This window comes from Pezoporus occidentalis, unplaced genomic scaffold, assembly GCF_034315485.1.
Source record: "Pezoporus occidentalis ecotype Australia unplaced genomic scaffold, CSIRO_AGI_Poc_V1 ctg83, whole genome shotgun sequence".
NCBI lineage: Eukaryota > Metazoa > Chordata > Aves > Psittaciformes > Psittacidae > Pezoporus > Pezoporus occidentalis.
Genome location: NW_026916192.1, coordinates 2,571,731 through 3,094,127, shown reverse-complemented (window position 1 = coordinate 3,094,127; position 522,397 = coordinate 2,571,731). Strand labels below are relative to the sequence as shown.

Here is a 522,397-nt window from a genome sequence, read left to right as displayed (position 1 = left end):
GTGTACCTGTCGTTTACTCCACTGGTTCTGTGGCATATTTGCTTTCACAGAGCTGATTTCACATTTGTATCTTGAAGAGTAAATCTTTTGAAAACTTCACTAAACTTCCACGTAGATCTTTTTGTCTCCCAGTCCAGGCCTAAGTTTGTCCTGAAGCTTCTGCATGAGTGAGAACTGAAACAAGGACCACTGAGTCTGTGAGCACAAAAACAAGTCAGCTTTTCCTTGAAGCAAGCTTGAACTTTGGATCTTTCCTCCTATGATCTGTCACAAGAAAATGGCCTTTTCCAGATGGCAAAACAAAAGAAGTTAAGAAAACAAATGAATTAAGAAGAATTAATTGTAGCCGCATATTACAAGTTGACATTATACATCTGGCATTTCTGTTTATGTTTCTGCATCGGTACATTTCATTCTTTTTTAATAAGTTCCTAATTCTGTGATTTCTCTTTCCAACATCTTGAAGTGCCTATGAAGAACTGAGGCACAACCTGTAATATTGTTCCCAGTTTAGCTGTACTTCATTTTTTTTTAATCAAATCTTTTTCTTCAGTGGATAAACTCACAAGATTAGAAAAGCCTCTTGAATTCCCTCATGTTTGAGTTGGCAAAGTTCCCACACGCAATTATCCACATGTAGCTACTTTTAAAAGACCTTTATGAAGCCTGCACAAAGTCAAGCACTCAGAAGTTAGGAAATGGCAAAACCAAGTTTGTGCACTGTTAATTTGGCCACTTTTTGTGAGTACGAGGCAGTATCTGATCAAGCCTTCAATGCCGGGTCAAGAAGTGAGCTAAGGCTGCCCAGAAGTTGTCTAAAACTGCCCTGCTTTGTGTGCCTGAGTTCTCTCAAGATACATATAATTAAGTTTTTAAAAGCTGAACTGTTGAACTTAAAAAATGGCATCATGGTATTAGGTGTAACCCATGTGTGTGTCAGGATGGAATCCTTTATGTCCTGCTTGTGGACATCCATTCTTGACCCCAGCATCTGAGCTGAAGCAGCAGTATTAGCTTTCACATTTCACTGGGAGGCCACACACAAGTGTGACTGGAGCCAAGAATTTTTGCTTCAGTTCTGAGCCCAAAACAGTGTTTCTGTGAAGGCTGCAGACTGTCCTGCCTAATTCCTTTCCTGATCTATCCTGCCTGAGCTGTCAAATCTCACTCCATTCCCTCCCTCAACCATTTGGTTTAATCCAAGTCATCCTTTTTCTTTCCCTGCTCCTTGGCAAAGAAACCAATGTTCAGATGAGTGTCACTGAATAGCTTCTCTTCTCTGCTGCCTGTTTACTTTCCATCTCGGTTTCTTTGTGCCCCTTGCCCTTCCAGCCCTGCCTGTCCTGGACTCCTGGCTAGTGGGAGCACTGGGTGGCTGCACGCAGGCTGGTTCCCAGCCCAGGTAACCACTCACCTTCCTGCTTCCTCTTTGACCAATCTGTCCCTTCTTCCTCTTCCCTCTGTGTAGAGTTTGAAGCAATGAAGTCTTGTCAGCCATCTCCTTTCTGCTGTTCCAATGCAGGATATTTGTAGTAAATAACAGGCTCGTATTCAGTGTGGACTGCTTATCAAATGAAGCACTGGCTCAATGCTGTTAACATATCCAGAAGTGATTTAATTTGTGTGTGTGTGTGTTTTGTTTGAGTTTAAGAATTATTTAGGAAATCTAGAATCCAAACTACATTCTAAGGTGATTTAAATGGTGGGAATGAAGGTGGCTGTCCTGTAGTCAGGACTAATGTTCATTGCCTGTGTCCCAGACTTGTTTTTCTAATGCAGTGTTAGACATGAAACATGAAGCTATTTGGATTTGTCTTGTTTATGTAGATACAGGTAAATGAATCGAGAAGTAGGAGTTGGAATCCTGATGGTTGAGTGAAGTATACAGCCAGGCAGGCTGCTAACAGTCTAACTGGTACTTCAAAAGCCCATAGATGAGCAAATTTTGTATCAAATCTGGTAGTGAAGAAATTAGATGGAAAACTGAACTAGATTTGGCAGTTTTTGAAGAGGAAGGTATTAAAGGGCCAAAAATCCAGTAATTTTGCCATCAAGAAGGAGGAGAGCTTTGGCCAACTGCCCACCCTGTTTCAGTGGTGAAGGAAAAATTTAGATGTAAAATCATATAAAACAAGTAAGGAAAAGGGAAGCAGACAGCAATCAACTCAAAATGAGTTACGTTAAAAATTAACGAGGGAAGCAACAGCCAAAGGAAAAGAAAACTGTGGATTGGAGTGCTTGAGAGGCAGATAAAGAGCCAGAGTTCAGAGTAAATCTTTGTGGTAGGATAAGGACCATTGCTAGAGGCAGGTGATGCTAGTGCTAGTGATGCTTTAAGAGAACTGGAAAAGTGATGTCATTCATTAGCAATGTTCAGTATTAAAAATGAACACATTTAAGTTCAGTGGGTGTAGAAACCTTGTATCAGTATCTCCTAAGGGCAGTCTGTGACCTGCTGATGGGGAGGAATGCATAGGGGACAGGATGGCCCAGGCAGAGTTTTTGGCTAGCTTGGCACCCAGGGAAGAGATGAAAAAGGAGATGGGGTGAATGAAGGAGCACAGTGTAAGTCATTTGATTCTTTGTTTTTCAGCTTTCTTTTGGATTAGAGTTAACTGAGTGTATCCCCCCCCAAGCTTGGTGTTCTCTGACAATCACATTTCAAAAGTGGGCACTCAAGGAGAGCCATAATGCAATAGGGATGCTCATAGAAGGGTTCTGCTGGGACCCAACATGATTCAGTGGTTCCAGACCACTGCTGAAAACATACAGAATCCCTACTGATAAAATGTTAACGTGACAAAAATACCCAGGCCCAGAGTAAGAGCTTCTACACATGTTCCAACGCAGTCCCAGGGTAAAAGACTAATGAGTAAGAATGTGTTCTTGTCTTTAATTACTGTTAGCAGTAAGTGATTATACTTGTGTATGTCTCAGCTGTGAGGGTTGGGAATTTTGGATGCAATTTGGGTATTTACATTTTAAAAGAGAAGCTGAGTAATTGGAATGGATGCAAAACAACAAAAAGAGATTCAGAAATGACTGGTGGAGTGTGAAAATGCCTTAGAGAGGCTGAGAGAGAACTCAGATGGCTGAGTTTAGCTACCAGAATTGAGAATGTCTTGATTACAGTGCACAAGTACCTTCATGGGGAGAAACTACTGAACACTGCAGCTCTCTGATCTTAAAACGAGCAACACAATACCAAGCACTGACTGGCAGTGGGAGCCAGGTGAATTCCAATTGGAAAAAGGCACAAATTCTTAAAGAGAGAATAACTGTGTAATTTAGGAATGTTTCTTCAAAAAACTGTGACCGGAACAATAAAAGTTATGATATTTATGCAAATAGCTTTTTCATGGCTTTTTTTACTTTCAGAAGTATACTTAAGCATGGGAGGGAACAGGACAAAGAGGCTCCTGATGAGGCTTTCATAGGAGATTCATCAGCAGAGCCCACCCGTGGTGCAGAACTGTATGTGAGCATCTGGAGCCAGCTGCAGGAGGAGGTGGGACCATTCTCAAGTGCTTGCTGCATAAGTATGTGAGGTTGTCTTGTCATTTCTTACATCATGTTAATCCCATCACCACCCTGAAAGGATCTGTGGTCTTGGAGGAGTTTTTCACACCATGTGGTATCTGAACACTTGCTTTGTAAATGAAAAACAAGAAAGTATCTGCACACAAATCTCATTCTTGAGGGTAAACAGGGCAGGAATTACCTTCCCGCTCTTCCACCCACCCTCCAAAGGCAGCAGAAGCCATGTTCTTGCCCTGGACATCTTTCAGTTCTGCAGGAACATGTATCCTTGCTGACTGGAGTCACAGGAACCTTTGCTCCAGGCTGTAGCACGTGCCTGCTCTGGCATGGTGATGGGAAGCTGCTTTGTTGAAGAGAAAGTCCTGCTACACATATGGTTTATGGAGATACATGCCTGTCCTGCCCCCGACATGCCACAGCTTACAGCATCTCAACAGGGACATCCCAAAGGAGACGCCACGTTCTCCAAGATGCACTTCCACTTCAAACATTTACCCATGGATCTCCACATGGTAGCAGGCAACAAAACCCAACAACTCTTAGAAGCAGGGAGGTGTTCTGGCTGCTGAACTAACCCCTGGAGAAGTCTCCTCCTCCACTAATAGCAGAAGGAACCAAGGCGAGGTAGCCAAGCTTGGCCTTTGTGTTTCACCTTAAAAGTAATGTGCATGATTAATATTTGATCATGCCAGGAACATGCTGACAACATTTATGTCACAATTGTATGCATTTAATAAGCATCTCATTTGAATTATTAATGTACAAATCCCTCAAAAGTATTTTTTGTGTTATAAACCCCATAATTTATCTAAGTATACAAGCTTCAAATTCATACATACAGCATTAAGAAGGTAGCTATTGCATAGTTGGTTTAACAAAATACCCTTTGTGAGTAAGATATAGGCTTATTTGGAAAGGATTTAGCTACTGGGAGGAGGGCTTCTCCACATAAGTTATATGCTTCTTAGCTGCAGCAGACAGGGATTTTAATTTCTTAGTTTGTCCTTGTCAGTAGAAATCAGTTGGACCCGACTATGCTGTCTTGATTCGTGTATCTGCTCAGCCCATCGCTCACTAGAGGCAGATTTATAAAGCATCTCTACAGGAATGAGGCTGGAAGTGACATTTTGATTGAAAGGAGAGCTGGATTAACAACTGCTATGCCAGTAGACTTGCTAAAAGGGAGACAGTAAAATACATGACCTCACAAGGCTTGTAAGTGAGCTTCTGCTCTGCTTGGAACATGGCAAGTGGAGTCACAGTGGACGGGCAGTGATCCGGGGCAGTGCCCAGGTACCAAAGCACAGGCCAGTCCTGCACTGGAAAGCCAGAATAATGCAGCAAGGATGCAGTGTCTGCAGCTGGGTAATGCTGAAGGTTGGAGTGTTCTCCATTTACTGTGTCTTCTTAAGTGACCAGGGTCAGGCGTAACACTCTGCTGACGTAATGCTCTGCCAGGGCTGCTTTCTGTGAGTGGAAGATTGTGTATCGCATCTTTGTGTGTGTGTACATGCACATGAGAACTGCAGAAGATGTCTGCAAACTGAGAAAGGCATGATTAACTCCACCCTTATCAAGAACCCTCGCTGACTGCTTTATCTATTGCTGCCTGACTCTGCAGATTAAATTTGCAAGAGCAGCAATAAGGAGTATGATGGGAGGGAACTTAAAGTCAGAGAAACTCAGCAGCCGATGCTTTGGATGTTCGAATTACATCTGAATCAAGCTCTTGATTAAATCTTAGCGATGTCGAAAGCTCAAAGCAGTAATTGTAATTGATGTCGCTTTTACCCCCCTCATATTGCTAAATTATCTATCGCAATGTGCAGCGCATCCATGTCACTACATTAAAATTGTAGGCAAAGAGGGGAGATGAGGCAATAAAGCCACAGGACAAACAGCATGTAGTCAGGCGTATCTGCTTGGCTTCACTCACTGCTGCTGGTTGTTTTTAAAAGAGTTTCCAAATCTGAAAAGAACTGCTTCCAGATGTGCTCGTTTGAAGGATATAAAAATCACACTAGCACCAAGACTATCTGACTTCTGTGCTGTACCTCAATAGGTAACTAGTCCCATCTTAAAAACAGAAGTGCTATAAACAATAAAAAGGCCACAGGCAAAGGTTTTAGTGCTTCATTCCCATTAGGATCCTTTTTTCCCAAGTATTTTAGACTAACATAGTTAGAGAATTCCTCTGGCGCTCCAGCGCACTGAATCAGAGGTGCCTGATAGGAGGTGGGCCGCTTGTCCGGGCGGTCGGGACTGGAGCCGTCCGTGGGCCTCTCGCCGATGTACAGCAGGCTGCGCTCCTTCGCGTCTTGCTCCGTTTTGAACAGTTCATACTCTGTGTGGGGCAGTCTGATGCCCAAAGCCAGGCACCCATTTGTGGGTGTTATATCCTGCTCCACCCCAGTGCTCCACGAGCCGGCCAGCCCACAGCTTCCAGGTTCGGAGGAGTTCAGCATCGTCACCGTCACCTGGTCCATTGGCGTCACCCGAGCCTGGGTGACTTTAAAAGCCAGCTCTGTGCCACCTCGCACTTTGGAGGAGGGGATGCCTTGCGTGTAATGCCCAGATGCGTAGATGGTAAAAGTCGGCTGTTTGCAGAGCGGGTCGGAGTAGTGGTAGTAGTAACCTTCCCAAGTGTGGTTGTTACCGTGGAAGATGAAGTACCTGGTCAGGAACAGCACCGCGGGTCTCACCTCGCAGTGGGTGCTCACCCAGCTGCCGCTGAGCTGCATCGGCAGCTGCGCTGTGACAGGCAGTATGGGTGGGTGATGCTCATCTGCTCTGTAGATAATCCCACAGGCAGGGCAAGGATGCACATGGTGCTGTACAGACAAAAAAAAGACAAATTGGTGAGCAAAAAACCCTTTCAGGGTATTTACAAAGCTCAAAGTCCCCTCTTACACTCCAGGGTGTTCAACAGCAGTGAACCTGGCCCAAGACATCCAAGCAGATTAAATATGATAAAGCGCTGCCCTGGCTCTTTGCTATTCTGGTCCACTGGGAAGGACAGCAAGGTCTGTGCCTGAGGCTGTGCTCTGCCCTGCGAAGGGCTGCTGAGGACAGGCTGCAGGGAGGAGAGCAGGGCCAGGGCAGAGCTGCTGTGAGGGTAGGGAAAGCTCCCTCCGGCCAGCCAGACTGGTCTCCAAGTTCACTGCAGGCTGCTGCCCTTTCCATGGCAAGGATGTGGGTGCTGGGACAGGCTGGCTACACCCACCGTGTTCCTGCACTGCTTCAGCAAACAATGCAGCCTTTTTGGTGATCCAGAAGGTGAAACCCTACCACTGGGAGGCTGCTGTGGCCATGCTGCACTGCGCTGATGGCAGCCTCTCTGGGACAGCCAACAGCACAGAGCGCTCCAGTTAGCAGGTGAGAGGCAAGGGCTTTGCCAAGCAGCCACCGCAGCGGGCACTGCACCTGAGAGAGAAGGAAAGGACCTACTATAAAGCAAGGACCTGACCTTTGCTGCTTCGTGCAGAGGTCTGAGTCAAACCAGCCCTGCAGCTGATCCAGTGCCAGGAGGGGGGTTGTGTAGCTTGGAATTTTTTCTTATACTTCATCTATCACAACTGATTTATTTTTAAATAGCCAGGGTTTGACCATTATATCGTTTTCCAGAACACGAGCTGATCTTTACTGAACTGTTGTACGCAGCAAGGTTAAATAACTCAGTAGTTAACTGTAGGGTGGGTAATTTACATGCAAGTTGATTGGAGTCTACTGTAATTTAGTCATTTTCAGCTTGCTTTACTGCTACTGTCACGTTAATGAGTGCTGACAGTACACAGTACATTATGGCTAAATAATCCCAGAAGTTGGCAAATATATATGCTCTGCTTGGGCAGGAAATTCTTTGATAATGAAAGGTAATTTGGGGAGAATGGGTTTCTTTAAAGCAGATATAAATTTAAGGGGGAAAGAACGATATTTTCATAAAGGGGGTTAAAAAATAATTCCTGCCATAGCTGTGCAACTCCCCCACACAGGCAAATGGATGCTGGTTCAGAGAAAAGGGAAAAGAAGAAGAAAAATCCTGTGCCCAACAGAATTATCACCATAGACATGGAGCCAAAACTCTTGCTCAGGCCAGTTGTGTGAAGTTATTTCTAATATATGGCAGCTTCTAATTATCGCCAAGTGGTGACATCATGTGCTGGTCCATTGGAGAGCTGTTAGCTGATTCATTACAGCGCTCTGTTCAGAGAGTGCGTTGCAGTATCTTTAGGGTTGCTTTTAAATTAACTTTTAAAAGTGTTTATGTTTACCATCTGGTTTTGCTCAGATATATGGTTTTGGCCCAAGATAACACAAGTTTAACCAGTTTGAGAATGTTACTTTCAAGGGGAGAGGGCTGCTGCTCTGTGGCTTTCAGAGTTCACTTGGTGGAGTTTGAGGTGTGGGGAAAAGTTGCCCCGCTATTTTTAGTGGTTTTCAGCTAATTCAATCCTATCTGGTGAAGTTCAGAGAGGTTTTTTCAGCCCATCTCACTGCTCAGTCATTTCTGAATTGAGTAGCTATGATTCAGATTGAAACGTGCTTGTCTGGAAATCAACTAACCTGGTGCCAAATAAAATACAAAAGAAACTAAGATATAAAATTGAAACAAAATATAAGGCAACCAGGTCTCCTGCTCAGTCTTACATCAAAATGAGTAGGAGCACCCAGGCAGCACCTTGGGGACCTGTATCTCCAGCCCCACACCTCCTCACCCAGTGCCTTGGATAGAAGCAAGCTGACTGCAGGCAGGTGGTATTTTAACTGCAAAGGACATAACAAATGCTTCCCCATGAACCGATGAGGGGACCACATAAAGGCATCACCCTTACCATGGCGCTCTGCAGAGGTCGCTGGTAGCCGGTGGGTCGGTAGTGGAGCCTCTCCAGCCACTCCGTGTGAATGTCCCCCAGGTACAGCTCCTCCACCAGCCGGCTCCCGCTCTGCTGCGGCTGCAGCAAGGGCTGGTAATGCTGCTCCACACGCACCAGGCTGAGCTCGTGCATGGCAAAGCCCAAGGCAGCCGTGCAGTCGCGCTCGGTCTTGGCGCTCAACAGTTCATAGAGGGCTCCGGGAGCCCAAGCGCGCCCTGGGGGCAGGAACCCGCTGCAGCCCTCGCCGGAGGTCTGGTTGATCCAGGAGGCCACCTCCCGCATGGCTTTCTGGCTGTGGAAAACGATGCCGACTTTGTGGAGGTGGTAATCGGCCTCGGTGGCCCCACGCGTGATCCAGGAGGCCTGGCGCAGCCGGAGCTTGCCCTTGATGACCAGTGAGTAGGAGGGGTCGCGGCAGGAGGGGTCCCAGTAGTAGAACTGGTAAGCCTTGAAGAGGCGGTTGGTGTAGAAGAGGTAGGATCGGGTGAGGAACTCGGGCCCTGGCCGCACCTCGCACCTGGGCAGGAAGGCAGAGCTGAGCCACTGCAGCACATGGCGGGTGTATGCAGGGCGAAATCCCTCCCCAGGGCACCCGCATGCGGGAGGAGAGGGGGGCACAGGGGTCTCCCACACCCGGTGGCCACCCTTGGCTGATTTTAAGGCATCTGCTACCAAAACGCAACAGTGCCAGGTGGCGAATCCTGCTTTGTGCCGCACCCCGGGGGGCACCGGAGGGTCGGAGGGGAAGTCGGAGCTGCTCTGCCCGATCGAGCCGGGTGTGCTTACCAAGCCGCACCTAAGGAGGGAGGGAGGGAGGCAGGAGGCTCCATGGGCAGCGGGGGGACCTCGGGCCTCCCTCCGGGGTGGGGCGGGCGCTGGCGAGGGGCAGAAGGGAACAGCCTTGCCTGTTATCGCTCAGCCCCTTGTTTGCACCGGGCTGGCGCGGAGGGGCCGGCCCGGGGGTGCCTTACCCGGTGGAGACCCAGCGTCCCTCCAGGCGGGGCGGCAGCCGCGCCGCGATCCTGGCGCCGTCCTGCAGGTGGCGGAGCTGCTGCCGGCACCGCGGCTCCCAGCGCAGCGGCGGCTCCGCGCCCGCGCAGGCTACGGAGGGAGGAGAGAGCGTCAGCACGAGCACGGCGGGGCTGCAGGTCCCACAGGCACAAGGGCAGCGGGCACGGGACACAGGCACAGGCACGACGGGCACAGGTACAACAAGCACAGGTACAGGTACCCACGTGGAGAATGAAACCCCAGACGCTGCGCTAAGCAGCGGGCTCTTGGTTAAGGCTACAGCGTCTTTAATTCTACTGTTTTCCAACTGAAATTTCATCTGAATCCAACTATTTTTTGATTTAGTCTTCCAATGAAACTGAGTGCTCTTTGCGCATGTTCTCTCTCTCACTATTGTTGAAGCAGTAACCGAAACAGCATGGGAACATCAGGCTCGCCTGTCGCCCGCCATAAGGACAGTAATTCTGTCACTTACCTCATTTCCCATAACAACGGATGTTATTGGCTTAGGGAATGTGTGAACACTCGGCTAAATCCTGAAGACCTTTGCATGCACACATATATAGTACATATATTCCTATATATTATTCACTCTTTACTTAAGCAAACTTCTGCTGCACTCATCACGAGTTTGCTTCGACAAGAAACTTGGGATTTGCCCCTTTTTAACACCACAAAATGAGCTCTCAGTGAAGATCCTCCTCAAACCCCACCAATTTTCTGCTGTGGAACAACTGCAGAGCCCAGTCCCTGGCCCAGGGGTGCTCAGCCCAGCCCAGGGCTGAGGGGGTTCACTTGCTCTTAGCTGCGCTTTGCAATTTACCTAGTAGTGTACTGGAAAATTTCCACCCAGACTGATCCCCTGCATGCCGATGGTCAGGGCACAGGCTGCTTCCCAGCCTGCCATGCAGTTGGAAAGTAAAGTCTTACGTGTATGTACTTACTGCCTTCTATAGAATGCGGATGCAAAGCATTTCTGCACCCTGTGCCTCAGTCAAGGAGAAAAGACACAGTCACAGCTGCTCATCTTAGCCCCTGCGCCACATACTCTATAACCCATGTTGGCGGCAGGATGAATTGTGAATAATTCCTTCCTCCTGCCCAAGAACACCCTAATGCAGTTAATTCGTGTCTCTCTTCAGATGCAGAGCGGAGCTGCTCTGGTGTGCTTGACCACAGGCTGAGTAACAGAGTGACATGTGAGTGACAGCCACTTTATGCTGCTCTTGCCATAGAGATGTGCCCTAACTGCAGATTTTAGGTCTGAACTGAACCTTCCAGCTTGAAAGGATGTTTGGATCTGGTGCGGCTGGGCTGGAGTATTTGAGAGAGGAAAGCAGCCACATTCCATACAACCTGAACCATCCCGTGGTCTTTACAGGGAGCTTTGCCCAAACCAGACCCTTCGCTGGGAATAGAAACCCCAACTATCCAGCTGCACGTGAGAGAAGCGATAGGTGAGACTGCGAAGGGCACAAGCCCAGCCTGGCGAGCACGATCCCTTCCTCCCAAGCAGTGTCTGCAGATCAAGCTGGTGCATGTGGATGTGCTGCAAACCATGGGCAAGGCTACGAGTGGCTGAGCAACACCAGCAAAATCCCCTGGCTCACAAGCTCGGGGTGTAACACACATAAACAGGGTGAGATTCACAGCTGCCGTCTACCAGGAGGCTCCCCCGATTCCCACTGCAAGGTATTCTGAGCCAGGAGCCTCTCATCCCTGCCATCACCACATCCTACACACACACAGGGTTAACCCCGTTACAAATGCACATCCAAGTTTGCCACAAATATAAGCCCTACACCAAGTCAGAGGGGAGCTCAGCAATTCATCTGCTGTGCAAGTCAGAGGCTCCTGAACATGTGGCAAAGCAGAGATATTCCCACTCAGACAGTATTTAATTACTAATCTAGTAATATGTAACTCGAGACTTGGATCTGATGGACAAATTCAGTCACTTCTCTACAGTGCTGCCATTTGCAAAGGTTTTACACGTCACAGTAACGGGGTCCTTGAAATGTGCTTGTGTAGACCTCAGCACACAAGCCCTGAAACTACTGCTAAGGGATTAAACACATGGAAAGCAAAGCCCCCAGTGAAGCAGGAGAGCTGTAACAGAAGCAGCCTACCTACCCAAAGGCCAGTGAAACCAGCACTGGAGTTTCTGTTACCTCACTGTGCACTGGAGTGCATAAACTAGCTGGAAAGATACATTATTAGTGCTGAGGGCTCTTTTTGGAGCAGACTCACAATTGCACTGGTTTTATCATCTTCAAGGGCTGGACGTGGTGAGCATGCACAGCCAGCCCCTTCACAACTGACTGCACTAGGGCTTCCCAAAAGGCAGTTCCTCTGAGTCTTCATACAAAAATGGGAAAATACGGATGACAAACCCCATTCCTGCTAGCTAAACCTTCAACTTGGCAGCTGCATCATGCATGCCAACTGCCCCACGTAGAGCCCATTAGGAGCTGGGGCTGTGTCCTCATCCCAGTTCTGCCATGACTTGGCTTTGTGGCCTCGGGCAAATCTACTCCTGCCTGCTCCTTACTCTTGGTGTTTCTTTACTCACCTTCAGAATATGCCAAGTTTTATGTGACTGCCCCTACCAAGAGGCCTAATTACTGGCAAAGCTTTTGGAGAGCCATCAGTACAGGGACAGACCAAACTGAACTACACTTAAAACAAACATGACATCATTATCCTAGAGAATATGGTAAGCTAAAACACAACTGTATTTGTGTTAGAGGTAACAGACTGTAAGGGTCAGATTTGCTCTTGCTCATAAACCACAGAAAGACTGCAGAGGTCTGGAGACTCTAGAGGTATATAAACTCTATAGAGATCTAGTCTATAGCTGCACCAAAATAACAGCACGATACAGCTCCATTCTTAACTCTCTCACTATGCTCCATGTGTGTTTACTGCAGCAGAAGCTTCAATATTTGACTGAACCGTTTAGTGCTGCTTTTGGCAGAAACACTAAAAGTCTCCATTGTTTGAGAGCACAGAGTCTTTGGGAGCACAATCACGACATTTTCACACTCAATAGAAATGGAAATTTTTATAATCAGGATCGAATTCCATGGGGAAAAAAATCCCAGAAAAACCAAAAAAACAACCCTCTGGAATGTAAATATTTGACATGATGGGAATTCCTCCGGATTTTGTCTTACTTAAGTGTAAACAAGACTCCAAGCTGGGTGCATCCTCAAACCACAAGCTATTGGCTTGTGTCCAAATGTTGTGGCTGCCTTCCTCTCTCAAATACTCCAGCCCAGATCCAAACATCCTTTCAAGCTGGAAGATTCAGTTCCAGACCTAAAATCTGCAGTTAGGGCACATCTCTATGGCAAGAGCAGCATAAAGTGGCTGTCACTCACATGTCACTCTGTTACTCAGCCTCTGGTGAAGCGTATCAGAGCAGCTCCGCTCTCCATCTGAAGAGAGACACAAATTAACTGCATTAGAGAGTTCTTGGGCAGGAGGAAGGAATTATTCACAACTCATCTTGGGGACAAAAATACTCATTCATAGGAAAATCTAAGAATCCTCCCCAACTGTGATCCCTTCCCCTCCCTCGTTATCCCCTCTGTCTGTATAGATTAACCACAAGTGTTTCCAGAGAGCTCCTCACTACAGCAGCTAGACAAAACAGTGACTTTTTCCAGCTTTCCGGTGCGTGCTGCATCCAAAGTATTGGCGCAAAGTCTCCGAGCAATGGGGCTGCACAAGCACTCTGGCAATTAGGAATGCCAGCAACCAGGAACGGCTGCTGATCACTGCAATCAGCAGAAACTGGATCAAGCCTTGAGACAACAGCAGTAGCAGATACTGACCGACTATTCCATACATTCATTTGTACAAGCAGCTTTCAGAAAAATCAGGCCCATGGCTTCAAATGATAGAAAGGCAGAACTGGAAATTCTGCACAAAGTAAACTGGGTAAAATTAAGATGAAAGATTCCTAGGAATTGGCCAAGTGAGAGCCTGCCAGTGGGACTGTGCTAGGTAACTGCTGTGTGCTCCAGATTCAGATCCACTTCCTAGTTTTAAAGGGAAAAAAGTACCAATCAGGAGAGAAACTGTATTTCGCCTTGTTGGAAACAAATCTTGTTTGTGTTCCTCCACGCAGATTGACTGGAAAAAAGCAAAGTTGAGTCACACATCTGTTTCTTTATAAACGGGGGAGAAAATGCATACATTACAGTTTGCACCAAATTAGTTACTGGAGATCGACTCTTCTCCAGAGCTGCATTGCTTAATCTGTCACATGTTGTTGCTTCCTATGGCCAGAATTTATTATTCCCATTTATAATTCTAATGTTTCGGTTAGTCACCCATTCACGGGGATAAGATCAGTGCCTGAAGTCATGGAGCATTACACATTTCTTCATTTAGAGATGACATAAAACCTCTGATATTTTCTGAGGAATGCTCAGACTGGAATGAAATGGACGATAAGAAACATCAATATAGTCTGCATAAGCGAATTACACTTATTCACACGGGCTTCATTAAGAGAAAAGCAGCCTTTCTTTAGCAATTTTCTCTCCTGGGAGCATGCAGAATGTATTTTGGGTTAGCCACTAAAGGAATGAGCCTTCTTTTCAAAGCAGAGAAAGCTGTTTGTATTTAGCAAATCCATTTTTCTTGCATTTGTGTAGAGATTAAGTTAACGGTGCTTTTAATTCACTGAGAATAAGGCCTTCCCAAGAGAACAATTCTCTAGGAAGAAATACATTTTATATTATAATAGTATAAAGTTATAAAACTTAAATATAACCCATTGGGGGTGGAAAACTGTATCACAGCAGAACTTCACATTTTGCCTATCTATCTGCAAACAGAACACAGTTCAGGACAGGACTTAAGCACATGCTTAAGTCTAATTGGTTTCAGTGAAACTTAAGCATGTGCTTGAAATTAAGCCACTGCATGAACATTTTCCCTGATTAGTAATACCTCCCTGAACTGAAGCCAGAATATGGTCAAGTGGTTGAAGAATGATGCCAGTGCTTTCACTACAGTACTGTCTGGCTTCTGGAAATGTATTTCTATTATTCATCCCTTATTTGTCTGTAAAATGGGTATAATTACATACAGTTGTTTCAGAGTCTGATGCTCAGTTCATGGTATTTGTAAAAATGCTTTGAATTCAATCTGTGTTTTTCAGTTCTTCTTCTAAGGCTGGCACAATAAATGTATTACATTAGCTATCGCCAGAGAGCATCACCTTGAGTTTCCTGGGCATAACAGAGCATAATCATAGGTGAAATTCTGCAGCTCCTAAGAGGGAATTCAGCTGACTCAAAATTCCCAAGCAGCTCAGGATTTTGATTTTCAAAACATGCTTTCACTACATACTTGCAACACACTGGAAACAGGTTCAGACACTGTATTCTATGGCTTCAGCCTGGCTGTGGGCATTGCCAGATTTGTCTGATGCCCACAATTAAGTAGTGAAGCACTTGTGGTGAGTTGACTGGAGGATTTTGAGGCACCACAGAAGTAACTATTTTCCTCTTAGGATCATGGAATTATTTATTTCTTCTGCAACTGTCATGTCTAGCAATAGATAACAAGACAGATGGGACTGTGGTAGCGAAGGGGAGAAGAGAGAAGGTATTATCTCCTGCACCTCAGCATCTTCAGTAGAAATCACATTTCAATAAAATGGCTTCTTAAAACTGCCTCCTCTGTTTATCCCAAAGAAGAAAACCAGGCCTAACACTGTAAATGGGATTGCAGGGCTTAATTCCAGTTTCACTGGAGTCTGGAAACAGGAAAGAGCTCATGACTACATCAGCACCTTATCCAGATGATGCCCATCCCCATAAGTAAACTCTGCACTTGGAGATCGAAGGGATACAAGGGAGAAATGGGATACGGGATATTCTCAAACGGGGTGAACTAAGCAGCACACATAAGAGTTGGTGTAGAGGACCTGTGATGACAAACAAAAGCACTAGAGGTGATGACCTCTCTTCCCAAGAGGTCTCCTACAGTTAATGTTAATCGAAACGCCACACTTCTCAGTTACACAACAGAGCTTTACTCAGCACGTACTCACTGTCCTGACAGTTACAGGAGCCATTTCATTTCATGTTTCTCCCACCCCTGAGAAGGTTGTGCTCACACGCAGAAAGAGGAGTCACACACTCCTTCCACAGTTACACTGGTCAATGCCAAAAGATTCACCAGAGAACATTCCATATGGCTCGATGACCCCAGCTGGCCCAGCCACTGTGCCCAGCTCAGCAGTGACCAGCCCTCAGCTCAGGGCTCCCCAGCAACAATTCACCACCTCCACACAAACCTACAGGACAGAGTCTGGAGAGGGGGATCGTCAATCAGGAGCCGTAAGAGCTAATGGGGTAATTGTTCTGTGCCGCCTTCTTTTTGTCATCGGTAAGCACTGAAGAAACCAGATGGGTTCAGGCCATGCTAACACATCATGGCTTGTGTTAAAACGCCAACTGGTATTGACATATAAGTCTGGCACAGAAAATATATAACCAAAACCCAACAGAAACCAAACAAAAGGAGGGCGATGCCAGAACTTTCTTCCTTGAACACCGGTGAAGGTTTCAATTTTCATTTGGTGAGATAGGTGAGACCTTAGTAATATGATCTCTAATCCTCTGGGTACCTATATGGTACCCTGTGTACCTATATGGTGAGAGTCTGGTGAGAACACATGGGGGAAAGCATTCATTTTCAAAGCCAAAACAACCAAGTCCAAGGCTGAATATCCCAGAGGTACTACTCTGATACAGTTAAATTCTAGTTGGAATTCGTGTTCTTTCCCAATGGGAAATATTAGACATATCTTCCTTAATTTAGACAAGCTGGAAACTCATTAGAAAATACAACACATGGTTTTGAAATTAATGCCACCGTGTCAATCTGAATGTATAGAGCACCCATGCAGTTTCTGGCACTTCCCTCAAACCCCTGCACAGACACTCTATTAGTGGCTATTGTGGCCATTTTTAATACTGATGGCTAAGCATATTTTTTCCTGGAGTGCTTTGAAGAGCGGAACCAGTAATCAGGCCATGGCTTGGCTATAAAATGCCAACCTCATTTTAAACGTCTAAATCACTCACACAGACCATGAGTGCTGGGAGGACCACCCACCATACAATATTAACATAAGTATAACATTTACCCAAAGCAAAATGAGCAACTGGAACGGGTGGGAGCTGAGAGAACAACAAAAAGTGATTAGAGGGTGGGAGGGATTGAGTTACGAAGGAAGATTAAAAGAGCAGAGTGCATGTAGCCTGGCTGAGTGACGGCTGGGGCAAGATGGACATGATAACAGCCTATAAATATTCACAAAGCATAAACACCAAGGAAGGGAAGGAATTCCTTGCAGTGAATAAAGAGGTTCTGTTGGGAGAGAATGAAGAGAGACAAAAATGTGGCTTGTGTATCAGGGTGAACTTCTTGAGGCACAATCTAGTAGGCAGCACAAGTCCACTTGCTTGGCAGGATTTGGAAGGATTGAACAAAGCATTAGTACTGCAGGGAATAACCCACTCTTGGCAGCGAGTTGGCGGGATACTCTGAGTGGCCTTTCAGTCTCCCACAGCCATGGAGCTGTCCCAGTACCCTGCTCCCACAAGAGACAGCTGCTCTCCTGTGCAAGCACGTTGTTCACCATCCTGCTCACCAATATCACTGCCTGGCCGCCACAGGACTACACATACGCAATCAACTGTAATAGGTATTAAACCACTGGACACAGTTAGGAATCCCAGTAGGTCCCTGCAATGTCAAGTACTCACTGCTGAAAATCTAAGTCCAGGAAATTAGATTATAAACCCACTAAAGCAAGAACAATCCTTTTGTTCTCTCCTTATTTAGCACCTAACACAACAGGATTCTTGGCACTGGTGCAAGGACACTGTTTATAGTAATAAAAATAGGATCTAGGAGGCTACTGGACTCCTGCAAAGCCAAGGATGAGAAGGGCATTCAAAAGCAGTCATAGCTGAAGGTACCCTCAGAAAAAAAATATCTGCAGAAAGGTGGTAAACTGATACACAGCCCACAGCAGAAATACACACACATGTTTAACTTGGAATTAAAGTGACCACAGAAAAAGGTTACTTGTTCAGCTGAAACACAGAATTAAAAGCTACTCCTAGCATGTGTTTTGGGGTCTGGGTGTGGTTTCTAGATAGCCTGAAATTTCAGTCTACTGTTTCGCCTGTCATCATTAGCCAAGTTTTGATGTGTGCCAGTTCTCTTAAACACTGCCAACACATGCTAAAATCAAAGTTGACATTCAACCTACGTGCTGCATAACCTAATAACGGGACCTGTGCTACTCAAATCTAACAAGAGCTTTCCTGCAGCACAACTCTGCTGTCGTTTACATTTTCATCCATCTTTTCCAGGAGTCCAACAGGAAAAAATGATTTTTTTTTCTCTGAAAAGCTTTAAAAATAACATGTCATTGTGTTTTTGTATCAACAGGGAAAAAGAGACACTTCAAAGACAGAACCTGCCAGTGTCCACCACTTGTGGATTTAGTAAGAGTGTGAGCAAGGTAAATCCAATTGCCTCAGTGGGGAGCTTGATGTACACATTGATCTCAGAGTACAGGATAAAAGCCCACTTCCGAAGATCTCTGTCTCTGACTCAGACAAGGCCGAAATGTCACCTGCTTGTCAGTGTTTCTCATTAATTCAGTAGAAAAAGTCCACATAGGGAACTTTTTCAGTGTTCAACCAAGCAGACAGTGTGAAGTTTAAAGCATTATTTAAAAAACTAGACTCAAGCAAATGTCTTCAAACACTTGGTCATGAGACATCTGCTCTCATGAGACCTCACCTGGAGCATTGTGTGCAGTTCTGGTGTCCTCAACATAAAAAGGACATGGAACTGTTGGAACAAGTCCAGAGGAGGCCACGAGGATGATCAGGTGCTGGAGCACCTCCCGTATGAAGAGAGGCTGAGGAAGTTGGGGCTGTTCAGCCTGGAGAAGAGAAGGCTGCGTGGAGACCTCAGAGCAGCCTTCCAGTATCTGAAGGGGGGCTATAGGGATGCTGGGGAGGGACTCTTCATTAGGGACTGTAGTGACAGGACAAGGGGCAACGGGTTCAAACTTAAACAGGGGAAGTTTAGATTGGATATAAGGAAGAAGTTCTTTACTGTAAGGGTGGTGAGGCACTGGAATGGGTTGCCCAGGGAAGCTGTGAATGCTCCATCCCCGGCAGTGTTCAAGACCAGGTTGGACGAAGCCTTGGGTGACATGGTTTAGTGTGAGGTGTCCCTGCTCATGGCAGGGGGGTTGGAACTGGATGATCTTAAGGTCCTTTCCAACCCTAACTGTTCTATGATTCTATGATTTATGTACTACCACAGGAGTTGTAAGTTGAGAGCTGTTGTTGCACTGATCCAAAAGTCTAATAGTGCCACAGCAGCTGAGCTTCACTAAAGCATTCTCAGTTTCAGATGGATTCAAACCGTGATGATCTAATAAGCTATTCACTGAAAATGAGAAAGCATCATTATGAAAGACATGATTATCACACTAGCACCCTGCTAAAACTCAAAAATAATGATGGATTTCAACCCTTATCACTGGATGCTCTGAGCACTGGCATTTCAAAGAGACACCAGAGTTTCTTTCCTGATACACAGAAACAGAACTTTCCTAATTTTACATTTGAGAGTGTGAGGCCTTTTAACTTCTTAAAGAAAAAAAAAAACACAGACTGTAGATCCCTAACCCCTCAGATCTCACACAGTCTGAACTGGGTAGTGAAGGAGCTGTTCTACGAATCACATTTTCAGTTTCTGGCAGCACTCTTAGCCTACAGAAGAAGGGTAACGCATTAAAATCCTCACATTCTCACTGTGAGTTTCTTGGTATTGGAATGTCTCAGATACATCATCTTAAAATCATGAAGCTAGGAATTGTCTTTTTTCATACCTTTCTCTTCCTTGGCAAGTAAGTAAGAAAACCAAAGGAATTGTGTAACAGCATTGTGTAGGTGCTTCCTAATTTTGAGGTTGATTTGGGCAGTGATTGTATCACGTCCATGAAAGCACTGTCTTTATAGATGACATATGCTATGTTGTGGGGAAACACAGGATCCCACTGAAAGCAAAATCTCTTTCCAAACTTTGTTCTGCCAGATGCAGCCTCCCCTAGCATTGGATTCCAGCTTTGGTTTTCTTCACAGCAATTTCTGGCTTTTGAAAATCTCCTTACTCAACAATTTGTGCTTGTGGGGAAAATATAGAAACCACACGATATTTTTTTCACTTGTGCTTTTTTTACATCTCAGCCCTCGTTTTATCTATATCCATATACTTTGAAACAGGGCTAACCTGCAATTATTGAAAGAACAAATAGAGTCATATCACACAACCCAGCATAATATATTAGCTGTTGAGTTTTTGGCCAGCTTGAGAAATGAAGATGAAACCTGCCAACCTGGTAAATATAAATGAGCTAAGTAAACTTTGCCTAACAAACATCTGAACCAAAGACAATTATGTTAATTTAACAGTATGTACATAACAGTATGTACATACATATGCATGTGGAAACACATGCACACATTGCAATATTGAATGTATTACTATCATTTATGGGATTGTCTTCCTAATCTCATAATTGAATGCGAGTGCCGATCTTATCTGACCTCAACACTGTAATTTTCAAACTTAAAAATAAACACTGAAAGCAAGAATAGATCTTTTATGTTAAAGCCATGTAGGAGAAGCTACACATGAAAAACATCAGCGTGGTGTTCCTGGAAGACTTTAATGAAAGCTTAGGTAAAACTCAGCAGATCTCTGGGGACATTTTCAGGAATGAGTGATTCTTTTCTGAAGGAGACTCCAACATCAGATCCAGTTACCTACCTAAAGTGCTTTTTCAACTAATTATGCACCAGTGTCATGCTCTTGATGATGTTCAGTTTTATGCAAAATACAGAATGCCAGCCCTTTCACAGTGAAGTCACTGGCAAACCCTGTTTGGACTTTAATGAGCCATGGATCTGACTTTGCTATTTAAGTATATGTTTTAAGGTCCAGCTTCTGTTCTTACTGAAATAAATGGAAATTCCCCCACTGACATCACATGGAAGAAGTACAGGGTTTAAATTAGATTGGACTAAAATAAATTGTATGAGGATTTAAGAAAGTATTCTAATTAGACTTAAGTGAATAGTCTTACATAATGCAGTACAACAGATCTCTGAGAGAGCAACTTGAACTAGTAAAATACACAGAGAAGGAGAATATGTATTTCTCAACCGTTAAGCCTTATTTTTGGGGAACAACATATGACAAAGACCTCGCATAAGAACAGAAAAATAACCCTATAGAAGTACCATGCTTAGAGGTTTCTTTCTGCAGTCTGGTCCTTTACACCTAATGCAAACAACATCCAATCACTTTCACTACACAACTCTTCTGCAATGATCACTAAACTAAGCCCTGAGCTGCAGAGGCAAGTCAGTGTGGTATACTGCTGCCCAAAACCTCAGATGAGTAAACTAAGTGGTGGAAAGGAAGCTAGCAGCAGGAAACCCAAGTGTCTGTGTTTCCAGTGTCCAGACTGCACTGGGGCCTCAGGGGCACCATCTCACCCTTTCTTTCACCTGCCCTTTCTGTTTGGGCGTGCAGAGTCTGAACCAAGGGTCTCCCTTGCATTTCCTAGGGAAATACTCCAAGGATGGAGGAGCTTTGCTCCTCGTTGTAAACAGAAATCATTTTGCCTTTTTTTTCACAGCACAGTTGTCTTTGTTCTCCCATATGGTCCCTTAAGCCAGAACCTTTTCTTCTGAAACTGCTCCAAGAACTGTGGGGTTGAAAGATGCCTTTCTGAAAGGGAGCCGCAGTGTTGCAGCCTGTGCTGCTTGAGGCTCTGTGTGCAGCTGGGGCTCCCTGGCATGTCCCTGGAGCAGGAGACTACTTGTGAAGTTGTCCTTTGCTGAGGCAGGTGTTGGATCCTCCCAGGAGTAACTCCCAATTCCCAGTGAAACACCACTGACAATCACCTCTGAGACCTTCCTCCATCTAAACTCGGCTCCAGCACTCACGGTGCTCCGTGCTCCGTACCGGAGCAAGCTGCAGTGGCACAGGGGAAGCCCCACAGCGTTTCGGGGGCAGTGACCCCGCAACTATGGGAGCCGAAGGTGGGACCCGGGTGCTGCTCGGCACCCTTCTGGCATCTCCACACGCCGCTCCGAGGGCACGGCTTAAGGGAAACCCCTCGTCAGGGGGACTGTGCCCCCCCGCACCCCTCGGGCCCCACAGCTCGGCAGCATCCCCGGGGCTCGGGCTCCCTCCGGGGCTCTCCCCGCCCGTCCCCTCCGCGGGCACACGGCGGTAGATGGGGCAGGGCAGCGCGGAGCACAACCGGGGACGCTCCGGCCGGACACCGCGGGTGCGCACGGCGGAGAAACCCCCGTCCCGGGCCGGGCGGGGCGCGGCGAGCGGAGCTCCGGCACCAGGTGCCTCCTGCCCCGCCAGCACGGCCCGGGGACACCCCGCGGAGCCCGTCCCGGAGCCGCCTCGCAACTTCCCTGCGCTCTCCTGGCAACCTTCTCGCACCCCTCGCGCCTTTTCTTTGCACCCTCTTTGCCATCTGCGTGCTCTCTCCTTGCAGCTTTCCTGCACCCTCCTTGCCATGCCGTTGCGCTCTCCCTGCACCCTTCTTGCACACTCCTCGCTATCTCTTTGCGCTCTCCCTCGCACCCTAACTCCTCACACCTTCGCAGCTCACAGGTGAAGGGAGATGCCGGGGAGGCCCCCGAGGGGACGGACCCCGACTCCGACACCCGCTCCCCCTCCCCTCCACCTATCCCGGAGCGGCAGCGGCCGCCGGTGGCACCTACCTAAGAGCAGCCCGGCGAGCCACCAGCACCGGACCATGGTGGCCGCTCTGCTTCGGACCCGAGCCGGCGGCAGGAGAGGCGCGGTCGCCGCCAGTGCCCGCGGAGCTCAGCGGGGCGCGGCGCCCGGCGGGGCAGCCATGGGCCGCCTCCGGCGCTCCGGTGCCCGCGGCGGCGGGACCCCGGCTTCGGCCGGCGGGAGGCTGAGCGCGGCGGGGCAGGCTCCGGAGCGGTCTTGCTCAGCCCAGAGGCTTTGCAAAGGGAGGAAAGAAAACAACGAAAAAGAAGTGTTTTCAAATCAACCACCACAGCCACCCGCCCTCGCCGCGCAGCGCGTCCCCCCGGCCGCTGATAGCTCGAATGGAGCTTGGCAGCCACAGGTCCCAGTTGCCAGAAGAGGTGGAGACTCCGCCGCCTGCGCCCCACATGCGGCCGCGCACCGCACGCGCGGGGGGGGAGGAGGCTTGACCCTCCTCGCCTCCGGTCATTGGGGCCCGCGGCTCGGGCGGCACCGGCTCCTCCGCGGCCGAACCGGCATCCGCCCCTCGCGACCGGCACCCCCGCCTCGGGGACCGGGCTTTGTCCCTCAGGAACCGGCCCCGACGGCCTCCCTGTGCGTGGGGCGCAATGGCTGCAGCGTCCCGCTCTGCGCCTCAGGGTCCCCGCGGTGGCCCAGGGAGGGTGTCACCCCTGCCTCGACCTCACCCGTGGCGGTGGGGCTGCCCCGGCTACACCGAGGCCTTGGGGCCGCTGTGGGTCCTGGGCTCTCCTTTGTGGGGCACTGTGAGGGGATCCCCGCAGCCTCATCCTCCTGCTCACTGCAGGCCCAGTGTGGCTCCCTGAGGCCCAGCAGCCCTCCATTGTCTTCAGCCTAGGCTGCCAGGGTCATGGATAGAATGGGGCCTAGAGAGCCTAGAAACCTCAGTATCCTTTGCTGACAAAATACGGGACCTTTTGAAAGCAACCCACCTCAGGCAGAACTCACCGAGGGCCCTGGCGATCATGCCAGCCAATTCCCTCTCCATTACACAACTGAGGCCCACAGATAAAGGGCTTATAATCAGATCTTGGCATGAAACTGAGCACAGATCTGAACTTGGACAAGTCTAGGACAAAACAACATTTCTCCTTATGTGTATTGGGGATTAGCAGTGAAGCAGTCTGTTTGCTGTCCTTCAAACACAGTAAAATGACATGGTTCCAATAACATGAGAGCTCAGTTGTATGTGGAAGCCGTGAGGAGAAGAGGCCATGGTGGCCCTGGCAGTCTTAACACTCATGATGGTGCCAGCACTAAAGGTTGGACGTTATGTGCATTGTTCCAGACTGAAAAACTAGGTTCACTTTTTGCAAATGAAGCAAAGACATGAAAATACACCTATCTCCCCAGCAGAGCCCAGGGCCCTGCACACCCACTTTTCCTGCTGTAACTGCATGTTTCACTGGCTAAAGGGGAACTGCAGGGAAGAAAAGAAAGCTGGTCTCCAAGTTCACAGCAGTAATCCCGTTAATTGCAGTGAGGAGAAGCAAGGCCTGATTCTGCAGTCCCATACTTGCCGAGCAGAGGCTTCAGCATGCTGGGGTGAGTGGGTTTATTACTTGCTCAAAAGTAAAGCATGACATCTTTAATGTGAAGTGCGACAGACCTTTCTGTCATGGGTGCCTCAAGAATTAAAGTTGAATGACACTTGCCAAAATAAGAATCACAAAAATCCATTTGTAATGCAGGCACTCTTTTTGCTAGCTGATGGTTTTATCTCATTTTATTTCTCAGATTCCCCAAACCAGTCATTCTCAGTAGATGTCCAGACCACTGTGGTTTCATTATATTTACAAATACATAAATTATTGAGTGCATAGGCAAAAAAACTAATCATCATAATGATGCTAGAGAGAAAGGAGTAATTTTGCAAGAAGTTACCTTTACAAAGCAGGACATGTTCTTTTCCAATGTAGTCAACTGAAACCCACAAAAATGATGTACAGGTGATCTACCAGTAACGAACTTCAGTCATACGACACCTAACCTCTAATGCTAATCTCCTTTGTTTCTTTTGGAGTATTTTGAGAACATTTGTTTGAGGGAGGGAGTAAAACCAAAGCAGAGTAGCTTTTACACAGGTGGTTGAAAATTATAATAATCACATGTAAACTATCATGGGCTTTTGTCATATATCACACTAACAGGGCATAGTGGTAGTTTCTTTCATATGGCCTCATTTATCCCTGCAGCTCTGAAGTGACCTTATCAAAGTGACCAAACCATAGGCACTTTGTCTTTGGTAGAATTCCTCCTGCCATCATTGTGTTGCGGAGCTGCCTGAGCACAGACATGCAGCTGTTTCGCAGCGTGCTGCCTCAGGAGTATGACAGGAGTGCCACAGCCTGTTAGAAATACCGTGAGGATTTAGACAGGCAATCAAGTCTTCCAACCTGGAAGTCTGCCAGGACATCAGGCTTAAATTCTCAACTTGTGTAAAAATTGCTGGGTAATCTGCAGCTCCTGCAGAGGACCAGCAATGTAAAAACGCCTGTAATTTTTATTATCAAATAATTACAGACTACCTGCTGGGCAGAGCACGTGGAGGGAGACAATTGATTGCAAATAGCCTATAATTCCAGCAGAACTGTGTGGCCCGATTTACGCGTTCAGAGTGAATATAAGTTGTTCCTGTTGTGATTGAGGAGCACTTTACTCATAGTGCTGTAAATACACAGCTGCAGGGTAACTGGGAACCAAACCAAGGTGTTTTTATATTAGCTATGCTTCACTTGCCTGGCACCTTGTGTAATATTCATTCCCCTGCAAAACAGGTACAGAATACTTGAACTCAGAATCATGCACTCTTTTTAGCAATACAGGTCAGTGAGTTGCCTGGCCCCCGAAGGCCAAATATTTTCTCTTCCCCTTGCCAGACTAACAAGAATAGGCAACCACACATGAAAGCAGCAGCCCAGGGAACCAAAGATTAGTAAGCCAATAAGAAAATACTGTTTGTCTGAAGAAAGTGGTCCTCTAAATAGACACTCAGGTCCCCAGAAAGCCATATCCATAAGCCATAGCAACTTTGCTTCTGAAGTTCAGTCTCTTAAGAGGTAATACCAAGGGATATAATGTTTGCAGAGCTGAAAATACTGGGTGTGCTGAAAGTGCTGAGTATGTGCATTTACAACCAATGTTTACACTGTAGAACTACTTGCACTCCAGTTTCAGGGGTGTATTTGATGGGGCTCTGGGAATTGGTATGCCCTGACAGCTTTCTAGGATAGCCTGTATGTTTAGGCACAAGACTACTGCAAAAATGTTAGTGAAAGTAGAACTTAGTGTTCTTTTATGTAAAAGATCTTTCTTAACATTCAGACTCTGGTTTCATCCAGGTAATTTCAGCTGCTAGGGATAGTCACCTGTAAAATGTGGTTCTGCATCAGGGCAGAGTGTAAAGGCACAGTCAACATCTTTCTCAGTGTCTGTGAATGAGTTTCAATCTATGGTTTCTTTTGTCAAGTCTCAGCCCAAAATAGATGGAATTGAATAATAAATCTCTGTTTTGAAGGGGCTGGGGGAGAAGAGCTAGGCATCCCTCATGGCAAGAAGATTGAATCTCACGGGGAAACTCTGGAGGGAGCTATATACATTTAACACTCTGACTCACCAACAGGTGGACTGTGATGCGGAGTTGGCAGGTGGGGGCCGAAAAAAAATATAAAAAAGCTATTAAAAACCCAAACAAAACTGGAAAGGATTCTAGAATTTATCAGGAAAAAAAAAGTTGCAGAGTCTATTTTTTTCACTCTTAAATAAAACCGATTAATACATGCAGAGGATTCTTTATCAGTAATGCAGTATACAGAGCCTTTTTCTCATTAACTCTCATAACATGGCCAAAGGAAGATAGAATTATTTTCCCCACAGGAACACCGGGACCAGGGACGATACATTTTGCTTGAACAAATAAATGGTGTCATCAGTGCCCGTCTTAGGACATCTCCCAGCTATAATATGCAGTACTGAGTACCCTGTTTCTCTCATTTCATCACAGAACAATAGTTCCCTGCTGTGCAATGTACTGTATTATTGCCACACTCTTTGCCATTAGTAAAGAAAACGTGACACTGCTCTCCTTTATCACCCCCCATTTCTTATGCCAACCTAATCTCAAGCACATGATTTCCTCTTGCCTTTTTGTGATTGGACTCTGTCATTTGAGGCTGCTGGTGATACAGACAGAGATTGCTCATGCTTTGGTTGTCTTTATCAGCCACCTGAGATGAACACGTTCTGACAGTGGAGCAGTGAAGGAAATATCACCTTCCTTTAGTCTGTTATGTTGTGCTATTCACTGAGAAGCAGCATTAAAAGAAATACTGCAGAGTCATACGGTGCATACCTGGTGCACTTCACAGAGTAACAACAGGAAAATGTGAATAAACCTTCAACGGGCACCTGGCTCAGTGTATGTATTTATATGCTAAAAAGCACTGGAGTATTATTTACATGCTTAGCTGGGGTTTGTCCTTTCTAGAGAAGTCTGGACTGCTACCTGTTATACTTGGCTCGCAATGATTTAAATAAGAATTTATAGACCCTAAACCATCTGCAAAATGTCCCAGTTCTTCAAGGCCAATGTAAATGCAGTGAGGGGGGAAAACCACAGAAAGAAAAGGCTAACAAGGCTTCTCCTTGCCACCTCCTTGGCACATTTTATAATTAACTTTATAATGTCTGAGAGCAAAGGTTTGAAGCAGATAAACCTCCTGCATCCTTGGAGGTAATTGCAGCAGTTTGCATAGCACATTACACCAGAAGCAACTTTCTTTGGTTTCATTGCACTGCAAGTTGTTGTGAATATGTGCACTGTAGGGCACTGTGGAGCACTGGCTTCACATCCCAACATGAAAGCAGCTTGCTGTGATTTGTATCATCATGCTAATCAGGAACGTGCATTCATTCAAGGTCCCTTTTTGAGGGCAGGGGAAAAAGGAAGAATCAAAAATGAGCCAGCTTTCTATCTTGTGCAAGGTGCCACTGGTTTCCAAAGTGTGAAGGGATTAAGCCTGTCATTAGTTTTTACAGACACTATAAAAGGCAGCCAGAGGAGAGATCTTGCTGCTTGCTGTACTGAGAGCTGCAGGTGATAGAATCTTCGTCTGCCCTCGAACTCTATCAGCATTAAGGAAATTTAAAATTTAAATAGATCTTGAAACTCTAGCCCACATTTTCTTATGAATGACAGATCCTTCCTGCCCTCAGTCCACCACATTTCTCCAAGCCTGAAAACTGACTCTTCCTTCTTAACAGCAAAAAGTGGGAAAGACGTTTGTGGTCTGGTGGTTACACCATGGGGTTGGGAAGCAGAAGAAGTGTTGTTTCACATCTGGGCCAAGTTTCTTGTTCACCATGGACTTGATCCTGCCAAATACTGAGCACCCATTGATTTTTCAAGGCCAAGCCTTCACACAATTCATGTGAGTCCAAGTTCTTGTTCCAAAGCAAAAACTGGGCCTGTATTCAAAAATATTGGTGCTGATTCTGTGGTTATGCTGCTTCCTTCACAATCCCAGCAGCCCCGCATTAATTTCCATTCTCCCTTCTAGTGACATGAGAGCTGGGACAGTCATACTCCAACACTTGACACCTCCTAAGCCCTGATTCCTCATTAAAATTTCATTTTACTCCCCTCTGGGGTTTAGCTTTTACAGATTAGTGGGAGGTCCGGCTCTCTTCTGTTTCTGCCCATACTCAGGAAGGGAGAATAATAACAATCTGGAAAGAAATTGCTTTTATTCCTACAAATTGCAAAATCACCACTGGCTCTGACATTTGGTAGAGGAGAAGCTACTATACATACAGATATAGTCTGTACTGAGGCTGGTTTCTGCAGCATGTGTCTTAGAAACAACAAGCAAGCATAATCATATAGCTAGTCTGATTTCTGGTTTATTAGAAAATTAGGATTGTAGGAATTTAGGTGCTAGTTGCTTTTAAATACCTTAGATGTGTAATTTTATGTATGTTTTCCATCGATCTTGTGGTGACTGTGAACTAATTCTAAGGTTCTACAAAAAATAACCAAGAAAAGCAGGTTGTGTTGAAAGTGACTCCATGGGAGTCCCTGAATCCTAAAAGACTGGAAACCACCACTGAGAGCAGTGGATGGCTTATTTAGATTGGATATGACCCCTTTTTTTGCATCTTTATGTGTAATCCAGTTCTCAGTGTAAGATTTCAATGTAAGAAGTGCCAGTTGCACCGCTGCATGCAGAAAACTGCACAGATCTGGCTGACTCCAAAGGTCTGTGTCTGCAAGCATGGCCTCTGCCATTCTGCAAAGACAGAGAAAATAAGAGGGAATTTGGGCCATCAGTAAAGAAAGGTAAAATAACCCTATCTTTGTTCACTGACTATAGTAACCATAAGCAGCTGTTAAAACATATTGGAGTGTGTTAAAAAACCTAAGCCTTTCTGTTGTACCTAGTCCAGGGCTGTTACAATAAGGCTTGTTTTCTCCTCATTAAAATAATCATTTGCTCATTATGTTTAGGAAGATAAATGTTCTCAAGGCACATAATGATATCAGCAAAGATAAATTACAAAGGCCACCAGCCAAATTCATGCTACTGTGAGGAATGCATTGTAAATCATTGCAGCAGACACATCTAATCTATAAAAGCAGTGCTAGTATGCACCTGCTCATGGCTTGAGACCAGCCCCTTCATCTTATATTCCCGCAAAGCATGAGAATAATCTTTACAGGAGTCTGCAAAGAGCAGCCAAGGCTGGTGCCCTGTTCAGAAAGCACTTAATCACTTATTTAATTCTTGCTTTACCAAAAAAGTATTTCAGGATATGAACTTTAGTTCAAGCCTTAAGTATGTAGTATTCTTATATACCCAAAACATTATTCCACTGTGTGCATTTTTTTCTGTTTTATATATGTACACTTTCCTGCCACCATTCAAACCTATCACAAAATGTTTTCAAAGCCTTTTTTTGTTTGTTTTTTAAAGGTAGAAGGAAATGATGGAATAAGGGATGTCTTTTGAGTGCTTTGGATTATACAGCTCACTTTCATCTGTGAGTGCCCTGTGGGTACCTGATGTTCAGCATACTTGCCAGTACATCTCCTTTCACAAACCCTCCTTGCTGCTCTGTAACAACCACCAACTGTCCCAAACTGCTGACCTATTAACCAAACAAACTCTGCTAAATATTGCCATGTGTAAGTGTACTACTATTTTTCTAATTGCTAAAAACATGTCCTTCCTGCATTCAATAGCTTCTAGCAGAGATTGTTAACATCTGGGTATTTAGCACAATAGAGGCTTTAAACTTAAAGGAACATTGTCCAGGTCAGTCAGTGAATTTGGCCATATGTATTTTTTTATAGATGATTCTTTTCATATTATCTGTGTTACGTTTGAAACCGTGAATGAATAACTCTCATGAGAATTAAGTCAGGAGAGAGCATAATTCATTATAAAAATATGTGAGAGAAGATGGATGTAAGCTTGGATGGGTGATGATGGATTGGGACTGCTTTTGGACTGGATGTACAGCATTTACTAGGGGAATAAGGTGTGGAGGGAACACAGTCTCCCTTGGCATTTTCTGATGTAATTGTGTGGGGTAGCTGTGGGCATTATGACCTAAAAAGTCCCAATCACTCCCATCTATGTTGGCATCAGCGTATGAATGTTGCAGACCATGCTTTGCTTTACCTGTGGCTTCAGTGGTGAGGGAGCCCATCTTACATATGGGTGTAATAATTTTGAAAACTTAATTTTATTTTCCACCACTAATTGCAAGGGGCTTTTTCTTCCAGCTTTTTGCTTGTCATTGAGGAGAAGTCGTTTTTATTCTTGTTTCTAGACAGCTTTAGTTCCTGCAGTTGTGAGCTGGTTTGCTGTTACAGCATTTGTATTTAAGCATGAAAACCAGATGTCTAGACCCAGTAGTGTTGGGGAGGGAAATTTCTTTGGTATTTGAACTAAAAATACAGAAATTTCCCCTCATCTTCTATTTTGTAAAGCTTTGTTTTTACAGAAGTATCTAATCTTAAATCAGACTGTTTCTCTGCTTTAGTTATACCAGTCCTTTTGAGCCAATATAGTCTATCACATCAGCGACAGTTTAGGTATTACAAAACTAAGATGATTATAAATCTGAGCCCTGCACCCCTATGTCCCAAAACGTTAAGGATAAAGCAGAGATACTCTGCGTTTACAGAAGCAAGATTTAAACCTCATTATCTCAAGTGAGTTGTATGTGTGCTGTAAACAGTGATGCTGTCGGGCTCAAGAGTCAAGCTTTCACAGAAAGAGGTAACTTCTGTGACTTTCAGTGCCAATCTTTTCCTTTTTCTCCATCACCACTGCAGCATCAAAGGTAGATAACAGCAACTCAGTTGCATGGATGCTAAGGAGCCTGCAGACACAGATGTGCTGCAGGACAGAGGCGAGAGAGAGACCTGCACTAAGATTCCAGCTCTGCAAGTAACTGTGCAACCTGAAATGCAGAGCTGACAGGGGGACCTTTGATCCTCTGAAAACAGAAAGTGCAATTGATTCTTTTCACTTAGAAGCATGACTGGTGTTACATTTCCTGAGCTGGACAAGGGTGGTCCAGATGTCCATGACAGATTTTTGCATAAGCACTTTAAATTTTTGTTTTTCTAGCTGTTTGCTCTTCTTTCCTAGTTTAAAAAATGCTGTTCATATGCTGTCACTGTTGTTGAAATCACTGCCCTAAAAAAGGAGTTACATCAGCCTTTAGCCTTTAATAGTTTATTGGATCTCTTGTTGCTAGTGGGAAAATACACGAAACTAGGCAGACAGGAAAAACTGTGGGCAGTTATTTATGAGAATTTTGGGGCATTTTTTCTTTCAAACAAGTTAGTAGTAAAACAATATGCTGGAAAAAATATGCCAATTTTTACGCAATCAACTTACAAGTCAAATAATTGGACATATGAACTGATTATCCAACTGCATGTGCATTTTGAACAATCTGGAATATTTTGTATGGACCAGATTCCAAATTATTCATACAATCTGCAAAAAGTCAATATGTGATAACAATGACATAATTCTGTCTCCGTTGTTATTCTTCTGCATGTTTATGTGTCCACTGTAGTCGCTGTGTACACAGAGGTCCCAGTCCTACACGCAGAGAGCTGTACAGGATCTCTACAGAGGAGAAATAGAGCCTAGTTCATAGAATTACGGAATCACAGAATAGTTTGGGTTGGAAGAGACCTTAAAGCTCATCCAGTTCCAAGCCCCGTTCAACCTAGCTTTGAAAACTGCCACAGATGGGGCAGCCACAGTTTCTCTGGGCAACCTGTGCCAAGGCCTCAGCACCTTCACAGGGAAGACTTTCTTCCTTATACCTTATCTAAATCTCCTCTCTGTCAGTTTAAAGCCATTCCCCCTTGTTCTATCAATCACTACATGCTCGTATAAAAAGTCCTTCTCCAGCTTTCTTTTCAGTCCCTGTAGGCACTGGAAAGCCACTTTAAGGTCTCCCTTGAGCCTTCTCTTCTCTGGTTGCATACATCTAGGCTTCTGTAGAGATGGACAGGTCTAAAACATAGGTCCATTCACCATTCAGTAATCAGAATGGCTTGAATGTGTTTACTTCATACCAGTGTGCTGCCAGTTCAAGCACAGTGCTTTCTGCCCGTATGTATAAGATAGAATATGCTCAACAAAAGCATCTTTGTTCGTGAAAGGACATGGCCTGTGGAAGAAGCTCTTTTTCTGCTTCAGTTAGTAAAAATCTGAGTGACTTACAATGCATGTTATAAAAGCATGACATGAAAGTTGTCCTTCTTGGTCTAAACTGATGTCACATTCAGTTGAAAATGCATCAAAATGGGGACATTACCACAACTTGGCTGTCTCTGTGCCAAGCCAGCTCTTTTAGGTCAGAGGAATCTTCTCTTCATTGTCTCTGAGCCTGAGCTCTGATTTTTGTCTTTGTAGCTATACACTGGGAGGACCAGCCCCAATAAAAAGCCTGTTGCCATCGGTGAGTGTTCATGTGTGGATTTGACACAGATTAACTCAAGACTGGTGATAAGCGTATGCAGAGATTAGCATTTACGGCTATGCACAATGCAACTGTAGCCATCCTTTAAGAACTCTTTAAGCCTGGAGAGTGTAAATGCTGCTTAATCCTTTTAGCTAGGTCACTAGGAAGGTGTAAAATTCATATTTCTCATTAAACAAATAAACGTTGCCATAAATGTAGCCATACATTCCTGTGAAAAATACCATTCTTTATCCTGGCAGTGACACTTTCCTTAGTGCATCATTATGTTCAGTAGTGATATAATTCTTCCTGGAATTTTTATGGTATAGTTTCATATTATTTCTCTTTGTAAGGCTTCTAAATAAAGGACAACAGAATAAAACGGGCTTCATAAATTTCCCCACTGAGGCTTTGACACAGAAAGTTTCTAGAATGCACAGAAATCTTTACCTTTTCTAGGCACCTCCAAGACAAAGACTTGCAGGATAACAAGAAATTTAGTGTCAGATAATCTTAGTAATAAATATTAATACAGATCATCATAACTAATACTAGAATCTGAATCTCACAGGTTATCACATGGGTATTCCTGCTTTCCTTTAACATCTAAGGAAACACAGAATGCTAGCATACAGATACATCCCAGATAGTCCATCCAAGGCCTACTCAGTTCAGGGGCAAGCCTGCTGTTGGTTCTGTGGGCAGTGGTCACCCTGCCTGCCTCCAAGACACTTTTTCTCTGATAATAAAAATAAACTAGAACATTTTCTGAGCCTCTTCCAAGTTTGCTTCTGGAATATCAAACATTAAGTTTTCATTCTCTTATTTCTTGATTAATGCATTGAATATCAACTTTTTTTAGTGATTTCTAAACTTTAATCAAGGAGAAATGACCCCCTGATGGGCATTTTAATCTTGTTTCTATGTTTTTAAAGGAAATTAAATGTTAATTGCTGCTTGGTAAATTCATCTACAGCAGTGATTTTCAATTCATCCCACAAACAGTAAGAAAATAAAGATAATTGTGTGGCATTTCCTGCTGAATAAAGGGAGCAAGGACTTTTTCTCCCAAATAATATTTTTAAAATAAAGTATTTTTAAAGATTACTGTTACTGTATATTTTTAAATGTCTGTTACTTTCAAATGCCCAGCTAAGCCGACTGCAGTAATTGTTAGGAAAATATTTCTCTCCCTGTCTCAGAGGTGACTGTATGAGAACTATGACTTTGTTTAAGGAGAGATTAAAAAGGAACAAGAAATTGCCACTGCATATTCAATAGCAGCCTGAAAATACAGAGCCCAGGTGCACTGGTGGACTCATATGTGACATCCAGCATGTATAGCTTGAGTCCATTGGAAGAAATAATCATACACTGGTTATAGCACAGCCTACTATCAACTTGCAAGTCAAGACTGTTGATTTGGGGATCTTGCTGCTTGTACTTGCTCTTTCATTATGTATTGGGACTGGTCATCAAATGTTCTGACTACACCATCCCAGGAAGCTGGGAGTTTCAAAAGATGTTACAGGCTGGCTACCCTGAAATCAAGGCATGCCAGAACACACACAAATTGAGACCTACACAGCTGGCTTTCCAACAGCACTACCCACAACCATCCAAATTTTAGGATTGAGCTCTTGTATTGCCAAAGATTTAAACCTAAAAAAATGGCTTTGGAGTAAAATTTCAGTAAGATTTACCACTAAAAACATCTCTGTAAGCAGCAAGCAAAGACCTCATGGTTTCAAATATTACTTTTTGATCTTTTTAACAAAAGCATTGGCATTATTCTGTGAAGCAAAGCAGAAGCTGTGAAGATCACATCTTCCACATCATGCAATCAGAAGAATTAAAAAAAAAAAAATATTGAAAAATGTCTCTATTATAAAATCTACACATTAACAGGTGGAAAAACAGCAACATAATTTAGCTTTCGACTCTTCCTTGGAGCCAAGCAAATTCACTCTGGTGTTTAATCTGAACTTTTGCCAATTTTCTGTCCGTAATGGGAATCCAGTGGAAACTCTAGGGGCGAAAGAATTAAAGATAAATGCCACTTTTAGTGCAGAAGCTTTGTCTAAGCAAATTTCATAGGGGCAAGCAGAGCACAGTCTTAGGGACTGGTCTCAGAGCAGCACTAGTATAGCTTAAGGAGTGTGCTGGTTTGCTTTTGGGAGTGTCTGCCAGAGTACATGGGTGTCTTACCTCTTGTGTGAAATTATCATTATCAGTTCAGACTTTAGCACAAATGTTAAGTTCAAGTGCTCCAGACTCACCTGCTCTCACACTTGCATGTGCACACACGCTTGGTTCTACCATCTTGGCCATCTTCTGAACCAGACATTTCAGTGATGCTCTGCAGCCACTCCATCACGTGGTCCATGACCAAAGCTGATGCTCAGTTCTCTCTTGTCTCTGGAAATTATTAGAGAATCCACCCACTATGGTCCTAAAAGTTTCCTACTTTGAAGAAACATTGGATTGCAGTAAATAAACCCTAGGACTAAAGAAAACTGCTCACAGGAAAGTGGAATGTGCAAGAAGAGCAGGAGTGGAGGATGGGTTTGCCTTGGGTCAATATGCCCATTTAAAATCCAGAGGGGGTCAAAATTAATATTTTCTTCTAAATTTCACAGATGTTGTTTTATTAATAGGAAACCCTGAGATGTTCAAAGGAGGCAGGGAGCTAAGCTGCCAGTGTCATTGAATTTTAATGATAGATGTATTCCTTAGGCTCTTTTAAAATCTCAGCTTTAATGTGTTGCTTCCTGCAAGGCTAGAAAGCTTGATTCCAAGCAATAATTAGAAGTCTTCTAATCCAATGAAAAATTAGATTAAGCCATAGTTCCCCTTTATAGTGATTAGACTAAAGCTGCTAAATTGAAGCTTCCTCATAGAAATTACTTTCCATTTTTTATTGTTAGTGACTCACTTTGAATTGAAAGCTGGTAAGTGAGGTAAATATAATGTTAAACACGCTAACAATAAAGTTTTCAGTCTAATCAATCTCTCTGTTACTACAGCAAATGAAATTATCTTAATGGAGTGCCAAGATAAGTAAGAAACTGAAAGTAATCTGAAAATTTCTCTAACTGCCTGTTAATGGTGGACTTTCCTTCATTTTCTCCTTTGAAAACATTCCAAGAGTGTTCAGAACTTGAGTGAAATATTCCCTTAAATATTACATAAGAATGACTTTCGTGTTGGCTGGTTTAAATGGGGGAAAAAAAAAGCCAAACCCAACAAAACCCCCTTCTAAAAACCACTCCAGTCTCTCTTTTTGCAAAGATGGTGAAAAAAAATCTGTAAATCTCTTTTGTTTGCATTGACAGGTATTTTATGAGGGCGCTGGAGATGGAACAGACAATTGATTTTCTTACCTTCAGTATAAAACCAGAAAAAAATAGGAAAATAAATAAAAATGCAGGAGGGAAAACTTACAAGACAAATTAGTTGCACAGTGAGATAGTAGTAAACCAAAATGTTTCTTATGGCCATAATAAGGACTCTGCAGTAACATCACTTTGTTGGAAGGCTCAACACAAATTATCAGTACTTTTAGAGCTTTCTTGCCTATAGGATGAGAGATGAAGCATGTCTAAATATGCATGTATATGAGAGCTATGTCCCAGTCAGTAGCTGGTATCCCACTCATCTTTTGAACTGGCGATAACTGAGGCAGGCTCTTCCTTTGCTCTGCTGCTCAGAAATCACAGGGTCTGTCCCCTGGAGACAGGGTGTAACGCAGGGCATGGAGCTCAGGGACCTGGCCTGCATGACGGTCATGGTTTGATGGGCACATTATATTTTAGCACTTCCACAGTAACCTGCCTCAGCAGGGCATCAGGACCACACAGTCTGAGCTCAGAAATTCTCACCAGCTTCAACCCTCCTCTCCCAGCATCTCCAAAAGCTGACATGCTGCCATGCAGTAGGCTTTCTGGATTGATGTTGCAGGAGCTGCCCTGTCCTGGGCAAGCTCCTGGCACCGGAGTGCAGACAGCTCCATCAGAGCCTCCCTGCACCACAGCCTGCAAGACATTTCTTTGTTTTCTCCTTGCAACCAGTGTTCCCTCTGGTTGTGGTTTGCTGCTTGCATAGCCTCAGGTATGCAAGAGGGAAGTCAGGGTAGAGAGGTTTTCCATTAAATACCTTGGAAAGGCTCCATCTTGTTTGGAAAAGGACCTTGGTTTGTCTGCCATGTTGTGGTAACAAACAGCGAGGAATCTCCTTGCACCATTTGTGCTTCTAAATACACTGCCCACCAAGAGATCCTGGTGTCAGCCTCTGCTGTAAGATGTCCCAGCAATATCAGGGGGATCACTGAAATCTGTCAGTGATCGAGAATTACTGAGCAATGGGCATCACTACCAGAGCTGCTATGGCAAGAGCTAGAGCCCCATGCCATGGCACGGCTCCAGACAGGAAGCGTGCAGCCATCCTCCCTTCGTTCAACCCCAGCACCCCAGCGCACAGTGTGTCACTGGGAGACATTGCTATTGCAGCCTGTGGTATGTGTTGAATGTCACTACTGCCATTAGCCTCTCAGAAGCAGACTCCCTCTTGAGCCCCTGGCTGTCATGTCTTAAATCATCAGCCTGCCATCATTCCACTGCTTTGTCCCAGCTTCTAAGACATACTGGCAGTGACAATAATAGTTCTCAGTGCAAAGCTTATAAAACATGCTCATTTATTTAGGTTTCTAATGCCCATTTCTGTGGTTTCCTCCCAGTGAGTAACTGAGTTTCAGCAAACAGAAAAAAATGGGCCAGGGTAATTCTCCTCTATCCTCGTTACTCTTACCTGTCATGTTATTCAAAGAGATTTTCAACATGTGAGCCCTAGGACAGTTACAGCCATGCAAAACTCAGCTGTATGAATAGTTCCTAGAGCTTCATTTCACAAAGCTTCTTCCTTTTAGTTTGTTTTTTAAAGAGGAAGAATTTCCCTGTGGACAGTAGTTTCATTTCATTTCTTTGTGAAGAATGTCATCTAAGCTTTTCAGTAAATTGAGAGGCCAGGAAAAAAAAAACGATATATCTGGTGTTGAGAAATATATATACCTGGTGTATTCCCACTCAGTGCAGCCTGAGTGGAAAAACAACTGAGGCACTTGTGAGGGCAGTTCTTCTGTGTGCTCTTTTACATGGAAAGCCTAAACTAAGTTGTGCAACATCGCCTGAAAAGAAGAAAGTATAAAGGTGGGAGGTGTAAGTGCTCAAGCACCTAACTGTGGTGCAAGAGTAATCCAGGCTTCGGTGTTTAGAAAAGCCAGGCTCAAAACTCCTTTTGCTCAAGTGTACATAGCTACAACTTAGACGCTAGCAGCTACTCTCACATGGCAGCAGATACTCTGTAAATGTCCTAATTCACTTGCCATATCTGTTTCTTGATGCTTTTCTTTCACAAAACTATGTGAAGTCTAGTCTCAGCTCAGGCTGAGTGGTGGGTTGGTACATGTGGGGAGCTGGATAGATCAGATAGATCATCTCTCAATTGCTTTAAGTCCTGGGTCAGGAGTTTTTCCACAGCTGAAATGATGGAAGGGGTAAGACTGTCTGAACTCTCAGAGCTGAGGAGTTGCTTCATCCACTGTTGGTAGTGCTGCCTCACTCCAGGTCATTGATGCCAATGAGTGGGCATATGATGATTGTGCAGTCCACGTAGGTTTACGCCACATGGGTCGTGTACATTTGACTTCATCTGAATCTATGGATGTGTTCCTGGCATCTGGCCTATGACAGATCATCTCTAGAATGGCTGATTCCCTCAGGGACTGGATGCCTCTATCGTGGTCCACTTGCCTGAACACATAACATCATCCTTTAGGGAAACCTTTCCTCCACTGCTACCAAGAGCCACCTCCAAAGGCTGAGAGCTTGTTTCTCTTTGCAATCACTTTGTCAATTCCTCCTTCCCTAGCAAATGATCCCAGCTGCTTGGCTTCCCTACCTTCTAGCTTGTGGCTGTCGGCCCCATTGTCGCAGCATCAGAGCTACCAGGTGACGATGTGCTCTCCTGGAAGACGGGTGAAATCTTTTTGCATATTCACAGCTGGCTTAAGGTCCAGGATTGAGAAGTTGCCTCTTCCTCTTCCTCTGATTCCTGTAGTAATAACTATAGTTCAGATGGTATCCCTTCTAGTGTGTGCATTGGGTCTTCATCTTTCTTCACTGCATAAGTTGCTCTTTGTGGCTCTCCTTTGCTTTTCCCCTGGCTTATAGGGGCAACCAGTATTGGCATGGATTGGTCTTTTGGTTTATCTGCAGTGCCTATCACAGGTGTTGGAGTGGCTGCAGTGTCCGTCACAGGGGTTGGAGGGGCTGCTGTGCTTGGGACTTGAGTAGCTGTGTTGTCTGTTGCTTTGCCATCACATCGAGAGACATCTTTTTCCAGAGATGCTCTGTAGGCAGGCCAAGCCCCAGGACGTTGCCATGATTTGTCTCTCTCTGGTATTGCCAGGACAATAGCACACCTTGTTTAAGTGTTTTACTAGTTTTTCCAGATTTTGCACTTGTTCAAGTTTTAAGTTCCAAAGTGCTGGACGTGCCACTGGCCCAGGTGCTTGCCCATACTATGCCACACACCCTGACGCTCATGACTATCCAGCCTGGGGGAAAATCCCTTGGTGGTCCTCTTAGATCATCGTTTAACCTTAGACAAGACCCGAGCCCAACCCTACGTAATTTTCAAGATCAGACGAAATAGGGCGTTCTCAAGGTGGGATGGCTGTGAGTAAAAACACACGCTGTATATGTGGCAACATGCTGATCCCCAGCAAAAGCAGCAGGCAGGTTTCAAGGGCATCCAAAGGCCATCCAAAACCTTCAGAATTCTCTAATGCTGCTCTAAATAGCCTGGTGGGGAGAAGGAGCTGTGAGGGAATGTCTCCTCCATAGGTTGACCCCACGAGGAGGAAAAAGAAAGATGTGCAATTGCTAAAAATTCCATTATATGCCTCCCAAAGTATACAGTTGATGACCACACTGGGAACACAAGCCAGACCAGTTTTATGATCAATGAGCCTATTGTATTACAAGTCATTACCTGAAGTACAGCAAAACAAGAACCATAGCACGGGCCCCTCAGCCAATAAACACTAAAACAGCAAATACTGGCTGCAAGTAGGGTATGACATGCTGAAACTCTGAGACCAAGTGCAACAACTTTGAGAGACAATAAATCTTGTAACAAGTGACTATTAATCCAAAACAATGCGTGCTTATCACAAATATGATTAGACACACTCTGGTCAGCTCTGTCTTTATCTCAAGCCCCATGTTGGGCTCCAAAAAGAACTGTCGTGGCTGAAGCCCAGCCGGTAACTCAAAACCATGCAGCTGCTTGCTCAGTCACTCCCTTCTTCCCCCGTGCCCTCTCCCGGTGGGATGGAGGTGAGAATCAAAAGAATGTAACTCCCATGGCTTGAGATAAGAACAGCCCAGTAACTAAGGTATAACACAAAACTACTACTGCTACCACCAGTGGTAATAACAATCAGGCAAATAATGAGGGGGAGAGAATATAAAACTAAATGGGGAAAAGGAAGAGAAAACAATAAACATAAGTGATGCACAACACAATTGCTCACCACCTGCACAGCCTGATCGAGCAGTGATCTGGGTCTTCAGGGTGGCTCCCCCTAGTTTATATACTGGGCAGAGAATCATAGAATCATAGAATAGTTAGGGTTGGAAAGGACCTTAAGATCATCCAGTTCCAAACCCCCTGCCATGGGCAGGGACACCTCACACTAAACTATGCCACCCAAGACTCCATCCAACCTGTCCTTGAACACTGCCAGGGTTGGAGCATTCACAACTTCCCTGGGCAACCCATTCCAGTGCCTCACCACCCTTACAGTAAAGAACTTCCTCCTTAAATCCAATCTAAACTTCCCCTGTTTAAGTTTTAACCCGTTACCCCTTGTCCTGTTACTACAGTCCCTAATGAAGAGTCTCTCCCCAGCATCCTTATAGGCCAGATACTGGAAGGCTGCTATGAGGTCTCCACGCAGCCTTCTCTTCTCCAGGCTGAACAGCCCCAGCTTTCTCACCCTGTCTCCATACAGGAGGTGCTCCAGCTGCCTGATCATCTTCTGGACAAGCCCTCTGGACTTGTTCTAGCAGTTCCATGTCCTTTTTATGTTGAGTATATCAGAACTGTACACAATACTCCAAGGCTCTCACCTTGGTGATGAGGGCTTCGATGCCGGTGAAGTGGTTTACCATTTGGTGGTCCTGCAGCAGCCCATAGTTGACAGCATTGCACTGGCTGGTCCAGATGAAGGTCGGCGTCTTGTCTCGCACCATGGAGGACTGCAGGATGGACAGGGGACCAGAGTGAGCTGTGGAGTCTCCATCCCACCCTTAACACCTGGTCCAGGCTGTGCCCTGCAGAGTCCAGGCCTGACCCTCTCCACTAACCATGATGTCATGGATGCCATCGAGGTTCTCATCATCCCATTGGTCTTCCTCCTCCTCTTGCTCCTCTTCCTCAGGAGGCTCCGGGATCTCCACTGTGGGCTGAGCCCAGCCGGATGCTGACCCTGTCTCTGGACTCAGTGCTGCCTCCCACTGCTCATCACCACTGTCTTCCTCATCCTCCTCATCCTCCTCCAGCAGCTTCTGAGTGTCCTGCTGCTGCCCCGAGCAGGCACCCACCCTGACGATGTTGGAGAACTTCTCCACCCAGCCCCGTGCCCACAGCAGATTACAGATGACAGGGCAGGAGCCCTGCACTGAGAAGATCGTCATGTCCCAGGGAGGGATGCAAGCGCTCAGCCATAAATGAAATAAACACATGTTCATGGCATGTTGCGGGGGTGCATGTGCAATCAGGCCCCACCTTGATGGCCTCCTCCACGTGCTGCCTGGCTGTCTTCAGCAGCTCCATGGTGAACGAGGGCTGCTGCTTGGTGCTGGCAGGAGCTGCCAAGGACAAGCCAAGCTGAGCTGCTGGCCCCGTGTCCACAGCCCCATGCAGGGCAGGACAGCAGGGCAAGGGGAGAAGGCAACCACCTTTGCGCTTCTGCCTTCCCAAGCTGAGTCTACCCAGCACAGTGTGCACCGGGTCACAGAGCTTCGTGCTGGAGTCCCGGCTGCTGTACATCCCCCAGGGGTTCCTCACAGGGCCCGAAGGCCCCACTGGTCCCCCAGCAACACCAACAACGTCGACTACTCTTGCAGTCGCCAAAGAGAGAGTGACTCCTTCCAGCAATAGCCTGAGGGTGAGGGGAGCTGCGTGTGACTTTGGATCTCCCAGGCACCAATCGCATCCCCTTTGCCCTTGGGGACTGAGGTGGGGTCCAGCACGTGCACCCCCCTAACCTCTACACCAGCCCCCGCCACAGCGCTGGCCCCACTGCCCCAAAGGGGGACAAGCGCCAGCCTCCCAGTGTTATGTGTGTCACCCCCCAACCTCACAGACCCCTTTCTTGAAACCTTTCACAACGACACACGCCCCAACCCTCAAACCCTTCCGTGCCCCACATCCCAAGGCTCCCCCCAACTCTTTTAGTGCCCCCCAGCAGCGTTCAACCCCATTTATTCCCCCCCCCTTTTTAGGCCACCCCCCGGGCTCCTCCCACCCCAGGTCCTGCCCCACCGTCGGTACCGCCCTATCTGTTTGCGGTTTCTAGGGCGCTCCTCGAGGAGCACGGCAGGCGTTCAACGGCCCGGAGCGTCCCGTGCCCCCGTCCAGGCGTCCATGGCCCCCGGGCGAGCCATGAGCCTTCGGGGAACTGCGAGGCAAGGGGAAGAAGAGATGCGGCTTTGAGCCCCTGTGTGTCCCACCTCCCTGCGGCTGCTTCCCCAGTGGCTGCTGACCCCACTCTGCATGCTCTGGGCATCCCAAGCCCAGAACTTTCCCAGCAAAGAGGGCACAAGAACCCCGGCGTGTCCTCCCAGCCTGTCCCCAAGAGGGTCTTGGGCACAATGGCACTGCTGTCCCCATATGTGGGACTGGGGGGCTCTGGGCATTAGAACCACGCTGGCTTGGAGCCCCACACCCTGCTCCCAATATCCCAACATGAGGGATCTGCCTCCTCCCGTTCCAGAGACTCATGCTCTCAAGGAATTCCTCCACCACAGTATGGGCCCTGGTGTTCGCAGACAGCTTCATCTCACTGATCTCCTCGTCTATCTCCTTCATGAAGTGGATGACAAAGTCCACCAGCTTGTGCTTGTTACAGCTGAGCCCACGACAGTATCCACCCCTTATTCTATGCCATTCACGTCATGCTCAGATCCCACAGTTTTCAATATGCCATTGCTTTTGTCTCATATATATACACACACACAAAGAGATACCATTCCTTAGTTCATGGACCACCCCTATAAATTTTGCTGAATTCATTCAGTCCATGATGCCAGGCTCCACCTTTTGTAACAGTCTCTCAGGCAGGAGGGATGGTGTGTAGTGCTGGGTTGTTGCCTGCTGACAACACTGCTGAACTCGTCACTGATGAGATTGTCTGATTTCATCAAAGGTCATTCTTTGTTGGGATGATGATCGGAAGGAAGCCAGGGTCAGTTGATGGAGACCTGAGGACAGTTCTGCTGCTGCTGATGGCTTTTCCATGACTTTATTCTCTGCTGATGATCACGACGGCACATACCTTCTTTTCAAAGCCCAGAGTGGTGGAGATGGGCATCTAGCTGATGGGCTATAAAGTGTTATATAGCAGGCAACAGCATATAGTTGAGTTCATTGGCTGTTTCCCCCAAAATTAAATCCTCTTGATGTACACACTGGACTTCCCCATCTGCCCTCATTACCCACCAAGTATATCCGGGTCCCTGAACAAAAGCAATCCCACAAGTGGGTTTGCCTTTACCTGCAGCAGGAAAAACCCAGACTGTCTTCCCCAGCAAATTCTTTATGTGCACCACAGGAACTTTGTCCCCGTCTACAATATGTAGAAGTTCTGACTGGGCTGGACCAGCCCTGTTGGCAGATCCTCTGGTGTTGACCAACCAGGTGGCCTTTGGTAAGTGTGTATCTCAATGCTTGAAAGTTCCACCACCCATTGTTCTCAGTGTATTTTTTAACAACCCATTGTGCCATTTGATTTTCCCGGAGGCTGGTGCATGGTAGGGGATGTGATATACCCACTCAATGCCGTGCTTTTTGGCCCAAGTGTCTATAAGGTTGTTCCATAAATGAGTCCCACTGTCTGACTCAATTCTCTCTGGGGTGCTGTGTCACCTCAAGACTTGTTTCTCAAGGCCCAGGATAGTGTTCCGGGCAGTGGCGTGGGGCACAGTGTATGTTTCCAGCCATCCAGTGTTGCTTCCATCATGGTAAGCACATGGCGCTTGCCTTGGCGGGTTGGTGGGAGCGTGATACAGTCAATCTGCCAGGCCTCCCCATGTTTGTACTTCAGCCATCATCCTCCATACCAGAGAGGCTTTAACTGCTTGGCTTGCTTAATGGCAGCACATCTCTTATTTGTGAATTACCTCGGCAATAGTGTCCATTGTTAAGTCCACCCCTCAATTACAAGCCCATCTATATGTTGCCACACATACAGCATTCTGAGGATTTAATAACCTGGTCTGCCTACGTTTTCTAGTTCTCTTATTTGTTGAGAAAAGTGATCTCTTTGCTTCATGGATGCAAGACCAGTGTTAAGGATTTATGAATTAGAAATAAAAGGAAAGGACAAGCAAGTGGAATGACAGGGTGCCACTGTCCTAAATAAACCACAACCAAGAAAAATGCAACTGCGCTTCACTTGCTCTGTTTTCAAGAACACACTTTGTTCCTAGAAACTTTTGATTCATCTATCAGTTAATCTACCCAGCAAAACACTTATCAATACAGAATGTAGTTTTGTGGTGAGAATGTTCTGGAAAACACCATCAGAATCAATATTCTTTTCACACACAAGCATGAAAGACTCTGACTTGAAATCTGCTCCCCGGTATTTCCAAAGCTTTGGAAAACTCAGCTCAAAATCTGAGCTTTCCACTTGTCCCCTCTTGCTTGGGTTGACAAGGTGACTTCTTACCTTGCAGTAACAAGGGACTCATTTGCACATGCTGGTTCAGAGCTTTCACGAGCTAACAGAGCCTGAGCACAGGATGTGCCAAAGCCAGTGCAATCCATAAGCTCCCAGTGCTGCGGAGAATCAAATCCTCTTTTTATAATGCAGCCCTGCCTGGTCTGTATGACAGAGACAGGAGGAGACAGTGCAGTGCAGTATTTGTGTCAGCTATCACAGAAGAGCTGTCACAGAAAGTGCTCAGAGTCCTTCAGCTCTATCTGTTTGCTGTCTGGTGATTGCATGATTCAGGATCAGTTTATGAGTTTCTTCTGGAACCAGATGGTTGCAAGGCAAGAGAACAAATGCCAGCTACATCTAAATGTCAAATGTTCAAACCATCACATGTCAACATATACAGGGTTTGCAGCCAGCAGTGCTACAAAGCACAAAGCCAGAGACAGGCAGTGGGTCTCGTTTAGCTGAAGAAATAGAGAATTCAGGAAAACTAGTAGGGATACTTAGTGAAGATAAATCAGCTCCTCATAACAAAACTATGACCAGGTCTGCATGTGATGCGATAGCCTGCAGTATGTGTCACGAAAGTGAGTCCTGTCAGACTTCATTAGTTTTTTCTTGTGGACCTTATTAAAAACTAAATACAAAAGATGAGGTTGCTAACCAGGAGGAATTTACCAACGGAGAAAACATCTAATCCCATGCAACAGCCTGTGCTATCATGCAGTATCTGTGATATCTGCAGCATTCCAGAGAATTATATCTTGGCATTAATTAATCTTCTTAATTAGTGTAGTCAGAACATAACTGCAAGGCCTCTGCAGTGTTGGAAGGCACACTTCAGTGGGTTCCATTAGTAGATATGATGTACAACTTTATTCCAGATTCAAGTACTCTGCCCAGTAGTTCTGACATTTTATGCCAAATCCCACGGACTTGAATGGGGACAGATTTTGGACTTCGGCTGGTTTTCATATGTTCTGGCAGAGATTAATGCAGTTTTATAATGAGCTATTCAAAATCTTCAAAATAGACTCAGTAATAAAAGGATTTCCCCCTGTCAGAAATGAGGTATTTAGATGATTTGTGATGAGTACAACCTTTTCTAATAAGGGCTGGATATATTTTCCTTTGAGCTGCACTTCACTCATTTGCTAAAATCCAGGAAACATTTGAATTGAGTTAGGACCAAACAGTGCAAAGGCTGAAATGTGGTTACCATTATGTCATGCACAAGGCAAAGACTCAGGCAGAATCCACTCCCTCCAGAATGTTCCCATCAATATTATGGGTGTGAGAAGGAGCCTGCAGCCATCTGGCCTTTATTAGCTGTGTTTTCAAGCTTGATATACATGAGGAAGAAGTCTAAAAGACAATCTGTTACAGTCAAAGATTTGCAGCAAATGCCCAGTCCCAGGATGAGTGATCCCAGGAAGCTATCTGCTAATGAACATAATATGACATTTTGCAACAAGGAAGCTGTTGAACTAGTAAGTTTTAAAGTGTAGTTTATGGTCATCTCCCTTTTTAAAATTAAATAGTGTGTACTATCTATTTCAGAGCCTTTTAATAAACATTCATTTATCTCTGCAAGACTTAGCAAGAACAAGTCTTTTGGTAAAATCTGTGTCATTCTAAAATTTGTTTCTCATAGCCTGTTGCAAAATAGTTTGTCTTCACAGTACATAGGGTTTTATTGCCATCAGTTATGACTGCACAACAATGTAATATGGTTATATCCCATAAAAGAGTCAGCAGCATATCACTGTGGGTACCTCTGTGAACATTTCAAGGCAAAGTCCTGCCTCATACACATGTGTTCAACAGGCCAGGCAGTGAGCTAGTGCCTTTAGGTGGATGGTGGACTCCTCCATTCTGAAAACTGGGACCAGGATGGATCAAAATCCATATTAACCTTGACCTTACAAGACCTCTGCACGCTAAATTCCTTCTGATTTCAGTGAGTGGTTGAGTGTGGGAGTATGGGAAGACAGCGGCTGGGGTTTCACTGCAGGAGCCATTAAGGGACATTGCATTGTATACCCCCAAAAGTCTTCCAAGGCCTTAATTAGAGCTGGGCACTGTCTGGGTCAGTGGTTACAAAGGCTGCAGAGATTTACATGGAGTCCTCAGAGAACAGGCAGACACTCCATCACGCTTGTTCCCAGGCTTGCACCACATTCGGGGATATGCCTCCCAAATCCATCAGCACATTCAGCAAATCCCTGCTCCAGCCCCAAGTGTCCCATGTCTGTAATTATCAGCGTAAATGTGGTCCTGGCTCCTCCCTGGACAATGCATGAGCTTGAAAAGTCCTGGGTCAAGAAGCGAGATTTCTCTCAGCGAAAACTGCAGCTGGAAAAACCCTAGAAAAAAATCCCTAAACCACCTATTCTAAGACTGATGTGTAACATAGATCAGAATTAATCCAGCTGAGACTGTTAAAAGTCTGTCCTTTTTCCTACCAGAATGAAACATTTTGATGTTACTGAAATGAAATGGTAAAGGCAGAGCTACTGCTATTGACTATTTTAAATGAGATTTCACTTTAATCAATGAGATTCTGACTTGTTTTCCTGGCTATTTTCAGAGCCTTTATCCATTAATATTTATTATCCATATTTTCACACCCAGAAGACTAGGTTGCTCCTTACTATTAGTGAGCTACTATAACACTGAATTTCCTATCAATCAGGGCTGTGCTATTGGGATGGCTATTGCCAGCTCCAGGGTTAGCACACAGATGGGAAGAGCCAGGCTTTAGTCTTCCATGTGGTTTGGGTTTGTCATCTTCAGCTTCAGATTCTTGGCTGCGAAGTGGGACACAACATGTGCAATTTTACTGATCCAGATGTGAAATTTTCTTTGAGATGCTCAGCTGAAAATTCAAGAAATTAGGTTGACTTGTGTATCATTTGCCCTGGTGCATGGGAGGTTTATCTACAGAAGACACAGAGACCATTTGGCTGTGCATTCCGACTCCCATGTGCTCTGATTTGCCTTTGCTGTGGTGCTTCAGCTTCTCCTGAGGAGCAGGGTCTGAACCAGCATGCAACATAGCATCTTCTACAGTCAGAAGTGCAAAGCCTGTTTGGGACATGGAAAGAAAATGAAAATCCTGTGGTCACCAGAAGGGAAGCTGTCTTTCTAGAATTTGTCCTTCTGTTTCTTCTTCTTCCAAGGACAAGCAGGCAAAAGCACCCAGAATCACAGAAACACCAGTGATTCCACAGAAGGTAACAAAAAAAAAATCAAGAAACAAGACTAAAAAGCTTTATTTTTCAAAAAGGTTGGAGACTGTTTAGAACTTTCCTCCTTAAAAAAAAAATACTCCTAACTGAAAATTTCTTCACTGAAAACCGATGTCAGCAGGATCCCTTCCAAGCCTCCCACATCCCCAGGTCAGTGCCTCCTTTTTGGTGCCTTGAGGAACCCCCTGAGCAAAGGTGCCAAGCGCATAGCTCTGGCAGCATGACGGCAAAGCCATGCTGTGCCAAGGAAATGGAGCTTGTCCTCAGACCCTCTGCTTGTCCGAGAAGGTCAGAGCTGGGGCATGTGTGAGGACGATGCACTGGGGCACATGGAGGTGTTTATCACTCTGCTGTGTTCCACAGCTGCTGTCTTCTTGCTGATAAATCCTTGCACTCAGGGAAAGGCTTTTCAGATTGCCTCTGCAGTTAATCTTATCTCTGTCGAAGGTCTCCTCATTTCTTTTCCCACACAGAAAGAGCAGCCTGATAGCAGAAGGCTCATCAGGAGGAGAGCCAGGAGTGGTGCATGCCAGCTGCCTGGAGCATGCAAACAGCCACTGCCTGAACTGGGTCAAAGCAGCTCTGTTCACTGCAGGGAGGATTATGTGATGCCCTAGACAGATACCTGAGACAAGACAGCACTTACGTACTTAGATTATCTGTCAGAGAGAGATGGAAAATGGGTGATAAGGAAAAGAGGTGGTGTGAGAAGCGCTCTGTTGAAATTGGTAGTGAAGAAGTGAGTGTGGAAGCTCCTGGGTGGCCCTAGGGAAGCCACTGTTGCAGGTCCTGTCCCTCCAAAAGGGACAAGGCTTGTGTCTCCTCAACCTAGCAAGTGTGTATGGAAGGGACCTAGAGAACTGCTAAGTGCAAGCCATTGTACAGCTGGGGCAAAAGATTTACTTTGTTTACCAAAGTGAATGAAGTCAGTTAATATAGAGGCCCAGCCCAGTTCTGCCTGCCAGGAAAGACTGAAAAGAGTGGGGACTGGGACAGGGACTGTTTCCCTGGCCTGCAGGCTATGGACATGGTGTCTGCTCGTTGCTGTGGTACTGCAAAAAGCTTATCTCTTAGTTGTTGCCTCCTCCTCACTGAAGAAGGGATCAAACCACGTTTTCATCATGATACAAGGTCAGCCTATGGACAAGCCTGGGAAGCTCACCTTTATCCCATTCTCCCTAAGTCTGGTAGATCCACACCAGTGCCCCATGGTTTGCTGAAGTCATTATTGCAAGACAGCCACTGCCATGAGTCACGGACTTATAGACATGATGCCAATCCAGCACTGTTCCTCGGTGTCTCCAGCATGGGTTCCCATGAGAGAAACCCGTGGATATGAACCCTTGGCAGAGCCTTGCTTAGCAGACACTTGCTGACAGTAATTGTATTCCCCAGAGGGAACTGGGCTGACTCATACTCAAAATTCTAATACAACATTTGGGATGGGCAGTGTTTTCGCTCTGAGTCACCCTGAGCCATTCCTTTTTACTACTGGAAAGATACTACCAGAAGGTTTCAACTGAATGCTGCGGTGCAGAAGATTTCATGTGGTGGTCACAGGGCCTTTATGGAGGTCACTTTGTTCTCATGAGGAGCAAAGTCCCTTCACTGCCACAGCCATTCCTATGACATGCTCCAGGAATTCAGTTTTGCACAGGAAATGCTCTAAACAGTCACTTAGCAATTGCAAGTAAATATGTAATTGGAGCTCAACACTCAAAAGTGTTGAAAGCCACCACCCTCCCAAATCATGCTTGCATTTAAAGATCCCAAGGAGGCCCTTGCTGTCCTTATCATAGTCCCAGATGAAGACTGAGCCTCTATTTCTCTCTCAGAAGGCAGCAGCTGCTCTGCCATTGCTAGTGGAGAAACTGCTGTGGAGCTCGGCCACTCAGGAGGACCCCAGCAGGCTGCCTGAAACTCCAGCCAAGAATAATATTACAGTACAATGTAGTGAGTTTGTTTTTCACAAGGTTCTCTGTGCTTCCATGGGCTGGGCACATGACTCAAAATTAATGGAATGCAATCATTAATTTCACTTGTCAAGCCAGCATTACCCTATCTTCTGTTCGGAAAGTGGTGTTGCATCACACTGGGTCTCAGTTTAGGGTGGAATCCTGGAGGAAATTGTAATGCAGAAATCATGAGCAGGCCTATACAACATATCTAAAAGGGTTATTTTTATGTCCGATAGTTTCCTTTTAATTAAATATAAGCGTGCCTAAGAAAATAGAGCTTGAGAACAGGGTTTTTGGATGGAAAATCAAATGACCGGGCCACATGTCATGTTTCACAGAGGGACGAAGCAGCGTGAGGGATTTTTTATTCAGGCTGTAGAGATCAGTAGGTTTTCCATGGTTTTTTGTTTTGTTTTTTTTTTTTTTTCCAGATAAATCCTTCAAGTGTAAATACAGTAACATCTAATAGAACCTCCTTTAATAGAACCTTAACTGAACCACTGCTAGTACTGCAGGGATTCCTCAGATCTGTGAGTGGCACGTCTTGGTCCTGCGTGAGCAAAGGGGTAATGTAAACCCTGGGGCTTCTCCCCTGCACTTACATTTCCTTGCTCTCCCTCTGCAAACCCCAGTCAGCTCCCTATGTAGGGGGCCTGGGCTTAAATGTGAGTTGGCCACCTGAGCTCACAAAACCCCAGAGAGTGAATTTGATACCAGGGTCTCAGAGACCATACTCAGATTTCCCAGCCATGGTGAAGAGAAGCACCTGTAACACTGTGGGGAGCCACTGCCTCCAAGGAGCCATCGCTTTCGTCTGCATAGCGGCAGGTAGAGGCTGGAAGGATTCGAGTTGTATGAGCCACTATCACAGTTACTGGTGTTGCTGGATGAATGTTTTCATTCGTGCTGTGCAAAGTTTTATTCTTTGGGAAAAAAAACCAACCAACCAACCCAAACCTCCTCAGAAACCACTTAAGACATAAGATGCAGAGAAAGATTAATGATAGGAATGAGGATTGTGCAGTTTCTCAGACTGAGGACATGGCTTGGTTCAGATGCACTAAAACACAGGCTCAGATGGGTCCTCAAGGGCTCTGGGAACCCACCTTCTGCACAGCGGGTCCACAGCACGTCTGCGATTTCTCTCTCTGCAGCATGTGCCTGCCACTGCTGGAGAGAAGGTGAGGCACTGGCTTGTGTCACTTGCACACTTTTTTCCCACCTTCAGGACAGATTTAGTCGTTTTTCCTTTGGCCAAGTCCATCCTTCACTTCTAGGGATGAAAATTATATTCCAGACCAACTTGGTTTCCCTTTCCTTCATTGCTGAAAATTGTTTGCTTCAGGAGTTTGCTTCAAGAATCATGAAACCCAGACTTGGAAAAGTAATTTTCTTTGAAGGAAACAATCCAACACAAGTGAGTTTTTTGCATGACTAGCTGTTTGCATCCCTCATTTGTTGCACTCTGAATCAAGCCTTTGGGCTCAGGCAAACTGGAGTCACGAGGGAGAAGGAGAGCAGGGTGATCTCTGGTGTCCTGAAAATCACAAGCAACGTTGCCTCACTGCAAGAGTTCTAGCTTGTATTTGATCATTCTTTAATGATTTCCTTTTTAATAAAAGATTTATACTTAGAAAGATCTGTTCCAAATCAACTTCAGCAAAGAGCAATTGCGTTATGAGAAACTGATCCCTTTATTCTTAGTCACTTTGGGAAAAGCACGTTCATTGGTATATGTGGTCGAAGGCACGCATAAGTTACTAAACTGATCATATAAAGTTGCATGATCACTCACTTTCTGCTCAGTTTAATGAATTTCCTGTTGTTTAACCACCTAAGCTTTAGTGTGGCATGTAATTCCTTCCAGGGAAATGCTGTGATCTGCTTTATTAAAATCTCTGTTTACCCAGGGAATTCAACTTCTTTCAGATAATTTATGAAGCAAATGTGGATTTTTTCATCATCTTCTTTCTAAATTCTATGCTAATTTTGACCCCAATTTAAGATTCTTGACATTGAGATTCACCCTCTATGGGCCTTCAAATTCCAAGCTCATGAAAACTGTTTGATCTCTAGGAACTGATTTCAGTCCTTGAAAGGCTAGCACATGCCATGGGGTCATATTTATTTTATGACATGATTTTTTCCTAGTGAGATCAGTTAATGGAGCAGCCAGTGTTGCAAAATGTGGAATAAATTTCCAATAATATACTGCAATACCCAGAAAAGATCTCACCTGCCATTTAGTCGTCAGTAATAGGTGCATTTTCATAGCTTGCATTTTACATATCTCTGGTTTCATAACTCCCCTGCCCTACTGTATCTCGTATATATATATACATATGTATGTATAAAATGGTTTCCTGCTTTCTTATTCAACACTGGGGAACTGAAAGTCAGCTGTACTTCCTTCAGTTGCTGAAAGATTGCTTTCAGGTGCTATAGGAGTTCTTCCCAGGGTTTACTATAAATCAAGAGAGCATCCACACAGGCCACTGCATTGCCCAAATGTTTGCATAGCAGCAGACTTGTTACTTGAAAGACACTAAGGAGCAACCCACACAAACCACAGCTTTATGCTGAAAAAAATCCAGTAAGCACTGAAAATTTTATTGTGGTCTTGGAAGATTCTGCTCTAGGTGTTGCCAGTATCTGTTACAGGCATGCAGAATGCTTTTTTTCCTTGGCCGTAGCATCAGCTTGTGCCCAGCACATTTACACAACTTGCTGGAATCATTATTTAACCGTGGTGCTGCCAACCTCCCCATGGCCATCAAATCAAGATCTCCTGAAATGCACCTTCTGTTGCCAGCACCCTGTTTCCAGCCTAGTTATCCAGTCTGAACACACCAGAGTTTCAGTAAAAGGACCATGACAATTTAAGGGCAAGTGTTAGATGCTGGCTGCAGGACAACTGTTAAAAATTGTGCACTGGATCCATATCACATTTAAATCCCTTGGAAACCTTCACTGCATTCACAGCAGCACAAGTAACACCCTTCACCCATGCCACTCAGGCAGGAGACCCTGGCTTTCACCCAAAGAGGGTAGCTCTCCACATCCCAGATGCAGGCACAGCCAAACATTGCTCTTGTTCACACACTTCTCACTAATTTGGCATTCCAAAATCGGTAATTTTTTTCCCCAATAAAGTTATAAAAATGCTAGGATGCTCCAGGGGAAGTGGTACACGTGCATGTTGAGAGGGTGGGAAGGGGATGGGGGAGTGTGGACTTTCGCACTGTCTTATTCTAGATGTCTAATTCAGTTAAGAACTTGCCTGATTACATAGTCAAAGCAACTCCCCTTCCGATGATGATTACTAAGAGTTCCTAATGAGGAGCTTGCTGCTCTCCATCGGTGGGGCAGGCGGCATAAGCCTGCAGTCAGTCAGTGTCTGTACAACCCAGACACATTAGTTCCTTCAACTCTCTCTCCACGGTGGCATATTGAAATTGCCCTGCTTATTTGTCTCAAAAAGGCTTTCTTGGTATAGCCTTATGCCCCACTATAACCTCTCCTTCCCATTTGTTATTTGTGAAGAGTCAGCCCTGATTAAAAGCAGGCACATCTTTTATACTGCATGATGGCTGTTGCTTCCTCTCCATGGATTTCTTCCACAGGATTCAGAGTTTCCTCAGCCCGACATGTAGGAAGCCAGCATGCAGAGCAGGCCAGAGAATGAGATTTCCTTTGTAGCTTTACTTTAGGTTTCCTTCTCTTTGATTTCCAGGAGGGAAATTTTATGTTGCCTGGTTTTTAATATTTAAAAGAATACTTAGGGTCTGGATTGCTCAGTCAGAGTGCCAGGCAGCCTAGTGAGGCGCTTCTGAACTCTCAGTGGTCTTGCACCACTGATAAGCATTTAGAAAAAGCTTCTTTGTCCTTCACATTTTCTCATCTTTCCTCTTCTACGTAAAGTGATTGTGGATGAACTGGTATTTATTTTCTCTATTATTTCAGTCAGAAAAAGTATTTGCTCGTATTTTGAGTACTCTGATGTCAGAGATTAAAGTGACCAAAACAAAAGTGCATTTCCAGCCTCAAAGCTGTTCACTGGTAATTATAAAAAACCCCTACACTCTCCCATTGGTTTCGCAGAGCTGAGATTAGCCTGGTGGTGTCCCAGACACTGGTCCAGTGCTGTCCTTCATATGGCCAGCAGATGATGGGAACCCACCTTGACCCTATAACATGAACCAAATTAAACCATGTTGACCAACTCATTATTTTTAATTGACTCCACATTCTAAAGCAGCATGTGCCTGGCATGGGGGTTTGTCAGATATAGAAATAATTAAGCCTGCCTCTTGACTCTACTGTTCATTGCACTGAAAAAGTCTTCTCTTCAGCCATGGCAATCTTCCACGAATCTAAAGAGGTAAGAGCTGTACACTGGGTATAGTGTACTGGCAAGAGTTTCCTGATGCTTTGAGCAATTCCTTTTAAAATTATGCAAAGGAAACCCAGGCTGTAACCCTAAGTCATGCCAAAACAATCTCCCCCTTCTAGATTTATAAAGTTTGCCCAGCTTTCTACCACTGCCACCCAGGTGGCACTTCACCCTACTACAGAAAAACACCTATAATTTTATTTCTTTGAAAAACATGTGAAAGTTTTGGCTCAAAGGCTGGGTGGGAAAAAAGTACATTTCTTCGTGGTTTATTGCCCTTAGGAAAACATACTTCAGTTATGAAGTATTCCCCCCTGAAAACTTACTTGACATTTTGTTGAGAAAATAGTAACATTTCTAAAAAGTTAGCCGAACTACTTAATATCATAGCTGTAAAGCAAAGACCTATAGAAATGTCAGTGTGTGGACAAGGCTAGTGACCTGGATTGTTTTTATTCCACCTTTATAAGCATGCGCTTCTGCTAAGGGACCCATCCTGTGAAGATTTACCCACAGTAGCAGGAGCTGCTCCTGCAAGAGAAGCCGCATGGGTGCTTCCCTGCACCAACACCATTGCTGTCTTGCCAAGGGGCTGTTTCACAGTCTGCACAAGGCTGTAGGGTAGGAGGTGAAGGCAAGAGAACTCTGGGCGTCATGGGGAAACTCCTGAGGGGCTGGCCTGGAGGTTCAGGCAGGCAGCAGGCAGGCCTGAGCACAGATCAGCTCTCTCCTGAATCTTGCGATCCTCAAACCACTCCAACTCCTATGTCCTTTCCCATATCAGGCTTTTGGACATGTGCCATAAGCAGCTCAAAATGAATATGATGATACGCTTCTGTCAGTGTTCACTTGCATTTAAAAGAAATAAGTCTAACTTAGCTCGTACAAGCAAATTGAGTAGTACCTGTCTGTTGATCTGTCTGTCGTTCATCTCTTCAGCTTGAATGAAATTCTGGCTCTGCTGACACCAAGTTTTGCTATTCACATATATGGATCCAGAATTTCACTCCTTATCTCTCTGCTTTTCAGTCTCAGAGCAAGGACACAACAGAAAGCAAAACCCTGTCTCATCAGCAAGCCACTTCAGGCACATCTCGGGTGCCCCTGACATACGTTCATAGCTGTGGTACCACGATGAACACCCAAACTTTGCAGTTGCTCCCATCTTTCAGGAGTAAGAGAGTTAAATGCTGCGTCTGAATAAATCTGAACTGCAGGAAAGTTCAGACCCATGCTGGGATATGAACTCTGTGTCTCGAGCCCATTTCTAGTTTCGCTGTAAACAATTTCAGAATGTGATTAGATTTTAGGGGGAACTTGTAATAGAGCTGTAATAAGATATGATGTAATAGGTAATAATAATAATATATAGCAGCTGTTAAGTAAAGCTTTTTCTGCATTTATCCCAAAGGATACAAGGAGTCAGCTGCAACTTCATATTTTGAAAGAGGGAATATTAAACACTAGGACCATGATGCAATGATGTTATTGTAAATGCTAACAGGAAAGCCTAAAGTGTGAGAGTTAAGACCAGCAGAAGATGCACGCAAACAGCTGCTCTGACGTAAATTCCCTCAAGTTCGGTTCATTTTCTTTCATTTAACTCAGAGTTAATTCACTGGACTCACAGATATTGCTTTCTATAGGTTCTGGCTGCTGAGAACAGTGGAATTCTTGCTCTTGCTCTCTGTTGAGGCATGAACGAACCCACCGAGTGCACCTAAAGAGATTAATGCAAGGTGTCTCTCCAAACGCCTGTCTGAAGCGGTGTCACTCAGCTTCAAGTGACACCCTATCCTCAGTTCATGCCTTAGGGAGAAAAGCAATATAAAGTCAACAGGAGTTAGGACTGGAACGTCAACTTCAAAACGGAATTTCCTGGCGCTTTTCACAGCATGCCATAACTTAAGTGTTAACTAATATTGCTCCGTGTATTTAATCTCCATGTGTTGAAGGAAAAAGATCTTTCATGGAAAGACTAGAACAGATAAACTTATATTTAGCCTTCTATAAACACCTCCTAGGGTCACGTTTCTGAAATGCAGAGGCCAATGCTTGCACAGAGAAAGTGTATGAACACGGGAACAGTTATATTTGACTCAAAAAAGGAGCATTTCTGTGTACGATGGACAGAGCCCATTATAAATTAGGCAATGTACTAAAACGTTTAATTGTTGACCATAACAAGAAATTATCCAGCTGGGGAGGAAAGGAAACACGTTTTCTAGGTTGTTTCCAGAAGGTTTCCAGGGTGAAGTTACTGAGCAGCAACATTAAGCAGACGGAGGGGCTGATTTTGGTGTACACAGCTCTTCTTCTCCACCTGCCCTTGGCAGACAGCAGTGCCAAAACCCTGCCTGCCCTGGGCTCTGCCAATCCATTTCTGACATCAGCTTTGCTTTCCACATAATTCATTTGGCTTTTTCAGCCCAGGGGTGAGCTCTGGGTCCTGTCCTTCCTGCTGGTGATACAGGCAGTTGGGACCTTTCCATTAGATGAGGACCCCAGTTTAGCTTCTGCAGATGCAATGAAATGGTGAGGCTTTTTTCCTTCCAGACTTAAGGACATGCTGGGATACTTGTGGTGTCAGTGTTAGAGAAGAGAAACAGAACTGAGTGTCCCATTACACTGGCTTTCAGCTGTATTTGGGAGCAACCATTACGTGAGAGGCACTGCCTACTGCCTGCTCTAAGTAATCCAGGCCTGATCCAAAGCCCCAAACCATCTGCCCTGCCAACAAAAGCATGTTAAATAACTTACCAGAAAGTACATTAAAACAGTCTCCTGTCCTTAGTGTTATTTTGGTATTTTGCTGCCTGTGCAATGTTACCACATTGTGCTTGCTGCTCAACTGGATTTTAATTAATAATAAAACTGGAAAAACAGTCGTCCTTTCACCTGAACCTCAGAAGCTGATTCATTTTTCCTGTTTGAAGATGTCCTGAATTCACACTGGGATTTGATTTTTCTGTAGATACAGCTCTGAAGTTGAGGGGAATTTTCAGTAAGATTTGCAACCTTTTTTTACTGTCTGTAAGAACTGAAGTTCTTTGTGTCATGTTACTTTGCCAACTTCGGGGATTAAAACCAGGTATTTCTATGTGTGCTGATGAATCCAGGAGAATTGGAGAGTGATTAACTTCAAACAAAGCGAGGCTGTTTTAGTGATGAGATTGTTATCTGAGTTGAATGCATTTAAATGTGTATTTTACAGTCCGCTGGTCAGTCAAGTCATGAAAGTACTGTAAACCTTAAAAGAAAAACTGAAGGTTAATAGGTCAGAAATCAGCCATGGAAATTTATGGGTCAGGAAACAGAAGGTTTTATTCTTTCCAAGGTACACTGCAGGACGAGGTGGACAGAGGTGAGAGTCGCATGCTGCATGGGGATGGCTTTTCAGCAGTCACCTCGCAGGTTGGGGGAAATCACATCACAAAATGCGGGCTGTCACACTGCAGCAAACAGTGAGGCCGAGCAAATGCCTGGTGTCATTTCCCAGCGACACAGCACTTTGTTGCTCCTGGCTCAGTAGCATTTTGTCCTGTGAAATCTCTGCTGAGTACCACAGTGGTGGCACCTGGGGCAGTGCAGAGAAAACACCCTGCCACTGCCTCTGCATGTGCCTGGGCTTCGTGAGGATTTAACTGAGCATGTCTCCCATCTGCAGCAGAGCAGCTACATTTTCCCTTTTGAAACAAGGAATGTTGTCCTCCTGCGATTGTTGTATTTATTTTATGAGTTGTACTAGGAATGTTGTGTGGCACTCTCTTGGCTGCTCTTGCCTATGATTTACAGTAGTTATAAACATTCCAAAGTATACATGTAAGTTAAATGATACATTAATATTATAAAGTTACAATTCTGGTATAAATGTGTCATCAGTTTGGAAATGCAGTTTTTCCTTTGCCCAGCTTTGTGATTAGGGTGCCTGGAATCAGCTCGATGCAAAAGCACTACAGACATGAATTCAGTGTGCCTGTGCGTCCCCAAAGTAAAACTCTGCCCAGACAAGAAGAGAAGGATATTCTGCCAGCTGAAACAGTTCAGAATATTTAAACGCTTACATGCATTTTTATCATATTTGTCAATAAATGGGGGAAGGGGGGGGGGGGGAATGAACCTCATGTCCATCACAAGAAGACAAATTAGACTCTCTGCAATGCCCTCTGAAATCCAGCTCTTCTGGTGGGTTCATGCCATTGAGATCATTTCTGCAGTGCCAGAAACCACAGAGCTGGACTTGCCACTTGGAGGAATATGTCTACACCAGTCCTTCCAGACCTGGCCACACACTGCCATGGCTCCAGGTTGGTTGGATCCAAGCCAAGTCCACAGGCCAGTGTCTGGTCATTGCTGGCCAGAGTGCACAGTGCACCTGGGACACTTGCACTTATGAGCTGCCTTGCTTCTCCTTTGTTGGTCAGCACATTTCAGCCCTGCTCCTTGCAGCAGCAATGGCACCTCTGGGCTTTCCTTCCCCACTTACCCCCACTTTTCACTTTATGAAAAGAAGCATTTACATATGCTAGGAGGAATGACCCTGACTGGGATTTTCACAGGAGGATTTCACAAAGTTCAGAGGCGTCTGCATCCCCTGTATTTGCAGAGTAACTGCCACAGCAGCAGTGAAACACAGCAAAACCAGATGACTAGCTCAAGATCACTCAGGAAATCAGTATCACTGGGAGGAACTAAACCTAACACTTAAGAGCTATACACCCAGGCTCTAACACTAACATACAGAAACTCAGCTGGCAGGTATTCTGTAAAATATAATCTGGCTATGCAAATAAGGCTAAGAATAATCACTTATATAATGAATGCAATAGAATAAGATGAAAGGCACTATTAAAGGAAAAGCAAATTTTTGGCATTAAAAATTTGCAGGATCAGTCTCAAAGTTGGATGGAGATAGTTGATTTGGAAGGAGATGAGGTGACAGTATTTATATCTATCCAAGCTATGCACTACTAGTCTGAAGAACCCCAAGGAATGCTAGTTTTCAAAATAAAATATATTAATGAACTATTTAATAAAAGGAGGTGACCTATGTCTCTACACTTACAACACAACTCTTTTAGCCTGATAAGGTGACTTGTTCAGCTGCTTCATGGGCACAGTGGAATGTCCCTAGATCTCTGAACGTGTCACCTGCATTGTCTTAGTAGTCAATTCTTTATCAGTCATTCTGTTTTTTTTTCCTTTGTAAGAAGTTTGTGAGGAAACAGCTCAGCATTCAGAAGCACAGCTCCTGAGAAACTTTCCTCCCTCCTGCTGGACCCAGTGAAGGGAGCCGGGTGAGCGATCAGATCAAACAAGCCTACCACAGAGCAGCTTCAGTTTTCATTGTTGCAGTATGAAAATATTTTATGATGTCTCATAACTCATGCATGAGGCTCAGATAATGGTCATGTCAGCCCCCACATTTCACACTGTGTTTAAAAATACGGCTTGTTTATCTACCACATGGGCGGCAGCCTGCGATCAGATTTACATTTGAAAACACTCAGCACCCGCACACAGTCTCAGGGACTGTCTGATGAAAAGCACGCTGTCACGATGCAGAATTGTCACCCTCCTCCTTGTAATTAATGGCTTAGAATTGCACATTTTGTCTCTGGGTTTGGAGAAAAACTGAGTTAAATCCATACTCTTAGATGCACTGAATATCCTTTGCACATCCCTTTCACCCTGTATCCTCTGCAGACTGAGTGAACAGGATAGGTGGGTGGCCAGATGGGGCAGAGCCACAGTGTGTCTGTGTTAAGGGTTCCCATCTCCGCTTTATTTTATTTTGTTTTGCTGCATTTAGATTTTACTTACAGTCCAGATCTTAGACAGTTGTGAGAGGATCTCTGCTCTCAGCAATAAAAAGTAGCCTTGCAGACTACACAATTACACTGAAAATCTTCAATATGCAAGTAGGATGAACCTGTGGGTCTTAAGGTAAATGCAATGAACCTCAAGTGTGCATTTAAATATACAAACAGATAAAAATAAAATGATGTAATGAATTCTAAGCCAATTTCACAATTATGTTACTTGAGTCACAAAACTAAATCTCTTGGAGCTGGCAGTAACATATGAACTTTAATTTGAGTCTGTGCTCTCTATTTTACATTACTCAATTAGCTCCTTAAATAGCAAAATAAGGAATGACTTAGTGTTTAGCAGTAAATCCTTCCCTTTTTTTTGTATGCCCTATGCTGCAGGAGCACAGTTTAAGTGAAAATAATTTTTTTTACAATGACAATAAGTGCAGGATATTGCCTGACTGTAAAAATGAGGTGGTGGTTCAGTTAACTATTTCTTAATGCAGAGTATTAAATGCCAACCAGAGGCATTAGCCAGTGGTTTAAAGGAGCCTGTTGATGATTTTAAGTATTCAAGCAGTGTTTTCCTGCCTTGTTTGTATAGCTGTTGGGCAGTTGACAAGTAGTTTTGCAGAGCATAACGGTTGCACTGTATCACACCAGGGCCTAGAGAGAGACAGATGCTGCAGTATAAGTGATGGGGGCTTCAAGCAGGCCAGCACATCTTGCTCTAAGTGTGGAGGTTGGTGCATTTATCATTAATTCATGCGTACCCAGGATGTGTAACCTCCTCCTGTGTCCCCAGCTGGCCCATTCGCGCAGCACCCCTGGTCCACAGCGTGCCCATACTACCTCCAATGCTGCCTTTATCTCCTGGCTTGCTGAGGCTCGCTGCCCACCGCACAGCGTCTCTTTAATCTTTGCAAACCCAATTCCCAGCCAGAACAAACTCTGCGTGCCAGAACACACCTGGGAGAGATGGCAGGGATGAGCGGTGAGAGGCTGCATGGCAGGAGAACAGGCATGGGGGCCTCAGGGATTAATTTCTGGTCAGGCACCTCCTTTCATAAGGCAGAGCAGGCAACAGAGAACTATTAAAACCCCTTGGAGATTTTTCCATCAATTATGCACTCGTCTAACCTGTATTCTCAGGCTTAAAATCACACAAAACCACCTTGCAGTGACCTGAATTTCAGCCCTGAAATATCTTCTTGTGTGTGGCTCCTGGTCGAGGGCTGCTTTTTGGGTATGATTTGAGGCAGGGGGGCTGAAATCTATTTGAAAGCTCAGCTTGGATGCAGGGAACAACAGACTTTCATGAAAAGCTTATTCTAAAATAAAACCCCAACCTGTTTATTGTATTTGGAAGCATGTGGGGGGTTATCCACACAAGCCAAGTGTTATGTTTTCCAGTTGTCCAATAAAATAGATTTACATAGGAACAAGGAAGAAATAAAGCATTTTATAAGGCTATTCCTAACCTCCATGAACTAAGACATCTTGATTTAAAACTGCTCAGTGCCCAGCAAGAGGAAATAGTTTAGACTATATGTGAAAAGAGAATAATGGCTCCATCAGGTAGTCTGTCAGCTTGTGTAAATAGGACCAGGCTGGTGTGTAGGGAAGCAGGGTGAATGATCTGCTCTCCCAGGAAAGGGCTTCAGTGAGGCATTTAATGAAACTAGAACAGACTTATTGTTCTATGGGACTTGTACAGCAATTCCCCGCAGTCCTTTTGAAAATCACAGTCTGAATAGACACAACAGGAAAAATAAAGACTGTATTTACAGGGGAAATGTTGAGTCCTAAAGCATTTACAAGCTCAGTGTAAGGCCTTTCAGAAGCACAAGCTGAATATGTATTCCTTCAAATTTAGCACCTTATCGGCAGGAACATCTCCCTGTTCAGTGGAAGCAGCATAAAATGTACTGTCTGGGGGGAATGGTGCACCCTGTGCAAAACCTGACTGAATTTATTTTTCAGGATGTCTCTTTCCTACTTTATTTTAGCCAAAAGATTCAGTGTGGAACTAAGTTTTATAAACTCAAAGACTAAGGTCGATTGAAAGTCAGGAATCATTCATGGAAAATTAGCAGATGTGACACATGCAGAGTGAAATGTGCATTAAGAATCGCCTCCAACTGGCGAGGGCCTAACCTACAGGACAGCTTTATTGTATCTCTCAGGATTACAGCATAATTTTCTCTGACAACTAGCTCACAATCCAATCTAAGCAGAAACCCTTTGTGGTTTTTTTTTTTCTCTGAAGCTGCCTACTGCGTTGGGATCTGTGAAAAATACCAGGACGAAACCAAGCAGGAGGGATTTTTTGCTTTGTTCTGCACGAGGAAGAAACACGCCTTGAAGCGGTGAGAGGTCCCATGTGCTGAGGCGTTGTTGCAGACTCTGTGATTCCTCTGTCCAGATGCACATGTGACTCCTATTAACACCAGCTGGAGCTACGCATGCCACAGCAGAGGAGCAAAGCCAGCAGCAGACGTTAGTGCATGACCAGGCCCACGTGTTTCCAGACACTGTCATGCCTCAGGTATATCTGAGGCACCATGTCGGGGCTGTTCTTCCCATCCCTACACCATCTTTCCAGCACTCCTCACTTTGTTTGACTTGTATTTTGCTTTTGTAAGCAAAATCCTGGGCACTTTGTAAGCAAAATCCTGGGCAAAATAGAACTGAGGTTTCCTAGAGCCAGTGAGAAGCCTGGGAGAGGCCATTCCCACTATGGAAATCTTTTGGGCTCTTGGGCATCCTCCACACATCCCCTGGGTTGTTAGGCAGCCGGCAGTAGTGGTTACCACATATATGGGATGTATTTTTGAAAGGAAGGCCCAGAGAGGCTCGCTGCATTGCTGTGCAGAAGGAGTGTTCAGGGATGGAGTTGGGGGCAATTGCATGCTGTGCAGGACAGAGCCTGGTCCAGGCGCAGAGGAAGGGATGCTGTTGCTCATGCAACAGGAGATAGTGATGGGCTGTGACCTGGAAAATCGGCAGCAAGGCATGCAAGGTGTGGCATGGGAAGTTGCTGCAGTCTGCACGCTCTGCTGCGATCAGCGTGGGGGTTCAATGTCAGTAGATGAAAGGCCACACGTCTGGGGAGGACCAATAAAAATGCAAAATATACTTTGGATGGAAATGCTCATGCAGAAACTAAAGCGAAAACAGACCTGCTGGCAACAGTAGCTGCAAAGCAGTCAGACGGGGCTGGAGAGTCGAAGGGTGGAGGAGTGGGTTACAAAGCAAAGGAGGCAACTGCTCCCCTCGTCTGGCCATGTCAGGGATTCTGTAATCAGTGTTACACAATTTACTTTATAAATTGCTCTGGGAAAAGGAAGTAAAGGCCTTGTGATAGGAGAGGTGCTGCTTTTAAGAGGACCTACTCAGCCAAGCAGTTTTGAGCAAGGCAGAAGGCGATCTCCTCCTAACAGATGATAAAACTACTGAAGGGCTGTGTGGGGAGAGAGGCTCTCTGGTTTTGGGGTGGGTGCCACTGCTTCTCTCAGGTAAGGCTGCTGTTTCTGCCAAAGGAAATGGTGACAAATTACACTGTCAAAGTATTGCAGACAAGACAGAATTCCCCAGAATAAGAGATGTGTCTCCCATCGAGCACTCATTACCAGAGGCACAGGGCTGGCTGCCCATGCAGAGGTGTGCTGGGAGGAATGCCCATACCTCTCCAGGCAGCAGCCACATACTCAGGATGATGAAATTCAGCAGTAAGCAACAGGGTCTGCAGGAGGTGGCCCTGATGATGCTTCAAGGGTAAATGTTGTTCCAGGTGTCTTCAGACACTGAGGTCATTAGAATGAGGGTGGATTTAGACAGGCTAAAAAGTCCCTGTTCTTTTCTGCACTTGCATCTGGTAATTGCAGAGGCTGCAGTCTCAGGAAGCCCTATCTTCTGCCTTTTTTTTTCTCACATCAGCAGCAAATGGGGTCATGGATGGGAAGTGCCAAAAGTAATCTTTCAATCTCTTGTTTTCTTAAAATGTATTACATAGTTCTAAAAGAGAAAGAAAGAAAGACAAAGAAAAATGATTTAGTGTGGACCCAAAAATTGAAAACCCCAAAGCCTTCCGTGTGAAGTGAGCTAGGAGTGACTTGAATAAACACATCTATTGATATTAAAATATAATACTTTTCTTCAGAAGGAACTACTGCCATGAAGGGTGTGTGTATCTCAGAAAGCTATTTACATTGCCTTAACCTGGATACACCTTTTTTTTCTCTACAGTATTTATTTTCTTTGCATAATGTTCTTCTTCACATTGGCCCTTCTGCCATAGTTTATAGTTTCAAGAATGCAGGTTTTATTGTCTGCAGTTTTTCTTTAACCTTTGTGCAACTTTTCTTTCCAATGAACTCCAAATTTCTGCTTTCTTTCTTGTTCCTTCTCATTTCATCTTCCCTTCGTAGTGATTCCTCTGCTCTTGAATCTTTTCTCCTGTTAGTTTTCAGTAGATAAATGTCTAGGAACTCTCAGCAGATGAGTGTCAGCTTTTGCTAAGTATGAGCCAAAACTTTTATTCCAGAAGACTGAATTTGTGTCTTTTCTGTTGGTAAAAATTTGGTAATACAGTTTCTCACCATTTTGAACAAAGATGTGCTTTAAAACCACACAGCGTAAATGTTCATACATTTGATTTATTCATAACGCCGTAACCCAAAGGAGGCTTTGCTCTTATCATGAGTCTGCCAATACACAGTAATAACTGCAGGGCTGTTTCTCCAGCCTCAGCAAGTGGGATATGATTACTCCTTTATGGTGCTTTACTTCACTTCCCTGGTGTCAGGAGATGTGTGGGATATGGCCAATGGCCTCATGACTCAGAATAACTTCCTAAAATATATGATGGAGAGGAGCTCAGAGTGCATGGGCTTAGCTTGTAACCCCAAGGATGGTGACAGAGAGACTTAAGCATAGCTCTGCAATGGAGGTGGGGAAGACTTGGGGATGCTGCAAAAGTACTGTAATGACTGAGATATGGGCAGGCTCAGAACCATCACTTTTAAGCCAACAGCATCCACAGAGCTGAGGAGCTCTGTGCATGATGTCTCATGCTAAGAAAACAAAAGTTGTTATGGATCCAGCCCCAGTAAAAGGGATTGCAGTCGGAGCTGATCCAAGGATGGTTTTTCCACATGAAGCCTGATTAAAAGTCAGAATTTGGTACAAGAGGAAGTCTTTGTGGTCAAGAATTAGGCTCATTCAGCAACCATATAGGATAATAAACTTGTCCAGAACTATAATGGCTACTGTTAAATCCTAGAAGTATTTCTAAGCCTAATGCTTCTGAGCTCAAAACAACCTTGACCAGATACAGATTAAGAATTGTCTAGAGCAGGCAAGCCTCCCACACCAGCGTCTTATGCATTTCTTACCAGCAGTAGGCTTTATCGTTAATGAGCATCTTGAAATGAAGATGCCTACATGAATACTAAACTCCTTTACAGAACTTGGCCCAACCCAGAAAGAAAAAGAAGGGGTTCTCCAAGGTACGGTTATTTCTTCAGGCTGTATTGGGTAGCTGCCAGCTTTATTCACAGAACTGCTGTTTTCCTCCTTCCATAATTGCAGTGGGCAGAAAGCCACCTCAAAGAAAAGAACTGGCACGTCCTTGAGCTCTGGCCACCCGCCTCAGGATGAGCTGGCTGGCAGGTGCAGCCACTGTCGTCCCACAGAAAATGCAGTGTAACCTCTCTGCTCCTTCAAGCTCAGTGTGCACTCTCAGAGCCCAATTTTCCAGTGCTGTGAATGTCAACCCCAAGTTGCTCAGGTGCCTTTTCACATCAAAAGCTTGAAATTTTGTACCTCCAGCATGCGAAAATTGATTATTTATCCTTCTGCTGAGTTTGATCCTGCCTTATGTCATAAGCACCATCAAACCAGTGGCAGTTATATCCAAGTCACTACCAAGTTTTCAGTGAATTGGGGTTTTGTGCTGTTGGAAAATGGCAGTTAATTTGAACTGAAGCTTTCTGTGCAAATGTATTGGTTTTGCTAAATTTGACTCAAGACAAGGTGTGAAACTGCTGCACAAGGAGGCAGAGCGGGAGCATACCCCTTTCTCCTTCTCCTGCCCTGATGATTCAGGAGAGTATCTGGTGTCCAGGCCCCTCACCTGCCATATGGAAAGTTATTTTCAAGTCCTTTGTTTTGAAATAATGCAAAATCTTTCACCTGGTACCCTACCCAATGGGTGAAGGAGCAAAGTAATCATTGGGTTCTTCAGCGTGAGAGATGGATGCTGCATCCTGGTGCCTTCAGGCCTTTATTCAGAATAGGAAAACAATTCCCTTTTTTCTGAAAAACACAGAAGTTTTCAGTTTCATTCCTTTCCAGAACTAAGCAGATGTTGATACCTGCACATTTCACAACAGGAAACTATTGGTGTTTCGGTTATCCCTGGCATTGGAGTGGCAGGGTGAACCTTTGCTGACCCACATTTTTACCCACCAGCTTCCCCAGTGGCCTGGCACCAAGGCCTTCTCTCCATCAGTCCTGAAATTTCCAAGGTAGCTTGCAAGGACAAGCCAAAATTTTGTTTTTAATAACCCATTTCTCATAGTTAATTTATTACAGTTCAGACAATTGGGAGACCTGGGTGAGAAGTGAGGATGAGCCCTCTATGTGTTATCCTGACTTCCCTCAGCTCTTACTGCTTCAAGTCCAAGTGTACACCAGAGGTAATTAGAGGGAAAAGCAGAACAGTGAGTTGCAAAATCACATGCTTTCCCCTAAAACAGGAAGGGACATGTTTGCTCCAGCACATTGGGTTTTGTAGTGGTAGAGTATAAGCAGGTTAGGGAAATAAGCCTGTGTGCCCATGGTTATCAGTATGTCTTTGCCTCTGTCTTACTGTAACTGGTAGCAGGATTGCAGAACCTCATTGCCAGAGAGCTGAACCTGCCTGTGAGCAGCCAGCAAAAAGCCCTCAAGAGACCAAAGTCTTTCCTTTCCATTTGCCTAGGCAGTGTGGTTTGATATACGTGTTGAAGAAAGTTTGACACCTTTTAGTTTCTTGAAGAGTGGATGTTGGAGCAATGGGAGAGGAAAGGTGAGGCAGGAAATCTGGCTCCTTTTAAAGGTGCTTTGATAATCTTCTGCACAAAAAGTGAAAGCCCTCAGATTTCTCACATTGTAACATGGAGCATGCACTGTTTGAGACCTACATTTATAGCTCAGTTACTAGGAGTGAAATACTTTACATGCCTCTGGGGACATGTGAAAGGAGAGCTGCCCCCAGGGTACTACTAGAAGGCATGCCAGCAGTTCAAATAATTTTTTTCCAAGATTTTATGATCTGATGCTTGGATTACATTTGTTTAGCTGTAGAGGTGTGAGGTCTGAGCAATTTGTCAGAGGAAAGAATAGCCCCAGCTCCAGACATGTGTGCATTTGGAGTTCAGCTTCAACCATGACACTGGGAATACTTGAGGAGGGACAAAGTCATAGAACATCTTGCCTGAGACCTGAAGTGTAGGAGAGAAGAGGGACACAAATGGTGGTGAAGAGTGGGAACAAGTGGGTGTGAGCCACCCTCCTCCCCTGTAGAGCAGGTTGAGTGCAGCATCTGAGGATGGTGTCTGCATGGCAGTGGGGAGAAAGCCCCAGGAGCTATTGCCTGGTGTTGGCCAGTGCTGTGCACCCAAACCTGGGGTGAACCCAGCACCAGGGTGAAGTCATCTAAAGCTCACCTGGATGTCTCCCACCAAGCAGTGGTCTGCAGTGGACATCTTACACCCCAACCAGACATCTCGAGGGGCAGAAGGGGCTGGACATGAAACATCACTGTCTCAGTCCCTTGCACTGCTATGACAAGAAAAACCTTAACCTCCAAATATAATTTTATAAAATTATTTTATTCCAATAACTTTTTCCTCAAATTTCAGGCTTCAACCCTTTGTTTTTGTTGTTCCAAGGGGGCAGCTTAATAACATTGAATTTTCACAGACATGAACTGAATCTGACAGCTCTCCAGACTGGAAAGTGACTATGGCACTCACCCTGCTGTGCAGGTGGGGCATTGAAGATTTTTTCCTTCCCCTTTTTTCCTCTCACCAGCCTTCCCAGCCCAGGTACTTCTGCCAGCCCTCAACACTTCTCATCCTGCCCTGACCCTCCATCACTTCCCCACATTTATCAGCCACTTGCGTCCACTGACATCCTGCATCTGCCCACTATGGCAAACCAGATCCACTCCTACGCACATGCACTTCATGTTTTGGGGAAACTCGGACATGGGCTGCACCTACCAGAAATCCAATGGAAAAGAGCTTGGGGGCATAAAAAGAAGACAAACGTAAGAAAACTACATATGGTAGCCCTAATAAAGAGTGATAAAGTCCTCTGATGTTGCTGGAAAGACTCCCACTTAATTAACCAAGCTTTGGACCAGACTCCAAAGCAGCTCACTTTCCAAAGCTGAGATAAGTTCCTGGCTCATGTTTCCAGCTTTTGTGCTCAGACTGCTCGACAAGGCCCATCCTCCTCCTTTTATTTATATTAAGGAGTCACTCATTCATAACTCATCTGGGACTGAAGCTCACTTCCCGTGTCAGGATACAGATCGTTTATAAGGCGATAAGGGACTATATTAACATTATAACCCAGTGTTTGTAGATGCTCACATTCTCTCTCAAGATGTTTATCACCAATAAACACAGCAGAAAATCTGCCTTCATTGACCTTTGCTTCACAGATGATTCTCTTTCACACTGTACATAAAACTTGATGTTTATTTAATGCAGTGCTGTGTTGGGTCCAGTCAAGTTCAGTACATAACACTGAAGACAACAGGAGCTGTAAGTGCTCAGTACCTTGAAAAGACTGCTCTTATAAAACCTTTTTAGAGTTTTTAATTGTCGCATGTGCCAATGGTATATTCTTACTTGATCACCAGGAATTCCCCCTGCACACTGTCCACCCCAAAACCTGAATTCATTTGTTTTCATATGAAAAACAAAACATACAACTACCAAGCACATGACAAGACTCCGTGATGGATTAACAGCATTTCACAGCTGAAAAATAGGCCTGTAAATAAAGGCAAATGCTAACAGATATTCACCTAGTGAATTCAGAATTTCTACCCCATCTCTAATTGCACTGTCACAGTGGGTGCTGCAGTAATTGGAAGGAATAGCAAACATTCATCTTGCACCTTTGAAATGTTTTTATATTACTTGTCCTCTTCATGGCCAAAAGTCTTTATATACTGGGCTGGTAAATTTCACATTAATCTCTGAGCTCTGACAGCATTAATGAACTGGTACAGGTACCAGCAACAAAGACTGGGCATGGATAGCTCATGCCATTGGGATTACTCTTTGGTTCATATTTTAGGAGTCCTTCATTTCCAGGTAACAGGTTTGACTCTACCATCCTCTGAAATGATGACCAGTTGACAGTGAAAAGCGGAGAGGAAGTTCAAATTGCATCTAGTGCTCTCAGGATGAAACAGCACTGATGGGTCAACCCCACATGCAGAAAATCCGGAGAGCTTCTCCTGAGCTGAGATAGCAGAGCTTTGGTGAAGGGTCAAGACTCAGGGATGATGATCCCACCACAGCTCTTGGGTGACTGTTGCTCATGCCTATGCTTCGGAAAAGAGAGATCAAGATATGGGGTGCTCAGCTTTGAAAACGTGAAGGAATGTGACTTCTAGTCAGTGGTCAGCAATCACCTCTAAAAATAGAGGCACTGGAACTCACTGGTGGCTTTTGATAGTCTTGGCCAAAATCAACTATTTTTAGCCCATCTGCTCCCTCCAAGCTCAGTTCTCTCAGGAAAAATGTATATTTTGGGGGAAGGGGAGGAGGCAGAGGTTCTTGTCACAGTTGAAACACTTTCATATCAAGAGTGCTAAAAAATGACAGAACCACTGTATTTCTTTAAATGGGTGTGAGAATGTTGCCAAGTTTTGTGAGCAATTAAACTTAATGCAGGATAAGATGGCAGGGATGAAGGATAATTTTATGCTCTCAAAAGTTTGGTCTCTTTGTAAATTAAATAGCCTTAAGCAGTTTTCCAGCAAAGTTTGGGCTCAGCTTTTTAGGTCCAACAAAGTCAATTGCCAATCATCTCACACTGTAGCTCTGTACTGGGCATATGTGACATGATTTTTAATGAATTCCCTGTCAAATTCCCATTCGGTCGCCCACCAAACCTGACAATAGTTTTGTTTTGCTTTTGCAGTTTTGTACAATCCAGATGTTGCCTAATGTGTTAGCTTTTCCACGTACCTGCACTCGTCTGAGCAGCAAAGAATTCAATATATTGGAGACAGAGTAATTTATCTGACAAACAAACACTAGAAGCCTTTGAGGTGATATTATAATAAATAGGAGCACTAATGACAGTCCTTACTAATGAGCCCAGATCTGTGAGGTGTTTGATAGTTCAGGTGCTCAGTGCCACCACTCACTTTATTGAAAGTCAAGAGGATTCATTCTTGTGGAAGGGAGGTGCAGGTCCTGATTTGCCCTTACACAAGTTATTTAGCATGTTAGTGAGAGTATGTCCAGACACCATCCCATAGCAGTATGAGAAAGGCATTTTTAACAAGATCAGAGGCGGTGCAGAGGCTCTAATCCTTTGGACTTTGAGCACATTACTGACTCATTTTCTTGTGAAGTTATTTGTGGATGTTATATGAAATTATTCACTTATCAGTCTTCAGACAATGTTAGATGATATACTCATGAGAATTTTTACATTAATGTACAGTAATGTGTAAACCAGCTACTGTTAATTCCCTAAGATCAGCTATTTAAGAAACTGGGGGAGGTGGTATAATATTCTTTGTGTGATGCTCATTACTGTCCTGCTTGAAAAGTTTTGCTTAGCCAGACACCTAACAGAAACAATATAATGTGAATTAAACAGTATATTCAGAACACCTGATAGTCAGTCTGAAGAAGTTCATGAGTATCCCAGAAATGGAAATTTTAGGAGGGGATGGATTATGATAAAGATCAATATTAAACCATCGTAAGAATGAAGGATTAATAAACTAAAAATGGGGCCACTCTTCTGATGTTTGGCGACCAGTCTTACAGGTCGCAGTCTGACAGGTTACAAAACACAGCCTTAGGCCAGACACCAAATAGTTGATTCTAACAGAAGGAAAGAATATTTACAAGCAACTTGTCTAGCCATGTGAAAAAGTTATTTCCATTTTTATTTGATCTTTTTCCATTTTCATTTTTTATTTCATAAATCTATCTTGTGTTATTTTGGCAACATTCTCTCCATGTAAAACATATTTGCAACTAACTATAAAAATATTTCCCAAGTACATTCCAACTAGCTGCAAGGATGATAATCTTACAGACATTTTTCATTTTATGGCTTAATTATATATATTTTTAGTTGAATTGTTGGGCTTATTCTTGGGAGCCTGTTGGATCCTGATGATGCTTGCATTTGCTGTTGGGAATATGGCACAAACAGCAGCACTGAAGTGGATAACATTTATAAAGGCTCTAATAGCTTCGCTGCTGGCGAAGAGCTGAGAATGTCATTTTCGTAACCCCACCTAGAGATTTCAGGACCTAACAAGCTCTGGAACAAACACTGCATTTACATTTTGTGAAAACGATTTTATCTGTTGCTGGAAACCCCTCCAGCACCTGAAAAAAAAAAAAAAAAAGAGAGAGATAAATAGTTATATCTGATATTTGTGTTTGTTTCTCCACTGGTTGAACATATATCATTCTGACTAGCTCAGCGATGTTGCCCAATGGCATGACCAGACTCCTACATTACTGTGTAACTGCTATGGACATGCCACCATCAGCTAGGACTTAATCAGCTTGCTTATGCCCAGTGAGGCTAGAGCAGTGCATCCAGGCAAGCTGGACGGCTCCAGAGGGATGCTCTGGTGGTTTAGACCAGCTGGAGTATAGGATCACAGAATCACAGAATCAGCCAGGTTGGAAAAGACCTTTAAAATCATCAAGTCCAACCTTTACCTCAGGACTGCCAAGGCCACCACTAAACCATGTCACTAAGGGCCTCGCCTATGTGTTTTCTGAGCGCTTCCAGGGACAGTGATTCCACCACTGCCCTGGGCAGCCTGTTCCAATAAATGCATCCTTCTGCCCAAGAAAATGGATTGTGCAAATGGATCATGACCTATTGAAACTATGACCACTGTGCTGGATGGAGCCTTTGTGACCAGGGTTAGTGGACCGTAATGTAGACAACAGGCAAAACAATTAATGGGAATCTTATCTTTATATGATTTAAAGACACCATGTTCTTTTCCACAGGAAGTGCTTGACTCAACATTGTGTAATTGCAATTTCCTATCTGGTTTTTTGCTCTTTTTTTTTCCCTTTGATCATTTCCTATCCTTCTGTCTTGAAGGAAGATACTGAAAATTGTTAAGCAATTTCTGTTTGAGATACTTACATTTCAGTAACTGATACCCAGTATAGTGTAGTTTGGTAATTTATCATTCAGGAAATAATACACCACATGTAAGGTGCAATGAGGCGTACATTAATAGTACGTGTTCACAGTTAATATTAGCTTGATATTTTTTAAGGTTTTTGATGAATGCTGCCACATTGGAGAAAACAAACAAAAATATCTGAGTAAAGACTTCCTAGTAAATATATTTCACAGGAGCTAAGCCTGAAATTAAAGCTGTCTCCTGGATCCATGCTTAACATGACATTACAATGTTGCATATGGGATTGATTGTTTGCCAATTGTTTCTGATTGTGATGCTTTAAATACCTAATAACAGCAACAACTTGATGTTTTAGTATGTCATAGGTCTCACGTTCCTGAGCCTAACTGTGCATCCAGCGTCTGTGTCTTGAAAGCTCCAGAGATACCTACGGTTGTCATGTGTGTGAATCAGTGTGCAGTGAAGTCTTTACTAATTGCCTGGAGGGTTCCTGTGCATTTATATTGGCATAAGTTGCACAAGAATCCTGTTCCCTGAACCTCGAAAACAAATACTTTGGCTTCAGGAAAGAAAATGGATCCACAGCAAATGGTGTATTATTGCTTAATGGTTTCCTGACAAATCACTGTCTCTGCTTTGGAGCTGTGAAAACAGGCACAGAGACTGCTCTCATTTCAGTCTCAGGAGGAACCTGACAGGTGCAGTGAGCAAGCTGCTCAGGATAATAAAAGCCATAGGTTCAGTATGCTATTAAAAAAGGCATTATGCACAGCTCAGACACTTAGCTCAGTTAAGGGCTGTCTGTAAAAAACCCAGAAGAGGAGAGATCCTGTGCTGCTGGTGTGTGTGATGCTTGCATGTGCTTAAGTCACTCGAAAATGCTGAGAACAGGAAGGCAGGCAGGTTCTCTGTTACATGGCATGCGGTTGAACTCCCCAAGATCACAGCAACACAGAATGGGGGCAAATCATGCTCACATAGGAATTGTGTACCTGGGGATTGGGTTTTCATGTATTTTCTTCTTTGCAATGGTTTTATAGTTTAGTAGGACTCTCACCACGAGTTCAGCCATGGGTCAGTCACAGCCCAAAGTTTCTTCTCTCTTAGCACCACGTTGCACAGTAATTTCTGCCCTGCATTCAGATTCTCTGCAATTTGAAGGATGGCACTGGAAAAGGGTTTCTTAGGTCATTGGAAAGTCTTACAGAAATAAACAGGCGCGATGTAACAACCTCAAAAATCAATGGATCCCTTCTTGCTCCAGCAGGATGACAGAGCTGGAAGGTAGTGTCTAAAATAACAGCCCTTCTCTTCCTCTTTGCCTGTCCAGCCTAGAGTAGACCACCTAAGTCCTTCCTCACAAGTTATCTAGCCTGCTCCTAGAGACAGCAGCTTGCAGCTGTGCTTCTCAACCCTTACCCTTGGGAAGCTTTTTCTGATGTCTTGCCTGAAACTCTCTAGATCTAGTTTAAGCCCTTTACTTTTTGCCCAATCCACTTAGGTGCAGAGGAAGGCTTAATTTCTACAATACTTCATAAATCGATAGAAGGTAAGATGGAGCCTTTCTGCTTCCATTGTTACTTATTTATTTTTAACCAGAAATTTGGAGGATTTATTAACTTCCTCAGGGCAGTTCAAATAAGCCACACAGAAGAGCAATAGCTTTCTATGGAGTGCTTTAGGGAAAAGTCATTTCATGCGCTAGTTAAACCGGGTGTACTGAAGTCATGGGAAGTTTTGCCATGGAGTATAACAGAGCCTGGGTTTCAGCCAGTGACTGGCAGTTTTTATATTCATGTATTTGTTAGGGTGCATTGGTTCATCAATCCTGAGAGCATCCCAGTGTCTTCCAGGTAAATACACATTACAATTGTGAAGCATCCAATAGGTCTGGCTGAGCTGTGGCCCCTTCACCTCCCTCCAGAGGAGAGACAAACGTTCTCCTTAAAGCAGCATTATATGGGCCTTGATTTATTTACCTGATCTTGACTTTAAGTAAAGAAGAAAGAGCTGAGAGTTTAATTCTCTTACAATGAGAGTACAGGTTTCAAGGAAGAAAGGAATATAGATTCTGGAAAAGGTGGAAACTCATGGCAGAGCACTGACAGCCTCAGTCCATCCATCCATCACCCCGGGGGCAGACCAACAGTCTATCAGTCACGAAAGTTTATTCATGTCAAATGATTCCAGCTCCCAGCAGGAATGATGGGACCAGCACCAAGCAGAGGAGGTTTGAATCATTCGAGCTTATCATACAGAGGTTTCAGAAAGTTCACATTACAGAACCCCAATGCATTTTACAGCTTACTTGAAGGGAAAGGACTGAAACATCCAATATATCTCCCATAAGCTGACATCCTAGTAAACACTCCAGCAGGATAACCAGGATCCTTAGAACAATGGCAACATTTTAGTTAGAAACTGTAGAAGTTACAAGGTGAAGATTTATGTGCTGTGGGGCAAATAAATATTCAATTCCCATTAATGTTAATGGGAGTTAAGTGGCTAATTCCCCACACATTATGCTGAAGATTTACTTCTCTGTGTTTTATAGAATAAATGAATCTGTAGTCTTCCTGGAGGTTAGACCTGAGAAAAACAAAGAGCTCAGAGTTTGCTCCATTTTCATGAGGTCATTTTCTTAAAGGAGCTTTATTCCCTGAACAGAAGGAGAGGCTAGAAGAGCACCAAGTTAGGGCAATCCCCTCCATGGGATGCCAGAGAGATTTGTGGCAGGCATTTAATCCAAAGGCAAGACAGAGAGACATGCAAAGATCCGTATAAAATGTCTTAATAACAGAAGCAGGAAATTCACAACAATAATAAAGGCTGGCATTTACACAGAGCCTTTCATCCACACATCTACAAGCTGGATTTTGCATTCAGAGGCACTCACAAAATTCTCTTGCAAACCACATGTGATTTCACAGTAAGAGGGCAAAATGCATCAAGTAGGCAGACTTCAGCATTACCAAAACCTAGCCAGCATTGGGCAGCCATTTCATGCCCCAGGAACGTAGTTAAGCATGTTCCTATTTTAAAGCTCAGGGTATTCTCATTAACTTCAATTGATTTGTCATGGAGTGTAGGCAGAAATGAGTGCATGTAAGCACTTAACAGTCATTCCTTGCATCTCCATGCGAAAATCCCACACAATTTGTTCTTTTTTTCTTATGCTCCAGTCTCTAAGATGACCCCATAAATTTTCATTTAGACCATTTAAAGTCAGTTTTGTCAACAAGTCAGAAGTCACAAGAATCCTCTGCCCAAGACGTGAACAGTGTTCTATAGTCTCTGTGTTCAAAGATGACCAAACATTCATTCCAGTTACATTTTTCTCTTTCTCTGTTAAGGATTGGTACAAATTTGTGCTGAAACTGAGATTAAAGATTATGTGTGAGACAATTGCACATTTGATTCCCTTTTGCCTGATCTTAAAAAGAGCAGCTACAGAGAGAGGGAGGGAATAATTCATTGCAGTGTTTTCAACAGCGCACAGTGATCTGCTACAGATAAACAGCAGCCTTTTTTCCTTATTCAAATGTTAAGCTTTCCCAGGCAAATAATATTTTCCTCTAACTGGTCATTCACTCATCTATAATTCCATGCAAACAAGTCCTTTTCATTAGCAGGGTCACACTCACAGCTTCATTTTAATCAGTCATTGCTTTTGTATAGTGTATACGGGATATTTTTCCCTTTCTGGCAGCAAAACAGCTTCTCAAGACCTTTGACAGTAACTCCATGCACTCATCTCTCATTAGGACTAAGCTCTCTCAGATCACTTCGTATTTATCAGAGCCAACAGCTGAAGAGGTACTAGAGGATCAAGTGGACTGGGCACCCATGCACCAGCTTCATGCACCCTGGTGCCAAGGCTGAGCTACAGCACTTTCTGTGTCCTCTCCCTCCCCCAGATTCTGTTAAATGATCTCGATGCAACAGGTTGCCTCCAGGCTTATTGCAAAATGAGGCAGCACACACAGATTAAGTTACAGGCCATGCGTATTATGCTTGTCCTTGGGTGAACATGGAACACAAATTCAGCCCCTGGAGAGCTTAGGGCTGAAATGCTGGGGAAGAGACAACCTGCAGACAGAGAGGCAGCTGATAGCTGGGCATGGGGGTGGGAAAAGCCAGCCCGTCACCCAGTGGGGACATGCCCTATGAAAGCAACGCTGTCATCCTCTCTCCTTTGCTGGTTTACTAGAAGTGCACAGAGGAGGGCAACAGCAAGCAGTGGACCACAGCATGACACAAGGGTTTGGATAGCCTCCCTTCCTACTCAGGACAGGGTAGCTGCTGGTCTTTTGGGGTTTTTCAGTGCTCAGTGAGAGTCTGCTGATGAGGGTGACAGGTAACCTGAGAGAGGCTCCTGCTTTGTGTTGGGTTTTGGAGAGTCTGTCTCTTCTCATCAGCTGTGAAAGTCACGGGGGCAGACCAGCCAGCCAACAGGGACACCTAAATTATATCTTTATGGAGTTGGCGCAGATACTCCCCAAAGTTATAACTGCTTGAGTCTGCGCTAGACTTCCCACAAGTATAGCAGATCCTGGAGGGAAAGGAGGCAGCAGAGAGAAAGCAGGACTGGAATGTGATTCTCTTGCATATTTGAAATGTTATTTACTATCTAGTAAACCCATTTTATAGCACCATGCATTTTATTTTCAAACACTTCTATCGACACGCACTGTATATCAGTCATTATCTGATTATGGAAGCTTTCACTGTGGTTTCCAGGCAGCTTTAAAAAGCTGCCAAGGAATTCAGTGTGCCAGAGGTTTGAACTTTGCTGCTTTTCACAAAAAGGCTGAAGAACAAATAACAGAAATGGGAAAAAATGATTTCAATACCTGTGTGAATGCAATAGTCTACAAACTATGAAAAAAAAAATACCTTTTGGGGGTTATACAGTCCAGATAACCTGCTCACAACTTTCTTTCAGTGGATCATGAGATCCATGGCCCCTCTGGCTTTTTATTAATTGTTGAAGGAGAGTAATGACTAAATGTCATGTCATTACTGAGAAAGCACCTACAAAACGCAGAACAAATATGAACTGTACTTAAAGTACTCCAGTTAGATGGTACATGTGCATCCCAGAGAGGTGATGGACAGGTAAAGAAAAATATCTCCATTTTAAAGAGATAACTGACTCAACCAGTTTGTTTTTGCTGGCCACACATGAATAGGATTGTGCCTGTACAGATCTCTTTTACATTCTCTACCTCTCCTCAGGGACAATACCTTGTCTTTTTAAGCCATCCAGTTGTGTTGATAATTTTTATTCTTTATACTAGGCTCTTAGCCAAGGCAAATGTTTGTGGTGTTTTAAAAACTTGAAGTGTATCACTGTGGGAAACTGAAAATACACAGATAACTTCAGAAAGCTTTTTTGAAAAAAACCCTGTGATAATAGCCCATGTTATTTCACTTGCCTTCTATTAGCTTTACCCGTAGCAGCATGCTCTGCCTTCGGTGGCTGTTTTTCTGTCCTCCTCCCTTCCCATTGTAAATATATGAAAATACTGATATGATGCTAATTGAACTGAACTGTCAACATTTCCGTAGCAACAAAAGGTACAGAAGAAATCAAGAAGCTAAACTCAAACATTATTTTTATCCTTGAAAGAATGTGTGACATGGCTGAAATAAGAAAACCACTTTGAAGTTCATGTATATTAAATATTAGCACTAAACAGGACTCGTAATGGAAGGACAGGCAAAGTTTAATTGAAAATGACAAAATTAAATAAGACACAGACTCTGAGTTCACCTAGAGAACATTTGTCTCAGTCAAATGCTACCAGTGTTGCATACCAACGGTGTGCTATGTGCTGCTGAGCACGCAGGGACTCAAATCAGAAAGATTACAAGTTTGGCTTGTGAAGCCTGCCTCAGACTCTAAGTAAAACAAAGTTAGATGGCTGGAAATATTCAAGGACTGCTGGGCATTGACCAAGACAGCTTGGGGGAAGAAGCAGAAGTGAGGAGGATGGTCCAAAGCCACCCTCCCTCCCAGCAGCTCTCCCTTACCTCAGGGGTGAAAGCAGAGAAGGATCTACCACCACAGCGTTGATCTCTATTGCCCACTCTGTCCTGGAAGTGGATCCGGGCAAGATCCACCAACCACTGGGATACTGCTCAATGTAGAAGAAAACATTAATTAGAGTGAACCTGATCTACAGAACCTGGGCTTGCATGTCTGAACCCAGCTTAACCCAGGGTTCAAGCATGTAGGTTTTCATACAGCATTAGCAAGTAAACCAAGCAAGCACCCACTGTCAGCCCAGCCCAGCATCTTGCATTTCTGCCTCGTTTTTTACAGTGAGGGAATTGTTATGTGTTTAGACAAGCCAGAGGCTGTTCTGCCTAGAGCCTGACAGGTATGAACGATACATGTGCCTATTAATCAGATGACGATTGAGCCCCCATGTGTCCTCGACCTAATAGAGGTACTGGCATATTCAGTGTGGACCCAAATCTATACAGCAGCTTGTCCTCATGAGACATCATAACCTCAGACCTACCTTCCTCTTTCAAGACACAAACACAGACAGAAGTCCGCACAGGTTTGTTGTTTTAGGAGCAGATGACATTAAAGCTGCTCAGAGTTGTGTAATGTAGCTTTAATAAGCATGTGTTTTCTATTTGTCACTGCCTAAACTGTACTTCTATACACACAACCCAGGAGTCCCTCTGAAATCTGCAAAACATTAACAGCAGCAAAGATGAAGGGGTTTTGAACACTCCACAGGCTGCAGAGAGCATCTGGCTGGGGAGGCTGGGTTGGGAAGAAGTCATTTTGATGGAATTAAAGGAAATAGTAATACAGGGTTGTAGGGAGAACTCTCTTCCTCTAGTTAATGTATTTTCTTAAACAAAGAACAGGAAGTTATAACAGAAAGCTCCTCTGTGCTCCTTAGGCACACAGTGACCGGCATCCTTTGGCTTAGCACAAATCCCCTTTGACTGGGGGGCAAATCGGAGATCCTCCCCATTAGCAGCACACAATCCTGGGCATGCTCCATTCAGGCCCTCCTTTTCACACTCCAGGGATGCTTTTCCTCTTCCGTATACCTCCTTAAATAGATGAACTGTTGTGGAATAAAAAGAGAAATGTCAGGTTTCCCTCCTTTTCACTGAACTCCATCCCTCCAGCTCTCTTGCTGGCTGTAAGGGTTCTTAGAGTGTCTGTTTTTCAGCAGTAACCATTCCCTAACCAAGGTCACACATACTGTCTAAGTGCCAGCAACCAGAAACTTTAAATAAAGTGTTACTGGAGTAACTGTACAAATATCTTGCTCGCAATAATCTGCTCGCTGTCTTTCATGTGTTTGCTAATGAGCTTTACCTCCTGTGGAAATTCAATGGGCTCTACCCATGCGTTTTTCCAGCATTTGAAAAATGTATCAGTTTTTCTGGAAGGGGAGCTGGTGTTTGTTTTTCTGTGGTGAATTTTGTTTTTATTGCTCTAACTGCAGCTTCAGAAAATGAAATGTCTGTCAAAACAAACCAGGAGAAGGAATGCTCCAAACTTACATTTTTGGCACCCTTCTGCAACATCAAGTGTTCATTGTCTCAATGTTTTTAAATGCAGAACATGGTTAAAGTGAACCTCAGACCAGAAATTAGCATATGTCTCATTAATTATGTTTCAATGCGCAGTAAGCTTCCAAAGTGGAACTTGAGGCCATGCGGAATTTTTCTGATGCCAAAGCCTGAGGGCTTCTCCAGCCACTGCTGCTTTAGTCACTCTCAACGCATCCATCCCCAAAACCCACTAATAGCAGAGGAGACTGGAGAAATCCCAGTTTGGAAACATGTGCTACTGATCATATTAATCATATTGCTACCGCCAATCCTCATAGCATTTACTGCTGGATAACACCAATTGCCATGGTGGGCCCCTCAGTTCAAGAAGGACAGGGAGCTGCTGGAGAGAGTCCAGCGCAGGGCAACAAAGATGATTAAGGGAGTGGAGCATCTCCCTTATGAGGAAAGACTGAGGGAGCTGGGTCTTTATAGTTTAGAGAAGAGGAGACTGAGGGGTGACCTTATAAGCGTCTATAAATATATAAAGGGGGAGTGTCACGAGGATGGAGCCAGGCTCTACTCAGTGGCAAACAATGATAGGACAAGGGGTAATGGGTGCAAACTGGAACACAAGAGGTTCCACTTAAACTTGAGAAGGAACTTCTTCTCAGTGAGGGTGACGGAACACTGGAACAGGCTGCCCAGGGAGGTTGTGGAGTCTCCTTCCCTGGAGACATTCAAAGCCCGCCTGGACACATTCCTGTGTAACGTTATCTAGGTGTTCCTGCTCTGGCAGGGGGATTGGACTAGATGATCTTTTGAGGTCCCTTCCAATCTCCAGCATACTGTGATACTGTGATACTTAGGCATATAGTATAAGCATGAGAAATATTTGCAGGCCCAACAAATGTTCTCAAAGCAATTCAGTGCAGTGAACTCAAATATCATGGATTACGAGCTGATAATAAAAGCAGGGGTGCTAAAACACAATGCAGTTTGTCTTTGCAAATGAACCTACATCAACTTCTGATTAAGCACACCAATTCGGTGTGCATGATTCATTTGTCTGGTACATGTGTCCTAGAATACAGTCTCCTCAGCCTAGTGCCATGATTTGCATGGAGGATGGCAGCTATGAAGGTTAGAGCCTGCCTCGGATGTGCTGTCTGTGGTAATGCCAAGTATTTTCAGGGTAGTAAATCCTCAGCTAATTAGCAAAGAAGGGCACAAGAGGGAAAGATGTCAGCTGAACAGCGTTGTCCTGGTATTAGAGTTCAGATGCAGATAATGCTGAAAATTGGCTATGCTTATGATATTGCTTATTAATAATGAAGGTAATTTCACAGTGGGGTCTGCTGACAACAACAGCAACCAAATACCAACAATGAGCTAGCGGTTGTGCAAAGGGACGTGTGCTTAGCCTTGTGTGCCACTGGACACCACGTGCAAATTTTACTGTGCAAATCCGAAGTCCGTGACTGAATGGGTGGCTTCAGAGAAATGTGAGTAAATCTTTGCTAAACAAATAATAAATAATGGAAAGCCCAGGCAATCTACCACGTTTAATATTTTCCATATGCAAAAGTCCAGAGATTAATAAGGGGGAAATTATTCCATGTCAACACTACAGAAAGTCTTAGAGCCAAAATACTCTCGAGTCTGAACTTAGCCATGAGAATATTCCCTCAGTGAAGAACCATGATTTTCTGGTAAGACAATAATGGGCAGAATAACACACTGCATTTGCACAGTACTGCATGGAAAGTGGCAAGTAAGGACAGTGGCTGCACCTATGCAAAAGCATACCCCCAGGCTAAGCTGAAAGCCAGCTCTGCTGTTCACCTGCACTCCTTTGCTGCTGTAGCAGCCTGGGTCAGCTCTGGGGTGAGCCCACTGGGAGTTCAAGAAGGGGAGAATCTGATGTGCTCTCTGCGCTGAACAGCACACCCAGAGCACACATGGGGCCCAGAGCTCCATGCCTGCTCCATGTTTTGCAGCTTCCTTCTGCCCTGTCTGCTGTACTGATGCCATGTCACCAGTGTCAGCCAGAAATCTTTCCTAGCAGGACACATTAACTGCTTACCAGGGCAGATGGGATTTCTAGGCCTTTCAGGTTGAATCCAACCTGCATATAGGGATAATGAAGTATAATCCAAACTGCATATAGGGATAATAAAGTATGCAAGGTTTGGGGATTTAGGAGACATCCTAAGGACAACTCCAGACTAGCCACAGCCACAGTGACCACCTCTATCTAGATCTATAGAATGGATCATGGTGACCGCTCTGTCAAGGTTCTGTCCTCCAGCAGCACAAAGAAAGGGAGTAGTTGACACAAGGGCTTGCATATCACTGTTCCCAAGCACCATACAGGCAAAAGGCTTGCCTGGGACATGTTGAAAGAGAGGGGGTGGCCAAGAGAGGCTCTGCTGGTTGTGCCTCGCCTCTGTCTGAATGGCCAGCACCCCTGAGGTGGCTCAGAAACACTATTGAAAAATCAAGAGTAGACATTTTCTGCTCCCTCTCCTCTCTGCAGTGTACTGAACAAACGTTTGGACACGTTTAATCCAAGAGGAGAAGTATCTTTATTAGTCTGTGTCATTGTTTTTCTTTCAAATGTGCCTTTAGATGGTGTTTTATTATGATTTTTAAATGTTAACATAAATGCTGTTTTTCATCGATATTACCTGCACTGATCTTATTTCATTAATTCCTATCTTTGCTCCTGTGGATTTTATTCATTTTAGTCAGTGTATAATTAGATTTTTAAGAGCCATCATTAAATTCTGAGCATTTGAAATAGTCCTCAGAGAGTCACCCTGTAAACATGACTGACTTCAAGCCCTTTTTTCCCTTTATAAGGAATGCTGTAATATCTTCTGTTTTATTCATGAAATGTCATGTTGTCTAATATCATAGCACTACATCACATAACACATCCCGTTCTGTAGTAGTAAATCCTTTTATGTTTCTACATTGTATTCCAATTTGCAATATTAGTGCTGCAAGTAACATATAGTGACAGCTGAAACTTTCAAAAGAACATGCAATTTCCGTTCCAGACACCCACTATCATTTCCAGTAATGGGTATCCAGCCTGAGTGTATGTTTCTAACAGACTGTAACAGTATGGCTGTTAAAGTACCAGTGGTACTTGTGAAACCACAAAAGCGAGGGTAATCTGTGAATAGTAAAACATTTCCAAGAACTTTGACTTTTCCATTAATTTCTCGCTAATCCCCCGAAAGGCATAATAACAACAGTAATCATAATGATAGTAACAGTAACAGTCAATGGCAGAGGGACTATGAAGTGTCTTCTGGTAACACATCAATGTATAACTAAATTTCTGTATGCGGCAGAGCAATTCATCCTGCCAGTCTTGTCTTGAAAGAGCCAAGATTTGATGACTAAACCATGCTGTCATCAAAAGGCAATTCTGGTTTTAGCTCTCAAAGACCTCAAAGGGTTTCCCACTTCTTTCTGTGCCACCAGGCTTTCATGAGCGTTGCTACGTTCCCACAACATTGCTACATTCCCAAACACCATACAGGCAAAAGGCTTGGCTGCGACATGGTGAAGGAGGAGAGGTGGTCAAGTGACCCTCAGTGAAAGTCCATGGACTTCCATCATACCCTTGGTGGAAGTCCACGCCTTCAAGCTTTCAAACCAGGCTTATAAGAGCCTCCTTTTTACCTCACCAGAAACAGCCCAGCCATCTGTGTACATGGTGTTCCTGCTCTGCCTGCAGCTGTAGTAATCTCTGTAAATGAAGGAAAAGAAAAATGAAGGGTAGGTTTTGCAAATGTGATTGTTGAAATTCAGAAAAAAGTTCCAATGAAGATAGCCCCATCCCCTCCTCCTCACACACCTCAACCACAAGTTCAGATTTGTTCAAGTTCTGGCTTTTCCTGAGGCCTCATTCTCCATTAGGAAGTTTTATCCTTTCTGTACTAATTGTTTATACCAGAGGTAAATCCTCCCAGCTGCCCATGAGGAAGGAAGAGGTTCCCACAGCACTGCTATCTCAGTGAGCACTGCAAGCCTCGGGGGAAGAGTTGAGAGGAACATACACACTGCATGTCAGGACCACATTTCTCTCAGGCACCAATGATTTGAGCTTTTAATTATCTTCTTAGATATGTCAGGACAGGTGACAACATCACAGGCAAGGCTCACAGTTCTCTGCTGGCATTGCAGCAGCAGTAAAGCTAGACTGCAAAGCTGTGGGGGTGCCTGCAGATAAATGAGCCCATGCATCCCAGCCTCTCCATGTGTAGCTGTTTTCATCCCTGGGATTCCACAGGTCACATTGGCCTCAGCAGGTCAGTAATTCTGCCCTCGGTATCCGTGTTTACCCATTTCTTTTGCATCAAAAGGATGGTTATAGCAAGCCAAATGATCCCTGCTGTGCTGGGGGAGGCATATTCAGTTTATCAAAACTTGAAGGTAAAGGATAGCCGTCATCACAAAATCTGGCTCTGCTCTCAGCTGCACCAGGTTCATGCTGTAAGCTCTGCTCCTGTTTCCCCGAAGCTGAGCAAAAGTTGGGCAGAAAGAGTTTCCAGCATACTTCAGGATGAACATGGGGCTGCAGCTGCACTCCCCAGCTACAGCCAGCTGCTGGCCCAATGCAGGAGCTGGCTAAATACTATGTGCTGTCACTTGTGTGAAGGGAGGCATAGGGGACAAGCAGAGCCAGCCAGGGCAGCTCTGCTCTGCCCCAGGGCTCCTGTGCAGGAGAATCCTCCATTACTCTGCCTGGGCAGTGCTTTGGCCGCTTTCTGCTGCCTCAGCAGATAAAGCAAGCTACTACCTGGACCAAAGTGCAAAGATTTAGCCCATAAAACTCAAGACTTTGATTAATTCCTTTCCTTTTATTATTTTTCCCTTCACAGATGTTAACATTTTACAAGCAGTTATATGCTACCTTAGTGAAGTGCAAAGAAAATAGAAACCATGTCTGAAGTTTCACAAAGGATAAAGTAGAATAGCATGCATTGCTTTAATGCAGCAATCAAGATTAGATAAGGAGCATATGCCAGTGCTGGATCTGGGAAATCAGCAGGAATGCAAAAGACATTTCTAGCATGTGTTTCTGATATAAAGTCACTTTCACTCAGAGGGGAAATACGTTGTGCACTAATACTGATGTTTTCTTCCCTGATCCATCAGGTGAAAACATATTGGAAGAGGCAAGATAATACTGTTTCACCAACAGCACAATTTCCTTTTTGCTAGAAGTAAATTTATGGTGCCTTCTCCTTCAAAACTGATAGCATCCAGCATACTCCCATTTACCTCTCACTGCTTCTGTCAGCTGACATCTTTCTATAAACAGACAATGATTTAAGATCTCAGCAGAAATTAAATCCTTTTGCCTAGTAGAGGATGGCAAGCTTTGAGGCTGTGCAATCTTGATTATATAGATTTAACATGAAAACACACCACACATCTAAACCTTGCTTCCTTTTTTCCAAAACTAAACAATTCAGGAACATGGCTGCTTTCATCATCCATCATCACAATAATGGTAATGATGAAAAGATGCATTAGCCACGCTTAAGTTATTTACTCAGAAAAGTAAGCTTTAATATGGAATTACTATAATCAAATTTGGAAACTCAAAAATGAAGGTTTTCATGTTACAGTCTGTTAGCTGAAATGTGGCAGCACAGATGTACCTAATAGTTCAGAGAAATCTGGAGTCCTTATTGAGACCTAGAAATCCCAGTCTCAATTGCATTAAATAAGCAGTTTTTCACTGGGAATGTTGCAGGTTTGCCAGTTGAACTGACAAGAGAAAAGGTTCATTTCGACTCCTGAGCAGCTATGCAGAATTGATGGAGATGTAGATCCAACAGGCAGGGAGTGCCCTGTCCTCTCCTCCTCTGGAGGAGCTCCACTCTCCCTCCGTGGGAGTCTGGCAAGATGAGCTGTCTATTTTAGGGACTCAAGTTAAAGCTGAACAGGATACAGCAATAATGCTCCTGTAGATAAACCAATATCCTTTGCAAAGAGTGGCTGATTAACTGGACCATTTCTGCAATTATTTCTGCAATTTATCCAGTTATATCATGCACAGCCTCAGATGTTTTGCAAACTCAAGTGAGATGTGCAGTTAAACAAACATAGATAGGTAGGTGTCTATCCCAGCAGTGCAGAAATGACTACCCCTCAGTCAATCCTGTGGCACTGCTCTTCGACTACTCCTCTCTTTAAATTCCCACTTTTATTTCTATATTATTCTTAATGCAAGAAGCAAATTACTCCCATAGCACATGGGATTCCACAACACAGTTATTGACCTTGCATATGTGATGCTCACCTGACGCTGGACTGAAATACATGACCTCTTCCTGTTGCCTTCCTGCTAAAGGGAATCACAATGCATTTTAACAAGGTTGTATACTCCCACATAGTGAGGGAAAACATAGTGCTGCTCTTGTGTGTGTGCATCTTATAAAAAGAAATTCTTTTGTCAAAGAAACCCTGCAAATTATAGCCTAAGGCATAAAAAAGATATCTAGATCCTAGCTCAGATTTAGATGTGAACACACTGTGATCAAAGATCTTGGAACTAAAGATAATTACACCCTACTGCAATGATCATTGCTGCTTTAAAAATAAATCAGGGTGGTTAGAGTCTTTTCACTGAAAGCATTTCCAAGGGAAAAATGGGAGCTGGATCAAGTACAATTTTAGGAAACATGTTATTTTTTAACTATTAAAATAAAGATTAGAAATTTCCAGGCACAATCTGGATTTTTGTATTAATTAGATTTTCACTGAAAAGAGAGATAATGTTGGCATTTTGTTACCTTTTAGAAATCTCCCACGAACCACTTCAAGTGAAAAATATTTAAGCAGAAAATGTTCACTTAAAAATTTTGCAAGAAAAAAAAAATAGAGCTAAGAAAAACCAAAAAGAGTATAACTGGAGAAAACTGAGCTTCTAAATTCATAAAAATAGGATTCGCTTTTATTTGTAAAAGCACAGGTTTTAAACAGACATCAACCTAGCCTTTAAATGTGTGAGCCCAACACACTGTCACCACTATGACCGTAAGTACAGTCACTGCTAGAACTGACTGGTGACATGCAGGTATGTTGAAGTGCTCACATCTCAGCACGTGAGTTAAGGAAATGATTGCAGTCACGCACAATGCCTGTGTCTTATAAATCAGATGAATGGAAATCAAAATCCCTCATTGCTGTAAGCAAAAAATTACAGGGATAAATTCAGAAGCTATTTTTGGATTTTCAGTATTCCTATGCCATTAATCCCTCTCTCTGTTTCTCCCATTATTACCATATTAAGTTAATAAGCCTATAGGCAGGAGAACCATCACCAACAGACTCTGCTGGTAACTATTCTAAATAATTTATTTCAATTCTGAGAGTAATCAATATATGGCCTGATTTTCCTAGCTGTATTTTCTTGTATGCATAGGAAATGCAGAGAATTTCAGTGGCCATTTCAGAAGCCTTTTTAAAAATTGAACACTAGAGATCATATTTTCCAAACCTGCCCAGTCTGTCTCTTCTAATTAATGATGTGGTGCACTAAAATAGATTGCTGTGTATTTTGCAAAGTGTTGCTTGAAGTTTGACTTGTATGACTGCCATTGGCTGTTGCCATGAAAACTCTAAATTGTTATAAAAAAAAATAGATGTCTGTACAGCAGAATATAAAAAAAAATAGATGTTGCCATGAAAACTCCAAATCATTATAAAAAAATAGATGTCTGTACAGCAGAATAAAGGCAGAAGTTGCAAATAACATGCTGAGAAATTAATATGCCTAAATAAGCAACCAAAGATTGCTCCTCCAAACTGAGCTCCATCCAAGACAAGAAATGGCACTGATGAGTTCTTGTGCCATTCTCTCCTCCGCCTGTAGCTCAGCAGCAGAATTAGCACCAGCACCTTGCGAATCTATTTAGCAGAAGGGAGAGCAATGAGTCATTTTGCAGAAGTCAAAAATCGACCAGCTGAGAACAGCTTTTGATCACAACCCCTTCCATGGCCCGTCCCTGGCTGTGGGCCACTGGCTCGCCTCGGTGTCCCTTGTGAGAAGGCCAGTGGCCCACAGAAGCTGGCAGCTTCCACAAGAGCAACGTGCAACTGCAGATGCTTTTGCTGGTGGATCTATTCATAAATGAGTTCTCTTTAAAATCGTCCAGCTGCAGAAACTTGGCAAGGGGGCTGCTCCACAACACAAGCACTAACTCAGCTGTCACTCTGGATACAGGGCTTTTACACAGTGTGACATTTGCACTGATGGATGATGTACCCAAACATGGTGTCTATGTAATAAATGCATATCAGTGAGTAAGCACATTTCATTCCTAAGCAAAAAATCATGCCTAGGAGAACAAGAAATCAACAAACACATTAGGGATATGAAAGGTCATAGGAGGAAGCTTTTATTATTAACCCTTTAAATACTGAGAAGCTGAAAAGAGGAGTCATTTAGTCAGTGTATGGAGAGCTAAAGGTTTCCACTGCCTTCTTCCTTCCCATCCATACTAGCATCTAGCAACAGTGTACGCAGTGATTTCTGATATTGCAAAACGTTATAGGTCTTAATGTAGGCAAGAATCACTGAGATCACTACCTGCAGTAGTCCAGCTCTGTCTGGCCTGTTGGTTATAGCTTTAGCTTCAGCCACTGAGCCATAGCATACAGCAGAAGTGTAGCAGTACTACACTTTTATTGGTATACACGATTTAATGCAGTGGTGTTTTATGCAAGCTACCCTCAAAGGATGGGGGTAAGCTCTGCTTGGTGAAACTTTGTCTGTCACTTGCACTACATGATCAGTGACAAACTGACTCCTTCAGATCCCTCAGGGTTTGTTCCACCACCACAGCCCATGTGCCTGTGTGCCATCCACTAAGCCACTGTTTGGACACTATTGCTAGAGAATCCTGATGTTCTTTTTTTGCTTAGGTTACAAGGCAAAGCTTCACATACAGCCAATGCCTCTCTCTTTCCGTATTCAAACACCCTCAAGGCCTCAGTATGGTGAGTTACCTCTGTTTCTGAAACAATCATCTGCCATGTTTAGTTCACTACTGCATATTTTTCTGATAATGTTTCTTCCTGCAGATCACAAAGAGAAGCCTGGCTTTCTACAGCTCTCCTAAATTCCCAATCACCGCAGGTCACCTGTCCTTTTCCTCCCCTATTTTCTCCATGCCATTTCAATGGCTTCTTAGGGAAAGGCAAATCCTCTCCCTTCCCTCCATCAGTGCATGGTCTTCCTCCTCCTCATCCTACTGGTCAAGGCAGGAAGGGAGCAGGGGACCAGCAAAGCGAGTGCAGAGCTACTTGTGGCACAGGAGCAGCCCTTTCTGCCATGTGCTACACCCCAGAAAGGTCTCTTCCGCCATTGGGTGGTCCAGGATCCATAATTTGAGAAACACTGACAGGGAGAAACAAGCTTTCTCTATTCCAGTCCAACACCATTTGGTGTTTTCTCTTACAGGCTGTTCTCTCCACCTCACTGCACAGAGAAAACACCCCAGAGTATCCTGTTCAGAGCCACTTCCTTGCCCTATATCCCTGTGGATGCAGCTTCTGAAAGGAAGCATACTCGGCAAGGATGGAGTGCTTTTGGGAATCATTCCCAGCATATGGAGACTGCATTCTGCAGCAAGCAAGGGCAGTTCCCTCAGCAAGTGGAAAATGGGCTTCACCTCCCTGTGGTCTCACTGTGGTTTGCTTCCCTTGCGATATTATTTTTGAACAGCAGGCAGGAGCTCTGTGTTTCTTGTTCTGTTTAGTAAATCCAGTAACCAAACCTGGCCCACTTCTGGGTGGTCCTCACAAAATACCAGAAAACCACGCCAAGGCCATGTGATATAGTAGTCATAAGAAATACAGGGATTGCTTTGACAGATACCTCAAAATCAGTTTTTCAAGAAATGGGATGTTTCAACCAATGTGTCCATTCCATTTGGGTTCCCCCCTCCCTCCCTCCCATTCCTTTTACTTATTCAATGCATTTGTTCTTCATTCTGGTAAGCCAGAATTACCAGCCTGGAAAATGAAGGTCATTGATGCATGGTACTTGACTTGGTCTTAGGCTGAGAGACGTTACACTACACAAAATGCCTTCCAGGTTAAAGAATTCAGATCTGAATTGCTAGGCAGGCTGACTGCTTTCATGACCAAGAATAAGAAAGTGAGATGCAAAAAGCCAGCCATTAAAGCCCAAACATAAGCATGGTTTCCTTTTATTTTCCTGAATACTTTGTGGGTAAAGTTAGTGCTGAAGGACTAATCTCTGTGCACAGGGCCAGCCTGAACCTTGCCAGGCACTACGCCTGCCCGCAGACCTGGCTCTGCCAGAGGACTTCACTTGCAGCAGCAGCCGTCCCACTGCGGGGCCCCTGCACTCGCCTTTGCCAACACACTTCAGCCATGGCTTCCAGTGCCTGCAGTCCAGCTCTGCCCTCCTCACTGACATCTGCCCCAGCTCCACCGGCATCGCTGCCCTCCTGCCTCTGCAATTGCTTTTGGAACGTATTAGCCCCCAGGGTGGAGATGGGTGGTGTGAGATGGGCCTAGAAAAAGGAAATACTCAGAGTCCCTTCTGCCCTGAGCAGATATGGAACCAGGAGGAGAGGCTGCTCACAGACTTACTCTGCCATCTGGTCCCTTCCAGAACCAGAGGCACAGTGGATCATCACCCGGTTTATCTCCCTGCACATTTGGGGTAACCCTAAACATGCTTAACCTATAGGGAAAATAAACATTATATTTCATCACTAATGCAATCCTTCACAGCTACCAACTATCAATGATGTTAGCACCTAACTAACATTTTTTTATCCACAGCTTTTTACAACTGCGCTGTATATATTCAGTCTTTTCTGGAGAGGATGGGAATCTAAGTCTCTCCAGACAAAGAGGGCAGGCTAGCCTGACACTGGAGTAAATTCCTGTTCTGATATCAATCCAATTAATAATTTCTTGGAGCAGAAAGGCTCTCCCCTTCTTAAGGGCCTGATCCAAACTACATTACGTCAGATTAACTTTTTTCCTTTCTTCAGTTGCCTGTGCAACAGTGCCTAATTGGGCATCTAAGCTCTTATTTGTCACTGCCCTGATTTAATTAATTGCCATAGGATTAAAAATACTGTTTAATTCATGCTCACATTAGTATTCATCATTCTTGTCTCTTTTCATAAACACAGGCCCTAATTCAAGCATCATAATTTTACAGAGCAAACATAGCCAAAAATGTGATAAAAGAGAATTTCATGATCAGAAGTTGGCTGATACAGAAACATAGCACAGCAACACAACCAAAGCTGAACAGTGTGATTGATTTTGCTTTTTCTTTACTCCCAGCTGCTACTATTCATGCTGCTATTTATGTGAAATCTGTCTCTAGACAATGGGATCCCACGGAGGGAGCAATTGGTGGCAGGAAGAAGCAGTCTGCATTAAAGGAGATACACATCCTCCCTCTCATCCTGGCATGGATATACATCTGGATAGACAGTCATGGCACTCCTGGATCCTCTGTCATTTCCTCATGATTGAGGAACCCAGCTGCTAAGCTGCACTTACAGAGGTGCTCAGGGTTAAACCTGCACACCCCAAACCTTCATCCCACAGCCACCTGGCCCTTCCCAATCCTGCTAGCTTTCCTTTGCCACGTTACTTTCTCACAGAGCCACCTCTGCTCTCGCAGCATGTAAATAAGGTAGAAAAGGCTGTTCTCCTTCAATTCAATTAGTGAGAGAAAATGATCTTGTGGTTAATGAACGGGGTGGAGACTCAGGAGATGTGACTTCAGTTCCCAGTGCTGCCACATGCTTCTCACACAACCTTAGCTCCTCACACAGCCCTGTTGCACTCACCCAAGCCAAAGGAGAATAACAGAGCAAGTGTGATTTCAAACAGCAAGCCCAGGGTGCCAAACCCACCAGTCATCAAGCGACCTGGCACTAGTGACACCAATGCGCTGCTGCCTGCATGCAGCTTTGTGCAGTTGGGGTCACAGACTGAGCAGAGCACAGTGCGGCGCCATCCCTCCTCTTCAGCAAGAAAACTGCACCACAGTATTTTTGACTACAGTGATTTAGTGTCTGTTCCCTGGCACTGCATCAGACTGAGCCAGCCAGGGCACAGGGAAGCTGAGGACAAACTGTGATGAAGGGGGCATCACTCTGAAGACAGAGAAAGGTTTGTATAACTGCAAAGGCAAAAGGTCAAATCCTTCATTAAAAAAGTCTGTAAACAATTAAAGTAGCCATGAATATGGGAGGTATGAGCGCAGCCATTAATACTTAGGGGAGTGGAGGAAGGAAGACAGAGAGATGAAAGCCGAACACCTTTTTGAACCACAGCCAAAGCTTTATCAACCATATAACTAAGAGAACATATCCTGCTCAGCGAGACACGTATTCACCCTGTTTCATTACATTCTGTTCTGTCCTCAGTCGTGATGGATCCTGCTGAGACTCGTGTTTAACAGCTCCTTCCTGGAGCGGCTCGAGCAACAACAAGAAAAAAGTATTGTGAAAGTCACACCCCATTGAAACTGCATCCTAAAGGGAGCTGGCAAGCACAGTAATCACCAGGATGACTGTGAACACCAGGGCCACGCTTGGCCCAGAGGCTGCTGTACATGTTAAAATTAAAAAGGACTTTAAGCAGATGCAAAGAAAGTGGAAATTAGGGACCAAAGTGTAGGCACAGGAGCGATTCATCATGCCTGATAAGAAGCCATTAGGCTGAATTTTGATGGGAGCAGAACCTGTGGAAGCCAGGCTTTCTAAGCCAACAAATGCAGTGTAATACCCAACTCTTTTCAGATAATGGAAAACTGCATTAACCTTGTAATGTTTCCCTGGTGACTCTATCACATTCACCCTCTTACAAGCCTCTCTGCTACTTTTCTTTGCACCCTTTGATTTCTCCAGATGCTGATTTCCATTCTCTGGGGCCTATGCAAAATACCTTGATACAAGAGATCAGAATCCAGCCTCTTGTTATTTCAGCCAGAACAAGATTTCTGGCTTGTTTTAGCCATCAGGAGAGCCTTGACATGCTTTGACTTGACTGCACCAAAAATGTAAACAGCAGCGCTAAGTACAACAATTAACATTGTGTCTCTGCAGATGTTTGTTTCCCTTGAAGGAGCTTGGAATTTGAGTGGGGAAAAGCCGGGTAGGCAGCGAACAGAGGCTAATGCAGTCTGGGGCAAACTTCCCAACTGCAGTTTTATAAACAGCTCAGGCTGCTCCCCTTTCTATCAGTGATGTCACTCCCAGCCTTATAGCGGGCTGTGGCACGGCTATCCATCATCTGCCAGCTGCTGTTCCTTCCCCACTGTATAGCAGGAGGCACATGGTGTGTGAAGGCGGCCAGAGTCTTGAAGCATTTCAGCTTCATGTGAATGGAAGCCAATAATCTCCAGATTCCCTGGATTTTTCATTAAATTATCTCACCCAAGTCTGTAGATAATGCCGTCTAACAGTTGTAGGTTATGATTTCCAAACAGCAAGATAACCTTCATCATCAAGCAAAGGCAAAAATGCCATTAGCAGATAGTGAGGTGATTTAACTCAACCTAGCCATTTGCTCACAAGTCTGAATTCGTGTCATCAGCTGTGATGAAATGAGTGTTTTCTTAGACAGATATGGACAACTAACACAGCACAGAACTTGGCAATCTTCAAAGGACTCTGAGTTTTAAATTCTCTGGCTAAAGTCAAACATTTGACTTTCTTATCACTTTCACTCGAAGGATGTGTTTTTGCAATATTACATCAGCTTCATTTGCCAACAGAAGAGGCCAAAAGGTGACATCCAAGAGATGAACGCTGCCTTCACCTGCACAACAGTAACCCATCAGCTGCGCTGGAATTACTCTGGGTTTCCAGTGAAGGACTTGACAGCAGGACCATAACACCCTGCTAGAACATTTCTTGTATCACCATTGAAAGAGCTCTGTAAATCCTGCACTTTACAGTTGAGATATTTCAGATGAGAGCTCAAAGTTGAGGTGATCAAGCAACCAGCAAAGAGGTGACCAAACAGTGAACAACAGTAGGACACATGCCTTCCTTCCCCCATCCAAAAAATGTGTTAAGTTAGAGTAATACTAAATGCAGAGTTATTCTGTGTCTAAAACCTATTATATCTGCAGTTATATCCCTTTGTAGCATGAGAGCTGGAGGCTTTGGGACAGGACATATTATTTAACTGGTCACCTGCATTTTCTCACTCTCTTCTCAAGTGACAGCAACTAGGATGTTTTTGTATCCACCTTTAACCTGTTTCTGACTCAATCCTGCATGATTCCTTGTGGTGCTGCTGTCATCCATCAACAGGCCATGAAAATCAAAGCAAATCTCATTTTCTTTGGAAGCAGATGCCTTGTGAAGAGGCCTCTGTCTGTTTAGCAGCATGGCAGACTCATTCCTCCTGCAGTCAAAAGGTTTTGTGTTTAGTGGGGTCACACAGTCAGAAACTGGACAGTTGAATACTCACTGAAGAACCTCTGCATAAGTCTGATGTGACTTGACAGGACAGAGAACTACCTTCAGCATCAGGTAGAATATTAGCATATCATCTCTCACTATTCAAATACAGCCAAGTGGTTTCACTGCAGTACATTGTTATTATATACAGCAAACGCTGCTACATCAGTTTTTCTTTCCTGCAATGTCTCATGGGGCTCACAGCAAAAGCAAATGAAGTGAGCAAAGAACGATCATGGGCATTGGACTGCTTCAGGCATAGGAAAGGCTGAAGGTGACTGACTGCTTTATGCAATGCATGACTACAAATCCTGAGCTGGTTGCTTGCCACTTTTCTACTGAGATAAACAAAACATGCCACTACTCAGTGCATGTAATTTTCCACAATGCCATGAACTCTGCAGGTGACAGCCTGGGCAAGGGAACAGAGCCAGCTCTCTGCACACAGGCTGACTGGATTTCAATAGACAGTAGTGACAGATGTGGATATTTTTCAAAGCTATCTGTGTACTGGAGGATTTGAAATGTTTCTTACCTGAGGCTACCTGCCAATAACTACTATTCTTTGCAGCTGCAAACACCTCCAAAATGAAGGCCAAGTTCCAACTGAGCCTGATGTTCTAACTCCACATTTAAGGTATGTGAAGAATTCAATCAACCTACTTGAGCATCTTGTTGAATAAAGATGAGTTGTTTTTTGTGCCCATAGTTTCTGGACAGTTGTGCCAAGCTTTCTGCTATACCTAGCCAAAGACTTGCCTAAACCCAGACACACCAGTAGGTTAGTGAGGTTGAGTCATGCCAGTGTCTCCACAGTGACATTAAAGACAGCAACACTCCTTGCATCACAAGTAGCCATTTCTGTAGCTTGAGACAAATGGATCAGCTGGGAATACCTAGGCAAGGATGACCAGAGGGATTCTGCCCAGAAGAAGCTAAAGAAAAGCAGCCGGGCACAGTGCATTTAGCCATCCCTAACACTTACCAAGTGCATCATCTGAAACAAAAAGTATCTATCTGTAATTCAGTCTCTGCACTCCCTGTCTTCAAAGAGCTTCCTAAGGCAGCTTGAATTCTTCACCCTTTTGCTAGCATGCTCAGAGTGACATTAGAAGCCACTTCTGGCACTGGCTGTTATCACACCCCAGTAACTGCAGCCCCCAGCCAGCCACATGTTGGCAGAGGCAGAGGAACACAGCTGTAACACTATCTATCTGACACACACCAGGAGAGTGCACAGCCCCACTCACAACTCCACTACACCACAGATATCAGCCCTATACACTAACTATAGACTTGCTGAAACATTATCATACATGAAGGACTAATTAGGTGTGCTGGGCCATTAGACATCTCTGAGCATTGACTGATGAAAAACATAATTAATGGCAGCTTTCATAAACAGACTCCAGAATGGAGAATTAAATTAAAAGGAAAACAGCTGTTGCTAATGGAAATAAGGACCATTTCTTGATTAAAATATCTGCCTGTCTTTCTGTGGGAGTTTTTCCAGAATGGTGGGGTGGAAGAGTGTAACGAGATCTGGGAGCAGAGAATCTGCAAAGCTTCCTGCTGAAGAAAACACAATTTCTCTGGCTAATGACTCACAGTGTTTTCCTTTTGCAGATTGGAGTAGGGGAAACAGCTATACAATTGCCTTGTTCGTCTTGCTGCTGGTCTGAACGGCTTTATAAATCTTGGAGATCAACCCTGACATAAAAAAAATCCAGTTCAGCTTGAACATAAGGTAAGATTTCATATTACATGAACCCACAGATGTATCTGGGTCTAGATTTCAAAAGCTACTTGCTAAGGCCCTATGTACTAGTACAAATCTCTGAATCCCTAAGAAAACATCTCCACAAATCTCACTCAAGCACGTGTATTGATTCTGTCACCAAACTGCAGCAATGGATGTGCAGCTGAGGACATCTATCTGAGGGAGACTTCCACCCAGACTTCCACTGCGGACTCAGTAAGAGTTTACTGATATAAATGAGTAGGTCTAAAGGACATAAAATGTCAAAATCAAGATTCTTTTTTCAGGTCATGAGGCCTTTCCTTCATGCTGAGATGACTCTGATCCTCTTTGACCAGTAGTAGTGCAGGAGGAAACTACAGCACGGAAGAGTTAACATCCAGATTTTTATTGACACTGAGCAACACAGCTTCATCTGCCTCCTACTGTCTTTTGTGTGACAAAAGTCACGCATCTGTGGGGTGAAAGCCTTTTTTCTGAGTCCCTGAAGTAACTTTCTTTTACATTTACTTCATTTAGCATAAAAATTTCCAGTGTGCTTCCAAGTACTATTGGGACCTGTGTTTCAGAAGATGTACCCTGTGCGTTTCAGTGTGTCCTCTGCAACCCTCACAGACAAAATCATAGAATCACAGAACCATGGAACAGTTAGGGTTGGAAAGGACTTTAAGATCACCCAGTTACAACCCCAGATGCTTTAGTCTGTCTTCATATAAAGTCTTGCATCATGGGTTTGATTCTCTGGGAGGTCCTGAGCACTTCATGTTACAGATTAATGCTAGTACTTAACTGTTGAGCAGCTCTTTGTAAATTTGCACCCTGTGCTGTACCTGGAACAGGAGAGCCTCTGCACTGCTGCACTGACTCCATCAGTCCTGCTCTGCCTTCTTCAGAATGATAGATCTTTTCCACCACTGATGCCTGAGAACTAAGCCCTGGAAATCCTATGCCACATGAAGCCCACTAACAAGGGAACACATGCTTCATACATCCTGTGCCTTGAGGAATGAAGGCTGCATTCAGGCTGCATTATCAGATTTAAAGTGGAAACTGAAAAGAGAGAAAGGTCTGAAAGATGAGCCAGCCAGGAATGCCTGTTGCTTTCACCTTTGATCCACTGATGCGATATTTCAGTCCTTCAGACAAGGTAACTTATCCTAGTCTGCAGTTTATGGCACCTCCGATGGATATAAATGAGGCAGCAAGCCATTCTCTTTGGCTCTCACTGAGGCACTGCCATTTAGTTAGTGGCATAATTCAGTCCCAGCTCCCTTCTTATCCCCATTTTTTTCTCTGCCTGCAGAGTCCAAAAGGAAATTCCCTCAAATAAATACAAAAGCACTTGATGTTCATCTAATGGCATTTCAGGGAAAGGAAGCATAAACCCACACAAGTTATTCATCTCGGTAAATGGTTTTATCAGGGGCCAGAAAACAATTGCTTAGCCTGGGATGATCTGATCTTTCTTGTGAGACGTAAATGCATGACATTATGTGCAGAATGGGTGCTGCTTGAGAACCCAGGCAGATACAGAGCGGGCATGTGGGAATGATCAGCATAAAATATTTCCTCTTAATGATGTGCACACTTCTGCTCCTTTAAGGGAGAACAATATGTGCACTGAATACTGCCGCACATTCTTCTAGTGATACGGAGGTCTTGATCTGCTGGTGAGGGCTCAGACTGGAGACATTATTTGTACCACTGACTTAGCCAAAGGTTTGCCTCTCCATTGCTCATCATCACTCAGCCTCCCTGTGCCAGGGTTTTCCCACCAGCAGAATAGAAACAAAGTTCATGTTCATGGGTTCACCATTTGGGAAACAAGCTTGGCTGGGGAACCCGGCTCCAAAGGAAAAACAGTCCCTGGGGTTTGCTCCACTCTGTAGTCAGCAGCAGCATGGTTTATTTTTCTTTCACAAGATTATCCCTTCTTCCTTCTCTATCACAGCACCAGCATAAGCCTGAATTCCCAACAGGATGAGTGAATCATATTCAAAGGAGCCCAAAAACTGTGCTTTAATGCATCCTTTCTTGTGGGGGACCTGGATATGAAGCAGAGGGGGCCCACAGGGTGGGAAAAGATCAGTCAGGCTGAGTGTTGGTCCAGGGTGGTGGCACCAGAGCTGATCACTGCTCCTCCACTGGAAGCTGCTGTCACAACCCAGCAGCTATCACAGAAGTCACAGCTCACAGCCACTGCTGTTTGCAGTTCATTGCCATAAATTAAATCATCAGTGTAAGTAATACAGCAGACTGGGAATTGCAGAGGAGAGGCTGAGGACCTGGCAGACATTTGTGCCTCTCTCTCCTTCCATTATGAAAACAGAGGCTTTTACCTTCGCCACCCTGGGAAGATTTGGCACAGTTTGTCTGAGGGAGTCCCAAGCAGCTCGCTGGAGGTCACACAGGAAACGTGTGTCAGCACAGACCATTGGGCAGGGTGTTGGATTGGTGTCTCTGGAGGCCAAGGCACAAACCTCCCCAGGAGAAAACCTTTTCGTTCGAGCAGGCGCTGGCTGTAAGCATCAACCCCCAGCCCTTCAGTTACTATCACTGCTGCCTGCCAAGTGTGTGCCTGTCGAGGCACCTTGTGGATGGCTGGCACATGCGCTTTGAGGAGCATATTGTGCAGTTTCCTTTCTGAAGTCCTGATTATAACATTGTCCTAAAGAACAGAGAGGCGTTAGTTTAAACAAGCACTCCTTAAGATGCACCTGAAACCAGCTCTGGAAGAGGAGCAGAGCAGGAACTGTTCTTACTCGCTACCTCCCATGCAGGCTTTAATTGCACGTTATTCATTAATCCTTTGCTCTTCAGAGCAGACAGATCTGTTTCAAGACACTTGTGCTACATAAACAGCCAGAAACCCTTCTGGATGAGCGTCTGTGTACACATCCACCCAAGGGAGTGCTGCAGACTTGTCAGAGATTCTCATTTCCCTGTGCAAGTGCTGTGCTAGAACTGACAGAAATTAGTATTCATTGCGTGGCTTTGTTGGGCTGGCTTTGACATTGGTTTTACAAAATCTGCATGAGAAGCCAAAGGTGATTGCCTAGCTCCTGGTTAAGTTAGGAACAGGGACTCCTGAGTGGCACTGGGAGGGAGGCAGGTGTCTGAGCTACAGGAGGCATCACACCAAGGTGTGGTTCATAACACCTGGGTCAGAGCAATCCCAGGCACAGCTACAGGTTGGGCAGAGAAGAAATCCAGAGCAGCCCTGCAGAGAAGGACTTGGGGGTGTTGGTCGATGAGAAAATTAACATGAGCCAGTTTCAGTGTGCGCTCACAGCCCAGAAAGCCAACCGTATCCTGGGCTGCATCAAAAGGAGCGTGACCAGCAGGTCGAAGGAGGTGATCCTGCCCCTTTACTCTGCTCTTGTGAGACCTCACATGGAGTATTGTGTGCAGTTCTGGTGTCCTCAACATAGAAAGGACATGGAACTGTTGGAACAAGTCCAGAGGAGGCTATGAGGATGATCAGGGGACTGGAGCACCTCCTGTATGAAGACAGGGTGAGAAAGTTGGGGCTGTTCAGCCTGGAGAAGAGAAGGCTGTGTGGAGACCTCATAGCAGCCTTCCAGTATCTGAAGGGGGGCTATAGGGATGCTGGGGAGGGACTCTTCATTAGGGACTGTAGTGACAGGACAAGGGGTAATGGGTTCAAACTTAAACAGGGGAAGTTTAGATTGGATATAAGGAAGAAGTTCTTTACTGTAAGGGTGGTGAGGCACTGGAATGGGTTGCCCAGGAAAGTTGTGAATGCTCCATCGCTGCTGGTGTTCAAGACCAGGCTGGACGAAGCCCTGGGTGAGATGGTTTAGTGTGAGATGTCCCTGCCCATGGCAGGGGGGTTGGAAATGGATGATCTTAAGGTCCTTTCCAACCCTAACTATTCTATGATTTTATGATAACAGACCCCAGCAAAAGGGAGATTCCTCCTCTCATCCATCAGCAGTTTGTGTCTGCTGCCACCCCCATGTGCTTGCTTTGCTGCCAGACCATGTGTGGATTAGATATGTAGTTCTGGGTCTACAACTATTAGCACTCACCACAGTGATATAGCTTCATGGTTGCTCTATAGACAACATTATTCTGGCACTGGGGCCATGAAAACTGAAACCAACAATGAAGCTGCAGAAGAGCATGAATTCGCCTCTTCCAGGGCTTTGAGCTCTGTAACACAGCTGCCATCTTGCATTAAAAAAAAAAAAAAAAAGAGAGAAGAGTTATTTGGAAACAGAAATAGGGGAGATAAAGAATCAAATGCAGAGAGCACAGAAATGTGTTCACAGGTCTCTTGTCATGCCTGGACCGCACATCAGGAGAATCAAGCACAAATGCAGCTCTGTCATTCTTCGATTCAATAGGAATGAATCCTGCTCCTGTGAGGAGGAGGACGGGGGAACTGGCAATCAGTGCAGCAGGGAGACTTTCTGAGCTGGATCTGGAGCCAGACTAGCTATAGGCCAAAGCTGTCTCTGATATAACACTGCCAAAAGCAGCTCAGCATTCTTCACCTCCCTTAAGCTTTACCAGGGACAAACCTGGCTGGGTTGTGCTCAGCCGGGATAATCCAGCTGTGCTAGAACCCAAGCTCAGCAAACCCAACAGCCCTGTGGGCACTTGCCAACCTGGCACGTCTGAGTTCCTGAAGTGCAGATGGTGCTGGCCCCTGTGTTTCGCTTTCCCTCGCCATCCCCAAGCACAATGAGTCAAGCACCTCACCACAGCGCCTGGGAGACCACGGGCAGGAAGGGATCAAATTCTCCAGTTCTGCCTCAAGCGTGTCACCACATCAGCACACAACGCCTTTGCCTACTGCCAGTGTGTTGTGTGTCACCTCGTATTTCACACGGTGCAACACAGACCAGTGATGCAAGTCCCTTTCTCTTGTTGGCCAGCTGGTATTTATGGAGATAGCAACTTCCAGGAAGCCAGGATTTAGGGCACACAAGGGCTGGTGGTGGCACAGAGCCCTTGCTACTGGTGGGTGGGATTCCTTTACCTCTCCCTGAACTCCTGCCAGGCCACTCAGCACATCTCCAGCCACAAGAAGTTTGCAGCTGTTTTGGTTTGGAGCACCAGAGGAGGGGGAGAAGCAGGGGAGGCTCTATCAGCTCTTCCCAGGGAACTCGGTTCAGTTCCTCACACCTCATCTTTGGTCAGGAAACTGCAATGGGGATAGGCAAAGCTGCTGAGCCTACTTAGACAGGATACCTCAAAAAAACACATGGAGCCAAATTATGTCCCATTCACTTCTCCCCAGCTCGCCATCTTCCGCAGCTATGCTGCAGGGAAAGCAGGTCAGCATTTGGACCATTACCTCGGCCTTCTGCTACTGAACACCTTCTGGTCTCTCACGTAGTCTTGTCTGCAGTGGTGGGGGAAGCCACTGCTGTTAGCTGGGACACTGACGCACCAAGGATAACCCAGATTCAGGAACCCTAAATCAGACCATGGTCCTTGCACTCAGTGTTTCCTGCTGGCTGAGTGGTTCCTATGGCCTCTTCTATGGATTTTAAGAGGGATGCAGTGAAAAGAGGCTAGGGTGGACATTCTCATGTAAGGAAAATAAGTAGCCAGCCAGCATGGACTGGCACAGGCTGGATCCAGCCCTCCCTCAGGTACAACAATTTGGACATGGGCCTCTTTTTTTCCTGCAGCTCAGCTCAGGGCTCAAAGAATCCCAGGTCCTCTATGGTCAATGGTGGATGCACTCCAAGCATGAGAATATGTGACCACCCCTGCAAAGCACAGCTGAAGGGCCCTGGACCACCTTTCCCAGCAGGGACGCAACAAGGACAGCAGAGTGCATAGATGGAGCCATACACCCTGGAGACCACAGAGCCTCCCAGATCAACCTATACATAGCAGCATGGAGGTGGCAGACCAAAATAACTCTGCCCACTCTGACCACTGCTGCCATCATTCATAGTGCATTGGATGATCCTGTCCCAGCAATGGGGGTGAGTGGGGAATTCAGGGCACAGTTGATTAAAGGGGATAGTCACCCACTGCAGACCAGCTGGAGCCCACAAGCAGCAGCTGAAGGGTCCTGGCTTAAAGCCAGCCACTGGGACTTCAGGGGGAGGTAAACTAGTTGAGTCTGGGCTGCATGAGTCATCCAGGGTTGGACATCCGTGTCTGCAAAGGGATCAAACAAGGATAGCTGGGAGAAAATCTGATTGTCTGTTGTGGTTTAGACCAGCAGGCAAAGAAACACCACTCAGCCGTTTGCTCAATACCCTCCACTGGGATGGGGAGAGAACCAGATAAAAGGTAAAACTCATGGGTTGAGATAAGACACTTTAATGGAACAGAAAAGGAAGGGAAAATAATCACAATAAAAGACTATACAAAGCAAGTGATGCACAATGCAATTGCTCACCACCCACTGACCAATGTCCAGCCAGTCCCTGAGCAGAACCCCCTAAGTTCTTTTGTTCAGCATGACATTATATGGCCTGGAATATCCCCTGGGTAAGTTGGGGTGTGCTGTCCTGGCTATGTCCCCTCCCACCTCCTTGGGCGCCCCCAGCCTCCTCACTGGCAGGGCAGCATGAGAAGCTGAAAAGTCCTTAACTTAGCATAAGCCCTGCTTGGCAACAACTAAACCATCAGTGTTTTAGCAGTGTTATTCTCATCCTAAATCCAAACCACAAGCACTGTACCAGCTACTGGGAAGAAAATTAACTTTACCCAGGCTGAAACCAGGACCTTGTCAAATCAGCATCACGCTTATTTGCCTCAGTTTCTTCAAACTCGGAACAATAAGACATATTCCTGTGAGGCCTTGTTCTGTGGTGTGGAAGTTGACAGATGTGGTAAAAGTGTTTCTGGAGACACTGTGATTCTTTTGTCTGAGCAACAGGAATTAAAAAGAAAGAAACGAGAGCAGTTCCTTTCTGTTCTGCTGTTCCTGCATCCCCTTGTTTTGATTTCCGATGTATGGTTTGCTCTTTTTTTCAGTTTTCTTTCTTCCTGTGATGCTATTGAAAGCAGAAAGAGGATTTCATCATCTCCCCGTGGCCGTCCTCAGCAGCAGCTCTGACCCCACCTCCCGCCTGCTTCCACTAATAAGCTTTTTTTTGCTTAGTCTAGTTTCCTTCCTTATGCTCTTGCATCACCTTTGCACTTATTTCAGATTCTAGCATTTCCCATGTGGAAGCGCCTCTGAGAATAGCAGTAAACACCATGTACAGCAGTATCTTGGCACAATATACCAGCTGCAGGCAGCAGTCCTAAGTGACAGAAAACCAGTCTGGAAATCTAAGATTTCTTCCGCAGAGGATACTCATTTGTTAGCCACTTGGCACACGTTCAGTAAGAAAATCGGTATTTACAGGTATGATACAGGAAGATGTAGGCCAAAAAAAAGGTGAAGATTCTTGCAACAGAAATCTGCTCTTATGTGCCCTCTGCTGCTTCCAAATGGCATTGAAAAGGGGCATTCCTTCTTTCCCTCTTGTTTCAGAATGATTTATGGCTAAATGCTATTCATTATAAAGCAGAGTCTGACTACTTCTATGCAAGATAATACTCATTATGCAGACTTTCTGACTAGATTTTTTTTCACTATTTCATTTATTATTTTTACATTGTAATGTGCCAAAACCTATTCATGTCTTTATTAGCCTGACTTGTTTCCTACGTTTATGAAAAAGATCTTTCTTTGATAACAGTTGTTATTGCTGGAATGAATGTCAGACCATGATCTACTGTAACAGAGCTTTCTGAATTGCCTTCTCTAATTTTATTAGTTGAAAAACCCCCACCTGATTTAAAGAGATAAAACCTTCTGTAAATGGAATATTGCCACTAATTAGGATAACAAGAAAACAGGTATGAGTTGCTGGGCATACTGGAGCCTAAGCTTCTTTTCTAAACACAGGCATCTTTTTCTGGAGCAGTCTTCCTTCTCTTTCTGAAATTCTGCTGCTTTTGGAGAAACTATTGACATTAATCTCCTTATCCATGATTCCATTGGGAAAATGCTGACCAGCACTCAGCAGCTCCAGATTCAGGTCCTGGGTTTGCTATAAATACCCTGTGTGACCTTGAGCGAGCCACTGTTGTCCTGTGACTTGGTTTTTCCCTCTGTAAAATGGCAGTAATGATGAATCCTGTGCTTTATTGCCAGCTCTTACATTATGCATGGCTGCAGGGGAACTGCTCACTGAATCTCTCTTGGTTCCTCATCTATAAAAGAGGAATAATAATACATCCCTTTCTACTTATTTTGATTACAATCCTTTCATGTATGGATGTACTTGAAGTACTGAGGGACTGCCACAATACGCAAACAACACATTTCCCTCCTATCTTACTCCAGACATGGTACTGTTCGACCCTTGAATGTGGGTTTGCAGAATGGCTTCATGCTGACTCCCCTCAGCACTCCAGCGTGTCAGGTGCAGTGGCTTCACCTCACAAGCAAAGCTGCTATATTAGTAACTAAACTGATCGGCTTGCACTAAAGCACATGAGAAGCAGTCACAGAGCGTACTGTGATGGCTAAATTGCAGGGTAACATCATTGCTGTGGTCAATAGCAAACAACTAGGGGACAGAAGCATCTTGGATTCACAGTGCTATTTCTGTGGATGAACATCTAACCACCAGTGTATATCCAGCCCCCCATCTTTCACTCAGCTAAAACATACAGGTATCCCATCTTGATCTAAAATCTTTAGATCTTAAGAGACCAGTAACAATTTTTTATGTTTGATATATCAATTTAAATACAGAATATCTTCACGTGACTACTGGAGAGGTATTAGGATAAGCAGAGATATAAATGCCTACAATGAGCAAGCTTTTATCTTTGCTGCAGAGGTGACCTAACACCACGGTGACACGGAAGATTTAATATAGTGCACAGCTGAGGAGAGGAATTTGCACAATATTAGATGACAGCATTGTTCCATTGTTTAAGTACCATGGGCATTATTAGCCTGTCACAAGACTGGGGTACAAGCTCATAGACTGTAACTCTCACATCTGCCTTTGAACAAGGTTGACTGTCTAATCACGTATGTGGTATGTCTGCCTGTAAACGTCAAACTTTTACAGCTGAATTTTGAGTAAAATATTCCTCCCAGCCCTCCAAGCAGACACAATAGTCTTTGCTACCTACCCAGCTTGAAGTAAGGCTTGATTCACCTTGTTTGATTGCATTTCAGTAGCAGAGGAGGAGTACAGACAAATCTGCAGGATCCATTCTACCATTTTTCAGTGTGCAGAGGAGCAAGGCAACATTTAAGTGTAGATAAAAGAGGACAGAGCCCACTTGGAGATGTGAAATTTAAACATCCATTACTTAGGATCTCTGCATGACCAACTTAATATTCTTTTTCAGATATTCTTCTCTAATTCACTAGATTCTACAATCTGCTGTTATTCTGGTAAAGTTAGATCAATATGAAAAGTCAGTTTGTTCGACTGCAGTTTTCTAGGGAGAGTACACAACATCAACAGTTTGAACCCAGAGAAAATAACAGTTCTCTTCTGCTTGTATTTCCAGTGGGTGCATTCACATTGTGGCTCATCAAAATAAATAAATTATGGGCAACTATGTCTGATTTTCTTTTAAGAAAGTTGGAATATCAGGAGCTGGTTAAGAAAGAAACCAAGGGACTGCCTTTTAAAAACAGCAGAGGTAAGTCTTCCTAACATCTCCCTGCCTTGCAGCACCACCTACAGAGAGGCCGTCAGAATCACACCCACTGCCAAAACTCGGGAAAACTCCCGGTTCACTGGCCAAATAAATCCTGGTTCACGGAGTTCTGGAAACTGAGAGTTTGACAGCCCTGAAGCCTGAAAATCTTCTGCTACGGGATAAAGGCAATAATATGGTCTATTTCATCAAGAGCCCCTCAATTTCCATGCAGAAAATGCACCTCTACAAATGACAGGGCTAACCCTGCCACTTGGCTGATTTTTCCTCTAGAAACTTTCCTGGCAGCCAAGTGTCCCACCTGCAAAAGGATGGTGGGATTTTCCAGGGCAAAATGCACTTAATGGTTCATTAATGCAGCCTTTGGCACAAGCTGATTGTTCAGCCTTCTGAGCAATCAGAAGCCTTCAGAAAACCACAATATTTCACCTCCTCCGTGTATCTACTCAATTACTCAAGATAAAATGCCATGGAGATTGATTTTCATCTGATCACTGAAGCATAAGCTCTGTTTGCCCTTGACTTAGCTTGGGCAGCTGAACAGTAGTGATGCAGGGTCTGGACTGCAGAAAGGAGTTTGAAAACACAATTTAAAAGCTGTTGTCTTCCTCCAGAAGCCTAATCTAAATGCCACAGTGGTAACTGGAAAGTTCCCATCATTTTGGATCAGACCCTGGCTGTGGGAGGCAGTGGGTGCAGGAATGTGCAAGTGCAGGCAACATTGCTATCCCACTGCTTAGTAAGGACAGCAGAAAAGAACAGGCATTTCAAAGGCAGGAAGACAGAAACTCCAAACCCATGGCAGTGAGCTTCATTGTCAAGAAACAACAGCCCAAAAAATTAACAGCATGTGCTTAAAAACATATATTTAGGGATATGTGCTGTCTCAGGAGGAGAAAATATCCTTCTCATGAACAGATCGAGCACTACCTTATAATGCATTTGTTTCACCTTGTCACGCCTATAAGAAAGATGTAAGAGGACTTCATTCCTCTGAAGGTTAAACATTTTCTTCCAGTTTCCAGCCTACATCTATTAATTATCAGACAGAAGAGATCTACTAGCTTTCCTCTGTTTGGAAACTAGTTACCTTTCAAAGTCATCAGGTTAATCCAGCACTACCCACCTTCAGTAAATGTATGTTGTATTTTAGCCCATTTCTATCTGCCATCATGTCTGGTATTATTATTTCCTGCTAAATTTATCCAGAAGTCTCACATTTTACTTGGATTACACGTTGATTATTTTTCCTCTTTTTAAACGCTGGAACAATTTTTCCTGCTCTTGATTGTGTTGGGCTGCTCCTGCAGGGAGCAGGGATGCTGTTATACAGCCAGATAGGATCCTGATAGGCCAGTGCTATTTGATGCCTGGGTCAGAAATTGGAATATTTCAGTTGAAAGAGACCTATAACAATCCTACAGTCCAAATTATCATCACAGTATGATCTCTGTGCTTTGTTCCACTTGGATGAGATAATTTCTCATTCACATTCATTTCCTCTGTGTACATTTCCACTATATATTATGCATTCACTTGTGTCCTGCCTCTCCCCCGTTCATCACTTCTGCCCATTCTCTCCTTTGCCTCTTGGTATGGACAACTGAAGAACATTTTGCTATTTGTTTTAATTTCCTTTGCAAGGTCTAACTCAGCCTTACTTCTGGCACATTTCACCTTATGCCTACACTTCCTAACTTCTAAGACATAGTTTTCTTTGATTAATCCTTTTTTCCATTCCTTCTACTCCCATTACTTGTTCCTAATATCCACTTTGAAGTGGTTATTCACTGTGTACAAGTCCCAGATACTTTTTATAGATTAAATTCCAAGCCTGCCCAACATTCAAACCTTTTTAAGCTGTCAGAAATCAGGAAGCAAAAGGTGTTTATTTCTGGTATGTACCAACTTCCAGCACATCAGGCTTCCCATTGGGATTATGTTCTCCATCCAACTGTGTGAGATATTCCAACCAGTTTTTCCAGAGTGTGAATCCAGAGCTAAAAGATCACAAGGCCCTCTGACAGCAGGAGAAATTCTTCTTGACCTAAGCCATGGCAGCAGTGCAAGAGCAGGCTGGAAGCTCATTAGCTGAAACTGTTCCCATAGTATAAAAACCTGTTACACTAGATTAAAAATTAGCATGAAGAAATGAAGTACGCACATGTATTTCTAAAGCCTTTGTCAGGCAGTCAAAATGAAAACAGATTTCCCCAGACCACGGAAAATGAAATGCATGCATTAGCCTGTGTATGAATGGAGCTCATTTCCTTACTACATTCTGGTTTGGGGGTCTCTCCTGCTAAGGCAGAAGGGATGCTTAAGAAAACTGCCCAAATGTCTTATAATAGCAAAGGAATTCTTTTTTCACTGTATGAGTCTGCCCAGCGGGTCAGCTAAAACAAGGTAACATTGCCAAGCAGTGTGGATGTGATTGCAGGCACTGCTCCTACCACATGTGTAAATGCTGGTTTGGGGAGGTTTATTTACGGATTAAGCTCCTGATGGCCAGGGTGCAGCAGCTGCCCTGGCTGTGCCAGACAGTGGCCGCTGCTGTTTTCACAGCATCGGTCACAGCACTGGGGTGGGGAACCCTTTAGTGCACCTTATCAAAAAGCCTCTTTCAGAAACTCAGACCCAATGTCATGATTTGTAGTGCCTTGTTCGTTTTCAGGGAACATCCTGATTTCTGAGTGGTTGTAGTCAGCAACACAAAAAAAGCTGAGAGAGATTTTGGGGAAACAGAAAATTAACTGGAAGCAAAGGAAATTTGGGGAAGGTGTGTTCACAACAACAACAAAAATAAAATATATCAAAGCAAAATGGTCATGCTACTGTATTTTGCTTTGAACCAAACTTGTACGTTTTGAGGATGAATTGAGGATGCTCCACAGGAGTGAGATGGAGCAACTTAACTGGAAAAGCTATGGAAGCACGAAGCCGTTTGGGCAAGCTTATCCCCACGAGGGGCAGAGCTCCAGCCCAAGGACATGCGTGGAGACACGGAGGATGCCGTCTCCTGGCTCTCATCACCAACATAAGGCACAACGCGCCCCGCACGGCCCTGCCAAGCCCGGGTGCCGGTCAGCCCTGAGCGGGGCTCGCCGCCCTTTAGGTTAGAGCTGCGCTGTGGTGCCTGCCCGGACCGCAGGAGGGCCGGAACGCCGGTGCGGCGGCCGGCGGGCCCGGGAGGAGCGGCGACTGCCAATGGGCGGTCCGGAAGACGTCGAGCGATGCACAACGCGGAAGTGAGCCGCGCCGCTGCTGGGGCTGCGGTCGGATCCGGGGGGGATGGATGGGGTCGGCGGCCGGCGGGGCCCGGTGCTCTGAGCCGCCGGCGGGGCCTCGCCGGGAGCGGCCGCAGACGGCCCGCGGGCCCCAGGCTGAGCTAGGGCCGGGGGCCCGGCAGCGAGGCGCAGAGCGGCCGGGGGGCCCCGGGGCCCCGGGGCGATAGGCCATGGCCACCCGGCGTCTAACGGACGCGTTCTTGTTGTTGCGGAACAACGCGGTGCAGAGCCGGCAGCTGCTGGCCGAGCAAGTGAGTAGTTACGGCTCCTCCAGCCCTCTGAGTTCACGTAGCATGGCTGCTGCGGTGAGTCTCCTCCCTTCATCCTTCTGTACCCCGCTGCGCTAGGGCTGCCAGGCAGTCGTGCCCTGTGCCCGCTCCTCCCGTCTGTCCCCAGCCTTCCCCCCGGCCCGTCCCGGGTCTCCCCAGCGCCTCCTCTGAGCCCTCTCCTCAGAACCCCACCGTCCTCGCTACCTCCCCCTCTCCCCTTCCCTCTCTCCCCACCTCGTTATACCCTTTTCCCACTACTTCACGTAAAATGAATAGAAGAGATCTGTCTTTGTGCTGATCACGTCTCTATTCACTTCATGAATAATAAATACAGTTATTGTTCTAATAACTTCATGTTAGCATTGACATGAGGTTTTTTGTGCATTGCGCTTTTTGAAGTCTCCTTTCCACAAAGAAAAAAATCAAAGTTATTTCATAGACCAGAACTCTTCTACTCATTTCAGTGTGGGCACTGTTAAATACACTAGTGTAGATTATTCCCATTGCTTGAATTTTTCCATAATTTGCTCTATGTTCATTGTCCTTTTTATTTGTTCCCCCAAATACAAGTAATACTGAAAGTCCTCTGTGAGAGAGGGGAGTCAGGAGGTTCTAGAGTAAATCCTCATTACAGAAACTTCAAAAAGTCATTTGTTCAGAGGCGGCTTATGCAGCTTCTTCTAAGGTTTGGGCCAGTCAGCCTGTGATGGACTGCTCAGTTCTGCTGGGCTTTTTACACTTTCCATTCAAACCTACCATTTATCTGTAATAGGCACCAGTATATATCTACTGGCAGTCTCATCGTTCTAAATTACTTTGCATTAAGCCATTTTTGTTAGAAAAAGCAGTACTTTGTGCTGCAAATTTTATTTCAACTGATGAATTGCTCTTGAATGGTCTTTGTTCATTGTTAACTCTATTGCACCTGTGACTAACAAGCTACGTATTAAATTGCATTTGCAGAGCAGGAGATGTCAATAGTAATGTGTATTATACATGTTTAATTTGGCACTGCATTTACTTCTTAACATAGTTTTTTGCCAGTAGCAGTATCAGTTCTTTAGATCCTTGGCTTTTTAAAAAATACCACTGAGTAAAGTCAGTGCTAAACTTATATACAGACTACTGAGCCCTGAAACTACACTTTTTCACAACAGTGAGTGCAGTAGCACTTGGCACTCGCATAAAGTGTTTGTTTGCAGTGTTCATTAATAGTAATTGAAGCCATTTTCTAGGATGCTCATTCAAATGTAAGGAAAGGTAGCAGTGATTGGAAATTAACGCCCTTGTCCAGAGGATGAAGCTAGTCAATGACTCAGTCTTGATCCTGGCGGACAGTTGGGAATTCTGTAGTTACTTACTACAAGTGTACTATTTTAGCAAGAAGTGTAAAAATGGTAGTGGGAGCTATTCACTTTCCATGTTTCTAAGGTGCTTATCACTGGTTTTGGTGGTGCTTACCACTCTTTTCTCTTGGGTGGTATCCCCAGAGCAGAGCTGCTTCATGCCAGCAGGGCAGTGTTGCAAATTCTAGTTCATATGCTTTGGCTTATCTTAGTTTGGTCTCCAGGCTCTCCTGAAGAAATCCTTTACTATGAGAGCTGTCTGCATTCTGCCCTGGTAGATGCATTCTAGTGCGGACAGTCAACCACTCCTTAAACTCAGATAATCATTCTTAACTGTACAGTCCCATTTCAAAAGCTTGGTATAGGATAAAAGAGATCATTAGTTGAAACCTGCTGCTTTGTTTAACCACAATAATTTTGTCCTTGTTCTAGATCTGGCATGCTTGCTTTGTTAATCTCATAGTGAAATACTCTGGTGCTCACACATACAACATACGCATATAGTACAAAGACTGATGAATGGAGAAGTTGCCTTTTGTATTTTTTCACATGTATTTGGATTAATGTTACCTGAAACTAGGTCATAATCGAAGTATGTCCATAAGTGAACGTATACTACATTCGCTTTCGCTTTTTGTCTTTTGCTGTCTGTTTTATCTTGTTATAACTGGGGTGTTTGTCAATAAATGTCTTACAAAAGCTTGTATGTGCATCCTCCAATCATAACCAAACCTCTTAACTCACAGGTGGATGTTGAGTACTGCAAATTGCCCTTGCTGTCACACTTCAATATGTTCTATTGCAGTTTTTCTACTTGAAATATTAGTAACTAGAAACTTCACTGTACAGTTACTTTGGAATACAAGCCAAGCTCTTAACTTGATCCCTTATGTGCTTTCCATTTACCAAGCAACTGAAATACTTTCTTTAAAACTTAGTGCATCAAGCAAAATGCTGACTTAAAAAGTACAGTACCACGATGTATTTATTGAATTGTCACGTTTTAAAAGCCAGTTTGTTTTGTTCTTGGTAAACCATCATGCTTAAATAAATCAGTATTTTCTCAACTGACCGTACCCTATATCTGCCCTATGTCTCTTTTTTTTCCCTTTTACCTTTTGCTGTCTCTAACTGGATGGGGCTGATGGGATCCACAAATCACTTCAGGAGCTGGATGAGGTATTGTTTTTCGCATTGTATTTTGCCATAGTGCATCAAGTGTACATCACTGAGCCAAAATGTTCCTTTCTTTATTCTTCCAGTTTATTAAATTTCATTATATAGCATGAAGTGTCTCTGCGTACAGTAGAAGAACAAGGCTGCATAGAGAAAATAGTTTTGTGATATTACATTCACAGATACATGTATGAACTAGTCTGGCTTACTGTTTATATAGTGGACATAGTGACTGTACAATGCAGCTATTAACTATTTTTTATGCTATACATACATTGTACAAACTGTTGCTCAGGAAAAAAGGTCAGGGATGAAAGTGGGCTTTTAGGAAAGAATTTCTTTAATATTAAAAAAAATACACCCATCTGTAACTGCTGTACATCAGTGTGCATCCGTCTGCAATCGTGTAAACACGTGATTTGTTGTACCTGAGTTATTCAAATTATGACTATTAACTGGGATAAAGGGTTTCTTTTACTCCTTCCCCATCTCCAGCCTTCCTGTAGCTCTGTGGAAAGCTGTGTATAAGATGGATGGCACATTGTCTTATTTACTCCCTGACAACCTCTGGAATTTCTTGGAGAATTATCCACCTATCTTCCTGCAGGTTTCTTTGCCTCAGGCCATATAGCTGCAGTAGCAAGCATGTATCATAGGGAAGCGCGGATTGGTCACTGCCTTGGCAATTAACTTCCAGTAAATAACTGAACAATTTTAGTTGCATGTCAGTTTGCAAGAGTGTTTGTTCCTCAGCTGCCTCATAGGTGAGTGTCTGTCCAAATGCAGCATTGGTTGAGAACAATCACAGGATACTGTTTTTCTGTCTTATAGAAATATAATAATAAATGTTTTTATTTGGAGGTTTTCCCAAGTGAGATTTTCAAACTTGCCTGGCCCAATATAAACCACGCTGTACCACTGATTAGAGATCCCTTGCCTGTAAATCATTATCTGATGTAGCAACATCAGAATTACTTGAATTCTCACTGCAGTACCATATTTTCTCCTTGAAAATTTACTAAAACTTAGTCTAAGAGAAACTTTTCTCTTTCAGATCCTGTAGGAAGTGGGAGGATGTAGGCATATAGGGACAAACCAAGAGATGTAGAGCTTGATCATACCTGCATCATGCACAGATTTTTGAGGTTAATTTTGATGGGAAGGCATACGTGCATTTTTTCCTAGTGCTCAAGGATTTGGATCTAATTTAAGTAAAATTAATTTGCTGTCTTTTCTTATCTTCTGCAGCTTGCTGATGATCGCATGGCACTGGTGTCAGGAATAAGTTTAGATCCCGAAGCAGCAATTGGAGTAACAAAGCGTTTACCTCCCAAATGGGTTGACGGAGCAGATGAAGTAAGTTGTGTGGCAAATCCAACAGAGTTTGATTTCTCATGTAGGGTTATATTAGCATTGTCAGTTACATTCTTAATGCTGTAAGTTCTATGATAAAGTAGTATTAGAAGCAAGATTGAAATCGGTGTGTTTTCTGAACTGACGCCTTTGTTTAGAGGAAGATATCAGGCAAGCTGTGACTGATTATCTTGAACCACAGAATGCAAATGGAATAAAGGGAGATTAGGGACAGAAATTCCAGCAGATTGGGTGTGCATCATCAGTGAAGCCCAGTATTAACAGTACACTGGGACCATTAGAATAAATACGCTGAGCATGTAGCCTTGAGACTGCAGGAAGTTTCTAAGTTCCTTAGCAAAGCAAAGTGGTTCTCAGTTTGAAACTTAAAAGGAAGGATACAGAAAAATTAAATCCAGTAGACTTTTTGTTTGACCCCATTGAGGGGATCATTATAATTTTATCATTATATAGTGATAAAAATATTATTTCAGTTTAATGAAGCATATTTGAAAACAGCAGTCTTAACTTACGATTAACAAGAGTAGGTTTAAAAAGTAGCAAATTCATATATTTTCACAGTATATCAGTGTATTCAGTTACTACTTAGTCAGTTTTTTATGTGTTTAGGTTTTTTTAATGATCTTTGGTCTGCTTTTTATGTGATACAGATTTCTTTCCATTGTTTTTGTCTAGCATTTGTCAGAGCCTTTTCCTGTGACATATGAGCCAAGTCACTTCATTGTTGGTTTTTCTGGTTTAGATTCAGTATGATATCGCCAGGGTTAAACAGAAGATGAAAGAATTAGCCAGTCTTCATGATAAACATCTAAACAGACCAACACTGGATGACAGCAGTGAAGAAGAACGGGCAATAGAAATAACAACCCAAGAGATCACACAGGTACAGAGTGCTTTCAGTTCTGAACTTACAGTCTGACATATCTGCAGTGCATCTTGATGAGGCAGTGGTTTCCTCTGAGTAAAGCATTTCTTTTATAATCAGAATTAAAGTGAGCCAGAATTCCTGGGCTCTGTGCTTGGTACTGCACTCAATGTCTCAGTGAACTACTCAACAAGTCACTTAACTTTCCTGTTCTTTTACTGACCTGTTTGCTTCTCTACTTGGAATAGGATTGGGAGACTTAATCAAATCACCTTTTCAGATATCTCGGAGAGGTACATACATATACAAATGTCTCTGGGCAGAAGTTGTGTTACTCTACTACCCTGTTAGCTTTAGGTTGTCTGTTCATTTATGATCTGTGTTTCCATACTTTTTAAACATTGCCCTGAGCAGTAAGAAAATTATTCGTAAAATCTAGGTATCAAAACATTAGTCTTCCATTTGGAACTTTTGCAATGTGATCCTTGAAGTGTGTATTGGTGTATGTGTTTTACTAATGGAATTATTTTCTCAGTTATTTCACAGATGTCAGAGAGCAGTCCAGGTCTTGCAGAGCAGGTCACGTAGTTGTACAGAACAAGAAGCACGTGTTCTCAGGAATGTGGTGTCTTCCTTAGCACAGTCCCTTCAGGACCTATCCACCAACTTCAGGCATGCACAGTCTGACTATCTCAAACGTAAGCATAAGAGATACAGTAATACATGAGATACAATAAAATACATGGGCATCTTCTGTGGAAACCACTAGCTAAGGTGTGCTGATTTTCTTGGTTGGGAAAACTGAATGACAGAAAGGTTAAATGATGCACACAGGATTACCAGAAGTTTATTACAGTGGGGGTTAGGATTTGGGAGTTTCTGGTTCACAGCCCATGTTCAAACTGCTTTATTCCGCCTCTCTTTCATATTGCTAAAGGAGAAACTTCATAGTTAAGTATATCAAACCCATTATATTTCATCCATCCACACTTCTAATGCATGGTTTCTTCTCAAATTGTGGTCTGCAAAGCTACTTCTGTTACACTGGTGAAGCAGGCACTGGTCAACAGACACGATACCTGCTCTTGATTGGCAGTCTGTGATAGATAAAGCTTCAAAAGGTAGTTAAAAATAAATTAAAAAACTGTATCCATAAAGAGATTGGAAGTGGAATATTCTCTGTTAAAAACTCTAAAATTGTGTGCAATTCTGTTTTCAACTAAGTAAGATTAAAGTAATCTTGGGAGAAACCCACAAAAATTTGATGTTCAGATTTAATAATGATAAAGTATATCTACCTGTGCCATTTATACCATGGGAGGAAGAACTTAAGATCACAGTTCAGACAAGGGATGTTCCTAAGAGAATGTGTTAGAAAACAGCCTTGAGTGATTACACTTGAAGGCTTTTAACTTAATTTTTTGAACTTCATAAAAAGCAATGACTTAAAATCACTGATTTAATACTGTTATATATATATATATAGTTGGGTTGAATTTGGTATGGTTTGTTGAATAGTAAGCCTGTGTGACAGTTAAAATTTAGATACTGCTATTTGTCATTTATTAGCCAGACTTTTCTTTCTTGTGCTTTTCTATCTGGTGCTTCAGACCTTACTCTTGATTTTAGTGCACATAAATATTATGTTCAAACATAGTTTGCCTTTTACAGGCATGAAGAGTAGAGAAGAAAGATCCAAACACTTCTTCGACACCTCAGTCCCGCTGATGGATGATGGGGAGGATGATACACTTTATGATAGAGTAAGTTAAGATGTTACAACACAAGTTCAATACAAAGAAACTTTTTAATGTACCTTTAATCATAGTATGAAACTATCAAAATGGTATGTCGTGAACAGCAAACTACATGGAAATTCTGTTTCTGCAGATTTCTGTGACACATTTTCCTAATTAGTATTGCTGCTGTGATTGTGCTATCAGCCCCAGTGCTGCAGTGTGAGGGAACTCAGTTTGACTACTGAATTCTCCTTACCTGACTGACAGGCGCTAGAAGGTCTGTAAATACAGTGATGTCCTTTATCATACCATCTTTCTGGTCAGATGCAAGGGTAGTTGCTAGAAAAGTGTGCGATTCTGAGTTTGGATGAAAGGTGACATTCTTTAAAGTGAACTTTCAAGTGTAACCAGAGATTTTCAGTATTACAAGTTGTTGCAAATAATGGTGTAGTGATTTGCTTCTGCACAGTTAAGTTGCTGTGTTGTAGAACTGTACCAGACCCACTTTGGTTTACTTTGTTGTAGAGTTTGGGGATTGCATTTCTAAGCAGTGGTAGGATCTGTTCCATTGTGTCCTATCTAATGGTGCCACAAAATACTATTAACTATAATGCTTAATGTTTAACTGAAAACTTACCGAAAAAATCAAGGCAGTTTTTCAGCTAATCTTGTGTACAAGAGATTTTTCACGTGTTTCTAAATAAGAGTTATGGGGGAAGGATAATGTTCAGTTGTGAATGCCATTGGGAGACAAAACCAGTGAGGTCCTTACAGTTGATTAAAAAATAATCAGAATTGCTGCTGTGTCTTTACACATTGGCATAATGGGACTCTCTAACCCAGATCAATCAGTAGGTATTCTGTAACTACTAGACACGTGCATGTATTGGTTTTGTACTCTAATAAAAACATTGCTTTAGGACAGATTGTATTTTAAAAAGTAGTTCATGTGTTTGGGCAGGATGCAAGATATGTATTTTCTCTGCTCAAGCTATAAATAGCTGTCCGTGTTCTTTTAGTGACCCCAAAACTGTCTTCAGAATACTTTTTTTTTTCCTTAGATACAGGTCTGCTAAGGATATTCCAAAAGGACTGTTGTGTTACAAAATCTTACAATCCTTATAATGATTTCTAGTGTTTTCATGCTGTTAATGTTAGTTCAACATACAAATCTTTTATTTCAACAGGGTTTTACAGATGACCAGCTAGCACTGGTGGAGCAAAACACATTAATGGTGGAAGAGCGGGAACGAGAAATCCGTCAGATTGTACAGTCAATCTCCGATCTCAATGAAATATTTAGGGACTTGGGAGCAATGATAGTAGAACAGGTACATTGAGATCACAGTGTTAGTAAGAAATAAGAGCTTTCTCATAGTGTTAAGGCTTCTGGACTCTTCCTGTTGTAACATCCTGTTTTCATGTGCTTCTCGCTTTTCTTAATTTACCTCTTCAGGCTAAGATTTCCTCTGCTCGAAATCTGCCAAAAGAAGAGTTAATGAAAATAAATACATACATAAAAATTCAACTGGTTATAGTTGGTAAGCTAAAAAAGTAGAATGCAAAAGTTGCATATTTCTCGCACCTGAACTTGAAGTAAGGTGGTTATTAAGGGAAGAGATGTGAGATGGTGACAGAGCTGCCAGTTAGGCATTGAGCAAGGAGTTTGTTTAATGAAGTCCCAGCTAGTTCTCCCATAAAAGTTCGTAGTTTATACAGATCATTAGCTGTTTTCTGTGAGTGTTGTTAATGACTCTGCTGCTCATAATAAAAATTACTTTATGAAGTTCATTTAGGTTCAGTTTGGTGCTCATTCTCTCCATTTTATTCAGGGAACAGTTCTAGATAGAATTGACTACAATGTTGAACAGTCATGTATGAAAACTGAAGAGGGTCTAAAACAACTACATAAGGTAAGCTGACAGGATACTTAAGCTGCCTTGCATACCTAATAATATTTTATAATTTAATAGCCATTAAGTTATTCAGTTATTTTTCAACTGGACATCATCCCTTTCAGAAATGGTTGCTGTGCTGTATAAAATGTCCAGCTTCACTGTAGTAGGAGCTTTCTATATGACTTCTGTTAATGTTGTGCTTGATGCTAAAAGTTAATTTCTGAAATAACTTTCTGGGCATCCAAATGGTGTGCTTTGATGTTTGTATTGCTGACCTGGATGGTTGTATCTGAAATTCCTTCTCTGTTTGGAGAGCCCAGCACTTGTGAAATAAGACTGGTTATTGGGTACCTCATTCTAGATTTCAGTAAGTTGATACATCCTCCTTTGAAAACATTATCTCAATAATTTGAGCATCAAGAATACTTTTTAATGTTTTCTCTTACCATCTGTCACATGTTAGAAGTTCGGTCTGGCCTTATGCTTTTAATGTGAAGTTTTTACTATGAACATCTGAAAAGTCTGAATTGGCAGCAGAACAGACAGTCTTGTGGTTGTTTTGCTTTGTTGGCTTTTTTAAGCTAAATTCTGACTTGTCAGCTCAGTTCAGTCCTTCCTTTGCTGGACATTGAGTAAGAGATTTATGCAAAAACCTCCTAGGTAAAACATTCTGTTTTAGAAACATGGACACCTTATTACTACACACTCAACTTCTTCATATTATCATAGACTTTTAATATACAGAGAGCCAAAAAGTACCATTTGAGGAAAAGTGGAATAAATTGTTTATAAGTTTATTCTTATTATAGATAAAAGTAAACTGGAGATCACTAAAATAAGGCATTGACCATTGGTGAATAAAGCTTAAAGTAATTGCAGGCAATTTGCACAAACTGAACTGGAAATAAATGAATTAGTTGGAACCAATTCTATTTCTAGTTAGTGGTAGTTGATGAATCATCAGCAAGCCCCTGAGTGGACTGTTGGCTGACTAGAGTATGGGATTCTGATGCAATATATACCTGTTTTCAGTACAGCATAGCAATTTCTTCACCTATCATGGAAGACACACACAGAGGTCTGAATAGTAGTATCAAACACAGATAGCTTGCTGTTTCTAATACTGTAGGTAGCTTTATTCTGATTTAGTGTCTTGAACATACTGAATAAGAAGCAAAAAGCAAAGCTTTCTTTAGCACTGTTCCCAGACTAAAGTCGAAAACACAGCAGTGCACCAGCTACTAAGAAGGAGAAAAACGACTGCTACTGCTGAACCCAGGATGTATCTCTAATGTCATTTCTGTTTTCTGATCTGATTGGCATAATTACTACGAACTACTGAGACACCACTTTCACAAAAACAGTATTAACTCATTGCAGATGGCTGGTGATAACGAATCACTAGTTACCGATTCCTGCTTCACACGAAAATTGGAATCAGTTGTGATGATTTGTCAGGCTTTGACGCTTGCAGACTAATTAAATAAATAATCACAGAGGTTGAATGTTACATAGTCTCAGGTCAAAACCTCTTTAGCAGATCTGATCATAAATAATTACTTTAGAAATTATAAAGGGACTATAAAGGAGAAGAATTTTTTTTTTTTTTGCCTTTAAATTTTGAAGGTTTGTTAATTTAAAAATAATTAAATGCAAGTTTTGTTTTGTTTAGCTTCTGTTAGCAGACTTTCATTTGGCTTTTGGAGAGTTTTCTCCACATTGCCTCCTTTTAATTCCCCTGAGAAAAAGAGGAAAGTAATGAGAAAATGTGGTTAGAAGAAAGAAGGAATGAAGCAGAAAAATGAGAACCAAATCAAAAAGAAAGCTTTCAGTTCTAATTGAAATTAAATGAAAATGCACAGCTGCATCAGGTACAACAGAAATGCCTATTAAAGAATGAAGTTTTATTGTGAATTTTCATGTCCTTCAAATATACAGGAATCTGTACCAGAAAAATGAGTTGAAACACACCTTTCCAGTTTTTACTCTCCAGACTTTCACATGCCAGGTGTTCTTCCAAGTGAAGTATCATCCTTCTGTGTAGCTCATGTGTCCTGCGGAGGCACAGGGCCCTCTCTGGTACTGCTGAGAAGAAATCACAGTAAGGTTGCTTAACCAACATGAGGATGCATTCCTCTTTATAGAGTCTGCTCTTTGATACAGATAAGTGTGACTTCAGTGTACACTTACCTTCCCTGGAGCCTGCAGTGCAGACCACAGTTACTTTGTGAGAGTTGCGTGCAATAGACATTGTAAGATGTGTCAGGTTGCCAAAGAACAATTCTGAGATACATGCACTTTCCTTGCAAGGCTCTTGTTTAGTGTACTTCGGAGCTTTGCAGAAATCTAGGTATTAACTCTTTCTTTTCTGTTTCTATAGGCAGAGCAATATCAAAAGAAGAATCGGAAGATGCTTGTTATTTTAATTTTGTTTGTTCTAGTAATTGTCCTTATTGTTGTTCTTATTGGTGTCAAGTCACACTAGGTATCATTTCATTTTCTCATTTTTGGAGTTTCTGTGAACTTTCTTCCCCAATGTGAATGGATGGGCCTGCACTCCAGAAAGCTGCCTTTGAATGTATAAGCCCTTGTGGTGCAAAGTCTGTGCAATGTTTCTGTAGAATTCTTTAAAGTACAAGTTTGGTGGTCTGTGAGGTGTTTGTAAGGATTATATGGAAAATGTCAGGAAATCTGGTGCTCCCACACAAATAATTTGGTGCTTTATGCAGAGCTATTTGGAAATCCAGTACTTAAAAATAATTACAAAATTGAAGCTTACCAGTGAGTATAGTAATTAGTGTGTTACTGTGAACAAAAATGTGTTGTCTGCTGTATTCTTATGTCAGAATTATTACAGGCTTCAAATTTAAACCATGTTACTGAGCCAGAGAACTAGATAACAAAAATGGATCTAGATGAAAAATATGTTAAGGCACAAAAATGTTTGACTTTAATCTCCTTTCTTCCAGACTCAAAAACTCCGCAGAACTGCATAGACAGCTAAAACAGAAAGCTTTTAGCTACGAGAGTGTAATCCAGCCCCTGTGATCTTAATTTAGATACTGCACCATTACTAAGAATCAGAGTAGTACTTGATCTTGTAAATAGCAAGATCTAATCAGTGGCATAATTTAACACATTTAGTTAATTAAAACATTTTCTGAGCTTGAGTAATCATGGGAAGGTTCTTCCTCACCAGAATGATCAGATACTTTTTTTTCATGTACCTTTTTTTACTTTAAAGTACAGACATTACATTAAAGCAGTGGTGAAGTTAAACCTAAAAAATGGAGTAGAAAGCTGAAAAGAGAATCCCAACCTGACCCGCTGTAGTGGGTATCAGATTTTAGTTGTTGTATAAGCTGTTTATTTTACAGTGCATCTGTCCTATTTGTTACGGGTTTTATATAAGAACTGACTTTGCTATGTATTATATTGCATCCATTTTTCCTGACAAAAGATTTTCTTTTACATGTCTGCCTGAAAGAGGACATGTTTATGGTCTTTTACTGACTATGAGAGGTGTTATGCAAGTGACACATTACTAGGCCTTCGGTAGAGAATTTGGGGTTTTTTCCACTATTTTTTTTCAGTGGAAAACTTTACTGTAGGCCATAAAATTGAAATTAGGGCCACATCAAAGTAATAGAACACTCCTGATTTAATTCAGGCCTGAAGTGGTGTGCAATTGTAGAGGCCTTGTCTTATTATTTTTAATATGGCTTTTCTCTAGGGATTTTTTTATTGTTCCCCAAAGGGGCTGTAACTTCCTTCATTTTCTGATTGATAGAGTGCTCCCCATAAACTTGCAGAGATGCTCTGCTCAAAGCCCCTGAAATGCAGTTTTATAATGCTATAATATAAATGTATATGTTGCTTGCCCTGGGTTTATTTTTATTTAGGAGGACTTAAGATGAGGCTTTAAACTGACGGTGTAGGAATGAACCTGAAAGTGAAGACTACAAAGATGTGAAAGCCTTGGCTTCTCATGAAAAGCTTTGTAACCACTCTTGTTACCTCTAGACAAAGGGGATGTTGGACTTCCTAAACTGCCAGTTCAAACCTTTGGTTAAATTCAGAAGTTGGTAAAAGAAAGAAGGATGCTTGTAGTTGGGTGTGCAGCTCCCCTGTTCTGGTAATGGATCTTTTCAATGATCATGAGTAAAACTACTGTTTCCCTTGTGTGCTGTATACATCGGTTGGTGTGAAGCAGCATATTGCTATAATATAATATACTGTATTTGCAACTTCCTCCCTAACATGAGATCGTGTTATTTATTTCTGTCTTGACTGGTGCTTTTGACATTTTATCATGGCTAATGAATTCAGAGAAGTAATATAATAAAACACTTCCAGCCTAATTGAGCAATTAACTCTTTTTTTTTAAAAAGGTATAGACTGAAACATACTTGTGTGATGTTAATGCTTCCATTTAGTTCTTTATAACTAAATGAAAGTGGCAGTGACATAGAATATCTTTGCAGAAAAAATAGTCACTTTCTGTAGCACGATGTAGCTTGCATTGTTAAAGATGCATGATTTATGCCCATGGTATCTTAACACCACTGAAGTAACTGGCTACATATTTTCTATACAAATTCTGTAAGAGGAAGTGTGTTTTTAATGCACATCAGACGAGGTTAAACTCAGTTGTAAATTGTCCTGTGTAACCTGAGCTGGGATTTCTTGAAGCTGATTATATCGAGGGGGGAAAAAATCAAACTGCAACAGGCTTCTAAATCATTGCAGGTGTCTCGCTTGTGAGTCAGTCTAAATACCTGTCCCCAGCTCAATCAAACCCTTACGCTGCGCTTTGTAAGAGTATCTCCACGTGGTGTGCTGCAGCAAGGGGTACTGTCTGCCACTGGGCCATGAAAGCTGCTGCAAGCGAGGAGCGGTTGGGCTTTCCTAGTGGCTGCTGACTACTCAGGTGTCACTGGAGCTGCCTGAACCTACTGACTGCACTGCTGTCCTACTCGGAAGCATCTCCGTGCACTGCTGCAGGGAAAGCTGGTGCACTCTGTTCTGCAGATTGTGGCCTCTTCATGGTTACCGGATTCCTCTTGGATTGTATTTAGCCTCCGATTCCTTACAAAGGAACACAACAGCAATGGCAGAGCATCTGCCGATAATCTGTGGCTCCTCACATGGTGGGAATAACATATAAAGCTGTTGGCTTGAGCAGAATTTCTCCTCTGTTTCTGTAATTTTATTTTGGTGTACATTTCATCTGACATTTAACTTCGGGGGGGGGGGGGGGGGGGGGAGGAATTTAGCTTTTTCCATGGTTATCTCTTTGTAATTTCTTCACACTTCCAAGATGCAGACTTTTCATTCCAAAATCGTATTACAAAGGACAAGTATAGACTTTCATAAACTGGTTTGAGTTGGAAAGGACCTTAAAGCTCATCCAGTTCCAACCCCCTGCCACGGGCAGGGACACCTCTGGCTAGCGCAGGTTGCTCAAAGCGCTGTCCAACCTGAGATAGCTGGGATAGTACTCGGACCTTTCCCTCTCCGTACGGTTTGATGCCTGCAGTAGGATGAGCGCCTTGCTCAGGAGCATGACCGGGCGTTATCACCCTTTTCCTCTATAACCCCTGATCTACCCGTGCGTTCTCCGAAACCCGGCTCAAACACGAAGGCCTGGCACGAAACCTTTCCCCGGAGCAGAGCTCCCAGCACAGTGCTGGGGAGCCCCGCTGCGAGGGGCCAGGCCCGCAGGGGACCGGGTACTCCCCGCCTCCCCGGTGCCGCGCCCGCTTCCTCCGCCTCATCCGGGTCCCGCTCCCCGCCCGTCCCGGCGCGCTGCTCTCCTGCGGTGCCCGACGCTGCCGCCGGGGGCCGCCCTCGCCGCTGTGGTGCCCGCCCCGCGGAGCCGGCGCCGGGCGCTGGGGCGGAGCCGCGCGGCCGGGCCAGGCCGAGCCGAGCCGGGTCGGGCCGGGGGCAGGAAGATGGCGAACGTGCAGCTGGAGTTCCAGGCCAGTGCGGGCGAGGCGGACCCGCAGAGCCGCCCGCTGCTCGTCCTGGGCCAGCTCCACAACCTGCACCGCCTGCCCTGGGCCCAGCTGCGGGGCAAGCTGCAGCCGCGGGTCACCGAGGAGGTGAGGCCAGGCCCGGCGGGAGCGCGGTGGCCCCGTCCCCGCCTTCACCCCCTCGATGCGGCGGCCCCAACGCGGAGGGAGCGCGGCCCCCGCTGGGCACTGCCCCCAGGGTCCCTCGAGGCCGCGCCCTCCCGCCTCGGCCCGGAGCGGCCGCGTGGTGCGGGGCAGGCGGGGGCTCTCCCGGCCTGCGGGTGCGTGCGCGGCGCCGGGCCTGCCGCGGCGAGGGGCCAGCTCTGACCCGCAGAGACCGAGGGTTCGCCCTGTGAAAGCCCCTCGGAGCGGCCCGTAACGGGAAAATAAAGCGGCATGAGCCGGTCCTCGCTCAGCGGGCCGGGCTTGGGAGCGGCGGCGGGCAGCGGCCGGAGCCTGTTGTTGCTGCGGGACCCGCGCAGCCGTTCCCCAGCCGCGGGTGAGGCACCGCGGCTCCGTTCCCCCCCGGTTGGCGGCGTTGCCGGTTGCGGTTCTCCGGGGGCGGGAGGCCGAGCCAGCTCTGCGGGGTGGCGGTGCTGGCTGGTGGCAGCACAACCGCGCTACATCGCGGCTTCTGGGCCGCTGTGTGTGTCAGGTGGTTCTGCGCTCCCTGGTCTCTCACAGCAGTGTTTAGCTTGTTATGTATTTGTTTTTAATTAAATTACTACGTGAAGCAGTAACTGAGGACTAGGAAATCAATCATCTATTTATCACTAATGAAACTGCCTCAACTTGAAACTCTGAACCAGCCTTTGCATTAAATGGTGTGGTTTTACGTTTTAGTTCCTGTGGCTTGTAAGAGATGCCTGCAATGGAAAGCACATTTGTGTTTTTTGGTTAATAAACAGGTTTGTCGTATTTCCTGTTTCATTTTACTCAAGAGGTTATTGCATTTAGAAGCTTGCGCACAATTTCTTTGTTCCAGCACTTAAAATCCTGTAGAGTTCCAGAATACAGTGGGAATGAGATGGGAAGAAAAGTCTGATGCAATTCTTTGTCTTCAAACTCCTTTTTTATCTCCTCAGATATGGCAATCTGCTTTAAGCACTCTGAATCCAAACCCCACCGACAGCTGTCCTCTCTACCTGAATTATGCCACTGTGGCTGCTCTGCCTTCCAGGGTCAGCCGGCACAACAGTCCATCTGCGGCTCAGTTCATCACCCGCCTGGTTAGAAATTGCCTTCCAGGAGGTGTCAACAGATGTATTGTTGTAAGTGGCCATTTGAAAATGCTTCTGGTGCAATGTCTAGTCAAGTGTTTTCTCAACTTCTCGTGATTTTAAGCTGTCTCCAAGGAGACTGGAGGTGGGCAAGTTTTACAGATATAATTATACTGACATTTATAAGTGGTTTTGCACTGACACGTAAACAAGAGCTAACTATAACAGCTTATGCATGCTCAAGCAGTTGGAGGGAATTAAGGCTGGATGTGTATGGAATGTTTTCAATTAGAAGTGGCCATGCAAAGGAAACCAGTAGTGGCTTTTCTCAAACTAGGATGTACGATGTTAACACGTGGTTTAGAAGGTTGGTATAGCCTGCATGTAGGGTGCTGTGTCCATACTGTGCAACCCATTTATGGTGCCTTTTTGTGTTATTCGGTGAGTTTTAAAAGTCTTAGTGCAAGCCAGTGCTCCAGTGTGAGTCGTTTGCAGGACAAGCTCTTGGACTGCTTTGGTCATCTTCTCTGTGAGCCTGATGAGTTCGTTATTTTTTTCTGTGGCTTCTCCAGATTAATTCAGATTCTGAGGTTGTTAGAGAAGACTCTTACAGTCAGTAACAAAATCTAATTATACCTTTCAGTTTGAAAACTTATTTGCAAGAGTAATAACTCTACTTAGTAATTTTTTCCCCTATAGTTAACTTTGAAAATATTTAGCTATAACTGCTTTCCATTGGTAATTTCTATAATGAACTTCAGGAAAATGTTCTACATGGTTAAAAGCTTTTAGATTAATCTTAGCCACATTCACATATAATTTCCCTCTGTTTCATTTGTTTTATGAACACATATTGATGGTTCCCAGGCTGGTTTTTGTTGTCTTGATCTGTAGGCTAACTTGTGTTAATTGCACTAGTGTAATTAAAGCAGTCCAGCTCTCTTACGAGGATATACTAATTCCTGCACAGCCAAATCCAGTGTAATTCCATACAGGAAGTGAGCAGAATCAGTTTGATGTGGTACTGGTTGTACTGCCCCTCCATCCATGCAAAACATAACACATGTCTTGATTCAGATATCAGTATTTCCCACCCACCTCAATTTTTTATTCACCCTCTTACCAGTAATATCACAGGTCCTTTTAAATGGAGTCTTCCACATCCCTGATGGTGTCTGACTTGTTTGTATTCTGGCTTGTGTTTCAGATGGTCTGTGAACGGTCTGAAGTCTTTGCTTCTGCTTGTGCGTTGGCCAGGGCGTTCCCATTGTTCACTCATCGGTCCAGTGCATCAAGACGCACAGAGAAGAAAACTGTAACAGTAGAGTTTTTCCTGGTTGGACAAAACAATGGACCAATAGAAGTGGCAACACTTAAAGTAAGAGTTTGGGTCTTTTCCATAATATTTTTTTCCATTATTCCTTGAAATATCTTTTATTTGGTTTTTTTTTCAGTTTGTTGCATGCACAAATACAGGTCTCAGGCTGCATACAAATAGGTGTTGTATCTAAAGTAATAAACTGTCCTAGATCAAAGTTCCTCGAAATTGATCAGATCACAGCTGATTGAACATGTTAGTGCAGAAAAGGCTGAGGATGTTACTCAAAATTTAGATTTCAGGGATGGAAAACACCAAACAAATAGCACAAAGACAATGTCTCCCTTGTCATGTTTATCGTAGATGCAGATAGTGTATTTTTAACTTTTAATGTTACATTGCTTTTGGTGTGTGGGCTTCTCACTTTCTTTTACCCAGGCAAAATTTGTTTGTAGCTGTAAAGGTGAATATCACAGTGAAGTCACTAAAACTTGCTTATTATGGAAGCACATATGGCCTCTGCTATTTCTATCTGATATAACGCTGGCTGAGTTTTTCTAGCAGAGCTGTAGCAAAAAAACTAGACCCTAGGAAATTGTATAGCTCACAGATGAGCTATACATAACAGTTGAATAATTTAAGTCACCTTTCAGTAGCAGATAATCAAAGACTGTTTCCCTTGTACCTATTACAAAGAGGAAACTCCACATCGGATAACTTCTAGTACGCTAAGTCCTTCTTCTCCAAGATCCTGACTTAAAAGCTATTCCAAGGTTTGCACATAAGCTGTTGGGCAACCTCCTGCTCACTGCTCCAGGTTCTGTGTTTCAGTAAAGATGGACATTCACTTAGCTGATCAGTCAGTGAGGTTATACAAATTCCCTACAAATTCTGGCAATGGATTTTGCTGCATCTGAAATTCACAGAATTGCAGCTTTAGGGTATTTTTTTTTTTCTTTCAGTATCTTTTCCTCCATACTTTGTCCTTACTCTATGAACTGATTTGGCTACAGCAAATGATGCCAGATAGTTTTAAGGAAGGTGACAGAGGTGCTATGAATACAACTGTTGGTCACTCAATTTTTCCATGCCTCAAATCAGGAAAACCATAGCTGGTGTCAAAACCAGTTCCTTTGGATAGGTAGATTCCAAACCATTTGGGTTATTTATAACTTAAAAAACAAAGCTGAAATTATTTCTACCTCCTGTTCTTGCCCTTGATGTCAATGCCAAAACTATTACTGGCTTCCTCCAAGCTAAGTGTCCACCCTTTAAATTCAACCAGCACCAGACAGCTAATGTACAGCATGGATGAAGAAGCATGTAGTAGGATTTTTTTTTTTTTGCTAAAAAACCTCTCCCTCAGCATGTTGTTGTATTTTGCACCTACTGCATTGTCCAGGATATTTTATGATGAGGACTAGCGGGATTATCATAGTTTTATAAGGCACTTATAAAGGCTGTCATTATCCATGTTCTCTTGAGTACCCTGGAAGCCAAACCCAGGCACAGCTTATTTCTGTAAGTCATATTGTTTCCCTCAGACTTGGCTTTTGGGTAAGCATATAGGTAACCTCCATTTGCCTGCATGGCCCTAATGGTGAATCACTCTTCCCCAAAGCTGACTTGCCTCTCAAGGAGGCCCTTATGCCTTTAGGGGAAGTAAAGCAATCAAAAGTAATTGTAGGCAGTCGGGCACCATACCAAAGCAATCCAGTGTTTGAGTCTGCTGGGAGACAGTGTATACAGTTCTTAGACCAGTCTGGCCAAGCCAAACTTCAAATACCTCAGCAAAAATGAATACCCAACATATGAGATTCCTTCAAAAGCTGTCTTGACTCTCCCATGAGCTGTGTGTGGTCTTCAGTATAGTGTGGCTACTGGAAAGCTTGAACAATGTTTCCTACCACCTAGTCTTGCTTCAAGTGATTGATTCACAGGATTAAAAGTTGAAGCTTAGTGTCTGCTGCCCTCATTGGCCTTTTTGCCAGGAGGCTCCTTCTTTAAGGACATGGCCTCTTCCTGCTGTCAACTGTTACAGTTCTGTCCACTCTTGCCTAGATAGGTTTTTACTCCGTCCAGGTTGGGGTCAGTTCATTTTGCCACAGGAATGAGGAAACAGGTGAGATGCATGCATGTTTTACACAAATATGAACTATTCCACATTCCCCAAGGGTCTGCCATGTACAGTGTCTTACGGCAGTAATCTTTATTGCGCTCAGCCACTCTGCCTGCTATGAGTAAACTGCTGTTTCGAATGTCGTAGATTACATAATCTCTGCAGGCTTCCAGTCCTAGCAGCCTACAAGATCATTGTGACTTCCTGAATTGTCTTCCTCTTATCTTTCTTTTCTCCACCTCACGTTGCCTTCTTGATCTCCTGTTGATAGTGGAGAGTGCTGCTAATTTTGCAGTATCATTTCGCTGCGGGAAAGAATACAGTTGCTTAGAAATTACAGCACAGGAAAATATAGCTTAATTTTAACAAATACAAAAAATAATGTTTAGCACGGTTGACATTATTTAATACCATACAGCTGCCTATGATTGGTTGCAGTTAAGCATTAATATGATCCAGAGGAGCCACACATCTGGTGTACACTGCATAGGACTACATGCAAAGCTATGTAGAAAACCAGCCAAACCAAGGCTAGTTCTCACGTGTCCTCACTTATTTTCATAGTGTCTGGCAAGTGCTACAGAAGGAGTCAGGCTGGCTGCTCGAATTGTGGACACCCCATGCAATGAGATGAACACAGATAACTTTCTGGAGGTACGTAATAACACCTGATGAGTAAGAGTTACTAATTGTAAGTCTAGACTGCAGTAATCAGGAACTATGGTTGTTATCTCTTAACAAAACCTGTATGTCAGCAGTGGGAAGCACATCAAAGAACCTATCCAAGGATGCAGAGGCTATTTCTTTGGCCTTTAATATTTCCTAGAACTTTGCTAAGTTGGAAGGAGGCTGAGTGTACACTTGGGTTAAGGCACTAGGAGTCAGAAGACATGAGTTTTTTGATTCGGTCATGACACTGGCTTCTTTGCCAATGCTAGTGTTGTCTTAAGCCTGGTGGCGATTAATGTTTCTGAAGTTACAGGACAAAAGTTGACATGTTTCCAAATGAGTTTTATCATGAAGATCTGGAAAATATTCCTGTCCTATGGCATCATGATCCAGCAGAATGAACAGCTGGCCTTTACCTCTAAAGATTTGTTTCATTGGCGGAGCTTAAAGGTCAAATTTCTGTTTCATGCCATAGTAAATGAAGGATGTCTTAGTGGAATTAGGCCATTAGGAATTAGGCTGGAAAACCAGCACCGCTCCCAGAATTGTGAGTGTTTGGATGCGTATGCATGCAAAAATCACACAAAACCCTTAAGGGGGTACCTATATGTATGGAAAGACACAAATATGTCCTTCTGATAACTGACTGACAGTATCCTTTTTCTTTTGTTGATTAAGGAAATCAGAAAAGTTGGCAAGGATCTTGGGATTACTCCTACCATTATTCGAGATGAGGAGCTGAAAGAAAGAGGCTTTGGAGGTATATCTTGTTGAAAATTCAGCTTGTTTCCTAGCAGTTAATTGCAATGTTTTGCCTTCTCCATTGTAATGTTTTATTTGTACATTTCTGAAACAGTTTTATTGGCCATAGCATTCCAAGAAAATAGGCACAGATTGCTCCCTGCAGTTTTTCTTCCTCACAAGTGGTTTAATTCCATGTTTTCCAGGTATCTACGGAGTAGGCAAGGCAGCTCTGCATCCTCCAGCCCTGGCAGTTCTCAGTCACACTCCAGATGGTGCTACGCAGACCATTGCATGGGTGGGCAAAGGTATTGTGTATGACACTGGAGGACTCAGCATTAAGGGAAAGGTACATAAGCACTTGTTCTTCTGCTGTCTTTGCTTATGGTGTTGTTTTCTGATGGAAATGATTCAGTTGATGTCTGTAGGAAACCAAAGCATGTTTATTTGGGTAAAAACTTGACCTACTTTCATCCGTATGGACACAAACTACTGGGGAGAAGACCAAATAGGATTCAAGGAACACTTGCAGAGCAGTTAAATAATTACCTGTATTTTGCTCTTGTAAGTATTGCCCACTGCTAGGAGAAAACTAGAAACAAAGATTTTTTAATTCCTGATTTTAGACATGGATCCAGAACCCATTTGAGTTGGCCTCAGTGTAAATGTTGTAAAAAACCTTTTTCTTTTCTAACAAATTAGCAGCAGAGGTTTAGTATTTTCCAGTTCTAAGGCAAAAGCCAACAATAAGCAGATGCACATGTTCTGTGTTGCTGCTACAGCTGAGCACTGTCAAAACCAGAGGTACAGAAGCATCAGAAATGTGATAGTTTTTAGCAGGTATTGCTGTGAAATTCTCTTTTAAAGAATAAACGAAATACAAACCTCTGGTTGTCTTTAAACAGACTACGATGCCTGGAATGAAACGAGACTGTGGTGGAGCAGCTGCTATTTTGGGTGCCTTCAAAGCCACTGTAAAGCAAGTAAGTAAAATGTGTTAATTGATATCATGTTATCCCAGCATTGCCAGGGAGCAGTCTGGCTTTTGGATGTATTCCTGGATATGGAGGCCAGTCTAATCCTGGAATTCTGACCTGCCACTGCTATTAGTGATCTTGAGCCCCTCTTTCAGGAAGATACTTTAGATCTTTACTGGGATCTTGAGAATTGTGAGAAATTCCTTGAGTGCAATTTATTTTTTTTTAGGAATCTTTCTTAAATGTCAGGGTTTGTTCTGCAGCCTCAGTGGTTTCTAGTTCCTTGAGTCAGATTTATACTTGAGTTATCCAGTGCTGATTTTGTTTAAACTGTGGGATTTGGGGCAGCTGTCATCACCTTCGCAAAGAAATGGATGAGTGACTCTGGGATATAAAGTCTGTCCATATTCCAAATCCTGTGCCAGTTCTAATATTAACCTGCTGGGGAAGTGGCAGCTCTTGGGGAGCTGCTTGTTGGTTTGCTCCTGTGGTCAGAAAATAGTATGGGAGCTGAGAAGAGGCCAGGTATTGAAATACGAAGAATTAAAAAACAGCATGTTGTGCTTTAACAATAGGAGCTGGGGAAGAGAAGTGGCTGCTGCCAATAAAACTCTGCCCTCTCCACAAATCTGGTGACTGAATCCTGCTGACAGAGCAGCTGTTGCCTCCAAGGAGTATCCAAAGTTCAAAGAACGTTGACTGCTGCAGATTAATGCATAGATCTGATGGAAGCTTTGTCCAGGGGATGGTCAGTGCCAAATTCCCGTTTCTCAACAGTTTAGCTCTGTGCCTTGGCCCTAGCAGCATGTTTGATGTGGAAAGGTTGTAAACTTCACAGTTATCTGCAGAGACTTCAAATGGAAAACAGATTTGTGAGCTGCATCTTAGGCAAAACTGTTTTCCATAACCACGTCCTTCAGAAAGTTAGGTCGTGTGTTTGCAAGGGACAGGAGCTAGAACTTGGGCAGTGCTTTGGGAGGGTCTGGGAAAGCCATGGATGTGGTACGTTCTTTCAGTGATTCAGTTCCTGTTTCCAGAGTAGTTTTGTGTGCAGTTGTCTGCACTGAGAGAAGTTGCATTCACAATCAGTAGGTGAGAAAGTAAGTGATCTATCATTTCACATGCAATTACTGGGACAATGAACAAACTGGCAGTGATATGTTTGGACAAATTGAGCCTGAGTATGACAGTCTGTCAGACCTCACAGGAAATCTGTGCCTTTATATGTAAAAAGAAGAGAATGCTATCACTGCTTAATTTTACAACCTTGGGTAAGAAGGCCTGTTAATGAAATCCAGACAGAAAATGTATTCAGATAAGCAGTGGCAAGAATTTGTCAATGTTGCTGGTTCAAGACTTTTTCTTTTAATGCTCTTAATAGTATGAATCTAGAAGAGTTTTACATTAGCTATGCTTTGTTACAGAGACTGGAGCTGGAAAGGTGTGGGATAGAAAGCTGAGTGGGAAGAGGGGCTGAGGTTGTTAACCAACTTCAGAAAGTATCTGCCTAAATGCTGTTCAACAGTTTTACGGCGTGATTTAAAAAGGCTTTGGACGGCAAAATGAAGCAAGTGATTTTTTTCCTAGAAAGATGCATTTTATCCATTGTGAACTTTCCAACACAAGGGAGGAGAGAAAAACATTCACTTAGAGTTTGCAAAATCCTTGTTGAGCCTCATGTTAAGACAGTGAATCCTGCTTTGAAAAGCTACGGACAGAAGGGATTCAGGACAAGGCAGCTCGTACTGGAAGCAGGTTTTCATTTTTTTTAATAGTAGATTAACCACGTCTCCTACTTGGAGGAGGAAAACTTGGTGGGGTCCAGTAAGAGATTGTGAGTAGAGTAAGGTTTTTGCTGCACAGGCTGTTTTGGAAAAGCAAAAGGTCATAGATGGAAGGTTATCTCATCAACAGTGCTGTTTGCCCACTGGCTTCTAGGAGCTGCCTGTTACTTTGAAAGGTTTTGATTGATGCATTTACCCTTTAGACTTCACAACATGCGCTGATTCAGCAAGTCCATATTTCTTCAGCTATGGACTTCTATCAAGAGATTAACAGTAAAACTGACCCTGGTTTCCCCAGGAATTTGATGGTTTTCAGGCTAAGTATCCCAGTTTTAGCCAGGCTTTACATGGAAAGAGAAAGGATAGATCTGGTAGCATGTATCTGACCTGTGGTGCAGGATGGATGCGGAAGGGCAGTGAACTGTGTGCAGGTGGGAGATCCACTGGGATATGTTGTTTCTACCACACACCAGGATTGCCACAATCAAAATAACTTTCCAGGAAAATTCTCACAGATGGAATCTGTTCACCTGGGGTTGATTTTTTTTATTTATTTTTTTTTTAGGGAAAGTATACTGTACACAAATGGCTGCATATTAGCATTTATTGTTTCCATAAGTTTCCACTATTGCTGTAGGCTCTTCCCCAGCATGGCAGAAATTATGGCAAGGAGCTCAGTTTCTCAAGTGGCCCCAGGTGTATCTTTGTTGTTATTGGAGACTAGATAAAAACAATGGAAAAATCAGGGTTTGGAAATTAATCCCAAGCATCCTCACTGGCTGTGTAATGTCCTCCCACAAGCCTTTTAATTGTCACATTAAAGGCATCCGTTGCTGGATCTTTCCTTTGTGGCTGTGAAAGTTGGAGTTGCACAGTGCGGATGTGTTGTTTGTGATCTCTGTTGTGAGTCAGTGCTAGAGCTGTGTTAAAATCGGGTGATTGAAGCATTGCATCACTGGAGATGCATTCTGTTGGTTTTCACACCAGGGGTACTGTTACTTCAGTGATTTGGGGTTTGGTTTTGGTGAGCTTGGCAGTTTCCTGGTGAGCTCAGCGGAAGATCTTACTGGAGCTGGCTGTAAAGAGCTGAACACGCTCTTCCCAGGGAATCCGGTTTAACTAAACAGCTCCCTCCAGTTGCACCTGCACATTTCATATAAAAGATGTTTTAATTTGGATACCTTGCCACTGAGAGAAGGTTGTACTTATCACTGCTTGACAAGCGCTTTTCTAGGTCACTGCCCCATTTGTCTGTCACATGCATATAGGCATTTATTCACTCTTCAGCGCGAACTCTAAAACCAGTATTAGATGTTACCTCCTTGCTTTCTTTCTGTAGCTCATGGCCTCAGCTTCAAGATACAAGATGTTCCTCATAGATTTCCCAATAACACATGTAATTAGTGGCATTGCTGTCAAGAAGTCATGATCCCTCATTGATTTCTGTCCAAATAAATTAACTTGATGTGAATCAAAAGCTCTTTCTTTCCTATGATTGTTACAGGGTTTTAAAGACAATCTTCATGCTGTTTTTTGTTTGGCTGAGAATGCAGTTGGACCACGTGCAACAAGACCTGATGACATTCATGTTCTTTACTCTGGAAAGTAAGATTATATCTACCCTTTCCACAGAAACATTGAGAGGAAATGCCAGCTTTGGTTCTGTTAGTGTGAGTGCCATGCAGATCGTGAGCCTGTCCCTCATCTGCTTCCCTGAATAGTGATAATAGTATTTCAGACAGCCATAGTAGGGAGTTAATGCAAGTGTGCTTAGAATTTTCTGTTGGGTATGTAAATACACATCAAAACACGTATTATGAGCTGAAGTTTTCTTAAAGCACTCAGGTTTAGGTGTTTTCTCTGTCCCCATCTGTATTCTATATGGTCACAGAGGCAGACTGCCACTGTCTCTCTTCTTGTTTTAAGCAGAGTATGATACGTCTTTGTATGGCAATAATTCATAAAATCCCAGCTTAACATGGTAGGCATTATACAGGCCTAACAAATAAGACCCAACCATGAGGACAGTGCTATTAAAACCATTTTCCATGTGTGCTCTGTCTGGATGCTTGCAGCTGGGGAATAAGGAGCCATCCAGAATTGCGGAGCCAAATAGGAAAGCACATTAAGTTTGAGTCTGCTTTTTCATCCAGTATTCTAGTCCAGACAGATGAGTTAACTTCCAGCCTGAAGCACTGTTGTATTAAATGTCCTCTCTTCTTCCTAGAACTGTGGAAATCAATAACACTGATGCAGAAGGTAGACTGATACTGGCTGATGGAGTGGCTTACGCATGCAAAGATCTTGGAGCTGATATCATTCTTGATATGGCCACTCTTACTGGAGCTCAGGTACTGATACAGAACTGCTAACAGACAGGGTGCATCCTTCTGCTGTCTGTACGTTATACGCTGCTTTGGCTCTATCCTGCTAGTCTCTGGGGGAAAGTAGATGTTGTGAACTGTTGTGCTTGATGGTGGGTTCCTAAACTTGTGCAAGAGAAAGTTGCCAGTAGCAACCCTAGAAAACTAATCCTCTGTGCACGTGACATAGGCCATGAGTGTGTGACGTTCATAGCTGCATTACTCAAGCAGGAGGTTTTTTGTTCTTTATGCAGTTTTTTTTTGCTTTTGCATACTCAAAGTTGTATTTTCCTGATGACACTGGCAGCTGATGTAAGCTATCCAGTACTCAATGTTTGCAAGTCAGTAGCTTTATAATCAGCAGAACTGATTTGATGATAGTCGTCAGGAATTTTCTTGTCCATAAAATGGCTTATGTTGTAAGTCATACACAGAATGATGCAAGTGTGCAAAATTAATGCTGTTGTTGTTTAAAATCTATTCCTGTTTTATCGGTTGTGTTGATGAGCAGTGATTCTTGTAGCTTAATTTTCTAGAAAATAAATTGATCTTCATATCAGGAGGAGAAATGGTGGCAAATTTTAGAAGCATGGATGTTGCCTTCATTGGTGTAAATATCAGTCCTTTGAAAATCTCTCATCATTATCCTGCTGGAACAGTGGTGTGATGGTGGCTTCTGTGTTTTGTATATTTGGAAGGAAGCAATTTTTCCAAGGAGTGAGGATGTTAAATTCAAACTGTCTGTGTGATTGACACACATTGCTGGGGTATCCTCTGTAAAGTGATAAGAGTTTGCTTGCTCAGTAACTGTAAAGAAACGTTTTTGTGGAGCAGTGGTTTGAATAGGCCAGACAAATGCAGACTGTTTCCCTGCAGAATGGATTTACAGAGATGTTAAAAGAGTCAGAGTAGCTGCAATGTCTTTGTCCACATTTGTAATGTTAACTTCTTGTGGAATAGTTTTGAGACTTTTTTTCTTGGTGGTTTTGTTAAATGGAAAGCAGCTGTTAGTGCTGAGAGGGAGCAGTACAGAGTCATTGTACCCAGCACAGTTAAGGTGAATCCTTCCTGATTATTTTCTTATTTCACTAGGGAATTGCTACAGGAAAGTATCATGCTGCTGTCCTTACCAATAATGAAGAGTGGGAGAAAGCTTGCGTTAAAGCTGGCAGGAACTGTGGGGACTTGGTCCATCCTCTTGTGTATTGCCCTGAGCTCCACTTCAGTGAATTTACCTCTGCTGTAGCTGATATGAAAAACTCTGTGGCAGTAAGATTTGTTTTCTTTTAAATTTCATTTGTTACATAAAAATGTGTGTTTCTAGATAATGTGCTGACCTGTCGGTAACTGGCTGAAAGCTTTTCATGTGGAATGTATTCACAGAAATGAGCCATGTAATCAGGTCTTCAGGGTCTTTTACCTGGGGATTTTGCAGGCTGTATGTTACTACACTGATAACTTAGTGTCAATTTTAAACAGGGTGGCTTGCTTAATCTTCAGGCTGCTTGCGTTCAAGCATGGCCCTAAGATGAATTTAATGCCATCCAGAGGGACCTCGACATGCTTGTGAGTTGGGCTAATGCCAACCTCATGAAGTTTAACCATGCCAAGTGCAAGGTCCTACACCTGGGTCGGAGCAATCCCAGGCACAGCTACAGGTTGGGCAGAGAAGAGATTCAGAGCAGCCCAAGGAGAAGGACTTGGGGGTGTTGGTCAATGAGAAAATGAACATGAGCCAGCAGTGTGTGCTTGCAGCCCAGAAAGCCAACCGTATCCTGGGCTGCATCAAAAGGAGCGTGACCAGCAGGTCAAAGGAGGTGATCCTGCCCCATTACTCTGCTCTTGTGAGACCTCACCTGGAGTATTGTGTGCAGTTCTGGTGTCCTCAACATAGAAAGGACATGGAACTGTTGGAACAAGTCCAGAGGAGGCCACGAGGATGATCAGGGGCTGGAGCACCTCCTGTATGGAGACAGGCTGAGGAAGTTGGGGCTGTTCAGCCTGGAGAAGAGAAGGCTGCGTGGAGACCTCATAGCAGCCTTCCAGTATCTGAAGGGGGCCTATAGGGATGCTGGGGAGGGACTTCATTAGGGACTATAGTGACAGGACAAGGGGTAATGGATTAAAACTGAAACAGGGGAAGTTTAGATTGGATATAAGGAGGAAATTCTTTACTGTAAGGGTGGTGAGGCACTGGAATGGGTTGCCCAGGGAGGTTGTGAATGCTCCATCCCTGGCAGTGGTCAAGACCAGGTTGGATGAAGCCTTGGGTGACATGGTTTAGTGTGAGGTGTCCCTGCCCATGGCAGGGGGGTTGGAAATGGATGATCTTATGGTCCTTTCCAACGCTAACTATTCTGTGATTCTATGAATGCTAAATTCCTGAATGGAGATGGTTTAAGAAGTGAAGACTGGTATTCCTCAGATCATGTATAACCAGCAGGGGCTGTACCTGGGAATGCAGAAACCAGGAAATTGAGGACAGGGGCCTTGGGGATTGCTGCAGCTGCTTTTGCTGCGTTTGTGAGTTAAGTTTCGAAAACACTGCAGAAAGGAGCTTTACAAAATAACTATTACTGAACAGGGCCAGGCTGGTACCAGGGATTAAGTCTAATGATGTACATCGTAGTTGGTTTGCAAGACTGTGTTTTAGGGTCGTTCATTAAGGTTTGAACTAGATCTGCACAACTGTCTTTTCTATAAGATGGAATAGGCAAGAATAAAAGACCTTGACATTTCCTTTTCTTGCAAGACCAACCATATTCTTATTATTTCTGCAGGACCGAGACAATACTCCAAGCTCCTGTGCTGGGCTCTTCATTGCTTCTCACATTGGCTTTGACTGGCCTGGAGTCTGGGTCCATATAGACATTGCTGCCCCTGTTCATGCAGTGAGTATGTTCCTGTGACTTCTGGTCCTTTCCTGAGCAGGCAAACTTGGTAAAGGAAACTGCATAGGCCTGCTGATGCTCTGAATTCTGTGCCATCAAATTCAAAGAGAATTGGGTGAAGAGTTCTTTTGAAAAGCGTTGACCTTTCATCTGGATTGGGAATTTCTTTGTTTTGGTTCCTTGATCTGTTCCTATTTTTCATTTTGATTTTAAAGTATTCTAATGGTCGCTTTGATCAGCAACATCGTTATCATTGTAAACTTCAACAGCATGCCTGCTTTCTGCCTGTGGCAATAATCCTAGCCTTCCATTTACACCCACATTGTTTTGTTAAGATGATTGACCAGAGTTGATCATCCTGCCTGCTGACCTGCAGCAGAGAAAACATTTGTTTCCTCCTGGGGATTTCCCCTCCTCCCTTTGATGGAACTTGTGTATATTCTTTTTTCCTAAAAGCCAACCAATTTACTCCCCCCTCCCCCTTTTTTAAAAACAGACTTACTTAGCTCGTACTGCAAATCCATGCTTCTGCTGGAGGGAGCATTCCCAGCCCTGAGCAGTGCTAGCATAAATCGGCCCTTGAGTCAGTGGGAGCTCTGTTCTCACGTGAGTCAACCAAGATGCTGATTGAATCTGAACGGGACAGACTCCAGTAGCAGTAAGGATGCAGAAGCAGAATCTGAGCAAGCCTGCCAGGGACCCTGAGTACTGTCTGTGGCCCTGCACCATCACTGCTCTTGTTGAGCGCGAGGTAAACTAAAAATAGGTTCAGATTCTACAATCTGAAGTGTGAATTGTTTGGGTTTATTTTTTATTCCTAGGGTGAACGAGCTACTGGCTATGGCGTGGCTTTATTGCTGTCCCTGTTTGGAGGGGCATCTGAAGACCCTTTGCTTAACATGGTGTCCCCTCTTGGGTGCAATGGAGAATCTCACACTGAAGATATGGAGAGGGATTCCAAACGGCGGCGCCTGGTTTAATGCGCCGCAGCCCTAAGTGACGGGGTGCGTGGGTTGCCTCACTTTGCACTGATTCATTCTCAAGCAATGAAAATGTCACACATCAGAAATTGCCATGTCTTTTTTTTTTTACTATTGTAAGATTTATTACTTGTTTCTGATAAAAACAGCCTGATTACTTGTGGTTTTTTAAATTATTGGTGCACACAGTTGCTGAACAGTATCAGTGGCGCAGAGTCCATTCTCAACTAACTGTATCAGGAAAAGGATACGTTCTCCTCTGAGCTCCTCACAAAACCTAACTAAGTGCATTAATGCATGAGAAGCTCTCGCTAGTCTGAAGAAGCAACTGCAGCTCTTGCTTAAGAAGCCTTCTGAATTACTTATTAAATGTGAGGTTTTATCAGACGTTTCCGCAGTCCTCACTACATCGCAGAACAACAGGACGAGAAAAACTTCTGTAGACTTGGCTTATTCAGTGACAATTTAGCTTAGCAGCAAAAGAGATGTAATGAGAAAGACCTATGGAAAATACGGTGCTGTTTCCGCATGTTTAATGTTTTTCTGACCAGTAAAATCAGCGAGAGCAGTCCAGAACATATCTCTACGCATATCTTTCACATACAAGTTGCAGGATGTATTCATGTTAAATGAGGAAAACAATAGAGGGACTGTGATTGAGTAAAATCGGTTTACAAAGCAGAGTGGTTTCTTGCCACTTAATAAATTTATTATTATTATTAAAGCAGTTGACATATCCCATGTGGTGTTTCATGATGTTATTTACACTTCTAAGAACACTGAGTGCTCCAGAAGTTTGTGTGCGACATCATTACTCTGTTCTAGTTCCTTTTCTCAGCACTCATACATGTGAAAACAGACCTAATAGAGTAACAGCCTATACCCAATGGTTCAGGAGGTCCTGCAGAACTTCATTTGTTTGATTCAGCTGTAATCAGGGGTGCATAGTATTCATTCCCTTAGAGAGCTTACAGGCGCTAGTTTGGCTTGGATGCCTATGGGAAATGACTTGCCCCAGTTTATGTAATGTCAGTGGCAGAGTTGGGAACAGAGTGACCAGGCTTTAATTAGTGCTGGTCCCTGCCCAGCGGTCCAAGCGTCAGCCTTTGGAAACATTTCTTGGCTCAACCAGAGTGTTGATGGTGAAAAATCCCACCCAGCACACACTCTTGGCTGCTCTGCAGATAAAGTCAAGCTGAGCTGTGATGGATTACACCTTTTCCTGTTTCAGAGGTGATCTCTGGAGGGAACTGGTGCTAGGTTTTAGATGGAGTTCCAGCAATGAGGGTTAGGCATGAGTCTTTTTGGCTAAAGACTTCATGGAAAGCTTAATGCAGGAGGGAGAAGAAACATTTTTCATTCTGGTTTTGTGGTGATACTTGATTCTTAGAATGTGGTGGGTTTTAAGAGAAAAAGAAAACCAGAACTTCATTATTTTCTATATTGGCTTCTCCTTTGCTGGTCTGGTTCCCTGGTCCACTGATCATAGTTTTAAGAGATTTATATATAAATGAGTTCTGCCTTTGGTCATTCGAGACGCTCAGTGTAAAGCACTGTCTGGTACCAAAAGCTGTTAAGTGAGGTGTGTGGGTGAAGAGTTATTTTCAGTACAGGCTCAGTCTGACCACTGAAGCTAATGGCAAAAGGTTCTGCTTTCAGAGCTCTGAAATCAAGTCTTCAGGCTCCGTCTTGTAGAAACACTTCAAATTAATCAGTTCTCATTCTGAAATTTAGGGTTTTGCTAAAACAAGTTGGGTTTTTTACGTGAAACTGTAGCCTGTGGGTTTGTGCCCTAGGGCTGAATTCTGTTCACTGAATGCAGCAAGCCCAGATAAAGGAAAAGTTCAGTTTTGATGGCTGATTCCCATATTCTTCAATTTTGCTCTCAGAGCATACCCTTCTGCTGGATCTCATTTGGAAGGCACTTCATAGAAGCCATGTTTCAAAAGAAATACCTCATATTAAGGAGATCTAATATGAAAAGCAAAGGGGATAAGTATTAAAAATCAAAACCTGAAAACCAGCTTAGTTTTCATTACACAGAATAAAATACAATCAATCCAACACCTGATGGTAAAAAGCACTGATGCTGCCTCTGTTTGAGACATACAAAATAAAAACAAGGCTTTTCTGGTTTTTTGCTTTTAGTTCCATAACAAAATCTCTTGCTGTTCCCAATGTACATTATTATTTCCTTCCCTTTAGCTAAGAGCTGTATTCTCTAGAGTAGAAGCTCAGGACCTACACAAGGCAATGGATTGTGAGCTGTATTTGCCACAGAAATTATTCTCCCTCTTCTGTGTTTCACAGAGCTTACACTGGGATCGTTCCTGTTAAGCTCACAATGTTTCTTAGCCCCCTAATGAGTAGAATCTTAGTTCCTTCAAGACCCACTGCCACCACCTGGATTGACTTACCTACTGTCAGGTGCTGGGCACTTCTAACCTGCTGCAGCATTTGCCCTGAAGTGTCTTGGTGTGAGACGTGGAAGCAGTCAATGAAAGGGGAGATCCCCAAACTTCCTTAGAGGTAGCAGATGGTGTCAGAAATCAGTATATGGGACCGTTACTAAACACAGATAACCCTGTGCTGAGCAGCAAGGCTGGAATTTGGTCTCTGCAGCTGCCACCCACTTGTGCTGACTGCTACGTGGCCTGAAGCAAGCAGAGTGCAGTTTGATGTTCTTACTGCCTCTGCGGCCATCCCCATCCAGCCCTCCACAATGACTCATGCATTGAGCTTTACAATCCCCTCTCTGTGACAAAGCAGCAGGTATTTCAGGAAACAGTTTCAGACACCAGAGGTTGACCTCGGTGGCTTTAGGTGACTACACTTGAAGTATACTCTGGCATCATTTAAGCAACTTCAGATAGAAAAACACCCCTGCCCTGGGCAGGGTGTGCTTGCAGAGTGCTGTAAAGCTGGGTCCTCCACACTGCAGGTACCCTGACCAACCCCTCAAAAGCAGCACAGGGCTGGGTGGGTTGCTGAGGGTTACCTCAGTGTACAACCAGAGAACTGAAACTCGGGGGCTCCCAAGCTTCAGGTTCCCACATCTCACACTCCCCAGCTGCCTTCTGAGCACCTGCAGGAGGTGGAGCAGTGTCACAGAGGACCTGATACCGGGCTCCAGAAGCAGCATAAAGCCAGGCAGGTGCCTCTCTAGGTTGTTCTGCAGGAATTAGAGCTTACATTGCTACAGCTGTGGGCCCAGTACTTTGAACAGGAGGTTGACAATTAAGCATGAGCTAATACATGCCCTCAGGCAATTTCCTTCTCATTTCCTCCTTGGAGCTGGGCTCCTACTACCTGAGAATGGTCCAGTGGAAGCTGACATAAGCAGCAGGTGAGTTAGCAAGCTCCTTTGCCATGGCCACCCAGCTCGGGGTGAAATCCACAGCAGACTAGCACAGACTTGGTGACAAGCAATGCCCTCTGGACAATAGGTTGCTATGAGCTGTGTGCCAGACTTGGGAGGGGAGGACAAGGGTGATCTGCTGGGTTGCTTGGAGTTGGTGGTTTATGGATTGTCCAAGGCCAACATGCTCAGTCAGGGAAAAACCTGGCTGTGATGTTTCCAGCTGGTGATCCTCACTGCAGCAAAGGCCTTTTCTGACTGCTGCGTTTTTACCGGGAGCAAATGAAACCAGTGGCATCTTTTGCTGTGTTCCGGTGCTGCCAGGGGCTGTCTGAGCTGGGACTGGCGACAGGCGCATCACCAGGGCTTTGCCGAGGGCTCAGTCCATACAGGGAAGATGCAAAACACTGCTTATGGATTAACTTGCCGGGCAGTACTGGCTCTGTGAAGGTGTTTACATGGTGTGGTAGCGACAGGCACGCACCTCTGGTGTGCTGATACAGAACTTCATGGTGTCTGATATGGTGCTGGATGCAATTTGTTGTCCAGGTCGAGTAGAGGAGCTAGTACAGTGCCATGCACAAGTACCACAGTTCACTGTGTGCGCATCTTTAAATCATACAGGAGTCCTGCACTCGTGTATCGGGTTCTTGGGCGGTGCTTTCTGTGTGAAGGGCATAGTGCTTTGTCAGGCTGATGTATGCTGCTTCAGTAAAAGGCACCAAAGTCTTCTGCTGAGAACTCATGGAGACTGGTTACCTGGAGAGGAGTCTGACAGGGTGCTCTAAGTGTGACCTTTACAGCACCAGGGCTACATGTAGCCTGAGGGGGTGAATTAGCCTAGTCCCTTACCACAGCTATAGAGAGAAAAGTTATTCTGGGGGATACAAGCTTCCCACTGGTGATGGGGAGCCTGTGTTGGTGGATGTTTGCAAATACCTGCTCCTGCATCTGGGACAGCATTTACTAAAGCCAACGAAATCTGTGATGTTGGAAGGCAGAATGAAACTCAAGTGAGACTTGCTGCACTCACATTTCTCCTGCGATTTTCCTTCCTGCTGCTTTATATGTGGGTCTCAACAGCCTTCAGTTAACACTGAGGTGTTAAAGTCTCTTAGCTGTTGAGTTTTGAATTTGTGGTTGTGTCGTGTTTCGGTCGGAGGAGCCCCCTATCTTGTAACCACTCCTGTCAGGAGTCCAGAGATGTCCGGGGGCTGATTGGCCACCCCTGCCATGGACTGAAGAAGTGGCAGAAGCAGCAAAGGAGGCCACACAATACAGATCAGAGTAATCCCACTTCCTGCATTTCACAATCATTTTCCTCTCCTGCCCCATAGGCTGAGGATATTTCTGCAGAGAAAGGTTTCGGTTAATCTGCCACAGCTGGTTCAGAAGTTCTTGTGAAAAGGGATTGCACAACAGGAGTCGCTCACCTTCTTGGGCTTTCCCCATCCCTTCATGATGAAAATGTGAGCACATAAATCATACAAACACAGACCCAGCTGGAGAAGCTGAGGCTTGTGCTAGTCCAGACCCATTCTGGTTCCTTTGGGTGTGTTGGATTTTATCTGTAGCTTCTGGATTGAATTCTGCTGGGTAGCTGAGCTGTGTCTGGGGTAGAGGGACCACAGACACCTACTTCTTGCTTTGGTACAGGATGGGGGGGGGAGGCCTGGGGATCCCATCCTGTTTCTGATTGGGCTCAAGTTCTTTTAAAATTAATATTTTAAAAAATTTTGAAATGAAGTAATTAAAAAGTAGTCTTTGGGACATCAGGACAAGCACCCATATCCCCGGACCGGGCTAGGTGAGCCAGGGCTGCTTACATCTTCTGGTACCTATGTACAAAACTCCTGTTAATCATGCTTGCTACAGCAGGGCTAGGGACTTGCTAAACAATGCATCCCTATAAGAAAAGGGTCCTTTTATACTTGCACTACACTGAACCAGAAGCTGCACTGAGTTATGCTGGGCAATCAAGTTGATTTTTCTCCGTTTGCATGTGTGAGGGATGGAGTTAATACATCTCATTCCTTGGCCCCCATTGAGGTTTGTGTCCTGCAAGTTCTGTTGCCTTGAAGGATGATGCCTTCTGGGCAAGTTTTCCAGAACTGCAGTGTGGGGATTTTTGTTTTTCCCTTTCATGTTTCCTTTCAAACCCTTCTCTTACACAAAACCCACAGAGAGAGTTCCAGGCAGCGTCCACCCATGTGAAACCAGGCATTTTTTCCATAACCTTTTTATAGATTTGATAATATTTAACTCAGCAGGTATTAAAAATGTATAGAGTACATAAAATTCATTTTAAATGTCACCAAATGGGCCAACAGCTTTTTAATATCACTGCCACAAGACTGCATTTTAACCTATTTCCTGTCTGGATCCATTCCAGTGGCAATTACAGGAGGGGAATATATTTAGTCTATATTTACTTACCCTGTTTAACTTTCAGTTACTGTCTTTGGCTCATCCCATGGCCATGCTATTTTGGGATGATTTATACAATATTTACATTAAATTCTGCTAATATTTCCTTGCCTCTTGAAGTCGGATTACACTATTTACATCTCAAAGGCCCAAGCTGGAGGAACAAGCAGCTGTTCCAGGCACCAGAGAGAATTTAGCGTAGGGGAGGCTGCCAGCAATGAGACCATGTGTCTGAAATACTCAGGGAGGAGTTATTTAGAACTGGAACAGGCCTCCATGAAGGAAGGGGTAATCCCAGACTGGGCTGGGTTGGAAGGGACCTTAAAGCTCGTCCAGTTCCAGTCCCCTGCCAGGGGCAAGGACACCTCACACTAGAGCAGCTTGCTCCAAGCCCCTGTGCACTGCCAGGGATGGGACTACTTGAAAGGAACAGATTTTACCTCTTTGTTAAGACCGAATGAAAAGGAAGCAGACAAAGAGTGGCTGTAGATCAGAGGAAATTCCCTTCATATCCTTAGTAGTAGAGCAAAGCAGCCAGCTAAAAGGAATGAAGTATATCTCTTATCCAGGGCTCTGTGTGATGACACAGGAGAAGCCGGGACAACAGTTCTTAGGCGTATGATTTAGACTTTTATAAAGCTGAGAAATACCTCCAAGTCCAAGTTGGGATGCTGAGGCTGTATTCCTTGAAACGAGAAAGTAAATTTGGGGTTTATAACAAAAATTAAGACAGAGGGCATTCAGCAGCACTTGATTTAACTGCAAACGTGCAGCAGAGTCAGGGGAAAACAATTCCTCCCCAAATGTATAACAATTTACCTTCAGGATTGACCTGTGAACTACCAAAGCAGGCAGCTGGAGGAGACCAGAGTGCATGTAGCCAGCAGCCTCCTCAATCCCAACAGTATTTGGCAGAACAAATGGTTCTTCTGCATCGATGGCACAGTGCAATTCAGTGGTGCAGGGAAACAGCCCAAGCTGGGAAAATATTTGACAACTACTGTTATCTGAGGGGGATGGGGGAAACCAAATCAGCTGGAATTTGGGGCTATAATTATTCTCAGAGGTATCTGCAGATCTTTTAAGTATAGGGGATGGTTCCAACAGACATTCTTACTGGTTTGAAACTCTGGAGAGCAAGTCCTGCTCTGAAAGCCAGTGAAACTTTAAGGGGGATAAATATTTTCCCTTTTTACTCCATTTAGTTCTCATTTTCAAGTTACTGAATTGTCAACGGTTCGTGAACAAAACATTTTAAGTCTTACGTTCTTGCTAATCCACTACAACAGTGATCCCAAAGGACGTTGACATGTCTTGTTTGCAAAGTTACTCGCTTCAATACCAAGAAACACTTTAGCAGTAGTAAGAAAAACGTACCTGTGTATAAATAATAGCTGTCATCCAGAAGGATTTTGTTGGCCTTGGAACGGATAAGATGACCCTGAAAAAGAAATAAAAGCTGGCACAACCAAGCAAGAGTTGAAGCAGAAATCCTATGATTCAGGATGATCACAAACCGGCAAAGCCTTTCTGACGTGGACACCACAGCACTGTACAAAGCAAAGCACAAGGCAGACTGGCAAAACCTTTCCAGCTCCTCCAGTTCATTGGCATAAAATATCCTGAACCACGAGGGCAGTGAAATAAAAAAAGCGAGTTGAAGCATTTGTATTTTCTAGGAAATAGGGACTGCTGAGCAGCAGTTAAATCAATCGGAGCAGGGGATCGCATGATGGAACCTCTAAAGAACTGCAGGTGCAAGGGAGTAACTGCATGTTAACCAAGGCTTTCATAAAAGATTTTGCTGACTCAGTCACTGATAATCACAGTCTAGGATACAAGAGCTGATTTATAGGTAGTAAAAGGGTATGAGTTAAATCATCTGATTTACACCTGCTCCGCAACCCCCTGACTGACGGGGGTGTGTTCACACTAACGTGTCAAACAGGGCACTAAACAGTCCCAAGATTACTTTGGCAAAAGCCTTTCTTTAAAAGGCCACAGAAACCACGTGCAGTGTGAAGATGAGCATCAGTTCCTGCATACGACGCTATTGACAGCCCTGGCAAAGGCTGCCATCCCAAGACACACAACAGGTACCATCAAACGCTGTCAAGGAAGCAATGTTGATTTAGGACAACTGATTTACACCATCTTTTCAGTTCAGCTGTGACTCAGATCCTTCTCGGAGCAAGTTAAAAACCCTTTTGTAACGGTTGGAGTACTTCTTATTTTTTTCTTGCCTGTTCAGTCCCTGGCAGTGATCATAACAGGAGCTTCATTTATTGGCCAGCTTCTGAATTGATCGGGATGCGATCTGCTGCAGCAAATGAATGGCTCTTCAGGCTGGGAAACTGAGCGGAGGAAGCAGGGGAAGGCTTCTATCTTTGCTGCTGCTCCATCTCCACTTACATTTCCACCATGCCAGCTCAAATGTGCTGTTTTGAGCATCCCTGAACCTATCAGGAAAAAAATTAACGGACGATGATCATTTCAGATAGAGATAAGGGAAGGTTCTTGCCAAGTGGTAAATATCCCACTTGTGCTTTCCTGTGTGCCCTGGGTTGTCAGCCTCAAAGAGGTGGTAACCACCAGTTCAAATCGCTGAAACAACCTAAAAGTACCCAGTGGAGTTCAGAGCTGTGTAGAGGAGTTAGAAAGACAATACTCAAAAAAACTGCGTGTGAATGGTGTGTGTGCTGTTGGACATCTTAGTGCATACGCTTAACATTTTAGTTCAAGTTAACTATACGTAACGGAACATACAGTTAATGTTTTTATTCTCCTTATTAGTATCTGAATGTAATATTAATACAGTTTAAGGCTGTTATTGAGCTCTACATAGGAACATCTGGGAAGAAAATAATTTTCCACGTACATTGAAGTATGTTGGGCAGCAGTAATGTTTGGGAGGGACAGAGTGGAAAATTGTACACATTCTGCTAAAATACATACACCCCCCTTAAACGAGGGTGGCTCTTGGTGCAGCTACCGGAGAGCAGCGGGGTTTTTGTTCCTGTGGGTTGTGGCTGTGTGCAGAGACACGTCTCCATGAGGGTGTGTTGTTTCCACTTCTACATCATCTTTTCTACTGGTAATGGCTCACTGGCTTTTAACGTACCCGAGGTGTGGTTCTGCCAGGGTTGCCACCATTTCTTTTTGCCACTGTTTTTCTGTAGAACCCAAGGAGAGAGCAAGGAACAGAGACACAATGTGATGCTGCTCTTTTACCTGCATCTTGGAGATGCTGCTCTTCCTCTGGTGGAAGGGCTAGAGGCTTGCTTCAAACTCTCGTATTTCTTCTGTCCTATTTTGATTAGTATCATCCTACTGATTGAAAACCAAATTAAGGCAGTAACTGCTGTAAATTAGGTGTGCACTTGATCTGGATTCAATGTCTTACAAACACTGTCCTTGTCACCACTCTGTGGCATAGAGGCTGCAACTGCAGTGTTAAAGAAATGGCCAGAGAACTCGATTTGATTTAGAAATCACTGAAGAGATCAGAAATACTCAATTTTGGTCCAGTTTTTTTGTTTGTTTGTTTTTTCTAACTATTCAAATACTTTTATTCTATTGTATCTTACAACCCTTTTTATTTCCTGTCAACCCAGCCCTAACATAAATCCAGATTGCAAATCTGGAAGTATTTTTCCCAAAGGTTAAGACTAAAGCCAGAAAGGCACTGGCTGTGGGTCTGGTGTTTAAATTGCCAGCCATTTGTTTGTTATGGGCATTCACATTCACACACATGACTTTCTTTCCCATCTGACTGTCACAGTCTTTCTTATAAGACTTGGTACTCCACCAGCGTGCTTCTTTCTGAATCATACTTCACAAGCAGTTTCGTAACACAGACACCTGCTCCAAAGCCCATTGTAAGAATATCAAAACAGATGGGGACGAGTCTTAAATGCACATTTTGTTGGATATCACTTTGATATCCAACAGCGATATAAAGACTGTGAGAGTAACAGAGGCTTTGGTATCTTTGGCCAGCAGGAATTCAGCATGTTTTTTAAAACTGCCCCCTCCTATGAACACATGTAAGCTTGCAAGCCAGGAAATAATAAAGAGACAATTATTCATCTGAGCATTTATACTTCTTCTGATATTATCAGTATTATTTTTGCAGAGCACAGCTTACTTTGGACCTGGCTAGTATTTGGAAGCTCTCCATCGCAAGATCTAATATCCAAAACAGGAAGCGGATTTGACAGGCACAGGCAATACTATAGGCAAACACAAAACAACATCGTAAAGGTTTGGCTCTGCACCAGCTTTGTATGTGATTTTGAAACATTTGGTATTCTGCTTAAGGTTTTTGCAAGGAAACATCTGTGAGATTCTGCTGCAGATAACGCGAAACGTTTGATCAATCTTTGTTCACCTAGAAAGGCATTCAGGCTGCTTCACTCAGTCCTAACTGTAAAATCAATGTGTGCTGTTATTCCAACATGGAGAGCCTATGTGCTGTCTCTAGCAATGTTCCACTAAGAAATGGTGGTGTAATGCCCACGCAGATAAACACGGGCCAGGACAACCCTGTTACATCCCTGCTGGGCCACAGAGCAGGGTCATCATGCAGATCAAGATCTAACACGCTTCCCCTTAGTCTTGAAGAGAAGTTCTACTACTTTGCTTCCTCTTATCTGCAACGAGGCATCTCCAGTGAAGGACTCTGATGAGCTCTGTTTATGCTCTGTTTATTTTAAGCCTTTCACAGTGGCACATCTTCAGAACATCCTGTCATAGTGCCAGGGCTTCTTGGAGAGCCTGTGACAATCCCAGTTTACACTAATGTAGTCTGTTTATGCTAGTTGTTTCCACCAGTGCAGGTAGGGTATCAAGCCTTAACATGCAGATGGCCTTGAACTGAGCACTGAGCCATTCACCCTTGGCTGCAAAACAGGGTCCTTTCAGACAGAACAGGCAGGTGTCTTCTAGCAGGAAAACACCCTCTTTGTGAACAGACATTTCCTCCGAGATTGCAGCCACCACGCCAGGCTAACAGCCTGTGGCTCAGGGGTAGGTCACAGGGACAAATGGGAGGGAACGCTGCCTGTTTTCAGGCACATCTTCCCAACAGTCCTCATAGGTCGGGTTTCCCGAATGTATGCTCTGAATTGTGACAATGTGCTTGTCAAAGCCTTCCACATTTCAGAAATGTGATCCCAAGACAGCACTGCCATCAAGCACAAGGGGTTCAGAGACTGAATGCTGCTTTTGAGCACGGCTGCAAGTTCAGCAATATTTTTAACTATTCATTGCATCATATTCATCGTAAAGAGAAAAATGCTGCTTGGAAATTTTCCATGCAGCACGGACTATACCTAGAAACGATGAAAATTTTTATATAATATGTTGTTTCGAAGCATCATGGGGGATAGCAAGCCTGTTTTCTGATACTATGGCTTCATGTAACTATATGATGTTACGGGTATTTCCAAACTAAGACATGGCCACTCTACTGGACTGGTAATACTGGGATTGCTGTCTGGGAGAAGAATTTGAGAGCACTGGGTTGTTTCATTAATTAAAGGGGGAAAGTCATTAGATGGTAGAGCAAACGGTCAGGAGAAATGGGAGTGTCTCCTGCTTTCTTCAGACTTAAACTGTTTGTTGAAGATACAGCTTGGTCGAACAGTCAAACGTGAGGTAATGACTCAAGCAAACTGCAGTCAGTTCTTGATTTGTTTAGAAAATGCTGCAGTGGGATACCCAGGGTAAATGAAAAGCTAAGCTGGGAGCATTTGCTTTCCTCTTCTGTAATCTCCTCAATCAGTATCAAAAGATCCTGCCTTTCCACTGTAACGGCTCCCTTGCTCACACCTGCTGTGCACCACGTTTAGCATAGGATTGTAGTGGCTGGGGGCAGCCAGGTCTAAATCATGACTGATCTCCACCATCCCTCCTGCTGGTGTTCTCACCCAAGCTTGTCCTTCAGTACTTCAGTACTCTCTTGTCCTTTAGTAGTTGCCACTGGAGGGAGACAGAAAGCAGAAGTTGGAAGTCATCTGGAAAGACAGAAGAGCCAGAGAAGTGTGTCAGGGTTTAGCTTTAGGTTGTAGGATTGCAATGGGCAGCTTCAGGTCTCTGCAAAACCAGACAGGTGAAACCATTCAACCCGGTTGGAAAGGAGGGGCAGGGGAGAGGCCCTCCATGGCTAAGCTATTAGCAGAGGGATTATATTCATCACACACAATGCCTCAAGCCAGTTTCTGTACTTGCGTTATGGAAACACAGACATTCCTCTAAAGGAAAAAATGCATCTAGTGAGATGTGCAGAGCTAATGTGGCCACACATAAACATGTACCCACCATCACAGTGTTCTAGTGCTGGTGAGAAGTGATGGGAGATGCTAAGTGAGTTGACTTCAGCCCTGGGAAAAATCAAGAGCCTTTGTAATAGAAGATGGATGTTTACATCTGCATCCTCTGCATACAATACAGTGTTTAGCAGCTGGTGATTTAGGAATATAATAGGAGAAGCTTATCGGGATCTACTCCAAGATCCTTTATGGTCTTTTCTTGCCATTAGTTAGCTCTAGCTGAACTCTGCCAGTTGCTAGCTTAGCTCTGGGATGCCCCTTCCCCCTTATTCTTCCTTGGTTTAAGTATTTCACTGCAGTGGGTGCCACCTCCTGCCACTCTCTGGTGATTGAATGCTGGTGTCCGGACTGCTCGTGCACAGGGAGAGGGCTGGGGCGTCCGCTGAGCTGGAGGAGGAACTCAGTGCAGTGCTCTTCATTTTGCTTTGCAGAGAGAAATAAAGGCTGCTGATGGGAGAGCGGTTTACACCGGTGATTATTTTATACACTTGGGTTACAGGTTCCTAAAATGCACAGTGTGTCCTTCACACATGCACATGTCTGCTTCCAGGCTTTTAATTGTGGCCATAAAGTGGTCAGGAGCATGAAGCTGTGCCATTGATTCTTTTTTATATGTGGGTTTCAGCCAAACAGCTGTGGCTTCAAAAACTTTTGATTTGGATGGTGACTTTCTAGCACAAGTAATTAATCCCTCTGTAGACATGGGTGCTTAAGATGCAGGGGAGAAAGGGAGGGGAGGCTGTTTGAAAGGGAACGGAGGCAAAGCATGTCTTCCAGAGCATGACCAGATTTTGGTGATTATCGTGCCAATCACAGTCCACTGCTGCTTTTCTGATTTTGGGGCAGATAAAAGCCAAACCTAAGGAAACAGCCTCGGTGACCTGAGGCTTGAAGGGGTATTTGCATCTGCTTGTTGGTGGGGCCCTCTCACCAGCCTACCACTGCCCTTGAATGATTATCCCATGGGAGCTTAAAGAACAGCGAGGGGCACTACTGACTGCACTCCACCTCCTGCTCTTGCTTTGCTATGTATGTGCTCTCCCTTTGCAGAGCTTGAAGTGCAGTAACCCTCCAATCCTCCTTTGCTGCGCTTTGCCCAGTTCTTTTCTGGGTCTTTTCTGTATTCTCAGTTTTCCAAACCTAAAAATTGCACTGCACAAACCTTTGCAGAGAGCAGGAGAGGGGCCAGGATGCAGCAAATACTGGAAAGCCACAATAGGGGCCAGAAAACAGCAATATCTTGGCCAGACTTCAGCCACTGCTTTTCTCCTCTGGCGCCAGAGCAGACAGATTGTCCCACAGACACGGAGCAGCACATAGGAATCCATACGGTGCTGTGAAACACTGACGGCAGCACTGAGGCGCATCTGCAAGAGTGCAGCGAGCCAAGCAAACAAGAAAGCACGCTTTGTGGGTTACAGTGTACTGCAACGCACATCTAGAAGATTATCCTGACTTGGCTTGTGCAGCTTGAGAACAGTTTTAAGAAACACTGAAGGATTAAAAAGGAAAATACTCCTGGAATAAGAGTGTCTGTACTTGGAGTTCACCTGTGTAAATACAGCAGCATAACTATACAGACAAAGATCTGCCCTCTGAGTGACAGCTTTCTGTGCTTACAGAAGTCAGAAAGTGATGCTGTTCTTCACAGAGTGAAACACTAAAAGCAATATTCTGTTTCCCTGTACAAGAGGGTGATGGCCCTGAGAACTGATGAGAACCCCAGACACTATAACCCTCCTGCTGCTGTGCAACCCTCAGAGCACAGGGTGCGTGCACCTGCAGTGTCTGATATCACTGGAGGAGAGAGCAAGGGAAGAGATGACATGTAAATGTCAATGCCATTGTGTATGCTTATGGCATCAGAGGATTTGGCCTCTGTTTAGCTGAGTTTAATGCTTCCACAAACTGAGGCCTGATGCCCACTTCCCAAGGGTACTTCTCGCCTTGGATTTCCTCACCTCCAATCCTTAATTGTAAAAACTTTAGCTGAGAAAATGTTTGACACAACTGAGTAATTCATCATCCCAGTGCTCCCGAGCAACGCTCTCAAATACAATCACTGTCAGGAATGGGGGCAGCTGGTTTTGAACCCAGTAGAAAAGCTGATGGCAATACACTGTCATCTCCAATGTCATTAGCCCCAAAACAGCTGTGTGGTTCTTCAACATCAGTGCGAAATGGTCTCAGGCATAAAGAAATCATAAATGTGACAGTAAGCAAGAAGAACTGAGAACGATGAGGACAGTCAAAACTCTCAGTCTAAAATGCTACGCTTCCCTCTGCTAGGAAGCAAAACTGTGTTTATTGCTCTCTGGGCAATTTTTAGGAACCAGAGCCCAGTAAGAACTGGATGGCCCATAGCCCATTCCCAGCCCAGAACATGTCCAATATCGTGGTGTGGGAAGATCCTCCTCGTAGTACTGCAGTAACAACAGTAACTAAAGGAATTTGGGCCACTGGTAATTTCAAGGAATAATATTTCTGGAGTTGTGTAATAAGGGCCCTAGGGGGAGGGGGCCTAAAGCAAAGTGAATGGAGAACTAAGCACTAAGATAGCTGAGAATAATATTGGTTTATAAATCTCCTCTCTTCCATTTGCTGTCACAAGTTTCTAAACAGGATTTTTGAAGACTCTTTTGCACCCTGTTTATTCCATGCAAATACCGAATTATTTAGCCCATTGAATGAACCAGAAGTCACTTACATGATTTCTAGCCAACTGGCAAATACATTCCGGTTGTCTTTAAAAGAGAAAACCGAGCAAATCAGAAGAATGGAAATTAGTGCAGCACTGTTTTCAATAAAAAAACAATTGGTACAAATCCTTCTCATACTGAAGGGACCTCCTTCTGTTGGCAAACACCACAGCCTGATATGCAGCAGACCTGGGTACTGCTTGGACCTCATATGACAGTGTTCAAGCAATCTTTCAGTTATTAAAACAAGTCTCCTACCTTGAGGCAAAGTAGAACAGTCATAACACCCCCAGAGCCCCACAGTGGTGTCAATTAAACTGAAGTTGAAGAAGCTTTTTCTTTCCCCCCTCCAACAACATTTGAGAGATGTGACAGTTTACTCCCTCTGAAAAGCTGGGCTAAAGGATGCTGCTGGTTTCGTTTTTCTGCTTACCTGACACTGAGGCACACAGAAGTGCAAGAGCACCATGTAACTATTACCTATGCCACCATGCTGCCCTTGAAGCTGAGAATTAAAAACATGGCAGCACAGAAAGAGCTCCAGTGTTTAATTAGCATTCCCTTAAGCAGAGAGCCAAGGATTTCTAGAAGAACATTAGGTGGTTTGACCCTTCTGTAACAAGAAGAAAACAAATGTGTTGAAATGATGCTATCACCATACCGTCTTGACACCTTTTTGAGTTATCCCTGCCTATTGCTGCAAGCACCTCTCTTGGTAGGTGACTTATCTTGCCTTAAATGTTGTCACGTAGCAAGAGACTGAAAACGCAGCCCCATAAAGTGATTGCTCCTGAGTACAGGTAACATGCCCTCTTCTACTGCACATGGCTGGCTTCCACTTGTCTGTCCAAAATTTGCTTCCTTGAAACAGCAGCCAGAGACAATTGAACAACTGGTAGAAACAAAGGTATGTTCTTGGCAGCAGAAACTGCTGCTTCAGGAGCAACACATGGTCCTTACAATATTCTGTGTTGCTCCCAGAATGGCTGGAATGTCTCTACTGTGAGCATGAATGCATTACCCATCTCTGTCCTGTGTTATGAAGCTTGTGGTATTCAAGAAGTCTGTTCTCATTCCAACAGTGAAGCAAACACATGGCTGAGCTGTTTGCACATGTACAACTGCAGACAAGCAAATAAAGTGATCGTGTTTGCACAGTTTATACTTGGTAAAGCTATCCTTACAGCATTTTGGTAACAGGCTCCAGCTTTAGTTTAGCAAGACTAAATGCTTAACTGTATTGCTAAAGAGAAGGTCAGAGAACCACACTAGGATGAAAGTGTGTTGCTTCCTTACTGTACTCAATCAATATTGCTTCTTGGAGAGATTCTTAACTATCTTTCATATGTCTCTTAATCTCATGTTGCCTTAGCAACAGCCAGACTGTGAATGCATAGAGGATCTGAAATTAAACCACACCTGCACTTTAGTTTCCACAGAACTCGCAGAGGTACACAAGAAACACCTTCCCTTGTTTGGTAATTGATAGAGATCTAGATCCTCACAAACTATCTAAACAAGTCAAGAAAGTAGCATACTTTAGAGGGGATGTATGTCCAGTGGCTGTATCTTATATACATGTAAATTGGTGAGTTCAGGTTGCAAAGACTTTGGAGGCAAGAGTTGCTCTGTGTCAGTATTGCACAGAACTGTGTAAGGTCTGAGCATTATCACAAAACAGGGGGCAAAGTCTAATTGCTGTACTTTTCAGTAACAACAAATGACTGTTTTCCTTGACAGTTAATTACGTTAGCTTAGGAAGAAGAAAGTTTAACTTGGCTCTAGAGCACAATCCCCTCTGAGCTCCATGGCCTGCACTGAAGTGTCTTTGACAAACCAAAGGACAAGTGTTTCCAACACCATGGCATTCTCCCTTGCCGGCTCTAGGACTGGCCACCACCCCGGGCTCTCTTACAAGCCAAATTCTTGTGCTATGATAAAGCGGTAGGTCTGGAACAAGCTCCCAGGCTTTAACAACAACAAGAATTGGACTTTGAATGTGACCTGCCTTCAGAGGTTTAAAACATACGTGCATGGTTTGGTGTGTATTTCATTGATGCCTTTGCCAAGTAATTTTGGTTTCTCCCTCATATCATTCCAAGCATGGTGCTGGGTGTTGCAGGTTGAGGGAGAGCTCAATACAGCACAAGAATAAAAATACAGTTTTAGTTTTCTCTCAAAGGCTGGTTCACCTAACTAGGTAATGAAAAACTATGGAATTCCTACCTCCATGCCAAGAGGCATGCTTGGCAGTCAGTATGGTTTTAAGCCAAACTTGATGAGATCTGATTGTGGGAAGAATTACTCTGGGGAGATATTTAGCCTTGAAAAGAAACTTAGGACAAGCAGGATGTTCCCATAAGCAGGAAGGAATAGGGGAACTACGCAAAGCATTATGCCTCTGGTCACGAGCCATCCAAATGATGCAGGACCAAATCGGCAGAACAAAAGCCAAACAGCTCTAATGTGTGATGCTCCACACCTACAAGGCAACAGAAGCACAATGGAAGAAGTGCTGCCATTTAAATTTCACTGGGCATCAAAGTCAGATATGTCAGAAAAGCTGTGTGTTATGTTATTCCTTTGTGCAAAGCCAAATTAAGGATTAATCAGCTCCAAAGTAAAAACACTGTGTGTCTGCACCAAGCAAATGGGTATCCAAAGTTTCATTTGTCATGTCTGTGAGGATGAGGTAGGACCAATACTGCTTTAGGGAGCTAGGGAGCAGCTCTTTTGAAATATGCTTCTTGGCCCTTCTGGTCATGGTCTCTGCGACTTTTAAGAGTTTGTGTATGCAGTCCCTGTGCCGTTCATTTTCTCTTCCAAATGCTATTATTGTCCCTTTTCAGTAGGAAGCAAATATGACAGTGAAAAGTACCCTAAAATTACTTGCAAACTTTATACAAACTATAATGGGTTAGTGTGTTGCGTAGTCAGGTTAGCTAGACTTAACTGACCACGAGTATGTTTTATTTGTATGCTCTTCATCATCACAAAGCTCTTGCAAGAGAAGTCTACAAGTGGAGGTCTATTTTTAGAACTCATCTGCCACTTGAACTTCCTCTATCAGCCATATATTGCCCAGCGATGGTCAAAAAGTCGGTGGATATAGCCCCTGCTGTGAAACCGGGTGTGTTTCACTCCCTCCTTGGCTCTGTCCCTGAAAAAAAAACAAACCCAGCCTTGAGAAAGAATCATTTATGTTTGCTTGTGTAGATAACACTAAGGGAAATAAATCCCTCTTAGAGCATGTGCATGGCTGACCAGTACTGACCCGTAAGCGGCAGGCAAGCTGCCTTCATGATTCTGTGCTCCCCAAGGCTGTGAATTTACAACACAACCAGGTCCATTTTTAAGAGGGATTAGGTGGCAACTGTTCTTTGGTCTGTGTCATGGTTAGTCATGTAATTATCACTCTTAGAGCACTGAAGCTGATAAAGGGCTGTGTACTTCGCTACGTTGGCAGGAGCTGTGCAGGAAATACTGCGTGCACATGGTAAAAAGGGAGCATCCTGCCAGCTTCCACTTGCAAAATGAGCTGCCTGAAAATGAAACACAAGGATGGTGTAGGTGCAACCTCATCTTCCCACAGAGGTTTCTGGTGCACTGGTACAGGAAGCTGGAACTGCTTTATAATGATTCACTGTTTCTGCATGTTGGCATGGGTGACAAGGTGTTAGTTTTCTGAATATTGGATTTGTTTGTTAAGAGACACAAATGGACAGAGGGGAAAAGCAGGAGAGGTAAAGAGTAGCTCTCAATTTCTCTGACACGTTTGTGTTGACAAGAGGTAATGCCAGTCCACCTTATTCTCTTCATTCTTGGTCAGCCTGTAGCACATTATCCTACTCAAGACTTCTGCTCTCAGCTGGTTACATCAGGATTTCTTGTCTGCACTCCTGCATTAAATATCCCAGCAGGATATCAGATTGCTGCAACATATCTACACACTATCCAGTACCAATGTTGCCATCTGAAAGTAGCAGTACAGCTTCATCAACCCCTAAAAAGGTGTTCTATTAGCAGTCCCATAAAAAGCAGAAGTCAAACATCAGTGTGAAGAGCAATGTGAAAACTAAGCTATTGCTAAGCAAAGCTCCAAACACCTTTGATGCATTTTCTCTTTAGGGCAATTGTGATGCAGTCTGGATGCGGTGACGGGTAAAACAGCATACAAGAGTCTCCAGAGAGGTCAAGGTATGTCCAAGTCTCCAAATGCTGTGTTGAACGTTCACAGCTGGTGTGGGAGAACCTCTTCTGGGAGATTTACCAATTGCTCTGAGTAAGGTGCGGGTGCCTCCTGAAACAGTAGATACTGGTTTTGTTGTGCTAACAGAAAAATGTGTGTTATATAATGCAAAACATATGATGAAGCAAGCACTTTGCTCCGAGGATGTAATAGGCTGTGTCACCTAGATATGCTTCACCAGGGCAACCATCAACATGTCCCTTTCTCAATCACAGTTCAGCTAAAACCACATCAGAAGATCCTGGCATATCATGTGGAGAGGAAAACTCCTGTTTGTCCTCACTGCAGAGGCAGTGGGAGAGAAAAATGCACAGGCTGACAAAATAATGGTGTTATACTCAGAGCTGGGCTCCTTAGACACCGTATCAAGGAGGTCTGTAACAGCACATGTGATGATGTATTTATATAGGTCTAGTACACAATGCTTAACTAGTGAGTAACTAGTGTGTAATTATGCAGTATTGCTCATCGTGAATCTGACAGAGGTCTTTTACCTTTTGCTGTATCAGCTGTAGGTCTTGGAAACCATGTGAAAATCAGCAGGATGAGATAGGCAACAAAGATAGCAACAAAGTTCTTTGTATAGTATGGTATAGCTTTGATGTGGCTTTAATTGAGAGGGATAATGGAATGAAAAGAAATCCTACATCTATTCAGCAATACTGTTGATATTGGGAAAGAGGTATTTCATTTCAAAGCCATTTCTGTTTTCGATCTTTCCAAAAGCCATACCATGCCTTTGTAAGACAGTCTGGAACATGACCTTCTCTACTACTTGGTTTTGATTGTAACTTTAATATTTATCTTATTATGAAAACTATATTTCATTTTTTCCCTGTTTTCATAATCAGAATGTCCTTAGACCCTTTCCCTGGAGGGCTTCCCGTTTGAAGCCAGAACCAAGGATAGGAAAGAGTAAAGTGACCCAGTCATGATGGTTCCAGCCTGAGATGCACTAGCTTCTTACAGTGCCACAGACTTGTTTGGTCGAGAGTAAGTCACCCCTGCTCTTCACAAGTGGGGTGACAGCATCTTCTAATCCACCAGTGTGTCAGTAAGAATAAAAGCTAAGTAATCAACGTAGTGAATCTGAGGCTTTAGAAGGATTGAAATGTGTTTTATGATTTAGACTGCCTGATCCTTGGATCACATTCAAACTGGAATACAGTTCCTGGGTTTTCTTCTGCCCCAGATGTAAACCTTCTTTTATTGAAATCAGACTGCTTCTTGACTAACCAATGAAAGTAGAACTGAGCTAATAACCTTTAATTAAGAAAACCTGAGTTTAAATTAATCAATAGCATATGAAGAACCCTGAAATACTAATTTAGTTTCTAAGACTAAAAAAATGCCAGCTTACAATAAGCCAAGAACTGGCACATTTTGTAACACAGCACTTTTTTATTGCTAGTATTTCTTTCAAGGTGTGGGTCTGTAAAGAGTTTGTATTATTAATGAAACACAGAAGCATGTATTTTAGCTACCTCTTCAGTGTAGTTGGTATTGCCAAGCTAAAAATGCAGTTACAGAATGCTACTTACAATGATTGGCAAGTTTTGCCAAAAAAAAGTAACACTCATAAATTAGGTCATATATTTCACATTGTCCAACTGTTTCATCTACAAAGTCGTACTATTGTGTAGTACACCAGCAAAGCTTACTGAGCTGGTATTTTAAGTACAAAGGATAACCAAGGGTATATTGCACAGACGGTTCCTCAAAACAAGTTTCCAAAAATCATAAGCCCAGGAAAACAAGTCCATATCAGATAATTAAAAACTAAACTATGAGAATTTAAAGTAAAGTTGAGAAATTTATTGTAATAGAACAACAGAAAAAGTTATCCTTCTTTTCCAGGAGAGCGCTCCATGCTAAGTTACCCTCATGTACAAGAACCGTACGAATGCTACAGCTTCAACACAAGAAATGATGTACCAAAGTTTTACATTTTATGAGTAAGGCTGTTTTAGGAAGAAATCCTTCATGCAAAAAGAAACACAACTGCTGGTGAAGGTGAGCTGCAATCAGGGGCCCTGTGTCAAGAGCACGACATTTTTATAGCACCTCTTCCTTTCCGAGCACCATTGCTGTCTCCCTGCCCCCTCTTCTTCGAACTTATCTGCAAGAAAATTCTTCTGAAAATAAACCCAACTTTTCTTCCCAGCCTGCATCTGGTTCTCTCTGCTTCCAGACCTGTGCAGTTCTTTGTCCAGAACATGCCTTAGCTTTCCACATGGTGCAACACTGCTGGGGTTTTCCTTAAGCCAATGCACCTCCTAAAATTCATATTTCTGATTTTTTTCTTTTCATCCTTTTTAACGTGGTTCAGTTTCAATCCTGCTTCATCTCTGTTGAACTTCGTGTGATTAGGAATAGGCTCTGCTACCTCTTCCCATCACCTTCTAGCAGTGAATAAATTGTCTCACTCACAGGTAAATGGCAAAACTGTTCTGAAAAATCAACCCAGAAGCTAAATCATTCTCCATGATTGTCATGTCACTTCCATGGTTAGCGTGGCAAACTGAGGCTTCCACAAAATGTGGGCTAGCAGCAAATGTTCCCATTGCTTAAAAACAGAGGAGTACCCTTACAGTGAGCTGGTTTTGTTTTCTTCCCCTTTAGTTCTCTCAAATGGAAAGCACAAACTGTGTTAATCGATCACTTTGCGGGTAATTTTAATGTATACATTGCTTGCTAATCATCAAACCAAATGCTGGGATTTGTTTTCTGTCCAATAATCCTCATTTTCTCTGAAATGGGAACTATTGATCCCCTATGCTTCACTTTAATCGAGACTCTTTATTGCTGAGCAAGTATTCTGAAATGTGGCTGTCAGATGATTCTTTCTAAATTAGAGTTTCTTTGCTTGGTTTCCTTCCAGATACTAGTCAGAACAGAAGTGTTCTTCAAACTGGAAACAAAAAGCCCCAAATGATTCTTCTGTGTTTCATTAACGTTCAAAAGTCTCATTCTTGAGTTTAAGACGAATGCAGACAGTCTGTATACAACACATCCTTAAGTGCTCAACAAGTCAAGTGAAGAGCCTTTAAAGAAAATTCAAAGCATAAACCCGAGCATCACAAAGGCTACATACAGCTGCTTGGATGATCCACCAGAAAGCTTATTCCAAAGAAAGGTGTTGATACATGGACACAAGTGTTTGGAGTGAAACAGAAATCAGCTGTCTATGCGCATGATTATGTCCCAAAATTATCTCAAGTGCTTTTGATGAATAGCTACAGTATTAAATGTTCCAGATTTTCACCATTTCACCCCATATTATCATGCCTACTTTAGTGGAGCAGAAGCTGTAATTCCAAGTGAGAACTCTGAGCTCACACAGACCTGTGTCTGTGAGTGAAGACACCAACCCAGCTTTGAGCAAACTAGCCTGGAGATTGAGAATAGTTTATATCCTTAGTAATACTCAGGGCAGGATTAACCAGCAAGGCAGAACACAGTTGAGTTCATATAGTAATACTGGTACTGTTACCTCAGGAAATCCTCTTCCTGTTATATTAATTATTTACTGAAGCCGTTACTACTAAAACTGTGAAAGCTGAAATGTATCTGTTAGTTTTCATTTTCATCTTTGGCTAAGGATTTTGTAGTAGATAATCCAACATGGAGTATATGGCGGGTCTATGATTTTTGTTGCCAAATTTATCTGTGAATGAGCTTTGCAGCTCTGAAAACACAAAGTTCTTCACAGTGATTTGCCAAAAAGCAATTACAAACTGTTTTGAGGCTGGTACTTGTGTGCAGTCTCCTTTTACGTTATTGTTAGCTTTAAAGGAAATTAATCACAGGGTGAACCAGAGCTCTCATCCCAAAGACTAGCCAGAATGCTGTAACGTGTTTGTACTAGTCAGCAAATGGATGCATATGTTCAGTTGAAATAATGCAGGTGGCCGGACTGTACCCTGAGTCACACTGATTCCCAGGGCTTCCTTCAGCCCTGGGCAGCTGCATGCTGCTCCCACACTGGAACAGGAATTAGTTCAGGGACTGTGCCTTAATTACATAGTCTGTCCGAAGGGCATTTGTGTCTGTGAAGCATTAGTCCTGCAGAGGATCAAGTCCTCAGTGTAAGCGAGTCTATTCAGGAATGATACTCTGCAACATTGCACTCATCTATTTATGTATTTCATCTCCAAATTATTTCTACTCTCAGTGGAATTTAGTTCAGTCCTGTAAACCTCCCTGGGCCATGTGAAGGCTGAATGATAGCTAACATTGTAATCTGCACCTAAAATCTTGTTGGAAAGACCACAGATACCTACCCTGGTGCTGGATGTAGGAAGAATTATTTCATCATGGGAGCACAAGTAAATGTCATCAGCAAAAATTAACAAAGCTCATTTTGCTGTCCAGTGACAAATACCACTTAAAATACAACTGACATCATTACATGGAAAAGCACTTTTTTTTTCATGGAAAAGAAACCAAAGTCTCTTGTATCATATAAACAACGGAGTAATTAAAGTGATAAGGCCAAAATACAGAAGTTTGCCCTTTCCTATAGAGCAGTTTCAAGAAACTAGTAGAAGTTAATGTACTGTCCTGCCTTGCTTTTTCCCTGCGCTGCCTGACTTGCCCTCCAGCAGGGCTGGTGCAGCTGTGGTTGACTCTGGGTATGAAACTTGGCCATGGCATGGCAGGGGCAGTTTTCAGACTCAGTCTCTAGTCAACGCATTGTGATGTGAACTTGTAAATATCATCACAAATCTCATTCTATCCAAAAGCCAAAGCAAGCTAATGCACAAGGGCTTTTTAAAAACAACTCATCATTAGTATGAAACAATCTGTGATACACCACTGGGACCTGAGCGCTATTATGAAAGCCCAACTCATCACACCCCAGCAGCACAGAGAGCACTGCTCTCCTCAGAAAACCCCGTGTGCAGCGTTGTGCATGGCACATTAGTGAGCAGCTTTTCATTTTAGAGCACAGAACTGTTCATTCACCATCCCCTATTTGGCAAGCATAAAACCTGTGGCTGCATAAAAGCACACTGTATGACAGGGACAAGGCCCTGGCACTTCCACCTTGGTATAACATGAAGCAAAGCTGCCCTTGTGTCGCCTCCAGCCAGGTGTGCTGGACTCTCCCACTGTAATAGCATAAATTACTTTGTTCAATCTATGGAAACAGATTAAAGATTCTCAAGTGGTTTAAAGGAAAATGCTGCAAGGATTTACAGATTGATTTTTATGTCTATAGAGAAGTGGGAAATAGGGACTGTAAGGAAGACACAAGCCCTGGGAACTTGGAGGTTGCAGAAGTTCTCAGCAAGGTGTCATCTTTGTGCATCCTGCATATGTTCTAGCATCAATGAGATGTGGCAGTAAAACAAACTTTACAAGAAATAGATGAAAATCTGATCTTAAATTTATTCTTTTTTTTTGTCTGGCACAGGCTAACTCTGGAGAAAATGAAATGTTTTAGATGTCTTGTTTTCATGTTTTCTAACCAGTTGTATAGCTGAATTCATAATGCAGGTATAGGTTTGGCAAAAATTTCTCCTTGGTGTGGAATACTAGAAGTCTGGCTTGCGGCTCTGAAAGCAAGAATCCTTTGGCAGTGCTTGCTTTCACATCCAAAAGATTACAGTTTTTTGTCTTTTTCCTCTTGCAGCCTTTGTACCCATTGATGATACAGCCATTGGTGTTCTTTTTGCCAGATGAAACAATTTCTTAACATAAAAAGACTACCTTGTCTTCACTGCTCTGTTCTTTTGTATTTTTTTCAGTAGCAATAACAACAAGGGGAATCATGAATGCTTTGTACTTCCAGAAGGGTTTTATAAATGAGAAGCTTGAAGTCTTTATCCTTGACACCTCTGGTCTCTCACCTGGGGCCTTCCTATTTGGTCGAGTGGATATCACAGCCCTTCAGCTTGGCATAGAAGGACCCTCCAGAGTGAGGGGCAGCTTTCTGTCCCAACAAACAAGTCTTGCTTGGGCATTCCAACCAGATGTGGTTCAGATCTACCCAGGCAAAGAGTTAATCAGTTCTTGCTCTAGGGAAAACATTGAGAACTTGGAAAATGTAGCAATTAGCAATACAACTGCAAAACACATCTTGTAAGGACGATGAGAAGGAAGACTGTATTTTTCCAAGACTGTTGGTATTTTTTATTGCACCAGAAGAGGAAAGGTTGTGAATTACTGATCGCTCCCCCTTAGTGCCCACAGCCTGTGCACAGTAGCCCTAGTTAGGACAGAAGCACCTGCAGACACATGGATTGATTAGACACCAGATGTGAGAAAGCAAATGGAGAAATAACAGCCGAAAGGTGAAAACAAAGTGGTTTTGTTTTGTCTTCTTTCTTTTACTTTTAACGAGGCCAGTGTTAATACACCGGTTCTTAATACTGGGGCCTCATTAGCAACTTTAAAGCCATCTCAAAGGCAGTGACTCTGCCTTTGCTCTTGGTGGGCACGTTCAGGGATGTGTTACTGCAGGACCAGGTACCTGCAAGTCTGCTGCAGTGGTGACATCTAGAGGACTGCAGCTCTCTGCGGCGGCCACCGCTCTGCACTGTTGAAAGGACGGGCTTTCTGCTGCCAGCTCAACCAATTGCACAGTGATGTAGCAGCGGAAAACATTCAAAAACACTCCCTGTGCACATGTAACTGTCTCCCGAGCAAACACTGTGCTTTCCCCACTGTGCAGCCCCCACTATAGTTTCAGATTTCATTAACTAATGATGTAAATGTATTGCTGCAAGCGAAGAATAGAGCAAAATCTGTTACTTCACTGCTGTGATTGATTGACTTACCAGAAGATCTGTGTCTGGAGAAACTCCCTGACACTGCTCCCAGAGCCGGGTGTAGTGACAGTGTGTGATGCAGGGCAGATGCAGCTGCTGTGCTCTGGGGAGTATTTCCATTGCTCCCCTCCCAGTCACCAATGGTATCTTGCCCTGGAAGCACTGCGCAGATAATCAGAATTATGGCTACAGCTGGAGCTATGGTGAACTGATGCCTCTGTGTTCTGCAGTCCTAATGAGAGGCAATGAGACTACGTGAAGAGGTGTAATGGGAGCTTAAACTCCTCTGCAAGGCTGCTGCTTCCCATCTCTTTGAGGCATGTTGCTGCAGTACCTCCCTGAGAGCCCTGGGTTCACTCAGCCTCCTTGGTCCTGGCAGCTCCAACTCTTTACCTTGGCTCTTGAGAGTCTTGGCACAGAAGTGCTCAGCAGCAGAGCTGCCAGGCTGCTCTGGGGCTTGCTGGCAGTGGAGACACCAGCCTTCTCCACCTCCCCTGTCCTGTGCAGCCAGCAATGCTTTCATGTTTGGTGCTTTTTTATCAAGAAAGTAGATCCCCCGTTTCTCTGCCATGTTCTCCTTTAAAGCTGCATGAGAACAACAAAGTCTAGCAGACAGAGTCAGCCTGGCCCAGTGCTTCTAAGGGAAATATTAAACTGCATCACTCAGAGAAATGATGAAATCTTTACTGGTAGAATTTAACAACCTACTTACGCTGAAGCCAAACAGGAGAGATTTATAAAGCTGTAAAATAAGTTAATTCTGTTTTAAATTATTTCAAAACATGAACAGCACAAACCATCTTTAAAACTGAAGGTCAGATTTGAGTTTTAAGAATTAGATTATATTTTGTAAGGTCAAAATGAAATGTTGTTGACCCAAGCATTTAACAAAGATTTGCGAGGAATAGCATAGAATCATAGAATAGTTTGGGCTGGAAGAGACCTTCAAAGGTCACCTAGTCCAACCCCCTGCAATGAGCAGGGACATCTTTAACTAGCAGGGAAAAGGATTTCTGGAACTATTTCCACTGAAAAAGGAAACTGGTGGTAGTCCCCATCTCTCTCAAGTCTGCCCCTCCACTCCACTGTCCTGAAAGTCCTCTTCTGTGTAACTTCCTCTCATGCTCACATTTGTTCTGTTTGCTCTGTCTCTCACTCACATATCTGTGCCCAAATCAGCTGGGCACTGTGCTTGCAGAGTGTTCCTCAGGAAACCCTTTGGACTGCACAGTCAGACTTGGGACTTGCTATGCTTTTGGCATTAGTCACTTAAAAAACAAGAGCCCCATAATGGTTTCATCACTAAACCTGACAGAGAAGTGTTACAGCACTGTTACCCACTTCAGTTAAGTCTGTGTTAATTGTCTGAATAAGAGCACTGACATATGAGTACAGTATTTGCAGGACACAGCTTTTAACCAAAGCAGGAGGTTGGCTATACTCCAGGACATCCAGTTGTTCTTCGCTTTTTACACTGAACAGACAGTTCTATTATCAAAATGGTACATTTGAGTAAGGCTTTGCTGTTGAAGTAAAACTCTTTGCTCATTTACTTGGGTTTTTATCCAAAAGGTTGTGTGATCTTTTCAGACACTGATTCAGAAATGAGTGTTCGTGTCCTACTGCTTTAGTCACATGGGCTGAACAACACACTTGCAGCACAGCACACAACTTCTCGAAATCAGCTTGAGCTTTCTCCTTCAGAAAGGCAGCTCACGTTTGAGAGCCACAGAATTGGAGGGACAGTAGCTGGGAACTGCATGTGTCATACGGAACACAGTACGTAGCCAGCTGTATAGGAGACCCTGAGCTTCTAAACTTACTTGACCCTGCCCACTGGACAGTGGCATCTATGAATTACTTATCAGTGCTGGATGCAAGCCAGTGTTATTGCAGGATTGCTTGCCTGCTTATTTACTTCTGCCCTCGAGCTGTATCTCAGCCCGTGAAACCAACAGGGTTTGTTTGTTCCTGCCTCGGTTGATAAGAGCCAACAGATGTCAGTGTAGCCTGAATAACAAGAGGCCGGGGTGCTGCTCAGCGCTCTGCTTCTGCAGAAACATCCCTTGGTGGGAGTTTCACCATCATGTCTGGGAGAGGGGGAGAATGGCGCCGGGAACGGGATCGGTGCCTTAGGGGAGGCTGGAGAGGCTCTCGCAGCTAAAAATATCCACCCAAGTGTTTTTAAAAAAACATTTGAGGGTCCTCATAAAAACCCAGACTGTTGTTGACAGAACACGAGCGCTCATTTATGCTGTGTATTATCCTTGAAAACCTGCTCTGTTTATGCAGGGAGAGTCCCACGACAACCCCGACTTGCTGAAGGTGCCACAATGATCTCAACAAATGTGTCACTTTATCTGCTGGAGAGGGCAGCGGAAGCAGGAAGTATATGCAGGCTGTAGGAAAAGCAGTTAAGAAGTGGAAATAAGCTGCTTTATCAAAATACTGATTTACTGTTTTAACAAGTGCAATCCCAGTGGCTTTTCAAGCTCTACTCAGGGCACCTCCTATGCAGCATGTTAATGCTAGGTATGTGTATAAAGTCCAGTAAAATCAGTAGAAATGGGCAGGTCATCTGGTTATGTGATTTCTGAAAGGAAGGAATTTGACAATATGCTTTTCTTTTTGTCACCTTTTTTCACTGTTTCTTTTCAGGTGACAGCTCTAGGACCCCAAAAAGCCACTGTAGGGAACCTCACACAAGGGGAAACTGAAGGAAAACTGGGGCATGATGCTGAAAACCAAGATAGTCAAGGGGAAATCAACCATAAAAATAGTCAAGGGGAAAGGTAGCAAGTTTTATTGTGTTCAGTAGAGTGAAAAGTTTGTACTTTGGAGTTTGGATGGTGACACTGGTTAGTTCTGTGCCCAGTGAAGCCTACCTGTCAGAGAGCAATTAGTCTTCCCAGAGCACAGGCTATTGTTACTCCTAAAGGACACCTATATATGAGTGCCTTCAGAAGTCTGGCAGGAGGAACAGACCCAGGAGCAAATAGTCACACTTTATACTCACAATATCAGTCTGAGCCCATAATACAGCACTCACATATGGATATCCAAGTCCCACTTTCCATATCTGAATCCCCTTCTTGGCACAGCCAATCTTTTATCCCTCACTGCATTGCCAGGATCAGAGGGAAGATAAATGCTGGATGAGGTGATAAAAGATCTCATGGGAATTGCTTTTGGGTAACTAATATCTGCATAAAACTAACAGGATGTTAGTAAGTTGCATGCTTATCTACTATTCAGCTACACACAGTGAATCTTTGCTCCTGGAGTGCAGGACTTCACCCTGCAGCTTAATGGGAACCAAAGGTGGACTGGAAGGGTGTCAGTCAGAACCTACATTTAGACCAGGATGTGGTCCCCTCCCACAGCCATACCTACACACTCTGGTCTTCCCACATAAAGACTTTGCCCTCTTCATACAAGGAATGGACTTGAATATCTCTCTAGATGAAGGTGGCTTTGCTCACACTACATTCTCACAAGCCCAGTGCCATGCAGTAACAGTAATACTGCCTTTGTTGACTGTGTCTTCAGAAGACTTTTGCATGACTAGGAGCACTAATACCTTTTGTGATTTTATAGCTGAGATGCATTTCAAATGTAGCTAATTCCACCCTTCATGCCTTATCTGTGTGTCAGGATGTTTATTTTACAGATGAACTGGCTTTTAAGTTAAGAGATATGACAAGGCGAGTGATGGTGGCTTTGTGGTTATAGGTACCAGGAACTCTTGGCTTTCACACTTTCTAAAAGAAAACAAAAATTTAGCAGTTTAGATCAATAAATAAACAAGGATTTAGATCCAAGATTTACTCCATTCAATCCAAGATTGCAATTAGGCACTTAATCACCCTTTCAAATCTAGACTTCAGTGTGGGAAAGAGAGGAATGACAACAAAATAAGTATTGACCTGAAGCAAAGGACCAAAAGCAGAGACCAGATAGAACCTGCTTCAAGTGAAATTAGTGAAAAGCACTTCCAGTCTGTAGTGGGTGTTCAATCATATAGACATTGAGCAAACTCCACAAATGTAGATTCCTCTCCTTGTGTCCTAAGAGGATATAAGTTTGGCAACAAGTTTGGCAACAAGTTTGGTCCCAGTTTGGCAACTGGGTGGCATGATTTATTTTTCAGGGGTGCTCAGCACCCTTTGTTGCTCCAGCCAGACTGTGAACAGCAAACACAGGCCCATTCGAAAACCTAACTAACTCCTTTACTTGAGATGCTTTTGACAGAGGTGCCAGGCTGCAGCCACCTACATCAGAAAAGCTGAGTGTGAACCCACATACCAGAGGGAGGATGGGCTGCCTGTGGGTGGGCAGTACCAGCAGCTCCTGAGGGGGCCTGACACACCAGCGGTCTGCTACAAGAACTGGACATCGCATGTATAGATCACTTACAGTAACAGGGGTGGGAGTTGGAGTTCAATCAATTATTTTCCCTCCCTTGGTACAAATACATGCAAATTTTACTCATTTACATTGCTCTTGCTGATATCTTCCCTGGCGTTTATCCAAGTTTTTTTGCTTATGTGTCCATGTATCTTCTCTTAACACTGCAGTCTCAGTTATTGCGTCTTTTTCTTTCTTTCTGGTTATTTTTTTGCATTCCCAGATGGCATACTCTGCTTTTTAACCTCTCCACTTCTCCCCCCACTGTTGCAGATGGTAGAAACTACAAAACAAAGATATAGAAGGACCTTCAGCTCAGTCCTTGGGGAAGTCAGGAAAAGGCAGAGTCTTAAGTCATCCCGACTCAGCTTAGTCGCCGGAGAGGCGGGAGAAGTAGAGGAGATGTATGGAGGAGCTACAAACTGTACAGCCATGACACTGCTGCAGACCCAGTGCCTCAGGAAGACCTCTTATGTTCCTGATGTGAAGAATTCCTCCTGGGCTGGTACAGCCGTGCCTTGACCCAGTGGGAGCTGGGCTATAAAAAGCTCTCAGTTCAATACACATGGACATTTGCTTCTTGTGACTGTTGTTGCTTAAGGAGCTTGAATGAAGCCGAACACGTTGCCACAAGCTGTGCAGTTTGACATGCACATGCAGAGTATAGCCTGCGTCTGTGGGCATGACCCGTGCCCTTTAGGAACATATTCTTTAACTGCATTATGTGAAACCTGCTTAATCTGTACTTTTGAAGCCTGAATCTGTCCTGCAGCATAAATGCTCCAAGTGCACTGTGGATGAACAATATTCTTATAGGGCAGAAGATGGTTTGTTCTTTGAGGTAACTTCCTCTGCTACCTTTGAAGCTGTGTGTGATTTCAAAAAGCTGTCAGTCTGTGTCATGCACTCTTTACCCAGGTGAAATATATGACCTTATCCTTGCTGCCACTTCTTGCCACCAGCTAAAACTGGTGTAAGCTAGGAAGCTGATGAACTGTGCCTTTGACATTGTTAACAACTGGAATTCAAGTTACTGTATCTATACTGTATCTATAGGCAGGACTATACCAGGATGTGAACTTTCTGTTTCCTGAAATAAGTAATTCCTAAGTTTCATGAGTTATTCTAGAGGTTTACAATAATATCACAAGAGGAAGCCTGTCTTCCACTTTGAAATCCTACTTCATTTTCAGATTTCTTCTTCTGATCATACCTGGGAGAGGATGCCCATCACAGTGAAGAGAGATAGGCTTGGTGTGCTTTGCAGAACTTGTCACCTGCACTGGAAAGGTTTTCAAACCAAACCAAGATGGGCGAATCTTAAACTTGCCTTGCTGTAAATTGCACCAGCAAGAAAACTGCTTGCCTACCCGCAGAGCCAGGGGAGCAAATTCATTGCATGAATGCTGCTTTCTAGTTTATCATTCTTCCTTTTGGGTTTGTTTTCTTCCCAGCCCTCAACAGTTCCCTTGCCTTCTGCAGATGGCAAATGGACAGATACCTACAACATAGCAAGCTTCAGAGAACTGTCCTGTCTGTAAGTATAACCTTCCTCTTGTTCCAGTGCCTCTCCAAAAAGCACAGGAAGAAAAAGAAAGCTGCTATTAATAATCCTCTAGGCTGACCTTTACATTTCTTGGTGTATTACATTCTCAGGGGTGTATTCATCAGCAGAACGAACTCTCAGTCCCAGAGGAAAAGGCATTACAGCAGTGGAGACAGAGTGAGTCATGTGGGCATCTTGAGCCTGATGTGAGATGGATTAATTCCTGCAACAGGCAGCAACTGCTGCTGAAGCTTGGGCTCACAGTGATGTGTAAAGTGAACTTGTCTGCTGTGTGATGATTTAATTTGTACACTTACTAATTGCTGTAACAGCCAGACAGCAGGGTATCAATTAGATGCCTGGAGTGGTACATAGGCAACACAATAAACGTGAAGAAGGAGATGTCCTCTCCCTTTGCTCAGGTGATGTCTTTCTCCAGGAAGAGACACACTGATTTTCCACAGGATAACTTGCAGGAGGGAAGAGGCAAGCACCTGGCCATCACTTACCAGACCTGACTGAAGGCAAGTGAAATAGAAACAAACTTGTTGAGATAACTAACATGCTTCCTACAAAGGACACACACACACATAGTGTCTCCTTAAAGAATAGATGTAAGTCTTTCCAGGCATGTCCCCACCGTGAAGCATTTGCTTGTGTCTCCCTGAGCCCAAATTCACAGACCTTTTAAATGTTTCCTGAACTTTGTTCTGGCATCACCACTTCTGTCACTGATTGTTCCTGGAACCACTCTGGGAACAGTTTGCAGGGGTGCCCAAGCTCCCTTCTGCAGGATGGGGCATGGGGTGACCCTCACCAAAATGCAGCTACTGCCTGCCAGGACCACACTCTTTGTTGCTGCTTTCCAGTGAAGGCCAGACCAGGGGTGCTGCTCCTCCTCTGCTTCAGTACAAAGTCAAAGGGGTTGATACAAGGCTGGATCCCCAGACTAGGAGTAACAAAAGGTACAAAAAAGAGAGCTGGTTAGCTCCCCTAGTTAATAGTTACCTCTGTGTGCAGCTCTGTCATTCCTGCAGGGCAGCTCCTACCCCCTGAAAGCTGTCCTGCCAAGTCAGCAACAAAAACATTTGAAGGTTTCATGTAGGGTATGTGACCTGCTCAGCCCTTGGGTGGAATGAAAAGGGAAGAGAGGGTCACTGCAGCCCTCTTAACAGACCTATCCTGCTGACACAGACTTGAGAGAGATTTTGAAAGGGAAATTCCTATGAAGAAGACATCTAACTTGTGAGAAAGCACCGAAAGGAGAAAATGAGATTTCACTGAGAACCACAGAGGCTATTTGCAGAAGACAGGCTACAGCGCAGATAGCTGGTTGGAAAGCTCGAACTCCAGAGTGCAGGATGTGTGGCCATGCCCCAGAGAGCATTAGTCATATTCTGAGTGAATGTTCAGAGCTGGCTGGAGATAAGTATAAACTACAGTATGACAAAGTTGGCAGTACTGTGCATGGACTGTGCTGCCAGAGGGGGGGATATGACCACAGCCCCAGGCCAGGTACATTGACAGCAGCTGAGGAGGTGAATTTGAACTTTATTGCAAGAAAGCAGATGTGGTGCCTCCGGAAGAGAGGAGAAGAGCAGGAGAGCAAGCACCACCATTAACTTCTCCACTGGATGAGAGTGTCTGTAGAAAATAGTAAGAAATCACTGACAAATACATGTGTGGCAGGAAGTGAAGAAAAACTGGGGTGTGAAAATGGCGCATGTCTTGGTGTCACATCCTTATTTTCAGTGGGCTGAGATGTTGTGGTGGAGGAGCTCAGCTGTGTTCAAACTGGTCATGAGCTTCCTCCGTGGACCAGGGCTCTTCCTGCCCACCACAGCATCCCCACGACATCCCTGGGGCTGGATGTCACCCCAACTCCTGACATGGGGTGAGAGCCTCACCGGGAACGGGGTGACATACCAACACGGCGATAGGGACGAGCTTTGGGGCGCTGGAAACGGGTAGCGCTGACCAACATCTCCCTGGGCTCCGCGGGGCAGCGACACCGTCACCCCGCGGGGACACGGGGCTGCGGCCGCCGTGCCCCCTCCCTCCGCCGGCAGGCTGCGGCGGGGGCCGCTTTCCAGAGAATACGGTAAACATGCCCGCGTCACGTGTGGCCGCCGGCCGCGGCGCGGGGACCGGCCGAGGGGAGGGGAGGGGCGGGACGGGACACCGCAGCCCGGCAGAGCGGGGCCACTTGAAGAGGCCGCCGGGCGCCGCCGCCTCGCCCTGCCCGGGCCGGCAGAGAGCATGCCCGCGGCGCGGTAAGGCGGGCAGCTCCGGCACCATGGGGCTGTGCTACAGCCTGCGCTCCCGCCTCGCCGCCGCGCACCCCTCCGCGCCCTACGGCAGCCGCGGCGAGGCGGACATCCCCCCTTCCGCGGCGGATCACGGAGACCCGCAGGTGCGGCACCGGCTGCGGCAGGACCTGCTGGCCAAGGAGAGGGCGGACAAGAAGCGGAGCAAGAGCATCGACAAGACGCTGAAGGCGGAGAAGCGGGAGTACAAGCAGACACACCGGCTGCTGCTGCTGGGTGAGCGAGGGCGGGAGTGGGGCTGCCCGGCTCGGCCGGGTTCGGTTCAGTTCGGTCGGGTCCGGCTGGGCTCGGCTCGGCTCGGCCCGGCCCGGCCCGGCAGGTGCGGGGCCGCCCGGAAGCCGCTGTCAGCACCGATGCCCGGCGGCCCCGCGCTCGCGGGGTGGGCGGTGGCCGCGGTGAGGCCGGGGCGGGGCCGGGGCCGCGCTCACGTGGGCGGCAGCGCCTCAGCGCGCCCGGGCTGCGGCGGGGGGTCCTCGGGCAGGGGAGGTGGTGCCGCGGGACCCCGGGGCTCGGCCGAGCGTGTGGCAGCGGCAGGGCTGCAGCCGGCCTGCGGGAGGAGTGCCCGCAGCAGCGCTCCCCGCCCCGCTGAAGATGCTTGCACCCACAGAGGTGCCGTGTCCGCTTTACCTCAGCTGCTGCTTGGCATAAAGCCACTCACTAGCACCGCAGGAGGAGAGCTCACTGAGCTGCTGCAGTTGCTGTGTAAAGAGAAAGCCCAAGTTTTCCTGTGAGCGTTAATTTGTAGTTCCCTTCCCCGCCTCCCCAGATACCCACTGGGGAAGTTTCGGCCTCTAAGGCTAAGGCTTGTTTAATCCATCGCTGCCCTGCGCTCTCATGTACTTCTGGCTTGAGTCTGCCCTGGGCTGTGAGCACTCCCGGGTGGGAGATGCTCCTGCATGGAAGGTGCCTCCAGAAAGGCCTCTTTATCCACTTGTGCGATGTCTGAGCTCGTGTGGTGTGTTACCCCCCACGCAAACGGTCATAGAAAGTCATGCCTTGGCCTTCAGGTAAGTCCGAGCGCTTTGGAAACATTTCTGCTCCCCCTGGTACAGTGCAGGTGGAGCACAGATTGCCCTGCACAAGTGGATTGCTGAACTGTGTGCTTATTGGAATAATACAGAATGTTTTCAGATAACTTCAGAGCGTTGATTCAGTGTTGGTCTCAGCGTCCTACCCCTGAGGTGTGCGTGGTACCACCTGTGATAAATAGTGAGATTTAGCCCCTGGATGTGTTTGTAGCCTGTAATAGAGGAGCAGAACTTTGAGGAGCTTTAGAAAACACCACTGGACATAGGTTTTGGAGAGTTGGTGGTAAAAGTTTTTATTCTAGAAGCATAGCTTCTTTTGATGTGGTTGTAGCTGTATGGATGTAAGTCTGCTCACAAAGGTGTACTTCTGAGGAGAGGGTTGAGCATCACTTGTGTAAAGACTAAAGCTTCTGTGCTGGGACTGTGTGGGTAAGAAATCACACCTCTAACGTGGTTATGCTGCGGGTACTTTACCATTTGGGTAAATTTTTGTTGGGATTGTTGTTTGTTTTGTTTTTTTTTTAAAGTATTTTGAGATTTTGTCTTTTTTTAAATGTACTTCAAATTTGTTCTGTAGTGAACAAGTGCTTGAAGAAGGAGATGTAAGAATTGATTTTAATTTGTAGGTTAAGAGAAAAAAGTAGGGCCAATTTTGATGTTAATCTTCAGGCCTTTAAGTCCCAAAGGATATCTGATAGGTGGCTGTATTTGTGATGTTTCAGTTGCCTGTTTTATAGTGTTGCCACAGGACTGTTTATTGCAGAAATGCCATTAAACATCGAGTGGGTTAGACAACTTATCTTACCAGTTTAAGATTCTGTATGGTGAAGCCAACAGAGCATTCTTTGTCAAAGTACTGATTTATAAATCTGATGGATGTGAGTCAGTGTTATGCTGGCAGTGGTTTATTATATTTCAGCCTCGACTTGAATAGCAGGAAGTCACTTTTTGGCCCTCTTATAAATCTTGGGATGCCTAAAGAGACCTATTTCCCTGCTCCTTGCACAGGGACTGTCAGTTTTCCAGTTAGCTTTCTTCCCTCACTGCTTCTCCCCTGCATCCCACTCTCACTGTTACTTGGTGAATTTTCAGTTTCTAAACTGAAATAAGAAGTTTGGGGTATATTTGATTATACTTTATGTAAATCTGCAGGTATTGCTGCCACAGCTGAGTGTCTCTGTGCTGAGCCTTTGCTGGGATGCTCAGGGATTGCACACACAGATAGTGTGGGAGAGTTATATTGCATGAGGAGGGCAGGAGCATCCAGCTGGGACTGAAAGCTGCAACTGAGTCTTCTTCCAAGGAATGGAGTTAGAGTGAGGAAGAAAAGACTGAACAGATGCAGAGCCAGAGACGTCTCCTCACTTGGGGCTGAAGGCTCAATGGCAAAACTGCAATAGCTACTTGTGGTTTCTCACTTGTGCTCCCAACTTTTTAGGCTGATATGCTCCTGCAGGAGCATACTGCTGTTGTAGACAGCAAAGGAGACCACAGGTGACTGCTCTTTCTTTGAGTGTAACAGAATTTAAATTGAAAATGTACTGATGTTTCAGGTCTGATCTGTCCCCAGCACTAAACTGTTGTTAACATATGGCTGCAATAGCTAATGTACTTCCACGGGCTACAACCCTGGTGTGTTTCTCCCTGTTGCATGCTCGGCTGTACAGAATACAGGGAACGCACAGTCACAGTTTTCTGTTTTGATGTTGTAGTGTGTGTGTAACACACCTTACAGCTGTATGCTCTAGCCTGTTACTCTTTAGCACAACAGATACTTGCGTTCCTGTGTTGCATTTCTTTTTATTGAAAGAACTTTATGGGAGCACTCAGGGATGTGCAGTGCATGGGTGTAGTTACTCAGTGGATATGTGTATGTCCTGTAACATGATTTAGGTATTTTTTGTCACCATAGATATATAAGGTAAATTCCCGATTCCTGAAACTTCTCTTGACTTCAGTAGCACAAAGACGTTACATCTCTGGTTTTGAAACAATTATCTGACTTGGTACATACAGTAGTTTTTTGCTTTGTTTTTGTTCAAGGCAAATGCACCATCGGGTGTAATCTCATTGGATTTTGTTTTGTGTACTGTACAAGTCATAACTTCAAGATTACAGTCGTTAATGTTGGCAATGTGGTGCAAGTTCAGGGTTACTTGGGTATTGGAGGGTGATTTTTCTGTGCATGGGGATTGGTTTTTGTTTCAGGACAATCCTAGCTCTAAAATTGAAAGCTTATGGGAGAAATCATTTTAAAGTTTGGCATAAAAAATTCCATGCATGTGCATCCTCACTGGTGATAGTAATGTGAGTCTTTCTCTATCTTTTTTTTTTTTTAAACTTTAAAGTATAATTCAGCATAAATGTATTTTTTATCATACAACAAACATCTGAAAACAAGAATTGTAGCCCCACCTGAGGGTTTTAATGCTTTTCATAAGTTAGTATTTTCCAACAAAACCCCACTCTGTCCAAAATTGTTGCTCATCTCTCCTGGTGAATGTGTGTTGTTTCCTCCTCTTCTGTGATTTGGTTTGCTGTAAGAGAGTGAACTCAGGCTGGTCTCCTTGCAATGCTTTGCCAATCTTTGTGTACTTAGGTTTTTTCATTCTCTCAGGCTCACCCATGTAACAAGTACTTGTACTTTATTGAAAAGGAAATGTCTATTGATATATCGGTGCAGATACATGCACTTATCTTAGGTATTTTTATTAAACTAGAATTAAATGATGACCGTTCTGAATCTTACCTACATCAGTGCTTAAATAAAAATGTTTCTAACAGAAATATTTATATTGGTAGAAATATGAATATATGGCATGCAAATTTGAAGTTTTTATAGAAGGAATATATTATACAGGAAGAAAAACATACTTTAAAACACTAGGAAATATCAGCATGATGGCTAACCACAGTCACCCTCTCTGTGTGTATGCTGCATGGTAAGCCCTTCCATACCATATAATTAAAGACTGTCTTGTATGGTTTACATTGTATTTTTTTTCCACAGGGCTGGAACTTCATTCAAGGCACAAGATGAATGTTGTGCAGTGAATGAGCAGCTATTCAATATTCTTATCCTCCTCATACAATGTGTCACCCTGTGCCCTATTTACGACACACCATCCATACCCTGTACTGAATAGAGAACTGTTGAACTCCTCATGGGCTTTTCTGTAGTACTGATCACTGCAGGGACTGAATGGTTCATAAATGTCAGTGCACGGCACTGCAATGAAATGAGGTGGTATCATTCTCCTTCTTTAGTGGATGCCAGAAAGAGAAATGCCACCAAAGACTAAAGCTAAAACTGTTGGAAGCTACCACTGATTTTAAATGCCCCATCTTTGCCTAATGCTAAATTTTTTCTGTAGTGCTCAACCTTTTCAGTTTTTTCCTAGTAACACTTCATGTGTTCAGAGCATGGACCTCATACTTGTGAACACTCAGCGCTTTTGCAGTGTAAGTTTTAGATGCTCAGGAGTGCATCCGAGGGAGTGAGAAGCACATATGGGTGCCCACTATGGTTACTGCTGCTGTCCAGTTGGCAATGGCAGCTCTGTAGCAAGATGAAACTGGTCTGATTCTTCATGGCAGCATTTAATGGCAAATCCCACAAGATACCCTTTGTCTTGTTGTGATTCCCTGTCTTGCTTGCTTACAGTGTGGTGTTATCCTGACACTCTTGGGGATCAGGCAGGTGAGGAGGGGAAGAAACCCAGTTATGATGATAGGCACGTATTCAAGCACTTGGTGAAACTTCCTGTTGACAATAGTTTCATTCACTTAAAACTGATTTGTTTCTTGTGCCCCATGTATTGTGAGCTAGAAGAGGGGACATACACCCTGCAAAAAAGTATATGATCCTTATTAGAAGATTGTGTAAAAGATGAACAGAGTAAAAATGCAGAGGGAACCTTTAGCCTGGTGCTTCCTGATTCTTGAGAACAAGATATTTAACACTAAACATCTCATACCAAGTTGGTATTTAATTTCCCTTTTAAGAAAAGCAGGAATAGTAAAACCAAAACCTTCTGATTCTGTCCTAGGGGGTGCTTGTGATGCAAGTACCTTGTTCAGTGAAGCAGCCCCGTTACAGCCTGCCCCCTGTACACTGTGATAGCAGCTCGCAGGGCAGCAGTACACCATTGTTCTCCAAAGGGGCTGTCATTAGTGGTGAAGGAATTACAATATTTTCCAATAGGGTTCCCAGTAATACCAGGCAACTACAAGAACACTCGGGCATGGGAATCACTGTGTTTTCTACCTGCCCAGTACTTTCCAAGTGCAGACTTGATGATCCTGCTGTAGACGCTAGGAGGTGGTAGCTAATTATGGGTCTTCGTTTACAATGAAGAGCTTCTGAAAGGTGAGTCCTACTCAGTTCCCACTACTGTATACAAAATGCACTTTACAGCATAGAGTGCTGGTAAACAGAGATCTTCTGGGTCTGGAGTGTGTTCACCCTGAACAAAAATACCTGCAAAGCTTTGCAAACTGTAACAAAGCTTTACCCAATATGCTAGCAATGCTGGCTCAGGACCTCTGGTGGGATTTGGTCAACATTTACTGAAACAGAGCAATGTAGTGTCTTCAGCATTGGCACATCTATGCTTTAGGTCACTTAGAAAAGTGGTTTTTCTCCTGCTTCCATTTTACAATTTTATAGGGAGAAGACAGGCAAGCTACTTGGCATTCCCTGGTTTCTGTTTGTTTGTTTGGTGTTTGTTGGGTGTTGTTATTTTGCTGGTTCCCAGCACCCCTCCCCATTAACCTGTGCTCTTCGTATGGCTTCCTTGGGAAGGAGGGATGAGAAATTTCTCTCCTGAGTTTGCAGAATGTCATCCTGCCTTGACTCCACATATACACTGTGCTGTCATGGTCAGGTGTGCCATTATCCTGCAAAAAATTTCCATGCAAAACTAGAGGGGCTTATGTGCACCTTAGCCTGTTAGTCTGCCAGTGACACTGCTGAAACCGATGTCAAGTGTAACTGCTACAAGCATTTGTACTAGCTGATGATTTGTTCTTCTTTGGCATCTCCTGTAACCTCAAGAGACTTTTCTAGAAAGCACTGAATATTTTTGTTTTTTGCAAGGAAAGGGCTTGGGGCCTTTGAGTGTTCCTTGTAAAAAAACTACTCACTTCTTCAACATATTGTTCAGCAGGGTAGGACCTGGCAGAAGGAGAGATATCCCGGCTACAGCATTTGAATCTAAAGGGTGGGCTTCATGGTATTTGCATGAGCAAATGCCCCATTGCCTTGGTGAACTTCTTACATGGAAATGTGGGCTACCTTTGCACAAAATTTTGGTGCCTTTCCAGTGCTGCCTGCCCTTGAACAGCCTCAGGCAGACAATACCTTGGCTTCTAGAGCTCTACTTAGGCACAGGCATACAGCAAGATACTAGAAAGCGTGTTAGCCAGCAATCCTAGCTTGATTAAAGCCTGTAATATCAGAAAAAAAGGGATGAATAGTCATCCCAACAGACATGTTGATAGTTTATTTATGACCCTTCTGTGTGCTATGGATATTCATACATGTTCATGTTCATTGAGGAAAAACACTGAAGAGTGCAGTTAGTTCTAATTACATGCAGTTCTTCCCTGGCTCCCTTGAATTTGGGAGTGTACTTACTCACAAATATGCATGATTTCATTGAATTTCCTTCTAATTGCTCTAATTTAAAAACAGCAACAAAAAAGCCTGGCAATTCCCTGAAGTGAGGACAACTCACATACTTGTCATAAATCACAGTTACCAGGCATATAAATCTCTAATAGTTTAGATATTTGGACTGAAGCATGTGTCTCAAGACAAGAAGTTGAACTCCATGACTTATTTTTATTGTTCCCTGGTCAAAAAAGCATGTGAGGAACAAGCTATCTATGCTTTATAAATAGCTCAGATGAAGTTTTCTTTACTTCCTCTAACGTGTTTCCCCTGCAAAGGAATCCACAGTATCTGTGTCTGAGCGGCATTTTATAAGATTTATATGTCACTAGAAAGAAAAGAAAGCTGATGAATCTTCTCTGCATTGAGGAATGTGGGGAGGCAGAGGGTGTTAACCAGATGTCAGAAAGTTGCTGTTTATTTTGCCAAGCAAAGGTAGTGGATGCTGAGGAGAACGGGTGGTTTCATAAAAAGGAATAAGATGCAGTTTTACAGTCTATAGTATTGCTCTGTTTAGTCACTTCTCCTGTCTCTGCTGCAGTGTGTTGAAAGAGGAGGGAAATGCTGAAGTTCCTGGGAAAACCTAGTTAAATTCTGATTCCAAATTGGAGGAAGAGTTGGGGGTGGAAGGGCCCTCTTGCTGAAGGACTATTCCTTTTCTTTTTCCCCATCCTAAGCGCAGTTAAATCTTCTTATTGGCAGGGATTTACATATAGAAATAGACAACACACCAACTAAAACCCTGGAGCCTCCCATCCGCTGGCATGTCCCACAAGGCTGAGCTTGGCATTAGGCTGTTGATGTATTCAGCACTATTTTCAGAAACCAAATCCACGTGGTTCTGCCCCAGTGCAGCTTCACACAGGTTGGTTTGTGCATAGCAAAGCTTCTGCAATTTCACGACTTTGGCCTCAAGGAAGTATATCAGGTTCAGTGGAAAAACAAATGAAGGGAGGGGCCAACCCCTCACCCATCTCATGCATGCCCTGCACAGGGATGGCATGGGATTTATCACAGTGCTGATGGGAAGGAGCTGTGGAAGCTGCTCCTGAAAGTGACAGTGATTTATGTGTAAGGTTGACTTCTCTGTGAGTGGGAATGGAAAAGTGTTTTTATGTGAATTTTCATGGAAGAGCCTTTCATTTTAAAGCACAATTTCAAACATGGCAGCATTCATTTGATTTTGGAATTTGGTGATAATCTCATCCTGAAACTGACTGCTGATACTGACTGCTGAAGAGCAGGTTGTGTTGCAGAGGAGCTTGTGAGGTGTGTGCTACTCCCTTGGGCCAATCAGCACAGGTTAGGGGGTGGTTGGGGCATCCAGAAACATGAACCTGAACTATAAATTCTTCCTGTCATGTTGCAGAGATTGTAGATTTCCCTGATACACCAGAACAATTCGGACCACGGTCTTGCTGCTGCTGAAGGTGTGTTGTGCACTCACAGGAACCAAAGGCTGGTGGAAGGGATTTTTTCAGGCTCCTGCTTTATGGTTTGTAAGAAAGTTGTAAAGCTTTTCATTTAGGACTGGTTGGCATATGCTTATGGAGAGCCCAGCTCTATTTTCTCATATTTGCAATCTCAGAACTATTACTGTTACTTTAAGTGTCCTTTCTCTTTTTGTCAAGGCAAAAATAGCAGAGTATCCCAGGGGTTAGGTTGTCCTCTTCATGTTGAGTCTGAAGGGGCTCCATCTTCACCTCCTTCTTATTTCACATGATGAAGTGAATCGTGAGGCAGTGCAACAGCTAGGCTTATACCTGTTGGTTGAATGTAGAGTAGCTGTAGTGTTAATTTCAGTGTACGAGTGCCCTAACTGATGCTTGTGCTACATCTGCTCAGTTCAGTACCATTCAGGAGCGCAGCTGCAGTCTCCGAGGAAGACACGCTTAGTTACTCTGTGAGCTTCTCATATTGTCTTGCACTGTATGAGAGCAGTTTAAGGCATCAAAGCAAGGTGACCACTTTAGTCCTTTCTGGCTTTGATTTCGCTTATATTGGTTTGACTGGGATACCAAAAACTGTGCAATTCCATTGCCTGGAGGTTTTGTGGGACTGGGACTTCACAAGGAGAGGGAACTGAGACACTGAGGAGAAGGGCATGCTATTGTGAGCTGGAAATCTGCATTCAGACTTTGATTTTTATAAGTACCAGTTAAAACTGTCTGTTTGGAAGAAAAATACTGTGTGAAGTACTCTATTGATGGTTTCCCTGCCTTATCTCCACAATTTGGTAGACCTGATTTTTCTCTTCTTATTAAAAACACAAATAAATAGCTTTTAGACTGTAAAAGCTGAAGATATTTTCTCTGCTAAGCCTTATGCCTTAACACTGCCTGTGCTTTCATTTCTCTTCTGTGAAGTTTAATCTTGTCTGTAGCATTTTGTGGTTTTAGGTGGTGAGTTATGCAGGGCTGGATTTGCAGGTATTTCAGAAAAATGTGTATTTTTTTAAAAAAAAGCACTTGAAATATTCACAAGAAAAACACTCCTTCTGGGGTGTTTTTGCCCAAAACAAAAATCAGCATGAAGTCTGAGTGGATAGTCCTTAAACATGCTTATATCCTTGTATCTAAAAGTGCCATGTGTGCTGCTGTTGGAAAGTCAGAAGCAATTTGCAGAGGCCTGTTTGATTAGCAAATAGATGAAATGGGTGAAATTTAATTCCTGGCCTTTGGATCAACCAGCAGTTTCAGTCTTGCAGGCTCCGCAGCAGTCCCTGCAGTTTCAATGCGATTATTCACACGAGTAAGGGCAGTGTCAGCCATGGGAACAGTGAGTCACCTGTGTGCTGCCATCCCATCGGCCAGGGGACAGCACTCCGTCCCCTACCAAGGAACTGGGACACAGCATGAAATATCTGGCATAATCCACTTCAGTGCAGAACCACCCAATTGAGCCCGAGTATCAGGCCCATACTGGAGCTTTACTCCCATGTTTAGTACAAAGGAGTTTAAGAAAGTGTTATTTCAAGCTTCCTCTGCCATCAAATTATTCGGTATTAGGCGGCTTGATAATCTGTTGCTTCTAGTAGAGGTCTAAGCAAAGACTGAATACTACAAAGATATTTTTTATCATTCAGGCTTATTTTGGGAGGGGAATGAGGAAGGGCCTGATAAGTTATGTACTTGACCGCATGCAGTTAAAAATATTATTTGGAATATAAACTTCCTTGTCTGAAGACCAGCTTTATGCACAAAGTCCAAAAGCACAAAAAGCAGTTCTCCTCCTGGCCTCCATAAGTATACCTTAATGCTGCTGAATCCTGGAAATTATGCAGGGCATGCTTTTTAAATGTTGATTTTGACTTCTTGCCTGGGACCAAGTGTAATGTCTTTCCAAGGAAATACTTAGAAGACTTGCAATGAAACCCAAAAGCTGCTGCCAAGCCTAAGTTTTTAGAAAGGGAGTAGGGGGGCAATCCAGACTCTTAAAAACTTCCAGTTGTTTGTAATTAAATCCACTTCCTCTGTGCACAATAAACATATACTTAGAAAAGGATCATCTTACATAATACTTATGTGGTTTACTGCTGCTCTTCAGCTGCTAAAAATCAAGCAGTAGGTCTGCTATTTTAGTCTGGAAAGGTTACTGGAAGCTGGGAAGCCAGGATTGATGCAGCTGTGCCACCACAGTGGCATGTATCCACATATGGTGGTACGAGCTTGTGGTGATATGAGCCAGGGAATCCTTTTCTCATTGTGAACCATCTTTCCCACCCCTAACTAGTTGAAGTTTGTTTTGGATTGACAGGGGTGGGAATGAAGAGGTGATAAAAATATCCCATCCAAATGTCCATCCTCGGCAGCAGCAGCACCATTCATGGCTTACATGGAAGCTATGGGATTGTTGAACTTCTCATCATGCTGCTTGCTTCTTCGAGGGCTGGCAGGAGACTGAACCACTAGATCCTCACTGTTCTCCCCCCCCCCCCGAGGTTGTTCTGCCATGCTTTGTTCAAGATTGTTTCAAGTTTACTGCTGTTGTGGGGTGGAAACACCAGCAGCTCTTACTGATAGCTGCTCCTCTTCCCAGCTGGCATTCAGAAGATGCTTCTGGTGCTGAAGCAAGTGGTAGGTCTGTCAGAAAGCCCAGAACAGGTAACACTTTGCTAAAGGAGAAAGAGACCAAAGCTTAACTGAGATTTTTGTACCCTCTTGTGCACAGAAGGGGTGCCACCAGGTTGGGAAATGTGACAGATTCACAATGCCTCTGCTTATGTCCTGGAGAAGGGAGTCAGTCCAGGCTCCAGAGCAGTCCATCTCTTGTCTTCTATCAGTACTGCAGTCACCTCCACTTTTGTTGTTATTGTTGCTTAATGCCAAAGATCAAATTCTGTTTGTATATATACACGTTTGTTATGGCCACAGAAGTGTCATCGCAGCTTTCGATGTAGGCACCCTGGTTTTGCCAAGCAAAGTGCCCCAAACATCTCTGATGTTCAGTTAATGAAGTTGCTTATAAAGCCAGATAGTTTCCCTTTGCTCTATATATGCTGCTTGCTACAGGCATAGACACGTAGCCCTAGCTAGGAGCTTGGCTGAGGTCAGAAGACTGCTCTAACTAATGAACAAAAGCTTCTGGAGTTCTGTGCAGTGCATGTGGCTCTCCTGCCTTAGACCTCTTGCGGGTGGCAGCGCTAGCTGGGGAGGGGACAGTCTGAGCATGAGTTTATCCATGAGGTGTATTTTATATTTACCCTTGGCAAGGCAGGGAATTTGTTTCTAGGATGGCGTAAAGAAATTGTTAGCTGTTCCAGGCAGGTTGCAGGAGCATTGGGGTGCTGTGAGAGAATAGATGCAAGGCATGGAGAGAGCAGAGAGGAGCAGCTGAAAGGCACTATCTAGTAAGTGTTATAGAAAAACCATGAAGCCTTGCAGAGCAGATTTGTTAGGATTTGAGATGAAAATCCCTGTTACTTGCTGGGATTATCCCCCAGCATATGGCAGGGAATGTAGCAGAGATGTAGAATTAGCTGCTAATGATCTGGACACCTTGTGAAAACAGATGTTTGCAGTCCTGTAAAACTGCGTACTGTTTAATTTGGCTGAAATCTGGATAACTCAACAACAGGCTTGGCATGGTATTCAAGTGTTTAGTATCTTCAGTTCCCGCTGATCTCACCCAGTACAGATCACCTCTTTCTTAGGAATACTGATGGAGTAATTTTGTGTGAAATTGGAATTAAGAATTTGGGAAATAACAATCAGTGCAGTGACAGCAGACGCAGTAGCTGAGAGCCAGAGAGACGGCATGAGGGGCTGTGGTCATCTCTTTGGGCACCCTATTACGTCTCTCTTACACCATGGCACTACACTACTTTGCTACTATTGCTTGAGGATGGGCAGTATTCATTTGCAGAAGATGACTTGTTGATAGATTATGGCTAATGATGCTGCAGTTGAGGAGAAATTTGCTCATGGGTTTGGGTGTGAATGGCCTGGTTTTTGGAGGCAGAGGGGTATCATTAGTGATGCACAATTGTTTCTTAGCTGATGCCTGGCCAATACATGTGCATATGTGACAGCATACTGTTTTGGCTGTGGAGGAATGCAGGAGATTTAAGCTAGCTATAGCTGAATGGAGGACTTCAGCCTTATGCCTACTTTAATACAAAACTATAATTGAGATTTTTCTGTGTGCAACGTTAGAAAATTTGACACCTTTCCATTCCAGAAGAGTTTCTGTCAGTTTTTACCAAGTCTTCGTTGCAAGCTATTTAGTTGGTCCTTATTCGAATCTTTAAAATCATCAGATTGAGCATCTCCACCCATAAACCACAGATGCTGAACTCCATGTCCTCATTCACAGGTTATGGGCTGGGTTACTGAAGTGGGCAGAGTATTGTACTGAAGAGGGGAGAAGAGGGAAGCTGTGCCTGGTCCCACCACCCCTGACAGCTCCCACTTCCCTTGGGTTCTTCCAGTGTCAGCTGGGGTGATCACCAGCTTGCTGCTCTGTTGTGTGCTCAGTGTGCCATTAGAAACATGGGGTTTGAGTTATCTGGGGTCTGCAGCTTGTAGCCCTGTAAGAAGGGTGATCTCCCTGAACCACTGCTGACCTCAGTAGATGTTCTCCATGATTAGTTGGTCTCTGTATTGTCTACTTCTTGTCCCCTTGGCTTGCCCACTGCTCCATTGCCTAGCGCACTTTCCACAGCTGCAGTATGTCAGATCTGCTTTCAGGAAAATACCTTAGCATTTCTGAACCCTTACCGCTGACAAGATGCTTTCTGAAAACTCGTCTCACTTTTATTTCAACAAATGCCCCATTAGAACCACTTTTTCTATGACTGCTTCTTCTCTGGACTCCTGCTTCATTTCGCAGTGGCTTTGTTCAGAGACTGCTCCCTTCCCTCCTGCTGTCATCAGTGCAAAACTGGCACGTAGTGAATTTCTTGAACTGCTGGGTATTTTGTTGTCCTTTCTATCGTTGTCTTACCCAACTCGGCTAAAGGGGAGAAGTGCCCAATTTCCTTTCTGATGCCTTAAACTACAATTCAGTTCCTCTGCATCTCACTCAGTTGTTCCCTAATCACGGACATTGCCAAATTCATTGGTACCTCTCTTGCTTCCGTGACATTTTCTTGGTAACTGTGTTTTCTGCCACATGTGCCCAAGGCTGACCGAGATTTGACACTGCTGCATGGGCAAATGCTTAATGCAAACCCCTTTGTTATGTTTCCCATCAGGTAGTTTTGGTATGCCCTTACTCACCCTGACTTTGAGCTGTTGTTCATAAATACCTGACTTATCCTCTCTGTTGTTTAAGGCACTGAAGTTTCTAACTCAGGGGTGTATTTTCCCCTGGGTTCTCTTTAGGGTTTCTCCATTTATTTAAGCTTTACTTCAGCAATCTGCTCTGATAACGCTCTTGCTATGCTTATATTTCTTTATGTTCAAAATAATGCTTCCTAAGGTATCTTAAGTTACTTACCTCAGTTACTGGAAGACATTCTCCTGGTGCTGAAAGCCTTTATTGTTGATAGGGAAAGAAGTTTGTTAGCTGTCAGTTCAGCTCTACCCCTTTCTTCACGTTAAACTTCCTTTTGGACTCAATCTTTTCGAGTAAAAGCAAGACCTTAACCTCAGCCTTTCTTTGTAAGTTAGATTCTTTTGACCTGGCGTCATCTTTGTTACAAAGCTTCACACGCTGCAGTACAATAATATTTTTCTTGTGGTGCAATGAACAGCGCTGCAGACGCTGTTCCAGATGGGGTCATTTTTTCTCTAAATTAGCAACTGTCTTAATATTTTCTGTGGCTTCCAAACTGTGTGGTATTGCTTGAACAAAAATGTAATTCCACTGAGAGATTTCAAGCCCAGTTTCTGCTGGGCTTCCAGAAAAACTTACTTGCACAGCCAAAACAAGTTTGCCAGCGCGCTGTGCTTGCATTTCTTCAGGATCCCATGGAAAATATGAATATTCTCTGGTATATTTTTCTCACTGAACAGAGCTTACTTATTAATGTGAGGGTTAAACTATGGCAAATGCGTCTTGAAACAACTGAAGTGTTTCTTTGCATCAAGGGTGGAAAGCCCAGTTCTCTGCCACAGTGATGCTACACTCATAAGGCTTCATCACAGACTCAGGTTTAGTTTTTTATAGTTTTAAAACAATAATTTGAGAATGCAGTTTTAATTAGGGCAGTTGGCTTCAAAGTCCAGCAGAGTCATTTATTCACTTGGGGGAGTGAAGAGGACTCTTTTATACAAACCATGCTGTGGATGGTTTTATACAAACCATGCTCTTTTATACATACCATGCTGTGGATGGGCAAGTGAACTCCTTTGTGGTGGCTGCTTCAGCAAGACGTGAGTGGACTCTCAGGGGCATTTGTTTCAGTATTCCTTTGTCACAGACAAATGTGGAAAATGCAGTAAACCATGAAAAAATCCACCAGGGATATATAGTACCCTTAGGATCCACAGGTATCTCCTTACAAATTTAAAGCCTTATGGACAAAAAAAAAACAACCCAAAATCAAGATGCCTCAAGAACGCAGTTTCTGAGAACAGTTGAGGAAGTGATCAAGGCACCAGGCTTCGACCCCCTGCAAAAACAGGGAAGTTGGTAGATGGAATATGAGACAGAGCCAAACACAAAAGTGGATAACAAGAAACACTGCGAGGTTTTGTTTGGTTTTGTTTCTAAAACAATAACACCTAAACACCTTTGACAAAGACAAGTTGTATAGTTCCATATAATCCTAAACCCCTTTTTTCATGAGTTGCAACAGCCCTAACTTGGTAACTGTCTGGGGAATTAGGACCCTGGAAATTGTTGGAGGACACCCATCCAGGTTTGTTCAGAATGGTAGGCATTCAGTAACCTGACAGGCACACGGCCGGTGGGCTTTTTTCACCATGCCTAACACCAAGGAAAGCTGCCCATTAAAGAACGTGGAAGGTATGGGAACCCCACACAGGGTAAGGATACAGTTCCCAGTAAGGACGGTTTTGCCCGACTGGTAAGAATAATAATATCAGACTGGTGTACTGGAAAAGCCACGGATGTTGGTGATGGCAGGAAAAGTGAGAATTGGTCTTGTGCCACTGGCAGTCAGTACAGTACCTAGATGTAGCTACTTTGTGGTTTGGTTTTGTTGGATTTTTTATTTGAAGCCTGGGGATTAAAAAATCTTTATGAGAAATAATAAACAAGGTCTATTAATTATAACAACTTTATACAAATGAGTTATTTTTGTGACATTGAATTGCTATTTGGTAATCCACATGATGGTGAAACTTTATTTTGGCAGCTAGAAAGCTCTTACTTAATTTTCAAAATACTAGTTTCTAAATACTTGGATTTAATTTATAACACATTCTAAGATTTATTTTTTTTTAATGGCTAGTCACCTAATATCATTGGCATGGTCGATAGCTAACTGTTAAATCTGTGTTGTTTCTAAGTCTTTTAAGATTGTGGGGTATGTCTGCTGCTTTTGAGATGGAGTGTTCGGTTCAGTTCCTTGTTCTTGTAGCTCTCTGTCCATCCTGACACAGATGTCCTGAGCCATCAGTACACTCGGGTATTCCCCTCTGCTAGGCAGGATTTTTTGAATGCCAAAACTAGAAGGACCATCCAAATCTCTTACAGTTTCATCAAGTGAAAGGCTCTGAACCAACTTCAACCCTTGCCCTGCAGCATCGCAACATCTGTGCTTTCAGGCATGGGCAGCTATCGCCCAGTTTCTGATTCACCTGCTACATTTCTGTGAATAGCCTGGTACCGGGTAGCATGCTCCAGCTTGAGAGAAATGACAGCAAAAGACACTGGGCAAGACCTAGTTCTGAGCAAGAATAGCTCTTTGTGTTTGCGCACTCAAAGTCGAGCACATTTTGTATTGGAGCGTGGAAATGGCTCATCTTTTCATGCTGGATGTCTCTGAGATGCTGTTGGAGCTATTGTGTTTCAGGAGAGAAAGTGGGAGTTTTGTGTAGCTGAAGTGCTAAAGCTGTGTCTGTGGGGTGGAAGGGCTCCCTGCCAGTTCCGTATGAGAACAGAGCTGTGAGAGCACGAATCCCTTACACCTGTGGGGCAGTTTGGTTGAGTTGAGCTCTCGTGTGAAGAGGTCACAAAGAGAGTGCATGTCCATGTTGCATTATTAGATGAGATTTCTGTTTACTTTTTAGCTTTATCCTCCACCTGCATCTCACTGTGCATGTTGCTTGGGAAGCAGGAGTTTTCTAGCACTTGACAAAATTCCCTTCAGAAAGAGATGATGTCACATAATCCAGGGGACTGGAGCACCTCCCGTATGAAGATAGGATGAGAAAGCTGGGACTCTTCAGCCTGAAGAAGAGAAGGCTGCATGGAGACCTCATAATATCTGAAAGGGGCCTGTAAGGATGCTGGGGAGGGACTCTTCATTAGGGACTGTAGTGATAGGACAAGGGGTAACAGGTTCAAACTTAAACAGGGGAAGTTTAGATTAGATATAAGGAGGAAATTCTTTACTGTAAGGGTGGTGAGGCACTGGAATGGGTTGCCCAGGGAAGTTGTGAATGCTCCATCCCTGGCAGTGTTCAAGACCAGGTTGGATGAAGCCTTGGGTGACATGGTTTAGTGTGAGGTGTCCCTGCCCATGGCAGGGGGGTTGGAACTGGATGATCCTAAGGTCCTTTCCAACCCTAACTATTCTATGATCTGACCCAGATGCTGATGAAAAAACAAAACAATGTGTCTCAGCACTGTGAGGTCTGGGAGGGACACTCACGCACAGGAGGTGATCACAGAGGTACGGGTAGTGTTGGGGGAAGAGGGCTTTTCTTTAGGTTAACTCAAAGAACAGCCAAAACTATGTTTTAATTAGTAAGGGAGAGCCAAATGCTCGCTGGCCCTATTTCTAAGTTGGATTTTTCCATTTCTCAAGTGGGAGCAATGTTCTCGGGCCTTTAAAATCTCCAATGCATTTTCTCCTTCTGTCATTTGATTAGGAAATTGTCTGTTGACTTCAGTGGGTTGTGGCTCTAACGACTGCAACCCCTGTGTCAGCCAGGACAGAACTTCTCACTGCTGATGGTATCTGGCTTTGTCTCTGCTTCCGAGATGTGGTCTGACAGAGTTTTTATTGGTATTCTAAGTAGGAAGAGTTCTCAGTGCAAAAATTGAGTGGATTTTTGTATTTCCCCAGCTGTCCCCTGTGAGTATCTGTGGACCAGACAGACTGATCAATGACAGCGCTATGCAGATCTTCCTCAGGTTTTTCTTTTAATAGTTCTCCTCTGAAAAGCAGATGGATAGGATGAAACAGAAGGTTCCTAATTAATAAATATTTTAATAGTTAGTTCTGGACATATTTTAAAATAACTTTTCAATGGAAAATAACCAACTAAACTTACCAGGGGAGTTTTTCCAGGGAACTATATGTGGAGTGGGAAACAGAAAGCATCTCTCACTGGGATTGTTCCTAGAAGGTCTGAGCTTAGCAGATGAGTTTTTCATATGACTTGGTAAAATACTGTGTCTGAAGCTCAGCAAATTAATATGTTGGCTGTCAACAGAAGATTCCAGCTATGCTGGTTCAGCAGGAAAAGATACAAGATTGAAAGATTTCCAACCCCACCGAATGGAGATCTCTGGTAGGTAACCGATCCCAGGAGCTGCTCGGCTGTCGCTCCGCCCGCAGTCTCGAGTTCCTTTGAGGTTTCTCGAGGGCTTCAGCAAGCCAAAACTGAAGGGTAAAATGTGATAGTCTGGCTTTCAGCTATAAACAGAGATCAGTATCATATCAGAACTAGAGGAACTGTTAAAATTGGAAATGCACAGTTTGTTATTAATTATTTTTAAAGCTTAACTCTTACTCAGCTAATCACAGGACACTATAGAAGAAAGGATTCATTCTTTTGTACATGAAGTACTGAGTTACTTTGTGCTCTGTTCTTTATTTTCTTTTCTTCTTTGGACAAATGTGGAGTTTGAAGCATCTTTGATTGCTTTCCATTTATTACTCTGTCCTTGCATTTTTATACTTGCTGATGATTATTGGCATATAAGCAGTAGTCCTTCCATTAATGTTATTTTATAGGACTGATGCTATAGTTGTCTCTAACCTTTGGCAAAACAGTCTGTATACTTCAGGATGTACTGCCAAACACACCTGCTTTATAATATTTCTGCTTTCTCAAAGTTAAGGTCAGGTATTTTCTGAAACACTGGCAAGGACATTTTGAAATAGTTGGTTTGTGTCTTAAGGACACAAACAACTTGAAAAAAATGATGGGGAGATACAGTGCTGCAGGAACATGAAGTTGTGAAAGTTCTTTTCAGTCTTCACTGTTTCAGTTGACTCTTTCTCTGTTAAGCAGTCAGTATTGATTGGAAGTTCAAAAGTAAAATCTTCAGTTTTCTCCACCCCAATATATATATTTTGTAAGACAATAATGTAATTAATAAACTGCTGCAATGACAAATATTGAGCATACTGCTCAGAATTGAGAAAGATAACAAAAATACATTAGTCTTGTGATAAGAAAGGGATGTTTTCAAATGTAGTGTTGCATTGGCAGAACTTCTGAATGCAGAGCTTTTTCAGGCTGGCAAGTTGTAACTTCTGACAATAGGACTCTTTTTCCTTTAGCCTGTTCCATGTTAGAGCAGGAAAAAATTAGGGGCTCATTACATAAATTCAGATAAAGTTGAAACATTACCATAACCCATGGAGAATGCAGGTGTCCATGGCCCAGCACTGGAGGCAGATGTGTGCTTGAGGTAGAATATGAAGAAAACTGTCATTGACGCGGATGGGTCTTGGATCTGGCACTGAGCATCCCACACTGCACATCTGCATCCTGCAAGACCTGGCTCCTGCAAGGAAGGTGGGAAGGATGCAGCGGAGAATGCAGAAGGCGGAAGGTGGGTTTATCTGTGGGGAACAAGAAGCCTGTGCAGAAAGGATGCTGTTAAAGGCCAGGGGAAATGGAGCAAAACTGTAATTAAGCCTGGTCATAAAGAACTACAGCAGTTTGTGTATCTCTGTTAAGAGAAATTGGTGTTTGCATCTTCATCCCCATTTTTTATTATTTTGTTTTTCCATGAAAAATAAGCTTTCTCGCACCTTCCAGTTTCACCCACAGCAAATAAATTATACTGAAAAAATAAATCTCTGAATTAATCTGTTTTCTTGTCCTCTTTGACTTTATCACTTTGTGCAAATATTTGAAAGGATAACTAGGCACTAACCTTGAATGTTTGATGTTAGGACTAGCTTCTGCTCATTGCTTACCAAAATAAGGTCACTGTGTAACAGCAATAGCGTAAGTAAGCGTCAACGTGGGGCACTGATATTATAACAGAAGACTGGAATTCAAAATAAAACTTAAATAGAGGGTTTTAGGGCGAGTTAAATTTATTACAGCAGCGCCCTCAAGTGCTGTGACACTTTAAAGGTCTGATGGTGTCTCTCACAGGACAGTGGGGGTATGTTTGCTGGTATGTATGTGCTAATAAACACATTATTCTTTAATGTGTTTAGCCCAGTAAGAGCATATATATTATTTTGGTGTAATTTTGAGTGCTCATACAAACCTATGAGACTAGTTAAATTAATTATAACGTGAAGGGAAGTGTGCTGGTTTGGGAGTTTCTTTTTTCATTGCTCTGTGGTAAGGAAGGTATTCTCTGGACCAGTTTGGTCCTGAGACAGTAGAAGGAGACCTCAGAGAAGCTTTTCTTCAGCTGGGGTAGTGATGGGCCAGGTCCTACAGGATGCTAATCTGAAGCTTGGGATGCACAAAGCCCAGTGCATAGCTTTGTAAACTGTTCTTCAGCTCCCATGGCCCTTTCTTAGTTTAAGCTGTGGTGATAATAGAGCAGAATCTGTGGTGTGACTCAGAACCTTAATGAAGAATTTGTGTGGATTTAGGCATAGTATCCTCTCTAATTTGGTACTGGGATAACCATGTCTGGTAGGCTGTGGACTTTTAACCAGTACATTATTTGTAATGGTATAAACTGTATGCACATAACTAGGGCAATATAAAACAACTGTGGTCTGCTAGGGGTGTTACATATCCTAAACACACCCACATCATTTTGGTTGTGCAAGAAACCCATAGACCCTGGGCTTGCTGGACTGTGGTTTAGCCAGCAGAATTCCAGCTCTTCTTGAGGCAGCTGCTGGAGGGAGCCCACTCTTCAACTTGTGAGCAATAAAGCCACAGTCGTTTCTGAAATTGCAGCATCTATTTTAGCTGTCTGACAAAGCTGGCTCTGCGATTTCCTCCATTCCCTAGAATTCTCTCCTGTTAAGCTCTCCACCTCCTAGTCTCCCAGCACATTTGATCAAAGCAGGTCTAGCCATCTTAGTTCAAAAGCAGAATCACCGAGTGATACTGGTGTATCTGCTGCGGTGAAGTTAGCCCAAGAGAATGATTCCTTAGGGTAAGGCAGTCATAGCACCTAATAATTACCTGTATCCACAGAATGAACATTTGAGGCATTGCTGAGAGCAGAAGGTGTCACTTGCAACACTCCCCATGTAAAAATAATGCCCTTTCCTCCTAATAGTTATGGAGCATTTTTGTAACAATACTTCAAAGTCTCTATTTTATATTCCTTGTGTATGCTATCCAAATGTGTATTTTATGGTGTCCTTTTGTGTGGGTTTCTCTGTATCCAGAGGGAATAGCAGTTGTAATAGTGATAGCAATCTGTGGAATGAAGAATTGCAACATTTGGGTCATACCCACTCTTAATACTTGAGTCTTGAATGAGTATTTCCAGAATAAAACAGGAAGAAAGTAAGAGGTCAGAGAGAAGAGAATTTAGAAATCATTCAATTGTTTGACTTATGAGAAAAATAAAATAGTGACACATCTTTAAAACAAACAAATACAAAGGTCAGTGGCCATCTGGAGATCCAGTAGCCCACGATCACTGGGGCTTTTTTTTGGCCACCTAAACAAGGAAGTTTTAAAGCCTTTGACCCAAGTGCTGCTCTCCACTACACATGTGGTGTTTCACACAGTCCTTCATTTGGTGACCTCGGGCTGGTTTTGATTTGCATGAGAAAAAATTACTGCTTTTACTTCACTGGAAGTTTCACCATGCTAGAGCAGTGCCAGAAGAGATGATTATTTGATGCAGCCCCTATTACAGCTGCCTTAGTTCTCCCTGGTATCAGCTGGAGGAAGATGCTGCTAGTTATTATGGACACCCAGCAGACTCCTTAGGTATTTTGGACCAAAATACAAGGGCAGTGTGTGAAATACTGCATGTTACGTGTCAGTAGGCAGGCATAAAAGATGGTGAGCTTTGTATTCATAGAAAAGATGTCTCTTAATTGTCTTTTTTCCTGTGGATAATTTACTTTTTTTTTTAGCATAGAGAACTTTATCTACATACCCAACTTTATTTCTGTTTTATTACACTGTAATCTACTTAAGGAGCAAGATGACTCTGTTCCAGAAGGAATTATCCCAGAATAAATATGGCCTCATACAAAGCTGGATTTTTGGTGCTATCAGAACCTGTTTGGTTCATGGGGACCAGCCTGCCTCTGCACCCTGCACAGCTCTGGGATTGTTCTCCCTGGATGTTCCCCAGCCACTTGAATTCTGGTATGCAGTTAAATGCACCACTGCACTCACAGTTTCACATCTGTTGAATCCCTGATCCTGACCTATAATCCTACATGACCACAGCTGGAAATACTACATATCTAGTCTTTCTGAGGGTGAAATGCCCAGGCATGTCTTAGCGGGGAGCACTGTGACATCTGGAAGCAGCAACAGCACATCTAAAGGAGCACTCCCCAGTCAGGAGCTTTGGCAGAAATGTGGAAGTGCTTCAGGGCAGAAACGGTCTCCAAGAACATCTTCCAGGACTGATGCATGTTATTAAGAACTGTGTATTTTCACAAGAGGTACACATGCTCCCTGTTTTCCTCCCCTTGCTTCTGTGGGGCTGGGTATCTGCAGGGGACACTGACAAACATCACGCACTGTATTACAGTATCACAGGGCAACTCGTGCTGGCTCTTTGTTCTCTTTGCACCTGCTCTGCCATCACCCTTCAAAGAGGAGGGGGTAAAGAAAGGGGAGGAGGAACAAAGGGGAGGGAGGGAAGGGGGAAGAAGTATGAATACTTGGCAGACCTCTGAGAGGAACATGACCGGGGAGTTTGTTTTCGCTAACAGAAGAGGGGGCCAAAGCTGCAAGGACTGAGGGTGGGTTTCAGGTTAAGAAAGGAAGAGGGTGAAAATAGGAAGACGCCAGGGAAGTGAAAGAGCAGAGGAAAGGGCTGAGGGAGTTTGCATGCTTTCGTGGCTGGGAAGCAGCTGAAAATGGAGACTAACTCAGGGCTCAGCCACAGGAGCGGGCTGGGAGGTCCAGGAAGGCAGCTGGCCTTATGAAGTGCATGGGGCAGGAGAACCAGGGAGGCTGTGATCCAGGTGCCTACACCAGGAGGGATAAGGACCTACTGGCTCAGCAAAGTAACCCTTTAGAGTCGCAGTCGGAAGCACGATGTCAGTACTGGAAATGCTTGTTAAGTTTTGTAGCTGCCCAACCTAGCTGGGTCCTTTTGGTTAAAAACCTGGGTCTCTGAGCGCACAGGACAGCGGGGTGTGTGAAAGCCTGGGCGCTGGTCAGTGTGCCCAGCTCCGGGGTACAGCTGCCACTGTTCTCCTACTGCAGTTTTTACATCTGGAATGGGTTATTATTTGCAACTCAGTTGGGAAAAAATAAGTTCCTCGCGCTATGCCTTGCTTTAATACCAATTCCTGTAACGTTACTGCACAAGCTTGTCTTTATAGCTTGGGTGAAGTTGTACTTTTTTTGTCTCTGTCTTGCTTCTGTTTTTGAAACCGGTGGCTGTAGCACTCCCATGGCAAATTCAGGCCTTTTACTGAGATTTCACTCTCTGCCTAATTAGAAAGTACCCCAGCCCTTTGGATGAACTCTCTCTTGCTCAGGACAGGTTTCTCCGGGGATGCTTACCTGTTCCTGTAAGTGTTACCTGTTCTGAGTGTGTGCTTGACTATCATTATGCACCAACTCGGTCAAGATTGAAAGAAAGGATAATCTGGAGTTTTTGCAAACACAGGGAGTTACACCACTGATAGCAACGTGGTAGCGAAGTTTCCATTTCCCTGCTTCAAGCATCTCCTCCCGGAAAGGCATTTGCAGAACCACTGCTGCATTCTCATATTAATGACTTTCAGGATCATGGTTTTTAGTGATTTTTGCTTCTAGTCTTTCTGAAAGCAGCCTGAAAATGGCACTTGATTGGTAACGTCACATCACAGGAGGTGGCTGGTGTGAACCGCTGCCTGTAGCAGGCATCTAAAAGCAAGCAGAATTGGCAGAACTCTGTGTATTATAATCAGTTTTATAATGCATACAATGAGCACAGCTCCAGGACAAGTCTGACCAGCTTGCTGCACGTCTGTTTTGGTGATATGTGAAAGTTTGGAAAGGCAGTGGAACACATAGACACTTTTTGTTCCTGTATAAACAAGGCAATGTGAGTGTGTACGTGGTGGAGCTATGGAAGGGAAACACAGCCTGAATAGTGTAGGCAAGACCATAGGTGATGTGATTTCCCACTGAGAAGCCAAAATTGAGCAGGATTATCAGAAAAGCAACCAAAATAGGGCTATTAGGAGGAATAAGTGTACGTAATGATTTTGCCAACTGTTACAATCATTTTCTTGCTGGGTTCCACCACCGTTATTACTTTTTTCCTCAGCTACAATCCATGAAGTACTGGCACTGAACTTTGACTGTCAGTCCAAACAAACCACACTTTCTAGCACAGCAGAGTACTGAGAAATGTTTCAAGTGTCCCCAGAAGACTCGTAACTGGAAGGTATATTTTCTTTTTAAGTCTCATAACTTTGGGAAGGTTTGACCCCTTAGTTTTAAGTGGCTGGGATTTGCACATTTGTGCAAATAAATTGCACTAAAATACTGTTGTTTGCTGGTGGTGGTGGTTGTTGTTGTTGCTGCTCGGTGATGTGAGTTATCCTCTGTCTGAACTAGGATTCTTTGTTTTGGTAATAACAGGAAAATAAGAAAACCTGTGCTTACGAGAGAGGAGATTTTCAAACATGTGAGTATTAGATGGGAGGTGGCATTACTGTGGCACCTGGTTCCTCTGCATGGGAAGGAGTGGCTTCCACTGAACTGGTTCTGGGCCATGCCCCTGGGACTTAAGTTTAGTCCTACAGCTCTCTGCTGCACATGCAGTTTGTGAGTCCTGCACAGGTGCTAATGGAAATTTTCAACATCTAATTCAGAAGGCGTTAGTAATAGTGAAGGAATAAATACCACATTGTTAAAATCTCCTGTATAATTATTGCACTGTGCGTTTATGTCTGTGCCAGTCTAGACCAACTTCTACAGCTGACTCTTTATCAGCCTCGAGATGGCTCCATCCCCTCTCGACCCCCAAACCCAAGACCTGCATCCAGAGTTGTCCAAAGCTGTTTCCTGCATAATTTCTAGAGGCACCTCCCAAGCCATGCCTGGAGGTGTTTCCAGCCTCCACCTCTTAGTGCAATTCTAAAGTCATTTCCAGAGCAACCTTCAGACCTGCCCCTGGGTCCGGGTCTGCAGTTGGTCGCTCCCACCGCTCCTCTGGAGTGAACTAACATGTTGATCACATCTGGAACTGCCTCTGAAGCCCCCCTTTGCTGGGTGCCAGGCAAGGTCCTGCCCTGGGCTGGAGCTGCCCCCCGTCCCCAGCCTCCTCTGCTTTCCGTGCCACCAGCCCGGTTGTACATTTTCCAGGCCTGCCAAGCGGGGCACGGGGCATACTGTCTTTCTTTTCCTTTTTGTTGTTTTTTTCCCGTCCCTTTCCCTGATCTCCCTCGAAGCAGCAGTCCTTTCAATGTGTGCTTTGTGGAAGCAGAACTGTCTGAGCCCTTTAAGCGGGAGATGAGCTCAGGTAGAAGGAACGCAAAGAGCTCCTTTCATCAGCCAGGGCCCCGCCAGCGGCTTCGGGGCATGTCCGGCTAGTTATAAATGGATCATGTGTTGCTATTTTTAGCCAAGAGAGGATTGTAAATATAAAAGGGTATAAAGTGCAAAACTTAGCAACAGTGGCGTTTGTTTGCTTTTTCTTTTTTCTTTTTTTTTTCTTCCCCTCCCCGCTGGCAGGAATGTGTTGGGAGAGGAATGAAGTTAGAGCAGGAGATTTGCTGGGTGATTGCGTTTGGACTTTGCACTGCATGCAGCTTTTCTTAATATATATATGTGTGTGTGTGTGTGTGTGTGTGTGTGTGTCCATGCAAAGGAGGGGCAGGAGGAGCGGAGTACGGGCTCTTCTGATAGTGTTTAAAGAGAGCCAAAAGTGCAGCCTGGAATGAAATGCAAGCTCTGGAGGCAGAAGGGGAGAGGGGGAGGAGGCCAGGGGGGGATCGGTGGGGACGGGGTGGGGGGTGCCGGGGGGAGCGGGGAGGAGCGGAGCCCTGCCTGCGTGGGGACAGAGTTCAGCGAATGGAAAACACTGACACGGGTAAAAATAGGAACAGCGGGGTTAAAAATAGCATCTGCTGAAATAAACGTGCAGCGAGTCCTGAAACCCTCTTGGGAACTTTTCCCTTCTGATCCGCTTCTGCCCTGCGCCCCGTTGCTTCTCCAGCGAGAAATCCCAAAGCAAACCCCTCAGCAGATTGAAAACGTTAAAGCAGCACCCTGAACCCTGCAGAGGATGAGCTTGGGTTACTTTTTGACGGTTTTATGGATTATTTTTTATGTATATGTATTATTTGCTGAAACGTTGTGCCAGAGGGGGGGACAACAAATTCCCCTTATGCTGCGCCTGTGCATAGTCCTGGAGCAGACCAGTTAGCAGGTCCTTGGGGTTGTTTTTTTGGAGGGGGGTGTGTTTGTTTCTTTGTTTCTATTGTTATTTTTGTGATGCTGGCGTTTTTGCTTTGCTTTTTAAGACCCTCATGTGGCTTCCAGGAGCAGCTGGTCCTGCCCGGGTCCTCGGCAGCAGCAGCAGGGCCCCGGGCAGCCGGATGCCGGGGCCGGGGGGCTCCCCGCGAGTGAGGGGTGCATCCTTTCCCCCCAGGAGGGTGGCAGAGGGGGGGAGCAGTGAGGACGGGGAGACCTTGAGCAGCTCGTGCCGTGGTGGAGCACAGGGTGGCCGGTGCCTGCCCTCTGCGGGGCTGCGGCGTGGACGTGCCGTCGGGGGCTGCCGGGGTGCGCAGGGCGATGCTAGGAGGGCTCGCAGGCAGCTCCTTAGAGGTTTTGTTGCAGCTCAGGCTGTAAATCTCGCTTGTTTTGACTGGACTGGGTAACTGAGGCAGAAACAATCCCTGTGACAGACCCTGAGGCAGCCCTGCCATGGGACAGAGACAAGCAGGAGGTCCAGCGGTTCTGTGCCAGTCACGGTTTTAATCACGTTATTTTTAACTAAGCAGCTGGAGCGTCCCCCGTGGTTCTCTATGGCCCAGGTAAAGGCAAGGGGCATTGCGGGGTGCCTGCTGTTGTCAGCTCCTGCGGCCTGCACCATGCCCAGCATCCCCAGCCCAGCCTGCTGGGTACCGCTGATGATAAACACAAACCCTTAAGTTCCTGTATCGCGCCATGTCTGATGTCGTGAATTCATAGGGTTTAAATGCAGGTTGATGTGTCCCTGTTTTTCAGGCCTGGTGTTGGCCTCCCAGATGCTGATGCCATGGCTGGAGGTGTTGGGGAGGGCGTTTTACCTGGCAAAGTGAGGCAGGAAGCCAGCGTCCCTAACTGTATTTAGCAAGCTCAGCCCTGACCATTTAATTCCTGGTTTTTTTTTTTTTTAAGGATTGGACATTCCATAGCTTGTTTCTCTAGATCATTTAAAATTACTTCTGATGTTTAAATACATTGCGTATGGAGCCTGTCAAAATCCTTTAACCACTATATTTTTGAAAGCACAAATATGCTTTCATTTAATAGAGTAGCTAAAAAAAAACAACTTCTTGTATTTGAGCAAAGCTGTTTGGTTTTTAAATTACGTTGTTCAAATCCTTCTAATTTGATCATTTCATATTTGATTCAGCAGATAAAACTGATGCAGAAACTCTTGTTATGAATCTAAACTGAGCATTCATTTTCTTATCAAAATATTATTATAGAAAAATATTAGTCATTCTTCTTGGCATAATAAACAAAGAAACATGTGGATGTGTTAATTTATTCCAGAGCCAGCAAAGAGGGATAGTTTATATAAGTAAAATAAATAATTCTTGACTATTTAGTATTGGATCATTTTAACAATAGTTGACTAATAGTCAGATGTCTGAACTACATCTTGCCCGTTTCTATTCTTTAGGGAATTTAACACTTAAAAGAGTGTTTTTTTCAGGAACTGCCATTTTTAAATAGTTACCTTTTTACATACTTAATATTTGTTCCCTTCCATAATTTATTAAGTCAGAACCAGGAGCAAACAGCTCAAATCTAGTTGAAATTAATCCCCTGGGAGTCTGCAAAGAAATAAACTGCGATGATAGATCTTGTGAAAAAGTTTAAGATTAGTATATACAAGAGCTACATTAATAGTTATTAAAATAGTTATTAAAAGTAGAGTTATTTTTAAAGTTTATTATTTTACTCTCTAGCATAGGTAAAATAATATTTTCATTCTCAGAAATAGTGATGCATTGGTTAGGCATTTGTTTTCATCGTGCTAATGGATTGTTGAATCATAGATGCCTGATGCCAAATTGCATTGATGGTACAGGAATGAAAGTAAAAAGAAGTGAAAAAATTTTACTACTGTAGTAGTATAATTATTTCTACCTGTAGCACATGAAATTCCTGCATTTCTGCATATGGCTCTGCTAAATTGTTGTTGAATTGTTAGCATTGCCTTCTGAGTTACTTTGCTCCTGTTCATAACTGCTTAACATTTTGTTACGTTTTCCCGACTTTGAGAATGCAGGTGGCATGTCTCTTCATGTTGGTAATTGATAACAGCTAGCTAAGATTAACTTCTAGGATTATGTTGGTTTAGATAACAAAATTCCACCATTGTATTTTTGCATTTGCCTGAGCTTTAAAGAAATCAATCCTGTGGTTGTTCCTTGTACAAAATTTAACCTCCCTTCTGCCAGTGGTATGATGGTGAGAATGTTGATCATAGAGTGCAAACATACACAGCAAGTACTTAAACACTCATGAGTATTTTAGCTACCTTTTAAAATAATAAAAAATATATAATTATCAAATCTAGAAGGCATTAATAACTTGCCATTTTGTTTGAAAGGGAGAGTCAGATAAACAGTGTTTTATATAGGGAATATGTTGGGGAGTTTTGAAAACATAAAAAATAAGTAGTTTTTTTGACAATATGGAGATAGAATATCTCTGGAAAGTCACAGCTGGGCACTTGCAGTCCTTGTTCAGAATGATTTTTACAGAAGTAGATTTTTTGGATGCATGGGAGGGAATTCAGTACTGTTCTCTAGAAACTTGACAGAAAAATTAGATTTTGTTAGAAAAAAATAAGACATTAATTGCAAAGACAAAAATCTCTAAAAAAACAAATAAAAACCATTTTTCCTGGTAAACTCCTATTGTTTTTTATCATGGTAAGGACATAAAAGAGGGGTGTTGAATCAACCATTTTGATACTTGTATTTTTCCTTGGAACCTGCCCCCCCCCCCCCCAGTGAATACATTGAGTTCAAGATGGCATAAATAAAATTTATTACTGGCTAATACATTTCTTCCTCATGTTATGGTTACAAATCTATACATAGATGAGTAAGATGATACAGTTAATGTGTTTCATATTTTGATATAGTTTTTAAAGTTAAATTTTCATGTAAATAGTTTTATATGATTGTCAGATTAGTATATTTAATTTTGTCAGGATTACTACAAGCTCAGTGCTAAAAGGCATGGGAGGGGGGCATGAAGCTGCTTTACGAGTTTTTGAAGATTATTCTGTACATTTATACTGGCTCAGTGCTAAGAAGTCAGCTTTGTCCTAAACGTGAGCTGTAACTGTAGCATTAAACATGCAATTGCATCATCTGTATTTCAGGGAAAAGTAGGGAATTTGATAGCAGCAATCATGATTAGAAATTTAGAAATCTTAAATGATGGGAGAAAGTAATACCAAATAACCTGGGGTTTAACTCTAAAAATAAAATTCCTAGATCTTGATGAAAATAGATTCTTAGCATTTTTCTAGATGCTAAGAAATGAGTGCAGGGAAAACTAACATTCTGAGAAGCTGTAGCACGGCATTTCTAAATAAAAGAAGGAATGCAACTAGTGAGATACTAATTACGACATTTGTTATTGATCCCTAGGGTTGTTTCTCCCCCCCCCCCCCCCTCCAGGGAAAGATAGTTAATTAAAGCAAGTAAAATGCTGAGGTTCTTTGGTGAGAGAACAGGAGCACAACTTATGCTTGGCACAGTTCAAATAGTAAAGCCCACCAAGCAGTGTCTCAGACCAGAAAAGCCGCAGCTTTGCTGAACAGCCTGTGCCAGAGCTCGCTGGAGATCTGCTCGCGCTCTCCCAGCTTGTGCACGACGCTTTCCTGTGTGCACTAGCCCGGGCAGACATTTAGATTACTTCTTATTACAAGGGAGCGCATTAAAATCAGGAGGCCACACTGCATGAGGAAATATATGACTAGTTTAGCGATGGTTTGATTGCCTGTAACAGTTTGGCAATACTAGACCTGCTGAACTCTAGTCCTCTAGTCCTTTTCTATTTATTTGAATGTAGTTTTAATCCTGTTTTCTTGAGTGAGAAATGTAGGGAAAAGGAAGCTTGGCAAAAACCTCGGAGTATTGACTTGCTCTTTGCATATTTGGGAAGGATTCCCTTTGAAATATTCCTAAGGCTTTAGAAAGCTGGAATGGAAAAAGAAACTTATTACAGTAAAACCACTGATGTAATTATAATTTCCTAAAGTGATGCAACGCTTTCTGTTACCTAAATAGTTTCTTTCCATGTTAATAACAAAACTGAGATTACCAGCCTACAGTTTTAATTTCTTCTGTCAGATTGTGCCAGTTCTGTTCCTGTACTGAGATACTAGTTTTAATTGTTGAAGTCTACTCTTGCTCGCTATCTCTGCTGCTTGACTCCTGATGCATAGCTGATGTAGGTCTCCTTCCTATGGGGCAGCCCCAGCTTCCCTGCAGCCAGTCTGAAACCTGCAGAGTATCAGATGTGTGTTGGGAAGCTCAAAAGTTGCATGTGATTGATTTGCTTGATTTTAACAACTGTGTAAGAAAAAAATAATCAATCTGTAGTCATAATTATGTAGCGATTATTAGTGCTTACCCAGGAGATTTTGTTTCCACCCCCCTGCAAATCCCTCACAGTCAGGAGTGTGTAGCCAGGTATCCATCACATACCACTGGTATCTTAACAAAAAATCGTCTCTCCGAGATCTCTCCCTTAGGCAGCACATAGCTGCCAAAGCAGACTCCTGCCGAGAATCAAAGGGCATCCCCTGCAAGGAACCGAGGCTTCTCCCAGCAGTTTTGACAGAGCAGCTGTCTGGCATAACCAGAGCTGCAGCTGGATAGTCCCAGCCCTGCTCATCCTGCTTTTTTTTTGTAAGGAGTTTATAAATACACACTGCTGCTTATGCAGTTCCCTGGGCTTAGGATTTTGTGAGCACATCGGCTGTTTGAGTCAAAACTACTACATACAGTGTGCGTTACCAAACCCGGGGAAGAAGCTGTTCCCAGGGAGAGGTCTCGAGCTGCCAGCAGTGGCCCTGGCTGCTCCATCGCGCTCACTGACGCTGGTTTCTCTGCACTTTCTATACATTGAAAACAACGGAAGATTCCAAAAAAGCACTGACAGCTGCTGCCAGTGGTTATAGGGAGCCCCTGTGTGGTCCTTTGCCGTCTGTCATGGGCTCTGCAGCCATGAGGTCTGCAGCAATGTGCTTGCTCAAATGGTTTCACGCAGCCCAAGGGAGACGTCCGTTGGTGCTCATCCTACAAAGAGCCACTCTCAGGGTTTCATGCATCACACATGAGCATTGAAACTTGGCCCAACGGGGTCCCTCAACCCAACGCAGGGGTTTCGAGTGGAGGTCCTGAGCCCAAAGAGGCTCTGGGGAGCCTCCAAAGAGCATTAAAGCCCATGCCTAGAGGAGGATACACATGCTTAGAGCCCTGCTTTAGGCACAGAAGTAATGGATGTACAGATGCAACTTGGAAGGATTGGAAAAATGTGCTAGGTTTATTGTTAAGGGTTTAGTCAAGCTGGCAAGTGAACCCAGCACAGAATTAACGTGGCTGCAGGCTTCTTGCAAAGCAGCGTCAACCCGCACCACCCAAGGGAGCACCCAAGCTTTGTGCTGAGCACAGATGAAGGCAGGGTTTGCAAGGCTGTGGCTCCTCTTGCGCATGCTGCCCGGGAGCGGGCCACTGGTGCAGCAGCAGCAGGTCAGCTTTCCCATATATGGGAAAACCCTGCTCTAATTTTTAAAGCTCTGTGTTGTGGCAGTGCTGAATATGGGAATTTTCTAAGCAAAGCTGAGCGCTTGTTATGTTCATTTGTATACCAGCATCCGGAACGCTGTCACTGCGGTTGCCACTGCAAGGTGTACACTTGCAACCTTTATGCAGGCAGGTTCCCAGCTGTTCCCCACCTATTTCAGATTTTCTAATATAGGAGTGAACCCGGGGTACGGCACAGGGGAAGGTTCATGCTGAGATGCTCTAGAAAGCAAATGAGCAGAGGGCCGCATACACAGGACGTTCTGCATTGCTAGTTGGGTGAGACAGGCAGTAAAGGATAAGGATGAGCATTGTGGCAGTAAATATGCTGGTTCAGAGGCATTATTTAGTAATACGTATTATTTTGGTATTATTTGGATTTACACGGAGCTCATCCCTATACTAATCTGACTGCTTTACTCTTCTCCAAGCCTTTGCAGGCTGCCAATAGAGCTCGTAGACAGCCAGCCTGTCATCTCTGTAATTCTCGTAATCTAATTATTGCCTGCCAGAGCAGCGAGTAACTCCTGCTAAAAATCCATCATGTGCTTACTGCCTTGATGCAGATGTCTGATCTGGAGTAAGGGTCAGCTAGAAATGTCCTGAGGGCTCCTGGGAGTATCGGGAAGCTGAGGTGCCCCTGGGACTGTGACCATGGTGGAATTTTTCTCTTGGTTGGTGCTCACCTGTGTGTGTGTTTCCTCAGCAATTAAAAGGCTGAGGGAAATGGGAAGGAAACAACCATGTCTGCGTCTAGGACAAGGTAGCTGCTTTGTCCTGTGGGCAAACATGAACCAGGCTCCTGCCCTGGCAGCCTGGGACAGGCAGACCTCCCCCCAGGCACTGCTTAGCATTTTGGGTGCACTAAATCTACTCATTTGGGTTTTTTGTTTGTTTGCTTTTAAGGAAAAAAATAGAACATTAATTATTATTTGTAAAGGGCTAGATTCTCGCTACAGAACAGCCCAAGTGAAGTTAAATTATACAGTAGTTACTTTGCTTGAAATATTAAGAACAGTTTGCTGCCATTGCCCTGCTGACCACTATTTTTGAGCCAGCAAGTGCTCAGGCGTGGCTGATGGTGCTGCTGGTGCCTCCCCTGATGTTTGTCCATTGACTTGGGGTGGCAATGAAGCATGTTCTTTGATGTAAGCCTGACAAGTCCAGCAGCAGAGCTGCCAGCACGAACAGGATGTGAATCTAGATTTGTTTTTTCTTTTTTAATGAGCTTGTTCAAAACCAGCCTTCTTGCAGCCCTTCCGAAAAGAAAGCAGAAATGAAACCCACCCTGGCAATTCCTTACATGGCCCAGGTCACTGCTGGTTATTCCCTCCACGTGCCCTGTTTTAGGGACAGCACCTGTGGGAATGTGCCATTTTCTCAGTAGCTGGAGAGGAAAATATTACAGGTACTTGCTGGCTGGAAAAGAAAGATGCAGCAAGCAGCAGCTAGTTGCAAAATAGCCGCTTTAAAGCAGAAGCTGCCTGGCTCTGCCAAAGCTGAAGGGCCAGCCCCAGAATGGAATGCTTATAAAAATAAGATGGTAAGCATGCAGCAGAGAAGGAGTAGAGACCAGGAAGTTTCAGTGTTACATACAACATGATACTCTGCTTGGAAAAATATTGTCACAATTATAGAGATACGGGCATGGGTCCATAGTTGAAAGGCATAGCCCAGTACCCATCGTTAGGGTGACTTTAATCTCTCATTTCCAATTTTATCTGTGGAAGAAACTGTCTTTGGCTTCAAAATTCTCATGTGAAATGTCGAGCCAAAGGAGGTGTGTTTCGTTTGGGGAGAAGTTTGAAATAATTGGTTAAGGCTGGTTTTGAATTATAGAGGGGGAGAAATTTGTCTTATACCATTTCAAAACATAACAGTATATTGAATTATTTAAAAATCCAGAGGATGGTGGATTTGTTTTAGTTTAACCATGTTGATATTTTTGTAATGGTTTGGATTTTCAACAAAATGAAAGAAAGTGCTCCTTTCATGCAACCTGGTGGGGAAATAAAAACGAGAGCAACCTTTGAGAACACGAATGCTGCAGCTCCTCAGACATCCAGAATTACAGTGGGATGTCCTGACCCGCAGTACTTGAGAAATCTTGCAGTCTGTAAAAAGGTTTTTCTCATTTTTTTTTTTTTTTTTTAATAGCTGAATCCAATTTCTGTCATCTTTGTTAAAAGCCAGGCTGTTCCATGAGCCCTAATTACATCCAGAGGGACAAGTTTCTGCTGGGACAGGGGCTGTAGATGTGCAAGAACTGGTGTAAACTCTCTGACTTCATTCTCCTTCAGGAGTTGTAAAGAGGCTCCAAAAAGTCAATGTGGGGCACTGGAGAAGGGAGAAATCTGAGCAGAGGAGGAGTACTTGGCTGACGCTTGTGTGTGTGCTGTCAGCTGGGAAGATGCTAAGTTCTAGCACTCCTCTGGGTTTAAAAGTTATTTAAGCTCATACAGTCGAAGGGCTAGAGAGAAGGTTTACAACAATTTCTACAAGCCCCAAATCTTACACATTTGGGAAAAAAAAAGCTAAAGTACTCTCTGTCTTGCTGTCTTGCTCTCTCTCCTTTCCCTGCTTCCCCATCAGAATGACAACACAGACACTGAACTTTCATCTTTATCCATTAAAGGCTACTTCAACAAAAAAAATCCCTCTCTGGCTTTTTAACAGTTACAGCAGTTGCTTGAAAGTGAGTAGGTGTTCTTTCTTTTGACCCGGCAGTTTACAGCCGAGCTGTACCTTCTTGTGGTGTCCTACAAGAAGTTAATAAATTACAGACACTTAACCACCCTTCCTCATTACAAATATGTAACAGCCTTTGCAATCAGAAAAATGGGTTCACATCATAACTTAGCCTATAGACTATTATTCCAGCAATTAATTTATTTTCCTTGCTTTTTTGCTCTTACCACAGTAGGGACAGAGGGGTTCATCTCTTGGGTATTTAGATGCAGGGCAGACAGTTTATGTGTAGGTGGGGGTATTCCACATGTGTTTTCCTGTGTTTTATGTGTTGTTTTGAATTTTCAGCCCTCTTAGTCTGGTCCTTAAAAACCACCTGAAGTGAAATCACCCTATGAGCCGCTGATGTGGTTATTTGTGTTATGTCAGGCTCTATCAGTGTCCATAAAAATGCTCTTCCAGCTCTGCATGAGGTACTGTGTCTGTTATGCTGGAGATTTTGCATATCCTACCAGGGCTAGAAAGCACCGAGAGTAGACCCAGCAATATTTGGGTCCATCCCTCCTCTTTCATAGCCCCAAAGTTTGATATACGTACTGGTTTATATCATAGCCTGGACCCTGCTCTGGTTCTCTTGCAAACATTTTCCCCTCCTGCTCTCCTCTATCTTTAATAGATAATGGCGTGAAAGTATTTTGTTTATTGGAAAGACCTTAGCTGACACGATTCACCTCAGGAAGCAATGAACGTGTGTGTGTATAGATGTGTGTATATATAGGTGTGTATGTATGTGTGTGTCACCTTTACAAAGTCGACGAAAACACTCTGTGTGCACTCCAGAGGTGGTGCTTCTGTCAAAGATGTTGGTGTTTACTTTACAAGCAAGGCAAAACTCTTTAGAACCAGCAAAAACTAGGTCTAACAAAAATAGTTTAAGTAAGCAAAATGTTTCTCTCTTGCGAGGAGGTAGATGTGCCTGTGTAAGGACATGATCCCTATGGAGTCTGCCTTGCCACAGAGTATAAATAATAATAATCCCCTTCCCTCCCCCCCCAAAAAAAAAACAAACCAACCTTACAACCAGGGAAAATTAAAAAAAAAACAACAAACCAAACAAAAAACAGTGGAAAATTAAATCAGGAGCTTTGTTGCTTTTCCTTTTCAAGCATCTTGTCATTAGGATGCAGTTGGTGTATGCCAGCTGCTGCCTGATGGCGTTTCCCCAGTAGCATTTTCCTTTCTACGTGTCGTGAAGGGCAATGGCAGATTCCTCCTCTACACATGTGGCCAAAGAATTTCAGTTTTCCGCCCAAATGAAGTCAGGGCATGTACAGCTTCATTACGTGAGCGGGAGTGGGTTATATACAGCACTGTTGTGAGTGTCCCCTTCCCCATCACCTTAGCATCGGTAACTCTCTGCCCAGATTGAACCAATGGGCTGTCTCAACCTTTCTTAATAGATATAGTTGAAGGCAGGAGACCATGGTAATTTAGGAGTTTTATTGTCCTCTGCTCCACCGTGATTATCACCTGTATTTCCATGAAATACAGGAAAACATTTTGGAGCATGCAGGACAGTCACCTTTGAGAGCTATCTTACAAAGTTTCTTTCCTTGAAAGCTTGTAGCTCTATTTAAGCTTTTATTATTTTTTGTAGTCCATAAAAGCAGCAGGAAGATGATGTATCCTTGCTACATAGCCTGCTTTGTAGTGCTTGAGAACAATTTTTGTCCCCTTGACCTTGGTGAGAGTTCGGATGAAGTTGCAGCAAAAGAATATGGCTTAAAATATGGAGTAGAGGGTGATGTTTGTAAATCTATGATAACAAATAAATCAAAGTACCCTTTTGAGAAGTATTTCCTAAGGAGCTCGAACAGTGAAGAGGACTGGTATTTTAATTCTAATAGATTATGATCATTCATCTATGCAGAAAATTTAATTTCTTTCTGCACCAAGCTTTATTTTTGGCTTACAAGACTTCAATGCCTTTAAAAAATACTAGTCTTGATTTAAAGGCTCTAAGGTGTCATATAAATACTTTGAAATGCAGACAGCAACATTAAGTTACCTAAAAAAAGTAACAGCAAAATGTAATACCTGTGATGGTATCAGCATGCCAGATATCATAGCACCTGAAACTTCTTGGGAGGTTTTCTTACAGCCCTGTTAGCTCAGACCCTGTGTGGATCCACTTTTGCACATTTTTCAAGTCAGCAGGACTGCAAACAAGGATTTAGAGACTGTAAAGTAGTAAAGTTGCAACGGAGAGAGTGGAGTTGGAAAAAAGGGACTCTGATATTTAGTTTCTTTTTCTTGGCATTATTAGACTCCCAAATGACAACGTTTCTAGTCTTCTAGCACAAAGGAGGCCTCGTGCTGTTCAGGATCTGCTGTAAAGTTCTAGTACAGATCATTCTGTATCCCAAACAATTTATCTAGTTCAGTGGTATTTTTATTTCACAGCTACAGTTTTATAGACCCTAGTCTAATAGATGGTATTTTTGGAAACCTCCCGTTTATCTAACAATAAAAGCCAGTATGGAGTATCAGCTTCCACTTAGATTTTCCTGAATTCTCTCCCATTAAATCAATAACATTATTTTTTAAAATTATTAAACTTTCTTTTGCTTGTAAGGAGAAAGGCTGAAAAGGAGAAATTAAAATACTTTTTAAAATAAATACCGATAAATACCAATAAAATGTCAGTAATGTCAACTCAGTTAAATAACCTGAGTGGGTTTCGTCACAACATTTACATCATTATAAAATGCAGTTTTAATTGCAGGAATGCAGCTGATTTAAAACATATACTGTGAATGCTAGAAGTAAATGTGAGCAGCCCATTGTAACTTTTGGTTTATACATATCATCAGTTTATGCACAACTCTTACGTCTTAAATCCAAGCTGTCAGGAGGGGGACCGGGAGAGTGGGGGGAGAGAATCATATGAAAAACCCTTCTGACAAACTGACAATATCAATATATGATCTCCTCGTTTTGATTAGCCCCAACTACCTGAAAGGAGCTTTATGCACAAAACCAGTTGCAGTAGCACTTTCATTTCTGTCACAGAGGTCTAAATAAATGAATTGGCCATCTGCAATTAATTCGCATTGTACAAATAGTTTGAAGACTGAGTCGTCTGTCTTCCGAACAGAACAATCTATTTTTAGCTTTTCAAGCAAGCCTGTTCTGTGTTCTTTGTGGAGTCAGCGACATTCTTTCAATTTTTCAGCTTAATTAACACAAAAGAAATTGTAATCTGAGAAGGCAGCAGAAACAAGAACCCCCTGAAAACCATGAATTTGCAAGAAAGCAGAAGATGGCAGCTTTGCAAAAGATAGCTGGCAAAAGGGAAAGCAGAAAGTTCAGAGCAGTTTGTGGGATTTTGGCTGGGTGCTATAGAAGCTAAATTTATACATGCAGTTTGTTGATTTACGGTGAGTACTCACATCTTGCAACTGCTTTTGGATTCTTTCTTATGAAAATGAGGGCCACAGAAAAAAAACATTTTCACATGAGATAATAACTACAACAGAGGAACACTTGTGAATAAAGCAGATTCTGTAGAATTACGTACATACGTCTGGCCTGGGTGTGAACGTTGGTGCATGCTCCTGGGATGGTTGAGAAAACACTGAAACCCCTCCAGATGAGCTTTGTGTGCTTGCAGTTGTAGGTAAATCCTTATTTCAAGCTCAGGTACATTCATAAATATGTCCTTTTTATTTGTGTCATGCCCTGATAAATGCAAAAATATCCATGCATCACAAGATGTATTCTGCGCTACATCAGTTAGAAGATTTGTAGTGGTCGTTTGGGAATAGGAAAGTACAGCTTACTGTTCAGAGGGATATGAGCTAAAATGTGAGTTCCAGATACAAGAAAAGGAAGTGAAAAGCTGAATAAACACAGAACACAAACTGCAATCAGTGCATGTTCAGAAACAGTACTTTGAAATAACAATGGGTTTTCTGTGCTTGCTGCAGGTGCTTTTCTGTTTAGATATATTACATATACAGCATTACCATTTGCTGCGCATTATGCATGTGTAACATGTAAGCTTCCCAATTAAATACCTTCCCAAATATCCATTTGTGGGTGCTTGTTTGAAATATGCAAACAGAAGGAGGAACAGTCATAAACTTTCAGCCTCCCCTCTTTTAATCCAGGCAAAGAGCTTGAAAGCCTGAAGTAAAACTCCAGAAAGCATTTTAGGGACATCGGCAGCCCTGCTTAGCTGATGGCCACAGCAGCAGAGGGAGTGGGAACATGTATTCCTGCAACAACTGGTGCACCTGTAGCCTTATGAATCATGTGCACCATCATTTAAAAATAACATGTAGATTCCAAGGTTCATAACCTGGAGTACTGAGAGGTATTTAGCTGCCTAAAAATACAGCAAAGTTCTGAATGGGATTATTTTTGCGAATACTCTGTTAGTTATGGCAAATAGAACCAGCTGAACATCAGCCTCCACCTTTAGATACAGAAATACCTTTTGAAATCTGGTCTTCAGTTGCTTTTGACAGCTATTCCCCAACTGATTTCACCAACCTAACTATTCAGAGTATCAACTTTATCTGGTTCCCTCCCAGTACTTGTGTATGAAGAAGTCGTATCACACGTTACAGAAAAAAAAAATGTGCAGAAAAAGGTTTTTTTTAACAAGCTGAATTGAGTTCCCAGAGCTTTAAGAACCTTCAAGCATAACAAATTAAAGTAGAAGCTGTGACTGACTTCTGATTAAGATACAATTCTTCAGTTTGTTGCAGAAACGGACTCCTGCAGGATGCCACTGACTTCTCTAGCTCTAGCCAGTTTTTTTGCACCAAAATAAGTGCTGGGGGAGATTCCTTTCACTGCTGAGGGCTTGTAAGACCGTATCCTCCTTTTTTCCTTCATTGTAGAAACAGGCTCCGTTTTCCATCTGTAAACGAAAAGCGCAGCTGAGCAATTTGGGGGGGGGGGGGGGGGGGCAGGAGAAACGTCAATGTTCTTACTAAGAAACAATAAGGAAGTTATAAAGCAGCTGCAAAGCCCCTGTGAAGGATTAAGAAGGTGTGTAACTGGCATGTGCAGTCAGCTAGCAACAATGCTGGAAAGAAATGGGAATGGTGAGCAGTGGAGGGACAGTTGGTTTGCTCACCTAGAGCCTTGAGAAACCCGAGTATGCCAGATTTCTTATGCAATTCTACCTACAGGTAGTATGGAAGCTGCTGATCAACACTGAAAGTTGGTGATGAATATTAAATCGTAAAAAACTAATAATAAAATAATCATTTTGCATTCTTTTGCATGAATTTGCCCTGTGAATTTGCCCCCCACAATGCTAAAGGAGGTAGAGGAAAGTTAACATTTGTATCATCTTTTTCAGTAGCTGAAAGAAGAAGAAAGTGACAGACATTACTACTCAGTGAACTGGCATTTAATTGTCGGAGTTTTAGTTGAAGAAGTTTTCTGTTCTGAGTAGTATGCAGGCATGCCTTTTGTGTCTAAGGGCTAAGCATGCTCCTAATACTGATGCATTAGTATGTGTTCACTGCTTTGATTATTTTCTAAGATTTGTGGGTGTTCATTAAACAATTTCAGTGCATTAAAACCAAAAGATTTCTGTGGTCTCCATATGCTTAAGTTTTTGGACCTTTGTTTAAGGAATTTAAATTTAATTCTTAAAGTATGGTTAAATACAGTAACAAAACAGGAAGTATGTCCTAAAGTATGTTTGGTTGAAATCCCACGAGAAAGTCTATTTAAGGATTCTTCTGTAAGGATGTAAATTCTGAAATACCTATTTAGTTTAGCAGTTGTAAAATACGTGAGGTAGTCAATCATACCTTTGGCTTTTGCACTCAGCCAGGTTACTTGCCAACATAAGCAAAGACTTAAAGGCTTATTTTTAAGACATTTCAGACAGAATCCAGTGTGAACCTTTCACTTCATCCATAATATCCTAAATATTAATTATTCCTGAAGGTAATCAACCAAATTTGTCACTTCTGAAGACAGCACGAAGGTGTCTTCTGCTTCATCCCTTGTATTCTTGCATGCTCCTCTCTTAAAAGAAATAAAATACTTTTTATTTTTTTTTATTTGGAATGCAAGGCATAATTTGTTGATCATTTCTTTAGAAGTTCTGCACCCAGGATATTCTCTGTTGAATCATAAGTCAAATCCATAGATCACTGTATTGTTAAATAACAGTGAATATAGCACCTGGACTGGGGGCACTGAGCACTCCAGCAAGTAGAGGGACAAAGTCCTCCATGCCCTTAAGGGTTTAAGAGAATTGTTTGGGTAATTGCCTATGCACAGCCCTTTTCCATACTCTTAGCTCTGAAAATATAATCCTCAACAGAAGCGAAGAAAAGTATCCCTAAACGTATGTGATCAGCTGGAAACTAATGTTCTTGTACAGGGAGTTCTGCTACCCGCCTCTCCCCAAAGTCAGCAGGCTCAGTAGCAGTGTCAAGGACTGTGTAACAGACAAATTGTAACTAATCTGTAGAAATTGGCTGGCCCACTTTCCATGAGGAATGGCCAGAAATCAAAGCTGGATAGTGTTGTTCAGCTCTCCCATCCATTTGCATTCTTTACTCTCTTGGTCTTCCTTGCACCTCTTCACAGGCTCTGGAATGAATCCCTTACCTCTCTGCTTTACATGCGGGTCACACAAGAGGTCCTTGAAGAAGATTGAGGAGAGGTTTCACTACTTGGCGTTTTGGGGGTTTGTTTAATTTTCTTCACAGATGTTACCTTGTTATGGCATCACATGTGAATATGAAGGCAGTCATCATGTACCATATGCATGATGAATCAGGTAGCTTCAGGACACGTTCAACATAATGCATCCATTTGGCACAGATAGCTTTCTCATTTAGGAGACTGGGTAAGCAGACCAATGGTATTGGTGCATGTAGTTTGTTCTGCAGGTCCACAGTAGCCCTTTGGTCAGATCATATCTGAAAAAAACCCTCACAATTGATGGTTTTGTTTGTTCAGTTGATGCTCCTCGCTGTACTGAGAGGATACTACTTGTTGGTCTCCATCTGTGTGAGCCACATCAAAACACAGATGAAGTACTCCAACAGCCTAGCTCTCCAGCAGTAAGTAGCTCTGGTGCTTCATTATTTTATCTGTAGACAGTGCTGACTCTAAGGCTCATTCTTTGTTCCATGCTTCATAATCCTCAATAGGAGCTTCTGATTGTAATTTAAAGTTGTCTTCATTGCTTTCATGCAGGGGGAAACATTCATGTTCATGAAGAGGAATCACAGAAGGGTTGCTAGGTCTTTTCCTGTTCCTCCTCCTCTCCAAACTTTATGGGTGCTTGCTGCCAGTGTAAAACTCAAAGATGCTTTTTCCACAAAAAGTAAGAAGTGAGGGGCCATGTGAGGCAAAAGCTGTGGGTCTAAGCCCAGCACAGATCCCTGGGTCAGAACCTGGGAGCTCAGCCTCCTGTTCTCTTATGGAGGACTTGTCTGGTCTAATAATTGAAACTGAAAGGGCCTGGCCTTTTAAGGGAGGGAGGAACCTAAGTGTTTGTGGCTTACACTGATTTGGTGGGAGTTGTGGCTGCTTGGCTCTTCTGAAGTATTTTATCCTAGCTGCCATAGTTTCTTCATGAGGCTCCCCCATTTTACACTGGGCAGTCCCAGGAGAGCAAGACAAAATGTCTGTGATTGAGGGAGTGATATACTGGTAAGTGATATACTAGTTGAAGATCTGTATGTTTCGGACCTTGGTATTCTAAGTATGCATTTTCATGAGTGTAACACAATAACTTTTCACCTTATAGGAAGTTCATAGACCTTTCTGCCAACAAAAAATTGCAGTTTCCTCGCTATATATTGCTATGTTGCTGCAAAGCCCATCAGACAGTAGAGGGAGCACAAGTTAACCATCACTTTTCCCAGTGCCATGGGATAGGAGCACTAATTGTATGTGAAACAACTAGTAGAAATGGAAGAATGAAATAGGGTGAATGCCGTGTTGCTTAGTAGTGTACTGGAAGTGGATGAAAGGGCTGGAGGGAACAGGTTAAATGCCTGAGTATTAGGGAGTGAGGAGCTAAATATGGCACCTTAATATGGCATGTGGCAAGAGGCCAGATCTGTTAGTTCATAGATCTTAACTTGCTTCCAGTATTTGGGTTTGAGTAGGATTAAAAACCAGGAGGGGAGTTTTTTGTGGTTCTGGTTTTGACAGCGATGGAATCTCCGAGGAGTAATTTCAGTGCTGTGGCATCCAAACCCGAATTCTCATTCTGTGGGACCTTAGGATTCAAGCCACAACTCAGCGTCGTATCTTTAGTCCATTTGTACCAAACATTTGATAACTGTGCTCTCTACAAAATAATTCATGTGTGGCTAGAAAATGTAGGTAGGTCTGTCCGGAAATAAAATGTAGAACTGTGGCGGGTGATGTTCATATCAAGAGTAGTGCATGAGTTTAGCTTCTAGCCCTGGTTTCAAAAACATAGCATCTCCAAGGTACAGTTTTCTGTGTTTGTCCTGTTTACCTTACACAGTACCGGACCTAGGACAAGCTGCTGAAACAGAAGGTTTCTTAAGAATTAGCTGCATAAATGACTTTGTGATAACTGAGGATATAAAGGAGAGTGACATTTCTATAACTGACTTTCCAGTATAAAAGATAGAGTGTGTTGGCTATGAACACTCAGAAAGCTTTACCATGAAAAATTACAACAATCAGGGGTTAGATGTTACATTTAGAGAAAACGTAGGGTGAGATGCATGAATCTCTAGCTCTTTTTCATTGCCTTTTTTCAAGTGGAATGACTCGAGCAGAAGTTAACTTTTTGCTACTTAAGAAGATTATATGGTTCATAGAAAAATAATACAAACTACTTAATTTTTAAAGCTTTTTAATAAGAAAACTTCAAAGAGATTCAAGTAATGTAGGTAAGGTAGTTAAACAGATCCTCAATGAAATGCAGTTTGAAAAATAGACATTCATGGCACCTATACAAGTATTTCTATAGATTCTTATCTGTAAGAACAGCAACATACTTCTTTTTTTAATTAAAGATCATTATAATTGCTAATGTATGATTGTTTGGGGGCATATGTGAGTCAAACTGTGGTTTTGAGAACACTGTTTTTGAGAACACCTTAACCTTCACCAAATCCCTCACCCTGTATGTAAGGTCTGTCTGTGCTGAATTAAAACATAGGCCCATGTTGGAGATTCCCTTCATCCTTGCCAAGGAGAGGAGCACCTCCAAGAGGACAAATGAAAAAGCTGGGAATCATTCAGAGTAATTGAGGAACAGGATTTTGTAAGACAGTGACCATTGTGCAGAGAAGCTGATTGGCAATTTGGGAAAGGAACAAAACAAAGAACCTTTGAAACCAAAGCAAAGGAGCAGAAGAGCAGCTCAAATTATTTAGGGAAGAGATGTTCTTCACAGAGAAGCAAAACTTTCTAGAGAGCAGAGGCGGACTCGTCGCTGCTAGAAATGGCATAATCAGGCCAAGAGGTGAAGTGAGCCTGTTTGGTTTTTCTATGTATTTGTTCCTTGTTTGTGTGTTTCTGTTAGCTCTTCTGTTATTTGGGAATGGGGGGAGTGTTTTGGTGTTGGGCTTTTTTTAAGACTTGGATCTCTGTGATTAGAGGTTCTTTTGCTAAGCCTATATTGCTTTCTTTCATAGTCTTTTAAGGATACTACTGGAAAAAGTTTCTCACAGCCAGTGTAGCATATGGTAATGTACTGAAAGAATTGTCTCCAGAAAATTGTTCCATAAGTGTTGATGTGTCCAGATTGTGGCTTACACCATGGAGTGCTCTTCAGCTTGGGTCTTCAAAGCTAGCCAGTAGTGATTCATTCATGATGTATATCTGTCTAGACATGAGAACTTGATGCAACAGAAAGGTTTCTTACTCAAGTATTAAAGAGTATGTACCAATTACATAATTGTTAACTAGCTCAGGCGGTCTCAAATCATGGTAGATTATTACTGTCATCATCTTCTCTGCAGACCACTTTGGAGTGTTTGGATAAAGACAACGCATCTGCTTCTACCACCCCTCACCTGTGTTGTTTGCTCCTACTTACAGGTTTCACACTGATGCTTCTATAAAGAGATCTCCTGGAGGACACTCCTGAGGGCAGTGAGATCCATTTTCTTAGCCAGTGAACACACAGTTTCAGCACTTCACATTCTAAATTTCGTAATATAATCCTAGTTTCAACTCTCTGGTAATGGGAATTCCTGTATTCATCTTTGGGCAAGGAATTTCATAGCCTTGTTAACTTTAAACAGTACCGAGCATAAACAGATAATGGGAAAATAGCATTCTTGCAAGTCTTTACTGCACAGTTTGATCTTGTACCTTGCGTATCTTACATTGGATCACTATCTGTATGCCCATCAGCTCTTCATGACTTCCCTCTGATTAGCTTGGCATCAGTGTGGGCTGATGTGGTCCTTTTCATAGAGGGTCTGAAGTCCATTCTGTCTTTTTTTTCCCCTCCAAGCCAGATTTTAGGGTGGAAAAGAATGAATTCTTATGGGTGGAAGTTGTGTCTGTGCTGGTAGATCATGATTGCTCTGTTTCTGCTTTGTGGCCGTTGTCGTTCAGCTAGGTACAGAGTCTGTCCTGCAGCATGAATTCACCATGGAGGAGGGTATGATACAAAACAAACACAAACAACCCTTATAGACAAGATGATGCTCACAAAATAAAATGGGGTTATAATTTTTATGGAGAACTGTTTTTGGTGTCACAATTGCCTTTGTCCCTTTTGCCTGCCAGAACTGTGAATTTATAAATTCCCTCACTAGTTTCCTCACTCAAGGAAAGCAAAACCAGAAAACTTAAACTCCATTATTCTTTCAAATGAATATTAATGGAAAATGTTACAAGGTACTTGCTCAGCTCTGTAAGAATACACATGTCCATTCATGAGATGGTCCAGACATAGCAGAGGATTAGGAATCTAGGATTTAAGACTGAATTTGAAAGGGCAGCACAGGAACTTCAGGCCCCTCAAAATCCTCTGAAAGTTTGGCTTTCTTTCATGCTCTCAGCCAGGATTCTCCTTACAGCACCATGATACTCATTATAAAGAAATAAGTCAAATCCACCCTTCCTTCATGCCTCACAACATACGGCACTCTGCATGCTCAGCACATGTGTAGTATTGATAAAGAGGCATTATCGAGCCTGAAAACATTTTAAACAAAACAAATAATGTGGCGGCCCAGCACTTCCTCTGGCAGTAGTTCCTTGGACAAATCTTCCTTATCTCTCACATGCATGGAGTTAGTATATATATATATATATATATATATAATATATATCCCTCAGTAACACCAATTCATAGAAAGAGTTTTTCAGAATAAATGTACAACTGTGTATTTTATATATAGGGTGTGAAATGCAGCCATGCAGGAGGGCCCTGCCTCCAGCCTGGGGTTGTCAGTGCCAGGAGGGACTCAGCATCATCTCAGTGCCCCATAGCACAGGGCAGGCAGGAGGGAGCAGGCTTCCCTGTGCCATCACCCCTGGGCTGCTGACTGAGGGCAGGGTAACCCGTCACTCTTCTTGCTTACGGGCCGGCAGATGAGCTGCAGCTTGAAGAAGGCAGCGGTGGTGGCGCAGGGTAAAAGCCATTGCAGCATCCCTGCATCTGTGGGTCTCTATTAAAGCTCTTCTGCTGGCATGGTTGTGACCTCAGTGAGCAGAGGGGAGCGTGGCTCTCCACACGCAGTGGTTGCAGCCTTTGTTCATACCAGGGTTGTGGGGAGCACAGTTGCTCAGGGCTGACACCGGGGAGTGGGTGGCAGCCTCCAAGGCTTCCTCAGGAGCAGCATGCTCCTCGCCTCCAAGGACCAGGGTCTCAACCACACCGCTTGCTCTCTGTTTACATAGTGTAGACTAAGCTGTAAAGAGCCAATTGCTTCAGAAGCAAATAGGTCACTCTTAGCATGCACAGGGCAATGGAAAAACAAATTTGGTATTGTAACACCAGCGAGCATAAAGCAAACCTGGAGGTGACCTGCAAAAGAGCACAGCACCGGGTTTCTGCCCTGTTTGGTGCTTTATGGTGTAAAAGAGAGATTGAGAGGTGTGCAGGCTTTTTTTATTACCTTTTTTTTTTTTCTATTTCCGAAATAAAAAGTGTCTTTGTCTGGTACTTTGACTGTTGCAAGCATTCTGATTCTAGCTGTCCCTGCTTGGGCAGGCTGGAGGGCCTGTGGGAGGACTGAACAGAATACTAGCAGCTTTCTCAATGTTTTCATTGAAGAAAAAGTGTTAAGGTTTTGAACAGGGACTATTTTTTCATCTAATACTGCTGAGAATGCCTGAGTTAGAAGTGTTAAGGAAAAGAAGACAGACTATTAAGAAATTGCTTCATTTTAAATAATTATTTTATCATGAAAGGTGTAGCAGAAAGTCTTAAAGGTCACCAATGAGATATGGGGCCCTTGGTTCTCAATACTGTGCAGACATGTCAGAAGTAAGAAGCTTACAACCTATGAGAGAGGCAGGTGAAAGATAGTTGGAAAAAGAGGCACAGAAAGGGGAAGTGGCTCGTCCAAGGTCACGCACAGATTGGTGGCTGTGCTGGATCGAACCATCTGTGCCAGATCAGGTCCCAGTCCTGTTCCCCTGTTTGCTCCCTGTGCTCATCTCTGCTTTTAACATTTTGTGAGACAGGCCCAAGCACCCTCCTGGGCTGGGAGGATAGGAGGGGATAAACCTTCCCCTCAGCTGGTTTTGATGTGGCAGAGGCAAAACCCCAGTTCTGACTCAGCCTGGGCTGGAGCTGGGTCCAGACCCTAACTCCTGCCTGGCTCCTGCAGCTCTGCCATCGGATGTCTTTCCTGGCTTTGTCTGAGCTAGAGCAATAAGGGAAACCTTTCATTGCACACCTAAAGACTTGGAGATAATCAGTTGGTTTATATACATTTCTAAAACATAAGGAACGCACACAAAAAAAAAACACAAACCACCAGAAGGATTCATTTGGAACCTTGGGAAAGGGTCTAAATTCTGCAACTGCCCTAGGGTGTGTGGGGCACTCTAATTTAACATCAGGGCATTTAAGAAGTAATTGTGCTGAGTCAGACAAATTCTGTCAGGAAAAATAGGGTACAGAAGACCCCTATTCTGTAATTGTGTGTAATTTTAGGTTCTAGGCAGAATGTTTTTTGATGTATATAAAAAGATAGGAGAAAATACCTGTTCTGAAACAGGACACTTTCAAGCCTTTTGTAGTGCAGAGACAGAAGAGCAGAATCCCAGTTCTGTTTTCCTTGCAGATCATCTCTAATACCGGCTTCTGGTATTGAGAGTATTGTGGTCAGCTAGGACTAAAATGTAAAGTTATTTTGAGCATGAAAGCCTGAACATCATTCCATTTAAAAGAAAGAATGTAAAAGAAGGAGAGGAACGTTTACCAGCACATTAAAGCCTGTGTGACAATTTAGCGGCAATTTAACAATCCTCTTATTCCCGCTTCCTGTTAGGCGCTGTAAAAAGGTGAGCCCAATGTCAGTTATAAATGATCCTCAGGTGGAGGAGTAGCTCAGGGTGCTGCTGGGGAGCAGGCTGGGTCAGGCTGAGCCTCAGCCACGCTGCTCCAGTGCAGACTGCAGCTGGTGCCAGGAGCCTCTCCTCCTCCTCTCGGCGGGAGGAAGGCTTGGGAGTCCCGTGCTCCTTTGCAGGAGCCAACTATAATAACCTGGTGTTGGAAAACACAACCTCTACTGCTGCTGCCTCCGTGGGTTTCGTGACCCAAACGTAGCAAGGGTTAAAGCAGAAGAATTCTCGATAGAGAAGTTTGCAGTGGGGGGTAGGTCAGCTCTGAATGCTGACAAATATTGAAACTAAATCTGAGAAAAGACTTGTTCTGATTGTTGGGGTTTTTTTGTAGTCGGCATTCCATATGTGTTACGCGGACAGCTGGGATGTGCTATTTCTGTTACATAAGAGGGGACTGGGGGGTTGGTTGGTTTTGGTTTGGTTTTGTTCTTTAATAAAGTGCAGTGCAGAATGCATGAGGAGTGAGAGGGAATATCAGGGTAAAAACCTGCAAGGAAATAAGGAAGGCTACTGGGTGGAAAGCTGTTCCTCAGTCTGCTATTTCCATAATTCCTTGAGTTCCTTAAAAGTCTTTTTTAATGTTTCTAAGGAAAAGCCTTGAAGTGAAAGGAGAGAGGCAAGGGGTATTTTTTCCCCCTTTGGTTTAAAGGAAGGTCTTGGTTAATTCTGTTAGTAGACTTTGGGCTTGTTTTTATTTAAAAACAAAACAAAAATCCCTCTCAAGTTCAGAATTTCTGTATGGAAAAATTCTTCTTATTTGCCAAAGAGGGAAGTATCTCCTTTCCATTCTGTTTGTTTTGGAGTATCTGTACTTAAGTGTTTTGTGTTTATTCTTTATTGAATACATCAGTGGTGCATTAATTTCTTCCTGACAATGCTCATTTCATTGCATTCGGGTAGGCTCACTCTTTCCCATGACAGACAAACTCATCCTTTTTTACTTGATGATCCTGCTTTGCCCTCCCAAATTTTGGTTGATAATGGCTTCATTTCCTGCCTTGTTTACCTTTTAATGCCTTTTTTTTTTGTTCTGGCTGCCACAAAGGACTCAGCTGGGAAAAAAAAACCCAACCCATGTTGGATTCTTACTTCAGTTCCAATCTGTTTGCTTTGGTTTTCCTTTTTAGATTATTGTTTGCCTTTAATTTGTTTGTTTCTCCTTTAAGCGGGTTTGGGATTACTCAAGGGTTCCTTGTTCAGCAGGTCAAAGGGTAACTTGGAGACTTTGAAACCGTTTCCCTCTTTATCATCAAGTTTTGTTCTTCCAAGAGTCCAAAGGATTTTGCAGCCCGTGGAAGATGTCTCCGTCTAAGGAAAGCATAAGCAGCAGACCTGAGTCATTGCAAGATGCCGTGGGAGCCTTTTAGTGTCAAAGCAAATACCATCCCCCCCCCCCCCCCCCGCTAAGTCTAAATCAGAACCTTAATTAATCCTTATATATAACTAACTAAAAGGCGACGTTTACTGAGGATTAAATACACTGAGATGGATAGATTTGATACTAACCACTGGTCACTTTGATGGCTCAGGATGAAGGCCCCCAGTTCTGTATTCTTAAAGCTAAAAAAGTTAACAGACTTAAAAGCAGAGAGGTATCAATGCACAAAAATACAGTGTGTGCTGTTAAAAAAATATCCTTTACCTGAAAGAGTCAGTTTGTCCCAGAGGTAATCCCTGCTTTTAAGAGGGAAGTCTGTTCTAACTGCTCAGCCTTGGCACCGTGAATTTGGAGGATAGCAAAACAAAGCATTGGATAATGTAGGCTCCTTAGCAAATAATCACAGCTACTTCTTATTTCTGCTACCTGTGCACAGGGGGAACTTCTTCTGTACCTTTCTAATATAAATTCACTCACTGTTTATTTTTTCCCAGTACTTTAAATCCCTTGAAAACCTTGGGGGAGGGGGGAAGCACCTCTAACATCTTCATGTCTTACAAAGATACACAAACATATACAAATACAAATAATTTCAGGTGAATCACAAAGTAGAGAGGAATGCATAGCTTTTTTTTTTAATTATTAAAGAAAATTATTAAAGAAAGCAGGGTGCAGACATTATCCTTCAATAGCATATATTCATCTGTAGGGGGATTATTGGGTTGTAGATTTGCAGTGAATAAAAGATTAAACTGTCTTCCCCTTCAGAATTGTTCTGACACGATCAGCAGTTCCATTCCAAACCCTTAGGAGTGAAACAGTCTCATAGGTGTGAGGACTGGGAAAGGAGGTAACTGAGATGTGGGACTGTAACTGCCTTTTCAGGTCTGTGGTGAAGTGGCCATAGTTTGATGTTCACTGATCCACTCCTTCACAGGTTTAAATCAGAGAGTATTTTATTGTGAGGTTTTTGTTGTGGACTTTTTTGCCACACATGCAAGCTTAGCTCTCTTTTGGTTCATCCTGGTAAGCACAGAGAGGAACATTACAAAGTTTACAGTCTATGTTTTCAAGTGGAAAGAGTCTAAAGTAAATCTGAGATAAAGGTGTTGCTGTAAGAACCATTTGTTTCGTATGTTCCCCAGATTAATTGAGCTCTGTATCCTTCCATGAAAAAGACTTGCTGAAAATAGGCTATTTCCTATAAACAGAAACAAAGGAAATTGTACAGTTAGATCACCCCTATCGCTTTTACTTTTTGAGCTGCACATTTTGTCTCCTCGGCTGTGCCCCCTCAGCCGTGGTAGGAACTGAAGTGCAGGCTATTCCAGTAGCAAGGGCTGACAACCCCCTCAAGAGCCGCAGTGCCATTTCACTCCGGTTGCTAAGGGATGCTCAAGTGTGATGTCGTCTGTATCCTCCTTTCCAAGAGAGCACATTGGTTTGGTCACAGCTCCACCCCCACGGTTCACAGCCAAAAGTTTACTGAGGTCATGTTCACTGTGGGCAGCATGAGCACATCGGGAGCTGTGCAATGGTTCCGTCTGAAAACTCAGTAACTGTTTCTTTCTTCTGGAGGCTGGGGCATCCCAAGTGCTCAGTGCCTTCAACTTACTAACATACATGAATTGTTTGCAATAAGTGTGTGTTGCCTCGAGGCTTTGGGAGGCACGTGTGGTGGTTGAACATGCTGATCTGGGCCTTGTAATCACCTGTAAAAACAAAGGTGAATTCACTCAAGTGAATTCAGAGCCTAAGTCTGATGGACTGAGAGTAAAACTGATGCAGCATCAGCATTCTAAGCAGAAAGTTTTATCCCTTCAGTTAGAAAGAGAAAAGAATGGAATGACAAGAAGTATGTGTTTCAGATGCATTTTTCAGCAGGTTTAAAATCTACTCCATTAAGAAAGCAGTAACTCCAAAACCAACTCTTGCATCTACATTGCTTCAGAATAAAAAACAAAAGCAACAGAATCTGAGGCTGTTGGCTGTTACATTCAGATGTGAAAATATCAGTGAATTTGAATTTCATCTGTAAGTGTGCAATGCTCACAATCTTCTGTGAGAGACTTTTATCTTCCATTAATTTTGAGCATGAGCTGGCAGTGTGCTCTTGCAGCCCAGAAAGCCAACGTATCCTGGGCTGCATCAAGAGGAGTGTGACCAGCAGGTTGAAGGAGGTGATCCTGCCCCTCTGCTCTTGTGAGACCTCACTTGGAGTATTATTGTGTGCAGTTCTGGTGTCCTCAACATAAAAAGGACATGGAACTGTTGGAACAAGTCCAGAGGAGGCTACGAGGATGATCAGGGGCTGGAGCATATGAAGACAGGGTGAGAAAGTTGGGGCTGTTCAGGCTGGAGAAGAGAAAGCTGCGTGGAGACCTCATAGCAGCCTTTCAGTATCTGAAGGGGGCCTATAGGGATGCTGGAGAGGGACTTGACTCTTCATTAGGGACTGTAGTGACAGGACAAGGGGTAATGGGTTCAAACTTAAACAGGGGAAGTTTAGATTGGATATAAGGAAGAAGTTCTTTACTGTAAGGGTGGTGAGGCGCTGGAATGGGTTGCCCGAGGAAGCTGTGAATGCTCCATCCCTGGTGGTGTTGAAGGCCAGGTTGGACAGAGCCTTGGGTGACATGGTTTAATGTGAGGTGTCCCTGCCCATGGCAGGGGGGTTGGAACTGGATGATCTTAAGGTCCTTTCCAACCCTAACTCTTCTACAATTCTAGTTTAAGTAATATTGAATCAATAAACATGTCTTCCTATGTCTCCTACAACCACTTCCACATTCATGTTGCCTTTTGGAAAATATTTCTGCTTAACATGCAGCAGTGTCCTTTAACACCCTCTTTTGAGTATTTTAAAGCCTCAAATAGACTTTTATCACTGAAGCACTGTGTCCATATATATAGTTATTTCATCTTTGCATTTATTTGTTCTAAGACTGCAGGATCTTCAGAAGTGAGTTTCAGCTTTACAGTGAGTTAGGGTCAGATTTTGCCTGTACTTACCCTTCTAGTGCCAGGAGCCTCATGAAACTTAAGTTCATGGATTTTTACAAGATGGAAGCTAATACAACTAGTTCCAATAAGAAACACAATTTACTCTAAAGACACATCAGCAGCATTATGTTATTTAAACAAATAAGAAAGAATGAGAACAGCTAATGTGTTGGTATGCTCATTCTTCAAATAACATTTTCCTAATCAGGGCAGCACTAGACAAGAATCGTGGCAAATTGGTGGGTTTATGCAGTATGGTTGGTGCCTTATGTCTTGTGTCGTATTCGACAAGACAAGTCTGTATCTGCTGATAGGTTTAACAATTTGGGAGTTTTGTTTTTGTTTTCTGTAGCTTTTGAGACTTTCATACCCTAGTAAGACTTGTAACATGAGGAGCTAATTCTTAATTCTGTTGTAAGTAACTGGGAGTTTTGTGAATTAGCTGAGTGTGTTTTCCGTTTTCAACTACGTCATGCTTGGTTCAGCCTGAAGAGACAGAGGCACAGGGTATACATACACCAGGAGGGCAGCAATTCCCATGTCACAGCAGCTCTTAGAGTTTAACCTCGCAGAGCCCATTCCAGTTGCATTTGGGACAGGGCTGGGTGCATGTTGCTGGACAGCGGTGTTTACCCAGCAATGACTCCCTTGTAGGTGGGTGCTTTGGTGTGTTTGCCACTCCCCTTTCGCTATGCTCATGCCACTCGCCAAGATTTTAGCATTTTCTATACCTCCGGCAATAATTTTTATGTTGTTTGTGTATTCCTTTGTGTTTGGAGCTGAGATAGGCTCCCTCCCTCCCCAGCTGGGACCCGGAGGGAAGCAAAGCCTGGAGGCTGGGGCAGGTTTTCCCTGCTACATGAGGTGGCAGATACTGGCATTTCTGCATTCTCTTCATACCTGCAACCATAAAAAAGCTATGAGGTGTTACAATTTTCACTCTGAATTCTGCTTTATTGAGTCCTTTATGCCTTGCAAATAGCACAGTTATTTGAAAAGTGGATATTACATGGAAACAATACAAATAAATAAAAAGACCTACAAAAAATACAATGAATTATTATAATCTTTTCTTCAGATGAGTCTGGGCATTGCTGAGCCAAGTCTTTCTAAGACCTTTTAAAACTGCCTTGGCTTAAATAACAGCTGAAGTCAGTGAGATTTTCTCCTCTGACTCCAAACCTCTTAAGCTCTCTGTACCCCAAAGTTGTGGCATTTTAAGATAGACTCAGAGTGCCAATACATCCTCAAAGACCAAGGTGTGGATGTGGCATTCCATGTTTCTCAGGAGGTCCACCCCCTTTCAGCAAGGCCAGTTAAACAGATGTATCTGATGACACTAAGACCTTCTGGTCGTTTGCTCTATTCACATAATTATTTTACTGTAGGTGGTTCTAAATATAGTGACTGGATGATGTGAGGAGTTATGTTCATGTGAGTAGTCTTGTAGATAATTGAATTTTGCAAATGAGGATAAATAATTTATCTATAGTAAAGGACATTTTACTGATCTCAGGGGGGTAGAGAAATCCTACCTGTGTACTTTAAGCAGCCAGGATATATATAAGGAGCAAAGTGCCAATCTTTGTTTTTTGCAGATGTAGCTGATAAGCTTGTGTAACTTATGTAGTGAGGTTTCCAAATGAAGGTATTTTAGAAAACAGAAAGGAGCTAGATAGCTGGCATGACCGTAGGTGGAAGCAACTGCATGCATCAAGTTGTACTCTCCTGGTCCATCCAGAGTAATTTGTTTAAGGCTGTTACCCTCTGTCCCAACCTCTCTGGCTGCAGCCCTCCAGAGAGGCTAGCGCCATCAGAGCACCACATCTCCTATCCCAGCACTCCATCCCAAATCCCAGCACCTATCCCAGTGCTCCATCCCAGATCCCAGGGCCCCATCCCAAATCCCAGGGCCCCCTCCCAGCTCCCGCGTGTCATAGAGCTGCCTTCCCTGGGGATGCGCGTTCACCCAGAATTCCCACACTGGTCCCAAGTGAAGTGACGCCAATCAGCGGCTGCGGGACCCTTCTGCAGGTCACTGTGCGGGTATGCAAGGCCCGCCAACTGATGAAACGCATGAAAACTGATGATATGCGTACATACGGAGATAGTACAGTAACTTCTGCAGTGATTACTTCCAAGTGCGGCACGAAGTGCCCGGGGCACGGCTCTGTTAAGGTTTATTCAGAAATGGGTTAATTTAGACCCCAGGTCCTGCAGCCTCCTTCCCGGCCGCTCTCCTCCCGCAGAGCCCTCCCCAGGGGCCCCCACCGGTGCCGGTTCCGCTGCCCAAGTCCCGCCGGGCTCCCGGGGCCGGTTCGAAGCGGGCGCCGGCGGCGTCGCGGGGTGACGCTGCGTCACGTGAGCGGGCGCGCTCCCAGGGTGCACGCGGGCCTGGTTGCCCCACCCGCTGCCCGAGCAGCGCGACACGGGAGGGGAGAACGGGGAGAGATCGATAATAACCGGGATGCGGGAGCGAGCAGGAGGAGCGAGGTGGGGGGAGATCCTCCCGTGAGGGACGGGCTCCGCGCGGGGGAGACGCCGATCCGGCTGCTTTCGGTTTTAATTTTCTCCCCCTCCTCCCCGCTCGCTGGAGAAGCCGAGAGGATTCAGCCGCCTGGAAACCTGATGTGAAAAAGCAGCAGCAAGGAGAGGGAAAACCAACCAAACAAACAAAAAACAAAAAAAAAACCCCAAACCCCCAAAAGAAAAAAAGCAGAAAAAAAGGGGAGTGGGGCTCGGCCCGGGCCCCCGCCCCGCTGAGGGAGGAAGAACCCGCGGCCGGAGGGTGAGGAGCGGCGGCGCCCGGCGAGGGACGGGGACCCGAGAGCCGCGGCTGCCGCGATTCCCTCGGCGCTTCTGTCCGTCGGCGCGGGGGGAGAGGCGAGGAAGAGACGTTTCCCGATCCTCCGGGCCGAGGATCCGGGGAGGTTTCAGCGCCTGGAGCTCGTGCCTGTGGATTTAAGAGGATTATTTTTTTTTTATTTTTTGGGGGTGGCTCTGAAGCTGGATTTGTTCCTGTGCGTGCCGCGCGGGAGGGGGCATTTCTGTTCCCTCTAGAGGAGCCGGCGGCCCGGCCGGGGGCGCGGAGATCCCCGCGGATCGCTCCGCATCGGGCCCTGCCGCCGCCACCCCCCCTCGGGAAAGGTGCGCTGAGGGGATCTGAGCGGGGGGGCGGGGAGGAGAAGCAGCTGCAGCTGCCGGGGAGAAGACCCGGCGGAGCGGCAGCAAAGTCATCGCTATCGGCCCCCCCTTGGCTGGCTCCGGGCTCGGCTCTCTCCATGTCTCTGGCTCTGGGCAGCGGCCGCCACAGCAGCGAGTAGGGGTGGAGGAGGAGGAAGAAGAAGAAGGGAGCCCGGGAGAGTGCTTCCCTCCCTCCCCCCGGCAGCCCCGGCCGCCTCCCGTCCCCTCGCCCCGCGTCCCCTGACTCCCCTTCCCAAGATGGGCTGTTTAGGGAACAGCAAAACGGAGGATCAGCGCAACGAGGAGAAGGCGCAGCGGGAGGCCAACAAGAAGATCGAGAAGCAGCTGCAGAAGGACAAGCAGGTCTATAGGGCCACGCACCGGCTCCTCCTGCTGGGTAAGGTGGCCGCAGGCAGCGGGGCGCCGGGGGAGCGGGCCGGGGGCCGCCTCCTCATCGCCGGAGGGAGGGCGGCGGGGCCGCTCACCGGCCCCCTGTCCAGGCACGGGGAGGCCCGAGGGAGAGGTGGGGCCCGGGGGGAGCGGAGCCGCAGGGCCCACCCGCTGGGGAGCCCGCTCCTGGCGGGGTCGCGGGGATCCGCTAGCGCCCGGGGAGGTGGGCCCGGCGGTTCTGAGGAGACCTGTGCGGTCCAGAGGAGCCCGCGGGTTCCTCGGCCTGGCGGCGGCGGGGACCTCTCGAACAGCAGCCGGGGTGCCGCGGGCAGGCCCCGCAGGTACGGAGCTGCGGCTCGGGGCCGCTCTCCGCCCGCGGGGGCAGCGCCCCGCACGCACGGGCACAACGCGGGGAGGCAGGCCGGGGCAGGGAACGGGCCTCGGGTGCCGGACTGCCGCCTGCGAGGGGCGCGGGATCGCCAGGCCCGAGGGGGAACCTGGGAGATTAAACAAGGCAGGGCGCTGACAGGGGCCGCGGGCCTGCCCTGGGCGTGCGGAGCGGGCAGTCGCGGCCGCGGGGAAGGCCGGTCACCGCGGCCTGGCGGGAGCCGGGGCTCGGCCGGCCCGAGGCGCTCCCCTCGCTGTGGAACGTGTGGCCAGGCCGGGGAGAGGAGGAAGGGGAAGGGAGGAAGTCGGGGAATCTTTTGGGGGAAACGGAGGGAGGATGTCGGTCCCGAAGGGAAGCGCGGCGGCACTGGGGACGAGGGAGCTCCGCGCCTGTGGCGGGGGGGAGCAGGGTTGGGAGCGGGCGCGTCCCCCGGCTGGCTCGTTAGGCTTAGCTTGTCGCACCATTAATTAAGGTGTCGCGCGTTTGGAGGGAGGGGGTCCTTTGTAGCTTCTTTTGAGGTGTTTCAGCGTTAATTTAAGTGACCTGCATGTGTCACGTTTTTGGGAGATAGGTTTAGAAATGCAGGTTACGGCTTCAAGGAGGGGGAAGGTCCGAAAGGTGTTATTGGAGAGAACAACAAAATGCTTGTCAGATTCATTTGGAAGTCGTGGTTTAGAATAAGATGCAGTTACGAGATCCGGGTTGTTTCGGTCACGCCGAGGAACCGCTTATGCACGTTGTGTGCAGGGTTTTAGCGTGGAGCAGAGAGTAGGCCTCAGCCCAGTTCTGGTGTGAAACAACCGTAAAAGGGGGGGACAATAAAAAAGAAAGAGGTTTTGAGCGTTGTGAATTTGGATTTGTCCTCTTAGCGGTAAAATCTTGCAAATACTAATTTGAAGAAAAAGGCTTAATGTAAATGGAGAGTGATTGGGAACTACGGCAGCACCTGCAGCACTGAGGAGCCTGCCAGGGTTCAGATTATCATTTTAGCAGGATAATTTGGACCTTCAGCTCTTGGGGAACGTGTTGAGTTCCAGATTTCAGGCTGAATATTTTAATAGATCAGTAGAAACCATTTGTCATCAGATGGGTTACTGCCGAGAGAGGCAGAATTTCAGAAAACAGAAGCATGGTGGTTTTGCCTGGGTTTTCTTTCAGTTTTCTTTAGTTTTGGTGTCTGAGAACCATTTTAGGCACTTGTAAATAAAAATTACCGGGTGTTTAGTGAGGGCTGTAAGGTCATCTGTATGCCTGTGTTTTAAAGTGATAGTTCAGCTGTTGCAGTTTCTAACAGTAGCTGTCATGAGCTGGGGCCAGTCTGTAACACAAACTCGCTGGTAAAAAATAAAAATGCTCCTGGCCCTATTATTATTATTTGTTTACTTTACAAGATACGTGAAATAAAAAAAAAGGTGCCTTGAAAATATTCTAACTACAAATGAGAGCTGCTAAATACGGGTTTATACTGCTCTTTGCTGGCCCCACCACTGTACATGTGCTTGCCCCTTCTGCCAGGAGCCGTCTCACTGAAGTTAATGGCACTCTCATTTATGGTGAAGTTAAATGTACACACAAGTGTTGGCAAGAATTGGGCCTTAACGAGTAGTCCAACATAGAAATAGATTAACTCAGAAATTCAGTTGTAGTACTTCATTTTGGGTCACTGGTGTGAACCTACCCCCAATCTTGTCCTAAGTGAAGATTTTGGCTCTCTCAGTGCTTATAAGATGTGATTCCGTGTTACAGCTGAAATGTTCTTATTAATTAGTCTGAATGGAAATATGATTATAGCATTATTGCTATTCCTGAATAATTCTTAGTTGTGAAGAGGACCCAGTCTTTACCTTAACCTGAAATACTCATTCTTGATTAGTTTTGCCACCTGTTTTTATTGCATAGTGCAGTATGCCTAAAGAGAGAGACCGTGTATGTCATAAAGTAGTAGTTTAGGGGATAAATGGTGCTTGCATTAAGAGTTGTAGATAAAAACCGCTCTCTCAATGCTTACAAAACATCAGCAAGGAGAGGTAAAAGGAGTAAAAGCTCCGGTGCTAAGGTGGCAGAACACACACGCAGGCTTTATAGAGCAAGAATTCATGATGGAGAAGGAAAGGAAGGGAGAAAGCAGAGGGGAAAGGATTTGTCAGAAAATGAACTTTGAAATATAACTGCTAAAATACAGTTTTGCACACGAGGCTCAAAATGGAGGTTTGTGCTGTCAGTGTGTGCTAGCAGAGGCCTGACATCCTATAAATACAGACTGTACCTCTGTGCCTATTCCAGCACAGCCATACGTTTCTGTTGAGACATAGGCTCATGAGCACAATAAATGAGTAGCCAGGAGGTGTGAAAGGGAATCTTTCTGAATTTTGCCAGGTTATGATACCTCTGTCACAAAAAATATGTTTGCTTTATATAGAGCTACCGATCTGGCAGTGTGGAGCAGCTCAGTTAAGTGCTGCTGTTTGAGTCTTTTTAGTGTGCATGGAAAAAACGGGTACTATAGGCAGATGGGTTGCCCTGTGCACTGGCATCCGTGCAGCACAGCAGAAATAGCATACATCTACTTATGGAAACTGGAGTAAAGTGGAGTGGGGTTTTTTGTACTGCAGGGTATATAACGGAATCAGAGTGCCGCGGGGGGCTGTTTGGAGCATGCAGCCACAAAAGGTGGTCTTTGCGTCTCCTTGCGTATGTGATTGATTTGGAACATGTACAGAGGGTGGGAGGTTGCTTACAAGACACAAATTAGAGAAGGAGGTTTCTGTAGCTTTGTGGGTGGAGGCTTAAAGGGATGCCTTCCTTTTTCAGATGTGAGTATCCACATTTTATTTCTTGTGATTTAAATTGCAGTCTTTTGATTGGATGAAGATAACTGCAGCCAAACTTAAAGTATTTTAAGGCTCTAACAAAAAGGCTTTAGTTTAATATGGGCTTCAATTGGTCTTTTTGTCAGATACTAGTGACATGGCACACAGACTTAACATTCCATCTTGTTCTCTATAAAATGTTGAAGTTGTCCTTTCTCCTTCCAAACCCCCCAGTCTGCATCTAACATTGACACTGGAAAAACGGACAGTGAAATGATCCAAGCTTCAGATTTGACACATGACTTGAGCTGGGCATGTGTCAGCTACGACTGAAGTTTCCAGTGGCAATGATTTCTTTTTCTTTCACTTTTCACTCTTGCACTGAAAAAGCCAACTTTCTCATTTTTACCCTGAAGAAAAAAGTCTAGCGTGTCCCTTAATCACTCATGCTTCCTTCTGAAATTGATTTACTTTCATTTTCTAGGTGCTGGTGAATCCGGTAAAAGCACAATAGTCAAACAGATGAGGATCTTGCACGTGAATGGATTTAATGCTGAGTAAGTGCATTTGCTTTTTTACTTACAACTTACGTTATGTCTGTGCGCTGCGCAGTAGTCACTGCTGCTGTTTTGTGTCTTGCTGTATTCTTGCTATTGTTTCACGGTCTCTAGAATTTGGATGTGTATTTTTAGATGAGATTAGTAGCCATTAACTTGAAGTCATGCACCAATAATAAGTGAGAGCTAATGCTAGAAAATGCTATATATCAAGGCATAGCCGATTTGACCGAAGGCTTAAGTTTTGTGGGTTTGTTGTTTTTTTTTAACTGCAGTTTCTTTCACAACATGGCTGACACTGATTTACCTCTACTATAGCACATGGACTCATACTGCTGTGTATATACCTCCTGTTACTGTATGAAATGAACACATTTTTCTTTATTTAGAGCAAGTAAAGCTTTTATTTCTGCCTCCTCACAAAATGAGACTGTACTATGAATTTGGGGGGTAATAGGGCAGGGGTTTTTTTCTGTTATGTTTGCTCGTCCAGATGTTGGTATTAAATAATGTTTCTAAAAGCGTTTCTTGTTACACTTAAAATCTGTTTAATTATTTGATTGTTGTGAGGAGGGGAATGGCATTAAGATAGGGAAAATGGATTTTTTTTCTTTATTTTTGTCTAAGACAGATTTGTGTTTGCTAACTTTTCAGCTAACCTCACTAGGGAGCAGGAAGAGGTTCTTTTGCATGTTAAGTTTACACATGCAAGCATCTGTGTGTGTGTGTGTGTGTGTGTGTGTGTGTGTGTGTGTGTGTGTGTGTGTGTGTGTGTGTGTGTGTATGTGTATACCAGAACCTGCTAAACTAATTCTAATTGAATTAAGGTGTTGGAATTTCAGAGTTTATTCTCTGTGTTTATTTAAAAAAAATATATATTACTGGTTTTGTCTTGCTTTCAATCACAGTATTTTTGTATTGGCATCCTCCGTTTTCTAGTAGTATCATCTATTTTGTGAATCCTGCCTTTTTGGGAAGATGAAGCTTTCGCAGTTAGGCTTTCAGCAGTTCATTCTTTTGTCAGAATGTCTGAGCTAAAAGTTTAGCCGTGGAGCCTGGACAATGCTTCTTCCTAATCCCCAGATGCTAGTTTGGGATAAGGTACAGAGACTTTTGGAAGAAACTTCAGACTGATTCCTACCAAATTACATCCTGTGCTACATGGTTTTAACTCCTCTGTATAAGGAATATGTTCTTTGTCCTAGGCAATTCTTTTTTTTCATAAGTGCCCAGTCCTGTGTCCTCTTACTGCTGAGTTGTCTCCATTATTGTGGCTGCTCTAGTTACTCAAGATCTCTTAAAAGACTTGTGTGACTTAAAAGATTTACATGAGTTGACTTTGGTGTAGCATTTCTCAACATAAGGTGCTAAGTAAAAAGTTCATTAATGAAAGTGAAAGTCAAGTATCCCTGACACCTTTAAAAGTATCAGTCCTCTCAACCAACACAGTTCTAATTTTTCTAAGCACACCGATGCTCTTAAATAGGTGCTGCTCTGCTGCTGTGTAATGAGTGGTGTATTTCATGGTTAAGATAAGTTGTTCAACCCTTCAAGCTGCATACCCAAATTTGTGCAGAGCTGGGACCTGGGAGACCCATTATACAAAGCCCGGGGAGCTGGGGATGGACTGGGACATGCTCTGGGATCTGTTCCTCGAGTATCTCACTTCTGTGTTGTAGGCTGGGGCTGGGCTGGGCTGAGCTGAGCTGAGCGTGCAGTGCAGTGGGATTCCAGGGCACATGGCAAATGTGGCCTCAGGAGCTTCTGCTGGCTTCTGCCTTCTCATAGCAAGGGGTTTGGATTACCTAGCAGCCCTGCTGCCAATCACATAGCATACCCTCGTGTGGGAGCCATGCCTGAGTTGTGGGGGAGCTGCGTGTAGCTCAGGAAACATCGTCTGTCCCCCCCATGGCATCTTGTCTTGCGTTCAGTCTTCTGTGCTTATCCTTTTGTGGGTAGTATGTGTTGGAAAATTCAGGTGCATAAAAATCAAATTAAAAAGTGGTATATATAAAAAGTACATGAAGTAAGTTATAATGCGTCTAGTTTTAGGGTTTCGTTGCCAGAAATAAACACTAGATCATAACATATGCTTTACAGGGACAGAAGGTTGATTTTCAGTGTTTTTAAATTCTTGAGAGTTACATGTTAGTACTTGAGTGACTTGTATTTTCTTCAGAGTAACTAACTGCTTCCCCACACTGTCCTGCTTTTCCCGCTATCCTTTCTGCCCACCTCATTCCCTTTTGCCTTACTTACCTTGTGGAAAAATGACGTGGGATTCAGCTAATGAGAGAGAGCATGGAATGGTTTTGGAAAGGATTTTTTTTCAAGGGTAGGAAAAGTAAAGCATTACGTTTCTTAATGTTCTTATCAGTTGTTGTATAACATAAATGTGTTTGCGTACAACACCACAGCTGATATGATGAATAACAGCAGAGAGGTTTTGAAAACTCTAGTATGCTGGAGATGAAAAGACAGTTTAACATTAGTGTCCACGTACATGACTGTAGCTTTGAATTAGTCTGTTGCTGCAGCTTATTCATGTGGCTTGAAAAAAATCCACTTTAAAGTCCTGTCTAAAACTTGTTCACCTTTGATTTGGTTGCCCTGTGATAATTGAAGTTTGAAGCAGGAGGAGGATACATGTTACAAAATAGGTCTAACGTGCTACAAATGAGGGAATCAAAATTTTTTTAGTGCTACTCGGATACTCTTCTGAGTTTCTAATGACTAAACAGGATATCCAGGGTTAAGGGCACTGGCTTCCTTCAGGCAGTGTGAGGGGGGTTTATTTGTTTTGGTTTTAGGGTTCTGCCCCTAAGCAGATGAAGGGAGAGTTGCCATATGTAAGTGAATTGTTGTAGCAGTTAACAAGGTAAAATTATGTAGTTCTACAAAACTAGAAGAATTTCCTTTGGGACTGCAGTCCCTGATCACTTTAGGTAATTAATTATTTGAAGAACTTTATGGAATCTAGTGTTCAAGATAATTAATGTGCTTAATAGTTACCAGTGCTAAGGTGAATGTGAATGTGGTTAAAGTTCTCGGCAAGTTAACTACAGTAAAGACTGTTTAAACATTTTTTCAATGTTACTTTTATAGTCTGTGGTTGAGTTAGAGACAGAAATGTATGGTTGATTTTATTTGTTCCTGTTGTGAAGGTGGCGTGTGGGAAGTAACAGCACTGTGGTATTGTTGAGCAGAGTAGAATACTGGAGAAGCAAGACATGTTCTACAGCACATGTTTTTCTGGATGGAGTTTTTGGAAAGGCATAGCCCACTTCACAGGATGGCTTCAGTTTGCTGTGCTATCAACTGACATCTTCCTACAGCAATTTCATAAATAATGGGAATGTGGCTTCCCCACAGTGCTCTTCCAGTGTTCCTCATCTCTTAAAAAGGAGAAGCTGCCTTTTAAGCATAATGAAGACTCCGTATCAACCACATTTTCTACTCTTGCGTTACTGCCATCAACAGAGCCCCTTGTGATGTAGAAGGGGTTTAAATATGGCTTGTAATAGCAGGAAGCCTGTTACTTCCCTTCCTTTCTTTCCCTCCCTCCTTAACACTGTCATTTTATGAGGCTGTTCCAGAGGAGTAGATCTCTGCTGTTGCCTATTGCATTTGTGTGCATCCACTGATAAAAGTGGAGCTAAAACCTTCTCTTTTTGACTGCAGAAGGTCAGATGCCAATCTTTATGAAAGGATTAAAAATGGGAAAGGGAGGACAGGAGGAGTAAGAAATATAATTGCAAGAATTAATGTAAATGTACAATTCAAGTTGAAGAGGAGAAAAAAACCTCTTCTGTGTTAAATCTTGAGGCTGGAATTCTTTGCTTTTAAGGTGATGGCCTTTCAAGTGACTTTTTAAAGTCATCTTTCCTCTCTGAGATCACTGTGGGTTTGGCTTAGAGGCCCTAAGGAGAGCATCGTTGTCATGTGCGAGTTAGAAAGTGAGACATTGGCAAGGGCAAGAGTCAAGAAGTGTCATGGGGAAAACTGGGACAAGCAGAAATATTTTGATAGAAATAAGTTGTTGAAATGTGGCTTATGAAATCCATTTATAAGATTAACAAATAAGGGGAATGTGCCTTTGTGATTACTAAGTTGGATAGTATAGATGACTCAGGAAGTCTTGAGTTTATAGGGAATTGCAGTTAACGCTTTTCAGCCTCAGTTTCCCAAATGACATTGTATAACAATGACTCTTAAACTAGTATGTTGTTGGATAGGAGTTTGTATATTTATCAAATCTATTAATGATAATGACAGAAGCAGAACCAAACAGCTTTGTTTTCAAGATGTAGATGACAAATATATTCACGTTTCTCTTATACTTAAAAAATACATTTTCTCTTTGTGGTGAAGTTAAAGCCAAGTTGCCGTCTTAAAGGTTTGGAACTTTCTCTCTTTTCTTACCTATATTTAGTAATTTAATGAGGAAGTAAAAGTAGTCACTGGTGCTTTCTAATCCTTCTGTATGTCTCATCCACCAAAAGTTGAACTGAAGTACCACCATTATTTCACAGAAACCAGGAAATGATGGTATCTGGTCACATTGGTCAGTGTCAATCTCTTCTGTCACTGAAATGAATTCTGACTCAGTAGCTTTACTCTTCTACTCTTGGATACTGTGTTTTCTCACTTTTTATGTATGTGATTTTATGGAAGGGAAGTTAATGTTACAAATGAGAAAAAATTGCAATAGTTACCACAAAATTTTTTAATTAATTCCCTCCTAATGGCTAATATTAGTGTGGACCCAGAAATGTTATTACTCTGTTTTTACAGTTCCTTTAGATTTGTGTACCAATACCATGTTTCCAGAATGCTCACATCAGTTCCTTGCCAAGAAGCAAACTGACTTTACTGAATTTTACTCGACTGGCAACAAAAATAATTTTTTTCTGGTGTTTGAGTAACATTGAAAATTGCAGGGGAGGGAGCTGGGGTTGATTTCCTCCTCCAAGCCCCCATTTGTTTGTTCCTTGCATCACAAGGTGTATCAAGAGACTTCTGCAGATTGGAGACAGAGAGCACTATTTTTTCCTCAGCTCCTCTGTCAGGACATGGACGAGGTGTTAACTGTGCTGGAAAGTTTGTGTGTACGTGTCTGTTCAAGACTATGAAAAGTTCCATTGCAGCTGAACAACTCATTACAGGGTTTGATCAAAATTGGTGCCGTAGAACATAAAGGTGTGGGTGGAGAGTGGAGCAGGGTACGTACTTCAGTCTATTTTAGGTCTTGTCCTAAGATCTGACACAGTTGTGTAATTGAGTTTTGTCAAAAGACAAGAATATGCCAGCAGCCAATAAATACTATGATTAAGAACTGGATACTGCATATAGCTTGTAAAAGCTTATGCAGAAATGTTTATACAGGTTAAATATAACTTCCATCAGCTTGAAAGAAACGGGAGGTAATATCTGTTGACATTAAGCAAAGAAGAAACTCCTTAATTGTTAGGATGTTTAATGTTGCATTTATGTGCTCGGAATTATCTTTTTCTTTGGAAATACTTTTTATTTCTTCAAAGGGGAAAATTTCATTCTGTGAAAAAGTAAACTTGAACTCAGTGAAGCAGCATTAATGTTTCAGTGTGTTATAAAGGGAAAAAAAGTTTCCAGTTTTGGAGGTTTTCAAGTTTCTTGTGGTATCTTGTCAGAAGACATGAGACAATATCCATTAGGAACATGGGCAAATAATTTGCACTTAAATCTACTACCCAGGTGTGGTTTTAAATACTAGAAGATGAATTTTCAGCAAATTCCAGTAGTTTGTATCACCTGTACTGGGCCTTACTTGGCAAAGAGTGTTAACATACCATGATGCTGAATATTCTAATAGTCGGTGGAATAACTCCTTTACCTTGCTCAGAGGCATTCTGAAATCAGGCCAATAAAATGTTTCCATGTGCAAGGGAAGTGAGTTGTTTTTTCCAGGGTGCAAAATGATGTTATTTAGGTTCTTGAAAGCATTATAGAAAAGTGATGCATGGAGGACTCAAAGTTTAAAAAGCTGGTTAGTTCTGTCTGTGTTTAGATGCTCTTAGTAGGCTCAGGCTAACCATAAATGGAGAGATGACAGTACAGTATTGAGAGAAAGCATAGACTTGCATTTTGACGTATGCTTTATTTTCAGCTGCCTGTTCTGTGTGCTTGCTTTTTCAGGGAACTCTTGCTTAGATAAAAAAAGGAAAGTGAGAATTGAATGTGAAAATTCCTTTATTTTCATAACTGCATGGGAAACAAGGTGTTGCTCATCACAGAATGTGCATCTTGTCTTCTTATACTGGTTGGTGGGAAATGCTGGAATCTTCTAGTAAGGCAGTATTTAAACTACCAGTTTGATGTTGTTGCACATTGAGAGCTTCTGTCCTCTGAATTACTGGTCCTTGCAACTTGACATTTTTGCTGTCAGTTAAATATTTTAGTTTTCTGATTTTAAAAAAAACAACAAAATCCCCAGTAGTAAACTCCTCCCTTAAGATAAATTTGCATATGTTGCAGACGTGATTTGGCATGTAAAGGGACTGCTGAAAAACGTGGCAGTAGTTGTATTTGTTTTGAGGTTTAAATTTCACAAAAGCTTTTTAAGTATGCATAGGCAGCTATCCACCTAGTAGAGTTGCAGAGTGCTTGGAGGGCAATAACTATGAATAGTAGAATAAGCATGAGTGATGTAACCTGAGAAGCAAAAGACAGAAGAGAATTTAAGACTTAACTATGGAAAGCATTGCAAACGGTTCTGGGAGGATTTTGACTTTTGATGGTAGATGTGGGGTTTTACCCATTAGTTTTGTTAAAAACTCAACAAATGAAAATAAACCCTGTTTTACAAAATTTGCAAGTTTCCTTTTACTTTCTCAAAACAGAAAACAAACTCTTATGTGGGTAGCTGAGCTAATGAAGGCTGATTTCTGTAACTTGTTCTACATCTCCCAAATTTCTCCCACAATATTCCTTCCCAGTCCCATATAGCATCTGCAGTTCCTCCCTCGAGACCTGTAGCTTTCCAAGCATCTCCTGTTTCCTCCATCCAGTGCAGTCCTCATTCTAGTCCATGGCCCTCATGTCCCCTGCAACACTGATCCCTAAATACTCCTGGATACTCCTGTCCTTTATCTTCTTATTTTCTGCTTATCCTGTTACCTGGACAACATTAGCATGCATTGTGGCTGCTGTGGATCTACAGAAACTGTTCCTGCTTTTGCTCATTAGAGCACTAATTTTGATCTGCCTTCTACTCAGCCTCTGATTTTCATTTCTGGAAATTAATCTCTGCACAGAAAATCTCCTTCAGGTTTGGTTGGATGATGCTCTGAGAGTGAGACCGAGAGAAAACAGCTAAAAAAAGCCCTACTCTTCCTGAATTCACTCCAGATACTGTTTGAAATATTTTTACTCTGCACGTTCATGAGTTAAAAGTGGAAGTGGTATGTTTTTCTCCATTTTCGTATCTCAATCAAACATCTACTAGTATAAGCAAATATATAATTCTGTTTAACATCATAAACTATATTAAATACCCCCCAAAAAGCTTTAGAAACTTCAAAAATGTAACTCTGTATGGAGAATATTAAATATATGTCTATAGTCGACACTTCTTTCCTTTCTGAAAAAAACTGGGTGTACAAGGCTTTCCCCCACTCATCTCAAGAATGAGACCTGCAGAGTGATTACTTCTTCTCTAGCCAGTGTCACAGAATCGGTACCATGTGAAGAATTTGCTTCTACAATATCTCCTTGGATTTCTCCTTGTCTCTTTTATTTTGGATGGGCAGACTGGGCAGTACTCTGTTTTTCCCAGTAAAAAAAGTGTTTATTAATTTATCCTGATGGATGCTCATGGAAGGTTACGTGTTTGGTATTAAAACTATACCTTCCCATGATTACAATCCCTGAAGATTCTGCTTACTTAATTACATTTTACCTGTTGTCAGTCATTCCAGCTGGGGAGTTTTTTCAGTTTCTTAATGTTAAAACCTAGTGTGTTTGTCCCATAAGATATAATTTATTACTAATAAATGCTATGCCTCTCTCAGCTCCTTCTAGCAATCTAGATCTAAGTGCTGTTTCTTGTTCCCGTTTCTTAGGTTGCTGGGCTTCCTGTGTTGTTACAGTCTCTGTGGGATAGGTTCAGTATGAGTGAGGATGTGTCATTTGTTTTCTCTTGGCCTGGGGGAGCAGGTTTGTGGGGTTCTGAGGGCTTGGTTTTTTTTAGTGAAAGCCCCTATTCTTGTTCCAGTTTTGTAAACATCCTTCTGGAGTGTCTTCAGTGTCTCCTAGATCAAGGCAGGCATGCTTTGAAGTATAATCCAGCAGGCAAATTTATCTTTATTTTTAGATATATCATGTGTTTGTATATTAGGGTTGCTCAAGTCCTATCTCTGATGAAGAGCTGAGATAAAGAAGTTGTACAACTTAGTCTTGGTCATTCAAAGCTCTTAAGCTGAAATGAAAGAATTTTTACTGATGAGTGGCTTTTATTTTAAATGAGACTTGAATCCTGATGTTGAAAATAATACACCCTCCATTTTACTTTGACAGTTGAATTTTGAGTTCCTAGTAAACACAAGAGTATTTAGGATGCCATGCAGGTGTAGCTACACCAGCTTTTAATTGTTATTTCTACAGCTGTATCTGATGTAAACATGCAGTAGAACTACTTGTTTACACCTGAGCTTGCTTACTTTGAAACAGCAATACATTGAGGTATGGTTTTGACATCTAGGAGGCAAAATTACCTGCTTTTTGAGGCGTGTGGTAGTGGAATGTCTTGATGAGATGCTCTGTTTTAAGGTGTTTGGTTTACAAAAGTATGAGAAAGCTTGTGACCTTCTCCATTAGCTACCTCTTGCTGACTGTATTCTCCAAAGGGCTATTTAATAAATCATTTTGTTCACTTGTCTTTAGTTAAGGCACCAGGAAATAATCATCTCTCCCAGCACACCCTTGTAGCCTCCCAAGAGTCGTGGGTGAACTAATGGAGCAGGCAAAGGTGTGCAGGATTTCCTTCTGAGGTTTAGGGTAGTCCCAGTAGACATTACATTTAGCCTTGAATGGCAACTTCACAGCTAGCTGTGGGATTTAATATTGCCTTCTTAATCATTGTGATTTAAATACTCTCCTCTTCTCTGTAGGTCTACATGCGTAGATGCACTTGTCTTCCCTTCAAGATATTTTTATTCTCTTTTGCCAATACAATTATCTATGCAATATGAATGTTTATATTAAATAGAACAAGTTGCAAGGAAATGTGTATCAGTAAACTAGGATTCTTCCTTAAGTTTGTAATGTGAAAGGAAGTCTTGCTCTTTTTTTTTTTTTAATAGATAAAATTGCGTACTTAGCACACTGTGTTCAGAAAACTGTGATACCTGTTTTAACCCTGAGAACTTAAATAACTTACAAATATGCTAGCTAAATTTGACTTAATGTGACATCACTGTGGAAAAATTAAACAAATTGGTTTCATGACAGTGATTGGCAGAGCTTCATCTATGTTGTGTTGCTTTTAACAGTTAAAGACCATTTAAGATAAAGATAAAAACTTGCAGTTGCAATCACTTATTTTTTTTTTTTAAGTAGGCAAAGGATAGTAATCATAAGGACATAGCTATTTCCTGGAATGGTTTTATTAAATATGTTTAAACTTTTTGGTTATCTGAAATGAGAATATAATCACAGCACTGCATTGTTCACCAAAAAATAAAATCCTGGTAAGCACAGTGCAAAGCTGAGGATTTTTTTTCTTACTATTTTCTATTATATTTTTTCCCCTTTAAATGAGTGAGAAAATTGAAAGGAGAAGGGTTCAGTTACGTACTTGAGGTTCTCAGAAAAGCTGATAATACTCTGACCCAACCTACCCGCAAGTCCACATGCAGGTCAGCAAGAGCAGCTCCAGTTCTCCTGGCCTGGCAATCCTCTGCACTTCTGAATATGTGACAGAACAGATGCAGAGGGCAGTATCAGTAAGAAATTTAAGGTTTCTGCTACTTTGTCTTGGTGTATTTTGCAGCAAACATGTTATGCAACTTTCTGGAAGATTTGCTTTGTGGGGTTGTTTGGGGGTTTTTGTTGTTAAATTTCTACAGTGTAGGAAGTTACTGAATTTTCAGTCCTGGGTTTTGAAGCATACTGAATTAGATGCCTGTAAATTAGATGCAACCTTTTAGTTTTTGGTATGTAAAAATGATTAACGTTGTTTCAAAATAGTTACTCATAGGAACACGTTCTGCTCATGCTGAACACTGTAGATAAAAATACATTCTGTAACTTACACATAAAACGCTTAAAAATGGCAAATTTAACTGTTCTGCCTTTTAGTTCTTTGAGTTGAAAACAGGAGGGAACTGTCCCTGGACTCTGATTTCACCAAGCCATTGGAAACTTGGGATGCTCTGTACTGCCTCTGTGTTTTGTCTTCACTTAATTGGACAGTCTTTATTTTATGTAATTGCATGTTACAAGGATGTTTTAAGTATGTTTACTTTCCTTATATTTATCAGCAAAGAACTTAATAGCATTATGTTGCCTCAGTACCTTTTGACACCACTGGAAAATAGGGTTAGTAAAAAAGACTGAGTAACGTATTTCTCCTTATTTTGCACAATTGCAGGGAGTCAGAAAAAACACTTCGGAATGATGTAGGCAATATACTGCCTGGCTTTTTTCCTCACTGTTTTATTCATACTTTGGAAACATAAAAAGAGTTGTCCCAAAAGGGGGAGAGAGAGGTACAGAGGGAGAAGGGAAAACAGGCAGAAGTGATAGTCTAAGATTATGTCCATAAGTAATATTTAATGTGCACACATTACTTAGCAAAAAGCCTGTTAGATATATTGCCCTGAGAAAGAAACAGCAAGTTAACCTAATTCAGTCCCAGAATAAATGTTAAAACTTCGCTTCTCTTGGGCTAACTGTAATCAGTCAAGACCCCTATATTGTTAATTAAAATTAATAGATTGCATTTTGATCATTTTGAACAATATGAAAATGATTTTTTTTTCCACTTTATTTCTAATAGCATTGTTTGGGTGTGCATTTAGGACTGGATGCAGGAGGTAAAATGATACATAGTTACATAGAGAAAACAAAACTATTCTGCAGATATTTTGTTTCTTACAAAAAAAAGGTATGTCTTCATCCTGTACAATACTGCAAATAGAAAAGGAAGTTTAGCATCTGTGAGAAGGACAAATATCAGGATCATTTGTTAGAATATGGATATTTTCAGTAAATAATGGCCAGAGTCCCAAAGGATTAATTTCTTTGCAATTCTTGGAAAAAGGGAAACAATTCCATTGCTTAAAAAGATTGCCCAGATGCTTGGCATCAAATGCAGGCATTTTAATTTATTATTATTACTTACTATGGTTTCTTGTATCAGTGGTGCATAGGAACAACGTCATTAATGTTTAGCTTAGTTTCACATATAGTGAGATCTTCTTCAATGAACTGGTGCCTTTTTGGAGAGATTACAGATCTCATTGTAAAACCACCTGTTTTGATATTTGATGTAATATAACTTTTTTTTTTTACTTTAAAAATTGCCTTGTGTGAAATTAACAGTGTATATGTTACAGGGATGTAAAAGCTGGCTTACTGATAGATCTCTTGGTGCCGTGCTTAATAGAGACAATGAGTGGGACCTCTTCTTGGAAAGCCTCCAGGGAACTAGTGGTTACATACATAAAATGATCTCTTGGACTGCTGGCCCAGTTTGATCTGAAACCCCTCTCTGCAAACTGGCCATGGAGTTAATACTGGGAAGGTCAGGTTACTCTTTTAAGGTGATCTGAATAATGTGTTTAAAAGTTGTACATAAGAAATGTGTTATAATACAGCTGAATGTGAGACAGTCTCACTGGAGTCAGAATGTAGATTGTATCTTTAAAATTGGAAAAGGACTTGAAAGTCAGTTCATTACCTTTGTATGCTTTTTTTGTTATGGCAAGAAGACAAATGCAGGCTTGGATCCCTGAAAAAAAAAAAGGGAAAGTGAAGCATAAGTAATAAAGTGGACTTCCAGCACTGCTAAGAGTGTTATTGAAATAGTGTATCTCACGCTGGTGTCTTCACTTAGTGAGGGACGTGGAATTTCTGGGAAGAATTTAAAAGAAAGGCCACAGGAGTTGTACAAAGGTCAGAAGCAGGGTGTCCAAACAGAGTTTTCTTCCTGTGTAGAGGTATGTGAGAAAGATACCTAAAAACGAAGGCAGGTGTGAGATTCACTTCCTTAGCACTAGGAAAACTTTAACGGAAATAATTTGTTGGGGATGAGGAAGGCTCATTTGAATGGCTTCAGGGAAGGACAGGTTTATTTTTAAACAGTATCTCAACCCAGCTTCTGGAGATACAACTTTCCAGATGCAAACGTGCATGCTAGCAGTGGCCACCCTGGCATTGCGAAGCATGAAGCCTGCTTCAGTGTGCTACAAATTACCCACTTCCTTTGCACTATGGGCTTTTATTCTTGCTTTTATTACCCTGAACATCATTAGGATATATACGATTCTGTGTTGGTGCTTGAAGCCCTGAAACCTTGGGAGTCCTGTGTTTGCCTGCTGCCATCAGAGATGTGGGGAAGCATAGGGATTGACTTTTGGGTTTGCTTTTTTTCCCTTTACCTACTTTGGTGTTTCTGTTACTGTTATCACTTCCTTTTGAAGCATTAAAAGTTGAGCAGGGTCTGAGGTGATGTTAGAAGATCCTCTTTTGTGCCAGACTGTTTGATTCTTACTCACACAATCTAGATAAAATTAGCTGAAGAGCTTGAGATAAGAAGGAAACTCACTAGGAACTGTTAAGCATGTTTCTGTTTTCTGCTGCATAAGGGTTTTTTGATCTCCTTGAATTATTAGGACAGGCTTGCAATCAGTTCTCTGCTGTTGTAGGAGTCTTGGGTGCTCAATCTTGTTTTGTTTCACACTGTGACCTTCAGGAAGAATTGTTTCATTTGAAATAGCAACTTTATACTAAAGTATATGGAGCAGCACAGCAGCTTATGGTGCACTGAAAGGCAGGCTGAAGTATTCAGCTATCCTCTCTGGCCTAAAATTCTTCAGAATACTTATTAAATGTCTGTGTTACCTGCTTGTTCCTTGCTGTACCAAACTGCTACCCCAGGTAAAAGTCCTGATTCTGAAGTCTCTTCTGTGCAGGCAGACATGTATGTGCCTAAGGAGGTGGCTTAATGGATTTAGTGGGACTCTGTGATTATGGATGTCTGTATTTTGAAAGAAATAGAAAAATTTCACCTTAGTGTGGATAATTCAGATTGGTATAGTTCGAGTGCATTAGTATCTCTTAATGAAACCAAATATAGTTCTCTTCAATTCCATTCATTCTGGGCCTTATCTCTCTTTCTGATCCATCTCACTAGTTGCCAAGCAACCTCAGCAGTAGTTCTGCACATCCAGCAGCATTTAAAAAAATAAAAAAGTAAGTAGTTGTTGCTGAAAATAAAATGCCTTCTGATGACATGAATGAAGAGAGCTATGAGAGAAGGAAATGGGGAGTGGTGAGTTTGGAGCTGATGTTCTGAAAAAGCTGACAATATTTAGCACTTAAGCAGTGCTCTTTATTTTCCAAGCACTAATCAAGCAATCCTAAGATTATTAAATAAAGAGTATTTTTTTTTTTCCTTTCAGTGAGTGAAACACAGTTATGTTTATGCTTCATAGAGCAGAGGGCAGGATCTAGTCCCAGGAGGGCAGGAGTTAGTTTACTGTATATATTTCTTTCTCTGACCTGTATTGAGTTCCTGTGGTTCTAGCTGGACTGCAGATTAAGGGGAAGGTTTTGGAAGATTTTTGTTTGTGTGTTGCTGATGCATAGCCATCACTGTCTATTCATTTCATGCTGATGCACCTGCAGTGTGTTGAGTTACATTAAAATATTTATCACCTGTAAGGCATTCCAGACTAGAAGTACAATAGATTGTGTGTAGGTTCTTTACCACTTGATAATGCTGTAATGCTTATAAAGCAATAAATGGAGCTTATTTTTGTGTTCTGTCTGCTGTGTGAGATGTAATCTGAGTAGCAAAGAAACTGCCATTGCAAAGGATATTGTAATGAAAATGAAATCTCATTGGAGAAAATGATTCTAGTGTTAGATTGTTTAGTTTCAGGGATAGCTTCAGTTCAGAAAGAAAATGATTTATTTCACGTAGACTGACTAAAGCAACATCACTGAAGACACATAAATTGCAAAGTACCTAAATGAAGATTGCCTGAATTTGAGTTCATTTTAGTTTAGGACACAACGCCAGTGGCTGCTGTATGGAAAGTTAATTCTGAATTCTGTAACGAACTCTTAAAAAACAGTAAGCAATTCTAATGCATTTCTTCTAAAGCAGGTTCTGACACTGTGAGCACTCACTTTCCCTCAGTCACAGTCTATCTGGAATTATAGAGTTGTGTGCCATTAAGGTATCCGTGAATTAAGCTATCCCACAAGTTTTGGTTTGGAGGACTGTTTGTCCCATTCATAATCTAATGTTTTCCTTCCTCCTTGTTTTTATCTCAGGGTGGTGGTCTTAGAAATGTGCTTATTCCACTTCTGTATCGGAGTAGTAAGAAAGGGATGTACTACAGATGTGTCAGAAATGGGGATATGTCAAGTCCCAGCTTCAATTTATACGCAACCGTGGATGTGTTCTGAATTAACACATTCAGCATCTGTGGACAAATACATGTCTGACATGCTTCAGGCACAGTGAAGCTTTTATATGCAGCGTGTTTTGTGCCGAGTCCATTGTTTACACGCTGGATGTCCACATAGGTGTGTTTGTCAAGAAGCTTCCATCTTGCTGTTGTTCAGGGTAAAATCACAAGAAGAAACAGTGTAACGTAGGCATTTTCTGTGTGATGCAGATAAACACAAAAACGAACGCTTGGTGTGCAGCTTCCCAGCTTGTCATTGCAAGGCGACTTCCTGCTATCCTGCTTCCGCAGGAGTGTGAGATGTTTTAAAGGTAGTGTGATACTTTAAGCTGTTAATAAGAGAACATACACATTTTGAATTGCAGTCTGTTCATGGTCTGCATCACAGAGCCAAAGGAGTGCATGCCTAAGTTGAGTTGTTTTTTGCTGTGTGTGTGAGTGGTACATTATTCACCAATACAGTCACTTTGAGTCAGCTGGTGGTAGGTTTCCTGTTGCTTTTAACATGAGGACTACAAACAGTACTAGATAATTCTAGGTTTAAGGATAAATCGAATTAAAGCAGGCATACAAAAGAACTACACTTTGAAATGATTAAAACGTAATGAAAGAACATCCCAGTGTTATGTAGTATTTTTACCACGTTCATCATCTAAGGTTAAATATTTGTGTTGGACTATGTTTTCTTTTGACATACTGCAGCTAATAGAGGTAATTTAGAGATAGAAAAGTAGTCTGTGTATGTGTCTGTGTGACGTGTATACAAAAACTGTAGTGATGGTATTTTTATCCTCATCTCCTAAGAGAAAAGACCAGTCCTAGTTCATGCTTTTTTGTAATGCATAAAATGTGTGGATTTTGGCAGCTGTCTTTTGCCTCTAGGCTTTTAAGTAGGTTTGTCCGTGCGAGATGTGTGTAATTACTGTATAGATATATGTGATGTGTTAGCTGCTGCAGTAGGATTGCCATGTAAACTTAGCTGCCCTTTTTTATATGTATGTATTCTCTGTATAACTAGATTTAAAAGGGTAAATACTATAAACTGGTTGCTCAAGAGCAGTATGCTATAAAAAAAAGTAATAAGTACATGAGTAAAAGTGTTGGAGGTAGTAAAATTGTACTGTCATCCTACCAATTCATTGAATTCCAACTATTGTTATTTATGGCAATTAGCTGCTACGTATTGTACATTAACCCTTTGTATAGTAGTTGTGTATGGAATTGGTACTCAAGATGATGGCAGTGCCTTAAACTTTAGGTTTTCAAGTAAGCGTGTAATCTGATTTGATAGTATTCAGTTTGCTTGTTGGTGTTCTCTTTATGTCCAGCTTTCAGCAAAGAAAGGATGCCGAGTTACTTTGTGGAGAACATCTTTGACACAAGAATAAGTGTTCTGTTTTGAAAAATGAAAGTAAACACATGACTTCAGGTTTTTGTTCAGTGTCTTAAAAATAATAATACTGCAAAAGGTGGTAAACATTTAAACAATGAAATCCCTGCTTCTTGGATTAGATATTTTAAGAAGTCTCATTTGAAGGTGTTACAGAAGTGATTACAGTGGAATTGTATCCGTATGTTGCTGGACTTCTGAATTCTTTCTTTGTTAACTCTGTTGAGGAAATCTAGTGAATTAAGGTTTAGTAGAAGGCAACTTGCAGGACCCCTTGCAGTGTGTGTATGTGAAGGTGCTTGGCAGATGCAGCGCATCGTCTTCCATCACGTACTTCCACCACTGCTGGAAGAAGGGATTCAATTCCTATGCAGAAACTATGTGTTTCAAGATACAGCAGCCATTTATGTGTTGTAGAGGTTGGTGGTTGGGTGTGAGTGCAGTTGGAACTGTGGGTCCAGGCCCCCCTTTCCTCCTCAGAGGCAGCGTCAGACCTGGTGCAGTAGCAACCATAGAGGGCATGTGGGTACCTGCTAGCAGCCTGACTTTTGGACCTCTCTTAGCTCCTGCCATGGAGGATTCATTATGTGTGTGGGTGCCTCCTGAAGCAGCTGTCATGGAATTGGAACATGAGACTCCTGCATGATGCTGGGTGTTGAGGGGTGTTTTTGATTCTTAGAGCAATTTGCACGTGCTTAATGTTGCCTAAAAGCTGAGTTGTGTAAGCTTGGGAGTGCAGCTGTAAATATTTTGGAAAGTTGTGTAGCGGATGCATGATACTAAGTGAGGTGAGATGATACAGGATTGGCTCTCGTTAAATACAAGGAATCTCTCTTAGTCTAAGGTTTAAATTTTCTAAATTCAGTCTGCCAGAAGGTGACTGTATTTAAAAATGTCCGAATACATCCTCAGACTGTTGAGGAGTTGGAAGTTGAGACTGTAGGTTTTTGTAATTCAGTTGTCTGTTGCCTTGGCACGGAGGTGGAGTTCGTAGGCAGCGTCCCTTAATTCTGGGAAGATCTTTAAAATGGCAGACAATTACGTTTGAAGTCTGGATCTCATGATGTCAATACAGATATGTAGTAAAATATTCCAGGGTGTGGTGATACTTAATCATTAGTGATTGAGACTTGGGGCATTTCCTGAATATTAATACTGGATATGAATGTTGGTTGCCCAAGGTGAAATTATTACCCAGTTACTTACTCTCTCCCCTCTTTTATCAGTTCCTAATGCAGAAGTGATAAATGCACAGTTGGGTCAGACATATTTGAAGTATTCTCTGAGGCACAGTGCTCGAGACAGAGCAGTCACTACCTTCGTACCTTGCAGAGTGAATAATGAACATGTGTGAAATGGTTATTTTGACACCCACCCCCACCCCCCCCCCCCCCGTAGTGACTTGATAAGTCGTTACACAGCTCTGGACTGTCAGTTGTCCACTGGGACTTCTTCCCTCAGAATCACTTGGTGAAATTCAGCATTGTCGTAGGCTGCTGGTTTTGAATAATGAAGCTGATAGAGAATTTCTCTAATTGTGTAACTGCCACTAAGAGTAAACTGATACGATGCCACACCTTGCATGTACTTTAATACTTAATCTATCCATTAGGATAGGTTGAGCATTGACTAGCTCTAATGTCAGTGCAGTGCTTTGTAAAAAATGCTTATTAAAATGTTTATGACTAGGTTTACATCATTCCCATTTTTAGGTGTTCTCTGCAAACACCAACTATTAGGAACCTGCTAAAATGCATGACTTAAAAATTTCATAAATGTATTTGGTACACACAGCATATGCAGTTGGTTGTGTTGTGTTCTGTAGGAAGTCTATGCTCCTGAAAAATCTTGCTTAAATCCTGCATGAAAGTACACTAAGAGATGCCAGTGAATATCATTATGCTGTCGGTAGATCTGTGTTATCTGATTTCCAGGTAGTAGATTCATAAAGCGTTTCTGCATGTTGTTTGCATATGTTGAGAAAATGCTCTTCTAGTGGGTGGGAATAAACTTGGTTTCTCTTCCTGTTACACTTTTCATGGAGAAAGAGGTTTGGTAATTCTGCATGTTAAACGTTTCGGAGGAAAGCTTCGTCTGTCTTGCTGTACGTCAGTGGTTACTAGCGCGGGGGACATTCTTCCCTTTCTCCCACCAGTAGTTGGGAACGTATCTTGAAGGAGCACAGTCTGCCAGGGTCAGGGGTGTAGCAGGAGCCACAGCAGACGTCCCCATGCCTCTCTGTGAGACTCGGGACAGACTGAACGGTTGCTGGTGGGCCAGGTCCTGCTCATTCAGCCTTCCGTCTGACCCACAGCTTACCCAGCACAGCCTGGCTCTCCTTAGCTGTGTCTCCCCACTGCATTTCAGCAGCTTTCTAACAGCATACCTTCCCCCCGGTACAGTCTAGCCCATTCTTGTCACAGAAACAAGGAAGGAACAAAAATGTTTGAGAACTGCTGGTTCAGAAAGTTGGCCAGCAATGCTGAGAAGCATGGCTGCAGATGACTGAGTGAAGGAGCTGTACTGGTGAGCTGTGCTGTGCTGCTGAAGCAGTGTTGTTAGGGTTGACACATTGGGTAAATTGCTGTTGGACGGCTCTGAATGGTCAGGTGTCTAAAAGTACAAGCCAAAGACAAATGTTTTGGCTTTTTATTGAGGCAGGCTGTTCTACTGGTTTTTAGTTTTTATTACTGTTGCTGTTTTTAAGGAGGGAAGGAGAGAGGAGTCATGCTTTGTGTCTTGTTCTCTCTCTTCCTTTCGCTTTCCAAACCCGTTGTCTGAGAAGCCTCTTGTTTAAATTATGAAATGTTTCATGTAGTCTGTTTTATATCTGATAAATAATACATTTTAGAGTTTTACTGATGATTCACCAACTTCTTTTTATTTAAATCAAATTTATGTGGTACCAAGCACACATCTTCTGCAACATAGTGGCATCTTGGTCTGGGGAAATTTCTAGGAAGAGAATTTCTAAGAATCCATGCCATGCAAGGTTACACCAATGGTCTTTGTAGTCCAGTATCATGTGTCAGAAATGGCCCTTGTGGAGGATTAGGAAAAAAGGGTAAGAGAAAGATTCACAGTGATTCCTTTTCAGGTCTCTTTCCGGGTTCTGCCACTGGCGCTTTAGGAACTCCGAGAAGCAAGATTCATGTTTTGAAGTTAAGTCACATTCAGTATGTTTTTCTTTTTCTTTAGAAAGACTAGCACTTAAGTAATCAAAAAAGTCATGTTTTTCCTTTGAAGTTTCTTGCTTTCCTTTTTCCATTTTATTGTCCATGAACAAAATGCATTTGCAAGTTAGTTGTGCTGCCTGGTTTATACCTTTGTTAGCTGGGACACCACTGAGGTCAGCCAGATTCAGATAGGGCCAAGGTATCTCCAGCTTCTCAGTGCTTTCAGTATGCTTTTATTGCAGCTGAGGTAGCAGCTGGTTGGATCAATAATTTTGCCCAAACAGTCCTGTTTAAATAATTTGTAGTGCTCCAGCAATATATACACTCTCTTGAGATTATTTTCTTCACCTGGGTGTTTCTCATTTAAGCAATGTCATTAATACTCAAAGAACTGTATGTTGTGAAAGTAACTGGACAATTATAGCAGAGTGCTGTGTATTCTAACTCGTGCTAGGTATCAGCAAATTATTTATCACATAACTTTTGGCCTAGCATTCTCATTTATTATATACTGTCAGTATGAACTGTATCCTTTACTTTTCTGTTACCATTTAGGAATGTCAGGTCAGGGCCAGGACATGGTAATTGTGCCATTGTCACAGTTTGACTTAAATTACAGCAGTATAACTTCCCTTTTATCAGGGGAAATGATAATAAATGTGCTTATTCAGGTGTAATTAATTTCCAATTTTAAGCTCAGTAAAAGGTCACTCTTCTTACTGGTTGAGTCCAAATACATGTAGATGCTGAGTAAAGTGAAAGTTTCTTCACTGCATCCATTTTGACTTCCAGACTTCAGTAACAGCTGTTTGGAATTTTTCCAGCTAATCTGTGTTGAGAAGGTGCTAATTTAGATCCAGAGTATTTGTACAAAACATCAGTGAGCCTCTCTGGTCCTACATGGTGACCCCCTGGTACTAAAGGTGGGGTTCCCTGGAAGACCAGGATCATGGTAGATTGTGAACTATGGGGAAAGTTCTTCCCTACCAGAAAGAGCATTTTCTAAGCAGATCTAAAACATAAACTCCCTGTGTTGCACCTGAAATGTTTTGGGGTTTCATATTGATATTTTTAAATGGGAAAGGTATTCATTTTGATGGTGTTTGTTTTTACCAGGCTCTTTGTTAACCTGAGAAGCTGTTCAAGTCTTCTCTTTTATACCTTGTATGTTCAGGCTTAGGTTTACACAAACAGGAACTAAGTAGGCATTGAATCAGGTTGTAGAAGGTCTCTGTCTGCTTTGTGCTCAGTTGGAATATAAACAACTCCACGAGAAGGGAAGACTCAGCCTTGTGGTGTTTGTTGGGAAGCAGTCTGCATGAGAGGAAACTCGTGGAAAAACTACTCTGCCAGCTTAAAAAAACTGCATAGAAGGTACTGTCTTGTAAGATTCAGCTGCCTGGCACAGAGCAGATTCTGTAAGGCAATGAAACAAGAAGCTGAGAAGAGGGTTTTTTGTATCTACCCATCTGTTCAGGGCTAACATTGGAGTTCAGGAGTTGGTCCTAACTGTATGCCTAAAAACCGTAGTTGCATACTATATTCATTTAAGCTTTTGTAACTAAAAATAGCTTGCTGTGACACAGTTAAAGAACTGCAAAATGGAACTGTAAAAGTATTGTTCTCTTACTATGCAGTTTATATGAATGGGCATAGGGGGAAATACAATATTTAGGTAAGGGAAATGTGTATTGTTTTCAGATTCATTTCTGTAGCTCCTCTGTACTGAAGGAAGATTACTTTTTCACCTATTTTGTTAAATGTATGGGATTTGTTTACTAAAATATTTCATCAGTTACCATATAGTGCAGTTTTACGTAGATTGACTTTACCCACAGCAGTCCATTTCAGAAGTAGCAGTACAGAAACCTGCACTTCCTTCAACAAATTGACTTCAACTTTTCTGTAAATAGAGCCCTAGATGGCTAGAAATAAAATACACATTTTTGATGTCTTCTAGTTGACAGTGTCTTCTAAAGTCAGGCCAGCAAGAAGAACTGGTAGGTGGAACCTGCTGCCTGAAACAATATTCCCTGATGCTGGTTAGCTGAATTTTGCTAATGGGTTTAATGTGATGATGGCTATAACTGTGCTTTGAAGGAAGTGAGGGTATTTTTGTTGTTATTGCCTTAATAAACTTAGTATTTATTTCCAAATATTTTTCTTCTGTCTTCATTTCTGGTAGTGCAAAATTTTTGATAACTGGAAAAGAAATTAAAAGATTGAATGTCATATTAAATAGAGTTATAAAATCGGTCTGATACTTTAAGGGCAGCTATTGCCTGGTACATGTTATAATCTTACAAACTAGCTTTTGTTTGGCTTTTTTAATGGATTATGTGTTGGGGGGGGTCTCATGGGTGAGTTGTTTTCGTACAAGCAAAGCAGTTCTCGTCCAGTCTCACAGCTCTGTGTGAGGGTCTCTCTGTGCCAGCAGCGCCTCGTGGCTCCTCTCCTATCTCCTCCAAGGTAGGAAGGAGTGCGGAGTAACAATTAAAATGAATGTAAGTGTGAATTTACCCTGTTTAAGTACACTGTTTACGTACACAGCAGTATGTTCTGCTGTATTTTTCCTATACCTCTTCTGCCAAATTGACATGGCTATGTGGTGGTTCTGTTTGGGTTTGCTGTCCCTGTCTATTTTGATTGCTATTACATACACAAATGAGTATTGCAATTTTTTATTCTTTTATTTCTTAAAGCACAGACATGGGAAACGGTTCATAAAGGTACTTACATAAACTCTACAGAAATAAAAAATCCAGACCATCAGAGTTAAATAGTACTAAAAGTTCAGAGTCTGGTCTTATTACCAGTGTGGTGTAGCCTTTGAGATCCGTTCAGTTGTGTGTCAGGTTGCTTTTGGAGAATTTCTTTATGTACAAACTTGATTTTTTGCACTTTTGTCTTAGTCTTCCCAGTACTGGCTTTGAAATTCAGCATGGTTGATCGCTTTTGCATGGAAACTTGATTACAATTTCTGTATTAGCTCTTGTGCTGTTGCTTGTGTGTGTCAAGGTATTCAAATTTCACTGAACATATGAGGAAAGTGTGCTAACAGCTATACTTCTAATTAAGTTTTGGTGAGTTTAAAGTTTAATTTGGCTGCACTTAGACTGCTTTTTTAGAGTTGGAATTTCTCTCAGTGATTTTTCACTCTTGTTACTTTGTGAGGGACTACAACAGCAAAACCCTGTTCAGAACGTGGAACTGTCAAGGAATGCTGGCTATTGCATGTGTAAGGTGAAATGGAAACTTTTCCTCCTGCAGTTTTAGTTTTGGGAGACATAAGTGTTGTTTGTAACAATAGGAGATTTAAAAATAACCAGAAATAATCCTTTTCTAGCAGAAGAGTTTGTGCTGCCTCGACTTCTTTAAGGCTAATCACAAAAGTTTCCCTGTGAGCTGTGTAGGAAATGCAAATACTTCAGTAGTTCATTTAACACATTCATCAACTACCTTTTCCTTTTATGTTGAGGGAAGGCTTGCCTTGATATGAATGACCCTTTGCTATAACTTAGTCAATGTTATTTTACCTTAGAGCTTTAGGATTGGAACATGCTACCCTAGAGGGTAGTCTTCTATTCTACTGAACGAAAGCATCACTCCAGTGAGGTTACAGGAGGTGTTAGAACAGCTTTGATGTTGCACTTACTGTCTGCAGGAGGCTGAATGTCACCCAGTGAAGTGGGAGGACCTTTCAGAAGAAAAGCAGGTGTTAGTTTAGACCAACAAGATTTTTGCTGCTGAAATTATTTTTAGAAGGATGCTAAGGCTCGTGCAAGATTTTCCTCCTGGATTCCCTGCTGTGAGTCCTTTTCAGTCGCCACATTGCAGTGTCATGGCTGGCCTCAGCACTTCCCAGCCATGGTCAGCAGTACAGTCCACATCTCGTGCAGCCTCAAGTTTTGGCACAGCTTCATCTCAGTGAAAATGCAGTAGTAACATTAGTGATATGGAGATGTGATATGAATAGCAATGCAGTCAGGTTACTTGGAACTCTGCATTTGCTCTTTTAATGGAAGTAACTCGTACTGAATTTTGCTTTAATTCTCATCTCATGTCATGATATGGTTGCTTCTTACTACATAAAAGTTGTGTGACTGTGGCATTAACAAAGCGATCTTTTATAAAGGTTGAGGTTGGGGGTTAATCTGTGCAGCTTCATGTGAGCTGTAAGAACTTCAGTGTTCAAGGGGAACAGAGCTAGGGGGTTTGTTTCTGGTGAATGCTGGTAGAATTGCTCTGTTGAGGATTACCTGCTCACTGACACTTGTGCTAGATGTAAGGCAGGATCATTTACCAATGACTGGCACTTCAGAAAAAATATTTTAAAACCATGATGAATAAAAAAGAAACTGCTTTAAATTCCTGTTTGGAACAGAATCAAGCAGAGTCTGTATTTAAATCTAGAGCAGCAGAGCACTGACTAACCAATATGTTGCTGGAAACTATGAGCACATATCTGCATTTTCCTGTCTTTAAAATACATAAGCATTGGGCATATTAACCTGAAATAAAGATTAACTTGGTTGACAGTTGTGTGTGATGCTGAGGAATTCACTCAGGAAAGAGTAATGCTGTGTAGGTTTTTGGAGGTGTGGTTTGTGTTGGCTTTTTTGTTTGCTTTGCTTTTTGGTTTCTGGTATATGGGAGCCTAATACAGTGCTTTGACCTCCAGAATGTTTTTGTGGAGAAAAGCTTACTTCTGCCGTAGTTGTTCTGATTTGCCTTTTGGAGACACAGTCGCTTTGCCTCCATTCCCTTGTCTACAGGGATAAGGTTGTGCTTTGACCGAGTGCTGCTGTGATAGATGTAGAAAAGCAAAGTAGAAATACTGAAAGACAAACTCATCTGTTACACAAAAATAAACATAAAAAACTTTACTGTGATAACTTCAAAAGCTTTCTAAGTTAGAATTTGTCAGAATTATTATTGAAACTGTTAACAGTAGTAGCACTACAGAATGTGTCTGCATCACACTAGACACTTGGAACAAGCTGAGAATTCTAGCAAAAATTAGAGGCTCTGCAGTGACATAGATTCAAGGCATTCTCTTTTCCAATTGTGTTTAAGGGACTTAAAGTCCCCTAGTAGTGTACTTCATTTTCTATAAATTCCATTTAATAAGCAGTGGTATATAATTCCCATGCTGAAGATACCTCAGCTGTTTATTTTTGCTATTTACACAAAATCAAAAGCACACAAAAGCTGTTTATTTTTGTGCTCTTTGCTGCATGTTCACCACCAAGTATAAAAGGTAAAAAAAATAGCAAACCCCAAACCTTAACACACATTTGTTCTCAGTTGTACTTGTTGACAAATCTAGGAGTGAAATGGATGTGTTAATTTTGGGTTCTATTAGGAACAGAGCAAAAACTATACAGGACCAGATTTTCAGCAGTAGCAATCACAGAGGGAATAAATTTTAGTTGAAAGGTCTGAGGCAGCATTAGAATCAAGACAGACTTACAAGTGGTGGTCTTGTGTGGCCTTCATTTTCCCTGCTCTTGAAAAGCAGCTCTTATTTCCCCTAGCTTACACTGCAGGGAAAAGAGACCAGGTCACCTCACTGCCCTGTCTTTGCACTGGTATGCTTATGTGGTATGATGGGGAAGGAAAGACGGGTAATAATCAGCTTCAATTTTATTCCACTCTAAAATGAGGAAGGAATTCTTGAAATGTTTGGCAGGAGAGATTTGTTTCCCTGTTAGCCATATGTTTCCCTCCGCCTTTCTTACTGGCTGGGGATTTGGTAGTGGGCAGACAGAAACGATAACACCTTTCATGTGCAGGGAAGGTTGGTCCCTCCCTGGTTGCTGGGATCATTTAATTGACTTTGCCTTCTCCATTGTTTGTTTCAGAGCAGATATTACTTGATACTGTATTAGAAGCTGTTAAAATACACTGTTCATTTGGACAGTATGGCTATATAACAGAATTTTTTCTGGAGCCTTTCTGACTTACGTTATGAGTTCAGGAATAGAAGTAGATGGCTCTTATCTGTTACTATTTAGTGAGTCTAATTTGATCTGGAACACGTCTGTGGGAGGTTTTTCAGATTGCTCCATTCTCTTCGTCTTTTAGAAAACTGTTTTCTGAACAATTTTTGGAGCAACATTCAGATAAAACAAGATCCAGAATTTTTTAGTGAGTGTTTTAGAGATCAGGTAAGTCACCTCTGATATACAGAGGCTGTCCTAGCGAGAAGTTTGTAGAGCAGATGTGGATTTTGTTTATTAACATCATTACCATTGACTGCATTAACTATTTTAAAGAAATCCTATTTTTACTTAAAAGCATCTGAGTTGTATATGTGTATGAAAGAGGCATTTGTACAGCTTTGAATATTCAAAATAATAGATGTTACAGAAAAGTTACTGAACTTTTAAGCCAGTTGCAGTGGAAACTGTGTTATGCTCGTGTCTGGACCTTTGAAAGGCTTAGTACTAATGTTTTTAAACTGCATCTAGTACTGTCTTACTGAGGAAGTGTAACTAGTAGTTAAGTTTTGGGTCTTTTAAGCATAAGACTGCTTAATTGTGATTCTTCCTGTTTCAAAGCGAAGTGTGATGGGCGTAGGTGACATATGGCCATAACACAGAGGTCTCAGGGAATAAAAAGGCAAACTGAAGGTACATGGACATGAGAACTTTCATCATGTTTTATCTTCAAAGGCTGTAGAATAACTTGCATCTCTGGGTTTACGTAAGCAGAGCTGTGTTCAACTTCTGGTAAATTTTGCTTCCAGGGCTTTTATAACTTAATTGTTCAGTGGAAGAATGCAGTTTTTTATTCATATAACGTAGGCCATGCAGCATTCTTAAAGGTTCTGCGCATTCTGGCCCCCATCCATCACAGTACTTAAACTGTGAGTAGCTCTATTAAAGTTGATAGAATTACTCATATGCTTAAAATTAAACATGTGCTTAAGTGCTTTGATGGATAAAAGCCAAACTTGTCAGCCCCTTGCTTTGTTATGTGCTATGCTACACCTGCCTCTCAGTGTAGCATAGCACAGTATGATCAGTAAAGATCCATAGCCTGGATCTTTAAGGGACAGATTTTCAGATTTGGTGGTTCTGATATATAGTTACTCTGTGTTCTGAAAATGTAGTGTCCATGCACAGTCATAGTGGATTCATACACTGAAAGTAGAAATACACAACTACAACTCTTGAAATCTAGCAATACTTGACAAAATTCACGGGATTTTTTTTTTCCGGAGGATTTCAGTGGGAATGTTGTGCTGATTGTTCACGTGGAAACATGACGTCCTTAATATTCTTCACAAAACTACCTTTCTATTGAAATCTAGATATTAATAAAGTATATAATGGAAATTACCACTTAGGTATGACAGCACACTGCTAAGAACGACTGTGAACTTGAACTTCCACAACGCTAAGATCAGTAGGGACTGATCTAGTTTCTGCTGATAATGCTGAGTTTTGTAAGCGTTCTTAAGGCCTGTAAGTAATGTTGCATGTACTTGATGACAACTTGTCTTTTGAGGTAACTGTGGAAGTCTTTCTTGATTCTAATTTTGTCAACATTAAAAACTCCAAATCTACAGCTGTAAAGATAGTTGATTCAGTGACAGCAGTGACACTGCTGTAAGAAACATGTGGTGAACAAAAAAGATTTTACATTAATGTCTCACTGAAATCTAAGGTCAGCTTTCAGTAACAGCTGTGCAGTTTAACAAACAGTTCATGTGTTCCTTTCCAGATTGCCCCCCCCCTCCCCCCCCCCGGTAATTTGGGTGCTGAAATTAGAATCACAGAATCATAGAATAGTTTGGGTTGGAAAGGACCTTAAGATCATCCAGTGCCAACCCCCCTGCCATGGGCAGGGACACCTCACACTGAACCATGTCACCCAAGGCTCTCTCCAGCCTGGCCTTGAGCACTGCCAGGGATGGAGCATTCACAACCTCCCTGGGCAACCCATTCCAGTGCCTCACCACCCTTACAGTAAAGAACTTCTTCCTTATATCCAGTCTAAACTTCCCCTGTTTAAGTTTGAACCTGTTACCCCTTGTCCTATCACTACAGTCCCTAATAGTCCATCCCCAGCATCCTTATAGCCCCCCTTCAGATACTGGAAGGCTGCTCTACATTCACTCCTTTAACTACCTTTCTCTTCGAACCATCATTCTGAATTATGGGCTATCGGTGCTGAATCCTGCAGCATTTAGAAAATGCAGAGATCTGGATTATTATTTTTTATTTGAGTGAAGCAAAATTTTCAGGAAAATGCAGTCATGTTGCAAGTCATTTCATAGGAAGGGAGAAGCTTTGTTTCATTTCTTGATTAACATTTGGAAGCGAGTTTGAAATTAAGAGTTGAGGGACTATTTCATGGTGGAATGTCTGTTTTAAATTTTCTGTCCTAACTCACAAATGTTTTCTTTTATCAATTGGTAGCAAAAATCTCTTTGCATAGGTACCTGTTGTTAACTGTTACTGATGAGACACTTTGTGTTTGTCCTGTTCAGATGTATCTGTAAGGGTTTCTGTGACCACGTTGAACCTAAATTTGAATCTTTACAAGCGCAAGCTTATTTGGCTGTTGCAATGATTTCTGCAGATGGTCTGTTAGAAACCTCAATTGCACAATTTTTTTTTAACAACCAAGGCTTATGTCCCCCATAAGCAAGAAAGTAGATCTTTGTGCTTCCTGAGAGCTGTTTGAAATGCTTATCTCAAGGTAGTGAATTGTACAAGGCAAGATGATTCAGCTGGTTTGACTTGAGTCCTCCTGTTCCTGCTGGCTCTGAGAGGTGTCCTTCTGTACCAGAAAAGAATCACAAAGTGTACTCTGAGGACTCCAGCCTTGTTAATTACTGTATCAAGTATCTAGAGAGAATACTAAACTTTTGAGGACATCTTTTTTTGTACTATGCATAATTACCTGTACTTAGAGCGAGAAAATGGGACTGGTGTGCTATCCTTCCTATCTTCTGTATGCATGCTTGAAGAACTGGAGACACTAGAGACCAAGTTTTCAATTTACAGAGGTGTTTAATTGCACAGTATGAATTAAAGGGCCTTTGTCAACCTCCTATATCACAGAGCTCTTTGTGAATGTTTCTGTTTTCATTCCTTACCTGAACTCTTCCTAGTTAATTAGCTGAGGTAAATGGAGCAGCATAAGCAGAATTACGTTTCTTAATGCTGGGTCTGTGGTGGTCTCTTTGTACCACTTACAGGTACAAAGGGACTGCAAACCAGTTAAACTGGTTTTACGGAGGAATTTGCAAAGCCGAAGGAGAGCCCCAAGGTGGCTTCGAGCCAGAATAGCATCGCTGCCCCATCCAGCTGGGCAGGTGGTATGAGCAGGGTGCCATGTGCCTGGGCTGTTCCTGCCTGCTGCAGCAGCCCCTCGGACAGAGCCTTTAGCATATGTCCTGCTACCCTCCCGGCTCCTTTGAACTTCAACGAGAGCCAAGCCTGCCAGTGACCAGTCTTTGCATCTGATAGCCATGAAGGCAGAATAAAGCTACCCTTTAACCTTTACACTTGGGTTATCACAATAAGCACAGGGAAAATAAACCTAAACATGGAGTTAATTAAGTTTATATTTTGTGTTGCCTGTTTTAGAGTAATATCATTATGATACTGTTCCCTAAAATAAAAAAGAAGTCACACCCCTGACACCTAACATTACAGTTTAAATAATGATTGAAAATAACATCATCTTGCTTTCACAAAGCTGTGATGCCTCTTTTTTTTATTACTGCGTCAGTAATTTGTATTTCTTGCCTTTTAACTTCTGGAATGACAGAATCATTCTCTAAACAGAAGGTATGTCTTTGTGCTTACATTTCTTATCATATGTTCGTCTACTTATGGCCACGTAAGTAGATGTGTATGCGACTCGTGGAGAACATTAAAACAAGCAGTGGTAAAGCAGTTTACAGTGCCTTTTCCAATATTTAAAAGGGAACTTTTCACACATTTGTGTGTGTATGTGAAAGTGATTGTGTTTCAGAGGATAACTGAACTAAATTCTCCCAAATCATTTAGGTCACAATAAGATCTGTGCAAAGTAAGTATTTTTTAGCTGTGTCTTCTAAATCAAAGTATATAACAACAAAATTGTTCTTTTCTGTTCTTAGTATTTTTTCTCCCAATAAATCATCTTTGGTAGTTGGGTGGTAAAGTTTGTTGTTACCCAGAAACTTGGAGGAATAAACCTAAGAAGAATCTTCTAAGTAGGTGATGGGGGGAAAGGTGGATTAAGAGGAAGAGTACAGTACTGGGGAGGGAAAACTTTATTTCTGCATCCAGCAGCAGCAAGGGTCTGCTGCTTTCAGTGACGTGCTTGATACTATACCTGGTGGGTGTTACCAGCATGGCATTGAGTAAAGCAAGAGTGCTTTAGATTACATTTTGTCAGCTAGCTATGCCTTTGGGTAACTTGATTTTGTTTTACAAAGTGACGGAGTTGTCAAGAACAAAGTACTAATGTGATCAGAAAATCTCTTTCAATTCTGCTGCAGTTGAGGACCCAAGTAAATCATATTTCCTGTTGAAAGCTGCACAGTGACTGCTGTGCAGCTGATGCATGGTAGCTCCTACCCCATGGTACCGCGTGTGCTCGTCCCTTTTGTTCTCGAACAGTACAGAATAGAAAATCTCTTTGAAGTTGGCAGAATTGCTGCGTTCTCTGTGCTGTCATATAAATGAAGAGTTCAATTTGCAGAAGAGATTCAGTGGTTTTTGCTGTTTCGCTTTAGCAGTTTTGTCTGCAAAATTGGTACTTTGTTATAGGTCTGAGGTGAATTATTTCAGCTTCACTCTGAATACTCTAGGCAACTATTTTCCCCCATTTTCAAGTGCCTCTAACTTGGCCTCTGCCCTGTTTGCCATTCTAGCTGTTATATTTTGAGATAATTGCCATGTTGTTCTGTTAGAAATAACCCAGGCTGCTAAACCAAATTTACCTTATTGTTGAATCCAAAGTACCACAGAATTTTTGTATTGTGGATTGGTAGCAAAACCTTAATTGAATTTCCTTGCTTGTGGTCTTGTGTCTGAAGATTTTGACTGCACTGCTCTGTTTTTACGAGGTGGCTTGGCAGGTAGTGCTGTTTGCGTTTCTCTTAACTTCCATAAGGTGCAGTAAACAAATTTTACTGCAGATTTTATGGGATATTTATGAAATCCACAAGTGTGGATCCACTGCATCAAAGACACCGTTTTTAGATGAATAGTTACATTTAAGGCCCGCGTGCCTGTGAAGTGCATGCGTGCCTATCAAAGAAATGGATTGTGTTTTAAAATTAAATTGATATATTAACTTTTCGTTTGCTTTCAGTGTGTAATTGTAATGGGCAAAGGTGAGCAGAAGGGGGACAGCCCATGGCTGTCTGCACCTTTGTTAGCGATACCTGTAAAGCAGACCAAGGGGTGCCTGTGCTGAAACAGAACAACATGGTTTTTTTTTTTGCTGTGAAAAGCCAAAGGCAAACAAATTGGTTTGTAAGATTTTTATTCTGGCTGTTATACTTGCAGATTGATTCACTTCACTGGCAGTGCTTTGCACAGGCAAGGGAAGCTTTTCACGAGATAAGAGTTGCTCTGTCAGCAAGTTCAAGAGTGAGCAAACTCTGACAGGCTTCAGAAATAAATGTAATTTATGCATTATACCAGTCACTGAAGGTGTTAAAGCCAGGCTGTTTACAACCTTGTAAAGAAGACAAAAGCTAATGCCCTGTGTTAACATCATATGATTACACTTTAGTATGCCCTATTAAAATGGCCTATATATGCTCTCCAGGCATGTACATTTTGCAATGCAAGTTTAAAGAGAAACTTTGCCTTTTTTATTATTTGTAAAAAGCATCCTGAGAACTACAAAGAATTTGGAACATAATAAATAACATTTTAACATGGTTTTGGGGGGATTATTATAGAATACAAACCCAGTTGTATTTAAGTAGGTGTACTCTGCCCATGCGGTTACATACCCCTCAGGATTCTAGACAGGCTCACTTGTGGTGAAATAATGTAGGCATACTATTAAATCACAAACCATTATGTGGCATTATTTATTATGCTAAGGCTGCACATAGGAAATCACATGTTAAAAGACAAACTGAGAAAATTACATTTTTCATAAATGAAAGCTACCATTTATATCTGCAATATACAAAGAATGTTCCAGTATTTTGTATTCACATTGTAAGTATTCGTATTCCAGAGTATGTTCCTTTTTTAGGCCATGTTCATAGTGGAATTAATTGGCAATCATCATTTACCCTCATTAAAAGCCTTTTTCTGTTGCATATTATCTGATCACAGTCTTTTCACTTTCACTCAAATGATGCATCCCACAGCATTAAATTCACCTCTTCACAGTGTTCTTCATTACATGTCTGATGTTTGGTTCCTAAAATATTCCTACATGTAAAGTATACATTTTACTGTATAAGCAGAAATTTTGGGGGGAGATATGGGGTGAGTTTCCCCACTAACTTAGATAATTGATATATGTTAAAATGATAGCACTTTATTAGCATGGCTATCTTTCCTTCCAAAGGAAAAAAATCAATTTTATTGTTGTTGCTTTGCACTCTGAGTGTTTTGGAGTTTTTTCTTTCAGTTTGTGGTGTTTGAAGACGTGGCACTTCATTTCTGTTCATAAAACCTTACCTATTTTTTGATGGCAAAAAAAAAAAGTAGCAATATACTACGTTCTGATTTAAAGCTAGGTAGTTCTTTGGAGTTTTCTCTTCAATCTTGTTCAAACCCTGCCTGTTGAACAAAACTTTGCAACAAGGCGCACGGCTCCTTAACCAAGAAATCCAAACTTTGCTTTCAGGCATTTAGATTAATGGCATAAAGGGGTCACAGGTTTTTTTTCTTTGTGTGTTTTTGGTTTTTATGGTTTGGGGTTTTTTTTTTGTTATTCTTTCAGTTCTTCTACATGTTTTGACCATTTATTTGAGCACTGAGGGTTTTTTTTAACTTTTCTACCTGTAAGATGTTTATGCTGGGTGAGCTCAGTCATTGGTCCTCCAGAATGTTCTTGTTAAGCTTTAAATATTTGTTCCAAGTTCCAAGTGAAGGTTATTCATATTATCTGGAAGGTAAAACAGAAATTAACATTAAAATATTTCATTTTCTGGTAATCCGTTTGGTAATGTTTTCGTTGCATAGGATTTGATGAAGTCTGAGTAAAAATGTTGCCATTTTAATAGCAAAGCTCAGCCACAGGTGGAGAAGTTCTTTACTAAATAATGATAAGGTTTGTTTTCAAGGAGTATTTGATTTTCCTGACCTCCTCTGTCATTCTGATTTCATGTTATTTGAGTTAAAATGTCATCTTTTTTTATAGTGCCTAAAATAGACTTTATTAGTTTTCCTGAAAGCTATGTGCAGCTTTGCTTTGGCCCATTTAAATATTGAAAACAGCAGGATTTGAGATTTTTCTTCTAATCCTTAACTAATAGAGTTTAATGCGTTGTTTGGCCTACTCTACACTGCTTAAGCAAAAGTTTTAAACAAGATTAAAAATATGACCTTATTAACCCATGGCATCTAAAGATACAGAACAGGCCTGCAGAGACAACAGTTGTTCATTAGCCAGGATAGCATGGTGCCATTCCCAATCTACTCTGTCTGCTCCAGAGGAAAACATTTTGGGAGCCCAGCTTTTTCCTTTTGTAGTTTTGGTCATTGTGCCAGCACCTGGGAGTAGGAAAGAGAAAAGCAAGGATTTGTTTCTAAGTTCAGTATTTAGTCTTTGTGGTTGGGGAAAATGAAGTTCAATTACTTTTGGAAATTCGAGGTGTGACCTGGCTGGGATCTCTCAGAAAGAATGCTGGCAGAGGTGGGGTTTAGCTGTTGTTTGCTGCACTTCTTAGTCCCTGGATAAAATGAGTTTCACCTTTCTTTTTGAAGGGAAGCTACAGTGTATGTAAGCTGTTGGATGGGTGATTGATGAACTTGTTGAGTTCCAGAAGAATGAAGTATCTCATTGTCATGGAAAATTTATGCTTAGCAAACATTACAAAACATTCATTGCTGTGTAATAAGATTCCTTGTTTACCGGACATTCTATAGGGCCATGGCAACAAAACCAGAAATAGGAACTATGAGTATCCTTGTTGTAAAGATGATGATGGTTATCAAACAGTTTGTTAATTGCCAGAGTTTTATGTCACTCCATGTTCTGCAGCGCTGCTCGTATGCATGAGGATCAGTAGAGAGGTGTAAAGGTGAAAGTTGGACCGAAACCTGTAATAAAAATGTGGGTTTTTTATATGGTATGGAAGAGTCAGGTAAACGTGCACTTGAGTGACACTTCGAAGCAGTTACTTGCAAGTGTTCCAGGGAAGAAAATATAACTAGAGTTTGCTTTACAAAAGGAAATACATGGGGCAGGAAAAAAAATCAGAAGGCTTTTTAAACTTCTGTCTTTCTATTGATGTTCCAAAACAAAGCAAAATGACTTAACAGTATTTCTTTATTTAATCCTTTAAAAATACTGATATCTTGCTTAAACTTTCAGCGTATCACTTGCCCTTTTGATCTCAGTGGGGTGAAATCTGGATACATGTTCATTAAGTTCAAAACCCAGCTGAAAATTAGAGGCAAAATCAAGCCAGACAAATTGCTTACACTGTCATGGGTAAAATGCCATTATTTACATTTTATTAAATAAAGAAACATAAGTTTTAAAAACCAGAAGGTGGCTGATGTTTTTGCCACTGTACATGCGCTAACTGAAAAACACAGCGTTGGTACACCTACTCTAAGTCTTAGTTTGTGGAATGGACAGTTTCTTAAGATACCGGGCAATAGAAAGCATTGAAGATGGGAAGGAAGAGGGTGAAAAAGGCCTTGTTTTTTTGTCTTTTCCTGTCTTACTTATTTTCCTTAGTTCAGTGCTTTTGGTCTTTGTTGGCTCACTGCCCTGTTCCCATCAGCAGTGCCAAATCCCTAAAGCAAAAAACTGGTAGTCTTCAGGAATAAGGTGGTCTGTAGGCAGATCAGGAAGTCTAGAGAAACAAAGAATTTCCATCAGATTACTGAGCATTTAATTTTCTTTCCTCATCAAGCTTCACAGACCTTCCTCACCCAGCCCCACAGTTTTGAGAGCCGGGGGATAATCGTGTTTCTGTTTGGGTGCTGATTCAGACATGTTCTCTCTACACAGCGAAGTCACTGAACGAGATGATTTGATGCTGCCACTTGCTTTCCATCTCTAAGAGCAGCCCTTGCATTGCAGTCATGCTGTCACGACTGTAGAATGTATCGTAAGGTCCTCCGTATCTGTGTCTAAATGCAGTGTACCACGTGGCTGGCACGGTGGTGCTCTCCTTAACCCTGTCTTTTACAGAAGTTGCATTAATCTTTGATTTGATAATCAAAATTCTCACTACTCTTGGATGTCTGTGTCTGCCTAATTATTTAAGCAGTACTGGTTTCTTGGTTGTTTTTTTCCCTGCTGTTCTGCATTCTTGATTGGTGAATATGCTTTCAGTTTCATTTTGGTTGTTGGTTGTGAATAATTATAGAAAGGGAAAAGTGATAAAAAGCATTTACAATATAAGTGCTTAATTAAATCAATGAAAATGAGGTTTTCAAGCTGTGGTCTTTAAGCTGAAACAGTGAGCACTGCCTTTGGAAGGGTAAGAGAAGCAAACATGCTGTTGCAAGTTTAAAGTCTCTGGGATATTGTGCTGGAAAATGTTAGTTTTCAGAATGAAAACCATAAAAATAGTTGGTATAAATATTCAGATAAAGCATTCTGTAGAAACAGTTTAATAAAATTAAAAGGTCACTTTGACAATCTAGCTGTTGTTTTTTTTTTTAGTAATTACATACCTAACTTGGTTTATCTCAAAGTAGTCATTTTATGTTGAAGAATAATAAGAAATTAATAATGTAAAAATTGTGTCATAGTACATCACATTTAAGTTACAACTTACTGTCTCAGTACTAGTGTAATACTTTTAGGATGCTGGTTCCCAGTCAATACCATATGTTTGATCATGCATCTAATTTTATTGCACTATAGCATTGAAGGTAACTGTTGTCAGATTTGACACATAAACCAGTGCCCACACAGTAGAGGCAGTGGTTTACTCTGGCTTGCTTGAGCTTGTGATGCTTTTTAATTTGTCTGCAGTTAATCCCAAATGACAGTGCTCATATAGAGCATTCCAGGTGGTTTTCTAGCCTGCTCTTCTGCTTGTTGTTAGAAGGGAATTTTAGCTATTTGCATTAGCCCTTTATTATTTAGATTTTATGTCTAAAGTGCTAGTTTGAATGTCTCTGTCAGGTTGAGTTTCTTTGCTCTAGCTTCTTCTTCTATGACATCATTTTTGTACTGTAATTTTTTCTGTACTTTGAGATTCTTTGGTCTTCTTTCGTTTCTACTTTTAGTAACTTACCTGCTCCCTATTTGTTTCCAGTTTATGCTTTTCTAAGTAACTTCCATCTATGTCTAGTAGTTTGCATACAAATTAATCAAAATCTGTTTGATCTTGCAGGATGTCTTAGTCCCAGTCTAAGACTACAATAAATTTTTATTTAAGCATAATTAGATACTGGGGGTTTTAATACAAATAGATGTTTACTGTTTAAGTAGAAGAGTTATGAGGTGTTATAATCAAGTGCATCTACAAAAGTATTCATGGACTGAAAGCACTTTAGTCAATAGTAACAACACAGTTTTGATGGAACAGTTTTCAAGTTCATGTTCTGTTTCTAAAAAGGACTCTGCTTTTATGGCTTATAAATTTAATAATGTGTTTTTTTATTACAGGGAGAAGAAAATGAAAATTCAGGATATTAAAAACAATATTAAAGAAGCTATAGAGGTAAGCTTACAAGCTATTGTTTTCAATTATTCAGAGCTATTTAGATACTCTGCAATATTTATTTTTTTTTCATTATTATTATTTATTTCTATTTCTCTGCAGACAATAGTGACAGCAATGGGCAATTTGGCACCTCCAGTTGAACTAGCCCATCCAGAGAACCAGTTTCGAATCGACTACATCTTAAATTTAGCTAACCAGATAGACTTTGATTTCCCACCGGTAAGTAATTCACATCAGCTGCAGTCATGCTTTTTTGCAGATGGTTGTATTTCACTGCACTCTAGTAAATATTTACAAAACTCAGTGAGGTCTCTGGGAATTATCACAGTAGGTGTCTTTGGTCAGTGCTAATCAAATCAAGCGTATAGCAACATTCATATAGAGTATTCAAGCTGGTCCTTTATGAACACAGAGGTGCTTGTCTACTTTTTGTGCTCTACTGAAATAATTAGCAGTGCTGGCAGTTAAATTTGGATATTATTAGGAATTGCTTGGCCCAAAAGGAGTGAAGATACACACAACAGTCTGTTGATGATTAGCTGGCATGTAGTGATACTGTATGTCTGTTTTGGAAGAATACTGGAGTTTCTCGCTGATTCAGACATGTTCTCAGAGAGCTCTGTCAGCCAGGCTTTCTGCAAAGGCTCCACATGTTACGTCCTTGCCCCAACCCCCCCAGTCCTAGTTAATCATTCAAAATGCCAGCAGTCCCAGAGTAAATGCAGAAAGTGTAATTACTTGGTTGATGGTATGACTTTGTGCCCACTCTCTGTGATTAATTTCTACTGTACCTCAACCAGGCTGGTAGCAGAACCCTGTGAAAATACAGCTTGCAAACACTGAGGTCTTAAACACTGAGAGGATATTTTTATTAATTACCATGAAGTATCTTATACTTGAAGCCATGCAGGAGAATTTCAAAGTTTGTATTCTTTCTCTGTGCGTTGTTCCAGAGGGCTGCAGGTAAAGATTATGGTGGTGTATTAAAGTTGTGATCCATTTATACCAGAGTTCTGTATCGAGCAGTAGTCAGTCCCAGATGTTGGAAAGTGCAAGTACAAATAGTAGTAAGAAGCAGGATAGTTTGCAAGTTTTTCGTAACTCTGATTTGTAAATATTATTGAGGTCTGTGAAAACAATGATAGTTACCTTTTGCAACTGTTGCCACTTCTGGGAAATTCTGTGCTTTGATAAGCCTTTGTATATAAGAGAAGAGCAACCAACCAAGCCCGCATAAGTTGTGTACAAGGCAGCAGTCCTGTGTTATCAGCAAGTAAGTGGAAATACTGGCATTGTAGTCTTCAAATCAGTCATTTTAAAGTTCAGCAGGCATAGACAGGTGGATGGAGAGAAGGGTGTATGGTTCTTTTCTAGCACAGAAAATGTAACATCAGTCATTTTATCTTAAAAAATCTTAAATAAATTAAAGAGATTTTGTGATGTTTAACTTTGACTCCTCTTTGGTTTTGACACTTGTCAGTGTTATTCATAGTCACTTAATGGGTGATCTCCCCTACTAGGGGGACTAAAGGTTCATGCTTTGAAGATAGTGTTAGGAGAATATTTGAGAGAAAAGGCTCCTGACTCCAGGCAGTGTGCTCTTGAACTGGCTGTGTGCCCACAGCTGTCCTACCGCCCATTGTTTTGTGATAGTTCAGGTTGTGATCTGTAACAATGCTGTAACAAGTTCCTGTGACCTAACTCGTACTGAAATACTTGATTTTCCCTCTTTCTTCTACCTCAAGAGTTTCGGGTATTTTTCTTCCATTCAATTGAAATGCAGTGATTTTTTTAAAAAAATTACTTTTTTCTTTGCAGCGAGGGCTGATTGTACAGTGGTGAGTGAGTCAGTCCAGTGTGTGTGCGTTACATTAACTGTTTTTATATAAAAGTTAATATCGTTATGCATTATCTCTGGTAGCACAAATGTTAACAAGCACTTGATGTCTAAAGCAATAGAAATATATTTACCAGGTCCATAAATAATGTCAAGTTCAGTGAAAGTCTTTGATGTGTTGAATGACACATGACTTCAAGAATAAGTTCTCCAGTCAAACTAGTTTTTCTTCTCTGAGCACAGGTATTGTCTTAAATTTTTAAGCCCTGAGTCTACAGAATTTTAGGTGTGTGCATAAATGTGACTAGTGGCTAGCTTCATTGGTGTGATTAACTACTTCATATGTAAATGCAGGGTTGTGGTTTTAAACTGGATATACATTAGCCACAAAATTTGTGGCTCCTTCTGCCCTTGGTCATTATAGAGGCTATTATGTGTCTGATTTCTGAGTTTGTCTGAATGTAGTTTATCGTCCTTTGGTACCTGAAAAACCAAGCCTACGTTTTAATTGTGTATTTTAAATCAAGTTAAGGTCTAGAATGTCCCTAGATGCCAGCTCTCAGTGCATGATATTAGAAATATGTGATGCTTGGGAACCTCTATAAAAAAGATTCTGACTTTGTTACAGATTAATTGAAAGTACTCTGAAGAAAAAGAAATAATTTTCTGTAAGTGTAAAGGATAGTCTTAGGCTAGTTTTGCTTTCTGTCTAGGAGAGATTTGATTATCTAGTTTCTTCTCCAGTACTCTGGTGGGAGAGTTTAACCAACTGGCAGCTAAGCTTTTTCCTATATTGCATATTAATGATAAAGAAGGGAGGGGAATTTTTAGTGATGTTAGTCATATGCAGTGCTCTCTGTTTTGAGTTGCAGAACTTTTTGTCTCTTCCGTTTTCTTCTTGGGGAATCATATTTCACCTGTTACGAAGACATACTTTCTTCAGTATAATATTTGATGAGAGTAGGGAGAAAGAACATGCATGTACCAAAGAGATACTCTTTGAGGGCTGTGAATACTTAGTGCTGTACTCTTAAAATACAAGGCCATTTTGCTTCTCTTTAAGTGCCCATTCATTCACCTTTTCTTAAACATTAATTTAGCAAGCTCTCCAGAAGGCAGTGCATAGACATAGAGAGTTTAGACTAAGTCTTACGAAAAGTACTAGCCCTTCTAGTTTGGATGAACTCTGAGAATAATAGAGATCATGCTTTCCATGATAAAAATAGAGTTCTGCCTTCAGTACTTCTTGTAAACACTACACTACCAACTTTTTACAAAAGATTATCATTTAAGGAGGACCATTATCATTTCCTTTATTTGAGTTGGGTTTTTTATCGTGTGATTAAATTGTCACTGGCCAGTATAGATGACATTAAGCAAAGAAGAAGAAAGTTAAAGTAAGAAAACCTCGGAAGTTAATCAAACTGAACTCATTTGAGATAGTGGAAGCATTTAATTTTAATAATCGAGCTGATTGTGAATGTGCATTACTCAGAGCCTTAGAAATGAGGTCATAATCTATGGGTTGATATATTGGAACAGAGGTACAGATCTGAAGGCATACATGTAATTACTGCTGCTGGGCTTCTGTTTTAAGATGATACCATGAGAAATAGTATTTTTAAATAGGGAGAAATTCATAAGTGATTTAGAAATTATAAAATGAACTGTGTTCATCATTGAGGCTCTCTAATGAAATAACTACCATAGTTGGTTTGCTTGAGCAGGAAATTTGAGAACTTGCCCAAATTTGTGCTAGAACTGCTTTTTTAATGATCTCACAGCAGCTGAACTTTGTAGGACTAAATTCTGCTCTTTAATTTTCTATGTGACCAGATGAATGCATGCTGTACAGGATCAGTGTGGGGTGTAAGAACAAAGATCTCATGAAGTAAAATGTCAGGCTTTTTCTAAAACTATTCCATCAGTTAAAATAGAAAATAAAAACAAACAATGCTTATAACTGCACTTCCAAATGGCTTTTCTGTCGCGATTGTTCTTGGATGCATTTGGCTCAACACAATTGTATGTGTATGTTTTCAGTGTCAAAATTCAGTCTCATAAGTATTTTTAATACTTCTGACTAGCTGTATATCTGTTTCAAATATAGTGTGATGTTGGGTTAGCTGGGTTATAAAGGTGATATTTTTATTCCTGTTCTGCATACCAGACTGTGGTTAGGATATTTTCTCCATCCCTACTACCAACTCTAATAGTGTCCGTTTTCTCATCCCTTTCTTTTTGCTTTTACTTTTAGAAGAGGAAAGGAAATGCGGTTCTTCTATGAACATTTCTCTTTCCATGATCAACCACTTTCAAGCAAGCTGCCAAATAAAACTTACTTATTATGGGTGTCAGTCCCTTTATAATCCTCTGGTTTTAATGAAATATTCAAAATAGCAGAACAGTATTTACAACTATCTATTTTTAATTGATCTGGACTCAGCTAAGGAAGACGTCTCTTGAAAATATTACGATAACTTCAGCAAGATGGTATTCAAAAAGTAGTGGAACCCAAATATTCACTATTGAAATGAAAAATAACTGCAGAATCACTCCAGCCTAAGGCTCTTCAGCTAGGAAAATACATGTTTAGAAGAGATGCATCATTTTTTAGGGTGTTGGTGGAATTGTCTGCAGGTCTTTTGGTCCCAGTTTATTTTTTATTACACTGCTCCATTGTAGTTATTTTGAATCTCCCACTACCAATGCTGCTGAATAGTTTTATTATGGTTTCTGAGTGGTTTCCTTGAACCTGAACTTTACCACATGCTGACTTCAGCCTCAAAGCTGGCTTAGCATCCACTCTGCCCACAGCCATCCTTTCCTTCTCCTCTACACCATAATGTACCACTCTCACTTGCGCCAAGAAAACCTCCATTGGGTCCCCAGCGTCAGTCAGACCATTGAACCCATGCAGGTTAAAAATAACCCTGGTAACCCTTACTCCTCCCTCCTATTTTGGGGGGGTTGTTTTTAACAGGGATCAGTTCTGAGGGCTGGTTTGTGACATGGCCCGTGGGCAGTGTGGTGCAAATGAGGTGGTACAAACTGTGTAATGTGTTACTCCACAGTAGGTCAGGGGTGGGGGTGGGAGTCCTTAAGGTGGTTTTGACACCAAAATCTTCAAGAAGGTAACAAGAGAATACAGTGTCAGTAAGAAAAGATGTGAACTGGGATCTCCTTGCTGCCAGAAATGTTCCTTAATTATGTAGGCAACAGAACAAAATTATCTGTCCCTGTAGATAATCACCCTGATGTGTATAATGATAGATATGTTATTACTCCTGTCTAAATACATCGTGGAAGAAGAGGAGAGCTCTTCTGGTTTGACAGCATTGCTAGCTTTGTGATGTAATAACAAACATATCCACTCTGAAGAGGCCCATTTCCCATGAGGGTACCTCAAATGTTACAGATTTTTGGGGTGTGGAATAGGCCAAAAATTTTCTCAGGTGGGCAAACCCATCAGGTGCTGGGAAAGGTGGGAGATAGAGCCTGGTTTCTTGAGTATCTTGAATAGCTATTACGGCAAGAAAATTTTGGGCTCTTGCTTTTTCTTATCCAGACTCTTGATATAATTTTGATCAGGTCACCTCAATGTCCTATACACTTTTGTTCTAGTGCCTTTTTTAAGTCTCGTTACCTGTAAAATAGTGATGATCTGGAGTTGCATCTTGAGGTGCAGAAGTGGTAGACCATGTGAGTATGTCAAGTATTTTTAACTCAAGAATGTTAATGTTGTTAACAAAAAGGAATGGGGAGTATTACAGACAGTATCAGCAGAGTGATGTGGTACCAGATCCTCTCAAATAATCTTTACTTACTGGTTTTTACATCTCCATTATCTTATCTACACAGAGGTCCTTCTAGGTGGACTTTTAGTTAATCCACTTGAGCTTACCTGATTGGAGTTTAACAGGACCTTAATGAAGCTGGTTTTCCTATCCTGTAATAGCAGACACCAGTTCTTTAATACAGATTAATTAAAAGATTTCTTTTGAAGCTACGTTTTAGTATAGGGACTCTGGGGTAGGCAGCCACTGGACTTCATTTCTCTTTCTCCTAAATAAAATGTGTATAGCTAGTAATGAATCTCCTGAAATCTTTGATTTTTGTCCACATTGGATAGATGCCTGATAGGATTTTTTTATTCCTGAAAGTGAATAGCAATATCAGATATCTTGTAACTTCTTAGAAATAAACTTGTTATAAGTGAATAGCAAATCTGGACATTGCTAACCTATTTGTTGGGTGGTTTTTTTTTAATTTCAGCTTTAAGTCTGCAGTACCCCAGGCTTTACTTAGCTTGTGAACTAGCCCATTGCATTGCACTAAGAAATACTATGTTGACATGAAACCTTTTTCATTAATAATTAAAATACATTGAGTATAAGCATAAAGTAGTACCTGACTTTTTTGCTAACTAGACATTACTTTAAGCAAACACTAGTACAAAGCTCAGTTGTTAGGTTCCCAAGCAAATTCCTGGTGGCCTTCTTTCTTTGACAGCAGTTGTAGTAGGAGTTGTTACCTGGAATGGCAAGTTTTTGAATGTGCAAGAATTATCAATGGTCCCACACAGCTGCTGTAGCTGTGCTGGGAGCAGCTGCCATTGTGCATGGAGAGGTTTTGGCACGCCAGGATGTGTGTGCTGTGATGGGGGTTTCTAGGTCTGTCAGCTGCTGGTAGGTGAAGTCAGTGTAAATGACTTCAAAAACCAGATCTTTTGCTGGTCCTGGGTCTTTTTGTCCAGGAAGCAATATAGTCTCCGGGATTTCTGTAGGATCATGCATAATTTATGCAAAGCATTTTTTATTTACAGAGAACTTGATTATTTTTTTTAAAAAGTAATTCTTTAGTAAGATACATAATTAGAAACAGTCTGCACATATATAGTGAAAATATTTAACGTGGGAAGTTCTTTCTTTTTTATACCTAAGAATAAAGCTGTTTAAATAAGTAAAAAATATTTGTGCTGTATGTTTTGACTGCTAAAGTTTTCCAGAAATGAAAGCACTGACTAGGAACCTGGGCTTCTTTGAAGTGAAGAGACCATTTATACCAGAAAATTAATCCCTGTAGTCCATTTAGCTTGCTGTACTGTTCAGTAATGTGACATTAGACATTAAAAATAGGTTAGTTTCCTATAAAAACTGGAAAAAAGAAAAAAATACCCTTAAAAGGTACAAACTCATCGCTTCCATAAAGCAGAGTGCTGTGGTGACTGGAAACAATTACTTAATTCACCAGTTGCTTCTTTAAAAAAAGCTTCTTTTTAAAAAATTCTCGTGTATTTTGATAAGCCTTTAATTTTGCTGTACTTCATGCATCCAGCTAGAATTCCGTATTAAATAAAGTTAATATGCTGGTTTCCTTCATTTAAATGGAACTTTGGTCTCCACCTAAAACAAAGGTCATGGCAAAAAGAGAACATTGTAAATAAGAAAGTGACACTGCTTGGCTGGTGATGAAGTAAAGAAAGTAAAAGTAATTTTAAAAGCTATTAAAATATACAATTGCTTATGTCTATTTATACAACATTCGTGTGCTTAGCAAAAGTAACTGGTAGACTGTATGTATCAGGAAATCATGGATACCAGCTAATGAGCATGAAGGGGTGAGGAACAGCAATTTAATGATTTGCAAAGGAGGTTTGATTTTGGTAATTTAAAGCAGTGTTTCTAATTTTTACTTCAATATAAAATTTGGTTAATCTTGATACCCAGTAATGAAGGTTGCATTTTTTTGTTTATTCGTCTGTTTGTCCCTCTTGTTGTCAAATACAGATTAAGCCCCCTAGTTTTCACCTTGGTTTAGAGTTTCTTCTTGTGTTTTAATTTATAAGAAAAAGCTTGAGTTTTTAAGCCTGTATTCAGTCAAATTACGTGCATATTTAGGCTAGTCCGTCAGATCAGTAATATTACAGTGCCTTGACTTTAAATATAGCCTAAATAATGAGTACATGAGGACTTAAAAAGAAAAAAGCCAGTCTCCCTACTGTCTTCAGTGAACAGAAGCGAGATGAAATGCGAGAGCTAAGCAGCTTTGCTAATTAGCATTGCTCTTCTATATAGTGATTAGTCTCTTGATTTGTTTGCTGCAGTATTTCTAGCTACACCTGATTGTGTTCTTAAATGTGGCAGCACGTGCAGGAATGGCTCTTTTCCCACCTTCTGGTAATCCAGATTTTACTGCCAGTAACAGCAATTTCTAAGTGCAGTGAAAATGGGGATGCTGCTGCTTCTTACGCCTCCGTTTGTTAAATGCGATAAAATAAAACATTCTGTGCATGAAGATACTTTTTCCTAAAAAATTAAAGGAATGTGGCCTTTGAATTCTGCAGTGCTTTCACCGAGGTGTTCGCATAATTCTGTGGAAATCCTATAAAGTATTTCCTTAAGTTGGAGAATCTACAGTGCCGAACTTACGACAGCAGACGTTATCTGCACATCTTTTCTGTAGAGCAGTCATTTTTATAGTAAATAAAGCCACCCTGTATTTTCCTTTATTATCAATTTGATTAGCATTTGAAGCAAATGCTAATGCTTTATTCTGCACTGGCATTTTTATCCAGCAAATTCTCACCATACCATATTTATAGATTCTTAAGTTTGCATTTCAAAATTCATTTGAAGAAATGGCGACTCAGTTTCTCTTGATACATCTTCTTTGTTTTCCTCAGAGCAGTCTTAAGGAACAAGAACAGATTAATTTAATTTATGTGAAATAGAAGAGCTGTCAGCTGAATTAAACAGGAAATAGGCATAAATTTAATATAGAAATTCTTAAGCATTTTCTGGTTTTAATCACTGTGAGAGACTACTGCAAAATACTGGTGTATGCATAGATTAAATAAAATTATACCTGTGAGCTTGCCGTGTATCGCAATGGCTTGAGAAGAGTTTCTTTGAGAGGCTTGATGAAGACTAAGCAACCTGTCAATGTGCTAATCGCCCTGTGGACGTGCTTTTTGGGTGTACCACAGAAAGTACCTTTGGGCATGAAAATTCTGCAGCATACAAAGACTTGGAAATGTGATGGTGAATATGCTTCTAAATGAAAATCATTACTTTGGTATTTGAATTTAATTTACATCATGTCAGATGAGTAAAGGATGAACTCGGATGAGCCTGGAAGTAGCTAAAAGGAAAAGTATCGTGATCTCTTGTACATTCTTATTCCGTGGAGTACTCTTTGCTCTTTTGCTCAGTGCTAAATTGGAAGTTGGTTTTCATTTTTCCCGTGCCAAATACAATGTATTATAATACGTCTGAGTTGTACAGAGTTACCTTTATGCATGAAGCCTCTGTGACTTCCCAACAGGGAGACGTGTATGTGGAACAGAGCAACAGGGAGTGTGCTTTTAGGTTATGAAGTTATGATGAAATTTAAAAAGCATGTCAGGTCCCAAATCTTGAGAGGCATCCGCAAGCATAGGGCTTTTCCCTTGTCAAACTTGAATGGAAGTTGGCGAGAGCTTGTGGAAATGAAGGTGTGTGGATGAACAGGTATTTGCTTGTGTATTTGCTTACTCTGAGTTTTGATCCTGCTGCAGACTTGTTGTGTCCATAGCTGACTGGAGCTGTTAAAGGCATCATGTTTTGTAAATGCAAGCATCTCTTCTGGTGGAGACCTGCTGTTCAGTGGGCCGTCAGGTTCTCAGGGTTTTCCCCTTGTTGTTGGACACTACATGCTATTTCTTCACTGTCCTAATCAAGTTCAGGATCTCTTAAGCTACCAGGGAACTGGGTAGCTTTTTACTCTTAAAAAATAGTCCCAGCAAATAAACAGATCTTTTAATTAATCTGTTGTAAGGGTATGTGAGCTTGACATCTTCATGTAGACTGTGTTGACTCTGAATACTTGTATGAATTCAGATTCCACTTCTTTGGGAAGATTGTAAGGTGATTCATGATCTGTCTTTGTGATTGTCTGAATTTAGAATGAGGAGGAACTATTTTATTTTTCACCCTTTTCTGTTGGTGGAAGTTCTTAGCAAAAATAAGCTTTTTGTTTCCAGCCTGAAAGGGGCAACAAAGTTGCTGTATAGTCCCCGGTTCAACCCATTACCTGAAATGGAGTTTGTTTAGTGCTGCTTGAGGTAATAAGGTCATTTGATTTGAATATTTGTTTTAAATATATTATATATTCATTATACAAAAAGCAACTAAATGATGTAATATGAAAGACATTTTCCAAACCCTAATTTAAGGCTCAAAGGAAATTTCTCAGTGTTTTATTAAACCTTCCTTCTTAGCCAGAGGTTTACAAGAATAGCTGATGGTTGAAATGCCTCTATTACTGCTCTCTACTGCCCCATGAGAGTGCTGGAATGGTATAGAAGACTTCTTTGTGAGCCTTTCGTGCTATCAGTGCGATTAATCCTTTAATGGATTACCTTCTTTCCATGTGTGAGTATACTGTGAGGAAGCAGAGGAACATTGACTACTCGGTGTAAAATTGCAGAGGAATCTTGATGAAATGGGGACTAGGGTCTGCGTCTGCCAACTTCCATCTCAGTGCTCTCACCAAAAGGAAGTTCTTCCTCCCTAATGAGCATGATGTGCTTTAAATAGAAGTTGTGTGAAAGGATTAAATCTGAGCAGTATTCTAGTATCAACAGATCAAGCTTCTGTGGCAATGAACCTTCCTGTGAAAGCAGAAATAAAAGAGAAATGGTGTGATACTATGCTAGTGAGGTGTTTTAACCAAAGGCACTTTGTAGATTATGGGTATTGAATTGTGTGTTGGCAAATTTCTCAAATACTGTGCTATTTTGAAACCCTTACCAAAGGGGAAAAGAGTTTTAACCTTCACAGGAGTTTCTTAAATAAAATTCCCTTGCTATTGCCCATTCCTTGCAGCCACATCCAGTTTAATTTAGGCTACTAGAAACGTGAAGATACCGTAGCAGAAACACAAAATATTTCATCATCATTCTTCTTTTCTACGCATGAAAAACTGTTGATTATGAGACTGAATCCTTGTTGAGGTATTTCCAGTTATGGGAAGTGCTGAGGACTGTGGCCTCTCCCAAAGAGTTTTGTACTCAGCTCTGGACACATGCCAGTAACTGGAAAATATCTTCAACTATTTGTAGGTATGCGTTTCCTTTGTGATATCATCAGCATATTTTCCCTGAAATAGCAAGCAATAATTAACACTTGTTCACACCATTAGGAATGCAGATGTTTCCCTATTCAACTAAGTGGCTTATTAAACTGTCTGATTTGACAGATTTAGCATGTTCTAGTGTCCCTGCCCAAACACGGGGAGAATTATGCCATCAGTTTCTTTCTCTGAGTGGCCTTACAGTCAGTAGTAATCACTTGATTTCAGATATGAGTAATGAAATAAATCAATTTGTTGTGTGTTTGCCTATCCTGGAAGGAGAAAATCAACCTGTGCAGTTTGTCTTGGAATGCACCATGCTGCCTTGTCCTGTGACCCTGTCTTCTTCTGATGTGGTTCCTTAGTGTAATGCAGCAGAACTGCCCACCTGTCATGAACGTAAAGTTCATGTGCCTGCCCCCACTTTGCAAAGTAGGGTTGTAAAGGGGTTTGACATCAGCGGTCAGTGTTATTTTTAAAAGCTGAACATGTCCGGAAGCAAATATCCTCCGGGATACAGTTTTACAGTTACAGGCAGGTTTGGTTTGACCTTTAATCATTAGGTTTGTAAGTTGATGACATATTTAAAACTCTTATTATGAAATGTGCAACTATGGGACAGTGAACTTTGCCCAGGAACTGAATCCCAGTTTTAACCACAACATTGTGTAACGGTTGTACACACCTTTTAGTGGGTAAGGTTTTTTTCAATGGCATTGACTTTTCCTGGAATTAGTAAATAAGCTTTTCTAATGACAGATCCACCCTATATTATATGTTACAAAGAAAAGAGAATGTTGCGTACCCACACTAAGGTTCCCGTGAGTATGGTGTCATAGTGGCAAGAACTGTGCCAATGGTCTTCCTGTGCCAACATCCTAATGCCTGTAAAACATTGCTTCATAAACATTTTTTAAAAGTCTCTTGAGTATTTATATATCTGGAGGGAACACAACCTTGTAGACAGTATGTCCAGTTTTTCTCTTTCATTTTCTGCTTATATTTCATCCTTTAGAATGACTCCCAAAAGCTGATTTGGTTCCTTTATTTTTTCCCAGGCCTGGAGTTTGTCTCCTGAGAATTATTTTTTTTAACAACCAAAATGCTCAACCTCAGGGTTCTTTAACACTTTCTCTGGTTTGAATTTCAATAGACCACGGTTTACCTGCTGCCATTTGTTCCATTTGCTGAAATTTTCTAATACAAGTTGGGTTTTAGTTTGATTAGACTCTGCATTGCCTCTGTTCTAATCCAGACTTGTGTCAGTAAGATCTTTCTGGAACAAAGCACTGTTTCCCGAGTATCCCTTCTATATGATGATTTCCGCTGAAGGGTTTTTTCTCTAGAGGTCTGCATAGATTCCTGTGAGTGAGTACAAGCCATTTGTAAATGTTGGCTATTGACTCATTGTATTGGGAAAACTTTCAGCAGGTGGAGAAAGTGTTGTCTCATAAATAAAACATTCTTGCCAAAAGTTTACATTTTAAGTATCGTGATGTTATGATATGATATGATGAGAGGTTAGGCTTCCTTGCTATTAGCAAGTCATGGTCCTTGATACTTCAGTTACCTAAGTAAGGCCAGAGAAAGTCTACCCAGACAGCGGATCTTCTCAGGGGGTTGTTTTTATAGTTTCACAGAAGCATAGCCTGTTAGTTGGGGATTGCCCGGAATTCAAACTATGCCCCTGCCCAGCCTCAACAGATTCAGAGTCAAGTCCTGTTTATTCTGTTCAGATTTGTGGTCTGTTGGCATTGTTTTCCCTACACAAGGATTTCTTCCTCTTCAGGGTTATGTTAGCGCTTTGAAAAGTGTAAAGTCTGGTGTGGTGGTAAATAAATGCTGCAGTCTCGAAATAATTTTTAGGAAGAATTCACACCTTTGGTGATGCCGTGTTGTCATCGCTTACATTGACTTTTGTTGCTTTACCCAGTTTCGGCTGGGTGTGTATTATATAATGCAGAATTTTTTATAATGGAAAATGACCAAACTTGAATATTTTTTTTTGTTTTAAGTAAGCATAAGGGCAAGAATGGATAGTTTGCAAATGCTGTGGATTGTTTGGAGCCTAATGTTGAAATCCTGTTTATTGTGGAATGTCATCCCAAACCAAATTGTTATTTAGTATTACTTGTTTATTTTAGCTCTTTTGTTAGGAGTTCCATTTTACAGGGCAGGAGAAACCTGTGTTGATGCTGCTGCAGAGTCTGTTATTTTAGAATGTGCCAGCAAATCAATCGGTGTTATGGAAACAAGAACCAGACATGTAAGGACTAGTTTTCTGGCTATTTCTTTTCAGGAAATTTGCCTGCTACTTTTGGTTAATTTGTTTCCTAACTCATTATTTTTAGAGAACTCATACAAATTAGACCTGTTTAACTAAAAAAAAGAACCAAGCCGAAAGCCACCCTCTTGCTAACTTAATTTTATTTAGTGGCCTCTGAAGCCTCTGTTTTACCTAAATGCATAACAAATCTTGTGGTTTTACTTGCTTTCCCTGTCAGTAGCCCCAGGCTACATTCCATGACTCAGATGGGATGCTGAGGATTTCTTGTGTTATTCTTTTTCCTAAATATTATTTCAGAATTGTGGTTAGTGTAGGTGTACTGGGGAGGAGGGAGAATCTGGGTTTTTTTTGCAACCAGCTTCTAAGTCTTAATACCAAAATCAGTGACTAGTACAAGTGGGCTTCTCGTGAAGCAGGAGTAGAACTCTGTAAGCCTAGTTCCAATGTTTCTAGTTGTGGTTTGCAGTTGTGTAGGCTGGGTCATCATTAGTCCCAAAATGCATGATGATATATTTGATGTGGCCTAAAGACAAAAGGTTATTTATTAATAAAAGGCCTTTGTGTTTGTCTTTCACAAGTCACGTAGTTCAGTTTTAAAAGAAAACCAGGAACAACAAAAAACCCTAAATGAACACAAAAAATACCTTCAGAAAAAACTTCACTGTGTCTTAATGTAATAATTACTCATTACTTGTGTTAGATACTGATTTTGAAATGACAATAAAAAGTTCAAAGAATGTGGACTTAAATTCTTTTTGCAGCCCACATGGATGGTTAATAACCCTATTGAAACGATTGCGTAAGTATTGCTGGTTAGAGTTCAGATTATCATCATACACATAAAGCCAGCATTAAGTATTTTATTGCTGTTTTGGCCTAACAAGGCACAAATACTGATTGTTATTCCATTACTGTAATCCATGTATTTTCTTAGAAGTTAAAAACTGCCCTTAAAACACAGGGAGGACTCTTCAGAACAATTTGTAACTGTTCTATTAAACTAAATCCTAGGCTTTTTATTTCCAATGTATTTATGGTAGGGCCAGGAACTGGATTTTCTTCTCATCCCATTTTAAGAGTCTTGATTGCAAAAACTATTGCAAATGTTTCTTCACAACGTATGATGGAGTTCATAAATTGGTTGAAATAATTGTTTTCTATCAATTTTCTGTTAGAATGTCATAGCTGTAGTGCAAAACAATAGTAAGGAAGAACTTTCGTGTCACATTTATGTGGCACTTTTACTATGCTGTGATTTTTATCTCCTTTTTTCAGGAAGACACTGCCTCTTTTTAATTCAAATGTTCATTTCGTAGGTGATGAAGAATCTGTCTGGTTTATTGCATCTTCTGCAGACTTGCCTGTGCTTAGTTGTTTCCTCAGTGTAATGCAGGATGAAGCGGGTATTTGGGGGTAATTTGGAGATAATTGGCTTGGCAGATGCTGACCCCAGTTTGAAGTAGATGTCTATTTTAGAACCATATCTCTGTCAAATAGTTCAATTAACTATCTGAAGTCTGCTGTAAGTTATCTTCTTTCATTAGATGGAAAATGTAAATGGTGTGTGTCCATGTGAATCAGCTGCTGTTTCAGCAAAATCTCTTACAGTTGATGATTCAAGTTTTCAATTTCCCAGTTTGTAGTGAGAAGTTGAGTGTGTCATAAGATGTTCTGTACCAGACTAATGTTACTTTCAAAACCAAATACATAAACCTACCCCAAAATGATTTTGGCTCAAATACAGGGAGACCCAGATAATTCCCCTTCTCTCCTTTACTTTCTCTTCCTCCTGCTTTTTGCTTTGGTGAGATACTTTCCTCACTGTGCTGTGATGTAGTTGAAGATTATCAGTAATTGACAGTCCCCCAGCTGCCAAAAAATTGGAAACGTTCAAAATTAAAGGATCCAATGAACAGAATTCCAGCAGTGGGAGAAAGAAAACTGAGGACTGGAATTAAGGTTTTGAGCCACTTTTTATTTCCTTTAATAGGAAATGGTTGTACAATCTCTAAGGAGTAAAAACCAAGTAAAATCTTCGTATCTACTTCTGAAAGAATTTTACCTTGTCTTTTTGTTCATGAACAGTTCATAAAACCAGGGAACAAATGGAAAAGATACATCTAGTACTATACATAAACTTTATAATCTCTTTAAAAGAAATTAGAACAAAATTGTAGTAGTGTACTTCTACTGTCGTTTTTATGTTAAGTTCAGCTAGTCAATATCCAACAGCAATAAAAGCAAGATCAAATTTACATTTGATAGGCTCTTTCCATCATGGCTATTCACAACTGTATGGTCATGCAATCCCATATGCATCTTATACCTGCCAAAAAGAGGATGGTTTGAAGATGTGCGTCACTAAATTTACTTTAAGCTGCCATTATGCAATTTTAAGATGCTGTTTAAAGCATCTACTGTTCTGGTACTGTTCAGGTGTTAATTAGCATTCTGTTAGGAAGGTGAATCTTTTAAAAATATACTTTCAAGTGAAACGTTGGGAGTCACATTGGATGTGAGCCCTTTCTTTGGACTAAGCTGATAATAAAAGAATGCAAGGGACTAATACCCCAAAAGAGGGAGAGATTCCAAAGCTAAGTTAATGGAGGAACCTTGAAGCAGTAAAATAACTATTTAAAATAATCCATTATTTTTTTCTTTTAAAATATTTCTACTGTAAAGAAAAGGTGGGGGGAATCAGAATATGTACAGCAACTATTTCAGAGGTGTTGTGCTGTCCTCAATGCAAAATGCTGATACAGAGTGAGCTACCTGAGCCACTTAAATTCAGAATGAAAGTATTTAGTCCAAAAAGCTTGAAAAACTCTGTGAGGTAGCCAGAAAAAGTCCATGGTCATTGATAAAAGCAGTACCCCCACAGTAGTGGTGTATTGAAGTCACTAGGCTGCTGCTTTTCTCTCTGAGTCTGTTCAAAGTTCTTAGACCAATACCCAAAAATACAATTACAGATGGCACTTGCCCCTGTTGGAACCAGAGCTACAAGCAAATTGGAACTTCATAATTTTTTCTATGTGCAGGAAGAGGACAGGCTTCTGGTTGTGTTTTATATTTGTGTTTCAGTTCAAGAAAATGGAAGCATTGCATTTTTGGTTATCTGCTTTTGTACACTGGCTTGCAGTTTTTAACGTTGATATAGTTAATACATGATGTAGCTCTCTGTCACTGTATTTCTTCAGGAGTTCAATATCCTTTTACACTATGGAATAATAAATTCTGCAAATAGAATTAAGTCATAGAGAGTTAAGTAAGATGCAGATGTCTGTACAGTCCCTGAAGGTCCTCACTAACTTGCTAAGTTAAGTAAACCTAATCATCATTTACTACCATTATGTAAGAATTAGAATTACTGAGAAGTAGTGTTTTGTTGAAGGAAAAAAACAATCTTGGTGGCTAAATAAATATAACATTCAGTGGAATCAAGAGTTAAAGGGCAAAAGTTACCAAATAGTATTGGTTATTAAAAATACCAACAGAATTGTCACTAATGAAAAATTAACCTTCCCTCAATATCCATTTGGTCTCAGTCAGAATGTTCTCAATTCATCAGAATGATTGAGAAGCAGTTTTTTGTGTTACGAAACATTCAAGTCAAAACAACTGAGAAAGCCAACTGAACTTGTAGTCAGGTTCTGAAAAATGTTTTTTGTTAAATAATGCTACCATTTATCACTCACTGCAGTGGAAACGATATGGTACCATTTGCCAGTTCTCTTCATATATAATCCGTTTTACTAATGCTCTTCTTACTCTTTCAGGAGTTTTACGAACATACAAAAACCCTTTGGCAAGACGAAGGTGTGAGAGCCTGCTATGAGAGATCTAATGAATATCAACTGATTGATTGTGCACAGTAGTAAGTATTGTTTCTATTCTGCTCTATATTGACTGCTATATCCAAATTCTTTTATTGAAAACATTCAATGACAGTGATTTGGATGGTTTCGTTGCTTACTTTTCCTTACCTTGGAAAAGGAGTGTATGCTACATAGTGAATTCTTGGTAATCAGCTATTCAAAGAGGTAGGAAAAACTGGTGTTCAGTTACACAATAGCCATCTCTATTGAAAACTTTGCAGGTGCTTTCAAATGGTCTTAATAAAGGCTGGCACCTTAATGCAGTAGACAATAGTACTGTCTCAAAGACCAGGTTTCCTCCTCATGCCCATGTTTGTAGATTTTGTTTTAGTGCAGTTTATTTATCTGAAAACTAAGAGATGGCAGGAAGAATCATAGGCAGCAGCCTGTGATCAGTCACCAAGACTTCTGCTTGTGTGCCTTGATGCACGTATCTGAGAAAGATTCTCTTCTACTCTTTGTACTACTGTGATAATTTGTATTAACATAAGAGGCTTCTGCATGTTTGCAGTTATTTACCACATACAGCTGTATATTATGGTTCATATTTTTTTAATGGGAATATGTTTGTGGTAATTGTGACCATTCCTGGTATTTTTTTTTTGCTGTATATACACAAGAATTGCAGGACTTCAGTGTTCTGTATTAGTTTATACTCTCTCTGCTTCTTTTGGAGAAGATGAAATTAGATTTAATGGTCAAAGAAATGCAGGTTTCTTATTTCACGTGCTGATGGACAAGGGCAGTTTGTTTACTACTGCATCTCTTAAAGAACATCTGATAAAATTTGTAAGGTTCTTTTTGTGTTGTTTGTTTAGGTAGACTGAAAGCTAAATCAACAATTAGCTGTGTTTGAAAAGAGACCAGGGAGAGAATTTTACTATGACTTGCACAGCTCCAGGTCTTTAGGAGCCTCTTTGAAGTTTAGCCATTGTTTCTACTGTGAATTTGTTTGATGTGTAGCGATGTCTTTTGCATTAGGTGACTAATGTTTGATCATTTGGCATGGATCGTTTTGCAACTTCAGTTGCTACAGAAAAAGCCCGGCAAGATTTTCATTCCCTTCAACTATCCAGAACATTTTTTCTTTCTAGTGTAAAGCTGGTAGAAATGGGGAAAACCTAGCTTTGTTTCTCATAGGGTTTGGTTATGTTTGTTTCTGATTAGTGTTTGTTAATAGTCAACTTCTCTGATGGGAAGAAGTAAATTGTTAAGCACAAAGGGGGTTTTGTGTTGCCCTTTTTTGGAAGAGAAGCAAATTTCGTTCTGCCCTGAATGCACAGAAGAAAGCTAAAATTCTTACCATCCCTGATGGCTGGACATTGACTTTTTCATGGGTCAGCAGCCAGGGGTGGCCTTCAAGATGGTTTTACTGTCCTGCTCCATGTAGTGGAACACGTAATTCTACATCATGAGCTGCTGAGCCAAAATTAAACCTTGTATATTGCTGACAAATTAGATATTTTAACTAAGGTAACCATTGCTGTCTCCTTCTAAAAATATTTCATCATTCTAATATTTATTCAATTTGATTGTAAAGTATATGACATTATTTTCTTACAAAAGAAGATTTCTAGTTGTTAGCTTTGGTAGTTCTTGTCCTTTCTGGCATCTTTTGATCATGCAGTGGCATTGTTTTTAATAACACGATCTGCAAAGTAAGAAGTTTTTAATGGCAAAATACTTGCTTGGAGGTTAACATCACTTTGAAATTCTGAACTTGTTTTTGTGGTATTCCATTTTCACGGGACCTGATGAAAATTACTGCATGAAATCTGACAGGATTGATACCTTGAAATTAAACTGGTGAGCACACTCGAAAGAAAAGAATGTAGCAAATATAAAATGTATCTGAGATTTATCAAGTGGGCGCTTTCAGTTTGAATGTGCAAGCTACTGTCAATAGGGCTCATAGAAGTTAAAAGAGAAAGCTGTGCAAGCTGTTGGAGTTGTCAGTTTTTGCAGAGAACAGTCTTGGGTTCTAAACACCTTCCCCTTTTGAAGTCCCTCTTTAAAACAAGAAAGGGATACTTAAAATGAAGGTGGAAGAGTGGCTTTTCTCTTTCATGATGAAACCAGCTTCCAAAAATCCCTCCTTTAAAGTTGAATGAATTGTTACATATTGGTACTTTGTTTGGTGGACTGCTTTAAAACCCTAAATAATGTTTCCTGTTAACAGAAATTAACTTTCTGTAGTTGTTTGTAAATTTTCAGATTTTTTTTTTTTCTTAAATGTCATTTTTCAAAGTGTGAATTGCTTAAAGCTTGTCTTGGTGCGGGCTCTTCCTGCATTTTTAAAGAGGAAGGTTTTCCCACTATTGGAAGTGGCACGGTTTTGTGTAGGAAGCTTTTCAAGGCAGTTGTGCTGAATGCTTAATAATGAGTTTTGCCTGTCTTTGAGCAGGGAAGAGTGAGGAGTGTGTGTATCTCACAGGGCTCTGTTTGGCTTTCTGAAAAGTTAATATCAAACTAAAATTCCTTTCTGTTCCTGCCAAACCAGCATGAAATGTGTGCAGGGCTTCTTCAAGGATCTCTGTGGGTTCAGAGGCTGGCCTGGGTCTCCTGTCCTCAGGGAGCGGGCACGTTGCAGGGCTCATGGTCTGCTTGTGTGGCAGCTGTTCCCGGCAGCAGCACCCGGCATCCCGCCTGCTGGCTTCTGGGAACTGGCACAAGTCCCTTCCTTCCTCTTATTTCCATCTCTTGTTAATGGCGTGATGGTAGCAGTGAGAGGAGGCCTTGAGGACTTACCTGGTTCCCTTCTGTTGGACACCACTGCTTTTACAGTTCTGCTTTTCATGGATAAAAACTGATTCTCTGTGTAGGGCAGTTTAGCTGTACTCTGACCAGAGGTCTCTTCAGGTTACAGACTGCATGGCATAGCTGCAGGATGGTGGATCACCTTGGGAAGGAAGATGTTGGGGAGGCGGGGATGTAAACGCGTGCAGATTTGTGTTGAGGAAAGAAGGGAGCTAATTGGTGAGTCAGGAGCTCTCCTAGATGAGCTTGGGGCGAGGAGAAGGCTGCTTCTTGCTGCTTGTCCTTTCCCTGGAAAGTGGGAACCAGTCTGATTCTCAACCAAATATCTTGTATCTAGCTAACTCGAAGGTAGCTGTTTAATGTCTGGAAATGGCATTTTTCACCTGCTCCTGAGCAGTAACTTTAAATACTGCAGTACTTCCTGCTGACTCACTACAGTTTTTCAGTGCCTCCTTGTAAAAAATTGACATTAATATGCACTATTGCTGCTGCTCCGTCAAGTTCCTGGTTGCATTGGCTCAGAAAAGACCAAAGCGACAGGTACGCTCCTGGCTTTCCATGGAATTGCAGTGGTGATCTTTGGAGGTGTGAAGCTGGGAGGCCCGCCCAGTAACCTCAGCTGCTGGAGAGCCCTTCTGGTATCCTGCCCTTTCCCCTCATGCTCACTGGCTAAATGAAAATGGCACTTCGGAGGAACCCTGTTCATTTTGAAAGAGTAGCTGCCTCTGCTCATCATGAGCTTTACTGTACTTCCTGCCTAGGCGTATTTTAGAGTCTTGAGAGGCAGAGAAAGGAGGGGAGACTGTTTCCCTTTTCTTCTCTGGACTTACTAAGTAGTTAGTTTCAATTCTTCTTTTAGAGCGATATGGTCTGCAGGGTTGCTACCAGGTTCTTTCTGAGAAGAATGTATTTTAGCTGTAAGGAAGGAGCATCGTCTTTGAGAAGACCAAGTATTATTGCTCTTGTATCTTGTGGGGATGTATGCAGAAGAGAATGAATGTACTGAAGCTGCCTTGTGATACCGCTCTTGGCCAATAATAAAGAGAACAATGCAGAAAGGTCTAGAATATAGAATACCCTGAATGGTGATAAATAAATGATTTGTCATCCTTTGTATGTCTTCCCTGAAGGCACAGGGTTGTATTTTATTTAGAATATATTACTTAAAACATAGGAGCCATTTCCACTGTAATGTGCCAAGACCTGTTTGTCACATATATCCTTCTGTCAAATATAAACAAACATAATCTCTTTGAAGTGCTGTTGTTGCTAATACTTCTACCTCAGTTTGCATTTGGGCAGCTCTTTTCTTGAAGGCTCACAAATACACAGCAGAGTAGTTAGAGTAAGCAGGCTCTCTCCCATGCAGATGTGCTGTTTGTGGCACAGGGGCATGGAGGATGCCTGCACCATCCTGTAAAGTCTGACCCAAATTCTGTGAACATCCTGAAGAAAATTGCTTTGATGTTAATAGCCTTTGGATTAGCTATGTAGTAAATCAAAAGCAAAGCCTGGGTTACATGAGCATCCTAGTGCTTTCTCTAGATTTGCTAACGCTGGGCTGTGCCCACAATCCCTGAATTCTTGCTTTAGTTACAGCCCTGGCCATCAGTCTGATTCTGTGCTTTATGTTACGCTGTGCTTGCTGTGTATACCTCCTAGCTGGTGCTTCCTGGTTTCAGCTGGGGTGGAAAAGGAAATAGTGTGAGAGACAGTCTTTGCAACCCATTTCACACCCTCGGATGTCAGGAAGGGCTGGAAGTAGCACGAGGGAGCCCATTCTCACGCTATTTCCTGCCGCTGGCCGCGACGACTCTTCTGCTGCCTGCCATTTCGGGGAAGGAGAAAGCATGGGGAGGTCGCTGGTGTAGGTGCAGAGTCGTGTTTCTCAGCCTTCAGCCCTAGCAGAGCCACTCTGACAGCTTAAAACTGTGCCAGGCTGCTCCAGAGGAGTTTTACGAGAAGTACTTTTTAAGGTGTTTGTTTTTAAAACACTTATCAAAGAAAAGGGGGGAGTGCAGCTATTAGCCAGTTGCTGTGCAGGGCTGCTAAAGGATCAGCAGATGTGGATGCACTGTTTTCTTAATTTCTAATTTGTTACGGCTTGTAAATTCTTTATATTTTTATTAAGGTTTATGGTGTGTTTTGCTTCTGGGTTGGCTGACTTGTAGAGAGCAATTAAGAGCCCTGATCTGAGCACTTAATGATTTTCTTCTATGTTGATTTCAGTTCATGACAAAGTTCCCTTCATGGAACATGCAGTAAAGTGTGTGTTTGCTGAAAGTCTCACCTTTTTAAATAGTGGCTGATTTATCAGTGGTGTTACTGTTAGTCCCGTTTCTTATTCATATTATTTATGACTTTTTTTTTTCTTTTTACTTTCCACTCGATGTAATTTTGGCAGAGCAGTTACTCTTCTCTCCTCCAGCTCTGCAAGCTATGTCTCACATTCAACAGGACAGGAATTTTCCCTGGCCTATGTTCCTGGCATACATGAGCTTCTTACGGACATTAACAATTATATTGTTAAACATTCCCATGAGGAAGAATAATATTCATGCCCCCTTTTGCTGATCTAAAACTGTTGAGCTTGCCTACTGCTGTGTGGCAATAGGAATACTGCTGTATTCCTTGCTGCAAGCCAAGAAATAGGCTTAGAACATCCAACTTCTAATCTTTCATCTTGATTATAAAAAGCCCACCTTACTTTATTCCAGAGCACTTAGCTGAATTAGGGTCTTTTCCCTACTCTTCTTCAGCCTGAGGAAACAGATCATGTTACAAACAAGGTTAAATTTCCATTAAAAAAATAAAAAATACAGCCCATGTTATATTTTCTCTGCAGTCCAGTGGTGTATTGGGTGCAGGAGTAGGTTGCTGGAGATAATGGGAAACACACTAACTCCTGTCTTTGCATGACTTTAGGGAAGTCACTACCAATAAAATGAGCCCAAATATCTAAGTAGCTGAATTATACCTAACTACTCCATGTGTCTGCCCTTTCTTGCTGACTGTGAATAGCAGGGATGTGCCTGCTGGCAAGTGCTGTGAAAACCAGATTACCTAAATTTAGCCAATAAATAGATTATGAATCCAACACATGTTCCCACTGTTGTCACAGCTAATCATAAATTCCTAATTTCAAGCTATACTTAACCCCAGATAAACTTCTCTGTCTTCAAAATAAATTACATGCCAATATGAAGCAAGATAAAAGAAAAGGTGTCCTGGAATAGCTTGCTTGAGTCTTATGAATTAGGAGCCCCTGTAAGTGAAAATACTGAAGGTGATGAGCCATAATGGCAGAAGGACCTTTACAAGTCCAAAATGTGAATAATTTAAGAAGTCATACCACAGGCTTTTGAGGTCTGTGCAATGCCCAGCACATCAGTCTGAATTACTGTGAAAGGGTTTAACTGTTTGCTCCAGGAATCCAATTTCTGCCTTCACTTTTGCTCGCTCTGCCACTTATAACCTCCCTGCACCCATTGCCTTCATTCATTTGCTGCTTTTATTTCTCCTTTGTTCCACACATCTGTTAATGTGTCAGTTCCTTTCTGGCCTTTGAATGCAGATACAACTTCCTTACTGTGTCTAGGTATAAATATTAGGGATTTGCCTCCAGCTGGAGGCAGGGCTGACCAGATCTGGAGAGCATGAAGAAGCTGGGTTGGAACTTCTTCCCCAGTTTCTTGACCCAGTCCTGCATCCAGATAGTCGCACTTTGCCTTTTAGTTTGTCTGTCACTTGCTAATGCCTGCAAGAATTAAGGATTAACCCTAGTGCAAGTGTTCGTTGGTGCCTCATTTGGTGGAAATGGATGCTCATTGTTGCATTTGCTCATGCAACAGCTATTTCTTTGCTTCAGTAACATTCACAGCACAAAATCTGCTCCGGTTAGGCAGGGGCTTGCTCAGGAGTATTTCTGAAACTTTGGCATGAGTGTTAACATTTTACTTAAATGACATCTGTCCATAAAATGGTGAATTTCCTCTGTGATCTTAAGTAGACAACCACATGATTTGTTCAGTAGATTGCTGTTTTCCTCTGACAGAGAAGTTTCATTTTGAATTGGCAAAAGCACATCATGACAGTGTCACGAAGGCCGGCATAAATAACGCGCATATTGACATTTTAATTAGCTGGTGAAGAGTACTGTGTTGAACTCGGTAGTTTGCTCAGGATGTAGCTTTTAGCTAATATTTTACTTTAATAGGCAGCTTTAAAACCAAAGTTGATGTTATCGAAGAATGTGAATGTATGAGTAACTACTGCTGTATAAACCAAAGAATGAAACAGCTTCATAAGATAACTCTGTACTAAAAGTATTTGGCTACAGTTCAGAATTCTGCAGAGTTGTTTTGTAGCCCAGTTTCTCGATGGCTTGCCTATACCCATACCCTTAATTAAAACAGAGTTAAAAATAATTCACTGAAGAGAAAAACAGATTCCTTGTTACTAGAGGTAAAAATGGCAAACCGTGCTGCTTGATACAGAACTGCTTGCTTGCATCACCAAAGGATTTTGAACATTTTAATGAACGAATAATGCAGATTAATGACAAGATGTGCAGGAGCCCTATGTCAAACACACAGATTTCTGTGTCAAAAAGAAGAAATAAAATAAGCTTGAGCTTTTTTTTGAAGCAAATGCCAAATGTGTATTTTTGTAATTGCTTTCAAGTCTGCTTGGTTCAGTAGTATCTGGACTTCTCAGTCAGCATATTTCTGATACCTGTCCATGCTTCTGCTTCTTTTTTTTTGTGGCACTGTTCTCTGCAAACTTCACATTCAAATGCAGTGGAATTTCTTTGTGGGTGAAGGGGAAGATTTGAAATGCAGTACAGCAGGAGATGAAATGTTAAGCCAAAATCTTCTGTTAATTAAACTTTTACCGATTTCTGCATTTTAGTGGCAGCACATTTCCCACTCCTTCCCACTGTTTCCTTTTCCCATTCTTAAAGGTTTTGTTGTGGCATTAACCAATAGTGTGAAAGAATGTGCTAGAAATACATGAAAAAGTATCTTTTGTCCGCTGAGACTTTTGGAGCAGATGCTGTGAATGTCGTATTGGTCTCTTGCTCTGTGGATAGATATAAGTTTGTAATAGGATAAGAAGTAGTGAACTACACTGGCAGGGTGCTTGTTCTGCATGTAACTCTGATTTTGTGTACCTAAAGCTAAATTTACCTGGGGTTAGCTGTGCAAAACAGTTGGAGAGTTGCCACTTTGCAGTACAGTGTTTCCAGCTTTTAATCGAGGAGATGTGTAGGGTTGACGGTTTTGGTTGATTATTCTAGCTGATTATTTGTGAAGTTTTGAGACGTCATAAATAATTCTCCATATAATTAAATTACCAATATTTTTCAAACGACTAATATATTAGTGTACAAGATTTCAAGTACGCATTGAAAGCCCTGACTCAATGTGTAATCCATTTTGGAGTGACTAATCAGTGCTGTTAGAGACCCGACACAAAATAATTTATTCAAGAAATCAGTATGTATCATTGTTACACAAGATCATTAAATGCAGCTGCTAACATAGCATTACTACACTACTGTATTTTTCTTTCATGATCGTAAAGATCAAGAAAAAAATCAGCCTGGATTCATTCCTATAGGAACTCTCTTAAAGTAGATGGAGTTTCTCCTACTGTGAGTTAATTCATTAACAACAGGTTTCACAAATATTGCTGATTGGATAGTTTCCTTGGTGTTCTGCCAAGCAGCCTTCATCCTTCAAGTGATGCCACACATTCCTGGAGTGAGGGAACCTCACTATTGTAGTAAACACCCTGTCAGGCCACTGGTGCAAAGCTGGTAAACACACACTTGGTGCATACTGCAAGACAGGCCCAGCATTTGATGAGGTTTGACACGTCCAGAAAGTCAGAATGGTAGAACTATGTAATTCCTGCAAGTTCAAGATACTTTGGCTTATGTTCATGTATATGGATCTTGCAGGTAGTATTGCCCTTTCACTAGACACAGAATATACTTTTTTGTGGTAGGGAAACTGCAACAAATTCACTCTAAAAATAACTCTGCCGCAGATGAAACTTCTGTAATCTCAGTTCTCAAAGAAAAAAAAATACATATATTTTGAGTAAATTTGGACCAGTGAAATAGTAGATTATTGTGTACACAGTAATCCTTAAATCCTCTGGGGTTTGTGAAGACAGATAGCAGTCTGTGTATTACAGTGAATTAGGATGAGAAGTTAAAATAAGAGTTACGTTCATGTACACTGTGAGGTTGTCATGTACATAGGCTGTACTAGACCTTCATTTTAAAAATGTGCTCAGTTTTACTGTAAAATTCCCGTAACTTTATTTAAAAAAACCAGAGCAAACAACATCTTGTATTGTTAGTGTCAGGGTTAATGGAATACTGCTCTTGGATTAGTATAGTGGTGTAAAATCCATAGATGCCAAGAGTTCCGAAGCAGTCAAAGCGACTGTTAAAACTTGTATTAGTTCTGAGGATTGATTTTTCACTCACCCTTTCTTGCCATGCTTCTGCAGCCTCCCTTTATGCAAACGGAAAAAGCCCTCAATGAGGTTTGTTCTGAGCTGTGATTCAAAGCAACATTTCAATATGATACAGAAACACGTGGAATAAAAGATCTGCAGACAGGTTGGAGTAATCTCCACTAGGAATCCCTCCTGTGGGAGGAAGACCTGCAGGTGCAAAACACAGGGCACTCTATAAATAAGTGCTTGAAGAAAGGAGAAAGAGTACAGCTCCATCTGAATCCCTATTGCATTACCTGTGTAAAAGCTGGGCTGGTGTTCCCTGGCTGGAACTGGGGGTAGGAGGCAGGCAGTGCTGGGCTGGCTGCGGGGTGTGTGTGAGGGGGGACCCCTCGGGTCTGGCTGCTGCCGGGAAGCCCCAGTAGATGCTGCTCCAGCAGGAAAAGGCTTGTTGGAATGGCTGCCCAGGCAGATGTGGAGCTGGTGGGACTGGTATTTTTAGGATTTCTTTTAGGATTTTGCAGATTCCTCACCTTGGTGGGTGAGCAGCTGCTGGAAGTTGTTGCCCTGACCTTAGGATCTGCTGTTGCTGATTTTCACTGTCAGCAAGCACAACAGCGTTTGGAACATGGGTTGTTCTTTTGTTGTTTAGTGTTTTTTTTATGAGAGCTCTTATCACTCATGCTGTATTGCTGCAGAAAAGGAACATTTCAAGATTAGAAGATGACAATTAGGAGAATGCTTTATCAGACTAAGACGTGTAAAGATACTGTAAAACCTCATTAAAGACTTGCTTTAAAAAAGGAATTAAAAGTAATAGTGTTCCAAAAGATAGGAGGCAACAGAAAATTTCTGCTACAAGGATGAAATGAGGCCAGTACATTTGCTGGTACAGTGTGAAAGCGCCAGGTTCGATTCCCGATTATTCTCTGGGCTGAAAACACTGCAAATACATCACTGCTGGTCTCAGGGAAAGGGAGTACTCGATGCACATTTTCTCCTTCCTTTTCCTCCTGTATGAACTCCGCTGTTTAATGAGACACGGAATCCTTTCCTTCACGGGGGACTTTACATTTAAATTACTTCTATCTGGGTGCTTGCCTGCATTCACAGGTATTGCTGAAGTTACTCATTTTGAGAGACCCCTGTGACAAAGATATCTGCTGTACATTTGGTATAAATTTACCAGCAGGCTTGAAAGTTTATTGAGACCATGTGCTTGCATGCAGAGAACATGGTCATAAAATCCATACTTCAGGAGAGGCAGGCTGAAAATGAAGAAATAGATTAAGCTTATATTAGGTGAACAAGTTTATCAAACTGAAGCTCTTCAAGTACTTTTTATAGTATGTGACTAAGTCCTAAATAAACTGAAAGAAGTTGTTGGCTAATTTTACATGTGATTAAGAGTAATTTTGCAGGCAGGATGTCATTGATAGGTTTTGTGATTGAAATACCGTTTTTCAGCTGATTACTCTGTAGAATACTGATTTTGTAGCTGAAATGTGTTAAAATCAGTTGTTACAGTTAAATATAATTCTGTGTTAACTATATTTGTATTGTGGTACACTAATGAAGTCTTAGAGAAGGCTATCCACCAATAAAGCTAAACTATAGTGTGTTCATTATGCAAGTCAGGGTTTTCAGTGTCTGGATGGTAATTTACACTTAAAATGTGTTGGCTGCCCAGTAAATGTTTTGTGAAGGCTGTGAAGTGCCTTGGGTACTCTGGAAGGTTCCCCTTCCCCCAATGGGCTTATGTAAACTGCAGCCGGAGTAAAACAGAGCAGAGGGCTATTTTTAGGAAGGCTGTTGTAGCTGGGGGGAGGGAAGGAGCTGGGTCCTGGAGGAGGGAATGCCGATGGAGCCCGGTGCTGGTGGGAGCCACATCCAGCCCAGTTCAGGCAGCTGGGTAGTGCTGCCTGATCTTTGCTGAAAGATTGGTGTTTTTACAATTAAAACCAAACAAACCCTTCGAAGCCTAAGTTATTTTTAGAAATAAATTAAAATAGCAGTGTACACACAAAATCCTCGTGAATTGTGTTATTTTGGCAATTTTGTTCATATATTGCCAATGTTGGTAATACTTGCAAAGTTGCTGCAGACCATGTCTGGAACACACTGTCCACCACTTTGGACATAATCCATCTCAGTTGGATTTTTACTTGCTTGTTTATGATGTTATAAAATTAGGGACAGTGTGAAAAGGTTAGGCATCTTGGAGCTTTGTATCTGGCAAAGCAATCTTCCTACATAGCCTCATAGAGAGAGGGGCTGCTCTCTGGATGTTCTTTCATCAGATTGAATCTCAAGAGTGACCCAGTCGTGCTCAAGTCTACTGATAGCTTTTTGGTCTTTTCATTAGCTCTACCTGTCAGTGTGCCACAAAGAACAGATTTTACAGTTAAGGTGTACAGTCTCAGTTCTTCTCTTGGTTCAGCCTGAATGGCTTCTCTTCTCCCTTTTGCTAGAGAACTCTGTTTCACAGCACTGAGCTGCTTTAGGATCCAAATACGTTGTTACCAAAGGCCAGATTTGAGTGAAAACTTAGTTTTCCCATTTGTAAATTGGTGTTGTGTTATGGCTCTTCTTCAAGAGGAGTGTAAAAGCTCACATCTGCAAAAACACTTGGATTATTTTGGATAGTGTGAGGTTTTAAATGAAATCAGATGAGTGAAGGGTGATGTTGTTCGATGTGTCATGGTAAAAATGTAAAGAAGTATTGCAAAGTCATCGAGAAGCTTGACACAATTAAGTGTTTTTGTAGAAGGGGTGAGAAGATGGGTTTAAGATCTTCTCTTGTCTTGCCAGCATAGATGTAATATTGCCCAAATAGGTATTCCAGACTCTGGGATCCTGATATGTCATATCAAATTGTAGATACTAGTATGTTATCTGTCTGTTTTCAATGTTAATTCTGTGCCGCTGTTGTTAAAAGTTCGTTTCAAAACCAAGGCATATAGTATATATGAAGTGTAGAATAGTTTTAGGTGAGGTTACAAGTGTAATATGCTGTTGTCACAGTGTGTTATCAAGAGAACCAGTAATTAAAATGTGTAGTTTTAAAGAGCTGTTTGGAGAAGAACATGTCAGTTTATACCTCACTTTATTGTGATGTGTTCAGTAAATTCGCAGATGTTGATATGCTCTGTGTTGTGAGTTCCTCTGTGCTCTTCCAGTGCTCATTGCTAGGTTAGATCCTTGACCCTTCACTGTCACCTCTGGCATACTTCACTGTCCACCTCTTCTCCGCAGAGCTGAACTACTCCAAGATCCAAGCAGTTTATTACCATTTATTGTTTTCTCCAGCTCTCTTCAGACATTCCGAGCTCTGTTTTCCTCTCCACCTTCTCCTCGCACAAGGTGGGTTGTGAATTGTTCAGCTGCGCGAAGGCATTCCCAGCTCATAAGGAGGGTGATTGGGAAAAGGCAGGGAAAAACAGGGCAAGGCAGGACTGGACAGGTCAAAGCAGAGCTGCTTTCTTTAAACTAAGAAGGAAAAAAAGAAACCCAACCAAACCCCGAGCCTGGCCCTCAACCAGTTTTTAGGATCAGGAAGGTGTTGAGCCATTTCCCAGTTTCAGTCTGATTGGAGCCAAGCCTTAGCAGACGCTTTGGAAGCCGTAGCTCCACTGCTGCTTAATTGCTTCTTGTTTTGAAAGATAATTAGGAACTTTATTTAAAAATAGTAACTTCAGTGTTCAGTCCATTAAATTTGTCACCAAGATAATTTCATTAGACTCCCAGCTGTTTTCTTATTGGAATTGTGAACTAAAAATAGGTAGGATTTCTGCTGTTCTGTACAGAGGCTGGCACCTCCACTTCAGTTCTGACTTTCCCTAATGATGTGAAATGTGTTTGTTTCCCTCAGAGCTTTCTTCTGGGCTGTGTTTAAGAAGGTCCTGCTAATTATGCCAGAATTGTGCGCTGTGGTTTTCTGATAAAGTCACGTGGCTCTCAAGAATATGAAACTGATTTCCCTCAAGACAAGCCTCACAAGTGAAAGATGAATGCCGCACCCAGTGCAGTTTTCTTTTTTCACCAGTCTCTAAGAGGTGTTTGTAAGAATTCAACAAATACCTTTTAAAAAACCAAATAAACAAACGCTAATGAGCGCAGGTTTGTTACTGTTATTATGAGGGATGCAATTTACCCTCTCGTTCAGTTCTCATGAGCAGTCCCTTTGTTGTGCATAATTGAAATCACAGTGTAGATTGTGAGATAGTGACAATTGCCATGTTTATATTGTATGAACATGATGGTTTTTTGAAACAAAACTCTGTAATTACCAGAATCTGTGCAAGCGTATGCTGCTTTTATACATACATGGGTTACAGGGTGAATTGGGTTGTTGTATCCACATTTAAATAGTGTATCTTTTAAATTCTGAAGTGTTTCATATTTATTCTTAACACCATACCACAAAGCATTGTAACGGATTAATGCTAGATATGCAGAAAACTGAGACAGATTTTTACTCTACAGAGTTAGACACAACTATGGCTACGTCAGTGTATGGCAGTTTCCCCTGCATGCTGACTTAGAAATCAGTAATACGTTAAAAAAGTTGCATTTTTCAGTTGTGGTATTATTTGAAGGGGTTTTTTTCTCCATTAGGATACCTTTTGGCCATAACTCCAGTAAATATCTGCTGCTGACACTGATACAAATGAATGTAAGTAAAAGGAGGAGGTCCTGCTGCAGAGCAATGTGAGCCTGGGATGGCCAGGTGTTTTGTTTGGTGATTTTTTAAAAGCTTGGTGTTTGGAGCCACAGTCAGGAAAGTCAGTGCCTGAATGCAAACTGGATCAGCCTTTTTCTTTTCCCCTCTTCCCCATGCTTATTCCTTTTAAGAAAGGAAACAGAAAAACATTAGACACGTTAATAAAACGTAGGTCTTTGAAATGGAAGTGGGTTCATTCAAAGGAGGGCATTTTTCTTTTCTAATTAAAATTAAGGCTGCACTTACCTGTAGAAGTACTCCAGTGATGCTCCCTTAAAACCAGTAGTTAGATGCAGTGTATAATTCTTGAACAGTTTATTAGCAACTTGGATCCTTTTTCATTCTCTCATCTGCTTGTTGGCAGTCTGTTCCTTGGACTTCCTGTGCCTGTGCATTTACACAAAGATGATAACGGTAGTTTTACAAGCTGAAACTATATGATCTAAACATGGGTGGGATGGGGTGAGGGAAGAGTGCCATACTGAGAGCTCTGCACCTGTCACTGGCTTTCAGCATCGCAATCAATACAGGGCAGCGAGTGCGTTCAGAATGCTGCAGAAATGTCTTGGGCTGGGAAATGTGGAAGAAAACAGAGGATGGCTATATTTAGTAGTTGCATAGTACTGTGCTTAAGCGCTCTTTTTGTGGTGAATCTAATAATTTGCTGCTGAGAAGAGGAAGTGAGGTTAAAATACTGCAGTGTGATAAAAGCTGTGTTTCACATATGGTCATAATGTTTATAGACTGTGTATGTATAAGCACCTGATAGGTGTAAGTAATGTAAGAACACACCTCCAATTCACCAGAGCTGTGGAGCTTTCTCTCCAGGCTTTCTCCCTGTCTGATCCATCTGATCTGAGGTTCTTCCACCTTGCAGTCTTTGCTGCTATTCTTAGTGTAAACCAAGATCTGGAAGCTGTAATTCTAGTAATGCAGAACAAATGGAAATCCTGGAATTGTCTTCAGCACTCTCGAATGGCATAGTTGCTAGGTACAGGTATCAGAGCAATAGGTGAGCGAGTTCAGGCTACAGCTGGGTCATGATTGTTCTGCTGAGGCTGCTGCATACCTCCGCTACCTAGCACAGCTTGGAATTGCACATTTATTATCAGATCTGTGGCTGTGAGTGTCAGATGCCCACTAAGTTTCAGGCACATGCTTAAACCAAGACTGCAACACTGAAGGGGGCTGTACATCCTTTGGTGCTTCTTTGCAGTCAGACTTTGTAAGAGGGTTGCTAGGTTTATGTCTTTGTGCAAAATAATAGACTTAGATATTAAGTGCAGCTTTTAAGGGCAGCCAAAGCACCATCTGGGTTCATAACCCCCTTAGCATGTGTTGATGTGGGAATATGCACTACATTTGGGGAAGATAAGTACCTTCTCAGACCGCTTCTAATCTTTCCCAGTGCACCAGTTCTACCCATGAGTTTTAGTGTCTGGTTTAGTTCAGTTCTCTTCCTGAGACTGTTTAAATGTTCCTCTCATGTAGAAGAGGAAATTTTTAATCTGTTAATAAATAATTCAGGTTTGGTGTTTCAGGCATTTAAAATGCAAACATGAGACACTGCCCCCTGCAGACAAAGAGGTGGGCAAGATGTGTGTGTCTTCTACGGGAATCTGAGGGCTTTTAGTCATCCAGTGAAATCTGGGAATTTTCTGGAACTTGAATGCACACCTTGGGCTTTTCAGCTTGGCTTTGCTTTCCCTCGAATTCCTGGTGCCCAGCTGTGATTGAGTGTGTGGGGGCAGGGAGTCCACCCACTCGTGGTGCAGAAATGCGTTGTTATTCATAGCTCTGTGATATTTTCTTTTCAGTGTTACAAAATAGAAAAGTGTAAGCCATCATCACTGGGGGCTCACAATTAATGCCTGCAGAGAGGAAATTCTTTTCCACCTTTCAGTGTGTTTGTTTCGTGCTACCTGCGTAGATCTTATCGCACCATTTTGTACTTGCTTCACAACCATAATGGCTAGAATAGGTGTTTCTCCTTTCTCCTTCCCCGCATCCCTGAGGGAAGGAGGTCTAAAGTGAAGTTTTCCAGAGAACGTGGCAATAATTTAACTTCAGCAGAGTTTCACACAGTCACACCTTAGCGCAGAGGTTCTCTTCAGCCTCCGTGGAGGGGTAGTTTGTGGTCAAGGCTCTGGCACAGCCTGGGAGCACAGAGACTCACGTCAGAAGAGAAGGATGGGGCTGTGGGAGAAGACTCCCTGCTCAGGCTTTCTCAGTCCTTGGCCTTTGTGTAAAGGCTGCCAATAAGGAGAGCAGTGAGGATGCTAACACTGCAAGGGTGGTGCGCGTGTCGCCTTTCCTGCCTCCTGAACCCTTCTAGTCTCATGAGTATGAGCTTCCATTTCAAGCTAAAGCTATCCATTCTACTGTTGAGGGGGTTTAAAGTTACAAAGCTGAAATAATTATGTTCTGTGAATAATATATTTGTAATTGTTTAGGCAATTACAACAATTCATATGACTGTAATAAGCAGCGGCTGTAAAGCTAGTTTAAAAGAATTAATTTCACCTGAAGAAGCTGCATCATTGCTTCCCCGTTGTAACATTGTCTTAAGCTAGTTAGAGAATAAAGGATTTTAAAAGTCCTTTCAAGATTTAACCTTGCCTCCTTTTTCCTGTGTACTTGCCCAGCAGCTCTTCCTCACACGTGCATGTCCATCACCCACACACATCTTACTGCATGCATACTTACTCCAGCTCTACATAGGTTCCATGTTTTGCAGCACCTGACTGCTTGTCTGTGAGTCAGGGAACTACCATGGAAAACCTCTCCAAGCTGAAACCAGCAGACGTGACTCTTGGCGCAGAGAGGAAACAGGCTGAGGTTGTGCCTTGTCAGGGATTTTACTTTTCCTGTACATGCTTTGCTCTAAATTCTCTGTTACTTTAATCTTAAAAGGATGCAGCTTAGGAAAATCTATGTTGAAAAATACATTTTTGCAAATGCTAAAATATGTTTTGGAAATATGAAGTATATCCTGGTTTACAGACATCTGAATGATTAGAGCTTTAAATAGTATTTTAAAGATCTTTTACAGCTAGTCTTCTCTTTTGAAAGATGAGATTTAAAGGAGTTCATATTTTTATAATGATTAAAATTCTGCTCTAGGGTAAGTTGAGTCGAGTTAGTCAAAGATTCTAAAATGGCGTATTTTGTCCCTTGTTCGGTTAGTGCTGTTTGTGAGCCTTTGTAAAACCACTGTATTCTGTGAGGAGTTTGTTATAATTGTGTCAATTTAATTTAGTGCTTAAAAGCACTGAATATCCAAATGCAGGCTTGGGAACTATTCCGTGGTCAATGAGTATGTATTGATGTTATCACAAACGGCACGGGGGTAAGTGAAGGTGGAGGGTCTACATTAGATTTTCCTTTAAAGGAGAGTAGCGAAAATCTAATCAAAGGCAAAGTCATGAAGCCAAATAACTGACAGTTCTTTTTGGTCCATGTGTTAAACTTCTATGAGAGTAAGAGAGGGCTGCACTTTTTCAGGAACATGGTCACTCCCTGTGAACGGCTTTCCCACAGAAGTAGTATGTTGACCTTTATTGTTTGCCTTTGAATTTGGCTTCAAGCTTGATTTCTTTCTCCTTTTATTTGCCTGAATGTAATGTGTACCAGGGAGAGACAAGCACTTAAATTTGACTTCTTCATTTAATTGTGTGGCAGAACACAGAAACAGATACTTGCAGATGATGCTTTTCACAGTAACCAAAGATGAATGTCAAAATTAATAGTATAAAATTGCTACTGTAGCTCCCTACCATTTGCCTGTGTTAATTCTTTTTAAGTCTGGTACTAATGATAAGCAAATGTTTTCAAGAAAAAGAATAATAACTTTATATTGTAACTCACTCTAGAACAAGAGGTGTGCTACATCTACAGATGGTTGTAATACTGGTGCCAGGTTCTGTGCCTCCTTTTACAGAGGCCTGGAGTTGTTTTCCCAAGTTGGAAAAAGAACATTACAAAAAACAAAGGTGGAGGGGGGAGAAGCAGCAGCCTCTGAGAAAAGCAAAGCCTGAAACATGAGCTGCTGCTATGAGTTGTTTAAGCTGCGGACAGGTATTGACAGGTCGTCCTGGGAAGGCACTGACTGCTGATCTGGCCCTGAGTGCCTGCAGCAAGCCCCATGTGTGATGCTGCTGTAGGAGAAATGGAATGTTTGAGCTTCCTGTGAGCAGGATAACAGTCAAAATTCCTGCCTTTTTGCAAAAAAAAAAAGTCCAATTTCCTAAAATGCTGGAGAAAAATCTCAGTTGGGATGGTGCCTTACGAGGTGAAATTCCAGCATTCGATTTGCATTCTTACGTGCTGAAGACATGTGAGCTGTTTGTCTGTACAAGCGTATTTAGATACGAGAGCAAAGTCCACCCAACCACCCTGCTCAAAACTTAGCAGCTGTTTGTCCTCCCATTGTTTTGGGCTCATCTGGGGCCTGGTTTCTTCTCTGAGCTTCCCTAGTTCCTGCGGAAACTCAGTCCTGGGATCAGAATTCCTTTTCTGTCACGTGAGGTCACGTCAGCTCCACCTACCTCCATCCCTAAAATTCCTCTTAAAAATGATGTTGCCTGTTTTTCCGATCGCAGCTGGGGGAGTGCCTGGTTCTGCATTCTCCGTGTTTGGGGTTTAGGTTATATAAGACACACACGAGCTGCAAAATGTGGGAACTCTCCGAGCCTTTATTTGCCCGTTTTTGCAGATGGCTGTTTCTTCAAATCATGGAAACAAGCACGAAGTATTAGTTCATTAATTCTTTTTATCATCTGGAAGGCATAGTGCAAATACCAGTAAAAATGCTTACAAAGCATTTTGTGACTGTCAAACCAGTACAGTTTTATTCCTACTTCAGATGCAGCTCTTTGGTTGTCTCTCCTTTATTTTCTTGGGTTGTTTTTTTTTTTCCTTTTATATTTCCTGGGTGTGGTGCTTGGTCCCAGGCATTGACAGAATGACATTGCTTTTATTGACATTTCAAATGATTAACCTAATTTTTATTTTATTTATTAGTGATGTCCCTAATTTTGTCAGAATAATGCTATTTGAAAATTACATGGGCATGATGGTCTTTATCAACCAAAAGCAATTCTACTGATTTGATGGCACTGGAGGGAGCTAAAGACCATGAGGACAAGGTTCATATAAGTACTTTGTTGAAACACAATGAAAGGATATCCCATTAGGTTCACCTGCTTTAATTGCTCAGAGCAGCCTATGGTCAGGGACATACTGTTATAATGCACATATAGGGTGTTGCCATATTAGTGATATCTGAAACTGAAGACAAGCAGTCATTTGCTTATTTGCATTCAAAGATGTTGGGGGATCCAAACAAATTTATATTCTATAGAGACAGTCTTAAACTCCATTAAAAATTACTTACATGGATTTTTGCCTAAATAACTGCTTAAACAGTCTCATTAGACCAAGTTAGCAGCAGCTAATCTAATACGTGGCTGAGAAGATCCCACTTGCACCTTGTTGATTTACACAGACTTTGAAATACTATTAAATCTAAAGTTTCCCCTCCAAGTTCAGGCCTCACAGAGCATGGGAGTGATGTAGTCAGTGATGTGGTTATGTTGATTTCTTCTGCTGTCTGAAGTCTATGACTTCAGCTTACTATTAAAAACATCTTGCAACATAAAAATCCCTGACCTTGTTCATAGATACAGACTTTTTTCTACCTTCCAGAAAACAGGAACTGAAAAAAATACATTAAGAATATGGGGGAGCAGGGTGGGAGAGTTCATCGTCAGTCATACTTGAATTCTCACTAGTCCAGCTTGATGGCTTTATAGGTAGTAAAGACCATGGAAACAACTTATTTTTCTTACAATCAAGTTATTAGAATGGAACTTTTCATTCCTTGTGTAAAATTAAAAATCGTAGTCTTTAGTGTGCAGAGCTCTTGCTGAGATAACTGCAAAAGATGCCAAACTCTATGGAGTTTGATTCTTCAGGATGACAGCCTTAGAGCGTCACAGGAGATTGAAACCATTTGGATTTCTGATCAGTTCACTTCTTGTTTTATTTTAAATACTGATTTGTTCAAAGGGATAAGGAAAAATGCAGGCAAACAGATCTTTTTTAAATGTAGAGAAGAGAAAACATCCCGTAGCAAATAGTTGATAGTGTGTTGCAAGAGACAGGATCATTAGTTGGATCTGAGACTCCAGTGTGTTTGGCCCACTAATAGGACAGAAAGTTGGAGAAGTAGGGCAGTAGCAAAACAAGGTGAGAAATTTTGTTACATTAGCATTTAAGTGCTTCATTTTTTCCCTGGTTTTTGGCTTCCTTTGCAGCCCACTTTTAAGACAAAAGAAGTTAATAGGGATTGTGCCAAGTTCTCCCCACTCACTCACACCACGTCCCGCCCTGGGCTTGCCCGGGAATAGGATCACGACGTAGTGATCTCATCCATACCGTTACCTTTCATTGCTGTACCCAACCCTGGATTTGGATCAGCTTTATGTTTCCTCCTGGCATGGGGAAGTAATTTTCTGGGGTGGGGTGAGGGGCTGTTCCGAAGTTATTTGACACATGCAGGTTTGTGTGGCGGGGCGAGCCTCGGAGGCATGCGGTAGCGAGTTGTTTTTAACCGGTCTGTTTTGGTACTTGCAAGTGTGAAAATACCTTTGTACAAGTTCACAAAGGAGGAGTGAAGGCAGCTGGAGCAGCCTCAGGGGTTTGGGTCAGTTATCCGTGGGGGAGCTGTGTGGTATGTGGGTTGCATTTGAAGACGGGTGATTGAATACAGTCACAGGCCGGTGGCTGTGGGATAACACGTGCCCCCGGTCAGCGGGAAGCATAAAGGAGCACAAATGTGCCTGGGGGAGGCATCGCTCCAAAGCCATCACTGGAGGAGGAGCATCTAGTAACAGTGAAGAGCTAATGGCAGTGGGGGACTGGCAGGAGCCCTGGGGCTTGGGGGGGGGGGCCTCTTCCAGTGAAGGACTGGAGTATTTGGCCAGATTTGCGTGACTGCAGTGTCTTCTGCTCTGAAGCCCTCTCCCCCTTATCTTTCTCCCAGACAAAACAGTAAAATTTGTGCATTATATGAGACAGAAAGGGCTATCCCATAATAATTTATTCATTGCTTTCTTAAGGGAGAAAAAAAATCACATATATAGGATTTTTTTACTATAATTTAAATCAAAACTTGCAGTAGATTGTACGCCCTTACACTAACTTGGAGTGTCTTTATACAGAACAACAACTCCTAAATTGGGCTGCATTACACGCTATAAAGTACATTTTCCAAAATACTTGGGTGAAGACTGCTGTTTCCTGAAACGTGCACTGTTCAGGATGGCAATTGAGCAGACTGGATGTGGTGAAAGGAAGGGGGAAGGGGAGGGAAGCTTACACACAGCGTTAAGGCTGGGTGGAAGTTACTCTACAATTTTTAGCAATTAAAATATCCATGTAGGGACCTAAAGGAATCCTGTGGGCTGATGGTGCAGTTTGTGTGGCGTATGTGCTCGATGCCTTTATGGCATACAGAAGATATTTTACTGTGGCTTAATGCTTGTTGCAGTTTTTTTTATTACCATCTGTAGTCTCTATTGGTTTCTGATAGAGCAACTATGATTTTATGTTTTGGGAGTGGTGTCCGCTGTGTTGTATCACGCTGACTGTTTCCAGTGTCTGTGAAATAGCAAAGTCTTACAACTTCAGTCTGATTCCTGAGCTGTTGCTTTCATACGCTGTAGAAAATATTGAAAGTCCTGATTATACAAATGTCTTCTGTTGGGTAATATTGACAAATACACTGAATAACATTTTTGACATAACATTCTGTTCCCACACAGATAATTTGGATGTAATTGAATGGGTTGATCAAGAGTCTGTGCTAAAAATACGTTTTCTCACCCACTAAGTGCAAGAAAATACTTGCTCAAAAGGCGGTTTTGTCAGGCAGAGCTGTTGGAAAGTGGGCTGGGTTATGCCGTGACTACTGATGCTGCCTTCCACCTCTGAAAGCATGGCTCGGGTCTGGCCTGAGCTGCAGACACAGGCTGTTTGGAACCTCAGCGTAGTGCACGGCTGAGGTTTTGTCCCTGGTGAGGGTCCAAAGGGACGGTGGTGAGGCTGAGGAGGAGAGCGGCTCGCTGCAGCCTGACAGAGGCTTTGGGCGACCATGTCTGTATCAGGCACTGAGCAGCCTGTGAATGACTTTCAACGGGGCAAAGCGCTCCGGTCCATGCAGGATCCCCTCCAGGATGCCTGTCAGACTCGCTGGAGCGCGTGAACACGCTTGAGCCAAAAACACACAGAAATAGTTAGAGGGGGAAGTTCTGAAGACCTCTCTTCTTCTGTTTTTCCTTATTTTACTGGTCTCCTGGGCAAAACGCTGCATTGTTACAGTTTCAAAAGGGGTATGGTTTTGCTGCAGACTACCAGGGAAGAAAGAAAGAATAAAGGGGCTTTATAAGAAAGACTGACTGTTGAGCGCGTAATAAAGTAACTTTTCTCCTTCTCCCGATCTCCTATCGAATAAATCTCGTGCTAACAAGCAGCGCAGGCTGTCCCCCGCCCGCCGCTCCCCGCAGGCCGAGCCCCATTGTACCTTTCCAGCCTTTGAAACGGCCTGTGCCTATTTTTATTTGTCAGGCCGGGGCTGGGCTGGCCCCATTCCAGATGTGTCTCACAAGATTTGGTGCCGATGAGCTATTTATAGCACTGTGGTTCCATTGTCATGGCAACCGTGCTAGAGGCCAAGGCGGCTGGGAGCTATTTCTGGACTTGTGCTGTAATGTAAAACTGATTGGGAAAGTTAGTGCATCCTCTAAGCCAGACTAACTTTAGACAGGCAGAGGGGAAAAAAAACAGAGAGAGACAACTACAACGTCTTTAAATAGATTTTTCTTTTTCTCCTACCTTTTCCCCATTTCTGCTCTCGCTCAGTAGCAGTTTCGGAAGGGAGGGTTTGCCTTCTGCTGGGTTTGTCTCAAATTCATTCATGCCTCCTGGCGGATTGCACTTTTTTAATTAGTCAGCGTAGGAAGCCGGGTGTGTAACCAGCCCTGTTTTTAGGGCAAGGTTTGTATTTCAAGGCATCGCAGAGTCTTTGCTGCCTGCTCGCTGGGGTATGGTTAGGGGGTTTTCACAGTAGTTGCAGTTCTTCATAACCCATAGTTTTAATACTCTATTTTTCATGTGTGCTTCATGCTCTCCGCACCATATAAGGAACTGTAACCTTGATTACCACAAGATGATTCCAAATATATGGAGTCATACTTTTCAGCTTTCTCATTATTTGCTTCAAAATTAGACCCATGGTGCCCCTCCGCCTCCAAGTGGCTGGAATGCCGCGAGGTTCTTCCGTAATTACAGCTGGGGCCGCTCTCAAAATCACTTTTCTGGGAGATGTATGCATTAATGCAAGCTATAATTAAATTCTGAGCTTTAGACTGGTTTTAAGTCTTTGTGTGACTTGCTGCTTTGATAAGGAAATCATAATAACCTTGAGATTGGGAATAAAGAAATGCTCTGCAGCTTCTTGAGAAAGCTTTCTGAAGTCGTTTAGTTTACTCCTGTTCAAGTCTTATACTACATTTTGAACTTCATTTCCAATACAAATCTGGTTTTGAGTGGGGTCCTTATGCCTGAGGACTGACATGCAAATCTTCATTACAGGAACACCGTATGTAAGCTGTTTTACATGCAATATAGTGCTCTCGTAATTATACCAATGCTGTTTGTTACAGTACTGTCCCTACATGCCTGTCCCTAAACACTTGGGATTTTTTTTTCCTTCTTTTTCCTTGTGAAGTAGTTAAAGTAATTGCAAAGGTTTTGATGGATTTTTATTTTTTTTTTTCCTTTTTCCCCTCTCTCCTTATCGAGTTTTGTCTAGAGGGAAAAAAAGACCTGTGTCTTTCTCAGTCTTTTTCATCATCTGGTAACTTGTTTGGAGCATTTCTTCTGTGAGCACCTTAACACTAAAAACTCCACCTTTGCAAGTCATCGGAAATATCAGTATACCTTGAAAAAAGAAACAAACAAAAAAAGTATTAATGTCTCAATTTTAATTTTTAAGGAAAAACATGACAGCTTTGGCTTCATATACTGTCTGTGTTTGCAAGGTACAATAAATACTAACAGATTGAATGTTTGCTTATTTTATTTGCATCGTTCCTCTAACTTTGCCTGCTTTTCTGCTTCTCTTGCAAAATAAACTGGCTGAAATGTAAAAGAAATCTTTATCACCAGTTTAAGGAATAGGATTTCCCCCACCCCCTGAATATCCAGCTTGCTCCCAAGAAGAGCAGAAGCAGGTAGACCCGAGGGATGGGCAGTGTATCCATATGTGCTTCCAACTGGAAATAACCCCTGTGCCCTGAGTCGGTGTCGGTGTGTGGATGCTGCGTGGGAAGCTGTGGGTTAGACGTTGTAACAAACCTGGCTTTTCAGGGTCTTGAAAGTTCTTATGTGTTAACATGGTTTTAAACTGTGTTGAAGTTACAGTATATATGTGATGTGTTTCTTACCGTGATGTATTAATATTCCCTTTTAAAAGGAATAGTATATCTTTGTACTACCCCTGTGACTCCGGCTTCAGCACAGGCAACATAGCTAAAGACAGAATTTATCAAGTAGTTAACCATTTAGCTTTTAGAAAGCTGTTGCTGAATAATGACGGATTATGGCAGCGGGAGTAAAGCAGAAGTAAAGCATGGTCTGTTTTGAGAAATAAAGAATACACTCTTGTTTATAAACAGCATTAATGTTGAATTAAATTTCAGCTTAAAACTACTTTCCAGCGCTTTGAGTTAGTTTTTAGTCTTCATAGGGCATAGGTGACTTCATAAAAATCTGCTGGGCATTTGCACAGTTTAGTCCTTAGGCAGATCAATAAACAAATATTAATTTCTTTTTGGATATAGAAACTTGAACTGTAAAGACTGTCTTCTCAGTGATCAGGGTAAATCCAGCTTTAATTCTTAGCAAAATCTTGATAATTCTTGGTAATATTCCGGTTGATTCTTAGTAATATCTTGATAAAAACACATGACTCAGGAAATGGAAATTCCATTTCCACTGACTCAGGGGACTCTGGGCAATTAACTTACTCCCTGTGGGCCTACCTTTAAAACAGGGTTAATGTAAGGTGTGCAGTTCAGGACGGGAAGGTAGAGGCAGGAAATGCAGCATGAATGAAGGCAAGCAGGAGTTGTGAGCGTGATTTACTGTCTGTAGAATACCGTGAGGCTCTCAAAGGCAAGAAACTTCACTAATACAGAGCTCCAGTACTACTGCTGGGGGTTATAAAGTTATGAACAAACTTTGTATTTGGTTGGGATTGAAATTTTGAATTTTTGATTTTACTGACATGAAAAACGGGATCTCGGTTTGTCTTCTAAGAGAAATGTTTTGTATACAAATACAGGTTACGACTTGACAAAAAAAATTGTGATGCAAATGAAGCTCTTCAAATATAGGTGTTGTCAGTTTGAAGAGACCTTTCCAGGGTTGTTCTGGTCTGAAAGCAAAAGCTCTTCTTCACAAAGCAAAAAAGAAATAATAATTCTTGCCTGCCAACCATTTTGTCAGATTACAGAGAGTAAACCTTCAAGCTAGTTTTTATTGAAAAGACTGTCAAGGAGAGGCAGTGTGATTTCCCCCTCCCTGTTCTTTCCAAGTCGGTGAAGTCGTGTTGTTTCTTGAGGTGGAAGATTTAAAGTGTTCTATACCTTTCCAGTGGGGAAAAATGAGTGCAGGCTGCAGCTCTTAGTCCGGCAGCAGCATTGTTCATTCAGGAAGTTCCCCCCCCACAGGGATTAACAGCTTTCCCTGTATGAAGGAACTTCAGAATGAATCAGTAGCTGGCATATATCTTGATCTGAAAATTGGAGCATAGTTTTGACATAATAGGCTTATTAAAAATTTGGAAAGAATTGGGAATACGTGTATGACTTAATTACTTTGACCTGCAGGAGCTAAGGCAAGCTTCTGTGTATCTCTCTGTATGAAGTCAGCCTCCTACGTGCACCCCTTTAAGAAACTTCACTGTTTACAAGAATCTGTTTAAAATATTTCACACGTGTTTTTTTCCTTCCCCAAGCTGAAGGAAGGGAGGCCAAAATAAAGTGCGTTTTTTAATTTCATATTGCTTTTATTAATTCCTATTTTAATTTTTATTAATACCTTTCATTTAGTATCTTGGTGCCGTGTCTGCTGCTGCCCTAGAGAGACTCCTTCCCCAGTGTTGCTGACTGCAAATGACTTAAAGCTGTAAAGTCTTTGTGTTGTTTTTTTTTTTAATGTGTCACAGCAGTACCAATGTTCTATTATAACACAGGCAGAAGTGCCTTTAAGTGACAGCATTCTGCAGAGCAATAACTGGTCCGTTATTTAGTCATGTCCAGAATCTGGCCTGAAGTGAGAATTGGCAGCAATGCTGAATGCATGATTTGCTTTCTGGAAAACAGCTTTCCCATCTAGTCTCTGGGAAAAATTTACAGGAGAAACCCCTGACATTGTGACTTGGTGGGGGACTTGCTCACAGAGTAAAATTCAGTTTCGTGGTTTGACAGTTTTATTTGAGTTATTTCACCAAGGTCACTTTTCTTTCTCCCTGCAAAAGAAAGGGAGCTGCCATTGTAGGTGGGCATATCTCCAGGAGGCTTAGAACAATGTATAACAGCAGAGAATTCAGCGCACAAAGCAGTTCTGAAGTGGCCTCACTTGTGTTTTGGGTAGAGCAGAACAAGAATTAAAAATAGAAATTAATGATGGTAAATTTGGGTTTATTTTGAATTAGGCTTTGTTCTCATCCGACTTGACTGTTACTTTAATTTACTGGAGAAATGATTTGATCTTGATTAACACTGACTTGGAAGTCTCTGAACATAGTGCATTGGTCTTTGCTGAACTCTCAGGCTCCCACTGTTGCTCCTTATTTTAGGTGTATCAGACTAGATCAGATTTCTGCCACTCCTTTCTCCTTACAGCACATGTATTTTTCAGTTGACCAACTGAAATAATCCCTCTTCTATGAGCAAAAAAAATCAAACTGGTTTTTAATGTTGTTAGCCCTCTCTAAAGCTGCTAGAGCAGACCTTCATGCAAAGGCACATGCAGAGGAGCTCTGCATTCAGCATATTGCTTTGCTCCATTTTCCCTAAAATGCCACTGGAAGCAAGGCAGGTTTTCTGGGACCTATCACACAGTGAAAGACTTCCTTCTTGAACGAGTATTGTTACGAGTATCAGATGTTCCTGAATGTTGGAACTTGTTTTGGGGGGAAGAAGAAATGTTTATTCCATTCGAACTTGTTTTACCTGGCATGAGCATTGCTATTGGAATTCATCTCAAGTACAGTACTGCTGCTCCTATGTGGCTGATGTTTTTCAAGGAAATCATAGGCCTAAAAATAGTCTGCATAAACAACAGTAAGAGGTTTTGTACTTTCAGTTCCAGGTTTTAGCAATATCTTGTTGTTAGTTTCTAATTGTCTGTTTCCAAAATCCATTAAGCTGATTAGCAGAGTGTTGAAAAACAAACCCAAATTTTAAAACTAATACTTTAAAACAAGCCACCTTTTGTGGAAACCTCTGCATAAAATACTCTCCTTAGATCAGTAAGTACGGAAATGCTGGTTCATTATAGTATCCTTTATAAACATGTTATGTTTGGGACAGTTTTTAAGCATCCTCCAACTCGTGAAATTGCCACATGATTCTGAAACCACGGTCTTAGGGGAGAATATAATACGGAAACACTCATAGTGGTTGGAATCCATGGTTGTTACATGTTTAACATCCTTTGCGTACTGAACAGAGCTTTACTTCTTTACCTTTGGATTAAAAAACAAAAGAGAAGTAAAATTTCTTCACAGCCTGGGAGAGATGAGGAAACATTGCAACCACAATTTTTCACCAGATTTATCTTTTTCTGTCTCTTGGTCACTTGTCATGATGGAAATTGGTCTTTACACTTTGTATCACGTTTTTAGCAGCACGTTTACTATGATACATTTTTGTGTGTTGAAAATTCTGTAGCTCAGTTTAAACAACAATTACTTTTCATTTGTCTCTGAAACAAGAAGGTCTTCTAGGTCTTGGTGAGAAGGACACTGAGCTATACAACTGTTTTTCCTCCTTCCTCTGCTCTTCATTAGGTATTTTAGGAAGTCAGTTGAAGAGTATGGGCTGAAGCTGAGGGCTGAGAGCCTTCCCGATTTTAATGGGAGTTTGCTTTCTGATTTGTGAATCTTGGACATGGCTAGCTATCCCTCCCCCCCACTTCAAATTGTTGCCTGCAAGCGTAGGTAATGCTCTTCCAGCATATCTACATGTATGTAGGGATCAGAAGGGAAAACCCAGCTTTGTGATTTCTGCTTCATAAAAAAAAAAAAAAAAAGTTGACATGAAGAATTTAAAAGGAAACGCTTAAAAGCAAGGATATTGGGTTTGAGACTGTAATTAATCATTACCGTTAGGGATAAAGTTACCTGTAGGAGCACTGCTAGATCTCCTAATAGTAGTGCAGTGGAAGGTGTCAGACCCTGGGGCTCCCTTGCTGTATACTGAGTGTTGGGCAGTATGGTTGGGGGGTGGACAGCATTAAATCTGCATCCTGGAGCTGCTGGGTTTGCTCTGTCTTTAGTGTCACAGAAACACCACCATAGAACAGAGTTAACAGATTGCTTTCTTGAGATTTTTACTCTTGGAGTTGAAGTCAAGGATAATTGGTAGGTTACAATTAATTGGTAAGAATCTTTTAAAGACTCCAGGGTATTCTCTTTAGCTAATGCCTAATGAATTTGAATAAGATATATCTTTTTATACCCATTTTGCCTACTACTGCTAGTAAAAACGGGTACCAACTATGAACAGAAAATATCAGTATTCCCTCTCACTTAACTGAGCTTGTCATGAAATTGGTTTGGGAATTTCATTTACTGAAAGAATTATATGGACAATAATTCTTTACAAATACTCATCTAACTTTCAGGAAAATAGCATGTAGGCAAGGTGAGTCATTGCTTTACTGTTAGCAGGAGCAGATTGTGTTGTACAATTTATATATTACAAAAATTAAACTACTTCTATGTTTGTTAATGGAGGGAGCTGAGCAGGAGGGGCTGGAACGAGATTTCCAGACCTGATTAATAAAACTGTGGACTTGGCCCTCTGCTGGGTGGTGCTGGGAAGTGCATGGTTTAAATACCAGTGCTTGACTGTTGAGCAGTTTCAGTATGTTAGCATTTTGTGAATCTGATGCATTAAAATACAACAAATCTTATCTGGGAAGCTGTCAGCTACTAAAACGTTGTCTATTTTGAGAATTAAAAGTGACCCTTTCTTTCCTTTCCCTAGTTTCCTAGACAAGATTGACATAGTCAAACAAAATGAGTATACACCGTCTGACCAGGTAAGGAAAGTTTCATTAAGAAGTTACACAACTTATCTGTCTTTGAGGATCATACAGATTTTCTAATTGCCATTTGTGGTACTAATACAGGTACTACCATGTACTGTGCCTATTTAGTATTCCAGTAAAAATTACAGTATCATTTGGATGGAGATCATGTTTATTAAATGAAAATGTGCCTAGATTCAAGACTCCCATCATGCTTCTGTGACTGAAACTCAAATATCCATTTGCAGGAGTAATTTATAATGTTTTGTTCCTTGCTGAATAACCATCATGAACTTTGTATGATGCAAAGTTGGTTGGGATCTTCTCAGCCCCACTGGCTCCCACTGACACCAGATTTTGTATAAATAACCTTGTTAGAAAAACTTAATTTTTATCAGAGTAGAAGTTGTAGTTTTCATTTGGTTACAGGTAATCTGAGGATCTTTTTAGGATCAAATCCCTAATCCAAACCCACATGTATATTCCTAACTTTCTGCCCATAAATAATGCAGTTAAGCATGTAGTGTATTTTCACAGGATAAAGAACCAAAAACCATTCATGTCCCAGAACTTTCACAGACAGTATTGGTGAGGAGAGAGCAGTTTGTATCCTAAGTTGTTCAAGAATAAATTAATCATTCACCCTTTAAAAAGCAGAGGGTTCTCATAAATGAGGCTTTCTTGTCGTGGAGATAATTCCACTATTTTAAAAAAAAAGATATCAGAAATACAGTTTATTATAAATGAAATTTGGAGCAACTAATCTTCAGTTACAAAACTTCAAACCAAGCATCAGTTTTGTCTGTGTCGAATCAGTGACTTTCCCTTTTTTCCCTAGGATCTTCTCAGATGCAGAGTTCTGACGTCAGGAATTTTTGAAACGAAGTTTCAGGTGGATAAAGTAAATTTTCAGTAAGTATTCCTTTTTTTTCCTTTTACTACAATGCAGACAGTGCCAGGGTAAATCAGGGGACAGTCTCCCATATAGTCATTGAGATTTCTGTATTTCTCAAGTGGATGTTTAATAGGGAGCAAGTAATTTATGGGTTTTTTTAATTTAGTTCTTTGGCTTTCAAAAGAAATGCAAATTGATGTGCAATCTTCTGCTTTTATTTCAGATATCAAAGAACAAAATGTTTTACATCTGTTTTTACTAATGCATGAGTGTTTGATTCATTGCTGGTGTGTATAGTAACGTATTTGACCGAAATCTTTGTACAAATCCAAGTAAACAGAAAATGCATGTTCTCTTTACTGTCCCAGCTTAGAAGGATTGCTTGACCTGAATAAAAACTGATGAGTTTTAGTCTGGTTTCATTGACTGTAGATCTGTAATACTTGTTCCAGCAAATGATTTTTTTGTAGGACCTTATTTAATGTCTTAGATTTTAAGGGTGAAAACGAATCTGCAGTGTACGTGGACAAGAGTTTCTTACTTCAGGTGTATGTGTTGGTGAAAGTAAACATAAGTATGTGTTGTGAGGAACACTCTGGGTGAGCAAGCTGGGGGACTGTTAACCTGTTCAGGATCTCATAATCCTTGATTCCTTTTAGCTTCTATGACATGGAAGTCCTAAAATTTCTGTTTGCATTTGAGGGGGAAGAAGATCCAAACACACAATGTGTTCTGACTGAGTTTTTCTTTCTTAGTATGTTCGATGTTGGAGGGCAACGAGATGAACGCCGAAAATGGATCCAGTGTTTTAATGGTATGATTAGAATTTGTGTTTGTTTTATAAAATAATTCTCTGCAAAATTTGAATTCCCAATCTTCATTTTCTCACTGTGTGAAAGTGAAAGCTGGTGAAAATATTTTTGTCTTTGTTGTCTGGACAAACTCTGAAGCTATGCTAAAAGTCTCGTCTTTTTGTAGAAATGAGATCTTACAGAATAGAATGCAACTTAGAATTCATCGTCTTTTGCTACGGTCATTGTCACAGTATCACCTGAATACTTTACATATGTGTGAAACTACTGTGCAGTATTTTCTTCTGTGCCGTTAATAACAGATTTGTTTGGGATTTACCTCTGCTCCTTCCTCTTCCCATTCCCTCATGATCCGACTCATCTCTTCTGCTGATGCTGTCTGAGATGAGCTTGGAAGTCACCATAAGGGGTCTGGAGCAGCACAGCCATACAGAACCAGAGATCTGGATTCTGTGATATGGGAATATCTCCCAGGAAAGAGATAGGGTCTCTAAGCCAGAATAGTACAGTGTAGGAGAACTAGAATGATAAACCATGAATACACAGTAATCTATTATTATTACTATTCACACAGATCAAACGTGCTGTTTGTTCTGATGTCTTCCCGCAAGGGCCTCCCTGTCCTTTCTCGATAGCTTAGAGTTGCTTTCTAGATTTTACAACTTTTAAACCTTCTTTAAACTTCTCTCTTAGCTTTCTTCAGTTTCTCTCTCTTGCTTCTGTTCCTTTCCTTTCTACATTTCCTGCCATCCTGTCAGCTCCTGTTCTGTGGCCTGCTTCTCCTGTCTTTAATGGTTTCTGCAGTTTCTTTTTGTATTTCTGGTGCTTGCAGTGCTGTCAGTAATAGCATTTCAGCCTGTTCTTCTCATGAAGCTGAAAATCTGGCTGCTTTTTACTGAACTTTGGGATTCCTGGATATTTCTTCTGAAGAAATAACTGATGGGTATTTCTCGATTCAGATGTGACTGCTATCATATTTGTGGTGGCGAGCAGTAGCTACAACATGGTTATACGAGAGGACAATCAGACCAATCGGCTTCAAGAAGCACTAAACCTCTTCAAGAGTATCTGGAACAACAGGTCTGTGAATTGAAGTTCCATTGTTTGTATCAAATAAATTAGTAATCCTGTCATATACAATAATCAAGACTTGTGTACTGGTTAGGATAGAGTTAATACTCTTTGTGGCAGTGCATAGGGTGCTGTGGTTTAGATTTGGACTGGAACAGTACTGGTAGCACACTAGTGTTGTAGCTGTCACTCAACAGTGTTTGCAGAGCTTCAAGGCCGCCTCAGTTTCTCACTCTGCCCCTGCTCAGTGATAGACCGGGGATGTGCAGTAGGTTGGGAACAGGCAGATGACCCAAGCAAATCAAAGAGGTATTCTGTACCATGTAACATCGTGCTTGGCAATCAAAGGGTAACAAGGGGGTTCAGGAGGGTTACCCACCTTGCTGGGCATTGGTTGACCCACAGGAGGTGGTGAGCGATTGCCTTTGCATCCTTGGTTTGATTTGGTTTCCTTTGTTCTCTCTTCTACTTATCCTTCACTTATTAAACAATTATTATTATATTTTTTATCTTGACCCCCAATATTCTTGCTTTATTCTTCCTCTCCTCTTCCTCTGTCCTGCTGAGGGGGAAGGTGAGCTGCTGTGTGGTGCTTTGCTACCCACCAGAGTTAGCCCACAGCCACAACGCAGCCTCTGTTATGTGCTTTTCACAGCGCAGTTAGAGCTCAGGTTCAGTCACAGCTGCCTCCCTGTTACATTAATGGCTGATAGACTCACCTGATTGAAGAAAACTCTGGAGAGTTACAAATTGGTAGTTGCCATATTGAGGCTGTAATTAAAGCACTGATAGAGTAGCACACTAAAAATTCAATGTGTTTGGATCAGCAGCAGGAAGTGGGCAACTTCCATTGCCCACGTTAGAGGGTATGTACACCTGGAATTACACCACAGGGATTCAGATATAAAAGGAACCTTTGAGAATTATTATAGTGTGTCATACAACCGTTGTCTCCAAAACTGAATTAAGTTTCTTTTTGCAATGTGATCCTACCTATGCCTTCTCAGAGTGTTTTGTTTCCATTTTCTACAGGTGGCTACGGACCATTTCAGTAATTCTTTTCCTGAATAAACAGGATTTGCTAGCAGAGAAAGTTTTGGCAGGGAAATCTAAAATTGAAGACTACTTTCCAGAATTTGCTCGCTACACTACACCAGATGATGGTAAGATTTTTATTGGCAGTTTCCTTGTTCATCACATTTGTAATGTTTTTCAGCTAAGAGTTTGAAAACTCCTAAATAGATATAATCGTCATTGTCTTTCAGCCAAACTAATGTTAAATTTTAGGTATTAATAATGAGAGAATCCTGACTTTTATACATTTAATATATTAATCATCATGCCAAAATCCTGTTACTTGACTGGCGTAGACCACAGTACAGCTTGTCACTAATGCATCCTCTGGACTCCCCCTGCTCATACCTGTGGTCATTTCTCTCACCTGCCGAATGCCTTGTCCTATGGCCACCATAATATGCCTTTGTTCTGAAATCTTGCTGTTTTGAATAACATTTTATGGATTGTCTCATGGTCAGTTTTGCAAATGATATTTCTATTGTATGTGAGCAGAAAACAGAACGAGTTATGATTTTTAGGTGCTATCACCAAAAAACATCTGTTTTAATGAGATACTTATTTTATTATTAATCAGCAACACCAGAGCCTGGTGAGGATCCCAGAGTTACAAGGGCCAAGTATTTTATTAGAGATGAGTTTCTTGTAAGTATTTCCTTTCTTTCAGTATTTCTTACATGATTCTTCTCAAATATAAGGTCTTACACACCTTCTACTGTTGCAAAATGCTGCCACTTTTGGTGTTTAGATTTAACATCCACACTGCATAAAACACATTTAAGAGTTTTACTGCTCTTTGTTAGCTGCTCTTTGTACATTAATAATTAAATAGCAAAAGAATTGTGAGAATTAATAAGCCCTAAATAGAATGATGAGTGAATCCGGCCAATTCAAGTTCTCGGTCAGTCCTGAAATTCTCTGGTGTGCAGTGACCTTCTCAACATATAATTCTGATAATTTTAAATTTGATGTTTTAGGTGAGAGAATGAAAAATTGTGGGCATTTTGGCCCTTAGTTGCACCCTTTGAAAATGCAATCCGCATACATATTGAGTATATTCAGCTTAATGAATTCACCTGAGTTTTGAGAAGATGGGAGTTTTCCCCAGTCAGTTTTATTTTAACCCAATATCTCTCTCTTCTTTTAACAGAGAATCAGCACAGCAAGTGGAGATGGAAGGCACTATTGCTATCCTCACTTCACATGTGCAGTGGATACAGAGAACATCCGGAGGGTTTTCAATGACTGTCGGGACATTATTCAGCGCATGCACCTTCGCCAATACGAGTTGTTGTGATGGAGAGCACTTTTTTCTGTGTTTTGGACTCCTTATTCCTTATTAAAAAAAAAAAAAAAAAGAAAAAACCCACCCTTGCCCACATAGGGTGGAAGAGAACTGTTTGAATCTCCCATTGATTTGCATCCCTCAACTTTTTCTCCTTGCTGGACAATAGCAGCACTTCTAAGCTTGCTTCTGTACCCCTCGGACAGTTTGAGATGGCCCCTAACACTTAAAAGGCCATTTCCATGAGGATTCCCTAACACTGTTATTAACAAAAAAGGAAAAAAAAATAATTAAAAAAAGGAAATAAAAACTAATTAATGAAAAGCCCTGAATGTGGAGCACCTGAGAGAATTGGTGATAAAAATTTGAAATGTAAAACAAAAATTGGGGAGAGAAAAATAGGTAATTTAGCACTGTTGTGGGCATAATCATGTAACCCTTGATCTCCACTTTGTATCATTCACTGCATCAGACTAAAGAAGGTGCCAAGTCACAGACCAAGTTTGAAGACAGACACTTGAGTTTGATTCTCTGACTGTAATGTGGCTTTGAACGGAAATACTGACAATTCTACAACAGATCTAGACAGTGCAAAAACCAACTGCTACCTTTCACAAGGGTATTTTTAAAACCAGTCTTGGTGGTCTAAGGACAACCATGGACATTTATGAATTGAACTGCGTATGGCCTGTGATTGCAGAAAGAGTTAACCACCCACTGTTTTCAGTTTGTCCACTGATGATCCCGTCTGCTATAAAAATCATTAGCTGGACTGTAGTCCTCACAGTTTTTCCCTTCTTTTTCTTCTTCCCTCCCCTCATTTTTTATTTTACTGCTGGATTATTATTCTTGTACAGACTGTAAAATGTATTATTTTGTACAACTTTATTGAAAATAACTTGTAGAAGATCTTTGTGCCTTGATTATGGCTGTACCTGTACAATGAGCTAAGATGTAAGTATGTTTGATTGCGCTGTACAGCTTTGTCAACCCTATCTGCAGCATTAGCTCAAGGTAGGGAAAATTTATCTGTAGTTTAGTTTTTCTGGTTTATAAAAGAAGGAAAAATACCGTTTAGTTAAAAAAAAAAAGGAAAAAAAAAGGAAAAAAAAAAAAAGAAAAAAATACAAATTGTGCAAACTTAACCACTTTAAAAGTGAGGTCTTCAACAAGTGACCAGATGTTGCAGCATCATGCTTTTTAATTTTTAGCTTTAATTCATTTAAATCTCTATCCAAATGCAAACCATGGCTTGTTTCTACATAAACCAAAATTTGCTACAAATTATAAATGTTAGTCTTTGGTCATTCATAGTCCTTTTTTTTTTTTTTTTTTTTTTTTACTAAAGACAAAACCAGAACAATAACAGACACATAGGGCATCATGCAGGTCTGGTGACCATCTCTAGGCTGGGCCATGTACCCCAGCAACCTCTGCTCACACTGTGTGAGCTGACTGCTACTGGCATGACAAGGTGTGCACTGCCCTTGGATTTGGCCACTGAATTCCAGTTTCAAGTGACATTTTTATTTCTCTTTTAATAAAGAGATACTTTAGAACCTTTTTGTTTTATATTAACTATATAAGTAGCTTAAAGTCAAGATGTGTGGATTTTTCTTAAACTTGAATAATTTATGCAAATTATATGCTTAGAACAACATGTGGTACAGTAAAAAGAAAAAGAGCAAAAATCACTGTAGCAATAAGAGAGCATGTAATTTTAGTAACTACTACACTGCTTTATATTTTATACCTAGGTGTTTTATGTCTCTGTGAGTGTGTTACTTTTTCATGTGTCTAAACCTACGTGTACAATTTGTACAGTCAGAAATTACAGCTGTAATAACACATCTAGAACAGTGTTAGCCTATATTACTCAAAACACCCCTGTTCCTCCTTCATTTTCACCCCTAAACTGATCTGGATCTTAACTGCAGTGACTTTAAAAGGAAAACAAAAGAAGCAAAACAAAACCACCAAAATAGTTGCCTCTCTGCCTTTCACACTAGCTTCCCTCCCCCCAAGAGACTGTGTGAACTTCCTTTTTGGGGAAGAGGTCCAGTTTAAATTAAAGTGAGGTTGTGGTCAGTGATATCTGTGCAGCTAGATATGTTTCAGGTATCAGATGCCTTTTTAATACTAAGAACTGCAACTGTTTCTAATTGTGAGGTTTTGTTGCTTTTGTGGCTAAACTTTGAATTAAAATGAATCACCTGGTCCCTTGTCACTAAAAGAGCAGGGACATGATGGAGTTCCTGTCCCACCTCTCTCAATTCAGATTACTGGTGGTAATGATACTAAATCATCTAAAAAAAATCTAGCTGCGGTTGCTACTCATCTTTCAAAAAGGATCTTTCCTGTTCACAGGTTTAGGCAGTTGCCACATGAACTTCGCAGACCTGTAGGAGAACATGACAGAAAATAGCCCCCTACAATTTAAGAATGTATCCAGTGCCTGTAGGGTAAGGGCTGGTGTTTCCACTGGGTAAAACTGGGACACGTGTAGGGGAAAGGAAATTCATTGTGAGCCTTAATTTTAGTTACGGGAGCCAAAATCTTTAATTTAGTGCCAACCCTTATCTTTTTAAGCCTCAGAGGAGTTGGTGTAAACACCACATTTGTAAGTGGGAAAGCCTGCAGTGCTGTGAGGAATGTCCTCTCAGCTGAGAGAAACAAAGCACCTCCATTTAAAAAACAGGAATGAAAACATAAGCTTCTTCCTCTGATAGCGAGAAGAATCCATACTGCAGTGAGCTGTGTGAGCCAGGAGCAGTGTAAAGAGACCTACAGCTTTATATGAACAGAAATGTTTAGGGGATGCTTTTTTTTTTTTTCCTTAAATGAGGGAAAAGGCAATTGTTTTGAATATGGTTGAGTTGCACAAGTACGGAGTGTGTGTGTCTTAATGTCTCAGTATTGCCTTTGTTAGTCTCTTTATTAGTCCATGCAGTTTGGTGGCCTGGTAAATGCAAGTCTTATTTTTAACAGCTTTTTTTTTTTTTAATACAAAACCATAAAGCTTTAATGCTTGCTATTTAATAAGTAACTGTGTTTTCTTCTGTCTATAATTTAGTGGCCATAATTTGCAGTTAATTGAACCATTCCAACCTAATGCTTACCCATATTTCCTAGTTTTGTTTTATTTATTTATTTGAACTTCTTGTTTTCATGATTGAGGACTTTCACATCTGTCTCATTCATCTGTTTGGAAACTTCTGACCTTACAGCCAAAACTTAACTCATTCTACTCAGTATTCATCGTGATGCTGAAGTGTAAGATACCTGCAAATGTAAACACTACCACTTTTATTAATAAAAGCAAATACAGTGTTTTAGGGCACATTTGCATCACTATAGTTGAGGTTGTGTCAGTATTTCCATTGTAAACCCATAGAGGGTCTATATCTTGGCACTAAATTGCCCCAAGCTAAATCTTTGCCGTACAAGGCTTCTGCTCAAGCATGAATTTGGTGGGTTGGTTTTTAAACCGTTTCCAACACAAACTCTTGTTTCTGTTTTAAGTTATACAACTGTTTTGTTGGATGGGGGTTGGTTTAAAAAAGCAAAACAAAAACTTAACAACAAAACCAACAAACAAACCTGGTTCAAGATTGTTTTTGGCACTTCTGTAAGTCAGAAATGGTTTTGATTTTAAAACATAACCTTTGACAAGCCAGTAACCTACAATATGGTCTGATCACTTTGGGTATTTTGTAAAAATAATAATAAATTGTAGAGATGTTGTGGTTTAAAAATCAGCTACTGTGCATTTGCAGTAACTTATTTCAACCCAAGAACTTGTAGCAGTTTTTACATTAGTAAACATACTCGGCAGCCAGTGTGGTACAGCGGAACAGTGATAGCTCCTGAAGGGTTGTGGGTTTTTAATCATGTGGAGAAGTAAAGCCACTACAGACTAAAAAAAAGATTCAGCTGCCTCTGAAAGCATCAAAACCTGCTCTCATAGAGGCTGAAGCTGGAGCTCTGTTAAGTTGGCTGGAGCAGACTTTGATGCTAAAGCATATGAAAGCATGCTGGGTCAGGTGTCAGAGACAAGAGCCCTGAGGGCTTATCTTCATTTATCTATAAAAACTATTTTGAATTGTGGCATCAAGGATAGGATTTAACTTGGAGTATGTCAGTAACTCCAGACGAACTGAAGCTCATTCTGGTCCAGTGTGTTGCACATAATTGATACCTGCAGGATAATTTTCTTACAGCAGTAAATCTATGCACAGAAATATTAATGTTCATCACTTTAGAATCTGAGCACCTTGTAATTAGTCATGGCGCGATATTCCTGTAAATGATGTGGAATGTTTTGTCTTTATATCCTAGTTTGCAATGTCAAAAATCATGTACCAGGAAAAACAAAAGATATAAATGTGATTACATGGGAAACTGACCACAGATTTGGAGGTAGACACATGACAGCCGAGTACCAGTCCAGTGCCTTAGTGATAATACTGTTGGTGGTTGGTGCTATACAAATGTCTAGGATTGATAAAGTTGTTTTAAGTTATAAAATTAGTAACTTATTCTGGAAGAGAGTAAGTTCTCTTCTTTACCCACCTGTATCTAGTATGCTATGTGTATTTCTAACAATGCTGGCACTCAAAAGACCTCTTCCATGGAAGAAGATGATAAAATTCCTGCTGACTGTAAGAAACAGGATATGGGCCATAGATTACCATCAGAGGAAATCTCACACAAGAACAGGTCATCATCCTTAAAATACATGTTGAGTTTGTATAGAAATCAAATTATTTACAAGCAAACATCTGTTTGCAGTCCAGTCCCAAAACTGTACCCTTCTTCCTCAGCTTGGTATTCCTGAAAATCCATCCATTGGGAAAAAGTCTTTGTTCTATGACAACCTTTGAAGTGTCTTTGCAAACGAAAATAAGCTACAAAAGGGATTTCTGAACCTCTGCTGATGAAAGCTGTTACATTGAAAAACCTCTCTGATGACTGCTGAGACAGAAATTCCAAGAGCGAACCTATTTTAATCCTGGTTGTAACCAGTTTGCTTAAATACTGTGAGTGGGTGTGTTTCAGTTACGAGGTAGTAAACTGCTTTAGAGTATTTCTGCTATATTGCAGAGAGTGCCAAAACTTCAGCCACAAGTACTGGCTTCATAATTGTTTTCAACCCCAATTCTATTAAAAGTTAAAACGTCTTTTAACCCCGTCTACTTTTAATGGACTGAGTTGAGCAAAATGGGTGCAGTTTAAAGCACAGGTCTACTTGGAAAAGTAGCCTGGGAGGTGGGAAGGGAAACTAAATTCTTTCTGCATTAAACAAAAATAATAAGGTAGGGGTTTTGTCTAACTTTTGGGTCCTATAAGTATAGCGTGGTTCTGTGGAAAAAAAAATAGGGAGTTCTTTAGGTTAACGACAGCAAGTGCTCACTGATACCTCTGCAGCAAGGGGTAACTGACCAAATACGCGCTAGATAATTTTAAGAAAAACAACAAAAACAACCCCACACCACCAAACCAGAATTTACAGGTTTTCCTAATTCTTTTCACTTAGGAAGTCTGCCTGAAAAATCTTAATGACAGGACAAAATAAAGCCTCTAGATATTGTCCCAAATACAGAGAATGGTACATTTTTGAGGGAGAAGATGCTGACATTAGGGTTTTTTATGTAACATAACATGCTTTCTAAGGCTGGGGTGCCAGTAGACAAATGTAAGCAAATTCAAAATTAAAATGTGAATGTATCTCTTTAATTTACCCAGTTGTTTTATTAAATGAGTTGGCTAATGCTTTCCTTTTTGTTTTTTTAATATACTAAAGTCTGGAGGAAGAACAAGCTTAGGACAGTGGTAGTAATGTTGGGAAATCTCTCAGTTCTGCTCTTCTGTTACACAGACTAATGTTTTTATGCTGTGAATTTTATGTGAATTATTAATAGTGAAGTACAGTGTTTCTATTTGTAGTTTTCTGGTATTTGATAAGACTTTGGAATTGCGTCATTCTTGCAATGAACATGCTAGTGATCCAACAGAGATTGGGAAGGGAAAGGAGCTGCTCTGTAAGGGTTATGAATTGCCACGGCAAGCTTGTGACTAAAGCTGCTTGGAAAGGGAGCCTGTTCTAGTCCTTTTTCACTTCATTATCAGTTTGGATCAGAAGAGCTTCCATAAAAAAGGGAAATGAAGAGGTTGGGCGGTAGAACCAAATAGTAAGACCTGAAAGCATTAATGAAAGGTATTTTAAACTTGTTTTAAGCTAGAGCTATAAGAGACAGCATGTCCTTCCTGAAGTGTGTGTGTGATGATTCTTATGTACCTCAGCATTTTTAATCTCTGCTCTCTTTTTGCTTGAAGGCACAACACCCAAAATGAAGTAACAGATTTCATGAACTTTTTCGTGCTAACGTTGAGTTCCGTTTCCCACAGGACAAAACTCTGCTGGGCTACAAAGGTCCATCTATGTAAGACAGTTGAAGTCCAGTGCTGCCATGAGCAACAGCACTTGTTTCACCTTATTTGTGTTTTAAAACCAGGGAGCTTACAAGCAATTGTTCTTTCCAACATTATGGCCCAAAACCTGCTACCTTTGGCTTCAGGTTTGTCATGTCCTCATCCCCCAGTCCACACACTCTGAAAACATATATGGTTGATCAGAGAGAACAGAGCAGCTGTGAAAGAAGACCACCTTGCTGAAAGTTCAGAGGAATTAGGGAAAGCTAGGTAAACAAAAGTCCTAAATCCATCACCTTGGACACTGAGAAATACATTTACAGGGGAAATTCTTCATTTCCCAGGTAAGTGACCCAGTTCAGGATCCTTATATAAATTTTCAAGGACAGAAAAATTACCTAAAAGTCCAGGATATCTCCAACTAAGGAACCACAAAAAATGCACTTACTACATACATTATAAAACTGGGAGGCACTTCAGTGAAGCCTAAGTTCAATGATCATTATGCAAATCAATGGAAATTTGCTTTGAAGCAAGAAAAGTTTCCACTTGTTCATCTTTGAAAAGTACTTGTGGCATTGTGAGGCTATGCTTTCAAGCAATCCACAGTATGTGAATACAATTCCAACTTTGAAGCTGGTGTTTGAAGGAGCCTAGAATGACATTATGCTGGCAGCCTAAAACCCACCTTGTTTTGTCTCAGAATGCTTCTCAATTACCTGGGAAAGTATCATGGTGTTTAATGTCTGGAATAACTGTTACCAGTAGCTGCAAATCTCAAACGAAAATGCTTACTCTTGAGGTTCTGCTTGAGAAGGAAGAATTCTTCAGCCAAAACTCGTTAGCCTAACTTGATGCTGCTGTAATTTCCTACTCAAAAGTTAGCAGCCTTCTCTCTAGTTCAATGTATTGGCTGATTGGTAAAGGGCTAATGATTACAAAATACAAAACTGATGCTAAAAGAATTTGTAGAGGGAGAGGAGCAGAGATAGTTAGCATACAGAGAATGTCAGGGTGGGTATTACTAAAAAAAGGCATGAAATAAAAGGAAAACAGTTTTGTTGAAGTCGGCTCTTCTGTTTGAAATTTTTCTTTAATTCCTGGAAGGAACCACGTGAAGTTGGGTCAACAGCTGTATTGAGCCCTTCTTTAGGTAGGAAAACTTGAAGCAGTTGTTAAGAAATGTTCTCAAAAATGAAGCAACAAATTTTGGTAGGTGGGTGGAATTGAAACTTGAGCATTTGATACTTATTCTTTACTCCTTTATGAAACCAACCTTAATTTCTGTTCCACATTTCTGTAGATCTGGCTCTTCTTCACGCATCTACTTTCCAGGATGCCTTTACTGGTCCTCCAAAGCATGCAGCAGAGACTTGGGCTGGCCTTCATGTTACATTTATTGGCCTCAAAATTTTATCTTTAATACGCTCATCAAAAATCTCCTTCAATGATAATTGAAGAATCAAGAATATTTTACACACAAACTGTAGTCAAATACGCATGTAGGGAAAAACTTGCAGTCATTTGCTGGATAATGAGCTATTTCAGGGACATTCGTGCAAATCTAAGTGCTTTTATTTACAAAGATTTTACTGAAACTTTGTAAAAAAAAAAAAAAATCCATATTTGAGAAGACAGATAAACCCAAGAAGACACCAACATTGTATCCATTCAAAGTTGTAGAAGTTTAGTTTGCAAAATCAATTTCTGATATATTTAGTTTTTCATCACAGTTTAAATGATACGTTGAAACTGTTGGGTTTGATCTGACATTGCCTTTTGTTTATTGACCTGAAGCGGGGAGAGCTTGGATATTACAGTTCTTCTGCAAAGGGTTATTCATCAAATGTCTGGCTCTGTTACAGGTTCCTAGTTTTCTCCTCAAGGAAAGTTGAAAGTAAATGCTTTCAGTGTTGTTCTTTCCTTATATATTAAAAAAAAACCCAAACCCAAAATCTGTTACTGCAATCAAAATAAGAGATACACATATGTAAAGACAAAAGAACTTACAGTTTTATATTGAATTTAGGTCCAGTATTTTCTTGGGAAAATACCTTCTACTATTTTAAAATATTTTAAAAATATGTTCTGATTTAAGTTTAAAAATATTTCTTAGGAAAATAATCTGACTGGTTAATCTCAGTGTCTCTTCCGAGTACACTATTGTTTTCTCACATCTAGGCGATGGAAATCATCAAAACCTTTTTGTCAAGGATATTTCCATTGGCCTCCAGCCTCAGCCTGTCACTCCACTCCAGTTCTTTCCTCTTAAAAAACGGCCAGTGCTTCCATAAGCATTGAAATGTTACCTGACTGCCTTCTGGACTGCAGGCAATTGAGCAATCATTAGCACAGGTAGAGAATGTGTCTGTTGTGCCTCTGTTTCAGTCTTGCCTTCTGTTCTGAAACTTTTCCTTTCTGTTGACAGAGCAAAAAGAACATTACCCTGGGCTCACAAAAATGCTGAAGAAATGTTTCAGGAAGGGTTGCTTCACCACTGCAGGGCAGCACACAACAGCACAACTTGCGCTCTGCTGCAGTTCAGGGGGTTGTCTGTATTTTCTATGCTGAAATCTTGAATACAGTAAGCCCTTTAACTAAGACAGTGACCATACCTACGACAGCTTATTTCTGAACAGGGCTTTTTGGCTTTTCCTACCATGCAATTTCATGGACTGCATGGAAGAATATGTAATTTCTTTTTACTGTTTTTCAGTTAGAAACTGAATGAGAATAAAGGACTTCTTAAATAATTAATCAGCAATGCTGTTAGCTGCCCTCCAAATCCCAGAACATCCCTCACCCTCCCCTTTCTTACAGTTACATTCATACAATTGGGGAACAGGAGTGGATCTCAAGAGAGACAAAGGGACTCTGTTTCTCTCACATGGTCTCCATTTTGGTAATGCCTGTCTCCTTGCCCAGGGTCAGATTGTATGATCAGTTTTCGCTTTAGACTTATCCCTTCTTAATCCATCTGTAACTTTTTAGGTCCTTGTGTTGCTGGGTGCCCTCTTGGCCCCTTGCCTTCAGTCAGCACCAGAGCTGAACCCATCTCCTCTGGGACTCTGCAGCACCCCCAGGATGGTCTGTACTAAGGTCTTGAGGTTAGCACAACTACTGCTTTGGGGATCTACCTGCACGCATAGGGGAACAGAAATAATCTGCCCTGTATGGTTACAGACTTCCTAAGAGCCTCAGGAATAGAGAGATGGGCTCACATAGCACACTCTTCTGTCCAGAAATGAAATGGGTAACTAACGCCACTAGTGTTATTTATAGGGAGTACAGTTGGTTTATTAAGATGTTTTTTTCACATTAAAGTCTTCAGGATTTTGTCTTAAGCTAAAAGTAATGTCCCGTCTCCCCACCCCCCCCCAAATTGTTTGCAATGAAAAAAGGCAGTAATGTTATTTAATGCTATTCTCCAGCAAGTTTTGGGTACACAGAGTTACACCAGTGCTTGGTCACAAAACTTTACCACTAGAATCAAACCCAAATAATCTTCCCACTTCCATTCTACCAAAGTTACCTTTCCTGTTCTTTTTTTCCTATTTGATAGGGTTTTTTTTTAATTCCACCATAACATTTGATCACTACTATCAACTTGCTGCTGCTGTTCAATATCCTCTTCATGCTCCAGGAAGCGCAAGGAAAACAACGTGACTCAGCTGCATCCAGAACCACCGCCACCGCTTTCACACTCCGTGTTCCACGTTCACCGGCAGTCCTTCACGGCGGCTTTCAGCCGTCATTCATCAGCCAAGGGCCTCACCGCCGGCAGCGCTGAGCTCTGCGGTAACGGCCGCGCCGCCGGCTCCTGTCAGCCCCGCCGGGCCGGGACACGCTCTGCGGCACAGGAAGCCCCGCTGCGCCCCTCCGGCTGCTGCCGCTGGCCGCATCCCACCCTTCTCCTCCTCCTCCTCCTCCTCCGTTCCGCCCCGCCCGGCCCTGCGGTGGCGGCGGCTCCGCCCTCCCGGCGCCCGCCATTCCGCGACGCTCCTCCCCGCGGGGCGGTGGCGGCCTGGTTCCGGGAGTCGCTGCGGCTCTTTCGGCCCGGGGCGGGAGGAGCCATGGAGGACGCTGATTACTTCGAAGGGAGCGCGGCAGAGTGGGGGAACGAGGCAGACGGAGGGACGGTGAGCGTTTGCGGGCGTCTTTGAGGCGGCGCGCCTTGGGTTGCCCGCCCTGCGGGAGTCGGCAGCTCGGTGTCGGGCCTGGAGCGGCCTGTGAGGGGGAGCGCTCACCTCCGGGGCCGCTCTGGAAAGCGGGGACTTTTTGGGGCGTCGAGTAGGTTCCAGAGGAGCTCCCGGGCATTCTCGCTCTGCGGGTGGGGGGAGCCGCGTGCGGGGATCAGACCTGAGGTGATGAGCGCTGAGTGTAGAGGCTGGTGGGGAAGTCTCCTGTGTTGGGGCCTGGGGCTTGAGAGCGTTATAAAGGAGGAAAACAACTGGTTGGTTTTGTGCCTTCTCTGTTGGAAAGTCTTGGTTTTGTGTGGAGGAGGTCGCTTCCTAGGGTGAGCCGAGGTGTGTGAGTTTCTGTGGGCAAAAGTAGTCTAAAGATGGGATTATAGGGGGAAACAGGACAAGAGAGGTGCCTGACTTGCCTGTGCTTGCAAACAGCAAGACGATGAGGATGGGGAGGGGGAAGATGATGCCGAAGTCCAGCAAGAATGCCTGAAGAAATTTTCAACCCCTGACTATATAATGGAGCCGTCTATATTTAACACGTTAAAGAGGTGAGTGTAGCCTTATATGTGTTAAAATGCACGTTGTGTGTGTTACAGTGGTGTGGTCACTTTGTATGGAAGTTTGTGTGAAAGCTCATAAATAATGCTATTGTTTTTCCTTTATTTAGAGTTCAGTTGGGTTTGATTTTTAATATGACACTCAACTAGTTCTTTTGTAATCCTTTCATCAGGTATTTCCAAGCAGGAGGTTCTCCAGAGAACGTTATCCAGCTCCTCTCTGAAAACTACACTGCAGTGGCACAGACTGTAAATTTGCTGGCAGAGTGGCTCATTCAGACAGGTATGATTGATAAGTGATTGATACACTATAATTTGGGTCTTCATTCTGTCAGAAATATTTGAATCGGTGGCAAATTTGATCATACTCAAGAAGTGGATTATTGTGAACTTGACATCCTGTATGCGTGTATGACTAAATTCTTTATAATACGCTTATTCTATACAGAGAATAAATAATCTGTTGAGAAACACTTTGAAATGCTCACAAACTATGATAAAGGGTAATACAGTTCAAGCAGCTCCATAAACTATATTTTATTTTTACAGTTACAGGTACTGTTGTGTAGATGGTCTTACCAATATTTCATTGTTTCTAGGAGTACAATATAAATAACTGAACAACTACCCTCTTGCTAGTTACTATAGCTTTCAGTAGATGAATGGTTAGGTGGAAAGCTGTCATACAGATGCCTGTATTTTCTTAAGAATTCTGTATTACCGTCTGCTTTTGAATTCTTCAGCAGCCTAGTATAAACTTTCATTTACAAATTAGCAGAATTATTATGCCCTGATCTTGGAATCGTAGAACTGCTTACTGCAACTTTGTGTATTCTTTTATTGTATACTATCAAAGGTACTGGTAGCAAACATACTGAAAGGGTGGGCTTTAGTCTGTATAAGGTGGGTTGTGCACCATCCTTTTGATCGCTTTTGTGTTTAAGATATGTGCATTTTGGTGTCATGCCCAGTAACAGTCTTGTGAAATGACTGACATAGCTGGTTGCATGACTGATGAAGAGAGCAAGAGAGAAGGACTAGTGTGACCTGCCTGTGATCCTAAACAGTCTGCATTTAGGAAAAAAGATCAAGGACCTGAATCTGTCTGTATCAGTGTGGCTTGACAGTAGAACTGATGGCGCTCCTCTCTGTGTTGATAAATTTATGAGTAGTTTCTGTTCTTGTTGAAATACTTAAGGTGTTGCTGCCATGTTTGATTGGATTGCATCTGCTAAGGGTTTTTCTTCCTTCTGTACAGGTGTTGAGCCACTGCAAGTTCAGGAGACTGTAGAAAACCATTTAAAGAGCTTACTTATTAAGCATTTTGACCCTCGGAAAGCAGATTCCATCTTTACAGAGGAAGGAGAGGTGTGCATTGTATCTGTGTTGCTGTCTCTACATGAGTGAATCCTATACATTTACCTTCGTCTGATGGAGTAGTGGACAGTGGGGGAAGGAAAGTCATATCTTCAGAGCTCCTTGATAAAGAAACAACTGGTTTCAGAAAACCAGCTGTGTCTCACTGAAGTCTTTAGAGGCCTAGAGAACGTAGAAACTTCAGAGGCATCCTCCTTTGTAATAAAGTTCTGTACAACAACTTGCAGGACTCCCTGAAAGGTAAAAGGTTTGCTTTTAATGACCTTGGCAACTAGAAATTCTTACATTTCTGTTTATTGCTCTAATCTTTCAGACTCCAGCCTGGCTTGAGCAAATGATAGCACATACTACATGGAGAGATCTCTTCTACAAGTTGGCAGAAGCCCATCCTGACTGTTTAATGCTTAATTTTACTGTGAAGGTACTATACTCAAGTCTGATAAATGAGAATATCCATAAGTGGCTGATTGTTCTGGCATCAAATATCGTCTCTGATCCTACCTGTATGTTTTATGTATTCCTGCTAATACTGCTTATTCAAATGTCAGAACAGTGCAAGGACACATTGATAGGAGGAATTGTGTTACAGGTTGCAAGTAGTAAGTGTAGTTTCCCAGTTTGTTTTTTCCCTGTGATGTGTTATCTGAGAATTCTGGATTTCTGGTGCAGTATGACATTTCAGTCAGCTTGGTATGTTCCTGTGACAGGGAAAGAATGTTCTATCTTGCTGTGTTCTGAAATATATTTTTGTGTCATTATGATTTACATTTTTTGCTACATCTTTCTTTATTTCCTTTTCTGTAGTGAAAGACAAACATGAATTCCACCAAGTGTATGCAGAGGCAAATCTTACCATTCTGTGTGTTCTTCTAGACTTGTTAGGATATCTGAAATATAAATGCAAATAATACAAGTTTTCTGTGATGTTTTTGGTTTTATAGCTTATATCTGATGCTGGATATCAAGGGGAAATAACCAGTGTTTCAACAGCCTGTCAGCAACTAGAAGTATTTTCCAGAGTCCTGCGTACATCTCTGGCAACAATTTTAGATGGAGGAGAAGAAAACCTAGAAAAAAACCTCCCTGAGTTTGCTGTAAGTGTTTTGGGACTTGGGGGGGGGGGGGTTGTTTGTTTGTTTAACATCGAGTCTTCAGAAATCTTGTGAAGGGAAGTTATATATGAGTTTAAAAATAACCCAAAGAAATCTGTGCTTTTTGATCATTTTGTGGCCAAGAATTACTTGGGTAGCTTATGTAACATTTCTCATATTTATTAAATGGTTTGTAAAAGGTGAATATAGAACTATTGTCTTCCACATTTAACACAAGATCTAAAGATCAGTCTAGTCAGTCCTCTGGGAAATGAAAATAATTCTTTTTATGATCCACATCACTGTGAAAGTTGCCATGTGAATCAATTCAGCTTACGTTCTGTGTAGTGAAATTGCATAATGACTTGGATGCCTTTGTAGTTCTCTTTTTAAATATTGCAGAGAAAGTACTGAGTGTACCTAGGAGAGAAGTTCCTCTCAATCATGGTATTTAAGAAACAAAGTTCTTAATTTAGCCATTTCTTCTTCCGTGGCATCAGTGCATAGTGATACTGTGCTGTTCTGTACATTTTTCTTGGCTGTTGGGTTTTGGGGATTGTGGTTAGTTTTTTGTGTAGGGTTTTGATTGCTTTGTTGTTTTTTTTTTTGTTGTGGGGTTTGTTTGTTTTTTTTAATTTTCTTTTCTTTAGATTAGTAGTTTTCATTGAAATCTTTGCTATTGTGGCAGTGTAAGTCCAGCAGCATACTTGCATGTTCCCTGTTGTTTGATAAAATTTTTGATGTGTGCTCTAACAGAAGATGGTGTGCCATGGAGAACACACTTACCTTTTTGCTCAATCTATGATGTCCATATTGGCTCAAGAAGAGCAAGGAGGGTCAGCTGTCAGGCGGATTGCTCAGGAGGTTCAGCGGTATGCTCATGAGAAGTAAGTAGGAGTTATATATAAGTGAAATATAAGTCACCAGGATTTGTAAATTGTTGTGTTTTGCTCATCTTTGATTACCTTTTGTTGTGGTTTAAGCCCAGCTGGTAACTCAGAGCCGTGCAGCTGCTTGCTCACCCCTCCACCTTTCTTCCCCCCCCCCTTCCTGTAAGGATGGGGAGGAGAATCAAAAGAATGTAAATCCCATTGGTTGACAGAAGAACAGTCCAGTAATTAAGGTATAATACAAAAGCACTATTACTACCACTAATAATGATAAAAGAAATAACAAGGGGAGAGAATACAAAACTAAAAAGGGAAGGGGAAAAAAGCCCGAAACAAAATAAACACAAATAATGCACAATACAGTTGCTCTGTATTGTGTACCACCCACTCACTGATACCCAGTCTGACCCCAGCAGTGATCTGGCCTTTCCAGGTAACTCCCCTCAGTTTATATACTGGGCATGGTGTGCTGTGGTACGTAATACCCCTTTGGCAATTTGGGTCAGATGTGCTGTCTCTGCTCTGTCCTGTGCCCCTGGCAGAGCATATGAGAGAATGAAAAGTCCTTGATCAGGGTAAACATTACTTAGCAACAGCCAAAACATTGGTGTATTATCAGCATTGCTGTGAGACTGTAGCTGAAATGCAGCACTGCACCAGCTACTGAGAAGGAGAAATGAAACTGTTACGGAACAGCTGAACTTAGGACACCTTTTACCAGCAAAAGGAGAATTCTTAGCTGCAACGTAACAGCTCCTGTACCAAGCTTTAATTTGCGAAAGAACAGAAAAGTTCAGTGTCCTGTACTAGGAGCCTTGAAATCAGAAGAGCAAAGAATTGAAGATTCTGTCTATTAAAAAATATGTATCTTTCTTCTGTGATTACCCAGGATAAGGGGTTCTTCCTTAAGTCATTACATTCCATAAGATGTGCCCTGTTGACTCAGTGAGGCTAGAATGAAAATGTGTGAATTATGAAAATAAGTTGCTGTGTATGTTTGCTCTTCTAGAGGCCATGATGCCAGTCAGATCACTTTAGCATTGGGTACTGCAGCCTCCTATCCTCGAGCATGTCAGGCTCTTGGTGCTATGTTGTCCAAAGGAGCTCTGAATCCAGCAGACATCACTGTCCTGTTCAAAATGTTTACAAGCATGGACCCACCTCCAGTGGAACTGGTCAGTAGCTATCTTCTTACAACCTCTGACCTATTCTTCTACTACAGTAGCAGTCAGAAAGATGAGGCTTATTTGTGCTAAGTGTTGTAGCAACACAAAATAGAAGTTAGTACTCAGGCTCATCCCTCTATAACTTTGATGTCTAAATGTGAAACTACTGCTTGTACTCTATTTTGCATTAGCTTCTTGATAGCTTGGGTTTTGGCTTTTTTTTTTTTTTAATCATTCCAATTTGTCTTTTTTCATAGATTAATTAAAGAGATTTTCAATTAGGAGATAAAGATGGCAAGGAATAAATTAGCTACTACTAATAAAAAAAATAATGAAAAAACCCACCCAGTTTGCAATTTATTATAAGAAGACTTAAATGGACATTTCACTCTTCTCACTGGCTCCCTCTGATGTGGGCTCTGGTAGCAAACTTTAGCAATGTAGTTTGTAAATCTGTTTTTTCTTTCTATTCCTACCCTGCTTTTTAACTTTTTTCCCACTTCCCCCCCCTCCTTTCTGTCAAAAGTTTGGGTCTCTTTATAAAACTCTCTGACCCACTCTCAAGGGGCAATGCGTTATATCTCTTTCTGTGCAAGGTATATCAGATGCAAAACCTGTATTTTTAGTCACCTCTTATAATTCTCAGGCTCTAATAAAACATTAATTTCCTTCACAGATTCGAGTACCTGCCTTTCTGGATCTCTTCATGCAGTCATTGTTTAAGCCAGGTGCCAAGATCAACCAGGATCACAAACATAAATATATTCACATACTGGCATATGCAGCTAGTGTAGTAGAGATGTGGAAGAAGGTAATATTCAGTTCTGTGAATAGTACTACTTGCAGTGGCCTGGCTGTGCTGAAGAACATGTATGGTTGTGAAGTTGCTCAATTAAAGATAATGTATTATGCTTGATTTACTTACTTTAATAGGAAATGTTTCTGGCTTCAACTGAAATGACTATAAAATGTAGATACTGATGACCAAATAGTACTATAAAAGTCTGAGTGCACTGAGTATTTGTGTTCTTTTCCCTCACCTCCCCCCAGAGTTTACCAGTCAGTAGCAGTTTTGTATTACTGGACTGTATGTACTTTTTCAGAGGAAGTGGAATTCAATTCTATGAAGTGGGTAAGGTAATCTAAAGGGAATTAAATAAAGCAACCATCCTTGTGCTTCAGTTCACTGATAATTAGTTCTTCTGAAACTTGGATTTGAATCTAAATTTTGAGAAACATAATGTCATCTCAGGCTAATCACAGTTCCTTTCCTTAAATAACCAGAGTTATCTTCGATATTCTCAACTCTTGCATTCAAACTTTGGAATTTTTCAGAATAAGAGAGTCAGTATAAACAAGGATGAACTGAAGTCAACTTCAAAAGCCATTGAAACTGTTCACAATCTGTGTTGCAATGAGAACAAAGGAGCGTCAGAGTTGGTTGCAGAACTGAGCACTCTCTATCAGTGCATCAGGTGAGCAGAAATACTGGTCCCAAGCTTTAGTTGTTGGAAGGAAAGTATTCTTAGGCGAGGTTAGGGTACTGCTGAAGGGAAATGCTTTTGTAGGCTACTCTGAGAACATCCTCATTGCAGAATATGTGAAGATGTGGTCTGAAAGCAGCTTTCAGAATTGTGCATCTGACTGTTATGAGTCTCATGAGGACACAAGTTCTGGCTTTCACCGACAACTTGTCATCCTTGTGTCACAGAACACGCTTTTCTCTGCCACTGGAAAAAGATGACAGGTTACTTTGTCTTCCCAGTAAAACTTTCCTAGCAGTAGATGTCTTTGCGGTGTTCTTTTTCTCCTCTTAAAAGTATGAAATAGCTACTGAATAAACTGGAACAAACTAGGAGTATACATAAATTTTGTTGCCTATGTTTTGCATTTTGTGCTTAGCAGGGAGTGTCTTCGTAGCAAGAATTTTCCTCCAGGCTATATAATTTCCCCCTCCCCCCCCTTTTTGTGGAAAAACTACTTGGTGTGCTGGCAACTTCTCAAGCACAACTTTATGAGTTCTGTAAGTTAAACTGTAATTCTAGCAACCATTAGAATATACTGAAAGAGGATTCTATAATTTTTAATTTACAGGGAGTTTTGTTTTGGGGTCTTTCTGTTGTTGGGTTGTTTTGTTTTATGCTCCTGTGCTAAAGCGATCTCTTTTCTTTGCAGGTTCCCAGTCGTGGCAATGGGTGTATTAAAGTGGGTAGATTGGACAGTGTCAGAACCACGATACTTCCAGCTGCAGACTGATCACACTCCAGTTCATCTGGCATTATTGGATGAGGTAAAAGTGTATATAAAGCCTTGTTGGAGAGTAAGAACAGTTTTGACAGTTCACTGCATAACATTTGCAGTAAGTCATTAAACATAGAGATTAATCTCTGTTCAGAGTAAATTACTTGGTTTTGTCAGCTGAGCATTATTTATGACAGGAAAACTTGGGCATTAAAGAAAGAAATGAAAGGGTTTACATCTGCATGAACATCAGTGTAAACCTTTCTAATAAAGACTGCTGCACTGGTTTTAAAATTGAAGTTCTGAGGATTTAACTCTCCTGTCTTGTTTGCAGATCAGTACGTGCCATCAGCTACTTCATCCCCAAGTTCTACAACTTCTTGTCAAGCTCTTTGAAACAGAGCATTCACAGCTTGATGTAATGGAGCAGGTGATTATCATATTAGTTACGCTTATTCAAGATAATAGCTTTGCTGTCACAGCAGTTTTAAGAGTGTAATTTAGGAATATAGTCATGGTTTAAATCTAACAAAGCAGATAGAGAATCAGTAAGAATGAGCAATAAAAAATGCACGCTTTTGAGAAGAAGTTCTAATCTGTTGGTTCTTACCTCCTCATACCATCAGCTGGAATTGAAGAAGACTCTCTTGGATAGAATGGTGCACTTACTCAGCCGTGGATATGTCCTTCCTGTTGTCAGCTATATCCGCAAATGCCTGGAGAAGCTAGATACAGATATCTCTCTCATCAGATACTTTGTTACAGAGGTCAGTAGCAAAAATGCATTTACTAACATATATAAATAAACTTTAGTATCAGCAAGATACGAGATTAGATTCTGAGTGATATATGTAATATCAGTATTCATTGGGATGTGACTGAGGCCTACTGACTGCTGACTTCTGAAAGGTAGCGGATAGAGTACCAGAAGAATACGTAATTAGAAGCTTTATGTGCAGCTACTTGTATGCTTCCAAGGCTAGTATTGTGAATTAAATATTGCACTTACTACCCCTCTAACTGTAAGAATAATCCATTTTTGTCTGCTGCTTCAGGTACTTGATGTGATTGCTCCTCCATATACCTCGGACTTTGTACAGCTTTTTCTTCCAATCTTGGAGAATGAAAGTATTGCAGGCACTATTAAAACAGAAGGTGAACATGACCCTGTGACTGAATTTATAGGTAAGTAATATTTATTCCTTGCATGCTTGCTTCCTTTTCTGTTTGTTCTAACTTGCAAATAATGTTTAGAAGGAGGATTGCTAAAAATAGGAATGCCTGCCAGATATTTTCACAGATAATTTCCCTTTTAAGGGCCTGTGTTTAGCAATTTTCCTTTAATCAAGAATCTCTCGGTAGTAGTGAGGAACTTTGAGACAAATACTGCTTTTTGAGAACTAGAACTGTACTAAGGGAAGTAGTCTGACATATGATACATTCCAATCCTAAAAGAAAAACATCCATCCAGGCCCTAAAATCCTATTTACATAATTGAGAAGTCTGCATGCAAACAAATAACTCAAACTAGTGTACTGAATGCTTTTTTTCTTTTCTTTTTCTCTTTTAAGCTCATTGCAAATCTAACTTTATTATGATAAACTAAGCAGTGGAAAACACGAAGAACACAGAGCACACTATCACTGCTTTACCATACTCTGCACCAGAAAGGCTCTGTAACTGGGCAGCAAAGCAGCAAAAATAACCCCTCAAAGCAAACAAAAAAAAACCACAAACCCAAACCAAGGGAGAAAGGGCTGAAGGGCATTTGATTGATTGACTTGCATGGTGACCTTGAGCTTCATATCAGAGGTCTGTTAATGTACTTTGGAAAATGGAATAATACTGAAGGTTTTTCTGTTATTACACACATCAGTGGAAATCTGAATATTCTGAAGGGAATAGCAGGAGAAAAACATTTATTTCAAAGAATGTTATTTTGGTTGCTTGGAGAATTTGTCACTGATTCTTTGTGTAAAATACAAAACCTGAAGAATGGGGAAATGCTTTGCAGATAGTTCCCTGAAGACTGGATCTTGAATGCTCTAGGCTTTGATGCTGTAAGTTGTATAGAAGGAATTAGTGTGATTAGCTCTTTCTCACCTTTGCATTATTTAGCGTTCTAAAAAAATCCTATGTATTTCCTGCTATGGGTTTGTAACAATCCAGGTTAGCTTTGTATTAACAAACAGATGAACCGTAGATGTGAGTGCGTTATCTTTCAGAATCTATTTTTTGTTAAATAGATGCTTCAATGTTACTGGTAAGTTTCATTACCATTCTACTGCTGTCCAGCAACGTGAATGTGTGCAGAAATGTCATAATTGCTTCTTGTGGCTTGTTTTTTGTACTTATCTCTACTCTGTCCTGGTAGATGCCAGACAGTGCAGGGATACACCCAAGATTATAATTTACCTTTAAATAAAGGGGTTTTTCTTTTCCAGAGCTTTCTCTCAAAGTTTTATTAAGGCCACTTTTTCTTTTTATTGGGCTGGATTTTCTTTCTACAGGTAAATACTGTTCGTTTGCTTAAAAGTGAGGGGTGTAGACAAGCCCAGTGTGCTTTTTTCCAAGCACATCTGTTCTCTGAAGAACCTGCTTTCTAAAAAGACATGGGGACTTTAAGTCCAGCTGCACATAAATGTAAGGAGGAAATCACCTTGTTCTTCTGTGTTGTGATTCATGCACGGGAACACTTAAGCTACCACGATACTTCTTGAGACAGCAGCCAGTTTTAGATTAACTTACTTCTCCTTTCTTACAAAAAAGGAGTGCATCTTCCAGTTTTCCAACCAGAAACACCAGCCTACTGGAATATGGCCTAAAGCATCTGGTCTAAAACATGCTCATTGTCACAATACTAAAAGCTGTGCTATTTGAAACTTAAATGATCCGAACAGCACCATCTCCTCAATTCCATCCTAGATACTAGCAATCTTATGCTTTTATTGATCTTCATGACTCTACCAAACTTATTTTGTCATTAGCAGCAGACTTCTTTGGTTTAGCTGTGGAAGAAAGGTAAGGTAAGTTGCAGAAACTACCAACTGAGAGGCAGCAGATAGATACAGTTTTGGGGAAGACATTTTTTCCCCCTCCTCTGCACCATTACAAAGCTGTAACTTACAGATTTGAGTGACACATAATTCACAGGTTGTTTTCATTTATATTAGGCTTTGAAGATTGACATTTAGAAGTGCTATTCTACATCTGAATTTATCTTTTCTGTCTTGTTGAAATTGGATGCTTCCCTGAAACTTGTATCTTACATTCCACTACATTTATGCACACTGAAGATTAAGCTGAATTGTTTGAACCATTTTAGTTGCTGTATACTGTGCTGTCAACCAGCCGTTTCACAAGAAAAAGTCCAGTAAAAGCAGTGCCATCCTCAGTAAGCTACCCCATGAGCTTACTTCTTAAGTACAACCAAATTTATGCATTAGTAAGGTCTTACAATACAGCTATAGTTGTGTAAGAAAAAGTCCATTTATTAAATGCAATTAATGCCACTTAGTAACATTTGATATTACACTCGTTTGCCACTTGGTAACTGGCTAAGTGTGAAGGAAGAGAATTGGAAACCTTCAAATTAAGAGAGTAATGGGCTGTGGCAATTTAAGCTTTGCCCCTTTAGGAGAAAAAGGGCACAGCCAATCACATATTAAAGCACAGAATTTGAGCAAGGACATAAGTAAGTAATTGGTTTTTGAGCAAAGTAATTCCTGATAAATCATTCTGGTTGCATAAATGTAACTGCATTACATGAGACTTCCAACACCACTGTTTTACCATGAGGCCAAGGAAGCGACAGGGGATTTAGGTTTTTAACATGTCATGGCCAGACTTAGCCTTGTGAGCACCATGATTTGTGAGATATTTGCTCAATACTGTCAGAGAATTTAATATAATCTCTAGACCCAAATATTGAGTATACTTTTTCCTTCCCAGTATGCCTACATAATTTGTAATTAAACAGATATTTAGTTTCTGCACTGAAGTCAGTATGATTTCAATACTGTGCATCAACACAGAACACTTTTCTCATGGGTAAAAGGCTTTTAAGTTGGAGATACCTGAAGGCAGCTCTGTATGTATTTTACTTTGAAGACATTTTGTGTTGCTGTCTGGGCTAATTTTGCAGAACTGCCTGATGGTCTTGAATTGTGAAGGAATTTTAGACTGCTATCCTTTAAACAGAAAAAGGTTGTGCTGGGAAGCTTCTAAAGTGGTTTCTAAACAGAAAGATGTACACTATAGAATCAAGGAAGTACAGCATCTCCGTATGCACAGTCCTCTTCAATAGCAAGATTGTATTCTGCTCCTCTTCCATCTTTATATGCGCTTGTCACAATTCTCAGCCACCCTCTTTCACCCTGTAAAGAATTAATTCACATTGTTAATTACACAATGTTCTGTCTTCCAGATATGAATGATTTATTAGTGAATCTAGGAATTAAGATGAAGTGTAACACTAGGCTCACAGGGGCAATCTGCTTAGGTGAATTTATACCCTCCCCTCCTCCCCATCTATTCCACGACTTAATTTTTGCCTACAACAGTAACTTAGAGTTGCCCGTAACAGGAGCTGCATGCCCATGAAAGAAGGTAGCATTTGGGATCGAGTCGACATAACTTGAGTAGCTTTTCTGAATAGCCTTGTCTTCAGATTAGTTACGCTTCATACTAGTTTAAAGAAACTTCTACTTTTCCTACCCACAGGCTAGCTTTGCAGCTTCCTGCCTGCAACCCCACCTTTCCCCTAAAATAATTTGTAAGCATGTTTGTTCCCATGTTTCCTTACCCAGGGTTCACCCCAGGAGTTACGAACAATCCAGTATTCTGTTCCATTTTCTACACCCCAGCCAGCCACAGATACAATGTGATTCACCACAGCTGAGGGGTTGTACTCTGTATAAAGTCCTCCACTGTAAGCATCCAGCTTCTCCGTAGCCATTATGCCACAGCTGTAATGAAACAGAGGAAGAAAATTTTTATATAAAGGTGATCAGGCAGGGGCCTGGCTAAAACCAATTGATTTTCTTATATTTTCACTTTAGGGCTCAATTTATCTACAAACAAGCTGAAGCCCTGCATGTTAATGCAGAGCTGCTAACATAAGCCAGAGTGGAGAACTACACTTCAGTCATTGGATTGAGTTTCAAGTATTTCAGTCACAGTATCGCTAGTAGATAAGTATTTTTACCATTCAAGATGTATTTTACCTGATTGGTCCATTAGTATAGATTTCTGCCTTCATCTTTTCTCTTCCATTGACAGACCCGTAGTCAGCAACTTTCCAGAGAGTATAGTTCTTTATGACATGGCACTCTCCAAAAGTGACACAAGTGCCACACTGATTAAATTTCTTACACTCTACAAAACAAAAGCAAGATCATCACTGCAAGAGAATGCTTTTCTTCAAGTGAATTAATTATGATATGATACTAAGCTTTTTCTTTCTGAACTTATTTGAGGCAGATACTAGAGTAATTACTAATATGTACTCCAGTGAAAAGAATTTATGGAAACTACATTTAAAGTCTCTACAATTACTAGTTACAATTGCTTTACTTCTTAGGCCTAAGTGCTCTGGGGAGGGAATGTTTCAGATGTGCATCTCTATAGATACAGAAACTATTCCAGTCACACATGACCAAACAGGTTACATTTTTTCCTTTTTTTAGCTTGAGGTGACACTTGTAAATATTTTAATACATTAGAGATAGTGTATCACTGATTTAAGAGATTAGGTTAAAACAATTTAGCTGTGCTAACTTGTCAGGACATGATTTAATGCTATGCTGTCTGGCTAAAGACACACACAGAAAGGCCTGTAAGGAAAACCCGTCAGTCAAACAGGAAGTAGTACACCAAAAGGCAGGAACCAGTATGCTGAAAACCCAAGAAACTATAGGGTTTTTTTGAAGGTTAAGCTCTGCTAAGCCTGGGATGAAGCCTTACAGCAGAGCAAATAGGCATCATACTTTGATCCTTAGCTTGGTAGTTGTTGCAGGTCTCATCTGGAATGCCATGGTCATGGGCATACTTCCAAACACCTGTGTGGTCTCCACCTTCACAGGATCCTGCATCAGCACAGTCAATCACATTCTGAACAGAGAGATAGGCAGAAGGCCATGCTCCTTTTCTCTTTATGTTGATTCGGTCTGTAAGGATAAGAAATTGTATTTTGTTAGCAAAATATATGAGTGGCTACACATTGGAACTAGTGTTAAAAATCCACTGAACTGTAACTGTTTGCAGGCAGCAGTACTTGTGGTTGTAAAAGCCTCTACTGTCAACAGTGAGGCACACAGCATGACCCAGCTCACACCAGCAGGCTGAGCTGTTACTGGGGGTTTCCATGTGAAGTATTTTCCATTAAAACTCAGTATACACAGATGAGCTAGATTTGTTTAAAGCCCTGAAGTGCCCTAGACCTCTTTAAGTCACAGCTTCTGAAACCTTCCATATCCATTTCCTGGCTTTGACAAGCACATCATCTCACTAGCCTTTTGTACATGAACTCATGTAGGCAGACCTGAGCCCATGCAGCCCATGATCTGAGAGACAGGTCTTTAAAAACTTAAGGCAAGGAGAACTTTCATAAGTAGACCTTCACTCTTACATCAACCCTACCATCCCAGACAAGCAGTGCCACTTGGCTGTCTTACTTTGTCAGAAACAGCTAGCTTACTAGCAGATACAACTAGCTTACTTGCCAGAGAAGCTTCCCCATGAGTATTTATAATCCGCTTCTCACAGCGCATTAGCAGTCTTAACTGATAGCACTGTAGTACTTTTAGTGGTATTAGTACTAACAACATTCAACTCTATTTGACAGGACTGGGAGGTGTTAATGGCAGCCTAGTCTTCCAGCAACACGAACAGGAACGAATGCTTTAACTGTTCACAGCAGTTAAGAAAAAAATACCCTGTTTTTTTTTTTCTTTTCAATCAACCTTTTATACTTAGAAAAATGCACATACTGGCATGCCTACCTATACAATTAAGTTATATAATTAAGGTGCTGTATTTTATTTGTCCTAGTACTTTCAGGATTTCATACGTGTCTATTCTTGTAGTGCTTAAGAACAGATCCTTCATGATTCCTGTTGTTTGCTTACACCTATGTTGTCTTTCCAGTTCTGCACAGTTCCTTCTGTTTCTCCTTCACAGTTAATCCTTTTACAACCTGCCCTGTGCAGACAGTATTTCTGCAGCACAACTGTGCATGCAAATCATTATGTGTTCTCTCTAGAGAAAATATTTAACTGAAACAACCCCCTACTTCCCTTTCCCCAAGAAAAGGCTGATAGAATCTGCTGAAACAGATGTTCCTGCACACTGTGGGAGTCAGTTCATCTGAATGACGGCGCTCATGAAGCAAATGCCCTGTGGGCCCTTCCCAGGAGAGGCAGCTTCATTTGTTTCCTCATACCCAGGCATTGCTGGAGTAGCCCCTTGCTGCTCTAGGCGTAGGAACCAAAAAAGGGAAGGAGATGTGATACATGCTTTTGTGTCTGCTGCGCCCATCACTGGGTGACGGGCAGAAAACCCACTTTTTGCTCCTCGCCCTGAACAGCAGCATAGCAGGAGCCACAAGCGCGTTCCTTGTGCAGAGTTTCAACCTTTTTTCTCTATCCAAACCAAACCTCCCGACCTTCTGCTTGGGAACTCCCGCTGTTGCAGTGTATCCACAGGTCTCAGCCGTGGTCTTTGCTGCCTACCTGCTAGAGCGCTGGTGCTGCCGTGTGCCCAGCAGGACCCGCAGTACTGCGGGATGTGCTGGTTCCGAGTGGTGCTGGCGTAGTTGACGCCGTTGACGTTCCTCCAGTCCCAGCTCCTGGGGAGCGCGGAGATGTCCAGGTACTCGTACGGCCGGGGGTAGGTCCTGGGGGGGGAGAGGAGCTGGAGCGCGGGGTTCCCGTGACCGGGATTCCAGTGGGCGCACGTGAGGGAGTTTCGTAACAGGGCCGCCGGTGGCCGGCGCCGTCACGTGACAGCGGACAGTGTGACCGGTCCCGTGACCACCTCTGCGCCCCGCCGAGCCCCCGTACCCCTGGGACCTCCATCCCGGAGCCCCGCGGGTCAACGGCAGCCCGGGGAACCCTCCCGAGCCCCCTCGGGCGATGGCGACCGGACGGAGCCCACCCCCCCCCGCAACCCCGAGCCCCTCCCGGCCGGCGCGGGGCTTGCAGAGCCACCGGGCTTGCAGAGCCGCCGAGCAGGCGGGCGCTGCGGCCGCTTAGCGCCTTCCCCAGCTCCAAACCGCGGCGCCGCTCGGGGGGAGCCGGGGGTGTCCGCAGCCCCTGCGGGACGGGGCGGCGGGGCGGGGCCGAACCTCACCTCAGCCCAGGCGACCTGCGCGGGGCCGGCTTGTAGCAGTGCTGCCCTTCCCTGAAGTAGAGGCCGGCGTGGGCAAGGGGGCAGAGGCAGCCCCAGAGCAGCACGAGGAGGAGGGCCGCGGGGTACCGGCACATCGCCACCATGCTGGGTCCGGTAACGCCTTCCCTGACGGCGCGGCCCGGAGCCGGGATTTAAGGGCGCGGGGAGGTCCCGGTGGGCGGGGCTGGGCGGGCGGTGTTCATCTGCGGGGCTCCCGCGGGTCCGTACCTGGAGGTTGCCGTAGATTCAACCGGGCTGGAAAAGAGCTTTAAGCCCATCCAGTCCAACCATTCCCAGTACTGCCGCGGCCACCACTGACCCATGGCACTGAGGGCCTCGTCTGCGCCGTGTGTGAGCACTTGCAGGGACGGTGACTCCAGCCCTGCCCTGGGCAGCCTGTTCCAGTGTCAGCTTATGTCTGGGGGAAGCTGTAGATTGGCAAATCCTTCCTAAGGGTATCTGATTAGTTTCTTAAGCGACAGGGAATGAACGCAGCCCTGAGATCACTTGTGTTCGCTCAGAAAAACAATTTTGATCACATACACCCCATTCCCACCCCCCCCCCCCCCAAGAAGAAAGGCGGGGGGGGAGCTGTTAAACCATTGTGCTGCTGTGAGCACAGGGGTTGTGACAAGGAGCCCTGTTTATGGGAACAGCTGCAGACCCAGTGTGACTGGTTATGGGTTTCTTTCTTTACCTTTGTCCTCACACATCAGCATTGTGTAAGGCTGCACCCAGTGACTGTGAGTGCAGGGAGCAGGAGGGCTGCTTTCTTGTTTGGATAGGGGTTGTTCTGCTAACCCTAAGTTTGAATTTCTCAAGCCCTTTTATGGTGCAGTTGACAAAGAAATTGTGTCCAATTCTTTGTTATTTAGACTTCAGGACATTTGAAGATTCCTTATTATCTACCTCAAGGTTTAGTCAGGAGTAGAAATAGTTCTCTAATTTTCCTGAAGAAGGTTTAATTAGTGCAAGTGGACTACCAGTTTCTGCTTTCCCATCTATGGGCTAGAGGTTTCGTGTTTGGTAGAACAGGTTTAGTGAACCACAGCCACTTCTTCCCTTGCAGCTTTTCTGCCTTAACTCTCAGCACGTTTTGTAAATGGCATGAGGTTTATTAGCTCTGCATTATGAATAGAGAAACTGGGCACCAACACAGCAAAAGGAACAGCAGAGCAAGAGCTGAGCCTGCTGCTGTGCAGTTGACCCTTTTGGTGATTCATCAAATGATCCAAACTCTCCGGTAACTGCTGCGGCAGTAGGGCCCAAGTAAGGGTATTTATCACCTGGCAGATGAATTCACATGCTGCAAGCCCCAGGTTCTTGCTGGGTCATATATCTGCAGTATGAGGAAGGTAATGAACTCCTTTGTTGCCTACTCCAACTGTACCAAAACTGATGGATTTGTTTAACTGTGCGGTCTCATTACACTGATGATAACTTACATGGGCAGTCCTGCCTTACTTCCCTTGTATCACCTGCCACCAGGAGGTAGTCTTTAAATAGTTTTTCTTACTAACCAAAATGAAAAGATGAAGCTGACAGTCTTTATTGCCTGTTGAATGCAACATTTTTTGGTAACATCTTTAAGGATCATATAGCTAGTCCAGATCAGTTGAGACTAACATCAGCTCATCTGGTAGCCGTCCATAGATCAAATTATCTGGTGGTCTGGAGCCAGGCTAATCTCAAATTGAATAGGCTTTCTTTCAACAGTCTTTTCCACTACTGTGAAAAGCCATGTCCTCCCAAGAAGCCATATTAAAAACAAAACATCACATATTCCTCCCTGCACGTGTGTATTTGTTGCTAGTGGATACTGTGATGGCATTAATTAAAAAAAAAAAACAAGCAAGACCAAGAGAAACAAAAAAACCCAGTAACAAAAAAACTGCAACTGGCCTTTTGTGGTCTTGGCTTACCCCCGTAGTCAGGGCTTTAGTATCTAGGGCTCTCTCTGAAGGCAATGGAAGCAGTGGGCAGCTGATAACAGACCCTGCAGCCAGGCTGGTAATAGCTGTGCCCAGTGCCAGGCTGCTCCTAATCACCCCAATGCCAAAAGTCCCCTGACGCCAGCCCTGCCACACCGTCCCCTTTCTCTGGTGACGCTCACACGGCTAATCTGCACTAGCACATGTCCCATGGCTGTGCCTGGGGACCACACTGGGCAGTTAACAGGCTTGAGGTTTCTCAGAGCTGAGGACAGGCCTGAAACCAAATCTACTGCGAACCAGGCATCTCGTGTACCAGGTTTGGTGTAAAGAGCAACAGGGGGTTCACAGAGACACGGCTGGGGAGGAGAGGGGAGAGGCACAAACCCACTTCGGCTTCAAAGCCCCTCAGGTGCTTTGTCACGTGCCGTCATTTTTAAGACTGTAAGGAAGTGCTGCAGAGGAGGCACATGATTCCAAGGAGCTATTTGCAGCAAGAGAAAAACCAATGTTATGTGATTGCACATTTCTTTTACTTCCCCTTTTTTGTTTGTTTTGCTTGTGACATGCTCTCAGTGAGAATAGTTATTGATGAAATTGTTTGCCAGTTGTTTTTGGACAGTGAATGAGCATCTTCTTCATAAGTTGTGGCTACTGTAAATTGATGCATTGCATATTTTATGTGGTATATATTTAGTGTCAGAATGCAGCGATTGAATGTACAACTTAGAATTGCACTTTTAGCTAAGCATAGATGGTGAAAACAAATATGAATGTGCATGAGTAAGATAAAATTTGCTTTCAAAGTAAACGTCCAAATAACCTTTCCAGAATTTTGTCTTACAAAACTCTAGAAGATACCCGTTGCCATTGTAGAAAATATCTACAGGGTGGCAATGGAACATCACTGCTCGTTTTCCTGAGTAAACTAAACTGTTTAGAGAATTCTGGGTTTTACAAATGAGAACACTGTTGGGGTTTAAGGAAACAGACTAATTTGACCTGAGTGTAAGGTCTTGCTTTTCTTGTTCCCTCCTGAAGACGGCTCCCAAGCTGTCGGCAGAGGATGGCAGAATGTTTGCTAGCTACTTTTGTGTGGTGCACTTCTGGTGCTAAACTTTGTCTTAGGAGCAGTTGCCTGTTCCTCTGTTGCCTGGTGAAGGAAGTGGAAGTCAGCTGTGGTGGGGAAGTCTGGAATAGGCTGATTTTTCTTTTGAAACCATATGGAAGCTCAGAGATTCCTTATCTCTAGCAACCCATACTGTCAATGAGTCAAGTCCTTCCACTGTCATCTTTTAATGCAAAATAACTTAAGGTGCTTTCCTAATTATAGTTCCTTTTCCTGTCCTTAAAAGGAAAGCTGTCTGACATATAAAAAAACTCCTATAAGCTTCCAGAGGACAGTCCATTCTGGGTTTCTGTTGCTCAGTGATACTAGTCCTGTTATCAGCAGGCAACATGACTGTGTCATGTTTTGCTCAGCCTCACATAATTCCCTTTAATGCAGTGAACATAACAGTTAACTTCAGTAGAACTGCATTTCCACCTCTAGCATTTTCCTGGCAAGTTCTGAAATACTGCACCTCAGATATAAGAAAATAAGAAAGATAAGAAATGCTGTATTTCTTAATGGCAGGAAAGGAAGAGAGGAAAAGGGGGGGCGGGGGGGGGGGAGAGACTATCTGGGCAAGTTAATAAGAAGATGAGTCAGATTTTTGATTGATTGTCTGAAGTTGCTGGATTCTTATTAAATGTTTTAATAAATGTACATCATTGAGAGTGCAGTTTTACAAGGTTTTTTTTCTGTTACTGATCCTTAGCCCATCCTTTATGCAGCTAGGCACTGGCAATAATGCTTTATTTATGAACTGTGAGCTTGCCTGGCAGTGTATTGAATGTGGTGATTATAGAGGGCTACTGCTCAAAAAGTTGGGTTTTATTATGGATCTTGTCCTCTATGACTCATTTGATGTTAAAACGTCAATTATGTGGCAGAAGCGCATGTACTTAATAAACTAAGGTCACTCATTTTTGGCTACAACCTCTATATATGCATACGTATTTGTATATAGATTACGTATAGAATAATGAACCACAAGTACAGGGTACACAGATATTAATGAACCACACTGTCTGCTGCTCAGAGAACTAGAATTAACTGTAAGGGGGGGTGCGTGTGACAATTTTCCAAGCCACTCAGTCATGTACCTGTGCTCTTGTACCCTGTACACAGGCAGTAAATAGGCACTTTGCCTACTGGTAGCAGCCTGAGGTGCTGGCTACTCCCCTTGCTGGCTGCGTGACAGTCCCACTAGTATAAAAAGGCCCCTTGGGGCAGACTGTGCTGGGTGTAGCTGATAGAGCAGCAGAGAGGGCTTGTGCTGGGGACTGCAACCACAAAACCTGTTGGGTTGTAGCCACCAAGGGTCTAAGCCACACAAAATGCGTGAAATTGTGCATCTTCAGATTGGCCAGTGTGGAAACCAAATTGGATCTAAGGTAAGGTCTCTTTTCAGTATTGGTCATTAGTAGTAAGGGCTCCCAGTGGTAGCAGGTCAAATGTTGTTACTAGATGGGGACTTTCAGGGGGAACAATTTGCTACCTCAGTGGTAAGATGCATGGCACATTAGCAGCGAATGTGAATATTTTGATATGAAAGTCTTAAGATGGGCTTGTTCCTTATGCAAAGGTTAAGACTGTCAAAGAGTAAAACACCTGCAGTAACTATGTCATGGTGATTGTAAGTGAATTCCTGCTGAGACTCGTATTTCCAGGGGCACTAATCTAGCCTGCGAAATACTGGGACAAGTGAGGGAACAAGTGATTCCAGGCCTGCAAAGTTGTGATGACAGCGCTTTAGTTTATCCATACAGCAGTAACTCTGCCACACTGTGATCATTAATATGGGACTGTAGTAACCAGCAGAATGACCTGTGCTATCAGTGACCAGCTAGGTTTTTCTGAGAGTGGCAGAAAGTGCAGTGAAGGATTCCTGCCTAACTGGCCACCTGTGCGAGGCTCTTTTTGTGATGTCATTTGGAGTACTTTTGTGTAGTTCAAACACTGTCATGCTTGTTACTTAGGAGAAGTCACTCATGGCGGAGTTTGTGTGCTCAGAGAAAAAACCCAACCAAACCTTGCTGCTTTTTGCTGCATGATATCCCTCTTTTTAGTTGATAAGTTGTCAAAAACCAAAGGGTATCTGGGTTAATTTGGGGCCAGGAAGTCTTTGAAGACACACATTAGCTGAAAGATTGTTCCGTTGTACTCTTCCTCCATTTCTTTCTCCCACAAATCTCACCTTAATTCCTTTTATTGGAGCATAAAGCTGTGGATGGCCAGGGAATGTCATGTTAGACCGAGACAGTTAGAATGCAGCCAGTGTGGTAGTGTTGGCTTTGACCTGGGAATCACTTATGTGTAATAACACCTATAAGAAAAGTACACATGCACACACCACTACAGCATACATGTGCTGGCAGGAGTGTATTTGTACACCCAAACCAAGACTGGATGCTAACCCAGGAGACCTTTAACATTAAACCAGCCTGGTCATTATAAGTGGGTGGGTGTGTCACATTAACACTGCTGCGGCTGCCGCCTAGATAAGAGCCCAAGTACAAGACATCCAGGTGAATGTCAAGATAGGACACTCAGGACCAACATCTGTTTGTGGAAAGCATTGCTAGCACACAAATTTGGCTGAGCCAGCTTTGCCGTGACACTTGTGCATCTCCCCAGTCCACCGTCGCAGCTTTTATGTTAAGCTTATACCGACTAGTACCTGTGTTATTTAAACTAATACCAATTTTCCTTTACTATAAAGGGACAAAACTGAGGGCCTCCACCTATTAGTACATGGGTAATAGCTAAGCAGCATACTAAACTGTTGCCTTGAATTTATTTGTGGAGGGGGGAGATGAGGATCCCCACTCTGATCTAATGAGTAAATGGCAAAACATGCCCCATTTCAGGCAAAATTCTCACTGTGTGTGCAGTCGGGCATGAGCACAGTAGATCTGGTGCTGAGCATGTTGTGCTGAAGAAAGAGTAAATCTTTGTAAATGTGTTGAACCTGTTTCCTTTTTCAGTTCTGGGAGGTGATAAGTGATGAACATGGGATTGACATCGCTGGAAACTACTATGGGGGTGCATCACTGCAGCTTGAGCGAATTAACGTCTACTTCAATGAGGCTTACTGTAAGTGCTCGGCACTGGGTGCTGGCAGAGCAATTTGCAGAGCCAACATGGAGGTTAAAATAAGTAATTAAAAGATACATCCCCAAATCACTGTAGGGGGATTGGAGTTTTCAAAGCAGGTCATAAGCTTGTCTCTTTGGCTTTTAACAGTAATTGTTCACATTCGTTTACTTTTGTCCTAGCCCATAAATATGTGCCCCGTTCTATCTTGGTGGACCTGGAACCTGGTACGATGGACAGTGTACGGTCCAGCAAAATAGGCCCACTCTTTCGACCTGACAATTTTATTCATGGTATGTACAGCCTGCTGTCAGCAAAGTAACTGGAGTCAGCTGTCCCAGAATGGCCTTTTAACTCCCAACTTTGTGGCTGTTCTTTCTGTTCACAGGTAATTCAGGTGCTGGGAACAACTGGGCTAAGGGCCACTACACAGAAGGCGCTGAACTGATTGAAAATGTCATGGATGTGGTCAGGAATGAGTGTGAGAGCTGTGATTGCCTTCAGGGATTCCAGCTCATCCATTCACTTGGTGGTGGCACAGGCTCAGGTATGGGCACGCTCCTCATCAACAAAATCAGAGAAGAATATCCTGACAGGATTATGAACACTTTCAGCGTTGTTCCTTCACCCAAAGTATCCGACACAGTCGTAGAGCCATATAATGCCATCCTCTCCATCCACCAACTAATCGAGAATACAGATGAAACCTTTTGCATTGACAATGAAGCTCTATATGATATATGTTTTAGAACTTTAAAGCTCACCAATCCCACCTACGGTGACCTCAACCACTTAGTGTCCCTAACAATGAGTGGTGTCACAACTTCACTCCGTTTTCCCGGTCAGCTGAATGCAGATCTGAGGAAGCTGGCTGTTAACATGGTGCCCTTTCCTCGACTGCATTTCTTTATGCCAGGCTTTGCTCCACTGACAGCTCGAGGCAGCCAACAGTACCGAGCCCTCTCAGTGCCAGAGCTTACGCAACAAATGTTTGATGCACGTAACATGATGGCAGCCTGCGACCCTCGTCGTGGACGTTACTTGACAGTGGCATGCATCTTCAGAGGCCGAATGTCTACCAAGGAAGTGGATGAGCAGTTGTTGGCTGTCCAGACCAAGAATAGTTCCTACTTTGTGGAGTGGATCCCTAATAATGTCAAAGTGGCTGTGTGTGACATACCACCACGAGGCCTGAAGATGGCGGCTACCTTTATTGGCAATAACACAGCCATTCAGGAGCTCTTCATCAGGGTTTCAGAACAGTTCTCGGCTATGTTCAGAAGAAAAGCATTTCTCCATTGGTACACAGGTGAAGGCATGGATGAGATGGAGTTTTCAGAAGCAGAAGGTAATACCAATGACCTTGTGTCCGAGTACCAACAGTACCAGGATGCCACTGCAGATGTTGAGGAATATGAAGAGGTAGAAGCAGAAGCCAGCCCCGAAAAGGAAGCACAGTAAAAACAATGGCAGTATCAAAACAGTCTCCAAATAAGCCTGTTGACACTCACTAAAAAAAAAAAGGAGTAACTATCACCTGCAGCCCAAAAATAACACCTTTCTGAAGAATTCTCTGCATCTGGCCAAAATATATCCAATATTACAATACAGTGCTTTTGAAATTAAGGGCAGCTGTGCTTCAATCTCCTGTGAGAGTGTCCTGTTGACACTGACTTGCTCTCAAAAAAGATCCACTGCTAAGACAAGTTGTCTCCTAACAGCCTTTCTAGTGAATGTATTCACCTTTTGAAGATTATTGCCTGATACTGAATGTAATATACAGCCTCTGTGCCTGTGTATAAATATATACCAGGATCATAAGCAACAGCAAAATATGCTACCAACTCATCAAATGTATTTATTCTTAGGTAAACAGTCCCTGTTTTGTTTGTGACCTTGCTACTGTTTCAGGACCATGCACACACCTGTATGGCCTGCAAAGGCAGCATTGCCTCTTTTGTTACACACACTCCACAGACTGATGTAGCTCTGCAGAAAAGTGCAGTTCCTTAAGTTGCAGGAGAAGAGAGGAAACAACACAGGGCAAAAAACTGATTATGCATAGTCTCACTTTTTTAAAAGTACTTTAATAGTTCTATCACATTGCTGGCTTGCTTATATTATTGCAGAGCTTGTATCCATTATCCTTGTGTGGTTTGTTTCTATTTCAAACTATAGATTTATTAATTATTAGCATACAGTGTTAAGGACACTGTGTAAATGTCTTGGTCTGGTTTGGTTTTTTTCTCATGTATTAACTAAACTACTGTGAATTTTCTTCCTATCATCAGTACTACAAAGTGGAAAGAATGGTTTGCAGCTAGTTAGGTCTAAGTTCAACAGCAATCACTGAATCAAATGCATATCTTAACTTCAGAGAAAAAGTTTCTTGCCATTCACAGCCATTTACTTTACAATGTATTTATAATATTCTTTAAAATAAAAATTATATATTATTCCATAAAATACATTAATACTTGAAACATTTCATAGACAAAAATCAGCTTATTCTTGTAGCATGAGGAAATTGAATTGGGTGTTTTTTTATACTCTTAGAGTTTATTATACTGTTAAGAACGTCTTTCCTCCTGTTTGAGACAACAGCAGTCCCACGGGCAGGGGCACCTTCCCCTAGAGCAGGTTGGTCTAAGCCCCATCCAACCTGGCCTTGAACACTGCCAGGGATGGGGCAGCCACAGCTTTTCTGGGCACCCTGTGCCAGCGCCTCAGCACCCTCACAGGGAAGAGCTTCTTCTGCTTTATGTGTAATCCAAGTCTTCCGTCAGTTTAAAGCTGTTCCCCCTTGTCCTGTCCCTACAGGCCCTTGTCCAAAGCCCCTCTCCAGGTTTCCTGGAGCCCCTTTAGGCACTGGAGCTGCTCTGAGGTCTCCCCTTAAGGAGCCTTCTCTTCTCCCGGCTGACCCAGCCCAGCTCTCTCAGCCTGGCTCCAGAGCAGAGCTGCTCCAGCCCTCGCAGCATCTCCATGGCTTTCTCTGGACTTCTTCCAGCAGCTCCACATCCTTCTTATGCTGAGGGTTTAGCCATAACCTTTAGCTGCACCAAACTGATTTTCACCAAGTTTGTGTTGTTCTAAGCACAAGTGAAATTTGAACACCACGATGACAGAGAATTTTAAAGCCAAGTACACAGCACTTCCAGCAGGAACCAGCAGAGGTATTTCTAATTATTGAAATTATATGCCTATATTCCCTGTTGACATAGGTTTTAGCAAAGAACACTTTTTTCTGAAGTTATAATCATTCAAGTAGGCAGAAACGTTCTAAACAAGGATTAAATCTCTTATATGTGTACTTGAAATATTGCCCTGAAATCCAGCAAGAGATGTGCCTTAAACACATGTTGCTACTAAACAGCAGACTGTGATACAAACATTATTTGAACACAAGTGAAAGATGAATGTCTCTGCAAAATGGACCACTTAGTTTTAAGAGGAGCACCACTTCCCACACATGCATTTGTTTAACAGACATTACATTTATTAGCATGCTGATGTGTATATAGAGGCAAGTTTTACAATTAATGTGATGACATTATATTGCAGAGACTTGAGCTTGTCCACAGCTTTGCCATTTGGTGCTGGAGTATTCACCACACATCAGTTCCTATGAGAGATTTAAAATACAAGTTACTACATTCAAGCAGACGCACAAGGTATGATTCAAACAAAAGGCAGTAATGTTTAATCTCAGACCAAGAATAATAGAAGCTGTAAGAGATTTCAGCTGCTTATGATGTATGCAGTGTCACAAATAAAGGTAAAGCAGCTATCTTTCACATGCAGTAGATAACCCTTATACAGATAAATCTGCTGGTTGGAAGAAGCAGCAGTTCAGGGAGGCTGGCTGTTGCCTTAGCAAAGAGACAGGAAACCTCTGAGTGTTACTATAGAAACCCAGCAGTTCTGTGCTAATTCCCTAACAACTCTGAGCAGACCAAAGTCGTTCAAAGCAGATGCTGGTGAATAGAACATCACTCTATTGAACTAATGAGACGAAGCAGTTTCCTCTCCAATACACAGTCTGGCTGCATGCACCCGCACACGTTAGTGCTAAGCCAGCCAGCAGTCTGCACGGAGATCAGCGCTGATCTTCCACATACAGCATGTTACCGCAGTTACCGCCATGACCGCAGCCCACACTGGGACACCTGCACAGGAGCTGCAGCGCAGCACCCGGCCCGCTCACCTGACTTACAGCTTACTCCTTCTTGGGCTTCACGGTTTTCACCGTGGCCACTGCCGCCCTCTCTGCCTCCGCTTTGTACTGAGGCTTCATCGCCGCTCTCACAACTTGGGCGCAGATCTGGGAAAACCGGATGTAACTAAAACAGGAGAGAAAAGGGGACAGAAAACGACGGTGAGAACCAAACCCCACCCCGGGAGGAAAGAAGTCATGAGAGAAGCCCGGCTGCCGCGGGGCGAGTACCTGAGCCCGGCCTGCCGCCAGTACGCCACCATCGCTGCCGGCGGCCGCTCACACACACCGCAACCCGCCCGCCCCGCTCCGCTCCCGGGCAAGGTCAGCGCCCGCCGGAAGAGGAAAGGCCGCAGCGCTGCTCTCTAGCCAATCAACAACCAGAAGTGATCCTTTCACCAATCGGAATCCGAGTTACCTCAGGGAATCTGACCAACCGCATCTACTCAGTCGCTTCTCCAGTCAGAAACGCTCTCCTCCGGCAGCGACCAATCAGAAGGCTGAACCATGACTCCCCGCTCTTCCTTCTGAGCCGCCCCGGCCGCTGCCTGTCTCCCCCCGCCGCCCGCCGGGGACGTTGTCCGTGTGCCGGGGGAGCGGTCAGTGCTGCCCGGCACGGGCGGGTTTTCTCCGGTACAAACCGTTTGGGAAAGGTTTGGGCCCTTCCCGGCTGGGGAAGGTCTCAGCTTGGCTTTCAAACGTGGTCAGCTGGGTCGTGCCGTCCAAAACCGTGCGGGTGTGTGAGGCCTTCGTGATTCAGAGCAGGTAATTCGCCAGGAACACAGCACACATTAGTTCACTGGAGAGCAGAAATTAGAACCCGGCTCCTCAGTGAGGCTGATGGGTAGTTACATAGCACTTATGTTACATATTAACTCATTCCTGAGTAGCCCTGTTCTAAGAATCCAAGCAAGTGGTTAAAAGTGTGTATTTTTTCCAGCTAAGAAAGTTATTACCCCTCTGTGTCATAAGGTCTTAGCTTTTCCTAAATAAGACTAAAGAAGAAAAAGTTTTGCAAGCATGTGGAGACAGTGAGTTATAAACAGACTCTTCAGTTGGGAGCTCTGGTCTGTGTGTGGCCAACCTGTGCTATGTTCAGAAGTTTGTCCTGTCAGACACGATGCCTTCGCATGGGATTTTTTGTGCATACACCTGAAATGCTCCAGCCCTCGCAGCATCTCCGTGGCCTCCTCTGGCCTCGCTCCAACAGCTCCACATCCCTCTTGTGCTGCTGCCCCAGAGATGGATCAGGACTGCAGGGAGCATCTCTCCAGAGCACAGCAGCTGTTGGCTGGCTGCTCACCCTCTGGGGATGCAGCCCAGCACATGGAGGGATTCTGGGCTGCAAGCACACACTGACAGGTCATGGGGAGCTTCTCATCAACCAGTACCCCCAAGTCCTCCTGCTCTGAATCAGTTCTCCACCCAGACTGTCTTTGTGCTTGGGGGATTGTCCCAACCCAGGTGCAGGACCTTGCACTTGACCTTGCTGAACTTCATAAGGTCCCCACCTCACAAGCCTGTCAAGTTCCTTGTGGGTGGCAGAGCACCAGTTGCAATACCGACTCCTGAGGAACACCACTCATCACAGTGCTCCACATTGCATACAACACAAATAACTGCAGTACTTTCATTTATTGATAAAGTGCATGTTAGAGACATACACTATTTTAATGCTAATGTCCAGTGTTTTGATAGGTAAAATAGTTATCAGTAAGATTATTTTAAGCCTCATGGGCAGCCCAGGCCACAAATAAACCTTGACAGAAAAGTTACGCTAGCAGAGTTGGACACCTTTTTCCACCTATGTGTTCCTCTGTTCCTGCCCCACACCTTCTTTGGTTCCTCTCCCTACTCCTTCTCTTACCTGCTCTTTTCCCCCCGTTTTCTTTTCCCAACACATCTCTCTCTGTACCTCCATGTGAAATGCCTCTGCCTGCGATTCTGTGCAATGTTCTCAGGTTTAAATCCGTAATGGGAGACATACAAGTTGGATGTAACTGTTCGCACATGTAGCTCTATTCGCTATTTCGTGGTCTTGACAGATAAAAATTCATAGAATCGTAGAATAGTTAAGGTTGGAAAGGACCTTAAGATCATCCAGTTCCAACCCCCCTGCCATGGGCAGGGACACCTCACACTAAACCATGTCACCCAAGGCTCTGTCCAACCTGTCCTTGAACACCACCAGGGATGGAGCATTCACAACCTCCCTGGGCAACCCATTCCACTGCCTCACCACCCTAACAGTAAAGGATTTCTTCCTTACATCCAATCTAAACTTCCCCTATCTAAGTTTTAACCCGTTACCCCTTGTCCTATCACTACAGTCCCTAATGAATAGTCCATTCCCAGCATCCCTATAGCCCCCCTTCAGATACTGGAAGGCTGCTATTCAGCATGAATTAAAAACATTAAACCTCTGGGAGAGGTACCATGGTGAGACAGAATAGAAATGAAATTAGTGACAGAAATCGTGCTCTACAAAAATTCCAGAATTCATTTTGATGTTTATGCAGCTGTGAACAAGGCACCATTGTAGATCTGTATGATCTGTTTTCATGCCCAGTTCTGTTTAGATGTGAGGATATCTTTGTAAAACCCTAAATTTTCCTCAGATAAGAACTTTGAGAGACAGAATTTAGGAAAGAGCACATAACGGAGGTAAGTTTAGAAAGATACAGGGAGAAGGGACATGTCAAGAGGGTTAGATGCAGAGATTAAGAGAAGTCGAAGCGGTACGATTAGCAACATCCAGAAATGTGGGAGTGGATAGGTCTGGGGGAACTAAAGATGTGAGATTAGAAATGTCCAAAGAAACTGATGAAGTGAGGGAAGAAGCATCCTGAAAGGTGAGATTGGAAACATCCAGAAAGGGTGTAGGAATGAGATTAGAAACATCCTCAGAGGTTGATGAAGATAATTCAGAGGAGCCTTGAAACATGAAATAGTTAAAATTGGTGAGATCTAGTGAGTCTGAAGAGCTTGAAGAGCTGTGCTCTGAGACACCTAGTGAGGGTGGAGGGACTGTATAGGAGTCCAAGGAAGCTGAGGAGTTGTGACTGGAAATATCTGGGGAGGATGAAGAACTGACACTGGAGAGGTCTAGAGAGTGTGAAGAAGCAGGACTAGAGAAATCTGGGGAGGGTGAAGAGGTGAGACTTGAGAGGTCTAAGGAGGCTAAAGAACTGTCACCAGAGTGATCCAGAGATCCTGATGAAGTGAGACTTGATAAGTCCAATGAAATTGAAGAGGTGAAACTAGAGTGCTCCCAGGAGTCTGAAGAGGTGAGACTGGAGATCTCTAAGGAGACTGAAGAGGTACTAGAGAACTCTGAAGAGGCTGAAGATGTGAGACTTGAAAGGTCCAGAGAAGATGAAGTGAGACTGGAGAAGTCCACAGAGGATGAAGAGCTCAGACTGGATAAATCCAAAGAATCTGAAAAGGGGATTTTAAAGAGTTCCAAGGAGGCTGAAGTCTTGACACTGGAGGGGTCCAGGGAGGCCAAAAAATTGAGACCAAGTAGGTCCAGGTAGATTGAAGAGATGACACTGAAAAGCCAAATAAATCCACAAAATGACTGGTGTTAAATCAGAAGTATTTTAAACTAAAGTTCTCTAATAACATGCCAAAACAAGCCAGAAAGACATAATGAACCTAAATAATACTACTTTTGAAAATAACTAAGCATACAGTCTTTCATCTTTATGTCTCTTAGCAGTTTCTCTTTTGATACAGAAACCCCCTAGTAATAAGAGCTCACAGACTTCAGTACAGAAGCATAGAATCATACAATGACTCTTCCTGATGATTCTAACAAAAATGGCAGATAAACCCGTATTTTTCTCTGCAGCATGTGCAAGATGTCTTTTGTGAAGCCAGCAGTATGCTAAACTGATTCCGTGACTACAAAATATACATTTCAGCAACATCAATTCTACTTGTTTTTCAGAGAAAAAGAGGTCTTATCTTAATACTTCTATTTTGTACTTCTGGACATAAAACCTGTACTAACAGATTTTTTTTTTTTATTTGTGGTTTGAATGATTTAATGACAATATCCTCAAGAGATTCTGATAGAAGGCAGACATCTAAATAAAAAGGGAACAGAACAGCTTATATTTCAGTTCATAAAGGTGCATCTAATTATAGTGTGAGTAGATCAAGAGGCTGATCCTACAGCTGCCTTCTTTCGTCTCAAGACTGCTATGGAGCACAGTAGTTGAAACCTGCTCTTGCCTTTCCAGACGCAGGCACAGCAATACACATAGAAATTTTTCAGAAAGTCATTACAACAGTATTTTATGGACCAAGAAAGTTAAAGATACACTTGAAAGATAGAGGAGGCTGCAGCTTCTTAGGTGAATGCACCCAGGCTTTGCCCATGTTATTACACAACTGATGTCCAGATGCATATATAATGGATTTAACATAATCACCATGGGTGGAACTCCCACTGAGATCACCTCTTAACTGAAGCAGGTGTCTGCCTGACAGAAATAGCGTCTTCCTATGCACATACTAAAACTATGGGGATTTAGCATAACACAAAATCTACCAGGCTGAAAAAAAATAAAGCTGTTTATGTACCAATGATGAAACCCCAAATTCCTGAATACAGTTACTATTTATTCATAACACATCTGTATCTTTAGAGCTCATGCAACATGACTGTAATTCTATCAAGAGTACAATGTTTATAGATCAAAAGGCAGAAGCTAATTTTTCTTAACATGTATAATTTGTGATGAAACAAGTCTGCTTACTGCCCTATATTCTTAAAACAATGAAAATAAGTAACCCCTTAAAAAATATCCCTTGCTGTATAACACTATGATTTTGTGACTGACTTCAATCCTAAATTTCTCAAGTGCATTGTAAGGAGAACAACAGATTATACAGAAGGCATATGGCAATAGAAGAAAAAGCCAGCATCAACATGATTTCCAACAGAGTGGAAATTCCATCATCTCTTCCCTGTATTTCTTCTGCCTTAATTTAAAATGTGCAAAGTTATTGCCCATTTTCCTATGAAACAATGCTATCAAGAAACATGGAATTACAGTCACTATTGTATAAAATGTAGAGGTCAGTAGTAATGCTTCCTACCTTTGATAGCTGTGGATTTATCTCCTTTCTCTGCCTGTGTAAGCCATATTGGGCTGTGCTGGTAAAGCTCTGCTGCTCTCTCTGCTGATGACCCTAATCTGTTTCACAGCTACTGGAAATCATGCCATGCTGATGACAATACGGGTCATCTCCTGTTAAATCTCCTCTCGTCTAAGTACAACACTGCACAGAGCACCAGCAGAAAACATGCCGAAATTAGCGCTCATCTTAAATTGCAGTTCTGTGATGTTTCTTATTACAGGACAACATTTTCAAGGTTCATTGATGAAGCAGATGAAGACATTAATTTCTAACTTTCGGACACCTGGATTAAAAGTAAAAATAATTTTGCAGTGTCATCCAAGTTCCCAGCTGTCCATTCTACAAAATCTGGCATAAAATAGTCCCTGGAGGGACCCAAGATCTGCAGAGCAGAACTCAGGTAGGCCTATGTTTCAAGAATCTTGTGCATTATGTTCTATTTTAATGTGTTTAGTAACTTTTGTTAGCTTTATGAATGTTGTTCTGACAAAACAGCATAATAATGTAAAACACTGTCCACAGCTGATGATAATATTGAGTAAAGGTTTTAACCCCCCCAAGGTGACACCAACAGCTGGAGCCTGTTTTCAGAAATTTGTAAGTCTCACAGGTGCTTCTGCTTCTTTGAAAGACAAGGGAGACTTAGGAACCTTGGTAAATAAGGGCCATTAGTGCATCTCACTCTGCAGATAGGGAAAAATATCACCTGTGCAGTAGCAGCCTGCTTTGTTCTTTCTATTCTTTCGCAGGAAAAGCAAGGAAATGGCATAGCTTGCTGAAATGTCTCTCAAACCTGGCAATTATAGAGAAAATAAAACTGTATAGAGCATCAGGCTATGTGCTCCTAGTACTTCAGTTAGATCATTTGGAGCATGACACAGCTGTAAAATATAAAGAAATTTCAAGTGCGGGTTCTGGTACACACTTCCTTAGTCCCAGCTTCACAACATGCCTACTAAATTGTGCTGCAGCTGCTGTATGTAAATGAGTTTAAATCTAGATAAACCAGCACAGTTATCTCATAGGTAAATAATATCTACTTAGTCCCCAAAAAACTATTAAGAAGAACTCATCCAAAGGATGCTACATGCCATAATATAAAACAGATTCCTTACCAGGGTGCCCACAAAGTCGAACAGGCTCTAGGAATATTAAAGTTCACAGCAGGGGCAATTGTTTGATTTAATCTGATGTAAAAAAGATTCGGTACATGACTTAGGAAAATATTTGCTACATATGTTGTTCATTTTATTATATTCTAGTCGATATATTCAGTTTGATAATATATAAACTACTTCAGTTTTTAAACTTTTTGATTAAAGTACTGCCAAACTTTTCTAGAGAACAAAAAAATGTAAAAAAGCCACCTTGTGCTGAACTTTATATGTCTGAGAAGAAAGACTTTAACTTACCAATGTTACTGTTTTACAGAACTGTAATTTTTACTGTTTAATTACATTATTCGATGCTGTAAACACTTTCTAGTAGATGCAATATGAAATTATTGTAATACATATTGCAGAGAAAACATAATTTCAGCCCACCTGATAGCTTCCTACAGATAAGGAGATCCTCCATTTCTACTCTTACAGTGCCTCTCACCTTGCTGCTGGCTGCCTAAAGATGACACCTCTTCTCCTGTTCATTTTCTGGCTCAACAAAGGGTGTGAAGACCACTACCTTCAGTGCAGAGGAAGAAGCAGAACGGCACAGCCAGGAAAGAGGCAGGCAGACACACATAGGACTGTTTCCTTTAATTGAAAGTAAGCAATTAGTTAAGCTTAGCTGTAACATGTACCCTCACTTTTAGAATAACACAATTCTATGGCAACATACAAAGCAAAGCTATCAAATTACTTGAGAAACTACCATGTTTAGTGCAAGTGAAAGAACATGTTTCACTGAGAAATAGAAGGATGCTAAAACCACTCGGTGCTTTCACACAAGCTCTCTTTATCAGAACTCTTCAGTTCTTCTATAAACATGAACCTCAGCAGGATGCTGATCTTTCCTCTGAACTGTGCCACAGGGCTTTGACAATGGGTGCTGAGGTTTACTGTACGTAACATTTATTGGAAATACACTAGACTGTACAGTTTAACTGCAAGTACAGACTGCAACAGAAAGATCAGCAGTTGTAGGAAATGTGGTTAAAGTATTTTCTGTTTTCCAAAACAAAAAACTGGTTTACATTTATAGTTAACTGCTGTCACTGGGCAGATGCTGACAGCCACTGTCAGCAAGAAGAAAGATTTCTCAGGTAAGTTAAGCCTTTTTAATAGTACTTCGTTTTTATTGCTGACTGAAGACAGTGGTATTATTTTAGTGTACATACAGACACAAGTTGTTTCAGTTCACAGTAAATTCAGGATTTTTTTCTTCCACGGTAGCAGCTTTCATCATTTCAGACTATCAAAAGCAGTACCTTGCAGAACACAAGTAGTAAGCAAACCTTGCTAGGTGCACAGACAGAAGTCTTCAACACGTTTTAGTGCAGATGGATACATGGAAACTAGACACCCACACAGATCAAAAAAATTTTAAACCCAATAGACATGTTCCTAGAATGCCTTGCAGTTAAACAAGTTAAACGTTATACTGCTGCTTGAGCCATCTTGAACCTGTTTAAATCAAGAAGTGTCATTTACTAAGTTAACACCAAAATCCCAGCACTGGTATGGATAACTGTTATATCAAACCTGAGGAAAAATCATTTTTGTATTTCTTTTTTTCAACTTTTAGATAAAGACTTAAGAACCTTTCTATAGGCATGTGGCAACGTCCATACAAGCATTTGACAATTGGAGAGCACAGTGTTTCCAGCAGAACCAGCAGGTGATGCCAGTGTTCAGTCACAGAAAAAAGAGGGCATTAAGCTTGCCAAGACTTCAAACTTCCAGGAACTGCAGTCTAAACTTATGATTTTAGATCAATTGTAATAGCATTTCTAGATACAACTTGCTTTAGACCAGTTCCTTGGAAACTTGTAGTATGTTCCTCCTCCTGGCAGGAACATGAGAAAGTTACCCAAACGATTACTGCAAACTTCAGAAGGTGAGCAGTGGGAACAAAAGATTTAATGGTGCCATCTTAAATATTCTCCAAGCCATTTAGCTTTGGCTCTAAAAGCTAAATGGTCTGGAGAATATTTAAGACTTCTCACTTCAGTTCTAGTTCTCAGTGAAGTTATTCGCGCAAGTTCAAATTTTAAGTGATTTAAAAGCGGGTAAGTTGAAACAATCCATTTAGTCAAGCTGCAGCAGGTAGCAAATCCACCAGAGACTCCACCACCAATCTGTTCACATTGTTCCACCTCTGCCCCTCCCTCCCGTTTTCTTTCTTCCTGGTCCTTTTAAGTTTTGTCCCTCCAGCCATAGCTCCTTTCTCTTACCCACCTCCTCCATTCCTTCTAACCACCAGAACCCAGAGTTTCTCCACACTACCTCAGGCTGCACTTTTTGCAATGCCAGTGCATTCATGTGTGACATGCTGCATTTATCAGAGCATTGTCAGCCATGACACAGCCCTGCAGAGCACTGTGACATTGATCCACAGGTAACATACGACTTGCTGAAGTGGCCAGCAAAGAAACCACCTGCATATCTACATGCATACATAGGTATGAGTGCTGAGGCCAGGGCAGGCATCTTACTTCCCTTTCCATACACATTGTAACTGCTGTGCACAGTTGTCCACTCCCTATCAAGCAAAGCTACTTCACCTGAAATCTCTTACTGTGAGACTTTGAGGTGAACACACCAAGCCGTTACATGACAATACAGACCGAAACATTTTGTTTTCTTCTGCACTTAACAACAGTGAGCATGACCCATCTCAGTCCAAGTAGACTGTCAGTCATTCCATAGGATCTAGCAAACTGCAGTCTGGTCACTGGTTAATGTGTCAGATTTGCAGTTACTAAGAAGTAAAAAAAAGCACAGCAGCTATAAATGTGCATTTTAGGATATGAATTTCAAAGAGCAGCTACTAACTCCAGAGTATTTATTCGCCTCCCCCCCCCCCCATCTTAGAGTACTCACCTCGTAGTTATAAAAACAAACAGAAAGTTTCAGAGCTAGCCAGAATTCAGATAAAAGTTTTATTTAAAAACCGCCACATACTCTGGCAGACTGAGAATGCAGTCATATAAATAAAATAAAACAATGATCTTTCGAGATGTTGAATGCTTGCAAAGATTAAACAGTAAGTTGCTTTTTTGTTCAGTGCAAAGGCAAACTGTGAGTTCATACTATGCAGTCCTTAGTGTGGAAAAATCAGGAAAAGAAAACTACCAAGTAGTGCTAATGGCTAAACAAACATTTCAGATGAGTTTCAAGCATTGTATTTTTATCAGAAATGATGGTACACTTTTGCAGAAGTTTCATGTATACCTTTTAAATTAAAATGCTGTTTCAGTTGCAATAATCTCCTATAAAAGCATGGCAAAGCTTAGTGATTTCAATTTAGTAAGAGTCTCAAACCATTTCTTTTTAGAAAAATATTTAGAATAGCTATATTTTAAAAAGTTATATTTCTACATACACCCCCAGACCCGTTTTCTTCCCCCTACACAAATCTTACAGAAGAATGTTCTTGTGTGTTTACAACTTAAAATAATCTCTGGTTCTCTATATAGCAGACACTATTCAATAGAGAATTTTGATAACAGAAATGGCATGCAACATAAAATATACTGGACAGATGACATTACAGTTTTTAAAGACTAAGAGAGTCTTGAAATCACTTGTAAGCTTAGAATCAAAATTCTAGGAAGAGCCTCTGGCACCAAACTACAAGCATCAACTTGTTCAGGGCTGTGTCCTGTTTTCCCCTCACACTGAAGAATCCTCATGGGACAGATGGCACCTAATGGAGTCAACAGGACTACCAGGCAGGCTGGTGTACTATGTGAGGATGTCAGGGTCTGACCTTTACGTTCCCACAGCTCGTGACTGGTGACAGTACCAAGAATCTACAATGAGTACCAAGAAACAAACACAAACTGTAGAACACCATATTCTCACAGTTTTCATTTAAAGAGCCTTGTATCATGAGCAAATTAGTTCAGAAGGAACTTCTGGAACTTAAAAACCACTTTAAAGGACAACACAATATTTAGTTGATGTAAGGTTATTTTTGGAGCATGACCAAATTAACAAGTATGCTGTTAAAATTCATTAATATTACTTACTTTTATGTTCAGGTATCTTTTTAGCCAAATTTACAAAGATTTTTCAGATCTTTAAGTGTTTCTTTGAAATTCTGAAATGAACACCTACTATTCTTAGACATCCTAGCAGCTTGCAAGATTGTACCTCTGTAGTTAGCAGGCTTTTAGAAATGGAGATATTTACTACAGGAGTTTCAAATTGGATTTTATTTTCAGTTATGGCACACCCAGCTCACTAATGTCGCACTTCAGAATAGAATTTAGATCTTAACAGATAAGAGACACTTAGTATGTTTTACCCATATTGACTGCAAAACAAATTTGAGTACCATGTTATCTCAACCAGTCAAGTTAAAAAGCTCAAAAGATATTTTATACATTCTTCCGTATTTCAAGCATCAAGTAATAAACTTTCTATTAAATCAAGTTGTATCACACAACTATAGAGAATTAACAAAGAGAACAATGATGGAACAAACCATTCTGCTTAATTTTGGGCTTGGTCCCAAAAGAGGTAGTCCATAAGTTATACACACACATAAAAATTCCACAGAAGTTAACCTAACATGCAGTCTTCTCCACCATACGCAGCCTCATCACCAAACGAGGCTATTTCATATCTGAGAACATTACAAGTTAGTGTTCATGTAAGGAACTACACTTGAAATTATTTCTTCATCTCTAACCAAAACCTGGTTCAGCTGAACCAATATATTACCTGGGCTTTGCCATCAATCTCCTTAGTAAGAATGCAGTTTTTCCTCAAAATTAAATTTAAAACCTGCCTAATACACAGGTATGCCTTTAAATAACAAAGGATACATGTATTTAGGCTTGGAGAGAAGCTTCAGCTTGTTAAACCTCCTTAGTAATACAGGTATATTTACTGTCATTTCTCTACAAATGCTGCTGCTGCCATTGAATTCCTCATGGTTCCTCTTGCTGAAGCTGCAAACTCTTCAATCTCTGCGTTCAGCCTATTAATTACCCATTCCAATGCTTCACGGCCCTACAATTAAAGAAAAATTTATCAGCGTATAAATCTTAGTAAATAAACAGTTTCCACCCTGTCTTGCTGAAAATGACTAGACACAATAGCTGAAAACCAAAGGAAAGGTACAGAAATACAGGCCTCTGTGGTACTTTTTACTTAAATAACTGGAGTACGGCAGGAACACATCCTGCCTTACATTCCATGAAAAAAATTCCTTATGTGAGCACTGCTCACATTATGAGTCACGGAAGTTTTTATCCAGATTGTTTTATCATTCTTGAGGCTGAACTCAAGACATCTCTGGATTCCTACAGAACCCTCAACTAAAACACCACTTCATTACTCCTGCACAGCTACTTCAGATCTTTTTCAATAACAAAAAACTAATGGATGCCATCAGGAGGGCAGCAAAAGCGTGACAGTGCCAGACCTGTTGAGTGGAGATGTTTTTTTCCAGTGAAGAGTCAGGGAGCTTTGCCAATAATAATTTATTATCTTCATTCACAAGAGGAAAAAAAATAAAAATGAGGAAGTTCAGCAAGCTGAGCGTTCCGTCTCTACAGTAAAGACAGCAGAACTGTGTGGGCCCTTCCCAAGGCTGCTGTCAAAGCCAAAAAGTAAAATTTTTTTTCCCCTTTGTCCTTTAGCAAGTGGTCACACACTATACACAAGGATCATACTTACTTTATTAGCATTGGAAGAAATTGTGTTTGCCATTAGCCCTTCTAAGTAACTGCTAAGACTTACACCTTTTACTGATATTATTGCTTCTTGTGTCAACATGGTTCTGAAACACAGCAAGAAACAGAATTATTCTGAGTAGCTTAAAAAATAATGCATTGCTGAAAGAAACTCACTTCTTCCCAACAAACATTCTCTTATCAGCTTTGCTGTGTAACACAGAACTTCCCCAGAAACATAACCCATTTCCACAGTGTACAAATGCTTTATTAGAGGGTAGATTTAGATTAGATATTAGAAAGTTTTTCTCTGTGATGGTCGTGAGACCTTGGCACAGGTTGCTCAGAGAAGCCGTGGCTGTCCCATTCCTGGCAGTGTTCAAGGCCAGGCTGGATGGGGCTTGGAGCACCCTGGTCTAATGGAAGGTGTCCCTGACCATGGCAGGGGGTTGGAACTGGATGAGCTTTAAGGTCCCTTCCAACCCATTCTATGATTTATGCTTCTATTCATAAAATAAAATCCATGAGTCTCCACTAAGTGGAAGTGTCCCTTCATGCATCTTAAGCAGCTAGAAGAGTGAAAACAGCAGATTTGGAGTGAAGGTATATTGGGAAAACAGCATTAAAACATCCCCTTCAACAACAGGGATTTAACACTTCTGACCAAGAAAGAAAAAAACCCTCTTATGTTAGAATCTCTGGAAAGATCCTTCAGAATTATCAGTAATTGCAGCAATACAGACTCAGAAAGCTCTAGTTTGCCTCAAAAAAACCAACCCCAAAACAACCAACAAACTAAACACCAAAACCCAAACCTCAAAAATTACACACTACAGGGAGATAGATGTGCCTTCTAGTGCACGTTTTGTGCTCAGGTAGATAAGGAGATCAGGAATAGGGCATCATAACTGAAGCAGAATACAAACTCAAGTTACTGACAGGACACAAGACAACACCTGAAGAGCTGATCTGAACTGGGCTCCGTCATAGTGTGACACCGAGTGTCCCACCAGCGCTCTGCAGAAACAGTGTCACCAGAGAGAATGGCAGTCCACTTAATTCTTTTTGAGACAAGGTGTAAACCTCATCTCCTGTTCAAGAGAAACCATGGAAATTTTCAAAGTCAGACTCTGTACTACTTCTGGGCAATGTCAGAACACAGACATACTTACTTGTATGGGTCATGAGGGTGTGGTTTATAGACAAGCCTTTCATCTACTGACACTAGATTTGTAAATGAAATCTGCAGAATACAAAACAAGATTACCCCTTGATAAAAATATTAAACAAAAGTAGGAAATAAACCTGCAGATTCAAAACTATGCTTCTATGTCAGATTAAACATTGTACTTTCCCTGCAAATATTCGGGTTGAGATTTCTCTATGTTGAAAAATCCAAGTTCAGCAGTTGCTGATCTGGGTCCGTTTCCTTAAGTTTCTGTGACATTTACCATTATAACTACCCCATTTATAACATTTCAACAGTGGGACTGGGCAGTACAAAGAGCAAAATTAGGAAACAGTGCACACCAAATGGCTTTTAGAAGTTCCTTTTCTTGATGCTTCTCTTCCCCCAAAACTACTCCTGTCCTGCTCATCAGCATGTTCAGATTCTTCTTTCCTGACAAGTTCCAAAAGCCATTAGCACCTTTCTGCAAAGCAGAACTGGTCCACTATGAAGACGTTACATAAACCTTTAACTTGTATTGTTCTAGTGCAATTTTCAGGTCATTTTCAAGATTAATTTCCTTTTCCAATTTACAAGGTATTATAATCTACAGTCTCTTTCAGTTGCACAAACACAGCTACTTACATTGCTGGATTTAAGCTCCATTGTTTTTTTCACCGGGTCAACAACAGAGTGCTCCTGAACATAGGTCTTTGTTCTGCATGTGCCGATAAGCTAGAAGGCAGGCAAACATATACAGCATTAATCACACAAACCAGCTGATATTTTCTAGTGCCTTTAAAGACAGAAGTATCAAACACTGAGACATCAGAATTACAGTTTAGCTTAAAAAAATTATTCAGTTGAGGTAGATACAATTTTCAAGATGGAAGCAATCTAAGGCTTGGGCAATCTTTTGCTATGAGGAAGTCCCTGTGTGTACTGCTGCTGAGCTTTCCTCAGAAAAGACGCTTATCTTTTCAAACCATTACAGTTATAAAATTATACGCATGTATTACAACACCTGACTCCCAAGCTTCCCTCACCCTCTGGCATACTTCCCAAGCTCTGTGACAAGACACATACCGATTTCACAATGGAAGGTATTCCCCATTCCGTACTGAGGAGCCGGTAGCTGTGCAGCTTCCCGCTAGGATCGACATGTCTGTCCAGCACGTCGACACCAACCACGCTGGGGTTCATGGGATTTGGGTACTTCTGCATGGCAGCCGTTGTCACAGTTTCCCAGGGGTGGCTGCCAAACCAGAACCAAGACAGAGTTGTACACCTTTTTTTTTAATGGGATTTGTAGTAAAAATGAGCACATCAATCAAATGGCATTTTTAAAGCAGTTCAATTTCCAATTCTCAACCCCACAAATACCCTTCCGTAAAGGAAAACACCCATTTTGCAGGTTGGGCAGAGGTACATAGAAGGTCACATACAACACACCTGATTCATCAGGACTCCTGAGCTCAACTACCTTGTGGCTTCTAATTCAGTATGAATGTTTTCCCTGTGACATAATGCTGAAAGAATGCAACTTTTATGAGGCTTCAGGAACACTGGAGCAATTTATTAAGCTGTTACTTTCCTCCAACAAGCAATTTCTTCGGATTATTTTTCGGCAGAGGTGTTTTGGGGCACTGGAGCCCCAACAACACGAATGGACTCCTAACACTTCGGTCAGGCTTACACCCGGACGCAAGGGCAGCACAAAGCCTTCACCACAGCCGACACAGTAGGTACGCCTCCCGGTTCAGAGGGAAACGGTTTCCACAGCCTCACCGGCTACGCCTCCCCAGAAGCCCCCGGCTAACGGCAGGCCCCCGCCAAGTCGGCAGCGGTGCCCGCCTTCTGGTAGCTTAACTGCGCCCCAGCCGCGCCCCCCCGCCTGGCAGCAGGCTTGGTGCTCTGCCCACCGCGGCCACATGCCTCGGAGTTGTGCCTCGACACCGGCGAGCGGTTCCCCGCGGCGAGTGACCCCGCGGCGCAAGGACGCGCAGGGGGAAGGTCAAGTGAGGCGAGCGATCACGACGGCGGGCGCAGGGCCGCTGCACCGGGCCGGGCCGGGCCAGACGGCCTGCAGGCCGGGAAGCCCCCTCAGCTCCTGGCCCCCGCGAGGAGCGGCCGCCATCCCTGAGCCCAGCGCTACTGCTCCCCTCGTGCCTTCCCCGCCCCGCACTCACTCGAAAACATGCTCCGAGGTCCAGATCTTCATGGCGGCGGGCACCGGGCGGCGACGGGGGCAAGGACCTGGGGGCGCCGCTACCGCGCCCTCCTCACGCCCCGCCGCCCCGGTACCCACAGGGCCCGGCACTGCCACCGGCGGCTGCTGCGCCTGCGCGGTCGGCGACGAGACACAGCAGCGCCTTTGGGCGCGGAACGCTGGCATCCAATCGTCGCGCGGCGCAGCCCTGGCGTCAGGAGTCACGTGGGGAGTGAAAGTCAGGCAGAGGGCTCTCGGTCGGGAGGCCCGGGCGCACCGAGTGCGCCTGCGCGGGGCCGCGTGTGAGGGTGCGGAGGCGGGGCCGAGGCTCGCGGGTAGGAGCCGGGTTTGGGGCGCGGGGTGGGGGCGCAGCGCAGCCGGGGGGTGCCCGCGCTTCACAGCGCGCACGATCCCGGAACGTGTCCCGCTGGCTCCTGCAGGGCGTGGTCGGGTGAAGCGGGAACTCAGGCACGGTTTATGCTCACTCGGGCTGTCAGGAGCCGCGGGCTGTTTTCGGGATGAGCCGTTACGCGCCGAGGCGCGGGGATCATGGCGAGCATCGGGGGTACAACGGGGCTGTGCTGGACGGAGAGCAAAGGCGCGGAGCGAGAGCGGTCAGCAGTGCCCCGCCCGGGGCGGCTTACTGCAGTCCTTAGCCAACTCGTTTTGTAAGCGCGCTGCCTGGAAGTTATTTTATAACCAACACTTACAAAACAGCCTCTTCGCTCTTTTGGATGGTCTGTAACGTGCGGGCTATTCCAGAATGGAAGGGTTTCAACCAACTGTTGTGAGCCATTTTACTCATTCTTGGAATAAACCAGAAGCGATTTACAAGATCAATAAAGCAGTAGGAAACCAGCCACAACTACAGACCAACCCGTATGCAGTTTGTGGCTCATCATCAAGCGTTTTCGTTTAAAATTCTCAAGATAACAATACTGAAAGTGCCTTGAGTAGTGTAGAAATTGTATGTTCAAACAGGGAGGCAGCAGGACAGCCTTGCACGCTCACCATTCTCAAAGAGTGAGTGACTAGTAGGTACTCGTAACTACACAACAACGGCCTCACTGGAAAAGGTAGAAATAGAAATTTCCCAGAAACAGGTTACTACACACAGGGAGATTTCTGCCATCTTTCTGCCATGCCAGAAATCCTGCCCAGTCTGTGGAAAAGCTCAGATTCAGTGAATATTCATTCCTGTGCATTCCTGTTTGCACTGAACATCCATTACAGAAGCCATTATACAGAGAAGATACTATTTAATGATAAACTACCAGATGCAGTCAGCAGCAGATACTTAAGCGAGGACTAAGTGTTTGCTGGAGAAACCTATCTTGATCTTACTTTATGGAAAGACTCTTCCACTTCACAGCACTATCCCTAAGCATTGTGAACATACTAGTCATCCATCATCTTGTACAAAGTTATTTCTGGAAGACTGCAAGACACTTCTAAATACATTTTAGTCTTAATACCCACTGAGTGATTTTTGCAACTGGAGAATTTTGCAAAGGATGTTAATAATGCTAAGCATTTTGCAAGGTCTCAGAATGCAATACATAGTTGTGGAAGATGGTGACCCTCAAATAGACACTGGCAATTCAGCAGATACCCATCCCCTATCCCTTAGGCTATCTGTAGTCTCTCATCAGGGTTTTTTTTTATCTGTAAAAGAAATGTTAACTGCTGGAAGCAAAGCAAAATGACATCTCCAAGAAGGAAACATGCCAACATATGGTGCAGATTAGGAGCTAGATCTCCAAAGTTCTTGCTCAGATAAAATTCAGTTTATTTTAACAGAAGTTGTATTTAAGTGAGTTTCTGTATTTGAGTGATACCAAGGGCCAAACTACTTATAAACCTGACTTTTAAAATAAACCCAGACTTTAGAAAATAAAATTCTCATTTGTAACTGCAGAGGAAAAAGTTGCACATCTTAAATATTAGAATTCTTTACGTTGGTCATGTTGCATCTAGAGAATACAGTGTTCATTTTTATGACCAAGAATTAAATACTAGAAGATTGTATTATCTTTTCCCCTCTGCTCTTGTGAGACCCCACTTGGAGCACTGTGTGCAGTTCTGGTATCCTCAGCACAAGATGGACATGGACCTATTCAAGCAAGTCCAGAGGAGGTCAGATATAAGGAATGAGTTCTTTCCTGTGAGGGTGGTGAGACACTGGAACAGGTTGCCCAAAGAAGTGGCAGTGTGCAAGGCCAGGTTGGACAAAGCCTTGGGGAACATGGTCTAGTGCGAGGCTTCCCTGCCCATGGGACCATGTCACCCAAGGCTCTTGTCCAACCTGGCCTTGTATACTGCCAGGGATGGAGCACTCTCTCTTCAGAAAAACACAGATGGAATAAAAATACTCCCTCTTCTGTACGGAAAATGTGGTTTTATCTAAGTAACCAGCATTCTTTACCAGTTTTTTCCTGTGCATGGCATTAGCAGTTCCACTGCTGATGTTGAGTCCTTACAGATGCTTCTCACTGCTTCAGCAAGATGGTCTCCCACTCCACAGCCTTTCACCTTCCTTCTTCATAACTGATACAGTCTCACATTCCTTGCTGCACCTGAGGTCTGGACTCATCATTTGACCCAGGGCAGAGGGAAGGGACAGTGAGCTCTATACTATCTTAAAGCTACCTGCCTCAGTCAAGGTATCTGCAGGGTCAGACTAGGCTCTATACAGCTGATTTCTCAACTTCTGCCAAAGCTGGTTAAGCTGGCTGGAGCAGGTGCCTTATGAGGTCAGTGACTCCTATTCTCGATCTGCTGCTCATGTTGCTCTGGAACAGCAGTTCACATGGCCAGAAGTGCTGTAAGGGAACAGTGCAGCTGAATTTCTGTTTTCTGCATAGTGAACCATAAATGGAACTGAAGAATCATCCAACGACCATGCTGGTATTGCAAATGAGGCCTGAGGTGAAGAACAAGGGGTCAGGGCTGGGTAAGCCAGTGCTGTGGACTCCCTGGAATGCCTTCTGGAATCACAGCTTGGGTTCACACATTCAACAGTGTTAGAAGGTCAGTGCATTTGTTCTTCATCCACTAACAAACACTGACTTGGTGTTTGTTAGTATCATCCATGTTGGTTCAACCCAAAATAAACCACAGATCAGTGTAAGACAACCAAATGCCTGTGTTTGTTTCTGTACTTTCTCAGTCAATCAGGAGAGTCTTTATCCTTCAGTATTTAGGACTCTTCCTCCCTCAATTTGAAGAAAAGTGAGATTACAGAAATAGCCAACAAATGCCTTTCCCCTATGTTCTGGTGAAAATGGCTGTGAAGTTGCATGTGAAAAGCAAATAAAAAAAAAATAAAGATTATAATTTTATATCCTGGGACTAATACCAATAACCGTATCAACTTTCAGAGAAAAGATGCAGGTATATCTGTTCTTACTCGGAACCAAGTTCGAATCGATTCACACCTTCTGTTTGGAAAAACCACAAGAGGGGGCTAGATTTCCATGAGGTTCTCCACGCGAAGGCGAGAAAATTATTCCATCAGAAAGGGCTCGGATTTACCGTCTCATAAACTAACCCACCACGAGGTTTCCACACCTCTGAGCTTTGCCATGTGAGAAGGGCCAAGATCCCTACTCTGATTCTGCGTCCCAGCAGCAACTACTCTCAAGGGGCTGCCCACCCCTAAATCCAGAGTGTATTTTTCTGCAGAAATAAATTATTCCACTGCTTCCAATCTAAAATGTGCTCCAGACACAAATTCCCTGCTGGGAACAACTCTGAAAGATACAATCAGTACTTTTATTTTTTCAGTATTTCAAAAATATTAATGAAATATCAACATAAAAGCAATGAAACATCCCCAAATAATAATAAAAAGGTCCCTTCTATGTCCTCTAGTTAAGCCTGGTTAGTTTGGCAAAAACATAAACCTACAAAAAACCTGACTTACTCCTGGGCCAGTTTACTGCTGTTACTGGCTGCTCAGCTGCATGACTGCAGCAGCAGCAAACTAGTGAGACAGGAACCTACGGCCACATACAGTTTGACAACAGTATCATCTTAGATTAGTTTAAATCATTTCTAAAAGTATCACCTAAGTGGCCCTGCACGTACTCACCACAGTATTTTACACCACATGCTTCCCATCCAGCATGTACTTGACGCCCTGCTAGCGAAAGGATAAAAAGAACTGTCACTGGCAATGTGATCTCTGACATAGGTAGCCTGCAATGAATAATAAACACATGCATCCAAAAACGTATTGCTTCTGCCAGCGCCTTCCCAAAGGACTGGAAAAACCCAGGAGTTTTCAGATAACCTGTATATAAACAACAATCCTGCAGCATTGTTGTATGATCACCTTCCACATTTGTCTTCATCACAAGGACAAGTGAAATACAGGCAGCAGGAATCCTGTGATACTGATTCAAAACATCTGTTTGCCTGGCCAGAAGGTTTTTTTAATGCAGAAAATTAAATAATATGTAAACCTATGGAATGGAAATAAAGGACGGAGAAGTCAATTGATCATGAGGCAATACTGAACCCAGACCTGTACAATTTGATGTATGTGCTACTGCTCACGTACATGTCTTACTGCAGCAATGAAATGCAGTGAGTGCAAAGCGCAACATACAAGTTTGTCTCAGGCAGCTTTTCTTGTCTTTTTGGGGAAAAAAGATGACACAAAAGGCAGAGTGTATAGTCAGAATTATTCATCCTCAGATGCCATATTCTATTTTTTGTGTCATAAAAAGGGGACATATAGTTCCTTCTTAAGACTAAAACCAGTAAGGTACTAACCCTTTCCCACAGACTTATATGCAGATCCAGAATTTGTTTTCCAATATTGATTGCATAAAAGGATTCTTCCTGCAATTTCTTAATATATATTATTTTTCTACCACTTAAATGTTTCATATATTTGTATGCATGCACAGCTGTTGTACAAAGGCCACAGTCAAAAAGTGCTGATGCTCTCTATTATGGTGATACAGGGAGCTGAAAAAAAAACAGAAAAGATGTAATTTCTTAACAATACTAGTACAAATGTATTTCTTGTTTCAAAATGCTGCTCATTTCCTTCTCAGGCACATTTAAAACAGTCTGGCTCCCCAAGTAATTTCTGAGTTTTGAAGTATTACATGATCTTTTGAAAGCCACCTGAGATGTTTTTGTGGGAAGGAGGTCTCTCCGTACTGGTGCCTCCACTTACTCAATAAAGCAGTCAAATTACTAACTCATCAACTTGACTTACCAGGTTGCATAAATTACTTCAACACTGGACAGTTTTAGCAACTGTGGTCTGGTCATGTTTTGCTGAGAGTCAAAGGATCTCTCCATGGCAGTGACAGCAAATGAACAGAACAACAGCATGCCTTTCTCTCAAGGCTGCAGATCTCTCTGTCAACAACAGACCTCTCTGCCTACAACAACTGCCTGAACTTTGGATAGGTGCCTGCCCTACAGAAAAGGCCAAGCTTAGAAGTAAGTCACACACACTTCCTTTGTCAATTTTTACACACTAGCACATTTGCTTTGCTAACTATCTACACAAAGAGTTGCATACACAAATCACAGGCCTTTGCTGTCTACACCTGTAAATTTGCATCCGGAAACCTAGAAGGGGTAAAAATTAGAGCTCGTTGAAGCTGAGAACATCAGAGAGATTGAGTTTTTGTTCCCTAGCAGTTAATGCCTCTCCCTTCCCCAAATACCCACCACACCCTGGAAAACCAAACCAAACCAAACCAAACCAAACCAAACCAAACCAAACCAAACCACCTCACCAACATCCCCTCTCCCCAAAAAAGAAAATTCAAACCCAGACATTATCTTTGCTTTAGAAGATTTAGTTTAAGTTAGGGCATATTAAAAAAAATGCATTTAATAGAATGATCTGGAAGTAGCCCTGGAGCCAACATTTGATTTTCAGATCCCTTTTATTTTATTCTGCCAGAAAACGTTCTAAGAGACCTAAGGCTGCACACCTTCAGAGTACTGTTGCCTCGTGCAAAACTGGCCAAGTACCTTCCTTATCAAGCATGTGACACACCTACTGCGGTTGTGAAACATACTGTCTAACACCGTCTACACCAACCAGTCTCTAATATTGTTTATATAAGATGAATGCAAATAATTGTTTTTCTTATCAGCTTTCTCTCCCACCTGACAACATACAAAATGTAAAAACTCAGTATGCACACAATCACACCCAGCTGGCCCTCCCATTGCCTCAGCATTAGCATACTGGCTACTCTAAGGTTAGGTCTTCCTCCTGCTGTCTGTGGTGGTTTGTTTAACATATTCATACCACATTACATGAGTGCGCTTTATTTATGGTTTGCAGCAGAACTCTTAAGCAGGCAGCTACAGAGTCCTTAAATGGCTTTTGGTGACTGAGTGATTTGGTTTCAATTTAAAACCTGACTCAAAATTTGTGACAATATATGTGCTGCATGACTCATTAGAACCATGAATTTTAATTTTTTTTAATGATTTTTTATGAAATTGTGCAATTTCCTTGACTTCCATAGCTCAGGTAGTTTGATTTGATTATGACTATACAAACAGTTCCATCTTGTCTGTGTCATTAGTGGGAGCAGCAGCTGCCACTTGGTGTTTGAGTTCAGTGCAGATGCACAATGGTGTACAGTTCATGGATGCAATATGACTATTCTGTTGTCTGGGAAACAGTCTCCTAAACTCTGCATAATATGACAGTTACCAGCCAGATAATGTTTTCTCCCGCAAGCATCACAAATGTGCATGTGATCAAGTAGGCAGATGATAATCACATGTTATCACCCACAACTCATGAGCAAGCACAGTAACAGCACAATTAAAGACAAAACCATATATTTTAAAGTACATTGAAATTGTATTTGTGTTGTTTGGAAATAATCATGCTTCTTCACTACCTCTGATTCTTGTTTAAATCTAAAGATGACAACATTTCTTATAAAACACAAATGCTGTCAAACATTCATTGAATGCAAATTTATAATGCAGTTCTTGAAGAACCAGTGATGACAGGTCATGGTTGTGACATATTACATGTTAAGACACAAACATAACCCATGGTCTTCAAATACTGCTCTTTTATTCAAAATTTATATAAAACTCCCTGTTTCAGAAATCTTGGATTCCATCAGCTATCTTTTGACATGCTTTAGAGAAATTGCAACCTGGAAACAAAAGTTGAGACTTCTTCATGCACAGACTACTGCATGAAAGTGGCTACTTAGTCATCAGTGCTGACACCTTAACTATCACAGAGACAATTATCAGATCAATTATAAGCAAATACTCTCGAGACACCTTTAGCTTACCTCTGTCAATGGCTGACTACAGAGCTATGATGAAAGCAAGCCATTAAACCAGTCTTGTTCAAAATTTTGTGGGCCTGAGAAAACTTAGATCCTGGATTTAAGTCTACTTATGCTGTCCTTAGTACTGGGATTGTATTTAACACCTCTTTTGAAGGGGGAGGACCCAGTCTCAGCAATCAAGAGCACAAGACCTTTCATCTCTGGGACTACAGGCCTTGGATCTTTAATAGCAGCAGCAATTAAGGCTCAGTCCTAACCTTCTCAGCTGGCCTTGACAGCAGGAATTCCAAGCTCCAAGCTGAGAAGATATTGTGGTGTTTGGGTAGAACTGACAATCCGGAGAGAAACAGCTAGCTCAGAAGTGAAAAATCACACCGGAGAGTGGCCCTTTCCCTTCTAGGGATGAAGTACAAGGCACTCCAAGGGTTTAAAAGTTTTGATATCTTACCAGGCCAGTGGTAGTTTCCTGCTTGTAGCTTCACTGAAAACAGTATCTTTTCCAAGTAGTCTTCTGAAGGTTTTCAAGAGTATTTCATCCAACCTAAGGCATAAACTATAAAAAACAAATTAAAAAAATAACTAATTTCATAGGAGAGTTTAAGATGGAAGCATAATGCAAATATCTTCTACATAAATAAAGTAATGGAATACTCTTCATGCACAGTTGGGACAAAAGTATTTTGTTTCATGGTAATCTGTAATAAACATTTTCAACTAATAAACAGATTCCATAAAATCAAAGACATTGAGATGGTGTGATGAAAGTCAAGGGGCAGAGTCCAACTAGATAAAATGTGTGAATCTGCTGTGTACTGTAATTGCTGTCTGACAGTTACTACAGGTTATGGATTCTTGTAAAATACTTAAGTGTGAAATATTATATAGCACTCAAACAAACCCAAAGGAATATGTGGGGATATTTCCAGTCTTGGGAGTCTTGAAAAGAACTCCACTACATTCTCTAGAACTGTCCTGATCCAAAGTCAAACACATTCAACATGCTTGTACAAGTCTGGTACACACAGAAGTGTTGCACTTCATCAGGAATACCAAGTTAATGTCAGCACAGCCCTAACTCCTACCTGTGCACACAGTATACCTGTAAAATCGTACACTTGGTTTTCTCCATGCTATTGCTGGTACTCTGTATCAAGGATGGGAAGTGTTCAGTGCACACGATGATTCTTAGGCACAGAAACTTGGACTTTTCTAGGCCTTCCCCATCCCCATTGTTGTTATTAATTTGTGCATCGCTAATTAGTTAGTAATGATTAGTTAGCACTTTGGGAGACAAAAGCTTTTTCATCATCATGATGCCTGTACTTACTGCAGTACTGAAACTAAGCTGTATATACTAAGCTGTCTGCAGCTTAGTGTTTCAGCAAAAGCAATAATTAAAGGAATAAACAATATGCATAAATGAACAAAATGTTAAATTCAAAGCACTTTCCATAGGATGATTAAGCCATATTGGATTAATGCCATCCATCTCTTCAGGATATACACACTGTTGCATCCACTGATACATTCTTTGTTCTGTGTGTATAGAGTCTAAAACGTTAACAGCCACAAACTGAAGTTTGAAATATTTAGAAAAGGAATAAATATTTGCATAAAGTAATTTTAAAAGTTACTTGTCTTCTCACAAAACAACCATCTAAAATGTAATTTTTCATATCTAGTCCTTGCACAGTGTACATTAAAGCACTTTCTTAGTAGCTGCCTCTATTTTTTTCTCTAAACTTGAGTAATTTAAGAACTACTTCAAGTTGCTGCACAAGTAAATAATATTTCTATCAGTTCTGCTGCACTAATTCAATAGGATATGCATTGTTTTTCCAGCAGGTTAGTGATGGCAAAACTGGAGTTTGACCTTCTTGGCTTGTGTCGATGTATGGCTTCCAAGCTCAGACATAAGAATTGGTTTTATATACACTTTCTACAGGTGACAACCTCCAAACTTACAGCAGCTCTCTGAAATGCATAAAATACTGTAAACCAGTAATTATTAGAAATCAAGCTCTATAAAAAAGTAAGATAAAGAGTATAAATAGCTACAGCAACTTTTCTTTTTAAACAAGATATTCATACCTTGTATCTTGCAAGTAAAGGGCTCCCAAATGTACAGTATCATAGGAACAGAAAAAACAAATACTGTCTGAACAGCTGACTACTCCCCTGAGCATATGGCCTCCAACAGGGACTGACGCTGCCAGATACATTAGTAATGAAAGCAGGCAAGGCAAGTTCTAAGTAAAAATATGATATTAATAAAAACCTGCATTAAGCGTCATTAAACACAGAACTGGGAGACAACCCAGGAGCACAAGCAACTAAAACTAATTGAATTTAATTTAGTTACTCCAAAATCAGTCTTCCTTTTATAAATGTGTATTTCGGTGTGTCATATAGATCTTAATTCTTGCTGATAAAATTAGAGGAGTACTTTCAAAACCATCTGGACACTCATACAAGGAATTTGCATGGATTTAAACAAAAGTTAACAACATCTACCTGTAAGAAAGACCCTTCTTTAGCAAAGGGATGGTGAATATTCTTTTTAGTTCCATATTCATCTGATTATTTCAATAACTGCGAGGATGAAAAACATGAAAAAAAATGTCTGCAGAACGCAGACTTAGGCAAACCTCAGATGTTGAATCCTTTCTGTGCTCACTTAGAAAAGACTTCCTTCAAAAAGTAATTCCTACCTCATCTGCTTATAGTCTTGGGATTTTTTAAGGCCTATATTGACAGTATGGTATGTCGCCTGCTTTTTAATTACTGTATTTTGCTGTAGCCTGTTAGGGAATCTAAGAAATGGGTGTGCATTCCAAAAACCTGAAATACTGAAAAATAAAGATCAGAAAATCTGTTTTCTGAAAAACGTGGCTATAAATGGAGAGAAGGAGAACAGTATTAGCCTCACTGGAACAATCACAATTTAGGGAGATGAACAAGATGGAATCATACCTGTCAGCTTGGGTAGTTAAATTGAGCAACTCAATTTATTCTGTTTTCTCAGAAATAATATGAGAAAGCACCAAGAGCTCTGACAGTTCATGGAGATTACTGACTAAGCCAAGGGGGAATACCACGGCTGCGAAGATGGAGTCTTTCACAGGTAACCATCCAGATAACAAACTCTTCTCTATGGCAGTAGTGAACAGAACAACAAAATAAATTATGACACATAACATGCACACCCTGTAAGTATTCTGAAGGAAAAAGAAAAATAAATTCTGTGTTGACTTCTTAATTGTCCTGTTACATGTCCCAGCAGTGGAATGCCAACAAGTTTTGCACGGACAGTTTGCATGCGGGTTTAGAGCTGGCCTACAAGCTGCACGAGGCCCAAGAGCTCCTTGCTCCGGTGGCTGTGCTCTCAGACTGCACACAGTCACGTTTGTGGTCCCCCTTTTTGGGGGTGGACATTCGATGGGCTAATTTTAATGTTTTTTAAGCTAACTTCAAGAACACAGTGGTTTGGTTTAGGAAAGAGAAAGTGCCTAAAGAGTCAAACTGAAGGCTAAATTAGGAGGACATGACAAAAACAGTACTCCATTTAAATGATGGTAAGAGCTGAGGTATCACTGCATCACTGGCCTTATGAGGGGAAATTAGCTGTGTTTCAAAACTGACATGTTTCCGAGTAGTTTTTGTTTTCCTGCTTCCCTGAAGCTCAGTGGAGGTATTTGAATTTTATCAATGAATTCGTGATATTTGGATGTTTTCTTTATACATGTTAAAATGCTCTCTCTAGTTATCTTTTCAGTGTTAGGAAATGCTCCCATTGCAAGCCGTAATAACCAGTATTCTGTATAGGAATATAGAGGTGGGATGTAACCTCCTTGGTGTAGAATGTTTTTATTAGGAAAAAAAAAAAGATAGTGTGCATTTACAGTCTTAAATTGTAGCAACTATGTGGTATAGTCAATATAATTAGTCAGGAAGCTATTTACATCTGACAAGTTAAGTGATAAATGACCACTAACTCAAAACCTTGTTATTCTGTCACAGATTCTGCAATGGCTTTACTCAAGAAAATAAAGAAACACGTATGCCCACAGAACTCTTGTGAAATAAGTAAGTTGTAGTATCTCAAATGTTACAAATGTGAAAATGTTGAGGAGATTTTCACAAAGCTCTAGGATCAGCTAAGGACTCAATTCCCAGGAACAAAATAGTGGGAGTAGAGCTTCCAACTCACATGTATCTTTTTCAAGATATTAGATGGTTTTTGCAAGATGGAAGAATGGTTCACCTTGAATTACAGTTTCAGAATTCCCAGTTCCCAGTTCAACCAGCTAAGCCCCAGCTCCTCACAGTGCCTTCGTATTTCCACTCAGGCATGCAAAGGAGTCCTTGCCCAGAACACGTGGCTTAAAAATTTGTTTCCCTGAAGTAGTTTTACTAATGATTGTTGGGGAGGACAGACCATCTTTTCCCCCAAACCTCTGCAGATGCCAGAGATTTGGAAAGGTAATTACTGAAAGGACACTGTAATCTTAATATAAATTCTGTTCTAATGTTGTATTTTTAATTTAGAGCAGCCTTAAGGTGTTTATAAAATTGTTAAATACTTTAGAGAATTAGTTTTTATTAAAATGTATCCTGAAAGGATAGTCTAGAAATGGATCTTTACAAACACAATAACTGAAATATATATAACATGAGGACAGCTGTTCAGATGACTGTTTCCATAACAGCACAAGCTACAGTAAGGTCCACAATGACACAGGATACTGTTTCTATGGTAATATAATGTTTAAGCCTCAAAGATGCACAGAAAGTCCTTAGGAAAAGTAGGAACTAATATTTAAATTAAAGGGATTTCCTTGTTTATACTTATCTGTGTCTAACCCTTGTCACTATTTTCTTATATCTAGACTTTTTAGGCTGGTGACTCTCTTTAGCTTGTATTTCTAAAAAACAGGTGATATCCAGTCATTCTTTCTGTCCTCTTGCAACTTTTTAAACTGTGGGTTAATTTTAATCAAGTTAGACTGTGGGACTAGTATGCGTCTGCTGACTGGGGCTCAGTAGACAGAGTGCAGAAACCCTGCTGCTTGGCCAGGCACAGCCACAACAGGGGTGACTCCTAATTAGGGAGTGTGGGACAAGCCATGCTGGGGGCAGGAGGAAAGGGAGATACCAAAAAGGAAGGCTAGAAGTACAGAATATGGATTTATGGTGCTTTGTAGAGACTTCAAATAGGCAAGTACATTGTAGCAAATAAATTAGAAGTGTTAAAAGACAGCATAGTAACAATTTCAGCATGGTAGGAGTGTTGCATACAGACAGACACGTGGAACAGCCTGTCTAGGAGTTTCAGTTTTTCTCTTAAGAAAACATGAGTTATGCCCCTGCTAAGTAATACCAGTTTTTAGCACCACTGGTGCTCTCAATTCTTTATGCTTTTTCCATGTTCCTGTATCCTGAGTTGGCTAGATACCTGGCTGTAAAAAATCTCCCAGATTATTCATAATGGATGTTGGGGTTAACACCCCCCAGATCCACAACAGAACCTCTGCATTTATTTGCAGGTGCCCATCAGAAATTAAAACTAATACAACTGAAAAGCAGACTATTTTCAGTAATTTCAGCTCATATTTTGTGCCAAGATGAAGGCATTGTGGAACAGGTGCTTGGAAATACAGCTTGTGCCAATGAGATGCTCAGAGTAATTGGAGCTTTCTTCATTACTACCCTATCACCTGGTACTTCAGAAGCAAAGCATGGTCCAGGAAACCTACAATTAAAAGTTAACTGTCACATTTGATTGCAGTTATTTAAGGAATCTTTACTAACTTGTAACAGAAGAACAAACAGGTGAAATCTCCACAGTTTTGCATATAACTTATTAGCATGGGCAGAAAATTGCATTTAAATCCAACAGCAGCTTGCCCATTCCTGTCAAGAACTAAATAACTTTGAGTCCCATTTACAGAGTCTTGAGGCTGGGTGCAGTGAGTGTTTGGATGCTGAAGACTTTTCTTAGCATGTACCCAGTATTTCAGGACAAAGAGATAACAAATGTTAATAGCTGAAAAACTGCTGATACACTTTTGGTGTCTGCTTTTGAAAATGGGAGCCATTAGTGGTGTCAATAAAATACAAAAAGCCACGGTAATCCAATTACTGCTATTTTAAAACACAGGTTGCTTTGTAGCTATGGAAACGAAAATGCAGACATTAATGAGCAAGGGGGGGGGGGGGGAAATTGGTGTTTCCTTGACAACAGATAGAAGCATAGCTCCATGAAACCCAAAGGAGAGAATGACAGAAATACCTTTTACCATGATATACAACTGAAATACAAGTCCAGTGCAATCATATACTTCACTCTGACAGGAAGCCACAAGTACTCTTTTCACACAACCAGTTCCCACCTTTATATTGAAGTTATTCAGTAGTGTGAGCCATTCTGTATGTTTCACTGATCATCTTCATGCGGGTGAAAATTCGAATGGCATGCTCAAGCCTGTGATAAGAACCGGGACACCTGTGTGGCATGCATGGAGCAGGTGAGTGTTTTATACAGCATACTTAAAGAACTTGTCAGGCAGCACGGACGAGCATAATCAATAGGTGCCAACCCTGAGACCGACCTAGTGCTTTGCCATGGGGGTGTGAGTAGTGTGCTCCACAGGAAGCTAACCACGGGCAGAGTGGGCACTACTACTGCACACCTGGGCACTGAAGAGCAGCTGTTCCCTGGAGTGCATCATAAATTCTGTGTACATTATACATAGAGTACTTTTTTTCCCAGTGAAGAACTGTGTAAATATTAGGTAAGATCAAGAAAGAAAGGGATACACGGAATGTGCAACTTTAACTTAATTACTAAAATTTAGCAGGCAGCTCTCACATAATCCAAAAGAAGAGGAACTCAACATTGTTCAAAGACAATAAAATGAGAGGAATCGTGATAGAGGTAAGTTAATAGGATACCAGTAAGATTATACAGCTATTTTTCAGTGGATAGCATACAGCATAATAGAATGTAAAAATATTTATACAGATTATAAAATAAAAAATGTAAAATAATTTAATAAAATTAATACATAGAAGTGTTAATTGGCAGATTTCCCACAGGCATTTTGGAAGGACTGAATCTTCAAGAACCAGGTCTTCCTTCCACTCTATCCAGCCTATAGAATTAAGAGCATTCTAAGAGGTGCGAAAGTATATCAATCAGTTCAAAATCCTAAATTGTTTTGTGTCTGTAGCAATCAAGAGCTGGATACTAAGCTACAAGAAAGTAAGGTTTCCTTGACAACATGTTGAGAAAAAAACACAACTACATAGAACTACATAAACCACATAAACCTACATAAAAGCTTATGGGGAAAACAACAACAACAGAAGAATAGCTGAGTTGGCTGCATGGTGTGGAACATGGGCATACTTTGGTGACTGGTACTGGCCTGGCGTCATGGTGACAGGACTGCTGTTTCTACAGTCCTAGTTGATGCTTTAATGATATTTGACATTGATCTGAAAGTTGGTTCAAATGATCAATGACCTTGTCAAATTCTAGTCCCATTTTCCGTAAAGTACATTTAAGCTGGTGTAGCTGGTGGCTTTTAGAGCATTTCCGAATACTGTCAGAAACCCTGGAGTTATCTGCTTTTCTACGACAAACAAGAAACAGATGGAAAAATTAGGATGACTATAGTTTGTACATGTGCAAAAAGCAGCTAGCCTTGGTGACTTTTTGAGTTGCAGCAACTGTTACTCTGAAAGCTACATTGCTTTTAAGTGCATCATAATTGTAATTACTCATATTTGTGAGTGATAAGCCTGAAAATATTATAGTTCCAGCAGTCTAAAAGACCTGGGAAGATCTTTCATGTTCCTTCTGCAAAACATTTTGTAGAGAAGGCACAATAGCATATTTCACTTTTTAACCTTCTGACTGTCAGCAAAAGAATGACTTAAGCAAGGAGTAATAGCTCTCCTCATATCTACCCTGTCACCTGGTACTCTACAAGCAAAGCTAGACTCACACATCTGCTTTTTCTCTAAGATGTTTAAGTCTTTTCTTGGCTGTGAATTAATCCATAAAACAGCCCTTCACCAGACCTGCTTATGCTGAATTAATACTAAAAACCCAAACCAAATAAAACCCTAAATCAAGCCTGTATGATGATGATTCAGCATTTAGAGCCTTACCTAAAACATATTAAATCTCAATTTGCAAAAAAAGCTCTGTGGGATTTTAATGGGAGATGGTTTGAGGCTAGCCTTCCCTCCCATGTCTGCATGGGTGTGAAAATAACGCAAGCACTTTAAAGAAGAAATTCAATTCTTAGGAAACATTCAAGTTGTAAGCACAACCAGCTGAATCTTTTCATTTTTGTGATTGCCTTAGCATTTTCTCAGCAGCCCTCGAGTCTAATTCCCTATGGGATCTATTACATTTGCCTTCTGTTTTATTTTTTCTCCTTGTACTGGCTTTTCTTTGGCAAGTAGACCCACGTTTGCTTCTCATGAAGCTGTCTCCCTTTCGCTGTTCAAGCACATTTTTGCCTTAAAGTTCTTTTCTCTTGGGCTTTTTTTTTCAGTAGGGCCTGACCAATTCATGAGGGGTTACATTTCTCTTTAGGGTGGTGGTTCTTGCTGTCTCAACAAACAGACCAAAGTGCCATATGAGTCTTAATAGATGTTATGCAGTATTGAAATTCAGTCAATAGTTGGATGTCAATTTTCTAGAATGCTTTCCATTCCTCCTGCTTTAAGTATTATATTTGTTTTCATTCTTTCTCAGATTCTTAATAATTGCTTTAAAAGATTCTGTCAATTTACAGAGCTTGATCTTTGGGGGAAAAAAACCCATGTTAAGTACCATAGTGGAAATTTGCCTTTGGTCAAATGGAAATTTTGCAGTGAACCACAACTTCTGTACATTCAAACTTAGGAGTTCACATCTATAAAAGTCACAACATCTGTGTGATGACTGATAGCAATATTATGTAATGATTCTTCATGGGACTAATCCTCAGAGGAGGATTAGGTACATTCAGACATTCCAGATGTTACTTTATCTGCAGCAAAGTGGCCAGTACTGTGGCAGAAATGATGAATGCTGCAGTGGCTTGGAAATACAACTACTAGAGTCACTATACGTAGTTGTTCATGACATACTGAAACAAAACTAACCAACACACACCTTTTAGAGTTACTGCCTTGGGCTGTGTATTTTGCTACTACAGTTTTCAAACTGGGTCAAGAAAATTGTAATTAGTTGTTTTTTTTTAATATGACTTATAGTAACGGATTCAAATGACACCACTCACTAATAATGCACAGGGTGAACTGGGCAGAAAGTGTTTTCACTAAGCAGAGAGTACACAAAGATTAATTTAGAATTTAGAGAAAGACAAAGTAACACGAAAGGTAAAACCTGTCTTTTGCACTTCTATACACACCAAAAATTTACAGTGCTAGAGAAATTACCCATTTTACTTAATTGATTTAAGCAATTTCAGTTTGCAATCTACAGCATATTATACAGTTGCCCTCAGTCTGCATGAATATAACCCTGATGGGAGCCATATTTCTTTTGTTTTTCTAAACACACACTTTTCTGATCAGCTAAGGCCACAGACTTTTCTCTGGCAAATTTTTGCTGGAGCTGACCTCAGCTAGTGTATACATGAAAGAATTGATGCTTCTATAGGGATGCTGGGGAGGGACTCTTCATTAGGGACTGTAGTGACAGGACAAGGGGTAACAGGTTCAAACTTAAACAGGGGAAGTTTAGATTGGATAAAACAAAGAAATTCTTTCCTGTGAGGGTGGTGAGGCACTGGAATGGGTTGCCCAGGGACGTTGTGAATGCTCCATCCCTGGCAGTGTTCAAGGCCAGGTTGGACAAAGCCTTGGGTGCCATGGTTTAGTGTGAGGTGTCTCTGCCCATGGCAGGGGGGTTGGAACTTGATGATCTCAAGGTCCTTTCCAACCCTAACTATTCTATGATTCTACTGTGGCTAGTAGCCAGACCCCACTTAATAGCAAGTCAGGCTGTGCTTCTGTGTATTAGTAGTAATACTTGTTTGGCACTTGTACCAGGTAGATATAAAACTGAAGATTGTTTTTAATTCACTGTAGTGAGATTCATATGTAGTGAGATAACTGCCTTTATCAGATTCATTGTTAAAGTTTGGGATTAGTAGTCTCAAATCCAGTCTTGCTGTTTTTACTCACACACTGACTTCTGATGATTTGGCATTCAGCTCTGGGTCCTTGACACTGGGATCTCTCAGCTGATTCCTTCACACCATGGCCAGGATATGAGGTGAAGAACTGCCAGTGATACTATATAGCACTAAACAGCAATATAAGCATCACAAAGTGTCTCCTCTCTTTCCCCATTCCCCTTTGCCTATGTATCCAGATGCCCTGCTTTTTGTTCTCTGTCAGCAGAATACCAAATGCAATAGAAATCCTGGTTGATCTGGGGCTCATTTGAATATTTGAGAAAATGCACACCCAAACCATTACATTCAAGAATGCATACACCTTGTGTCCAAGCACACGGTTTTCAAGCTGGATGTCTTCTCTCATACATACATGAATACAGGCATTTAAGAAGGGCTCATCCCTTACCAAGTCATAAAGGTTTCTTGAAGTTTTTAAGCTTCTTCCTAAAACTGTTTTGTCTCCATTTAAGTCTTTGTGGTCAAAAATATGTTTGAGAAGTGTTCTTGTTTGTCTGATAAAAGGCTTCCACCTGTCTCTCCCAAACCCAGTGTATTCATAACCATTTATATTGACATTCTCTTGCAATAGCAATTGTGTTTCAGTTTGAATAGCATTTTCCTCTCACTCCCATGATAATGTAGAGAACAGTTCCTCTGTCTCACTCCTGTTGGTATCCATCATAGGCAGTAGTTACAACAAACACTGTTTTCTGCCTGATTTGGATGAGGAAGCCTGTCACATTGCTGGACTGCCAAACACAAATGGGCTGCCAGGATGTCCCATTTCTCCTTGGCTGTGTTTTGTGGAATATTCAAGGGAATTTTCATGGTCTAAGATTTCCTATCTGGTTGGTTGTGGAGTGGCTGCTCTGTCTGTTGTATCATAAGACTTGGTGCTATCAAGATTTGAGTACCTATTTAGCATATAAAAGGCAGAAATAGAAGTGTCCTCTGAATACTTTTACTGTGGAAATCTGGCTGCGTTTTGGAATACAAGGTCTTTAGGTTAATTAAAAAAAAAAAGCAGCAAACCCCATAACCAGGTGGTCACTGGGTGAAACCAAAACCTGCCTAAATACTTTATTCACCTTTTTCTTTCTTTTTTTTTAATTTAGACGCTGAGAAAAAAAACTTGACTGGATTTTATCTGCTAAATGAAAAAAACGCCACCCATAAACCCCACCAAAGCAACCTCGGGGAGAGATGACAGAAAAGGCAGCAATAATTTTTCATTTGTGCCTGATGGGGTTGTGTTGTTTTTATGTTTTTAACTGTTTGCAAATCTTCAGTGTAATGGTTTCAAACCCAGTCGTGTCGTTTCTTTACGCCCACACACAGAGCTGCAGTAGTGCAGACACTGTAGCAGCAAACCATATTACCAGCATCGGCCATTAAAACTCTTCCTACACCAGGCGTGGGCTGGCTTCACCCCCTCCTCTCTCCGCACACACCCCACCACCCACCTGTCAATTTTCACATGCTTAAAAAAAAAGAGAAGAGAAAGACACTGAAAAAAGAAAACAGGATGCTGCTTTTCTTCCAACGCTATTCCAGAGACCTGAACCTCTCCAGCTGCCTCTGAATTGGCCACCAAAAGGTTAGCAAGTGTTTTGTTATCATTCTATACAGACAGAGAGATAATTAAATTCTCGATGGCGAGACAGAAATTTAAAAGTTATCATTTTCTTAATGTGATGGTTCTTTCACTTAGCAATGAGAAAGATTTGTTCCTGTAACACACAGCATTTTCCTGTCCCCACTTCTGTTTTTAAGAGGGCTTTAATCACTGTTCCTTCATCATTTAGTCCAACCTCCTAAACTTTAAAAGATGGATTAGGGTTATTATTTTCTGTTAGAGCAACCTGTTGATTATAGACTGCTGGCTGGAGGCTGTTAACTCTTTCCTAACAAGGGACATGAACAGGAGTGAATTTGATCAAAGGACAAAAGCCTGGAAATCCTTGGAGGTTTTTAGATTTTGTAAGCACTAACAATCCTTTATTTTTTGTCCATTGTGAAGCCAACAACAGTGCTAAAAACCAACAGATGTGTTCGATCGGTTTCTTTTTAGAAAGAAGTAGTGTCAATTTTAAATAAAGACAGAAAATAAACTAGAAAGCATTTCTTATGGCTGGACCTGAGAAAAGTACCAGCATGAGAAGTAGAATAGGAAATATTCTCTCATACAAATTGCATGAAGAGATCAAAGGGCCAACACAATGTTCACTTATACTCTAAAATGTATTTTAGCTAAAAATGTTCTTATTAAGACTTTTGAATGTTTTCATTTATGGATATTCAAGAAAAAGAGAACCAAAAAGATAGAAAACTATACTAATGATCAAAGCGGTGCTATTCTAGAGTGAAGGAAAGGTATTAGAGATCACACTCCACAGGTTTTAATACGGTGTTCTGGTACAGTGTTTAAAAAAATAAATAAACCAGTTTTGCTCATACCACACAACTGTGGAAGTGCAATGTCAAAAATATTTTCCTCAGAATATGGTACAAGAAATTCTAAGTTCAATCAAGATGATTCCTAGTTGTTTTGTACTATTCTAATATGAAGCAGGGCAAAACTTCAGGACCAATGACTTCTTGACAAGTAGCAAGATTTCTGAAAGTCACAGTTTGAGCAAGAAATGTTGTCATTGAAAGCCTGTGAGGGTTTCAGGAAATGAGACAGTCACACATTTTCAGCCTCATTCTGCAGGGGACCAAGGCTCTCAACTTTGCTACTATGGTTATAGCAGTGTGCACACTGCTGGTGAAACTTGCAGCCTTGTAAGATCGGATACATCCCTTAAGAGCAAGTGAAAAGGTGAAGTCACTACTTCTGAGACATTTCAGGTATGAAGTCAAACTGAGAAAAGGGCAAAGGCAGAAACAGTTTTGAAGTAAAGCAAGATTAACTGTCATTTCTGGGCTGATCCAGAAATGTATGAGCTCCATTTTGCTATTTTGAATTGAGGACTAGAAAGTGCCAGAATTAGGGTAGGGTGCACTCCCAAACTTTTCTTTTTCATTAAACCAGTATTGTATAAAGCACCTGTGGGTCACTATTACTTTATTATATTAATACTTAAGTAGAAGTTTTGTTCAGTCAGTCAAGGGAGTTCAGGAACACTGGCACCTTGTGCTAGCCGTCACTGGTAGGCTAGCAACTGGAAGCGATGATTCCAGCATCTGTATCTTCTGCTGATGGTAAGGTGTTGTGTGCTGTCCTTAGCATCATTGTCCTCATAAGAAAAATTAATAGTTTACAATCCTGTAAGTTGCTTTCTTTTAATTTAAGTCTGTAAAGTACTTTAAATCGTGTAGTTGGTGGGATCATTAAAATCTCTTTCCTTATTAGTATAGGATATTTATTGCTACTTTCACTCGATCACATCTTTGACTAACACCCTCTAAGTATCTTTGAAGGATGCAGGGCTTCAGACTCCTGAAGGAACCCTTTCCACAGGTTCTTGGACCCTAGAAATGCACACCAATGGTGTGTGGGTTTAAGATCTGAATTGAGAGTGAAGTACAGTGTAGCACCACATACTCCCTCCTGTGTAGTACCTGGCAGTAGGCTTGTCTTCACAGATAGTTAAGCCAAATATTTTGCTGTATATTGAGCCAACTGAAGTTAATCAGGTTTCTCTAAGCAGGATAATGTTTTGAACTTAAATGAATATAAGTAGTCTTACATAGAGATTCCAGCCTAAGAAGTGATGCCCAAAAATAGACTGGTTAGTCAGAGAAAACAAAAATCACTTAATTTCAAATAGAACTAATGCAGTGTAATACTGGTCCTCTGTATTAAGTGTACAGTTCAAATACTTTTAGCCATTACAGCATCCATGTAAACGGGAAGAATCATAGGATGCTGTGGAGTCCAGGGGATTCCAGTCACTTATTCAAGATTTAGAGATTTTAGATCAAGCTTCAAAAGACTTTGCTAAGCCCTGAAACTTGTGTGATAGTGGTAAACATCCATGCAGTCGCTTTAGTTGTAACTTGCTTTATTCAATTATTGCTTCTTTAAGCCTCTCGGGATAAGAAGTTTTCAGTTTCAGCATTTAGAATTTGATATGCTACTGAGTCTTCTAAGTAATGAATTTTAAAAGATTATATGTTTTAGAGTTGTCACTAGTTCCAGCATTCTGCTGTAATTATTAGGGCTGTTTAAAGTGTTCCTTTTAATTAAGTTCACCTTAACTTAAAATAATAATAGTCTCAAAGTGGAATAAAATATAATGGACTTCAGATATGTGATAAAACTGAAGAGAAACTAGTTGTGACTGGTTATGTAAAATGCCCATAATCATCTGTTTGTATGATTTGATTCCTGCCAGGATTCTATTCTAAGATGTGCATCTTTTTTTCTCTGTTAGTTTGTTGACTGTAGCATGCACTACTCCTCCAGAAGATCTCACTTATATGTGATAATCCATTCCTTTAGGAAAGTATCTCCCAGGAGAGCTGAAACTAGCTGCTGCAAGTAGTTTTATCCATATGGACAGAATGAGTCTGTGGATAAGCAGCATGAGTAATTGTATAGTAGTTCACAGTGTCAAGTAGTTTTCTAGATTCACTGATTTTGAGCATTTGCACTGCTATTACCAATTACTGGGAGCACTTAAGGGTGTAATAGAAACTAGAAGGATTTTAAGCTACAATACTAGGCCCTGTGAAAGGGCTTTTTTTTGTGTGTGTGTGTCTCCTGAATAACTAAATGACAGGCAAGAAAGATAGGAAGAATAAGACAAAAATATTTCTCCACCTCCCAAATTAGAAGCCTACTGAAATAGGGTCCAGAAACAAACTAAGAGCAATCCAAACAGCAGGCAAAACTCTCCAAGATCAAAAAAGCTGCACAGAGTGAAGATCCACTGATATATCTGGCATTAGACTGTCATCTGAATTACTAAAAGAAAGAGCTTCCACTATGGTGGATAGTGGACGATCTTAACGTTACAGTTTCACCACTATCCAATTCACAAAATACAGGCTGCAGCCATCTGAACTGGAGAGGTGCTCATCAGAGTAAGGTTAAAAGCTACATCTCCCATAACACAGTGTTCCTAAGGGATTTCTACAGGTGATATGTAGATTAAATATATATATGTAGATAAAATATGCTGATTTTGTAACATAATAGGGAATGCATATTCCAGTTTGGGATTCAGTCTAATAGCAGGAGGAAGTGGTCATTTGTAGTCCCTATTTTAAATGGCATTTGCCTAAAGAACAGCTGGCTCTGCTGCCCGCTTTACCTGGGCGCTCGTTGGGAAGTAAACCCACAAATAAAATCTAAACCTCTTCTCACTTGTTTTGACTGTCCCCTATCCTGTTTTCCCTATAGCTTTTCAGAAACTTTAGGGAAGTTTGTTGAACATGACCTAAACACTTTTAACATTTCGAAGTATTTTCCCTCCTGGCTACTGCTTTTCTACCCTAATGCAGAGCACCATTCAAGGAAGCTGGTGGGTAATACCCATACTGGATAAATTTATAATTTCAAAAGTAGGAAGTGTCTTTCTCTACCATTTTCCTCTTTTCCAATACATTTTAAGAGAGATCTTTACTGTAAAGTTATCAGCAAATTATATGTAAGGGTATAAAGAAAAACAATCTATCATTGTGGCAGTGTGTGTCACTGAATGATATGATTGTGTACTGTGTATAAAATGCCTGTGTTTTGAAGACAGTTGATTCTGTTTATAGGTTCGTACATGAACAATGATAAAGGATACACAAAGAGTGAAATGCTACTTCATTTTCTTCTGTTTCATCTCTTCCTGTTTTCTGAAGGTTGTTACAGTGACAGCAAAGTAAAAAAAAAAAAAGAAAAACCCAACTTCCTACTTCTAATCTGTTTCAAGTCTTTGTCCTCGTTTCTCTCTGCTTGCATCAAGTACTGACAGACATGAGACTTCTTTTGCTGATGCCCGGCTCAATAAAAGGTACGTGAGCTGAAATTATTTAGAGACTCATGGGGATTCCACTTCTGTATGCTCTCTGGTGTTATATTTAAGGTAGGGAGCACCAAAAGCTTTTAAAAAAGGCAGACTTCCAATATAGCATATTATGTATGTTTAGAATGTTGAAAAGCTGCTTCTCTGTGGTTACAAAATAATGCTATCATGTCTAGAGATTATACCTGCCAACCAAGCCAGGGGATTGATTGCTGCATCTGCTTCAAGACTATGACACTCCTTTCAATGGCGTGTCCCAAAATGATATGTAAGGGCAGGAAATAAGTAGTTATATGTTTATTTAATGATTTTAGTAACAGTGATGGGCAGTCGACCATGCATTTATGTGTGCCATGTAGAAGACAAAAATCTTTTAGTTGTATAAGCCAAGATTATTATAACAGTGCTGATAAAATGAAGCAAGCTTTGTAAAATACATCTGTAATTTAGGAAAAAATATATACAAAAGAGGAACACGTTGGATTTTAAATGAGTTTTTGTACTACTCTCCCCTCTTATTAGATTACTTTATACTTATTCTTATATACAGAATAAGACCTGCCATCTAAAACTACTCCACTTTTTGATTTTTCAGTGTTCCACAGACCTACCTGTCCAGTGTACCTGAAGATATAATTCAAACTAGGAACAAAGTAATTGTATGTAAGTGGAATTTTTGAAGAAGTTTTGATAGCTTAAGAAACTAATTTAGAAAATTTTGGACTGGCCAAATCCTACTTTTAATTTTTAATTTTTCCTTATCTAATCAGGATCAAGTTTTTACATGAGTAGTTCAATGCCACAAGTTACAAATTGAGCTCAGAACATCAGGTACATGCTCAGTAACAGAGCCTGACAATCATCAGTGGAAGTTTTTCTGAGAATTAGCCTTGGGGTACAATTAGTTTGAGATAAACTATTTTTGTGAATGTACAAAGAAATAGAGTGGCTTTTTTTGTATATAAAAGACAGTTGTGAAAAGTATGATCATATTTGCCACAGTAGAATGCAAGCCACAGAAGCTTCACTTAGGAAGAAAGTATGTTTTGTTTGCTGTGAAAAGCAGCAAACTGCCACAGCTGGTAGAAATGTATTATTAAACTCTTGAAGTAATGAGTGTGTGTCACCATTTAGTTTAATTGTTTAGCATTAGTTAAAACCTCCCTTTAAATCTTCTGTAATCATTAGGTATTGTCTTTGTGGAACATTACAGAGCACTCAAATGATTCTCAGGATTGCCCTGTATTTTGGGTCCCAGAAATTTACCAGAATAAGCAAAATCACACAGAGAATCTGGTACCTTGGAACTACAGGATTCATCCACTGCCAGTCTTACCAAAACACAGGCTGGTCTTGAAGGGCCCCTCAACTACCCATGTGCATGAGGATATTCAGAGACAGAACATAGTGTGTGCTTATTGGGATGGAAATGTAAATTCCACATTTCCACACTTCTGTCCAGGGGAAGAAGGGGAGCATCAATACAATGGCTTGTTTTGTCTCTGTGGTACTTGTTACATGTTCTACCTACATGGTATTGAGAATTCACTTTTCTTCTGAGAGTCTTGTCTCTGCAGTGTGCTTTTTCTCCTCAACTTTTCTTTATTTTCACATCTTTGGGAGAACTACTGCCTGGTTAGTTTATGAGTATCATTGGTTTGCGTCTAATCACTTACTGCTGGTTTTATTGTATGCTGTGTTTAAATTGCTATAAATAAAGGTGACTGTATAGCTTAAGAACCATCTTAAATGGACTTGAAATGTCTATAACCTCACTTTGCAAATTAGAGAAATCCACTTTTATCCCACAGTGTTAACCACACTGCAGAATATGGATAACAACTTAATTCCTTTAACAAGCCATTTTCTTTTAACATTTGTTCATCAATATAGTTAATAGCTACATTACAAAGCCACTTAAGTGATTGCTCCAGAAATCTCTGGAGTGGACAAGAAAAGTCCATGGAGACTTTGGAGCAGAGGAAAAATCTAACATGTTGCTGTGTGCAGATCAGTTCATTTTGCACACAGTGGCTCAGCAGCAGTTTTATTGATGCACGTAATGGATGCAGAGGCGCTAATGGCCTTGCTTGTGCCTAGAAGGAAAGTCAGAGGACACATCCCAGGGACTGTGTTTGCTGGTTTTTCCCTCCATTTTCTCAGTTCTTGCAATAAGCAAGTTTCAGAAAGAAACTGGAAGAAGCCTTGGCTGTGAAACATAAGTTGCCAGGCAGCATCAGAACTTCCAGAAGCAGTGCAGAGTGGGGAGCACAAAGCAATAGCTGCCAGTTTATTGGTACCTTAGTGTTGTGTTTGCTCAAGGAGGGAAATATTTACAATTGCATTGTGAGCCAAGCATAGGGATGAAATAATAATTTGTATTAAAGGCAATATCCTAATATGGAAAACCTTTCCTTTGCAGAAGATAACCGAGAGGGTTGCTTTCTTTTTCGGCGTCAATGGTGTGTATGTTTCATATGAAAACTACCTGAATTCCTACTTGACTTAATGAGATGCTAATTACATTTAGTACTGAGCATATAACTTACTGACCTTAACCTGTACTGACCTAATTTGATCATTAATAGAAAATTATTTTCCCATTTTTTCAGTTGTGACGTGAGTGAGATATTATATTTTCAGTTGTGAAGTAACAGAACTTCTCTTGGATCTCCATCCAACTTTATATCAACTTACCAGCTTTATTAACCTCTCTAATAATAACCAAGGAATACTCCAAAATGATTACACTGAGTTTGCCATTTCTCCTTTATGTGAATTATTTGCAAAATTCTCACTACCTGTGTGAAAGAGATACTGCTTTAACTAGGGGTAACATCGCGTGTGTGCATGTCATATGGAACCAGTCCCAATTTCAAACAATTTTGAGCAGTACTGCTTCTCTGTAATGATCACCTAATAAAATGATCTGAGGAAGGCACAGAAACACCACTACAGATTATGCAGTAAGACAACAAATTGCAGATTTCACATTTCGCCACTGATTATGTTATTTCAAATGGGGGTTTTATGACTGTTTGCACAAGAACAGCCTATTACTGCTAACAGCCAGTGGATACAGAGCTGTGAGTACAGCTGAATAAGAACTTGAACAAACATTCACAGATCACTTTCTACTTCTCACCCGAACTGTAATTACAAGAGGTTATGCTGATGCCTCCATCAGCTCTTCCCGAGATAATTTTCTGCTAGCTTATTTGGACAGTTTCCTAGTTTGTTTCTAACAAAGAAAACAGCCAAGATACACGTTTGTTAAAATATGAAGTAGTCTGGACCAGCAGCACCCTGCTTATATCTGGACAGAGTTCAGAAGAACTTTTTCCAAAAACTGTGTCTGCAAAATGTTTTAATCTGGAATTGGAAGCATCTAAACCCAAGCAGTATATCATAGTATTGCCTTTAATTACAGAAAATTAATTTGGGCTACACAAAAGAGAGCTTTAATTTATCCCATTATTTGCCTCTGATACCATCTTTTCTGTTATACATATTTATATGCATCTCCCTTGTACAAGACACAAGTTTCATTTTGTTCATATATTTTCTTTTTGCATCACCTGTGCAGCATGTAAAGCCTCACTTACTTTGGGTAAACACACATAATATGTTTCATGTCCTGTGTTTGGAACAGGTCGCTCACAGAAGCTGTGCAGGTTTTATCCTCAGAGGGTTTCAAAACCAGATTGGGTAATAACCCTGTACAACCTCATCTGGCCTCAGTGCTAACTCTGCTTTGAGCAGGTGTCTGGACTTGATACCTTCTGAGGTTCCTTCTAACCTTAATTGTTCTGTGTTTCTATATTAACATATATTAATGTAAATTCTTAAATTAAAGAACATGGTATAAATATGTAATGGGAATATCGTTCCAGAAAATTAACACTGGAATATTTGGGGGGGCCTGAGGGCCTCCATTTGCAAATCTGATACTTGGATTTATTTCTAGTACTTTGGGTTCTTACTGTAGGTTTTAAGTGCAATATTCAATGTTCTTTACATACCAAACTTTAATTCCTAGCCAAGGAATGAAAGGTGAATCAAGTTAATTGAAAAAATATGTAATTTTTTCTGTGTAACACCAGTGTGTAAGATCTGTGACATTCTTCATGGCTGACTTTCCCAGTCCAGCAATTGAAAGTGTTTATTTTGCTATCTGAAGATTCCTACTTGTTTTGTTTCCCCTCCCTCATAGATACATGACCACATGGCAGATAAACTTTGAGATGGAGGCACAGAAACAGCTGGGTTTGACAGCTGCACTTGCAGATCAACCAGTTTCAACCTCGTCTCTCCAGCCTGCACAGAACTCTTCAGGTCACAGCCAGAGCAGCATGATTCCTCAACGGGAACAAGCACTGCCCCAACCTGTGTATCTAAAAGCCCTCACCATACCACTCTACCAGCCTGTCCAGGCAGGATGTTTTCAGCCAAGCAGTCAGTTAGTGACTGGCAGGAGTTGTGTAAATCTAGACAGTAGCAACATACCTCTAATCCTGAATCCACTTCTTCCTTCAGAAGGCACAGATCAGCCTCAGTCAGTTTTTCAGAAACAGCTTGGGCAAACTCTAACGCTGAACATAGTGAGCACTTTACCAGTTTTGTCATCACCAAATCCTTGTGTAAATGCATCTATTGGAAGCCCGGGAAAGTCAAAAAAAGCTGGGAAATACATCTGCAAACACTGTGGCCGAGATTGTTTGAAGCCAAGTGTCCTTGAGAAACATATTCGCTCTCACACTGGAGAGAGGCCCTTTCCATGCACCACATGTGGTATTGCATTTAAAACTCAAAGCAATTTGTACAAACACAGAAGAACTCAAACACATGTCAACAATACCAGACTGCCCTCAGACTCTGATAACAGCGGCCCATTGGAGCAGAAGGACAAATCCACAGAAAGCAGCACCTCACATCAAGGCAGCAAACTACTTAGTAACACCTGTGAAGACAAAGGGATACAGATGAAACAACTGAATACAGAGTCCAGTGCTGTAACAGGCACTAAGAGACTTCTTAATGACCTTCCACTGCTGGCAACAAGTGATACACCATTCATTTCAGAAAATAAAGAAACAATGAATCAGTCCTTTAGTTCCAAAGGTCATCTGAAAGGTTCTGAAAGAGAACCTCAGAGTTTGCCATCCCCAGGAGCTTTGCCAAACGGTCAGTGCCAGAGAAAGAAGATACAGGAGCAAAGAACTCCAACTGCCAATAAGCATATTCAGTTGCAAAGGCAGCAAGCAACCTCTTCAGAAAAACAATGGGATTACAAGCCATTTGACTGCAAGCTAAAGAAGTGTGAGAGCACTGACTCAGGGTATCTGTCACGCTCTGACAGCACAGAACAACAGATGGCATCACCCAGCCCATTGCACAGTCTCTATGAACACAGCACAGAACAGGAAAATGAAACTGCCTTCAGCAGCTCGAGCTGCACCTCCAGAAGCAGTGCAAAGCTGGATGCAGCTGAGAAAGCTATGGCCTTGATGCTAGAGAAAAAGAGGCTGGAAGAACACATTTCAAAGCTTATTTCTCATAACAAAAGTGTGGTGGATGATACTCAGTTAGACAACGTTAGGCCTAGAAAAACTGTCCTTTCTAAACAGGGAAGCATTGATCTGCCAATGCCATATACATACAAAGACTCTTTCCATTTTGACATCAGAACCTGTGATGCAAATAGGAAGAAGAATCTTTCCCTTTGTTCAGCAAAATCTACCTTTGCACCCTTAGAAAAATGCAAGCCAATGTTTTTTCATTCAGTTCCCACCCAGTTCTCCACAACCATAGATACTGTTCCTGTTACACGAAGCAACTCTCTGCCATTTGTGGAGGGCACAAGAATGGGACATGACAAAGCAGGCTGCTCAAAACCACTTTCTCTTACTAAGCAGTCTGCAAACACAGGCCCTGTGAGTCTGCTGCCTAGCAACAGTCTCGCTGCAAATTCAGTGGATTTTCCTAATAGCCATCCCCGAGCTCTAGTCAGACAAACAGCAGTGGATGATTTGCCATTAAGTAATGTGGTCGATCATTCTCCTCCATCAGAGGAGTTGCAAGGGAGTAAAAAGGTTGGGGCTGGAGAAGTAATCAGTGCTAAAAATAAGAAACACAACCAAAGGAAGTTAAAGATGTTCTCTCAAGAAAAATGGCAAATGTATGGTGATGAAACATTTAAGAAAATCTATCAAAAAATGAAAAGCAGTCAAAATGCCAAGAAAACGAAACAAAGGGGAAATAAGATTACAGGTATTACAGGCTTCACTCCTGATTCAAAGGAACCAATCAGCAGTACTGAAATTACTGAAGAAAGCAATGGCAGGAGCTCTGTATGCGACAGTCTTTCCTCCCTTTCAACAGCATGTTTAAGCAGTGATAAGTCCGAAATCTCTGCTAATGGTAAGCATATTCTGCAGAATGTGTCCTCTGAGGAACCTGCAGACAGTGTAACCTACCTAATGGAGACATCACATTCAGTAAGTGCTGGTGCCCAGGCTGTAATGAACAAACCCTCCCAAGATCTCAGGGGTAGCGACACAAACAGACACACAGCAGGCAGCAGCACATTACTAGCTCCAAGCAGATCTGAGCTTCAAAACACACAGTGTCAGCTGGACACCAGCAGAAGGAATGATGACTGCTTGCCAGTACAGAGGAGCAAATGGGAAAAACCAAGCCCTGGGGAAGAATCCAGTCCATTTGAATCAGATTGTAAAACCACTTTAAGCAATTACGGAAACTATAGCAGGAATAAGGAGACTGGCCAGCATGCCCTGATGCCCCAGTGGGTCCTCTGCAACAACAGAGAAGCCACAGGGAAATTGCGGAATTTACCAGAAAGAAAAAAGCTGAAATTTGAAGTGGAGAAGACACAAAACATTATTTCAATGTCCTGCCCTAGTCCCAGTAGTGAAAAGAATGCAGAAAATGAAGGAGAGAGAGTCTCCTGCAGTAGCAATCAGTGCCTTTCCACAGCACCAGTGACATTCTCCAGTAAAGCAGAGGAGCAAAAATTAAGCACAGGAATTAATGAATCCACTGGAGATACTGAGAATGTGAAGTATATTAAAACAGACAAACTCCCCGTGAAAGCTGTTAATTATAGTGATGCTAACCTTTCACATTCAGCAGGTATTTCAAAGAGTTCATCTGTGGGTTTTTTAGTGCCTGAATCAAGGGGAAGTGATTGCAACTCCTTCACCTTGCACAGTGCAACAGATAAAGATGTCAAAACAGGTCTTGTGAAAGCAGGAGTAAAAGTACCGCTTTGCAATGACAATGCTGTTGATGTGTCTTCTAAAAATCATCATCTGCAATCTGGTCATTTAACTCCAGCTCCACAGCAAAATGCCTTTTCTCCAAAATATATCCTTAAACTACCACAAGAGAAGAGAGCCTCAGATTTGTCACTTTTGCTTAGATCAGAACAGAAGATTACACCTTGCACATGTGTGACAGACACCTTAACCTACCCCCCCTACTCTCCCAACAGCCCATCACTCAATTCTCATTCTAATGATGTCTTTTGGTCCCCTTTAAAATTTGAAGTGAGACAAAAAGCCAGCAGAGGAGAGCTGCGATGGAATGTACATGCAAACTGGAAAACTCCAGTGTTCTGTTCACAAGTCAATTCAGAAACAACAAATATCTTAACCGCAACAGATAACACCTTTTATAACCAAAACTTGAGGCCGCAGGGTGCTGTAAGAGATGCTTGGAAAAACAAACAAACCAAAAATAAATTAAATTACCAAAAGCAAACAGAAGAGAAGTGGGTGAGCATAACTACTTCCTCTACCCAAACCCCAAAGAAGAAAATATGCTTTACGTCTATGTATACAAGTGGTTTTTTCATATCAGCTGACATCAAAGAAGAGAGAAAGGTTTTACATCACCTTTGCTCAAGAAGTGACTCTTTGATAATACCATCAGCCTCTGGCAAGGGTGCAGAGCCAACAGTTACGGGGTGGGACAGGAGTGGAACTCCATGTGTTAAGGACATTTCACCAGCACTGCAGGTTACACAGCATGCTCACAGCTCAGCAGACAATCCCTCTTATTTTTGCCATTCTTTTGGCACTTTTTATTGCCACACTCTCACCACTCACTGTAAAGAATTCCCAGCACTACCCCACAATAATCTGACTTGCTACTCTGGAAGTTTAACAGTGTCAAGCATGAAGAGCACCTTCCCATCACTAAATGCTGAACCTCGGTTAACTTGGTGTTGTTTAACAAGAAGCCTCCCTCTGCCTGTGGAGCAGAAGGGGAGTGCAGACTCTGCTTACTCCTCCATGCACGGCTGTGACAAGGAGTCTAGCAATGAATGCACACTGTCACAATATGATATTTCTATTTTCAAAATGAAAAATATTAGCAAGACTCTGGCATATGGCTTAACAAACAGGAGTTTAAAAACATTGGTGTCATCCTTTTCTAAAGGACAACAGATGCAGGAGGTAATGGTAAGAATGCTATTTCGTTTCTCAAGAGGGTGTAATTGGCTTACTCCCCATTAGAAAAATAAAATCATTATCAAAAGTGGACATTTACAGGCATTTGTTGATACAGGATTTACAATTTATGTATTTATAAGAAAAGTTACATAATCATTTGATGCAGGAAAAAATCCATACTTCTGTGTATTTAACTTTCACTCGAGAATTTCAGTAGGAATGCTGTCTTAGTGCAAACAGAGTATTTCTTTTCTTGATTTTCCCCCTTATGAGTATATTTTATGTTCTTCTGCAAGAGCCTATGTGTTTCACTGTTTTTACTTTAAATGAATATCTGAATTAGAGTAGGACTTAAGTAGCCATTAATGTCAAGACTTTGTTAGTCTTGGACATGTGTGGAGTCAAAGACAGGCTGTGGACTACATCTCTCACTCTTCAGATACACTGAAATGTCAACAAAACCAAATCACATTAATACCCCATGAAGTGTTTAAGGCTTGAAAGCTTTTCTATTTTAGGTAAGTGAAGGTAGACTAGTTTATCTGTACATATCCTAGAACAGCTCTGTAAGACGAAGCTGACTTTTTGTACAGGAAGAAGAGTATGAAAGAACATACACTAATTCTATGTAGAACCACAAAAGCAGTGTGTTGTTTTAATTTTATTTTATAAAAATAGATAGACAAAGTGATTAGAAAGAGCTAACACACAAATTCCAGAGTTGTGCTATTTAACTAGTATGTTACTCAGTGCTATTTAAAAAGAGCACAGATTTCCACTCTCGGTTGATGAATTCAGAAGTTTCATGTACTTCATTTCTTTTCCAATATTCTCAACAGTTGAGCTCAGCAGCTCCTGGTGGTGCTTTCAAAAATACTTCAGAGCAGAAGAAGAAAACAGTAGTTTGCAAAAAGGAAAAACTCTCAACAAATAAACTCAAGAGGAGTCACAAACAGAAAAAGATTAAAGTCACCCCAAAATGGTGAGTCATGGTTTTCTGCTTCCCTAGATTTAATTTTGCTAAAATGGGTGTAAAAAAGTCCGCAGAAAACGAAAAATTCCCAAAATTCAACCTTGTCAAAATCAGGGGGAAGGAGGTAGAGGGGTGGGGTGCTGGAGAAATCTCTCAGAAGATTCTCCCACATTGCAGCAGTTCCACAGAGGTAAGCTATAAAAAATGTCAGTATGTTGTTTACTATCAGGAGCAGACTTCTCTAAACGAAACAGACATGTACCAAAGAAAGATGATGAGTGGTCAGTTGACTCTCACTGTGCTTTAGAAATTATTCTTATCTGTCAAAAGTGTCAGCATTTACTTTTGTGTGAAGGGAACCAAAATACTTCAGGTTTTAATCTGTTACAGCTAAAAGCAGTGTGTGAGACCCTTTTGTCCTCATGAGATCTGTATCCTGAACTTGTATTCACAAGAGAATGCAGAAGAATAAATATCAAGTTCTAACACAAACTAACAAAACTATCTGTAGTTTAAAAGATCATTCGGTTTAAATAAAAAGCAGGAAGAATTTGAGTATAAAACTATCAGAGGCACATTGTATCAATCAGCACAGCAGCTCTGTATTTAATGGGGGTTCCTATCAGTGGAATATTTAGCCTCTAATCTTTCAAGAGTGTGGAGTAGCAGCATGTCTGATGAATTGCTTCAATAAGAAACAGGTATTGTGTGCATACATCCCCCTTATTTCATTGCATGACCAAAATCAGATGGAGTGACTCCCTTGAGGACAAATCAATGTCAGTAACTTAATCACTGGCTCTAGTTTGGCAAACAGCACCGCAATTTTGAATGATCCTAAGACTAAAAATAGGAGACTCAGGGCTGTATTATCCAGTCTAGTGACATTCTTCTGGGGCTTTCTTCCGGTTTGGTTTTGGGGTGGGGTTTTTGTCCTGGGTTTTTTGGTTTGTTTTTTTATTTTTTTTTCCTCTGCTGGTCTCAGGATTTATTTATCTGGCTTTACCAAATAGCTTCAGAGACTCAGTTAAGTACAGGGCTCTGAAAGATCAGGTCATGCCTATCAGTAGCTAACTGGCCAGACTCTTAATCATAAAAAGCAGAGTATTTTTCTAATACACCAAACACTAGAATAAACACCCCATTTTAGATTTACTTACTACTCTGTGTATAGTGACTGATTCTACTGATACAGGAATGGCATCTTGCAAGGTACTTCAGCCTCCATCATTAAGTTACTGAAAGATCTAGCTAGAGCAGAAAACAAAGCAGAGTGGGATTATTCAGTGAGCTTTCTGAGGGACTGAAATGTTGATGTTGTTCATTAGTGATGATGAAGAGGTAGCATGTAATTGAAAGTTAAAAAAGCCAACAACTGTGCAGTCTCAGGTGATTCCTGTGCGATTCAAGTCTTTACGAAGTATATTGTTTCAAAATCCCACATACAGGAAAAAGCATCTGTTATTCCTGAATCCTTTTCTCTTATCAAACCTGCGATTTACTGAATCCTACTGAGAAAAAAAAAAAAAAATAATTGTGAGTCTCTTGCCTAAAATCCTGGATTTTTTTTTTTTTTAGTTGACATAAACAAGCATCTCCTCCACAGTAGTAATTTGTTGTTAGACTTAAATTTACTTGATGATGTGGCATTATTCCACTCTGGCTGCTCTTAAATCATTTGTTTTTGATTTGTTGACCCTTTCAATGCCATGGCAATGCAGGTACAGAGGAAGGCACATACACAGATCTGCTCAACTGAAAATGAACCGACAAAGCAAGCAGCATTGTTTCCCAAACAGAACACTGGATGCTTTTAGGAAGGGCTATTCATCCCAGCCCTGTAAATTTAAGTATAAGAAGTACCATTCTCCTCAGTCAAAAGTACAAGGTCAGTATTTTGAATATTTTTTAATATACTGAATGTATTTTTGCGAGCATGAATGTTCACACATGCTCTGATGTGCATCACATGGAACTGCAAAACCACTTTTTGCCCTTCAGTATGTTCTGCGAGTAAAAATATGAACATCCTGCAAGTTTTGGGAACTGAATGCACAATGATTTTCATGCACTTTCTTACATATGTTTATTTGACAATTAGGAGGGCACTTTAAAAGGAAGTAACACAAAATAACCTTCCACTAGAAGTCTAAAAAGTTTTAAGATGCATCTTTACCATTTTCTGAAACAAGACTGTGTGCTTGCAGCATGAACTGAGTTTGGTGCTGACTTGCTTTCTGCATTTCAGTGACCACCCCCCATTTAATTAGCAGTATTAATGAAAATGATATTTATGCCACAACCATCTGGAAGCAGATACAATTCCTTGTGTTCATTCATAGCAGATATAAACATATTATTTTGCAGGACAGTAATGGCAAATGAAAAAAACAAAAAACCAACCAAACGTGTATAAAAGAAACGAGAAAACACATTAGACTTAGAATAAAAATTTACAGAAAGTACCAGAATATAGAATTTAGTTCAGTGATATGATGAAAAATTTAGCAAGTTCTAGCATGTGGGGGAATAAAAATCAAAGTCAAAGTTTCTTCAACCTCTTTTCAATAGGAGATTACCTACACCAGCAGAAAGAAACATCTTGTTCCACCTCAGACAAGCCACTTTGCAGAAGGAAAAAAGAAGGAAAGATTAACTCAGGAATATCTGCCCACACTGAAAATCTAAACCATGTTAGACAAAAAGACAAAATGGATAAAAAAGTAGGTATTGTTCCTTATTTCATATATTACTTTTTATTAAAAGAAAAAAAGTATATTGATAACTAAAATCATGTTCAGCTGCTTTAAAGTTCAGGTTGAGAATGCCTCGTATCACAGATTCTTTAAAAAAAATCTTGGCATCAATTGAATAGGATATTTCTCGTGCTTGCTATCAGAGACTTGGTTAGCACTGATGTTGGAGGTGCCAGCAGAAGTAGCACAGAGTATCTTGAGGCAGAGACAGTGAGCTTGGAACTGGAGAAGTGGGGAGGGCAGTAATGGAAGAATGTGTGCCCAACTGAATATCTTTAGGCCAGTGTGGAAGCCAGTGCTGCTGTGGTTTCAATGCTAGCAACAGCTGCATTAGCTAGAGAGGGCCTGAGACACATGTGCTGTGTTGCAAGGATGCTGCAGTGTGCAGTGTCAGCACAGCTCCTGGAGCATTCTGTGCTTGCCCTCATTGCACTCCTCCCTGGGCATTCACTGGCCCCACTTGAAGACAACAGCTCATAAGCCACACTGCTGTTACACACCATGAGCACCGGTTCCTCATGTAGCATAAGTAGTATCATACTTAGGAACCTAATCCTTAAAATTTTTTTTACTAAGTAATCTTATTTCCTACATGTATCTTGCCACCTCAGACACTGTAACATTTCTGACAGATTCATCACAAATCTTTCCCTCTACGTTGCACAAACATCACTGCAATATGCATATTAAAATACCTTAATGAAAAGAACGTCTCCCTGGAGAGTACATAAGAATGAGGGGTGAAAGCCCTGACCCCCATCAGCCCTAAATTATGATGATCTGTGATGAGCCCTAAATTAGCCTGATCTGTCACCTACCCATGAAAAAAGAAAAACTATATCCTTTACTACACCTCCCACACACACTGGGAGAGAAGAGGTTCCAGTGACAAAGTCAGCTTAGTTATTGTGGCACTTTCATAAAGGATGCAATCGCTTTGGTCTGAAAATCTAAAACCTGTTTTCTCTCTCCTTCTCCCCTCCCACCCCCCAGTTTCTACAGGACATTTCTGGGCAAATCAGGGAACACACAAGAACAAACCTCTCTTTTCAGAACATTACAGCTCCTCTGGAAATGTCTGTGACAGCTCACTCCTTTTCATCCACAGTTACTACAGCCACGCAGCAGGTCAGCAGTGATGTGGAAATCTGCTGTGTAGTGACAAAACCACTTGCACTTCTGCGACCAGTCCCAGGGGAGTCACAGCCAAACGTTCAGGGTGACTCAATGGCACCTTCTTTTTGGTCTTGCACTTCTGATTTTACAAATACAGGCACAGGTGACAGCAAAAACTCAGAAACTACTGGTCCTCTTTCCTTATATCTAGAAGCCAGCCAGGAAAACATACTATCTGGAGAGTCAGAGAGTCAAAGATTTGGTACATTAGACCCAGTGATACAGGCCTCAGGAAGGAAGAAACCTCCAGTTGAAGAGAATACATGTTCATCTCCAAAAGAAAACTCAACTCCCAGCTCCAAGCCTGGATGTTCATGTTTCTTCAGATCAAAAGCAGAGTCCTTTCCTGAGGCAGTCTCAAGGGCTGAATTACCCAGTACAGAACACCCAGAGCAGGCAAACTTTTCTCAAAGAATCCTTGACCTTCCCAGGAGTGCAGAAAAGAACAGAACCCACCTGCAGCCAGACAGCGATGGAAGGCCACACGACACTGCTGTTACTGCCTTTCAAAAGCCCCCAGTTACTATCAGGTCCCCTGCGCTCAAGACTTACGCTGCAACACCTTCCAAGACATACAAAAAGAGAGGTTTAGAGATGATGAGGAAGCAAACCAGAATTGAGTATGATGACACTAGCAGTGATGATGAGGATAGGCTTGTTATAGAAATATAGCAGACAGACTGCTAACAAGATGATGTTGCAGGATGTCAGCCCATTACAGAAGGAAATACCATGGATGTTTAATCTGTACTTCTGAAGCACCTTAAAATCTGAAAAGCCATTCCCCTGCATAAGCAGCATTCTCTTCTGAAGACCCTTTTCTTTCAAGGACTCAAACCTTTTAAAAAGGTTTATTTGAAGAAAAAAGGGAGCTGGCACCACACATTTAAATGGTAAACCTGTGTTTATGAGAGGTTTCCAACACTGTTACAGTCTTAGTGGTCTTACACAATCCCCACAGGTGCTCACTGCCAGAGGCTGTGTTTCTGAGAGGCTGCAGTGATTTACTTACTACTAACAGTACAATAGCAGTGGCTTTCTCAGTACACAAGCTAAGATCTCCTGGAATGGACAGGTGTATCCACTTCTATGTACTCCTCTTTCTTTGTAGTTGCTGGCATCTGTACTGGGACTGACATGGGCATTAGTGTTCCCTACAGATCCGTGATACTGGAAGAGTCCGGAAAAACGCCAATCCTTTTCCATGTTGCACAAATGTCAATGCTTCTTTGTGACAAATGACACAAGCATGCTTGGCTTTGTGTTTTGTGCCTTTTATGCCAAAATCTACTCAAGTACTCTTGATTTCTAGTTGGAGAACGTGGCTGTTAGCTATTGATAGTTCCTTGTGGTAACATTTCTAACAAGGATGTTCTCATTATATTCATCACGTTGTGCTCCAACTGATGTAACATGGAATGTTTCATTTCTATGTACTCTTAACTGTGATGATGTTACTTTATCGAGAGTGAAGAAGCTACATGGCATAGCTCATTTTCTTTTTTTAACAAAAAGTTTTGTGCTACCAACCTTAAAATTTACTGGTTTCTATGTGAATAAATAATAAGATATTTTAATTTGACCAAGTGTATTAACTTGCTTGATGAGACTGATAAACATGAAAACCTTTCTACTTGTACATTATAGCCAAATTCTATACTTAAACTTCTACTATTCTTACACAGTGAATCATACAAAGGGTTTAATGGATTAACCTAGGTGGGATGTTTGGAATTGCTTTTGCTTTAGTCACATACAGGTAAGCTGATATAGGTCATACTCACAAAGAAATCTAGTAGATGCTACAAGAGAAAAAAAAATGCCTTTGTGCACAAAGAACAGCTCACAGATATGAAACAAGTGCTGAGCCCCACGCAGTTCCTGGCTTTTCATATCTTACAAACATGACAAGACTTGAAGTCATCCATACAGAGCTTCACTGTTAGCCTCAAACTCTGTTCATTAATTTATTATTGATACAAAAAAATCATGATCAAAACACTACAGCAATTCCTAATTCTAATGTGTGTATATATATATATAAAGTTAGGAAAAAAATGACTCACACAGAATAGACGATGAACTATGAAAGGTATTTTTCCCTTTCTAAACATATTACAATATTACACCAATCACACTGAAGTATACTGGTGTCAAAACTGCAGGAAAATTCCTAGGAATATCAGTTTAAGGAATTTTGCATTTTTATTCCTCTGCTTTACTTCTCATTTGCCAAGTGCTGGGGATTTATAACAATATTGCTACTACCAATATTTTGGGTTGTGATCAGCAGTTGTAGCTCAGCCATACACTGACCTGGGCTGTTCTTGTGCTTCACTTCCTGGCAGACTTCTGTAAACCTCTATTTATCTTACATACCACAGTGTGGAGGCCATGGTGAAGCAAGAGCCCCCCGACCTGGGAAGGTTGGTGTTCAGAGCTCAGCCAGCATGGGCATGGAGCTGCAGCTTGAATGGCATCAGGAGGGGTGGCTTGCAGGTCTCTGGGCACTGCATAGCATGTATTTTGTTGGCTGAGGTACAGCTGAAAGAATGATACAGCTGTAGATTGGGTTAATATTAGATTTTTATCTTTATACTGTTAAATTATTTTGCACTAGTACTACAGTTCAAGCATATTAATGTTCAAAGATTTTTAGTAGCAATTATGCTAAATCTGTTAGTCTACATCAAACCTCAGCAGGTCTCTTGGTTTAAGTTAGAGAACTCCTGGTGTTTGCATATCCAGATCACACTGGCCATATGACAGACAGCGTATTTTGGCTTTCCAGCACATGCTGTGCTCTCAGAGGACCATGCAAGGCTATACAGGGAAATCATTTGATACCTTTTACACAGCAAAGGTGTCAGCCATGCAGCGATGTATTCAATTAATTCACAAGAACCTGAACATCAAAGCCACATGAGGGCACCAGGCACAGAGTAAAGACTGTTTCTTTATCCTTCAAAGTCAGAAGCTGTCCTGATGCACCACTGCTTTGCTATAAGCAGATCTGAAATTCTTTGCACACGAATTAACTTGTTCCTTGCACACGAATTAACTTGGCACACATTAACTTGTTCTGCCTTGTGCTGAAGGAAGCAAATTAATAAGGAATGCTGATCACCGATAAGATCTACATTCAACACCTACGTCTACTCAATCAGACTGTAAGCAAGTGGGTGTTTCAGATTTGCCCTCTTTAGATGTGAACAAACTATTTCTTACTATTTCAAACTTTTATATCGGATCTTATCAATTACTGACACTTCACTGGTCTGCCTGGCAACCCCAACTCCTCTGCAAGGGCTGCGAGGGGTGAGAACCAACCGGGGCAAGCCCGGAGATCACCAACAAATACAGAAATATACCTCGAATACATAATTTATGAGAAGAGATAGCAAGAGCTGGCTAGCTATCAGAAGAGAAAAGGGAATATGCACAAAAGAGTTCAGCAGGAGAACATGGGAAAGCTAGCACAATCATCTGTCTTCCACATCTATTCTGGGAGAACATGAAATGATGGGCTTAATTTGCAGCATATAAACTAGATACTAAGAAATGCTTCTTATTTAAGGAAGCAACTAAGCATGTTACAAATAACCCAGGGAGATTATAGACCCTGCATCACTTGGGAACTTCAGTAACAGTTAAGGCAAATGTTTCTTACTACAGGTGTATGTGGTTGACCCTGGCTGGGAGCCAGGTGCCCATCAAAGCTGCTACAGCACTGCCTGCCTCAGCAGGACATGGGAGAGAAAATGTAACGGAAGGCTTGTGAGTAGAGATAAGGGCAGGGAGATCACTCACTGATTGCCGTCAGGGGTAGAACGGATGTAACTTGGGAAATCAGTTTAATTTACTACCAGTCAAATCAGAGTAGGATAATGAGACATAAAACTAAACCTAAACACCTCCTCCACACCTCTCCCTTCTTTCTTGGCTCAACTTCAATCCTGTATTCTCTACCTCGTCCCTCACAGCAGTGCAGGAGGATGGGGAATACAAGCTGTGGTCAGATCATCACACATTGTCTCTGCCACTCTATCCTCCTCAGGGGAGGACTCCCTATGCTTGTCCCCTGCTCCAGCACAGGTCCCTGCAGTGTCACAGCCCCTGCCAGCAAACCAGCTCCATGTGGGCTCTTTCCATGGGGACACAGGTCCTGCCGGGACCCTGCTCCAGTGCAAGCTTCCCACGGGGTCACTGCCTCCTTCGGGCATCCCCCTGCTCACCGTGGGGTTCTCCCCAAGCTACAGGTGGGTATCTGCTTCACCATGGACCTCCATGGGCTGCAGAGGCACAGACTGCCTCATCACTGTCTGCACTGCAGGCTGCAGTGCAATCTCTGCCCTGACACATGGAGCCCCTCCTCCCCTCCTTCTGCACTGACCTTGGGTCTGCAGGGCAGTTTCTCTCACACAGTCTCACTCCTCTCTCCCGGCTGCAGTTGTGCAGGTTTTTTCCCCTCTTCTTAAATACATTATCCCAGAGGCACTATCACCATTGCTGATGGGCTCAGCCTTGGCCAGCAGTGGGTCTGTCTTGGAGCTGGCTGGTGTTAGCTCCATCGGGCATGGGGGAAGCTTCTAGCAGCTTCTCACAGAAGCCACAGCTGCAGCCCCTCTGCTATCAGAACCTTGCCACATAAACCCAATACAGCATAACATTATTTGGGGCTGGAAGAGATCTTCTTTCCAGGCCACTTTTTATTCATAAATTCTTGTTTGTCAATAGCTTCCCTAAAATACAATGCCTAAAATATTCAGTATTCCCGTGGCTGTCCATGCACCACGGATACACACTGAGAGTGGTACCTAAACACACTCGTTTTGTATTACTCACAATGTATGTCTGGTTTTGTATGTTGCCTGTGTTTTATTGACACAACCAAATGTATTCCTGTTCATGAGTGCTTAAGTCAGAATCATTTTCACGTAGTTAAGTAGCTCTGTTAAACCACTAAATCCACCTTAAGGATTTGAGTGGAGTTATTGCTGCAGACTAAGACTCCTGGCCTGTATTTTTCATTTACCATCAGCATTCCACAAAAGTCCCATGGGTGAAGAGGTTAATATTATTTTGTTTTAGGCTTTAAAATCCCAGGAGATTTTAACAGCACATTTAAAGTGTCCCAGTGGAACCAGACAAATGTCACGTAGAAGCACATACTGAAAAGCTGTGTCTTCCAGGGAACTGTAATGTCACCACAGCTTGTTATAAACCATTCTCTTACATTTGAGCACTACTTAAAAATAAAAAAGCAGGTTTCTTTCTCCCAGTCAAAGTCAGTGCACCTATTGACTACTTGTGACAACTGCTTAAATATGCTATGTATTTATGCAATGCTTGAGTTTAGAAGAGCTACAGGAACCAGTCAAAAAAGGAATGAACTTACTTGAACGTATCTGTGGGTGCTTTGCAAAGTGGTCAAGAAGGATGAAGGTAACAGCCCCAAGGTGTGCCAGGGGAGGTTTAGATTGGGTATGAGGAACAATTTCTTCCCCAGAGGGTGCTCAGGCATTGGAACAGGCTGCCCAGGGCAGTGGTGGAATCACTGTCCCAGGAAGTGTTCACAGATGGGCCCTGTGTGGTTGAGGCCCTCAGTGCCATGGGTTAGTGGTGGCCTTGGCAGTGCTGGGGAATGGTTGGACTGGGTGATCTTGAAGGTCTTTTCAAACCTAGTTCATTCTGTGATTCTCGTGCCATAAGTGTATAGGTTATTTTGGCTTTAAAAACCCTGTTGTGTAAGTCTCATTATCAGTCCCTAAGGATGGTTAGGGTTTACAAAACAAAACAAAACAGAGTGATTCTAATACAATCAATAACTCAGTTTTTAAGCATCACAAGTTTTGTGTATATGCATTTGTAGCATGTCTCAGTGAGTGACAAGCCAAGCAATTCTATGTACAACACTGGATATAACAGCAGGAGTAACTACTTAATCCAGCAATGACTGGAAGTGTTTCAGTGGGCTAGTTCAGCTCTATTAGACTCTGACTCTTCAAGGATTCTTACACCATTAAGAAAACAAGCAATTGGATGAAAGCCGTGGGAGCTGTTTCATAACCTACCCTGCTCTTGTTTTCCAGATGTCTTTAAATGCTACTTAGGTTCAATAGTACTGCTGATGTCAATCACTCTAGACAAATGTAGGCAGCTCAGTTTTTATGGAGTCAAGCTTCAATGTATGTGTCTGAACTACACTTAACCTCTGCAAAGCAAAGCCTCATTAAAAAGATATTTTTCTATAATTCTATTTCTATAAATATAAAAAAATATTCTTACATAATGTTTTATGTAATTATTTTTTATAATATAATTACACATTACAGAGGCATTCACGGGGCAAAATTAAGGTCACATCAACTGCTTTCCCCACTCTTCTTACACTGATAGAAATATAGTCAGTGTTTATATCTAAAAACCTTTCTGTGATTTATCATTCTTTATTACACACAGCATATTTGGATTTTTCTTGAAAATACCCTTCTCATTTCATTGTACATTCCCAGATAAAGAATTCTGACTCAAATACACAGCTGGGACTACGACAGGGTGCAGACGAGCTGCTGTTGTCCTCCCTCCTCTGTGAAAAGGAGCCCTTAAAGAAGGTTCCTGCTCTCCAGGTTAATGCAAAAAGAACAGGACAGAATTTATTTCCATAGCACACTTTGGCAGCAATTCATGTTAGCAACTGAACAGGAGAAAGGGAACCACCATTCTTCCTTCCTGTGTTAGGAAACCACAGTCTGAGAAGAGGAATACTTTGCTGGGAAGCTAAGCCAGGGCTATAATAGCTTGAATCTCAACACCTGTACGTACAAATGCAATTACAAGATTGGCACAGCTAGCAATGTAGATAGCTATGTGCACATACACGTTATGTGTGTTGGCTGGAAGGAGGAACATGGAAAATTACACCTCTTAAAAAGTAATTTGACCCTTAACTCCGCAATGCCTCTTAATATTCCCATTACAGAGAACGATTTGCATTGTGCTCCTCAAATGGAAGGCAATAATGGCATAAACCACGTCATCACAACCCCTGCAGCCCACGAGTGGTTTTTACTTCAACTCAGTCCTCTTATGAAGAAGTTTTGCATAACTTTGTTGATTCTAGCTGTGGGTTATGCTAGCTCCAAATGGAGCAAACATTCAAAAGGATATCATACAAAGGTCTCAGACCCCCAATCACTACTTGTCCAGAAGCAAGAAAGTAATTATAACTAAGTAAAGCATTAAAAAGCTGCCTAATCCTGTGCAATATTATAAAGGTTAGGAGATCATATAAAAAGTGTTTACAAACTTTGATTTAGAAATAAAACCAAAAGCACAATGGTCATTATCCCACATTTGATACGAAAAACAAACCCTTTTTTTATTTGTACCAGATGTAGATATGCAGATGTGAACCGTTGGACAATAGTCAGAGAAGTGGAATTAGAGAAATATCCATAATTCATAACATGCCTGCGGAAACACGTTCTGTGCTTCAAAAAGAATTCAGGTGCCGGGAGAACCTCCTTACCCTGAAGATGTTGACAAATTTGAAGAAAATCCAAGCAGGGAAAAAACACTGATTGGGGAAATAGATTACTTATGAAGAAAGATTAAAGGAACCAGTCTTCTGCTCTCAACTATACCAATGTCGTCCAATTACACTCAGTGACAGTGTACCAATATAAGGAGGAGAAAAGCTTGACTGAAACAAATGACAAGAAGAATTTGCTTGGACATGCTCAGTGAAATAATTCCCTTTAGGACAGAAAGAAATTGGTATTTAAAGTGAAAAGAAGGAAAATACAGCCAGGGGATGTCCCCCTGCAGTTACATATACTAAATACCTCCTCTGGGATATCTAACATAAAGCTAGAACTGAGCCACTCACTATACAAAATAATTACACACAGGAGGTCACCAGAGAATGAGATCAAGCAGTTCTTCTCTTAGATGTCCCTGTCATTCATGGAATCACACACAATGTCTACTTCAATTGTTTCTACCCTTACATCCATTATTTCTCTCCACCTTTGGAGAAGAATAGTGGTGACTAACCAATTATGAAAATTCACAACCAAGCTGCATCAATTACTAAAATGTACTTTATGTACTTTATGTACAATGTCTACCAGATGCTCCACTCTGTACACTGTGTAAGAACAGCTCTTTGAGAAAAAAAAGAACAAAAATCACCATTTTGATTTAATTACAATGACACTGCAAAAAAGAAGTAGGGCGAGAAGGAGAGCAATCTTACCACTTATCCTTGCCTCCTGGATAATATGATCAAGAGAGAGTTTCTAAGAAAATACAGGTATTTGTTGGTATTTTACTTTTCGCAATACTGAAAACAATGCTTGCCAGTATTTTAACTTACTAACTACGAGGCAAAGAGATTCAGAGCATGTGCACTTATGACCAAAATGTACCACAATTCTGCAAGTGGGAATCCAGACAGAAGACAGAAAAATACTGGTATTCAAACCCAAAGACATCTTCTCTTCCCCACGGTGAATATTGTCTCAGCCTCACCTCACTGATCAGGGACTCCAGCCTCCAGGTCATCTTGGTGGCCCGACACTAAACTTGCTCAAGTTTGCCATCTCTGCTGTTCTGTGGAGCCTAAAGGTTGACACAGTAATCAGGATGGGGTCTAATGAATGCTGAGTAAAGGGGACTAATCACTTCCCTCAGTCTACTGATCATGTTGCTTTTGACACACCCCAGGATCCCCCTGGCTTGTGTTCAGCCCACCAGAGCTCTTGATCCTGTTCAGAAGAGCTACTACCCAGAAAGTTACCCATTGAATGAGGTCAGTCCATCCCTGATGCAGGACTTGCATTTGTCCCTGCTGAATTTCATGATGTTGGGGTTGGTCCATGCCTCCAGGATTAAATTATAAAGTTAAGGCAGACAATATCCACTGCAATCCCCTCATCCATAGATGTAGTAATTTCATCAGAGACAGAAATGAATCCATCCTGACTATTCCCAATCATGACCCTCTGCATGTCCAGGAATTTCTACAGGATATGGCTGAGGTTCACATGCTGAAAGATGAAGATCTGCTATTGTGTAAGTAGAATAAAACAAAAAGGCATCAAGACAGATGATGCTACCTATATATGAGCATCTATATTGCATGAATAGGAATTCCAGAAGCACTGTGTTCATTGAACTTTTAATTAAGCTCAGCTGAAACAAAATTAGATTGATATGAAACATTTTGAACAAATACCTATCTTAGTCTACAGGCATCCCATGCCAAGTCACTTGAGCCATTTGGATGACTGGGCTACCCACGTCTGCAACTCTACAGTGTTTCTGGCTTCAGAAATCAGTAGAAATCTTAAGCCAAAAAAGTAGCAAAACCGAAATCTGGTCTTTAAAATAGCATCAAATCCGTCTAAAATTAAATGGGATTTAATTTGCCTCCCAAGCTGTAGATGTGACAAATTTTAGAACAACGAGATATGAAACATTTAGAAGTCAGTACACAAAACAGCATTTCTGATGGAAAGATTCCACATTGGACTGTAGCAACAGTAACTATGTTACAGTAAGGCCAAATCTAAAAAAGCCACCAAGATACACAGCGCATGCCATTTCTTCATGCTTCCTCACATGCATATTTCCACCACCCTTGATCCCATGGTGCATGGCAACAAGAGAAAGAGTGCTTGAGTCAACAGAAAACTATTTAGTTGGCTATCCCTAAACTCTTTATATAGCTTGTATTGCTTTAAATATCTTTGCCCTGTGAAAAGTTAAATTCATTCTACATTCTTCTGGGAAGACTCAGGGCTAGCATTCCAACAGGCAGCTAACTTGGATGTTGAATTCTGTCTTTTAAGTGCGTCAGATAGTTTTGTTGAAAAAAAGAATATGTTTAAATTACCCATTAATGGATCTTTAAGCTATTTCCCATAATCTACGTAAGTGATAATGCAGTAGCAAGCTACAAGCCTTGTTTCAAACATCTTCTGAAAAGAAAGCCAAAAAAGGCAGTTACATGCAATAGGTATTTAACTAGTGCCTGTCTTCTTCTTAAAAAGCAGTCCTTCTAATATATGGACACCAGTGGCAGTACATGTTTAGTTTACAGCTTGCTCTTCTTTTGTCTCACTATATGCATTCTACTACTCTAAAATCTATAATTTGGTATTTTAATGAAGTAGCTTCATTGGAGATAGCCAAAACATTTACTACTAAAAATAAACATAAACCTTAGCAAGTTGTTTTGAACTAGTCTGCTCACAGCAAGTACAGTGGCTGCTGGCTCTCCAGCAATATGTTCGTTTCTCACCTCCCCTGGCACCATTTACATGATGGTTTTCTGCATTTACATACCAGGTGGACATTCCTACATGCTTTTGGGTTCAGCATGAACTAAGCTGGCTCTGTCCAAACTCTCTTAACTCAGCTTAATACTGGAAACATGGAAGATGAGACACATCAAGTTGGCTTAACGCAAATCGATTCAGTCTAGTCATGCCTATAGGGAGATGCACCTAAGCCAACAAGCCCTGTTTAGAAGCCTTGGAAATTCCACAGGTAATAAAAAAAAAACTGATTTCAAAGCATTTAATGAATAGCTGTGTCAACAGACTGCTTCCAGCATATCCTTGAAAACTACATTTCAGGCCTAAGAATGTTGCTACTCCACTCACAAAATCTCTACTTCACCAAGTCCATCTTCACTTGCCAAGTTAACATACTTAAGAGAACTGAAGAAAAAGCAGCAGGGGGACCCAGGCAGGTAGCGTTTTAATTCATTTGTTGGTTCTTTATTTCCAAATCTGAATGGGTGATGAGGGAAGTAGCTATGCTGTGGGGCATTGTGGAAAAAATACTAGAGGAAGGATAGCAATAGCTGTCTGCCAGAAGACAACTCTTACTCAAGCAACCAAAGAGAGGAAGAGTCATTCTGGAGTACAGGAATTCAGGGCGGGAAATGAAACACAAGAATGCAACAGCAACAGGAGTCTGAGGAGGAACTAGATGTAGCTGCAGAGCAAAGTTCAGATAGAAAAACTTCCATCATTTAGGGAGTTAATGCTGAAAAGTTCCATTTTTAGGGCAGAGAGCCTCAAAGTGAGCTCTGGAGCCTTCCCTTGCTATGAAAGATTGAAGAGGCTCAGGGGATTAGCTGATGAGCAAGTGCTGAAACCAGTAGAGATAACAGCCTGAAAAATGGGCATGGGAGCAAGATCAGGAGCAGATAAAGGGAAGCTGTGAACATGAATTAGGAAGAACATTGCCCATATACTTGGAAAAGTGTAGGTTTGTGAAGCCTCTTCCTCTGCACAGTACAAGCAGCTCCAGGAGGAGGCTGGGAGCACCACAGCAATCTCAGACCAAGAAGAGCCCTTCCTTTGTTTCCTGGAGAACTGAGTGGCAGAATTAGAAGCCATTAGCAGCACCTAGGAGAAGCCTCACAGAGCTGAAACATATTCACAGGTGTTTTCCCTTCCTCCACCAAGTGAGAAATCAGAATTATGCAATGTGGGCAAGATTAACATCATTTGGGAGAGAAAGGCCTCATAAAATAAGCACAACTTAAAACAGACCACAAGTCTGCACTAAACACACTCAACTCCCAAAAAATTACAGAAAGCAGTAAATTGCTCCGAGGGTTCTAAAGCATACAAGTCTTTATCTTCTTTTTTTTTTTCCTTTCTTTTTCTTTTTTTTTTCTTTAGTGGGAGAACACTGGCTGTTCTGCAAGAAAGCAGAAACATAAAGTCATCCTAACAGCAGTGAAATCCTAATAGTTCTTTATCAGACTAAAAGGATTTAAATTCTTCCACTAAATTAATCAAGACATAATATTCATTCAGAAAAAAATTATACTTTACCAAGTCTACAGGATTGCACGACCCTGGCAAATATAAATGTTGTAGTCAATGAAACTAAGACTTGTTCTTCCACTCAAAGCTGCAGATCTGATCATGCCTCAGGTTGTTTGTAGAGTCGGAATGTTCTGGTCTGGTTTAGATGAAGGTGAGTCTGAATGTAGAGTACAGGCTTACAACACTGAACATTTCTTGCAAATGTAGGGAAAACGGCTGTTTTCACATTTTCTAACTATGTTTTGCCAACATAGTGCATTTAGCACAATATTTTCCTCTAAGCACCCTCTGAGGGGGTACGAGATGCAAACAAATGTGTATGAAAAGATTTTCAGACAGAGTGTTTTTCTGTGTAACTAATAATTACTTTAATAGCTCTCATCTGTGGGATTGCGGAGTCCTGCCTCCCTGGAAAGATCTCTGTGTGTTGGTGAGGTGTAAGCAGCGAGTATCTTCACTTTACCAATGTAACCTTGGCTTCACCAGTTTAGGTGGCACATTTAGAGCAAATGTCATGTATTCTGCCTAATTTCTTTTACACTCCCCTTATACAAATATGAGATGCTTTTCTACTCTTCTTTCCCCTAAACAGGGATGAAGTGTAACTCTGGCAATAGCACATTTCATGAGAAAATGTAAACTCCGTTTGTGAATATTACTGACCCATTTTGTTCAACAGTGGAACAGAAATACTTGTTAGTCATTGCAGCTAAGCCATTTTACAAGTGGCCTAGTCAAAATTGGTAAATCAATTCCTTGTGCCAGCTGCATAATTTCATCCACAATTATACTTCAGCTTTCAAATCAAAGTAATCTCAAAAGCCCTCCAGCCTTCCCTAGGTGCAGACAGGAGGAAGCCTGTGTTTTTTTGTTTTAAGAATATCCTCAATTGCTCGTTCAATTTAACATTACTATGGACTTCTAGACATCCTATTTTTTTAGGTTGCCATTGCAAAGCAGGTGCTTTTACTCATCATAGAATAAAATTATCTGTTACAATGCAGGACATCTCACTTGCACATCTGATTGCCAAGTAATTGCAAAATTGTCTACAAATATTTCTTTAATATACAACCTTTTCTTTCAGATAATACAGAATGCTTATAGCCAGCAGTATCTGTAGGCTTTTTATCTACTCAATGAGTGTTTCTAGTTCTACCTAGTTCTAACAATGGATTTTTCTTCCATGAGTAGTTCATGTCACACGTATCAGCTCATAAATTTCATCTTTATGTTAGTCATACAGGCCTTAGCATCTTCTATGGCATTTTATTACATGGGAAGAATATGATCCCTTATGAAAAATATACTGACTTAGTCCTTAATTCCAGAGCTATCAACGTGCTAAGAAATAACGGTCTTTCAATTGGGAGTAAAGGCTTTAGGCTTCTTTAAAGGATAAATTTAAAAAACCCTGCATGACACGACTATGATACTGTCAACAATCCCCACATGAACTACAAGTTTCCAGCTTTCTGTTGACAGAGAACAGCCATCCACAGTACTGAAAAAGCAGTTTCCCCATTTGGTACCCTCATGAAGTTTTCAAACTGTTCAAACACAGAGGCATAAATCAAGAAAACAACACTGGTGCAAAATGTTACAGCTAAGTTATACTAAAACCTTAAAGAAAACCATCTGGGCATAAAATGTAAGCACAGCCAGCACACAAAAAATAAGAAGAAAATAAAACAACTGCACATTACAAATGCCCCAAATACAGAGCCTTTATTCTGTAAGACCACTGAATTTTAACTCCAAGCATCCATCTCAGACAAAACATTCAGCTTCCAAAATATGACTGAAATAAAACACCAAAGCTTATCCAAGCTGCAGTTTATTTCAACTTTTCAGCTTCCTTAAGATACAGTTCCTTAATATGGGGAATAATAAGTGTATCTTCAGTGGTATTTATGAATCAAAGCTGGAGCTTACTAGAGGGACTTACCACTACTTATTTTATATTTCAGTTGTACTTAAAGTCAAAATGCAACACTGAAGCAGTATTCACACAAAAGATGAAGAGAATTTGCCTCAAATGGCGTATAACCTAAGTAGAAAGGCCTGAAGAACACTGCTTGCCCAGCTTATAAAATACCACCAGAAAGAGATGGTGACTTCCTAAATCATAATGGAAGATGTCTATCAGAATTAAATCTAAACGGTTTGGTTCGGCTTCATGTATTGCTGTATCTTCAGTTTCTGAATGCTAAAGCAACCTGGACATACTTTACAGACCCATGAGTTTCTCAGTAATCCTGAGAAACAAAAAGAAAGGAGAAAAAAACAGTGGTGAGTTCGACACCCCAGAGACAGAAGGAGACTGCAGTGTTGGGGGAAGTTTAGAAAATACACCTCAAAAGGCACTGTATCTGTAAAGCAGTTTTTTTCAGAGGTGTCTCAAACAAGCAAACAAACAAAGGATCTTTTAAAAAACAAAACCTAGTTCTTAAGGAGATAAAATCCCAGCACTCTGGATTCTCTGCACACAGTTCAGATCACTTGCATAAGCAACACACTTGAGATTTGATTACATAGCTAGGGGGGTTTGTTTATTTATTTACTTTTAAACAGGATGCTTGCTTCAGTTTAATTTACTTTGGGGAAAGGGAAGGAAGATTTTGAAAACAAACAGATTCTGAAGAGACAAGTTAAACCAACAAATTAAATCTAAAAATCTGTTATGCCAAAGCCAACCTCTAGCGGTTGGTACCTTTGGATTCCCAGCACATTCCTCGTCCTGAGCTAACGCCATAGCCAGTAGTGACCCGCAGCCTGTCACCCTTGACAGCACAGCTTGCAGATGATGAGACTCAATTTGTCACTAACTTCTGAGCTACTTCTCAAGACAGGGAATCCTGGCTTCAGTTCCCAGTTCAAGAAGGAAGTACATGATCCCCATTATACCATACTCTGAGCAGCAAATGATGTCTTAAAAGCAATTAGAGCTGAAGCTTAAAATACTCATGTAGCATAAAACAGATGTGAATTTTCAAACTAAGCAACAGATTTTTACTAAAAGGAAAGACGTTGAAGCACCAAAGGAAAGCAGAGTGTCCTCTTCTGCTTCTGAGCAATCAAACAGTGAACGATTGTTCTCTGACAGCTAATGGACTTAAGTTTCAATTTTCCTGATGATCTGTTTTTAGTCTTTTTCCCAACAAATTTTTCCTATTCTACTTTTCATGTTTCTAGGAAATTTTAGCTACATATGACTTTGTTGATAGGTCTCACCTGTTTATTTAAAAATATGGGCTTTTTCCCCACAAATACAATTTTTTATTAGTCTTGTGTTGCAGGTATTGCCCCAGATACTGTATTTACTTGTGCCTTTTGCCTGGATCTGCATCCTTGCTTAACCTATCTATAGGAGCCCTAATATATCTATAGTAGAATCTGAAACCAGTAGTGTGTTAGTTTTGTTCTCCATACTCTCCCATATCATGTAATGTAGAATAGCCTGGGCCATGTCCTGGAAGGACTACATTTTCTAGTGGACAGATCAGTTTCTGGATTTAATTGCACTTGGCTTCATCATGCTTTATGCAATAAAGAGGGACTGCTAGAGATGGCTCACATTGAACACGGTCTGTATAAAAAAAGTTACTGTCAATTATTTATTTTATCTTATGCCAGGCAAAGGTGTTTCACAGTATTTTCCTTTTCTAGTCAATCTTTCCTAATCATCTGACCTATCACTGCCTTCAGTTTTCCAAATGTGCAGACCTACTGTTATAATTAGGGACAATCAGTGGAGGAGATAGGAACCGTTTCTGATTCACATGCAGCGTAAGTAGCAATAACGTCCTTCTTCTGGTTTAGTTCTTTAAGTTGTTGCTACAAACCAAACATTGAAATAAAATAAAAAGTAAAAACTCTGAAAAGCATATATTGAAAACTTTATACTTCTCACTATTTAGCTGTGAAGTCATGGTCAGTGTCAGCAAGGCAAGTGCAACAAAATAAAACAGTGAATAAAAGTTTTCACTGAAAACTGGCAACTAAATCTGAGCCACAGACTTAGAGGAGACTTTTCTTTATGCATAAAGCATACCCCTTAATTAAAGCTTAACATGTTCTGCCAAAGCACTGATGTGAACACATGCAGAAAGTACAATGGAGATTTCCACTGCCTGATGTGGTATCGCCTCGAGTGGTGGAAAAGAAGTGGGGTTTTATAACAATTCAAGTGTGACCCAAAACTGTCATGAATTACAATCTCAATGGGTTTAGATACTTTGAAATTACAGCAACATCTGTCTGGGGGAAAAATATAAAAAAAAATCTATCCTTTTATATCCAGATTATCAGGAAAATGACTTAATTTTTTGAAAAATACATAAGAAGTAACAAGGGCACAGTGCTACAGTACCAGCACTCTGCAGAGCAGAAGAAACACATTCAGTTAACTCAGCATCCAACCCCCTTGCTGGCAGACCCATGAAAAATGGCTTCTGATTGTTGTAATGAATAATCATGGGGGATTTGCTACATATGAGAAGCCTACTGAGCTTGAACAGTGTTATGCTCTTTATCCCACTGTGAACTGCAATATCTGGACATCTGGCATAGCTGCTGACCCTGGATATACTCACAGGTTGGTAACAGGAACCACAAACATAATACCTCTGATAACTGTAAATTTGCTACACTGTCTTGCTGCCTCATTACTTCTCTTTCATCTTGCTTTCCCTACTTATTTTACTTGCAGTAAAACTCAGTAGATTATTAATGCTATTAGTACTTTACTTTCTCTGCCAGGTCTTCTTGGGTGGCCACTTTCCAGCAGTACAACTACCTTTACTTGCTCACATCTCCTTACTCTCAATGACAACCCTTTTTAGCATTTTTATTGTATTCTGCAAATTTTAAGATCCTAGTGCATTTTGATAACTCCAAATATAAACTATTTGAAGCAAATACAATACAGCAATAGTTACAATCTGTTAGTAACTCATGCATCTTTTCACTGATTAACTGAAAACAAATGGAGCTATCTGAACAAGTCTCTATCTGATCAGATACCTATTAGATTCAGTGAGTAACTATTCAGTGAAAACCTCATGGTGATTACTCAGTTCGTATTTTATGCTATTTACCTGGAGCCTATAACAATCCACATCATCCTTTTGGCAGCTACCTTATAGTAAGACAGTGAATTTCTGCCCATCACTATTATAACAATGATGGACATATAAAATCCTTGCCCCTAGATTCTGACTCATCACAAAATGAATGAGAGTCCTGTGTCCTCTTTCACTGTACATTGTTAGGACAGACAGTCACTACCAGTTTAACTGGTATGGACAATCTTTGCTTGAAAAATTACAGATATCAAAAGCAAAAAGTCTGACTCCTAGTTCTCTATTCCTAGCCTGAGAAAAGATAAAATATCCTGGAGGAAGAGAGAAAGGTGGAGAGCAAGAAAGAAATGGGGAAGGGAAAAAAGGAAGAGAAGGGAAGGGCAATGTTGAAACAACAATAAATTATCTCAGAGCCAGGGATAACAGATTTCATTATGGCCCTTCTAAAGTGTGGAGGGCTTTTATTCAAAACTCAAAAGGCATGGAAAGAATTTCACTTCAAGAGTGACAGAAGTACAATCATAAACGTGTGTACAAATGTGTGTACACACACGCAAACCCTGTTAGCAGCTGTGATGCATTCTGGCTCACTAGCTCAGCAAGGTAGGTCAAGATTTCACAGAACAGCTTGAAGCATCATTGTTTCTTTGGAAGTGAAACTCAGTAAAAATACTGACAAAGGAATGCAGCCAGGCTATTAACAGAGTTGTACAAATTCCAGTCCTTCTTCATTCCCTCCCTCATCAAGTCCTTCAGTCAATAAACCAGCTTTTTGAACTTGCCTTCTGCTCTAGTTTGCCTCAATAATCTTTTCAATGCTCACCACAATGTATATGAAAAGTAACACTGTACTAAGAAATCATCTGAGATTATCTCCTTTTTCCATGCTCTTAACAACACAACTGGGGCCTGAAAATGTTTGCAGCTGAAGAATTTTTGTCAGTGAAATAGTGTAATAGCTAGGAAGCTCAAATGACATCAAGTAATCTAAACAGCCTGGTGCCTGGTGAGCTATTTGCTTTAAAGAAGCACTTGGAGGCAAAAAGCAGAAGCAAAATCCTAGCCATGCTGTTAGAGGGATATACTTGACCCTTGGAAAAAGATTAGCATCTTTTGTTCTTCCTCTACCCTGTTTCTTTATACCTTTTCTCTACTTCCCCATTAAGCCTCCTATTGTATTTTTAATTTTTTTTTTATTTTGCCTGCTTTTTCTTTTGTTGTCTTTCTATAGAAAAGACATTTCTGTGAAAACCAAATTAATTTACTTTCTATTTTCCCTTTCTTTTGCATATTGTTTTTCCCCATTATTTTTCCTATTTTTCCACAAAACACTGTTACCTTCCCTGTTCTATTTTGGCTAATGCCGCAGTATTCTTCCCTCGAAACTAGTGGATAACATTCTTTTGGTACCCACTCTTTTCTCATAATCTTATTTACAAGCACTTGCTTCACAGCCCTAATAAGGTAGGGTGAAATGCATTGCGGAAAATGTGAGAAAGGGAGAAGGTACATCAGCTGTATTCGAAACTTAGATGCTGGTTTTATGATGTACTTCCTCTTCTCCCTCTCTTCCTATTCTGATGTTTCAACCACAGAGAAGGTAATGTATGTGCTTAAATGTATAAAATACATAGAACTCCTGCCATGTCTGAAGTACTGCAATTCCCAGACTTATTAAACTGAATGTGAAGTCAAGACCCTCCATAATAAGTACAATCATATTAATGAGAATGGCTAAATTCCCAGGCTGCATTAGTCTTATGCTCATCTTGTAACTCAGTATGTTTGCTTTGCAGACTTAAGCCTCTTTGAGAAAGAACTGTTCCTTTTGAACCATCAAGAAGGATATTGCCAACTCTTATTCTTCCAACAAATCAGACAGACATGACATAGCCACAGACCCAGATTTCGTAATGATGACCACATGGGATATCTGTGCTATCTGTTATTTACCAACAGCATCTCAAGATGAAAACAACCTGGTAATCTGGATGTGAATGGCAATTATCCCTTTGCCATAAGATGTGCTAGGCCCATAACTCATACCTACATGGATTTTTAGAAGGCACAAAATTAGCAGTGTGCCCTATATGCACTGTAGAAAAGGTCAGAGCACAGCACATACACTTGGGCAATGCAAGAGCTTCCTTAGCCTCATTTAGTTAAAGCTGCACCAGCTCTTGACCACACAACTTGCACAGATGGTCCGCAGTTATTACCCCAGATTTCATGACACAGCCTCCTAATGCCCATACACACAGTCTTTCTAGGTATTAGAATGATTTAAATTACTCAGCGTCTACATCAAACTTAAATACTCCCAGAGGACTGAAGAGTCAGATCACACACAACACTGATGCCTAACTTGGCCTTGTGTTTGATGACTTCATCCCAACAAACAGTCTGAAGAAAATCTAGAGGACTACAATATCACGCCACTGCAATATGTAATGTATTCACAAAGCTAAGTTCAGTAAGTAAAGGTTCATGTTCAGTCAAAGCTTATCAACAAAGAAAGCTGCTCTCAGAGGGCTAGGTGTGAGCAGCACTTGCAGTTTGTCATGTCGCACTGTTTAAATAATAAGGGTTCATTTTTCATTTTATTTTCCCTTTACTAGTTCACAAGGGCAGACACTTGTTTATTTCTCTCTGAAAGTCTTTTCTTAGTGAGAGATAAGTTACTTGGGGAGAGGAAAGGTTATATATTCAAACATGGTGTCACGTTTGTTGCTAGACTGATGAGTCTCAGCTGTGGATCCTCCAGAAGAAGAAATGGTCAGACCTGTACTTGTCTTTAAATTTGGATTTACCAAGAAGTTGCAATGAGAAGACACTAAATTTATTAGTAGCTAGTAACTGCAGCAGAACTTTCACTTATAGTATGCTACAAGGCAGCACCAGAAACATTAAGCTCTTACTGATGTTAAGTACAAATTTTAAGAGGACATTTTCCACAGAATAAAGCAATTTGTGACCAACCTGTTTGGTTTTCATTTAGCTGAATAAATTATTAGCACACAGTATACTGACTGCTGCATGAACATTAATAGCCTTGTCAATCTGGGCACATCATACAAAATAAATTAGATTTTTGTTACTCAATGTGCACATTTTTTGTTACTGCACATTTTATTAAGCTTTGTTCCAGACCACCCTTCTCATGTAACACAAGGGGCTGGTATAAGACACTTATTTACGGATGTGTAAAAAGATGTTCCTGCGTATCAGTGGTCCAACAGAGGGGTTTTAAACTCCTGCAATCACCTGTATGTCACATCACAAAGCCACACTAAGAAAAAAGCCCCCAAATTGCTTAACTAGGCAAACAGGAATTGTCAGCACAAAAAGAGGCCAACCATTTCTGCAAAATCTATGCTCTTAATTAAAATCCAGATGCTGTAAAGCTCCCTTCAGAGCCAGAAGGGCTACGAAACAACATATGATTTGCAACACAAGATTTAGGCTTCTATTTCACCCAAGCTGCTACATCTCTGACCAGCATGAGCTGTAAAAAGCAGCATCACTGCAGTGCCTCAGCACACTTCGTGTTGTTGCTTCATCCAGCTCCACAGACCACAGCAGTGGCAATGGCAGACACTCACCTCTCCAGCAGTCCAGTGGCTCCCTCCCTGCAGATCCTGCTCCAGACAGGACAGCTAACTCAAGGTTTCTGGTCCTTTGGCTTTCCAACAAATGCAAACAATGTGCTCTTCAAAGGCATCCAGGCAGGCTTCAGCTCAGCACATTCCAAGAAGGGCAGTTCTCAAGGAAGTGCTGTCAGAGAAGCACATGAATTTAACTTTTTGTATAATAGCCTGAGGGCCAGCCAAAGCCTTCAGAACACAGCCTGGTCTCTAGCCACCCACCTCATCTTATCTTTACACCTTTCTTTCTTCCAAGGACTACAGACTTCCCCAGTCACTCATGCTAGAAACAACTGACCACAAGCTCTCTACTAGGCCGCTGAGGAAGGAAAACCAAGCCAGAACCCAAACCTTCTTACGTGCACACCACTTTCTCCCTCTTCTCATCACCCTCCACAATGGCTTCTGCCCAAACTGCTTTGCTCTGGTGCTCATGTTTTCTTCCTCCTGCAAGTGCACCTCCAGAAACAACCTGTCCATCCCAAGCGGTCTGTATCTCTGTCTTACTCATTTTTAAACATCCCTTTCTTTTGGCAAGACTGCCACCCCATTTTTTTTTGCCTCCAGCTTCTCATTTGCTGGCAGCTCTGTCCATTCTTTACAAACACAAGAAGAGCTGAGATTGATCATATTTTGACATGAAATTCTCTTTGTTCAGTAACATGCCCAAACCTGAATAAATGTCGGGGAAAAGAACTGTTTCACGTAATAATTATAGAAAATTCTCTTCCTGTAAAATCCTGTCACAAAGACAGAGATTGTTTGGATCCAGGAAGCGAGGTCAGGTTCAGACCCTAGGGAGAGTGGTGTATAGTGATAATAACACTTAGGATTTTTGCAGCATTCCTTATCCACAGATCTGAGCCCTGTCTCCAGTATATTACAACAGCAGGATATGTTATCTTATGCAAACTCCTTCCTAAATTTCACAATAGCTGAACCAAGCAGGAATCATTAAATTTGTGTGCTCTACTGCTATGAAGGCTGAAAAACAGCCATAGAGTTCCTTCTTTTCTTTGCTTTTATCTAAATAAACTACAATGTGGTCAGGGCAGAAGCACCGAACCTCTTCACTGTTTGCCAAGTACTGACATTACTTTTAATGGTGTACAAATACTAAAAATCATAAAAAGAATGGGAAAACAGAAATAGGTAACAGAACTCGCCTCCTTTAAGCAAATTACCGAACTGCAACCCCTACAAAATGCTCAGTTGCCGTTTTTACTACGTCTGGTTCAAAGGCCATTAAAAATGGGATTCTTTGCCCTGACATCAAAGGGCTTCAAATAGGGCTGTCTGTGACAGGAAGGGAGACAGGATTAACTTCAGCTTTCTGGCTATAGATCCCAAGCAAAAAGTAACAAATAATAATCAGAAGATAAGGTCTTCTTGCTTTCAGCACGTTTTTTCAAACATCAACTACCATCTATTGAGCTGCTTGCTTTGTGAGAATGATGCAGTACTCTGTTAGTGTTTGCAGCTTAATATGATCTGTTTTTTCAGTAACACTAAAGAACACTCTGATTAAGAATGAAGCAAGAGAGTGGGAAAAGAGATAGGAATGGTTTATAAATGTAATAAATAGATTGGTTGCTTTTACTTATTATCATATGTGTATTGATCAGGCTTTCCTCTTGGCTTGCTGTGAAGGTATCAATGCCAAAACATTCTCAACCGCTGCTGAAATCCTACCGTACCTTTTAAATACAGGCCTTATTACTAGAGTAAATATAGCCTAGAAGGTTTAGCTTTTAAAGTGGTTTCTCTCAGTAACCAACCTTATTTAAACACATCTGGAACTTCTTTGTAACTCATAACTATTTTGTGTAGTCACCTGTATGATGAAGGTCTAATGCTGTGGAATTACTGCTAGAAGCTGATTGCTACACAATCATGAGTGTATTTATAAAGTAGGGATACAAGGGGCAGAGAAGCACTAAACAAAACCAAGATTATGTTCCTAATTGAAATGGCAGTCCAGGGGTTTCAAATATAAAATACGGAATCTGAGCTTACTTTTCTTAACATCATCTGTTTCAGCTGCTCCACATTCCAGTACTCCCTCAGCCTTGACCTCATCTCTAAGATATATTCTCCCTTCAGTCAATTACAAGGTCTCAAATATACAATATTTACACCCAGCAACAGGGTAGATCTGCTGATTGTCTTCCTTAAGCTGCTTGGGTGGCCCTAAGAACCAGGAAGTGTCCTGGCACAGGGGAATTCTGATTGTATGGAGAGTGTAGCTGGCTTCTGCAGCACTCTGGGGCTGCTCCTACACGAGGGCAGGAAGGAGTGTGCTGGAGGTGGGAAGATTAGTAGGTATAAAGAGAAGGATTCACTTCACACATCTTGTCCAGGACTCTCAAGATTTTTGCAAAGTATCCATCTACCCTAGAGATACTGAAACTGAAACAGAAAAAAGAACCTACAAACCTGAAACAATTTTAAAGGAAAAACTGTAAAATAGTAGGAATTGGATCTCTTGGATTCCAATCTACGCCAGCTGCTTTAATAGCTGCTACTTTTATTTCATGTTTCAATGAAATTAAAGTACAATCGTTAAGTAGATTTACACAACATTTTGCATCACGTTGGCATCACCACCACTGATCGATACCCAGACATTACAGGCCCTGAAGTTTTAAAATCTATTTGTTGCTGTTTGCTTAACCAGCAGTCTTCTGAGTGCTCTATTTATTAAACAAATAGCTACCACATTAGGGAATATGTGACACAAACAACTTGATAATCAATGTAAATAAGAATCAGGCCCACAAGTATTAGCTCCTTTTAACGAGAGTCTTTTTCTTCCTGTAGAGCCTATGTTTCACCTTCTTTTGAAGCTTACACGATGTCATTTGACCAAACCCTTACCCTTCTTAATTTCTGAACCCTGATAGCTAATTTCAGAATATATTTTATTACTCCTTTTGTTTGCACAGCACTCAGTATCAGTGCTGATATGGTCTCCCTGGCTTTCCAGAGATTAAACAGCACGTGAAAGAAAAGCTAGTGCAATGGAGAAGAGGTCTCCAAAACTGCATTTTAAAAAGTAAACCAGTATTTTATAGGGAAATGTGGTTCAATCACAACACATGACCTTCTGTACCATAACAAATGTATGGTACAAAATATACGATAGTTACATACTTCTCATTTTAAACTTTTTGTTACTATGATTGTTTTACACCACTGTTAACAAAAAACAAAAAAAGTGAAATGAAGAAAATGAAATTCATGATCAGAATTCAGACTTATGGCATTTGTTACTTATCACACCAACAACATATAACCAGTACTTCTTACCCACTGCTGTGAAGGGTTCTCTTCAACAGTAGCTGCGCGATATATCTTTTTTTCCCTTTCAGGTAAGTTAAAATGCAATCATAAGCCTTATCAAAATTAATCCTGTGTCCAATCAAATCGGTGTGCAGTGTATAGAATGTCCTGATTCGAAAAAAATTCTGCTTATGTAAGATACAGAAATAAGTTCAAAGCCATTCTTTTTTTCAGAGATATTTTGTCATGATGATCTTAAGAGTCTTTACAAACTTAGTTGATTCTATGATTATATTCCTTCTCAAGACAGAAGCAGCTATAGACCTATGAAGCCTGTGACTCTGCTGAGGCTTGGGTACCAGCCCCCCAGTCCAACAAAGCAAATGACAGAAATACTCAGGTTCGTGCAGCTAATCATCCTCACAGATAACCAAGGGCTGAGTTTCCTCGGTCAGGTGTGAACTTCAATATGATGTTAAGTGTGAACTTCAATATGATGTTAAGTTCAGGAATCCCTATAGGATCTATTTCCAATCCAGTGTATTAGTTACGAGAACATTGGCGACTGCAGTGAAACTAAAATTCACAGAACTAAAATCCCCAAGATACTTTCACAGTCCTGTTTCAGTACTTGAATATTGACACCACCTGAGCAAATTACTTGCCGCTACATAAAGATGAACATCACGGGCTACAACCCTTAGAAATCTACTGAAATCTTGGCTCTTCTAAGTGGGTTTTGGAGATAGGGCATGACTAATGTTTCTGATGTTTCAACTTTGTAATACAAAAACTTGTCATTTGCACAAACTGTGCAAAACAAAAGCGATTTAAGTCTCCACAGAGAGCTGTGATCTCTGTAAAACTTGGGGAAAAGGAACTTTAAAGTTCTCACCCTGCCTTTAGTATCCTCTCACCCTGCCTTTAGTATCCATTATGTGTTCTTATTAGCTGGGAGTATGGTCACCTAAAGTTCTCCCACAAAACTCTCCATCTTCAGAAGCAGACAAAGGGCAAGGTTTGACAACCTGACAAAACATGACATCTTAATGAGGTTGGGGTTTTTTTTTTGTCAGTGTTGTTACTGAATAGTCTACACCAGAAGCTGGAACTGGGGGCAGGGCTGGAGAAGAATGTGGTGCAGTAGAGAACGGCGTTCCTCCTTCAGATAACATAACCCAAAAGATCCTGCAACCGGTTTTCTACTCACAAAACAGATTTCAGTGAACATGTCAAGTTGGCACATGATACATAAAAGCAATTTTGGCTGCAGCTCTTTCTGTTAGTACTGAAACTTTCTTAAATAAAAATTGTGCTTTGACTTAAAATATTCACAATTAAATTTGCTAATCTTTCTCCATGTGCTATCTATGATATTTGTCTCCTAGAACAGGATATATTATACATACTACTGTAAGAAAAGGTATAGCCAATTCCCTTAACCCTTGAACCCTTACCTATTATCACTCAACAGCTGATATGATAATACCAAAAGGGGCCACGTGCAGGAGTGTTTTCCTAGCACAAGTGTCAGATATTTCGCACAATATGAAATCTCTTTTTACCTTAAATTTTGCGCTGTAGCCATATTTCCCCGCAAAGAGGTGGTCAGAGTTAAACTGGGGGAAAACAAAGTATTGATAAATCAGTGACTTCATTTCACCTCGTAAACCCCTGGCAGACTCCGAGGAAAAAAGCCTCAAACAATTCCCAAACCCATAGCCCACATTTGAGTCAAAACTTTGCGGTTTTATCGCACAAGGAATCCTCTGTCCTGCTGGAATTACACGGGGAACAGCAGGATCAGCTTATTTAAACGTGACGAACCAAGATCAGGATTAGCAGTAACCGCTCCGGGGGGGGATGGGGGGGGATAGGGGGGATGGGATGTGCTGCTCCCCGGCCCTTTACCTGCCGGGTAGGGAGCGGGGGCCGGGCGGGCGCTGCTGCCCGCGGGAGGGGCAGGCGGCTCTCGGCGGGTGGGAGGCGTCTGCAGCTGGAAAACAGCAGCTCCGGTTTCTGATCGGTTTGGGGGTGGGGTGGGAGGTGTGTGTGGGAAAAGCCCAGCGATGGATCTTCCCTGCTTTTGACAACACTCTCCCCTTCAGGCCTGATCCTGCACTGGAGGGAAATAACTGCGAGGAGAACCACTAATCACACCTCCGTGTGGGAACTACCTCCGGTAGCAGCGTGTGCCGCCAGCCCTGCCTCCAACCTGCAGCGGTTGCTCCGGGACGGGCTCACTCGCCCCTGCAGTTCACCTTTGCCTGCACTTCACAAGAGTGCAATTTGGGTTTAATGGAGCTCAGTTTATTGTTCCTCTTTGGCCTTACAATTACGTCGACTGCAGGTAACGTGAATTTCTTTCTTTCTTTCTTTGCCACTTCCACGCATGCACACAAAGGCTGGGTTTTGGTTTTTTTTTTTACTTCTTCCAAAAGGCTGTGAGCAACAGCTCACTCCCGTGCGTGGTAAGTAGTAACCAGACGCCAAAGACATCGCTTGGCCGTATGTAGGTTTAAAACCAAACCACTGGCGATGCTCCCCGAGCCCGCGGGGCCGGGGTGAGTACAGACATAACGGTGCTTTTCGCAGCCCTGAACCCCCTCCGGCTGTAGCTGGCGGTTCGGGTCCCGTTACGGAGGGGGCTACAAGGCGCCTGGGGTAGGGGGGTTAGCTCTTGACGGGACGCGAGAACTGAGCCGAGCTGAGCTATTCTTTCCCGCGGTGCAGGGTCCGCGCTGCCCCGGCCCCACTCGCTGCCGTTACCGGTGGGCGCGGAGCCGCGCCCCGCGGCGCTGGGGCAGAAGGAGCGGGAGCAGAGCGAATCGGCGGCGCCGCCGGCCGGCGGCAGGGCCCGGGTGGACGGCGGGGGGCTGCGGACCCGAGCCCGGCGCTGCACTTGCTACACCTACAAGGACAAGGAGTGCGTCTACTACTGCCACCTCGACATCATCTGGATCAACACCCCCGAGTGAGTGAGTGAGTGAATGAGAGCGGCGGGACGCGAAATGGCGGGCTGGGCTGCCGGGGGCGCGACCCCCGCGGCGGCGGGAGGTTCCCCGCCCGCCCCGGGGACCCCCGTGGGAGGCGGAGCCACCGCACCCCAGGTAGCCCGGGCCGAGCCACCGGAGCGGAGAGGGGCTGGGGCGGCTCTGCCCGCCGGGCCTCCCGCTCCTCCCCGCCCCGACACCTGCCGGGCCCGCCGGGGGGAGCGGCGGCGAGCGGAACGGGCCGCCGGTAAGTGCCTCCGGCCCGGCTGCCTCCGGTCCCGTTCGCGGTACCTGCAGGGTACGCGGCGGTGCGCGGGTGCCTCAGCGTGCGCTGCGTGTGCAGGCGCGTGAGATCAGCCACGGGGGGAAAAGGACTTAACTGTGCAGAAGAAATCTGCTTCCAGCAAACCATTGACTGGGAAAGGAAGAATAGTTTGTGCCGTTCGAAATGAAGAAAATAATCTGGAAGTACCCTTTGTGATTAAAACAATTGTCGAAACCCTCAATCTACCAGATTTAAGATGTTGCAGAAGGCCCTCTTTTACAATAGTGTTTTGTGGCAATGGCAAGGAAGTTTTTTGTTTCAACTCATAATAAAAACAGTGTTGGAAACATAACACTTCCCAGGAGATGGAAATTGTGAGTTTCCCACGGGTTGGTGGGTGCAAGCACGGGCCCTGGCACTAGCATCATGAAAAGAAATAATTTCTTTTCTATGCCCACACTGTGCCTACAGTCTGAAGGATAGAGGCCTCCTTTTCCTGCACCCCCGGGTATATATATCCTGTCTCTGAGTAACTAAAACAGCCCTAAGGATTTGTAAAGGTTCTCATAGGCTGATAGGCCACAGGCCTACAGCAACCACAGCAGTCTGTTCATCAAAAAAGTAATCAGTGGAGCAGATGAATCTTCAAGAATTAAAGATCCGTAGGCTGTGTGACTGTAAACTTTGACACATGTCATCAAGTACACCACTGACTGCAGCTTGGGAACAGCTGTACTAACTCAGATCTGCGTTTCAATCAATTGCAAAGCTTTTAATTAAAATAACAAAAGGAATATTAAAAATAGAAAGTAGCAATGAAATAGGTTCAGTCAGATGGGGTTTAGGGCACTTAATTTGTAACTTCACCTGTGTGTCCTGGCTAGAGGCCATGTGTGATGACAAGTCTTTTGAACTCCTACCAACCTGTAAGTATCATGTGTTCACACAAGTCATTCAATTCTTGGAGTTCCATACCTGCACTAATCCACCCAGGATTACTTGGAATTATTTTAGCCAAATATTTATGACTCAGTATATTTAAGTCAGAGCTCACCAGTGAAAACAGGGGAATGACATTCCTTTCCCCCCTACACACTGAATAAATAGAATTCTGATAATTTTAAACACATACACACACCCCCCTCGTTCTTTTTAGGATATCCTGTTTTAAGTCTACAGAAATTACAATTTTCATTCCAGTGGGAAAAGTATTTAGTGTGCATTAAAAGTGGAGGATTTTTTCCTACCTGAAAGTTTGGTGCAAACATCACCAAAGAAAGAACAAAATTAAAGAGTAAAAATATATAACATTTTCATGATATCTACAGCATTAGCAATGAAGTACATACAATAATCCAAATATTAAACAGTTGGGGCTGTAAGTCTCTGCCTTCTTAACTGCTCGGTTGTACATAAAATAACAGCAGATCTCTCAGATCCGTAAAGTCTACCCCTGCTGTCCAGTGTATAGGTTAGCCTGTAATGACTTGATGTGAGGTCTAGGAAATTCTGATTATCCCACTTACATTTTGTGCCATGTTACTGGACATTTTTATGTAAGCTATAAAATATGTTCAATTTCAATATCCAATTTGAATATTAAGTATTCACATAGAACAACAGGTTTTGGGTACTGTGCTCCAAAGATGTGAACCTGTATAACTTAGCCACACTGTTTGAACTAGATTGATCAGGATGCTGGGGACCCAGTGGTTTTGGATAAGTAGTGGGTGGATGATGGTGGAAAGTAAGGGAATTGGTTTAGTAGGAACTGAATTCTCTTGGATGTGTCAGTGCTCATTAGAACTGGGCTGCTTTGCCTGTCCTGCTCCTCTCACTGATCATGAGACTTGGCTGCTCTGAGCCAGCAAGGTGAGCAATGAAAGGAAAGGCTCTGTGCAGGGCTGAAGGAGATACACAGGTCTCCCTCTAAGGTGAAAGAGTGCTGGCTTGATTTTCAAGGAATCTAGGATTTTCTTCCTAGGAATGCTTCTGTATATGAGAGCAGAGGCAGTCACTGAAATAAGTATGGATATTAGATATTTTGGACCGTGTTCAGTGCAACAGAGGCAGGACTAATAATTCCTGTCACACTTCTGAATGATCAGGCACTAATTGTGGCCTGGTGTCCTACTTGGAACAATGTTTCCTTAAGTAAGAAGGTACTTCTGGATGTGGATGAGAGAAATCAGGCCTGCTTGTGCAATTTAATATCCCAAGCAAGTTATGCTACTTCTTTTAAAAGGAAGTAACCACTGGATCTGTACAGACTGGCAGTTTGTAAATGGGGTTTTTACATGGCTATTGAAGGTTTGTATATTTACTAAAAATTTAGCTCAAATGTGATTTTGAGAACCATACACATAATGGGAGGCCAGACACAGGGTGTTAAAGACCGGGGAAGTTTTCCAGACATCTGTTAATTCTGGTTTTCTCCCTGCTTATTTAACTACCACATCTATTTTGGGTTTATTTTCTATATAAAACTCTACAATTACCTTTTATTACTTTTTATTTCTTATTTCCCCTGACTAATATCATTCACTTTATCATTTCTTACTCCTGTTACAAATTCCCTGTTATTTTCTGTTTCCAGGTTACTCTCCTCCATACTTCAAAGTCAAACTTTACTTTCTTGCATTCTTCCCCCTGCTTTTCCCAACAGAAGATACTGTTAAGCATTGTTGTGATACATCCATAACAAATCTCGGTCATGGCCTCTCTCTCCTCCTGTTCTAGAAAAGTGGTTAATGTTTTTATTGAAACTGCTGGAGGCAGAGTGATGACAGGGGATCTCTTCCTATCCTTGTGAAGAAACCACTTGGATCAGCAGGGTGACAGTTGCAGGAAAGCACAAAATTGCAGAATATGCAGGTTTTGACTCTCTGTAGCTATTGCCAGTTAAATGAGAAATCATCTCTACACAAGTTTGAGTACTGCTTTATAATTGTCCATGAACCACTGCTGTTAGTTCAGACCAGTAAGTGCACCAGTGTTACTCTGACATAGCTGGGAGCAGTGAGAGCCCTAAGTGGAAAAGACAATGACCTTAAGAAAGTCAGGTCAATCAGAGCAGAGTAATGCAATTATGCTGTGTAGACAAAGGTTGTGTAACAAAGCTAATTAAAAGCTGGTAAGTTGTTCTCACTGATAAGATGGATTATTCAGGAATTAGTTTGCAATGTATTTTTTTGTCAAGTGATTAAACATGCTTATCTTGATCTACAGCTAGACAGGTTTTAAAGAAAAAAGAATTAACAGTCTTTTAAAAAGTACCTACTGATGTAATACTGCCAAAACCTGATGCTTACTTCTCTAAGTTAAAGAAGAAAATACAGGCAAGATTTCTTTTAGATCTGCAGTTCTCCAAAAGGGTTCTGTATTTCAGTATGAACTGAACATGTGCATCCGACAATAAAATGTGGTTCAATCAATAACGTTAGTGTTGCCAAAGCAACACTAGAAGCTTCAGAGATGCACAGAATGATTAATAAGAGATTAAAAAGTAACAACTATTAGAAAATGATACTATCATGATAATACAATATTGGATACTCAAGCAGTCTTCAATTCTGAAACAAGTATAGTGAGAATTTATGGCAATAATCTGGACAGTTTCAAAGGGATATTAGCATAGATCCACAATGGTAAAATTACTTCCTGGCTCAGACTAGGTGCCAAAAATAATAATTTCTTGAAGTGTTAAATCAAAGGAGTTTATTTTCTGTATGATGTCTTATTTCAGTATTTGCCTCTATGTTCAAAAAAGGAGTAATGAATGGAAGAAATTATGTTATAAAGACCAGCTTACATGATGATCTAAAGAGTGTGCCAATTACATGAATTTCTGAATCAGGAGAATTGGATGGATAAAGTGAAAGGAAGAATTTGATCTAACACTGTGTTTGCAGCTCTGATCCCCTGTAGTGACACGTTCTGTTTCCTCTGTGGAAGGACAAGGGCATGCACACACTTTGCTCTGTGGGAATATATTGGTAGAGGATATGGTGAGCTAGCGGTCACCCTGGTGACACTACAAGGATGTGGTGTTTGTCACTTCAGTAAAGAAGGAATTTGTTTCTGTAACATATGCAAGTCAGATATTCCTTAGCACTAGGTTGGCTCCAGATAGTTTCCTCTGCAGAAATCTGTTTTCCTGACCTCATACGACCATATGTTGGGGAGAGAAAGGCTTTTCATACACTTTCATTCTTTTGGTCTTTCCTGAAAGTGATGACAGATGGGTTTGTTAGGGGTTCAGGACTTGTCAGAAGCTGAACAGACAACAGCAGCTGATTCCACATACAGTCAGTTCTCTTAACAGTTATCTTTGCTCATTAATGGGTTAGGTCACCAGGAGAAAGTCACCTTAGAATTAAAACAATTTGTGCCCTATGATTGCTTCACTCATAGTTTTGCTCATATATAGAAAGGAAATGATGTCTTGGGATGTTGTTACAAAAGAGGTGACTTAAGACAACCAGTTGGATGCTTGTTCTGACTGGTCTGCTGGCTAACTTCTCTTTCATAACCTTTTTGCTACCTGCATCTCACTGGTGATTGCATTTTGTTGAATGGAAGCCCACACAGAATCATGGAATGGTTTGGGTTGGAAAGGACCTTAAGATATCTAGTTCCAATCCCCTGCCATGGGCAGGGATGCCTCACTCAAGACCAAGGCTCTGTTCAGCCCAGGCCTGAACACTGCCAGGGATGAAGCATTTACCACTTCTTTGAGCAACCTGTTCCAGTGCCTCACCACCCCCACAGTAAAGAACTTCTTCCTTATATCTAACCTGAACTTCCCCTTTTCAAGTTTAAACCCATTTCCCCTTATCCTATCGCTACAGTCCCTGATGAATTCTCTCTCCAGCATCCATGTAGGCCCCCGTCGGATATTGGAAGGCTACTATGAGGTCACCATAATGTAATTGAAAATGCTTTTCATCCTTATGGATATTAAGTAATATTATAAAGTATCACAGTTACCCCATTTTTTGAGAATTCATCACTGGATAAGGCTGGATAATATCCTGTATATTACCAGACATAAAAGTACACAGCTAAAGATCTGTTATTGAGCAAAACAATTAAGCATGTGCTTATAATCTTAATAGATCAGACTAAAAAAGCCTGCTAGCCAAAGGCATGATGATAAAACAGTGGCTGCATGCCAGGCCATTCAAATAAGGAAGCTGGTCTATCATTTAAACAGTGTGCATGGTTAACTATCAGAACTGAGTGCCAAAAGAGAAGTGCTGAATCTTCTCTTGAGTTTATTTTACTTTTCTGAATTAAGTTTGCCCTGCATTTTGCAGACTTTACTGTCCACATGTTCACTGAAATCTATTTGTCTTACATACGTGAATGCTACCAAGATTAGACTCTGTATAGGAACTGTATGTCCTAATCATGTTTAAATCATGTACTGACTTCACACTTTCAGTGTCTTACTGAAATGTGCACAACTTGCATGCCCTCCACAGTCTAAAAGTAGAATGTCTTCTCTTAGTCTTCCTGCAAAGCTTTCTTACAGTACTCACAGTGCTGCAGCACCCTCAGAAAGACTTGAAATGATTTGGCTCTGCAGATTAAAACCCTATGGCACTGTAGGAGCTGGCCCTGCAGAGGACGGGGTCAGGGGAGAGACAGACAAATAGCCAGAGCCTTGAAAATTCATCTCTGGTGTTCATGCTGGTCTAATTCTAAGAATAAACAGTCTCAAGGGCTGCCAAACCACAGTCACTTTCATCCGTCTGAAATTTTAACATGTTTATAACCCCCCAGATTTTTGGTTTGTTTTTAAACCAGCAGTGAGCTATACACAATGCAGAGAGTGGTAGAAACATGCATTAGGGCATGTATTTGTGTGCATGCCCTAGTGTGGTGGCTTCAGAAGCTGGCAGTAAGCACTCTGAAGTTTAGTTTGAAAAAGCTACCATTTGACACTTCATTTGATTCCTTTCCTCCATATTTTCCAGCTGCTCTGTCTTTTGGGATTTACCTCAGCGTATTTGCATTATAACCATCCCACTTACTAATAACATTCCCTGACAACCAGAGGAAGAGGAATAATGGGAACTTGGGCCTCACAGACAGAAAATTCTGCACCGGATTTCCCTTATTTATTTAAACAATCGTGTATCTTGCCACTAAACTGGGAACAAGTTAGGATTGGAATGAGAATATAGGCAATGTTGTTTTGAGAGAAGTATTTCTGTGAAACAGTGGCTCAGTTTATTAGATCAGATGAGCTCTACCCAGCCTCTCTGGGCATTTGGGGTGTTCATGGAATAACCCCTCCCTCCCATGCCTGCTTCATACTGCTTACCTCAAGAAATGTAGCCCAGCTTTTCACTCAACAACTCAGATATTTTTCTGATCATATTTCAAAAAGGAAACATGTAACATCATTTTGACACCTACAGGAGAAGGGTGACTAGTGATAAAAAGCTTTCAGAATCTCTCACAATATATAACTTGAGTACCATGAAGTCCCAGTGGGAGGGAAATCAAAGAACTCCTGTAATCAGTGAGACTGGATGGTGAAGTAGATATGTGCAATCCTTGGCTAGTTACCTGAGATAGTTATAAATAACGAACTAACGTAGGTCCTCAGAAATGCTGACTACTACTAAATTGAGGATGTGGAAAATACAGGCATGGCTATAAAGGATAAAAGTTTGTTTCTTCTGAAAATAGTTTTGCAGCAAAAAGCTACTTGGAGAAAGTACAGCTTCTGTGAATGGAGCATGTGGTTAGGATGACACAAGGCAGGCACTTCTTTGAAGATGTTTTTACTTCTTAAACGATGACGATGGGAAGGAAGGGATAATATGGGAGGTGCACCTACTGTGAACTACTCTTAAAAAGTATGCCTGTTACAGAAAGAGTTGGAGCCAAAACTGTCAGAGCAGCCAGTGATCACTTCAGAGCTATACAATACTACTGCAGTAGCTATATGTGAAAGTATATACAGAAATATCTTTTATTTCCCCAAGCCTTTTTCATTCTGGAGACATTTTGTTTCACTTGGAGGATGATAAATTTTGCTTCCTTTCCATGTTCTTTGTTCTCAGTGGTCGTTACAGGGATCTCATGCATTTTAAGATTGTCTGGAAACATTGAAGACTGTTGGGAGCCTTGCTGGCCTGGATGCACGCCAGAAAATATATTGCTGAATACTGAAATCACAGCATCTAAGATGATTGCTGCAACCCCCTCATCCCTTTGTTTTGGCTGAAACTCTCAAGTGCCCTGGAGGTATCTACTGTGTTTAAGTGGCTGGGAAAGTAGAAAATAATAGGAGCACACAGGTCAGTTATAACACAGCATGAGAAACTCAGCCACACGTAATAAAAATTTAAATAATTGGTTTTGTCTGAACATTCACTGAAAATGTGTGAACATTGTCTGAATTGGATCTGAACACTGACTATAAATGAGGGATAGCTGGACTTAGGCAAATCACATTTCCCAATTAAACTTGAAGGTAGCAGTTATTCAAGGGGCAGTTTGTTTCCTGTGTGAAATTTCCACTCAGATCACTGGTTCAGGATGGCTGTTTCACTATTCCTTGGTATTTCTTGTCTTTTTCAACAAACAGACGCCTCCTTCTAATAGTTCAAGGGCAAAAACTTGCTTCAAAAGCTAGCTGACTTTTAGGGGAAGAGCTTTGATGACTGTATTTTTGTGGACACAAAGTACAGAAATAATATAGGTTATTTCAGCATCTGAGTATCCAATCTGGAGCTACGCTTTTTTCTTTTAAAATTCTAGGAGAAACATTGTCTGACCTAAAGACTGCTGTGTGTTCCTTCTACTGCAGAAATCCAAAGTATTTTGCAATGGACAAGAGCACACGGTGCTTTGATTGGCTTTGTGCTGTCTATATTATACATGGAATTATCTTCAATTAACAGATCTGTTGCACTAATTTTATCATTTGGAATAATTCTAGGTAGTGGAGAGTTACATTAGCATCTTCTTTCTTTGCATTTGGAATAAAGAAAAAGTATCTTATACTGAAGAAGCAGCTATTTGCTTAAAATCAGACTTTCTGTAATTTAAAAAGTGCTTTAAAACTGAAGATGCAGCCTTGTGTGCACCTACTCACTGGCCGCAATAATCGTAGTGGTAACTGAACTCTACAACAGAGGGTTGCTTTCCCCAGAGGTGCCACACAGATACCAGTTCAATGTAGCACCATGGGAAGGCTGATCCGGAGTTGCATAGATTTGCTTGTTCTCCACTTTGTAGAGAGCAAAGGCATAAAGGATACACAGTGCACCTTAGCTTTTAAATATGTAGAAGCCCATTTCATGGCTTCAGGAGAATTTTGTTCTCCTAAAGGAAAAAGTGGTGCTCACAGAGTTAAAGGTCAGAAATTCAAAATTTCCTGTGAATAGTTTTTCAGGATTTTTTTTTTGTTGTTTTTTTTTTTGTTTGTTTTGGTTTGGTGGTTTTTGGTTGTTTTTGTTTGGTTTGTTTTTTTGTTGTTGTTGTTGTTGTTGTTGTTGTTGTTTTTTTTAAATCTGTGGATTTGGGGTAGAAATATCCAAGAAGTTTGTAAATGGCTCTTAGCTGGTACTTTGTCCAGGGATCTGGTTGCAACCACAAGGAACACAGCGTAAGGGAACTGGTTGTTCAGGATCCCCAAAAGCTTTGCAGATGGCTAACTCTGCCTAGTTCAGATGTTTCTCATCTTCACTGCAGAGACACAAACTGTCCTGTGCATACTGAAGTCAGCAAGCTTTGGCTAAAGAAAAGAGATGCCTCAGCTGGAATGGAAAACAGAGTAGTGTCACAGAAGCCTGGTGACAACTAAATTTTGACAATAATTCTCATTCAGCGTGTTGAAATTGCTTCAGTTTGAACCTGAGCATTGCAGCCTCATAAAAAAAGAATATAAAAAGCAACAGGTAACACATGTAGCAACCTAAGATTAAGCATACTGCTAGGTAAATGCTTCTGATACTTGTTCAGCTGAATCTCTTTGGTATCTCACTTCTGAACTTCTGAGAAAGAAGCATGAACTAACTTGAAATATTAGTGTTTTCAGCGTCTGGAATGATAGTCATACACACACTAACATTTGCTTAAATGATGCGATTTATCAGTTGCATCAGAGTAGCTGACAGGCAAGAAAACATCTATGATATTTTAGCTCTTTGTTATGAATATTGTTGAAAGCCTCTGGGTTGCTATTGAAGTTTATTTGTTTTGGGCTTGAATTTTTGATTAGAAATCAAAACCAGGCATATTGGGAGAATTATGGTCATTAATTCATAAAAACAAGGAATGTATAAAAAAATATGACCATATAGCAGTTATTTCTGTCAGAAGTTACCTACATTAGCTGTTTGGCATTCACTATTCTAAGGTACATGGAAGTACAGAATTATTAATACTTGTCACTTACAACATGGGACTCATCCCTAATCCTGAAGACAATGAAGAGCGTTTTAAATGACTGTTTGAGAAGGGGCAGCCAAGAGTTCTGAAGTCTTTTAAGGTCTCTCCCAGTGTCTAGGCACAGCCACAGAATAAAGTAGTGAAAATACACAACAGTGTGTGCATATAGGGGCAGCAGACCAGCACGTGCTCGAGAAACACCATCACATGCTCTCTGACACACAGGATTTTCTGTACTCCAGCATGACTTTATGATAAATTTCTACACGGTAGGTATGCTTTGGTTCAAGCTGTGAAAGATGCACTGCTCTAGTACAAGCTCACACATACTGTAAGTGCAGAGATTTGAAGAAATTCTTTACATCAACTGCACTGATGTTACATCAAAAATTATAGCAGAAATGAAGAAAACAGTGTTTCTGGACCTTCAGCCCACCATGAGTGTAGGAAAATAGCATATTTGCACCTTTCCCATTAATAGCCTAATGATGTTTTTGTGAAAGCAGATGAAAGAATTACAGGTATGTGATTCGTGGTTCCAGACTGATTATTCAGGCTTTGTTCTGTAACCTTCCCAGATCTAGCCTTACTTATCCTGATTTCCTCTTCCCTGCCTCTTGGTTGGTTGGTTGTTTTTTTTTTATTTATCCATCCCCCCCCCCCCCCTTTCACCTTTGAATTATGAAATTCTGGACAGATTTTTAGTGTTTGTGGCTTTGTGGCTTGCTTAGCCCATCCCTCAAGTACACAGGAATGTTTATGGGTCTCCAGAAGTTCCACGTGGTGTACGCCTGCTATCAGTTGAGATTGTTTAACAACTTGTAGGAGAATAATTTATGACATTATCCAATGCTTTTTGGGGATGTTAGCAGGCAGATGTTAGAACCGTGTCCTTTTCCGATAATAACATCGACTCCAACCTATTAAAGAACAGAGCATGCCAGATTACAGGGAAATAAAGAGAACTACCTCTTACTATTTCTCGGTGTGCTGCAGCACAGAATACGATTCCTTGTAGAAAAGCACTAGTAGATACGTACAAGGGAGATAATCTAGCTGTTTTTCACATTTGTAACTCCATAGGTCATGATCCAACCATGGTGCAATAAGTCATGCTTACAGTTTTCTGCTTTTCTCAGTGATAAAATTAACGGCGGATCAGGCTCTGAATCATGAGGATGACACAATGATATGGTATTATTTATCTGGGGGAAGTCAGCACAGCTCCTTTTTCACATCATACCAGCTGCAGTGCTGAACAGAATGCATTTTGTGGATTGGGGGGGTGGGCTAGGGAGCCAACAAGGTAAAGAATAAGCAGTAGAAGAAGCAATAACCTGGGGATGTATTTGTATCAGCTGTTGGGTAATAATTGTTTTAGGTAGCCAGTGTAGTTGCCAATTAATTCTACCGGTTGAGCTGGCTGTCTGCTACTTTAGAACTGCGTGAAAGCCTGAGTTGAAGAGCAGAAGTTGTGATCTGTTACTGGGGGAACTTCTTACATAAGCATATGGTTTCATTTTTGTGCTGCTATTTATTGCTTTGCATCAAGAGATCTATTTTCAAACCAGAAAATATATGGAATATAATTTTAACTGGCTCCTAAAATGTACCATTATTTGTGATTCTTACAACAGGAGGACTGTGCCGTATGGGCTGTCTAACTACAAAGGCAATTTTAGAGGCAAAAGATCTACAGGGCAGATTCAAAATACTTTCCAGTCTTCAAATAGGTGTTCTTGTATGAATGCTCATGACGAACAGTGTATGCAGTTTTGCAGAAGAATGCAATACAGAAGAAGGTGAGTAGCTTTTCTTAATATTGCAAACTTCAAATAGTCAAACATGATTCGCTGTTGCACAGAGGTGAATTAGTCAAGTTGCATGTATCATATGAAACCGATTAACAAATAGATTGATTTTTAAATAAACATTCTCCTCTCCAGTTGTGGTGAGTTAACCCTGGCCAGCAGCCAAGCACTTACACAGCTGCTTGCTCACTTCCCGCTTAAGAGGGATGGGGGAGTTAACAGGAAGAACAGCGAGAAAACTCATGTCTCACAACCAGGAGAGTTTAATAGGTGAAGGAAAGAGGCCAAGCCTGCTGCAGTAATGCTATTTGCTGTTTCTTTTTATGATGCGGTATTTTTGAAACGGCAGATCTCCTGTCCAGTTAGGGTCATGCACTGTTTTAGAGTGGTTTAAGTTTTATCTAATCTAATAACGAGTGAAATGACATTGTCATTTTATGAATGGCTCTGTGAGGATAATTGATGAGAACACAGTGGCAATCTCTCTTTTCCAGAAATCATGGATCAATGAAAGAGACAGGGGAGAAAGACCAGGGCAGGGAAGAACACACTTTGATCCAGTAGCGCAGAGAGTTCAGAGGATTCTGAACAGTCAGGTATGCTACAGATACTAGTATTTCTTTTCAACATTAAACATTACATAAACTTTCCTCATATTTGCAAAACTACATTTTTTTAACTGAGTACTATCAGTGCTTGCTACATAAGGGCAGAATCTGGCTCAGGACTTGTTTGGGATTTTATTTTTTTAGTGTTTTTTTTTCAATTACTGTTTTTCCTAAATAACCTCTAGTATACACAGAACTACTCTAGCTTTCCTCATGCTGATGTAGCTCCTTTAAAAGTTGGATTCTTTGGCTATAAGCCGATACATATTTTGGCAACAGTCCCCTGTTTTCTATTATTTTTTAGGGCATGGGCTGTTTCTATCTCATTCATTTAGCACTGCAACAGCTTCAGCTACATGTCCCTGTGCAGTGCTTCAGTAAAACTGTCAAGGTAAAGAAGCAGAACAAACTTTGTGGATATAGTATTTGGAGGGAAAAATAAACTTAGTTTAGATATTAGATATAAGGAGGCTACTGAGACCCTATAGGTAGTTTCAGAAAGTTCCAAGTTCCAAATCTACCCTTAATGCTATTGCTACATACAAAATGCGATATGATGTCAGGATAAGCAACTACTTGTAGGCCATTAGAACTAGACAAATTGTTTGTTTCTTTTTAAAGTAATTAATCACACCATTAGTCAAAATTTTTTGCTATGAAGGGAAGCACTTGGATTAGAAGTCCCCAGGCTGAATTTATCGCTATGATTATGTGATCAGAGGCAATTAGACAACTGGGTAGTATTTACTGTGCACAGTCAAGGAGATGAACCATAGTTCTATCAGATAACAGGCAGTTAGTCTGAATAATTAGGCAGTTTTTTGTTTTGTTTTTAGAGCTTTAATGTTTATGTGCTGAAGCTCAGAAGCAAGAACTTAAACTACAGCCCTCCCTTGAGATGGACAAACTTGATGCTTCAGTCTGATGCCAGTGGAGAATTCATCAGAGTGCAACACTTTCATTTCAACAATGCCACTTTGAGGGCATGTAAACATATATGAAGAAGCTTTCTCCCATGCTCCTCTCGCAAGAGTCTCAGTAAAGGGTAATATTTATCACATAACCTGGCAGGGAATGTATCACTATTGAAGAATTCAAAGGCAGATCTGAACTTCATCAATACAAAGCTTCAGAAACATTTTTCTATGCAATTTAAAGAAGAACAACAGAAACTTACTGTGCCACTTACTGCTCACTCTGTGTCTGAAGAATCCATCCCCAGCTTCATGCAGGCAACTGTAACTGGAGAATGTGATGAGTTAGACAGATTGCCTATACATGAGTTCTCATGAAGAATAAACTGATACAAAATCTTGCTCTTGTTAATGTATGCAAGCCTGAATTATCATATTTTAACTTTGTGGCAGATGTTTAAATGACAGCATCTATGCAGACTAAAGATGGATGGCTATTATAAATATTATAAACTACAGCAAGTCAAAAGTATACATTGAGTATTCAATGGATTACCTAATTTAGGCACAAATTATTCCTGCACTTCAAAGTTCTGTTCAAAAACTTCTACACTAGATGCACTGTAGTTGACGAACAGAACTCCAATTACTCATCCCAAAGAATTTCCTGTAGATGAAAGGGTAGGACTGTGGAACTTCAAATGAAACGTCATACAATCAGACTAACTCACTGTGCTGGACCATGTGCTGTTCTAAGCCCCTACATAAGTTCTCATCCACATTCCTCTTTGCTAGTACTATAAAAATCACATTTTTATCTCTTCATTGAAACATCATCACTGATTAACTCAGAAACTTGGCAATAAGGATTATATCCAGCCCTTAACGTTTGTGAATGACTTCTTTAGAAATTATGGACTTTGATAGGAGGATGCAAGAGTAAGCTGGAAAAAAAAAAGTACCTTTTGCAAATCCTGTTCTGTATTATTTAAAAAAAAAAAAAGAGAGGAAATCTCTTACTTGTGACATTACAGATGCTTTTGTTTGACTGACCTTCACACAGACTTTCCCCAGAGCACAAAGGTTAAATAACCCGATGACATTAAATTATATTTTCACGTAAGAATGATGGAGACCAACAATAAAATGAAAATACATTAACAGCAGACGTGGTTGTATGTAAGCTTAAAACAGTGGTAACAGACTTTGTTTGAAACAACAAAGGGAGGTCTTTGCCAAAATATATATATTTTATATATATGTGGATATATTTCATAAATTATTATAGTTATAAAATTAAATATATCTTTCAGTTATTGCATTTGTATCAATTTCTTGGTATACAGCTGATTTTGTACATTAATGGAAAATAGATTATTTATTGTATAAAAACACTTCACATACTATTTTCCTGTAATTTTTAAAAGACACTGTATAGTTTTGGGGTTTTAAAAAATAATCAAGCTTTGTTATGAAGAATGCTTATTAATGTTCCTTTATAACCGTCAACTGGATTCCCTCCCCACCCCAATGCATATGCCAAGGTCATACAAAAACTTGCTTTCTTCAGGAGATTGAGAGTTCTCCTGAGAGTTTGAGAATTGAGTATGAAAACACAATAAAAATACTTTGATAATAATTACGCATAAGACGTTCCATCACAATTTTGTGTCCCGTTTGCTATAAACATCACCCTCATCTGGCCTGATGTGTATCCTGACACAAAGGAGGAGGTAATGGTCATTTGCACTGTTGAGTTCTGTTTGTGAACAGTGTTCACTGACTTCAGCTTCAGTCACTGTACTATTTTTTCTCCTTGGAACTGCAGACACATTCCAGTGCTGACAGGACTGTCAGTGCTTTCTCATCTGACACAATTCAGCTTTTAGATGAACTGCTTAACTCTGTGGTTCTATTTCTACTGTCTTCTCCCACATGAATTCAATTCAGATGTTTAATTTGAAGATGGATTCACACCTTCCCCAGAATCACGTGCAGTTTTCACTCTATTTTAAATGTTCACAGGAAAACACCCCAACAAAACCCCTCAAACTGGGTTCTTTCTTTGGCATGAAGGTAGATTTATCCCTTGAGAGGTGGGCTACGGGTGTTACTGTTGTGCCCATTCCTCAAGAAAAAAAAAAAAATCCAACATTTCTCTATGTGAATGCCACTTTCAAATAGTTTGGGTTAGGGACTCTGCACAGCAGCTGAAAACATTGTGCCAATGTACCACAAGCAGTTAATGCAAAAAATCAGCCCATCAGGAATACAGCAGTAGAAAGAAAATGATAAATAACTGTTATATCAAACCCAGAAGAGGAAAAAAAAAAATATCTAAAGTTCACTGTAGATATCTCCAAATAAATCTATAAACCATATACCAGAAAGTTGCATGCGATGGGTTCTGGAGTCAAACTACCATTGTTCTGTCTGGGAATAATTAGTGGCCATGAGACTAACTTTACTTAATTCCATATGTTTATGTCACTATTAATATTCCTTCACTCTTAGGGACTCACTTTGCCTATTGTTAATTTGTAACTAGATGTTAAGCTTATTTGAAATCCAGTTTTTCAAAAACGATATACAAAATTAACTTCATATACAACCAATGAACACTTTTCATAGAATCATAGAATAGTTAGGGTTGGAAAGGACCTTAAAATCATCTAGTCCCAACCCCCCTGCCATGGGCAGGGACACCTCACACTAAACCATGTCACCCAAGGCTCTGTACAACCTGGCCTTGAACACCACCAGGGATGGAGCATTCACAACTTCCCTGGGCAACCCATTCCAGGGCCTCACCACCCTTACAGTAAAGAACTCGTTCCTTATATCCAATCTAAACTTCCCCTGTTTAAGTTTGAACCTGTTACGTCTTGTCCTATCACTACAATCTCTAATGAAGAGTCCCTCCACAGCATCCCCCCCTTCAGATACTGGAAGGCTGCTATGAGGTCTCCACTCAGCCTTCTCTTCTCCAGGCTGAACAGCCCCAACTTTCTCAGCCTGTCTTCATACGGGAGGTACTTCAGTCCCCTGATCATCCTCGTGGCCTCCTCTGGACTTGTTCCAACAGTTCCATGTCCTTTTTATGTTGAGGACACCAGAACTGCACACAATACTCCAGGTGAGGTCTCACAACAGCAGAGTAGAGGGGCAGGATCACCTCCTTCGCCCTGCTGGTCACGCTCCTTTTGATGCAGCCCAGGATACAGTTGGCTTTCTGGGCTGCAAGCGCACACTGAAGCCGGCCCATGTTCATTTTTTCATTGACCAACACCCCCAAGTCCTTCTCCTTGGACTGCTCTGAATCTCTTCCCTGCCCAACCTGTAGCTGTGCCTGGGATTGCTCCGACCCAGGTGCAGGACCTTGCACTTGACATGGTTAAACCTCATGAGGTTGGCATCAGCCCACCTCACAAGTGTGTCAAGGTCCCTCTGGATGGCATTCCTTCCCTCCAGGGTACCAACCGAACCACACAGCTTGGTGTCATCGGCAAACTTGCTGAGGGCGCACTCAATCCCACTGTCCATGTCACTGACAAAGATGTTGAACAAGACCGGTCCCAACACCGATCCCTGAGGGACACCACTCGTTACTGGTCTCCAGCCGGACATTGAGCCATTGACCACAACTCTTTGCGTGCGGCCATCCAGCCAGTTCTTTATCCACCGAGTGGTCCATCCATCAAATTGATGTCTCTCCAATTTAGAGACAAGGATGTCTTGTGGGACAGTGTCGAACGCTTTATACAAGTCCAGGTAGATGACGTCAACTGCTCTACCCCTGTCCATCAGTTCCACAGCCCCATTTCTTTTTCATAGCCCGTTTTCTTTTAAGAAACTACTCTTAAATTGTGATAAACCATAGGGAAAAAAAAAAAAAGATTACTTGCAGAAGTTAGAAATAATGGGCTTTCGACATGTAACACTAGCATAGTTAGCTGTACTCAGCACTACTCATCTGGGGTATTATTTTGAGGACACTTGTGTTTACTTTTGGACCAACAAATAAGTTCCCATTCTTACTCTATTTCATGTAAAACCATTTATATATAATTCTGTTCTAATTGTGTCAGTCGCATAGCTCTCATTTTAGTTCTCATTCATAAAAGTTCATTATTCAGTTGTTAACTGAAATTGTTAGCAATAAGAATAATAAATGATCAGAAGTCTGGAAAGCAATGTAGAAGGGAGTTTTGGAAGAATTTAAGGGTCTTAGCCTATGACGGAGAGGAAGGAGACCTGACTGCAGTTGTCAGATGCAAAGGCCTTGGACAGAAAGCCATTCTTTGTTCCTTGTGTTCCCAAAAGGAAGTACAACACAGCCTTAGATTGCAGCAAAGGTGCATGGTTAAGTGCTGTGAAGACACCGGTCTCCATCAGCAGTTCCACCTCTGACTCGTTGGCTGGGCCTGGTAAAAGGCTTTCATGTCAGAGATACAGATGGCTCTCAAAGATGAGAGTGAGAAGGGGCTACATCTTCCTGCAGACTTGGGTGACTATTTCTTGAGCAGAGCTCCTGTCTCATTTCCTGTACATGAGAACAAATGGCTCCTTGCCTGATTTTCTGTAGATCCTTCTCCTGTTATGTCAGTAAAGGGATAGCAAAATAAGGCATGTAGGAGGAAAGGAAACTGATTTTTAATTGACTTCACCAGGAAAGATGTTTCACTTTTATAAAGAATTCTACACAAATTAAAATAGACCCTTGATTTATTCCTTCAGTTATCTTTACCCTTACTAAAGTTGGGTTGTTGTTTTTTTTTTTTTGTGGCACGCTGGAGTCTACCAGATATATGAGTGGGAGGTTATTTTATCATACAGGCAGAAGATGTTTCTCTTGGCTAAACTGTGATGACTTACATCATTCCTCATGGGCTTTAAAATGTGCTAAATGGTATTTATTATATCTTCCAACTATTTATTAAGTACTGAATTGAATTGTTTTTTTCCTGCCTAAGAAGCATAGAGCATCTGGAAGGAATGCCATCCAGGGGGACCTTGACACGCTTATGAGCTGGGCCAATACCAACCTCATGAAGTTTAACCATGCCAAGCGGAAGGTCCTGCACCTGAGTCAGGGCAATCCCAGGCACAGCTACAGGTTGGGCAGAGAAAAGATTCACAGCAGCCGTGCGGAGAAGGACTTGATTATGTTGGTCGATGAGAAAATTAACATGAAGTTGTTTACTGTGAGGGTGGTGAGGCACTGGAATGGATTGCCCAGGGAAGCTGTGGATGCCCCACCCCTGGCATTGTTCAAGGCCAGGCTGGACAGAGCCTTGGGCAACATGGTCTACTGTGAGGCACCCCTGCTCATGGCGGGGGGGCGGAACTAGATGATTTTAAGGTCCTTTCCAACCCTAACTATTCTATGATTCTGTGAAGCTGCTGGGATAATGTGCCAGCACATTATGCCAGCAGCGACTGAACGAAATGCTTTTGGTGTTTTTAAAATCCGCATGTTTGACACCTAAGCCTCTCGCAAACCACAACTCAACAGAAAATGGTTGTAAGAATTTCTCTTGCTACAAGAAAAGAATGAGTGTTACATTATAATACTCTTTTTAGGACCAAAATAAAATCAAACGTGGCCACAATTCTGGGATATGTTCTTACTAGATCCATCCTGAATACTTTTGGCTACTCAGCTCTCCAGCCTGAAAGATGTTCCCAATGGTACCATCTTTCACCCATACTTCAGATGTTGCTTTTAGGAGCTGATTTTCAGAACAGCTATGCAAAAATAACTTGGCTGTGAAAGATTACTGACGACAACCATGACAATTTGTTTCAAGGTGATTTAAGATGACAAAATTGTGTGTCTTTACAAGAGTAAAATTCAGGCTGAGTATGACTGAATAAAATAGCTGAAAGTTATTGCTAGAAAAGGAACAAATTTAGCCATATGAACATTAAATCTTTAACCCCCCCCAGCTTGCAATCTACTGGAATAGTAATCAAGCAATAGTGTTAACAGATGAGTTTGGAGACGTCTGTTTTCACTACTGTAGGGATTTAAAATGGGGAACATACAACCTGATCTGGAGAGCTTTATGCTACAAAGAAATGTCAGAATTGAGAGTCTTGAAATACATTAAGTTAAACAAAACATACTGAATTTTCTGTTTACCTTGCACTAGTATCTTGGCAAATTTAGTCTAAAAGCATACTTTATAAAGTATTTTGACTTCCAAGATTTTCAGAAGTGCTTTAGCAGACAGACATGCATTGATGTGAAACCCCAAGATATCTCTGTAGTTGAGAGACCCATGCTGACAGTCAGTAGCACAGTCGAGCTTCAACACAGATTTGGGATGAGGTTCAAGTCTCGGCTCCTGTTCTGCCATGGGAAACACCTCACTGGATCCTTGGGCTCTTGCTGGCTTTTAGCCTGGAGTCCTACTAGTATGCACACTGAATACCCCTCCCCATATCTAGATCATCTAGATCATTCAATATGATCCTTATCCATTTTATAACAGAGTAGGTTACTTTGTCATTTCCTATATACACCATTTTTAGAAATGAGGTAGATACATAAGCCCATCTAAAAACTCCTGCCCCTCTGAGTTTCTTCAAGCATCTAAGCATCTTTGCCATGTGCTATCATTCATGTCACCAGTAAACAGATATCTCAATCAAAACTTCCTGCAGATGTCTCTATCAACATAAACAGGATTGTATCAACTTGCAAGTGCTGAAGTTTTAGCCCCTTAACAATAAGTTGATTCAAAGTCTTTCACAAACTCCATTTTTCCAATGAATATTTTAATATCCTGTACAGACAGGATCATTTAGACGCTAAAGGGCCAGTATGTTAAACAATGTCATAATCTTAGAGAAGATGAATTTTCTTTTTAGTGGTTATAATGGATATTCCATTAGACAGCAAATCGCACTTACTAAGTACTTATTTTTGTTAGAGCTGTTTCTCAGGATGTGAACCAGCTCTCTTTTAAGTTAGTGCTTATGTGCTTCATGAACAGTAATTTAGCTGTACTTGTCCAGGAACTGTTTATTGCGATCAGTTAAATGATTTTCATTTCTATTTTCATAGTTAATTTTGATTTAGCCATCTTCTTTTTCCAGTTAGTCCCTTCAACCCTTTAAAGAATTGACTAAACAATTCTGAAAAGCTTCAGTATCTCACTGTGCTTCTCTTTAGCATTCCAGGCCTGGCTATTTATATTGCTCAAAAGCTGCCTCCACTTACCATTAGCTATGCAAATACTTTCAATGTAGATGTAAAAAGAGTAGGCAACTTCTGTCATTAAAAAATAAATGTACAAACTATTGTAGCAATATAAAGTGTATTGAATGACTAGTGGGTTAGGTGAACTACAGAACTGGAGTAAAGCAGATGTAAAATTCAAAGCTCAGAGGCTCTTTTAGAAGGTTCCTGGAACTATGCATGTGTTTATGAAATTCTGATATCACTAAGATGCAATTCCCAAAATAGATGGTTTTTAAACTTTCACTTTCTTCTATCTATCACAGAAGAAAATTCCACAATGAAGCCAGCTTGCAGCTCCTTCTGGTGTCAATTTGGATAGTCATGGGTCAGCTAAAGGTCATGTTTTCAGTGTTTTTAAGACACTACAATTAAGAACCAGATTGAACCTAAGCATTTGAATTCTTAAACGTAAAAACTTTCTTTATACAAACCTGATGATGAATTAAAGCATTCAGAACACCTGTGCCAGATCCTAAGGTTTGTCTTTAATTAACATTAATTTAATTAACATTCAAGCGGAGTTTAAGCAGATTGGATAATTTAAATCTGTATTTGGAGGAGCACAGAAGAAAAAAGAAAGCTCAAGGACAGGAAATCCTGCATCAGAGTTCAGTAACTTCCAAATCATAGTCCTGATTCTGCTACTTTCTCATTATAGATTCTTGGGCAAATTATTAAGGCTTTTTTACTGCATATGCTAACTCAAGAACAAACCAAAAGCAAGGTCCATGTTAAGATCCCTACGGAACCAGGCCTAAGCTGTGTTTCTCTCCAAGGAACAATTTAAATTATAAGTGCTCTGGTCACCCTAGAGAACATACGGAAATCAATGTCTTTCAGTGGAACTGCCACTGTGTCTCTGTGAGCATTTTCAAGGAATTGGTCACCTGTGGCCTACCAGAACAAAACAGGAGTGTGCAAAACACCACCATACTATATGGAGAGTAGCATGCCCACATTAAGTTTGTTCTGGTGGTGATTTAGAGCAGAACTAAGGCATATAGATTTGAATAGCTCTTTCCTTTGATTATGGCTACCTGTGCATTCAGGCATGTATTGGTTGTCCTGACACAATGTTGGTCTTGCTTTGGATGGTTGGTTCTGCATGCTTTCAACCGGATTTAAAGAAAAGTTGCCATATTATTACCATTACTGAATTGCGGAACTGAAGCATTAGGTAGAAACCTAAGGAAAACTAATCAAGGGGCATCAGGTATTTGATTAGCAACTCACTGTCAATGGACATTCCATGCAAGAATCTTGGGAAAAGACAGTCTCAGAAAATAAAATAATGTACACAACATTCACTATGCTGACACGCTCAGAAATGTCTCAATACTGCAACATCTGGTATTAATATCAAAATGCACATTCTAGTTGTCCGCATCCAACCCCAAACATCAACTTTGTTGATGTATGATCTCACATATTCTTAAGGCCAGCGTGCGAATCAGACATGCTGTTTCACCGTATGTCTAGCAGAGAAGATGACAATGTGGGCACTGGGCCTTTCTGGCTTAAGACACAGGACTATGCCACCCAAGCAAAGGATTCCAAAGGAGGACATTTTACTGTAATGATTGTTTCATTGATGTTACAGATGTCTTCTCCTAAATATCACAGAGCAAGCTGAGTAAACTTTTTTTTTTGCCAGGCACATGCACTGTCTTCATAAATAGTTCTCAAGGCCTTTATTTCCACACATAAGCAAGATTATCAAGTATTTTTTTTTCCAAAAGGCAGTGCCTGTTCCCAAACTGCTTCTACCTTGCCTGTCTCACTGTGCAAAAAATATAAATTCCAAACCAAACACTGTCTCTTGGGAGAAACACTAATTCCAAACTGCCCTTTCCTTATCTTCAAACAGTGCTGGTAAAGAAAGAACATGGCACAGCTACAGCATCTGGATCAGAGAGGCCTCCAGCATCTGTCACCTTTGCTACAGCAGAAATTCAGTACAATCTTTCAACGACTTCTTTTGCACAACTGCCAACATTAAGTGTGTTTTTTCTTATCTGGTGCAAATAAGGTGTGATTTTTTTTTTCTTAAGCAGTCTCTTCAATAGTGCTTTTACCACAGGGTTATCCAAAAGTACAGGCTGGGACATCAGCTGCCCAGAACATTCAGAAGTTAGTCAACTTGGGTTTTTCAAGTGTTCTCCTGTTTGTGCAAAATTGTTCTCATGCCACGTTTCATGCTTCATCTGTTTCACCACCTGAGGATTCTACTGTTTGCAGATCTCATTTATGGGAAACAGCCGTAAGATGTTTATCAAGCTCAGTTTTCACTTAGAAGCCACAGGAACATCTTGTGTTGTACAAAACATCAGAACTTCCTTTTCTTGAAAAATTCCTCTGGAAATTTTTAATTTCTCTGTCAAACTTCCATATTTCCTAATCCATATGCATCCACCAAAACGTTCTTTTCTAAACAATACAGACAAAACCAGTTCTGCTGTCCACTGCTTTATCAAGCCTACTTCTATCAAGCGAGATCTTGTTCAAGGCTAAATATCACAAAAAAAAAAAAAAAAGCAAAAAAAAAAAGCCTTACACATTGAGGTGGGGAGGAAATCCTAAGCGACATTGCTCAGAGCATCGGTATCAGCAATACGAACACAAACCCATGAATTCTATGAAAACAGATTAAAAGAAACCTGACATCTCATGGATTTGCATTTTTTTTTAAATGAGCTTTTCAACTGAATTGTACACATTTGTTTTCCTCTTAATTCCTTACACATATATACAATTCTGTCTTTTCCCACACAAAAAAAAATCCTGGTTCACCAGAGGATTTTGGTAGAAACAGGCAGGCTGCCTTGAATGATTACAGATACTGGCTGATGGGGTGAATGAAGTTGCAGCTGCCTGATGACCTGCTTATACTGAACTTGTAGGCATATAAGTATAGCTAAGATTATAACTCATCCAGCCATCTACACAAAGTGGTTGTGAAGCAGCTGAAGGTTTGAAGGGTTCAAACACTCACAGCACTTAACTAAAATGCAAGAGTTTGCGTTCTGTAGGAAGTAAACAAAAGTGCTTGGAATTTCAGAATTGTGCCAAATTAAAAAACTGTAATATATTACCTAACTAAATAGCTTTTTACACAGTCCCTCCCTCCTACAGATAGTAAGTTCATCTCAAAGCTGTAATAAAATAATTTTGTATTTCAGTTACAGTTTCATGGAAAATGGCAGCTCAGTCAACATAAAGGAGGAAGTTTATGGTTGAGAGACACTATTCAACAAAAATCCCAGAGAGGAGTTTTTTCTGTAATGCTACTGAAGCAGCAGTTACAATAAACATGATGTGCTGCTTTCACTGCATCTGTTTGACCATCTACGTCTTGGCATTCTCACTCTACATCTTCCAACAGATAAAGCAACTACACTCTGGCATTTTCCTTACTGCAAGACAGGCAAAGTCCCCCACAATGGTTAAATCAAGTTCCTGTGAGAAATGCCTCACTGACAACAAAAATTTCTGGGTTTGATTATAGAGATGTATTTGTCATACTCATAGAGAAGTGCCCATATGGGAATGATGTGTAGTCATGAATGATCTGGACCTAATTAACTGACAGGTTAGTCTAAAAGCATCTGCACAACCATCACACTGTAGGCTTTTCGGTGAGTCCTGTTACTACTTTTTCAAGGCTAGGATGGACAGAGCCTTGGGTGACGTGGTTTAGTGTGAGGTGTCCCTGCCCATGGCAGCGGGGTTGGAACTGGATGATCTCCAGGTCCTTTGCAACCCTAACTGTTCTATGAGTCTACTTACAAGAAGACTCCACAAGTCCTGCATTGAACCCTAGCTTAAAGTCCAAGACTGACCTGAAGGCTGAACAGACACCCTTTATTACCTTTAAAAAAAACAAGTAAAATTAAGATTCATATTGAGAATTGGTTTTAGAGGTTACAATGTTTTTTTTTTTCAGTTATTTTCTTATTTCTTTAAGACTATCAATCAGCCTCCCACATACTTACCTACATGTGCATTCCATATGTGCTTTCTTCCCTTCTGAAATGTGATTACTGCAGTATTTCTTCTCTTTCTTTCAAATACAGACCTATAGGATTACACATTGCTGCCCTTTTAATTAAGATGTAAATCCTGATGTGATAGATGTTTCCTTGTCGTGATTCTATCGGAAGCAAAGATTAAGATTTTGATTTCTTTTTTTTTTTTTTTTTGTACTGAAGCTGGGACATGGACTTTTGATGCTGATCAGCCTGGCCTCTGTGCACCGATAATCACTCCATTCTTGATTTTCTATGTAGAGCTTTCAGTCCCTCTACTGCAAGCCAGATTTAAGGAATTAGTACTGCAGAGGGTGATCTTTGTCTGATCTCTTGTTCCCATACGGTGTCTAATAAGAAAGTGATCTACAAACTGTTAATGGTGTGGTGGTGCTCTTGGCATAAAGCAGAACAGGACAAATACAAGGAGAGGAGATCCTGATGATACACTCCTGCTTCTGATGTGGCCAGCATTGAAGCCTAGGTAGGAGGCTTCCTTAGACAACTACTTTTCTCCCTTTCCATCCTGACCTGTTTTTCATCTCTCAGTTTACTGTCCCTACAGCTGTGTTTATGTAGCCATCTGCAGGATTACATGCAGAATCAGATCAGTAGAAGGATGCTTTATCATGCATTGCTCAAGTTAGAATTATACAATAGTACATATTCTAGAGGATATCTGAAGATCATCTGGTCCAATTTCATGGCTAATTTCCAAATTAGAGAAAGCTTTAAGTTTAGATCAGGTTGTTCAGGACCTTGTCCAGTTGAATTTTGAAAATCTCCAATTTTCCATTACTCAGGCTCTATTCCAGGGACTGAACACTCATTTGGAAGAATTTTCTCCTTCTATCTGGTCAGTTTTCCCTACTGTAACCTGTATCTGTTGCTGGCAATCTGTATGCCTCCAAGAAGAACCATAGTCTGTTTTCTGCATAACCACCCATGAGGTCGCTAAGACAGCCTCTGCTCCAGGCTGAACAAACACAGGTCTCAGGCCCTGTCTGTATGTTAAATACTTCAGGACCCCAAGCAATAGCTGGGGGTCTGTGTAGAATCATCAGTATCTTTCTTGAGCTTGGATCCCACACAAGTCTCCAAACACAGAGGTGGTGAATACAGACTATAACCATTTCCTCAACCCTTGAAGGAAGATAGCCTTCAGCTGCACTGACAGAAATGAAGGAACAGTAAAATTCAGATGTGTAGGGATGCCCAGAATAGAAATTTCCACTGAGACTTAATTCAAAACTTATTGGAAAAATAACAGAATCTTTCCTGACTTCCCCCAGAGAATTAAAATCCTCACTAGGTCCAAATCCTGCGTGCCCTAGGGCTGTTCTGCGTGAATACATTTAAGTCAGAACAAAATGCAGCAAAGCAAAAAAGTACTTTATAACTGCTTTGATCAAAACATAAAACAACTGCTTGTGAGACAGTGAGACGTTTGAGGTGTTCTGGCTTTTCCACATGTTCCAGTCCAAGAATCAGCTAATCCTAATGCAGAATTTCTTGGATTTATCGTGCATGTTCCCATATGAGTCTCCACTTTCAACTAAATAAAAATTAGACTAACCTTTAATTAATTTAAGTTTAATTAATCCTGTTTGTTCCTCTCTGCTTTGCTGGCATATATCTGAATATGTGCATGCCTGGGTTAAAAAGATATTGTCTACACATTATTTCATCAACTGTCCGCAGGCACAGAAAAACTGGTTTAGGGTGAAGAGCAGATAGGGGGAAGTACATGCATGGAGACAGTTCTCAGCTATGTTTAAGCTACTGCAAAAAGATAGGCAGTAATTGTTTTCAAAATTGTACACTAGAATGGTCTTAAATTACAACAGATGTCATTCATGCTGAATATTATTTCAACACTTCTTTCTTCTCATGGATCTGGATGCCAGTAAGCAAGTGAGAAGAAAGATGAGTCTTAGAAGGATGAAGACAACAGAATCATGATGATCCTTTAAGAAATACTCTTTTTGGTACAGCTTCACTCTGCGCTGTGCTGCTTCTGGGCCTGGCAAAGTAATGCGGCCACCATATGTTAGAATGCTTGTCACACCTTGTGAGGCTGCAAACAGTTTTTCATTCACAAGATTTCTGAGATGTATTAGGGAAACTCAAGAGATCCATACTGTTGTGTGTCCCTCTTGCATGAAGCCTTTGAGTTCATAAATGGAAAGGGAAAAAAGATTTCAGACTTCAGCTAATTGGAGTAGGTTTGTTAATCACAAAGCAGCTTAGTCTAGGAACATTTATAATACTACCATTTTTGAGAAATCCCAGTAGTCTTCCATAAAGAGAAAGCAAGATGGCTTAGGAATAAGTCATACAGAACTAAAATTACCTGTTGTAAGTAGATTTGATTGTAAACTGAAGAACTAATTAGAACTGCCATGATTAAAAAAGCTTTTCTCAGACTTCTGGTTCACATCAGCTGCAGGATGACTCAAGAGTGACTGTAGGGGACTGAAATGGAGACACCGGGTGTCTAATGGAACACCTGAAATAACAGGTTGGTATCTGCTATGTGTTATAATGATGAGATGCAAGAATAAAAAACAGCACCTCATTGAAGAGCAGGAGAGATCAGCTTTCAGTATGGTTTAAGTATCATAAATGCCACGTGTGGAGGCTCATTTTTCCCCTGTAAAAGGAGCCTTGTTTGGTAGAGCACACATACGTTTCTGGCATTATGTTAAATCTGCATGCCCTTTTGTCATCTGATTAAGCACAGCAGAACCCAAGTTGTAACTACTTAGGGCTTTCTGCGTGATGGACATGCAGTCTGCTATAATACATATAGATGTTTTCTTAAAAGTGTGTTTTTAACTGCTACTTTTGGAGTAGAGATAGGAAAAGAGAAGGAAGGAGTGGGAAAAGGAAGCTCTTTTTCATAATTATTAAGTAACTTCACTTTATGGATCCCGGATATATGAATGCCAATCCCAGTATAAGTAATCTACCTCAAACACTTCCCTGTGCTGCTTCTTTAGTACAAGACATAGTGGAATTTTTCACTGCTTAGGAAGTTTCCTTGGTAAGAACTTTGACTTCTGTACTTCTCAATCTTTGTGATCTACTTGTGCTCCTGATTTACCTATCAAATTGGATATTTTGTTCCTCTATGGCTGTTTATTGTATGTATTTAGTACAGGTTGGAATTAACTCTACTGTACAGCTGAAAGTTCCACAAAAAATATTCTAGATTTCTTATTATGAGTTCCCATTATATAATGCTTTCATATATGATGCTTTCAAATATTCTGAGACAGCTCTTATCTTTTCCAAATACATAATTTTAGTAAATCTTTCTATGCATTAATGATATTAATGCATAGAATACATCAGTGCAGAACTACTGGATGACCTTGATTATAAGTTGAGTTTGCCAATGACACCAAGCTGTGTGGTTCAGTTGATACCCTGGAGGGAAGGAATGCCATCCAGAGGGACCTTGACACGCTTGTGAGGTGGGCTGATGCCAACCTCATGAAGTTTAACCATGCCAAGTGCAAGGTCCTGCACCTGGGTCAGAGCAATCCCAGGCACAGCTACAGGTTGGGCAGAGAAGAGATTCAGAGCAGCCCAAGGAGAAGGACTTGGGGGTGTTGGTCAAAGAGAAAATGAACATGAGCCGGCTTCAGTGTGCGCTCGCAGCCCAGAAAGCAACCGTATCCTGGGCTGCATCAAAAGGAGCGTGACCAGCAGGTCAAAGGAGGTGATCCTGCCCCTCTACTTGGCTCTTGTGAGACCTCACCTGGAGTATTGTGTGCAGTTCTGGTGTCCTCAACATAAAAAGGACATGGAACTGTTGGAACAAGCCCAGAGAAGGGCCATAAGGATGATCAGGGGCTGGAGCACCTCCTGTATGAAGACAGGCTGAGGAAGTTGGGGCTGTTCAGCCTGGAGAAGAGAAGGCTGCGTGGAGACCTCATAGCAGCCTTCCGGTATCTGAAGGGGGCCTACAGGGATGCTGGAGATGCATTAGAGACTGTAGTGATAGGACAAGACGTAACAGGTTAAAACTTAAACAGGGGAAGGTTAGATTGGATATAAGGAGGAAATTTTTTCCTGTTAGGGTGGTGAGGCACTGGAATGGGTTGCCCAGGGAGGCTGTGAATGCTCCAACCCTGGCAGTGTTCAAGGCCAGGTTGGACGAGGCCTTAGGTGATATGATTTAGCGTAAGGTGTCCCTGCCCACAGCAGGGGGGTTGGAACTAGATGATCTTAAGGTCCTTTTCAACCCTAATTAGTCTATGATTCTATAATGACATTTACCTTCCTGTTTTGTTTTTCATGGTGCTTCAATCCTACAAACATCCATATACATACTTACTTTGTATGAATATTCTTTCTGAAATCAATAGGAATGGCTTCACATATGAAGTTACATACCAGCCTGTGAATTTGGAAAATGAATGTGGAAAGACTGAAGTTGCCCAGGAGCAACCAGTTAAAAACCACATATGGCCTCTTTGAAGAAGTCAAAGCTAAATTTTAGGGTTATTAAAATTATTTTTCAAATTAGAAGCAATGACTTCTAGAATAACAAGGGACACAGATATATAGAAATAGCTCTGGGATATTAATGGCATTACTAGGTGAATACTTAGAAGCATTTCAGAATTACAGTTTGTACAAACAAAAATCCTTTCCTTTCTCCATCCCCAAATACATCTAAATTTCAAATATTTTTGTATGTTTCATTAAAAGCTGCTGTTCTCAGCACAACTCAGCGTTGCACAGGTAAACCTCATGAGCCTATTACTTCCTTGGCAGACAGTTCAAAGACAAGATAGACTTTATTTCTTTGTGTCAAGTTAGACTGTTTCACCTTTCATCTTGAAAAGAGATTGGAAAGCTGATAAATGTAACCCACTGAAGGAGATATATGTGAAAATTATTTTGCTCTAAAGCCACTGGAAGGTTGCTTATTTTCAGGAGCATCATCATGTACCCTTTGAGGAAAAGAAGAAACTGCACATGAAGAACTTAACATGACAGGCACTTCCAAAGTTGTTTAAAGAAAAAGACTCCAGTTACAGTGATGGCAGTTTGCCCTTTTACCATGCCCTCTCTTTTTCTGGTGCAAAGTTTTGTTGAAATTTAAACATATTACCTGCACTGGAACCTGAGTCAGTCATCCAACTGGAAGGACTCAACTCTGGCTCTGCAGAACATTCCACAGTAGAGACAGCTGGAACTGAGGGAAGGACTTACGAAAGCCTCATGCCCAGGAGAACATCACAGCATCTACTGAACACCCATGGAGGGCTTATGTGTGGCTAGGTGCTGCCACAGTGTATTTATCAGCAAGGCCATAGATCACAAGTAATTTTATAGAAACAAAATACATTAAGTGTTTCAGAAGCTAAAACAAGAGAAGCAAACACACAAAGAAAATCCAGAGAGACCCCCAGCCTCCATGGTTGATGCATGGGAATGATCACTTTCAGTACCCAGCAGTGGGGCAGATTCTCTTTACTTGGGAGGTACATTTAATTACTCATTATTTTCCACTGGTTTTGCTTAAGTTCTGTTCTTACAGTTTGCTTTCAATGCTGTCTGCTTTTTGGCCTAACGATGGATGAATTAACCTAAAAAAAATAACATCAACTAGCTCAAGGACTGAAAGTGATTTAGCCACAGCAATGCCACATTAGCCAGTCTCCCTTGCACAGAGGATACAGAGACAGATAAAACTACTTTTTTGAACAGTGAATTAATTTCCATGATGTCACACCCTACTGTGTCTAATTTCCTCATCTCTACACTATATTTTATGGTTACGTGATCATTTATCTAAGACTACATCTGCAAAACCAACTGCGGAGAGTTGGACAGGAGAAAAAGTGGAGTTAAGCTGTTCAAAAGCTGAATCGCTTCACATGGGGGGAACTTCCCCTGACTCCCGAAGAAAGTCTCCAATTCTGCCTTGCAATTGCACTTTCTTTATGTTTTTTCCCCTGGCGAACATTGCAGACACTACACACTTTCATGTCAGACAGGCGCTTGGTTTCCCTTTTTTTAGTTAGGAGAAGCTGTCAAATATGTCATTGCACAACAGCATTCCTGTCAATTTTTAAGGTATATCAAAGGCCCGTTACAACCAGCTCTGTAACATGACTTACAAAGCAAAGGATCCCTTGAAACAGTAAGTGCAAGCTTTTAAAAATGGATAGCTTATTTAGAAAAAGCTTCAAGAACAAACGAAAGAAAGTATTTCTGAGACTGCAATTTCTCAAGACAATTTCAGAACCCACCAATGGGTCTGCTGATTCAAAATCTGTGATAAAGACTGATAAAACCCACATGATTTGAAAGAAAACAGTGATACAGTCTACTGATTTCTTGCTATTAAATCATCTCTGTCTTTAATATTTTTTTAAACATATAAGTGTATTAGAATCTTAAAAAAAGAAGTATCTGCCTGATATCTGCATAAAATTAAATTAAATTTGAGAGCATAAGACAACCTTAAGGCCACATCCCTCCCCGCAGGGACAAGAAGTTTCTGAGAACATTACTGCAACACTTATTGAATTTGTATCCTTCAGGAAATGAGAACATTTAAGATATTAAAACATAGTGATAACAGTAAAAAGAGGAGGTAAGTCTTCCCGTATTTTATCCCTAGTCAGGAGAGTTGAAGGAGTGATTCCACTTTGTTCAAAACACTTGACATAGCACAGGACTGTAAATGTCAACTAACTTGAGCAAGATGGGTGTAGAGACATGCCAGACTGATTGCTCTTTTGAAAAATGCTTTCTCTAAAGTGTTTCAGTTTAAGTAATACATTGTTTTTCAGGAACAAACCGTGCACTATAATGCTGCAAGAACTGGAACTGCAGGTGTTGACCTGACCTGTTGAAAGATATTGCAAAGAACAACAGAGGTTTAGAGCCTAAGGCCTCAGATTGGAATAAGTGTGCTATGGAACTCTATACTGAGAAAGGTGATAGCTGGAGACTTAAATGGGGCGCCTTGAAGAAGACCATGAGCAGGGTCAGTGAAGCAATTTATTTGGGAATTATCACACTATAGACCAACATTCATTAGAGGGTAGAGTAGACTTGCCACTAGTTTGGCTATTCAAACTCTCTGAAGGATAGCAACACTTGTAAACACTCCCCTGCCTTGTGATCAGCATGCTGTCAGTGCAAAAGCACAACAGGAGACTGCCCTGCATGATCTACCTGTACAGTCCATGAAAAGCAGCGTTACATAAAATCCACAAAGCACTATAACCATATTAATAAGTCTTCTTTTGAGTTTTACAGACTTGTCACAGATTTTGGCGTATCTATTCCAAGCCATCATTCTAACAAAACTCAGGAGAATTCCTCAGCAGCTTTGTTCTCATCAAAACATTCTTTCCAGGACTTGATTGCTACTGTGAACTCTGAAAGGCTGATTAGATTACATGGTATAGCTGCACTTCCCACCCTTATATCTGGAACAAGAAACTCTTACCATAAAATAGATTTAAATACATATAAAGTGGTGGATGCAGCTGCCAACACTTAGTTACTAATTTTTACTTTGGAAACGAACCCAAACCACCTGTGTTTGTAACAATTCATGCCCCTCCTGAAACCATCAAGCTAGCTGTAACTCAGAGCTGAGAAATGCAGTGATTAAAAAAGCAATAAGCAAGCAGATTTACAGAAGACTAGATGTAATATAGTGTGAAGATGGAAAAGCAACAATTTATGTAACAATCTAACAACTCTGTTGAAAAGAGCTTTGTTAGCTTTCCAATGCCTGATGTTGTAGAATATGTAAAATTCCAAGTCTGCTCTTTCATACTCATCATCTGATTTCACCAAGAATCACTAGCAAGCATGATCACATGATAAGAGAGAGCTTTGATGAAGGCAAAAGAAACTACATTCTCCAGTCCTTGGTACTGAAATGTTTTCACTGGGTATGACTGATTTTGCAGGAACAGGCACTCCCTGTTTTAAAAAATTCCATGCAGAAGATTATACTTAAACATAAACTCTTGTTACTCACTCAAAATACAATTACTATTCCATTTAGTTTACTTTTTCAGGATGTTTTTCACTACTTCATCCCCAAAGGCACTAAATGACTAATTCTGCAGACTTTATTGAGGCTTCTTGGACTAGTCAATGAAAAGAAAGCTCCCCAAAATTATCCCAAGCATGATACTCTATGGAGTCAAAGTTCTTTTATTGCAATAGGCTTCAGATTAGAATCTGAAAACCAAACTATTCTCTTCTAGAGAATTCATAGTTTTGTAACTATTTTTAGTTATTTTGATATGTGATCTTCACCCAGATCCACAAACATTTTCCTGTGGAGGTATCCACGTATTTTACAGATATCTGTCTCTTAATATAATTCCAGAAGTTTTCTGTATTATTTTTTGTCCTCTTCTGTGCTAAAGGTGTCCATTTAATTGAAATGATGGTCCAAGCAAGTATCTATCCTTACAGTTCAGTTCATACATGAAACTTGATTTTCAGAAGTAGCTAAGGGACTTGGGAGCACTGATTCCCTGTGCTGTTCAGCAGCCAGAGGATTTGAAAAGTCCCTTGCCTGAAGCCAACATTACCACAACATTAACATCATAAATAAAGCAATGGCTAGAAGTTCCACAGCATCACCTTTGAAGGAAGGGAGCCTTAAAAACTTGCTGTATCACAAAAGCAGCTCAATCAGATATTTCTGTTCACTGAATGAACACAGCTTATGTATCTGGGAATGTCAATAACATAGACATATATCACCCAACACAATTACTACCAGTTTGTGTAAAAGAGATTCAAATCAGAATTCAAAGACAATATAAGGTGATTAAATTCCATTCTTTAGTCATAACCTTAGCAAAGCCAAAACTCAGTTTGCTGACAAAGCAAACTAAAAAACAGTTTTTAAATCCTGTGAAGGATTCCTGAAAGTTTAATCATAAACTGAACAAAAGTAAACTGTTAGATTTGGAAAGAACATGCTCTTGTGCTGGAAATGACAAACTCCTAATAAGAATTAAAAGTAAACACAACCCCCTGCAATAAAACGCTACTGACTATTAGCATCTATAGCCAAAAGCATCAGCAACAGCCTGCACAGATGCAACCAAAGAACAGCCATATAGAATTCAGTACCACTGAGTCTCTCACATGCAGAACATAACACACTTCACATCTCTGATTCAAGACTGAGGATAATCTGCATTATAATTTCCAAACACATTTATGAAATACCACAGATGTTTTCACAGAGCATGTTATTCAAAAACATTCATTCAGAGCTTCAGTTAATGTACAGACATGTTAGTAACACAAGTCCATAGCATGCACATGCATTTGGTGGACAAGAAGGTTCTTGCATTTTTGCCAAAGGGAAAAAAAAAAAAAGCCAGACCCCACAGCAAATAGATTATCTCAAATTGCACAGTGGGATTAACTGAAAAATGAATAATAATGAAATAAAAGGTTCAGACTTGCTGCCATTGGCCAAAGGAGCTTTCAAACCCAAAGCACTCTTAGAATAGTTTGTTATTCCAATTCACAGAACAAACATCTACAAGTAATTCTCCCACACACAACATTTATGCCTTATGGGGAAGGCTTTTCTCATGAACAGGTCCAATTAAAACCAAATGAGGAAGTAGGAAATTGGGGGCAGAAAACTAGAACAGAACAAGGCAGAAGTCGCTGTAATGTAGGCTCCAACCCAATTAAGTTATTTTTACATGGACCTAAAAAAACATTAAAGAGCTTCATCACTAAATTTACTGGGAGATCAAAACCAAAAAGACCTTTTGTCAGGCTGCCACACTTAAATAGAACTTCCAACCTTACATGAATCCTGAGTCACACTGCTGTTGGAAACTACTCTGCAACTTCTTTCAGAATCCTAATTTTGCCAAAGGTCTGGGACTAGTTTCTCTGCGAGAGCTGCTGTTCTCACTGCTACAAGAAAATAATTTCCTTGGCTAACATCATATTTTCCCAATTCTGCTATTTTTTGGCTACATCTCAATCTGCCACCTTCCCTCTGACTACCGAAGGTAATATTACCCATTTCATCTTAACAGCAGTGCAAGACAAGTAAGAGAATCTGAACTAACAACACAGTGAAGGCTTTTGTTCAAAAGTTATTTATTCTGTGGAAAAAGCATGGCTCAGTCCCATAACCTTTGTATAGGGGGATATTCTGACATTTTACTTTTGAGTACAGATAATCTCTTTCACTTCAAACAAACAAAAAAGAGTATAATAAGAAACACTAGACAGGAATATTAAAAGTTTGGAATACATTACAGTAACTTTCACACATAACCTAAGGCGATATTCGTTATGTAATGAAATCTCATGACTTCTTTGCATTTAAACAAAACAGGTTTGGTTTATGCTGTGGGAATACTTATGAACGATGAACACAATGCGGGCCAATACTTGGCATTCCGATTTAAGGAGAAAGAATTGACCAGAGAAATTTGAATCAAACTGCAGAGTCAGAATCAGTGCTAGATAATTCAGTTAGTTTGTTAGTATCTCTGAGAAGCCTTGACACAGACTCACCTCACCTTCACGAGAAAGGTAGGAATGGCTACACAATATTCTGATTTTTCTCCAGCATCTGGAACACAATCCACAAAATTCTTTGTTAGACAGGAGGGGAATAATAAGTTGGCTTTAATTGTGTTTAGCTTAAATCAGTTTTATTTTTTTTTAATCCTTCTTTCAATCTTTCGTAAGGATAGCAATTATAAAAATGCAGTTTATGAGCCAGCATTCCAAGTCCTGGCAGCTGCTTTTCTGTTCTTGGGTCTCATACCTGGCTTTTAGAGACAAATTCTCTCTTTTATTTTTGTGGTGGGGCAGGTCTGCAGAAGGGATTTTCTTCATGCCCCAGACCTTGAATTCAGCTTCTTTTGGCCAAGCCTGGTAATTGAAGTATCTTTTTGTTTTGTATTTAGATTTTGATTTTTCCTCACTTGTTTCTTTAAAATGTCCTCCCAAGAACAAATACACACAGCTTCTGAGCCTCATCCCCCCCCCCCCCCCCCCGCCTTTTTTTTATTTTTACTTTTCTTCTCCTAAGATCAGATTTCTGACACCTGAATAAAATACTTTCCTTGGAAGTGAATACTCCAAATTCTGCCAATGCTTGCCGTATTCCTGCTGTTATACCTTTGGTGATCCATGGCTGCAAGAAATCCACTTAGAGAAGACTGGGCATGCACCACAGAAACAGTAGCTGGGGGCAGGAGCTACAAAGCCTGTAGCTCTGCAAAATGTATCTCCAGAGCATTCCCATATTTATTTTTAAATCCTCTTCCATTAATTTTAATGGCAACCCCTCCTGCTTACTTTCTTCCATCCGAATTCCTTCCCAAAACCTATTTTTCTCACTCTGATGGATTTCTACAATGAATGATTGTGGCCATTCCACGAAGCCTGGATGCCCTGTTCAGAGTCACAGGTAGCAGCCTCTGGGGCACCCAGCAAATAAAACATGCAAGTGGCAAGTGACTTTTTATCACTCTCACATGCACGGTGTTGGTCTGGACAGATACTGCATTCAAGCAATGCACAGAGGCACTGGCCAAATGTATCATGTGTATGTAGTACTTCTAACACATGCAGGATACATTAGTCATTAGAGGAATGCCCACCTTTCTGGATACCTGGCTGCCCAGCATCCAGGAAAGGAGCCAGCTGGCTTTTCCACATCCATTCATGACATGTTACATATACTTTCTGCAATACATATGTGCCCTCTGGGTATTCAAACTGGATGCGAAAGTGCCTTACTAATTTTGCCCCTTTGTAAAATATAGGAATTCCCATGCTGCATCCTAGCTCTAGCTGACAGGTCATACTACCTCTTTGAAATGTAGGCTTGGGGCCCTGTTGGCTTAGCAAGTTCTGTAATTTTTGCAGTTCTTTCGAGTTAGATCATCCTATTAAACAGTTCAAACATGTTAAGCTCTGCCTGTCACCAAGTAATTATACCCAGTGCTCTGAAACAAAGCAGTCTTAAACCATTGCTCTGTGCCCATGGGAAGAACTCTGTAGTAAACCATAAGTGTCTCTTGAAAATGTGCTACTGCTTGCCAAGTACGTGCACAGAGGCAAAAGTCAAGTGTGATTGAAAATATAAATGCAGCAATGGTTCTCTCAGTTTTATCATCATCAATATTGCCAAAGTTTGTCAAAAATTGAGAAAGGGAAAACCTTTAAGACCTGCAAAATAGAAATCAAGCTTTCTGGGAGATCACATTGCATGCTAAAATACAGAGTTGTTGCAAAAAATTATTGGAGGCAACCCCTGGAAATGTCCAACACTGGTGAAATGACAGAAAGCCAAGTTTTCAGGAGATTTTGGGGGTTCTATTTGTTTGTTTTGGGAGGGTTGTTTGTTTTTAAGCATGCACCTTAGTAGCTGCCAGAAGATGAAGAATTGGCCCAAACCCAATTAGAATCAATGGATGACTTCACAATTGAAATTCTTCAATTTAGACCAGGATTTATATCTTAATTCAGTACAGCTTTTAAAGTGTAAATTTAGATTTTACAGGAGAAGTTTCATCATTTGTAGCAAACAACTAAGGTGATCTTGCTGAACTGGAAGTGATGCTAAGCTATATGCTAGAAAGTGTCATGGTTTAAGCTCAGTCAGTAACTCAGAACCATGCAGCCGCTCATTCACTCCTCCCCTTTTTCAATCGCTGCTCCCGGAGGGCTGGAGAGAACTGACAGAATGGAACTCCCACAGGTTGAGAGAAGAGCAGTTCACTAACTAAGGTATAACACAAAACTACTACTGCTACCACCAATAATAATAAAGGAAATAACAAGGGGAGACAATAGAAAACTAAAAGGGGAAAAGAAAACAATCACGAGTAATGCACAATACAACCGCTCACCATCCACCAACCAATACCCAGTCTGACCCAAGCAGTGATCTGGGCCTTCTGGGTGATTCCCCCCAGTTTCTATACTGGGCATGACGTGCTGTGGTATGGAATACCCCTTTGGCTAGTTTGGGTCAGGTGTCCTGTTCTCTGCTTCCTCCTGGCTTCCCATGCCCCTCTTCACTGGCAGAGCATGAGAGACTAAAAGAGTCCTTGATTGGAGTAAGCATTACTTAGCAACAACTAAAACCATCAGTGTGTTGTAAGTGCTGTTGTCAGGCTAAAGTCAAAACACAGAGCTGCACCAGCTACTAAGAAGGAGAAAAATGACTGCTACTGCTGAACCCAGGACAAAAGGAATGAAAAGATATGAAAGCAGCTTGTACACTGTGTAACAGCTACATGCTAAAGAGCTCTTCAGCCACTATGTAATGTGAACTCTTGCACTGCATTGGCTAATACTTCATGATCAGCTTCTACAGCTGACAGACCATCCACCAGGCTTAATCATGGTCAGGGCAGGCAGAAGCTCAGGAAGCCATTCAGACACTTCCATTTAACTCTTTTTTGTAAAACCCAAGACTGTGGTGGTTTAACCCCAGCCGGCACCTAGGCACCACACAGCCACTCACTCACTAATTGGAAGGCTACAAGTGAGAAACTCCTGGGTTGAGATAAAGACAGTTTAATAGGTAAAGCAGAAGCTGCGCATGCAAGCAAAGAAACCAAGGGATTAGTTCACCACTTCCCATAGTCAGGCATGTGTTCAGCCATCCCCAGGGAAACAGGGCTCCATCACATGTTATGATAATTTGGGAAGACAAATGCTCTCTCTCCCAACTTTATCCCCTTTTCTACTTCCCCCAGCTTTATACACTGAGCATCACACCATATGGTACAGGATACCCCTTGGCTCAGCTGGGGTCAGCTGTCCTGGCTGTGTCCCCTCCCAATTCCTTCTGTCCCCCCAGCCTCCTCGCTGGTGGGTGCGCAGCAGAAGAGTCCCTGACCCTGTGTAAGCTCAGGAGGACGGCTTTCCTGGACCTAAGGTATCAAAGTACATAGGATAATCCGGCAGACCCTCAAGAGAAGATGGGAAGCGGTCAGTGAGGGAGCGGAAAACCCTTCTCCTTACAGAGCTGGACCGGGCAGGCAGCCCGCCCGGCGGTCACAGCCTGCCCAACACCGCCACCTACAGGCCGCGGAGGCGCCACCGCCCCGCGCCAGCGGAACGGACAGGTCAGTTTTCAGCGGCTACAAGTCAGGAAACGGCCACTGGTGATTGCCATGAAGTCGTTGCACTGAATAAAGAACCCCTGGGTTCAGCAGTACACGAGCATGCTCTTGCCACAGAAGCCGTTTGGAGCTCTATGACTAAGTCTGAGAACCACATTACACCAGAGCGGCATGCTCTGCACATTGCCATTGGTGAATTCTTACCTCCTTCTACGTGTACAATTGGGATGATAGTGACTACAGCATAGGTTAGTATAGAAACCTCAAGTTACACGTGCTGTCCTTGAAACCGGGCTTACTGAGAGCTAATAGGATAGAAGATCTTAACCATCCAAAATTAATTCACTTTCTAAAATACAAACCAGTTGTATTTGTAAAGCAATCTGAGAAGTTACTATGGATTAAAACTACCTAAATTTCTCAGTCTAATAATAAGTTATTAATAGAAACACAATTAAAACAAAAGGTGTTATTAACCTTGCAGTTTTGGAAACATATAGTTACCAGCCCAAAGAATTTCTTGTACAATTACAGGGAGATAAGGAACCAGTAACACTGAAGATCACTACTAGTACATTTAGACTGAGGTTTTACTTGAGCTCTACTTCATTCTTGTATGGAACGTTCCATTAAACACTTGACCTCCTCTTGAACACATGCACACATCTTCAGAAGCACGTTACGACTGCACCATCCTTTGCTTAACACAAGCCAATCCTATTAGGTGAAGGACAGGAAAAATAAAGGCTAAATGAAAACAAAGTTAGTTTTCTGTAAAAAAAAGCCAGGATCTCTCAAATATAGCTGGAGTAAGGAGGTTATCCCAGTATAAGGTAAAGATTAATTACTTTGATATTCACCACACGCTTTACCTAAAAGAAGTCCTACAAATCTAACAGCCAGGGAAGGAAAAGAATTTAAGCCTTCTGTGCAAGAAAAATGAATCACTACCAGCAGTGTACATGATCAGGAGTATAGGCTTTGGGACAAAAAGCTATTGGTAGGACAGCAGGATATCAGTAATTGTTCCCTTTTTGTTGTGTAAAAGTGGGAATAAGTTGCATGTTATCTGTGTTGCACAGGAATCACTGCACAAGGAATGAAAAATTTTAAAGGTCAGGAAAGTCCTTAAAAATCAGGCTGTACTTAGAGATGGCTGGAGTTACCAAAACTACTGATACATCTGTATTTTTACTGATTTCCACTAGAGCCTCTTCAGTGTGTACATACACCTATTTTACTCAACCTCTTCCCGTAAGTGACACCATAACTTTGTTTCAGATTCAGAAATGAAAATGAGAGAAAAATACTGAATCCTGTCAGAATGAAAGTAATCTAACAGGAAAAGATCCCGTCTGGATGGTTCCAGAGGAGGGAACAGTTACACCACGGGGGACCCTGCATACATTGAAGGGTGAAATGATCTGGAATGGGAAGAGAAACCAGAACTTCCTCCCAGAAGTATATTTCCTTTATCCTCCTCCACAGGTTTTCTTGAGCCAACCATACTTACGGCAATAATTTGTACTAAATTCCTCACAGAAACCATTTTGCACATGGTCACTGTCAAACAAGTGCCTCTGAGACAATTAATTCACAGTCGATTACACACAAGATCTTAAATGGGTTGATAAAATATCTCCATTAATTCTTTCATTATACATCTATCTGAACACACTTTCAGGCTTACTGAAGTTGTAACTAGTTACAATATTAGATCATTGTCTTTCACCAAAAATAGCTTTAATGCACATGCCCGTCTATACCTAGAAATCTGAAATATATAAGGAACCTTCATAATAGCATAAGAATATTCCTTGCCAGATTGTATGATGCTTTTAAAAATAGAATACAATAACTTTGCATTTCCTTAGAAATGCCTCCAGTGCAGAAGCTTTTATTTCTGTTCTTCAGTCTCTCTTGTGACCCTTCAAGCAAAAATCACATAGCAAAGTATAATTACACACTAAGTAAAAACAAACAACAAATAATTTCATTAAGACTGGATTCATACCACTGACTTCAGGGAGAAAACTCATGAGCACAAGTTAACGTAAATAAGTTTAGAATGGCAGATTTAAAACAAGCAGGTTTTTTTGCATAAGGCTGTATTTTTTTTGCATAATAAAATTCCAATACAAAATGACAGATTTACCGTGCAGTCTAAGACAAAAACATATCACTGTCTTTCAGCAGCTCTGCAGTAGCACAAGGTCACTTATTCTTCCCCAAGAAATAAGCTACTTCAAGTCCCATTTTTATCATGAAACTGTTTGTGGCTGGAAAATCATAAAACAGAGATCATTATACTCCAGAACTTGTTTGTAAAGATTTGCTTCCTGCACCCTATTCGCATATTTTATTTTCTGAAGGCACTGTGCTATACTCATGCCATGCAGGTGTGATGGTTCAAACGTGTACTATGTATTTTCAGTATTCTAACCTCCATTTCAGAAGGATACAGCCATAACCAGCTGTGGATGATCCAGATCTGAGTGAAAAACATATCCATTCTCCAGCTTCAACTGTCACTGTCCTGACGGCCTTTGCTTTTCTGGGTTAATTAAATCCGGTAAGCAGTTTGAGTTAGGCTGTGTTAGCAGCCAGCCAAACTACCAGTAAAGTGAAAGGAAGGCTGCTTCTCACAGGGTTTGTGTTCAGTCGCACGAAGGTCAGGCAATGGCAGCCTTAGCACACCTCGTACCCTCCGTGGGCACACAGACAAGAAGTGATATTAAATTCTACATGAAATACTGATAGCCCATATTTTTTCCCTCCAAATCTATGGTATGTGGGCCAGCATAACTAACCATTCTCATGATCATCATCTTATGCCAGCATTCCTCAGCTATTACAGAGATTGAAGCTGCCTTTCAGGAAGTACTATAAATATATAAAAGACCTGCTCTGCCTTTTACAGTCTAGAGACAGGAAATAATAGCATGTATTCATTGCTACATAGATAAAACTAAAGCACAGAGAGTAAGCCATTTACTCTCTGGGAGCCTAAACTGGAAATAAAACCAAGGCCTCTTGAGACAAAGCTCATTGCTTTATCACTAAGGGCATGCCTGTTCTTGTTGCGTTCTCTTAATGAATGCAGGAGATTTTCAGTTGTATCATTTGGCCCTAGTTAGTTTTTTGTTACTGCAGCCAGGCAGAATGGAGAACAGGGAGCTTTCTAAGCCTCCTGGAATTAATCAATATAAAATGAATGGGAAACAGAAAATTATGAAATCTGACAACAGTGTAATGTATATACATTTATACTTTGAAGATCTAAGCCCCTTTTGAATTCTCAGCTCTCCCTCAACACCCATTTTCAATTCTAAACGTTAAAAAGCAGCAAAAATCGTTGCTTGATATTGAAAGATTTTTAGCTGTATATGTAAAATTTAAAAGTCTTCAGATTGAAAAAAAAGAAGGAGGGGAGGGGAAGAAAGAAGTAAAAATCCCCATATTAAATAATTCCCCAGTCATTACCTCGATTACTAAGGTTTGGATTAATTTGGAAATGTGTTGGACCAAGAAGTACTTTGAGCATTCTCACTTAAGCCGGCAACAACTGAAAGCCAGTAATAACAGGTAATGATAGCCCTTCCTTGGCTTAGACATTCTGTCTACTCTGTCTGCTTTACAGACTGTAATTGCTGACTTTTTCACCACAAGGCCACCACTGATCCTTATTTTTCATCATTCCTGGAAATGTGTATTAACACACTAAGGACTTCTAAAAGCTTAAGGAAAAGCGCGGTGTTCCAGGCAAGACTGCCAATGAATTTCCATTTACTCACAGTCTTTAATTCCAAAAGGTACTTAAAACATTTAATCAAGACTTTTTTAGTCTTTTTTTCTCCACAGTGCTTCTCTGAATACAATCCTTCTTCCAGTTGTAGAAGGCATTACAACATGTTTAGATACATGATTATTAATGAACCTAGTAGACTTGCATAACTATCCTGATTTTCCTAATTATTTACCATTCCATGACTCATTAATGCACAAAGGTTGTAGACACCAACTCCGAAGTTGCCCATTGCTGGCACAGTGCTTTGTTAGAAACCCCAGGAGCAGACGGGTGTGGGCATCCCCCACCCTTCCTGTAAAACGAACTGTTTCTGCCACTACTGAGAACTGCTGCCCCTTCCACTCTTACTCCCACCACTGCTAACATGAACAGCAGCAAAAACCTTCAGACACCAAGACTTGATCGGTAGGAACAATAATAATTCAGCCACTTCATCAGCAAAGAGAAAACACAAAGAAAATTAAATACATAAAACCTACAAATGTTTGAGCTTTGCCAAATGGCTCTAGACTCACCTTAACTCTGCTATAAGGACTGGAAATAATTGGGAAGAAAACCCAGAAACTCAGATAGCCTCTTCAAGCTCCAACAACTTACTCTCAGCAGTAATTCACAAATCAGGTGTTCTCTTTGTTCTGACAGTGTTGCTAACCCCATTCAATCCCAGGATTGGTGTTTTTTTTAAGTCCTAATTACACAAGTGGCACTGAAAAAATGATATCCTAACTCTCAATCATTCTATGTGCAATGGTCACTGGACAGTTTGTCTACAATGAAGACTGAAAACAGAACTGAACTGTTAACGCTGCACATGCCTACAGGCTGCAGAAGTAGAGCAATTTAAACAAAGAGCAGAACAATTTAAACATAAAAATTGGCTATTGACTTTTCAGAACACTTCAAAACACAAACATACTATGCAGTATGCATATGGAGTTATTATATATTCACCTGCATGATTTCAAATGTTTAATCTCCTTAAAAGCTAAGCCAAAACTTAATACCATCCCCTTTTGTTCAAACAGATTGCTACTTTGCTAAACATAGTAACTGAATGGCTTATGGGCTCAATAGCAATACTGAGCATAGGAATTGTGCAACACAACATTCTTTGCACCCGTAATGCTGGTGACAGTATTTCACACTAACAAATACACAAACTAATTTCTCCTTTTAGTCTGTCAACCCATATTGATAAAGTCTCCCAAATAGCTCAACATACCCATTTCAGTTATACAAATCTTTAGGGGCTCAGAATGGAGGGCTTAACATTGAGATGATAGATACATTAAAGATCAAGAGGGCTTTGCAAGCCTGAGGCACTTAAAATTGCAAGTGAGTAACGCCTTCTCTTCCTGGCTTTGCTTCCTCCAGTTATGAAGTGCTTCCTTTGCATTTTGTCCTAGAGTCTGGAATTCTCATCACTAAAAGGCTCACCCCAAGGATAAACATGTATAAAATAAATACAAACAAACTCAGTCCAAAATCAGCAAAGGATTTTTACTGAAGACAGACCTTCTTACCAGAGAGAGAACTAGATTTACATTTCGGGAGTAAAACATGAGGGGTTTTGTGGTTGTTGGTTTGGTTTCTAGGGGAATTTTAAATAATGAAAAACACGGAAAGAGGGTTTAATCCTCTTTTTCAGCTCCTATAAATATTCTGGTACCTTACATTTAAAGTCAGTCCTTTTTCACGGTGTCTTGAGAGTTCTTACATTAAGATACTAGCTGCTTCAGATGCATTCGCTTATGTTCATTTCTAAATAGATGGTGAGTGAATGAAATTAGCAGTTCTACCTAGTTAGTATCAGCTATTTTACAATATTACTTGATACTATACATTTCAGAATGATTACTTAATTTTAGTTAAGAAGCCCAAACTCTACATTGTCTAGCTCCATAGCAATAAACTGTTCTGCCCCAGCCTGCTGGGCAGCCTTGAGAAGGTTACTGCACATTGATGGACCACAGCTATTCCAGCAAAACCAGGGATGCTGATATGAGAACATGATGCAATGCTTTGAGACCTCCACAGGACAGGTTTCTCCTGATTAGTGGGTATGCACAAAGGATGAAGATACACTAGTTGTGCATCAGACTGAAAGACATTTATCACAGAAGATTATTATTCTTGAAAGGCTCATTTCTTTTGTGGTTTTGAGTTTTTTTTCAGCATCCTAATTGATCCATTTGCTGTTCAAATGTCAAACCACTTCTAAAATACTTAATGCATAGAGTCTGACTCCATCTGTTTGTAAAAATACCATGTTTTCATTTGTTAAAGCTAATAGGACATTACTAACATTTGCTTTTATTTTACTATTATTACCAGTGCTCTTATATTTATAGCATAGCACATAAAAGTAAGAAAACTAAACTCGTACTAATCCATGCGACCTTTGTGCTGAAAAACCCCCACAAACCCCACATCAAATCAGAAACAGACTCTTTGTCCATGTTTGAGAAAAGCCAAAAACCTTTAAGGATGACTTTTGATTAATCAGACTTGCAATTAAAAACATCTATGCCAAGAAAACATGCAAGTGCTGACACAGACCATAAGCCCAAATCCAGTATCTGTACAGGGAACAAACGAGACTAAATCTGCACATGATCTGTGCTGATTTAGCTACTTTGCCACCAATGACAACATACACTTACTAAATATTTGACCACAATTAACATATAGGCTCAATTTTTTGAGCAGCCTTTTTTGCAGAGTTGACCAGCACTACCACAAAGCTGATTTAAGAGGCAATGGTGTTGAGAAGTAACTGAATGGAGATTTTGGAACAAGCTCTCAACTACAAAAAAAGTGTTAAGAACAGTTTAGGAACTGCCCGGGTAAGTAACAGCTCTGCAGAGAAGAGTTTTGGGGTCCTGGAGTAAGACAAGCTGAAGGGGAGTTAGCAGTGAGCCTTTGCCATGGCAAAGTCTAACCATGTAAATAAAGCCATACCCAGCAAGCAGCAGGAAATGACTGTTCCCCCCTACATGATGATGGTAATTCTGCCTGGCACATGTGAAGCCGCATCTGGTCCTGGAATACTGTGTCCAGTCCTGGAACACCTTGTTACAAGACAGAGAGAAACAAACCAGACAGCCTAGCAGAGGCCGAGAAGTTTTGGGATTGCAGCACATGACGTGTAAAGGCTGATGAAGTGGCTGCTTTCAGCTTGGTAAAACCACGGGCTACAGAGCCATCTGCAGTTGTCACTGCCTAAAGTGGGTGGGCTACAGAAAAGCTGGAGATAAACAGCCTTTTAGAGAGGCATAGTGAAAGGACAAGACACAATGATCACAGGTGGCAGTAAGGGAAATTGTTAGTGGACATATGAAAAAAAGAATAAATTCAGAATGAAACTGATTAAGTTACCCAGAGAAACTGGAATCTCCATCCTCAGAGATTTTCAAAACAGGACATGGTCCTGAGAAACCTGCTTTAACTTAAAAAATGGCCCTGCTTTGAGCAGGGAGCTCAAGGTCTGGAAAACCTCCACAAATCACTTCCAGCCTAAATGTTTTTAGGGTTCTGTGATTTCTAAAGAGGGATTAGATTTAAATAAAAATACATATACAAGAGATCCTTGAAATGCAGTCATAACATTGCTGCTTTAGCTTTCTGAGAAATAATAAGAGACAATTAAAACATACAGCCCCTCACTGTATGTGAACTTAGAATGACCAAGCATACTTCTTTATAGGTAAATAATCACTGGAATTCTTTCGGAATACAGTGTATCCAGCTATTCTAAGAATCAGAAATACTAGAGCACCTTTCTTTTAAGCCTTCATTTCCTGATGGAACATCCCAGTAGACCTTGTTCATAGCCTAAAATTTACAAAGGAAGAAAACTTCTGAGAACTATACAAGATAAAACTCAATGTATGGAACTACCATGACATTTCATTAAGAACTTGTTTGGCAACCTGGCTGCCTAGGTTGCCAAACCTAGATGGAGTTCAGTGGGTCCTCAGTAATGTTACACCAGGACCAAAAGTAAATGTCAGCTGAGTGGAATGCTGAGAACTCCCCTGCTGCTAAAAGGGAGTGAATGCACCCCACTTACAATTCCAAGGGATGGGAACTACTGTCCTCTTCACTTTTCCTTTACATATGCAATGCTAACTATTTTTTAAAAGATTGGCTTAATATCTTTTTAGAGGAGGCAGATGTTCCAGATCCAGGCAAGAACATTGTTTCAGCACAACAGATTCTGCCAGGACTGACAAACACAGGTTCTTGGCCATATACAAGTTATTTTATAATCTGGGCATCATACATTCCATTTCCTAACCAGGATGGTAGGGCTGCAAATTGTATTGTGGGTCCACTTTCCCACTTCTCTTTTGTCCTAATGAAGAAAAAAAAATTGATTTAAGTTATATATAGAAAACTGCAGAGCATTTATGTCTGTTCCTTACCCTTTCATATGAGTTTTTAGGGCAAAAGGGCACAATGTTTGAGAGAAGTGCTATATGAAAGCGGAAACCATCAGTGTGTTTGGTTTCTTCATAATTAAAAACTACCCAAGCTCACTTTCTGATAGCAGATTTAGAAGAAATATATTTTTTTATTAACATGACAATGTGCTCCTGTTTTCTACATCAATTCTTACTTTGACTAAAAACCAACCTCTTTATAATCAGTTCATTCAAAACCTTTACATTCATCAGACCGATGACTTGCCGAGAGTGATCTGCAGAAAATTCATTAGTTTAACAGATTTATTTTTATTACACTTTGATTCCTAAACTAAGAGTGTTTTCTCAGCGTGAAGTAAGTAGCTGCAGTTAAGTAATCAGAACTAAAAGGGTTATTGCTGGTATGTAACACAGGAAATTAGTAAGATTTATATGGTTACTGTGCCCAAAGCCACTGCTAATAATAATGTTTCTTCATTCTGGGACATGAAAGTAACACAGCAATGTAACAACGTAGTGCAGTACATATATATTATTGGGAACTATGTGAATCATTTGTGATAACCAAAAGACTAAAGCAAAACAACTCCTCCTATAAAAAAATCTTTTATCTTAGCTTTGTAGAGAAACTATTCCAGATTACTGTTCTACAGGAGCTATAAACACTTATGGCTAAATGTCCTATGCTATGAGAGCGTTATTTCTGCTAAAAGCTAGTATTTGTATCAGTTTATTCCTGGGACTCTTCTTCACAGATGGAAACAATGAACAGAATGTAAAGTAACAGTGAAATGCATTCACCAAGCCACTGTCATCTCTCAGATGTCTCAGTTTGCATAAGCCTCCTGGCAGGCAAAATAAATTTGGGATATTGCATTATGTGAGTCAAGAAGGGGATAAACACATAATAGAAAAGAACATAGCAGGGAATATCAGAGCAAGAAGATGAAACATATTGCTAAATCAACCTCCAGACCGATTAAGATTCTTTAATAAAAAGGAACTCATTGCCAGTCACTGTTGTAAAGTGTAAATATGAAAAACAAAAGAAACTTGAGGCTAGTCTTCAACAGGCTCGGTTGATTAAGATGAAAAAAAACAAAAAAAAAAAACCAACAAAAACAAAATGGGTGTTTTAACAGTGCAGTATTGACAGAATACTTTTTTTTATAAGTCTTCAAGAGGAGATTGTGCAATTGTGTTTTGTAAGGTATCTATATCAATATATTTCCAATTTAAAAAGGTGGGGAAATTGTACTTGATCAAGTTGTCCTTATGTATCACCTCAAAACCAAGGAACCTTGGATTTTTCTGGGCAACTAACTAAAGTTGTACAAATTTATTTTTAAATTTAATAATTTCTAAAGATTTGTGGAAACTAGTTTCTGGTCATAGGTGCCAGAATTAGTGCTGTTGTGAAGGGGAACACTTAAGTATCTGTAGGTAGGTCAGAAGATGGGCAGCGTGGAGTGAACCAGAGCAGTAAGTGTTTATTTCCCATCTGCTAGTTTGGGAACTCAGGACAGAGCTGTGAATAGAGTGAGGATATTTTGCGGGTAAGCAAAGAAACCAGGAGGGGTTTTAGTCAGTGCAGTGAAAAGCATTTGATAATGAGAGGCCAGAGAGCTGGGGAATGCTATTAATACAGTCAGTATGGAAAAGAATGGAGTCAACCTTAGAAGAAAATAGACTGTAGCAATTCCGCTGTTTTCAGAGCAATTTGCTGCTTGTGTTCACCCTGTTACGGACTGCAAACAGGAAGTAGCAGCAGAACAAGGAAAACTAAATCTACAGGCAGGAGGTCTGCTACACAGAATTGGGATCTGCTAGAGAAATTAAGATCACTGATAAGAAGGCCTTTCAGATCTCCTTAGAATGCAAAAATATTCTGAGCCTTACAAAGCAAGCTTATTATCTTTAACTGTTCTCCCTTTAATACAGTTTACTGTGTGCTGCCCAGTAAACTAGACTTACCCTTGCAAACTTATACAAGAGTACCTCTCAGATCTTCATTATTGTTTTGTAAGTTCTGTTTTGTAAGCTCTTTTGTAATGGGTTTGGGGTTTGTTTTGGTTGGGTGGATTTTATGATTATTTTTAATACACATTGAGAACACAATGTGTGTTAAACCCAGACAGTTCTGCATTTCACCATGGCAGTAAACAAATTAAAAGTGCCAGTTGGCCAATTCAGACAATAAAACAGAACTGACCAGAGTGTAATTTACATGCTGTCATATCATTCATCACAAGAACATTAACCTTTAAACTGGGGCTAAAGCAATTCCAATTTCATTACCCCCCAGAGGATTCACCTTGGTAATACTCTGCATCCCCTCTGGGCTTTTCTGTGCAGATGTAGGGGGTCTTCCTTTGATCTGTGTCTCTGCTCTAGAGGGAGGGCAATAGTCAACTATTACAATTTAGAGCATTAAGCCCAAAATAATTCTAACACATATTTCTCCTTCCATTATTGTTTTTAATCCTGTTTCTCATCTCTGCCTCCTCTGATTCACTTCTATCATTCATCTTTGTCTCCTCAAAGGAAACTGAATTGCATTTTGCCACTGAAAAAAAACAGACTTCAAAATCCTTACATTGATGGTAATGAGAAGACGGGAGTGAGATTCAACATAGACAAACTTCCTTTCTACAGATTGCTTCATTTCTCAGTGCCTATGTGGAAAACTACCTCACAAAGGAGATGGGAGAACAGAGCTGGCATGGGAGAGCTTCCTCACTTCCTCATTTGCAGCTGTCAGCAAAACCAGAATTGGCAGTTTGCAGGTAAGAAACATTATGTACTGCTTTTTGGCCATATACAGTATGCGGTAACCATTTCTTTGAGATTCCAACATTTTTTCTGTGTAAATAAAGCCAAACTTATGGGAACTGTAATGCAACCCCTAAGAGAATGAATCAACTGTTTACCTCAAATTTGGGAAATAAAGCATATGATCTAGTTGAAGATGTCCCTGCTTATTGCAGGGGTTGGACCAGATGACCTTTGAAGATCCCTTCCAACCCACACTATTCTATGATTCTATGTGGAGCATGATCTCAGACAAATGTCTTTGACAGTTCACCCAAATGCCTGCCTTGACAATTACTATGCATGTTCTTCAAATGTTTACTATGTGCACCTTGTTCAAATAATACAGCAATTTCAGGTATCATACCAAATTTATTATTTTCAAAACCTTTTCCTTAAGGAATTTCAGACTTCCTATAACTCACTCACATCTGCCTTTTGTAAATTGGAAATTTCCAGCAGTGACCAGATATGGACATACCTGGAAGACTAAGAACACTGCTACCTCCTCTCCTAAGTTCAGCTCTCCAGCACTTGCAGCTTAGGGACTGATGCAGATGCTGCTATTTATGTACCTCTAAATCCCCGATATTCTTTTTCCAAGTTCTTATCTAGTGGCCCCAGAACTGCTTACACCAACATCTTCCTTAGCTTCCTCATCTTCCGTTTTAGAAGCCAATTATCAGGGAAGAATGACCATACCTTTTAGATACATAATAGATATTCCAACGGTACATGCACAGTTCACTTCTGTTTGACAGGTATGTCCCAGCAAGCACTGTATTTCTTCAGCAAAATACTATTTAATCTAAATTACAGAATTCTCTGGAATTCTGTCGGATTAAACCTGTAACACACATAAAGAGATCACAGCTGCTAACACTGGACCTCCTTCTGATTTCATATCGATTTACAGCACCAAAAGCTCCTTCAGGTATTTCCTGTTTCTGTTTATTACAGACAGAAGAGATAATTGTCCTTGGTCAGTGCTGCAAGACTGTAAATATTTATAAATCCTTAATATTTTAATACTAGTTTTTCCTAGTTTTTCCTACAAGTGCAGGACAAAGTATGTAGGAAATCAAGATTTGTCTCTCAGCTCAGTAGCGTTCTGGAAAACTTTCAACAGCAAGATTTAAACTGAAGAAAAGATGGAGGTTATGACAGTGTTAACACCAACTCTCTTACATTTTGCTTCTAATATCCTCACTCCCTTTGGGGCCATAACCTACATACACTTGCACATTCAAGCATCAGCTCTCAGAAGGAGGAATGAACAGTAGTCTTCACAGGACTGTACCCTTTGAACTAAAAAAAACATATCTGGCTTGATGTAGTTAGTTTTCCACTCTACTTCAGGAGATGTTAGTGACAGGATAGTTTGAATTAGATATTCTCAAGAGAACTCAAGTAATGTGACAGAGATAAATTGGGGCCAACCATCATGCCAACTGATTTAGCATCATTAGAAATGTGCAAATAAGCAATCAGTACACTGAGCCTAGAAGAACTGCTCTGTATTTGTCATTGTATTTGTCGATTTGTTCATTGAAACCTTTTATTTACAAACTTTCTGTTGATTTTACCATCATTTTAAATTTGACAACACCCTGAAGTTAGACAATGAAGGCAGAAGCTGTCACACATAATCATTTTCTTTTACAGTGCAGTAAATGTCTAGTGTTTAGTAAGTACATGATAAACTTACACCACATCTGCTGTCATTGACTGTCCTGTTAATAGCTCAGGTACCTAAACTCTTCAGTTATAAATGAAACATACCACTTTTCTAATAAAAATGTATTATATAAAATCAATCTAAAATATAAGAATAAAAATCAAAACTATCTCAAGCTGAAGGGGGCCTATAAGGATGCTGGAGAAGGACCCTTCATTAGGGACTGTGGTGATAGGACATGGGTTAATGGCTTCAAACTTAACCAGGGGAAGTTTAGATTGGATATAAGGAAGAAGTTCTTTACTGTAAGGGTGGTGAGGCACTGGAATGGGTTGCCCAAGGAAGCTGTGAACGCTCCATCTCTGGCAGTCTTCAAGGCCAGGTTGGACGGAGTCTCGGGTGACATGGTTTAGTGTGAGGTGTCCCTGGCCATGGCAGGGGGGTTGGAACTATTCTGTGATTCTACGAAGAGTCTAGAATATAGCAAGTCCCAGAAGGATACTGCTGTTGCTATCAAATTTGGAAAGTTTAGCAAATTAAGGTGACTCCCCAAGAAATCTTCCAATACTGAAGCAGAAGCAGCAAAAATAAGAATTGCTGGAAAGCAGCAGCTTTAGATAGGTAAAGGATGTCATTCTTTCCCCCCCCCCCCAATGGATTTATGGCAAGTACATTCCAGAGTTCATGGTGCTAACAAGTAGATGCAATCCCCCTTAGCTTCCTAGGATCTCTTTTCTCACGTGATCTTCATAACTGTATTCCCTGAGTATTCCTCTCTTGTAGCTGTCAAGATACTTACCCTCTGATCAGCTTGGGATAGATTCATTACTGCATCAATTCTGCAGATAATGGATTAAGACACAGACAGTCTTTACTGTAATAGAAAGTGCAAACTCAGAAGCAGATTTATGCAACCCAATCTCCTTGATTTTACGGGCTTTTTAGAATACATTACTGTTTGTAAGCTTGGCTTATGTCAGTCATAGCAAAACCTGAGCTCAGGATATTTGCTTGGAGACTGATTGTTTTCCATGCCCACTCTATAGTCCTGCTTCAGCCCATTCACCAATATGTGGTCAAAACTTCTGTTAAGACAGCGAACATAGGCTACTAGAAGACTGCTGGCTTGAAAAGGAAAATAGAGATTACAAGGACAACTATGCCCTGAGAGCACTCAACAGCAATACATTCAGAGATGCTTGAGCTAGGTGAGGAAAACTAGCTCAACAGCTAGTGCAGACACATTAACAATATGGTATGCACCCTAAGCAACTTGCCTAGAGGAGCTACCCACAGTGCTAAGGGCAGCACTGCACTGCTCAGGGTAATGCACGCTCTGTTTCTGCAGTATGTTAGTCACAAAGAAAGCCACTAGGTTTTGATTTCAGGACCTTGGAAGAATGACTGTAAACTCTTTGATATACTCACCATACTGGATTTATATGCTGAGTGTAGCTTGGATGCTAACTGGTATTTGTAGAAGAAAAGAAAACAAAACACAACCCTCCTGCTGCTTATATTTCCCCTATTTTTTTTTTGCCTCAACAGATAAAACTTCACTTGTGAATTTTAGTTTATTTCTAAAGGGGTGCAGTGTTACTTGTGCACACCTGAGTTCCCAAGATCACCTCTGAAGTTTTATAGTAGTCCTGATTTCAGTATAATATGTCAACGTTTCATTATTTACTGAGACTGAATATGCCAGATGCCTTCACTTAACTTCCATTCATGGAAATATTAAAACCAGTGAAAGGTTAAGCAGGATATTAAAACTTCTCCTCTTCTCAAACACACATGGAGTTCAGCCATTTAATGTTAATTAAAGTGACAAAGAACAGCTGAGCACCACTGAACTTGTCTGGAGAGTCCTACTAATGAACAGACACAGAAAAAGGAACATCTAGGAGAGACCTAGCAGTGAAGCAAACAAGGTTGCCCTCTACATCAGACAAGAGAACAGACAAGAAGATTTTCACAGCAAAAGTCACAAGCTGTATTGTGCCTATTACATATTATGTTGTGCCTATTAATACATAAGTTACTAAACATTAGCAATTTCTAGTTCCACAAGTTTTTATTACTGAAGCATTAAAAGTTTTCAACTAAAACAAGAAATGTGTTCATGAAAGAGTCATACAATTTAAAATTTCACTGAAAGGGTAATAAAACAGTGGCTGCATTGAAAAAAATACAAAGAGCAAAAGCCAGAAGGATGCTTCCCTTTGCATCCATAGCCCTGCATACTACTGGCATTCCAGAAGGGATTGTGCAATTCTGCAGTAGCAAAGCAGCCATGGGATAGATTCTCTGGATTCACTGGACTGAGACAAATTAGAAGTAGCTCTGCCATCAATCCACTTAAGTGCATTGCAAAACCAAAACACTTGAACTGTACAAATCAGGCCTGGAGATGCTCCACAGAGCAGCTTGCTTTCAGACTAGGTAGGATTAGACAATGAGTGCATTTGCCATCCTTTACTTACAGCTTCTAAGAAAACTGTAAAAGCTCTAAAAGGTAAGGCCATGAGTAATAACAGCAGGAAATACACATAGAAAACTTGGATTTACAGGGAGTAGACAAGTGGCCTCAGCCAGCCTGACTTGTGGAAAGGTGTGTGGGGAGATGCCAGGCAATTTCAAGCCACTGTCTCCAATTGTGCTTCAATTATTTAGCCACTTTCAGCAATCTGTGGTCATAATTTGTATTCATTATCAGAGCCATCAGAATGTTCATCTCATTATCTAGCATATGTCTTTGCTTAGGAAAAAGCTGTCTAAATATTTTGTCAACTTATACTGCAGCTGGCACGACAACAATTTGGCTTTTTGATTTCTTCCTGTCTTAGTCTTAGAAGACAAGAGATTGAAGGGGTCAGAAGATGTTTGCATTTTTTTTCCCTAGCATCATTTCTGTATCAAATTACAAACAATTTATTATACATTTATATTTTATCCTTAACAGCCACCACAAAAGAAGCATGGACTATGCCTAAAGTATAACACATATTAATGTTCACTTAAAGAACTAGGAAGAAAACACCCCACAACACCTTACACCTACATAATTATATTTGCATACCAATTCACAAGCCTTTTGTACTGTGATTTTTCTAGAGGTCATTGAATCATCAACCTATGATTCACTTGTATACACCACCAGGAATGGAAAACAGTCACTCAATTTTATGATCTAAAAGTTTGCCCGCCTGTATCTCAGTTCTATGGGACTTGGAGCCAGCAAACTTTTCTGTTTGCGTATTTAGATCCCGTGACTGTTTCATGAAATCAATTAATCCAACATTATTTACCAAGCTATCATTGTCCCTAATAAAACATGCACTTACATTTTAAGATAACAGCTGGAAAGTTCAAAAGGACTCCTGTGGATACACAAAATAAGTATAGGATTTATGAGAAACTAATGGGAAGAAAAGATGTTTAAGTATCATGAGATATTAGCCTGTCAGCTATTGTATATAACATGACTAAACTTAATCAAAAGAATAGCTCGTAGCGTTTTGTGAATTTAGGGAAAGAAGCAGCATTCCGATGATAGAACAGGTATTTTAAACAAGTCAAACGCAGCAGCTGGAAAAAAAACAAACCACACTTAAAAACAGGTAAGAGCACACATTGTTCTTGTGAAGCATTAGTAATCACAACGGATAGCATACTAGGTTACTACAATAACAGCTCCCCAAGTTCTGCTAGGATATATTTAGCAATATTTTTGCATTGTCCTTACATTACTACAGAATATCAATGTTTTGTCTCTTTATCTTGTCTTGAGAATAAGCAGCACTAGAAGGTGGCATGTGTTGTTCGATGTCTTGCAGAAATCCTACTAGCTTTAAATGTAGCCTCTAAGTACAATTTAAGCAGTACTATCTAAGCAGACAAGAATGCTGGTTAAATTTCTAACTTCCATTACAAAGGAAAACTGAATCAGCAGCATAATCTTTCTCTGAAAAAGAATTGGGTGTACACTCATATTTTCAAGTAAAAAAAATAAATAATCCAGTATGACAAATACAGTTTCCAGAAATCCAAATATTTTAAATAGTTTTTTGTCAAAATAAAACTAGGCAGCCTAAACTCCAAGCAGGTATATACTGGTCCTCATTCTAAGAAAAGCCTCAGCTGCTCCAGGAAAGGCAAGGACATTCTACAAAGTCCTCTTGAAGTTAGGGCAAGTGCTATCAGGGAACATAAAATCCCAAACATCCCCACTTCAACCCAAAGGTGTCAGGCCTATCAAGCTTATCAGTCCTCAAAATGCATGGCAGGGAACCAGCAGGTCCCATGAGCCTTCACTTAAGATGGGGTTATTTGCACTTCCATTCCAGTTCTTGAAACAGGATTATAGAAGACTTGCATATTCTGGTGAAGAAGCTACAAATACTGAAAATCTATGATTTTTAGCACCCTGCAAGTCAAGCAGGCAAGCTTCTGACAGATACATGACAGATCATTAGTGGAAGTGTGTTAAAATAGATATATTTTTGCTTCACTAAGTCAGTATTTTTCAAATAAACCCCCACTATTTGATTTTAAATTTTCCAAGCCACCTACTCGGAATATCAGAATCACAATTTTGCTGTATCACAAGTATCTTTGTTTCCAACTCTTCCACAGATATAATTTTGCAGTTTCATATCAGCTCTCTCTAAACTACCTTTCTAGTAGGAACTAATGACCCAGGTAGTTACCAAACAAACAGTGCCAACAGATTCACACATTACAAATCTAAATCCAAATGTTACTTACATGAAGAAAGTGTTCTCTCTTAGTCTCAAAAAACAGATGGTGGCACCTTCTCACAAAAGAAAAAAAGCAATTCTGCAGAGGCTTAGAAGAGTTTCCCAGTGGTCACCCTGAATCTGTTTTCCAATTTTGCACATTAAGAGTGCTGTGCTCTCCCAAGTGTTTGCTGCCTCCCCCACAAGTGAGCCTGTGCTTGCAATTTAGAGCCAACACTTTCCACCTGGAACAGAAATCCTCTGAAATTCACAGCTGCTTTGCTCCCCATATTCCAGTCCATCCTAAGGGCTCTCTCATCCTCTCTTCTAATCTTAATTCATCTCACGAGAGAAGATACAAATACCTGGCATAACATATAAATTCCCTTGCCAATTTAGAAACAATAATTTTTTGGTTTATCATCTTCTACCCAGCAGCTGCTTAATTTTGAGATTTTGGTTTGAGGGTGTTTTGTTTTCATTCTCCCACTCTCTAAATTAACAATAATGGAAAATTTGATTTAAAAGGTCGTTCTGGAAGACTTACATAGTCTTTCAAGAGTAGAGTTCAGTCCTTCAGACCTAGGAATTATGGTCGAGTCCCTAATATCTAGTATCACTTTGAACCTCTGCCTGTCCCTTGTATCAAAAGCCCACAATCATGCCCCAGCACTCACAGATCCTCTCTTCACACAGACTTGTGTTGCCACCAATTTTAAGATAAGACACATTATGATAAAGCTGGGTTCTGTTCTCTTTGAGTTTTCAGTCTTTACAGTTGGGTGCCTGCCTTTCTGGAATAACTGTTTTTGGACACTCCCTACAAGAAGAGAATGCGTGTCAAACTGTTTCTTATAAAACCAACATACTTGAAGAAGAGGTCCATGCCATTCCTCTGTAAGTCATGTGATCTAGCTGTTATTGTATAAACAGTCTCCTAAAACAAGTACAAAATCTCCCAAATTGTGGCTGAAGTGTTGGTCACAGTTCACATTTTTATCACCTGTATATACACTTGGTTGTCAAACAGACAACAGGATCAGGTGATGACTAGTTATTAAACCACAAGCAGCAGCATGTTGAGCAAAAAGACTTTTCCCAGCTAGTTAAGATGCTGCTGACATTGGTCTTTTATTCCCAGTTGCCTGCGGGCTCCCTAATTAGACTCTCTTCCCCATCATTCACAGCACTAACTAGTCACACAGGTAACAGCATGTTTAAACTACTTTGCTGAGGTCTAATTACTGCATTTGTTGGCACCTGCATGATGCTATTTCATGCTGTTATGAAATATTAATTGCTTTCTGTTTTATAGATTAGAATTTACATTCAAGAGTGGAAAAAACCCCAATGGCTTTATAATGCCTTCCTGCCCCCCCCCCCAAAAAAAAAAAAGATTTTCCCCACTATCACTAAGCTAGCAGAACAAAGTTCTTTGCCACATTTTCTACACTGTCTTGGGCTGAAATTTTCTAACATAAGCTTCAGCCATCTAGATAACCTGCAGATATCTAGTGGCCAAATCTTCATCTTCTACTGAAAGTTCTTGATTTGATTGGAAAGACTGAATGGAGGATAAGTCCTGGTCTTCTGAGAGCAAAGGAACACATCACCTCAGTTAACAACTGGCAAGTACCTTGGGTATGCCTTGCTTGGAAACTATACTAACACAATAAAATACATGTCCTGGGTTCAGCAGTAGCAGTCATTTTTTCTCCTTCTTAGTAACTGGTGCAGCGCTGTGTTTTTGACTTTCAGCCTGGGAACAGCGCTGATAACACCGATGTTTTTAGTTACTGCTCAAATGTTTAGTCTAGCCAAGGACTTTGTGAGTCTCATCCTCTGCCAGGGAGGAGGGGAAGCCGAGAGGAAGCCGAGACAGGACACCTGACCCAAACTAGCCAAAGAGGTATTCCACACCACAGCACATCATGCCCAGGATGTAACTGAGAGTTACCCGGAAGGGTTATTTCATTGCTCGGTTGGGCTGGGTATCAACAAGTGATATTGTATTCTCTTCCCTTGTTTTTTCTCATATCGTTATCATTATTGGTGGTAGCAGCAGTGATTTGTGTTATACCTTAGTTACTGGGCTGTTCTTATCTCAACCTGTGGGAGTTACATTCTTTCGATTCTCCTCCCCATCCCTCCAGGAGCAGGGCTGGAGGAAGAAAGGTGGGGAGTGAGCAAGAGGGATGCGTGGCTGACTTATGGCCTGGGCTTAAACCACGACAATACACTGCTGTTTTTCCAAACAAATGGGAGTTAATCTCCTCCTCAAAAAACTGAAGTCTATGCACATACATTGCAAAACCATATGTTAAATAATGGATTCCTATGATTAGTATAAATACTGCTGCTTTGTTTCCTAAAGAGCTGTGTCTTACTGAGGTGCAGGAGTAAAAATGGGCAGCTTTGATATTTCATAGAGGAACTCCCACTGCAGTGTCAGCCCTCCTATCTTGTGTTCTACAGCTCTTGTCCTACTGCAGTTGCTTCAGCTTCTCACCACATCTCAGCAAGTAGCCCCAGGGAAGCAAGGAATTAGTTAAGGTTCTGAAACATGGTTCAAACAGCAAACAGTAAAGCCAAACAATGCAAAAATTGAAGGAGACAAAAGATTTACACAAGTGTGGTGGTACAGTCCAGAACAGGGCCCAAACCTCCTGACCCCCAGTGCAGAGCATGAACCAAACATCACATACTGCATGGTATTCATGTTTACCAAGAATACCGTGTTTTATTTTCAAATAGAATATAAACAATATTAAGGACTCTAACAGTACTATTACTGCTATATGGGTATTATAGCTTGTTTCAATAAGTTACTATTACACAGAAGATACTGTCCCTACCAAAGACAATAATTTGGAGGATGGGTTTAAATAAATTATAAACAACATTAAAATTGTTTGTGGGCAGTTCAAGAAGAAATTTGTTTCTTCCCCACATACCAAGGTTATGAGGAGTAATGTCAACATCCATCAAGCAATATTTCTTGGATGGTAACTGGAGGAACAAGTGAATGAAAGCACAGGGCTCACCAATAGCTCAGCAAGACACTTCCTAAATACAAAATTTTCATTGTGTTCTTGGGCTGGCTTTACCTGGCAAATGCACTGTTTTCATCCCTGGGAAAGTGAAATCTTAAATATTTACAGTCCGCTCACAAATGACCAACACCTAAACCAATGACACCGAAATAAAATGGTAAATTATATAATTTGAGAAATTAAAATACCACTTTAACTTATTTCCAACTACACACATGACATTTTCCTAGACTTTCTCTGGAATACAAATGATATTGAAGGTAAGGAAGAAGAAAGATTTGTCAAAATAATTCTGTATGCTTCTCCTGAAAAACACATATATGTTACTTAAAGCCCTCTTTATTCTCTGGCTAAAAAGAACTATTATTATTAGACCCGTACCCCATTTTCCCCCTCACCTTCGGCTACTGAAATCAAAAGGACAGAAGTATTCCTATTTATCACGCCCCTCCATGTCTCACAAAAAAAAAAAAAAAAGGAAAAAAAAAAGTAATTTTTCTCTCCTAAAACGTAAGTAACAGTTAATTTTCTTTATCCCACATACTGGTCATTCTCTTTAGAGTGATTGCTATCTTATGTAACTCCCCCTGAGAGCTGATAATTAAATGATAAGAGAGAAATGTTTACTTCCTGGAGGAGTTTGTGCAATAGTTGCCATTTGGTCCAAAAAATTAAAAGAAAGAGAAGAAAGTCCATGGTCTTAAGCGGAGAATATATTCCTCAAAAATTTCAGACAGCACCACTCTTGGCAAATATCTAACTATTTAAATATTACAAGAGATTTATTATGTGTGCACAGTATACTCATTCAAAGCTAGCTTTTAAGCTCAGCTGCCTACATTTCCTAGATTACTTTCATTAGGGACAGTCAACAGGTCTAGGCTCAGCTACATAGAACGAACATTGCAGAGCATGTACCACTATGTAAGGTGTAAGGTACTCTTTTCAGACATAGAGAAATTCTTGTCGTACTGAAATCAGGATAAACTTCAGGAATTGACTCCAACAAGGTCAGCATTTTAGTGCTGTTTTCAGCAACTCAATTTCTACTTCCTTCTCATTCGTAAAAAGGAGACAATGGAAGTATGATTCATTCCAGCATCATACCAAATTATAGGAATTCCTACATAGTTATTATAGGGAAGAAAACACAAGAACGTGTGCATATAATAATTCCTGTCCCCTGACTTGCCTGTTCAGGAGAAGGAATAAGAAAGCACAAAGAGTCTGAGCACTTGTGCCCTCTGTGCAGAGCCTATTGTTGTACTCTTTGCAATAATCTTGACCTCAGTAATGCATGGAAATAATTAATAGGAAAGCAAATCAACTGTAAAGAGACATCTCGATCTCTGCTTAAAGGTGAAGAGGGAACATGCTTTTGGAAAATTTAAGTACTGATACTATGAAAAAGAAATGTTGTCAGCACACTGACACATATACACTTAAATAATGTATATAAGAATAATATTAATAAGAATATGCATTAATTGCCACAAAGTAAAGAGAGTTTAATATTCCAAGAATGAAAGGGAAAGGGAAGATTCATACACCACCTTTGGAAATGGATCCTTGGACAATACAGATTATTGTAGTTTTGCAACTGAAGAATTATCCTTCAAGACACTTATTTCGAAGATAAAGCAGATAAACCAGTGACAGGTCTACCTGGGAGGAAACATCTGGAATATTTTCCTTCAGGGTTAAGATCCAATCTATAAGGCTTTTATAGCCAGAAAAAAAAAAAACAAAACCCAAAACCCAAAAAACCAAACAACAAAAAGGAGTGTTTCTCAAGCAAATAGAAAAAGGCTAGAAAGTTTAATTATACTGGAACACATATTAAAACCTGTATGCTTTGAAAAGAGATGCAATAAAGTAGGCTTAGACTGGATTGGAAAGAAGAAGAATAACATTGCAACTATATTAAAAAACAAAAAGGAGAATAAATGAAAAAAAGGTGTTAGGTAACCAGACCAAGGTTAAATAACCCATGTGGATTAATTCCTTAGTACATGTTGTAATTTTGCTAAATTTAAAGTACTAGACAAAATGTTACTGACTCTTCTCATGTCTCTTTTCCAAGCGGGGAAAAAATTATAATCCTATTACTAATTCCAGTACTGCACAAAAAAAAAAAAAAATAATCTTGTTTCATTCAGCAGTAATTCAGGATGTTGCTTAACCTTGATAGGGATTGTTATTTGTAGGTTTTTCCCACAAAAGAGTAAAAAATAAAAATATTTTGTTTGAAGAATTTAAATTTGGAAAGAGTGGATTTATTTTGGAACAAAATCAATTTAAAAGGCTTCAAACCTTTTGCAAAACAGATCTTCCATTCTCTTCCAAGGTGGATTAGTAATATTCTTGGAGACATGCAAGAACTCCAGCCAGAGGCAAACCATGTTGGGACAGAGAGAAGAGATGTTAAAAAGGAATGCTGCCATCCCACTTCAAATAGAAAAGTTTTCACAGGGAGAATTTTGGTTTAGGAAGAACAGATAGAGACAGATGAGAACTGTGAACAACTAGACCACCAGTTGAGTAAGCAAACCTTATGAAACAAGCCAGAAGGCATGACTCAAGGAAAAAGTACAGAGAAGGAAAATCTCTCCATGTATCAGATGACAAAACTGAAGTGTCACATACACTGAGGGAAGAGAGAGTACTGAGAAACATTTCTTCTGAAAGTATTTCCACTGAAGGGAAGAGTGGTAACCAAGTCCATAACCTCACCAACAGCAATTTACACAATGCAATTGATAATGCCACTTTTGTTTGATAGAAAAATCAAATTAAATCCCTGATGAACAGAAGCCTTCCTCAAACTGTTATCTAGACAATCTGTGAAATAAGATTAAAAGCCATGGCTCTGCCGACTAGAACACTCCTCTCTTGCTGGCTTACGTCCCCAGTATATTTGAGACAGAGTCAAACAATTAACAAGTTGTCATATTTCTTTCAAACCTAATAGTTATGTCTGATGATTATGAACAGCACAAGCTGCAGTTTAATTCTGATAGAATATAAAAAAGTGCTCCTCTCTACCTCCCAAACATTAAATTGTACATAAGAAAGTAAGTTCTATTGCTGTTTCAGGATTTCTCTTATAGATTCCTGACTGAAATCCTTTCCTTTGCAGTCAGGTTGACAGTCTTACCAATCCAAATTTCTTGACTGTAAAGGAGAATGAAATGGTAGATATCATTAGCTTTAAATGCTGAGAATATCCCAACAGCACTGAATGTGCAGCAAGCAGGGAAGCAAGTCCTGAAAAAACAATCAGCACAAAATTAAATAAAATTAACATGTGGACATCGACTCTCCATAAGATGCTCTGAATTGTTTTGCAATAAGAAAGCATTTGATTTCTATTCTGAAGAAAACTCCGACTATTAGAGGTCAGCCTATAATAAACATCTTGTAACATTCCTTAAGCCAATGGATCCCTAAACAATATCCAATTTCCATAGTATTATGGAAATCTTTTAAATCTCTTACTGAGCTCAGCAATTGCTATGTGCAGCTGCCTACAAAACATGTGCTCAGGAAGCTCACATAAATGTCAACATAAGTCAAAATAAGAACAGTTTTGCTCAGACTGTGTGACAGGACAAGGTCCTGAGGTACCTAAGCTAAATCTGAAGTCATATCTAACTTCAAAAAAGCTCTTTTTTGAAGCAGAGGCTTGCACAAGATGACCTCCAGAGGTCTCTTCCAACCTAAATAGTTCTAAGAGTCTGTGTAAGTTAAAAAAAAAATAAATGTACATATATATTCCCAGGAATGACTTTTACAATACAGTGTTTCTCTATGCCTTCCACAGCATTCAGAATATTTGAAAACCAGCCCACTTATCCAGTTGCCTAAAGCTGGTCTCCACAGAATTATTCTGAAATATTGAGTTATAACATGTATTTTTAATGGTTTGCTTCTGCTAGCTATTTGCTAAGAACTGTGTCTTCACCAAAAGTAAAAGGTCCTAGGGAGGTTTTTAAATATAAATTACATGGTATTATTGGGTCATCTTCATATAAAAGCCTCCAAATAAAAAACTTCTTAAGAAACCATCACTGGATTTCATAAACCTTCCCTAGTGAACAAGCAGCTAAGTAGAATATAAGCAACTATTTAATGCAGTTGAAGTAAATTCAGTATTTACTGCCAACAAGTAACCATTCAAATTCTGTATTTCAAGGTGCATCTCTCTCACAACGAGCAGTTGAAGACACTCTACAGTTATAAGAAAAAACAAACCAAACCAGCTTAACTTTAGATGCTACAGCCTACTTTGAAAATATTTATAAATAGGAAAACTACATAAGAGCAACAAATTTATTCTTTGAAGATTTCTGTTCTGAAAAAATCTAATAAGAAAGACTAATGGTCAGAAGTTAACTAACTGCACAATCTTTCCAGGAGAAAAGCTTACACTTTTCAAGACAATACATGAAAATACATCTGAAGAATGAATTCTGCAATGTGATGCTGTCAGGGGCTTATCTCACTTCTCTAGGTAGAAAAAAAGCACAACTACTGCTAAAATTCGTCCTCCAACTTCCAAGTTAAACTCTCCAGTTTTCCTCATTTTGGACCTAAGACTGTAGTATCTAACCTGTTTTCCAGTATCACTGCATTGTCAGCCCAATATGTGCTTGCAGCCCAGAAACCCAACCATATCCTGTGCTTCATGCCCAGAGCATGAGCAGCAGGTTGAGAGATGGGATCCTCCCCCTCTACTGTGCCTGTAGTCCTGCATCCAGCTCTGGGGCAACAGCACAAGAGGGACATGGAGCTGCTACTGTGAGTCCAGAGAAGGCCACAGAGAGGCCATAAGGGCTGGAGCAACTCTGCGCTGGAGCCAGGCTGGGAGAGCTGCGCTGGTTCAGCCTGGAGAAAAGAAGGCTCCAGGAGACCTTAGAGCAGCTCCAGTGCCTAAAGGGGCTACAGGAAACCTGGAGAGGGGCTTTGGACAAGGGCCTGTAGGGACAGGACAAGGGCAATGGCTTTAAACTGACAGACACGAGACTGAGATTACATACAATAAAGAAATTCTTTACTATGAAGGTGGTGAGGCCCTGGCACAGGGTGCCCAGAGAAGGTTTGGCTGCCCCATCCCTGGCAGTGCTCAAGGCCAGGTTGGACAGGGCTTGGAGCAACCTGATCTAGTGGAAGGTGTCCCTGCCCGTGGCAGGGGGTTGGAACTGGATGAGCTTTAAGGTTCCTTCCAACCCAAACCATTCTATGATATTATTCTATGATCAACTTACTCCCAGATACTGTCCCTTGTCAAGAGAGCAGGGAGCAGGTTCACCTTGTGTTGTGGTTTAAACCCAGCCACGCAGCTCGTTCACTCACCACCCCCCATGGATTGAGGTAAGAACAGTCCAGCAACCAACATATAACACAAATCACTACTGCTACCACCAATGATAATAATGGTAAGAGAAAATAACAAGGGAAGAGAATACAATATCACCCGCCGAAATGAGCCCAACCTCGAAGAGAGCGAGTGTCCTTCCAGATAACTCCCAGTTACCTCCCCAGGCATGACGTGCTGTGGTATGGAATACCTCTTTGGCTAGTTTCAGTCAGGTGTCCCATCTCTGCTTCTTCACGGCCTCCCCTCCTCCCTGGCAGAGCATGAGACTCACAAAGTCCTTGGTCAGGGTAAACATTACTTAGCAACAACCGAAAACATCGGTGTTATCAGCGCTGTTCCCAGGCTGAAAGTCAAAACACAGCACTGCACCAGCTACTAAGAAGGAGAAAAATTGACTGCTACTGCTAAACCCAGGACAACTTGTAAAAGCAAGTAATCCTGATGTGCATGAACCATGCAAATGACAATCTTTTGTGTCTGCCCCGAAAACATTAATAGTTCCAAACCAGTCATTTCCATAAGACTTCAGTAGCCCCATATGTACATAAAAAAATAAAACTTTGATATTTGATTATAACTGAAAGATATTAATCTTTTTGAATACTTAGTAGGTAGTATTAAAAGGATCCCTTGAACATATTTAAACATAGTCCTACAAATTTCAAATAGCTTTTCATCTTACTCCTATGAAAGCTCAGATAAACATAATGACCTTTATTTCTGTGAAGATGGATACCTGGTAAGTCAAGAACACTGAACAATTCTAAACAGACAACAGGGTTTAGTTGTAACCAGTTACTTTAAGAAGACCCAGTAGATTTAATTTCAGTTACCCTAGAAAGACAATCTGATTCAGACATGATTTCTGCTGCCTTTATTCCTTTAGTCATGGAAATGAAGACTTCAAAATGTGGACAAGAAAAATATAAGACTGAATTAAAACAAATTACACAGTTCATCCTATTTTTCCTCTAAATTTAACATAAATAACCACAGTTTCACACTGCCACAAAGATACACTTTTTAACAACAACCAGAAAAGACTGATTCTGCCAAATTGTGCTTCTGCCTGTAGGCTTATTTCTGGGCAGTCATCTTTACTGTTTTACAGTTTCCAGACTGCAAGTGCTAGAATTTGTTATGTAAAAATAAAGTTTCCTAGAAGAGCTGGATATATAAAACCAAAAAGAAATTCCCTCCTTCTTTGGTTTTAAATTTTAACCAACTTATTTACAAGCATATAGTTATTAATTTTCATTTGTTCCAAATAGAAACCATACCCAAAGAAACACAATAAACTTCAAATGGAACACTCCCCCCCTACACACACACAATGACAGCAAGCATTTAGATGGTTAATCATATACCTTATCAAAAGACGAGAGCAATAACATCAACCACAGTGAAGTCAAAAATATAAAAAAGCTCTATACCGCTAAGTCTTCACCAGCTTCATGCACAGCTTAGTTGGCCTCTCACATAAACTCACTCTGACCTTTAGCTCTAAGAAAGAATCCTTTATGGCACACAGTAGGCCATAACAGGAAGAATTCTACTGTACGCAGGCTCTTCTGTCTGCAGAGGCACTGAACTTTCTCAGTTACCATACCTCTGCTTTTCACTAGCCCTTTTCAGAATTCCTTTGCAATACACTGTCAAGCTTCCTTTGCAGGGCAGTCTCTTCATTTCTTCCTCTGTCTTTTTCTTCACACATGTGTCATATGCCCAGAGGCATGGTATGAAGACTTAATTGCTTGATCCAGATGGCACTCTACCAAATCAGAGAGCTGATTACAGGATGAAATACAGCTGTTGAAAACCATTGGGATCCTCATTTAAAGTCACAGTGACAAATAATCCCAACCCTGCCTTAAATTTAAGATTTCGAAATTTTTAGCATTTGGTGAAGCCTTTAGATGAAATGATGGCACTCAGACTTCTGTTTTCACAAAAAACACCCTGAGCTCTTTACACTGTGAAAACAGTTTTAAGGTTGGCATGGAATCACCGCTGTAAAACTGCAGTATTAAAAACCTGCTTGTTCTTCCACTCCCTGCCTTGAGAATTTGAAGCCGTTGCAGGGTCAAGGAAAACCTCTCCCTGCCGACTTGTTTTTCTGCCCTAGATTTGCCAGCTCCTCACCATTTGCAACATACGTATAAATCCTGTTGTGAGGAATGGCTGTCAATACAGGAACAGTGTCTCCTTCCTAAGACTGCAGCATAAGACAACAAAACAGGCCATGGGAGAAACTGTTGTCCCACTTGTACTGGATTGCTTCACTTGTACTAGATTCCTGCAGAACCTAGAGAGCACTTTTGTCACTGAGGAAGGGGTCAGATCATACTGGGTGCCAGTGACTGTGGATGGGAGGGAGGATGAGAAGTATCCCCTTTTTTCAGTTGTATTTTCTTTCAGCAGCTCAGTTTGCACATGGTAGCCAAGCAAGTCCCACACTCCAGGGGTATTTAGCTATGCCTTCAGGCTTTGGATTGCTACAGTCCATTTTGCCTTCACAGCTGAAATTGTTTTCTTGCTACCGCATCAAAATGAGCACAAACGACAAAGCTACTGTTCGTCCATAATGCTCTTGAAGGATATTGCTAAATCTAATTCATATATGGGATGTGGACTAAAAAAAAAAATGGGAGGGAAAAGAAACTTCAGGAAGTGGGTATTCTGTAAGAGTCCTGGGTGAGCTGCATCAATGAAAACTTACATTTCTTTAAAAGTGAGACAGGCAATCAAGGAAGATTTATGCTTTTAGCACTCTCTTGGAAGTTTCCACTGACCAATTTTCTGCTTTGTACCTTCTATCTTTGGCGAAAAATAACCAGTTAAGATCACTGACCAGGCTCTTTCACTGGTCTCCTCAGGAATATGACCCTCTTCTCCCTGGAAATTGCAGGGAAGAGGGAGAAAGCTAAAGAGGCCCAGCAGGCTGAGACATGTTATGCATGCCCCTTTTGCCAAGCAATCAGTGGTCAGGTGTAACATGAAATCTGAGATGGTTTACAGCTCTACCCCACTGAAAACAACTTCCCTACAATGCAGACTATGAAAAGAGTTAGAAGCCTGAGTGCATTATTTTGCCCAGGGATGGAAAAAGTAATGTGCTTTTGGAGAGACTACGCAGTCCATAAATTTCAGTGGTATCCAAACATTACTAAGTTATTTTACTTCTGCATTTTATCTTACATTTACATATACATAAAATGTGTGCCCACTGCAGAACTTTGTTTTAATGTAGCAGCAAAATTTGAAAGTGCCAGGCATGGAATTTGAGCAATGAGTTCTAAATGTTCTTTAGTCTACAAATATGCTTCATAAAAGGATTTAAATAATGCATTTTTTTCTCTCAAGTGGAGAAGATGCAGGTGCAGTTCCATGATGCTACTATGTGAACTGAACATCTGGTTACAGACAAAAGAACTTCTCTTCCCCTTCATGCCAGCTGGACTCTGTCCATTTCTCTAGTACGGGATATGAGTCTTACTTACAATGCAGCAATATAGTGTAGGGAGTTAAACCAGAAAAATAATGCTGCAAAATCCACTGCTTTCAATTGAGTTCCCTGAACTAAGCATAAAAGAAAACACCTTCACTTGAACAAGATAGTAAGAGCCACATCAGGATTACCACAGTCAGTATCACCTCTGTGCCTCTCAAAATCTTGGAGTAGATTATCCTGGAAAGCATGCTAAGGCACACAAAAAACAACAAGGTGGTTGGTGACAGCCAGCATGGCTTCACTAAGGGGAAATCCTGCCTGACCAATTTGGTGGCCTTCTGTGATGGGGCTACGGAACTGATGGACAGGGGTAGAGCAGTTGATGGCATCTACCTGGACTTGTGCAAAGCGTTCAACACTGTCCCACATGACATCCTTGTCTCTAAATTGGAGAGACATCAATCTGATGGATGGACCACTCGGTGGATAAAGAACTGGCTGGATGGCCGCACACAAAGAGTTGTGGTCAATGGCTCAATGTCCGGCTGGAGACCAGTAACAAGTGGCATCCCTCAGGGATCAGTGTTGGGACCGGTCTTGTTCAACATCTTTGTCTGTGACATGGACAGTGGGATTGAGTGTGCCCTCAGCAAGTTTGTCGATGACACCGAGCTGTGTGGTTTGGTTGATACCCTGGAGGGAAGGAATGCCATCCAGAGGGACCTCGACACGCTTGTGAGGTGGGCTGATGCCAACCTCATGAAGTTTAACCATGCCAAGTGTAAGGTCCTACACCTGGGTTGGAGAAATCCCAGGCACAGCTACAGGCTGGGCAGAGAAGAGATTCAGAGCAGCCCAAGGAGAAGGACTTGGGGGTGTTGGTTGATGAGAAAATGAACATGAGCCGGCTTCAGTGTGCGCTCGCAGCGCAGAAATGAACCGTATCCTGGGCTGCATCAAAAGGAGCATGACCAGCAGGTTGAAGGAGGTGATCCTGCCCCTTTACTCTGCTCTTGTGAGACCTCACCTGGAGCATTGTGTGCAGTTCTGGTGTCCTCAACATAAAAAGAACATGGAACTGTTGGAACAAGTCCAGAGGAGGCCACGAGGATGATCAGGTGCTGGAGCACCTCCCGTATGAAGACAGGCTGAGAAAGTTGGGGCTGTTCAGCCTAGAGAAGAGAAGGCTGCATGGAGACCTCATAGCAGCCTTCCAGTATCTGAAGGGGGCTATAAGGATGCTGGGGACGGACTATTCATTAGGGACTGTAGTGACAGGACAAGCGGTAATGGGTTCAAACTTAAACAGGGGAAGTTTAGATTGGATATAAGGAAGAAGTTCTTTACTGTCAGGGTGGTGAGGCACTGGAATGGGTTGCCCAGGGAGATTGTGAATGCTCCATTCCTGGTGGTGTTCAAGGCCAGGTTGGACAGAGCCTTGGGTGACATGGTTTAGTGTGAGGTGTCCCTGCCCATGGCAGGGGAGTTGGAACTAGATGATCTCCAGGTCCTTTCCAACCCTAACTATTCTATGATTCTATGATTACTGCAGTGGTTGCTGGTTGTTCAAATGGCTTAACTTTATCACAAAAGCTGAAATTCAACCATTTTTGGGGGTGCAATTTCTCATCCAAAACATTTTTTCACAGGCAGGGTGCATGCTCACAAATGAAATTAAGTAGAACAGAATGAAAAAAAATCAAGTTGGGTTCACTGAGTTGTAGAATCTGCTTCACTTGAGGAAATGATGCAAGGGAAAAATATTATTTTAAGTGCTACTGATTTTTTTTAATTGTCCTCAGAGGTGAGTTAGCAATTTATGGGAAAAAATTTCAGAGCCTTTAATTTGACCAAACTGGAAACAAAGTACTTTTAATTCCTAACCTTCCCATTCAATTGGTGAACCAGGAAAAGCAAAAGTTATTCCCACAGCTTTAGTTACAACAAACAAAGGCTAGAAACAAGTCAACACAGTATGCTGTTCTGATTCCCAATCCTTTTCATGTCATTTATATCTTGTCTGCGAAACAGAATTATTACTTATTCCACTTTTATCTGGAGATCTTACACTAATCTAACAAAACTATTAAAAATACTATTTCTTCTTTGTGCAGACAAAGTAAGATGTAGAAGATAGGAATACATAAAGAAATTTCTGCAGGGCAAGCAAGGGTATAAACTTGAAGAGCTCCAGTTATTCCATGAGAAAGATACATGCACATCCTTATTCTAAAAAGAAATTATTTCAGGAGGGGATAAATTTTTGTCTTACCTCAAGATGTAAAAGTGAGGTGGATTATCTTCTAGTCCTGGAGCAAGAATGTCTGTTTGGTAATGCTGCCGAGAATCTGATGGTTTCAAGTTCACACAGCAGTTTGCCCTGAAGTAACTTCTTTATATGTCCCTAATCAGAAAGACTCACACAAGCTCAGTGACAAAGTCAAGACACAAAGGTGCACACGTGTTGCAGCTAGCTTGATGAGTCTTCACTACACTGGGTCAAATCTTGCAGCTTTAAAAGCATTTTACACAGCTCATCAGTATTACATGACAATTTCTTAACAGCTTTACCAGAAAGTAAGAGGCACCAGTTATTTTCAATTTGCTTTAAAGGAGTTTTACCAACTCAGTTCAGGACATTTCAAGAATTCTCATCATCACAGTGGAGACCCTTCTTCTATGGCATCATCTAGGGAGCACTTTTACAGGTTCACTTAACAGATGCATCTCTGTGCACACTGAAATGTTGCCAAGGGGCTATAAAACCACCATAACTTTAGTCCTAGTCAATATAGTTCACACACATGACTGAGAATTTTTGTGATCTGAATCTTGTTGCAATCAGAAATAATTTTCAGAAGAAGCCTGATTATCCTTGATGGAAACTCCTAATTGATACATAATATTTTAAAATATATTTTGCATATAGACCTACAAACTGAAACTTTAAAGACACTTTATGGGACAGACCAGCAGCACAGATGTGTAGTGAATGTAGCAACTGCCTTACTTAATATTTGTTATGGATACAAAATTTTTGTAGGCCTTCAGTTTGGTTGCTATCAGATGACTCCTATCTCTATTACTTACTTCCTGCCAAAAAAGATTTTTAAGTAGGGTTCTTACAAAAAGGAAATAACAAAGATGACATAAAAACTTGTGCTTTTGAGGTATCTGATCCCTTTTCCAGTAGCTTCATCAGCTGGATGGAGAAAAGAACAAGGAAATACGGAATATGAGGGTGATGAGTGTTAAAGTAAACAATTCAGCTTTATGAAAGTAGGTTTAAATGAAATTGTTTCAATATTAAATCTTAAAATAGGCCAAGTGAGTATTTGCCTATACTAGCACTTATCATACAGCTAAGTACTATAGACTATTTTGGCCCTAACACATGGTAAGTTATCTTAGGTCATGGGGAAAGAGTGAACTTATTAATTTCTCCTCACAAGGCAAAAATTTCTGCTGCAGAATTTAACCCCTGGCTACCACACTGGAAACAAACCTCAATACTGGAATAGTCCCAGAGAAGCATCCCAAAACTCCTTGAAAACTTTGGGAAAATTCCTGGAAACTTTCTTGGGGGAATTCCTAGAAGGCACTTGGGGGGCATTTCTAAAACACATTGAAGAAATTCACAGAAAGCATCATGGATAATTCTCAGAGAGCCTTCAGTAAAATTCCTAGAAAGTATCTCTGCTGAGTCCTAGAAAACAGGTGGGAGAATTCACAGAGTAATCTAAATGCAATTACAAATATTTCAGTTGAGCATCATTTCTTCCCCTAAGCCACAAGCATGTTAAAGGTTTGGACATAATCAAGGCTGACAAAAGAAAGCACCAGAGTCCTTAGTGATTTGCAGAGGATGGGGAAATGTTTCTTTCCTGGCCCTGTGAGTGCTGGAGCATCACCTGCAAGACCCATCCAATATGTCTGGATATCTACTTCCTGGGGAAATTAAGCCCAAATTTCAATTTTTTTTTTTAAATCTCTTCTGTATTAATGGATTTTCACATACTTGCCTGCACACCTTCAACCATAAACAGCTCCATGTATTTTAAGTCATAAAGATTCATTAACTATAAATTCGAAACAGATCCTAATTTCAGTATTTGTAGCTACTTCTGAACATAAAAGTGATTCAATGAAAAAGCAGTAATGTGAAGTGTGTAGGCACTGATTTTTTTCCCACCATTATGAGATGCATAATACAAACCATATATATTCTTTCTTTCTTCTGGCTAGAGCCAGAAAACCTTAGGAGTATGAGGTTTATAAGCAAAATAAAATAGAAGTTGCTATATGGTATGATGCATGACCAAAGCTAAAACAGAAGATAAAGAATGAAGAGTTAAATGCAAACTTCGGTTAATTTGCACACAAATCAATGCAAACATCCAAATCAATCACCTAAGTATACACTCTAATCACTAGGGGATATATAAAAGCACTGTTCCAAGGGCGTGACCCACAAACCTTTGCTGATTTATTAACTACAAGAGAGGTCATGAATTTTAATAAACTGTTCACACTTCTTCATTCAGTCAGGCCATAATCTGAATGTTGTTTATTGTAAATTGTTTAAAGAAAGTGTTTGAGTAATTTTTACATTTCATCATGGCATTTAAAGCCAGTAATGCTTTCCATATACCTCCCAGATAAGCATTTGGATACTGTAAAAGTAAGTAAACATATGGTCTCTCTCATGAAATTTCTTCAGAACTGGGGAAGAACCACTACAAAAAAGAAGAAACAAATATACAGGGACACCTGTGACTGTGATTAGATTTTTTTAATCATTTGGTTCAATGTGGGCTTTATCACTGAGTACTTCAAACCAAACCTGCTAGTGAAGCTTTCAAGTTTAACACTGGCACAAACAGGCTGGCAAACTCAGTTGGGTATCTGCAATTCAAGGTAGGGTTTTTTTTGGTCTGATCTATTTAGGTTCCTATGTGATGAATACCATTGTCATGGGCAGAATCTTTCACATCACTGTGTGTTCAATTTCCACAGCTGGCCCTAATATTTAATCTCTTCTGAATCCAGCTTATTCTCCTACAGCTGCTCTGAATTGATAATACTGACATAAGTAAAATTCACTTCAGTCTAATATTTGGCTTGCCTCTCAGCACCAACATGTTAAGTAAGGAAACACCATTCTGCAATATGCCTTTTGCTGACCACTGCTGCACTAATCACTTGCTGTAAAAGGAACTGCAGCCTTGCTGATGGAAACTCTGGACTTCTGGGCTGCTCCTTACCTCCTAGGAATATGTTTTCTTTCACAATCACTGCCAAGTTTTTAAATTACAGCCTTTCCACCTTCTGCTCATACAATTAGCTGAAAGATACCAATGACTTCAATAACAAAGTCCTCCCAAAAAGGACTGAAGAGCTTTAAAAGGATAATGCATGAACATAGCAAGGTCTCTGACAGCTGATTTCAGAAGGCAGTATGAAAAGAAAATAGAAAAACCACCTCAAGGCACAGGTACTTCAAAAGAAATTAATAACACAGTTTTCTGGGGGAGTTTGGGAGAGGGGCCGTGTGAGATCTACAAAAATAGTGTTGGTCAGATAAGGAAACATCAAATACCAGGACCAGGAAGAAAGCAGCAGATTCATTCATGCAGCATTTTTCCTTTAATTACCATGTCTAAGTGTTTATGTTATATATTGCCTATAAGAGTTTATGTATTATCCACTCCATTCATGGTTTGCTGAATCATGATGATTTGAGGTAAAAGTTTTTCTAAGAACGAAGCTAAAATAGCCCTAGATTCACCAAATTTATCTATACAGCATTCATCCTTTGATATCACCAAAAGTTATCTATACAGCATTCATCATCATTCAGTCTTAAGGTAAAAATAGCCCATACATTGATTACTATCATGGACTTTTCCTTGCTACATTGCAGATCCCTGTGAAACTCAAGCAAGAATTAAATGTCAATGTAAGAAGTCCTCAGCAAAAGTGGTAATTGTGTAAAACAAAATGCCAGAGTTGCTAACACCTTGGCTTAATATATGTGCAAAACACAAGAGGATTCTTTAGAAATGTCGCGGAAAAATGCCTTTTGTATTTAATTTACACTGTAGGTCTCTAATTGGCTCCCACGCCCTACCTTGGAAAAGATACAATCACATAGTGCTCTCTAGTGGCTGTCCGGCCAAAAACCTCTGCAGGCTGCACTCCCGTTGGAATAACACAATGTTCAGCTGCCCCTGTAGTCAGAGACAACTTAGAGAAAGAAAAGTGCTTCTGACAAAGAGGATCTCACCTAATACACAGATCTGTTTGCAGCAGCTTGCAGAAATGAGCTTGAAACACCGTTAGTTACAATGCATCAGAGCTGATATTTTGAATATGAATCAGAAAGTAAAAAAATGTTTGAATGAGAATGAACTTGGTATTTCACTATGTTTCCAGACGTTTTGACCTTACATCTTTAACACCTCACTGAGGAGTAGATGGTGAGTTAAGGCATAGACTTGGGTAATTCCTGATGCAGAGAAGGTGGCAAGTAACTGTTACATTCCTTCTTTTCCCTTGCTGAGTGTGATCACATTCCTGCATGTTTAGTAAATTGTTGTGAAGCTGTTTTAAAACCAAACTGCCACCTTTTCCAGATGCATGAGCTGGTCAGTGGATATGAAGAAAGTTGGGGTCAGAGTCTGTAAAATTATCTACCAAGGAATTATCAAGTCTCGGGAGAGAGAAGGCATCTGTGTTTGCTTCAGCCTTCTGCACTGACTCAAAACTTGTTATTTCTTAAGGAATGAATTCCATAAATGCAAATATTGATGTGACTGGAATTATGCAGAACAAATCTAAGACATTTAATAATGCTTTAGTATACTAGGAGTCTCACCGGTTGGCATCAACACAGGGGACCTTCTGACTCTTTAACAAACTCCAGTTGTGCCAGGTTTTTTCCTTATCCTACAAACGGTGGTGCGAGGAGAAAACCATTCCCTTCTGCTCCATCCAGACTTCCCAGCTGAGAGGACCACATTACAAAATGTGTGCTTATTCTGGGCTAGTAAAACTATACTATCATACTGTGCTCAAAACACGAGTCATATACCAGGCCTGAGCTTTCCACATAGGAGCTTCATGTAAGGACAATGCAGAGCCCTGGGAAAATCCTGGGAGGCTGAAGACAGAGATAAAGCATATGGAGAGTTCTGGTTCACTGGGCTGACCCTCTTTAGGAAGTTCAGCCCAACATACAGCCAGCAAATGCAGCTGTCTGGAACCTGTACATACCACACCCCAGCCAAAAACAAGACAAAAAGTAACTGTTAGAAGTGCTCACTTGAATTTGTATGTTATGTAGGGAACCTTTTAAAAAAGCACATTTAGGTATGTTTCCAAAACTGAATGGCCAGGTGTTTGTCTCTAAGAATTTCATGGTATATTTATGAGTGCAAAAAGTACAAGTCAGAATACTCTACCTGAAAGGGAAATTCTGAAAGGGAGCATCCAAGTCAATCATGCCTTTCCTTACTGTCGAAATATGAAGCACCCCAGACAACAACTAACCCACATTTGATTACAGTGCCAAGTCAGAGTGGAAGTTCAGGGTAATGAAACAAAATACCCTGGATTATTTTTAGAGTAGTGCAACACTAAAACATAAAAACCCAGGACCTCTGCTGCTACCAGCGTTCAACTTGACTGTGTGACCAAGAAGAAAATAAAATAGAGTACTCCACTGTGATTTCTTTCTAAGATACAGAACTTTGTTTTCTTAAGCGTTCAGAAAGCTTTTCTCTACAGCTTTTTTAAAAACATGATTTATTTCTACTTTTCTACCCACATTGTAGGATTTGTAACATAATTTAAAAAAGAAAAATCCAGTATTAACAGATATGCCTTAAATATTTGAAGATGGAACTGAAAATTAGTTCCAGCTGTTGCCATGCAAGTGTCTGTAAAAACAAAAAGTGTATCCAACAAGCAGCTTTTAGAACAATAGCCCCACATCATAAACCTGATGAGTAAAACATCTGAAATGGATCAAATTAAAATGAATTACCTATTTTAAAAAATATAAACAGGATAAAGGGAAAAAAACATAAGAAACCACTTCAGTGATTAAAGTGTTAGCAAATGCAGATAAGATACTTGATTTGATATTATTTTCATGGTGATGCTATTTAGGAAAATGGCTTCAGAGTGTGCTCTCTTGTAATCATTACATGTCATTATATATGTTTAAACCAGCACTGAACTTATGAGTTTTATAGGACTAAAAGTTGCAATTCTTCCTGTGGTCTGTAACATTCCACGAGTGGAAAGGATGTGGACAGCTACACAAATATTTCAAAATTGCTAAGGAAGACGAGAGGGAATAATAAAAGAAATCCACCAAAACCAACCTTGTAAGTGAAACTGCAAACCAGAGAGGTTCTGTAATATGTCAGGAAGAACTGCATCCTTGGCTGGAACAGCACCTGAAGGAAAAAATACAAATTCCAGTATAGAGCAGAAGCTGCAGAGGGAAGAACTATTCCTATTATGTTAAGTATTAAGCATTTCTGCAGGATCAAGGCCTAAAGACTTAGTATGATCACTGCTAGTGATCCAGAATTACACCAAACAAAAATCCAAAGACCTGAGTTCTTTCGTACTCCCTTAAAGAGTAAAATAAGCAAAACTGGCTCATCTCTATCTTTCTTTGTTTCAATGAGATCAGAGTGGCATGAGTTGACCCCAATTTACTGGGGGTTAGACTTAGCTTTGGAGCAGAATTTATATATGGACAGCAGGAATTCCTGAAAAACAGGACACACAAGCTCTCATAAGCACAGCAAAGTCATCAGTGCAGTATGGATTTCAGCACGGCATTGCTGAAAGGTGAACAGGAAGGTGGCTGGTGTGTGTGTGGGGAGGAGGAGGCACTTGGCCATGGGAGCCCCTTGTATTCCTTCCTCTACCCCCTACCTTGGGAGCTTTCCCTCAGCTCATCAATAAAGGTATCCCATAGCTGGTTTTGGAGAGGCGCAGAATGGCTGCTGTGGTGCTGCGCAGAGATGCTGGCGGCCTCGTGGCGGGGGGAAGGAGCCTTGGGAGGCCATGTGGGCACCCAGGACCCAGAAGTGAGAGGCAGAGGGCAGGAGCTAGCACCCCTGTGTGAGGGCTGCCCCTCTGGCAGAAGCCTCCTCCTGAGCATGGTCAGGCAGTTACGGAAACTTCCGGGTATTATTTTCTGCAATATGTTGTGTGGACACACTTTATCTGTGGCCTTTCAGTTCTTAAAAAGGGCCTCTAAGAAAGATGGGAACAGACTTTTTAGTAGAGCCTGTCACAATAGGACAAGGGGCAATAGCTTTAAACTAAAAAGGGAGATTCATGCTGGATGTGATTAAGAAATTCTTTACAATGAGGGTGGTAAAACACTGGCACAGGTTGCCCAGAGAAGTGGTAGGTGTTCCATCCCTGGAGACATTCAAGGCCAGGCTGGATGTGGGTCTGGGCAACCTGATCTAGTTGAAGATGTCGCTGCCCATAGCAGGGAGGTTGGACTAGATGTCCTTTGAAAGTCCCTTCCAACCCAAACAACTCTATGATTCTATGTATGGAAAAAAACTGAGACAGCAATTGGAATGAAGAGTCTCAGAATGCCCACTTAGTTTAGCCTCTTTACTTTCTTACTCTTGTACCTGATACTTCACTAAATTTGTGTGCACAGCACCTCCCCTGACCCTTCCAGACTTAACAGCTATGACCCTTTTTCATTTCAGTCCCATTTTGCTAGAAATGGTCAGTTCACTGGCCTCCAAGAGCCAAACCACCTGTACTGATCCCAGTGTTTCAAACTTTGCCAACTTCACAGCAGGAAGCTAAAGATAAAAATGGAATCTACAGTGTCAGGAGTATCAAAAAATCTATGACACTGGGAATCTTTAATATTTCATAAGACCGAACCCAAAAGTACAACTATTTGTCTTATCTGGTAAGTTGGATATGGACAAAATATGACTTTGGAGAGCAGTTTAAAGCAGAAATCTCCCTTACACTACTTGCAGACCCAGATTTTATTTTTAAGGCAATTGATCAACGAAAGGAAAACACTGTGTGATGGCTGCAGAGAATGCTGAACTAATAACCCACAACAAAGTAAGCCTATCAGTATCCACAAAGTTCATCATACAACAGCAAAGAAGCCTTTTCTCCTGGTAGTACTACTTCCTTTCTTGCTGTCACCTTCAACACCTTTCACTTACTACTAAGTCTACTGATTACTTCCCCCAGCCTTCAACATCCTCCTAAGAACAGGAATATTTGGTGAAATGATTATTTTATCTAGTAACAGCTGCGCAGCTGCGTGGTATCAAGAGATAATAGATTAATTCTATTAATGGAAAGGTAGGCAGGTGTGTGCTTTTTTGAACACAAGAAATAACAGCTCTTTCACAATGGGCAATGGGAAGATGGGTACATCTCTGGGAAGAATTTTGAAGATTGATCCCAAGGAAAGAGTAATCTTAAAAGAAAAAGCAACCCACAAAACTCACCCAATATCATCCTACAATACTGAAAGAAAATGAAAGGTTGTTTCTACAATATTTTATTCCAACCCTCATTTCTTATAATGCCTTTCTATTTGATTCCTATTAAATACAACCTTAATTGATCATAAAAATAGAAATTTGCATTTAAACCTAGTTCTCAAGAAGGCAGGGTGGTGGTTATAATATTAGTCTGAAAAGGAGGCTCAATCCCCTGCTCTCACATTGCCAAACTGGGTGCACATTCCTACAAGGGGATGCAAATATTTTAAAACGATGGAATGGGATCTGTATTGTCCCAGTACGCTCATAAATAACCTGGAAAAGGGAGTGAACAAAGAGGTGAGAAAATTACTAATGAGATACAAAATGACTCAGGATGACAAAACCAAGGACCAGTTGTGAAAAGTTTCAGAGAAACTGTATTAAATAGGTGACTGCACCATAACATGACAGATGAAATTCAGTGAAGAGATTTCAGGCAATGTATCTAGGAAAAAAACAGATTCTAACTGATGGCTCTGAACAGTCATTACTGCTATAGAAACATGTCTTGTGACTGATATAGAACTAGGAAAATGACAGCTCAGTGGTGAAGAGTGGTTAAAAAACAAACAAATAAGGAATTACTCAGAAAGGAACAGACAACATTATATTGCCACTCCATATATGCATGATTCACCATCACCCTGCATACTATGTGTGAAGCCAGACCTCCTCCTCTCAAAACAGAATGGAAAAAGATGGAGAAAAAAAAGATGCAAAGGAGTAACAAAGATGATCTAGAACAAAATGTCTTCAAACAAAAGAAATTAGAGGATAGTAAACAATGCTAGCAAAGGCCAGTTTCAAAACAAACACGAGCTGGTGGTCCTTCACAAAACATGTGGCAAGGCTACAGAACTCCTTGTCAAAGCATATTGTGGATGCAGGAAATTTTCAGGGATTTATGGGGAGGTCAGCCAAGAATCGAGGACAGATCTATGCTGTGATGTACATACACATCCAGCAAAAGAAACTTAAAACAGCTGAAGAAGCATTGGGTGGAAGCATCATATATATGCATGCCCTTGGTGTCTGCTTGATTTGGTAGTGGGAGGACAACTAGGCCAGTCATGTCTTTGCTCTGCAGCTCTTCACTGCATAATCTGAGACAGGAGTAGAAGGCTTCTAAACACATTTGAATACTGTCCTGGGTTCAGCAGTAGCAGTCATGTTTCTCCTTCTTGGTAGCTGGTGCAGTGCTGTGTTTTGACTTTCGGTCTGGGAACAGAGCTGATAATGATGTTTTGGTTTGGCCAAGGTCTTTGTGAGCTTCATGTTCTGCCAAGGAAGAGGGGAAGCCAGGAGGAAGCAGAGACAGGACACCTGACCCAAACTAACCTAAGAGGTATTCCATACCACAGCACCTCATGCCCAGGAGGTAACTGGGAGCTACCTGGAAGGGCTGGTAGTCTGCAGGGTTGGAGGAGGTATCAGTCGGTGCTTGGTTGGGCTGGGGGGGGGCGAGTTATCGGTCAGCTGGTGGTGAGATGTTGTATTCTCTTCCCTTGTTATTTCCTTTATCATTATTATTATTGGAGGTAGCAGTAGTGATCTGTGTTATACCTTAGTTACTAAACTGCTCTTATCTCAACCCGGGGGAGTTGCATTCTTTTCGATTCTGATCTCTGTCCCTCCGGGAGTAGGGGGAGAGCAAGAAGGTGGGGGGAAGTGAGTGAACGACCTGGCTGGCTGGGTTTAAACCACGACAAATACCTACAGATGAAGACAGACTGCTACACAGCTTTTAGCAATTACTATTCCAATCCAAAACTATTTAGGAGATTTGGGATATTCTGTTGAGAAACTTCTATGTCTTTAGAATCCTAGATAAAGTAAAAATTTGGTTAAGTCTGACTGTACTTCTCAAACTACATCATCACAGTAACATAACTACATAATAGCTTGGGAAGTTCCCAAGTTCTAAGGCAAGAGAGAAGAGATTCAGAGCAGCCATGTGGAAAAGGACTTTGGAGTGTTGGTCAATGAGAAAATGAACATGAGCCGGCTGCAGTGTGCGCTCACAGCCCAGAAAGCAACCGTATCCTGGGCTGCATCAAGAGAAGCATGACCAGCAGGTTGAAGGAGGTGATCCTACCCCTCTGCTCTTGTGAGACCTCACCTGGAGCATTGTGTGCAGTTCTGGTGTCCTCAACATAAAAAGGACATGGAGCTGTTGGAACAAGTCCTGGGGAGGCCACGAGGATGATCAGGGGCTGGAGCACCTCCCGTATGAAGACAGGCTGAGAAAGTTGGGGCTGTTCAGCCTGGAGAAGAGAAGGCTGCGTGGAGACCTCATAGCAGCCTTCCAGTATCTGAAGAGGGGCTATAGGGCTGTTGGGGAGGGACCCTTCATTAGGGACTGTAGTGACAGGACAAGGGGTAACAGGTTCAAACTTAAACAGGGAAAGTTTAGATTGGATATAAGGAAGAAGTTCTTTACTGTCAGGGTGGTGAGGCACTGGAATGGGTTGCCCAGGCAAGCTGTGAATGCTCCATCCCTGGCAGTGTTCAGGGCCAGGTTGTACAGAGCCTTGGGAGACATGGTTTAGTGTGAGGTGTCTCTGCCCATGGCAGGGAGGTTGGAACTAGATGATCTCCAGGTCCTTTCCAACCCTAACTATTCTGTGATTCTATGATTCTAATTCTGTCACAGATTACTTTTTCCAGACCTCTGAAGTCCTGGTATATGACAGTCTGACAAACTATTATCCTCTGCCCAAAGTAACTGACACATTTTCATAACCATTGGCATGTTAACACTGCTGTTGTAAAATGTCTTACTAAAGATAAATTAAACTTTGGTATTTGTTATTTCAGATGCAGAAATAAAGACCAAATGGCAAAATTACCCTCTAAAATCATTACGTAATTCTATGCCTCCCTGGCAGGCACACCAGTAATTTCCTCTGTACAATAATGTTTCATCAGTGTATTCTCTCAGCTCCATCAGATATTTATTCAGCCAAATAAAGCACAAATTTCTGAGCTTAAAACCACTATTGAGTGCTTGCAGGATCATCCATTAGCTCCATGATTTCCTTGACAGCACAAAGGATTGCAGGCTGCCAATTATAATTTTAAAGAGCTCCCTATGGTCTTAACCAGAGCTCCCTATGGTCTTAACGAGAGCTCCTCATTGCACTGGATAGGAAAAGGCAGGTTAAAACCCAGGAGTAATATAAAATGGACCCAAACCTGGTCTTAGTAACTGTGCTTTACAGAATTGGAAATATTGCTGTAAACAATATTTACATGGCATCGTATCCATTGGGCAGAATACACAAGCTGTGATGTTCTGATGCTGTCAGCTGGTCTCCTAATGAGGAAATCCAGTAGTAGGTCCACATGAAAATTTAAGAAGTACACACTCTATCATTCAGATGTACATATATAACATCTTTACAAATTGAGAGAAAGATTCATTTTGACAGCTTCGGTTCATAATGCAATAATAAACAGAACTTTTGTAGCAGCCATAAAGCCAAGGGGGAAAGAAGACAAAATGTTAAAATAATTCCTGAGTTCTGAATGATGAAGCAGCAAACCCACTGTCATCTTCCCTCACTGATCTAATTAGACTAATTTCCACTTTATTCTTCTTGGGGGTGGAAGGGGAACACTGCCAAGCAAAAAAAAACTCTGTTTGCTAGTTCGCTAACCCAGGGTATAATTGCCTAATTGCAAATACCTTGAGTCGTACAATCCTTTGCTGTATGGGTACCTACCTCCAATACACATGCCTAGAAATGGCAAGGAAGATGTCTAAGAAGCCCTTAATGTACATAATTATTTGCATATTTAGCAAAAATTTGTATTCCAAGCCTCTGTAATTCACACTGGGTTAGAATAAAAGAACTTTAGACTACATGTAATAATAAAAAATCTACTTCTGCAACTGTACCTTAAAACTTGAAGGACATGGCCTTGCAGAAGTAATTTGTAGGAGAGAAGCCTAAAATATCTATATGGTTCACAGATGATAACAAGTTGATCTTGGGAACTCCTTTCCAATGCCTTTTTTTGTATGTAGCCCTAGCAGTATAGGTTTGTATAATAGTGAGAGGTACACAGGAAGGACAACCTCTATGTGAAAACAATGGGACTGTTTCTATTGACTGCAGAGCGGGTTGGATCAAGCTCTAAAACCCATTCCATACTGCACCTTGACTATGTCTCTGCTTTTAGTACAGTTCCTGGTGTTTCCAGTATAAACTGGCATTCTTTCCTAATTAAATAACACTGCTGTACACTTGCACAGTACTCAAATGACTGAAACTTCCCAATGTTTACAAATACATGGCTGTCAGACCAGCGTCTGATAGTATGTGGATTTTCCTTGTTGCTCTGGCTTTGTATTAGGTTATGCAAAGGACTTGGAAACACTGGATGCAGTTGGGGCTGTTGGTCTCACAGTGTACAAGTTCAGAGCCACAGCCAATGATGTCCTTCAAATACATACATAATACTTCCTTAAGTCCACTCTACAGCATTTCAGTGTTTCCTGAATTTGCTGGTAAGTGATGAGACTGCTTTGCTAGAATGTCACTTTTGATGTAATTACAGGGTAGGAGGAATTTGCCATAAATCATTCTTGCACAACACACCCTATTGAGCTTGTAACTTGCAACCCTGCCTGTTTTGCTGAGGTAACTCTTCATTTGACCATACAGAAAAGCTGATCACTGACATAAGCCAGGTTAGAGGCAGCACTGAAGGGACTGGTTTTTAACTTTCATATTTTCATTGATTCAGTTTATGCTACAATCCCACAACTATATTGGCACAACTGAAGGAGACAGCAAACTATAATGCACAGGACAAACAGGTCAAAACAAATTTCTCAAACCAAATTACTGTGAAGTCACCACGTCATGTAAATGTACTCTCAGATTCTTGTGTTTTAAAGATGCAGTAATCCTAGTGAAGAAAGACTTCTTCCTTTAAAATGCTAATTAACTAACTCTTACATGCTCATAAAATCTGGTCCAGAATTTGGCTCTTTAATAAGTTTATCAGAAATAGCATTTGTAAAATCCTACTTGCATTTTTATTCCAGTGTGGCACTTGGCCCAGAAAGGCGCTTTGAAACAACTATCTGAATTTTGACCTCACGGAAAGAGTATGACAGGCAAGATCTGTGTTTTACTTGTTGAATAAAGATGGTAAAGGATTTGTTTCCAAAATACCTGAAATCAAAGCTGCATAAGCTGAAGGTGTTCACCCGATTAGTCTACTGCTGTTCGGAAGCAAGACTGGCAAAGGGTGTGTTTTACAATAGAACTGCAGTACAGAAATTTCCATGATTAAATTGTTCTGACTTTGTTTATGATAATGTCATAGTCTTCAGCTTTGAAGTCATGGAACAGAATATCCATCTAATTCCATCTTGGTCTAAGTTTTCAGATTAAAAGTTTAGTATTAGAACTGATCCTAGGAAAAAAAACCACTACCTCTGTCCCTCAAAGAAGTTATGTTTAAATTGCTAAGAAGCCTGCCCTTCCCAAATTTGCAGCAAGATGGCATCTGCACCATTAGGAAACAGCGTACTGAACTGCAATACAGTGGATGAGCAGATTGGTATCAAATCACTTGCTGTCATGGCAATGTACACAACTGTCAAAATTATACTTAAAAAGTAAAAAAGTTAGCTCAGTTTTTGCTGAAGAATTGTTTCTGAAAAGACTTACTACAGCTGCGAAAGAGCAGAAGCACAACCTTCACAGCAATGATCTTACTGCGCATCCTTATTTTGGCTAAATGAGGATGCAAAACAGCACATAAATCCTTACTTCATCTCTTAGAAAGCAGTAACTTTACTATGTAGGAATGGCATTCAGTCCTAGTTTTCCTTAAAATTAAACTAAGAATCCCTGGAATTTATTTGTAGCTATTCTCCTTCCCCTCTCAACTCCTGATTCAGTGATTGGTGAACAGGAAATTGAATGGATGGAACCATCCAAAGGTTTACTCTGTTGCAAACACACATAGATCTAGGTAACACACAGAAGCACTCAGAGAAGAAAAAATGTGTACCACAGAGTGACCACCACACTCCTCGCTAGAGTAGCTCAAACAGCAAGCTCAAACAGCGGCATGCTGCGGCTCAATTGATTCTTCTGTTAGACCACATAGTAGCTGAGTATGACAACTGGAACCAGTGACTACAATTGCTGGGGAGTCATGCAATACACAACTGCAGTCTCAGAACTGATATTGTTCTGCTAACCTGGACCTTGCTTATTATGAGTTCTAACCAACTTGATCTTTTGTTTTCTTGTCTTCAGCTGCTGATCAACTCTAGACTTCTGATATTTCCTCCTATGAAGACCAGCCCAAGTTAGCTACCAATTATGAGGTTGTGTCTTCCATGAGATGCTCATAAATCCCTATTATTGTCTTCACTAGATTTCAGATTCCCAAGCAAACTGTAATCTACTGAAGAAAGCTCTGTCACTAGCTTCATATAACACTGTCTCCCAAAGTATTTTAACTAATTGTGTGAAATTTGTGAAGACACAGGACCAGCCAAAGTCCTGTGTTACACAAGAAATAAAACTGATTATACAGATGATATCAAAATGCCACTGAAGTGTTGAAACTTATACTAACATGAGTGGAATCAGATTTTTTTCCTGCAGTTCTACATCAAAAATTCCTCACCTCTCACCAAATTAGCACAGAACGCCAATTTTCTCTTTTCTGCTTCTGCTGACAACTGAATGATCTTCCTTATTTGAATTAATTTTAAAAAGTTATACACTGAAATTATCCCAGATTTGGTAGCAGCAAGATGAGATCTGAATCAGAATGTACTGTTTGAATACAACACATAATAAAAAGAAAGGGCATCTCTGGTAAAGGTACAAGTTACCCAAACTTACCCCTGAAAAACTGAGCTGTGGTGCTTCTAAAATACAAACACTTCCAACAGCAAAGCATAACCAAAACAAAGGTTTTTCTTTTTCATATATATTTTGTTTCCTATGGAATGTAAATGCTCAAAATAGTTATCAATAAATGTCCATTTATTGTCTAAGCAATTTACCACTTGCAAGAAGAAAGCAGGCATCACTACCACAATTACAATGTATTTGTCTCCCTTGCACTGTGGTCCCCTATGAGTCACCCTCTAAGAGATGGAAGCAGAGATCCAGTGATGTGAGATACATGGAAAGCACCCGAGCTGCAGCAACCTGCACATGGTTATGTTTTCTGGTAACACTGCTTATGTTGGTCTTATACACGCCCATATAAACAGAAACTTACATAAGGTACTAAATGTAGGGATGTTCTGGTGATTAGGAATACTTGAAGCATGTACAAATACAATTTACTCAGCTTCTCATTGCTCCATACATCCTAATGAGTGTTCCATAATAGAGAAAATACAGAGTATGTAAAAAAAAAAAAAAGGACTAGACTGCAGCAATGCATGCATTCACTTCCAGCACCTATGCAAACATTGTTTCATGCTTTCTCCAGTAGTGTAAGGGATCACATCGCAGCTTAGAAGGAAGCCTTACTTCCAAAGCATGTGCCCTCCTGTGCTTGGGACAAAGTGATCACAGTTACTGAGATCAGACCTTCATAAGCAAGCAACAAACAGGCTTTTTTTAATTTTTCCATTTAATAATAAAAAAAAATAAATTAGTAGCAGATGCTAACTTTTAGTCACTTAAGGATTTCCCCCACTTACTATACCAGGTCAAATAGCTTCCAGATTTTCTTCCTCTTCTTCAATACATTCAAGTGATTTCAAACCATAAAATAAAATGGAAAGGAAGTAGTATCTATGAAAAGCTGTCAGACACAAGTGATCAGTGAAAGGGATGTGTTAGTGAAGACCTCAGGTACTTCAGGCATGGCACACAAGAAGAGAACTGGTGAAGAAAGAAAGGGTTCTGGACATACTGCAACTGGCTGAATGGAGAAGAGTCACACACAACAGCACCAAACCTGCCACAGCAGCTGTTAATGCCTGTAACAGCTTCAGGATGCCAGCCCGAGAAGCAAGGGATGGAGGACAGCCGTTTGCCCGACAGTGTCAATGGAGGCAAACGCTTCCTCCCACACCTCTGCTTTGCTAGGCACACAAAGGGAGGGAGGAGGGAGGCCTGCAACTGTCCACAGCTCCCTCGTGCTTGTTTCACCAGTGCTGACGCTGTTACAAGCCCCTCGCTAGCGCTGTTCCGAGTGTG

At 41.6% G+C, this 522,397-nt stretch overlaps 11 protein-coding genes and 2 long non-coding RNA genes across 32 annotated transcripts; 7 read left to right on the top strand and 6 right to left on the bottom strand.

The window, feature by feature from the left end:
• Positions 1-4,248: 4,248 nt before the first annotated feature.
• On the bottom strand, positions 4,249-22,732 carry APCDD1L (APC down-regulated 1 like). Its single transcript, XM_062604173.1, has 4 exons — positions 22,301-22,732; positions 9,386-9,515; positions 8,373-8,931; positions 4,249-6,371 (listed from the first exon to the last, which is right to left on the bottom strand). The coding sequence occupies exons 1-4, from the start codon at positions 22,335-22,337 to the stop codon at positions 5,607-5,609; spliced, it is 1,491 nt and encodes a 496-aa protein (XP_062460157.1). The 5' UTR covers positions 22,338-22,732; the 3' UTR covers positions 4,249-5,606.
• An 86,225-nt stretch (positions 22,733-108,957) lies between these two features.
• On the top strand, positions 108,958-121,983 carry STX16 (syntaxin 16). 6 transcript variants are annotated; one of them, XM_062604145.1, is made up of 9 exons: positions 108,958-109,260; positions 111,738-111,749; positions 112,995-113,102; positions 113,863-114,003; positions 114,521-114,683; positions 115,657-115,748; positions 116,912-117,055; positions 117,557-117,637; positions 119,295-119,990. In XM_062604145.1, the coding sequence occupies exons 1-9, from the start codon at positions 109,126-109,128 to the stop codon at positions 119,379-119,381; spliced, it is 963 nt and encodes a 320-aa protein (XP_062460129.1). In that variant the 5' UTR covers positions 108,958-109,125; the 3' UTR covers positions 119,382-119,990. The 6 variants fall into 6 exon arrangements, with proteins under 6 accessions (XP_062460129.1, XP_062460127.1, XP_062460128.1 ...); XM_062604143.1 differs by lacking the exon at positions 119,295-119,990 and adding an exon at positions 120,003-121,983 and having other exon boundaries at positions 108,962-109,260; XM_062604146.1 differs by lacking the exon at positions 119,295-119,990 and adding an exon at positions 120,003-121,983 and having other exon boundaries at positions 108,964-109,206.
• A 1,498-nt stretch (positions 121,984-123,481) lies between these two features.
• NPEPL1 (aminopeptidase like 1) lies at positions 123,482-138,787 on the top strand. Of its 2 annotated transcripts, XM_062604152.1 has the most exons (12): positions 123,483-123,726; positions 124,722-124,907; positions 126,064-126,234; positions 128,858-128,947; positions 129,641-129,722; positions 129,910-130,052; positions 130,609-130,686; positions 133,969-134,069; positions 134,692-134,815; positions 135,920-136,096; positions 137,608-137,718; positions 138,540-138,787. In XM_062604152.1, the coding sequence occupies exons 1-12, from the start codon at positions 123,577-123,579 to the stop codon at positions 138,696-138,698; spliced, it is 1,572 nt and encodes a 523-aa protein (XP_062460136.1). In that variant the 5' UTR covers positions 123,483-123,576; the 3' UTR covers positions 138,699-138,787. The 2 variants fall into 2 exon arrangements, with proteins under 2 accessions (XP_062460137.1, XP_062460136.1); XM_062604153.1 differs by lacking the exons at positions 133,969-134,069; positions 134,692-134,815 and having other exon boundaries at positions 123,482-123,726.
• A 33,797-nt stretch (positions 138,788-172,584) lies between these two features.
• On the top strand, positions 172,585-323,851 carry GNAS (GNAS complex locus). 3 transcript variants are annotated; one of them, XM_062604178.1, is made up of 12 exons: positions 172,585-173,035; positions 232,346-232,418; positions 268,448-268,502; positions 268,605-268,724; positions 285,520-285,617; positions 314,914-314,968; positions 315,795-315,868; positions 316,607-316,665; positions 317,623-317,743; positions 318,767-318,897; positions 319,386-319,453; positions 319,959-323,851. In XM_062604178.1, exons 1-12 carry the CDS (start codon positions 172,600-172,602, stop codon positions 320,103-320,105), a joined length of 1,437 nt encoding a protein of 478 aa, XP_062460162.1. In that variant the 5' UTR covers positions 172,585-172,599; the 3' UTR covers positions 320,106-323,851. The 3 variants fall into 3 exon arrangements, with proteins under 3 accessions (XP_062460162.1, XP_062460163.1, XP_062460164.1); XM_062604179.1 differs by lacking the exon at positions 172,585-173,035 and adding an exon at positions 227,477-228,670; XM_062604180.1 differs by lacking the exon at positions 172,585-173,035 and adding an exon at positions 228,835-229,004.
• A 4,230-nt stretch (positions 323,852-328,081) lies between these two features.
• On the bottom strand, positions 328,082-329,047 carry LOC134156269 (uncharacterized). The gene is made up of 2 exons (XR_009961872.1): positions 328,835-329,047; positions 328,082-328,448 (listed from the first exon to the last, which is right to left on the bottom strand). It is a non-coding gene; the product is annotated as an uncharacterized LOC134156269 (long non-coding RNA).
• Positions 329,048-330,583: 1,536 nt separating this feature from the next.
• Positions 330,584-339,745, top strand: NELFCD (negative elongation factor complex member C/D). The gene is made up of 15 exons (XM_062604172.1): positions 330,584-330,664; positions 331,148-331,263; positions 331,446-331,555; positions 332,531-332,640; positions 332,963-333,070; positions 333,591-333,743; positions 334,497-334,627; positions 335,640-335,805; positions 336,473-336,607; positions 337,132-337,271; positions 337,972-338,086; positions 338,372-338,467; positions 338,664-338,804; positions 339,093-339,222; positions 339,609-339,745. Exons 1-15 carry the CDS (start codon positions 330,599-330,601, stop codon positions 339,641-339,643), a joined length of 1,752 nt encoding a protein of 583 aa, XP_062460156.1. The 5' UTR covers positions 330,584-330,598; the 3' UTR covers positions 339,644-339,745.
• Positions 339,746-341,510: 1,765 nt separating this feature from the next.
• CTSZ (cathepsin Z) lies at positions 341,511-346,565 on the bottom strand. The gene is made up of 6 exons (XM_062604184.1): positions 346,387-346,565; positions 345,768-345,931; positions 344,025-344,204; positions 343,263-343,413; positions 342,842-343,004; positions 341,511-342,413 (listed from the first exon to the last, which is right to left on the bottom strand). Exons 1-6 carry the CDS (start codon positions 346,527-346,529, stop codon positions 342,300-342,302), a joined length of 915 nt encoding a protein of 304 aa, XP_062460168.1. The 5' UTR covers positions 346,530-346,565; the 3' UTR covers positions 341,511-342,299.
• Positions 346,566-348,541: 1,976 nt separating this feature from the next.
• Positions 348,542-355,023, top strand: TUBB1 (tubulin beta 1 class VI). Of its 2 annotated transcripts, none has more exons than XM_062604182.1 (4): positions 348,542-348,675; positions 352,449-352,557; positions 352,740-352,850; positions 352,946-355,023. In XM_062604182.1, exons 3-4 carry the CDS (start codon positions 352,790-352,792, stop codon positions 354,016-354,018), a joined length of 1,134 nt encoding a protein of 377 aa, XP_062460166.1. In that variant the 5' UTR covers positions 348,542-348,675; positions 352,449-352,557; positions 352,740-352,789; the 3' UTR covers positions 354,019-355,023. The 2 variants fall into 2 exon arrangements, with proteins under 2 accessions (XP_062460166.1, XP_062460165.1); XM_062604181.1 differs by lacking the exon at positions 348,542-348,675 and adding an exon at positions 350,552-350,855.
• A 1,008-nt stretch (positions 355,024-356,031) lies between these two features.
• ATP5F1E (ATP synthase F1 subunit epsilon) lies at positions 356,032-357,163 on the bottom strand. 2 transcript variants are annotated; one of them, XM_062604073.1, is made up of 3 exons: positions 357,002-357,163; positions 356,762-356,897; positions 356,032-356,179 (listed from the first exon to the last, which is right to left on the bottom strand). In XM_062604073.1, the coding sequence occupies exons 1-2, from the start codon at positions 357,031-357,033 to the stop codon at positions 356,774-356,776; spliced, it is 156 nt and encodes a 51-aa protein (XP_062460057.1). In that variant the 5' UTR covers positions 357,034-357,163; the 3' UTR covers positions 356,032-356,179; positions 356,762-356,773. The 2 variants fall into 2 exon arrangements, with proteins under 2 accessions (XP_062460057.1, XP_062460059.1); XM_062604075.1 differs by having other exon boundaries at positions 356,771-356,897.
• Positions 357,164-365,997: 8,834 nt separating this feature from the next.
• Positions 365,998-372,274, bottom strand: PRELID3B (PRELI domain containing 3B). Of its 2 annotated transcripts, none has more exons than XM_062604185.1 (7): positions 372,123-372,274; positions 371,020-371,188; positions 370,579-370,668; positions 369,938-370,008; positions 368,770-368,872; positions 367,979-368,100; positions 365,998-366,893 (listed from the first exon to the last, which is right to left on the bottom strand). In XM_062604185.1, exons 1-6 carry the CDS (start codon positions 372,152-372,154, stop codon positions 367,981-367,983), a joined length of 585 nt encoding a protein of 194 aa, XP_062460169.1. In that variant the 5' UTR covers positions 372,155-372,274; the 3' UTR covers positions 365,998-366,893; positions 367,979-367,980. The 2 variants fall into 2 exon arrangements, 1 of the variants encoding a protein (XP_062460169.1); XR_009961868.1 differs by lacking the exon at positions 365,998-366,893 and adding an exon at positions 368,992-369,030 and having other exon boundaries at positions 368,770-368,900.
• A 3,706-nt stretch (positions 372,275-375,980) lies between these two features.
• On the bottom strand, positions 375,981-512,339 carry LOC134156268 (uncharacterized). 2 transcript variants are annotated; one of them, XR_009961870.1, is made up of 5 exons: positions 512,022-512,339; positions 449,136-449,194; positions 379,898-380,002; positions 377,376-377,581; positions 375,981-377,119 (listed from the first exon to the last, which is right to left on the bottom strand). It is a non-coding gene; the product is annotated as an uncharacterized LOC134156268 (long non-coding RNA). The 2 variants fall into 2 exon arrangements; XR_009961871.1 differs by lacking the exon at positions 512,022-512,339 and adding an exon at positions 474,860-474,998.
• ZNF831 (zinc finger protein 831) lies at positions 390,773-410,584 on the top strand. 7 transcript variants are annotated; one of them, XM_062604157.1, is made up of 8 exons: positions 390,773-391,254; positions 395,457-395,608; positions 396,216-396,283; positions 399,834-404,106; positions 404,934-405,079; positions 406,792-406,958; positions 407,642-407,793; positions 408,820-410,584. In XM_062604157.1, exons 4-8 carry the CDS (start codon positions 399,838-399,840, stop codon positions 409,672-409,674), a joined length of 5,589 nt encoding a protein of 1,862 aa, XP_062460141.1. In that variant the 5' UTR covers positions 390,773-391,254; positions 395,457-395,608; positions 396,216-396,283; positions 399,834-399,837; the 3' UTR covers positions 409,675-410,584. The 7 variants fall into 7 exon arrangements, with proteins under 7 accessions (XP_062460141.1, XP_062460144.1, XP_062460147.1 ...); XM_062604160.1 differs by having other exon boundaries at positions 395,370-395,608; positions 396,216-396,279; XM_062604163.1 differs by having other exon boundaries at positions 395,370-395,608; positions 399,834-404,100; positions 404,937-405,079.
• EDN3 (endothelin 3) lies at positions 434,897-448,926 on the top strand. 2 transcript variants are annotated; one of them, XM_062604188.1, is made up of 5 exons: positions 434,897-435,217; positions 435,601-435,841; positions 447,177-447,341; positions 447,845-447,946; positions 448,795-448,926. In XM_062604188.1, exons 1-4 carry the CDS (start codon positions 435,166-435,168, stop codon positions 447,912-447,914), a joined length of 528 nt encoding a protein of 175 aa, XP_062460172.1. In that variant the 5' UTR covers positions 434,897-435,165; the 3' UTR covers positions 447,915-447,946; positions 448,795-448,926. The 2 variants fall into 2 exon arrangements, with proteins under 2 accessions (XP_062460172.1, XP_062460173.1); XM_062604189.1 differs by having other exon boundaries at positions 448,776-448,795.
• Positions 512,340-522,397: the final 10,058 nt, after the last annotated feature.

What these genes read in the sequence shown, in the direction of transcription:
- CTSZ (XM_062604184.1), bottom strand. Translation starts at nt 346,529, where the DNA reads ATGGTGGCGATGTGCCGGTACCCCGCGGCCCTCCTCCTCGTGCTGCTC. An exon ending in CAGCACCAGCGCTCTAGCAG is followed by an intron (nt 344,205 to 345,767) that starts GTAGGCAGCAAA and finishes TTATCCTTACAG; the next exon opens with ACCGAATCAACATAAAGAGA. An exon ending in TATACTAATGGACCAATCAG is followed by an intron (nt 343,005 to 343,262) that starts GTAAAATACATC and finishes GTTTCATTACAG; the next exon opens with CTGTGGCATAATGGCTACGG.
- NELFCD (XM_062604172.1), top strand. Translation starts at nt 330,599, where the DNA reads ATGGAGGACGCTGATTACTTCGAAGGGAGCGCGGCAGAGTGGGGGAAC. An exon ending in ATATTTAACACGTTAAAGAG is followed by an intron (nt 331,264 to 331,445) that starts GTGAGTGTAGCC and finishes TCCTTTCATCAG; the next exon opens with GTATTTCCAAGCAGGAGGTT. An exon ending in CAGCGGTATGCTCATGAGAA is followed by an intron (nt 334,628 to 335,639) that starts GTAAGTAGGAGT and finishes TTGCTCTTCTAG; the next exon opens with AGGCCATGATGCCAGTCAGA.
- PRELID3B (XM_062604185.1), bottom strand. Translation starts at nt 372,154, where the DNA reads ATGAAGATCTGGACCTCGGAGCATGTTTTCGA. An exon ending in ACCTCGGAGCATGTTTTCGA is followed by an intron (nt 371,189 to 372,122) that starts GTGAGTGCGGGG and finishes CTGGTTTGGCAG; the next exon opens with CCACCCCTGGGAAACTGTGA. An exon ending in TACCTTCCATTGTGAAATCG is followed by an intron (nt 370,669 to 371,019) that starts GTATGTGTCTTG and finishes CCTGCCTTCTAG; the next exon opens with CTTATCGGCACATGCAGAAC.
- TUBB1 (XM_062604181.1), top strand. Translation starts at nt 350,799, where the DNA reads ATGCGTGAAATTGTGCATCTTCAGATTGGCCAGTGTGGAAACCAAATT. An exon ending in CTACTTCAATGAGGCTTACT is followed by an intron (nt 352,558 to 352,739) that starts GTAAGTGCTCGG and finishes CTTTTGTCCTAG; the next exon opens with CCCATAAATATGTGCCCCGT. An exon ending in ACCTGACAATTTTATTCATG is followed by an intron (nt 352,851 to 352,945) that starts GTATGTACAGCC and finishes TTCTGTTCACAG; the next exon opens with GTAATTCAGGTGCTGGGAAC.
- STX16 (XM_062604143.1), top strand. Translation starts at nt 109,126, where the DNA reads ATGGCCACCCGGCGTCTAACGGACGCGTTCTTGTTGTTGCGGAACAAC. An exon ending in ATGATACACTTTATGATAGA is followed by an intron (nt 115,749 to 116,911) that starts GTAAGTTAAGAT and finishes TTATTTCAACAG; the next exon opens with GGTTTTACAGATGACCAGCT. An exon ending in GAGCAATGATAGTAGAACAG is followed by an intron (nt 117,056 to 117,556) that starts GTACATTGAGAT and finishes CATTTTATTCAG; the next exon opens with GGAACAGTTCTAGATAGAAT.
- ZNF831 (XM_062604157.1), top strand. Translation starts at nt 399,838, where the DNA reads ATGACCACATGGCAGATAAACTTTGAGATGGAGGCACAGAAACAGCTG. An exon ending in ATTAAAGTCACCCCAAAATG is followed by an intron (nt 405,080 to 406,791) that starts GTGAGTCATGGT and finishes ATGGCAATGCAG; the next exon opens with GTACAGAGGAAGGCACATAC. An exon ending in TCCTCAGTCAAAAGTACAAG is followed by an intron (nt 406,959 to 407,641) that starts GTCAGTATTTTG and finishes TCTTTTCAATAG; the next exon opens with GAGATTACCTACACCAGCAG.
- ATP5F1E (XM_062604073.1), bottom strand. Translation starts at nt 357,033, where the DNA reads ATGGTGGCGTACTGGCGGCAGGCCGGGCTCAG. An exon ending in TGGCGGCAGGCCGGGCTCAG is followed by an intron (nt 356,898 to 357,001) that starts GTACTCGCCCCG and finishes CTCCTGTTTTAG; the next exon opens with TTACATCCGGTTTTCCCAGA.
- EDN3 (XM_062604188.1), top strand. Translation starts at nt 435,166, where the DNA reads ATGGAGCTCAGTTTATTGTTCCTCTTTGGCCTTACAATTACGTCGACT. An exon ending in TACAATTACGTCGACTGCAG is followed by an intron (nt 435,218 to 435,600) that starts GTAACGTGAATT and finishes CCCGCGGTGCAG; the next exon opens with GGTCCGCGCTGCCCCGGCCC. An exon ending in AGAATGCAATACAGAAGAAG is followed by an intron (nt 447,342 to 447,844) that starts GTGAGTAGCTTT and finishes TCTCTTTTCCAG; the next exon opens with AAATCATGGATCAATGAAAG.
- NPEPL1 (XM_062604152.1), top strand. Translation starts at nt 123,577, where the DNA reads ATGGCGAACGTGCAGCTGGAGTTCCAGGCCAGTGCGGGCGAGGCGGAC. An exon ending in GTGTCAACAGATGTATTGTT is followed by an intron (nt 124,908 to 126,063) that starts GTAAGTGGCCAT and finishes CTTGTGTTTCAG; the next exon opens with ATGGTCTGTGAACGGTCTGA. An exon ending in ACACAGATAACTTTCTGGAG is followed by an intron (nt 128,948 to 129,640) that starts GTACGTAATAAC and finishes TTGTTGATTAAG; the next exon opens with GAAATCAGAAAAGTTGGCAA.
- APCDD1L (XM_062604173.1), bottom strand. Translation starts at nt 22,337, where the DNA reads ATGGTCCGGTGCTGGTGGCTCGCCGGGCTGCTCTTAG. An exon ending in GCTCGCCGGGCTGCTCTTAG is followed by an intron (nt 9,516 to 22,300) that starts GTAGGTGCCACC and finishes CTCCCTCCGTAG; the next exon opens with CCTGCGCGGGCGCGGAGCCG. An exon ending in GGACGCTGGGTCTCCACCGG is followed by an intron (nt 8,932 to 9,385) that starts GTAAGGCACCCC and finishes CTTCCTGCCCAG; the next exon opens with GTGCGAGGTGCGGCCAGGGC.
- GNAS (XM_062604178.1), top strand. Translation starts at nt 172,600, where the DNA reads ATGCCCGCGTCACGTGTGGCCGCCGGCCGCGGCGCGGGGACCGGCCGA. An exon ending in TAGACTTTGATTTCCCACCG is followed by an intron (nt 268,725 to 285,519) that starts GTAAGTAATTCA and finishes TTACTCTTTCAG; the next exon opens with GAGTTTTACGAACATACAAA. An exon ending in CTGATTGATTGTGCACAGTA is followed by an intron (nt 285,618 to 314,913) that starts GTAAGTATTGTT and finishes TCCTTTCCCTAG; the next exon opens with TTTCCTAGACAAGATTGACA.